General features: G+C 41.9%; 4 protein-coding genes, 1 non-coding gene and 2 pseudogenes across 17 annotated transcripts; 3 read left to right on the top strand and 4 right to left on the bottom strand.

Annotated features, from left to right (window-relative positions):
* Positions 1-19,041: 19,041 nt before the first annotated feature.
* On the bottom strand, positions 19,042-27,130 carry ALDH3A1 (aldehyde dehydrogenase 3 family member A1). Its single transcript, XM_026005587.2, has 11 exons — positions 27,079-27,130; positions 25,198-25,364; positions 23,476-23,707; positions 22,892-22,977; positions 22,470-22,678; positions 21,963-22,080; positions 21,155-21,296; positions 20,350-20,516; positions 19,908-20,007; positions 19,349-19,479; positions 19,042-19,248 (listed from the first exon to the last, which is right to left on the bottom strand). The coding sequence occupies exons 2-11, from the start codon at positions 25,357-25,359 to the stop codon at positions 19,234-19,236; spliced, it is 1,362 nt and encodes a 453-aa protein (XP_025861372.1). The 5' UTR covers positions 25,360-25,364; positions 27,079-27,130; the 3' UTR covers positions 19,042-19,233.
* A 28,380-nt stretch (positions 27,131-55,510) lies between these two features.
* On the bottom strand, positions 55,511-137,452 carry ULK2 (unc-51 like autophagy activating kinase 2). 3 transcript variants are annotated; one of them, XM_072730480.1, is made up of 28 exons: positions 137,247-137,452; positions 135,967-136,059; positions 134,792-134,833; positions 122,236-122,268; positions 121,691-121,727; positions 117,240-117,413; positions 116,314-116,387; positions 114,457-114,558; positions 113,262-113,320; positions 111,741-111,823; positions 108,160-108,207; positions 107,486-107,574; positions 101,923-102,094; positions 92,069-92,129; positions 83,986-84,123; positions 80,048-80,193; positions 78,094-78,174; positions 76,089-76,375; positions 74,650-74,837; positions 73,892-73,995; positions 66,103-66,252; positions 64,866-65,000; positions 64,395-64,606; positions 62,545-62,723; positions 61,973-62,091; positions 61,448-61,605; positions 58,674-58,809; positions 55,511-57,852 (listed from the first exon to the last, which is right to left on the bottom strand). In XM_072730480.1, exons 1-28 carry the CDS (start codon positions 137,334-137,336, stop codon positions 57,794-57,796), a joined length of 3,249 nt encoding a protein of 1,082 aa, XP_072586581.1. In that variant the 5' UTR covers positions 137,337-137,452; the 3' UTR covers positions 55,511-57,793. The 3 variants fall into 3 exon arrangements, with proteins under 3 accessions (XP_072586581.1, XP_072586579.1, XP_072586580.1); XM_072730478.1 differs by lacking the exon at positions 64,866-65,000 and having other exon boundaries at positions 137,247-137,446; XM_072730479.1 differs by lacking the exons at positions 64,866-65,000; positions 66,103-66,252 and having other exon boundaries at positions 137,247-137,447.
* Positions 137,453-161,976: 24,524 nt separating this feature from the next.
* On the bottom strand, positions 161,977-241,126 carry AKAP10 (A-kinase anchoring protein 10). 3 transcript variants are annotated; one of them, XM_026005584.2, is made up of 15 exons: positions 240,825-241,126; positions 231,063-231,110; positions 225,721-225,903; positions 221,414-221,971; positions 201,747-201,845; positions 197,484-197,568; positions 196,542-196,665; positions 195,123-195,259; positions 192,225-192,369; positions 189,816-189,989; positions 184,746-184,855; positions 181,940-182,022; positions 174,060-174,112; positions 173,338-173,433; positions 161,977-164,388 (listed from the first exon to the last, which is right to left on the bottom strand). In XM_026005584.2, exons 1-15 carry the CDS (start codon positions 240,910-240,912, stop codon positions 164,383-164,385), a joined length of 1,989 nt encoding a protein of 662 aa, XP_025861369.2. In that variant the 5' UTR covers positions 240,913-241,126; the 3' UTR covers positions 161,977-164,382. The 3 variants fall into 3 exon arrangements, with proteins under 3 accessions (XP_025861369.2, XP_072586578.1, XP_025861371.2); XM_072730477.1 differs by lacking the exons at positions 173,338-173,433; positions 174,060-174,112 and having other exon boundaries at positions 163,500-164,388; positions 240,825-241,123; XM_026005586.2 differs by lacking the exons at positions 161,977-164,388; positions 173,338-173,433; positions 174,060-174,112 and adding an exon at positions 179,698-181,456 and having other exon boundaries at positions 240,825-241,123.
* Positions 203,684-203,976, top strand: LOC112924757 (large ribosomal subunit protein eL37 pseudogene; annotated as a pseudogene).
* A 5,878-nt stretch (positions 241,127-247,004) lies between the features above and the next one.
* On the top strand, positions 247,005-263,436 carry LOC112925010 (peptidyl-prolyl cis-trans isomerase FKBP1A pseudogene; annotated as a pseudogene).
* A 10,037-nt stretch (positions 263,437-273,473) lies between these two features.
* Positions 273,474-552,555, top strand: SPECC1 (sperm antigen with calponin homology and coiled-coil domains 1). Of its 9 annotated transcripts, none has more exons than XM_026005582.2 (15): positions 273,474-273,606; positions 351,432-351,602; positions 359,969-360,104; positions 442,515-444,094; positions 456,780-456,987; positions 460,150-460,223; positions 460,624-460,802; positions 474,164-474,309; positions 475,995-476,095; positions 481,288-481,369; positions 484,261-484,417; positions 489,369-489,471; positions 532,110-532,226; positions 539,133-539,192; positions 549,113-552,555. In XM_026005582.2, the coding sequence occupies exons 2-15, from the start codon at positions 351,456-351,458 to the stop codon at positions 549,200-549,202; spliced, it is 3,180 nt and encodes a 1,059-aa protein (XP_025861367.2). In that variant the 5' UTR covers positions 273,474-273,606; positions 351,432-351,455; the 3' UTR covers positions 549,203-552,555. The 9 variants fall into 9 exon arrangements, with proteins under 9 accessions (XP_025861367.2, XP_025861368.1, XP_072586592.1 ...); XM_072730488.1 differs by lacking the exon at positions 273,474-273,606 and adding an exon at positions 325,503-325,684; XM_072730487.1 differs by lacking the exon at positions 273,474-273,606 and adding an exon at positions 337,737-339,453.
* LOC112925024 (U6 spliceosomal RNA) lies at positions 518,898-519,000 on the bottom strand. Its single transcript, XR_003236000.2, has one exon. It is a non-coding gene; the product is annotated as a U6 spliceosomal RNA (small nuclear RNA).
* Positions 552,556-555,267: the final 2,712 nt, after the last annotated feature.

The following is a 555,267-nucleotide window of genomic DNA, read 5'->3' as shown; positions in this document are numbered from 1 at the left end:
CACACGCACATCCTTGCTTCATGCGGAATCCCAACCGCTCCGCTGCTCCAGGCATCAGAGGCTGACCTGGGTGACAACCACTCCTGCCCTCATTCTGCACAGCTCCTACTGCAAATTTCTACCACCTGTACTCTCCACAGTAAAATTAACTGCCACCGACAAAGAGGAAAGAAAAGACATTTAATACCATTGTAATTATTACCGTAGGACCCCAAAAAAGGCAGGGCTACGGATAAAAGCTACAGCGCTCTGGTTACAAGCGCTGGTACCTATCATGTGGCTCTTCTAATGCCTTTTCCAGGGCTCCTCACTTTTGGCTGGTTTGGCTTCCTCTCCTGAAAGGTTGGCCAAAACCTGTCCTTCGCTCCCGGACACCTAGACCTCAGGGGGTCTCTGTTACCTGACACCCGTTGTCCCCAGTCGTGGGGCCCCTGCAACAGGCATGGTGTCCAGCCAGCCCAGGCCCACTGTCCCACTCCTGCGGCAGTGGAGTGACTTCCGCGGTCAGAAGTCATGCTCTGTGGGAGTCCCCAGTGATGAGGAGGTTTGGGAGGCGTGCTGGGCAGATGAATAAAACTAAACCCAAGGTCCGTTTTAATGAAGGCCAACCCGTCCCCACCAGGATGGAAGGTATATGAGGCAAACGGCCTGCTTCCAGCTACACACACTGGGGTCTGCTTCCAGTGAGGGTTTATCCAAGCTGCCCAAGGGCATGCTGAGCAGCAGCCGGTCAAGATCAGCTCATCCTCGGGAGGGCAAGCCCTTGCCTGAACGTCCTCAAAACGATTCCCGCAAATATTCCCCAGGATTTTTGCATAAGCTAATAATTTCTACATTTGCCTCTGGATACAGCTATTCTTTCAGGCCCCAGGTGAGTTCTGGGATCCAGGCCTGGGGATCAGGAACAAAGGATTAGTTAGGGTCCAGTGGCCATGTGAGTGCTGCTGCAGGCATGGGGCGTGCTGGGAGCTGCCCCCCCCCCAACCCAGGTGAGGAGTTTCTAGATCTCGAGTCCTCCGAGGGCTCCCAGGTGACTGTACTTTGCAGTTAGGCCTGCGCTGTAGGCCGTGGTTCCAAAGCTTGCCCGTCCAGCCCCGGGTCTGGTGTTCTGGGACAATGTGGAGTCGGGTAGCACAGCAGAGGCCTGGTACTGTCCCTGGGGAGGTGAGAGCTCGGGGGTCGGCCCAGTGCTACTGGGAGCGTGGCCACCCTCCTGTTCCGCATTCCCTGCGGCCTCAGACAGCACATACCACGTTGATCAGTTCAGCTCCTGGTAACAGGACCATGGATCCCCATGACTTCTGGAGCCTCTCACTTCTCGGGTGACCTTCCCCTTGGGATCCTGTGAGCTACAATGTCCTTCCTCCCCTTGTGCCAGTTTCGTGTCCATCACTGTTCTTTGGTGGAAACAGTAGAAACTATCTTGAGATTAATGCCTGAAAAGCAAGGGGGCCGGGGAAGGGAACAATTATGAGCAGATGAACATTGGCAGAGGCAAGTTGAGCAGCCAGCCTGGAAAACAAGAGGATCCAGGGAACTTCGGACTCTGAGCTTTACAAGCAAGCTCCTGAGATGGCTCAGCTCCAAACATCTTCCATCCCAGAGGCCAATTCTTGGAAGACGGAGCAGGAGCCAGTCATTTCTGGGAAGGAAAGTGGAGCAGGACGGAAGCAGGGAGCTGTGGCCACCTGGAGTGCAGCAGTGGGTTCCCCCCAAAGATGGAATGCTGCACAGGTAAAAAAAAAAATTTTTAATTTTAAATCTTTCATTTGTTTTCACGTTTTTCCTTCTTTTTGCTTCCAAAAGGAAAGGAGAGGGATCCCTGGGTGGCGCAGCGGTTTGGCGCCTGCCTTTGGCCCAGGGCGCGATCCTGGAGACCTGGGATCGAGTCCCACGTCGGGCTCCCGGTGCATGGAGCCTGCTTCTCCCTCTGCCTGTGTCTCTGCCTCTCTCTCTCTCTCTCTCTCTCTCTCTCTCTGTGTGTGTGTGTGTGTGACTCTCATAAATAAATAAAAATTAAAAAAAAAAAAAAAAAGGAAAGGAGAGCATAGCTCTGCACCTGTACATCGTTCATGACCCCTGGGCTGGGGCAGGTCCCGACCCCCTATCCTCCCGCTGCTTCGGAGGACTAGGGTGCCCAGGGGTTCACGTGCCTGTATCTCTCATGAATAAATAAAAATCTTTAAAAAATTATTTTAAAAAAATGGTAATACCTACATGTCCTGCATAGGAAAAGACTCCCAAACTTAGTGTCTTAAATCAGCCACCGCTTATGTCACAAGTCTGGGCGGCTGGGATCAGCTGGTTGCTCTGGTTGTGAGCGGGTATTGCTGTGACCGGTCTGGGCTGGAAGGTTTGCCAGGCCTGGCAAGGGGGTGCCTGGATCTTCCTCCACGGGGTCTCCCTGGGCCACTTGGGCTTCTCACCACAAGGGATTGGCTTGAAGCGAGAACATTCCAGGAGGGCAAGAGGAAGCTGCGTTCGTGTCAAGACGTGGCCCGGCATGCTACACGGGTCATTTCCACCGGTGCACCAGAGCTAATCACAGGGCTTGCCTGGACTAAACAGCTTCTGCTGTCAGAGGGCAAGAGGGGCAGGCAACCTGCAGCTTCCGTGACCCCCCACGGGCACACTCCCATCTCCCCTCTCTGCTCCTCTGGGCTCCTCTCCCCTGTCCGGCCCAGCAAGGGTGGAACAGGCGAAGGCTCCCGTGCACAGCAGTGAGGGGGCTCAGGCCTGCCTGGGACCTTCACACGGAAGAAGGACCTAAAGCCACAAAGTCTTGGGGACGGTAGGAGGTGGGGTGAGGGCGAAGAGGAAGGGGGAGCCCTTGCAAGACCCCCCAACAAATCCTGAGGTTAAAGAAGCTTTCAACCAAGAAGAGGGAGCCTCTCCCCTACTCCCCGCTGCCAGGATAGTTGATTCCCTGTGCCTGGCAGCCTCACTGTGCCACAAGGCATTTGGAGCCTGCTCGGAAGAGCTCATAATCATGGGGTCAGGAGACACATCTGGAACCGTACCCTGAGCCACTGGCCTAGGTAAATCATGTGGCTCAGAAAATTCAGTGGGGGGCCTCAGGCTCCCCCCTGCCACAGGTGAGCAGCAGCAAAAGCCAACACAGAGTTCCTGCAGAACTCGGAGGACCTGGGCCTGCCCTCAGGTAACTGATTGCCTGGGGTCCTGCCAGATACAGGGGATGCCTGCACCTCTGTTAAGCTTTCTCTGCTTGGTTACACTTCACCAGACCTGAACCTACTGTTTGCCCTTTGGCTACCCCCAAGCCCTGCAGTTCCAGGCTGAGTGGCCAGAGTTTCTCTCTCGATGACCCCTCCTCACTGCCCCGTGACTAGAAAACCTTCCAGTTATCCACTGGGGAGGGAGGACTCTGGCCTTCTGGTCCCTCAGCTACACATACATCTTCAGAACAGAGGACAGCTGGGAAAGATACGGTGTCAGCCTCCTGCCTGTCCCCAGGCCTTCAGCTCAGGGGTGACCAACATCTCCCCTACGAAAATGCCCAAGGCCACCCCAGAACCCCCAAGACAGTGGCTTTCTTCTCTCCCTGCCTCCACCCAGCACCTCTTTCCTCCAGGCCTCACCCCTTCCTGCTTTCCTCCCCACCTCATCCCACAAGGCTTCACTGGGCATCTTCCCCACAGCAAGGCCCTGAGCTCCATCCTGCCAGAACGTTAAGGCACCCCCAGGCCTGTGGGTGAGGGGAGGGACAGAGCCAGATGGAACAGCGACTCCTGCCAAGGGCAAGGCCCCGAAAGCCCCCCGGAGATGGTGGGGGCATTTCCTACTGGGAATGAGTCTGCAGGCATAAGGATGATTACAATTACTCAGCACTAGAAAGAAACAAGCTCTCGAGCCTTGAAAAGACAGGGAGGCACCTGAAATGCATATGGCAAAGTGGAAGAAGCCAATTTGGAAAGGCTGCATGCTGTATGATTCCAACTATATGACATTTACTGGAGACAGTAATAGGATCAGTAATAGGATCAGAGGGAGGGATGAATGGTGGGCAAGGAGGATTTTTAGGGCAGTGAAACTACCTTGTATGATAGTAGAATGTGGATCCACATTCCCATATATTTGCCAAAACCCCTAGAACATACACCATCAAGAGTGGACCCTGTTCTGAGATTCCTGAGTTGCTCAGCAGTTGAACACATCTGCCTTTGGCTCAAGATGTGATCCTGGGGTCCTACGATGGAGTCCCACATCGGGCTCCCTGCAAGGAGCCTGCTTCTCCCTCTGCCTGTGTCTCTGCCTCTCTCTCTGTGTGTGTGTGTCTCTCATGAATAAATGAACAAAAAATCTTAAAAAAGAGTGGACCCTGTTGAAATCTACGGACTCTAATTAGTAATCTGTATCCATATTGGTTCCTTCATCATAATCAATGTACCATCCTCTTGTAAGGGATTAATATTAGTAGAAAGCAGGAGAGGAGAGTGGAAATAAAACTCTCTATACTTTCTATACAATCTTTATACGAACCAAAAAGTGCTCTAAAAAATAAAGTCCTTGAAGGGATGGTTGGGAGGCTCAAGCCGTTGAGCATCTTACTCTTGATCTCAGCTTGGGTCTTGATCTCAGGGTCATGAGTTCAAGCCTAGCATTGGGCTCCATGCTCTCTGGGGAGCCTAGTTAATAATAATATTAGAGTAAAAAAAAACACTGGTAGACAAAATCACAATAAAGGGGAACCTCCTTTACTGAGGTTTATTTTTTTTATTTTTTTTTAAAGATTTATTTATTTATTTATGAGAGAGAGAGAGAGAGGCAGAGACACAGGAGGTGGGAGAAGCAGGCTCCATGCCGGGAGCCCGATGTGAGACTGGATCCCGGGACTCCAGGATCGCGCCCTGGGCCAAAGGCAGGCGCTAAACCGCTGAGCCATCCAGGGATCCTCCCCCCCTTTTTTTTAAAGATTTATTTTTTACTGAGGTTTATAAGGAAAACACGCTCTTTCCTGTCCCTTCAGTTTAAGAATGCAATGGTAGCACTCTTCACAGCCACCAAAGAGTGGGGACCACTCGAGTGTACATCAACTTGATAAAAGGATGAACAAAGTGGGGTCTATCCAACAACAACATTTTATTTGGCCATAAAAAGGAATGAAGCAATGATCTAGCCTACCATGTGGCTGAGCTTGGAAACATGTGAAGAAGCCAGTCACAAAAGACCACATAGTATATGATTCTGCTTATAAGAAATGTCCAGAAGCAGCCAATCCATACAAATAGGTAGCCTAGTGCATTCAAGGGGTGGGGGACGGGGGTGCAGTAAGAAAAAGTGGAGGTAACAGCTAAGGAGTTCAGGGCTGATGTCAATGTTCTGAAGTTGTCTGTGGTAGTAGTTGCACAGATCTGTGAATATAGTAAAAGTTATTGAGTTCTATACTTGAATGGGGTTAATTATACGGTATGTGGGTAATATCTCAATAAAGCTCTTTTATTTTTTTTCAGTAAAGCTCTTTTAAAATGAGGGGAAAGAATGCCACAGTAAGCTCCTTCCCATGAGGAAAATGCCTGGGGCTTGGTCTCCTGGCTGGTTTTCCAGCTGTGCTGCCACCCATGGAGGTCCACATCAGGGAAGCTTCCAGATCCAGCAGGTCAAGTGGTACATCCTCCCTTACCTGTGGGTTTTTAAGTGGGTACAATATTCTTTGCAACTATTTTCCAGAGCAGAGATTTTTTTAAAAGATTTTATTTATTTATTCATACACACACACACACACACACACACACACACACACAGGCAGAGACACAGGCAGAGGATGAAGCAGGCTCCATGCAGGGAGCCCGACCTGGGACTCGATCCCAGGTCTCCAGGATCACGCCCAGGGCTGCAGGTGGCGCTAAACCGCTAAACCGAGGCCAGAGGCTCTGAGACATTGTGTGAACCAGGCAAGGTCCCACCCTGGGGCCAGGCTGAACTTAAGTCAAACCTCAGGTCCTTCCACCTGGTGCCACCAAGACCAGCAGGTGCGCTGGAGGGCCCGGAGGAGGGAGAGAAAGCAGGTACTCGATGAGACGAGCCCCAGGAGCTGTTCTGTGACCCTGCAGAAGGACATTCCCTGTCAAGCACATTTGTTTTTCAGTCCTTCTATCTACCAGGGACTGTTCTAGGAGCTGCCTTGGGTGAAGCAAAGGCTGCCTCTTCCTGGGGTGGGAAGACAAAGGGTAAGAGATTGAAGGGGCCATGCCCCACGGCTGGGACGTGTCATCAGGCCTGTGGTGTCCTGTGGCACCAGAAAAGCCACCCAAGGAGGCTGGAGTGGAGGTAGTGGCAGCTCCTCATGGGTGAGGGGGCTGGGCACGGGGCCCCTGGGCCTCCTCCTCACTCCCGGCCGAGGCCCTCTCCATCAGGACCTATCTGCTCTGCCCCAGAGTCCTCCACAGCTTCGAACTCAAGGAATGACCAAAGCCAAGACCCAGACTCCAGCAGCCACACCTTTGAGATGTCTCATGTTACTGGAACAGGGAGGGAGGGAGTGACACCATACTGCCTGCCCCCCAACTTGGCCAGCTCCCCCCAGCTGTGGATTTGGAAGGCACATGGTGGGCTGGGAGATCTCCGCTCCCAGGAAGGCTTCCCCTGGGGGAGCTCATGAGCAGGAGGCAGCTGCTTATGCTGGAGGCGGGAGTCCTGGGGACTTCTCAGCTTGGCCGGATGAGAAGGGGCCATCCTGGGAGCAGGGGTGCCTCCCAAGGGCTACCCCAAAGCTTGGGCCCAGTGTCGGCACCCCGGCAGGGAGCAACTGGCCTGAAGCAAGGGACGCTCAGAGGTCAAAGCAAGGCTGGGCCAGTGCACCTGCCTGCCCGAGGCGCTGGAGCGTGACAGGCCGGGAGCGCAAACAGGAAGCTGGGCCCTGGCTCTGGGCGGCCAAATGGTGGGAATAAACCCGCCTTTATTTAAAAACAAGCCGTAATTCAGCCCAGCCTGTGCGCAGATGGCCCGGATTACTGAGCCCGGGGGCACCCAGCTGGGGATGACTCTTGCCCTGGTCACTCGGTCACGCTGGTGGGCAGGGGCAGCACGTGGACTGTGCCCCGGAAAGGCCTCCTGTGGGGTCCCCATGCCTGGCACAGTGACTGGACAGGGAGGTCCTGTGTGCTATGTGGTCACCTCTCATCCAGCCTGGTCCAATCAGATTCTCCCTCCTGGGACTTTGCCCTGGGGCATGAGAGACGGGTGGGGAGGAGATGCGTCAGCGTGGCAAGGCTGGCACCTGCTAGGAAATCTCAGGCTTAAGCTGGTACCGGGGGCATAGGCTGCGGAGGCTGCCAATGTGGAAGGAGAAGAGAGCAGAGCAGACCCCAATGAGAGGCAGAGATGGAAGACCCTGTAGCCACCCGAGGGAAGGGGCTGCAATGTGGCCCATTCACTCCTTTTTTTTCTCAACATTTTCCCATTTCTGGTCACTGTGTGGCCTGGCTATTCATTTTCTGTGTGAGATGATGCCCTATCTTTCCCTCCTTATTTTTTAACTTGAGATGATTGGAGTGGAGGCCTGTTCCTTGAAACCCTGACTTTTGTGGGTCTGCACTTATAGCTCCCCACCCCCAGCCCCTGACGCCTCCTGAGTAAATCAGGGCCTTGCCCACCGTCACATGGGTCTTGCCGGGGAGGCCGCGGGCCCAGCTGGAAGGGCCGAGGAAGCTCCCAAACCATTTAGCAAGACCTAACCTGACCTATCAGATCATGCCAGCCTGAGGGGAAAGAGTTCATCCCCACTCTTCCTCACTCCTGTATCCCTGTCCTGAGGTAGTTTGCTGAACCCAACTGTTTGCTTGAGGGAGTGTGAAATCAATGAAACAAATTAGTCGCTTATTTAAGCAAATCAAAACCTCAACCTGTGAATGCTTCAAGGTTAAATCAAAACCTAAGGACAACCCAATCCCAGTCAACTAGGCTTTTCCACATAGAGCAAAGGCTTAAACCTTCATGTGTCTGCCTCTTTATCTATAAAAAGCCTTTCCCCTGGCCCTGTCCCTGGAGTGCTCCTCATCACTGCCTGATTTGAACAGATTTCTACTCAAACTCTTAACCATTTTTCATTTGTCTCAGTTTATCTTTTAACAGGTTAGAAACGAAATGCGTAAGCGAAGTTCTGTTAAAGTAGGTTAAATTCTTATTCTGCCACTTTCTCGTCGGAGAAGTAATTTCTTCTCTTTGGCTTGTATTTCCTTTGTAACAAAATGTGACATAAGTGGAATTGCCATACGATCCAGCCATTTGTGCACTCATGTTTATAGCAGCATTACTCATAATAGCCAGAAGGTGGAAGCAACCCAAATGTCCACTGATGGATGAACGAATAAACAAAATGTGGCAAATACATACAATGAGCAATCGATCATCCTTCAAAAGGAAGGAAATTCTGACACATGCCACACAACACATGAACCCTGAGAACATTAAACATTGTGTTAAGTGAAATAAGTGAGTCTCAAAAAGATAAATGAGGTATTATATGAGGTACGTAAATGAGGTAGCTAGAGTAGTCAAATCCATAGAGCCAGAAAAGTAGAAGGGTGGTTGCCAAGGGCTGGGAGGGGAAGTAGGTGGGGAGGGTAGGTTGTTGTTTACTGGAAGCAGAGTCTCAGTTCGGCAAGATGAAAAAAAGTTCTGGAGACTGGTGCACAACAACCAACAACACACTTGAAAATGTTTAAGATGATGAATTTTTAAAAAAGATTTTATTTATTTATTCATGAGAGACACAGAGAGGTAAAGGCAAAGACACAGACAGAGGGAGAAGCAGGCTCCCTGCGGAACTTGATCCCAGGACTCCAGGATCATGATCTGAGCCAAAGGCAGACACTCAACCACTGTGTCACCCAGGTGCCCCTGAGAGGATTGATTTTATATTATGTGTATTTTGCCACAGTTAAAAATTAAAAAAAAATTTAACCTCACAGAGGGTGTTGATTCAGAAGTGTCTGAAACATGGTAGGCATTGGATAGATGTCAGGGTCTTTTTTCCTTCTTTCTTCCTCAAATTCTGGTCCTTGACTCCTGTTGTACTAACATACTATAGACTCGAGGAGGCTAATTCATATATAGCCCAGATTTTACCTTTGTGTCAGTGAACATGGCCAAAGTTCTTGGGTTTCTTAAGTAGCTTCCATAACCCGCATAACAAATTGTGTTGTGTCACACATCTTTTGAGAAAGAGGAGGAGGAGCTGAAGAAGATTCGGGAGAAAGCTTGAGCTGGGCTTGTGGCATTTACATCCCTCTAGATTTCATGCAGGAGATGTTTGCCTGGAGTGTAGGCGTGTATGTGTCGATGTCAGGGTGTCTGTGGAAACAAGAGTCTCTGACCGTGTGCGGATGAACAAGCTGCATTAGACATGTCATCTCATCTGATCTACCAACCGTTTCAGGTAGACATGCTTATCTCGGTTTTACAAAGGAGGGAGTAAAGCCCAGAGAGGCACAGTGCTTGCCCAGCTAACGTGGCAGAGCCAGAGTGTGAGGCCGGATCTGCATTAGACCCCAAGTGTGTGCTCTTTCCACTACATCTGGGGTGAGCGCCTCTTTCCAGCTGCCAGCTCTGCTCCACTGGGCACATTGCCGTGCACTGCCCTACTGGGATCCAGAGTTCGGCAGGAGCGAGTGTGGTGATCAACTCACAATGTCTGCCACGGGTTGGCTTCCTGACATAGAGAAGTTGTCACACCTGTTTCTTCCAGTCCCCAACCCTGTAAACTCCTACCAGGCCTACAAGCATTGGGGAACAGAGAGCTGTTGTTTTTTTCTCAGGCCCAAAAGCTACCAGCATGAACATTGATTTACCAGAAGGTCACATGAGGACTTGTGAGCTCATGTCTGGTCTTGACTCAAAGGGAAGATGTTCTGTGAATGTTGTGCCCTGGGACCAGGCTTGGGCAGCATTTCCAGGATGGATAAGGCGGGCGTTCGGGAAGCTTGGCACCTGCGCGGCACTGTTGTCATGGGAGGGAACAAAGGATGTGAGCTCTCTCCCCATCTAGCTGTTTAAAAGCCTTGGATCAAACCAGAGAGGTGAAAACCTCTCCCCACCACACCTCTCCCCACCACCTATCCCTGTCCTTCCTCCCTGCCCAGCACAGTTTCCTCTCCTCCTGCTTGGCCGAGAGGCCCGAGCCAGTCAGAAGAGTCGACAGAAGCTAGAGCGAGCTCCCACATGACTTGGCAGGTGGCAGAGTGGAGGCCTGCCGCCCGGTGGGAGCTTCAGGACCCGGCAGGGAGCTGGAGGCCTGTCGGAGGGTGAGCACCACTGGAAGGAGCAGCACGTCCCAGGGCACAGGGCTGCCCCTAGGCACTCGGTTCTGAGTCTCCCAGAAAGGAGGGGCTGATGGAGAGGCCACCAGCGTCTGTCTGTCCTGCTAGACCTGGCTCTGAGCCTGGGCAGCTGCTTTACACGTAGCTGCCTCGCTTGCCCAAACAATCTGCATTGCCTCTAAGGAATTAAGCACTTTGAGCCACACCCAATTGGTGTTTTTCAAGATTTCCTATAAACAAAGTAAAAGATGCAGGTCATATCACACCCCCGGCTGGAGAGGCAAGAGCTGCTGGCCAGGCGAGGGGCCAACCAGGAGTCCAGAGGGCAGTGTGTCCAGGAGGGCTGGGGGTGAATGAAGTCATCCATGGCCATTGCCAGGGCCACCCTCTTCAGGCCATTCCTTCTAACCTCCCTGCAAACTCCACCACACCAGTGACCTCCAGTGCCTCCTTCAGTGGAAGGGGCCTTGCCCAGGCTCAGGGAACCATAGGAGAAAGTAACAAAAATAATAACTAAAGTTAATTAGCCCCACATACGGCACCATGCCAAGTGCTTTATCTGCCTTATCTCATTTAATGCTGATCCTTGGAGCTCAGCGTTGATATCATACGCCCTTGGAAATCAAGAAACAGGCTGGGAGGGCTCAGGAATCTGCCCCAAGTTCAGCTGACTCTCAGCAAGCATGCCTACTTCCTGCTCACAGTGTTCTGTGTAGCAGTGGTCAGAGAGCTAGAACTTGACTCCCAGACTCCCTTGCAGCCAGGGCTCCAGGTGAGAATTAGGTTCCTTCCTTCAGATACACCTGTGCAGGTGTTGGCCGTTTGGGTGGATGAGCGAGGGCATGGAGCCATGCTCACTCACCACGTTGGGGGCCAGAGTTAGTTATGGTGGTGCCACTTCCCAATCCATGGCTGTGAGTTCCCGAGATGACCTCTGATTCCAAGGCGGAGAGGAAACTCTCCTGATGGACAGTTCTCCTGCACCCCGGGAGCCATCCCTGGAGGCCTAGCTGGACCCTGCTCCCCTAGCCCTTCCTCTGTTTTATCCCTTTATTGAATCTTTGTCTGTTGAAAATACCTGCCAGGACTTTCATTTCCTGTTCTGACTAGGCAGATCCAGTCCCAAAGCAAATGAGGCAAAGCTGAGGCCCACACCACGGTCTCCTGCCTCCAGACACTCTCAACCATCTCTCTCATTGGTTCAGAGTACGGAGCTTGGGGGCAGCAGGAGCCTGAGTGGGGGGCCCATGGCCATGGGTGTTTAGAATCAGGAGGCCCAGCTGGCACCTGCTTGTAGGGTTAGGGTGGGGAGACCGGGAGGGAGGAATTGCTGGAAATCACAAACAGGGGTCTCAGGCAGGGGAACAAGCCAGCCCTGCTTGGAAGATGCTAGAACAAGGAGTGGACTGAGAGCCAAGAGGAGAGAGATGGACACCAGCTGAGGGGTGGGGAAGAGTGGAGTCTGTTGTGGGGTAAATGGTTGACTTCCTCCATGCTTTCACATGCAAATAACTCTCACATGAAAACACTCTTCAAAAAAATTTTTTTAAGAACAATTTGTTACCACATATAACAAAGACTCCAAAGACAGGGCATCTACATAAGCCCAATACTGTCTCTGAAGGGTCGAGTTGTTTCCATCTTTCTACCATACCCTTCTTGGTAGGTCTGCTTTGCCTCGGGGTGCTGTTCTCATGGTCACCAGATGGCTGCACTATTCCAAATGCCACATCCAGAAACAACAACCTTTAAGACAAGGAGTCATCCTTTCTGTGCTTCTGTTTTTGTCAGGGGAGGAACCTTTTCCCAGAATCCCCCAGTAGACTTCCTCTCAGACCTTATTGCTCATAACTGGGTCACATGTTCATCCTTAATCAGTCTCTGGCTGGGAAAACACACTTCATTATTGCCTTATGTCAGAGGCTCTCAACTCTGGCAGTATGAGAATCACTTGGAGTACTTAAAAAATTTTATATAAATTATATATATTATATATGCAAAAATTATATATAAATATATAGAGAGATTACATATACATTTACTTATAACATTTATATTTAGATTTTAAAATATTTATGTTTATAAATATATTTTTATATATAGAGATTATATATACATTTACTTATAACATTTATATTTAACTTTTTAAATATTTATGTTTATAAATATATTTTTATATATAGAGAGATTATATATACATTTACTTATAACATTTATATTTAAATTTTTAAAGATTTTTATTTATTTATTCATGATAGACATAGAGAGAGAGAGGCAGAGACACAGGCAGAGGGAGAAGCAGGCTCCCTGCTGGGAGCCTGACGTGGGACTCGATCTTGGGTCTCCAGGATCACACCCTGGGCCAAAGGCAGGCGCTGAACCGCTGAGCCACCCAGGGATCCCCAACATTTATATATATTTTTTAATTTTTATTGATTTATGATAGGCACACAGTGAGAGAGAGAGAGAGGCAGAGACACAGGCAGAGGGAGAAGCAGGCTCCATGCACCAGGAGCCCGACGCAGGATTTGATCCCGGGTCTCCAGGATCGCGCCCTGGGCCAAAGGCAGGCGCCAAACTGCTGCGCCACCAAGGGATCCCCTATATTTTTATATATAATGTATAATTTTACATTTTTATATAACATAATATATATTATATATTATTTATATAATATAAAATATATTGTATATTATAATATACATAATTTAATATTAAAATTTTATGGGGATCCCTGGGTGGCACAGCGGTTTAGCGCCTGCCTTTGGCCCAGAGCGCGATCCTGGAGACCCGGGATCGAATCCCGCGTCGGGCTTCCTGTGCATGGAGCCTGCTTCTCCCTCTGCCTATGTCTCTGCCTCTCTCTCTCTCTCTCTCACTGTGTGCCTATCATAAAAAAAAAATATATATATATATATATAAAATAAAAATAAAAATTTTATATGTGCAATTTACATGATATAAAATATATATGTTATAATATATATAAATTTATATAAATCTATTATTATATATAAATGCCTAGGTTCTACCCTGGAACATGAATCAAAAGCTCAGGATCCACGATAATGATGTGTCAGCATAGGTTCATCAACTGTAACAAAGGCACATGCTGATACAGGGATGGCTGTAGAAGGGGGGGGGGTGAGTATGTGGGAACTCTCTGTACCTTCCACTCAATTTTTTGAATTATTACTTATTTGAGAGAGAGAGCACAAGCAGGGTGAGTGGCAGAGGGGAGGGAGAAGTAGGCTCCTCGCTGAGCAGGGATCCCGATGCAGGACTTGAGCCTAGGACCCCAGGATCATGACCTGAGCCAAAGGCAGCCACCCAGGCACCTCGTTCCACTCCATTTTGCTGTGAACCTCCAACTGCTCTAAAAAAAAAAAAAAAAAAGAATTAAAAAAAGCATTTTTTTAAAGATCAGGATCCCAGGCATTAATCTTTTTTTTATTTTTAATTTCCTAAAGCTATTAAAATAATTTAACATGCCACCAGAGTTGAGGAACCATTGGTTTAAACTGTGTGATATTTGTCTCTGAGCTGGGGACAAAGTGACCTTTCCTGAAGTGAGCATCTAAATGATACGGAATTCTGTTAGCAAGGACGGAGGGGACGGGCTTTGCACAGGCAACAATGCATCTGCTACAGTCACCGAGGTCCTCATGGTCCAAACTGCTGAGTAACTCTGGGGAAGCAGGATGGAGAAGGGGCTGGCCCGAGGGTGATGGGGGCCCACGGAAAAGGCAGGGCCAAGGGGACCCCAGGAGCAGAGCTGGAGCTGGGCGTCCGCAGCTGCCACCTGCTATCCCTCCAGACCCTGGGAGGGATGCGTGGTGGGTGTCCCCACTGCCTGACCTCAGAGATGGCCAGAGACTCAGTGGAGTCTCAGGGAGGGTGGCGGAGGGAGGACGGTCTGGGATGGCAGCAGTGCCAACCTGGAGAGAGGGAGGACCTCAAGAGCCCCCACAGGTCAGGGTCAGGGATCTATGAGGAGGGGTGCACGATGTGCCTTTCCTCTGTCAACCCCTCGCATGCTCACGCTATGTGCCAGCAGGTTCTTCCTTTATCTGCACAGCACTGCTCTTTCTCAGGTGTTTTCCTTGTCTGTGGATTCATGCGTTTATTGCCTGTCCCCATGCACGTGGCAGACACGTTTGCTGCTGGACACATCACAAGGCTGCGCCGCATTTCCCAGCGCTCTTGCACCCGGATCATGTGAGGGGCTTTGGCCCACAGATCGTGGGGTGTGGTGATCTGTGGTGTGATCTTCTCAATCTCCCTCGACTTCGGGGTGGACCCCACACCCTGCACGGAGATGGGGCCTCCGTTAGTGGTGGGGCTCTGCTCCCCCGAGGCAATCAGTGGTCTCTGATTGCCTCGGGGGAGCAGAGCCCTACCGGCGCCCGATCAGCCATAAGCTCCTCAAAAGCACAGACCTTACCGTTTCTTCCAGCACCCAGAATAAATATTTGTTGAAGATGAACTCTTCCTTTCTGTTTGTTTTTTTTTTTTAAGATTTTATTTACTTATTCATGAGAGACACAGAGAGAGGCAGAGACACAAGCAAAGGGAGAAGCTCCAGGATCACACCCTGAGCCAAAGGGAGATGCTCAACCGCTGAGCCACCCAGGTGTCTCTTCCCTTCTGTTTTATAACAACAAAAGTTTGTAATTTGGAAGAAGCTATGACTACCACAAATTGTGTTTTGTTTTGTTTGTTTAATCTGCTAATCTATAAACACTAGAGGCCACCAAACGATGGAAGCGAAGGGTGATTTGCTCATGTGGCTACTGTGTTGTGAACTGGAAGGTGACAGATGTCCTCTGTGCACTCTGTCCAGCGTGGTGTGGATTGCAATGAGCAACCGGGAAATGTCACCTGCTTTTGCCAGGTAACACATGAGTTGTGACGATTCTTGGCCGTTTATGTTTGGGACAATGGCAATTGTTTGGAAAGGTTGAATCATAACTGCGCAAATATTGTTTTTTGGCCCATTTCTTCATCCAAGGAAAACAGTAGAAAGAAAAACAGTAGATTGAATCACGGTGTTGGGACAAGATCAAGTTGTTTCCTCCTTACCTGCCGCCCCCCCAATTGTTTTTTTTTTTTTTTTTTTTTGAGTGCAAATCTAGTTTGGAAATAGGGTTAGACCAGAACAGGTAAGGTTGGGAGACATTCGGCCTAAAACAGGTTACATTGCAAGGTGTATATTTGATAATAGTAAGGAGGGGGCACCTGGGTGGCTCAGTGGTTGAGCATCTAGTCCTTCGGCTCAGGTCATGATCCGGGGGCCCTGGGATCGAGTCCTGAAACGGGCTCCCCGCAGGAAGCCTGCTTCTCCCTCTGCCTGTGTCTCTGCCTCTCTGTGTGTCTCTCATGAATAAATAAATAAAATCTTCACAAAAAAAAAAAAAAGTAAAGAGGAAGGGGAGAAGGAGGGCAGGAAAGAAAGGAAGAGGAAGGACAAAGAGAATCAGGTCTGCTCTATATTCTCCCTCTGGAATAACACAGGTCAAGTCTCTGAAAACCCTGGGCCATCCCTTCTCTGAGCTGGGTACTTCAGCTCTCTCAACAGCTCCTTGTTGCAAAGGTTTCAAGAGCCACTCAAAACATCACTGCGGGTGACATCTCTGTGCTATCAGAAAGAGCAGATGCTCCTAAGGTACTATGCATAGTACCATAGGACATGGTACTATGATTGAGTGACCTGAGACCAAGTGACAGTACTTCTCCAACCTCAGTTTCCTAATCTGCGAATGGGTGGTGGTGAAGGTGGGTGGTGGTGAAGGTGGGTGGTGGTGAAGGAGGGTAGGAGGTGGGGACCAGCTCAGGCTCTCTCCTTCCTCCCACCTCTGGCCTGGGTAGGGGGCTCCACTCTCTCACTTTAGCAGAGCGATGCCTGTGAGGCCTCAGCTCCGGGAAGACAAGGGGCAGGAAGTCTTTGATCAGGATGTCATCTTTAGGGATGCCTGGGTGGCTCAGCTGTTGAGCGTCTGCTTTTGGCTCAGGTTGTGATCCTGGAGTCTGAGGATCGAGTCCAGCATTGGGCTCCCTGTGGGGAGCCTGCTTCTCCCTCTGCCTGTGTCTCTGCCTCTCTCTCTCTTGCATCTCTCATGAATTTAAGTAAAACAATTTTTAAAAAGGATGTCACCTTTATAGTTCATACAGTTTCAACTTGGGGGCTGTCTCACCCAACAATTGGCGCCCATGAGCCTGTAGTCATCTAAAGTAAGGTGATTTCAGGTGAGAAGATGGCAGGAAGATGACAACATGTGCTTTGGAGACCCAAAGCAGGGTGAGTGAAAAAGAATGAGGAAGGTGAGGTTTGGGCAGAGACAGGTGTGCTGAGAAGCGCCCACTATGAAGCTCTGGGCAATGTATGTGCTGGATGGGGGTAGTTTGAGGTACCAGAGAGGGTCAGAGAGTAAGGCGGGGCCCAGATCATACAGCCCCTTGCAGGGCAATTGATGGACCTGAAGACTTTCTCTAAGTGCAGCAGGGAAGCCACAGGAAGACTTGAAACAGAGGGTGGTATAGCAGCAATAAAATGAAAACCCGAATCCTACAACCCAGGAAATCTCACCACAAAGGTAGTGGAGAAAGGAAACAGTCTTATGATCGAGGAAGCATTAAAGAGGAATGGGATGCACACCCCCAGGCAGTCACTGGGAGATGGCAAAGGCAGAAGGAATCCCACCCCCTTTCCCAGCCAGGCTGATCATTCGGTCACACACACATTCTCAGGTGGAGCACAACCGGTCCCCAATAATGGGACCCGGCGGCACCGTTGGTCACACAGAGTTCATCCTAACTTCGCCTGGCATGTGGGGACAGTGTCTGTGTTAACTAATTGGCTTCCTCCAGGGGACAGACATCTATCTGTGCCACAGGAGGTAAGTCGTGTGGCAACTCCGAGCCAAGTGCTGGGAAAATGTGGGTCCCACCTTAGGTGACAGGGGGCGCTCCTTCCACGGATGTTCTTTCCAAAAGGTCCTCTGTTTTCCCAGGTCCTTGAGAAAGAGCCCCTGGCTTATTCAGCTGGTTAGAGCCTATTCTAGTTTTTAAAAAGATTCACACAGGTTTCAAAGAGACAGGGAAAGAACATATGATGACAAATTTTCAGAAGTAAGTCTCCACTACGGGGAGAAAAACCTGATCTTTTATTTTTCACGGGGGCTGGGGGATTAGGCCTCTTTTAAAAATTATTTTCTCCTCCGGTGGCCTGATCTGAGTTTTGTTCTAGGAATCTCATCTGGGTGCTCAGGGAAGAATGAAGACCACTCAGGAAGCTTTCTGTGGTTCTGAGCCTGCGGGCGTGATGGTGAAAATACAGAGCTGGGCTCCTCTGGGTGCCAGCTGGAGGCACCCCCCCTGGGGGGGGATGCTGAGATCTTGGTTCTAAATGAAAGCAGGGAGTCAACCATGCCTCCGAGGTTTGGGCTTGAGCACTCCTCTGGGGGGATGATGCCCTGTTGGCTTAGAGGAAAAACAAGAGCTCTGTCCTGAGCGTGCTGGCACTACATTCCTAGTAGGAATCCCCAAGTTCATGTGTCAGGTAGGCAGTTAGGTTTATGAGTCAAGAGCTCAGGGCCCGAATCAGAGACTTTAATTTGGAAAGAGGGTAGGAGAAGAACAGAAGTGTGGAGTCCCAGGACCCCTGAGGGTGAGGGAGTGTTGGGAGGAAGGGTGTCCAGGCAGTGGGGCTGGGGAGGCTCATGGGGTGATGGGCTGGGGAGCCTGCCCCTTGGCGGTGTCCAGGCAGGAACAGTGTCTGTAGAGTGGAGGTGATAGAGGCTCACCTGGCAGGGTCAGGGTGTATGGGAGCAAAGTGCTGTCCGAGAGCAGATAGTCCACCGTCCAGAGGAGTCTCTTGCTCATCTAGGGACGGTGGGCTTTGAGAGGGTTTTGGTTTTGTTGTTACTCAATTATTTGGATATTTGCAAAATAAGTAAATGGGGTAAACACCCAGCCAATACAAAACTGTGCCACTCTCCACCTGGTCCCACCCCCTTCCCCTCACTAGAGGGAACTAAGCACAAGGAACAGCTTAAGGGCTTTTATTTGGGGTTGTATTCAGGGTTTGGGGGAGGAGCATAAATAAGATGTGAGATACTACAGACTAGGAATAGATTCAGGATGGAGGAGAAGGCAGGTAATGACATGAGTCAAGGTCAGGAGAAGGCCAGGTTGAGAGAGGCAGGGGTCCCGGGCCCAGTGGGGGCCTGGCCTTTGTTGGAAGCAGGGATACCTCCCCAGAACATCCTCCCCAGACACTGCCCTAGCGCCTCAGGTCTCTAAGTCCAGACTCCTGGGCCTGGATGCCGCCTGACCCAGAGTGATCAGGCACTGTGGGTCCAAGGGGGCTGACCTGGCTTCCTGGCCTTCTGCCCAGGGGCTGCCCTCGGAAGTCACCAGGGGGGTTCGCATTGACGACTGCACGGTCTCACCACGGGATCCCTGACCTAGGTGTCAAACCTAATTTGCAAGGAGCACACTGAGCCGTTTGCTATTGAGATGGCTTCCCGATGGTCACCCCTTCCCTGGGTACACTCCACAAACGGAGCTGACTCCCACAGTCTAGATGCAAGATAAGTGTCTCCTGCTCACCAGTGCCCCTGCCTCGGGGCCCCAGGGGCCAATGGGGAACTTTGGGGAGACCTTCACTGTGAATCAGGATAAGAACTGGCTGGGGTGGGGGTGTGGATGGGACTGGAGAGGATGGGGGGGTTCTGCAAAGGAAGCATGCACACGCACACATCTGTCCGGCTGATGAACTTTTATTGGTCTCTTCTATGTCCAGCAAAGGGGTGGGGACTTGGGGAAGTGAAGCCCAGGGCCCACATGGGAGTGGGGGCATGCGCTGATCCACAGAGGAGCAAAGGGGGGTGCCCAGGAACAATCCTCCTAGGGCCGGACAGAGGCAGGGGTGTAGCGCGGAGAGGCCAGGTGCATCTCAGTGACGGGTCATCTGTGAAGAGGACACAAGGGGGCAGGAAGGCCCTGGTCCTGCGTGGCCCAGGGGCTCCCAGCAGCCTAGCCTCCCGGACAGCCTCCACCCCGCCTCTCACCTTGGCCAGGCTCGGGGGGTATCTGGCTTTGAGAGACTCATCATTCAGCAGAGGCCTCACCAGGCAGGAGCGGCGGTGGGAGAAGGTCTCAAAGCTTTTCTTGCCGTGGTAGGATCCCATGCCGCTGTTGCCTGCAGGGAGGAGCCAGCTTAGCCCCGGGTGCCCAGAGACCCTCCAGCCCCTGCCTCAGCTCCCCAGGGGTGGCCAGTCCCTGAAGCATCCCCCAGGGAGTCCACCCTGGGGACATAGAGAGTGCTCAGGAGAGTTCAGTGTCAGCTATGCCACCCGATGGCCATGTGACCTCTGGCCTGTGTCCCCTCTCTCGGGGCCTCTGAGAAGCAGGCCTGGTGCACCAGGGGACCTTTCATGGCCGCTGAGGTCCTGAGGTCAAACACAGCTCCTGAATATGCTGACAGTAGCCAGATGCCCACACAGGAGAGGTTAGTGGGGGTCTGAGGCCCAGGGTTGCTCCAGCCGCTCCTGAACTTCCAAAGCAGGGGTGGGGAGGGGGGACATTTCTAGGAGGGCAGGCAGGCAGTGAGCTCAGCCCCAGACTCACCCACACCCCCGTAAGGCAGGGAGTGCACAGAAATGTGGACGATGACATCATTGGCTGTCACCCCACCGCTGGATGTCTCTGCAATCATCTTCTTAATCATCTGCAATGGCACCCAGCCTCTGCTTCAGTCTCCTTCCCAGGACACCTCAGGCCCCTTCGCACCCTGTCTGGGTGCATCCCAGAGCCTCAAGGGCCAAGCTGGTAGAGGCAGAGCTGCACCACAGTCTGAACCCCAGTCAGGGTCTCCCATTCTCCCCACAAGTCAAGTACTTTGTGGGAAACAACTGGTTTTGGAGCTCAGGAGAAAGGGGCCAGAAAGGTTAAGTGACTTGCCCAAGATCACACAGCAGTGAGCACTGAAGCCTATGGTCCCCTGGATCCTGTTCACATAATGCTGTGTCAGGGACCCCAGGACCCTGGGGAGAGCGGATCCTGGGCCCACCTTGTCGTTTAGAGAGAACACGTAGAGAGCCAGGGGCTTCTCGCGTTGGTTGATGAACTGGATGGCCTCCTCCAGGCTGCGCACGCACACGATGGGCATCACGGGCCCGAAGATCTCCTCCTGCATCACCTGGGACTGGGTATCCACGTCTATGAGGATGGTGGGGGCTGAGGCAGGAAACAGGCCAGAGTCAGCAGGTGTCAAGGGCCCTGCCTGCCCGGTCAGTGCAGGCATCTAACTTTGTCCTTCAATCCCCGTACAGGTGAGGCCGTGGAGGCTCAGGTGGGGCTTGGATGAGCCCTCCACCTGCCGGGCTCCATCCTGGCAGACTGTGGGGAGAACTATGTATAACCTATATGGGGCTGGGGGACACAGGGTCCACATCACGAGGGGGCAGGCACTGTGCCCTGCCTGCCACCTGAGCCCCTGCCAGAGCTCTTCACTCCCCGCCAAACTGGGGGCAAGGTGGGGATGCATCTGGTGACCTTCAAGCCTAGGCACTGGGGCCCCTCCAGCCGGCCACTTGCCGTTCTTGTGGTCTTGCTCCTCATACCCCTTGCTGATGCTGCAGGAATGGGGAGGAGATGAAGCTGTCCCCCCGGCCTTGTGGGCAGAAGGCTTCTAGGCTGGGGATGGGCTTTGCAGGAGTCACTCCCAGCCCCTGCCTGCCTGCAGCCCCAGAGCCCACCCCAGGCCCACTCTCCAAGGATCAGTGCCCACCTGCCGCCAGTTTGCGGGGACCCCTGGCCACCCCCAGGGATGGGGTGGGGTAGGCAGTGCTCTTACCAAGGGTGAGCACACATACCTATGTATCGGGTGGCCGCGTCCCCGGTGCCTCCATAGGCGACCTTCTGGCCCTCCATCAGACCCATCACCCTCTGGAAGTGCCGGGAGTTGATGATCCTTCCGTAGTCACGGGACTTCTTGGCATCCTCCCCATAGAACTCCTGTAGGGAAGAGGCGGCAGGCTTCAGGTGAAGATGCAGACCCTCATCAGGGCCAGCGGCTGAGGGGTGTCCTTGGCCTGGGGGCACAGGGGCACCACCCAGCTGATGCACAGCGACACTGGGGACTGCCGAGGTGCTGGGCCACTCCAAACTTTCGTGGCAGATGGAGAGCTGTGAGACAGCAGTATTTGAAAGGAATATACCCACCGTTGTGTGGACATCGCGATAGGATCAAATATGTGTCATCACAGAGAGGACGGGGAGGGAACATACCAGCAAGGTAGCAGTCATTGTCTTGAGGTGGTGGGTTTCTGGGTGGAGCTTTTGTTTTTCTTTTTTAAAGATTATTTATTTATTTATTCATGAAAGAGGCAGAGAACAGGCAGAGGGAGAAGCAGGCTCCCTGTGGGGAGCCTGACGTGGGACTCCATCTAGGACCCTGGGATCATGACCTGAGCCAAAGGTAGATGCTCAACCACTGAACCACTCAGGCATCCCCCCCCTTTTTTTGCTTTATGCTTTATTGTTTTATAATCTTTTCCAAATTATCTACAGAGAGTATAGATTGTTTTTAGGATCAGGAAAAAAAAATCCAGTGTTCTCTAAAGACAAGACCCACCTCACTGCCTCGCAGCCTCCCACTCAGCTCCAGGGGCCCACACTCACTTTCAGAGCCTTTTTGAGCTTCTCCACAATTTGGTTCTGGATGGAGGGGTCACAGAGGATGTAGTCAGGGGCCACACAGGTCTGGCCGCTGTTCATGAATTTCCCCCAGGCAATGCGTCTGCGAAAAGTTGCAGATTAGATTGTATTCTGCAAGGCACGGGAGGCTCCTGGAGACAAGCATCTTACTCTGCTAGCTCTGGATCAAGGCACCAGGAGCTGAGCTCTGGGGGGGAGCTCTGGGGGGAGCTCTTGGGTGGCAGAAGCCAAAGGCTGTGAGCTTCCCACCAGCAGAAGCATCCCACAGGCTTCTAGGCATGGCCAGGTGTCATTTCTGCTTGGGGTCCCCACCGCCTGGAAGGCTGCACACATGGGATATGAAAGAATTCTGGCCAGACTAGAATTCTGGAAGAATCTTCCCCTGTCGGAGCCTTCCCAGCCTGCCCGGACCCAGAGCTGGAAGGCAGCCAGGACGGCCGCTTCGGTGCAGACAGGTGCCGCGCCCCTCACCTGCAGGCAATGTCCAGATCGCAGTCTTTGTCCACGTAGCAGGGGTTCTTTCCCCCCAGCTCCAGCGTGACGGGTGTCAGGTGCTTGGCTGCAGCCATCATGATGACCTTCCCCACGGCGGTGTTCCCCGTGTACAGGATGTGGTCAAACCTCTCCTTGAGCAGCTCTGTGGTCTCAGGGATGCCCCCACTGATCACTGGGTACAGGTCCTTTTGTGCAAGGAGGAGCCATGGCTCAGGAAAGACCACAAGCCCTCCTCACCCTGCCCAGCCAGCCACCATCAAAGAGACCCCTTCTCCTGACCCCGGGACTCATTCACCCCATGGGAGAGGCTGGCTGCCCTCGCCCCACCCCAAGGTTTAGCCACTTGCTGCACAGATTCACTATTTCTCAACCCCCCAAAGACTTGGAGAGCACCTCACCCTGTCCAGGTACTGAGGGATGATGGTGGCCAGCAGGTTTGCCATGTTCTCACTCAGCTCCGAGGGCTTGATGACCACTGCGTTCCCTGTGGGGCGCACAGAGTCAGGGCCCTGCCCTGCCAGTGACCAAGCCCGTAGCCCCATCCATTCTCTGTGTCCTTGGAGGAGTGGACAGAGGAGCCAAGGGCACATACCCGCCCGCAGGAGCTGCCCCCCACCTCCCTGCAGCTGCCTCCAAGTGGGAGAAGAGGGACGAGAAGTCTCTGCCCTGGATTGGCGAGACCAGTGAGCTCAGATGTCTCTAAGCCGAGAGCAGCCCGGCCCAGCACACACTGCAAGTGGGGAGGCGCAGGGTGCAGGGGCATCTGAGCCCAACTGGGCCTTGGGCACCAGGGGGTCTGGCTACATAGTTTGGTCCCTACAGCCTCTGGTGGAAGAAAGATCCATCAGACCACGATCTGACCCCAGGCCCCATCTTCTCCCCATCTTCGCTGAGCTCTGCCCCGCCCCCCATCTCTGGCCACACTCAGCAGGGCTGGGACCTTGATCCTCAGTGACTCCCTCCTGAAACGGAGCTCACATACCTGCAGCAATGGCACCCACCATGGGCTGGATGGTGACAGTGAAGGGGTAGTTCCAGGTGCCGATGATGAGGACCACACCCAGGGGCTCCGAGTGGATGTAACACTCGTCCTGCTGGGTCTGGGGAGTCTTCTCCACAGGCTCGTCTGCAGCCCACTCGGGGAGTTTCTTGATCATGTACTCGATCTCCTCCAGGACATACACCACCTCCTCGTAGTAGGCGTTCCACTCATTCTGTGGTGGCAACAGGGCTCTGTGTGAGCTCTCAGCTGGGAGATCCAGGGCCAGCCGTGCAGCTGGAGCTCTGATCAGGGAGTCACCAGGGCCGGCTGTCCTGGCTCACTGTTCCCTAGATTTGTGACCCTGAATGAGCTGCCTACCCTCTCCTAACCTCAGCTTCCCTTCCTGATCTAAATAATTGGGGCATGATCTGGACCTTGCAGGACTGCCCGGTGGGCATGTTGGCCACAGCCCAGCATGTTCAGCTGCCAGCGTGATGGGAGAGTGTTCAATGGGGGCTCCCCGGGGCCTGAGTTAGAGAAGTCACGTGGTGGGGGTGCTGGCGGAGCTGAGGCTTTGCTGCTGGGGTGGTAGGTCTGTGAAGGTCCCTCTCTGACAGTGTTGGAGGACCAGGGAGGTTTGGAAAGGTCAAGTTCATGCTGCCTGAGGAGACCTCAGACCTGGGCAGTGATCTGTAGGTCATTCAAGGGGAGAACAGAGCAGAGGTGTGTCCAGGAACGCATACAGATTAAAATAAGATTTGAACCCAGGATGAAGCCCTAAGAAGGCCCCTTCGAGGAGGTACAGGAAAATGACTGCCAAAGAGAAGACAAAATCCAGGAGAACCTCAGCTGGAGAGGAAGGGCGTGGGCAGAGGGCTCAAGGGATCCTCCTAGAGTGGGTGGGGAGGAAGCCATTGTGCAGGGGTGAGGAGAAAGGAGGAGCAGGCTGTGGAATATACCACTCTTCCAGGAACTCTGGCTGTGAAGAGCACAACAGAACTTGTGAAGTTGTTGTTTGGATTTAGCTTGGAAACAGGAGGAGGATGAGCTCCAAAGCCCCTCTGCTCTTCTCCAGGGCAAAACCCAATAGGGGAAGCAAGGCTGGGGGATTTGAGGGCAGCAAAGTGAAGGATTTGAGAATTGGGAGGGGTCTGATTTTGCTCAGGGTAAAGGAGGGAGGGAGGATACCATGCAGAGCGGGGACCCCTTTGGGATGCCAAACTGTGATGTTCTCTGGTGGGGCCGGAGGAGGGGGGACGGGAATCAGGTGGCCTGCATGGGGCTGAGGCCTGGGGGAACGAGCAGATCAGAAGTCCAGGGTGTCGGGTCTGCGGCACATGGCTAAAAAGGGTGGCCTCGTGCTCCCCGCTGCATGGAGAAGGAAGTGAAGCCAGGAGGGCATGGCAGGCACATGGGGGAAAGGAGCTGCTGGGCCCTGCGCTGGGCTGCGGGGGAACGTGGGGCTCGGAATGGGTTGGGAGGAGTGGCCTGAGCGCCGCATCGCAGCGTCTGATGGCTTGAGCTCCACTTTTCCTCCTCTAGAAAGGGTCCTGCCACTGGCACAGTGCTTCGAGGACTAGCTGCGGTTCCATGCAAAGAGCTGGGCACAGAGCGCAGGCGCACAGCGGATGTCCCACAGGCGAGCAGCGACCCTTCCAGTTGCCCCTCGCCTCCGGGGGGGGGGGGTGGGGTGCGGGGGGATGGGGACTGTGGGGGGCGCACCTTGTGCAGGTCCGCGGTCAGCGCGCCTGCCAGGTCCTTCTCGTGCTCCTTGATCATGCGCCGCAGCGCCTCCAGCTGCTGGATCCGGAACTGCAGCGGGCGAGTCTTGCCCGAGTTGAAGGCGGCCCTGGCCCGCTGCACGACCTCGCTGATTTTGCTCATGGTGCCTGGGGGGAGACAGCACCTTGGAGCAGGGGAGGACGACCTGGGCGCTGCAGGGGCAGCACCCTCAGTGCTCCTCCACCGCGTTAATTTTATAGGAAGAGGAAGATGTCTCCAGGAGCACAGGGAAATAGCATTCTTTTGCCTTCTCGGTTCCCTAACCCAGATGCCTGGACCCTCAGACCCTCTGAATACCCCCTGAGCTGATGATAAACTCAACCTTCAGGAGCTTACAGAAATTACAGTGCTCCTAAACATTCGTGGCTAAGAAAGTTTATCGAGGTTGTATATAACACGGAAATACTGGAAACATCCTAAATGTCCTATCAGCAATCAAAATGAAGAATATAGCACTTATGCAGTGAATGATTGTGCAGGATTTAGGAGGGAGGTAGAGCTCCCTTGCTTTCTGTGCCAGATGTGTCCCGGGCACAAGGCATAAGCATGACACATAAGAAAGAAAAGAGGTTACAGAACAGCAGGAACACTAGGCATGCACCTGGAGGTGTGTGCACGTGCGTGCGTGTGTGCTCTCTTACACACTGCCAGAAAAGACCAGAAGGATAACCCCCAACATGGTGACAACGGGCAGGGGTGGAATTAGTAGTGATCTTTGCTTTCGTCTTCTGTGATGTTTGACTTCTTTTGCAACAGAGCTTGCATTTTTAAAAAATGTTCTGTAACTTTTTGAATAGGTAACACACGCTCATGATAGAAGAAGTAAAAGAGACAAAAGGGGAACAGGGAAAAGTCTCCCTTCTCCCTTTTCCTTCAGGAATTCCTTACTGTCCCTCCCAGAGATATCCTACCACTTTCAGACACTGCAGAACTTCTAATATCAGGAAAAAAAAAAACAACAATAAGGCTATTTCTACCTTGCAAAAAATTGTATATACTGTATATACTATATATATACATATATATACATAAATTTATGTATATATGATGTGTGTGTATATATATATATATTTTTTTTTTGCAAAATGGAAATAGGTCTGTGTGTGTGTGTGTGTGTGTGTGTGATCCTTTTCAAATTCCAGCAAGTGGTTTCTGAGACCTTCCATTGCCTACCCTGTCCTCGGTGCTGACCCCCATCTCAGGCCTTCTGCACAGACAGGAGAGGCGCTACGCTGCTGGCATCCAGGGCACCCCAGCTGGCCACAACCCCAGCCACACAGCTTTACTGGAAGGTTCTGCTTCCCTCCCCAGGTCTGGGTGGTTAACCCAGGGCCGCAGCCTCTGGCCAGTGGCCACCAAGGCTGGGCGGCTCAGGGTGGAAGAGTCTGGTCCAGCACTCAGAACCATGTGGTATCTGGGAAGGAACCCCCTCTATGGACGGCATTAATAATGGCATCGCCTCTCAGTTATCACAGACATTAATGGAGCTGGAAAGCATCTAACATTGCACCTGGCACCCCAAGGGGAGCGAGCCGATGAAATTCCTTTCCCGGAACTGGTCCGCCTTTCCACGCTTCTGCATCCCACCCGCCTCACCTGTGCCGACTTTGCCCCCAGGTGTCCCCGTGGACGACTCCCCCTCCATCATTCCCTTGGATCCTCACAAAAACTCCATGGCAGTGCCCACGAAGAAGGAACTGTTAGGAGTCCATTTTACAGATGAGCAAGGTGAGGCCAAAAGATGCTCGATATTCCCACCTAGGAAAAAAAAAAAAAAGAACGGGGTCGGGGGTATATGGAGGGATGGGGGGAGAGGATTACCTTTGACACAGTCTTTCTCAGCAGCTTGAACTTCTGGAATGAGCAGCCTAGAGGGGATACATTTAAGGACCGTTCTTCCCGCCCACTTGGCCTGGGAGTCCCTGCCCAGGAAGTTCGTGTAACAAGAACAAAACAGTGTTCAAATATGGGTTCTAGCTAACGGACCTCCACTTCCTCTGAGCCCCAGCTTTGGGGATTAGGCCTTGGGTTGTTTATTTTTTTTCTTATTCTGAAATGCAAGAATGCGTCTGTGAAGGCTTGGGTGGGGCTCCCAGCCAATCTTCAAAAGGAGCCTCTGTGTTTGGGCTGGGCAAGGGGGCCCTGATTGATTCAGCCTGGCGTGTAACTCTTCCAGATTTCCGAAGTTCAATCGCCCGAGGCTGTTCTCCCAATTTCCCTGTTATGTAAGGTCAGCAGAGGGTGAGGTACGAGTCATGATGAGTGTGCACACAGGTCCCCAAAGTGCAGGACGGGCGCGGGCACACTCTCTGCCAGGTGCACAGGTGTCAGGGGCCCACCGAGGTGGACATGTCCAATCCGGAGAACTAGAGGCTGGGGGCTTTCTGTGTGTGGCTTTGCCCTCCTGTTGAATGGCAGAGACAGGCCAAGGACCAGCGATGACTGCCTGGAATCTTCCTTCATGTGGTCACCCAGGAAGCCAGAGATGCTTGGGAAGGAAGGAATCTGGAAGCCCCTCCTCTGCTCCTTACCAGATGTTTGCTGGACACCTCCTCTGTGCCACCCCATGAGGAAGGCAGCAGATGTCACTTGCTGTCACTTCTCATATTTGTCCTGGGGCCGCAGACTCCTGGCCTCCTCCTACCCTACTGCTGCCACTTTTCCCCACCTGCAGGCTCTTCTCCAGAGCACTCATTGCCCCAGACATGCTATTTGTCTCCTAATTTTGTTTGCAACCTGCTGCCCTCCAGCTAGAATTGGGTTTGCTCGCTGCCGTAATCCTCACACCTAGAACAGTGTCTGGCATGCAGTAGCTGCTCAATAAATATCTCCTGAATAATGGCATAAACAGAAAATCTCAAAACAATATGAAAACTGGCAGCTGGAACGTGCACAGGATGGCACAGGGATTCAGATGGGGTTGGGGACACGGGAGAGAGACAGCGCCTGTGCCTAGTGAGGGGTATCCAAGCAAGGAGGGCTTAGAACAGCAAAAGCAAAGGCACAAAGGCAGTGAACAAGGTCATGCATCCGCGGCAGTTAATCAGCAGCTATGGTGTGTACCCTGTTGCCAGCAGGAGGTGAGGGGATGGATGAGGCTCCAGGGGCCACGGGCTCATGGAGGCCCGGGGGCTGCGCAGGCTGTGGGTTTGGGTGGGCATGAGGTAGCTTATCATAGCTCATCCAGATCAGACCTTGTTTTTTTCCAGAATGCCTCTGGATAGGGCACAGTCCTGATGAGGTCCAGTTTGGAAGCTGCAGCTTGCAGGAATGCAGGCCAGGAATTACAAGACCTCCAAGCCAGACTGACCTTCCAGAATAGCAGGAGGAACATGGGCAGGATCTGGTGCCCAGGGTGCCTGCACAGAGTAGTGGGTAGAAGGTGAGGGGAGGGGGCTCTGAGATGGGAAGTGACCAGGTGGGAGCACCAGGCCTCTTGTGCCCGACCTGGAACCCTCCCCCTTGCTTCTCTGGTGCTGGCACCTAATTATCTTTGCAGATGACCCCTTGCCCTCTGCTCATAGACTCGGTGCAATCGCCAGCTGCAGCCTAACCAGGGGGATCGTGGGCCCCCACGCTTTCCCGGGAACTGGACATTGAGTGAAGGGCAGGCTGCAAGGCCTCTGGTGCTGGCTCATCAAGACCGCAGCTCCCTGGAGCCAGTTGCCCGACCCACCTGCCGAGGTCTGATCGTCAGCTCCACTGTTTAATGAGTTCAGTGAAAATGTTCACGGACTGCTGAACACTGCCTGCTGCTGTCCTTAGACAAACTATTTAGTCTTTCTGGGCCTCAGTTTCCCTATCTGAAAAACGAGGTGGAAAGAAATGGAGAGATGAGCCCCCTGGGTCCATCTGCCTTCCGTGAGATGCCTCTGCGGGTTTCATGGCTCTAAGCTGCCTTCATCCGTCTCATTTCCTCTCTCATCTCTTAGCATGAAGTTGACCTCCCTGAGGAGAACCATGGAAGCAACTGGAAAAAGCAAGCACAGGCCACAATGACAAACAGTGCCCGGCACACAGAAAGTTTGGAGCAAATGCTGGGTGCTGTTGCTCTTGTTAGAAGTAGTAGCCTTCATCTGGTAACGGAGCAAGGAGCCTTGAAATTTGTTTAAATGATGGAAAAATCTTTAGAGTTTTGTTGGTAAAGAGATGCAGTTCTGGCATAAGCTTGAGTTATCACAGAGTTGCAGATGCATGGGTTTGATTTTAATCTTTTCCCTGCTACTCCATCCCAATGCCCAGATTGTCACATTCTCTCTCTGGATCCCCTGCCACCTGCCTGCTCTCCCGAGTCCCTGCCACGTCTCTGTGGTACCTTTAAGACCTGCATGGTCTGATTCCTGGCTGCTTTGTCAGCCTCATTTTGTACCACTTTCCAACATTTTCACTGGATTCCAGTCTACTGGCAGTCCTAAATGCACCAGGCGATTTCCCACCTCAGGGCCTTTGCACATGCTAAGTCTTACTCCCTGGAACACTTCCTCTTCCTCTGTGCACCAGGGTAACTCTCATTCCTGTTTTGATTTCAGCTTCTCTGACCCACCCTCACCCCTAAATAACACCTTCCCTACTCCCAGGAACCTGCTACAACTTGCAATCATATACTTGTTTGTGTGATTATTTGTGGATTATTTTTCTTTGCTCCTTATCCACCTTCCCCCAGTCGCTCTGCACCTAGACTCACATTTCCATAAAAGTAGTGAACTCAGCTTTTGTTCAACACCACATCCCTAGCGTGTGGCATATAAGAAGACCTCCGAGAATAATGGAGAGGCCAATGTACCAAACTATCCCAAATCAGCAGATGGGGCTGGACGGGGTCCAAGCTAAGACAGAGAGAAATTGTCAATCACTTCACAAGATGATTTTCAGCAAATTCACCTAAAGCTAGCAAAACATTTTTGGATGAATGAAAAAATTGGCCTTAAAGTTACTTTGTGGGATGCCCGGTGGCTCAGTCAGTTAGCATCTGCCTTCAGCTCAGGTCATGATTCGGGGGTCCAGGATTCAGCCCCACATCTGCTCCCTGCTCAGTGGAGAGCTTGCTTCTCCATATGTCACCCCCCACCTGTTTGTGCCTTCTCTCGCTATCTCTCTCTCTCAAATAAATAAATAAAATCTTTATTTAAAAAAAAGTTACTTGGCTTAGTGGGAAGTGCATTTTAAAAAAGAGGTACTTTGCTTAAATTTTATGGAACACCATAGGTTAGAACAGCTTTTGGGAGGGAAAGACCACTTTCTTTTTAAGAGCAGATGGGCGGGGTGACTGGGTGACTCAGTGGTTGACTGTCTACCTTCGGCTCAGGTCGTGATCCTGGGGTCCTGCGGTTGAGTCCCATATTGGGCTCCTCTCAGGGAGCCTGCTTCTCCCTCTGCCTGTGTCTCTGCTTCTCTGTGTGTCTCTCATGAATAAATAAATACAATCTTAGAAAGAAAGAAAAAAGAGCAGATGGGCAATAGTTAGGCAGTGACTATGTGGGGCTGTTATGTCTTCCTGGGAAGGAAGGAGAGCCGAGGGCGCTCGGGCCTGCGGAATTCTGCGTGCACAGACCATGGAGGAAACAGTCCTGGCTTTGTTTCTGAGCTGGAGCAGCCTGGGAACCACAAGAAGGTCTTGCACGCGGCTGAGGTCACAGGCAGGTTGAGAACAGAGTGTCCCCAGGGATTCTGACACTTGGCTGTGCTGAGGCCGCACACTCGTGTACGGGAGGTGTACTCTGAGAGAGGTAGGAAAGCCACCTGGGTTGAGAACCTTGAAGAAAACTCTGTGACAAGATCCTGAGGTCCCCTCCGGAAACTTGAAACTGCAAGCTGTACCATGAACCCATGCATGGTGTCTCTTGTGAAGGGACAGGCTGGGAGCCTGTGAGGGAACCTTCTGGAACACCTCAAGCTCCAGCTCAAATAGAGCTCTCTCTCTCTGTGAATGCAGGCCTGACAGGCGATCCTGAGAACTGGAAATGTGGTTAAGCGCTTGTTTGGAGAAAGACCACATGACCAGAAGGGGCTCTGAGCACCTCAGAGGCCAGGGTGGGGAGAGCCCTCTCTGCCCAGGTTGGGACAGTAGAGCCCTGGAGCAGACAGTGTCGTGTCTGATCATCTGTCCGCGGCCCCCGAGGTTGTTCACACGGGTAGAACCCACTGTTAGGCTGACTCACCTGGTAAACAGTGTCTCACCTGTGAACCCAATGCAGGGGGCTCTGGGGTCATCTCTTTGGGCTGAGGTACCATCTACCTTGCCCAAGAAGGTGGCGTCAGCTCTCATCCTGCTGACGCAAATAAATGCCACCTCCTAGGAACCTATCTGATGGCCCCAGGCTTCAACATCACCTTCTTAAAACGTACAAGACTAAAGTCAGTGGCTCTCCCCACTGTAGCCCCGGGACCGGAAGCCTCAGCATAACCTGGGAACCTGTTAGAAATGCAGATTCCCAAGCCCCGGCCCCCTGCCCCTTGCTACTCAAGCAGAAACTCTGGGGTGAGGCCCAGCAATTGGTGCTGTAACAAGTCATCCGGGTGACTCTGATGCCTCCAGGTAAAGCTTGAGAACTAATTTAAACAGTTACTAATTACAGTCCAGTGGCAAGAGTTCCATCTGATCTGTGTGTTTATTCCTTTAAGAAATTGCAGTGAGAAAAACGTTTTACTGTTTAGCATCTGCTATATGTTACGTATATTTGTACATATATGTATTTACACAATTATATTTTATAATTAAATAAAGCCAGGAAGATTCATGGCAATCACGTGAATGTAAGAGATACCATATTGGTACATGACACAGAATTCAGTTTATATTTTTCAAGAAGCCAGGAGCTAGGGTAACAGCCTAAAAACCTTATAAGAAACTGTTCTAAGAGGCAAATAAAATGTTTTAGTGGCAAACGTGAAGCTATCAGATAATGGCCAGTGTCATGTTGTCATGGCCACCCTTTAATGTGTGTTTAGTGTATGCCATGAACTGAAAGCATGGTCCTTTAACCATAATTCTACAAAAAAAGATGTTATTAGGGCAGCCCGGGTGGCTTAGCGGTTTGGCGCCTCCCAAAGGATGTGATCCTGGAGACCCAGGATCAAATCCCACATCGGGCTCCCCGCACAGAGCCTGCTTCTCCCTCTGCCTGTGTCTCTGTGCACCCCCCCCCCCATCTCTAATATATAAATAAAAATCTTTTTAAAAAAAGATGTTATAACCTCCATTTTATAGGAGGGGAAACAGAGGCTCTCACAGCTCATAGGTGGAAGAACCAGGATTTGAACTTATGCTTGACAGGCACTGAATCATAGAGACATTTAGATCTATGGAATAGAACCACGAGTCCAGAAATAAACCCTTATGTGTACGGTCAATTGCTTTTTAACAAGGATGCCAAGACAATTCAATGAGAAAAAGAGAGTCTTTCTGAGAAATGGTGCTGGGATGACTGGATATCCAAATGCAAAAGAATGAAATTGAACCCTTACCTGATACCATATGCAAAAATTAATTCTGAATGGATCATCAACTTAAAGGTAAGCTACTAATATAAAACTTCTACAAGAAAACATAGGAGCAAATCTTCATGTTCTTAGGTTAGGCTATGCATGATTTCTCAGATACAGCACCAAAAGCACAAATGACCAAAGGGGGGGAAAAAGATAATTGGATTATATCAAAATTAAAGACTTCTGTGTTATAGGTTATACCATCAAGAAAGTAAAGAGAAAACTCACAGAATGGGAGAATATATTTGCAAATCATATACTGGTAAGGACTTCTATCAGAGTATATAAAGAACTAGTACAACTCAATAACAAAAAGATAAATGATCCAACTTAAAAATAGGCAAAGGGTTTGAACAAGCATTTCTCCAAAAAGCTTATAAAAATAACCAATAAACACATGAAAAGATGCTTGCATCATTAGTTATTAAGGACAGACAAAGAAAAGTACAACGAAATGACATTTTATACCTACTAGGATGGCTTTTTTTTTTCTTTTTTCAAAGACAGACAATAACAAGCTGGTGCAGCCATTGTGGAAAAACAGTATGGAAGTTCCTCAAAAAGTTAAAAACAGAACTACATTACAATCCAGCAATTGCATTATCAGATACTTAACCAAGGAATACAAAAATACAAATTCTAAGGGATACATGCATTCTGTGTTTATAGCACATTATCAATGACAGCCAAATTATGGAAGCAGCCCAAATGTCCATCAATGGATGAATGGATAAAGAAGAGGTGGCCTATAATATATATTATGTGTATATATATATATATATATATATATATACACACACACACACATACATATATAATGGAATATTACTCAGCCACCAAAAAGAAGGAAATCTTGCCATTTGCAACAACATGGATGGAGCTAGAGACTATAATGCTAAGCAAGGTAAGTCAGCCAGAGAAAGACAAATATCATGTGATTTCACTCATATATGGAATTTAAGAAATAAAACAAATAAACGGGGGGGGGGGGCGGGGAAAGAAAGAGGCAAACCATAATATATTCTTTTTTTTTTTTTAATTTTTTTTTAATTTTTTATTTATTTATGATAGTCACAGAGAGAGAGAGAGAGGCAGAGACACAGGCGGAGGGAGAAGCAGGCGGAGGGAGAAGCAGGCTCCACGCACCGGGAGCCCGATATGGGATTCGATCCCGGGTCTCCAGGATCGCGCCCTGGGCCAAAGGCAGGCGCCAAACCACTGCGCCACCCAGGGATCCCCAACCATAATATATTCTTAACTATAGAGGATAAACTGAGGGCTGCCAGAGGGTAGGTGGGCAGAGGATGGGCTAAATGAGTGATGGGTATTAAGGAGGGCACTTGTCATGATGAGCACAGGGTGATGTATGGAAGTGTTGAGTTACCATATTGTACACCTGAAACTAATATTACACTGTATGTTAACTAATTGGAGTTTAATTAAAAACCTAAAAAACAGCAAAGACAGACAATAACAAATGTTTATGAGGATGTGGAGAAATAGGAACCCTCCTGTATTGCTGGCAGCAATGTAAAATTGCAGAGCCTCTTGGAGAACAGTCTGGCAGTTTCTCAAACAGGTAAACACAGGGTTTCCAAAAGACCCGACAATTCTACTCCTAGGTATATACGCAGGAGAAATGAGAATGTACGTCCATAGAAACACTTCTATGTGAATGCTTACAGCAGCATGTTTCATAATAGCCAAAAGATGGAAATGAATCAATTGTCCATCAGCTGATGAATGGAGAAACAAAATGTGGTCTAGCCATACGGTGGAATATTTAGCCATAAAAAACAATGAAGTTCTGATACACCTTATAACACGGATGCATCTTACAAACATTATGCCAAGTGAAAGAAGCCAGTTACATGAGACTACGTAGTATATGATTCCACTCATATGACACACCAGGAAAGACAACTTTATAGACAAAAAGTAGATTAGGAGCAGCCTAGGGCTGAGGAAGGAGATTGCGGGTTATGGGAGTGAGAATTTCTCTTAGGGGAACCAAAAATGTTACTGATTAGATTGTGATGATGGGTGCACACACACACAAAAACCCTGAAAAACACTGAATTGTACACTTAAATGGGTGAATGATATGATGTAGTTGTGTCTCAATAAAGCTATTAAAACATTTCTATTACATTCAGTATCTTCACTCTACGAAAAAGGAAAGTGAATTGAATTCCTTGGGAATCTTCTTTATAGAAGGATTCACAATAACATATACAGGTAATGCCTTCTGAAGGAGGTGGCACATAACCCCCATCTCTTTAAGTGTGGGATGTGTGTGGTGACTTCCTTCCAAAGAGGACAGTGTGGACAAGTCGGGAGAGTGGCTTTAGTTGGAGAACCCAACGAACACCATCTCAGCAGGCGGTTAAGGTCACTGTCACCAGTGAAGAGCTCTGGTGGCAGCATGTCCCCTGGATATGGCATGATGATAATGACCACTCCACCTTGGTGGCCTTCCCTAGGGAAATCCAGAACCCCAGTCTCACCATGAGGAAAACACAAGACAAATCCAAATGAAGGGACTTCTACAAAATACCTGACCGGTACTCCTCAACACCGTCAAGGTCATCAAAAGCAAGGAAAGTCTGAGCCAAGAAGGGTCTAAGGACACATGACAATGAGTATAAGATGGTCTTCTGGATGGGATCGTGGGACAGGAAAGGACAGTAGGTAAAGACTCAAGAGATCCAAATAAAGCAAAGACTGCCATTAATAATAACACACCAACATTGGTTCATTACTTGTGACAAAAGAGTCATGCTAATGAAACATGTTAATAAAGGTGATCAGAGTGCAGGTTCTACAGGAACTCTCTACAACTATCTTTGAGAGTTGTCTGTAAATAGAAAATTCACTAAAGTAAAAAGTTTATTTGATAAACTCATTGGGGGGTAGCATGCAGGGTGAAATGAGCTCTAGCTTTACAGCTTTCTAGCTGTGTGACCTAGGAAAGATATTTACCCTCTCTGGGCCTGATCTCCCCAACAGTTAAAATAATTGTGTCCAAATCTCCAACAGTTGTAGGATCCTAACTTGGTAACATACATGGAAGAACTCTGGAAAGTGAAATTTCTTCCAGAATAACCCACCTGCAAGGGTAAGCTTCCGTTAGCTACAAAATCTACTCATGGTGGACATTTTATTCTCTAAATATTCTGTTTTCCTAACTTAATATACAGCAGACTCTTGAATAACACGGGTTTGAACTGCTCAGGTCCACTTACACAGGCTTTTTCTTTTCTTTTCTTTTGATATATTGCAGTACTGTGAGTGTTTTTCTTTCTTCCTTATGATTTTCTTAAAAAAAAAGATTTTATCTATTTATTTGAGATAGAGAGCACTGTGCAAGAGAGCACGAGAAAGGAGGACGGGCAGAGGGAGAGAAAGAAGCAGACTCCCCACCAAGCAGGGAGCCCCACGTGGGGCTTGATCCCAGGACCCGGGGGATCATGCCCTGAGCCAAAGGCAGACGCTTAACTGACTGGGCCACCCAGGTGCTCCTCCTTATGATTTTTCTCAATAACAATTTCTCTTCTCTAGCTTACTTTATTGTAAGAATACAGTATATAATACATGTACAAGATACGTGCTAGTTGACGGTTTACATTATCCGTAGGGCTTCAGGTCAGCAGCAGGCTATTAGTCAAGTATTTGGAGAGTCAAGTTGTACAGGGATTTTCCACCGCAGAGGTGGAAAGTGGATGGTGCCCCCACTCCTTCACCCCTCCCGTTGTCCAAAAGGGTCAATGGTAGATCATTAGGTCTTTGCCTCTGGCCACCTTAGTATAGACCCTTCAGCCTCTGGGGGCTGGGTCTCTCTCTCCCTCCGCACCCATACACACAGCCTTCCCCCTCAATGCCTGCAGTGGCTCTCCCTGCAGTCGGCTCTCCACATTGCCTGGTGGATGCCCCCCCTCTAGCATCCATGGATGTCACCTCCCCACTGAGATGGGTCTGTAGCATCCCTCCAAGCTGGCAGGCAGGAAGGTAAACTCAAGATGAGGCACCAACAGTGGGGTTTGCTGACCTAGAGGGCTGACTGCCAGGATTTGGCTGGAGTGAGGATGATGAGGAGTGGAGTACACCAGGCTGAACTTGGCTTTCCAGCACCTGCACATAATTTTTGACCTAGGGGTCCTTCTTCCTGATTCCCCTCCAGTCCCTGTACTGGTCAAGGCGTGTTCCTGGTCAGCAAGTCTTAAATGCTCCATGGTGACCGCGAGAGGACACTGTTTTTTATCAGTCGGCTACTGTTTGCAGAGCCTCTCCTTGGGGATGGATGAAATGAGAAGTGGCCCTGTCTGGGGACCCTCCCCAGCTGCAAAGCACCTTCCCGGAAAATGTGGAAAAGGATCCGGGGTCTCTTCATCTCTCTATCTGCTGCTCATCGCTGTGCCTTGGGTGGGAGAAGCTGTGGGTTTGCAGCCCAGGGAGTCAGTGGGAGCAGGAGTGGACCCCTGAGGGTGCTGAGAGGCCCCCTCCTCTCATCCTGCTTCCCTGTCATCAGGGCTCCCGGGGAGCCCCTAGGGAGCCAGGACCAGGGTGGCGCAGCACGGCAGGCAGGGGGGCGTGTTGCGGCTGGAGGGGGCCGCCAAGTGCAGGTCACGGTGAGCTGGACCTGCCTCCCTCCACCCCACCCCCCATGATCAGAAGGGAGACACCTGCGCGCTCAGGAGGGCTCGCCAGGACATGCTGGCTCCAAACTCCTGCCTCTCTGCATCTGGGAAACCACACCCAATAACCAACAAACAGACCAAGGGCACCCCATCACACAGGAAGTACAATATCCACTCAAAAAATGGCAAGCAAATCTTCTGTTTTATTTCTGCGCAATAATGACACGACAAAATTCTACAAATGTGCATAAAGGAGATGAATATATATATTTTAGAGTAGTCTTTTTCTTTCACACTTCCTGGGCTTATCTCGCCCTCAATATCAGCACCCCATAACATTGCGGGTATTTTTCTCAACACCGATATAATATACGATAAAATTAAATGTACATGACACAAGGGGAGTTGCCATTGTTTCAAAAACTAGGGTCTTCTCAAACACATGTTTCTGCCTCTCACTCAGTGGTGTGTGGACACAATCCATCCAACGCACCTGGCCCAGCCCGAATCCATCCTTCCAGGCCCCTGTACACTCCTGTGGTGTTTAATATTCATATTGATCATGTTTAATATGCATTTGGCCATAATGCTCCCTGTTGATGGGAAACCACTTTGATTCCATTTTTTTTTAAAGATTTTATCTATTTATTCACTAGAGACACAGAGAGAGGCAGAGACACAGGCAGAGGGAGAAGCAGGCTCCCTGCAGGGAGCCCGATGGGGGACTTGATCCCAGGACCCCAGGATCACACCCTGAGCTGAAGGCAGATGCTCACCTACTGAGCCACCCGGTCCCCCTGCTTCCAGTTTTTGATCACTGCTGTTTTTTATTTCTTTGTAATAGATTCCTAGGAATATTTGCCTCTTCAATTGCAGAGGTGTTGCCAAATGGTTTTCTACAAAGGCAGCCCTGTTCCAGGCCAGCGAAACTGTCAGAGAGGGTTGTAGTTTCAGCCAGCTTGATGGGTGCAAAGTGCTTTATCTGTGGATCCATATTTCCTGACCACAGGTGATCTGGGGCATTTTTTACACATGCACTGGCAATTTGTGTTCACGCCCTGGGACCTGGCCTCCTTGGCTCATTTCTTCTGCCCTGCTTCATGCTTTCCGGTCAATGTTTAAGAGCTCTGTGTGATATACCCATCTGAGTTACTAGTATTTTCCTCAATCTGTCATTTGCATGTGGGCTTTATTTAGAGGGACTTTTGTTAACCAAAAGTTTTTCTTTTTTTAAGATTTTATTTATTTATCCATGAGAGACATATAGAGAGAGGCAGAGATACAGGCAGAGGGAGAAGCAGGCTCCATGCAGGGAGCCTGATGTGGGACTCAATCCCAGAACCCCAGGATCACAACCTGAGCCAAAGGCAGATGCTCAACCACTGAGCCACCCAGGTACCCCTGCTATTCAAAAATTTTTATATGGCCAACTAGAATGTTTCCATTTTAGTTTGGATGAGGAAGGTGTCCCTGCCCCCCATCCCCCAGTCCTAGCTTGTTCATCTAATTCTCTAGATGTTCTAGTAAGATTTTTATTATTGTTTAATCTGAGCCACCAAAAAATTATTCTACATAAGAAGATGGAAATCTATGTTTATTTTCTTTCAGATGGGTAGCCTGTTATGCCAACACCATTTAATAAAAACACCACCAACAGTGGAGCGCCTGGGTGGCCCAGTCAGTTAAACGTCTGACTCTTGATTTCAGCTCAGGTTGTGATCTCAGGGTCCTGGGATCAGCTCTGAGTCAAGCTCTGCTCAACAGGGAGTCTGCTTGGGGATTCTCTCTTCCTCTCCCTCTGCCCCTCCCCCTGCTCACATTCTCTGTAGCGCTCTCTCTCAAATAATACGTAGATCTAAAAGACTTCCCAAAAAAGCAAACAAAAAACACCTGCCACCAGCAATAACAACAGCACTTACTGATTTACCATGTGCATTTCCCTGTGTTAGCTCATTAATTCTCATGACCACCCCAGAAGTAGGAACTACTATTACCTCCATTTTATAGATGAGGAAACTAAAGCACAGAGAGGTTAAGCGATTGGCCTAAGGTCACACAGGTAGTAAATGACAGGTCCAGGTGTCACCAAGAGCATCTTCAGTGTCCCCCCGTTCAGAGGTTCATGCACTTCTACTTCATCTCTGTCCTCCAGGTTTTCAAACCTGTTGCCGCAGTGTCGAATACGGTTTCCTCCAAATTCTTTTGCTGTCTCCTGAATCTGTACTTATGTCTCCTTTCTCCCTGTTGCCCTTGTATATTCCGACCTCATTTGCACAAAGTGCAAGTCATGGTGAGCTTGGATTTTTCTGTGCATTGGGGCTTGCAAAAACCAATTAATGCATGCTTATCTTCTCCAGTAGAAATATGAATGTGACTGCAGATTTGCTTTCTTAATTCATTAATTTCTGCTTTTATCTTAATCATTTCCAACTTCCTAATTTCTTTTGGTACTTAAACTTGGTAAAAAGGTGCATTTTTGTCTTCTTATGTTAAGACCGAAGGCATTTAAGTTTTAATTTTCCACTGAATGTGGTTTTGCTGTGTCCCAGAAATTTGGGAATGGAGTATCCTAATTTCCTTTGCTTTCCAATGGTCTTTCATTCAATTTCCCTCTTTTTTAAAAAATATTTATTTATTTATTCATGAGAGACACAGAGAAAGAGAGGCAGAGACACAGGCAGAGGGAGAAGCAGGCTTCTCACAGGGAGTCCAATGCAGGACTTGATCTCAGATCCTGGGATCACGCCCTGAGATGAAGGCAGACACTCAACCACTGAGCCACCCAGGTATCCCTCAATTTCCCTCTTATGTCCTTTTTACTCTAAATATTATCTAGAAGTGTGCTTCCTAATATCAAAGTAATTAATAATATAGTCATCATGCCTTTATTACTACCAATTTCATCCAATTATGATAAAAATATGGCCTTTTGGGGGGGGGGCACCTGGGTGGCTCAGTTGGTTGAGCATCTCTCTTGGTTTGGGCTCAGGTCATGATCTCATGGGTCTTGGGATCAAGACCTCCATGGCGCTCTGCACTCAGCAGCGAGTCTGCTTGGAGGTTTTCTCCCTGGGCCCCTTACCCCAGGTATTTGCATGCACATGCTCTCTCTGTGTGTGTCTCTTTCTCTCTCCTTAACACAAATAAGTAAATCTTTAAAAATATATGGCCTTTTCCTGTTTTTTTGCACTGGTTCAGGTTTTCTTTGTGGTCAAATAGATCCATTTTTGCCACAGTTCCAGTGACCTATGAATAGGATGTATGTTTTCTGTTCATAGAGGTAAGAATCCTTACAATTAAATCAAATTTATTGAGTATTCCTGAATATTGTTCCTTTGTATTTACTGGGCCAAATGCTGAGAATTATAGGGATGCCTGGGTGGCTCAGAGGTTGAGAATCTGCCTTTGGCTCAGGGTGTGATCCCAGGGTCCTAGGATCGAGTCCCACATCGGGCTCCCTGCATGGAGCCTGCTTCTCCTTCTGCCTGTGTCTCTGCCTCTGTCTCTGTGTCTCTCACGAATAAATAAATAAAATCTTTAAAAAAGAATGAAATCTCTCACTGTAAATGCATTGTTATCCAAGTCTCCTTCCAATTCTGGTACTTTTGCTTTGTGTGTTTAATCACATTTTGCTTAGTTCGTATGGGTTTACAGCACTTTGTAATGTGCTGCTAAAGTGAGCATAGGTTTATGACACTTTGATCTTCCTTATACTTTTTGCTTTTCATATTCACACTTTTCACTTTATTTTATTTTATTTAGGTTTTCACTTTAACATTCACCTTATCTGATGTTAATATCACTGGTCCTGCCTTGCTTTTTTGTGTCTGCACACTTAATTCTTTCCAGCCCTTCTTTATCTGGATGTTTTGCATGCATTTCTTGTGAGTAACATCTAGCTAGGGTTTGTTTTCTATACCATTCTGACTTCCTATAATGACCGAAATACTCGATATTATTCTTTCCACTTCCTTCATGCTCACGATTTACAATGTTCTTTCCTCTCAGATGGTTACTATTCATTCCCATTCTCCTTGTTAATTTGCAAGCTCTTCTCCACCTTCCCGTGGCACTGATGGCCCCCTGCCCTCTCCCTGCTCTCATAATCAGATGCATATTTTTCTACAATTATTTGAAAGCAAAATTCCAACTGTTTCCCCCTCTAAGCTGCTCTGTCCCTCTTCTGCCCCAAGACAGGCCCTCTGGATCCTTTCACTTCCTCTCTTCTCTCCGTGGACCCCCAGGCCTTGGTTGTGACATGTACGTTGGTCTTACTTTCCGCCTCCCCAGCATCTGTACTCTTCGGTTTTCCTCTCCTCTAGGAGACTTGTGTACTTTAGATTTTAGACCAGCGTTTGGACCAAGTGAGGTATGAATACAAAATGGCTTTTCAAGTTTGTTTTCAATTACTGCCTCCAACTGTGCTCCGTCAAATCTTCATTTCCCCCACCTCTTCCAACATTCCGAACAGCTCCTCTCACTTCCTGGTTAATTTCCTGTATCAAAAGCTCGGTGCAGACTAATTTAACACTTTGATCCCAGCGAATGTTCTTCCTCCTGGCTCAGGACTGGCCTGTGGCCCCAAGGAAGGGGTGGAGGTCTCACTCCCTCTGCCACTCCACGTCTCCTGAGTCCCTTTACCCCTGGTCCCTGGGGCTGGCAGGGGGCAACTGGACAAAGGGCAGGGTCTTTTTACTCAGCTGGGCTCCTGATGCCCTCTGTGGGCAGACGTCCACACTGGCCCGCACCTGCCTGTGGCACAGTTCCCAGGAAAGGGAGACACCGTTCCTGCCTCCTCATGGCTCCTGGACACACCCCCCAGCACCTCCCACAGGGGTCCCCTAGTCTTGCCAGCAGCTCCCCTGGTATCGGCAAGACAGTTCACCCAACAAGCAGTTAGCACAGAGGAAACCACACATCTTCACATGTCCCTACCCTGAGGTGGCCTCCCTTTGCCCAGACACCTCTGTCTGCTCTTTTTTTTTTTTTTCCTTTTTTATTTATTTATTTGTGAGAGATACAGAGGGAGAGACAGAGACATAGGCAGAGGGAGAAGCAGGCTCCCTCCGGGGAGCCCGATGTGGGACTCGAACCCAGGAACCCAGGGTCACACCCTGAGCCAAAGGAAGACGCTCAACCACCGAGGCACCCAGGTGCCCCTCTGCTCCTTTTTTTCTATTTCAGCCAGCTCACATGTCACACAGGCTAGCTCAGCAAGTCTCCTGCAGGAGAATGCACCCCAAGGGACAATGAATCACCACCCTCCTTGTTGCAGACATCCTGAGCTCTATCGGTGATTCTCCTGGGGTCCCACTTGGTTGGCTTGGAGAGGCAGGGAGTCCATCGTTTGAGGGGTGTCTGGTTGGAAAGAACACCTCCTTTTAGGCTCCCTGACTCTTACCAATGGTCCAATCTCTCGTTTTCTGTTGGCAAAGAGATGGTGGAGGAGATTGTGGAGGCAGCTCTACCCCTCCCCGGTGAGGGAGGCACCCACGGGAACAGAGGACCAAAGTACAGAGCCCCGGGGATGGAATCTCCAGGGCGTCCCCCAGGTGATCCCCAGCTTGGAGCTCACGCTGTGTCCAGCTGTGTCCACCCTTGGTGACACCGAGGAGGGGTCGACAGCTGCTCTCAGGACTGTTGAGATGCACAATGAACATACACTGGAATAGTATTAAGCCTGAAGAAGGAAGGAGATCTGACCCATGCATGACACCCATGAGCCGTCAGCACATTCTTCTGGGTGAAATAAGCCGGTCACAGGACACATCCAATGGAGCTGAGTCAGGCTCCTTGATTAGCGGGGAGGTCGCTTCTTCCTCTCTCCGCCTCCTCTCTCTCAAATAGATAAATAAAATCTTAAAAAAAGAAAAGAAAAGAAAAGAAAAAAGTCCTCAAGAGGGCACCTGGGTGCCTCAGTCAATGATGCCTCCAACTCTTGGTTTTGGCTCATGATCTCGGGGTCGTGAAATAGATCCTAGGCCCCGCTCAGTGGGGAGTCTGCTTGGGATTCCCTCTTCCTCTCCTTCCCTCTCTGCCCCTCGCACTCTCATTCTCTCTTTCAAAATAACTAAATAAATAAAATCTTTAAAAACCCGTCCACATGGACCCAGGAATACAGCAACCCATCAACACGTTTTACTAACTAACTTTCCTGGGTTCCAGGTGCTACAGCCATACTGGTTAAAGAGAGAGAGAGAGAGAGAGAGAGAGAGAGAGAGAGAGAGAGAGGTGGCCCCTGCTGTCTCAGAGCTCCCACCCAGCAGAAAAGGCACAGTGGCTGGGGTAACAAGCACAGAGGTTCATGGGGACTGAATGGACAACCAGAACCACATGGCCAGTGAGCCTAATTACAGAAACCCAAGATGGGAGGGATACACTGAGGTTGGTTGATCCAGCCCCAGACTTGCGTGTGTAAGGCTGCACTTGCTGAAAGACCTGCCTGGAGAACGCTAAAGCCAAATCAGGACAGTGAAAACATCTAGGGGGCAGTGAGAGGACTAGATGGAGCACAGCAGGCTTTTGATGTATTTAATTTCTAAAGCTGGGTAGAGGGAATACAGATGTAGTTATTACACATTTTTGCACAGTTGAAACATTTCATTTTTAAAATTAAGACTAGTTTTTAGAGCCGTTTCAGGAACAGCAAAATTGAACAGAAAGTGCAGAGGTTGCCCAGATCTCCCCAAAACCCGACATATGTGGCCTCCCCAACTATCAACATCCCCCAGTGAAATGGAGTATTTGATAACAACAGTGACTCCACACTGTTGGAGTCATCATCACCACCCAAAGCCCATAGGTTATATTAGAGTTCACTCTTGATGGTGTCCATTCTACGGGTCTGTACGAATTACAACACGATTCCACTCACTGTAGTCTCACGCAGGGTGTTTTCACGGCCTTAAAGAACACAAATGTAGATTTCCAGGTCTCTGGGGCACATCCAAACCCAACTGTCTGGAAATAGTCATCGAAGTGTTTGCTGAGTGAGAGTGTAGACATGGTCTACACCGTGGAGTGAAGCCAAGGAGGGGCAGCTTGAGGTCCTGGGAAAACAGAAAAGAATCGCAGAAGCAGAGATAGAAAGCTTCTTGAGGTAGAGCAGGGTGAGAGGCCATGGAGGGGGACAGGCACACCAGGGCCAGCCGGCAGTGCCGTGGACTTTGGTGCATGGTGGCCACTGGGAGAGCAGCCGACAGAGCCAGTCATCAGACGAACCAAAGGAGTGAGTGATGACCTACTTAGTACTCACTTCAGCATCACTTGTGATAAGCATAGAATTGGAGCAGCCTTGGACCAGACAAGATGGTACCAGCTACATAAGTGATGGCGCGGCCATTTGATGAAAGGCTTCAGATCCTTAGAAGGGGGAGATGTTCATAATATACTCACACATAAGAGAAGCAAGTCTTAAAATTGTATATTTTCTATCATCTCGTTTTGGTAAAAGATTTTGTGTAGACGGAGGAAAACTAACCTGGGCAGGACAAACTAGAATGTTACTCTCCGGGTTTATGGGAGACTTGTTCTCTTTTTGCTTATTTATATTTTAAGATGCTTCTGGTGGCTCAGTCGATTGACTGACTCTTGATTTCCCCTCTGATCATGATCTCAGGGTCCTGAGTTTGAGGCCCACAAGGGGCTCTCCTTAGCAAGGAGTCTGTAAGATTTTCTCTCTCTTGCCCTCACTCTCTGCCCCTCCTCTCCTCTCCCTCTCTTTAAAAAAAAAAAAAAAAAAAAAAAAGGTTTCTACATTGAAGACAAAACACTTATAAAGAGGAGGAGGGGGTCTTCCACAGGGAAGCGAGTTCTTCTGGGTTCCCTCCATTCCGTAACATTGAGAGAGAGAAGCTGCTGAGAGGGGCAGGGGCCTGTGCACCCCCTGCAGGGCAGCAAGTATTTCCCAGGCCCCCACCACGTGCCAGTTCCCCACAAGCCCCCACTACGCACCAGTCCTCCACAAGCAGCAGGGCCTGGGTGCTTGGGTCAAGAATTCAGGGCAATTGGGAGAAGAGTATCTGGGGAGGGGAAACTAAAGGGCCCTGGGCAGCGCTGGGGGCTGGAGGAGCAACCCTGTCGGGTAGGAGAGGGCAGGTGCAGGCTGGGAGGAGTGGAGTGAGGTGGCAGGGAAGGGGCTCCAGACAGCGAGGGCATTTCAAGGGACAAAGTCAGGGGCAAGGCACTACTGACCAAGTCTGTTCAGGGAGCCCAGACGTACCAGTTTGGTGAGCTGGGCGGGGCCGTGTGCAATGGGGAGCCACAGAATGTTGAGGAGGACACATGTTGGCAGGAGCTGTAGTACAAAGGACAACTCACAGCCGACCTCGAGAGAAAAAAGAGGACAGTACTTCTCCCAACTGGGAGGGGCCCAGTGGACCTGTGGGAGAGATCTGGGGACCAGCTTCGGGCCTGTGGCCAGGACCCGGGCACCCCTGTGGAAGGACTAGCTTCCCTTTGTTCCTCCCTCCTTCCCTCGCTCTCCATTACACCAGGCATTTGCTCTCAGATCCTCTTAACATCAAAAGCAAGACACACACCACTTGAGCTGCTCTTGTACAGATCCCATCACGAGCCACCCACTGTCACTGCACCTGGTCAGCCCTGCGCCCTCTGCATCCTCCCAAATCCCTCCCCTGGACCTTCTGGAAAGCACAGTCCCACTCCACCCTCCTTGGCTGAACTGGAAATCCAATTTGCCCCTAAGGACTGGGACAAGGACAAAGAACGTGGTTCCTATGGCCCCCTCCCTCCTGAGTCCCTGACCTCAGGCTCCAGTAAATGGCAGGGCTCCTCTGGACCCCCATGGTGGGTTCCAGACCAGGTCAGCACTTTTATCTCTCCCTCCCCTTACTGATGTTTCCAAGACCCTGGGCCACTGACAGCACCACAGCCACCGCGTGGGGATCCACTCAGTGCCCCTCACTGTGGTCACTCACTACTCAGCCCCAGGGCCTTTCTGTTCTTGGACCTCATTGCCTTCCTTCCGCTCCATCTTTGCCTCCCCCTATCACGCGACTACGTTGGACTTTTACGTATTTATTGTTTTCACTGTGAAAACTAGGACAATAAGAAAAGATATGCTGGCAAACAGGCCCCCTCGTCCCACTGGTGTGTGTGTGTGTGTGTGTGTGTGTGTGTGAGAGAGAGAGAGAGAGAGAGAGAGAGAGAGAGAGAGAGAAATGGGTGCACCTGACAAACTTTACCAGCTTCACCATTTCAAGTGTGTGCATCCTGAGGCATCAAGCCCGTTCACGCTGATGTGCAGCCATCACCCCCATCCACCTCCAGAACGCTTCATCCTGAGAAACAAACCCACATTCACCACTAACTCCCCAGCCCCCAGCAACCACGGCCTTCCTTCTGTTTCTGCTTGACAGCTTGACAACTCAAGCCACCTCATACGGGAGGAATAAGACAGTACTTTTTCACCCAGCGTGATGTGAAGTGTTCATGGCTGACCCATGTCGTAGCCAGAATTTCCTTGCTTTCAAAGGCTGAATAATATGCCCTTGAATGCACGTACCACATTCTGTCCATCCGTCCATCGATGGGCACTTACGGTGCTTCCATGCCAGCTCTCATGATTAAGGCTGTTGCAAACACAGGCCTGCAAGGATCTGCTCACATCTCTGCTTTCAGTTCCTTGGGGGGCTATACCCAGAATTGGACTTGCTGGGTCATAGGGTAATTCTGTGGCTAGTTTGCTGAGCACCTGCCATGCTGGTTTGCGTTCCTACCAGCTGCGCATCGGGGCTATGGTTTCTCGAATTCCCACCGACACTCCCTCAAGCAGGTGACTCACTCACCACAGCGGGCCGGTGGGTGTCAGGGTGCGCTCCAGAAAACCCGCTTTCTTGCCCCACCGATGATGCCCACTATCCAGTTTCAGTTGAGGCAGAAAATACCAGGCCCTGGTGATCGTCAGAACCTCTTAGCTGTCTGTGGGTGACAGCCATGCCAGGCTGGGCACCCCGCCCCATCCCGTGCCCCACACTGGCCCTCAACTACAGATCTCCCGGTGGGAAGGGGTCACTTCTCAGCTGCCCTCCCTCCCCGACACCTGGTGACCTCCGGCCTTGCCAGGGTTGAGGAGTGAAGACAGGGAAGGGATCGGGGAAAGCTGAGGGAGGAGCCAAAAGCTTTCCCTTTCTTCCAAGCTAAGATGTTGGAGAGCTTCCCACACTCCATCCACCCCTGGCTTGCCGTGACACCAGAGACTCCATCTGTCCCCCTGCCCTTAGCCTCTGATGGAAAACCTCATTCTTTTCCATTTTATTTTATTTTTTAAAAAATATTTTTTTTTATTTATTCATGAGAGAGGCAGAGACACAGGCAGAGGGAGAAGCAGGCTCCCCGCGGGGAGCTCAATGTGATCCTGCGACCCCGGGGTCACGCCCTGGGCCGAAGGCAGCCCCTTCACTGAGCCACCCTGGTGGAAAACCTCTAGTTTTTGCCCCAGCATCCCCTTCCGCGGACCCGGACAGGCCCGGGCTCTTGCTGTCAGGCCCCCGGGCCTCCTCCACGACACCCGGCCCATCCTTTAGCCCTACCGCGTGTTTGGGAGCTGCTGGCCAGATAGGCCCTTGGCCGTTTGATTTTTCAGGGGTCAGACACCTTTCCAGAATGTTCCCTAAGCTTCGGAAGAGACCTGTGAAAGTTCTCCCACAGGCCCTGCTGGAGGGACTTGCGAGCAGCCCGCCGCCCCCGTCTTCGGGCGGTGCTCAAAGCGCTGTGTCGGCCTGGGCACCCCAAAACGCAGGGCCTGCTGCATGCAGGGCCTTCTCCCGGGTGTGTGGTTCCAGGGGAGCCCGAGTGAGGCGGGGACGGAGGGGCAACGGCTCGAGGTGCTGCCGAGGGCGCGACCGCCGGCTGCGGGCTCCTGCAGGACCTCGGAGGACCCGCCTCCACGAAACGCGCGGGGGCAGCCCGGCCGGTCTCAGCGGAGCGCCACGCGGTCAGCCAGGGCCTGGGGCGGGCCACCCCGCCCACCCGGCTTGCTTAGGGCCCCCTCTGGTGGCCACTGCCGCGAACTACAACACGTTGTGCGCGCTTCCTGGGTCATGCAGCGGCCCCTGCCCCACCTCGCGCTGGTTCGGGACCCTCAGCCCCTCCGCAGAGCCCTTGACCGGGGGTTTGCGTTCGTCCTCGCCTCTGGCCTCGGCGCCCTCCGCACGAAGCAGGCCCGCTTCCTGAGGCCTCTGGCCACCCGGCTAACAGGGTCTTGCATGTGATCTGGCTCCACCTGTCGGACAGAACCAGTCTGGATCCTAAAGCAGGAGCGAAGTGCCCCCCCCCCCCCCCCCCCCCCGCCCCCGGAGCCTCCTCTCCGACGCCAGCCGTGGTTGTCACCGGCTCAAATGCCCAGAGCAGCAGCGGATGCAGGCGTACAGCACCGCAAGGATGTCCTTCTGATACGGGTTCTGCGTGACCAGATTTCTGATTTTGTTCCCAGCTCTCCTGGCCTTCCCCCAAATTCTTTGCATGGTCTTTTTTTGTCCCCGCCCCCACCTCCAAATTCCTTTTTGCTTAAATCGGCCAGAGTCCTTTCGGCTTACGGTAGATGACAGCGATGGCCAGAGGAGTCCTCCCCACCCCTGTGTGCAGGTGGTTTCGCGATATGTCATTGCTGTAATTCCATGAATCGGGTCTGGCCAATGGGACACTAGCAGAGATGGCTTGGCAGGGGCTCGAGGAGGGCAGGTGCCCGGGGCCTGCGCTCTCGTGTCCTGGGACACAGGGCTGGCCCGCCCCGCGGGTGATGACCGACAGGTGGCCAAATCATCCTTGCTGCCCCAGCTCACCATCAGGCGAACCTACACAAACGAGCAGGCCACCTGAGCCACACAGAGCACCAGCCAGGCTGAGCCCAGACAGGGAGTCTGTTTGTCTCCTCATTCTGGGCTGTCCTCGCCCAGCTGCCTCCGCTGCCCGCCTGCAAGGGAGGAGCCTGGGAGGCAGAAGTCAGAGGGACAAGGGAGGGCCACCCCCGACCCCTGGGACTTTCTGTCTCTCTTTTGGGGCCAACCCCAGGAGGCGGTTGAATCTTTGGGGGCAAGAGTTTCTGGGACCCCTGGGTGGCTCAGCGGTTGAGCATCTGCCTTTGGCTCAGGGCGTGACCCCAGGGTCCTGGGATCAAATCCTGCGTTGGGCTTCCTGTGGGGATACCTGCTTCTCCCTCTGCCTGTGTCTCTGCCTCTCTCTCTGTGTTGCTCATGAATAAATAAAAAAATCTTTTAAAAAAAAAAGTTTCCTTGGAGGAAGGGGGGTCGGCTAAGGACTCACCTCACTGCCGCCCTGAGGAAGGGAGCTGGGCTTCTGGAGAGCGCCAGGGGCCTTCTCTGAGTGCCGTCCTTGCAAGCTAGTGCACCTTCTCTAAGGTCCTCCTTGGCTCTCAACAGGGCCTTGACAGCGGCCCCTTGTGAGGCGTCACCTTGCCGTCTGCTCCCATCTACCAGGCCTCCCTTACCTTCCCCTATGCTCCACCTACCCCACCCCTGCCATGAGTACTTTGTCCTCTCTCAGGGTGCAGTGAGGAACCCAGACCCATCCCAGGGTCCCATGGGCGCCCAGTAAGCCTCATCATTCCTGTGGCTGGGTGCCCTCTGTTGGCTGGGGACAGGATTCATTGGGGGGGGGGTGGAGCTCTCAGCCCTGGGCTGGGGAGGGAGGGCTGCCGGGGGTGGGGTGGGGGGGGGACAGGTGGGCGAGGGGGCTCTGACTGTGTCACAAGTCCCTTCTCCAAGGCAGAGAAGGCCTGAGGTGGGACCCTCTGCTGTGGCTGACACAGCGTGGGCCGTGGGGGTCCATAGACACATGACTTGAGAGGGAATTATTTGTTATAATTTACATACACACACTTATTTCATATTGTAAACATGTCCAAAAAATAGCACTAAATTGTTTATGGAGGTCCAGCCCTGCAACAAGGCAGGGGGGCTTGGTTTTGTGTAGTGGGCACATCCAGGCACCCTGCTGAGGTGCAGCGGAGGCCCATGGACAGGCTCCCTGGCATGTGTCCTGGAGGGGATGCTAACTTCAGCAGTTAGAACAACTCCAGGCAGCTGTTTCTAGGAACAGAGTATGCAGCCCAGCCTAAGAGAGCATAGCATTGCCTATTTTTAGAATGAAAGGCAAAGCTACCACCATTTATTGAACACCTGCTAAGTGCCAGTCATTGTGCGAAGGGCATCTTTCCCACAGACGCTGTTTTAGCAGGTACTACTTCGATTTTCTCCTGTGGATGAGGAAAAGAAATGGAGGCTCAAGAAGGTGAGGTGACTTGCCCAAGGCCACACAGCAAGAGTAAGCAGCCGAGAGCACCATTTGTCAAAGAACCAAGAAAAACAAAGTCACTCCCTCAAAATGTTCCAAAATGAAGAATAGTGAAAATTTTGCCTTCTGTATATTTACTAACAGTTTCATGAATTATTTTATTTTTTTAAAGATTTAAAAAAAAGATTTTATTTATTTATTCATGAGAGACACAGAGAAGCAGAGACACAGGTAGAGGGAGAAGCAAGTTCCCTGTGGAAACCCAGTGCAGGACTCGATCCCAGGACCCCTAGGATCACAACCTGAGCTGAATGCAGATGCTCAACCACTGAGCTACCCAGGCATCCCTGTGAATTGTTTTAAAGCAGAAGTGTGGCCTGAGTTTTGCTTCTGACCCACCGACACTATTTCTCATCCATGTTAACTGGGCCTAGCAGACGCCATGGATGCGCAAGGAAAACTTGACATTCGGTGGACACCACAGACATATCTCTGTCATTATCACTTGCATCCTGGATGCTGGCCTCTTCTGCTATTTTTTTTTTAAGATTTTATTTATTTATTCATGAGAGACACACATAGAGTGAGAGAGGCAGAGACACAGGCAGAGGGAAAAGCAGGCTCCATGCAGAGAGCCTGATGCAGGACTCGATCCTGGGACTCCAGGATCATGCCCTGGGCCAAAGGGAGGCGCTAAACTGCTGAGCCACCCAGGCATCCCCACCTCTTCTGTTATGAATCGACATGCCAGCAGCCAGCAAACTACCACCTGCGCACTAGGTGTACAAATTAAAAGTGCTTTTTACACTTTCAAATGGATAGAAAAGTAAAAAAAATAAGACTATTACGTGACACATGATGATGCCATGAAATTAAAATTTCAATGTCTGGATATAAAGTTTTATTGGATATTGGATATCCAATTTTGTTGGATATAAAGTTCACCTGTGTATTGTCTATGGATGCTTTTCGGTGTTAAAACAGCGAGGTGCTCAAAGCCTGAAATACTTACTATCTGGTTGTGTACAGAAGGTTCATGAGCACCTAGAATCTTCGACCACTCTGGCCTGGCCCAGATTCTGGTGTTTTTGTGATCATGTGAAAGGAAGCTCTGGTCTCCACAATAAGCTGTTTATGCAAGAAGCATCCCATTTCCCAAATGTGCGCCAATTTTCATCTTCTGAACTGACCTGCTTTCTGCCAGCTGCCGGCTTGTTAGCGACTTAATGCTGACATGTGCCCGAGACCAGCTTGTCTAAACAATGTGAGTTCAGCACATTCTTGGGGGAAAGGCTCGACTCCCAGAAACAGATGTGCCAAAGAGAACACAGCGTGCAACGGACGGAGGGAAGAAACAGACGTGGCTTCTGATGGGGCTCAGGGTCAGCGGGGAAGCCAGAGCCCACCGGGAGCCCTAACCTGCTGTTTACTCAGGGCTCGCCACGTGTCGGGAACTGGTGTGAGCACCCGGGGGACTATGCGCTCCGTCTACACAATAAGCCCGATGGGCCGGTTCTAGTGTGATGCCCATTTTACAGGCCAGGAAGGCGGGGCCCATGTCACAGTGCATACCCAGGGGAAGGAGGCGCGCAAACAGGCGTCCAGGGAGAGGACACCCATGGCTCTGGGATCCACTTCCCTCTTCTGAGCTGGGGGACTCACCATCTGGGGACACTTGGCCCGGGCCGGGTATTGTGCAGCTCCCAACAGCTCCTGACTGGGGACAGGGGAGGCGGGCGTGGCGGGACTGAAGGGAATGTCCTTTTCCACTAGCCTTTCCTCCACCTTAACCTCCCTTCACCGGTTCTATTTCTTAGCTGGTTATGTGCCTTTTTGTTTTCCTATACCTAGAAAACCTTGTTTCTAAAAACACAGGACTGTTTTCATAGTAAAGGGGATTAAGAAGAAAAAAAAAAAAACTCATGCTCAAAATATTCTGGGTGTCCCCTAGAAACCGTGCCCACTCTCCACCCTCAGTTTAAGGCACCCCATAGGCTGGGCCGCCCACGCTTCCTGCTCCTGGGGATCCCTGAAGGAGCCGTCACCTGGTCTATTTCCAGAGCTTGCCATCCACTCATCTGTCATCTCTCCAGAGACCTGCTTAGCTGGACCCGAAAAATAGCCTCTGTGGGGGCCCTCAGAACCCCTGATCCCAGGCTTCCTGTGGCTGCTTCCCAGCAGGCTTACGTGTGCCAGGCACGAAGTCTTTTTGTCGCCTGGACGGCCCACTCGGGAAAGACCTGCAGACCAGGCCCTGCCCCACCCTGTCTTCCTCCCCAGCCTCTCCTCGCAGACGGGAGCCCGGTGCTCCTGCAGACCCAGCCTGGGGGCACAGGAGCCTCATCCCGGAGATGGGGAGGGCAGGACAGGACGGGGGAGGAGGAGTAACTGGCTGGGGCCTCGATGGTTTGAGACAAAGACGACAAGCTGCACTCCTTCTGGGGGGCTGGGGTGCCTGGCACCGTGTGACTGTGAGGCCGCGTGGCCACAGTGGGGGTAGACCCCGGGTTCCTGGGCCTGTTCCGGGCTGCTCAGTCTCACGGCAACATGTGAAAACAAACAGGGAAACTGCAGAGTGGGTCAACCAAATGCTCCAGTTTATTAATATGCCACAGAAGCCCTCTCACTGGAGGTTAAGGGTGGTTTCTGAGACCTATGGCCCCGGGCCCCAGCTCCAGGTCCCGCACCGTCTGCACAGAGCTGCCGACTTCACCTGCTTCCCGAAACCTGCGGCCTCCAGCTGCGTAGAGGATGGGTCCAGATGACACGGAACTGCCTCTCTCCCTCTTCCTGGGCATCAGCAGAGGGTGTCATAAGGATGTGGGGGTGAGCAGGTTTGGGGAACTAGGCACATCTCACAGAAGGGAGAGCTCTCTGCACCCAGGCTCCCCCCAGCCTGGAGGTCCAGACCCCTGCCAGTGGCAGCTCCAGCCACTACAGCCGTGGGGCCTTTCTCTTGGTGGGGGTGCAGGGATTCTCCCCAAGTCTGTTTTTCCATCTGTAAAATGAGGTGGTATGAGGATAAAATAAAGTAATAAATAGTAGATTGATACAGACACTTCATTAACACGACCAGACTGACCACAAGGGCAAATAAAGGATGTCTGAATGCAGGTGGCCGGGTAGGTCAGCCAGAGGAGCTGTGTCCTCTCACAAGTTGTCCAGCTAGAACAAGCATGGCTCCAGGGAGCCCTAACTCCAGGCCTTGCCCCCAACAAACACAAAACAAACTGTTGTCCACCCATCCCCAGAATGAAACAGCAAGGAGCTGCGGACAACCAGCACCCTAACAGCTAGTGTTGCTGAGGGCTGCTCAATGTCATGCTTGCTAACTTGTTTCATCCTTGCCGTGACTCCCTGAGCTCTGTGCTCTCTCCCCCACTGACAGATCCAGAGGCGTCAGGACACGTGCCCAAGGACACACAGCTATGTGTGGGGCAGCTGGAGGTCCAGACCGAAGGGGACCACCATACCTAAGGAGGGAGAGAGCAGTTGTCAACCAACAAGGGCCCAGCCGGCCTATCCTAGTGATGGAAGCCAATGCTCATGGAGCAGGGCCATCTCAGGGCGGGAGGGCACTGGTGCAGGGCACTAGCAGGACAGGGCGCCTGGCAGCCTCGCCCAGGAGAAGCCTGCCCCCTGCCCCCTGAGTGCAGACATCAGAGGAGCCTCTATGCCAAGGGTGGGAGCAGGTGCAGGGCTCTAGGAAGCCCAGGTACTAAGTCAACTCTGCAGCCTCCTGGGCTCAGATCCACTCGCAGGAGGCACCCTGGCAGCTGCCAAAAGGGAACACACCCCACAACACAGAAGCTCTTTATGGCATGTGGAACATGGGGCTCAGAGGCCCTCTGTGAAAAAGGGGACCCCCACAGAGCCTGGCCTGCAGAGTGCAGACATGTGTGCTCTTGCTCTGTCCAGCCCCTGTGAGGTCAGTGTGCATGGGCTGCAGGGACAGCAAGCTCTTGGGCTCCATCCCTGCCCCTCCCAGTCTGGTCCCTGAATTCACGCTGGCCCTTCGCCTGTTCAGCTTTTCCTCTTCCACACAAGCTGAGACTTTCAGGGCTGACCATCAGTCTCCTGGGGTGCGATGCTTTTCCAGGTGGCTCCCTCTGATCCAGGTGAGGGACAGATCACCTCGAAGCTCTCCCAGGGAAGTACTCTCACAAGGGCTTTGAGAAGGAAGGGGTGTGAGGAGGTCCCAAGGGCTTCCATGGCTGAAGATTCAAGGGTCCAGGCCCCAGAAGTAAATAATCTCAGGGCTGTGTAGAGACAGGCATGGAGGCTCCTGAGACGCACCTCTCTGTGGAGGGGTATCACGTTCTTTGGGCAGTGGCTCCTCGCTGTCCTGTACACCAGCAGGCAATCCTCCTATAGCAACACACCCCTGCTTTATTCCGGAAGGAATTTAAGACCACTTTAGAGACAACATGTGCAAAGTTCTCCTGCAATCGCTTCTATTGCCTCAAGGATTCCCTGGGTGTCTGAGTCAGTGGTCTCAGGTCCTCTGTTCCACTCAGCTTCTTGTCGGCCCATGGAGACCAAGAACAACCCAGCCCTGACAATAAGCTCCTCTCCAGGACTCCAGCACAGGCAAGTGGACTGCCACCACTGCTGGGTCCTCTGGCGGGGAGAAGGGAGTATGAACTGTGGGCACCATGAGGTCGGGGACCAGGTGCTGCGAGGACAAATCCTTACCATGGGAATAGCTGGGGAGCAGATCCACAGAGCACTCCTCCTTGCACCCCTGTACTAACTTTCCACGTTATGGCTTGGATGCAGGCGGCACCCCATGAGTGTGTGGACTGGACCGCGTCTGTCTTGTGAAATCGATGATAGGAAATTAAAAACTACTCATGGAAATGTAAAGCGTTTATTATTGCTATAGTCAAGGCAAAATCTCTGAAAACAATTGGCCTTGATAATGGAAGTAGAATCAGAACCATTATTCATGAGTTTACAGTCTGTTCTCTGCTGTTCGGACATCACGGTTTCACACACAGCATCTACCACGAGACTGACCTTTATTTTATACAAGAGGACGAAGAATGAACTTGGAAGTCACAAAGCATGGCTTAACTACCTCCCTAGTTACCTGACTTCAGACCAATCACTTGCTCTCTGTGAACCTATTTCACCCTGTGTTTTAAAAAAACAAAAAATCAAAACAACAACAACAACAACAACAAAAACCAGGTTGGGAGGCAGAGGGGCCAGACTGAACCCAGCCCCCCTGGAGGAGATAACGTGGGTGAGAACTGTGAGAACATAAATGAAATTGCCCGGGACGCCTGAAAAAGGATACAAAACAGTATTCCTACTAACGGTGTTTATAACCCCTGCAGGGAGGGGCCAGAACCCTCATCATGTAGTCTACACAAGTGGTAGCCTGCATGACAGTCACTGAGCATCTGAAATCTGGGGGCAGGACAAAGGATATTAATGACCAAGTCTCCAAACTCACTGAGGAAGGACCTGGCTTGAAGAGCCATGTAATATGGACCCAGCTTTACCCTAGAAACACTTTGTCAGTTTTATTTTACCTTAATATACATCTGTACACACAGGAATAAAAAGGCTAGTACACAACAATTCCGTGAGTTTTACCTAGTTTCGAGAGTAATGCATGCAGTTACAAATGAGAGGTAGAAACACTGTATTAAAGACCTAAAAATACAAACATCATATAAATAAATGTTCAAATTAACTGCTGGAATTTCATACAGATAAATAAGGTAAAAATTACATTACTTTGTCCAAGTAAAGGAAAAACCATGTTTTTGTCTTTATCAGTACACTAAAATTAGATTAATGCCAAAGAGCTTCTGTGCAATTTGTTGGGAGTTTGGATGATATTATCTAAAAGGATAAAAATAAAAGGGTTAAAACTGGAGAATGGTTTATTCAAGTATTCAAGCAGGTGAGTAAAAAAAAAAAAAAATCAAACGATACACAATGCAGGAGCCATTTCTGGAGAGGTGTTAACTGCCCGCATTTTCCATGACTAGCTATTTGGTGAACTGTCAGGATTAACATGAAACATACACATTAGGCTGGGGAGAGCTGCCCATTTTCCTAAGAGAAGACAAACCTCATTTTTCACTAACTTCATGTCAAAACTCCACATCACCAACGAGCCTTTAAGGTCACCAACTTTGTTTTGGCCCTACGAAAATTCTTGAGGGTATCCTGATTGGTATTTCTTCTAATACTGCCCAAGTAAACCTAGCCTTTAGTAAACCTAGAGATCACAGGCATCAATGCACATTCTGCATGCACAATAAAAAATGCAACCAAAAGCAAACAACCAGCAACTCAAAAATACCACTGAGAAAATCTGTATGTGTAGATGGATAGGTTAAAAAAATGCAAAGGTTCACACAAACACAAGTTTTTACCATTTAAAAGTCCACTAGAGATTACATGTGAATTCTGGAAAGGGTGTGTGTATATAATATAATCAAGTAAAATATTTTAAACAAGTCCATTGTGCCTCAGTTAGTTGTAAATTGCAAAATCCAATACACAGTTGTTTTAATAAATTAGTGCAATATGAAAGATTTTGGAAGATTAACATGTGTCCATATTAGATCAACTAGAAGATTTCACAATTTCTTCCAAGAGCTTTCTTTCAGCTTGTTCTCACGCTAGATCTTCCTGAGCTGTTTAAGGATGCGTGCTCAGATTTAGACAAACCTACCCCAAATAGCAAACTGCCTGGGTGAGATGTAGATTTTACTTTTATACCTCAGCAACTGTGTGGAATTTCACACACTGCTCTGGTAAACTGATTACAGAGCCACTCACTTTGTTTCATTCTTAATTATCCTTAAGAATAACTGCACTGGTGATACTGTTTCTAAGGTACATTTATTTACGGAGTTCAAACTGAGAGCCAAGTGGAATACTCTTGCTCCTGCTTCTACAGAGAAAAGGGAAGGGGTGACGTCTCCAATAAGGCAGATTTCCTACAAGTATGTAGTTTTTGGATTGTTTTTCCTGTTTGAAGTCCTGCTTGTTCTTTGGTAGTCACCAGGTGAGGAACTAGGGTTTCCTGGGGGTGGGGAGACAGAACCCAAGTTTCGATCCCAAACTTCTCTCCCCAGGCCCAGCAATGGTCCGCGGGACAAGCCTGCTGCGGCTCACAGCGTCGCGGTGCTACAGCAGAGTGCTGACAATCTTCTTTCAATACTAGTTTTATCTAGAAATAAAATAATTCAGAACAAAAATCATTTATATTGTCAAAACCAAGGAAAGAAGAACTAATGAAGAAAAATAAGCCCCACCATTAATTCTCCATGTGTATCCTTGTCTCTATACTTTCTTTGGCCCAAAGTTAACGATTCTGAATATTTTTTCTTTTCTGCCTGATAATTGTTAGATGTAACTTCTAGCTCAGTGACGCCCAGTGGCAAAACTTAGATTTGCATGTATAATAAAGGATATTCAGGTTTAACAGCTCACTTGCTCACAGCTGTAATTAATTTTAGAATTGCCATTCCCTTGTGGCTCTTCAAAATGTGGTGCAATCACATATACTCCAGAGGGTCCACCACCGCCTCATCAAAACCAGGGCTTCTTTTGACAAATGGTATCATCATCCTGGCAGTCTATCAATCTCCCCTCTGCTGTATATTCCAGATCTATCACAGAGTCTTCAAAGATCACAGAGTCTTCATAAAATTCTTTAGTCACTAAGAAGCTCATGAGGCTTAAAATAGTTGCATTTATTACTTTTTAACAATAAAAACAAAGTGCTCTCCATATACAAACACACATCTGCCAACACAGTAATGCTGTGTAAAAATCAAAAGCCATCAGTACGTCACAAGCATCATCTCCAATCTTCAACTCTCTCATCATCTAGAAGAAGAAACAGACCACAAAAAGGGTAAGTGATTTGCCCAAAGCCAAGATTCAAACCCAGACAGTATGATGCCAAACTCCAAGCTCTTCCTGCTGCACCTGCAGGAGTCAACTCAGTTGTCATCAGTAAACACACTGGTTTCTAAGTTAACTTACATTTATGTACATTTTCAATATCTGCAGGGTCCTGGAGAATCTTAGTGAGGCCTTCCAAAAGAAGGGCTGCCTTGTGATAACGATAAACAATATCTTCAGTCTGCTGAAACATCTCATCCAGGGCTGCAGACTGAACCTGAAGCCAAGTCGACAGAAACGAGAAGATTCTCAACTTCTCCAAGAAAATACAAATCCATTTGGGCAATGCAGCTTTTAATGGAATCTATCTAAAATTAACACTTTTTTTTAAAAGATTTTATTTATCTATTCATGAGAGATGCAGAGAGAGGCAGAGACACAGGCAGAGGGAGAAGCAGGCTCCATTCCATGCAGTGAGCCTGATGTGGGACTTGATCCCGGGTCTCCAGGACCACAATCTGGGCTGAAGGTGGCGCTAAACCGCTGAGCCACCCGGGCTGCCCGTAAAATTAATACATTTTGACAAAATGATATAATCTACTGAACTATAAAATTCAAAGGTGAGCAATATAAAACAGGACCTTCTTGATGAAAGAGTTATTCTACATTCAAACAAGTCTCGAACTCAGATTCAGGACTCATAAAATTTATACTTCTAAACTGGCTCTTCTGTGACTACACTTAAAAAAAATATTTTAAACATACTTTCACTCTAGGGCAACCTGACATTTCATTCAAGTAGATTTTGTTATAATAAGATAATTAAATGGTGTTAAAAGTCATTTATTAGCTTCTTTTAACCAAATAATTTTCTGGTGTAGTCATTCATTCACTCAGATATATGTGCGGAGCACCTTACCGGGTGCCAGGCACCACACACTGAAGGAGTGTTCACAGTCTAGAGGGACATACAGGCCTGAAAAACATGGCATTCTAATTCCAAGGGACACATGGTCTTATAGGAGGAAGCCCCAAAATGGTACAGAATATATGCTTGGGTGTGTCTAATCCAACATGGAAGGAGGAAAAGATTAGGGAAAGCCTCCAGGAAGTGATGTTTAGGTTGAGTCCTACAGAAGGAGCAGAGGTTAGCCAGGTGATGGGGAAGGTGGGGAGGGGCTTTCTGGAAAGCGGGCTCAGTAGTAGTACTCACACATTGTATTTGAGTTTTCCCAACAGTGTTCTGAAATTAGGCCCCAAAGAGCATTACTTAGAGCAAGTCAGTAAACCAATACTTAATACCCAACCTAACTGCAATTTCAGTGCCTCGGGAATGTAACTTTCAACCATCAACAAGGCATTTCCTGGTCAATAGATCCCTTCCACCACCAATCCCCCTCCACCCCCAGGAGGGCAACTTTGCCTTAAACATGCATTCCTGGCTGGTAAATCCCTTTCTTCTTTTTTATACCCCTCTCTGCCTATAAAAATCCTGTTTTGTTTAGCCCAGCAGAGCTCCCCTCTGCTTGCTAGATGGGATGCTGCCTGATTCATGAATCGTTTAACAAAGCCAATTAGATCTTCAATTTTACTTGGTTGAATTTTGTTTTTTAACATTCTCCTTAATCATTAAATGCCAGGACTGTCAGTAACCCAGAATCCTAATGTACTTGTCAATATCTTCTGTTTCTTCCAAACAATACTTTAATGCCTCTTATGATAAAACAAATAAAATGGGTGCAGAAACTAAAAAGGAAGAAGAAATAACCAACTAGACATAGTGCTAATATCGACGAGCTTGCTATGTAGCCTGGACAAAAGGAGGAACTTATTCAAGTTGTACTGCTCTTATTATCAGAAGAGAAAGGAGCACCATAACTCCTTAGGAGAGGACATTTTTCCTGGCACAAACTTCTAAAAATAATTAATCATATCAAGTCTTAATTCAGTATAGAGTGATAGAATGTACGTTATTTATAGCAATAGTTTAGAGCAAAATAATGTCTATTATTCTTATCAGCAGTTTATATTCCAAAGTTATTTTCCTCTGACTTTTTTGATAATGGCTTTCATAATGAGGGCAAGGGTAATATAACAGTACAACTCAAAGTGGACAAATTTGGGGGGGGGGTGAATTTGTAACGTTAATGTGGCAAAAAATAAGACTGTTCAATAATTTTCCCCCACTTAACCACTTCTTTAACAGTCCCTAATTTTATTTCTACTTCAAAGCAGTTTTCCCACCATGAGACAGAAACAAATCATTTAATAGAATAACCACACAATTGGAAAAGTAAAGTTTACTTTGTACCTATACATAAGTCAGTAAGTAGAGTCTGGGCACATGAATTGGTTAACAGAGTAGTATTTTTTTCTAATGTTTTATTATGCCAAAATTTCTGAAAGAGAAGAAAATGCAGATCCAGCCAAGGTTTTTAGATGCAAAGTATAAAAAGATTAGACTGTGCCTGATGTTAGCAATTTTTAAGAGGTAAAATAAAATGTCACCAAATGTGGTAGCCAATGTTAATGTCACTTCATGTGTTACTTGTGTTAATTACATCTAATTACTCTTTTCGTAAGAGATCGTCACAATGTGTGGGATTTGGGAGTGGTTAAGGGCATAAAGTCTTTTGAAAAGAATAATGGCATGGGGTGCCTGGGAAATGGTTGGTTAAGCCTCTTACTCTTGGTTACAGCTCAGGTCCTGATTTCAGGGTCATGAGATCCAGCCCTGCATTGGGCTTTGTGCTAAGCATAGAGTCTGCTTGAGGCTCTCTCTCCCTCTCCCTCTGCCCCTCCTTCACTAGCTCTCTCAAATAAGTAAATCTTAAAAAAAATAAAAAGGAAAATGTCAAGTGGGTATTCAACTCAAAAGATACTCTTACATAATATTCAACCTTAGAAAGGGTTACCATTTCTACAGCACAATTATAGATGAGTTTCTCTGCAGTCACACTGTTGATTTCATCAATAAATCTCTGTTTGTCAGAGAAGAAGCGATTCAGCTTTTCCGTAAGCTTCTTGCACATGGTGATGCAGAATTTATATCGTTCGTTCAGATTTTTGACAACTGAAAAGAAGTTGAGAACTAATTTTAATTTTCCTCCAAAAGTAAAAAAAGTCACAGTGACATGCACCTTTCCTGCTGATTTTCAAGGATCACTAAATGATCCTTGAAAAAAAAAAAAGGACCAGAAATCAGATTCTTCCATGTGTTCCCTTCCAGTTAAGAAAAAGTTGAAAATAAAGTACCCTGATTGTTCTCTGTATCAATTAAATGGAAACAAAACAAAACAAACAAACAACGAAAAAGCATCCTTGTCCCTTTAAGAATATTAAATAACACAGAATTCCTCATCAAAAACTCTCTTAGTGTAATGGGGAAAAGGGGAGACCTAAGGACCTGTGGGTCCAGTACTGTCACACTCCAGCCATACCTTGTTTCACAGCCGTGGATGGGCTCAGCTTCCCGGACTTGATCTGGGCTTTGGCGAGATGCAGAGAGGCTGCTAACAGCTGTGCCGCTTTCATGTATAACACCAGCTGCTCCACCCGCCTGTACCAGGAAGGCAGCAGAATGTTACTGTGGGAGCCAACATGCCAGACATCTCTACATATCGTGTCACCCTTAAAACAGCATTTCTAAAGAAATATCATTGTCCTCGATGTTTTTAATGCACAAATAACTCCTGAAGGAAAAAGGCTCAGCACAGAAAAGGACATGTGTGTGCGTCTTGAATACAACAGGTATACTCAAAAATCAATACCATCTCTTCATCATCAAATGTCTTTAACAGCATAAGTTACAAGGAAAGGGCAGTGCTACAGTTGCAGAATCTTCAAGTCTTAGCTCACACAGTGAGATCTAGCATAGTGACATAACTTAGAGCTCCCTTGGAGCTTTTCATAAGGAAGTATGATCCCTGGTACGTGACAAGGCCTCCATCTCAGACATGAATGTACAGAAAGCATGAAGAATCTGGATGTGAATGGCAAAGGGGGCACCTACCCCCAGTCTTTGCTTAGTTGGCTGATCTGGTCCACAACCACACTCTCCTGGATCTGGTATAAGGAGACAGCAGATGTGCACAGCTCCGGGTGTCCTCCCCGCACGGCTGTCAGATCCAGCACACATTCAGTGAACGTCAACATCACGTTCAGGTGGCGTAAGGTGTCTGTGTGTTCCCGCTGTGGCAAAGCCAATTTGTCTTAGAAATTTGCAGCTAAGAAACAGCACACACACGTATTTCTGTATATAAACCATGGCCAATGCTACTGTGTTTCAATATACTTATGAATATCAGGATGAGCAAAACAGACTAAGAGTTTTAAGTTTCAGAAAACTAGTAAGAAAATAAACAGACGTGAAACAAAATGTGGGTGTGTGCATATGTATGGATGAGAGCAGCCACAAAATTGTTTCAAAGATATGAGGTCACTGTGCTTTCACCACACACACACACACACACACACACACACACACACACACACAAAACCCCTAAACAATGAAGTCAACATACATGAGACAAAACATGACAAAATAAATACCAGGATTATAAGGACATTCTGCACACTAAACCATACTTCTTGATAGTTTTGTTAACTCAACTGACTTATTAAAGCATTCAGAGATGCTTTAATTTCTGGTAGGCTTTCAGTTCACAGTGATTCCTAATACCAAAGCTCTAAATTTCTGTAAACTGTTCGATTAGTTAAAAACAGGAGTAGAGGTAGACATAATAGCATGCATTAAAAATGGGTATTCTAAAATTAATGTTGTTTTGAAATGTTTTTAGCTCTAAATGTTTCCTGAAAGAAACATTAGTAAGACTAAGCTTCTCATTCTCCCTTTATCATTAAAAAAGGATGTGAACCATTTTCCTAGAGAAAGAAGATTAACTTCCCAATTAACTTTGGAAAGTCCCTCTGCTCTCTGACAGCATACTGGACTATATATTCCACTACAGCAGAAAAATGTATTTTGGAAAACACTTTGTGTCTAAAAGATGGACACTGAAAAAACTCTGACAACTGCTTTTCCAATTTTAGGACTGGATTACACATGTTCGAAATTACTACTAAATTTACTATAAAATCATTAATAAATTTTGCATGCAACATTTTATAACTTTTATGTGAAATACTTAATTCTCATTCACACAAAAGAGAAATGTTAGAGGTCCAGCATGGAGAGAGAACTTCTCTATTGGTCTGGAGAACTGACCATTTAAATTTGAAGCGCAAGCTATGTTAGCACTGTGACCAGGGGTGAGGACACAGTGCAAGCCGCAGAATACTGCCCTGAAGCCAAGAACTTAATGGTCTTTGGAGTCATAAAATTAATTTCTCTTGTTCTAAACCAGTGTTTAGAATGTTTCTGATTATGATGTGTTTTTCCCCGTAGAACTGGCTCCATGGACAGAATGTGCTGGTCTACAGATGTGAGCACCTGCTTGGCAGGTTTATTTCTCAGCGTGACTAATCTGGCGTTATGCTGTATTACTTTTTTAAGCCTGGATGTCATTATCTTTATCTTAATGAAGAAAAGCAAGCATTGAAAAAAAAAGTTATGGTTTTAGGACAGGAATATGCTTTATAAGTCCTGTAAGTAGTAAAACAACTTCAGATGAAAATCTGTGTGTGTCACTTCCTATCAAGCAAAGCTTGTTCTGGATGAGTTGTCACTGTCAACACTATTCTGAAATTTTGTCAGCAATGTTTTTCAAATAGGAAAGACAAGTTAAAAGAAAAAAAAAAAACTTGAGAACTTTTGAGAGTATTTTGTTCTTTCCTCATCCCTAGAACCCCCTTTGGTGGTCTCCACATTACAGGGACACGCCCCAGTGGTCTCTTCTCTACCTCCATCAGTGTTTCCTCTGGCAGTTCGGGGGCCTCAAAGGTGATGAGCCCCTCTAGGCTGGGGGGTGAAGCACCATGAGGCATGTATCTCAGGCCGGGAGCTGCCTCTGCTCCTGGAGGGGAAGACCCCAGGCATGGCCCCAGCGGAGGGGAGCCCACACACACGCGGCCACTTGCAGAGCATACGGAGCCTCCGGAGCTGCTGGAGCCGGCTGCGAGGAGACAAGACAGGCGGTGCGGGCCCGCAGTGAGCACAGGCTGGGGCTTCTGGGTCGGCCAGCCCCTTCCACTGCCCACCCCTTGACACCCCCCCCCCCCACTAGCCGCCAACCCCACCCACCAGCCCCGGCCCCGCCCACTAGCATCGCCAGCTCCCCCCACCCACTAGCCAAGGGACTGAGGAAATGTTAAAGGTAAAGTCACTGACCCCTCACGGGAGCATATGAATAGGTTTTATTTTTCCAAGTTCACCTTTACTCCTTGTTGATACGTGTATTTCGGAGACATCATCATGGCTAGCTTTAAACAAGTTTATAGCATACACATTTCTCCCTGTTGCTCCACAGTCCTCATCATCATAAAGTGCAGCAGATGCATAGCCGTTCACTAAATTTATACATGTGATGATTGTCTGGAGGATTTATACTATTTCTGATTTTTATATCACAAATAACACTATATTGAAATCCAAAGTTTTCCCTTCTTTTGAATGATTCATTTGTGATAAGTACTCTGAAGTGATATTATAAACAGGAATGGGATTACCACAGATCAGATGTTACATTTTCAGAGCTCTTGGTAAGAACTGTCACACTACTTTCTACAGCAGCTGGGAGTAGGGACGCAGATCCCACCAAACCTCAGCAACGCTGAGCATTAAATCTTAGTGTTGGCTTCCTTAATGGTATAAAATGACCCTTTCTGAAAACGATATTTTATTATTATTTAATACTTTTAATAATCTGAAGAACAAGATTATTGGCTCTACTTCCTCTCTCATTATCTATTTATAATCCTTTGCTTATAAATCTCCTGACATCTTGATTGGTAACTTAGGTAGCATCAGAGAATTTAAAGAACACAAAGTACAACATAGAAAATGATGCCAATGGCAGCTAATTTCAAGTCCAATCTAAATACTTTCTTAATTTGGGGTATTAATAACCTATCTATAGAGCATGGATGATAAAAGCAACCTACTGGCCTATATAAATGGAAGTAGGATTAAGTGCAAAGATTAGGACCCAAAATACAAAAACAGGTAAAACTGAAGTTTCTAAAAGAACAGAGCAAAGATAAACAACCATCTACCGTTTCAAAAAATTTACCACAAGTATTAAAATAAGCCATAAATAAATAAATAAATAAATAAATAAATAAATAAATAAAATAAGCCTTTAATAGAAGAAGCACCATACATGCATAGCTGCTTTGCCATAGAGAACTCACATTTATATTACATTGCTCTAATAGTATGTATTATTATAAATACATAGTACTTTTATAAAGTTTCTTTTCCCCCCACAAATAAGGCCCCATTTATACCTTTTAACGCTATAAAGTAAAGGAAATGATGATCTCAATGTCATTGGTAAAGGAACTGAAGTCCACAGATGTTAAGGACTTGTCTAAGTCACATCATTAGGTCATTGACAGAACACTCCACTCCACAAACACCAGCCAAAATGATAATAAGACAATTCTTCACCTGAGGTTGTTCTTGTTCGAAGGACCATATGGGTACAAGTGGGGGCCGTGGCACTGTGTGGAGGAGATCCTACAGTGAACAGGACAGCCCTGGAACTTGCTGCTGTTCCTATAGGAGGTGCCAGTACACCACCACAAGCTCCTGCAGGGGCTACAGTGAAAATTTACAAAAATGTTACATTGCTTCCATAGTGTTTATATTTGAGGGTGGGATTATAGGGAGACCTTCACTTTTGTATTAGGGTTTCTGAGTTTTTGGTTTTTTTAATATTAGGTATTTTTTACTCTTAAAATCAGAAATTTGACACAGATCTCCATTAATAGTATTTCACAGTAATCTCTTCTTGGATGTGAACCTTCTTCACACCAAAGCTTTTTATTCACAGTTGCTTCCATATACTTCTAAAGGACATGAGCTGCAGTCACACCTGTTGAGGATCACTCGAAAAAGTGGAAACCAAGAACTTGGAATAAAAATGTGAGGGAAAGCCGAAGGGAGATCAGGAGTCTCCACAGTATAAGAGCTTTAAAAGAGAGAGAAAGTTAAGTCGAAGTACATATATGCCTTGAACTGCAGCCATCCACCTGTCAGGAAGGAATGGAAAGGGCTCAATGTCAGAGGGGCCTGATGGGCTCAGCATGGCCTGAAGGGAACAGAAGGTGAAAAGCCTCTCTCCACCAAACTAAGCAGAATCAATAAAAGTTGTTCAAAGCTTTTTCACACTCATGCATCTCAAAAACATTACATTTCTGAGGACGCAGAATGGAGGCAGGAATTAACAACACAAACCACAAATTTAAAAGTAGATACAGGGCAGCCCTGGTGGCTCAGCGGTTTAGTGCCGCCTACAGCCCAGGGCGTGATCCTGGAGACCAGGGATCGAGTTCCACGTCAGGCTCCCTGCATGGAGCCTGCTTCTCCCTCTGCCTGTGTCTCTGCCCCCCTCTCTCTCTTTCTCTCTCTCCTCTCTGTGTATTCTCATGAATAAATAAGTAAAATCTTTAAAAAAAAAAAAGTAGATACACTCAACCAGATATAGAAAAAACTGCCATCAGTGTCCATGGAGCTCTGTCCAACAGAGACTAAATTTGAAGTATCTAATTTACAACAGAACAGAGAGTTCATAAAAATCTTCTAGGGAGCAAGGGAACATTAAGTGGAAATTAATTAAATAGTATATCTATTGTTACATAAGATGTACAAAATGACATATTCTCTCTATGCAGTATTGTTATGATTTTATTTTAGTAGGTACAGATGTATTTAAAGACGGTCATGAATATATTTTAAAAGCCAATGAGGTGGGGGATCCCTGGGTGGCTCAGCGGTGTAGCGCCTGCCTTTGGCCCAGGGCACGATCCTGTAGTCCCAAGATCGAGTCCCACGTCGGGCTCCCAGCATGGAGCCTGCTTTTCCCTCCTCCTGTGTCTCTGCCTCTCTCTCTCTCCCCCTATCATGAATAAATAAATAAATCTTAAAAAAAAAAAAAAAAGCCAATGACGTGGAAGCAGCTGGGTAGCTCAGTGGCTGAGCATCTGCCTTTGGCTCAGGTTGTGATCCTGGGATCTAGGATCCACTCCCACATCAGGCTCCCTGCAGGGAGCCTGCTTCTCCCTCTGCCTCTCTCTCAGCCTCTCATGAATCAATAAAAAAAAAAATCTTAAAAAAAAAAAAAAAGCCAATGACAGTGTCTTTTTAAGGTCTTAAGTTTTTCCTACTATCAATAGTTTTTATTTTCAGAAACAGAAACTTCCTGATTAGAAGGAGAAATCTGTAATTTCAAATGATGATAATAAAGTTCATGTTGAAAACGGAAGAGAAAAAGGGGATAAAAATGACCAAAGATGTATTCCATGCTTAGGTATTGTTAAAGGAGAAAAATCTAGTTTCACATATACAAACTTGGACTTAAATTATAACATATATTCCTGCAGAACTTACAAGCCCTATAAATTTAAATTTAATTTTAAAGGAGGACAAGACATGATATGGTCTTTCAAACAAGCGATTTTCAAAAATTGTCCCAATTCCTAGGGACTGATTTCTGGTGAAAAACATGGAGAACAAGACTTTCACAATGGCAGTGTAAAGTGTAGGAGCAACACAACCTGCTTCTCAGTGAAACAACCATAACTGGTGAAAATTATTTAAGATTATGTATTCCTTTAAGGGGAGGGTAGAATACATGCTGAGGGAGGGATAGTCTTAAGGAGACTTGGTGCTAAGTGCAGAGCCCAACACGGGGTTTCATCTCACGACCCTGAAATCACAACCTGAGCCAAAACCAAGAGTCAGACACTTAATCGACTATGCCACCCAGGTGCCCTGATGAAAATTATTAAAAAAAAAAAAAACCAACAACCACCTAGGGGCACCTGGGTGGCTCAGTCAGTTGAGCATCTGACTTGATATTGGTTCAGGTCATATTCTCAGGTTCATAAGATTGAGCCCCACGTTGGGCTCTGTCCTGGGTATGGAGCAAGCATATGCACACGCTCTCTCTCTCTCTCTGTCCTGGGTATGGAGCAAGCATATGCACACGCTCTCTCTCTCTCTCTCTCTCTCTCGCCCTCTCTCTGTCGCTAAAGAAATAAAAACAAAACAAAAACAAAAAAAAACCCCACAATCATTTAAAGGCCTATAAAATGTGAGAGCATGCAGAAATGAAACATTTATTCAAGAATATCTACCACAACTCATTAAGAACTGTCTCCACCCAGCTCTTACTTCTAGGGTGGAACCAAGGCCAAGAGATGAAATACTAGAGTTCTTACTGTCTTCACTCAGTTCACTTTGCCTGGCAGAGGTTTCATGCCAATAGAGACAAGCCAAGAAGACCAGAGGCTTCCACCTCATCCAGCACCCAGTCCAGAAGGCAGGGGAGTCACTCTAAAAGAAATGGGCCACTGTCCTCACACCTAGCTCTAGAGTAATGGTGCGCAAGATTTTCCAAGGGGGTGGAGGAGGCAGAGACAAAATACTGAAATCTTCCCCAAGGAAATGGACTTTATTTGAGATAGATCATGAGAAAGTTCAGGCCTAAGAGCACTGTCAAAAACAATGAAGATTTTGGTGATACACAAGTAAGAGGAGGCTGGTAGCTCCATGAGCACAACAAACTAACAAACAGACCATCTAGATAGAAGCCTAACAGAGAGAACTAGGGAAAGAAACAGCTAAGAAGAGCCCTCCTACAGTCAGAACAAGGCTGAAAGAAGATTGGCTCCAAAGACTACTTTTGCAAAAGGTCCAAAATGTAATCAGATAAGGCCGTGGAACAATTTCTGTCTCCACAATTTATTGTTAAAAACAATAGAGCACTCAGTGGATAAGTACTAGAGGTCACCAGCTGGGTGTGATGCCAACAGAGGCAGACAGCCTGAGAGACCAAAGAAATAGAGTCCTGTGAAAGCCACTGTCATCCCAGGGCAACTGTACACAGGTCAACACTGTGCCCTCTGAAGACTGAGGCCAGAGACTTCACACTACAAGGCAGACAGTTTTCACTGAAATAGTCCAGCCAAGACTAAACAAATAAACAAGCTCAAACCAACAAGTTAAAGGGTGAGAGTCCCTGAAGGAATCGGAATCCAGAACTGCTACAAAAAAATATTATATAAAATATTTTAAAATTTATATAAAGTATAAAATATCTAGTTTTAAACTTGGTATGTGCAAATAAACAGTGAAGAGTGACCACATATAGCAAGAAAAATAAACAGAAACTACTCCTGAGAGTCAAAATTAGCAGATAGACTTCAAAGCAGCTGTTTTAAACATCTTCAAGTAACTAAAGGAAACCACAATTTAAAAAGTAAAGGAAGACCTTATACCTGTCAGAATACCTAAAATCAAAAAGACAAGAAATAACAAGTGTTAGTGAGGATGTGGAGAAAAAGGAATCCTTGTGCATGGCTGGTGACAGTGTAAATTGGCACAGCCACTGTGGAAAACAGTATCAAGATTCCTCAAAAATTTAAAAATATAAATGCCATATGATCCAATTAAGTTCACTAGTGGGTATTTGCCCAAAGAAAATGGAAACACTAATTCAAAAAGATATATGTACCCCTCTATTTAATGCATTATTTATGATAGCAAAGATATGGAAGCAACCTAAGTGTCCATCAACAGATGAATAAAGAAGATGTGTGTGTCTTACTGATACAGTGGAATATTAGTCATATAAAAGGATGAGATCTTGCCATTTGTGACAACATAGATGGATTCAGAGTGTATTATGCCCAAGTGAAATAAGTCAGACTGAAAAAGACAAATACCATATGATTTCAGTCATATGTAGAACCTGAAAAACAAAACAAATGAATAAACAAACAAGCAGAATCAAACCTATAAATACAGAGAACTGATGGTTGCCAGAGGAGAGGGGTGGAGGGAAAGGCAAAATGGGTGAAGAGGAGTAGGATATATACAGGCTTGCAGTTATGGAATGAGTAAATCATGGGAATAAAAGGTACAGCATAAAGAATTAGATATTGTAATAGCGATGTATGGGGCAGCTACACTTGTGGTGAGCACAGCATAACACTGAATTACTGCATTGTATATCTAAAACTAATGTAACATTGTATGTCAACTATATTCAAATAAAAAAATTTAAGTATGATAATAATGTCTCATCAAATAGAGAATATCAATAAAAAGAAATTATAAAAAAGAACCAAATACCAATCTGTGAGCTAAAAAGAACTGTAACTGAAATTAAAAATTCACTACAGAGGTTGAAGAGCAGATGTGAATTAGAAGAAGAAAGAATTCACGAACTTCAAGATAAATCAATTGAGATTGTGCAATCTGAAGCACAAAGAGAAAGAGAGCCTCAAAGAACTAGGAGACACCACTAAGTATACCTATGCATAATGTGTATTATATACATGATGGGGGTACCAGGAAGAGAGGAGAGGCAGAAAAAAGCAGGGAAAAAAAATCCAAATAAATAATGGCTGTGACCTGCTTTGATTGACTTCTTGCGGATGGTGATTTTACAGTGCAGAATACCTGGGGCAGCTGGGTGGCTCAGTGGTTGAGTGTCTGCCTTTGGCTCAGGTCATGATCCTGGGATTCCAGGATCAAGTCCTGCATCAGTCTCCCTGCAGGGAGCCTGCTTCTCCCTCTACCTATGACTCTTCCTCTGTGTCTCTCATGAATAAATAAATAAAATCTTAAAAAAGAAGAAAGAAAGAAAAAGAAGAACAAAGGTGGAGGACTCATATTTCCTTGGTTACTATGAAGGTATAGTAATCAAGGTAGTATGGTGCCAGCATAATAGACATAGACTACTATGAAACAGAATTAGGAGTCCATAAATAAACATGTTTACAGTCAATAGACTTATAAGACTGACAAAACAATTCGATGGAAGAAAGAATAATCTTTTCAATGAACAGTGCCAAGACCACTGAATATCCATACACAAAAGAATAAAGCTGGACCTCTACATCACATCATCCATAAGAAGTCAGTCAAAGCAGATCACAGTAAGATCTAAGAACTAAGATCTAAGAACTAAGGTATAAAACCCTCAGAAGAAAATATATAGAGTTAGGCCAAGAATCAGATGTTATTTGTTTTTTAAGATTTTATTTATTTATTCATGAGAGACACAGAGAGAGAGGCAGAGACATAGGCAGAGGGAGAAGCAGGCTCCAGGCAGGGAGCCCGATGTGGGACTTGATCCGGGGACTCCAGGATCACGTCCTGAGCCAAAGGCAGAAGCTTAACTGCTGAGCCATCCGGGTGTCTCAAGATCAGATGTTACTTAAAAAGGGGTATCTAGGGAAACTCAAAAACAATGGAGAAAAGTTTAGTCTGCACTTACTGCTATAGTAAACACTAAGCAAAGCCAAACTCCTAGCCAGGAAAACAAAAAGCCTCATTCTATTTAACTCAATTCCTTTTATCCAATATATCGTGTCAGGCTTTATTAAAAAAAAAAATTAAAAGACAAATTGAAAGGTAAATATAGTTTGATGAGACAGAGCAACCATCAGAACCAGACCCACGTATAGCACAGATTGGAACTGTCAAACTAGAAATTTAAAATAAGTATGATTAATACGCTGAGGGTCTAATGGAAAAAGTAAACAACATGTAAGAATGGGTGGATAACATAAGAAAAGAGATGGGAACTCTACAAAAGAACCAAATGGAAATGTTCTAAATCAAAATCACTGAAACAGAAATGAATAATGCATTTGTTGAGCTCACCAGAGATGGACATAGCTGAGGAGAGAATCAGTTAACCTGAAAATGTGTCAGTATGAATTTCCAAAACTGGAAAGCAAATACAAATAAGAATGAAAAACTGAATATTCAAGAACTGTAGAACACTACAAAATGTAACATACACTTAATAGGACTATCAGAGGGGAAGAAAGAGAGAAAGGAAGAGAAGAAACATATGAAGTAGTAATGACCGAGAATTTTCCAAAATTAATGACAGAACTAAACCACAGATCCAGGAAACTCAGAAAACACCACGCCAGAGGAATACAAAAAAAATTATACCTACACATATCATATTCAACTGCAGAGAATCAAACACAAAGAAAAAATCTTGAAAGAAGCCAAAGAAAAAACACCTCACCTATAGAGGAAGAAGGGTAACAATTACATTGGACGTCTCTTCAGAAACCATGCAAACAAGAAAGAGTGGAGTATTCTCTTTGGATTAGAAATCATGTTCAATCAGATATTTGATGGTCCAGATATTCCTTCTTTGGACACTAATGGGAGAGTCAATAATTTAAGTGTATATAATAATCATGGGGGGAGTTTGTTAAAAATACAGATTCCTAGAATCCATTCCTAGAAAATCCAGTTAAACAAGTCTAGGTCATGGCCTACAACCAACCCTTTGGGTTTGTCTTTTTTTTTTTTTTTTTTTTGGACAAGTAGTCCAAGTAATCTAGATGTGGGTCTGTGGATATAAGAGTCCTGAAACAACTATGAAATGCCAAGGGATCTCAGTGACCTATGGTTGTTTTTGTTTTTATAGGTTCTACTCACTGTATTAAGAAATGCTCAAGAGTACGTGTGTTTTTAGCTAACTTTGGGCAGTTTTAGCCTACCAATAAAAACCAATCTTGGGTCAGAATTCCTTCTAACTCATAACTGATGATCATCAAGATACCTCAACAAGCACCCCCTGTCTTGATGTGCTGAGAAAGAAGATAAAATGGCAGGGGGTGGGTGAAGAAATCTGGGTAAGAGTCTGAACAGTCAACAGAAGCAGATAGGTAAAATAATTACTTCCTCCTGCCCTCCAACCCAGCCAAAGATGTCCATGTCTTAGCGCCTGAAACCTGTGAATAGGCTACATTACATGGCAAAGGATAAAGTTGCAGATGGAACCAGAATTGGTTATCACCTGACCTTAAAACAAAGAGATTATCCTAGATTACTCAATGGGTCCAATGTAATTACAAGGGTCCTTTAAATGTGTAGAATAGGAATGCAGAAAGTTGGACTCTAGATTGGCCATTGTCAGCTTTCAAGATGGAAGAGGACCCCCAAGCCAAGGAATGAGGGCAGTCTCTAGATGCTGGAAAAGGCAAGGAAATGCATTCTCCCCTAGAGCCTCCAGAAGGAGTGCAGTCTTGTCAACATACTGATCTTAGCCCAGTGAGACCCACTAGAGGCCTCTGACCTGCATGATAATAAGTATCTATTGTTTTAAACCACCATATTTGTGCTATGGCAACAATAATAGCAAATTAATGCACATACTAACAAATTACCTGCCTAGAAAAAAGCATATTTTTCTTACCTATATCCATTGGTCGTTCTGTATTTAAACTGTCTGTGCTGCCCTGATGTCCACCTAAAGGTATCTTCACTTGTTGATCTGATAATTTCCCAGTACTGACAGATCTAGAATGAAAAATAATGTTCATAATGGAAATGTATACTTTAAAAGCCCAGACTTTTAGACAATAAGGGGGATTTCAGCCGAACCACAAAAGGGTTAATGGAAGTCAGAGAATAAGGAGATAAAAAATAGATACTAGACAATTCAAGGCAAAGATGAACTTCAATAAACCAAACAAAAAGCAGACATAGAACATTCAGGAAATTTAGTTACAGCTCTGTATTCACAGTTACAGGAAGCACCAGTGGTTTTCAAAGTCTCTAAATGTATACAGTTCATATCATTAACCCATGGCATAACCCAGCTACTAAACTCATTTGGTTTGGTTTGTCTTTATAATAGAAATATATATACTATTACAGTTTTCCCATTGAAGGCTGGAAGAGGGGACACTTGGGTGGCTCAGTGGTTGAACGTTTGCCTTCAGCTCAGGGTGTGATCCCAGGGTCCTGGGATGGAGTCCCATTTTAGTCTCCCCACAGGGAGCCTGCTTCTTCCTCTGCCTATCTCTGCCTCTCTTTCTCTCTCTCTCATGAATACATAAAATCTTAAAAAAAAAAAAAAAAAAAGAAAGAAAGAAAAAGAAAGAAAGAAAGAAAGAAAGAAAGAAAGAAAGAAAGAAAGAAAGCAAGCTGGAAGGAAATGGTATCTTTTACCTGCCAAACACTGCTTTGTTCTGCTGTTCAGGCTTCTGCCTCTCACTTCCTTGAACTAAGAGACAATGAGAGCATTCCCGTGGGTCATTCCCATCTTTAGACTGCCCTTCAGTAGGTCCATGACGAGTAACCAAGGCTAGCAGGTTGGAAGATGCTTGAGTTTTAGGTATTTTGAAAGGAGCTGTGGTCTAAGGAAACATACGTAAGCTGATTACTATGATGTATGCAGCACTCAGAATTGTCAGGCTGAGCGACACAGCAGTCAGAATATAAGTCGGACCTGGATTCACATATGGACTCTTCCTCTGTGACCTTGGACAGTTCATTCACACTCTCTAGCCTCAATTTCCTTTACTTGGGAATAAGTGGGATAATGTATATAAAGCATTTAGCAAGTAAAGTACTTAGACTGTGCTTGACACATAGCAAGTCCTCATTACATTGTAGCCGTTCTCATCATGAACCTTTCCCATAAGTACAGTAGTCCCTGTATCCATGGTTTCACTTTCTGTGGCCACGCTCAATATGGAAGCAGGTGATCCTCCCTCTGATGTATCATCAGGAGGTCATTGGTAGCCTAACACTCGGTCACATGTCTACACCACTCACATCATTTCATCTCATCATGCAGCGAGGTTGCCACCTCAATCCCCACAACAGGAAAGGTGGCTACAGCACAAGAAGGTATTTTGAGAGAGACAACATTCACATAACTCTTGTGGCATACTGTTACAACTGTTCTATTTTATTATTATTGTTAATTAATCTCTTACTGTGCCTAACTTCTAAATTAAACTTTATCATACTATCTGCGGTTCCAGATTCCACCCACTGAGGGGCCTGGAACATACCCCCTGGGGACAAGGGGGACTACTGTACTGACTAGTTCACGATCTGCTGTTGAGAGTCCAGCTAAGCTACTCCACAGTACTGCTGACTGCATCCATTTTGTGTGGCCACGTGGCCCGCAGGGACCTTCAACTGACACTAGCCCCTCAGGCAAGCACAGGCCCTGGAGAGCAGCCTGTAGGTGAGTAGATGTTAAATTCTGGATATGACTCCCCCTGGTGGTCTAAAGTCTCCCTCTGTGTGTCGCACGCATAAAACTCCTATGGAGTGTACCAGAATCCCATTCTGTGGTTTGAATGGATCAATCCAGCTTTAGATCAGGAACCCCAAAGCACTCCATCCCCAGACCCTAATAAAGGTATGTGCCGCAGGTCCTCTCTCTGTCTGCTCGTGCCTTGACATCCTTGTGTGGCCTCTCAAGGCATGCCAGATACTTCTGCCTGGACATGTGAGTAGTGGACTTCTCTATTTCAGTTTCTCTTGTGGTCTGCTGCTGAACCTGAGCTCACCATCTGGCACCCTGTGTTCCATTTAATAAATGGTAATTTAACAAAGTCATTACACCAACAAAAGAGTTTAATAAAACACACCTTAGTAGGAGAGCCAATGATGGTCGGTAAAGGAGTTTTAAAGAACCAGTCAGAACTCCGAGGAGAGGACCCCATGTGCTTGGTGGGAGAGGTTCCAAGGCTGCCAGGCCGACTGGGCTGGGGGGAGTAGCTGTACCCAGTCCCAGCATGGGATGGGCACACAGGGTCCGAGTGCTGCTTTCTGAGTTTCTGCTTGTTCTGGTAGATGTCGGTGAGGGTAGGGGCGCTCTGCAGTCTAGCGCCCAACAGGAGAGGCTGTGGTGACTGAGCCTGTGGCACTGGAGAACCTACCAAGGATGTGCATGCATGTTAACCCAGCATGCAGGGAAGACACTTGAGAAGACAATTCTTACAATGAGAATTCTAATGAATGTCATGTTCTTCAGGAAATATTTTAAAAACTATGTATCTGACAAGAGACTGTTGTGGGGCATCTTTTACAAAACAGCGACAAGCACACTGTCATTGGTATTCTCAGGAGACAGAAGGTAATGGTGATGGGTGTGTTGGCTGCTTTTGTCAGCAGCCAGCAGATAACTCAGATTAATGGATGGTCTGATTAGCACAAAAGGGAACTGTATCATAAATGGCCAGAGTTAATAAAAACTACAAAAACCTATGCTGGACAAAATGATTTCTATTTTTTATGTATGTACTTGGGGATATTAATGTATTACTCTCTTTTCTCATATAAGCAGCTAAAAGAAACTTTCCAGAATAACCTTTTATCTAAATACATAATACATTTTTCTGGGATTTTATTTTACTTGTCTAAAAAGGTTATAAGCATATATGGATAATTTATTCATTTTTATCAGTTTCATTAATGAAATTCATTTAACCTAAAGTGTCCATATTCTCTACAAAGAAAACACCTGTCCACAGATACTGTTGCCTCTTAAGGGGACACCATATTAAAAGCCCTAGAAATAGGCTCTTGATCTGGTGAACAGCTGGCAACAGCAAGAGAATTCCCCCACACAAACCTTGTTATTGCCATCTTCAGGTCTACTAAGTAAGGCTGGAGCTACAGTTACAAATTCTTTGGAGCTTCTTGCATGACAAATTACCACTAATAATGGTAAGGACATATAACCATAATCTTCCCCAAAATGAAATCGGAACTTTTGCTACTAACCACTCCTAGCTTAATCTCATCCTAAATCTGGTATTTAATATTTCAGAACTGGGTTCTGCCATGTATGTATACGTATATATGCATATAAATATGCACACACAAATAAAATTAGTAGCAAAATGTTATAAATCTGGAGAAAGTTATTGAAGATTTTTAGGGAAACATGAAATATGAAAAACTAAGAGTGCTTTTCTCAGTGACACAGGATTCCTTTAATTGGCCAACTCCTCAAATGCACATATAATAAAATTTGACTTATAACAGTGTGATTTGCACGGATCTTTTCAGGAGTATATATATTTTACATTAAAGCAAATAAACTTGGGAATCCTGGGTGGCTCAGTGGTTGAGCGTCTGCCTTCAGCTCAGGTTGTGATCCTGGGGTTCTGGGATCGAGTCCCGCATCAGGGTCCCCGCATGGCGCCTGCTTCTCCCTCTGCCTGTGTCTCTGCCTCTCTCTGTGTGTTTCTCATGAATAAATAAATAAAATTTAAAAAACTAAAATTAAAAAATAAAAAGAATAAAGTAAATAAACTTCTATATTTCTTGTTTATCTCATGCTAACTGGTTGTTCTTACCAAGAATAGTATTAATTAAAGGAATGAAATTTCCCTTTCTAGATTGATTTTCATTATCTATGAATTTTTATCTCAGTTACTTAATTCCCAAGACTTATTTTCATAAAAGAATCAGATACCCAAAAGGAGATATTTGATTGACTATATGATATGCTAAAACAGACCAAGATTCTAAAAAGTAGGACAACAGAATATTTTGTATCAGTTCTATTCCTTTGAGAAGAAAAACATAACCCAAACCTACTTATAACAGGATTAAAATTATTAATATACCAAATATATCTCCTACCTGATGAGTTTCTACTCCTGGATTCATGACCCTGAGGATGCCCACAGCAGCACTGACTAAACTGCTCAGGAATGGTCCCAACTATGAGCGGGAAACAGGGAAAGGAAGGAGAGGTGATTCAAAACCAGGAAGAATGCAAACAGGGAGCACATGTACAAACCCCCATAGCACATTATAGTTTACAAAATTTGATGAGCAAAGGTTTATTGCAGCTGCCACTTACTGAGGACTGATGTACTGGGGGCTGGACACACTATAATCAAAAGAACCATATAATCTGCCCTGAAAAAGGATCACCAGGAAAGAAAGCCAAGTAAACAAACTGAGGCCTGCAACAGGTATGCCACTTAAGAGAGAAGTACAAAGAGCTGGTTGTGTTTTGAGGCTCATGGAACTTCAGGGACACAGGTGATGGACAGCCCAGCCGCTGTCTTGCTGCATCCATCATGTTTCTGATGCTCCTGCCAAGCCTGCTCCCCAAGGCTGCTCCCAGCCAATGGCTGCATGTGGGCAGAACCACTAGTTCAAGCAGGTCAGAGGATATGGACAATTGAGTGCTCCGGGACACTCCTTGGGCCTCACCAAAACATTCTTAGAATTCTACTCTAGTCAAGGCTCCAGTACCCACTCCTCCTATGTTCCTCTCCCCCTTACAGGGGTCAGAGCTGCAAGTGGTCTGAAGGGGCTCCCTCAGACTCCTCCCTCTCCCTTACCCCCCATGTTCATCACAGGGGCCTCCCCAGTGACTCTGGCATGTCTCTGCAGCTACCTCTGAGAGCCCAAACCAACAAGAGGAAGAGCTGGGAGAGCCCGGGAAGTTTAAGCAGACAGGAGACATAGATCTGTAAAAACAAGAGGCCACCAAGTGGTTAAGTAGGCAGGCAAAGGTTAGATCCCAAGGGGGCACCTTTTCTTCCAGTGCAAGGATTAAGGCCTGGACCCTATCTCTGGGGACCCTGAGGTGCCATGGGAGCTGCTAGAGGCTGAGGGACGACCAGGATTTTGCTCCCAGAAGATTTTTCCAGCTAAAACACAGCTTCAAAGCCACTGCAACAGGTGAGGTGGTGATACACATTTTTAAAAACATTATCATTATGATTATTAGTTTTTTGGCTTCTTGAATCAGGACTCCGGGCATACTTCAATTCTTCTCACTCTGCCTCTCTTGAAGTTTCTTCACATTCCCCTACTCTTACTCAGCAGTTCTGCCAGAGGGCGGAGGGCTCTTCTTTTAGAAGTAAAACATACATAAAAATGTGTGTGTATGTGTGTGTGTGTGTGTGTGTGTGTATACTCACACACATGGGGAGGGCAAGTTTGAGGTCCACCGCCCTGGGCTCTCTCTGCACTCCTGCTCTATGCCCCCCCACCAGTGCTATCTCTCACAGATTCTGCAATCTCAGCTGCTTTGGCCTCTCTTGCATGTATTCTGAAGTTGGAGCATTTCCTTTGTCTCAGTTTCACTAAAGATGTGGTCTAAGGTTCGTTTTTCTGTTTGGTTGGGTCTTTGTTGTTGCTGCTATTGCACTGCTTGTTCTGGCATTCCCCTTGTGCTGTGCAGACTTTCCAGGAGAGAAAGAAAAGCCTAGACTGCATGTCACCATCCTCCTCCCAGAGCTGGAAGGCCCCTGATGGGCAGAAGCCAGAGCCGTTGTACACTACTGTCTTTGAATCCTCATAAATCTGAGCGGTAAAAAGGGTGAGTGTTTAACATACTTTAATCTAAGGTTTCTGATTTTGTGCGTTCGGGGCCCAAACCCAATAGACGTCCCAACAAATGTGTATAGAGATGCTCAGGTGGGGGGTCGGGAGTAAGGCAGAGATTTGGAGGGGTAGGATATGGCTCCCCATCAGCTGAGACTCACTGCTGTGAGCCAATGTTCCTAAAGAGAGTGTAGTGTCATGTCAGATTTGTCATAATGAGAAAAAAGTTGAAAACAGCTTTACTCCTTACCCAAGGGGGAGGGTGAGTAAGGCCTGGAAGACCCAGTGGAGAGTCTTCGTCCAACTGTCTGTACTGTGTCTGCTGGTGCTGGGGAGCAAGATCCTAGCCGGAGGAAGCCCATAGGACTGGTGTTAGACCTTCGTACCACTGTAGATCTGAAAAGAAAAATAAAATTATTGGCATATTCTGGGACTCTCGTCCTTTTTTTCTAAAACTTCCTAACAACATGCCATGGAGTGGAATTTTTAAAAATATATAATACAGTCACATGGAACAAATATAAAATGTATAAAATTATATGGCGTGAAGTCTCCCTCCCATCTCCCATCCTTGTATTGTGTCTCTTTTTTTTTTGTCTGTCTAATTCTTGACACTCCCTCAATTCTATTCCAAAGGTTACCACTATTTCTAGTTTCTAATATATCCTTCCAGAATTCCTTAATTCATATACAAGCAAACAAGCTGAAAATATAATCTTATTTTCATCTTATTTTAACAAAGGTAATATATACTATACCAACTATTTTCAAATTTTTTTAAATTTTAGGTTCCCTTTATACTCTTAAAATTACTGAATATCCCACAGATTTTTGTTGTTTATTTTTAAGGAGAGAGATGGTGGTGGAGGGGCAGAGAGTGAGAAAGAAAGAGAATCTTAAGCAGGTGTTGGGCCCAGCACAGAGCCCAACATAGGGCTTGAGATCATGACCTGAGCTAAAATAAAGAGTTGGACACTTAACCAACTGAGCCCCCCAGGCACCCTATGCCAGAGTTTTTATTTATGAAATTTATATCTATTGGTATTTACTGTATGAGAAGTTAAAACTGAAAAAATTGGTAATTAATAATTCATTAAAATAATAATCTTATTACACATAATGTAAGATTATGAAAATTATATCTTCCAAACAAAATAAATTCATGAGAAGTATGACACGGTTTTATATTTTTGTAAATCTCTCTAATGTGTGGCTCAATAGATGACATATACTCAGAATTGTTTCTGCATTCAATCTTTTATATAGCACAATATATGGGGGAATGCACATGAAGAAAATCCAGCCTTACACAGATATGTAACCAGAAAAAGATGGAATATTTTGGTAGCCTTTTCAGATATTTGTGATACTCGTCTTTGATACTACATCAAGACTCAGAAATTTCTTTCTTCTTCTTTTTTTTTTTTTTTTAAGATTTCATTTATTTATTCATGAGAGACACAGAGAGAGGGGCAGAGAGGCAGAGACACAGGCAGAGGGAGAAGCAAGGCTCCATGCAGGGAGCCCAATGTGGGAATTGATCCCAAGACTCCAGGATCAGGCCCTGGGCCAAAGGCAGGTGCTAAACCACTGAGCCACCCAGGGATCCCAAGACTCAGAAATTTCTAAAAGAATAGTTGCAATGTGGAATCTGAAACCATGCCAATGAAATTTTGTACTCTATTACATTAGGCTCTAATCTTTTGCAAATCTTGTATTTGGATTGGATCTTTTACCTATGCAGGACTTTTAAACATTTGGTATTTTGAAAAATGCTGGTTGCATGAGTTATGCAGATATTCCAAAATGACATCATATGATATCAAAAAGTCTCATCCATACCAAGATATCACCACAAATCTTAACAGAAATGACCATGAAGACCTAACAGAATATCAGTGAGGGTGACAGAACATGAGAGACACCTAACTCTGGGAAACGAACAAAGGGAAGTGGAAAGAGAGGTGGGCGGGGGGGATGGGGTGAGTGGGTGACAGGCACTGAGGGGGGCACTTGATGGGATGAGCATGGAGTGCTATGCTATATGTTGGCAAATAGAACTCCAATAAAAAAAAATACAAAAAAAAAAAAAAAAAAAGACATAACAAAAGCTGTCAAGATCTCAGTGGTGAATACAGGTTTTTAAAAATTATAATTTTTGCTCTAGAGCTCAAATTTTATGTCACTTGTTTACTAGGCAGACTTAGTTCATTTTCAACGAAATGGCTGCCGATGCCCACAACCTATGCTCAGTTGTTCTTTCATGAAAAAATGGTGTTTCCGGCAGCCGGGGTGGCTCAGCATTTTAGTGCCACCTTAAGCCCAGGGTGTGATCCTGGAGACCTGTGATCGAGTCCCACGTCAGGCTCTCTGCATGGAGCCTGCTTCTCCCTCTGCTTGTGTCTCTGCCTCTCTCATTCTCTCTCTGTTTCTCTCATGAATAAATAAATAAAATCTTTAAAAAAAAAATGGTGTTCCATGAAAAAAGGAGCTAGTTCAACTTGCAACTAGAACAATCATACAAGTGCTTCTCCTTAAAAGAACTACTCCAATGTTTGCCAAAAGGGCTCTATGCCCACAAGCCACTTAAGGTTGTGATTTTCAAAGAGAAATAGTAACTTTTACCGGTTTGTTAAACATATTCCTTGGTCACTAATGTGTGGTGGTAAAAGATATGAAAAATCACCACGCAGTTGGGTGCCACTACCTTGATGCATTTTAAGGCACCAGCAGTTTGCACATCGCTGCTTTTGCACCATTAGTGCATGTGTCAACATAGTGAGAAAAAAGCAAACAGTGTCCCAATATCATTATGAAAACACTTTTGACCTTATGGAGCTTTTGAAAGGGAGCCACACACAAACGACACTTTGAACGCCACTGCTAATTCTGCTATCAATTTGTTTTTTTCATTTTATAATATACCTTGGGGAATTTTCTACTTCAGTGCATACAGAGCTTCCTTCCTCTTTATGGAAGGCGTTCCACTGTCATAGATGGATGTTCATAATTTAGTCACTTACTCGTGGGCACTTGGCTTATTTCTCATCTTCTGCTATTATAGCAATTAACAACCTGTATATATGGAACTTCGTACACAGGCAAGGACTGTGTATCTACAGAACAAGTTAACAGAAGTTAAAGTGCTGGATTCAAAAGATATATGCTTTAATAATTTTCACAGATATTATCAAAATGTCCTTTATAGAAACTCTCATGAGTTTTCATCCCATCCTATGAGATACTGTGAATCTTTTTCCATTCATTGAACTATGAATTTGGCGGGACTTTTTAATCTAAAATCTTGTATTCTCCAAGAAAACTTTTTCTTGATTATTTCCTGGATATTTTCTTCTTCAACATTTTACTTGTTCTCTCTGGAATGCCTACATTAACTAACACTTGAATAATTTTTATTCATAGTTTCTGTCTTCCCTATTTGATTCATCTATTTCACATATGGCCTCAACTTTGTCTTCCAACATTTATTTTTATTTCAGTTACATTTTGCAATGTCCAAGAGGTCTTTTTGATTTTGATTGTTTTCAAAAGCATTTTGTTCTGATTATGGATGCAGTCTCTAATCTACTTCTAAGGGAAAAATCTACACATTTTTAAAATAAGTTTTCTTTTCTTTGTCCAGATTGTACTTTTCTGTTTTCAGCCTTATGCCTCACTTGCATCCCTGCCCTCTCTGAACTCTGTGAGACCTGGGTCTCGGGAGCACTGTGGAGCACTCTGACACCCGTCCTCCTACAGCAGGCACCCCTCTTTCATCTTCCTTCAGTTTTCCAGAAGTGTGCTGAAACCTTTCACCTGTTGAGCAGGTATTCTTTATTTTCCTTGTCTTTGTGGACTTAGACCTTTTTGTTCTTACTACATTAGTGGGGTTTCAGGATGTGGAGGAAATAAATAATATGTAAATGATCTGCTATAACTGGTGAGATTTCATTTTCTTTAACAAGTTCTTCCTTAATTCTTAAGAATTATCATATATACATATCACACTATTATTATCCAGCTAAGCTTAAATAGCTTAGTTCAATAGATGCATTACAAAAGTTTTTATTATTCAGTTTTGTACCTGTTCATTTTATACACATGTAAGAGATTATGTCAGCCATGGACACAATAGATCTTTCAATAACAACAACAAAATTTTTAAAAGGGAAAAGAAAAAATACTCACCTTGGAGAACCATGTAGATTTGTGCCAGAGCTGGCAGTAGATGTAAGGTTCTGCTCTATGCGCTGATAATTCCGTATCTGAGTAGGAACTGGAATTGGTGCTGTTTCACTGTGAGGTGACACAGTAGGCTGGCACTGCCTGCAACCATAATTTATTGAAAAAGGAAAGACATCCAAGTAAGACTGTTTTTCTTTCATTTGACACCTTGGTGATATTTAGAGAAAATTTTAGAAGAAGCCAAATGATCACTTCCATGTGAATAAAAAACGATCATCTCAAAAATAAGGTCAAAAAATCACATTAGTCATTTAAAGAACTCTTCAGGCATTCATAGGCATGCTGAAGACAAAGAATTATAACAAGATCTGGAAAAACATTCCTCTTCAACAATAGGAAAAGTCTGTAGGTTGGCAAAACTCAGTTTCATCTGCTCACATTCTGCTATTCATTATTATGTGAGGGAAAAAATATTTCTAGGAAAATATGCTGGGTAAAAGAACAGGAAGTTCAAGAGCAAAGATGACTGGAATGTTTACAAAAGCATGAATGCAGTAAGCATTCCCAAAGAACTCTGACTTTTAAAAAGACTGAAAATAACACTGTACAATTCTCAAAGCACATTACTGATCTAAAGTCTACATGCTAAAGTGTTAGTATTGGGTTTCAGTAATAGCCTCTTTCCTTGCTTTTCATAAATTTAAAAATAATATGTCCTTCCAATTCAATTTACAAACTAACAAAAAACATCAGAGACAATACTGGACCTTTAAAAAAAGATTTATTTCATTTTCTGCCCTTCCTTTTTTTTTTTTTTTTTAAGATTTTATTTATTTATTCATGAGAGACACAGGCTGAGAGAGAAGCAGGCTCCATGCAGGAAGCCCAACTCGGGACTCGATCCCAGGACTCCAGGATCACGCCCTGGGCTGAAGGCAGGCGCTAAACCGCTGAGCCACCCGGGGATCCCCCTGCCCTTCTATCATACTAAAAAAGCCGCACGAGTCTAACACTTTTTCTCAAATTACAACATTACAAATATAAAGAGATTGTAGGTCTACTTATCTAACAAACAGTATGATTATCTTCTATAGTGTCACTATATTAGAGTATTTCATATTTAAATAAAAAGAAAATCTCATCCATAATAAAGCTCTTAGTTGCTTTCCTCCATACCCATTCACCCAGTCTTTCTTACTAGCAGAACTCAAATTTTATGGAAGGTGGTGATTTGCTCAGTGAAATTATGACACATCCCAGACTCCTTTGCAGCCATGGGTGTAGTCATATACCTTTCTTGGTTAATGAGATGTAAATGGAAATCTATCTATTCTCCCTCTTTCCTCCTACCCAGAACATGGTTATACTTGCTGGAGCTTCAGCAGCTACTTTTAACCCATGAAGAACAGGCCAAAAGAATTGGAGACAACTTCCTTGAGCCACAGAAATGAAGGCAACAACTATTTATTTTGACTTCTCATCTTGCAAGAAAACTAAACCTTTAGTGTTAACCACACTATAGTCAGTACTGTTGTTTCTAGCTTTTAGTCTATAAGCTCTACTTTTCATTTAGGTAATTGCCATTAAGTTTCATGTATTTATTTATCCATCCATCTATCCATCCATCCATCCTTCTATATTGAAGTATAGTCGACACATGATGTTATTAGTGTCAAGTGTAACATTAAGTATCTTTTAAATGCAATGATTTGTGATTTTAATATATATATACCTGATTATGAAGTTGACTCATAACCTGAAAATTAAAACAAAACAAAAAACTTCTACTACTGGAAACTAAACAGCTTTATGAGACTTCACTATCTCTGATGCCTGTAACCCAGCGCACACAAAGGCCTTAGAAGCTAAATTCCTTGATAAGAGAACAACCAGCACAGCCATCAAGGATCAGAATGTGAATGAAGAGACATCACTTTTCTACTCTCTCAATTCAGTGAGTAAGTAAATTGTTGGTGAAGTACATCTGCGAATTTTTTTTTACATATACATTGTCAACTTCTAATATTTTTCCTGTACTTGTTAATCACCAAAGGGAAATTAGAACATAATAAAACTACTCTAAGAAGTAAACTCAGCAGCTTCATACATAATTCAAAACACCTCTTGGAGAATCTCAAGCAATCCTCTCTCAGCAGGTGAGAAGATGAATAGCCATGGCAGGTGTTCTTTTTTTTTTTTCATGGCAGGTGTTCTATAAATGTGGTCTCCGTCTCTGGACAGAACCTTCAAGCAGACTTGTTTATCTACAAAGTCTTCCCTGGAAAAATTCCCAGAGCTCCTGCTAGTAAAGACCACTACAGCCACTTTTCTGTCTAGCTTTACATTAATAACACAATTCAACCGTTACTTGACTCCCTAGGCCCAAGGAGAGGAGAGGGAAGGTCATTGTATGCCCTGAGTCTCCAGCACATCCTTCCCATCTCCAGTAGGTGCAGCAGTTCAGAGTATTCTCTAGGTGGAAAGTTGTCTTTGACCTGCGTGGAATACCAGAAAGACTGAGCAGTCTGTCCACAATACAACAGACTTTTATTTTACTGAAATGAATCATTTTTGTCTGGAGGTCAGAAAATTTCCTACAAAGAGATAAATATTTCAAAATAATTTCAATAAGGGCAGCCCCAGTGGCGCAGCGGTTTAGCACCGCCTGCAGTCCAGGGCGTGATCTTGGAGACCCTGGATTGAGTCCCACGTCAGGCTCTCTGTATGATGCCTGCTTCTCCCCCTGCCTGTGTCTCTGCCTCTCTCTCTCTGTCTCTATGAATAAATAAATAAAATCTTTAAATAATAATAATAATAATAATTTCAATAAAAGTGAGGTTCTAAGGAAAGAACGGGGTATACTACCATTAACATTACAAAGACTGGCATGTAAGATGATAGCTATTGGGACATGGAGATACAAAATTTTAATGGCTCTGCAAAGAAGGTCTTGTACCTGCATTGAACCATTTTAATTTTGCATACAGCATATTTTAATGTATTTTTAATAATTTGTCTCCACATGCACTTAACATCTTGTTGTAGACTATATTATTCTTTTCAAAATACTACCTCTCTCTGAACCCCTTTCTACACTCCCTCCCACAACCCCTGGAAGTAGACTGAAAGAGCAGCTCCCATTTGGGACACGCTGTTCTCAAAGTAGAGGGAAACAGACTGATGACAGAAGACAACCTTTCAGAGTTGTTATGTAGTTCTGCTATCACTATTTCCCCCTCTCTTTTAAGACCAGCATGCCCCAATTTTTATATAGAATCTAAGAGAGAGGGACGCCTGGGTGGCTCAGCGGTTGAGCGTTTGCCTTCAGCTCAGGGCGTGATCCTGGAGTTCCTGGATGGAGTCCCACATCCAGCTTCCTGCTTGGAGCCTGCTTCTCCCTCTGCCTATGTCTCTGCCTCTCTCTTTCTCTGTGTCTCTCATGAATAAATAAACAAAATCTTTAAAAAATAATAATAATCTAAGAGACAAAAGCACCAAAAGAACCTATAAATCTATGTTACTATTAGGAACTCATAAGCAATCTGTGACATCAATAACAAAGGGCAGGTATACTCTCTATAGGAGCAGAGTTTTTGTATGCAATTGAAGTTATCAGTTTAAAAGGAATTGTTGTAACTTTTAAGATATTTTAGGTAGTCCCAAAGTAATCATAAAGAATATATCTATAGAATATACACAATAGGAAATGAGAATCAAAGCATGTCACTACAGCAAGATCAACAAAACACAAAGAAGGGTAATAAGAGAAAACCGACAAAAAAGCCACAGACATATGTAAAACTAACAAAGTAGCAATAACAAATCCTCCCCTATTAGGCTGAAAGTACAAGGATGGAAAAAGATATCCCAGGGGCGCCCTGGTGGTGCAGTCAGCTGAGCATTTAACTCTTGGTTTCAGCTCAGGTTATGATCCCAGGGTCGTGGATCTCATGTGAGATGGAGCACCATGTCAGGCTCTGTGCCCAGCAGGGAACCTGCTTAAGATTCTCTCTCCTTCTTCCCGGCCCCAAGCTTTCTCTAAAATAAATAAATCTTTTTTTTAAAAAAAATAGATATTCCAGACAAATAGTAACCAAAAGAGAGCAGAAGTGGCAATATTAGTATCAGACAAAAGAGACTTTCAGTCAATCATTGTTATAAAAGACAAAAAAGGACACAATTAAAGGATCAATTAACCAACAAAATGTAACAATTATAAATATCTATGCACTAAACATCAGTGCTCCCAAATACATGAAGCAGATATTGACAGAATTGAAGGGAGACATAAACAATTCCACAATAACAGCTGAACAATGCAATACTCCACTTTCAATAATGGACAGAAGAGCCAGATGAACAAGCAATAAAGAAACAGGGCTTGAACAACATTCTAGACCAAATGGATCTAGTAGACATATACAGAATATTCCTCCCACCACCAACAGAACAACACATGTTTTTCTTAAGTGCACATGAAATATTCTCCAGGACAGACCATATATTAGGCTACAAAACAAATATTAAGAAATTTTAAAAGACTGATCATACAAAGCATCTTTTCCAATCAAAATGGATAGAAACTAGACATCAACAGAAGGAAAACTAGAAAATCCACAAATACATAGAAACTAAACAACATGCTCTTAAACAATAGGTCAAAAAAGAAATCAAAATAAATTTAAAAATATTGAGAAAAAAATGTGTGAACACAATATACCAAAATTTATGGAAATAGGGAAAGTAGTGCTAAGATAGACTTTTATGGCTGTAAATGCTCACATAAAAAAAAAAAATCCTCCAATCAAAAACTTAACTTTATCCCTCAAATTAGAAAAAGTACAAACTAGGTGCGCCTGGGTGGCTCAGTCAGTTGGGCATCCAACTCTTGCTTTTGGCTCAGATTGTAATCTCATGGATTGTGAGATCAAGCCCTGTGTTGGGCTCTGCACTTAGCAGGGAAGTCTGCTTAAAGTTCTCTCCCTCTATCCCTCCCCCAACTCATATTCGTGCTCTCTCTCTCCAAATAAATAAATTAGTGCAGATAAACAAAATTGAGAAAATAGAAAAAAGATCAAACTAAGAGTTGGCATTTTAAAAAAATCAACAAAACTGACAGGTAGATTAACTAAAAAAAAAAAGAGAAGACTCAAAATCAGAAATAAAAGAAAGAACATGACAACTAATGTCACAGAAATAAAAAGGATTTTAAGAGAATACTATGAACAAATTGGGTAACCTAGAAGAAATGGATACATTTCTATAAACACATAGCCTACCAAGACTGGATGATGAAGAGAAAAATCTAAACAGATCCATAACTAGTAAGGAAATGGGATCAGTATTCAAAAACCTCCTAACAATAACAAAAATCCAAGACCAGAAGGTTTCACGGGTGAATTCTACCAAACATTTAAAGAATTAACATCAACACTTCTCAAACTGTTCCAACATACTAGACGAGGAAACACTCCTGAACGTCTTCAATGAGTTCAGCATTACCCTAATATCAAAGCCACACACAGATACAAAAAAAAAAAAACAGAACAATTTCCCTGATGAAATTTGATGCAAAATACCATGACCAAATGTGATTTATAATATACCCTGCATTAATGGAATGAAGGACAAAAATCACATGGCCATCTCAATTCATGCAGAAAAAGCATTTGATAAAATCCCAACATCCTTTAATGATAAAAAAGCATTTTAAAAACTAGGAATAGAAAAAAATTACCTCGATATAATAAACACCATATATAAAAACCCATAACATCATACTCGCTGGTTAAAGACTGAAAGCCTTTCCTCTATAATCAGGAACAAGACAAGGATGCCTGCCCTCACCACTTCTATTCAACATAGAATTCCTAGCCAGAGCAATTAGGCAAGAAAAAGAAATAAAAGGCATTCAAATTGGAATGGGAAAAGTAAAATTATTTCTGTTCATGGATAACATGATCTTAAATGTAGAAAATCCAAATGAGTTCACACACAAAAAGCCATTAGAACTAATACATTCAGGAACGCCTGGGTGGCTCAGCAGTTGAGCATCTGCCTTCAGCTCAGGGTGTGATCCCAGGTCCAGGGATCGAGCCCTGCATCGGGCTTCCTGTAAGGAGCCTGCTTTTCCCTCTATGTCTCTCATGAATAAATAAAATCTTTAAAAAAAAATAATACATTCAGCAAAGTTGCAGGATATGAAACCAACACACAGATATAAGTAGCATTTCCATATACTAACAATGAACAATGCAAAAAGGAAATTGAGAAAACAATGCTATTTACAATAATATCAAAAAGATAAAATACAAATAAGTCTAACCAAGGAGGTAAAAGATTTATATGTTGAGAAGTACAAAACACTGCTGGAAAAAACTTAAAAAGATACCCCGTCTTTATCAACTAGAAGATTTAGTACTGTTAAGATGTCAATACCACCTAAAGTGATCTATACAGATCAGTGTCATCTCTACCAAAATCTCTATGGCATTTTTTGCAGATAGAAAAAAAACCTATCCCCAGAAACTCATATTGTAATCTGCAAGGACCCTGAATAGTCACAACAATTTTGGAAAAGAATAGTCAAAACAATTTTGGACAAGAAAAACAAAATAGTAGGTTTCATACTTCCTGACTTCAAATCTACAGTAATCAAAACAATGTGCTTGGCATAACGACAGACATAGAGACCAACAGAATGGAATAGACAGCTCAGAAACATACCCTTGCATATATGGACAAATGATCTTCGACAAGGATGTCAACACTGCTTGATGGGAAAAGACAGTCTCTTTAGCAAATGGTGCTGTGAAAACTAGACATCCACATGCAAAGAATGCAGCTGGACCCTTACCTTATACAATATACAAAAATGAACTCAACATGGATTAAAGAGCTAAATATAAGACCCAAAACCATATTAACTCCTAGAAGAAAACATAGGAAAAAAGTTTCATGACAATGGATTGGGCAATGATTTCCTGAACAGACAACAGAGCAAAAAATAGACAAGACTACATCAAATTCTAAAACTTCTACACTCAAAAGACACATCAACAGAGTGGAAAGACAATCTTTGAAATGGGAGAAAATATCTGTAAATCATGTATCTGATAAAGGGTTAATATCCAAAATATATAACAAACTATAACTCAACAACAAATGATATACAAATGGCCAATAAGTATATGAAAGACACTCAAAACCACTATCAGAGAATTGCAAATCAAAACCACAATGAGATATCACCTCACACCCATTAAGATGGTTATTATCAGAAACAAACAAACAAACCAGAAATAACAAGTGTTGCTAAAGATCTAGAGAAACTGGAACCCTCCCATACTGTTGGTAGGAATGTAAAATGGTACAACCACTATGGAAAACAGTATGGCAGCTCCTCAGAAAATTAAAAGTAGAAATACCACATGATTCAGCAACCCCAATATTGGGTATATACCCAAAAGAATTGAAATCAGAGTCTCAAATAAATATCTGCACATTCTTATTTATAACAGAATTATGCACAAGAGCCAAGAAGTAGAAGAAATCCAATTGTCCATCAACAGATGAATGGATAAACAAAACACAGTATATATATATATTATATAGAATGGGATATGGTCCAGCCTTAAAAAGGAAATTAGGACAAATGCTACAACGTGGATGAACCTTGAACTATGCCAGTCACAAGAAGACATATATTGTATATTCTACTTATATGAGGTATAAGTCAAATTCATAGTGAAAGTAGAACAGTGGTTACCAGTGCCTAGAGGTGGGAGAAATGGGGTGTGCTAATAATTACATAATGAGGGCTGAGTTTTCATTTTGCAAGATGAAAAAGTTCTGGAGATGAGTGGCAAAAAAATTGTGAATATACTTAATGCTACTGAACTGTAAACTCAAAAAGGGTGAAGACAACAGATTTCAAGTGCTTTTTACTACAATTTAAACTTTTAAAAAAGAAATGACCAATTGTGAAACAGAATAAACTTTAGAATAAAAAACATGGCCAAAGTTCCATAACTTTACTCACAAAAAACAAAATATGAAAAATCTTTTAATATACTTATAAACATACCCTCCACACACCAAAAACTCATTTGAAGCACGTCTGCCAGCAGTCCCCATTGGCATATCATCTAAAGGAGAAAGAGAAAAATACCATCAATTCTGTTCTTCCACCTGCTTAAAAAATGTAAATTGTTCCAACATTATTAGGAAAACTCTGAGGACAACACAGATTTACCACCTGCCTATGTTGCAATTTCCTCCATGAGTAAAAGCAGGTTAAAAACCATGAGTATAAACTCTGAAAACACTGCACTGAGCTGAATTCACAGGCTACAACCCTTTGGCGCCCACTCCTATAAACAAACATCTGGTCTTTTCAAGGTAAAGGGTTCTATTTATTTCAATGTTATGTATTTCTTCACCATTTAACATGCACAGTAAAAATTGTGCTAACATTTTTATCATGTTCCTTTTGACAACATCTCTCACCAACGCTTTGAGTGTTATGCCCCTAAGTCCAATTTGCCCATAAACTCTGGTTTTTATTGAACAATTTTTTTCAGAGAGTGGTATATTTTAGGAACACACATGTCACATTCTAGCACAAATGACTATAAACTAAGTCTAGTTCACCCCAATGTTGGAGCACCCCCATCCTGCATAACACTTTCCGTCTTGTCTGGGTTGTTGAACAAGACGTAATGGAAACTGGGGCCTCTCAAACACAGTAGCACATGCCATAGGCCATCTTCATCTACTCCTGTACCATCTATATATAGGAACAGAGCTGAGCTCAGAATGCAGGGGCACCTCATTCTTGTTACTGATATTTCCACTATATCACATTGTCTGTGTGATTTTAAATGGCTGTAAAGGCATAATTATGTGTTGATATAAAATAGCAGTGTTGACCAAATAATATAAACTAAAAAAAAATAAAAGGATAGGTTATACTGCTAAACTATACTCAAAAGGGGGGGGACCCTCCAAACACAAATATCTCTCTAAATGGCCCTTAATAAGAATTGAGGAATGCATTTATTTTAACACATCTCAAGTCCCTACTCTCATGAAGCTTCCATTCTAGTAATGAAAGAAGGTAAAAGCAGCAGGCATGATGAGAAATATAAAGGAAAATAGGGGTGCCTCAGTTGCTTAGTCGGTTAAGCATTCAACTCTTGATTTCAGCTCAGGTCATGATCTTGGGGTTATGGGGTCGAGCCCTGCATCAGGCTCCATGCTCTCTTGCTCTCTAAAAACAAACGAAATATTTTAAAATGTATATAAAGGAAAATAAATCAGAGTAAGAGAATGAAGAGAAGTCAGGAAGGAAGGTATCTATTTTAAAGAGAGTATCTCCTGACATGGTAACAGAGGGAACAAGGTAGATGGGGCAGGGATTGGGGCTACATTTCACTAAGTGTACTTCATTTTGTAGCTTTGAGTTTGGAGCCATACATAATTATGAAACAAAATCAAATCAAAAAGAAAAAAGTATCCCTAGGAATCAAAAGCAAAATGAAGCAAAATATTTATCATGCTTTGTCATACATAACTATGTATCAACTTGTCAACGTTATCAGCAGAAGGGTCACTTTCAAGTGACTTTAAAGCTCAGTAAATTGATTGGATATTCCTAATGGGGATTACCCTAAGGACAAAAAGACCCACAAAAAGATTTTTTTTAAAGTAGGCTCCACCCTCAATGTGGAGCTTGAACTATTGACCCTGAGATCAAGAGTAACACACTCTACTGACTGCGTCAACCAGGCAGCCCCCATAAAAAGATTTTAAATGGTTTTAGTTAATTATATGGTTATTTTTATATGATACCATATTAGGGAAGGAGAGAAAAGAGAAGAGCCTAAATTCACAAGGAAGAAAAGAATAGACAAATTAACAGCCACAAAATTTAGAAGTTACAAAGTTGATTGAAGCATTATTTAACCTAGGAAACCCAAGAAGACAGAATCCTTAGCCAACAGAAGTTTCCCCAATGTGGTATAAGGGAGTCTTCTCCAGAAGATGTGAGCAGCCCTCCAAAACAGAAGCCATATATATAATAAATTACCAGTGTAGACTCACTGTCCTTAAGACCCACTACACAGGAGGCTTTCAAACATTGTTCTAATTTTCCATTCTTAATTATGAGTAGACAACAATTACCAAACATCCAAGGAAGGAATTTATAATCTGAAAACCAGACTCCAAAACAACCTGGGAGAGATAAAAAAGAAATATTTTCCAGAGAAAAGTTTAAAAATATATGTATGTAATTAATGTCCTCAGAGATAAAATATTGCACTCTAAAATAAGAATAATACTTCTAAAAATTAAAAATATGAGAACATAAAATGAAACTCAATAAAAGAAAACATCAAGGAAATTTCCCTAAACTTAGAGCAATAAAACAAAACAAATGTAAACTCAGACAAAAGAGAAAAGAAAATCAGAGGCATGTATTCAGGTTTGTCTTATTACTACTTTTAAATAGTATTAAAGATCTTACGTGGGGACTTCGGGGTCCCGGTTTCACATGTAAGCAGCTTGGAAGTTGCCATTCTACCCTAACGACAAGTAAGCTGAACAGACTGAAAAATCACCAATTTTTCTTGGATCTAAAAGACAGAGGTGGACAAAGGCAAGCTGATGCCCCAGGATAAGAGACAGACAGGCAAACACAGGGAGTTGTGGTTCATCTGCGAAGAGACTCACTAGCAGAAGGCTGGAGGAAACCACAGTCACAGCAGAAAAACATGAACTGTGGTTGGCAATTTGCTGGAGGATTACTATGGACAACTCTCAGAGTTAAAGATTCCAGCAGGATCTGCGCAGAGGTAGGCTCATAATATGGTCAGACTGATCTTGGGGAATTCAGATGCTCATAGTTAACGGTGGAGAAAAATCCCCTCTTACTTCTGGTCTAACAAGGCTTGCCCTCAGGGGAAACCACTTAATCAGAGCTTTCTCTGCTGGAATTAAGCTCCCACCTAACTGAGCTCGGGGCAGGGAGACCCCAGAGCCATCCTGTCTCACCTAAGGCAGGAGAAAGAAACTGGGAAACACTGGTGAGTCCATAGACCAGAGACTGAGATGAGACCTCATCACAGGACTATAGAACACTACTTCCCTCCCCTTACACCCCACCACCACAGCACCAACAAGTCTACTTACAGCAGTTCCTTTACCCATGATAGTCATCATGTCTGACTACCAAGAAAAAGTCACAGGGCATACCAACAAAGGCAAAAAAACCTAGTTTGAAGAGACAAGGCGAGCATCAGAACCAGACATGCAGGGATGTTAGAATTATCAGCCTGAAAATTTAAAACAACTATGATTAATATGCTAAGGGCCCTAGTGGAAGAGGTAGACAGCATGTTAGAACAAATGAGCAAAGTAAGAAGAGAGATGGAAATCCTAGCAATGAACCACAAAGGAATGCTAGAGAATAAAAAACACTGTGAAGGAAATGAAGAATGCCTTTGATAGGCTCATTAGTAGACTGGACACAGCTGAGGAAAGAAGCTCTGAACTAGAAAACATAACCACAGAATCCTCAAAAACTGCAAAACAAAGAGAAAAAAAAACCCAAAGATTTCTTTAAAAGACAACAGAAGATCCAAGGTCTGTGGGACAACTACACAAGGTGTAACGTGTAATGGGATTACCAGAAAGAGAAGGAAAAATAAAAGGAACAGAGGGAAGTATTGGAAACGACTGAGATTTTCCCTAAATGAAACCAGACACCAAGCCACAGATTCATGAAGCTCAGAGAACTCCAAGCAGGATAAGTGCTCAAAACAATTACACCTAGGCAGATCATTTTCAAATTACAGAAAAATAATACAGGAATACTATGAGCAACTCTATGACCACAAATTTGATAGCCTAGATGAATGGACCAATTCTGTGAAAGACCTAATCTGCCAAAACTCACTCAGGAAGAAACAGGTATTTTGAGTATATGTCTATATCTATTAAAGAAATTGAATCAATAATTAATAACCTTCTAAAATAGAAAGCACCAGGCCCAGATTAGTTCTCTAGTGAATTCTACCAAACATTTAAGGAGGGATTATACCAAATCTCTATTTTCTATCTCTTTCAGAGGATGGAAGCAGAATATTTCTTAACTCATTCTCTGAGGCCATCATTACCCTCATACCAACACCAGAAAAAGACATACAAGTCTACAGACCAATATTTCTCATGAACACAGATGCAAAAATCTCCAACAAAATATTAGCAAACTGAATCCAGCAATGAATAAAAAGATTTATAAACCATGACCAGGGGATCCCTGGGTGGCTCAGAGGTTTAGCGCCTGCCTTCGGCCCAGGGCATGATCCTGGAGTCCTGGGATCGGGGTCCCACATTGGGTTCCCTACATGGAGCCTGCTTCTCCCTCTGCCTGTGTCTCTGCCTCTTTCTCTCTCTCTGTGTCTCTCATGAATAAATAAATAAAATCTTTAATAAAAAAAAAAAACCATGACCAAATGGGATTTATCTCACATATACAAGCTTGGCACAACATTCTAAAACAATGTAATCTATCACATTAATACACTAAAAAGGAAAATCACAGAAAAAGCATTTAACAAAATCCAAAAGCAATAGACAAAATCCATTTTTTATTTATGATAAAAACTCACAGTAACCTAGGAATGGTTTGATAAAGAATATCTACAAAAAGCTACTGCTAACATCATACTAAATGGTGAGAAACTTCAAGCTTTCCCACTAAAATTAGGTAAAAATATAAAGATGTCCTCTCTCATTTCTTTTTTTTTTTTTCTTCCACTAATTTTTTTTATTGACTGTGGTTATTACAATTTCATATAATCTGTGAAGGATGTTCTCTTTCACCACTCCTTTTCAACACTGCACGGAAGTCCTTATTAATGCATTAATGCATTAATTTAAGAAAAGGAAATGAAAGGTATACAGCATGGGAAGGTAAACAAAAAATTATTGTTCACAGATGATGCAATTATGTAAAAAAATCTGAAAGAATTGACAAAAAAACCTCCTGGAACTATTAAGTGATGAAAGCAAGATTTCAGGATACAAGGTTAATATTTAAAAAGTAAATTGCTTTTCTGTATCTCAATAATAAACAATTAAAATTTGAAATTAAAAACACCATTTATATGTAGCACCCCCAAAATGAAATATTTAGGTATAAATCTAGCAAAATTCATATATGATCTATATGAGGAAAACTACAAAACTCTGATGAATGAAATCAAAGAAGAACCAAATAAATGGAGAGACACTCTACGTCTGGATAGGAAGACTCAATATTGTCAACATTTCAGTCCTTCTCAACTTAATCTAAAGATTCACTACAATCCCAATGACAATTCCAGGAAGTTAATTTTATGAATAGTGACAAACTAATTCTAAAGCTTAAATGGAGAGGCAAAGGACCCATAAAAGCCAACAGAATATTGATGGAGAAGGACAAAAGACTGACACTATTCAACTTCAAGACTTAATATAAAACTACAGTAATCAAGACAGTGTTGTATTGGCAAAAGAACAAATAGATCAGTGGAACAGAACAGGGAGATCAGAAAGAGACCCCCAAAAATATAGTCAACTGATCTTTGACAGGAGTAAAGATAATATAATGGAGCAGAGGCTATCTTCCACAAATGATGCTGAAAGAAAAAAAAATGATGCTGGAACAACTAGACATCCACAGACCAAGAAAAAAAATCACTGAGATACAGACCTTTCAAAAAGATTAACTTAAAATGGGGCACAGACCTAAATGTAAAAGAAAAATACTGCAAGTACTGTAGAAGATAACATAGGAGAAAACCTGGAGGTTCTTGGGTATCATGATACCAACACCAAAAACACAATCCATAAAAGAAATAAATTCATTTAAGTGATTTAATCATTAAATTTAATAATTAACTTATTAAAATTAAAAACAACTGCTCTGTGAAAGAGAGTATCAAGAGACTGGAATATAAGCCATAGACGGAACAAAGAATATTTGCAAAAGACACATCTGATAAAGGACTGTTATCTGAAATATACAAAGAATCCTTAAAGCTCAACAATAAGATAACATACAACCCAATTAAAAACTGGGATGTCAAAGATCTTAACAGACACCTCACCAAAGAAGACATATGGATGGTGAATAATCACATGAAAAGATGTTGATCACATGTCATCAGAGAAATGCAAATTAAAACAACAATGAGATACCATTGCACATCTATTAGAACAGCCCACCCTGGAGCACTGACATCACCAAGTGCTGATGATATAGAGCAACAGGAACTCCCATCCATTGCTGGTGGGAATGCAAAACGGTACAGCCACTGTAAGAGTTTGGTGTCTTCTTATAAAACTAAACATGCTGTTACCATACCAGCCAGCAGTCATGCATGCAATTGGTGATTATCCAAAGGAGCTGCACACATACGTGCACACAGAGACCTGTATAAACATGTTTATAGTAGCTTTATTCTTAATTGTCAAAAATTGGAAAAAATAAAAATGTCCTTCAATAGGTAAATGGATAAACTGTGGTACAAACTATAGAGACAGCAAAAAGATCAGTGGTTTCCAAGGGGTAGGTGGGGAGCACAGAGAATTTTTAGGGCAGTGAAAATGCTCTGTACATTATATTGATAGCTATATGTCATTATACCGTTCTCCAAACCCACAGAACGTACAGTAAAAATGAATTCTAAGTAGACTTTGGACAATGGATGATTGTGATGTGTCAATGTAGGTTTATCCTCAGTAACAAATGTACTATTCTGGTGAATGATGTTGAGAATGGGGGAGGGGGGGCGCAGGGGTTGTGTGGGAAACCTGTACCTTCCTCTCAATTTTGTTATAAACCTAAAACTGCTCCAAAAAAAAAAAAAAAATCTTGAGGGATCCCTGGGTGGCTCAGCGGTTTGGCGCCTACCTTCAGCCCAGGGCGTGGTTGGTCCTGGAGTCCTGGGATCGAGTCCCACATAGGGTTCCCTGCATGGAGCCTGCTTCTCCCTCTGCCTGTGTCTCTGCTTCTCTGTGTGTGTGTGTGTGTGTGTGTGTGTGTGTGTGTCATGAATAGATAAATAAAATCTTAAAAAAAAAATATTTGGGGTGCCTGGGTGGCTCAGTCAGTTGAGAGTTCAACTCTTGATTTCAGCTCAGATTATGATCATGGTGTCATGAGATCGAGCCCCATGTTAGGCTCAGAGCTCAGCAGGAAGTCTGCTTGGGATTCTCTCTCCCTCTCCTTCTGCCCCTCTCCTCACTTGCTCTTACTCTCTCTAAATAAATAAAATCTTTAAAAAATAAATATATAAATGAAACCTTTAAAAAATACATGCATGATGTATTCTACAATAACAAATTTTGAATAACTAAAAAGAAGGGCCACCTACAACAAATGCTGTAAAAATATCAAAAAGATGAAGACTGAGAAATGACTTGAGATTTGGCAGCACAAAGACCTCAAAAGAAGCAGTTTTGAAAAAAAAAATTTCAAATACAGTATTTTCACAAGGACAAAAACCCAAGGTAACTAGAATAAGACAAAAGATGTGAATGTCCTTTTTACAGGAAAATACAAATATCTATCAAAACACTTTAAGGAAATCTAAATAAATGGAAAAACACATACTCTTCTTTCTTTTTAAGATTTTATTTAAATTCAAGTTAGTTAACATATAGTGTATTATTAGTTTCAGAGGTAGAGTTCAGTGATCCATCAGTTGCATATAACACCCAGGGCTCATGACACTACATACCCTCCTTAATGCCCGTCACCCAGTTACCCTATCCCCTACCTCCCTCCCCTCCAGGGACCCTCAGTTTGTTCTCTATAGTCGAGAGTCTCCTATGGTTTACCTCCCTCTCCATTTTTATCTTACTTTATTTTTCCTTCCTTTCCCCATTCATCTGTTTTGTAAGAAACACATATTCTTGATTTGACAATTTTATATTGTAAAGATCATTAACTACACTATACAGGTCTTATAAAATCAACACAATTCCCATCAAAATCCCCAAATGGTTTTTGTAGGATTTGTCAAGCTGAAATTAAACTACATGGGAGTAAAAGGGGGCAAGAGTAGCCAGGGTAATTTCAAAGAATACTAGAATGCTCTCTACCATCACCAATTCCCACCATCTCACACATACACATACACACACACACACACACGCACACATGCACTTAAAAATGATTATAATGTAGACACATAGACCAATGAAAAAGAAAACTTTAAAACAAACCAATTCTTTATGTAAACCTGATATGACAAGTCTACCTATCAGTAGAGAAAGGACAGAATATTCAATAATAAGATCTCTACCTTATTCCATTTACAAAAGTGAATTCCAGATAAATTTAAATACAATAAAAAAATCTTTAGAAGGTACCATGATTGCATTGGGGCAGCGTGGCAGAGACTGTTAGCTGCCTACAACTTGTCTGTACCAGTATTTTATAGATTTGAAGTTGACAATTTCTAGAGTATCCATGTGGAAGAAACTCTGACATAAGGACATCTATTACATTACATTTTGAATAGTGAAAAGATAGAAATTTTCTAGGTAACCCTCAGCAGAGAAATGGATAAACTTGTGGGTTAGTTGCACTATAAAATTTAGATGTTAAAACAAACTACATACACATTTAAATATGTATCTAGATACATAGCAAAAACATGAAAAAAAAAAAACAACCAAGCTATAGAAACGTTCCTTATGCCATTTACTTAGAACTGTAAAAACACAAGAATACTGTATGTTATTTATAGATAAAGACATATGTGGAAGCATAAAAAAAATCTACAGAAAGAATTTACCTCAAGAGTAGAATGAGGAAAAGGGCTTTAGCTGTACCTAGAACATTTTATATCTTTAAGAAAAGACATCTATAACAATATGGCAAAACGTTGACATAAATAAAATTAGCATGGTGGTGATCTGAGTATCTGCTGTATTACTTCCTGTTTGTAATATTGCATAATTTTTAAAGTTCTAATTCTTTTTAAAAAATAGAATGAAACCACCCTATACTGGATTTTTAAAGGTAACTCCCAGTGGTCAGAGCACTGATCGTGAACTGCCACCTACTCCTGCAGCTCCATCTGTGCCTCTCTGTCCCTAGCCAATACATCCCAAAGTGCACTTGCTCTGGGGATGATGGCCTTCACAACACTAGCACCGTGCCTAACAGTAGCAGCTATAAAATCAGTATTTGACAAACAACTACATAGACCCCTTGATATGAACTTCTCCAACCATCTGCACTTGCACATGGTCAACTTGATACCATTCAACTATCAAAGTAACCAAATTTCTAGTTTTTCTGATCCTGTTCCTTCACCACCAAACCACAGTTCCTTCTTTCTCAAGGGTTCTAACTTGTTTTCTGCAGATTTTCTGGTGCCCTTCACTATTCCTTAGAGCCCTGCCCATATTTAGTCAACTTGGATTCTGCTTCCTTTATAAAAGTTCTTCCTATATATTTATGAAAACTCATACATGACCTCACACCAGTATCTTCTGAAGGGCATCCAGACTGCTTTTAACTCCCTTGACTCTAAGGTTGTTTTTGCAAAAGGGATCTTCCTTTAATTCCTTTCCTTAAATTTAATTTCTCCCATTCTGCTGACTTTTCTATTTCTTTCTGTTTGCACACAAACAGAATTTGAGATAAGTTTCCTACAAACCTTTCATCTACCTTCAGAATCCAAAGTGACTGTTTTGTGGAAGATGACTGAGCAGATCTTAGAAAAGCAGGTATATCACTCTGGGGATTCAAACAACTAAGTAAAGTGCCCAGTTGAAAAGGTGCCCTCCCCAAGAGAGCATGATATAAAGGTTAAAAATAAATGCTAGTCTAGTAAATTAAGAAATATAATGTGTACAAGTAGAAAAGATTCTCACATGAGTGGTCTGACGAGATGTTGTGTGGAACCAAAACAAAGTCATCCGTGTCACAAGAAGAGTTCTTGCTACTAGTACTGGCAGAATCTTTGGACACTTGTAGGTAGTTGGGAGGACCCAATGGTGGGGAGGATAAGTTTTCTTCCTGAATATGCTGCATATCTGGAAGGGACTAAAATTAACAACATAAAATTAAAACTGGCCTAATAATAAAATGCATGTCAGAATAGCCATTAGACTAAGGAATACTGTCTTCATAAGAGTGGGCATAAAGTTCAATTCCATCTTAAAATTAAAAAAAAAATCTCTTCAGAAAATCTTTCCCTTAGAGAAGCACAGTTTCAAGTGTCTTTGTATAAAGACTTCTCAAATGGTTTTCAAAAGTGATACTTAAAAATACAGCATACCACACATCATGTACATGTCTGCCTCTCCTGAAATTTCTGAGGTGTGTTTTTATCATCTCATCACTCCCGGTGTCGGCTCCTGGCCTAGCAGGGCAGGTACTCAGTAACTATTCATTTGATGACTAAAACACAATGTCCAGGGACTTTGGACTAATGACATCCTGTACATGTTTTAGAAGTTTTAAACCTCCAAAGAAGAACATATTGTAAACAGGAAAGCAAGACACCATGTTATGTAAAAAAGTGAATAAACCAATATGGATAACTGCATTCAAACCTAGAGAATCATGTACGCTTGCAGAAAGAAAGATCTGGAGAACCTTATAGGCTGCAGGTATGTTCCTTTCGTTCCTCTTTGTTAGGGGGAGGAGTGGGTTTGCAGGACATAGGACAGGAAGGAAAGAAAAGCATATAAAATGTATAAACAAATAATTAGATGTAAGCAGCTATATGTTCTTTGGCATTTACCTAGTTCAAGGACTCAAGTGACACCTCTAATTAAATGCCTTGATTACATAATGGTTTTCTCAAACAATAAACTTCCTAACTTATTGTGTTAAGTCCCCTATGATCCTGTTTAACCTCTGTTTCTATTTAAGAAAAAGAAAAATACTACACAATGCCCTTTAAACTTAAACCCATGTCTTAAACACCCAATTCACTGCTAGTGCTCCTCCAAATGTCACAGTGCAATGAAATCTGTGTCAGATCTCCTATTGTGTGTGACACACACATGATATACAATCTCATCACATTTTCAGGAGACCTTTTGTGTCAAGGTAATAAAGGGAAGGGGCAATGAAAGACTACCATGACTGATCATCTACCATGGACTAGACACTACTGAGAGCATTCCACATCTTACCTAACCCCAGTCCTGTTCTGAAGCCCATTTCATATATGTATAAATAAACAAAGCTCCAAAGTTTAGGGAATTCGCCCAAGATCATGCAACTAAATAGCAGTCGAGATGTGATTCCCAGCATCTAACTCCACGATTTCTTTCCACTGGTTTGGGTGGGCACTTTCTCAAGCTCTTCACTGCATTTGTAAAGTTGGTGCCCCCACAGCATCTGAATGGATGGGATCTTCTCCCCCTGGTCTCTCCACTGTGCCCTAAGCCTATTCCCCTCTATGTCCTCAGAGACCCGGACCAGCTCCCCTCTGCCCCTGATGCTCTCATCCTCTCCCTCTCCGCTGGCTTTCTCCCCCTCCGTGCATATACACCTTCCAGATTCTCACACCTCAAATCCCTGCAGTCCTCTCAATTGCCATCTGCTCTCACTTCTCTACTTTTTAACAATTGTCTCTTGAAATGATGAGTCCTCACAGACACAAGCTCCTCACCTCCTATGTATCGCTCCACCCACCATAATCCATTTTCTGCCTTCATCTGTCCAACGAAATGGTCTTTATTGGGCTTACCGTTAATTAACTCCCACTGCCAAGTCACGTGGACACATGCTTTATTTCTTAAGTTACCTGCACTGCCAACTGTTCTTGACACTCTACCCCTTCACTCAGTGCCCCTGTTTCTCCTCCCACTTCTTAGTCTCTTTTATGGGCACCTGTTTCTCACTTGTCCCTTAAAGGAGAGGAAGTGGAGTTCCCCAAGGTGCCACTCTGAGCCCTCTGCTACTCACATTTTTATACTCACCCCAGTGACCACTCCAACCCTCCTGCCTTCCAGTACCACCTCACCTCTGCAGCCTAGATCTCTCCAGTGAGCAAGGGACTAACTCACCACCTTTCTACTGCAAAGCACTCCTCTCCACACTCTCTTACTGAGCGACTTCATCATTATCCATCCATTCGGTCTCCAGTTCAAGCAATTCCAAACCCTACAAACTCTACCATTCTCTTACCTGGCCCCCACCTTCCCCTTAGCTCAGACCCTCATTCTCAGAAAAACAAAAAAAAAATAATGTGTGAGAGTCTGCAGTGTTCTCTTTCTTCTAATAGACCACTCTACTCTCTGCTAGTCTACCAGTAGTACTAGTCTACTTCCACCCTGTTTTTAGAAGAATCTAGAGGGTTACAATACACCTTCACCAAAAACCACTCAGATGGTTCACCACAGCCAAATCCTGTCACAATACAGCAGCTCCCTGCCTCTCTGACTTTACCTCCCCCTCCCCACACCACCAATGCTCTCTATACCCACCAGCCTGGACTGCTCAGAGAAGCCTCATCCAGAGAACTTCCAGCAATGATGGAGAAGTTCTACATCTAAGCTGTCCAGTGTGGTATAGAGCTACTAACTATAGATGGCTATTCAACACTTGAAATGTGGCTAACATGAACAGGAAAAAATTTTTTAATTTCACTTAATTCTAGGAAATTTAAGTGGGCATGGGGGTTACAGAGTCCTTTCAGTGGGTCATGTTTCCATGACTTCATGAATAGGGATTCCTCTGCCTACAATACCATTCTTTTACTAATTCACTTTGCTTAGTCTTTCTTCAAAACGCAGCTCAATGCCCTCCCCTGAGCAGGCTTTCTGAGCTCTTGACCTGATTTCATGCTCTCATTCACATTCCCACAGGCAATAAAGAGGCATACACATATGCTTCTAACAATGATTGATTTCTATCTCTTCTCCACACAGCTAAATTAAAAGCTCCCTAATGTAAGCTCATTCATTACTATCATTACTATCAACCAGAACCTTACGCAAAGTAGGTATTTAATAATAAATGTTATGAAACCAATAAATATTCGAGAAATATTATCTAAATAGCATTTAAACTATAGCTGGTATCATAATTGAAAGACAGATTTGGATTTTTTTTCCTTCCAAAGATTTCTCTGGGATAAAGCAGCAGCTGGATATTTGTGTGAGAATATAAGAAAATGTTACATGTGCATGCCTGTGTGTATCAACCTTCCATATGAGAGTCTACTCCAGCTGTAGGAAGGAAGGGGACATATGTACAAAATCACCTTACTTTTGTTAGATTAAAATAAAAGCAAGGCCTACTAAACCATCTCAGTACCTGGAAATTATACAGAAACATTCTTGATTTCCTTTTATTCCCCAGCTTTCCTTTTTCCTTTTTTATTTTTACTTCAAGCATTAGGGTGTTGTTGTTTTTTTAGCTTTTTTTTTTTAAGTAGGCTCCACGCCCAGTGTGGAGCCCAATATAGAGCTTTAACTGACGACCCTGAGATCAAGACCTGAGTTGAGATCAAGAGTTTGATGCCTAAGGGACTGAGCCACCCAGGCAAGGCACCCAAGCATTAGCTCTTAATAAAGGCCTTCTAAAAATAGTTTTCCCACCAAAGTTTTTAGCATCTAAATACACCTCTTCTCTGTCTCCAGCATGTCCTCACTCCTGTTAGCACTCCCATCTCTTCCCCAGCAGCCCAAACCTAGCTCAGTATGCTCTCTCTTCCAATGCTACCCCACCCAACAAAAAAAAAAACCAACTTGCTCACTTCAGTCAAAGCAATTTCCAATTCAATGTCCCTCCTACTGGACTCTCTCTTTCTCAGTCATTCTACAAACAGGCTCCTTTATTCTGGCTTTCCCACAACTCTCCCACAATTAGATTCTGCCCTGTGGCTCCTTTCTCAAGCATAAACTCTGCTTTTCATCTCATGTATCATGCTATATCAAATATAGACTTCATAATAATAGTTACAGTTCATCGCATACTCACTATGGCTGCTCTTTTCAACCAAAGGTTCATGAAGCCTGTGTTACCAATGAGGGAGCTATAGCTCAGCTCTGGAACTGACTTGCCCAAAGTTAAAAGCGAGCAAGCAGCAGGGCCAGTGCTGAAACCAGCTGTGCCTGGCTCCAAATAAAGCCAACTGTCTTTCCATGTCATTACACTCCTCTACATGTCCCCCTAGCCACTCCAAATCCAGTGTTTTCTTATATTCTAGACTGAAACAGGAAACACACAACATTTTTTTTTCCTCTTAGGGAGAAGAATTCATGGGGATCTAACGTTAAGTCTTACTAGCCCGTCTGCTTTTCCTACTTGGTTTAAGCCTGTAGGGTTGTGCAAAAAGGTGTTTTGCCAGTTTTAGGACTTGTCTGCTTGTGAAAGGCTGGTTCAGCATCTGCTTCAGCTATGGGCTGCTAGGTTTTCCTTGAAAATAACAATAATAGCAGTTGCCACTTACTAAGTATTGTAAGTACCAGACATGGTAGTAAAGTGCTTTTGCTCATTTATCCTTAAGAAACCCCATGAAACAGGTCAATCACACTCACTTTGCATATGAGAAACAAGCTCAGAGATTAAGTCATTTGTCCTGGTCAATGTGGCAAGAGAGGGATGTAGAAGCTCCCAAGCCGCATGCTCTTAAATCTCTGAGGTGAAACCCGCTAATTATACAAACACTTCCTTTTATGACTGCCCCACCCTCCACCAGCAGAATTCAAGAAATCCACATCTACCAGGCTAATCTGGAAAATATTCACAATAGTGGACACAAGAGCCCTTGGACCTTCAGCTTATGGATAAGACTCAAGGTCACAACCCACACTGCAACAGAGATTTGGGGGCAGGGTCAGAAGAGGGCAAAGTAAAACCCTGGGAGAGTGGAACAGGAAGTAGTGACTGAAGTGACCAGAAATTGTCAGGATCTAAAAGAAGCACTGAGGTTGGATGGAAGAGAGCCATGGAGAAAATGGCCTGGAAACTCCAAGGGAGGGAAGAGGCTGGTGTAGAGCAACTCCTAAAGGACTGATAACCACCATTATGGGAACTGAGGTCAGAGGAATGGGCTCAGAGGTCACTCCCCACCACTGGTAATTCTATGTACTGAACAGATATCCAAACTGATGTCATGATAGTTGGAGAAAATAAATAATTTATTACCTATCTACTGTAATGGGTATGTTTTGCAATTATCATCCTTTCCAACCCCCTAGGGGGCATGAAAAGGTGAGAGCACCATACTCACTGTTCAGAGGAAAACGGACCAGAGAAGTGACATTTCTTGCTGAAGCTTACACAGCTAAGTGAGGGCAGAGGTCCAAATCTAGGTCCATCTGACCCAACAATAATGCTCTCTCCCAAACCTCAGCAGCACTAGTAAACACTGTCCATAAAAAGGATATCCACAATGTTTTTGCAGGCTCCATTATGAACAGAGGTAATAGCCCTAACTCTGAAATTATTTTTAATAAAAGCAAAACTTACTGGTGGAGATGCAAAGCGACAAGATGGAGAGCTACCACAGGAGCTTCCAGAGACAGAGCCAGCGTACACGGGCACTGGGACTGGGCAGGCTGGGGGATGAAACACATGAAGAGAGATACAACCCTGTAGTGCAATTATACGGACTGTCTCACAGAAAACCTGGCAGAACTACGACATCTTTGTGCCAACCAAAAATTCATTCACCTACTTATTACAGCTCCCAAGGATAAAACTAAAACTGCTGTAATTACTAAAACTGTTTCAATTTGGATTTGGAAAAAAAAAAAAAAACTGTAATTAAATAAGTATGGTTACGGGTATTGATGAAAAACTCAATGAAATCTTAAGAGGCACAATCGAAAATTAGGGATCCCTGGGTGGTGCAGCGGTTTAGCGCCTGCCTTTGGCCCAGGGCGCGATCCTGGAGACCCGGGATCGAATCCCACGTCGGGCTCCCGGTGCATGGAGCCTGCTTCTCCCTCTGCCTGTGTCTCTGCCTCTCTCTCTCTCTCTCTGTGTGTGTGTGACTATCATAAATAAATAAAAATTTTAAAAAAAGATCTACTTTGCATTTTTAAAAAATCGAAAATTAATTTTGTAACACAAAATATTAATTTTTCTTAAGTCTACATTCACTCTGCAAGTAAAAACACACAAAAAAATTAGGTACTCACATTTTTTCACTGGAACTTGCTCAAGAAAAGGATGGCTAAAAAATGCTTCTGTAATGAAAAAAGAGAATGCAACTCTTAGACTGATGCTGACTAGCAGACAGGTTAATCTTGTTGATATCTTTGAGATCATAAATAATTGTTAACTTCTTTATGTAGCCTCCATCTCCTTCCACTGCAAAAGCCTATTATTTTTATAAATCTATAAAAATGATCAGATTATAAGTCATTATTAACGAAAAATTGGATATAATAATTGTAAATTTTGCAACAAGTGCATTCCCAACGCAGCAGGCCCCGAGCAACCAAAGCAGCTATGTGCTCTGACATATGCTGCCCTCACATAGACAATCCCATGGAGGGCTGTAAGCAGGCCCTTGCTAAGCACATACATCAAGCAAGGCTGTTGTTAACTGTTCTAAGAAGCAATCTAGGCAATGGATTTATACAATATATCCGATCCTTCTATCCCAGAGAGATATTCCAACAGCTGGTTTCACATTTCTTTTTTAAAAAGCTGTTTAGTCTGATTTAATATTTTGGCTATCCACCAAGGAGAAAACCTACACAATAAGCCTGCTAATTAGATAAAGATAAATAAGCAGGTGAGTACATGGCTGTTCCTTATTTTACTTTCTTTACTTTCCTATGTGTATAAAGTATTTCATTATTTCTTTACAAACCCACAAAGATAATCTCATCTGTCATGAAGTCCCAGACCTATATGCTAGTAAATCTCACAGAGCAGGCAAGAAGGCAGCACCACATCAGTGTGGGGGGTTTAAATGAGCTAATACAAGACCAAGAAAAGCTTAACTCAGGTCCGTCTAACGAACGTATCTTCCTCTGAAGGGTCCTGTGAGTCTCACTGAAATAAATCACCAAAAGTCACTCAGAGTATATTATCATTTACATAACCTGCTAAGGAATAGAAGTGTGGAGGGTTTTTTGTTTTTTTTTAAGTGTGGAAGGTTTTGAAGAAAAACATGAGTTTTCTATCCAAGATCATTTTTAGAACAAAAATTAATATACATATACATAAATTCTAGTTTGACATATGAGATTTTTTATGCTGATTTTTATGGACATAATAGGGATAAAATAGAAAAGATATTTTTTAAAAACTCGAATGCAAATGCTCTGAAACCACATTCCAAATCAATCGCTATGGTATGGAAAGTACACATTAATATAATCTGTCATTTTAAAGCTATTATTGATGACTAAGTTGTTTCAGTATTGACTGATACCTCTCATGGTTATAGAGTAACTCTCTAAATTTAATCTCTCACTCCGAAAGAGAAAAATATTTACCAAGTGCATGTGCTGAAATTTAGTTCCAACTTTACAGAATTTTAAGAAAGTACATATCCAGACTATTTCACCTTGTCCCCTATATGGAAACTTCTAGAGCTGTTGTCAACTGAGGGCATTTGCTAGAACAAAGAACTGCATGCTTTACATACCAGCTTATTTAGTACTCACAAACTTAATGCACGGCATTATCTTTCCTTTTATGGACAAGGGAAAAGCACATAAAGGCCATGTATCTTCTCTAATGTCAAAGAGCTAGCAAGTTGAAGGACTAGAATTCAAACTCTGGTCTGTTTTATCTAGAAGCCTACGTGGATTTCCGTAATACACATGAACGGACCAAAACTCTGAACTAAGTTTTTGCAAATCTCTATTACTATTACAACTAATTACTATCAGAAAAATCACTTTTTTTTTTCTAAAAATGCAAGATCAAGGTTAACTTAATAAGCATTTTCATTGAACATTGCTTACAGCTTTTCTGGTCTGACATTTAAATTTAAGTCATGGTGCTTTAACGTATGGTTGGTAAGAATAAGATTGATAAGAACAATCTTTTACATGACATTGATAAGAACAAGTTAACAAACTGTCCTCCAAAGAGGAGCTGAGACCCAAACAATTTCAGGGAAAAACATTTCAAAGCCTTCAAGAACTGGATAATCCCTACGGTATTAAGCATTCCAAATTCTCTCATTACACAAGAAGTGGAAAAATATTATTTGAAAAATAGACAAGTTAAAATACTTAGAAATGTTTAGCTCTAAATGATTAAATTATAAAAGGAGAAAGGGGGCAGCCCAGGTGGCTCAGCGGTTTAGCGTCTGCCTTCGGCTCGAGGTGTGATCCTGGAGTCCTGGGATAGAGTCACACACTGGGCTCCCTGCATGGAGCCTGCTTCTCCCTCTGCCTGTGTCTCTGCCTCTATCTCTGTGTCTCTCATGAATAAATAAATAAAATCTTTAAAAAAAAAAAAAAAAAAAAAGGAGAAAGGCTCAAAATCAATGATACGGCTTCTGCCTTTAGAATCTAAAAATCTAAAATCATAGCCTCTGTGGAGCAGCCAGAGCCTGTTCTCCTGCAGCCCTACAGCGCTGGTGAGAACCAAGCTTCACAAGGGTTGCCACACACAGAGCTGCGCCTCCTTGTCTCTCAAAGCCCCATCTTCGAGGCTGGAGTGTTTCTCCTCCTTTCCTTCCTTCCAGTTCTTCTCCCAAATATATCCCCAGCCTAGATTTCTCCTCTGAACCCCAAGTGCCCTTTTGACATCTGCACCCCTATGCTGAATGCGTGTGTTCCGTCTACCAGGTCCAACCTGAGCTCCTGACTCTCCCAGAACCTGCTCTGCTACACAGCCTTTCCCGTGTCCATAGCCAACAATTTCATTGCTTCACGTGCTCAGGCCAGAAACCCTGGAGGCATCTTTGAGTTCTCTCTCTCATATCCAATTCATCTGTACCTCCCGCTGCCTCTACCTCCAAACAGACCCAGGATTTAGTGGACTCCTGGCCACTTCCACAGCTACGATTCCAGCCTAAGCCCCTTCATCTGTTCCCTGACTGCGCCCGCCCCAGCCTCTGTCCTCCCCCTACCTCACCACCTCTCTCCACAGTCTGTTCGCAATGGGCAACCAGAATGATCCTTTTTTTAAAACATCGGTCAGATCCTATTATTCCTCTGCTCAATTTCTCCCCATCACACTTTGAGCAAAAGCCCACGTCTTCAACTGGCCTTCTAACTGTTTCTCCAGTGTACATGGCACACTCCCAGCTCTGGGCATCTGTACTGGCTGTTCACTCCGCCAGGAAAGCTCTTCCCCCAGACATGCACACCGCCCACTCTCTCACCATCCTGCTGTCCATCAATCAAGTCTTTATTCAAAGGCCACTTCCTTAGAAAAGGCTTCATGGAACTTAAACTTTCAATCTCTCCCCCATTCACATTTCCCATCCCTCTTCTTCCCTATGGCACTTATCACCTTCTATGTGGTGCATAATTATAGTTTATCATTTGTTTGTCTCTCCTCCCACAAGAATATGTGTTACATGAAGACAGGGATTTTCTTTATCATTTATTACTCTATCCCTATACCTAGAACACAGCAAGCACTCAGTATTTACAAAATAAGGGAAAGAAAAAAGATAAAGAAAAGGAAAGAAATTGACTTTAATTTTCTTCTGAAAACTCTATAGTATCTTTTCAAATACAATCTTTTTGGGATACACAAAAATCAAATTAGAAAGCGTACAAAATTTGAAAATATTACTTACCAAAGTCCATTCTGTCTTTCTGGTTTCTCTGAAGCAAACCCAAAAGGAGATTAGCCAAATAAGGTGATGTTTCTCTGGGAATACTGGGAGAAAGGAAAAAAAAAAAAAAAAAAAGACTCTAAGTAGTGAGTTTAGACATATTAACTACATGACTTTTGGCTTCATTATGGTAAATGAAAACGTATATGCAACTTCACAAATACATTTTATACCAAGAAGATCATGGTAAAGCCTCATTCTTTATAGGAGAAAAACAAAAACAAAACCCAAAACCTAAGCAATTGCCTTTGACAAAGAATATCCATTCGGGAAGATTCCTGCATTGCACTTATTATCTGTTTGAATATCTGCAGGAATAAAGCACTTCACAAGCACAGTCTTGAGTTTTAACACATCTTCAGCTTGATTCTAATATCTGCTAGAGTTCTCTATTAGAAAAAGAGCCACCTCTAGTTCTGCCTACAAAAGGGCACGGCTTAAACAAATACAAGTGAGAAATAATACAGCTTCCTAAAATCCATTAAGGATAAACCAATAGAAAAATAAGTAATAGGAATATGCAATTCACAGAATAAAAACTACAAAAGAACATTAAACAAATGGAAGACTGCCAACTTTATTAGTAAAGAGAATAGTGCAAATTAAATTAATAGCTAATTGGTCCTCTTCTGTTTGTGAGACACCCAGTCTGATAACATCCCATGTTGGTAAAAACGTGGGGAAACAAGCACCCTCTTCTACTGCTGCATGGCCAATTTGGAGGGCATACCTTTTGGTCTAACAATTTCATTTCTAGGAGTCCATCCTAAAGAAATACACAGAAGTGAACGTACACACACACACACACACACACACACACACACTTTTCACTAAACACCGTTTGGAGAAATAAAAAAATGAAAACAAGGATCTGACTAAACAAAATATGATACATCTAACCACAGAACTCTATGAGCCATTTAAAAGGATAAAGTAGTTCTCCATATCCTGTTGCCCAACGATGTCTAAGATACACTGTAGAGTAAAAAATGTTGCAGAACAATTTCCAAAGTTGATGTAATTTGTATTGAAATATGTGTGCATAAATACATAAATATAAACACGTGTGTATAAATTTCAACATAAGCATTTAAACTCCCATGGAAGAGATATGGAAAGATAACAAAACAAGCTTGTATTACCCTAGAGAGCAAGGAAGGCCCAGGGAGGCCCAGGGAGGAACTGACCTCCTCACTCACACACATCTGTTTCTGTTTGCATCTCCCTTCCCTCAAAGAGCACATAAAACTTCTGTAGTTTTTCCTTTTAAATATACTTTACATTTTAAACAAGAAAAAGAAAATGGTACAGCACTATCCAGGAACCGATGATACACCAGTAATTCTCTGATTTGTTGCTATAATGAACATTTTCACGTTACCATCAGCTGAAAAAAGATTCAAGAACGGAAACCAGTAAAACCCAGAGCTCAATGAATGTTGTGTTCACAGACAGTAAAACCCAGCAAAACGGAACACGTACCTTGGCATTAAGCTTCGGTTTTTTTCATAAAACATCCTTAGGTCTTGAGGGCTATTGGCCTGTTTAAAAAAAAAAAAGTTTTATTTCCTAAACAGGGGCAAACAGTTCAAATCATGTTATCTATGCTCATCTTATTGCTAGACAGCAGACATTCTGAACCTGAAAGCCGTGGATGGCGGAAGGAGCCACAGATGGACACTAGAACTCAAAAACCTCTGGACCTGCGTGCAAATTCTGCATATCTAGGCTTCATGTATCTTTGCTGAGGTCAGCCTCTCAAGAGGAGCCTGAAACTTAGGAAGAGTTAAGAACCACTACTCTGGAGGTTACCCAGCCCACCCAACCCATACATTTTTATTGTGTAAAATTAGGGTATATTTTACCTTAGGATGCAAGCCAAGAATGGAGCTGTGGCTACCTTCCAGTCCCTCCCTGGCAACTGGCAACAAGCAGCACCCTCCCAGTAAGGGCTGCTGGATTACCAAAGCCACTCCACCACTGCCCCTCCCCAAACAAGCTAGACTGAGAAACTGAGTGTCTAGACTGGCTAGGGCACTGATTTTATATTATTTTCTTGGACAGATATGTTTACTTTGCTCCAGTTTTCAGGTTCAAAAAACCTCTTGGTAACTGGGCAATATGAACTCAGGAGGAATCATCCTGATTAGTTCTAGAGGGACTCTTTCTGACAGGATGTGAGGACGGTGGAGAAGAGGGAAGAGTCACTCAGAATAATTTCCATAAAAACTGAATATCACCTCCTTCTTACCCAGCAGTGGCAGGAATAGAAAGCTGGAGATGGTTTCCAGTTTTTCTTCCCAGCCCAGGCCTAGCCCTCACATGGAGTCCAGGGCCCCCAAACCAACCTAAGCGAGAGGTGATTATCACTGTCACACCATTTCCCACCAGGTTGTCAGTCCTGACCCTGGCTAGTTTTCACTAGCCCAGAAAACACAGAACAGGCTTTATGCCCAGGCCAACTACAAAGGGAAGGCAAGTGAAAAAATAAAAATAAAAAAGCAAAAGCAAAAGATGTTCTGGCTCGCTATAGCAGCTTCTGCCTGTGACAAAATCAAAACAAGTCACAAGGAAACCAAAAACGCTTCTTTCAATGTATCCCCTGTTTTATAAGTCAAAGGCAACTGTGAAACGAGAAGATCCCAAAACTGAGCACATAAGTAAAAAGTCAGGCTACCTGAAAAGGTGGTTTTCCAACTAGGCATTGATATACCACTGTTCCTATGCTCCACAGGTCTGCCTTAGCATCATAATGTTGAGACATAATAACCTCAGGAGCCTGGGGATAAAAACATTGCAGACACATGCATGATGTTATTTACATAATCAATACCAATAAATTATCTGGTAAAGGTCACACATGCTCCTAACAAAACTACTAAAACCAGATCACACTGACATTTCCTTAATCAGATGATTCTGCAGTGAACTTAAACCACATTTGTACCCTGGGATTTACTGGTAAATCTCAAAAACAACATTGCCTGAAAAGAAGCAATTTATAGAAACAAATATTTCTATATATTATATGGACAGTAATACAGTAAGAGTACTAAGGCTATAACAAAGAAAGATACACACCAAATACAGGGCAGAGGTTACTCCAGGGTAGAACAGTGGGAAATGGGAAGAGGGAAAAATTTAAAGGACTTGGGCTATTGCTGAAATATTTTATTTCTTTCTAGAAAAAGAAAAAAAGATCAAGGCAAACATGGCCAAATGTTATCTTCATTAAATATGGACAATAGGTACATAAGTGTTTGCTGTATTACTTACTCCCTTTCTTTCCTGTCATTTGAAAGCTTTTAAAATAAAATACAAACTATGATGAAAATACAGTAAGAACTGTCTTAAAAGCAAAGGCATTTGTTTTCTCTGCTGCTTTGTTACAGCTCTTTTCCCATCTCTCACTAGATGTTGCTTTTTAAAAATACCAATAATCCAGACAAACATTAAACAGAAATGTCAAACATGCTCAAAGCCCCTGAAACTTTATTTTCCAGGAATCCCATTTTTAGTAGTCATCCCTGGTAAGCTTCTCACTGATTTGGATCAGAGAAAATCCTTATTGAACATAAGCCCACTTTAAACTTAGAGAATTGAGATAGGTCTATAGATTTACTTTGCAGAATTCTAAAGCTCCATAATTAAGCTATTTCCAGGCTTGAGGCTTCACATTGGTTTGGAAGTTTCACAGCCTTGTCCTTTCAGACATGGTAACATCCATATGGAAGGATGAAGGGGAGAACTAAGGTTTTTCAGGTTTACCTGTATGTAACACTACTTGAAAAACCTTCTATGATCCAGAAATCTTGCCAAGAGAAATAATACGCAAGAGACGAACATGTTTATCCTAGAGATGAAGAAAGGTCCCCTAAAGGGTTTGTTTTTTTTGTTAAGTTTTCCCTAATACTACATATCAACTATAGCATGACCACACTTCATATAATTTCCATAAATAACTGAACTATCATTTGTGTTTTCATTAAATGTATTTTCATTTAATGTATTCATTTGTGTTTTCATTTAATGTATTTGGAAATTTCTACTATTAATAACTTTTTTTTCTTTTTAAACTTAAGCTAAACGGACTCCATGCTGGGTGTGGAGCCTACTTGAGAAAAAAGAGAAAATGGGACACCTGAGTGGCTCAGTGGTTGAGCATCTACCTTTGGCTCAAGTCGTGATCCCGGGGTCCTGGGATCGAGTCCCACATCAGGCTCCCCTTGAGGAGCCTGCTTCTCCCTCTACCTATGTCTCTGCCTCTCTCTGTGTGTCTCTCATGACTAAATAAATAATCTTTTTTTTTAAAAAAAAAAAAAGTAACTAATGGGTAAGTGACTTTTTACAGTTCACTATATTAAAGCAAAAGATGACTTACAACATTATCAATAGTATAATCAGTGTTGGTAATATAAATAACAATCTAGACTATCCATAAAATCACATCTTACTTGAAACCAGCATCATACTTAAATTCCAATGCTAATGGCACTGTACTGTACACACATAAGGACAAAAAAAACTCACTCACCATGTACATTGGGGACCCACACAGTGTAGCAGCCATCATGTTACTATGTAGATAACGAGCAAACCCAAAATCCGCTATTTCACAAAATAAAAAGGAGAAAAACAAAGTATACTTTACTCAAACTTAACACAGAATGTATCTTCAAGACACAAGAGGGCACAAAGGAATTATGAAAAATTTGCAGCTTATTGAATAAGTCTGTCTGCCAAAGAAAAAAAGTTTCTACCTCAATTTCGACAAGCTAAGACCTAGTAGTGATCACCACCTGTACAAGCCACTGCTCTGCCAGTTTTATAACTAAGGAGCAATCACTAAGCTTTGGGAGAGAAAACACTCATTGTAATAAAGGATTCATTAATACATCTCTCACTAAATATCAATACCAGGTATAGAATTTGAATCGTTTTCTTCCTTCTCCAGATCTGGATGTAACATACATAAAATCAGAAATTTCTTCAAATACTGGTAAAAGAAAAATTGGATTTTTTTTTTAGCAATGAAAAGAAAAACTTAAAAAAAAAATACCCTGTATTACAAACTGCTTCAAATAATTGTGAAAAGAAAGGCTGATCTAAATGGTCTCTTAGATCCCTTGGGTTAAAATCCCATGAGCTGTAAAGAGCTGGGGTTACTCAACTGTTGCCACTATGGTTATACTAACTGCTTCCCTCTGATGAGAAACAGAATAGGGTTTGCTGCTGGGAGTCATGTTTGGAGTTCCTAATGCAGGCCCCTTGGGCCTAAGATTTAGCACATGCTGCTAATAATGTAAAGGGTTCCCATATCTAAATGTACCTCACAGAACTCAGTAAAAATTTCAAGAGTACATCAACAAAATCCATCAGTTTAATAAAGCTGAGCAAAAGTTATCTAAACAACTGAATCTCAAAACTGTCCTTTGCATAAAATACTACATGGCTATTTACCTATTTTGATGCGAATACCACTGACGTTGGACTTTCTGCGATTGGCATATGACAGCAAAATATTCTGTGGTTTGAGATCCCTGTGGATTATTCCTTTGCTGTGCAGAATTCGCATGGCAGCTGCGATCTGATGCAGAAACACTCTAATCGTGTCTTCACTAAGAGTTCCTTTAGCTGGTAGAAGAGGAATCGCACAAATATTTAAGCACACACAAAATCAAATACCATCTGCATCTTCCATCGACAGAATTAAGAATACAGAGGGAATAAAGAACTGGGATTCAAATTTTTTTTGTTTTACTCTAACAATTTAAGTCTATGAAAAGATATCAGACATCTCAAACATTTCACTTGATTTGTATTTGCATCTCCTGTCTTCACCAGGGTTTTTCCCTTTCCTGTTTTTACTGGTGAAGCTGTCCACATTACTCTGAGCACAACAGGTACCCAGCAAATGTGCCCATCGAGAAGCCTAAAAAAATTACTTCTCCTTCTTACTAGCCAAATATCTGGGATAAATATCCATATTTAGTTCTAGCCATTAAATGAGCACAAATTTTAAAAAGGTGAAATCTCTGAATGGGAGACTGGGACTTTACCAGCACGTGTGTCTGTCAGGGATCTGTGTTCCCACATCGCTCTCTCCTCACTTCCCTGCAGCAACTCTCCCACCCCACCACAGTAGCTCCTGTAAGTAGACACCTTTAAGAAGGAACATTTCAACTTGTTTTCACTTCTACAGAGAGACATTGTGAACATTATTGGAGGGTGGTCATTATTCAGTGAACGCTACAGCGTGTCTGTGCGTATGCCAGAGCATATCATGGTTAACAGCTTAATCTGGAGTCAGGCTGCCTTTCTTCAAATCCCAGCTCCTCCACCTCCTTACTGGGTGACCCTGGAAGAAGAATGCTCTGTGCATGCTTCCTCATCTATGAGAAGCTGTAAACAGACTCACTACATGGGGTTCTTGTGACAATCAAACAAAATAGCACCTTTAATAATGAAGACTTGAGAAAAAGCCTGGCACAGAATAAGCACTCAAATATAGTCAGTACACAAATATAAACTTTTTATTACAGTGGATCTAAAAGTCACAAGTGTGATTCCTTGAATCTACATTAGGGATTTAATATCCATGACGCTATCTACTAAAACTTTTGTGAACATAGCTCTGCCCATACCACTCTAGAATATGTTCTATATAACCTTTCCATATGTAATTAAGAAGTCAAAGATACTATGCTTGGAATAAATCATATTGTCACTTAAAATCAGTGTAGATACATTACAATGACATTTTATGTCTTTAACACCTTCAAATAAGATAAATCCCCATGGTTTAAAAAAACTATCAAATACTTTTTCTGGGGAGGGCTGTTCTTAGCCTATCCTCCTTTTTTATTCTTTGGGGCTTTTTTCTTGATGCTTACTAAAAACAAACAAAAAAATCTAAATACACTAAAACATCAAAAGTGGTATCTTCCATATGTCATCTTTTGGAAATAAACACAGCTAAAAATATGGAGTGTATGCTTCCAGACTTGGTGGGTCAAACCAATGAGTAGATCTTTATTTTTGTAATGTTTTACTTAATAAGTTACTTTGCAAAAATTAAAATGGACAGCTTTCTTTTCCATTTCATTCATTCACATTTTAATTCTAGGGCTCCTTTAAATGACTGCAGCTGCTTCACACTTGAATTTTTGCCCATGACATTCAACTGAATATACTCAAAATTTATTTGCTTCAGAGTCCAAGCAGCTGTTGGGGGTGGCGGGGGGCAGGGTGGGGGAAATGAATGATCTAGTTTAAGCTGTTTCTGAACACAAACTATAGTAAATATTCACATAGTTCTATGAACATGGAATGCACACTTCTCATCACAATCTCATAAACTGAATTTCCCATGTTACAAACTTCGTATTTTAAAGGCATAGCCAACATCAAAACTCTTCCCAAATAAATGAATTCTTGAGCAAGGTAGGCCCAGAGGGAGTAGGTTCAGCCAGAGGTGCCACACTGAAAGTATTCTGCTAGAATTCACATTAAAGTATGACTTGATAATTAAAAATTTGTTAAAACTTGCAACCAGAAGAATTTGTTTTCTATCTTTTGAAAATGTGAATGGCATTTTACTTATCAAAGCAAATAAAAAGACTACATGATCATGTTGTGATAGAACGGCATTAGATCATCTAGACCAGTGCTCTCCAAAAGAAACATAATGTGACCCACATACGTAATTTTAAGTTTTCTAGTAGCCACATTTTAAAAAGTAAAAAAAAAAAAAAAGGCTTAAATACTATATATTCAATCTAATACACCCAAAGTATGATTTCAACCTGTAATCAGTATGACACTTAATGAAATATAATCATTCTCTTCTTTGAAATGTTCAAGATCAAACATGTTCACGTTTACAGCACACCTTCAGACCAGCTCACATTTCAAGAGGTCTGTAACGCCATGAGGTTGGTGGCTACCATACTGGACTGTTTAACTCTTGAAAATTACTTGAGGTCCAGATTTCTTTTATAGGTCTTTACGAGTGTTTTTAAACTGCGAGGGATTCCTTTAAACACTGTGGCAGAGAGGGACCAGAGCTCTCCCTGGTTAAATGACTTAACCAAAAACACAGCAATTAAGTGAAGAGGGGCACTGTTGGTAAACCAGCCTGCTTGTCTGACTCCCAACATTCAAGCTCATGAACTCCTCCCTCTGGGGTCTCCTGTTGTAAAACTCCTGCTCTGAAATATCAAATACAAAGTTCAGCATCATGCAGGACACTGCCCTCAGAGCTGACTTCAGTCTGCTACACCAGTAACAGTGCCTCTGTCAGAGAGTAGGACTTGTGTTAATGAGGGAAGCTGATATTCTAATGAGGGCACTCAATCTGACCCCAGGGGAAAGGTGCTTTTATCCTGATCACTGAGAACCTTACAGAACTCGAGTCACTGAGAAGGTACAAACAGGGTGTTTTCTAGCTTGAACTTCTTTCCACCAGCAGTGAATGAAAACACTGCTATCTACTAGTAAATGACATTTTGAGAAAATCTTTTTACCAAATTAAGTTAAAAAAGAAAAGAGAATCTTGGTTAGGAAAAACAAAAACTACACATGAAAGAAACTACCAAATTCAAGCTAAGTTTTCTCTAAGAGGGAAGGACAGAAATGGGACCAGGGCAGGGTTTACATATAGCTTCAACTGGTTGTAATTTCTTTAAATGGGGGGCGGGCAGTACCAGTTTCCTCCCATCCTCCCTCCCTCCTTCCCAACAATCAACTGGACAAACCCATCTCCCCAGTGCCCCCCTAAGGTATGCTGGCTTCAAGAGGGCTGGGGGTGGAGAAAGTGGTCCTCCAAGGCCTTTGATGGAGGGTGGGGCTCAGCAGGCAGCACGTCCATGTGAGGAAAGTGGAGAGGAGGCCGGAAGCATCCCCCGCCCCCTCAGGGCAGGAGCTCCAGGGTGGCAGACTGGGTGGCGTGGTGGGGGGTGTAGGCATTCAAGGAGTGTCTGGTCCCCAGTGCCAAGGAGTAGCTCCAGAGCCACTGCACCCACTGCAGCACCAGGCAGACACAAGCCTCGGGCAAGAACCCCCAGGGTTCTTCATATTGATCTCTATTCGGCTTTTCAAAGTCAGCAATGTTTTATATTTTAAAGATTCTTAAAAGCTCACTTTGATCACACTTCGATTACTAGGTGAAACTGAACATTTTTAATATGTTCTTGTAAATTGTCCATACCCTTTGTAAGTGTACCTACTGATGTCTTAGGGTCACCATCAACTGCCGCGATTTAGAGGTTGAGATTTTTTTGCATATTTCCTTTGCATTTTAAGGGATGAACAAGTAGATGCTGGCCTCATCTAACACCATTTTAAAAAATACTTGTGGGAGACACAATTTGATCTGAATGCCTTATATTCATCCTATAGATACACATTTTGAATACAGAATTTCAAGCACCATCTAATACTAAAATTTTACCTCTGCCACAAAATAATTTCAATGTTAATTAATCCTTTGTAATTTTTTAATTTATAAGAAGAGTCACATTAATAAATACATTCTTAGATATATTTTTACATTATGATTTTTTTATTTTGAAAAGGACTAATCGTTCACTGCTGGTAATGCAGGAGAGTCTTTTGAAGAAGGGAACTATTTGGGTTTTTTTTTTTCTCCCTTGGGGAGAGGACCCATCTCTCAAACCCTGCCAGAGAGAGAGGCACACACAAAGTAAGCACTTATACACAGGTTTAGGAATAAAACCACAACAAACAACAGTTGGGCAGCAAAGTCATCACACTTAAACAAATACACAAATATTTATTGAATGTTTCTATGCAAGTGCAGAAAACAGAGTCAGCATTATTTCAGAAGTAACTCTCAGGATTAAACAAACTACCGCAACTATCTCTATTGAACATCGACAAACAAAAATTACCTTGCAAATAATCTGCCAGGTCTCCACCATTGCAGTACTGACACATAAAAGAAAAAAATAATTAAAATAAGAAAACTGATTCAAGATTAATTCAATCTATGATCAGTTAATTTTAATTAAAAATAGTTCCTACATAATGTAAATCTAGTCTGAAAAACATCAGAATTATGGTAGCAAATTTAATTATATATTCCTTATAAAGTAGAATCTAAATCACTAAATGGACTTTATTAATTCAAAATTTCCCATAATAGGGATCCCTGGGTGGCGCAGCGGTTTGGCGCCTGCCTTTGGCCCAGGGCGCGATCCTGGAGACCCGGGATCGAATCCCACATCAGGCTCCCGGTGCATGGAGCCTGCTTCTCCCTCCGCCTGTGTTTCTGCCTCTCTCTCTCTCTCTGTGACTATCATAAATAAATAAAAAATTAAAAAAACAAAACAAAACAAAACAAAACAAAAAACAAAATTTCCCATAATAATCTGTCAACTTTAAAGTATATATTAATCAAAAGGAATCTGAAATAAAGTAAGCAGCATGTACCTACCTCCATCACCAAAAAGACAGAGTTGGGTAATTCCTGAAATGTAAACAGTAAATATAGAGAAAGAATGAATCATAAATTCAAAAAATAATGACAATTAATAAAAATACTCCACTTGTTCATTATTAAACAAGTAAAATAAAATCACAAAACCTATTAGTAAGTGAGATTTAAAATCCCTAACACAATAACTTAAGCATCTCAACTTCAAAGCCAAGCCAAGTTTTGATGATACTAATATGGTCATTCCATTCAATTCTGTTCATGGAAAAAACTAAAGAAAGATTAATTGTTTGGTCATAGCTATGGTAAATTTGTGGGGGAAAGATGGGTAGGATTCTCTGGTCCTCAAAGAAGCACTTCCACTTTGAAAAGTTTATGTTTTGAGCACTGACTTGATAATCCTAAAACTCTAAATGTACAATCTGATTTCTGGAATACATGACCCAGGATGGTTAGTTTTTCTAATTATTGTGTTTATTTGGAGGCAATCACATTATCTGGGACTTGCTGGCAAAGACATTTATTTCTTCACATATCTTGGTAACAGACTGATTTTTAAGGAACTGATTTCAGAAATTTTACTAAGTCTTTCAAAGTCCTATAGCTCCAGATCTGTTGATCAAAGAGTAATTCAAAGACTAGCTTCTTAATTCTTCAATAGCAATGCTTACAATTTAATTCAATTTTAAATTGTACTTCCTATAGCCTAACTTGAGGCAGTGTTCAAGTGTGATTCAAGATACAGCCCTTCCCAAAAGCACTTGGCTTCATTAATATCCTAAATTCAAGAATGAGGAGTTCTATCAGAAGATAAAAGCAGAGGCAAGGCAGTATCCCTCAGAGTGTGGTGCAAGAACCAGTGCTAACCATGAATTATCTGGGACTAGCCCACAAAGAGAGAATTACAGAAATTAAAAGTAAGAAACTTTAAAAGGCTTCAAGCAACTTAACAAAATAAGTTTATGTCTGCTAAACCTAATAATAAAAACTTTGGAGGTTTGTAGGTCCTTTTTTTACTTCATTTTTACAACAATTCCTTTTTATTGGATTTTATAAAGTATCAGTTCACACACAAATTAGATATAAAAACTGGTGTCTCAGCACTTCTAGTCCAGAGCACTTCTGTGCAACGAGGAACACTGCTTCCCGGCCTTCTGGCTAAGATCAAGTGTGCAACAAGGAACAATACAAGGGGCAGCCACAAAGTGGTTCCACAGTGTTCACCAAGAGTCTGGATGCCACAAGTCAGGACCTGAATTATGTTGTGCAACTTAATTTCACTTAATTCTCCAGAGGACTAGACAAAAAATTAAAACACATGGTGCCCAATTCTTTGAGCCCCACACCTCCGCCCCCACAGGGAGGCATATGGGAGTTCAGAAGAATGGCAGTGCCTTCTGCTCTCTGCTGGGAACCAGGAACCACAGTCCTGCCCAAGCAGGATCACATATGGCATGGACAGCCAAGTTGGAAGCCTCAGACAGCTGGTTTCCCTAAACAGCAGCACACCCATGAGCAGGAAGGAAGTAGAGAACCCGTCAGCAACTAGCAGGCTAGAAGAGCAAGTCTATAAGAAATACTTATTTCCTTTAATCATAAACAAAAACAAAAATATACCTCTAATAGCTAAATCATCTCTTTGGTGAATCAAAAAAAAAAAAAAAAAAAAGTCTTAGATTTAGCCATCTAACCTGATCAAACCCAGACCAAAATGTCCTAAAAATACTGAGATATCATTAAACCAGTAACTTTTTTTTTAAAGATTTTATTTATTTATTCATAGAGAGACACACAGAGAGAGAGAGAGAGAGAGAGAGAGAGAGGCAGAGACACAGGCAGAGGGAGAAGCAGGCTCCATGCAGGGAGCCCGATGTGGGACTCGATCCCAGGACCCAAGGATCACGCCCCAGGCTGAAGGTGACGCTAAACCGCTGCGCCACTGGGGCTGCCCAAACCAGTAACTTTCAACACAGTTTTCTTCTCCCCAAGTAGGAAGCCCAAAAATATCATCTCAAATCAGTATTGTTTAATCAAATAATAGTCCATATCCTAAGTACTGAAAAGACAACTAAGAATTCCTTAGGGAAAGCTGAACTGTTCACTAGACATGAAGACATTGAAAGAAATATTTTAACATCCTTGATTTCTCATGCAAATCTTCTTTTGCCGCCCCCCCCCCCCCCCCCCCCCCCCCCCCCCCCCCGCCTTAAAGCAGTACAAGTCCTCACGGGTTCAATCATTTTCTCTTGAACACCCTCCTCCTGAAAGGCTCCATTACAAAACAGTGTGCCTCTCTTAAGTGAAGCACTTAAGTAATCTGGAGCACGAGTAGCTCCAAGAGCCAGCAAAAAGAGTCAGCAAAAAGAAAAAAGAAGAAAACCAATCATGTCATTTATAGACTGAAATTCCTATGGCACTGGGGTGCCAGGAAAGAGCTTGAAGAGATACTTACTCATAGGATCAGATAGGCTGAGGGATGAGGCCAATGGGCCTGTGAGCCAGACCACCAAAGGTTTCCCAAAGTGGAACACACACCTGACTGCTTTTTCTAAAATTAGGAAATCCTCATCCTCAACTCCTCCCCAGGAACTTCCATCCACAAAATTAAACACAATGAATTTCAATTGATCATTTCCCTACTCAAACTCAGTAAGATAGAAAATCCCGGGCAGCTGAGGTGGCTCAGTAGTTTAGCGCCGCCTTCAGCCCAGGGCGTGATCCTGAAGACCTGGGACTGAGTCCCACATAGGGCTCCCTGCATGGAGCCTGCTTCTCCCTCTGCCTGTGTCTCTGCCCCTCTCTGTGCGCCTCTCAAGAAAAAATATATAAAATCTTAAAAAAAAAAAAAAAAAAGATAGAAAATCCCTAAGAAGGGTACATGGGTGGCTCAGTCAGTTGGGCATCTCCCTTTAACCCAGGTCATGATCCCTGGAGTTTAAGGATCGAGTCCGCATCAGGCTCTCTGCTCAGTGGGAGTCTGCTTCTCCCTCTGCCCCCCTCACCTTTGCTTGTACGTTCTCTCTCTCTCAAATAAGTAAAAAAAATCTTTAAAAAAGAAAGTCCCTAAGAAAAAGGGGAGAAAAAGGTATTATTATGAAGAACTCTAGGCCAGTATATGAAAATTTAGATGAAATAAAAATTTTAAAAACAATTTGTTCAAGTAAAACCACAATCCTCAGAATTATTCTCCTTGGGTAACATGGTACTAGACAGCCTCATAGCTGCTTCCTATGTGTAAGCAGGCTTGGGTTATCATCTCTCTTTACCAAGGGGGTGGTGTGGTTGTTTTTGTTTTTGTTTTTTAAGACTTTATTTATTCATGAGAGACGCAGAGAGAGAGAGAGAGGCAGAGACACAGACTCCATGCAAGCAGGACTCCAGGATCATGCCGAGCCAAAGGCAGACACTCAACAGCTAAGCCACCTAGGCATCCCATGGGGGTGGTGTTTATAAATAAAAAGTAAAGTCTTTTGAAGGACACACAACAGGTTTTTTTTTTTTTTCTGGGAAAAAAAAAAGGAGGTATCAGAAGAGGACATCTCTTTTTTAATATACTGCTAGACTATTTAAATTGTTTTTCCACTGATGGCCTATTACTTTTGTAATCTGAAAAAACAATAAAGATAAAGTGAATTTAAAAATCAGATAGCATGACCAGGTATTCTTTCCAGCAGAATTCAGATGCTTAGGATTAGAAGGGGAGAAACATAAAGTAACAAAACAATTCAGTAAAGAGCAAGAGAAAGATTCAAGAAAAATTTAGGGCTCTCCCAAAACCCATCCCTCACCATTTCTTTTTTTTTATTTTTTATTGGAGTTCAATTTGCCAACATATAGCATAACACCCAGTGCTCATACCATCAAGTGCCCCCCCACCCCGTGCCCGTCACCCAGTCACCCCCACCCCCCACCCACCTCCCTTTCCACCACCCCTTGTTAGTTTCCCAGAGTTAGGAGTCTTTCATGTTCTGTCTCCCTTTCTGATACTTCCCACTCATTTTTTCTCTTTTCCCCTTTATTCCCTTCACTATTTTTTATATTCCCAAATGAATGAGACCATATAATGTTTGTCCTTCTCCGATTCACTTATTTCACTCAGCATAATACCCCCCAATTCCATCCACGTCGAAGCAAATGGTGGGTATTTGTCATTTCTAATGGCTGAGTAATATTCCATTGTATACATAAACCACATCTTCTTTATCCATTCATTTTTCAATGGACACCGAGGCTCCTTCCACAGTTTGGCTACTGTGGACATTGCTGCTATAAACATTGGGGTGCAAGTGTCCTGGCGTTTCACTGCATCTGTATCTTTGGGGTAAATCCCCAGCAGTGCAATTGCTGGGTTGTAGGGCAGATCTATTCTTAACTCTTTGAGGAACCTCCACAGTTTTCCAGAGTGGCTGCACCAGTTCACATTCCCACCAACAGTGCAAGAGGGTTCCCCTTTTTCCACATCCTCTCAAACATTTGTTGTTTCCTGCCTTGTTAATTTTCCCCATTCTCACTGGTGCCTCACCGTTTCTCTGCTACTTTCCCTGACTCATTCTCCACCCTTTGGGTGACTCCTAGGGGTTTTCTCATAAAAGAAGAAAATCCTTTTAATCTCCTAAAGGATCAGAGATCAAGGGGTCTTTTGTTAATGAGGTGGCTTTTGGAAAAACCCCCAGGTTGTCTAAAGATAGGGGCTGAAAAAAAAAATAAAAATTAAAAATTAAAAATAAATAAAGATAGGGGCTGGTTTGCCAGGGCTGCCTACACTTGGATTAGAGGGTTGGAAATTTCAGTCCCACCCCACCTCCAGGGAGGGAAGAGGAACTAGAGACTAAGTTAAAATACCAATGGCCAATGACTTAATCAAGTGTACCTAGGTAATACAGCCTCTATAAAACCCCAAAAGGATGGGGCTCCAAGGGATGTGGAGAGAGTGGTGGCCTTTCCACATGCCTTACCTTACGCATCTCTTCCATCTGGCTGTTTCTATATTCTTTTATACCCTTTTATACCCTTTTATAATAAACCAATAATCTTTCTGTGAGTTCTGTGAGCCACTCTAGCAATTAATCAAATCCAAGGAAGTTGCTGGTACTTCTGATCTATAGCTTGGTCAGAGACACAGGTGACAACCTGGACTTGTGATCGGTGTCTAATATTGGGTGTGGTGGGAGGTACAGTCTTGTAGAGCAAAGCCCTTAACCTGCAAGATCTGATGCTAACTCCAAGTAGATAATGTTAGACCTGAGTTGATGGCTTGGTTGGAAAAAAACACCTGATCTGTCAAACCTGAAAGAGGACGTTAACTACCTCCATTCTGACCTCAGTCTGTACTTTCTAATTGATTAAATTCTTCCTTCAGGCTTGTCTCTTAACTCAGACAAAAGACCTGGAGGGCAAAGCAGCAATAGGGACTTTCCCCATACTAGCAAGACCCCTTGTGATGGACACCCAGACAATGATCGACCTGACCTCTACTGCCCACCTGCATGTACCCACTAATCTTTGCTCCACATTTTCCTCATATGAACCTGGAAGTATTTTCAGCACTTTGGAGACCGTCTTTGAGACTTTGTTCACTGTGTTCCCTTGGTGTTGGCCTTACTAAAATCAATCCCTTCCTTGTTTCACCACCACTCATGTCTGTCTTTGGATTTTGTCAGTGGTGAGTGGTCAAACCTGGTCCATTTAGTACCCCTGGAGCCAGCTGCTCCTACACCCTTGGGCCCCAGTTACAAACTTAAGAAGTGAGAACAAAATACCTAACTAATCTAAACCTGATTTGCCCATAATTTTTCAAACTGCCTAAGTCCTAACTGTTTGCAACGGTCCCACAGGAGATACCACCCACTTCTGCAGTTATAGTAAAAAACAGGTAAAAGTTTGGGATACCCTTCCGAAAAATAAGGTGAGATGAGTCCCTACAGCAGATCTTTGTACATAAATTCCAGAGACCAAAGATATATAAGTATGGAAAACTGAAACCATAAATGCTAGAAGAAAAGGAGGGCCATCTTTATAATCTCACGGTGGAGAAATCCTTACATGATATAAAACCTAGAGGCCACTAAGAAAGAGATGGACACATTTTACTACGCAAGAACTTCCATATACCAAAGAGATGCTGAAGATGCCCTCCTCCCCACCCCACCAAAAAGACAAACAGACAAACAAGGAAAAACATTCCAATACATACAACAAAGAGCTATTAACTCAGATTTCCTCTTCTTCCCCTCACACAGCTATTATCAGCCCTCCTCCTAAATGTCTCGCCAAACTGTCCAGGCCACTCCATTTCCAATGGAGCCACCACTCTGTCACTCAGACACTTCCTACACGCTGGCTCCATACCTACCCTTGCCCACTCTCCAGAGTAGCCAGTGTTTTACGCACGTTAATAAACTTCTGTCCCAACTGATTTACAATGGAGAACATTCTTTTTTCTAACCATAATGGTTGAGTCTAATACTCAGATATATGTACTTCCTTGTTCCCACCTGGGATGAGAATTCATAAACAGAAGACTGCCCAATGATTGTAGAAAGCAAGCAAGCAAAAGTGAATAGTGCCCCACAAAAAAAGAAAATTGGGGTCATTTTCCCCCTCATTTGTAAAGTGTTTACTGCAAAACCTTAGGATGCAAAACATTGAAAGAAGCACCTTGATCTCACCACCTGAGATTGACACGGTGGTTCATGCTTTCACAAACCTATTTATACATCCACCCACATGCAAATGGAGCATATATTTGCATTTCTGTACATTTTAACATAATCCATTACCACCTTTTTGCTTATCTCCAAGCTCTCCAAACAGTCAATGTTTCCAGCCCGTATGTCTTTCCATAACTTTCTCCTGCTCATACAGTCATTGCTTAGTAAAAGGTGTGTATTTTTTTTAAAGGTGCGTATTTTTAACTGCAACAGATATTTCTCTTCTTTCAAATATTTTTTAACTGCCCTCTCTCTCTCTCTCTCTCTCTCTCTATATATATATATATATATGTATATATATAAGACACTGTTCTAGGCACTGAGGAATACAGCTGCAAGCAAGCACAGTTAACTGCCCTATTCTCATTAAGCTTCAGTTTGAAGAGGTCAGAGTCAGGGAGAGACACCAAACAAAAGAACATAACAATATGTTAGAGGGTGATAAGTGCTATGAAAAATAAGTAGGGAAGGGAGACAGTGCTGGGTATTGGATTGTAATTTTACTGAGGGTGGCTAAAATAAAGCTGAAATGTATTTGTTGAAAACACAACACTTGAGTAAAGACCTAAAGAAGGTTGGGAATATATCTATATATACTACAGAGATAAAGGCCCTGAGAATGGACCCATACACAATCCATACCAGAGGCCCATGTGGATGGAGCAAAAACAGCAGGCACAGAGAGGGAGCCAGGGTCAGAGATAATAGGGTCATGCTGGGCAAAAAAGGACTCTGGCTTTTACTCTGATAAAAAAAGGGGAGCCGCTGCAGAGTCCAAGTCTGAGCAGAGAGGACTAATAAGCCCTGATTTACATCACCAGGATTATTCTGATTACAGTGTTATAGAATATTCTTTCAGGGCATGGAAGCAAAATATTGTCAGATAACCTACCAAAGAGGATCTGACAACTCCCATTTCTACTAGGGGTCCATGAGAAGATCCTCCCCACTTACACTTCCTTCCCAATTCCACCAGTAAGAACTGGGCACTTTTTAATTTTACCAAAGGAATGCGTGAGAAGGGACATCTCACTGTTAACTTTAATTTTCATTTCCCTGACTACTTGTTCATGAGTATCATTTCATACCTTAGCCATTTTTATTCCTCTTATGAGAATCAACGATCAATATCCTTTGCTTTACTGTCTCTCTAGGTTATCTTTTCTTTACTACTTTTTGAGAGGATTTACATGTTTGAGATATAAATGTTACCTGCCTCCTATGCCCTGTGTTGTAAATTCTTTTTTTTAAATCTGATCATGGTATAATGCATTCATTAACATGCACAGATTTAAGTGTACATTTCAATGTGTTGTGACAAATGCATATACTCATGTGACTACCCTTCCTTCAGAGGCACCCTCTGCTGTACTTCCCCTGACTTCTACACCCTGGCTTGGTTCTGCCTCTTCTTGGATCTCACAAAAACAGAATCATACAGTAGCTGTATATGGCTGGCTGCTTTTTCTCAACACTGTAGAGGCCACTTTTAGGCAACAGGCTTGAGCAATGGAAACTTGAGCAAGGCACAAGGGCTCTAAGTGACCACCGAGCTGAATGCAAACAGGCTCCTTCAGCAACCCACCTCCAAACGGCCACAGACCCTAACTGACCAACGAGCTTACTTACAACCGGTACAGTTACCAAAAAAGGGAATATTCTATACGGCCCCACACCTCTTCACTCTGCCCTATAACTAACTACAGCTTCCACCACCGCCTCCTGGAAAGACCGCCTCTCCTTTGTTGCTGCCCTGCCTGCTGCTCCCTTGTGGTATATTCGATAAACTTCTATCTCCTTTTTTCTGCCTTGAGCGAATTCTTTCAGGGCCCATACCACTGGCCCCAACCCAATTAAGATGTTTTAACATGAACATAACATTTAAAATTCATATGCTGTGGTGGCATGCATCAAGTTTGTTCCTTTTCATGGCTGTCAATTTGTTCAGGGTATCATTTACCACAAAGCAAGTTTTAAAAAATGTTATATGTCCCTACACCTACAGCTTCTCGTTTCTTCTCTTGATTTAAAATATCTTTCCAACACCTGGATTATATATAGTCATCTAAATACTATCCTAAGATTCTTATTGTTTATGTTATACATTTAAGCCTTTAATTCATTTGGAAATTATTGTCAAAAATGATGAGAATAGGTATCCAACTTTACTTTTTCTCTGGTATCTTAGTTTTACCAGCACCACTTTATTAAATGAATCATCTTTTTCTCACAATACTAACAATTACCTAGTGGTGGATATTTACCCAGACGATTGACAAATAGGCAGGTAAAGTACTCCTAACCACCAGTACTTAGCTCATGCCCAGAAGGCTCTAAGATAGATATCTTCTGGAAAACAGACATATCACTCTCCTGCTCTTAAAACTCTTCAATAGCTTAGCTGCCCTCAGAATAAAGACTACATGAAGGCCCTGCCAACATCAGTGCCTGCAGCACCTACCACACCCACCTCTCTCCCACGTTGCCACCCCCTGCACTCCCGGCCCCTGCCTGGGCCTCTCCCAGCTCCTCAAGCTTTCATCCTTCCTCTCTGTTCTTCACAGGCTTCCTCTGCTTGGAGTGCTTACCTATTCTCTTCCCACCTACTCCAGCCTGGATGACTCCCACTCTTCCACCAAGTCAGCTTAAACATCACTTCTTCACCAAGTCTTCCCCAGCCCACAAAGGGGGTAGCCTTACTCTCCTAAGCCCCTTATGCTTTCCTCTCAAAGGTCTTCAGTTATCCTCTTCTCCCTCATTGCTCTGTGCACACTTAGAATCAGTAGCTATTTGCTTCCTGTCCTCTTTCCCAGTATGCTGGAACCTCCACAAGGACAAGGACCATTTCTATTTTGTTCACCACTATACTCCTGTATACTCTTGTTAACTGGCTCAAGAAATACTAATTATAAAAAAATCAGTAAGAACAAACACAACAGAAGCATTACAGAATGGCAACAGGAAAGTCACAGAAGAAATACAGATACACTGACGTTTTAAGAAAAAAAAAAAAAAAACAGGTCATCAGATCAAAATAAATTGGTACAATCTTCTGCAAGACTATATGCTAATATCTTTGACCAAACTATCCCATGACAGGAATTTATTCTACAGGAACACTAATATACATAAGCAAAGATATGTACACAGCTTTCTCTGCAGCACTGTTTCTAAGAGGGAAAAATAAGAAACAACTGAAATGGCCACAATTGGGTTTTAAGTAAATTGTCATTTAGCCCTATGGTACTATGTTGATATGAAAAGGTATCCAAAATACACACTAAGTCTAATAAAAACAAGTTCTATTTATGTAAAAATACTATTATTAAGGCCCTCACAATGAAAAGCTTAAAAATCTAAGTATAAATGATTATAACTGCATATATATATATATATATATATATACACACACATACACACACAACTCTAAAAGAAATATAACAATGGTTATCTCTAAAAATTGCCATTTCTTTTCTATTTTATTCATATTTACAGTGATGATTTTAACTATGGGGATATATTACTTTTTTAATTAGGGAAAGCATGTTACTTTTTAAGTGTCATCTAAATGTAAACCCAAATTATTACAATGTCAAAGTTCTCAATTTATAAAAAGTGTGTCCAACTTTAGACGGATCTCCAAAACTGATGGCCAGGAAAAATGATGTTCATTTCAAGTTGATAAAATTACTGCACAGTCTTTACAAACATACTGAAAACAAAATAAAGGAAAAAAAAATATAAAATATTAGGTCCAGACCCTGTTTATTCATTAGCCAAATACTCGAGTGTATTTATTTGGCTGTTATTTCTTAAATGTATGTATTTCCAGTAGTATACAATGCACAAAATAGAAATATTTTAATGCAGTCATCTTGAAATTCCTGAAAGTCTGATAATCAAGGTTTTGAGTACATATTCCTCCTAACTATCTCTTTCTATAACCAAAGCTAGTACTTAAAAACATTTTACTAATAGAATGAAATCTAAATATACTCTCTATTTTCTGAAAGCAAAATCTACTCTTCCATTGATAGAGTTTTCTGTGCTTCTCAAAAAATGGGAAATTAAGAGTTAATATTATTTAACAATTTTTGTACCAGGCACTGACTTGTACTACTTGCTGCCCTCTGTCTCCAGAGACCAAGACCAACTACACAAACAGCTCTGAGGAGAATCAACATTTCAAATAGGGATTGTGAGATAAGTTTACTTTTGACTTTAAAGTTTTTTCCCCTCTCTTTCTATGCTGAATATCTTGAAGGAATGAGTTACACCTATATAAATAGGTAGTAAAATATACCCCACAGCACTCACATAGTCTACACATGAAATTTAGATTGCAATTTTTGGGGGGAGTAATCACACTCTATAATCAAAAACGTTAAAACTGTGTGTGCTATTTGCCCTAGTAATTCCAATGCTAAAAATTGAACCTAAAAAATCCAAACTGTGCTCAGAACTTATGCATTATCTTCATTGCACTTTCCTATAATGGGGGAAAAAAAAAAAGAAACATCTTGTAACATGGGTTTAGTTAAATATTTCATGGTATGGTAGGACTATGTGAAAAATCACTGTAACAAAAAAGCAGCACATGAAGAACAGTCCATTTTGCCTCGCCTCACTAAAATTAAGGACACTGAAAGCAAGGACTTTGTTTTACTCACTGCTTTACTCCTAGCCCTTAGAGCAATGCCTAGGTAGCCATTCAAAACCTTACAAAACAAATGAACTTCAGTAAAGTGTGTACAGAAAAGGTTTTAGCTAGAAAAGGTTTTAGCTAGAAACACAACAGCAGACTCACCGAAAACGTCCATTTACTTTACTGGAATTCAATTGTCCAGACTCAGAAAAATACAAAAAAGGAAATAACATAAATCATCACCCTAGTCTGTTTCGGCATGAGAATCTAAGGAGAAGCTTAGTTGGCTGCCCCCTCTGTGGATCTCAGATCACCTTGGCTTTCACACAGTGGATATCATGCTAGACAAGAGTAGAGTAGTTCTAGAATTTAAAACAGTATGGCCCCTAAATAATAAGCCAACTACTTACTTTGGTGGTCTGCCCCCCCAAATTTTTAAAAGAATTTCCAAGGGAAATGTTGCCTTAGAACAGAACTTCAGAACCTTGCCTTCCCACCTCCAAATAAAATGCAACTCTACTGTATGCCATGGTGGTAATCACATATATATCAGGGTGATGAATGTGTATCCTTTCTTCATTTTTATTTCTTTTCTAATACCTCTACAATTAGCAAATATTACTATTGCAGTAAGAAAAAAGCTCCATCTAATTTTTTAAATTAGCCCACAATAGTCCTTTATACATTTATTACAGAAATGCTAGGAGGAAAGAGAAGAAGGAAAGAAGGAAAGAAGGAAAAGAAAGAAAGAAAAGAAAGAAAAAGAAAGAAAGAAAGAAAGAAAGAAAGAAAGAAAGAAAGAAAGAAAAGAAAAGAAAAGAAAAGAAAAGAAAAGAAAAGAAAAGAAAAGAAAAGAAAGAAAGAAAGAAAGAAAGAAAGAAAGAAAGAAAGAAAGAAAGAAAGAAAAAGAAACTAGATCTGGTATCAATATTTCTCTACTTAAAAAAAAATATTTCTCTACTTGACTTAAAACAACACTACTCCCATAGTATAACTGTAGCAGCACATATTACAGCACATTATTTTCTCCTATCCCTTTATGCTACTTCAATTTCTTAATTAATAAACATGTAACTCAAGCCATATACCTTTCTAAGAAGAAGTCAATTTCCTATTTCTATTACAATTCACTTCATTTGTATGAAATTGCAAAGTTTTTTACTGACACGCAAATCAAATAATAATAATAATAATAATGTACCTGAACATCATAGAGTGCTACAATATTTTCATGTTGAAGTTCCTGTTAAGGAAATTGAGAATTTAAAATATTTGTAATCCCTCTAATAAATACATTTCAATGTGCAAATAAGTATTAAGTATACACACACATCCACATACCTATATACTCTTTCTATATACTACACTTCTATTACTGGATTAGAACAGTTCAGTCCACAAAAAAAAAAAAAAAAAAAAGAGGAAATGCGCCTGATCAAACTTTACTTGGGCCCTGAATGTCTTCTCACCACCATCATTTTTTAGATTCTTAACAAGGTGAGTGCTCTCATTGACAAAGTAAGTGTCACAGTTAGTATGCCCAGAGACGCTCTGGGAGTCTTTCAAATTCAATAAACAATTCTAACAGCAATAAACGCATAAAATTCTAAAGTGCTTTTAGAGAGCACATTATTTGCCTGCGAGAAAATGAAGCATAATTCTTAGCTCAAAGAGCTATAATTCTTACTGAAGAGCTCTCCACAGAGCAGTAGTTTCGATGAAAGCTGGTGTTAGGTGAGGGCTCTGTGTTCATATCAGCTTGGGGAGCACTGAGTTAACTACACCTAAATCAGTTCCTTCATTGCGCAATTTTTCAGATTTTCTTTACTGAGCAAAGTGCTTTGTGACTCTCCAAGAAGTATACGGTAAACAGGATTTTCCACATATATTTGACTAGGAGACCATTTTTTTCCTCAAAGCACCTCACTTGAATAACACTGCTCATGAGTGATCCAAAAAGACCACTCCCAAGGTAATTTTTTTCGATTTACAAGGAAAAAAAAATCCCATCTGCCCCAGTGCCCCTCAAACACTTAAGTGTAAAGTGAAAGGGACCTGGAGAAGAGCTAAATAATGAATCAGCAGGGCCTGCCTCTTCTCAAACAGTAACACAATAACCAGGGAAAAGAAGAAAGGAGAGGCTAAAATCAATCTTCACAGAATCTCTCTCAGTGCTGGCCACCAGCCACAAACATCTATTCTTAAAAATAGCTTCTGGGTACTCAAATGTCTCAAAAAACTGGGCATGCAAAAATGAGAGCAACAGGTGAAAATTCTCAAACTTGGCTCCAACGACCAAAATTACAAAAGATGTCATCATGTATTAATTTAAAATAAGTTTTAACCTAGTATGACACATCACATAAAGAAACATACCTTTAAGATTTTAATTTCCTTCCCAAGCAGTATTTGTGATTTTGACAAGTTCTTTTTATTAATACTTTTAATAGCTACTTCCCAATCAGTTTTCTGAAAAGGAAAATAGAGTGTTACTCCAGGATATTCTTTTATGGAAAAATAATCTATAAGCACAAAGGTGTTTTTAGCAAATTCATAAATACTGGGGGTGGTGGGTGGGGGACGGAAAAGAATCTGAATCTCCAACAACAGGAAAATGATTTCATAAACCACAAGCTAATGTCCTACAAGACAGCCACTAAAAACAGTAAATATGAAGACCATAGTAACTAGCAATAAAGTGAAACAAAGGACAAAGTTTCAAACCACTTCAAAGTTACGGAGGAATGTGGATAATACACTGGAAGGTGGCATTTGATAGCTTGGCAGGATTGAGCCCTGGTTTAATTATTTTTTGTTGAGTTCTAAGTTCTTCTCATAATGAACGAAAATCGTTTTCATTACTCTGATAAGCAAGCCAAACCAGCCCCTTGCCAACAACCAGGACTACCAAACGCTTCTGATTATTCCCACTCCCTGGGTGCTCTTCCAAATTCTTTCGATTCTAGAAGCTCGTGGGACCCTGTGTGCGGAGCTGCAAGAGCTTAAGACATTCCTGAACCTGCATTCGTGTTTACTTGGACTGGAAAACCAAGCGTCCACCCGTGTCTACCACCCGCCCACCCAGCTCCAGGAAGGGGGGAAGGCAGGGGGTACCAGGCTCGTCCGGGGCGCGGGGGAACCAGTGCTGGGAAATGCGACACCCCGGAGTTGGAGAAAGTCTCGGGCGCACGGGAAACCAGCCCGTTTTCCGCTGGGTCTGCAGTTGTCGACCTCAGAAGGGAGGGCGAGCCTGGGCCGCCCAGGGCGTGCCCCCGCCCCGGCCCCGGCCCGGCCCGGCCCCGAGCTGGGCAGGGCACCGCGCGGCCCTTGAGGACTCGGATCCTGGGCACATGCGGGTGGGAAGGCAGGGCCGGGCGGGCCGCGGGGCCGAGCCCCTGGGAGCACCCCGGTTACCAGGCGCTGCGCGAGGAGGAAATCAGAGGCCGAGCGGCGCGTCGGTAGGTGGAGCGCTGCCTAGCGGCTTCGGCCTCCAAACAGTCCTCGCCCGACCAAAACAAACCCGCGACGCTGACAGCGCGCACAATGGCAGGCCTCGGGCGGGGGGCCTGGGCGCCCGCGGCGTCGCCGAGCCTCAGGGCACCCGGTGCCCGCCGCGGCCCGCAGACCCCGGCCTCGCCCCGGCCGGCGGGGCTCACCTGGCGGTGCCGCCCCCGGAAGACCACGGCGAAGGCCCCGTGTCCCACGAGGTCCCTCTTGCTGTACTCGAAGTCGCCCACCACCTCCATGGCCGCGCCCCCGGGGCATGCAGCGGGGCGGGCGGGCGGGCGGGCGGCGCGGCGAGGCGGGCCGGGATCAGCACCGCGGGCCCGCCGGTCCGGAGCGCGCCCGCGGGCCGCCGGACTGGGGCAGCCGCGGCCCCCGCGCCGGGCGGGCGCTCATGCCGAGAGAGGCCGGGACGGAAACGGGGGGGGCCGCCGCGCGGGGCCGGGGGTCAGCGAGGCCCGGCCCGGCCCCGGCCGCTCATGGCCCGGCCCGCAGGCTCCCTTTGGCGAAGCGGCCTCAGCGCTGCCCGGCCAGGGGCGCCGCGGCCGTCACTGGGCGCCCCCGGAGCCGCACACGCGCCCGGGAGAGGTGCGGGGCCCGGCCCTCCCCATGCCCGGCTCGTCCGGCCGCGTCGGCGCCCTCCGCCCGGGGTGCTGCTGCGGTGGCGGCCGCCGCCCTAGGACCAGCACCAGCACCAGCACCAGCACCAGCACCAGCACCAGCACCAGCACCAGCACCAGCACCGTCCCTGCGCGCCTCCCGGCCTCCGGCGGCGCCCAACGCAAAGCGCGCGCGCCGGCCGCTCCCGAGCCGACTGCTGGCCCTCCGCGACGTCAGCACGTCTTGTAGGCCGCAGCGCACGCCGAGGCCCGCTCCCTCCGCCAGGAAAATGAGTGCGCGCGCGCTCCCGGAGGCGCGGCCCCGCAGTCGGAGCGCGGCCCCAGTGCCTCGCCCAGGCGGGGACCCGGGATGCGAACCGCGGGCGCCGCCGCTCCTTCGTTACCCTCCGCAGCCTTCGCGCTGGGCCTGGGAGAGCAGATTCGAGCCTGCCACGCCCCGGGCTGGAGCCCACTGGGAGGCGGGGAAGCGGGGTCTTGACCTCCTAGCTGCAGGAGGGACGGACGGGGCATCCCTTGTGCAGTGTAGACCCCAAGGGACCGCTCAGGGCAAAGGAGCCCAACCTTCCCCGTGACCTCCAGAACCAGAGGTCATGCTGCCCACCACCTGCCGGTCTTCCCCGGACCCTTCTGGGTTTACTTCCCAAGGTGCCTGATGTGGGACTCGATCCCAGGATTCCAGGATCGCGCCCTAGGCCAAAGGCAGGCGCTAAACCGCTGCGCCACCCAGGGATCTCTCTGCCCCCGTGCAGACAGTATTGAATACATTTTCCACGGCTCTAATGAGAACCCCTGCTTCCCAACCAGCAGGTATCCTGCCACTTTGACCTCAAGCTTACCTTAGGATGGCTTTAGAGCAGCTTGCTTTTCCACCTGATTACTGAAGTTCAAGTGGCAAGGAACTTTTCTGACAACTTTCCCTCAAGAAAGTGTCTTACAAACCCATTTTATAAACAACAAACTTGAAAATATCATAGAAAACTCAGGTATACGGCTATGTTCTGTTGTCTAGCGTATTTGCTCTCAGGTTATCCCTTAGCACCAGAATTACATTTCCCACTCCACATCCATCCCTGACCTGAAGGCGGCAGAGAGACCCTAAGAACCTCTGGTTGGAATTTGCAGAGGAAGCCCCTCCCTTCCTCACACCTTCACAATGTAGGGTCTTGGATCTCTGCTCCCACTTCTGTGCACACCTGCATCATTCTATCCCTACCTCAAAATCTAGCCCAAGTGAGTGTTAGACACTGGAAATCTGGAGCCTTCAAAAACAAAAAGCAAATGAAGCCAAGTATGCACAAAGACACACAAATTCATCTGGAGATGATTCCCTGTTTGAAAGCTTTTTTATTGGAAATCTTTTTTTTTTTTTTTTTTTTGGAAATCTTTAAATATGAATGTTTCAGGGGATCCCTGGGTGGCTCAGCGGTTTAGCGCCTGCCTTCTGCCCACAGCGTGATCCCGGAGTCCCGGGATTGAGTCCTGTATCGGGCTCCCTGCATGGAGCCTGCTTCTCCCTCTGCCTGTGTCTCTGCCTCTCTCTCTCTCTCATGAATAAATAAATAAAATCTTTAAAAATAAATAAATATGGATACTTTAAAAGAATATAGGATTTTTTTTTAATTTTAAAGGTTTTATTGATTGATTGATTGATTTGACACAGAGAGAGAGCACAAGCAGGGGGAGTGGCAGGAAGAGGAAGAAGCAGGCTCCCCACTGGAGGAGCAGGGAGCCCCTCATAGCGCTGGATTCCAGGACCCTGAGATCATGACTAAGCCCAACTCAAAGGTAATCTACTGGGCTACTCAGATGCCCCAGAATATAGGATTTAATGTGCCAAATCCTTCCCTCCTCTGCCCATAAAATAGCTCTTCAGGAATATGTGTCTTATGGGCTGTCAGACACTGAACAAGTTACTTAACCTCCCATGCCTCAGTTTCCTCATCTGTAAAACAAAGACAGCAACAGCAACTGCCTTATCAGATCGATTAGTGAGATAGACATGTGAAGTGCTTAACCAGTGGCTGGCTTGTACAAAGAACTATTTAAGGAATTATCACATAAGTAAAATTAAATCAAAGTTGGTTTTAGGCAATACTTCCCCAATCCCCCCCCCCAAAAAAATACTTCCCAATCTCACACATGTGCCCTCATGGATGGTTCCCCCTTCCCTCCTCTGTCTACTCCCCCAGTTGGTTCTTCTGTGAACAGAATCAAAGCTTTTCAGCTCCAGGGATGGACCATCTATACCCATGTAAAGGTGGTTTATCTGACACATGTCTGGAGAATTCTTCCCATCAAGTTTCCCTGCAGAAACAATTAGTATACATTTTTTGGATAGCAGGGAGCAGTGGGGAAGAGGCTAACATACCCAGGCTAGGTCTGGCACCCCTTCCCACATGGTACTTGGCAGCCAACATTTCAGGGCACCCTCCCAGGCTGCCCAGAGCACAAGGGGCACCCTCCCAGGTTGCCTGGAAGCAGCTAAAGATGCTGCCTTCAGGGTCTGTCTGCTGAAATGCCTCTCTGGGCATTAGTACCATCTGCAAGCAGCACTCTGACCTTCCTGCTGGTCATCTCACTGTCCTGATGAGGACCGGTATATGCTTTGTCATCTAAGCCAATGCATATTTTACATATCTCTGTGTCTCAGACCATTCATCATGAGACATAATTCCTAAACCCAACCCTGTTCACAATATCACATCTGCTAGGAATTGAAGCTCATCATAATTAATATATACTTTGAGCTGTTTATATTTAATGTCATTAACATTACATCCCCACACTACGATACTGTGAAGGTATTTTTAAGAAGCCATCAGATAGGTACCTTGGTGGCTCAATGATTGAGTGTCTGCCTTTGGCTCAGGTCAGGATCTCAGGGTCCTGGGATGGAGTCCCACATCTGGCTCCCTGTGGGGAGCCTGCTTCTCCCTCTGCCTATGGCTCTGCCTATGGCTCTGTCTCTCTTCCCGTGTCTTTCCTGAGTAAATAAAATCTTTAAAAAAAAAAAAAAAAAGGAGGGGGGGAAGAGAAGAAGAAGAAGAAGAAGAAGAAGAAGCCGCCATTAGATGCATGGGCCCCATGCATCTGGCGATAACACATCATCGCTTCAAAACCTAAAGCATGCAGCTTACACTGTAAGGATCTCTGACCTCAAGGCTTATGATGGGATCAGGGGAGCTTTGTTAAGGGAATGTTTAGTTATGGAATGCCTGGGTGGCTCAGGTCCTGATCCTGGGGTCCTGGGATCAAGTCCTGCACTGGGCTCCCCACAGAGAACCTGCCTCTCCCTCTGCCTGTGTCTCTGCCTCTCTGTGTGTGTCTCTCATGAATAAATAAACAAAACCTTAAAAGGGGGAGGGGGAATGTTTAGTTAGGACTATGTCGGTAGCACATAACAAACGCTGACTATGTGAAAGCAAAAAACAAAAACAAAAAACAAAAAAAAAAGAAGGAATGTAGGTAAGGATACAGGTGTGCCTCTCAGGGTCTGCAGACAGGTCCTCAAATCCAAACTACCAGGAAGACGAGAGAGTCAAGGAGGACTGCTTTGCTTCTTGCTTCTTTAACTCCATGCTCCTTTGACATGGCAGTAGGGCTTATGCACTAATAGCCAGGGTCTCAAACCCAAATTCTTAAGGAAGGATTCTGATTGGCTGAACCTAGGTGAGGTGCACTGAACAATCCTCTTAAACCAGGGAGTGGAGTTGAGGGAGGCAAGTCAAGTTGTGTAACCAGGACAGCTCCCAATTCAAGACTACAGGTGCAAGAGTGGGGACAGGGGAGGAGATTCCCCCAGAAGCAGAGGCTGGATGGACAACCCAGGAAGAATTTACCATTGGTCAAATTCAGGCTTTCTTCAGGAATGGAGGCAAGGGGGAGTTTTAGTTTGCTTCTGAAATGACTCAGTGTGGCCAGTCTGATCCACTTTCATTGGTCTTAAATTGTCCAATTAACTCTGTATGTGTGCATACATGTAAACATGCCTACTGATAAATTATTGAAATGTGTCAGTACTAGTTAGTAAAGTGGATAACAGTGACTACAATGAGAGATAAAATTAATTACTCACATAAATTCTAATATAAACATTATCAGCCAAATGCTATAGGATGTCATGGTGAGAAAAGGGCCTCTTGGAAAAGTGAACATGAGGAACATTCATAGCCCAGTCTCCTCCGCAGGGAGGCACTCAGCATTTTGGAGAATCGCTCATTTACCATTCTCTTCAAATCACATCGTTGCTTCTATTTTGGTTCTATTGTTTCTACTTTGATCCTGCTGCTGATGCTTTGAAATTCCAGTGAATGGTTAGTATGCAGAGCTTTGATATTTATACATGCCTGAATTTATAATTAACTATGGAAAATAAGCACCTAAAATGAAGAGACAACAAGATTTGGATATATTTCTTAAAGCTTTTAGGAAATATCAGCCACAATTATTCTGAATCATAAACATACATCTTCTGAAACTTAACCAAAAATAGACTCCAGTCCAGGAATTTTCTGGTACTCTGATAATATGACAACAGAAAGGAGCATCTTTCCATATTATACAAGAACTGGCATAAAATTTGCATTTCTAAAATGGAAAAGAGTTTGATTATTTCAACCAAGATCACAAATAGCTTATTTTTGTTATTGCCGTAACTGTTAGACCCAAACAGTGCTCACAAATTGAATCATTCGGTTAAAACTGCTAAACACATATTTCGTAGGAATGGCCATAATATTCTGTTAATGCTAACGGGTGAAATAAAGAATATTTGCAAACATCACTGACATAAACTGCAAGGAACATTTGAGTCAGTTTTCCAAATAAAGCATCTGAAATATTAAAACTCCTAAAAGAAATATTTTATTGATGTGATGATAAAATAAAAAATTTTAAATTTTAAACAAATCTTGAACTGGGGGTGCCTGGGTGACTCGGTTGGGCGTCCAACTCTTGATTTCAGCTCAGGTCGGTCGTAAGATCGGGCCCTCCATGCTGAGCATGGAGCCTGCTTGGGATTCTCTCTCTCTCTCTCTCTCTCTCTCTTTCTTTCTCTCTGCATCCCCCAACTCCACGTGTGCTCTCTCGTTCTCTCTCTCTCTCTCTCAAAAAAAAAAAAAATACTTAAACAGAATTCTAAAGTTCTAAAAAACTTTAAGTTCTAAAAAATAGTTCTAAAAAAGAAGTTCTAAAAAAAGTTCTAAAAAAGTTCTAAAATAAGTTCTAAAAAAATAGATCTTCAGCCATGATGGATTTACTAGAACTTCAGAAAAGAATGACAATAGAAATGTATCCTTCTGATCTAGATATTTGCTCCCTCTGGTGAAACACATACGTGCTGAAATGAGAAAACACTGTCCAAGGTGGGTTCTCCAGAAACAGGTGCTGACCTGGAGTTGGGGTGCAAGATGATGATTAGAAATCAACACAGGTGGCAGGAGAGGGAGGAAGCAAAATTGGCAGAGAGAACTGGGTTGCAGGCTTGACCAAGCCTGTGCCACCCCAGTGGGAATCTCTAGAGCAAAGGCTCAGAGTTGATTCACATTGAGCCAGAATGTCCCAGCTCACTCCTCACCTGATGGGGCTCCACTGGAGGTCTGACCCTGTAGGTGCTAGGCTGCTGTCAGGCTGAGGCTGGAACAGGAACAAAGATCTGGAGGCTGACCATATTTCCCCAACCCACAGAGGTCTGGCCAGCATATCTCCAAGTCAACTACAGTGTTTTGGAAAAATTATGGGTCAGGCTGTAAAAATTTCTGTCATTGTCAATGACGGGTCTATTGTTTCCCATACAAGTATTTTTGCTTTGCTTTGTTTTTTTTTTTTTTTGTTTGTTTGTTTGTTTGTTTTAAAGAAAAACAGTTTATTTCGAAAACTTTCAGACTGCTGCTGGGCTCCATTCATCCATCTGTTCTTTTGTCCAAAAGTATCAGGCTGCGTGGTGCCTGGCTGGCTCAGTCAGAGGAATATGTGACTTTTGATCTCGAGATTGTGAGTTCGAGCCTCACCTTGGGTGAAGAGATTACTAAAACAAATAAATAAACTAAAAAAAAAAAAAAAAAAAAAATCACCAGGTTGCTAGAGTGGGCCCAGAAAGTACTCCCTTGCTGAGCTCTGAAGCCGAACTCCAAAGCTCAGAAGGCTGATTCCAAAGCAACTCATAGGTCAAAGTGCAGATGGAACAGTCAGCTATTATTTCCTGAGGTCTTAAGCCTTATCCCTGAGCTTGGGTGGGATGAAGAGTTTGGATGGAAGTTGGAGGGAGAAGAACTCAAGCTCACAACCTAGCAAGGTCTTAGACTTCCACAGGGAACCCAGGGCTAGAGGCTGAAATTCAGGAAGGAGGTGCTCCTGGGAGGTTCCAAATTCTGGGCAGGAGTCTAGAGCTGGCCAGGGTGGGGGGAGGGGAGGGGGCAGGGAGAAGAGGAGGTACCACAGCTACTTCCATTCACATCTGCAATTAATCTCACTTCCCTCTGCATGTTCACCTCACGTTCCTGACTCAGCAGGAATGTCGCCTCTCTAAGGCTAAGTTGGTTCTCCTGCTGGGTCCTCTTTCTTCACAAATCCACCTGCCCACTGTCAACCATTGTGTAGCCTCTCCAGTCACACCTACTCATCCTCCCTCTTCACCCAAGAGGTGCTGTGTTGGGAAACTGGCCTCATCACTCAGTCAGTAACTGAGGCTCAAGTGGATGTGCTGAACCAGGTCTCATTACCCCAAGACCAAGGACGGTATGGCTCTTCATCCCCTGGTGGGAGCGGGACGGGGAGTGGGGCTGAGGGAAAAGGTAGCGTAACTGATCCAGAGGTCCATAACCCTCCGAAAAACTCCTACAAACAAATCTCAAAACAACTAGCAAACAAAGGCCCAAACCATTTCCTTCTCCCCACAGTGAGCCAGCCATCCTGCACCAGCCATATCCTCCTTGCTGTTTGCCTCATCCTCATCCAGCTCTCTGGCTGTCCTAAGTGTGGGGGCTCTGGCCCTGCACTTGCTTTGGGTGATGGGGGAGGCCATCTCCCTCAAAGCTGCCCTACCTGTTCTGGAAGTGGTGGATCATGGTCTGTAGCTGCTGGCTCACCTGGAGCAGACTCCCATCCTCCTGAGCACATCAGACGCATTGGTCACCAGCTGGCCCAAAAGATTCCACCTTATCCAGCTCCTGATCCACATCTGGCTGGTAGGCAAAGGTTGAGACAGTGAGCCCTTTATTCACAAAGTGCACGCGGCTCCATTGTACCTGAAGCCATTTGGCCTTCTCCTAGCCACACTCCTTCTGAGGTCATTCTCTGTAGGCATCTACAAGGCTAGCCGGTGACCCTTGGTGCACTCACACATCTCCCCTAGGCCTGCCATCATCTGGCTGTGGATCTGACCTATGAGTATTTTAATATTATACTTACAACACAAAATTGAAGACTTGGAAGATTGTTAACTCCTTCTTAGTGGATGAAGTAGTGCTAACAGGAATAGCATTGAAAACCAAATCATATATTAAATTTGATGGTCAGTGCTCCAGAAAAAAATGGTTTCAATGAGAAATACTCATGGGAAACCTCATTAGATTTTGTACATGTGGTTAGTGTAATGCTAGGGAGAAAGTCTAGCATTTCAAAGTTTTAGAAAACATTCAGATGTTCCCATTTGATGCTTAGTCACTGTGTTTAGTCATCTCTGGATGTGGTAAGATATTCACAGATCAGGATGCCTGGGTTCTCAGCGGTTGAGTGTCTGCCTTCGGCTCAGCGCGTGATCCCAGAGTCCCAGGATCAAGTCCCACATCGGGCTCCCCTTGAGAAGCCTGCTTCTCCCTCTGCTTATGTCTCCGCCTCTCTCTTTGTGTCTCTCATGAATAAATAAAAATCTTTAAAAAAGAATTTGCAGATCAAGTAATTCACTTTAAATCTTCCCTTGATAAATGTTATATTTACTACCCTGTGTCACATAGACAGCAGGGAGAATGAAATAAAATATTTGAGAGCAGGATTGAAATAATGACAGATGGATAAAGACTTGGATCTTGACAGGCAGCCTGTTATCCTAGAATGACAAAGCAATTAAAGAATTGTATTAATCTGGCTGGCTCAGTCTGCAGAGCATGCTGGACTCTTGATCTCAGGGTCATGAGTTTGAGCCTCACACTGGGGGTAGAGATTACTAAAAAAAATTCTATCAATCCTGCTCTATAGAGTTTAATAAAAATTGCAAAATGGGAGTGGCTAAATAAATAATAAATACACAGAAAAGCTTATGAGTTTGAGTTTAATAAGCAGTATTACATACTGTCAACTATCTGTTACAGTAGAACAGTTTGTACTTTACAAGATATTGTTGAAGCTGATGGATCAATCCAATGATCCTCAGAGTGTGGATTCCTGAAGATTTCAGGCACTTTTAGGGGTTCCATGAGGTCAGATCATGACGTCTCCTGTGTTTTTCATAAAAATGTGAATTGCCCTTTTCATTGTATTAATTCTGGCACTAATGGTACAAACACCACTTCTCTCACTAAATCTGTTTTGGAAAGTATAATTATTTTTCATTACAATATGTTATTTGTGTCCACTTATAATGGGCTTATTATTGTTGTTTTTAAATAAATTAAGAATAAATCTATTTTGCATTTCTTGGTTTTAATTTTTTAAGATTTTATTTACTTATTTGACAGAGAGAGAGAGAGAGAGAGAGCACAAGCAGGGGGAGCAGCAAAGGGAGAGGGAGAAGCAGGCTCTCTGCTGAGCAGGGAACCTGATGTGGGGCTCAATCCTAGAACTCTGGGATCAAGAGCCAAGCCAAAGACACATGCTTAACCAACTGAGCCACCTAGGCACCTCCTTAGTTTTAATTTTTAATACAGTAAATATGTTGGGTCTTGAAGCTAAACAATTTGAGAACTGCTGGGTTAATTAAGCACATGATTAAATAATTAAAACTAAGGATGGAAAACTATGACAAAGGAGTGGGTGAAAGAAATAAGGAGATATGCTATATTATTAGACATAAAAAGGGGCGCCTGGGTGGCTCGGTTAAGTGGATGACTCTTGATTTTGGCTCAGGTCATGATCTCAGGGTCATGAGATTGAGCCTCACATCAGGTTCTGTGCTGGGCATGGAGCCTGCTTAAGATTCTCTCTCCCTCTGCCCCTCCCCAGCTCTCTCTCTCCCTCTAAAAAAAAGAAAGAAAGAAAACAAAGTATCGATCCCAAGGGAAAATCTTGGTTGTTTAATTACATAATAAGGAAATAATGACACAAGTGACAATTACAGTAAATTTCTAAATCTTTTCATTAAATGCTGAAACTTATTCAAATGATGTTTTGGCCTCATGGATTAAGGATAAACAAAAAGTCATAAAATTATATCAACTGATTCAATAAGACATACTGATAATCTTTTTTTTTTTAGATTTTATTTATTTATTCATGAGAGACACACACAGAGAGAGAGAGGCAGAGACCCAGGCAGAGGGGAAGCAGGCTCCATGCAGGGAGCCCAACGTGGGACTTGATCCCAAGTCTCCAGGATCACACCCTGGCCTGAAGATGGTGCTAAACCACTGAGCCACCCAAGCTGCCCTGATAATCTTATATATACTTGATAATAAACATGTCAATATATATTTTTTAAATCTCTGGAGTTCTTACAAGGATCAAGAAAGGATTCTGAGTCATGAACAACATGGTTAATATTAAGAGATGTTTGCTACTTATTAAGAATATTGAAATTATTCCCAAATTAAGAATGCTGAAATAGTTTATGACTTTCAATTTAATGGAGAATTCATAAGGAGGGTTTGCTATATTCCCTATGGTTTAAATCATGGTCCAGACAGAGCCCTCATTTAACTAATGACAGTGAACCACATCAGAAAAATGATCACCCTAAAATTTCAAAACATTAACAAATCACTCACAAATTATCAAAGTAATGTAATAAATGATGCTACATCTTTATGTACGGTAAGAAGCTTTATGGTGTATTGTTTAGTTTACTCAGATAATAAAGTGGAATGTTCAAAATTATTAATATACTTGTACATTAATATACAATATTGATTATATTAGATATTGTTAGATATTTTTAACATCACCCTGAATACAAAAAAAATTGGGTCCCTGTCCTCAGTAGCCTCCAAAAGATGAATAAAAACTGTTTCAGTAATCTATCATCATGTTGTAACACTTAGTTGCTTTAAAACAAGAAACTTTTTTTTTTTTTTAATTCCTCAGCATTCGATCTGTGGGGTCAGGAATTTGGATGGCGCACATCAGGAATGGCTCACCTCTTCCCCACATGGTATTGGATGTGGTGGCTCCACTGGGGCTGGATCCTCTTCTGAAATGTCCGATGCCTCTCCTGGGTCGTGGTTTGACCAGCTGGGGTCTGCTGGGAGCACCGAGTCTTCTTGTCGGGTGGACTGGATTCATTCAGACACCCTCTCAAGCCTGCTACCCAGTCACTACCCCCAAAAGGGTAACACTATCCCAACTTGTGGATTTAGCTTTATCTGCTTGTGTGTGGCACTTGTGTTCTGAATTATGTATATGAGAATCATCCAAGCTGTCATTAGTTCGTGCCCATTGGTTTTCAATACTGCATGGTATAAAGAAACCCCAACTTGTGTATCCATTCTGCTATTGATAACCACTTAAGTAATGTCCAGGTTATGTCTATTACAAATAGTGCTGCTATGAGCACTCTAGGACATGCATTTTGGTGACTATATGTATACATGTCTGTCTGGCATATCCCCAGCAGTGGAGTTGCTGGGTCATAGCACACACACTCCATGCTGATAGATGCTAACAAAGTATATTCCAAAGTATATTCCAAGATACACCTCCACCAGTGAAGTATGAGAGTTCTGGTTGCCTTATTCTCACCACTACCTAGTAGTGTCAGTTTTTTTGTCATTTGGTGGGTATGGCTTGTCATTTGGTGGGTGTGACTTAACCTCCTCTTCCTGAAAAGTTGTGATCTGCATTAGATGGCCAAAAGAAATCCCACGGGGCTGGTGTCAGGTGCAGAGGAGCAGTCCCCTTGCCTCACCCACAGGGATTGAAATTTCTTTTCTTTTCTTTTTTAAAAAAGATTTTATTTATTTATTCATGAGAGACACAGGGAGAGAAAGAAGCAGAGGGAGAAATAGGCTCCATGCAAGGAGCCTGACATGGGACTCGATCCTAGGGCTCCAGGATCATGCCCTGGGCCGAAGACAGGCACCAACCCACTGAGCCACCCAGGGATCCCCGGATTGAAATTTCTTGACAATTGGTTGGACAGATGATGATCTGAAAATCAGTGGAAGTTAATTTGGGGATGTGGGTGATGGTTTTGTTCTATTGGTTCCCTCAGAGTCTTGTGGTATCCCCAGACCCTGAATCAGGAGACCAGAATCCACAGTGTGATTCCTTCCTGCTCTGTTTCCCCTGGCCCTTGTCATCACACACTCCAAATTCAGCTCTAGACACTTTACATACTAGTCATGTCCCACACATCAGCCCCTCCACACCTCTGAGACATGGCTGCTGTTGTAATCCTTCTGCCTGGTGTGACTTTATTCTCAACCCAAACCTTTGTCCTTTTATTTATTTATTCATGAGACATACTGAGAGAGGCAGAGACACAGGCAAAGGGAGAAGCAGGCTCCCTGCGGGGAGCCCGATGCAGGACTCAATCCCGGGACCCTGGGATCACGACCTGAGCCAAAGGCAGACACTCAACCACTGAGCCACCCAGGTGCTCCAACCTTTCTCCTTCTTAAAAGCCCAAATCTGGGACACCTGGGTGGCTCAGTGGTTGAGCGTCTGCCTTTGGCTCAGGTCATGATCCTGAAGTCTCGGGATCGAGTCCTGCATCAGGCTCCCCGCAAGGAGCCTGCTTCTCCCTCTGCCTGTGTTTCTGCCTCTCTCTGTCTCTGTCTCTCATGAATAAATAAATAAAATCTTTTTTTTTTTAAAGGCCCAACTCAAATATCACCTTTTTGCAAAGTTCTCCCACATTCCCCAGTCCTTCCTTAATCTCCTCACTGCAAGCTATCTGTGTCTTACATCAGAGTCTTTGCATCTGCTATTCCCTTAGCCTGGAACTCTTCCACATGGCCAGCCCCTCACCTCCTTCTCTGTTTTACCCATTTCTTTCCCTGATGTCTGTCTGTTCCCATTAGAAAAGAGGCTCTGTGGGGGCAAGGATTTGGGTCTGTTTCATTTATTGCTCCAGTCCCCATGCCTAGAAAAGTGCCTGACCCATAATAAAGGCTCAGTTTGCTGAATAAATAAATTTTGTCGGGCAGCCAGGGTGGCTCAGTGGCTTAGTGCCACCTTCAGTCCAGGGTGTGGTCCTGGGGACCCGGGATAGAGTCCCAAGTCAGGCTCCCTGCATGGAATGGAGCCTGATTCTCCCTCTGCCTGTGTCTGTGCCTCTCTCTCTCTCTCTCTGTGTCTTTCATGAATAAATAAATAAAATCTTTAAAAAAATAAAAAAAAATTTTTTGTCTTTTGATTTACCTGTCATGCAGTAACTGAAGCCTCCCACAAGCTAGGGAGAGCTGTCGAAAGCAGACCTAGAATAAGAAGCAGCTAATCTGAGGCACCTGGGTAGCTCAGCCGGTTAAGCATCTGCCTTAGGCTCAGATCTTGATCCTAGGGTCCCAGGATCAAGCCTTGTGTCAGGCTCCCTGCTCATCAGTAAGTCTGCTTCTCTCTCTCTCTCTGCCTCCCACTTGTGCCTGCTCTCTCTCTCTCAAATAAATACAATCTTAAAAAAAAAAAAGAATCATCTTACAACATGTGGCTCACTGATACACATCTGAGAGGTATAGAAAACAGCATTCCCACAGGGTCTCATGACTAATGTTTTACTAGCTAGTAAAGGGCAACCTTGTCTTGACAATAGCCGGGGCCTCCGAGGTCCTGTAAACCTCACTTTCAACGTACTCAAATTCCGAAGACCTTTTTTTTTTTTTTTAAGATTTTATTTATTCATGAGAGACACAGAGAGAGGCAGAGACACAGGCAGAGGGAGAATCAGGCTCTCTGTGGGAGCCTGATGAGGGACTCGATCCTAGGACCCTGGGGTCATGACCTGAGCCGAAGGCAGATGCTCAACCACTGAGCCACCCATGCACCCTCCACAAAGACTTTCTTATCCCAACCTCCTAACTAATCAGTCACTCCTCACAAGCACAAGTGCACTTCTTTCTGCCCACTGGTCCCATCCCCAGGCTTTAATAAAAGCACTTTTTTGCTCACTGTGAAACTTTCTCAAGAATTCTCTCTTGACCATCAGGCTCAACGACCCACATCATCGTGGATGCACCAGAAGACATTCGATCACCCTCTGTTGTTAGACATTCACTGTTTCCTGTTGTATGTGTGTGTACATATATTTGCCACTATAAACTATGCTACATTTTATCTATATATTATGTATTAGGGCTCTTACTACTTGGAAAAGATTGCCAGGAATGGGATTGCTAGGACTAAGGACATATGAACTTTTAACTGTAATGGATTTTTCCAGATTGTTTTCCTAAAATGCTACCACAGTTCTCATTTCTACTTCTTTGATGTTTTCCACTCTTGTGGCAAAAAAAAATGTTCCATTTTTCTCTAATGTGATTTTTTCCTAGAAACTAAGGAGTTGTGATCCCTGGGTGGCTCAGCGGTTTAGCACCTGCCTTCGGCCCAGGGCCTGATCCTGGAGACCCGGGATCGAGTCCCACATCGGGCTCCCTGCGTGGAGCCTGCTTCTCCCTCTGTCTGTCTCTCTCCCTCTGTGTGTGTCTCTCATGAATAAATAAATCTTTAAAAAAAAAAAGAAAGAAACTAAGGAGTCTGCACATGTTTTCATATACTTGTAGGCCATTTGGATTTGGGTTTTTTTTGGTGATTTAATATCTGGCAACATGTTGGAGCTCTTCAAAGAACTGTATGATACACACACACACACACACACACACGCACAGACTTTGTCATTTGCCTTGAAAATACTGTTTTTCCAAACCTATAATTTATGTATTGGCTTAGCTTATGGTGTTCCTCAAAACAGATTTTTAATTTTTAAACATGTATTCCCTGCCACCCCCCCCCCCCCCACATCTTCTGGGTTTCTTATGTGAGTTGGGAGGCATTTCTTTTCTTTGTTTTTTACATTTGATTTTTTAATCTATCTGAAACTTACCTTTTCCTAAGGTGTAAAACAAAAATTTAACAACTTGCTCTTATTAAATGAGACATCTTAGGGCATCTGGGTGGGATCAAGTCCCACATTGGGCTCCCCACAGGGAGCCTGCTTCTCCCTCTTCCTGTGTCTCTGCCTCTCTCTGTGTGTCTCTCATGAATAAATAAATAAAATCTTTTAAAAAAATTAATGGGACATCTGTTTTGTGATGTCTCTCATCCCTTCTGCTTCCATCTACTGTGTTGGGCCGTAGGATGACCATGATGGAAGCGTTACATAGCCGACGTTTTGTAGGATGGCTACACAGATGGTTGGCTCTAAGAGTCAAAGTTCAAAATCAGCACAATGGCTCACAGCAGAGTTCATGCAAGATGTCTTAGGGCACCTGGCTGCCTCAGTGGGTAGAGCATACATCTTTTGATCTCGAGGTTGTGAGTTTGAGCCCCATGTTGGGTGTGGAGATTACTTAAAAAAACAAATCTTAAAGAAAATACCTTAGAGAACAAATATGATTTCCAAGATCATGAAGTTGAACAAAGTCCGTGCCAATCAGAAAGGGGCTCATAACCTTTGAAGATTAAAAAGGTGGAATCAAGGGGATATTGGTTGAAATTTTAGTTGTCTTGATGTTATTGTCTCCAATGCCATCACCCTGTATCAGCAGATGACCTTGGCTCCAATTCCAGCTCACTCAGTACCCCTGAAGCTCTGGCTTCCCATTTGGCTTTGTGGTGGTGAGGCATGTCATGATCTCTGGATACAAGCATTCTAGCCTACTGGACAGTTCACATATTCATTCATTCAACAAGTACTAATGAGTGAACAAAACTGACAAAGTGTCTACCCTTAGGAAGCTTATTCTCTGGTGGGGGAAATAGACCATAAATAGAATAAATAAAATAGGATGTTAGCTAGTGATAGGTACTAAGGAGAAAACAAAATCTAGGAAGGGAGATAGGGAATACAGAGAGAGGGATACAGTTTTTAAAAAGACTATCAGGAATGGTTCCACTGAGAATGTGACATTTGAGTAAAGACATGAAGGAAAGAGGGCGTGATCCATTCAGATATTTAGATGGAGAGCATTCCAAGCAGAAGGAATCCCAAGTGCAAAAGCCCGGAGGAAGGAGCGTGTCTGTAGCTCAGAGTGTCTGGAGCTGGTGAACCAAGTGGAAGGTTATTGGAGATGACGTCACAGAGAAAAACAGACCAGATGCTGCAGGGTCTAATGGATCATTATAAGGACTCTGACTTTTCCCTGGGTCAGATCAGAAGCCTTTGTACAGTTCTTAACAAAACAACAACATCATCACAGTAAAATTGAGCAGAAAGTTGTCCCCACCACTAGAAGAATGGGTAATTAATGACCTGATAACAAAGGTGTTAACTAATACTACAGTGGGGCAGCCCCAGTGGCGCAGCAGTTTGGCGCCGCCTGCAGCCTGGGGTGTGATCCTGGAGACCCGGGATCGAGTCTCACATCGGGTTCCCTGCATGGAGCCTGCTTCTCCCTCTGCCTGTGTCTCTGCCTCTCTCTCTCTCTGTGTCTATGAATAAATAAATAAAATCTTTAAAAAAAACTAATACTACGTAATATAAATGTATCAAATCTATATGCTGTGCCCCTTAAACTTACACAATGTTATATGCCAAGTATATATCTCAATTTTAAAAATGGTGCAGAAAGTACAGAGATTTTGCACATGCACCCCATTCTCACACGCGCATATTGTCCTCAACTGTCCTCATCCAGCACCAGAGTAGGGCATTTGTTACAACTGACAAACCTGTATTGCCACACCATTATTACTCAGAGCCCATAGTTTACATTAGGGTTCACTTTTGGTGTTGCACATTCTATGGGTTTGGACAAACATCAAAGATGAGAAAAGTTCCCCTCTATTCCTGGTTTGCACAAATGGGTGTTGGATCTTACCAAATGCTCTTTCTGGTTTACTTTTGGACAGTTGAACTTTTTCTCATAAGTCAATAAATTGGTCCTCTAGTGTATATTTCTGCATCACAGCTTCTGTGTCAAGGAGTTTGATTAATGTGAGCTGTTCTTGAGAGAGTCTCTCAGCCTGATCTCTGGATGCTCATGGAATCAAGTTTGTGTGAATTCTCTGGAGGAAGTTCCTCTTGTAAAGCCTTGGGGAGGATAGCACATCTGCCAGCTTCCTGATACCCCCCTGCTCCCTGTCAAAGCAGTGCTGAGGGCTAACTTCGGGCTTCCAGCCTTTGTGAGCTTCCTTCTCCAGAGACCTGGCGTGTCAGCTCTGTGGCTGACCTCAGGCAGGCAGAGGAAACTGCTTTGGGCCCTGTGGTCAGGACAGAATGTTCACTTCCTCCTGAGTTGGGTGAAGACATTGGATCAGCAGTTCTCGCCACAGTGAGGAGAAAAGAAGGAAAGATCCTTTATCCAATGCTGGCAATCACACAACCCAAATAAATCCTCATGATTAGAGATGCATGCCTCTAATGAGGAACCAGGGGCCTGAGCGAAATGCTGGATCTGCAGTACCAGAGCAGCCTTGGAAGTAAGATACTGGAGAGGGTCTTCTTTCTTTGTAATAATTAAAGAAAATCAATTCTTCACTCTCTTCTTCATAATATATCATGAAGACCTTCTGATTGCATTATCAAATGTTTCTTGAATCTGGGAACGTCTCTCTCTGCTACTACCAGTCGCTAAAGAATCATTATCTTATTTCTGCAGATGAAGCAGAGGCCCTGAGAGGTGAGGGAAAAGCTGAGGATCCCACAGCAAGGATGTAGCACAATATGTAACCTGTTTTCATGCCAACAGCACAGTATAGATAAGGTCTGGCCTCCTTGGTGTGGCTTCTACTACCAGCCTGAGGTTTGGACAAGTGGAGCTGTTCTCAAACTTCTTCATCTCAGAAACTCTTCACACTTTATTGGTGGATCTTGCACTTTGAATGAAGCTTTCATCCAAGCTTGGTTTTGTGCATCACACATTGGTCATTTGGAGAATATTGGTTCATTGGGTTATGCAGTTCTTCCAAATGTTGACACATTTCATCATACAGTATCTGAAAAAAAAATCACATCTGTTAATCAGTTCTCAACAGAAATGTCTTTTGAAAATAGGAAGCTCTCAAGCTCACAGTGGCAAATCCCAGTTTTTCAAAATTCTAAATTTTGCTTGAAAACTCACATTTTATCCTCGGCAAAAAATACTGTCAATGTTTTCTTCTCAAAGCCATAGGCTTGCTTCATTTGTTTTCAAGAAAATATCTTTTGAAGACTCAAGTCTGAATAACCAGTTTGTCTGTTGTTCTTTCACAGTATTTCATGATAACAGTGACCAGTTCTGCTAACAACCCAAACAATTGGATAAGTGCTTTTCCTGGAGGCCCCATTATATTGACTATGCAGAAGGGCTTTATACAGTTTTCTCATTTTGGCCCCCTTGATATTAAAAAAACATAGGGATCTCTGGGTGGCTCAGCGGTTTAGCGGCTGCCTTTGGCCCAGGGCATGATCCTTGAGTCCCGGGATTGATTCCCACATCAGGCTCCCTGCATGGAGCCTGCTTCTCCCTCTGCCTGTGTCTCTGCCTCTCTCTCTCTGTATCTCATGAATAAATAAATTAAAAAAAAAATATATATATATACTTGACGGTTGAGATTTAATAAAATTAATCAGTTTCTGCTTCACTAATGACATTTTTTTTAAAAGAATTTTATTTTATTTTATTTATGATAGTCACAGAGAGAGAGAGAGAGAGGCAGAGACACAGGCAGAGGGAGAAGCAGGCTCCATGCACCAGGAGCCCGACGTGGGACTCGATCCTGGGTCTCCAGGATCGCGCCCTGGGCCAAAGGAAGGCGCCAAACCGCTGCGCCACCCAGGGATCCCCACTAATGACATTCTTATGGGAGATTGGCTTTTATTTTATCAAAAAAATTTTTTTAGGACAAGTGCATGTTGGTGAAGAATACAATGACTGCTGGAACAGTTTGTGTCACTGTCCAGATTCCTCCTAAGGTGCCAGAAGTTTCACCCACCATTGTTTTTGCACTGTCTGTGCAAATATTCACACAGTGAAAAAAGGCAGTTAATGTCTTAGTGTTATAATTTTGACCGTGCAGACCTCCTGAGAGGATCTCAAAACAGATAGGTACTTGTGAACTAAACCTTATAAACTGCTGTACTAGTGCAAGAAAGTGGCATCTCAATATCAGCCTCTTTCTAGGAGGAGGTAGCAAGGACCCTTTCAGCTCCCAAGACATAGGAAGACTTAGCTCTGATTCTGGATGGAAGCGCCTGGAAGGCCATTACCTGGGCCTCATTTAAAGCCAGGCTTTTTTTTTTTTTTTTTTTTTCCCTTCAGCATCTCCTGGGCCATGCCCCATGGATCAACACCATGTCTTCCCTGGGAAGAGTTCACACACATCTGATGAAGTAGACAGGCCCAAAACCAACTGTCCATGACACCACTGGATGTCATCCAATCCAACACCATTGGATGTTGTGTGACGACGTGTTCGGGCACCTCAGACAGACTGGGCACCAGGGGAGGTTTTTGGAGTAAGAGGCAGAGGAAGGAGCAAGCCAGCCTTTAGAGGTGAGAAGGACTTCTTTAGGCAGAGTGTGGGGGAGGACATTTAAACTGTAGGCATGTTTGAGCAAAGGCATGAGCTCAGAGATGTAAAAGCCCACTGAAGATAGGGTGGAAAGAGGAATGGCTTAAAGTCTAGCGTTCCAAGATCTAGGCAGCTAGATCAGTCAGGGTGTTAAATGCTACATAAGGAATTTGGACTTATTCAGCAGCAACAGGGAGTTCATTAATGATATAGGTAATCTTATATTTAAGGCAAATCTCTATGTATCTAATGAACAGATTTTTAAAAATTAAGGGATCAATCCAAATCAATTTAAACTTTTAGGAATGTTGATGAAATAATCAGATGTCTCGTTATAATATCTAATTTATTGAGCTACACATGCATATTTAAAATAACATTATATACAATAATACATTAATACAAAATACTGCTTCCCCCCCATTCTTACATGTCAAGTAACAATTTTATTCAAAGTCTACATGCATCTTGGACATTGTCTTCATTGTATCCAGAGCCATGGTTTCTTCAAGTGTATATCCTTCAATTGCATCTAAGTTGTTTGAGATACAGCATTTTAAAATACTTGTCTGACACTGTCATTGATAAGTTTGATCCAAGTCGTCACATTAGGACAGTTTGCCCCCTACTCCCAACTTATCATGTAGGTGCAGGTTTATAATCCTTACAACAAAAGTATTCACTTATTGCTCTTGAAGTTGCTCTTTGAAAGGCTGGTTTACAAAACCTAACTCCTGTAATAATGAGAGTATACCCCCTGGAATAATTACTAAGTTTCTTCCCACTCCTCTTTTCACCCATCCCAGCAGGAGTCTGTAACTGTACTTGCATTGTTTGAGGTTATGGTGGGCTAAAATGTGAGGAGCGACCAGAGGTAGAGCAGTTGCAGGAGATGACAAGATCTAGTTATGGATGTGATTGAAGAGAACAAAGGCAGCCAAAGAGCTCTAAGCTGGGTTGCTGGGTGGATCACCACCATGGACCAGTGAAGTTTCTTGGAGTGGGAATGAAGTAGTCTTTGATGAAGCATCAAAGACTTGGAGATAGCTGGGAGTGTCTTGGAGCCAGGCAGGCGGCAGAGATGAGAGGACAGTCTCTCCATGTAGCAAGGGAGGATGTGGAGCATTGGGCCAGCAGTGGCCAGTCATGGACAATACCAATATGAAGTCCTGGTCCAGTTGTGGGGTTGGGGGGAGGGAAAGGAGTGGCCTGCATGTGTCAGGACTGGGAAGAAATGTTATCTTGAGGAAAGTGACATGCAGAATGGAAATGCTCTGGAGGAAGATTGAGATGATTGGGAAGTCTGTGGCTCACAAAGAGGGGTCCACCTAGACGGCCCCTAACAGGTTCCTTGGGCTCTCCCACCACACTTGTCGCATGAACTGTCATTGTTTTCTAGATTGTAAGGAGGGTGGGCAGTATGTGCATTCTGGGTACTGCTATATTCACAGCAACTAGAAGAGGCATATAAATCCTCAGGAAGCATATGCTGAAGGAATAAACAGGGAGAGTGGAGATTAGGAGGGGAAGAAAGGAAGAACCAGGTCCTATGGGAGGCACTTGAAAAGGACAGCAAAGGAGAGACAGGTCAGGAAAGGCATGATCAAGACTTCAGAGGGCAGTTGGCATCAAGGACCTGGGGGACTGGAAAGAAATGGACCAGACAGAGATTGCACAAGAGATTCCACTGGGACCTTCAGTGTGACCACAACAGCCTAAAGTCACAGCCCAGGAGGAACTTGGCAGGTGCACTTCCTGGCAAAGGCATGGGGCATGGGGACAAGTGGCAGAGGAGATCATGGGGCTGAGGCTCGACTGTGGCTTCTCCCAAGCCTTACCCTAGGAGAAGAGATTTGCCTCCACGATCTCAGACTTGCTCAGTGACTGAGACAGTGGGGTGCTGTTTGGGTGTTTTTGGCTTTAACATCTGAATACGAATAAAGGATCTATGTGCTTGTTCTGGTGACTCACGAGTAATACGCCTCAAACTCCACTTCTGTGTAATATGCGCATTTCCAATAAAAGGGAATGAATAATATTCAGTTCCCAGTTTACAGGAAGATTTAAAGGCAGTGATTCTCAAAAGTCTGATCTTGGGAGCAGCAGTAGCATCACCTGGAAATGTGTTACAAATGGGAATTCTCAGCCCTTACCCCAGACCAACTAAAACAGAAACAGGGTTAGGCCCAGAAATCCACGTTTTAACAAGTTCTCCAGTAGATCCTGAAGCATGTGAAAGTTTAAGAACTACCACAGGTCACGGATGGATTGTTTTAAAGCCACAATCCCCTCTTCCAGAAACCTTCAGCATCTGCTATACCAGTCTTTTTTTCTTTTTAAGATTTTATTTATTTATTCATAGAGACACACAGAGAGAGAGGCAGAGATACAGGCAGAGGGAAAAGCAGGCTCCATGCAGGGAGCCTGACATGGGACTCGATCCCTTGTCTCCAGGATCACACCCCAGGTTGCAGGCAGCGCTAAACTGCTGTGCCACGGGGGCTGCCCTATACCAGTTTTTAGTGAGAACAAACAAGCAGCACAATGAGAGAAGAGCTGAGGAAGATCTACAACAGAACGGAGTAGTGGGGAAGAGGGCAGGGTCAATGTCTGGATTGGTTTCCTTGGCCTCTGAAGCCTCAGCCTCCCTCACACGAGGGGAAAGCAGGTACTTACCTTACCAGTGTTTGGCACGGTGTTACGTATTCAGTTATGCTGTTTATTGTCATTATCATTAAAGCAGAACTCAGAAAGAGCTGATAACCTCATGGAATCAGCTCAATAGCTAGCTAGGTTCTTCCAAGGCCGGGATTTGGTATCACGTGTGTGTGCTAACTACACTAGCCTTCTTGTTTCTGGTTTCTAAGAATTCACATTTCCCAAAGCTCTGCAGAACCCCAGGGGGCTGAGACTGATCCTCTGGCCTCTTCTAAGCCTACCCTACTCAGACTTGATGGCCTCAGACATCAAGGGCCCCACCCCCTGCTGTCAGATAGGTATTCAACACCTGAGCATGTCTAGTCCTTCAGGGAATAAATGGAATGGCACAGCAACTGGTCCATGAGGGGCAGGTACTCTCAGAAGAGCGACCCCTCCTTAGGCCACTTCTACCCCATGGGTCAGGAAATCCTAGTGACCTCTTGCAAAGCTTTGTAAGGAAAAGATGTTAAATCATAGGCTCAAGAGGCTATCTTGAGTCAAAAAATACCAGCATACACTATAGATGGAGCTTCCAATGTCTATCTCCTCCTCAGCAGAACAGAAGCTCCAGGGGGCACAGAACATTCTTTTATTCCTGTAACATTGCACTATAAACAGAGCCTGGCACTTAGTAGGCATTAAAATACCTTGGAATTGGCAAACATTTGCTTAACCAGTGGCTTTGTCATTAGAAGGAACAAAGGTTGATTTCTGTCAAGAAGAGGAAACCAAGGGTCTGGGTAGAGCCCCCCGGGTTGTGGCAAGCCCGCTAGGCTGGGCCCGTGGCTCAGAGCTACGCAGTGTGGAGGCCCATGGCACTGTTTAGCTGGGGCTTTTCCACAAGGTGCGTGGTGCGCAGGACTCTTACTGCAATGCAGGCAGAGGCCAGCGGGGGATCATTTGGGAGGAGCCTCAAGGCACATTCAAGATGAGGGACTCAGATACCCAAAGTCCAGTCCGGGGAAACAACAGTCACCACAATCCTCTTATTTGCTCCTTGGCAATTCCCAGCTCTCTCTGAGCTGAACTTAAGCCCACCCTTTCTAGCACCTTGCCTGTGCACCACAGGCCTTGATGGCTCAGTTGCCCCAGCCTGTGCTCACAAACACAGGGGACACTAAAGAAGCAGTTGTAGAGGTGCCTCAATGGTACCTGGGGGAAGGGGGATGCACTACCACCCTTAGGCAATGGGCTTAACTATTCCAGGTGAGTTCAGACACCCTCATTGTGCCAGAGTAGGCGGTTTGAGGGGAACAGACTAAGGAAACATTTGGTTGCATAAAATTACTAAGGCAGAAATAACTACCCTGATGTGACAGGCAAGCAGATGAACTTCTTTCTCCCTGAGCGCGCATGCCCTCCAGAATTTTGCTTATACTGATCCCTCCAACACTGGCCACGCCATGGCCATTCCCACCTGTCCCGTATAAACACAGTACCACGCTTCTTACTCAGAGCCATCCCCACCCTGCCCAGCCAGGGAGGCCTCCTAAGTACCCAGAGTGCTTCTCTGTAAGGGGTCTCATCAGGTTACTATTATAACATGTGGGTCTCCTAAGTTGTAACCTTAAAAGTTTCGCTAGGATTTACTCCCACTTACGGTTCCAGCCAAAGGCCGGGTGTCTTGACTAGTCCACAGAAGTGGTCAGCATGTACCTATTTTGTGATAATCACTGCAGGGATTGAAGCTTATTTTCAGTTACTCATTAATAGAAATGCCCTCTATTTCGGGATTTATTACAGTTGCTAAAAGCGGGGATGCTGTTTATCCTTTGGAAGGGTGCTGGGAAGCATGACAAGGCTCTGGTCCAGAAGGCCCGAGTTCTTTTTTTTTTTTTTTTTTTTGAAGGCCTGAGTTCTAATGGTGACTATCCCATCCCACACCCTTTTCCTGGGCCCGAGTAACTCCTCCCTATAAAAATGAGGCAATGTCTTTTAGCTCCATTAGTTGAGGATTCTGTTTTGAGAGAATTCACAAAATAACCAAAGAAGGTTTACTAAAGAAAAATTCCCTAGAATTTAGGGGCATTTTGCAAACATGCTGAGGATGCATGATGATTTGTAATTAGAACAGTCTGGTAGTACTTTAGTCAAGGTCCTTTTGGTCCCATGTTTTAATAAAAACTCTCTTCAGACTGATTTTTGAAAACCCCAAATGCATTTTAAGGCTACTTGAGGGGTGAACAGAGTCCACAGCAAGGATGGAGAACCAGATCCAAAAACCAGTTAAGTCCTCGAGGCTACTCAAGTGGCTGATCTGACTCACTTGCACTCACTCATGTTTTCCTACTTCTGAACCTCTCAGCATGTGTAGGGTGGCTCACAGGTCCTGACTTTCTAAGGGCCCCACACAAACTGCAATCCCAGAAGGTATCTCTCCTTCTTAAGGAGAATTCTTAATTTCTTAAGAATTGTCTTGAGCCTGTTTGCATCGGAAGTTCAAACCTGGTCTAATCAACTGGTATGTGGGGAGATGTAAGGGGAATAATGTCATTAGTGTACAGACATGGTTCCTGCAGGAATGAGGGCAGGGTCAGTGTGAGTCAGGCAGGTACCCCCAAACAGTGTCAATAGAAAGAGAGGCAGAAGAGCTCCTTCAGCAGGTGCTTAGCTACTGGAACTTAAAACAACAGAGTTGTCTGTAATTTTCTACAATTCAGAGTGACCTTCTCCTCCAAACTCCTACTGAAATCAACACAGCTCCAGAAATGTGCATTACTTACATTTCATAAAGCTCTACCAAATACTGAAACCCAAGTCGAAAAAGTTACAATAAGTTGCTCCCTGTTTTATTGCTCTTCACTGGACTCGGTTGACATTTACTTTTTACTTTCATCAAATCTTACAGGAATGATAAAGACATGGCAAGTTACAAAAGGTACTGCTTTTTCACTACAAAAGGTAGCGCTTTTTCACTAACATCTTTTCTAACAATTTGCGTTGATAAACATGATAAAGATGGATGTTCAACTGATTCCTTGAGCCTATGAAAATCCTGCTGAGGCACTGTATTTTGTGGGCACACTGCATAGAGCCTGAAACACAGTGGTGCCAGACTGAATCCAATTCCAATTTTAACATCAGTACAAGGATCTACTTCCGATCAAATATTAATCTAATAATTTCAGGCCACAGTTGGCCACTGTGTCCCACAGCAGGTAGGGCAGAGAAAAGTAACCAAGTCTCCAATTTGCTATTCTTTTCTTTGTAATAACATTACAAGTACTGACATCTTTAGCTCAGAAGCACAAAATGTATACCAAGAAATTACTATATATTATCGTAACTGAAAGTACTAGCTTAAATAGCCTAGAATCTTACAGAAATGGTTATTCCAAAACATGCAGAGGCAGCAAGTCACCCAAAACCACATTTTATTCTATGACCTTTATATTGCTTTTCTGTTACTTAAAGGTTGAAGCAAAGTGAAAGGATGGAAATACTTTTTTTTAAAGAACAAAATGAGTTAATCACAGCAATTACACCTAATAAAACCTCAAGTCTATGGCGTACACTCCAAACACAAGGCTAAGTCCAGGAGCGGTTCATGTCTGGGTTTTGTAAAGCAAATGGAAATATTTGGAAGAATCAACACATTTCAGTAGAAGAGCCATAAATGCCCTGAAAGCAGGAAGTTGACACAATTTTAAATATAATTCATATATATATATTTTTTAAATCAAACACAATTAAATAGAATATGGTTTAAGTACATGAATACTTCGCTTTAGAAGAATAACAGAGGTGGTACATAGTACCAAAAACTTATACACAGCCTTTTGCTTCTTCTGTTGATGAAACAGTGTGCCTCTATACAATCAAATATTGCAATGGAATAAATTCTCTATTCATTCAAGGCTTTCTCAAGGACAGAGGTGATTAATAATTATATATTTTATATATATATATATATAATTTTTTTTTTTTTTTGCAAAGTCTGAGCAAAAGCAGTAACACCTAAGAGAATGTTCTTCCCCTTCAGTCATGTGCAGTGAAGAAGCATTGGCACTGCCCAGCCAGTGGAGTGTGCTCGTCAGTGGGGCAGCGGTGCTGATGGCAGCAAGGCCCCGCCCCAGGAGCTGACTGAGCGCAAGAGCAGTGAGGGGGTCTCCTGCGCTCCTAGAGACAGAAGGAAAAAGGCCGCCAGCTGCACACTTACTTCCTAGCTCACATCAAAGAAGGGGGAGGCAGTCAAGGTTGAGTGCTTTCCTTATCCCCAACCCTTGCTTGCCAATCTTCAAAGAAAAAAAAAAAAAGGAAAAGAGAAAGGAAAAAACAAAACAAAAACCATACAATCGGAGAATGAACATTTTGTCCAAGCTATCACTGGGGGGAACCTGGAGTGATTGTTACTATTCCTTCTTTTCCACATGTAGTCTGGGGGGAAAGTTAAGTAACTTGGAGCACAGTATTCCAGAAGAGCAAGTTTTAATGCTCAGAGTCAAGGGGACTCATCTTTGCTAGTGAGGGAGAGACTGGTTTTCAGTATACTGCATCTCAGGAGCCATTAAAATGTGAAAATTGCATACTGTCACCAAAGGGAAGGACAATGTCACCGAGACTCGACCTGTCAGCTAGCTTCCTTCCAAATTAATGCCTCTGTGAAGGAAGACAGCCAGGGAGCCCTTCCTTGCCCTGGTCCACTGAAGGAAAACAATCTGCTAGCACCACACTGCCACTCTGAGCTGCCTGGCTCTTGGAGGGGCTGACTCACCTGTTTGTTTAGGAGGCCAAAGAAAAGCACGTCTGGTACCTGCTTTAGGATACTTTTAGGGATGGGTTTACCATTACAGGATGTGCATCAAATATCAGCTCTATGCTTATCTGCCTCCCACAGAATGTGGTCCCTGTCTATTCCAGTGGACTAAAACTCTTTCATAAATGGGTTATTGCCATTAGAAAGCTATTAATTTTCTAGTAATGTAAACAATACCACTTTGTCTCTTTATGACTTTCACTGTGTGAACATCATGTGCAGCAAATATGTCTACATGTCACTCTGCTTATGATGGAAGTCTAGGATTGTCTGCCATTCTTTCTTGGGAACAACAGTGATATCTCAGCGAAAAGAAATACAGTGCTTTGTTTTCATTGGCTGTGTTGAAGAATCCAACCAAAGGAAAAAAGTTCTCTTATTTTTCAAAAGCAGATTTCCTTTATCTCAGGTCTTGAGTCATAGCTAAAAAAAAGAAAAAGAAAAACGTAAGGCACATTTTTATAACCAGTGACATATTATCATTACAGATTAAGAACAGAACCAACATTTAGTGAGTGTTTACTACATACCAGCACTTATGACAGCCAGGATCTGACTACAAACTTGAGGTAAAATACTGTAATTTATCTTCATTTACATATGAATGAAAGGAAGCTTAAAAGGGTCAAGCAACTTACCCTAAGGTTATATAACAAGTACCAAGGATCCCTGGGTGGCCCGGCGGTTTGGCGCCTGCCTTTGGCCCAGGGTGCGATCCTGGAGACCTGGGATTGAATCCCACATCGGGCTCCCGGTGTATGGAACCTGCTTCTCCCTCTGCCTATGTCTCTGCCTCTCTCTCTCTCTCTGTGACTATCATAAATAAATAAAAAATTAAAAAAAAAAAAAAAAGTACCAGCACTCAGATCTGCTTTTATCTTTCCCTTTTGGCAACAGATATTAGAATGAAATATCTACTCTTTGACAGGAATTAACCACAGAGCATACTCAAAGAGAGGGCAAAGATTTATATACACAGACATTATTTAAAGTATTGTTTATAACAGGGAAAACCCTAAAGCAACTTAAATGACAATCCATAGGGGATTCATTAAATCAGGAGGGCTGTAATACAAAATAACCCAACACCTTTAGAAACAACCCCCCCCGCCCCCACCAAACTGTCTTCTCACCACCTGACACAAGGTTCCAGAGGCTGAGACCCCTTTACCACAACACTGAGGAAGAAACAAACATCCCAGGAGACAGGGTCCGTGGGACATATACAGATGAAACAATTTAGAAATGCTGTGAGGTAGTTTATGTTAAATGCCCAAGTACATTCTATAGATAAGCATAAAGTACAATATTCAAAGCAGAGGGGCTTCAACATGGGCTAGAGAGGCTGGGTATGCTTTCATGTAAGTAGGATGTCTCACATTCATATAATCATGGAATGACAATCAGGAGGGGATCTTATGAGACTGTCTTGTCCAATTTCTGATCTACTGATGAGGAAATAGGGCGCCTGGGTGGCTCAGTTGGTGGGGTAGCTGCCTTCAGCTCAGGTCATGATCTCAAGGTTCTGGAATGGAGTCCCTGTCAGGCCCCCTGCTCAGCGGGGAGTCTGGTTCTTCCTGTACCTCTACCCACTTCTTGTGATCTCTCTTTCTCTCTCTCAAATAAATAAATAGATAGATAGATAGATAGATAGATAGATAGATAGATAGATAGATAGATAGAAAGAAAGAAAGAAAGAAAGAAAGAAAGAAAGAAGGCTTAGAAAAGTAACTTGCAAAAGATCACATATGTTCACTGAAAGTAGAATGAACAAGTTCTGTTTAGCATAGCACTTTTTTTTTAATTAATTTATTTATTTATGATAGTCACAGAGAGAGAGAGAGAGAGGCAGAGACACAGGCAGAGGGAGAAGCAGGCTCCATGCACCGGGAGCCCGACGTGGGATTTGATCCCGGGTCTCCAGGATTGCACCCTGGGCCAAAGGCAGGCGCCAAACCACTGCGCCACCCAAGGATCCCCAGCATAGCACTTTTTTTATACTAATATACTGCTGATCCCTAAAGGACAGATATCTTAGCCAGCCAAAGAAAAGGACTAGCAAGCTTAAAAAATAAAATATAGCAAAATCTATATATCCTAAAAATAAAAAGCACATGGTAATAAAATCTGAACATATAACTCAAATGAAAACCCTTAATTTTAAATACCTGCTTTCTAAAATGGTGCCTAGAAGAACATTTTCATATTGTTAAACACTTGACCATCAGCGATAATGGGGAATCACAATTTCACACACCTTTATCTTGCTCTTTGCTATTTTAGGTTTGCCTGAGCCACTGAAGATAAATATAGATAAAAATTATCACCCTTACAAAGAAAAGAAGACAGAATCTGCAAAAGTGAACAGAGCTTTGGTGTGAATTAGCTCTGTGCAAAGCTGAAAATTAAACCAAGCTCTGGTAATGACAGTTCTTGGAGTAAATAGTTGGCAAGAAACAGGTGATACTGAGCCTAACTCTAAATGCAAGCCCTCCAAACTACTGTAGGTCATGTGGGATGTCATCTGAACATATTTAATTCTAATTCCTAGTTTTTGCTAATGTAAATAATAGAGGAGTAGTTTAATGCCTATTTTATAAGGAACATCCTATTGCATTAAGTCTATGGGAATCAGTTCAAGTTAGAAAAGTCAAACTGCTAAAGAAACTGCGAAATCTCTGGCTTGAACAGAGGACTGGGGTAGGGTGCAAACTACGTGGCGGCCTTCAACCTTCTGAAGGTTACTTGTATGTCTCTCACACACACAGCTAGAATCAGCTGGTGAAGCTATAGAGAAACAGTATTAGCTTGTGGAAGTCAGGATTTCCTATCACAGCTGCTGACCTCCAAAGATGGGGAATTGATCACACTTACTCAATTCATACCTTCCTAATATAGGAGGGAGGGAGAGAGAGAAAGAAAGAGAGAGAGAGAGAGAGAGAGAGAGAGAGGGGAAGACAGACAAAAGAAAAGAGAAAAAAGAAAAAAGAAAAAAGAAAAGAAAGAAAAAAGAAACAGCAACAAAATTTCAGAAGCTGGAAGCAAGTGGATGAGAGGTAAATGACTGAAATGAAAGTGGAGAAAAGGGAGAAGCAACTTGATTTTACAGTGCAGGTTCCCTCAAAGCCCGGGAACTGGTAAATGGGATGGGGGATGGGTGCCCACACTAGGATTTCTTTAAAAGCCTGTTTTAGAAGTTAATAGTCTACAGTTACTGTTCTGCAATTCTGATCAGCCAGCCCCTGCTCCAAAACCAATCTTAGTAGGAAAATCTGAGCCTTCTTCTGTGAGCAGAATAAAACATAGGGTCTCAGGGCTGAGATACACCAGGCCTGGCCAAGGACAAGGACGCTGTACTGACAGGAGGGAGACTGAGGAGAGGTATATATAAGGAATACTGAGTCTTCCCTAGCTTTTCCCCACTTGGCTCCTCAAACATTGGTAACCTGGCCTTCATCCTCCAGGCCAGAGACTGCTAGTGTTTTCTCCGGGAAATATGATCAGTCCAAGAAGGAAACTCAAAAAATAATCTGACATCGGAGTTCCCTAATGAAATACTTGGCTAGTATGTGTCTCACTTTTTAAGAAACTGCCAAATTGCTTTTCAAAGTGGCTGCAGCATTTTGCATTTCCACCAGTAATATGTCCACAATGCTCTACATTCTTGAATTGCCAGGTCAGTCAGTGTAAGTTTAGCCATCCCCTTAAGTAGCTGTGTGTCATTGTGACTGCAGTCAGCACTTCCCTCATGACAAAAGACGTTGAGCACGTCTGCATGTGAATATCTGCTATCTGTTTATCTTCTTTGGTGGAATGTCTGTATCTTTTGCCCATTTAAAAAACATCAGATTGCCGATCTTCTTATGAGCTTAAGAGTTCTTTATTCTGGATACAACTCTTCTCAGAAAGTTGTTTGCAAATACCATCTCCCAGTCTGTAATTTGCCTTTTCATTTTCTCTACAGCGTCTTTTAACAAGTACAAGTTTCTACTTTTGATATAGATTAATTTATTCATTTTTATCCTTTATGGTTCATACTTTGTATGAGCTAGGAAATCTTCACCTAACCCAAAATCACAAAGATTTTCTATGAGTTTTAGTTTTAGCTCTGACATTCAGATCAATGATCCACTTTGAACTGATTCTGTATGTACTATCAAGGAAGAAGATTTATTTTTCTCCTGTATATATATCTAGTTGTCCTAGCACCATAAACTAAAAAAACTATCTTTTTACCACTGAATTACCTGGGCATATATGTCAAAAATCAATTGACTTCATATATTTGGGCTTAGTTCTATACTTTGTGTGTCTACCCCTATGCTAATATCACTCTGCCTTGATCATGCAGCTTTATAGTAAATGTATCCACATACGGTTGGTCTTCCAATTTCTCCCCACATATTTTTTATTATTCAAGTTACTTCAAATCTTCCAATAACTTTTATAATCATCTTGTCACTTTCTACAAAAAACACTGCTGGAATTTTTATTGTGATTGTACTGAATCTATCAGTAATCTTGGATAATCTTGTACAGCATGGAGAGTACAGTCAATACTGTATAACATTTTTGCAAGTTGCTAAGAGAGCAGATCTTAAAAGTTCTTATCACAAGAAAGAAAATTTGTGGTGATCATTTTGCAATGTATACAAATATCAAATCCCTATGCTGTATACCTGAAATTAACATAATGTTCTATGTCAGTTATACCTCAATCATCATCATCATCATCATCATCATCATCATCCTGGGGAAATACAGCACCTTAACAACATTGAGTCTCTAGATTCACAAATATGATTTGTTTTTATTTAAATCTTTAATTCTGGTCATTTGTAGTTTATATTGTACAAATCTTACACATATTATTAAATATATTCTTAGAATTTTAGGTTTTGGGATATTACTACGGATGGGATCCTTTTCTAAATTTTAATTTCCGGGCACCTGGTGGCTCAGTGGTTGAGTATCTGCCTTCAGCTCAGGGCGTCATCCTGGGGTCCTGGCATCCAGTTCCACATCAGGCTCCCGGTAGGGAGCCAGCTCCTCCCTCTGCCTACATCTCTGCTTCTATCTTGTGTGTCCTCATGAATGAATGAATGAATAAATAAATAAATTTCAATTTCCAACTGTTAATTGCTAGTGTATAGAAATGTACTTCATTTTTGTATATTAACCTTTTATCCTTTAGCACTGCTAAACTTAGTTCTAATTGCTTTTCTGTAAATTCCTTAAGATACTATCATCCAACAGACCCTTCTGTGACAACAGAAATGTTCTGTATTATGCATACATGGTTAATCACTATCATACTGGATAAATCAGCTTTGGGAAGGTCTACATAAATGATAAGGTCTTCTGCAAGGAAACCAGTTTTACTCCTTCCTTTACAATTTATAGGTCTTTTTTTTCTTTGCCTTTTTGCACTAGCTAGGAATTCAAGTGCAAACATCCTTCCTTTCTTCCTAGAATCAGGCAGTCTTTTCCCATTATGTATGATTTTAGCTGTGAGTTTTATCAGTTGGGGTGGGGGGAGAGAACCTCAAGCAGATTCCCTGCTGAGCACAGAGCCTGATTTCAGGACCTGAGCTGAAACCAAGAGTCGGATGCTTACCCAACTGAGCCACCCAAGCATCTACCCCTTCCTGTATTTTTTTAAGGATTTTGCATGTATGTTCAAGAGAGACACTAGCATCTTTTCTTTTCTTGTAATGTCTTTGTCTGGTGTTAAGGTAATTGTAGCCTCATAGAACATGCTGGGAAATAATACCTCCTCTTCAATTTTCTAGAACTTTGTTTAGAATCGGCATTATTTCTTCTTTAAATTCCATCTGGGCCTGGAGTTTTCTTTGGGGGGAAGGAAACGGACTTTCTCTTTCCCATCCCCCAATTTTATTATTATGATTGACATAACACTGTATAAGTTTAAGGTATATAATGTGATCATTAGCTATACATACATATTGTGAAATGATTATTACAGATTAGTTAATACATCTATCACCTCACATAAATACCATTTTAACAAAATAGTAGGAATACTTAAAATCTATTCCATTAGCAACTTTCAAGTACATAATACAATATTGTTAACTACAGTCACCACACTGCGTAGGAGATCTCCGGAATTAATCCATCTTGTAACTGGAGATTTGTACCTTCTGACCAATACCTCTTCATTTCTCCTAACCCCCAGTCTTTGGCAACTATTATTTTACCCACTGTTTCTATGAATTCGACTTTTTAAAATTCCACATATAAGTGAAATCATACTGTATTTGTCAATGTGACTTATTTCACTTAGCATAATGTCCTCAAGGTACACCCATATTGTCACAAATGGCAAGATTTCATGTTTTTTATGGCTAAATTTTCTTGATCCAGTTAACTGTCAGTGACACTTGGATTATTTCCATGTAGCACCTGGCTATTATAAATTATGCAATGAACATGGGGTGCAGGTATCTTTTTGAGGTAATAATTTCATTTCCTTCAAATATATACCCAGAAGTGGGATTGCTGGATTTATACAGTAGTTCTATTTTTACTTGAGGAATCTACATACTGTTTTCCATAGTGGCTATATCAATTTACATTCTAACAGTGAACAAGGGTTCTTTTTTTCTTACATCCTTGTTAACACTTGTTATTGCTTATCTTTTTTGGTAACAGTTATCTTAACAGGTATGAGGTAATATCTAACTGTGGTTATAATTTGCACTTCCCTAAGGATTAATGATATTAAATACTTTTTCATGTACCTTTGGCCATTTGGAATGTCTTTGGAAAAATGTCTTTTCAGGTCCTTTGCTCATTTTTTTAATTCAAATTATTTAGCCATATATATTTTGGATATTAATTCCTCAAATTCAATTTAATAGATACAGTATTATTTAGGTTACTTATTTCTTCTAGAGTAAGCTTTGGTAATTTATGCATTTCAAGGAATTTCTCCATCTCATTCATGTTGTTGAATTTATCAGCATAAAGTTGTTCATAATATTCCACTATTATCATTCTAATAACTTTAGGATCTGTAGTGATGTCCCCTCTTTTTAATCCTGGGATTGGTAATTCATATCTAATCTGTTCTGGAAGTCTCACTAGAGGCTTATCAATTTAATTGGTCTTTTTAAAGAGCCAGCTTTTGATTTTTCTCTATTATCTATGTAATTGATATTCACCTTTTTTTTTAAAGCTCAACATAGAGCTCGAACTCATGACCCCGAGATCAAGACCTGAGCTGAGATCAAGAGTTGGATGCTTAACTGACTAAGCCACTCCAAGTACCCCCAGTATTCTTTTATCTTCATTATTTCCTTCTTTCTGCTTTCTTTGGGTTTAAGAAAAAGTTTAAGATGACTGAAAACTTCTTTCTTGACTAATATAAACAATTTGATGCTATAAATTTCTTTCTAAGGACTGCTTTAGCAGTATTCCACAAATACTCTGTTGTATTTTCATTTTAGTTCAGTTCAAAAAAATTTTTTTAATGATTTTATTTATTTACTTATGAGGACACACAGAGAGAGGCAGATATATAGGCAGAGGGAGAAGCAGGATCCCTGTGGGGAACCTGAGGCAGGACTAGATCCCAGGATCATGCCCTGAGCCGAAGGCACATACTCAACCACTGAGCCACCCAGGCATCCCAGTCCAAAATATTTTCTAACTTCCATTTTTATTTCTTCTTTAATCAATGGAAGACTAAGAAGTCTGTTGTTCAATTTCCAAATACTTGAGGGATTTTCCACATTTCCTTCTCTAGCTGACTTCTTGTTTAATTCCTTTGTGGTGAGTAAACAGGGTGTATGATTTCAATCCTTATAAAACCTGTTTTATGGCCCAGAATATGGTATATCTGGTAAATGTTCTATGTGTAGGCCAAAAGAACATGCGCTCTGCTGCTGCTGAATGCACTGTTCCCTTAGGTCAATATCCTTTAGGTCAAGTTGGTTGATAGTGTTGTTCTATCCATTACTGAGATAGGGCTGTTGAAATCTCCAAGAGTCATTATGGATTTATGTATTTTCCTTGTAGTACTATCAGTTTTTGCTTTGTGCATTTTCAAGCTCTGCTATCGGATGCACATACACTTAAAATTCTTGATGTCTTCTTGAACTGACTTTTTATCATATAAAATGTCCTTCTTTTTTGCCTGGTAATATTCCTCATTTTGAAGTTTTACTTTTGGTAACATCTGTATGGTATATCTTTTCCATCCTTTCATTTTTAGCTTATGTCTTTATATTTAAAGTGGGCTTCTTACAGAGAGCATCCAGTGGGTTCTGCCATTATCTAATCAGACTGTTTTAACTAGACTATTTAGACCATTTACATTTAATGTAGCGATTAGAATGATTTCATTTAACCCTACTATCTTGCTATTTGTCTTCTATTTGTCCCACAGGATTCTTTCTTACCTTTCCCCCATTTTTTGAGTTCTTTTGTATTATAGTATTTTTTAGAGTGTGGTTTCTATAGATGGTGTGTTTTCTCCTGATAATGGCTCAAGTTCTTCTGCTTCCTTGTATACCCAGTAATGCAGTGGATGGCAGACACTGTCATTTTTATACTGTTGAGTGCTAAACCTCATTGTGTTGCTTTTAAGAAGTTGGCCTTTGTTCTGGCATGCAGTTGTTACTTAATGAGCAGTCTGATCCTTCAAAAGTTGCTTTTAAGCTTGGTTAAGGTGCTTTACTCTAGGGCTAATTTAGCTTCAGCAGTAAAGCATAAGGTTTCTGAGGACACTACCCAATGTCTTGTATGTTACAAGATCAGTCCACACTGGCCAGCAGGGTGTCACCTAGTCCTAAACCCAAGTTTCAGGAATCGCTCAACCTACTAATTTCTGATAGTTTTCTTCCCTCCCCATGCAGTTTCACCCAATACATGTATTGATCATTATTTGGCCAAGGACTTCAAGGGACCTCTTATAAAGAAACAAACTGTGGAGCTTTCTTTCTGTGAAGCTCCTTTTCTGGTACCCTGCTCTAGGACTTCTAGCCACCTTGGATTATCCAAACTTTGATTTATGACTCCTTAATTCAGCAACACTATGAACTATGTTTGGGTCTCACCTCCCTGGACTTTGGAAACTGCTTCTGGGCAGTGAGTTAGGGATCACATCAATGCTACCCTTCTTTTAAGGATTACAGACCTTTGTTGACTATCGTCCAGGATCTGCAAATAGTTGTTTCACTTAGTTTCTAGTTTTCTAGTTGTCCATAATAAGAGGGTAGTTTTTATACCAGCTAAACTTTCAAAGGCAGAAGAAGAGTCTCCCTTATGTCTTTTTTATTTTTATATATCTGGAATTGAATTTTTTCAATTTTATATAAGCTAGATCAGAACACAAGTCATCCTTACCTTTGTAGACTTCTCTAAGGGTTGATCATATTGTGCCTGCTGCATAACATCACTGACTATCATTTTAGCAATCTTCCAAGCTAGCTCTTCTTGGGCCTTAAAAAAAAAAAAAAAATTCAAACTGTTGCTAGTGGTAATTCATTAGAAAAAAATCAAGACTTACACTATCAGTGCTCTAAACACAAGTGTATATGCATATCATTTCTACTTATTTGGATAAGAAGCACATTGCATATATGAAGGGACCTGGACCACACTGTGGCTACACTAACATGCTGTTCACTCACTGTCTTCTAGGGTCAGCTACAGGACTATTTTCATGTTACATGAGCAAAACAAAAATTTTTCTTTTTCCACTCACATCTCTCAATGTACTTAACTGGTAAAAAAGCAATCCTCTTCTATAAACTTCCAGTGAAGCAGCAAACATTTGAGCTTTTTGTTTCTAATGATGCTGCTGATTGATGGAAACTTTAAGGCATGCATATTTTTCAGTGGCCAGAGTCTCTGTACTAAAGATCCCGCACTGCCCCCACGAGGCAACTGTCCGATGTTAAAGAGGGACCACCCTTTCTTGTTACATCCTGGATAAGGGAGCAATGTGCCACGCCCTTTAAATATAGGAACTAAAGAAACAGAAAACTTGAAACCTTATTCAGACAGGTGCCTATTTCTTTATTCCAAAGAAATAGGAATTTCTTTACACTAAAAGTAGAATTTACCTCATCAGTATTTCCTTGCACCCATTTCTTCATAGCTTGTGAGAACATAGATCCTAGTAAACAAAACCAGAATAGAATGTAGATTTCATGCAGTTTTACATTTAAAAAGTGCTCTTATTCAAAAGCTACCTCCAGAAATGGATATACTTTTTTTACAATCTCATCTAAAAATCTAAAATATTAAGGAATATTACCATTAATCAAAACTGATTATCTCCATTAATAAGTATTTAACTTGCAAACACCATGGTTCAAAAGACTCTTGAAAGGCTGTTTGAGAGTTCTAGACTTTTCTTCTATTCTCCTCTATTGTCTAGTGTTAGATTTTCAGCAAACATTAAGTGAGCAAAAGAAAACTATGACCAGAATTTAGTCTTAGATAAGAATCTAGTAATACATCAGGAGATATCAATCCACTTACTATATATCCAACCTTTCACACCAGCTCCTATACAAAAGGGCTTCCAGTAGAGTTATGCTGTTTCACATTCAATCTCTGCTTTGTATAAATTAGCTGGGTAAGAGCAGAGTTTTAAATAGCCATGTTCAGGGGTGCCTGGGTAGCTCAATGGTTGAGCGTCTGCCTTTGGCTCAGGGTGTTATTCTGGGGTCCTGGGATCGAATCCCACACCAGGCTCCCCAGAGGGAGCCTGCTTCTCCCTCTGCCTCTTTCTCTGTGTCTCTCATGAATAATAAATAAAATCTTAAAAGGAAAAAAAAATATAGCCAAGCTCCATCCAAGCCACGGCACACCTCAACCTCCTAGGAGATACACAAAAGCCTATCTACTTCTGTACTCAGGTGCTGAGGAATCATCAAGACATAGGCTAACCACTTTTTCCATGAATGAAATACACAGCTTATCCTTCCATTAACATAAATAGGCTCCTGTCCTAACTCTGCTTTAAATCAAATGGTTGGTAGATTACTTCTTAGGCAAGGCCCTGATTAATTCAATGACTGGACTAGAACTAAAAATAGCATTTATGAAAGAGACAAAACCCAGATCCTTTCCCTTAAGAATTTTCAATATTAGCTCAGTCTGAATACTGATCTAGTTAAATTTTGTAAGTAGTCAATAGGGGCCACAACATTACAAGTTCTGCTTAAAGTTGCAAATGGCCGTTGAACTGCCCAGTGTGCTGCTCTTTCTTCAGGCTTACCCAAAGAGTCACACTGTTGACAGTTTCCTAATTGCTTAACATTCTCTCTTTCTTAATAGGCACGTGTTTGACTCCTTTCTGTATGTCCTCTCCCCCTTTAATATCAAACTTCTTTTTCCTTCAACAATATTTTCTTTGGGTTATCTCATCCCATCCTGTGGTTTTAACTTCCTTCAAAATGCAAATAATCAAAAACTTGTCTTGGGTGTTAAATTCATACTTACAAATTGTCCTAAGTTGTCTCAAACTTAATGTGTTCCAAACTGAGCTCATCTGTTCCCAACTACTCTTTTTCTTATATCCTCTATCCCAGAAATTAATTTAATCCTTTATTAAAAATTTGTATCATAAACTTTCACCCAGAGAACTCAGGTTAGAAAACTCAATCCACCTTCCTCATTTATTCTTTTTTTTTTTGTAAAGATATTTTTATTTTTTTATTTTTTATTTATTTTTTAAGATTTTATTTATTCATGAGAGATACAGAGAGAGAGAGAGAGAGAGAGAGAGAGAGAGAGAGGTGGAGACACAGGCAGAGGAAGAAGCAGGCTCTATGCAGGGAGCCCGATGTGGGACTCGATCCCAGGTCTCCAGGATCAGGCCCTGGGCTGACAGTGGCGCTAAACCGCTGAGCCACCGGGCTGCCCTCATTTATTCTTTAAATGAAATCTGTCACCAAATTCCTCCTTGAATGCAGTCTCTTGAATTCCTCTCTGGAAGTCTTAAAAATCTGACCTTTTTTAAAAAAAAAAAAAAAAAAAAGATTTTATTTATTCACTCATGACAGACACACACACAGAGAGAGGCAGAGACACAGGCAGAGGGAGAAGCAGGCTCCACACAGGGAGCCTGACATGGACTCGATCCCGGGTCTCCAGGATCACGCCCTGGGCTGAAGGCAGCACTAAACCGCTGGGCCACCCAGGCTGCCCTGACCTTCTTTTTAACTTCTGCTACTACTACCTACCTTCAAATCCTCTTCTTCTATCTACATTATTAGCTATTCCTACTACTTGACTGGTTTCTCTGATACCAATTCATTCCTGTATCACTGCCAGAAAAATGCATCTAGTTGGAACTCTGCTTAGATCACTAATGATGGGGCACCTGGCTGGCTCAGTCAGTGGAATGTGTGACTCTTGATCTCGGGGTTGTAAGCTCGAGCCCCATGTTAGGTATAGAGATTACTTAAAAATAAAATCTAAGGGCACCTGGGTGGCTCAGTTAAGCATCTGCCTTCAGCTAGGTCACCATCCCAGGATCCTGGGAACAAGCCCCTTGTGGGCTCTCTCTGCTCAGCAGTAGCCTGCTTATCCCTCTCTCTGCCCCTCTCCCCTTCTTGTGTCCTCTCTCGCTCATGATCTCACTTGCATGTTCTGTCTCAAATAAATAAATAATCTTAAAAAAAAATCCCTGATGCTTACATGACAGGAACCCAGGCTTCTTAATATGAAATGCAAGGGCTTTCCCATATAAGTACAGTTTCATCAACCACTGCATCTAGGCACTAGGGACTGTCACTACAGGGACCACAGACTCACATCTTTTACAATTCCTTGTTATACTTTCTCCTAGATGATTTGAATGCAACTTTTTAAAAAAAATATTTATTTATTTTAGAGAGAGAACATGTGCACATGCATAAGACCGGGGGTGAGGCGTGGGGGGTAAGTGAGAGAGAATCTCTAGCAGACTCCCTACTGAGCATGGAGCCCAACTCAGGGCTTGATCTCACAATCCTGAGATCATGACCTGAGCCAAAATCAAGAATCAGATGCTTAAACAACTGAGCCACCCAAGCATCTCTGAATGTCACTTTTAAAGTTACTTTGCTTGCCCTGAAAGCAAAGTTCTCATACTCTCAGAAGCCTCTGATATACCCTTCTCAAAACTCAACTCTTTCCTCTATGCTGTATCAGTATTTCAAAACCCAAATTGAAACTATAGATTAGTAAATGATGAACATTTTTGCAGCTACCCTCAGCAGGGAAGGTGAGAAAGTAGAGCTGAATTGTCACAATGGTGTCTGAGCCAAAGTCCTGAGAGTATTATGCATCTGCTGTGTGATCCCCTAACAAGTTAAAATTTCTCGGATGCTCAACTACTTCATTTGTAGAATAAGGAGGTAATATCCACAGAGGTTACTAGAAATCTCCATTATTTGGGATCTGAGAAGGCTTGGGGGTTCTGTGAGTATCCTCAGAAGAATAAAGTAATCTGGATAAAAAATCTTAGTGTCTGTGTCAGTCTAAAAAACAATACTTTTCTTAAATAAATATCTATAATCTTACCATCTATATATAATCTCTGCAGAAATTCCTCTAGATAAATTAATTAAATCAACAAATATTTAATGAATGCTTATCATGTGGCAGGCATAATTTTAGAATCAGGGAATATAGTGCCAAATAAGATAGATAAAATCCCTGCTCTCAGAGATGTAATATTATACTCATGGAAGAGAAACAGACTATAAACAAGTATGTGAATAAATCAGTAAGATAATATCAGACAGTAATCAAAAAATGGTATGTTAGTGGTACAGATGAGCTGAGATCATGTAGGCTAGGAAGTCCTCTCTGAAGAGAGAATAGTTGTAGGGCACCCGGGTGGCTCAGTTGGTTAAGCGTCCTCCTTCAGCTCAGGTCATGATCTCAGGGTCTTAGGACTGAGCCCCATGTCAGGCTCCTTGCTCAGCGCAGGGTCTTCCTGTCTCCCTCTTCCTTTGCCCTTCCCCACTGCTCCTGCATGCTGTCTCTCTCTCAAATAAATAAATAAATAAGATCTTAAAAAAATATATTTTCTCTTTTGATGAGAGACTACTTGCCATGAGAAGGAGCACATGAAAGCCATGGCAGGGAGAACAGCAAGTGGAAAGGCCCTAACAGAGAAGGGACCTCAAAAAAAAAGAATAAAGGAGATTCTAATTAGAGTCTAGTCCATGAAGCAGAGAGTGGTTCAAGGCAAAGTTGTAGAGGCAGGGAACATTCCTAGGTCACAGCAGAGAGGTGATCCAAAGCTATGGGAAAAGAGATAGGCAGGTAATTAAGCAAAAAAGCACGTAGGGTAAGAAAATTCAAAAGGTAGAGGAAAAGTAAAAGGCATCTCCCTCTTCTCATCCTTAAACTATATGATCTGCTTTGTGTATCTTTCCAGGAAATGTATACGTATATTCTTCTAAAAACAACATACATAGATCACCTATGATATATTCTAACCAAAAGGTGTAACTCACATCAAGACTTTAGGTAACAACTCCCAGTTAACAAGAAACACAGTGAGAAAGGAACAAGCTGAACAGTACAACCAGGAAAATCCAGAAGGTTGGGCATGTTATAGAATAATGACCCTGACAGGCTTACCAAGGCAGGGTCATAAAAGAGGGATGAAGTTAGATTAAAATAAACTGAGTACACCTTCTTAGTATCCTTAATAGATAGCATCATCTCTGAGTAATGAATAAAATTTGCTAGCTCCTACATTAGGTCATTTACTTCCCACAAAAATATGTGATTTAAAGACGTGTGGGGCAGCCCCGGTGGTGCAGTGGTTTGGTGCCGCTTGCAGCCCGGGGTGTGATCCTGGAGTCCCGGGATCGAGTCCCACGTCGGGCTCCCTGCATGGAGCCTGCTTCTCCCTCTGTCTCTCTTTCTCTCTCTCTCTCTCTCTGTGTCTATGAATAAATAAATAAAATCTTAAAAAAAAAAAAAAAAGACGTGTGGACAGCTAAAGGAAGCACTGGGATATACGGATGCATTTACTCAAACTGCAGAAACTACTATTACTTTATATAAGCATGTCTCGATTACATTAATAATCCAAGTAACTTGATGGATGAGTTTGCTGGTTGGTAGATATATAATCCTGTTGCCTCTACCTTCAAACACAACCCAAGTCTGACCATTCCTCCATTATCTAATTCACAACCATTATTATCATTCTTTACTGAAACCATGGCAAATGCTGTTTCCTTGCTTCTCCTCTTAAATTCCTACATCTTATTTTCCAAAGGGTCACCAAAGCCACACTTTTAAAACATTAATCACATTATGTTACTCCCCTGTTCCAACTTCCAACACTTTCAACTTCCTATCATGGTCTGTGATAACCCTTCCCACCTTACTTGCCTTCTACCATGCATCCCTTTGCTCACTCCTCTTCAGTCACACTGGTCTTGCTGTGGCTTGATCATGCTGGGCTCTTAAGCTTCAGGGATCGTTCCTGTTCCTTCTGCCAAGAATGCTCTTCCTGCAGATACGCCAGGGCTCACTCCCCCATTTTGCTCAGGTCTCTACTCAAAATGCTACTTTCTCAGTGAGACCTTTCCTGACAACTACTTTTCAAAAAATTTTTCATATATAAGTAGGCTTGATACCCAGCACAGAGCCCAACACGAGGCTTGAACTCACAACCTTGAGATCGAGACCTGGCTGAGATCAAGAGTCAGATGCTTAAATGATTGAGTCAACCAGGTGTTCCTCCTGAAAACTTTTATTTTTGTCTTTTAAAGATTTTGTGTATTTATTTATTTTAGGGGGAGAGAGAAAGAGGGAGAGAGTGCAAGTGCGAGAGTGTGAGCAGGGGGTAGGGGAGAGGGAAAGGGAGAGAATCCTAAGCAGATTCCATGTTGAGTACAGAGCCCAATGTGGGGCTTGATCTTGAGATCATGACCTGAGCCAAAATCAAGAGTCAGATGCTAACCAAATGAGCCACCCAGGCACCCCTCACAACCACTTTAAGATAGACCTCTCCACTATTCTTATGTTTATATATATATATATAAACATACACACACACACACACACACACACACACACACACACACTATTTATCTGTTTACTGTCTCTTCCACAATACTGTGAGCTCCACAAGGGCTGGAAATTTCATTTTCTTCTCAGAATCTAGAACTGCAGATGCAAAGAGCAGGCACTCATATTTTAGAATGAATAAATGAATAATATGAAGAGATTAAATAAACAAAATGAGCAAAGATAGTGTTTGGAAAAAAAGTTTTTTGTGTAGCTACTAACTACATATCTTGACTCCTGTATTAAAAAAAAAAAAAATCCTGCAAGCACTCAATATCTATACTTTAGTAGTAGCACTTCTTCATGAAATATCAGAGAAGACAGACCAGCTTTTTAAAAAATTAATGAGTGCAGAGATTCTCTTAATACTGGAGATGCCATTATCCTCACTGACAGAAGCTACCTGAGGACAACGTGGAGCCCTTCTTGGCCAATACCCTACAAAGGCTGTTTAGGACTTTTGCTCCAAGGCTACTAGTAACCTCTTCCTTGTATTCATGTTTTACCCAATAAAAGACACTACTAGACTCTAAGCTTAATGACAGGATCTCTATCTTCTAACCAGCCCAGTGAGTATGAGTACACAGAGGCACTAAAAACCTATTACTGAATGTTCTTTCAGTCTGTAAACTTTTCCCGATCATGTTCTTCAGACTTCTTTGGCAATATAAGGCGAAATAGGTAACAGGTCCCTTTTTGGTCTAAATTATTTCAACAATTGCTGCATCTTTAGCTTACTCTGTCAATGTATATCTGACCCAAAAGTAGGCTACTCATCAACATAAAGTGGTGTGATTCACTACTCGAACAACAGTTGCATTAAAAAATAAACATAACATGAGGCACCTGGCTAGCTCAGTCAGTAGAGGAGCATGCGACTCTTATTCTTAGGGTCATGATTTTAAGCCCAGGTAGAGTTTACTTAAAAAAATTTTTTAAATACACATAACAGGAATGGAGTCCTATTAAATCCAATAAAGATTAACAATACCTCTTAATTTAAACACACTTACCAAGATGGAGCATTTTCTTTTTTAAAAAGTGTTTTTTAAAGGTTTTATTTATTTGAGAAAGAGAGAGAGAGAGAGAGCAAGCGATCACACAAGTAGAGGGAGAGGGAGAAGCACACTCCCCACTGAGCAGGGAACCCAACATGGGGTGATCTGATCCCAGGACCCTGGGATCATGACCTGAGTGGAAGGCAGACACTTAACTGAGCCACCCAGGCACCCCTCGAATATTTTCTTCTTAAAAAAGTTAGTATCTTTTACTCAAGACAATAGTGTCAATCCAATCACACTGAAAAATTTCTAGATCCTAAGTGAATGGATCCACATTGGTTTCCAAATTTAGTATATGAGCTGCCAAAGTGAGCACTCCACATTGGTTTCCAAAAATCTTCCTGTGTCGACCAATTGTTTGGAAGCTGAAATCAGTCACAAATAATGTTCTTGTCAAAAAAGATTTCTGTGTTTAACTCTTACAGTTGACTGAGCACTCTCCTGCTGGTTAAACAAAGGATTTGAATTTCAATCTACTAATATTTTTCACAAGTATTTCATAATAACTTTCAATAAATTAGAGGAAATTTAACGAACTAAAGGGGCTCAAAATAAACATTAAATCCAAGCTGGACTGGGTATTCACCATTTTAAATAAAAAGGTCATCCTTACATAAAGATGTGCTTTCTATAATGGTAATGCTACTCACAAACTTTCATTCAGAAAGACTGCACGAGATGCAACTACACACAGCCTTTGGAATCAGTTGTGATAGAAACATAAGGTGAGAGGTAAAGCAGTTATTTCATAAAATAAACTGTTTAAATCTTAAGTGACCCTTCATTTACAGTCAATGACTAACATGAGTGAAGGCCTTATGCGGAGTATAAAATTTTACACCACAAACCTTTTGATTTCTTTACATCAGGTTCAGGTTCAGATTCTCGGATGAACTGCCCCAAGTCACTTACTCTTCCAAATGTCATCTTCCTAAATAGGTACAAAAAGTAGAACATGATTTCTAACAATCAATTTTAAATTAAGAAAAATTCCATTCTTAAGCATCTTACCTAAATCCAGAAAGCTAAAAATACAATTTATAGCTAGCTCATGTTATTCAGAACAAAGCTTATTTCAAATAGAAAGTCCCCAATGAAAACAAAATCTTTAATTCAATGTAATTTCATTCAAAATCCAAAAAAAGGTTTATGAAACATGATGGATAAAGACATATCTCACAATTCTAAAATTTATACACAAAAGAGAAAAAGTATAAGAACAGCCAAGATAGGTTTGTAAAAGAGATAAAAAAGGTAGGAACTTGCCCTGGATCAAAATATGTATTATAAAGCTGGAGTAATTATATGTGATAATTACATTTGCTATAAAGCTATAATAATATAAAACAAAGTTAAAAGGCAAAGAACACAGTAAAAGATCTTAACAGACATTATAATTAATAATATTAAAAAAAATACAGAATCCTACCAAGTCACTAAGAAATCATCCAACAGAAAAAACGTAAAAAGGAGACAAACAGTCAATTCATAGAAGAAAAAACTGAATAAAATGCCAAAAGAAGCTTAATCTCATGAGTAGTAGTCCAGATTGGTTAAAAAAAAAAAAATCAAACATGTAATGTTACTATCAATATAAAGATGTGGAGAAAATTAGTATTTTTATTAATGGGGGATAAGAATGCATAATATATAGATACTTTTAAAGGTAAGTTGGTAAGATCTATTAAAATTTAAAATCTGCTTCTTGGTACAAGAAGCATATAAAAGGAAGTCTTTTGCTATACTGTGTATAATAGTGAAGAATTGCAAACAACTTAAATACCCATCAATACCAAAAGGGCTAAATAGTGGCCACGGTTATGAGCTATAATTAGTATTATACAGGGAATGCTACAACATGGTTAAAATGAGGTAAATCAGTATAGACTAGCAAAGAAAAATCTCCAAAACTCACTGCAAATAAAAGCACAAGATACTGAATACAGTGTGATATCAATTACATAAAAATAAGCAAACAAAAATACATACTATATCAGTGATTATCCTGAGTAGGAAAGGGAAAGAATGAGCATTGGTGTGTGACCAAGGGGGACGTTAGCCTTATCTATCAATTTTTATAAGAGATTAATGTATTTGTAATTAAAAGTAGGTTAAAAAAAAACACAACTCTGTATGCCCATATATTATTTCACCTCGGGCAGAGTGGGTCTTATTTTAGGGCTATTGCTCCTAGTAGGCCATCATTTCACATGTGGTTGCAATACACTGATAGATACAATTTTGTCTGCCTTGAGAAAAATTTCAGGAAGATGCCAAAACAAACAATGAGAACTATCTTTAAAGATGAAGAAAAGTCCTTATTTCTCTACTTCTGACCGATTTTACACATTATCTGTTAAAATATATTTAATTTACACACACAAAGAACTTATAGAAGTAAAAGATCTTGGAACTGACAGATTGTCTTAAGTTAGGTTTTAAGTAAATGAACCAACCATTCCTTAATAAATATAATCTTTGTAATTAAATAATTTATGCTTATTGTCCACCATTTCCTAAAAGAAAAGATAAAGATTACAAATTACAACACTGACTCAGCTGAAGTGGCTTCCTAAAGACAGTGTGGTCAAACAGCCCTTTATTTATACCTGAGTACTTTTCAGGATTCCTTGGTCTCCCAAAGTATCACTGCTACTTTCTGATAAAATCAATTAGCTAAACATGTTGAAATTACTTTTTTATGGTGTTATCAGGACTGGGGTTGGGGTTGGGTATGGTAATCAAGAAGTTACACAGGTTTATAGGTTCATCAGCCATCTTTAGGAAAGAGGAAGTGATTTTATGATTTGATCTGTGGTAAAGATTGAAAGTGGCGTATGCTATGAACTGACTGATGTCTTTTTGTAATAGGATAAACCCAATTCTTAAATATAGAGAAATAATTTTATTCCATTTTCAAGTATTACATAGTCCATAAAAAATGGTGCTGGCATCTTTGTACTTTTAGTTTTGCTTTTAAGATAGAGACTTTGAAATAGCTAACATATGAACCAAATGACATATGCAAGAGATACAACCTACAACATATATAAACATGACACTCCTCAACCTTGTACAGTGTGGTGGACTGATGATGGTAATGGTATTTATGGAGTGTTTACTAGATACCTGGAAAGGTTTGGGATGCTTTTTATGTACCTCATTTAATCCCCTAAGTAACCCAATGAAGTAGTAATACCATCTTCATTTTGGAGATTAAAAAACAGACACAGAGGTTGAGTAGTTTGTTAATAAGAGGTTGAGACAAGATTAAAACCCAAAAAGTCACTCCTGAGCTTCCACTCTTAATTGTGGTCTACTGGATATGATATATAGTAGTGCTGGGTATATAACAGTAGATTAAAAACAAGTTTTAAATTTTAAATTAAAAAATATAAGATGCAGGGTGCCTGGGTGGCTCAGATGGTTGGGCATCTGCCTTTGGCTCAGATCATGATCCCAGGATCCTGGGACTGAGCCCCACGTTGGGCTCCCTGCTCAGCGAGGAGTCTGTTGCTCCCTCTCCGTCTGTTCCTCTCCCTGCTTGTGCGCGTGCTCTCGCTCAAATGAATAAGAATCTTAAAAATAAGTAAATAAATAAAAGATGCAAAATTCAGCAGACCTGTAAAAATCCTAGATGTTAGTTAAGCTTACCCTGCATACGTCCGCTGATACAAAGATTCTGGATCCAGACTTGCAGCATCCACAATTATCGCTTCATCAAAATTTTTCAGAATTTTAACACTGGCTTTTTTCATACTGGACTACAACAGAAATTTTAAAATTAATAGTCTGCTATTTGGGAATCAAAAAGTCCTCGGTTTGGAAAATGACAGATTTGTACAAAATCTTCAGTATTTGAAATATACGTAATTCTCATTCAACCCTATCATTACAGAGATGCTGAACAGCAATGATTCTAAAATGTAACCTCAAAATATAACCATGGGAGGAAAGCACAGTTATTACAATATACAATATATGCATTTAATGCCATATGTTTGTTTTCTTAATGATCTAAGTTCCAACAAATGTGGTATCCTCACAGGCATTACATTCCCAAATATGCAAGACTGCCATCCACCCAGGCATATACAGCTTAGCTAACTTTTACAGAGTCACATGAGGCCATGTGACAAAAGAGAAAGTAAACTTTCTAAAATGACAAGCTAGATGAGCGTAGTAAGTTCCCCTCTAGCATGTCATCTCCCACTCCTCATCCCACAAAAAAAGCAAGTCAGAATTGGTATTTCTACGAAATACCAGAGCCATGGGTTTTCCCAGATACTCTACTTCTAAAAATTCAATTACAGACAGATGCAGTTCCACAAAATGACTAATATATAAGATTATTATTCACTGTAGCATTGTTTAAAATAACAAAAGATGAGAACATGCTTAATGTCCATGATAAGGTATAGGTTAAATTAATAAAATAAAAATTGGACGCTTATAGAACACACTCTCATCTACAGTGTGTGTGGGGGGGTCTCTTTACTTGCCAAGGGTAAATAATTAAAAAGAAAGAGGCACCAGCATAAAGAAGGTGGAATAGTTCTTTGAGGCTACTGTTAACTGAGATACCAAACCAGACATCACAAGAAAAGAAAACTAAAGATCAATATTTCTTCTAAGTATAGATGCAAAATCCTAACAAAATATTAGCAAACAAACCCAGCAACATATAAAAATAATTATATACCATGATCAAATGAGATTTATCCCAGAAATGCAAGGTTGGTTTAACATCTGATAATCGATTGAAGTACTACACCATATCAACTGAGTAAAAACCAAAACCCACATGATCATCTCAATCGATACAGAAAGAATATTTGACAAAATCCAACACCATTTCATGATAAAAAAAAAAAAAAAGAAATAGTGGGAAATAGCTTGATAAAAAGCATTTATGAAAAATCCATCCATACCTAACATATTAAAAGATGAAAAACTCAGGGGACGCCTGGGTGGCTCAGTGCTTGAGCATCTGCCTCAGGGTGTAACCCCGGGTCTGGGGATCGAGACCCGCACACTGAGCTCCCTGTGAGGAGCCTACTTCTCCCTCTGCCTGTGTCTCTGCCCTCTCTCTCTGCGTTTCTCATGAATAAATAAATAATCGTAAAACAAAATACAACAAAACAAAACTGAAAGCTTTCTTCATGAGGTCAGGAATAAAACAAAGATGCTCACTTTCACCACTTCCATTCAACACCATACTGCAAGTTTTAGCCCAAGCTATCAGGCAACACAAAGAAATAAAAGGCATTCAAAGTGGACAGGAAGAAGAAAACTATTTCTATTAGCAGATGACATGATCTTATGTATAGAAAATCCTAAAGAATCCACAAGAAAACTATTAGAGTTAACACATGAATTTAGTAAAAGCTGAAGTACAAGATCAACACAAAGTTGTACTTCTATGCATTACCAATGAAGAATAAGAATATGAAATTAAGAAAATAATTCTATTTATAATAGCATCAAGAAGAATGAAATACTCAGGAAAAAATGACCCAAGTAGGTATAAGACTTGTACACTGAAACCTACAAAACAACAATGAAAGAAATTAAAGATAGCTTAAATAAATGGGATAACATCCCATTGTTCATGGACTGAAAGACGACTTAATATTGTCAAAATGGCAATATATCCCAAGGAATCTATAGATACAACGTAAATTCAATCCTAAAATTTGTATGGAATTTCAAGGGACCCAGAATAGCCAAAATAATCTTACAAGTGAAAAAAAGCTGGAGGACACACAGTTCCTGATATTTAAATTTACAAAGCTGTAGTAACTTTCTCAATAAATGGTTTGGGACAACTAGATATTCACATGCAAAAAAAAAAAAAAGTTGGACCTTAGTTCAAACAACATGCAAACTAATTCAAATGGATCAAAGGCCTAAAACTCAGAAGAACACACAGGTGGGCATGGGGAGTGATTGTTAATGTTCCATTTGCAAGGTTTCCATTTGGGATGATGAAAAAGTCTGGAACCAGACAGTGGTAATGGTTGCACTACACTGTGAATATACTAAATGTCACTGAATTAGAGACTTTATAACAGTTAACTTTATGTTAGGTGAATTTTTCCTTGATTAAAAAAAAGTATATCCACTTACAATGAAAATATGAGCACAAGAAAAAAAATTCCATTTATAATAGCACCAAAAAGAATAAAATATCTATTTATCTTTTTTTAAGAATAAAATACTTAGAATAAATTGAAGAAATACAAAACTGACACTTGAAAACCACAAAATGCTACTGGAAGGAATTAAAGATCTGAATAAAATTAAAGGAATCCTATGTTCATGGGTCAGAATATTTAATACTGTTAAGATGGCAATATATCCCAAACTGATTTATGGAGTCAATGCACTCTATATCAGAATCCTGGCTGGTGTCTTCAGAGAAGCTGACAAACTGATCCTTAAATGCATCTGAAAACTCAAAAGACCTCAAAAAGTCAAAACAATCTTAAAAAAGAACTAAGTTGGAAGACTCCCGCTTCCTTCTTGACTTCAAAACTTGTTACCCAAGCAGGAGTAATTAAGACAGAGTTAAACAGTTATCATTTGACCTAACAATTCTACTTCTAGATATATACACAAGAGAAATGAAAATCTATATCCACACAAAAACTTGTACAGGAGCATTATTCATAATAGCCAAAAGAGAGAATCAACCCAAATGTCCCTCAACTGATGCATAAACAAGATGTGATATGTTGGTACAATCGAATACTTGGCCATAAAAAGGAATAAAGTTCTGGGGAGCCTGGGTGGCTCAGTCGGTTGGGCAACTGACTCTTGATTTTGGCTCAAGTCATGATCTCAGGGTCCTAGATCAGGCCCTGCTTTGGGCTGCCTGCTCAGGGGGGAGTCTGCTTCTCCCTCTCTCTCTCTCTGTCCCTCCCCCTGGCTCATGCTCTCTCTCTCTCTCTCTCTCAAATGAAAGATCTTTTAAAAAACCAACAACAAAAAACAACAAAAAAAGGAATAAAGTTCTGATATATGCTAAACATGGATGAACCTTGAAAACAGTATGCTAAGTGAAAGAAGCCTGTTGCAAAAGACCACACACCATATGGTTCCAATTATATGAAATGTTCAGAATAGGCAAGTCTATAGAGACAGTAAGTAGATTAGCAGCCGCCTAGGGCTGGAGGAATGGTGGATTTGGAGGGTATTAGTTAAAGGACACAGTTTCTCCCTTAGGTGAAAAACTTTTTAAATTGGCTGTGGTAACAGTTAAGCAACTCTATGAATGTACTAAAACCACTGAATTATATAACATAAATGGGTGAACTGTATGGTATGTGAATTAGATCTCAATAAAGGCGTACCAAAAAAGAAAGGGAAAAGCATATTCAGAATGATTTCAATTATATAACTGAACAGGTAACACTAAACCATCAAAAGTCAGGATGGTAGCTATCCTGGCAGGAGGACAGTGACTATTAGAGGGCACAAGAGAGTTCAGGATATACTGGTAACATAATATTTCTTGATCTGGATGCTGGATATACAGGTCAAGTCTGTTTATGAAAATTCTTCAAGCTATATATAGTTATGTTATATAGAGTTTTCTGTATATTATACTTCAACCAAAAATGTAAAACTGTATTTATGGTTAGCATATAGACCTTTTAAGTGCTTAAATAACAACAAAACGTTCTAGCCTATATCAAAAACCAAAAGGCAACCACATTCAGCCGGTCACCTCCTATCTAATCTAAATAGGAGGAAAATGTACGGAGTCTTGTTGATGATAATAAATATGATAATAAATATGATGATGATAAAAATAAATTAAGAAAATTTATAAGGCTCCATGTCAAAAAAAACTCAAGTATTATTTATTTACATGTCAACAGTGTGATGGGAAAATAATTATGCTACATTATGGGGAAGAACACTAGACAGGGAATATGTTCTGGCTCTACATTTACTGTGTGACTTTAATAAAATTAGTTAACTTCTTAATACTTCCTCAGATCTCTTCTCTTGGGGACATTTCACTCAGTTTTGGGGAGCATCAGATAAGGTTTGATACATGAAAGCACTCCAAAAAGACACAAAAGATTAAGGAAATGTACAATGGCACTACAGTTCAAAATGAAACCAAAAGCTCTTTGATCTAATACAATATTAAGAAAGAATTATTAAGAATTATTCTAGGGGTGCCTGGGTGGTACAGCTGGTTAAGCACCTGCCTCTTGGTTTCGGCTCAGGTTGTGATCTCAGGAAAGTAAGATCCAGTATGCTCCACTCTGTGTGGAGTCTGCTTTGGGTTCTCTCTCCCTCAGCCTATCCTTCCCACTTGTGCTCATGCTCTAAGAAATAAATAAATAAATCCTTAAAAAAGCAGAGGGGGAATTATTCTATAAATCTCCCAAATGTAGTTACTAAAATTTCTCAAATAATTACACAAAGAGCTCTTCAGAGGCTATAAATGCATGTCATATAACTTGATTATTGAAAGCACAGCTGGAGTGTCAAGCAGAATAATGGCCTGAATGAAAGAGCACAATACCTTACAATATACTACTATATCATCACAGATATTTTGATTAAAGCATATAGTAAGTAGGCCAAATTTATTTTCTTTGTTTCTCCTACAATGAAAACTTCCAAACAGAATCTGTTACTGATATTTGAAGGAAGGGATCTGTAGACCTTTCTCCCGCATGGCAGAGGCTAACTGGTCGATACCTGAGAGGCCGAGATGTCGGAACCACCCGGGTGAGAGTCATCAGGAGGGCCAGCAGAGCCATGAGCAATCAGTGAAACATTTCCCCCCAGAAATTCATCTCCTCGAACCGAATGGATGAGGTCATTCAAATACTTATAATAAAGATTGCTGGACAAGAAGCCAGGCAAAAAGACCTGAAAGAGAGGACAAGCATTATTTTATTTTATTTTTTTGACAAGCATTATTTTAAAGTTGAAAGCAAATACAACTAAAACTTCATTTGAAAACAGAATTTTACCCACAATTCTACCAGCTAGCACAAATGATTTTACTTTTCCTTGTTACACTCCAAGTATTACCTTCTTGTGTAGTTTATATTGTCACTAAAATTAGGAGTACAGGGGATCCCTGGGTGGCTCAGCGGTTTAGTGCCAGCCTTCGGCCCAGGGCATGATCCTGGAGTCCTGGAATCAAGCCCCACATTGAGCTCGCTGCATGGAGCCTGCTTCTCCCTCTGCCTGTGTCTCTGCCGCTCTCTCTCTCTCTCTGTCTCTCATGAATAAATAAATAAAATCTTTAAAGAAAAATAAAATTATGAATACAATTTATAGCTTTATCCCCCCCCCAAAAAATGCTTGCCATAAAGCCATTACATAGACTTGGAGAGATCAGAGTTCTTAGAGACCAGAAAACATGCAGGGAGTGAATCTAATCTCAAACTAGATTTCTGATTATAAATATTAAAGTCTTTGTATATAAATTTATTTTTTTTACCTTTGAAATGATTTCCTTAGGATAAATTATGAGGTGTGATCATGCAGTTAAACAGCATCAATGTTTTAAAAGCTTTGACAGATATGGCCACTTTACCCTTCAGAAGGATGCTGTCAATTTGTATCATTGGCAATATATCAAGGTATCTGTTTTGACACAGGCTTTCCAACAATGGATTGTGTTTCTTCAAATTATTGTTAAATTAGTATCTAATGATATACGGGTGTTTTTATTTACATTTAAACATTATAAATGATGCTAAGTTCCCATGTTTATTACTGGCATTTCCTATTAGCAACTTTTCCTTCATAGCAGTTAGCACATGATTATAAACAGTCTATGTTTAACATGTGCCTTCTTTACAGACAAGAGCTACAGGAGGGCAGAAACCATGTTTCTTCTGTTTACCACTGAAATACTAATACCTAGCACAGAAATTTTCAAAGTATTGATGAACAAATCATTCAGGTATTTTTCTCATTTACCTAATTGATAATATTATTAAAATTAGTCTAAGTTCTTTATATTATACATTATTTTATAAGAAATATTTCCACATTCGGTTTTTCTCTGTATTTTAAGAAGTTTATTTTTTTAAATTTTATTTATTCATGAGAGACAGAGAGAGAGAGAGAGAGAGAGAGAGAGAGAGACACAGGCAGAGGGAGAAGTCCATGCAGGGAGCCCGATGTGGGACTCGATCCCGGGACTCCAGGATCACGCTCTGGGCCAAAGGCAGGCGCTAAATCACTGAGCCACCCAGGGATCCCCCAGAAGTTTACATTCTTTATACAATAAAGATCTGGAACTTTTCCTTGGAGATCAGAAAGATTTTAATTTAAATCAGGAAAAAATTTTTTATCCCTGGGCACTAGATGATACTCTATTTAGTTTGCCATTAGCTTTTTAGTGATTTGATTTTTATATGTAATTTTTCCATGTTCCTGAAATTCAGTTTTTATGTGTGGCATTATTTAATAGCACTTACTGGACCCTTTTTCACCAAGATACACATGACATACATAAGCAACATAACCTCATGGGCTTATCCTGGGCTCTGTGGATTCCTAGTAAGACCTACTCTCGTTTATTTGAAGAATAAATCATTCATAAATTCCAACACCTTACTATTAATAAGCTATTAGTGATACCCCACAAGTTTTGATACACAAAACTAGTATTCTAACCCCGTTGATAGATACTGATGAATTATTTGGATCATTCCTAAGCTAAATGCCCAATACTGCTAATCTAATTATTTTTGAAAATGTAATAATAACAGCAGTAATAATGGCCATTAACATTTCTCAATGTTTACTATGTGTTAGACATAATGCTAATATAAGAACTTTATACGTCTAACTTCGTTATCCTTAAAGTAACTCTTAGGTAAGTATCCACATTATCTCCATTTTATAGATGCGGAAAATGGGCATTAAAGAATTTCAGTATCTGCCTGAGGTCACTCAGCCTATGAAGTTAATTAATACATACCAAGTCAGACTCAAAGCCTCTGCTCTTAATCACTATGCTTCACTGCTTCAATTTTCCCTGTTCTGTTACATTTGTTTTTTTTCCTGGTTAGGTTTTCTGGGTTTTACCCAGAAAGAAGTAAAAACTTCTTGCAGTTTAATATTCTTGAAGTTCTTAGTTACCTTCTCCATGGTTGTCCAGGCCTGACGTAACGGAGTTGTGAAACAGTTAGGGAGTGGCCCACCTTCCCTGCAGATATTGGATTCAATTTCTAATCGTACAACATCATCAAATCCAAGGGGATGTGTGGCTTGGAGGGAGAAGTACCTATGATACAAAGACAGCAAAAATAAAACCAATGTCCTAGCCAGTACAAGCAACTTTTGGTACTGACTCTTTTATGAGGCCACTTGATTCAGCCTGCAGACCTAGGCCTCAAGACCTGGCTCATACTGGCCATGCTGCAACCTTTATTCCCACAACCCCAAAGGTATCTAAGTCAACTTGCTACCTTCTTATCTCCTTCTATCTTCCTTAGTTCTTGTTTAAGATTTCTGAGAATCAGGCTACAGCTGAGACAAAGAAATCAATCACACACAGTTGATGGGTACCTATCCTCTGTTTAGCACTTGGGAGATAGAAATAGAGTTAAAAGAGGGTAAGACACAGTTATGCTGGAAAGGGAGCAGAAAAGATCTCTGCATAGAACACAATGAGAACACACCCTATAACCAGGAAGCACAGGTAATATACATGCAGGAATTCAAAATACAGTAACACGGAAAGTGAAGTAGATGGATTTGATGTATTTGGACAGAATAACACGACTTGATGAAGCCTGGGTGTAGAAAGGAAAAGGAGTAACCAAAGATACCTCAAAGATATCTAACTTCTTAAGATATAATGCAAAACTAGTGTTTTTTGTTTTTGTTTTGCAAACCTACTGTTTTGGTAAGCTGATGTATAAAGTAGATACCAAAAAAAAAAAAGGAGAATTAAAAGCCAAATATATATGTCTGTTCTCTTCCAAGCATACTAGGGACTTCTAAATCTTGTCTAAGATATAAATGCAGAAAGACTGATGAGGAACGATTGTGACTATATGTACATAACATACATAAGATACAAAAACAAATTGGGTTGGGGCGCCTGGGTGGCTCAGTCAGCTGAACATCTGACTCTTGATTTTGGCTCAGATCATGATCTCAGGGTTGTGGGATGGAGCCTTAGGATGGCTCCACAATCAGTGGGGAATCTGCCTGATTCTCAACTCTTTCTGTCTCCTCTGCCTCTCCCCTGCCTCACACTCACTCACTCTCTCTCTCAAATGGAATAAAAAACAAAACAAAACAAAAAACTAGGATCAGTGCAGTCAAATTTGACACAATGAACTTGACAAAATGACAGCCAGTGGGATGCCATATGGTGATCTTCATTTAAAAATGGCTCCCAACGTGAAAATGGGATCCAGTGGGAAAACAGGGTCTCTGCTCTCGGTGGCTACTGAACTCCAGCCAGGAGCTTACTACTACTGCCACTCTTCTGTTCCAGCATAAAAAAAATATATATGTATTTTTTGTTATTACTCTTTTCTTTTTTTTTTTAATTTTTTTTTTAAATTTTTATTTATTTATGATAGTCACAGAGAGAGAGAGAGAGGCAGAGACATAGGCAGAGGGAGAAGCAGGCTCCATGCACCGGGAGCCCGATGTGGGATTCGATCCCGGGTCTCCAGGATCGCGCCCTGGGCCAAAGGCAGGCGCCAAACCACTGCGCCACCCAGGGATCCCCTGTTATTACTCTTTTCTTAACAAATAGTCTCCCATCTTATAACAAATAAGTTGGTAAATACTCTTCTATGATTCGAATTTTGGGGCATCCCAGACCAAATTTCTAAATGTAAACACTCGCTATTTTAACATCCATGTAACAATGTTCCTTATATAATATTTTCCACAAATAGATTATATAAATAAACACTGGACAAACATTAAGAATTGCATTCCAGCCCAAGTTCTGACAATAACTTGCCCTGTGACCTTGAGAAAATCAATACCTCATTGGGCCTTTGTTTTCTCACCTGCATAATGGGAAAATCAGACTAGATCTCTAATCTGGCTCCATCAGCATCATCTTGGGTATCTTCTAAAAATAAAGATTCCTGGGTCATACCTCAAATGTGCTGAATCAGAATCTCTTAGAGAGGAGGGCTGGAAACCTATTTTTAACAAGCTCCCAGGTGGTTCTTACGCAGACAGCCCAGCATGAACCTGCAGAGCAATGCTCAGGAACCACTGACCTAGATGCTCTCAGCTCTCCTGCAAACCCTAACATCCCACAGACTTTACTCTACTGTCAAGTTATCCTCCCAGCAATTGCTTGTAGATACAAATAGCACATGACTTTTCTTAACAGAATAAGAAAAATTAAATGAATAGAGTAACACAGGGGGCCATATCACTCATATCACTCAACTGACCAGATGTTTTCAGTTATGTTCACGGTAAGATTCTGCCATCTTCTCATTTTCAGTGAAGACCAATGAAAAACACTTATTCACTGAGTATTAACCTGGCTGCGTATATCTGCATCAGAAAATATGATGCACTCATTCATAGATATTTAAGACCCTTTACAATATATTCTGATTAGTTTCATCTTCCTCCTATATTCCCTACCCAAGTTTTATTTACCCAAACTCAGATTTTCTGAAAGTGCCACATTCCCCTGTTTCTCTGACTTTGCTTGTGCCAATGTCTCTGCCTAGAATGTTCTTTCCCACCTTCTATGGCTAGCAAAATTTAATTCATTACTCTGGATCCAATTCAAATGTTTCTTCTGAGAAACGCTCCCTGAACTCCACCACCACCACCTTTCTTGCCACACACAAACCTCCTGTTCCCCCATCAAAAACATTTATTCTGAGAATCCTAAAACTTTATACACACTGTATGAAAAGCAGATTTATGATACTCCCTATGAGCTCCTTGACAGCAAAGACTGGATTGTTCATCTTTACTTCCAAAATACACATCAAATACTCAGTATTTGCCAAATGCTGAAAAATCAATAAAACTCACTTGTCATATAAAATCATGGCATCATTCTGTGCTTCCTGTCCATCATACTGGCCCTTTTTGGCAGCAAGTTGAGACTGGAAGTTATCTGCTGCCAACCAGAACTGTAAGATATTCACTGCATCCTCTTTTTCCATGTACTAGGAAGGAAAAATACAAAAGAAAAGAAAAAAAGATGATAAACAGATTTCTCTAACCATCTCTAATCCATAAGCCCAACCATTAAAAATACAGGACATACACAAAAAACAAAAACAGATCCACTTGTTCAGTTAATGCCAGTCAGCACCTTGCAGTTGCTTTTGAGACTGAAAAGTTTAAAAACCATTGTTGTAGAGGAAAAACTCAAAGAACTAACAAAAAAAAAAAAAGAAAAAAAAAAAAACACCACACTGCTGGATACAAACTTAAGTGAACTGGAATAAGAATCACAGTAAAGGGATCCCTGGGTGGCGCCACGATTTGGCGCCTGCCTTTGGCCCAGGGCGCGATCCTGGAGACCCGGGATCGAATCCCACATCGGGCTCCCGGTGCATGGAGCCTGTTTCTCCCTCTGCCTGTGTCTCTGCCTCTCTCTCTCTCTCTCTCTCTGGCTATCATAAATAAATAAAAATTAAAAAAAAAAAAAAAAAAAGAATCACAGTAAAGATGATCAGTGGGCCCTTGCTGGCTAACATACAAAAAGTAAAGCAACCAGACCGAATCTTTTATATCTGATCATTTCCATCACTCCACGCAGCCACAGTAACCTGAACGAATGTGGACTTAAACTTACGGCAAAGAGAGGGAGTGAGACAGCAAATCAACCAAAAGTTCTATTCCTGGGTGAGGCAGAGGGCAAGTGTGTATAGAAGTTATGCTCTGTGAACCTGGAAATCCTCTTCTCTCTACTTAATAGTCATCTGCTTTGCAACTAAAGAATTTCATTTACCGAAACCTAACAAATATCATCAAGCTAAACTGTGTATAGGCCTCAAATAGATTAATCTACTCATTGCTTGAGAAATCCTATCAAGTGGCTAAAGTAAAAGCAATGATAGAAGGAAAAAAATTTACTACTTTCCTTTCCTCTTCTGAAGTCTGGTCTGCAAATATGTGCGCACTGGAATCAAGTATCAAACCTGTGGTTTTAAAACAGCTCCAGATAATTAAAAATACGCATTCTCCTATAAGCAGAAGTTTAGTTAAATTTTTCAAAATTGGTTATTTTACACTGAATTCTCATGTTCTCTTTAACCTAATATGCTGTTAAAGTACTCTTGCCATTAGGTGCACAATTTAACATAATAAAATTCTTTCATTCCAGTCAATCTTTTTGGAAATGATTTGGCTCCTCCGTGTTATCTTCTATAGGGGGCCCAACACATCTAGTTTAGAGGCTGGAATGTTCTAACAGAGTGTGAAAGGAAATGCAGACTTTACCTCAGAGAAATAAAAGAGGGCTGACTCACAGAAGAGAATGTCAGCCAGGTAAACAGTTCCACTGGTCAGCACTTCAATCTGGTATTTACAGAAATGGTGACTTCGCAGAAACTCACTAAAGTGCCTGCACATGGACAAAAAGGAAAAATTTGAGGGAATGACCAAGGAAAGAGCTTAACTGGGAAAAATATACTCTCTCTTTCCATTCTGTGCCTATTGTATCTTAGAAGCCTTGGTCACACTACCTCCCTTCCCATGATGTTGTTCCTGGTTCCTACACCTGGAAGGATCTCTCCCACCTCTTAGTGACTTTGTAGTTGCCTCTGTTATGTGACACATGCTACATCATATTACATGTAACCAAAAAACATGCTCTATTTCTCTTAATAGGCTGTAACTTCCTTCAAAGCAGGGACTATATCTAACTGTGCCTTGTGCAGAGCACCCTTTCCATAAATACTAAATGACTCAATATGTAGACTTTTTTTTTAAGGGCATGCAGCAGTAATTAATCTAAAAAAAACAAAAAACAAAAAAACAAACCATGGAGGCAGTTTCAAAAAATCTAAGTGGATTTAGTAATACAGCATCCATTAAGCTTAAAGCATGCACTAACAAATTAGGATATCCACCTGAACACATGCATTGTTGAAATAAATAAATTAAAATAGTCACACTATAGTTATAATCACCCTCAAATGACTTCAGAATTTTAAAAAATTCTTTTAACTTAGGAAATATGAACAGTAAAAACAAATAAGTGTTTTATTTTTAAGAGTTCATATAATTTACATTTAAGACACCATGAACCAAGGTAGTCTCAGAGTATGCCTATAAGATCCTGTAAACATTCAAAACATTTATGTCAACAAGATAGTTTGTTTTTAGTTGAATGAACTCACATCCCCAAACCCAAAATGTGAAAGTATGAAATTAACTTACTCTTGCTCCATTGCACTAAAGACTATAGACTGTGCCAAAACAAAACAGTTGGGATCCACCTGTCCATCTTCTCCACAAATCTTTGCTGTAAAAGAAATGGTAAATAAATTTCTACTAAATCCAAACCATACACCTTTGTGAATCAAAGTAGGAAAATAACTGTAGAGGTATATATGTCAGAAAGTTTAAGAAAAATACAGGTGAACATATAATCTTGAGGCAGGGAAGATCTTTCCAAGCATATATATATTAAAGTGGAAATCAAAAGATTTAACAACATAAAATTAATTTCTATACATTAACACACCCCCAAAACAAAATACAAAAGGCACACAGGGGGAAAAATTTGCAGCATGATTGACAGTTTACTCTGAATATGGTAAATTATCATTCATGTATCAAGAGCTCCTACAAATAAGTAAGAAATATCCACAAAGAAAAATGAGCAAAGGACATGAAAAGAGTTTATAAAAGAACAAATATAGGGGTGCCTGGCTGGCTCAGTCAGAAGAGGATGCTCACTCAGGATTGTGAGTTCAAGCCCCACACTTGGTGTAGAGATTACTAAAAGAAACAAACTTAAAAAAAAAAAAAGAATAAATATAAAATGGCCAATATGAAAAGATATACACGCTCACTAGTAATCAAATAAATATAACAAGTTAGAATAAGGAGGCACCCCATTTTTCGTTTAGTAAACTGGCACAAAATTGTTGTGATAATGCACATGTTTAATCGTTTAACACTACACTGTCTTGCTTGAGCTAAGACATGGGAAAATTGACACTAGTGTTAGTGAGAATATACTGGTATATCCTTTTCTGGAGAGCATTTTGGTAGTTTATGGCATAAGCTTTAAAAATATGCATGCCCTTTCAATCAGCAATTCTATTTCTAAGACTGCAACCTAAAGAGTTATGGATTTGTAAAAAGATGTATCTGTAAAAAAGTTCATCAAAATGTTACCTGGTAGAAACATGAAATGTGCTAAAAATAGGAATTACCTAAGTAAAATGCAGGAAATCAGTAAGCTGTTTAGCCAGCTATCGAATATGACTGGAAAAAACCATTCACCCACAACCAGCCGTGAAACGGCTCGTTTCACTTTAAGTTCATGACCTTAGTGGGACCTTAATGAAACCCAAGGATCATACTACAGTTTTCTGGTCCATTTCCTCTCATACTCTGCCAGATGACACAAAACAGAACTTCTCCTCTCTCTTTGGACACCTTAACACCTTATCTAATCTTGTTTCTTACTTCGTTAAGAAAATAGAAGGAATCAGAAAATTATTTCCACCACTTCCACCACATCTACCAACTCATCTGCACCACCTCTACCCATGCACTCCGCGTTTGAGCCCTGGATCTCATCCTCTTTTGCCTCAAAACTTCTTTCTCACAGCAACTGTCCCTCTAACTCCTGCACCAAGCTTTCCTTTGCTACTGCCTCATACTCACCAGTTATATATAGTCTGTTTGTATGCTCTACGTATATACTTGTTTGTATGCTATACTTTATATGCTTGTAACACATCATCACAAAAACAAAACAAAAAGCATTGTCCCTTGATTTAACATACCCTTCCAGCTCATCTTTAGAGCAAAATGTCTCTCTTCACAGTTGCTCATACTTGTCTCCATTCCACTCCTAGTCTAATAAGACTCCTCTGATTAAATTTCTGTCTCCAGTGACCTACTGAAATTAAGATAACCAATGCACCAGTTGTCCACAAGGTTGGCATGTCCATTCCATTTCTAATATTCATCTTACTTAACCTCTCAGCAGGATTTAACACACCTCTGATCACTCCCTGACTCCTAGGAACATTGCTTCCAGAAAGAACTACTCTCCTGAAACATAGATGATATAGCAGAGCCAACTTTATGAGCTGCTACTTCTGTGTTTCCTTTGCTAGTTCTCCCTCAGTCACTAGACTTGTGAATGTTGGGCCTGCCCCAGAACACAGTCCTTAGGCCTCATCTCTACTTATCATCCTCATTCCAAGGATAATGTTATCCACGGCTTTAAACCCATCTATATGCTGATGACTTCCAAACATATCTTCAACCTAGACCTCTCTCATGAACTCCTAGCACAGGTATCCAACTGCTTGACATTCACCACTTGGGTGTCTAAAAACCCACACTCCTGATTTTTCCCATAAGCCATTACCTCCACAATCTTCTTCAACTTATAAATGGCAACTCCATTCTCTTACTCAGGTTTTCAAAAAACTGAAGTCATGCTTGATTCCTTTTTCCCCCTTACAACGTTCACTTTCAAACCATCAGCAAATTCTATCAGCTGTACCTTCAAAATATTTTTTAAACTCCACCACTTCAAGGATTTGCAGAAGATGAAGGATGCAGTGGAAGGATAGTTTCTGGGTTATTCTTAATCCCCATGTAAAAAGGAAGTAATCAGACAGCAACACCAGAAACCCATGGATAACATTTACAACAAAACCAGGCAGGTGGAATTTATAGTAACAGCTCACGGGCAGACTTCTTCCAACTGTAATGTATCTGAAGTACAGCTGTATTAGAATATTTCAGCTGTAAGAGAATATGGGGTAGGATTCAGAATGAAGCTCAAAGAGAAAAATGACTGGCCTAAAAACACATATGTAATCAACATTTTAATTTTCTTAGATCCCTTAATCACCAAAGGTTACCAACTTATACTTTCAAAGATTTTTTTTCCCTTCATAGGATTATATCATTAATTTGATAAAGTTTAAGAAAAGAAAAGAAAAGAATTGAAGTGATATTTCATTTTTAATGCTTATTTGGCTCAAAAATCCCCCCCCCCCCCCCCCTGCCCCTTTGTCTCCTACACCAGACAGTCTGGTTAGTCACTGGTACAAACAAATCCTAAAAGGAATCACTAGTCAGCCAATTCCTCAAATAGCCAAATTCTAATCAGTTAGGACACCCCAGTTGTATTATTGTACAGGAAATGTTCGTCTAGGTAAGTCTGGAAGATGGCAACAACAAATTCCCACATAAAAATAGAGGAACTACATAGAAAAGCCAATATGAAACGACATTTGGAACAAAACTGGGGAAAACCCCAAATATAAGCAAATGGTGACAAATAGCCAGCAGCCACAAGACCTATGTATTATAGGCGTCTGTGCAGGAAAAAGAAAAGGAAAACAATGGGACCAGCATCTGATGAGCTCCAAAACAGCCAACAGTTGTTCACTGTGAAGTCTGATGGGCCAATTTAAGAAGCACAGCTCAGACATTAAAGGGTTTTACAGTGTCCAATATTGAGCCAGTGCAAAATATCAGTGGTAAAGATTTAAAGAGCCCCATGCTGGGGAGAATCTGCTAGAAGCAGAATAACAAGCTGTATTTTATAAACCAAAACTACAAAGTCTCTGTCAAAAAGATACAAAACTCAGTACTAGAACTTGACGGGAATATAAGTATTTATTTAATAAAAACAAACCACTTTCATCTGTGATTACAGGTACACCTCAGGTCCTTTTTTTTTTTTTTGAAAGTTACATTGGTTTTATTTTTATTTATTTATTTATTTTTTTAGGTCCTTCTGATACAACATAGTAAAAACATGTTTTTTTTTTACTATGACCTACAGAGAAATAGATTTATGTTACACAGTACACACAAATGTATATGAATTTATGATGAAAACAATGTCCTGAAATGAGGTCTGCTTGCCTTTATTACTGAATCTTTGATATTTCTATTCTAGTCTTTTTTTTGGCAGGAATATGAGGTCGCAAGAGGAGACTGGTCTGAATTTAGTTTGAAAAACACAACAAACAGCACACTAGTTAATGTGTAGGGATCTATTTCCAAATCCCAACTCTGCCATGTCTGAGTTGTGTTACTTTGGGCAAATGATTTACCCTCTTGTGCTTCTAATTCCTCATTTATAAAATAATAACTGTATATGCTATAAGGTTCTTTAGAAAGTTAGAGTTTATCCATGGAAAGTGCCTACGATGCTGTCTTGGACACAGTAAGTACTCAATAAATGTGTGCTACTATTCTTTTCATGCTGCTGTTTTTAACTGAGTCAAAGTCTAAGAATTTGGTTCCAACATATAGCAGAGGAAAATTTTAAGTGAGCTACAGTTGATATAATAAAGTGCTCTGAAAACAGACTAGGAAGGGATACACTGAATTCCATGTTCATAAAAAAAATCCTCGTAGTTAAGCAAAACAACCCGCACTATTATTATTATTATTTTTTATTTTTTTGCCATAGCTTCAAGCACTGCTTACCTATGATGTCATTTCTCATTGCTTCTGTAATTGGTATTGGTTTAGCAGCATCTGGAGATATATATTTGGTAAAAGTATTCACTGCATCTTGTTCTATACCTGCAAGGGAAGGAGACAACTTCAAAATTCAAAGAGAAATTTGGGAAAGTAATGGACTATAATCATGAACAGCAGGGCTGTTTGCTGTAGGACCAAGCACACACACAAATACATACATATGTATTAATAAACATATATAACAATATATTTAGGACAAAACAAGCCTCTAGCATGTTACATTTTTACTCTTTGTGGAACACAGTTATATGTGAATTCCCTCCACTACACCTCATCTAAACTAAGGAGCTCCTTAAACTAATTATTTCTACATGTTCTCTTTCCATGTCTCCTCTCCAAAGTCTCAATCTAATGGACTTGCACAGCAATATAAGAGCAAGGGCTCAAAAATTATTTATAAATCTACAATCAATTAAAATATTTTACAAAATGATTTCACGTTCATAAATACATCTGTTAACTTTCAACAACCTTAGAAAGTTAAAACAACAAATCTCAAACTTTTTAGTCTCAGGACTTCTTTGCAACCCTAATAAAAGAGCTTTTGTTAAATCTGAATTTTATCTATAGATATTAAGATATTAGAAATTAAAAAAAAAAACAAGAAAAATGACTGATTCTGTTAAAATTAATATCAAATCTTCCTTAACATAAACAACATGTTTTAGGAAAAAAAAAAAAACTATTTTCCAAACTGAAAAAAAATTAGCAAGAAGAGGGCATTATTTTACATTTTTGCAATGCTGTTTGTCTTGATAGGAAACTGCTATATTTTCATATCTGCTTTGGCATTCAATCTGCTATGCTATTTTGTGTTGGCTGAAGTTTATTTTGATATGGTGATGTAATAATAAATACACACACACACACACACACATAGTCTTCATCCTGGTTCCTGGTACAGAGCTTCTAAAACCCTGGAGATCCCTGAATAGTAAGGGTGAGAAGAGCATATTTTGTTATTCATAAGTCCCTTTCAACCACAGGAAAGTTTATGGTAATGACTTGCAGAATGGAGCTGGTTGCCGGAGGAACAAACCAGGTGATTACAGCATTGGAACTTTCAGCTCTACTCCCCAAATCTAAGGAGGGAAGAAGAGCTGGGGATCCAGTTAATCACCAATGGCCAATAACTTAACCAATCATGCCCATGTTATAGAACCATAAAGCCCCTGAATGAAGTAGTTCAGAGAGCTTCCCGGTTGGTGAATGCATCCATGTGCTGGAAGGATGGCATACCTCACTCAACCCACAAAGACTGCGGCCTCTGCACTTGGGATCCTTTCTTGACCTTGCCCTCTGCATCTCTTTACTTGGTGATTCATTTGTATGTTTTATAATGTGCTTTATAATAAAACAGTAAATATAAGTAAAGTGTTTTCCCTAAACTCTGTGAACTAATATAAGATTACCGAATACGAGGAGAAGTTATGGAAACCCTGGATTTATAGCTGGTTGGCCAGAAGTACATGTGATAACTTGAGACTTACAGCTGGCAACTAAAGTAGGGGGCAATCTTGTGGACTGAGCCCTTAACCTGTGAGGTCTGTGCTAACTTGGGGAGTTAGTGCCAGAATGAATTAAACTGTAGAACCCCAAGTTACAGAGAACTGGAGAACTACTTCGTGTGGAAAACCCACACATTTGGTGTCAGAAGTGTTGTGAATAGAGAAATGGTTTTATCTATATTAAGAAAATCTGGCCTCAGACATGCAGAGATAGGAAAAGGAGTATTTTAACAGCTTTTTAAAATCACTGTGAATATACTCTTCTTTGATATTACACCAAAATTTGACAAATGGCAGTTTCTTAAAGGTTAGTTAGAATGTGGGAAGTGGACCTCCTCTTCCAGTCTCTTTGGGGTCTGGCACAGAAACAAGATGACGAAGGGGATGTCATCATTCAGAAAGCGTCGCAATAAGAGGCACACGTTGTGCCGCCACTGTGGCTGTAAGGCCTACCACCTTCAAAAGTCCACCTGTGGCAAGTGTGGCTATCCTGCCAAGTGGAAGAGAAAGTACAACTGGAGTGCCAAGGCTAAAAGACAAAATACCACTGGGACCAGTCGAATGAGGCACCTAAAATTGTATACAGCAGATTCAGGCATGGATTCCGTGAAGGAACAACACCTAAGCCCAAGAGGGCAGCTGCTGCAGCATCCAGTTCATCTTAAGGATTCCAATGATTAGTCAAAATAAACGTTCTGGTTTAAAAAAAAAAAAAAAAAAGAAGAAGAAGAAGAAGAATGTGGGAAGTGCAAGCCAGATCAGTGAACTTCTCGGTTAATTAAAATCCAGTGGTATATCTCCCCCCTTAGTAAGTAGATCTTTACATTCATGATTTTATGACATCATGTATTTTTTAATATTTTGGAAAATACTGGTTCACTGACTTATGCAGACCTTCCAAATGTTGATACACTACATCAGAGAATGTAAAAAAAAGAAATCGCATCATTAATATCACCAATCATCTTATCAGAACACACTTTAAAAAAAAAAAGATTTATTTATTTACTTGAGAGAGAGCAAGCATGAGAGGGGAGGAGGGACAGAGAGGCATAGCAGACATGACCTGAGCCCAAGGGAGACGCTTAACTGATTGAGCTACCTAGGTGCTCCAGAATACTCTTTAAAGTTGTCAAAGCACAGGGTGGTAAATATAAGTTTTACAAAATTCTAATTTTCACTTTAAAAGCTTACATTTTACCAAGGGCAACAAATACTGTCAGCTGTTTTCCTTGAAATGACAAGCTCACTTCATTCATTTCCAAGAAAACATCTGGCAATTCCCAAGCCACAGTCATTCTTTGGAGTAAAAATGGTATTCCATTAAAAAAAGAGCTAATTGAGGGGCACCTGGGTGGCTTAGTTGGTTGAGTGTCTGACTCTTGATTTCAACTCCGGTCATGATCTCAGGTCAGGGTCATGACTCTGAGCCCTGCATGGGACCCTGTGCTCAGTGTGGAATCTGCTTCAAATTCTCTCTTGCTCTCCCTCCCATGCATTTTCACTCTCATATAAATAAATAAAATCTTAAAAAAAAAAAGTAGTTAATTGGGTTCACAAAAACAATCAAATATGCATGTACTTTTCCTTAAAACAAGTAGTATGCTTATTTATGCGTGCTTCCCGATTCACCATACATATTAAAAAAATTATATACCTATGCTGTGATGAGCACTGGGTGTCTTACAGAAGTAGTGATCACTAAACTGACATCTGAAAATAATATTACATTGTATGTTAACTAACTGAACTTTAAATAAAAAACTCAATAAAATAAAAACATTAAAAAAAACATTTATATCTTTTTTTTTAAAGATTTTATTTATTTATTCATGAGAGACACACAGACAGAGAGAGAGGCAGAGACACAGGCAAAGGGAGAAGCAGGCTCCATGCAGGGAGCTCAACGTAGGACTCGATCCCGGGACTCCAGGATCACGTCCTGGGCCAAAGGCGGCGCTAAACCGCTGAGCCATCCAGGCGTCCCCCATTTATATCTTCTAAAAAAACCCCATATACCCAAGAGTTTAGATTTAATAAAATTAATTATCTACTTCCTCAAAGACATCTTTAAGTAAAACTGGCACTTAATTTTACTGGGAATATGCAGCAGCACAAAATGACTATTAGTACAATTTGGCCCAGCGCCAGCAGGTTTTCCCACAATTATCTTTGCCCCATCATTACAAATGTCAACAGGGTGAAAAAGACAAATACCATCTCAGAATTATCATGCAAACAGTTTTGACTAACTGGACCGTGTTGAAAAAAAATCTCAGGGACCCTCTAAGAGGGTGCAAAACATACTTTGAGAACCTCTGGGTTAACGGAACAATTTTTTTAAAGATTTTATTTATTTATGAGAGACACACACAGAGAGGCAGAGACACAGGCAGAAAGAGAAGCAGGCTCCATGCAGGGAGCCCAATGTGGGACTTGATTCCTGGACTCCAGGATCCTGCCCTGGGCCAAAGACAGGTGCTCAACTGCTGAGTCACCCAGGCGTCCCCCAATCTTTTTTTTAAAGAACAGATTATTATCCCTATTTTTATAGAAAAATACTTATGTGCAAAAAAATAAAATGAGCTATTTGAGTTAATAAAGTGCGGGAGAGAGGATGAGGCCAACAAGAAGCAAAACATAGTTTTTGATGTGACTGAAGATGTTATCAGCTTAAAACAGATTGCTGTAAAAGTCTTTTATGTAAGTCCCATGGTGACCACAACAAAAATGCCTATGGAAGATATGCAAAAGAATGAGAAAGGAATCAAAGCATGTCACTACATGAAAACAAGGAAATACAAAGGAAGACAGCAAGAGAGGAAAAGAAGTAAAAAGGCCTAGAAGCCACTCAGAAAAACAATGAGCAAGATGGCAACGTAAATCCTGCTCTATCAATAATAACTTTAAATGTAAATGAATTAAATTGCCCAAAAGACACAGAGAGACTGAATGTATTTTTAAAATAAAAAGAAATCAAGATCCTACTACATGATGCCTATAAGAGACTCAATTTAGATTTAAGGACACACAAAGGCTGAAAGTTAAAGGATGGAAAAAGATATTCCATGCAAACAGTAACAAAAAGAGCAGAGAGAAGGGGACTAACCTTGTCTTAGACAAAACAAACTTTAAGTCAAAAATTGTCACAAGAGACAATGATAAAATGGTCAATCTACCAAGAAGATATAACAATTATATATGCCGCAACATTAGAGCCTCTAAATATACAAACACTGACAGAAGTGAAGGAAGAAATAAACAGCAAGACAGTAACAGGAGACTTCAATGCCCCATTTTCAGTAATGGATATAGAACATCCGGACAGAAAATCTGGAAGAAAACAGAGAACTCAACACCACAGACCAAATGGACCTATCAGACTTTTATAGAACATTCCATCCTACAGCAGCAGAATAGAATACACATTCAAATCATTCTCTAGGACAAATCACATGTTAGGTCACAAAACAGGTCTTAAATTTAAGAAGACAGAAATCATATCAAGTATCTTTCCCAACCACAATGGAATAAACCCAGAAATCAAAAGCAAAAAGAAAACTGGAAAACTAAGAAATATGTGGAAATTAAACAATACATTCTTGAACAACCAATGAGTTGAAAAAGAAATTGAAAAGGAAGTTTAAAATATGTCTCGAGACAAATGAAAACACAACATATCACAATCTTACGGAATACACTAAAACCAGTATCAAGAGGGACACATATAGCTATAAATGCTTACATCAAGAAAGCAGAAAAATCTCACAGAACCTAACTTTACACAAGAAACTAGAAATAACAAATTAAGCCCAAGTCAGAAGGAATAACAATTAGAGCAGAAATAAATGAATACAGAATAGAAAAAAACAGAAAAATTAATGCAAAATTTGGTTCTTCAAAAAGATCAACAAAATTGACCCAACTTTAGCTAGACTAAAATAAAGAGACAACTCAAACAAAATAAAAAATAAAGAGGATATTACAACTGATGCCACAGAGCTAAAAGTTTCATAAGACACTATTAGAACACCTACTAAGACTGAATCACCAAGAAACAGAGAAATTGAACACATCTATAATTTGTAAGGAGACTGAATCAGTAATGAAAAATCCTTCTAACAAAGAAAAGCCCATAGCAGAAAGCAGAAAAGCAAATGACTTCACTGGAGAATTCTACCAAACATTTTAAGAATTAACAATAATCCTCAAATTTGTCCCCCCAAAATGAAAAAGGAACACTTCCAAACTCATTTTATGAGGCCAGCCATTATTCTAATACCAAAGCCAAACAATGATACTATAAAGCAAACTACAGTACAATATCCCTGATGAACACAGATGCAAAAATTCTCAACAAAACACTAGCAAACAGAATTCAACAGTACCTGAAAGCATCACACACCATGACCAAGTGGAATTCATCCCTGGAGTGCAAGGATATGGTTTAACATATAAAAATCAACTACAGTGATACACCACATCAACTGAAGTGTAACTATCATACGATCAATTCAACAGATGTAGGAAAAATATTTGACAAATTCAACACTCCTTCATGATTTAAAACTCTCAACATGCTAGGAACAAAAGGAAATTACCTCTTCATAATAAAAGCCATAAACAAAAAACTAACAGCTAACATCATATTCAATCATGAAAAACTGAAAGCTTTTCTTCTTCTAATATTAGGAACAAGGGAAGGATGCCCACTTTTAACACCTCTATTCAACACAGTATTAGAAATCTAACCAAGGCTATTAGGATAGAGAGGATAAAAGGTATCCACATGGGAAAGAAAGCAATTAAATTACCTCTATTTGCAGATAACTCTATTTTACATGTAGGAAACCCTGACAACTCCACAAAAAACTGATAGATGAATTCAGTTACAGGATATAAAATCAACACACAAAAATTAGTTGGATTTCTATATACTAACAATGAAATATACTTGCCAAAAAGGAAATTAAGCAAGCAATCTCATTTGTAATAACATAACAAAGAATAAAATACTTAAAAATAAACTTAACCAAGGAAGTGAAAGATTTATACACTTAAAACTGTAACACACTGCTGAAAGAAATTAAAGAGAGCACAAATAAATGGAAAAACATCCTGGGGATCCCTGGGTGGCGCAGCGGTTTGGCGCCTGCCTTTGGCCCAGGGCGCGATCCTGGAGACCCGGAATTGAATCCCACGTCAGGCTCCCGGTGCATGGAGCCTGCTTCTCCCTCTGCCTATGTCTCTGTCTCTGTCTCTCTCTCTCTCTCTGCTATCATAAATCAATAAAAAAATTAAAAAAAAAAAAAAAAAAGGAAAAACATCCTGTGTTCATGAAATGGAAGACTTAATACTGGTAAGATGTCACTATGTATTTATTTATTTATGAGAGACACACAGAAACAGGTAGAGACATAGGCAGAGTGGGAAGCAGGCCCCCCACTAACCCTCCCCCCACCTCCCTGCAGGGAGCCCAATGCAGGACTATAAGCAGACCAGGGATCACACCCTGAGCCAAAGGCAGATGTTCAACTGCTGAGCCACCCAGGTGTCCCAAGATGTCACTATCTAAAGTGATCTATAGACTTAACATATCCCTATCAAAATATTAGTGGTATTTTTCACAGGAATAGAAAAAAAAAACCCTTAAATTCACAAGGAACCACAAAGGACCTGAATAGCCAAAACAACCTTGAGAAAGAACAAAGCCAGAGGTAACATCTTTCCTGATTTAAAAATATATTATAAAGCTACAAAAACGGAAACAGTATGGTACTGGCATAAGGACAGATATACAAACCAAAAGGACAGAACCACAAGGAAATATCATCTCATACCTCTAAGGATGACCATTACCAAAACAAAAGTTAACAAGTGCTGGTGAGATGTGGAGAAATTGGACCCCTCGTACACTGTTGGGTAGGAATGTAAAACGGTGTGACTACTATGGAAAACAATATGGAAACTCCTCAGAAAATTAAACATCTTAATAAATTAATAAATGAAACAGTTTTAATTCAATAAATACCGGGCTAAACTAAAATAAATGCTTTGGTCCAATTTCTAAAATATTTTGTTAACAAAAGAACATAGAAATGCTTAAAATATCTGCTTTGCTTTTTAAAGCATACCTTTTGGAAACCTGTGAGGCCAGATTACTGGAAATAAAGAACTTTCTTCAATTACTTGAATGATGCTCAAAACTCCATTTACTCACTTTAGTATTTCACTAAGAAGTTTTAAAATTTTCAAATGGCTAGGACGTGTCTTTTAACTGCAACTAATCCTTAACCACAACAAACCCCAAAATACAAAATACCAACCAACTCCATGAGATGATACACATATATCCAGAACTTTACCAAGACTTTTGTGTAACCAAGATACAAGAGTATTTCATTAAAATGGATATATTTTAGTCACCAATTTTATTTATTTTTTAAAGATTTTATTTATTCATTCATGAGAGACATGGAGAGGTAGAGATATAGGCAGAGGGAGAAGCAGGCTCCCTGCAGGGAGCCCAATGCGAGACTTGATCCCAGGACCCCAGGATCATGACCTGAGCCAAAGGCAGCTCAACCACTAAGTCACCCAGGTGCCCCCCTTTAATCACCGATTTTAAAGACAAAGCTGTGATTAGCAGATTTAAACACGAACAATGAAGTACAAAGATAAACATGTAAATAAATAAATTCTTGGGGCTCCTGGATGGCTCAGCTGGTTAAGCGTCTGACTTGGATTTTCAGCTCAGGTCATGATCTCAGGGTCGTGAGATCAAGCCTCACTTCGGGCTCTATGCTCAGCGGGAAGTCTGCTTAAGATTCTCTCCCTCTGCCTCCACTCCCACCCCAGGGTACTCACAACTCCCTCTCAGTCTCAAAATAAATAAATCTTAAAAAGAAAAAAAAAAAGAAAAGAAAAATTCTTCAGACTATAAACTTCACTCAATGGACAAAAATTTTCCTGACAGTCTGTGACTATTTATTTTTGAGTCCTTGGTGTCCAGTATGGTACCTGGCATTACATAATAGGCGCATAATAAATATCCGTTGAAAGAATAAACATCACAAACATTGGCTGAAAGAATTTACTTGATAAGGTCACACATTTTGTTCCTAGCATTTTAAATTAGCAGCATCTTTATGAAGAAATTTGAAGTCAGGAATCCTTTTTAGTCAGAGGGAAGAGGTCTTGTGATAAAATGGCTTAAAGCAGAGAAGAAAATCAAGACAAGTGGGACTTCAACACAAGGAACATGCATGCCTATTCCTAAAAGACTGCATTAGTCACTCAAAATGGCTATTAAAGGAGAACATGTATCAACAAAATGAGAAATTAACTCACTTATTAATGTCAGCTAAGAAGAATTTATTTTGTTAACCTCCACCTCTTTGCATAAAGATCCTAAAACCAACTTAGTATCTATTTACATGGAAGTACAAAATACCAGTATATCCTAAAGAGGTTATGCAGGAAGAAATTACACATTAATTCTGAGTTCTTAATCTTAATATTTATTTACAAAATCAACAAGCCATTAAAAATTCCCTCTTTTGGTAAAAGAAGTTTTAAGGGCATGTTAAGAAAGCCGTAGGCCACCTAAGAGTGATATTAGGCAAATACAAAAAGAAGGTTTTTACAAGAGTTTCCACTCAAAAAAAAAAAAAAAGAAGAAGAAGAAGAAGAAAGAAAGTTTCCACTCTATGAAAAATGAGAGCTGGAATCAGAAACAGGAGAGTAGGCATTTCTATGCTCCAGAAAACTTCTGAATACAAATATGAGGTGCTGACACAGGGCTACAAACTGTAGCTCAAGAGGTTTTAATGCAATGAAAATAATTATAATAGGAACCAGAGAAGCAAGTGTTAAACCACTATCTTCCCTAATGTATTTGCTTTCAAGGGGAAAATAGAAAATCCATATTCTATGACTTGATTTGAAATTCTAAGGAGTAGGTCAAGATGAAATAAGCACACTCCACCCTATCTCTCCCACAGAATGCAACTACAAACACCAGACGAACTTATCTGAGGACCTGGAAAAGTAAATGGTACCAGGCAGATAGAGAAAGGAAACCAGAACTTGAAGTACCATCATACTACAGGCAAGTTTCCCCACTTTCTGTTCCTCCAGTATCTCATAGCCTGGACTCAAAAGCCAACACTGTACAGCCAGATGCTCAAAGGAAAAGCTCCAGACAAGCCCTCTATTTCTGGTCTAAGGAGCAGAAGGCGATGCCTATGGATAACAGAGAGTGAGGGAACCATCCTGGGCTTTTTTGTTTTATCCCTTTCACTCTACTCTGGGTCCCCAAGTAATACCAGCCTACCAACGGTGGCAATGGCAGCAGCACTCTGGCAGGCTCCAAAATCCCTGTACTTTGACAGAGAAACTGTAGTCCCAAAAGGAAGAGCAGAATCCCTTTTCCTCTGTCTTCTTGCTGCTTGGAAAGTAAAGCTCCAACTTTTTAGCCCAACAAGGAAGGTGGGCTCCCCTTGGCACCAGAAGCTGTTAGGGAGACTGTAGAAAGGAGGGAGGTTTGTGAAAAGCTTATCAAGTTGTGTGTGTGTTTCTAGGCTCACACGTGAGCTGAGCATACATGGATTTGACTGTAAGAGCATACCAAAGGGTCTGAGACCTAAACTATGACCTTTTCACTTGTCAGACCTTGTCAGGTCCCAGACTGGATACCAACAGGTACATATACAAGTAAAATCCAAAAAAATGAACAGACTCTGGAACCACAGCCTACAGAGTGCTAGTTGAAACTTGTAGCCTGAACCTAACCTAACAGGATTTAACATGACTCAGAATTATGTAAGTCAAATTGTCCATAATACAATCCAAAATTAACTGCCATACAAAATCCTAGAAAACTGCATTATCTCACAAAGGAAAAGACAAGCAAGATGATGATATGGATGCTAGAATTACAGAACAAAGGTTTTTTAAATTTTGTTTTTTTATTTTTTATTTATTTATTTTTTAATTTTTATTTATTTATGATAGTCACAGAGAGAGAGAGAGAGAGGCAGAGACACAGGCAGAGGGAGAAGCAGGCTCCATGCACCGGGAGCCCGACGTGGGACTCGATCCCGGGTCTCCAGGATCGCGCTCTGGGCCAAAGGCAGGCGCCAAACCGCTGCGCCACCCAGGGATCCCCCCTTGTTTTGCTTTGTAAAGAAGCAATTATAGGGGCGCCTAGTGGCTCAGTCAAGAATCAATCTGACTCTTGATTTCAGCTCAGGTCATGATCTCAGGGAAATGGGACTGAGCCCCGCATTGGGCTCTGTGCTGAATGTGAAGCCTGCTTGAGGTTCTTTCACTCCCTCTCCTTCTGCCCCTCCCTTCTCCCCACTTGTGTTCTCTCTCTCTTAAAAAAGGAAAAAAAAGTATTATAACCATGTTCCAAGAAAAGTCAAATACTCTTGAAACAAATGGAAACCTTAGAACCAAAAAATAATACAAACTTAAAATCACTGTAAAGACTCAAAGGACAACGAAATGACAGAGGAAAGAATCGGTGAATCCAGAGGTAATACAAATAGAAATTTTCCAAGCTCAACAACAGGAAAAAAAGAAATAGAAAAAAGTACAGCACCTCAAGGACCTGCAGAACAATAACAAGGGTAAAACATCTGGGTCATTAAATCCCCACGAAAAAAAATGTGAAAAACAATGGCTAAAAATTTCCTCCCAACCAGCAAAAAAACCCAAACTTTTAAAATCAAGAAGCTCAGTGAACCTCAAATAAGAAGAAACTCAAAGAAATCCATACCCAAACACTATAACCAAATTGCTGAACAGTAAAGACAGGGAAGTATCTCTAAAGCAGCTATAAAATGATGCTAAATAGACAGTAATGATGATTCCAAGATTGCAGACTTCTACCAAAAACCAGATAGGCCAGAGGCAGTGAAACACCACTTTCAAACTGGTAAAAGAAAATAACTATCAACCTAGAATTCTCTATCAAGCAAAAATTACTTCAATCTAAGGAGATTCTCAGATGGAAAACAGCTGAGAAAATTCTCCAACAGCAGACCTGCTCTAAAAGAAATGCTAAAAGAATCCTTGAAACAGTGGTAAAATGGTAACAGAAATAATAACTGAATTTTCAGGGATGAAGAACAGCAACAGATACAGCAAATATCTGGTTTAAATGTAATCGACAATTTTTCTTTTAAGTTCTTTAAACTGTGTACAACAGCTGAAGGCCAAAGTCCTAACATTGTATGACAGGGTTTTCAACAAAAGTAGATGACAACTACATCATGTGAGTGAGGAGAAGGGACCTAGGTGGTACACTCTACATCCCACTTAACATGATAAAATACTAATTTTAAGTAGACTGTGTATGTAGGTTATGTATGTATATGTATGTACATATGTTGTAATCCCTAGAGAGACCACTAAAAATCTATATACAAAGAGATATAATCAAGAACTCATAAATTCTTTAAAAAAAAAATCCAAAAGAAAGAATAGGAAATCAAAGGACGTAAAATAGAAGAAGCAGCAAACAAAAAAATAAAACAGGACACCTAAATCCGAATACATCAATAATTACACTTAATATCACTACATAGGAGTTATGTTAACAAGTATCAGTAATTACATTTACAAATTACATTGTAAATAATCATGTTGTAATTAATTACACAATACAAATAACTACATTTAAAAAAATTTATCAACAAAAACACCAGATCGTGGGATGCCTGGGTGGCTCAGCAGTTGAGCATCTGTTTACCTTTGGCTCAGGGCGTGATCCCAGTTCGGGGACTGAGTCCCACATCAGGCTCCCTGTGAGGAGCCTGCTTCTCCCTCTGCCTATGTCTCTGCCTCTCTCTGTGTCTCTCATAAATAAATAAATAAATAAATAAATAAATAAATAAATAAATAAATAAATAAATAAATAAATCTATCATCTATCTATCTATCTATCTATCTTAAAAAAAAAAGTTAGAATGTATTATAAAAAAATAACCTGGGATCCCTGGGTGGCGCAGCGGTTTGGCGCCTGCCTTTGGCCCAGGGCGCGATCCTGGAGACCTGGGATCGAATCCCACGTCAGGCTCCTGGTGCATGGAGCCTGCTTCTCCCTCTGCCTATGTCTCTGCCTCTCTCTCTCTCTCTCTCTGTATGACTATCATAAATAAATAATAAAAAAAAATTAAAAAAAAAATAACCTAACTCCATGCTGTCAAAAGAAACTCACTTTAAAAATGATAAAGGTAAGTCAAAAGCAATGGGATAGAAAAAAGATATATATACACCATGTAAACACCAATCAGATTAAACTGGAGTGGCTACATAAGTCAGACAGCAGATATTTCTGAGCTTAGAACAAGTGAAGCTACCGCAGATAAAGAAGAACATTACATAATGATAAAAGATTTGATTCACCAGGAAGATATAATGACTCTAAATATGTATACAACAAACAAAAGACCCTCAAAATACATGCAAAAATGGGTAGAACTGAAAGTACAGTTGGAAATATCCACAATTCTGGTTGGAGACTTCAACATTTCTCTCTCAAAATAATGGATATTAAAAGCATACAAAATACCAGCAAGGATACAGAAGAACCAAACACCTTAACCCAACTCAATCTAATTGATATTTATAAAAATCTATCGAACAGCAGAATATACATTCTTCTCATTGCATGTGAGATATTCACCAAGACAAACCATATTCTAGGCCATTTAAAAATTTTAACAAATTTAAAAGAACTGAAATCACTCAAAGTATGGTATTTTTTCAAAGTATGTTTTCTGAGCATAATATAATTAAATGAGAAATCGATAATAAAAAGACAACAGGGTAAAAATTCTTTAAACACCTGAGATTAAAAAAAAAAAAAAAAAAAAAAAAAAAAAAAAAAACACCTGAGATTAAACATTTCTAAATAATCATGGACAAAAGAGTAAGACTCAAGGGAAATTAGACATCGAATTTTTGCTCAAAGCATTAGAATTTCTAGTGTGTTGCTAAAACAGTGATTAGAAGGAAATTTATAGCATTACATGCTTATCTTAAAAAAGAATGGTCTCAAACAATCTAAGTTCCTAGCTTAAGAAATAGGAAAAAGAGTAAAATAAATCCAAAGTAAGCAGGAGGAAAGAAGTAACACAGAGCAGAAAATCCATAAAATTGAAAACAAAAAAAATAGATAAACATCCATTAAATCAAAAGCTGGTTCTCTGAAAAAGACAGATTAAACCCCTATATATGCTGCCAAAGAAAAAAGATACACAATTACCTACAAGAGGAATGAAAAAGGGATATCACTACAAACTCAAGATTAAAAAGACAGTAAGGGCATGCTAGATAATTACCTGCCCATAAATTCAGTGATTCAATAAAATTAGTAATTCACTGAAAAGCATAAACTACTAACATTCACTCAAGAAGAAATAGATAACCTGAATAGCCCCCAAAATTAAAGAATTTGAATTCAGTTTGAAACATTCTGAAAACAAAAACAAATCCAGGCTCTTGCAAATTCTACGAAACATTTAAAGAAAAAATAAAAATGATTCTACATGATCTCTTCCAGATAATAGGAGAGGTAGGAAAACTTCACAACTCATTTTTGGAGGCCAACGTTACATTGATACTAACACCAGACAAAAGCAGTACAAGAAAACTACAGACCAAATCCATCATAAACACAAATGCAAAAATGCTCAACAGAATTGAGAAAAAATCCAATCTAGCAACATGTAAAAAGAAAAATACACAACTAAATTGGTTTACCCTAGGAATGAGTGCTTATTCAAACTTTTAGAAGTCAATAAATATGATCTATCATACTAATAGACAAAAAAAGGAAAACCACACAGTCCTATCAAACAACACAGAAAAAAAAACATGACAAATTCAGCATCATTCATGATTCAAACAACTCTCAGGAAACCATTAAGAGAAACAAACTTCATCAACCTGATAAAGGGCATTTACAGAAAAACCCACAGCTAACCTCATACTTAAAGGTGAAAGACTGAATGCTTTCCCTCCAAGATCAGGAACAAGATAAGAATATTCATTCTCACTGATCCTAAGAACATGATACAGAAGTCCTAGCTAGCACAATAAGGCAAGGGGGGGAAAAAAAGACTGGAAAGTAAGAAATAACACTGTCCCTATTCATGAACAACATCAATGTCTACATAGAAAATCCCAAGCAATCTTGTAATTTTCATAAGGTTACAGAATAGAAGGTTACAGAATACATATAAAACTCAATCATACTGCTAAATACTGGCAATAAAAAAATTAGAAGACAAATTTTTAAAATATCATTCATAACATAGTATCATTCTTGAATATCATTCATAAAACACATGAAGGACCTGTGAGCTGAAAACTACACAATGCTGATGAAAAAAATAAAAGACAATAAAAAGACATTCCACGTCCATGGATTTTAAGACCTAATACAGTTAAGGTGTAAATTACTCCCAAACTGACCTATGGATTGAATACAATTTCAATAAAAATTGCAGCAGGATTTCTTGTAGGTACAGACAAGATTATGCTAAAGATTATATAAAGAAAAAAACAAAACTAGAGACAAAACAATTTGGAAAAAGAACGAACAAACTTGAAGGGCTCCTACTACCCAATTTTCAGAATTACTGTAAAGCTACAGTAATCAAGATAGTGGGTAGTGGTGAAGGAACAAACACATATCTCAATGGAACAGAACAGAGAGTCCATAAATAGACCTACACATATACGGCTAAGGTACAAAGGTAATTCAATAGAGTAAGAGTAGTCTTTTCAATTAATGGTGTTGCAACAACTGGGTATCCACATGCAAAACTAAAAACCAATACGAAAAAACTTGACCTAACCCTTACACCTTATACAATATTAATTCAAAATAGACTATATATCTAAACATGAAAGTAAAAAATCACAATACTTTTAGAACACACAGGAGAAAATCTCCATAACTAAACTAGGCAAAAAGTTTTTAGGGTATATATAACTCCAAAAGCACAATCCATTTAAAAAAAAAAAAAAAAAAAAAAAGGCCGATTAGACTTAATTGAAAAAGTCCTTTTGTTCTGTGAAAGACACTATTCAGAGAATGAAAAGCCAAGCTATAAACTAGGAGAAAACATTTGCAAATCACATAGCCAATAAAGGTTTTATATCCAGAACACAAAAAGAACACTCAAAATTCAACAATAATAAAACAAACAATCCAATAAAGTATGAGACTATGTTGCTGGGGAAAATGCAAAATGGTACAGCCACTCTACAAAACAGTCTGATAGTTTCTTACCATTTAAACACATACCATATGATCAACAAATCTACCACTAGGTATTAACCTTAGAGAAATAAAAACTTTTGTCCACACAAAAACCTGTACACAGATGTTTATAGCAGCCTTATTCATAATCATCAACAGCTGGAAACAATCCAAATACCCTCCACAGGTGAATAGATAACACATCTATACCATAGAATACAAGAAAAAGCAATGAACTATTGACAGAATATGGATAAATTTCAAGCCATTATCCTGAGTGAAAGAAGCTAGTCTCAAAAGCAACATATTATGTAAATTTACTTGTAAGGCACTCCAGAGAATGAATCAGTGGTTGCCAAATGCTGGGATAGAGGAGGGTTTAACTACAAAGGAGACAGAACTATTCTTATCCTATAATGACAATTACAGGAATCTATGCATGTGTTACAATTCATGCAAGTATATATCAAAGAAGGTTCAAATCTACTGCATAAAAATTTTAAAACTAATGAAAACTGGAAAAAACTAGTGCTCTTTAAATGACTCCACTGCTATTTCTATTTTTTATTAAAATTAAGTACCAACAAAACAAAAAGCTTCCAAAAACAATAAAGTGTATTACAATTAAAGAAACAGACTTCCATTTCCAGAAACTGGCCAGACTAGATAGATGTTTAAAGAAATTCTTCCCAATACGGATTCTCCCAAAATGCTTTTAAAAAGTTTATCAGAGTTTGTAAAGTAAGAGAAATATAGCAGAAAGAAGGACAAGCAGTTCCCTTATTGGAGACCTTTGGGGCCTGTAACATTTCAGAATTCAGAATCTGGGTTTGTTTGTTTAGCTTTGTTTTTTTACAGAGGGAACACAACTATGTTCATATATACCATATTAATACTCTAGCAGCATGTGGGACACCACCACAAAATCAAACAGATTCACGTTTCTGCAGTAAGTTCATCCCAGTTCAGGCCAAGTTTTGTTCATTTAAAAAATAACTTGTGATAGTTAAAGCTTTCTGGATTTCTAAATTGCAGATAAAGAAACTGTGGACCTGCAGGAGCCAGTGCAAATCAAGATGGGCAGAGTGCGAGATAGGCAGGGCATTCACCTGGGAAAACCACCAATGTCTAGAGACTTGAAAGTGTGCCCTTTCGAGGGCAATTGCCCAGGGCCTGAACAGGGTAGGAGATTAGACCATATCATGCCAAAGGCCCCAAGACTTTGCCTGAAAAACTGAAGACAAAAACATATTTTAAATGGTACAACGAAGGTAGTGAAGCTGGTACCAGATGCATCGCGAAAGCAAATGCAAATATATTCTGGAATAACCCAATTTACTTATTTTTATTTTTTTCTGGAATAACTCAATTTAAACAGCATTCTCACACAAATCCCCGCATATAAAAATCCAAAAACCTATGTTCAGACAGCCAAAAATCACTAAAATCACAAGGTACCAAGAGTGTAAATCTAAAGAAACAAATAAATGCTGAATCAGATCCATAAAAACTATAGATACTAGAATTATCAGATAATGAATATATCCTTAATACACTCAAATAAGAAATGGACTCAAAAGTAGGATGGAGAAATAAAGGAACAAGAAACTAAAAAGTGACCAGGTAAATCTGAATTAAAAAAAAAATCTAGAAATACAAAATTCAGTAACTTTTAGATAAAAATAACATTTTAAATAACTGATTCAACAAAAGATTAGACCCATCATAAGAGACAATCAGTGAACTAAAACACAAATCTGAAGCAACTACCATCAATGTAAAAGAGCTACATACTATATGATTTCAACTATATAACATTATGGAAAAAGCAAAACTACAGAGACAGTAAAAAAGACTTGTGGCTGTCAGGGATTACCAGATAGGAAGAGATAGAGATGAAAAGGCAGAGTGCAGACAATTTTTAGGGCAGTGAAAAACTCTAATGCCATAATGATAAACACCTCATTGTATGTTTGTCCAAAGCCATAGAATGCACAACACCAAAAGTGAACTCTAATATAAACTATGAACTATGGGTGACTATAATGTGTCCAGGTAGGTTCATCAACTGCAACAATGTCCTGCTCTAGTGGGAGTCATGGATGATGGAGGGGCAGACCTATACATGTGCAGAGGCCAAGGGTATATGGGAAATTGCTGTACCTTCCAGTCAATTGTGCTGTGAATCTTAAATGATGCTGCTCTGGAAAGGGGCACCTGGGTGGCTCAGTCGTTAAGTATCTGCCTTCTACTCTGGTCATGACCTCAGGGTTCTGGGATTGAGCCCCACATAGGGCTCCCTGCTCAATGGGGAGTCTCCTTCTCCCTCTCCTCCCCTCGTGTGTTGTCACTATCTCTCTCTTTCTCTCAAAGAAATAAGTAAATTCTAAAAACAAAACAAAACAAAACAAAAAACCTGCTCTGAAAAAAATAAAGTCTTACTAGAGGAAAAAAAAAAAAAAAAAGAAAAAGCAAACAAAAAAGAATCACCTGGACCTATAAGAAACAACAGATAAGATGAAAGAGAGGAAAAACATGGAGGCTGTCTACTCAGAATTCCAGGTGGTAGGACGCCAACCAGCTTAGCAGCTGAGCATCTGCCTTCGGCAGGATCCAGGATGGAGTCCCACATCGGGTTCCCTGTGGGGAGCCTGCTTCTCCCTCTGCCTGTGTCTCTGCCCCCCTCCCCATGTATCTCTCATGAATAAATAAACCTTTAAAAAGAAAAAAATGTGTCTCTCATGAATAAATAAACTTTTAAAAAGAAAAAAAAAAAAAGAATTCCAGGTGGTGATGACCAAAAAATTAAGAGTATAACTTCAAAAAGAATCGAGGAGAAATAAAGAGGTGGTCGTTGAAATGCCTGGGTTTAACTCTAGCTCCCTGCTCACTCTACAGCCTTAGGCAAGTTACTTAACTTTTCTAAGCCATGAATTTCTCATGTGTAACACAGGGCAATAATGCCAACCTTGTGGAGGTGACATGACAATTAAGTGAAACTGAAGTATAGCACTTAGCCCAGAACCCAATAAATGTCACCTGTCGACAATTAAAAAATAATTTTATCTGCAAAATACATTAAGTAGTAAATTAAGAATGAGATGAAGGGGATCCCTGGGTGGCTCAGCAGTTTAGCGCCTGACTTCGGCCCAGGGCATGGTCCTCGGGTCCCCAGATCGAGTCCTGCATTGGGCTCCCTGCGTGGAGCCTGCTTCTCCCTCTGCCTGTGTCTCTGCCTCTCTTGTCTCTCATGAATAAATAAACAAAATCTTAAAAAAAAAAAAAAAAGAATGAGGAGGGGATGCCTGGGTGGCTCAGGGGCTGAGCATCTGCCTTCAGCTCAGGGCGTGATCCTGGTCCGGGGATTGAGTCCCATATTCGACTCCCTGTGAGGAGCCTGCTTCTCCCTCTATGTCTCTGCCTCTCTCTCTCTCTCTGAATAAATAAATAAAATCTTAAAAAAAAAAAAAAAAGAAAAGAAAAGAAAAGAAAAAAGAATGAGATGAGAATGGAATAAGCATAACTGGATAATGATTTGATTCCAAAATGTGTGGAAGGGAAAGGTCAGATGACACTTAACTCTTCTTCATTTGTTAATCCTGCTAATATCCTTTTGAGAGGATCCTCACTGCTGGTAGGTATTCCTTGCTGTTCCTATTTTATACACCAATCCTCCTCCAGGACATTCTCCAAATCCTTCCAAATTTGCAAGTGGGTGTGAGAGAAAAGAAAATTATTCCAATCCTTTTATTCCCCATCTCAAGTTCTACTTTGTAAACCGATTAAACAAAAAACAGGAGACAAGAAAACCACATACTTACTTTTCATTAATTTTCCTGATAATTCCTTTAGTGGTGAAGAGGGGTTATTTCTACTGGCTACTAGAAGTCTGGAGGAGGATTCTTGGGTTTCCATGGAAACTTGATGCATTCCTGTTCTGGCCATTTCAAGATGGAGAGACTGGGCACTGTCACATTCCCGGGAAAGCAGCAAGTGATTCTGAATGTTGCTAGTTCTATTGTTCAGGTCAATTCCTTCTGGTTGAGTCATTAGTAATTGGGCTGAGCTAGAATCCTCCAATCTCTTGTCAAGAGACTCAGTTACAAAAGATGTTGCAGTTTCGTGCTTTTTAGATGGAGACACAGGCTCAGCCAATGAGCTCTGCTTCACAGTGTTCAGACTGTGTGCTCTTATTCGGGACCAAGTTGTAGAGTGAAAACTTTCAGCTTCTAACCAAAATTTAACTAAATGCTCCATTCTCCGAAGTTCCATGAATTGAATAAAATAAGGGAGGACAACAGTGTCGTGCAAGACTTGTTCAAGGGTCTTTGAAAGACTTGATTTGGTCTCTTGAGTCTGGTAGTCCAGACAAGATCTGCCTGAAAGAAGCAAAAGATTAGCAGTTGAGTAACAAATAATTTAAGATTGATGGATTAGTCAGCCACCTTCAGCATCAATGGTACCAGAATTTTTGAATAAAATTTAGTTCCCTAGTAATTTAAATGAATAAAGAATTAGAAATACTATCATTTTGGCTTCTAAACAAGCAAAGTAACAAGTGTCCAAAACTTAATCTATTAAAAAGCTCTCTGTAACTCAATTACTCTTAGTTTTGTTTTAAGATTTTACTTATTTATTCATGAGAGACTCAGAGAGAGAGAGAGGCAGAGACATAGGCAGAGGGAGAAGCAGGCTCCATGCAGGGAGCCCGATGCGTGACTCGATCTCAGGACTCCGGGATCACAACCTGAGCCAAAGGTTCAGCCCAGCCACTGAGCTACCCAGGCGTCCCACTCTTATCTTTTATTTATTTTTTATGTTTATTTTTTAAATATTTGGCTCCTTTTTTAAATTTTTTTTTATTTTTTATTTTTTAATTTGTATTTATTTATGATAGTCACACAGAGAGAGAGAGAGAGAGGCAGAGACACAGGCAGAGGGAGAAGCAGGCTCCATGCACCAGGAGCCCGACGTGGGATTCGATCCTGGGTCTCCAGGATCACGCCCTAGGCCAAAGGCAGGCGCCAAACCGCTGCGCCACCCAGGGATCCCTCTCCTTTTTTTTAAAAGATTTTATTTTATTATTTACTCATGAGAGACACAGAGAGAGAGAGAGAGGCAGAGATACAGGCAAAGGGAGAAGCAGGCTCCATGCAGGGAGCCCAACATGGGACTCAATCCCAGGGCTCCAGGATCAGGCCCTGGGCTGAAGGCGGCGCTAAACCACTGAGCCACCTGGACTGCCCCCCACTCTTATCTTTTAATGGCAGTTCAGATCATGTAAATTCTTGAGGAAAAAAAAATCTTACAATACTAGTCCCAAAGAAAGAATGAAGGCCAATAACATGAAAATATATTAGATCTAATAATAAAAAAAAAACCAGAAAAGCAAATTAATACAAAATAACATTTTTGTCTGTCAAACCGGAAGATGTTTTTTTCAAAAAATAACAACAAAAATTAACAATGCACAAGAGAATAGGCAACACCTGTCACCCACTGATGATGGAAATAAAAAATGGCAAAACCTCTTTGGAGGAGCATTCAGTAACAGACAGCAAAGCTTTAATAATCCACATAATTTGCAATCCAATAATTCCACCTCTAGTAACCTTTCCTGAAGAAAAATTGTGCATGTGTGGATACAGCCGGAAAAATGTTACCAACTCTCAACATTCATTACAACAGAATAAAGAGTAGCTCTGGGATTCTACTTTGAAAAATAAAACTAAACTTACCAAAACTTAATAAAAATAAGTTAATTTTATATTTAATTAAATTAAGGTTATAACTAACCACAAACTAGTTATTAGAATAAACAAAAAAATTTGTTTTACATTTCCAGCAGTGACATATTGAGGTTCATCTTCATAAAATTAACAGGCTTTCACCAATTTTTCAAAAGGGCCTTTCTTAATCCTTTGGTATTCAAATCATTTTCTTTTGAAGCACTTCATTTATCATCCTTGCTAGCTATCTCATTTTCTTTTTCGTTTTTTGAAAGAGAGCGCAAGAGTGAGCACAGCCCAACACAGGGCTCCATCTAATAACCCTGAGGTCATGACCTGAGCCGAAATCAAGTCAGACGCTTAATCAACTGTGCCATCCAGGCTCCCCCTGACTGTCTCATTTTCAATGTTAACCAGTGTATCTCTGTTAACATCACTCCCTTAAACTTCAGGAAATCCTGGTCCTTTGCAAGATTTACAATTTTTTAAATGAAATTTTTAATTTTGAGATAATGGTAATTTCAAACACAATTGTAAGACACAATACAGAGAGACCCCATGTACCCTTTGCCCAGGCTCCCCATGGTAACATCTTACAATCCTGTAGTACAGGATCACATCAAGGTGCTGACATTGACAGGACCCACCACTCTTCCCCATTTCACCTGTACTCACCTATGCACTTCGTTCTATGCGACTTTATTATATATAAGCGCCAAGATACTCAACAGTTCCAATGCCACATGGATCCCTCACGTGGCCTTTTATAACCACCTCTTCCATTTCTAACCTCAGTAAACACACTCTGCTCTTCATTCTTCTAATTCTGTCACTTCAAGAATATTATACAAATGGAATCATACTGCATATAATCCTTTGTGATTGACTTTTGATGCTCAACATAATTCCCTTAAGACCATGCATGTTGTTAGGTATAATAATAGTCTGCTCTTTTTCATTGTGGAGTATTCTGTGGCATGGATGTAACAGTTTAACCATTCATTCACCTGCTGAAAGACAGTTTTTGGCTTTTAAGCTGCTATGGACATTGGTGTGTAGGTTTTTGTGTGAATGTAAGTTCCCATTTCTCTGGGATAAACGCCTAAGAGCACAAATGCAGGGTCATACAGTAACTGCATGTTTACCTTTATAAGAAACTGCCAAACTGTTTTCCAGAGTGGCTGTACCATTTCACATTCCCACCAGCAACATATAAGTAATCCAGTAAAACTTACAATTTTATGTTGTGACCAATATAAATGCTGTTGGCATCGTGTGGCTCAGTGTGACCCATAAACACTTTGACACCTTCAAATATATACAAATGTTAAGCAAAGATGTCAGGGACTAATTTTATTAGACATCAATTTGTTCATTTTTTTTCAATTTATGGTATCAAGATACGCAATTTTTAGAAGTGCAGAACTCTAGGTAACAAAAAATCAGAAAATATCGATCTTCTGCCTATCTTTTCTGGGGTGGGTTGAGGGGGGGAAAATTATTTTAACATAATAGGGATAATACTACAAACACTGCTTTGTGACCTTTTTTCACTTTAACCTTAGATACTCTCTATGTCATCTTCAGACTTTTAAACAGCTACCCCCCCCCAAATAAACAAACAAACAAACAAACAAACAAACAGCTACCCAGTATTCCAGATGCAGGTATACCATAGTTTGACCATTTCTCCATTAGTAGATATTTACATGTCATTCCTCATTTTTTTGCTTTCACAAACACTGCAATAAACAGCTTTACACATACTTGTATATACAGCTTTTCACATACATGTGAATATATCAAAAGCTCGATCTTCTATTTTATATTTTGTAAATACTTCCAAACTGCCTTCCAAAAAATCTTCATGAATTTATAGTTCCACTAAATAGAAGTGGCCGTTTCTCTTCATCTCTGTTAATATTCATTATTATCAAACTTTAAATATCTGCTGAAGCGCTAGGGAGAACATTAACTCATTATTGAGATCTGCATTTCCCTGAGTATGAGTGAAATGAGGCATCTTTTTCATATAATTAGTGGTCAAATGTATTTCTTCTTCTGGAAATAGGCCATTTTTCCACTGAGAAAGTTTTCTATTTTATGCTTATGGGAACACAATAGAGTATCATTCATCATACTTATAGCTATTATTTTTTAAATTTTATTTTTTAAAGTAGGCTCCATGCCCAAAGTGGGGATCAAACTCACAACCCTCAGGCCAAGAGTCACATGTTCTACTGACTGAGCCAGCCAGGCCCCCCAAAGCTGTTATTTTAAACATATTTTTTTCCAAGTCCATTCCAATTATATAGTTCTAGTATCCTCCAGCAAGAGTTTCACATAGTACACTCAAATCCTTCTCCCCACTGGAAGTTAGCAAAAAGTGAGTTACTTACCCAGGTCACCAAAATGAGCAGCCTCCATGTGGCTTGGCTGCTTCTTAAGTGTCGCTGTCCTGCTACTTGAAAAGGAGTCCATGTTGGCAGAAATGGCATTGATTGCAACATGACTTGGTCCTGCTGCCTCCAGCAAGGCATGATTTTTAGTGCTTTTTTGTGGGGAATGTACAGATACTGAAGCTGAAATTTTAAAAAAAGGTAAAAATTAAACACAATTTGATAGGCTGAAACTGTCTCATACATAAAAGGGCTTTAAGAGAACTTTAAAAAATAAAGTTTGTAACCTCTCTTAAGTATGCACACTCAACAAAAAATAGGGGAAAGGTAAATTAATCAAGGAGCAGAAAATCGGAAAGAAATGCCCTATTGTTTATAATTCTCAAAAATACTGTGCCAAAAATGGAACTTAAAACAGAGATGCTTCTTTGAGAGCTTCTACTGATGACAGAAAGTACTCAAGCCCAAAAACATTCTGATATATGGACCCCTTTCAATTCCTTAATCCTTTTTTGTCCAAGGAACAAAACAAAGAACTGAAGAATGGGGAAAGATGAGAAAAACACTCTTCAGAATACTAATTTTACTTTTTAACTAGGTAAAAAATTTCTCTAATGAAAATCATTTATGATCAAAGTTCAAGCTGCTTAAAGATAAAGCCCACTTAAAAAACTCACAAATCAAAATTTTTTTAGTAGTCTGAAGAAATATTCTATGGACATCAGAATAAAGAGGTTACCCATTTTTTAGGATATAAGCAACTCAATATTACAATACTGTCAAAATAGTCCTGGACCTTGTTGCTACAGCTGGATCAACACTCTACCTATCTTATTTATTCCACACAAATATTAATGATTCTTCCTAAAGGTTTTAAAGAAGTTTTGGTCTAGTACATTGCTGTAGCAAGAAGGATAAAAATGATATAGGTCACCCTCAAGATAAATAACTCAGATAATTTAAATTGTAGCTACTAGCACCATTTATTATTACACTGCCAACAGATCAGGGCTCTCAATCTCAGCAAACAGTTCCCAGACACAGAATCTGAGTAATAACAAGTCATATTTCTTATGAAGAATACATAGTTCAAATTATTACTCAAGATGTTTTTATAAATTTAAGCAGGTAAGAATATGAATATCCACGTCTGTTTGCCAGGTATCTCTATTTACCATTCAACGAGAGGTGGGAGAATTATCTAACAGAGTTGTCTTCTAGAGATTTCTTTTTTATTTTAGAAAGTTTTGTTTACTTATTTTCATGATAAACTGAAGAAAGGAAAATCATTTTAGCAAGTGTAAATAATAATAGCTAGTTTTGTATAGACAACAAGCTACAAATAACATTCTATAAGAAAGATAAAACTTTCTAATTATTTCCTAATTAGATAAGTATGATACAAAATGCTATTAATTTATTTGTGCAAGGCTTTATTTCTCCTCTTTTTTAACTTCTCTGTTAGAAGGATTAACTTATTTTAGATGTTGCTTCCAGATAGTCTATCTTCCTTTGGTCTCCATGGTACTACTTGCTCCTTAATTTCCTGTTCTATCTGTGCCTCCCTCTTAAACCCTTAGAACAGTTTTTCTTTCTTTCTTTTTTTTTTTTAAGATTTTATTTATTTATTCATGAGAGACACACACAGAAAGAGAGAGAGAGGCAGAGACATAAGCAGAGGGAGAAGCAAGCTCCATGCAGGAAGCCTGACATGGGACTCGATCCCTGGGCTGAAGGCGGCGCTAGACCGTTAAGCCACCCGGGCTGCCTTATAACAGTTTTTCAATGCCCACTATGTCAGAGATGGTCTCCTTCCATGACTCCTCTTCCTGAGGTTCTCTGTTCTTTTATTCTTTCTGCTACAAACATTTATTCTAAAACCCTTAGTTATTTAGAGCCATCTTTTTTTAACATATTTTTTAAACCTGTGAATGCTCCTTTTTTTCCCCAAATAAACTTAAGTGAGACGCTGACACATCTGTAAGGTAGGTAAGAGTCTAGACAAAATGGATACCTAAAATCTAAATAGATAAAGGAGGTTTTTTAAAAAGTTATTAGTAACTCTAGCTGATTCAAAGGGAAAGTCTCTTTCACACCCTGGACCTGGACCTCTCTGGAAACAGCTCCTAGGGTAAATAAACCTCAAGGCACCCCAGTGGAGAACCTCCAACTTGTATCTGAGACCTGTTCCTTTGATCTGGGCTTTGGTCCTGTATCTTTAATTACTTACTGCTAGCTATTCTCACTTTGATTTTAGCATATCAAGACCAATTTATCCCAATACCAAACTTACACCATCTTCTTCCAAACTAATGCTCCTTCCCTGTCTCTGTTCAATCTGCTGGTCTCCAAAGCTCAAAATCTTGGACACATTCTTCTCTACTTTACATGTTAACCTGCCATGATCATGATTTTTCCTTAAAGGTATTTAAAAATCAACTTACCTGATTATTATCAACACCACACCCTTACTACAGGCCTTTCTGTATTATAGCAAAAAAATTTCTAGGGTCTCCATCCTATAGAACTCTTCCAGACTCACCTTTCATAAATACCCTATGTAAAGCATCAACATAGTATTCAAAAGCCTACAGGGTCCCTATTTTCTCTGTCTCGACTCTGTTCTGGTCTTTAAGGCCCTCATAACTGGATATCAATCTGTAAAAATATCCCTTTACTCCATCTACAGGTCTCTTTGCCCAGTGTATACTCAAAGAAATAAGAAGCTGAGCTGTTAGGAGAAAAAGAGAAAGAACTGTTTCTTTTATTCAAATCCTTCCCACTGTTCAACTTTTACAAAGATTAAGTCTCATTTCTACAAAATCTTCCCTATACTTCAGAAAATATCTGCTGATCTCAACTTCCTCTGAACTCCTCCCAATACTTCATTTAACTAAGTCAGCATATTGAGGGCTTCTTCTGCTATAACTAGAAAACAAGAGCTACCAATGCAGTATCTCCCACACCAGGCATTATACTGGTTGCTTGATATACATTTTTGGGGGTACACTGTTTCGTTATCTCTCATAACAGTTTCATAAGACCAGTGTTTTCCTCATTTTGGAGATGTAGATACAGACAAAAGTTAATTACTTTGCTAAAAGTCAATGAGATAGTAAAGAGTTGTTTCATAGGCAGGATTTCAACTCTGGTCTGCCAGACTCTAGAAAATCATTCCTTTACCTTTGGTTGGAAACTTGGACTCTAGAATTACTGTGTGGATAAAATAATATATGTAAATATCTCTAAGTACCTCCTACCCAACATGCCGAAATTGAACATATAATTTCCCAACTTGGTTCTCCACCATTCACACTGTTATGGTAGCCAGAAAAGTAGGTGTTAATCTGAAACCTACCTGTCTCTTACACCTCATCTTTAATTAATAACAAAGTTCTATCTGTTTTAGCTCTAAACTGATCAATCCAAATCTCTTTATTTTCAATCACTACAGGTCTAGCCCATGCCATCTACGGAATCCCTTGACTAATGTTCTTCCCTTTACCAATGTGTAAGTTCAATGCGTACAGGATCTAATTCTTTTTTTTTTTTTTGGTCTAGCTGCAGTTTTTGCTTAATGCCTAAAACAGAACAGATGTTCAAGAAATGGTTATTAGTATGTTAGTGTATTTGCTGCTATTCCACATCTAAGTCCTAATCAGACTGAAAACTTCTTGAGGGCTTGTTTCCTATACTGCTTCTGTATAGCCCTAAGGTAAAGCACAGATTATGTACTGTCACAGAGTAGGAACATGGTACAGACTTAGGAGTTAGGCAGGCCAATCCTCTCACTCCACAAATGAAGAATCTGAAGTTTATATGACTTTTCAAGGTCACACGGTTACTAGCAGAGTTTAGAGTAGAAGACCTAAGCAATCTAAAGTGCCTGAGACATCAAACCCTTTCCTTCTACATTCAGATCTAGTCTTTATACATGCTGCTTGCTAAGGGCTTAAAGTCTTTATCAAAGCCAATCAAATTTTGCCTAAGGAGGGCAGTATGAACCAACATGGAATCCAAATGGTTTCATATTATCAGAAGTAAGCAAAAAATAAGACTGTAAGGCACCCTAGCTCTTCCCTAATGTTACAAAACTCTTAAGTTATAATTAGTCTCTCTCTAGCAAACTTAGCATATATGGCTAATACTCAATGCTAGCCACACAACATACAAACATTTGAAAGAAAAATCTAAGTAGCAATCTACAGATGTCATGTAAATAAAATTTATTTACATGAAATTTACATGTAATGGCTATATAAATAATTCCCATTATAATTTTCCATTCCAATCTTTGTAACTGACATAATGAAATCAGTCAAAACTACAGTAGAGATTACTACCTAAAAAGCATGCTTGAAGCTATAAATAAAGACAATATATTGATTATAATAAAGCACTCTAAATAAATTTTAAATTAAGATCACTCACCCAAAGTAACAGAGAAGTAAAAACTGTAATCATCTATACTTCTGGATAAACAACAGAAAACCAAGCCTTGTAATGTGGCAGTTCTTTTACTCCAGAACTGTCAGCTCAGTTCGGAGTTCTTTTCACTTTTTGTTTTTAAATAAATATTTATTTATTTGAGAGAGAGAGAGAGAGAGAGAGCGCGCGCGCGAGAGCACACATGCTGGGGGGAGGGAGAATGTGTGAGGCAGACTCTGCACAGAGCCTGACTCAGAGCTCTATCTCACAATCCTGAGATCACGACCTGTGCCAAAACCAAGAGTTGGAGGTTCAACCCACCTCAGAGTCCCTCATTTTTCGTTTTTTAAAATAAAGTCAACTATAAACCATAAGAGACTCTCAACTATAGGAAACAAACTGAAGGTTGCTGGAGGGGAGTTAGGTGGCGGGCTGGGGTAACCGAGTGATGGGCCTGGAGGCAGGCACCTGATCTAATGAGTAATGAGCACTGGGTGTTATAAACAACTCATGAATCACTAAACTCTACCTCTGAAACGAATAATATATTCTATGTTAATTGATTTTAAATTTAAAAAAATAATAAAATGAAATAAAGTTGAAATAAATAAAAAAATAAAAAAAATAAATTGAATGAGTTAAAATAAAGTCAACTCATCAATTTTAGGGAACAATCAAACATGATTAATAGGAGGATATTGGTTTACTGTATCACTAGGACAGCCAACAAGTACTTAGTAAAAGCCTATCATATGCAAGGTGCTGAAGAATATATAGGTTGAACGAGGAAGTCACAATCATAAATAATTATAAAAGAAGGCAGAGATGACTAATGGCAAAAGATGAGGGAAGATAACAGGATTAAATAGTCTATAAATGCAAAGCATTTATATTCAGAATGCTACTGAACTCACCTTTAATTGACTTGACATCTGAGGTCTTCTCTTGTTCTTTGCCTTTCACTGGAAGATAAAAGAGCATCATGACCAACTTCTACAGTCAAAAAGAGCCCATCTATATGATGTAAAAATTAGACAAGCTTTATTCTAATAGAGGAGTATTCAAAGTTGTACAACGATGGGATAATTGCCTTGAAGGGGGACAGGGCAAGACAGTTGTCGGGTGAAGTTTCTCTAAGGAAGTGACCTTTGAGTGTGGTTCAGTCAAGAGCACTGACAATGTATTCTGACACTGGTTCAAATTCTCGCTTGCCACTTATTATACAGCCATGTGATCGTGGACAAGTTACTTTACTTCTCTGGGTCTCAATTTCTTTGATTTATAAAGTTAGAGGAGAGTGATAACGCCTACCTTACAGGGTTGTAAAAAAATAAATAGTTGTAAAGGGCTTACAAGAGTAACAGACACATGGTTAATTTAGAATGTTAACTAATATTATTAATATATGCCCACTACTAGATGCATCCTGAAGGAAGAGTTCTTTGGTTATGTATCCTATCTTACTTCTTGTGTATTCCTCTCATAGCATCAAATACAAACATTCTAAACTTATACTCTAAATATTTAATACTCAAGGCTTAACAATTTCTTTTAAAAAGTTATAGTCTCAGGGATCCCTGGGTGGCTCAGCAGTTTAGCGCCTGCCTTTGGCCCAGGGCACGATCCTGGAGTCCCGGGATCGAGTCCCGCGTCAGGCTCCGGGCATGGAGCCTGCTTCTCCCTCCTCCTGTGTCTCTGCCTCTTTCTCTCTATGTCTATCATAAATAAATAAATAAATAAATAAATAAATAAATAAATAAATAAATAAATAAATAAATCTTAAAAAAAAGTTATAGTCTCTTCTCCATTATACACAACAGTAGAAATTCTACTGCAAACATGCTAATAATATAATATCCAAGAAAGGAAGGTACACGGCAGCTTAAGGAAAGCGTGAACTTACAGGATCTGACAAAAGATTATTTTTAACCTTTCTCACTTTTCTTGTATTTTTTTCAACATTAATTTTTTTTAACCCTACCATGAGAAGCTATCAAAATAAGAAATCCCAAAATGTGACCATCTCCCTACTTCATGTTCTTTAACTTTCAACACTGAAAAGCAGTAGCAGGAAATAACTAGCTCCGAGAGTATCTGATAAATTAATCCATCAATAAATATTTGAGGGTCTCGTATGTGCTAGACACTCTCCTGGCTCAGAGAAGAGCAGTCCTGCCTTCAAGAAGTCTACATACAAGACTGTGGAGACATACATGGACAGAAACAAAACAAGATCATTTCAAGTATTGATCACTGCTGTTGGGAAGAAAATAAGGAAATGTGGTAGAAGTGATTGGGCTGTAGCCCTCACTACAGCATCTGCTGACTACATCTCCCACGTGAAACACGAACTTGTCTTGACTTCCAAGGCACTCCACCCCCCCTGGTTTTCTGGCTGTTCCTTCTCAGTTTATCCCCTGGCCAACTTCTCCTATGCCCACTGGGAGTTTCTCAGAGAAAGGGTTTGAGCACCTTTTCTTTTCACTATGTACACATATGGATTTCCTGGCTGAACTTACCCATTCTGAACACTGAGGATAAGCTGTGAATCCTAAATTTCTATTCCTAGTCTAAATACTTTTTGACCTTAAATTCATTTAACCATCTACCCATTTGTCTATAATTACACTGGTCCAAAATAGAACATACCATCTCTTCCCAAACCTGGTATACCTCATTTTTCATTTTCTCTCATGAATGACACTCCCACCCCAGTTTCTCAGGCGAAAAATCTCAGTCATTCTTATCATGTCTCTCCTTACCTCCCACACCCAACCGCTTCTAAAACCAACTGGTTCAATCACTAAAACATACCTCTACAGTTCCACTTTTGTCACCCTCAATACATTCTCATCAATCAGATCTAGTTAATATTTCAAACAGAAAAGTACACAATCCAACTTCACTAAATATTAGTGTTTTGCTTCTCTTTTCTCTCTTAATATTATATAGTTAAATGGTCCTGTCCCATTGCTCCTCTTCCCTTCGCATAGATAAATACTGCCCTAAATTGGATGTGTTGAGTGCCACGCAGGTTTTTAAACCATTACTACGTGAATGTAAAACATGAGATTATTCCGCACACCTTTAAAAATTACATGAATGGCATTCTACAATTCTGAAATTCTGAAATTTGTATTCATCCCATAATTTGATTTATCTATATTGATACAGTTCTAATACTTTCCTGTAGTCTAGTGCATTCATTTTAGCTGCTTAATTCCTAAAATACACCTTTATTTATTCATTTTCCTGTTAATGAACCTGTTAGGTTTTATTTCCTAGTTTTCACTATCACAAACAATGATGTGATCAACATTCTAGTACATATCTTCCTATGTACATATGTGAGACTTTCTCTAGGATAAAACACTATAAATGGAACTGTTAGGGAACCAATGATGGGCATTTTTAATGAAAGTGGCTATTTAATGAATACTTTTCAAATGGTATTGATGGTGTTTTTAATTCATTTCCTTGATTTCCTTTGAGGGAGATATCCTTTCATATTTACCAGATATTTAGGTTTCCTCTTTTATGGGCTGCCTATTCAATTCCTTTGTCCCTTATTTATAGAAATTCCATACATATTCTGGATACTAATTCTTTGTGTTCTAAATATCTTATGTGTATTTTATTGTTTGGAAGCTTTAAATTTTAATGTGCTTTAATGTAGCCAAATTTACCTTACATGGATTGTATTTTCCTATGTTTTATTGTTTAGCCCTATATAAGATTTTTTTTCCTCTGTACTTTCTTCCATATGATTTCAAGTTTTGCTTTTTAAAATTCTGGGCTCTTACCTACCTGAAATTTATTTCTCTTTATCAGATTCCAGGAAACTACAGCCTATGAGTCAAATCACGCCCATCTCTAGTTTGGTTTTTTTTGTTTGTTTTTTGTTTTTTTGTATTTTTTACAAATAAGGTTTAGTTTAACACAGCCATGTCCATTTGTTAACATACTATCCAGGGCTACAAGGACACCATCTAGTCTTTTATAGAAAGTTTGCTGACCCCTGATGTATATGATCGGAGGTAGAAAACCCTAATTCTTTTTTTGCCAGAGGGACAACAAGCATCATTTACTGATTAGTCCAACCCTTCCCAACTGAACAGGAACACTTTATATACCAACTTTCCATACATACATGGGTCTGTTTCTGAGTATTTAGTCCTACTGTCTTAATTACCTAATCATATAATCAGCCTTTGGCAGGGCTGAGCCCTCTACTTCATTCTCTTTTGAAACTATCCACCCTATTAACTATAAGGTCAATTTTGTCCTGATCCTGAAACCCTCATGGGAATTTTTAAAGTAGCATTGACTTAATGATTAATTTGGGAGACAGTTCATATCTTTCCAATACTGAGTCTTTCTATCCATGAACATAGTTTACCTCTCCATTTATTTGGGTCTCCTTTCATGTCAAATCAGGTTTTGTAAACTCCATAAAGATTTTAATCTTTTATTTTTACTGGCATACAGCGGTACAACTGAGTTTTAAATACTTAGATATAAACACACATTTTTAAAACCCACCCAAGTTCTTTTATGATTTCTAATAGTATGTGTGTAGACTTTCTTCAGTTTTTTATATATGCAATCATGTTATCTGGGGCTAATGAATGATTCCTTTGTTCCCATTCCCTCTCAAAACTTAAATGTCTCCTTTTTGTTTGGTGTATGTGCTATTGTGAAGACTATCTTAGCTTTCTTTTTGTCCTACATCCCTGCTATATTTTCCCATCCTTTTGCTTTTAACCTTCTCATGATCCTTTTTATATCTAAACAGTATACAGGAGGAATCTAGTCTTTTCACTGTCTGGGGCAGCCCATTTCTGTTTATTGTGATTACTGTTCTTGATGTCTAAAGATCATTCTGAAAACTTTCGCTATAATTCAGAGTTTGTTGATTTCCCTTGGTTATTCTGTGTATTTTGCTTTGTGTATTTTGAGACTGATATTAGGTGCAAAGCAGTTCAGAGTTTTATATTCCTACTACCCTGTTCATTTTATCAAAACGTAGTGTACATTTTTAGCTCTGATGTCTCATACTTTAAAGTACGTCATCTGCCACACAGCTTTTTTCTGGTTGACATTTGTCTGCTATATCCTTCCATCCAGTTATGTTCAATTTCTCTGTGTCTTAACGTTTGTGTTCTCAGTAGTTTATGGCTGGATTTTGTCTTATTATTCAGCCTGACTTTTTATCTTTTAGCTCTTTAGTCTTTTGCTAGAATTTAGTCTATTTACATTTATCATGACTATTTTTTTTTTATCATGACTATTGATCTATTTAGGTTTATTTCAGCCACCTTATTTTGTACTGCTGACTATGCTTTTTCTTGTTTCTATATTTCTTTTAATTATGAAACTTCTAAAACAGAATACTAAATTTTAATTTAAGTAACACTCAGGTTTATCAAATTTTAACATTATGCTATATTTGCTTCTGAAAAATTTTCAAAAGAAATAAAACATGCATGTGTAATTGCAGTCTCTCTCTGATCTCGTTCCCTCCTTCCTAGGGAAATAATTTCATAAATTGAATATTTATTATATCCACCCACATTTTTACTCTAATATATTTGTGTATCTATATACAACATATAGCACTGATTGAAGGTTTTTAAACTTTATACAACTGGTCCTACCAATTGCCATTCCCAACAGCAGTGGACCCTAACCAAATCTTGGTACAGTCAGCCTTTAATCCCATCCTCAGGACTTTTCAAGAACTTTAGCTCCAGGAGTAACATCCCTCTCTCCTGTATCATTTTATCCTTCTCTACCATCATTACTATCAGCATACAAACACATTCTAGTATCTTTTATCTTTAAAAAAAAAAAAAAAAACCCTTAACCAAATAGCCCCTTTTAGTTCCTTTGCACTTCAGTTTCTTGAAAAAGGTGTTTCTAGTTTTACTCTTGCTACTTTCCACACTTTACATTCTCCCTTCAACCCATTCCACTGATACTACTCAATTACTTCCACGTTATCAAACTGAGTAGTTATTTCTATCTTGATCTTGCAAGTGACACATTCACTACAATACTCCCTTCTTTTGGAAATGTTATCTTCTCTTAGCTCCCATGTAATTGCACTCCTATATAATTGGCATCTTATTTTTTATTCTTCTTTGCCAATGGCTCATGTTCCTCGATTTAAATTTTTAAAAACATTAAAAGATGTTATTAATCATCTGAAAGAAACAAAGAGAGCACAGCAGGGGGAGAGGCAGAAGCAAACCTCACCCACCCCACTGAGCCAGGAGCCCAAGACGCTCAATCCCAGTACCTGGAGATCATGACCTGAGCAGAAGGCAGATGCTCAACTATCTGAACCACTCAGGTGCCCTCAATTTAACTTCTAAAAGCTGGTTTAATGCCAGAGCTCTCACGTAAGCTCCCTTCTGGTCTATAGTATGGCAGGAAATGCTACCTGGCCACCAAACTCATTCTCCTCTTCCTAGCAAGACAGCTGTAGCCTAGTAGCTAGTTACTAGCTGGCTATTTACATTTCCCAGGAGCTTTCACAGTTATCTATGACCATGTGATTAACTTCCCAACCACAGAATGTGAATAGAAATTATTATGTGCCACTTCCTGGCCAAAGATTCTCTTTCCTCCTTACCATGGGTCAGAGGACTGAGGACAGACAGAAAGGGCTATGACGCAGCTTTGATAAAACAGATCAGACCCTAAGGGAAAGAAGTGTAACAAGATGGGAGGAAAATGATCACTGAATGACTGTGAAGCAAAGACCTCTAATGAACTTGGATGGTTACACTCAAGAGAATAATTTAAAAGTCTATCTTGTTTGAGCCATTACACTTCAGTGTATCTTTGTTATAGTAACTTAGCCTTTCAATTAATTCACACATTATATGTATTCTCTAGGTGATCTCATCTAGTCCCATGTTGTTAATCATTTATGCAAAATATTTCTAAACCCAGAACCAGATCTCACGTTCTGACCTCTTTTCAGAACTACAGAATCCAACTGCCTCTTTGACATATCCACACAGATGTCTGTTATCATAAACTCACAACTGTCAAAAGACAATTCCTGATTCTTCCTGCCTCAAGTTCTAAGCCCAAAGTTTTCCCAGTTTTTCTTCACTCCAATCACTTACTCAAGTCATGCCATCTCTATCTCCAAAACATATCTATTCCCAGTAAGTTCCAGCCTTCTTCGGGTCCCTTAAACACACCCAGCTATTCCTGCCTCAGGGTATTTGTACTTCCAGTTCTCTCTGGCTAAAATGCAGTTCCTTTGATCTTTTGTGAGACTGGCTCTCTCCCCTCATTCAAATGCCATCTTCTCAGACGAGCCTTCCCTTATTATCTGAACACAAACTGTCACCCTGGATCTACTCTCACATAGGTTTAAATTCTCTGTGCAGCACTTTTTACTAGTGGATATATTTTTTTATTCACTTATTCAGTAAATATTCATTAAATTCCTAACTATACCAAGTCACTGACCCAGACTTGGGGATACAGCTGCAAACAAAATCAACTTGTTTCTTAATAAAATACATAGTAAAGTAGATGGTGATAAATCCTGTAGAGAAAGTAGGGCAAGATAGGAGCGCAGGGGCTGGGGACTGGAATGTTAAAAGTAGGATGGACAGAGAAAGCCTCACCAAAGATGTCAAATGATCAAAAACCTGAAGGAGATGAGAGAATGAAATAGTGGGGCCTATGGGAAGAAGTTTCCAAGGAGAGAGAAAAAGTGAGTGCAAAGGCCCTGAGGTGAGAATGTACTTGACAACAAAGAGGCCAATATATAAATGGAACAGTGATGGAAAAAGAGAGCAGGAAACGAACAGAGAGGAAATGGGACCTTAAGGGGGGCCATGTATAGGAATAGAAGCTTCCTATACATGGAAGCTACTGGAGGAATTTGAACAGAAATGTGGCATAATGCATTTTGAAAATATACCATAGGGGTCAAGGATGGAAGAAGAGAAAGCAAATTGAAGCCTAGAGCAAAATAATTCTGCTTTCTCCATTTTCTTTCTTTCTTTTTTTAATAAGATTTTATTTATTTGAGTGAGTGAGCAAGCAAGTGTAAGGGGAAAGGGGTACAGAGAGAGAGAGAGAATCCCAAGCAAGCTCCACGCTCAGCACAGAGCCCAACACAGGGCTCAATCTCACGACCCTGAAATCATGACCTGACTGAAATCAAGAGTCCGATTCTCAACCAACTGAGCCCTACTTACTCTACTTTCATAAAACAAGCTTCCTCTTAACATTTAAGCTGAGATTTGAATGACATCCTCTTAGAGGACTTCCTTAACCGCCCAATCTAAACAGAGATGATCATCTAGACTAGGGAGTTAACGGTCAGGGATAGTGAGAAAAGACCGAATTTGATTACATTCTGGGGTAGACTTAGCAGATTTGCTGATGTAGATATAGGGTAGGAGAAAACGAGAGGTTCAAGAACGTACTAAAAAAACCTGGAGTTAAATTTTAGGCTAACAGATGGATCTTTCGCTTACTATATCTATTATTTCTATTAATAGATATAACTATATCTATTAGGTAGAGGTATGAAATGGACCAACAGTTAGATATACCATTCCTAATTCAGGGGAGAGAATTCAAGCTGGAGATGTAAATTCAGGAGTCATCAGCGTATAGGTGGTATTTAAAAATGGTATTTAAAGACTGGATGGAATCCCTAAACAGAAGCATCTCCAGCTTCTACTCTTGCCACATTCAGTCTGCAAAAAGCTTCTACAATGATCTTTTTATAACACAAGATCAAATCATTCCTCTTTAAAAAATTTTAAGGGGTGCCTGGGTGGCTCAGTGGGTTAAGCGTCTGACTCTTGATTTCGGTTCAGGTCATGATCTCGGGGTCAAGAGATAGAGCCCCGCGGCACCTCCACGCTGAGTGTGCAGCATGCTTAAGATTCTCTCCATCTCCCTCCTCACTCATGCTCTCTTAAACAAACAAACAAAAAAATTATAGTGTCTCTGTATTTGGAATAAAACCTAACTATGGCCTACAAAGCTTCGAATCTTGTCTACCTCTCCAAGCCCAAAGCACATTGGCCTTTCTTTCTTGAAGGGCATAAAACTCTTTCTTGACTTAAACCTTTGAACATGCTACTCCCTGTTCCTAGAATACTCTTCCCTAACCTCTATTACCTTCTACTGATTCCTCAGCTTTAAGTTTCAAGGTCACCTGCTGAGGTCTTTCTCTAACATCAAATCAAAATATGCTTCTCCTCTCAGGTTATCTCTGTCATAACAGGTTATCAATCTGTAAATACACACAGGTACAGAAAGAAAGATTTACTGTCCGCCTGTCCCAGCAGACAATAAGCTCCATAGGTAAAGGGACATTGATTGCCTTGTTCAGTGCTTAACAACGAGGGCCTAACACAGTGCCTGCCAAACACCAGGCATTCAAAAGTATTTGTTGAACAGAGACAACAGTCTATTATGCAACATGCAATTTGCCTCATTATACACAGAATGCTTCTTTCCTACTTAAAAAAAAAAAAAAAGACCAAAACAACCTATTACAACACTGTCAAACAAATTAAGAGCTATTAAATTAACTATACCCAGATACCTTATCAACAAAGCTTCCTTGTACCATTTTACAGGTTTCCTTCACTCAGCAGTGCTTTCATTCATTCATCACAGTTTTATTCACTCACCCCATGACATCAATTACTAAAACTCACTATGTACTTAAAATGAATTCTTGAATTCATATCTGAATGGGGCCTTTAGGAATCATCTAATTCTCAGCTGAGAGAGAAGGAAAAAGTGGGTTAACACTTTTCTGTTCCAAGCGACCGTCAGTAGCAGAGGAGTCATGTGAACCTAAGTCCCTGATTTATCTAGTGGGCTGCATTTTTTGTGCGTGTGTTTGTTTGGTATATTTTTTTTCTCCAATAACAAGAACTGAAAGAACCACTATCATCCAAAAAGACCTACGCTCGTTCATTTTGGATACATATTTTTAATGAAACACAACCACCGCCTTATCCAGGATCAAAATTAAACTGCCTCTACTCAAAAACTGGGCAGCTATCACAATTGAAAATCAGAAACATAAGTAGTTTACAAAGTGAGCTGTTCCAATAGTTAGTAGACTTGCTAAGTCATCAAAAGAGTCTTCTTCACTAGGGAACTTTTAGCAATAAGTAATGTTATTTTAGGAACTGCAGGATCCTCCTCTCCACCACCCCACCCCCAAAGGAGGGGAAACCAGAAAATGGCACTAGTTGAAGAAAACAGCTTTTTCACATGTTGCTTTTAGACATAAAAACCCTCAATATTCTGAAAAAGTCAGAGACTTCCGTAACACGGTACTAAAGGAATTTCCTTCTTTTTGATCTACAGTTGAGACACACAAGCACACAAACGCGAGAGCTGTTTTTACGCAAACAGGCATTAACTTGTACGGGCTCCGGCAAACACTTTCGGACCAGACCAGCGAGACAATTCCCCTCTGACCTCGCGCGAGGAGGCCGCCTTCTCCCTCCCTGCAGAGTCCGGGAGCAAAGCAAGGCACGCACGGGGCGTCTGCGCGGAGGCCGAGGGCCTCGCCGACCCCCGGGGAGAAAGCCCGTGTAGGCCCACCGGCCCCACCGCCGCCCCTGAGGCCCGGCCTGGCTCCCCGCCGGAGCCCCCTCTGCTACCTTTCCGCCGGAAGAAGGACATGGCGGGGCCCGGGTCGGGGCGGAGGGCGCGGGGGGACTGTCGCGGGGAGGGCCCGGCTCCCCTCATTCAGCAACCGGCCCGGACTTCCGGGTCCGCAGCGGCCGCCGCACTAGCCTGAAAGGAGACCCTTCTTCCGGGTGTGGGCCCCACCGCCTCCTCGGGAAGCCCAGGCAGCGCCTGCCGCCATATTATCAACAAGCCGCCCGCCCGGAGTTCCGGTCCTTCCCCGCGCGAGGCTTCACGGGAGGCCGCGCCGCCAGCCCCGCCGGCCCCGCCCCCCAGCCCCGCCTCCTCTCGTGGGTGCGGGGGCACGCGCCCGGCCCGCCCACGTGACCCTGCGCGCGGGCGGCCTGTGCCCTTTCCCCGGCGCCGGGGACCTCTAGCCTGCCGTGGCCCCCCCGGGGTGGAGCGGTGCGGACACGGCCCCGCAAAGCGGGTCCTCCCCGAGCCGCAGCCCCCCGCCCCGCACCTCCGACCCCGGAGCGGGATGGCGCGGTGTTCAGGTCCGGGGCGCGCGGCCGTGGCACTCAGGGCATGCCCTTGGACAAGGCGAGGGCCGCGCTGCCACGCTCCAGCTCAGCCCCTCCTGCTTCTCTGTCCAGTTGGGCTGAAAGGCGCTGACCCGCCAGAGGGGCTTCACCCTGCACCGCCAGGCCCAGGCGAGCAGACCACCTCCACCGCGCCCCCGGGTCGCGGGGGTACCGGGAGGTCACCGCTCCTCCAAGGGGGAAGAGGAGGCATAACCTGCTTTCTGCGGCTCCCCACGCGCTCTCAATCACAGTGACCTCGGCGATAAAAAAGGAGAAGTGGGCTTGTTTTCAGAACCAAATCCCTGCGAATGCTCAGGTTTGAAAGGCACAGTAACACAAGCATCCCCAGTAATTTACAAGGCAAACTCCTGAATATCCTTCAAGCTTTGTTCAAATGCCTTTTTCCAGTGAATCTTCAGGCCCTCCATTCATGCCTCATGCAGAGTGAAACAAGTCTTTCCCCCAACTCAGTGTCCCTTACCACCGGTTAAGTGTGCTGATTGGGTAATAATTGTAGCCTTGTGGGTGCTCCTGTGGGGAAGAAGTCTGAAAGATAAATGATCACTGAGGTTTTGTTTTTTTTTTTAAGACTTCATTCATTCATTCATTCATTCATTCATTCATTCATTCATGAGAGACACAAAGCAGAGACATGGGCAGAGGGAGAAGTAGGCTCCCTGCAGGGAGCCCCATATGGGACTCCATCTCAGGCCCCCCGGATCACCACCAGAGCCAAAAGCAGACATTCAACCACTGAGCTATCCAGGTGCCTCCTGAGTTGTTTGTTTGTTTTTTAATTCCTGAGTCTATCATGTGACAGTTGGGGAAACAGGACCAAAAAGAAGTCCAACTTGTCCAAGATTATGATGTGTCAGTGTTGAGACTATAACTACAACCCAGGGTCTTTTCACTGTATAATTAGAGCAACTTAATAGGGTTCTCTGTTTGGTCCTGGGCCCATAACGTAGTCACAGCTGATAGTTATTGAAAGTTTTCTATGCAGTTACTATGCCAAGCCCTCAGGATTAATAATAGTCCTTAGGTCAGTCTTGAAGTGGGGAATACTAGACACAGAAAAATATCCTGCCCAAGGTCATTAGCTAACTAGGGATGAACCCTGAATTTCAAACCTAGAGAGTCACCTCCAAAGCTGAACATCCAACTCTTGCTGCCTGGGTAGAGTGTGGCAGGCTGAAGAAAGACCGGCTGAGGCTCTGGATGCCTGAGTGTATCCTTGACCTCGTGAGTTGGTGCTGTCCCACTCCTGTGGGCCTCAGCAGAGGCTGCAAGGGAATTTCCAACAGTCCTTCTGGAGATCAGAGGGGCTGTTGGAAACCAGCCTGCACTCAGGAGGACCACTCTGCTGTCTGCGGCCAATAAAAACTAAAGATCTTGCCCTTAGCTCCTTGGAAATGGAGATTGGAGATGGGCTGAAGTCCAGGAGGAGTGTGGAAGAGGAGCGGTCAATATAAGGTTGTGAGTGGTATCTACCAGAGGTGTAAGCACAGGACATTGACACACTTGGCAAGAAAGCACAGTGCCGTTCTCTCTTCTCCCCAGGAGTCCAATCCCTTGACAGTGCCTTTTTGTATTTGTAGACTGGTTAGTTGCCTGGGACGAAGGGAGAGTGCAAGAAATCCTGAATATCACCAAATAGGAGCAGGGCCAGGGGGGACCTCTTTCACTCCTGTAAATCTCAAACCCTTTCTCATTTTCTCTAAGCAGAGAATCCATGTAAAAGTGGTGTCCTATCCCTGCCTTCCATCGTAATTACTGCTCTTGAGCACCTCCTAGCAGAAATTCTGGAGCTGCCTTTACTCCTCCAGGCAACACAATATATATCCCCAGTCAGGTAGTAATACCTGTCATTATTTCTTAAGTACTTCTGTGCTCTCGGTATCCTAAGTGCTTTGTCAACACAGTCTCCCTTCATCTTTTACCTTCTCCCTCCCTCCACCCAGAAAAGACCTCAAGAGATGGCCAATATCATTACCCCCAATTTACAGATGATGACCTTGAGGCTCAGAGTAACTTACCAAGGGAGCACAAGGCCAATAAGGGGTAGAGACAGGATTTTTAACATTGTAGTCTGACTCCAAAGCTATTGGCTTACACCACTTGCTCCCGTGTTTTTCTCCACCTCCAGCTAATCCTATTCAGTTGATGTTCCAGCATGGGTGTCTATTTATTGGGCAAATATAAGGTGATGAGTGATATCTGGCAGTGCAAATGCCTTCTGAATCATCATCTACTAAAGTGTTTATATGCTTAGGGAAGCTTTAAGAGCACAATACTATCATTTAATCTGTAGGAATTTGATGAGGCACAAATGAATAAAGTTAAAATAAAACAAGAACATAAAAACAGGCGAGAGTATTTCATTCACCTGAATACCCAGTTGTGGCAAACTGCATTGCATTTCTAAATGAATTTGTTAAAGCCACTTTAATTTACACATAAAATAAATTTTCACCAGAAGGAATTCCTTTAATTATATTCCCAATTTTAAGGGAATCCTCACAGTCTTTTTTTTTTTTTTTTTTTTTTTTTTTTTTAAGATTTACTTACTTATTTTAGAGGGGAAGGGGCAAAGGGAGAGGGAGTCTCAAGCAGACCCCACACTGAGCTGGACATGGAGCTCTATCTCACCACCCATGAGATCACCTGAGCCGAAACCAAGAGTAGGATGCTTAACCGACTGTACCTCCCAGGCACCCCCTCACAATCCTTTTTATACCAGTTGTATCAATTACAACAAATTAGTGGGGTAAAATCAGCAAGGTGATTATCCCAAAGCCAGTGAATAAAATTAATTTCCAATGACAAACACTTCTTACAAATTTAATGAAGAATTCTATAACAAACATTCTAACAAACGTGGTTGTCTATATCAAACATTCTTAACATGGAGGAAATTATTCAAACAAATCTTTTGACACTATAGGAAAAAAAAAACCTTCCCTGTACCTTATTAGTAAGCAGATAAAAACAAACAGGTTTATGACAAGACTCAGAATGTGTATCAAATATAACTTAAATTCTCATCAACTGACAAAGGCTAATTCTTAAACGAGTATTTTACATTCTCAAAAGCATTTGTATCCATGGCTTTTTAAATTTATCTCTAAGAAAGTCGTGGCCTCTGAGTTTAGTTTTAGTCAAAGCTAAATCAAAGCAGTTTGGGCTTACTGTAATTCATTTCTTCTGTAGTCTCTAATCATTCCAGATAAATGGGAGTTTAGAGCACATTTTTCCCATCAAAGGAACCTGAAACAAGTAGGAGATATGACAATAATCTCTTAAATAAGCATAACAGAGGCTTCCTTGTGTACACCCCTGGGGCATAACATCCTTGATCTGCTCTGGAGGTAAGAGTATGACACACAACTGTTCTCAAACATTTCCTCCCAGATGGTCTACTAGCATGTACTTCTCAGCCTCTAGAACTATAAATGCAGTTCTCATTGAAGGTGGGGTTGTGGAAACCCACTTGTCTTACAGCTGCCAAGACACACTTCTGCCCATAAGTCCCCTTAATAAACCATTTCTTGTCAAGTTGGATTTGTTGGCCATTTCTTCCATCTTATGTCTCTTTTGGCCTTTGGAGGTACTCTTGCATATACCTCCCTTTCATGGGACAACTTCTAATGATAGTAAAGCAGGTCATTTGGACTATCCACTTGCTGTGGAAAACCAAAAAGGAAAGCTAAAACCAAAGCTATAAAACATAAGACAATAAGAAGGTCATGAAGAATTATCAGATGAGAGAAGAAAAACAAAATCTAGTGAATTAAGTTCCACCGTTGGGGTCTCTTTTCTGGGAGCTTCCCTGTTCAGGGAAAAGAGACTGAGAAGCTAGTTGAGTGATGCTTTTGATAATGTCAAAGACTAGAGGACAAAAGTTGGAGCCCAAGAATTGCTTTGGATCAGGATTCTGAAGAAGCTACACCAGGTATAAACCAGCCCCCAGCAGGGATTATACTCCAACTTCAAGACATCTGTGTGATTTAGGAAATCTGAACCCCCAGTGATACATTGAGAAAAATCCCAATTCTTGCTGTTCCAGGTGCCTGATGGAAGCAAACGAAGATCCACTTGGAATAAAATAGTTTCATCCAAGGTCTTGAATTATTTCCACAAACGATTGTTCAACCATAATGCTTGGCACACAATCATAGATATCAGGTGCCAAGAGAAATGATAAACAATAGAAATAGTGACATGACGGGGATGCCTGGGTGGCTCAGCGGTTTAGAGCCTGCCTTCAGCCCACGGTGTAATCTTGGAGTCCCGGGATTGAGTCCCACATCGGGCTCCCTGCATGGAGCCTGCTTCTTACTCTGCCTGTTTCTCTGCCTCTCTCTCTCTGTGTCTCTCATGAATAAACAAATAAAATCTTAAAAAAATAAATAAAAGAAATAGTGACATGAGAGCTCCAGATAATGGAATTATTGGTCATAGATTTGAACATAATTATGATCAGGGATATGAAAAAGAACATTGAAAATTTGGGCAGAGAACTAGAAATTATAAAAACTGATGGATTATATATGAAAAAGGAGCAACTAGAAATTCTAGAACTGTAAAGTAAAATAACTGAAACTAAGAACTAAATTGATGGATCTGTAAGCAGAGTTATAATAGAAAGAATTCGTAAAATGGAAGACAAGTCAAGAAGAAAATATCCAGAATGAAGCATGTAGTGAAGGTAAGAGACATAGAGAAGAATACAGTGAAAAGTTCTACCATATGCTTGATCAGAGTCCCAGAAGGGGAGAAGAGAGAGAATATAGTGGAGGAAATATTTGAAACATTAACGGTTAATCATTTTCCTGAAGTGATGATAGAAACCAACTTAATATTCAAGATCACTATGAGGGGCTCCTGGGTAGCTCAGTTGGTTAAATGTCCTACTCTTGATTTCAGCTCAGGTCATGACCCAGAGTCATAAGATGGAAGCCTACATTGGACTCCAAACTGGACTTGGAGCCTGCTTAAGATTCTCTCTCTCCCTCTCCCTCTGCTCCTCCTTACCACCCCTTGCTCACACTCTCTCTAAAAAAAAATTAAAAATCATCATGAATTCCAAAACACACACACACACACACACACACACACACACACACACACACACACACACCTAGACTATTACAATGAAACTTCTGGAAATAAAAAAAAAGTATTAAAAATACCTGGAGGTTTGGGGTGCCTGGGTGGCTCAGTTGGTTAGGTGTCTGCCTTCGACTCAGGTCATGATCCCAGAGTGCTGGGATCCAGCCCTGCATTGGGTGCCCCCCCCCTCAGCAGGGAGTCTGCTTCTCCCTCTTCCTCTGACCCTCCTCCCTGATCATGCTCTCATTCCTTTCTCTATCTCAGCTAAAGATAGCTGGGAGTTGGGGAAACAGATTACCTTCAAAGGAGTGACACTAAGGGATCTGATATTTTCAACAGCAACAGTGGAAGACAGATGATTATGGAATTAAATCTTCACTGTGCTGGAAAAAATAACTACAACCTGGAATCCTATGCCCATATATTTCAAAGATGACACAAAACAAGACATTTTCCAGATGAAAACAGAAAAAAAATGTAACCAGTGACCTGAATTTTCCAAAGAATTTACGAAAAATGGTATCAGAAAGTCTGAGGTAGAAGACACAAAGAGCAAAGAAAGTGGCAAATATGTAGACAAATATAAATCAACATTGAATGATAAAGTGAAAGTAATCAACTGTGAAGTTAAGGGCACAGTCTACACAAGATCACCCTTACTTATGACATGAGTTGCAAGTTTGGGAGTCCCCAAAACCATCCTTAGGTTCGATAATTTGCTAGAAGGACTTGCAAAACACACTGATCACTGTTATCTTCACAGATATCATTTCTTATTGCTAAAAGATACAGTTAGAATCAGCCAAGTGAAGGAATGCATAGGGCAGAATCCAGGCAAGAACAAAACACAGAGCTTCCAGTTGTCCTCTCCCCGTGGAGTCAGAAGAGCATTTACTTTCCTGGCATTGATATATGACAATATGCATGGAGTATTGCCTGCCAGGGAAACTTACCCAAGGCTAGTATTCAAAGTCTCTATTGGGATTCCATCACACAAGCATGATCAACTGCCTTTGCAAAACTCAGTCTCCAGCCCCTCAAGAGGTAACACTGACACCACATGACCCAAAGGCCCCACCTCAAATCACTTTGTTAAATATGGCTGGCTGAGGTTATAACAAAACTCTTCTATCAGGTATGACATTCTCACAGCCTAGAGATGACTGCCTACTAGCCAAGAGCTAAAGCCAGACCTCCCTTTGGGCAAATTAAATTATTTTCTACATAAATACCTAACAGTTTTAAAATTTTCACCAAAGTTGCAAGTCCCTGAATCTTGGTAGGGCTTATAACCCACCTTCTGGCACGTATGTGTTTTACCAGGGCATCTAGAATACCTGCCATTTCTTGTCTACTGGGTCTAGTTAGCATGACATCATCAATATAGTGTCCTAGTGTGATGTTCTGCAGAATGTCCAGACAATGAAGGATTCTTTAGACCTGCAGTGTCTAGTATAGTAGCCACTAGTTCCATGTAGCTACTCAGCACTTGAAATGTAACTAATTAAGATATGCTATTGAGGCACCTGGGTGGCTCAGTTGGTTGAGTGTTTGCCTTTGGCTCAGGTCATGATCCTGGGGTCCTGAGATCCAGCCCTGTGTCAGGCTCGCTGCTTAGTAGAAAGTCTGCTTCTCCCTCTCCTTCTGCCCCCTGCTTCTCCCTCTCCTTCTGCCCCCTGCTCATGCCCTCTCTCTCTTGCTCACTCTCTATCTCAAATAAACAAAAATTTTTAAAAAGATGTGCTATAACCATAAAATACACACAAGATTTTGAAGATTTGGTATGAAAAAATAATTAAAATATCTCAATATTATTATAGTGATTACTTATTGTAATTGATAGTATTTTAGATATGTTTGGTAAGTCAATACACATATTATTAATTTCACTTGTTGCTTTTTGACTTTTTTTCAGTGTGGTTACTAAAATTACAAATGTGACTCACATTATATTCCTGTTGGACAGCATTGCTTGGACTATTTTGATACTGAGCATGATGGTGAGTTTTATGTGTCAACTTGACTGGCCACGAGGTGCCCATATTAAGTGTTCTTTCTGGGTGTGTCTGCTAGAGTGTTTCTGGATGAGATTAGTATTTGAATTGGACTCAGCAAAGTAGATTGCCTGCTCCAGTACAGGTGGGCATCATAAAATTGTTGAGGGCCTGAATAGAACAAAAGGTAGGGGAAGGATGAATTCCTTTTATCTGCCTCACAGCTTGAGCTTGGACATCTGATCTCATGGTCTCCTTCTTCACAGACTGTGATTTGTACTGTCAGCTCTCCTGGTTCTCAGGACTTGGACTGAATCACACCCTTGGCTTTCCTGGGTTTCCAGCTTGCAGATGGCAGATTATGGAACTTCTCAGCCTCCCAAATCACATGAGCTAATCCTTTACAAAAAACCTCTCTGTCTCTCTCCTTCTCTCTCTCTCTCCCTCAGTTCTGTTTTACTGGGGAACTATGGCCAATGCATTGAGAGCAGTAGAATTAACAAGGACTGGACAAGACTGAGTTTGTACTATTCTCCATCCCAGATGAATGCAAATTGCTTTTGAGCCTCATTCTTAACGGAATTTGAAAACAACACATTTGCTAAATCTATACCCACATACCAATTGTCAGGGGCTGTGTTAATTTGGAGGGGCAACTACAATTAGGGCTACATCTTGGCTAAATTTATAGTGGTCCACCATTATCCAACATGATCCATTTGGATTTTGCAGGGCCATATGCCCGTGAATGAAATAGAAAGTAGAATGGGAACCACTACCCATTTTTAAATCTTCAAGGGAGGCAATAATCTATCATTCCACCTGGGATATAGTTTGGCTTGAGTCATTATCTTGGCCACAGGTTGGGAGTAGTTTCAGGAACTTCCAGTTGGCCTTTCTTTCTCCCTTTTTTTAAAAATTTAAGGACTCTTAACAGATCAGGGAGCCAATGTAAAGTTTCTGTCAAATTCTAGGGAAATCCATATTGATTGTGCCTCATAAATGAGTAAGGGCCTATTTGAAGAAAGGATTGGGGGAAGCCCGGATGGCTCAGCGGTTTAGCGCCGCCTTCAGCCCAGGGTGTGATCCTGGAGTCCCGGGATCGAGTCCCACATCAGGCTCCCTGCATGGAGCCTGCTTCTCCCTCTGCCTGTGTCTCTGACTCTCTCTCTCTCTGTGTCTCTCATGAATAAATAAATAAAATCTTAAAAAAAAAAAAAAAAAAGGATTGGGAGAACAGACATTTGTTGTGGCATTTCAGGGTTTCTCAAGATTTGGCCTCCTTTTCAATTGCTAGGCTCAGATCTTAGAACTCTCTCAGATTTGGAAACTGACAAAGGATCATGACTTTTCTATCATGGTAGTGACATCAGTCTTTTGATATCTGATCTTGATCTTTTGATTATATGAGTCAAACAATGCTGTTTACTGCCTGTCTTAATCCCTTCAGGCTGCTTTAACAAAAATACCATAGACTTGATGACTTGAACAAAAAGTTTTATTTCTCCCAGTTCTGGAGACTTTAGAGAACAAGATCAGGGGTGCTAGCACAATCCGTGTCTGCTGAGGGCCTAATTCCTGGTTCGTAGATGCTCACATTCTCTCTGTGTCCTCCTAAGGCAGAAGGGTCAAGACAGCTCTGTGGGGTCTCTTTTATAAAGGCATTAGTCCCACTCATGAGGGCTCTCTGATGACCTAATCACCTACCAGAGGCCCTACTTCCTAATATCATCATACTGGGGGGTTAGGATTCCAGCATATGAATTTTGGGCAGACACAAGCATTCAGTCCATAACATCGCCATCTATCTCACTTCAAAGACCTAATCATCACCAGCCATTCCTACATATCCCTGTGGGTCAAGGCATGCTTGGTACCTTTCCCACCTATGTGGTCATTATATCTATCATGTCTCTGACAATTGAGGTCTGTCACATGGGCTCCGCTATTCTGGAAGCCTGTTATCACCATTAACACTAGAGAGCCCAATTCCATAACAGCATTTCCTGGGCTGCTATTCAGGTTCTCAATAATCCAGTGGTCTTGTCACTAATCCATTGTTGTACAGAGGGCGTGACTTCTGAGCATATGATGTCCTCTGATTTCAATCAGTCTTATCTGAGATCCAATATCACACAGTCCTGTGTGATAAATTCTGGGTCTTTCTTTTAACCTGGTGCATAGTTACCTTGGAATATGACCTGAAGTTTACCTAGGGGAATGAGTGGGGGAAAATGTACTATATAGAGAATTAAGGTGGTGTTACAAGGTACTTCCTTAAGGACCTTGTTCTTCAAACAATGAGCTCTGGGTCTGTGAACACCGAAGTCTATTCTCCAGCTTCTTCTTCTTCTTCTTCTTCTTCTTCTTCTTCTTCTTCTTCTTCTTCTTTTAAAATATTTTATTTATTTATTCATGAGAAACAGAGAGAGAGGCAGAGACAAAGGCAGAGGGAGAAGCAGGCTCTCTGCAGGGAGCCCGATGTGGGACTCCATCTCGGGACCACAGGATCATGCCCTGAGCCAAAGGCAGATGCTGAGCCACTGAGCCACCGAGGTGCCCCTGCAACTGCTTCTTGAAAGCTGCCAAGGGGGTCGTGTGGTTTCTCACAGTGTGGCTGGAATTGGTGATTGGCCACCCTAAGACTACGGTTTCATTTTCCACCAGAAACCAGACCTATCATCAAACTTCATTTCAATTAGTCATAGGCGAAAACCTGAGTAATTTTGATCCATGGGGTTCCCTGCTTTTTGCATGGGGGCTATTTGCATTTTATTGCTGTCATACTGGTAAATAATCTAACTCCCAGATCTCAATCACCCAGTTAGGCTTAGCCTGGGTTCCCCAGAAAGCAGAGCCTTGGCAGAGGGCTCATGGCAGGGCTATGTCAAAGAGCACAGAAGTGGAGAAAAATGAGAGTGATGTGGGGATGGAGAGGAGCCAATGTGAGATGATGTTATTGAGTGGGCTGCCACCAAGTGGGAATGACTGCCAGTCTGTAGGGTTGCTCAAGGTTCAGTGGCCTGTATAAACGCACCCGCCAGCCCTTATCTCCCATTGATCAATGATTCACCCCACAGGGTACTAACTCCTGCACCTCAGGGCTGTGTGTACAAACCCCAGGACATTGTGAATATGGAAGCCCCAGAACAGGGGAGAGAGGAGGCACAGTATTGGGGTAGGAAATGAGGTAGTATCAGATTACCTTGGTATGAATTTGTCCAGAGACCATGCGAGCTGGAACCAGAGCCACAGGAAACCAAGAGTGTCTTGAGTAGGACAAGAAAGAGATGGGAAATAGTGGGCAAACATACATGCTCCACTCCAGACCTGAAAGTCCAGAGTGGCCAGGAATGATGCCAAGGGAATGTGTTTGTACCAGTCACAAAGCTGCATGGATTCTAGGCATCTGTAGGGCCCAAGGTTCAACTGCCCATATCCTTCATGTGCTGCTGAGAGTGAAGGCTGTAAAGAAACTAGATAAATGGAATGCTAGGATAACCTGGTTTGGTTTTGGTTGTTGTTGTTTGGTGCACACAAGGACAGTTGAGTCATGTCTAACGCATCATGAGTGGCTGGACCTCCAGAGTCAATTTTGACATCACTTGTCCTTGGGCAGTCCTTTATCCAGGATGTCCCAAATGGATTTCACAGAACACTCTACTCTGGTCAAAACTAGAAGGGATCTTGTGTGGCTCCCACAAGTCCCCACACTCTGTGGATCAGAAAACTGAAATCTCTCACACTGTAAAAAGAGCAACGATCATGACCACCATGGTGATAATTTCAGCTAGCATTTTTAAAAGATTTTATTTGTTTATTTGAGAGAGAGAGTGAGAGAATAAGCAGGGGGAGTGGCAGAGGGAGAGGGAGAAGCAGGCTCCCCACTGAGCAGGGAGTCCAATGCGGGACTCGATCCCAGGACCCTGGGATCATAACCTGAGCTAAAGGCAGTTACTTAACCAACTGAGCCACCCAGGCACCCCTCAGCTAGCATTTTTGAGCACCTACTACACATACTTTCTAAAAAACTTAATCCCCATAAGTGCTCTCATTTTGCAGATGAAAAAGAGTCTCACATAGGTTCTGATGTACACCAGCCTGTATGATTCTGATGAAGAGAATGTAGAGACCGACATTTAACTTAAAATTGTTTTGTCTCCGCCATCCCCCTCCAAGGGAAACTAGTGGGCCTGAACCTTTAAACTCAATCCTCTTGACCCCCCCTCCTCCTTTGATGGTGATCTGTCCACAATCATCCAATAAATTTGGATGATGTTTTCACCATATTCTGTTATTATGAGCGTCTATTTCTACATGCTCAGTATCTAGATAAAAGGATAGAAATAAAAGACGTACATCTGTTGAGTGTGTGCTGTATGCCAAATATTGTCCAAGGGACTTTTCATTTGCTTTAAGTAATGTAGCATTTAAGTCTCACAACAGCCTGGGATGTTGGGTATTATTATTTGCCTCATTTTGCAAATGAGGAAATGAGCCATCAGAGAGATTAAATGAATTGCCTAAGATCTTTCAGCTAATAAAAGACAGAGCCAAGGATTGGAACATGGTTCTGTGTGCGTCCAAAGCCCCCTTTCTTTATATCTTTTATCATCACCCTTTATATATGTATAAATCTTTTATACATAAAGGTTTGTTTTGGTAAATTTAATAGTTCACTTCATTTGAAAATGATAACTAGGGACGCCTGGGTGGCTCAGTGGTTGAGCATCTGCCTTTGGCTCAGGGCATGATCCCGGGATCCTGGGATCGAGTCCCGCATCAGGCTCCCTGCAAGGAGCCTGATTCTCCCTCTGCCTGTGTCTCTGCCTCTCTCTGTGTCTCTCATGAATAAATAAATGAAATCCTTTTTAAAAATGATAACCAGATTTCACAGGGAAGTGACTGAGAGGTTTTCAACTCTTGATTTTCTGACTTAGGAGAGTCAGAAACCAAGTGTGAAACACATAGGAATGTGCAGGACACCTCCACAGAGCTTTCATTTTCAAGTCCAGAGAAGCCACAAAAGAGCCACAAGGCCTGAAGTGGGGTTCATCAAACTGAGATGCCTCAAGGATGAACTTTCTATCCAGGAGTCTATCTAAGCCAGTAATTGCTTTTTGGTACAAATGTTTGCAAGACTTTTTTTTTTTTTTTTTTTTTTACAAGAGCTGAATGTCCAGAGAAATGGAGCCTTGCCCTCACTGCATCAGGCAACAGTTAATTATGGAGACAGACAGATATAAAAATAACTAGCACCCCCAGACGTGTGTAACCCCACTTTTCACAGACTACTGGAACCAGATCCACTGGCTAATTGTGCCAACAGGGAGCTGGAAAGACCAGAGCTGTACCACTCCCAAGGCAAGGTGAAAAGAGGGATGGTGAAGCCCATGTTAGAAAAAGGAAGGTCTTGTTTAGGGCAAGGGGTGGGTTTTGTGTATAAAAGGATCAAAAGGGTCTTCTTCTCTGGTCCTTCCTCATTGGCAACTGTAAGTCCATCTCTCTCTCTCTCTCTCTCTCTCTCTCTCTCTCTCTTTTAGATGTATTTATTTATTTTGGGGGAGGAAGGGGAGAGAGAGTCTCAAGCAGATTCCAAGCTGAGTGGGGAGCCTGACATGGGGTTCGATCTCATGACCACTTGCCACCACTTGCACTAATAATAATCTTACAGTGCCTTTCTGTAGGGCATAATCCTTATTGTAATCCATCTCCTACCTTTTCTTTAGGATTTAGCTCCAAAGCCACCTCACCTCCTACAGGAAGTCCTCCCTGACTGTTCAGCCCTTCCAAACTTAATGCTTCTGAACTGTCATACTTTTAGTAATACATCTACCTATTACAGGCAACACATCCTTTAGGCATTATCTCACAACCTTTTAACACCTTTGGGGGACAGGCATCATCATAATTTTACAGATGGAGCTGTTAGGGCTCAGGAAAGCCTTGCCAAGACTCTACAGAAAATCAGCAGCAGAGCCAGAATTCAAACTCAGATCTGGGCCTAAACTTTTATATAGAATTGGGGGTTCTAGTTCCATATCAATAGTAAGGATGGATCTTTGGGGCCACTAACATTTTCTGCCTCAGTTGGTAGAGCCAAGATTTGAAATCCCTCTGTCTGATCCCCAAACCAGTGCTCTCAACTGTGGCCATTTGTAGAGAGCAAGACAGAGTCACTCATGTCAAGCAGGGGCCTGCGTTAAGCAATGATGTGGGCACTTAAGGGTACCGCAGCTACGAGAAATCGCAGAGACCGGCATCAGCTGACAATGCAGAGGAGGTCTGCGGGGGCAAAGACTAATTAAATCCCTTTTAAAAGGGAGGAATTTGGGGATGCCTGGGTGGCTCAGTGATTGAGCATCTGTCTTCGGCCCAGGGCATGATCCTGGAGTCCTAGGATCAAGTCCCACATTGGGCTCTCTGAGAGGAGCCTGCTTCTCCCTCTGCCTGTGTCCCTCTGTCTCTGTCTCTCTCTCTCTGTCTTTCATGAATAAATAAAATCTTAAAAAAAAAAAAAGGGAGGAATTTTGCAGCAAACTGTCTGATTCCTCAGACATTACCCCCTCTATGTCTGACCAGTTAGAAAGGCAGCTGCTGGGGCACCTGAGTGGCTCAGTCAGTTAAGCACCTGCCTTCAGCTCAGGTCACGATTCCGGGGTCCTGGGATCGAGCCCCAGGTTGGGCTCCCTGCTTAGCAGAGAGCCTGCTTCTCCCTTTCCTTCTGCTTCCCTCCCTATTCGTTCTTTCTCTCAAATAAATAAAGAAAATCTTAAAAAAAAAAAAAAAAGCAGCTTTGCTGAAGGCTCTGCCCAATTGATCTCTGAACAGAACTGAGATCCTTCACTGCTTGTACATAAAAAGCAGTAAATGCTGAGAGCTGACCCAGACCAGACCCAGGCCTTATCTTAACTGCACACCCATAGACTGATATTGTGTTTGGTCTGTTAACCCTCCCTGCTATCTTGTCCATTGTGTAACATTATGTTCTGCTCTGTGCGCCAAGTAAGAAGCCAAGTTAATCAAGAGGTGAAGTATCATTGAATTGGGATCCCGGAACCCACTTGCTAATTGTGTTAACCTTGCTTGAACACTGAGCAAAACTGATGCTGTGGAAAGATACAATGCCATGTGTGCACCTTCATAGCGTGCACATGACATCATTCATTTAACTCCATCTGGAGATCTAGAAATGTTCTTATTCCTGCAATGGCTCTATGGCATATATGCAACTAAAGGCACAAGCTTAAATGTTCTTCCACATGAAAAAACCCACGCTCAATGTTGTCCACTTAGACCTGAGGGCTGTGGGTCAGGTTGTCTTTTCTTTTTTAAAATTTTATTTATTAAAAAAAAAAAGATTTTGTTTATTTGTTTGGGAGAGAGAAAGAGCATGAATAGGGGGAGGTGCAGGCAGAGAGAGAAGGAGAAACAGGTTCACCACTGAGCAGGAAGCCGGTTCCATCTCAGGACTGAGATCATGACCTGAGTAGAAGGCAGATGCTTAACTGCCTGAGCCACCCAGGTCTCCTGTCAGGTTTTCTATTTGCACATCCTTCCTATCTATTCCTCAGTTTTGCTACCAGCTAACAATTAATTTTAAGGGAAGATAAGTTTTATTTTTTAATTTTTTGAAGATTTTATTTATTTATTTATTCATGAGAGACCCACAGAATGATGCAGAGACATAGGCAGAGGGAGAAGCGGGCTCCCCGCAGGGAACCAGATGTGGGACTTGACCCCGGGATCACCACCTGATCCAAAGGCAGATGCTCAATCACTGAGCCACCCAGGCATCCCTGGAACAAAAGTTTTAAATAGGAAAGCTTCACACATCTTTTATGGTTCATAGCAATGTTCAGAAGTCCAGAAGTACAAATATATTTGTATTTCTGGTGGCCTAGAAGCTACTGAGCAAAGTCCTTTCTTCTTATTGCATCTGACGTTTGCTTCTGTGACACAAACAGCCTGAGTTACCTTCAGGCTTCTGAGGGTCCTTCCATCCCTTAGATTTCCTTTGAAATCTCAAGTCTGAAAATGGGCTCCTAGAACCTTCATCACCCCTCAAAAGTTTCTATCTCCGGTGGTTAAGGACCCCTGTTCAGTTCATCATGGTGTAGAGGATCCCACTTTTGTGGGAGTGGGTTACTTCTTCCAACTCAACAGGGAGACCCAATGTTGAAGAACTCTCATGGCTCTTCTCAATTTGTGCAAATAGTACAATATATGGAGGCTGAGGCTGTTACTCTTTTTTTTCTGTGTGGTAAAATATACATAAGATAGGGGCCCCTGGGTGGCTCAGTGATTGAGCATCTGCCTTTGGCTCAGGGCATGATCTTGGGGTCCTGGGATGGAGTGTCACATCGGGCTCCCCGCAGGGAGCTTGCTTCTCCCTCTGCCTATGTCTCTGCCTCTCTCTGTGTTTCTCATGAAAAAATAAATAAAATCTTTAAAAAAGATAAAATACACATAAGATAAAATTTATAATTTTAACCATTTTTCAGTGTATAATTCAGTGACATTTAGTACATTCGCGTTGTGCAACCATTACCACCACCCATCTCTTGAACTTTCTTATCTTCCCAACCTGAAACTCTATACCCATTAAATGCTAACTGCCCATACCCCCTCCCCCTTGCACTTGGCAACCACTGTTTCACTTTCTCTCTGAATTTGAGTATTCTAGGTATTTCATATAAATGGAATTACACAGTATTTGTCCTTTTGTGACTAGCTTATTTCACTTAGCGATTCATTCATGTTGTAACACGTCAGAATTTTATTCCTTTTTAAGTCTGAATAATAATAATAAAACCCACATTTTGTTCATCCATTCATCTGTTGATAGACATTTGAATTGTTTCCTCCTTTTGGATGTTGGGAATAATACTGCTATGAACATTGGTATATAACATTTGTTGAGTCTTTACTTTCAATTTTTTTGGAGTATATACCCACGAGTGGCATTGCTGAATCATATGGTAATTCTATGTTAAATTTTTTTTTTCTATGTTAAATTTTTTAAGGAAATGCCAAACTATTTTCCACAGTAGCTCTGCCAATTTACATTCCTGCCAGCAGTGCAGAAGGGTTCCAATTTCTTTTCAACATTTGTTGTTTTCTTTTTTCAGTTGCTGTTGTTGTTTTTTAAACAGTAGCCATCCTAATGGCTATGAGAAGTGGTTTCGATTTGCCTTTTTTCATGGCCAGTGATGTTGGACACCTTTTCGTGTGCCTATTGGCCATTTGTGTATCTTTGGAGAAATGTCTGTTTAAGTCCTTTCTTAACTCAAAAGACCTGATTCTGTACTTTATCCCAGCCTGCTATATCAGTAAGTATAGGCTAGGTTATGCTGCAGTAACAAACACCTCTAATATACAGGGGCTGAAACAACAAAGTTTAATCTTTTTAAAAATTGTTATTCTAAGTTATTTTTTTCTTAAAGATTTTATTTAATTGAGAGAGAGAAAGAGAGTAAACACAGAGGGAGAGAGAGAAGCAGACTCCTCACTGAGCAGGGAGACTAACGTGGGACTCTATCCCAGAACGCTGGGATCATGACCTGAGCCAAAGGCAGATGTTTAACTAACTAAACCACCCAAGCACCCCAATAAAGTTTATTCTTCACTCATTGTACATGTCTGACACAGTTCCATATGGGGCTTTGCTTATTGTGGTGCTCAGAGACACAAGTTGACAGTGACTTCATCACCTTGCATTATTCCACTATTATGGCATTAATGCAAAGGTGGCATGTTAAAGCACATGCTAGGTCTCAGAGTCTCTGCTCATATTACATTTACCAAAGCAAGTCATATGGCTATGACTAACTTCAAAGGAAAATTCAAAGGTACATTAAAATTTTTTATTTTTTATTTTTTTTCATTAAAAAATTTTAAATTTAATTTAATTTTACCTACATTCAATTAATTAACATAGTGTATTATTAGTTTCAGAGGTAGAGTTCAGTGATTTATCAGTTGTATATAATACCCAGTGCTCGTTATATCACGTGCCCTCCTTAATGTCCATCCCCTAGTTACCCCCACCCCTAGCCCCTCCAGCAACCCTCAGGTTGTTTCCTATAGTTAAGAGTCCCTTGTGGTTTGTCTCCCTCTCTTATTTCGTCTTGTTTCATTTATCCCTTCCTTTCCTCCATGCTCTTCTGTTTTTTTTTTTAATTCCACATATGAGTGAAATCAGATGATAATTGTCTTTCTCTGATTGACTTATTTCACTTAACGTAATTCCCTCTAGTTTCAAAGGTACATTTTAAATAAAGCAGGGAACTGTTATCCTACCATGATCCTGGAAAAAGAAGAAACAATATATTTGTGAACAGCTGTAATGACCACCACCTCTGCTCATATACTATCTTAGGCAGCTCATCTTCCAGCCTCACTGAGGGTCAAGTTGTAGTTGGGAATCTTGCCTGATGTAGAATCAGAATCTCTGGTTTCTTCCCTGACTGCCATCCTTTGAAATTTTTTAAAAAGATTTTATTTATTTGTTCATGAGACAGAGAGAAAGGCAGAAACATAGGCAGAGGGAGAAGCAGACTCCACGCAGAGAGCCTGATGTGGGACTCAATCCTGGATTCTGGGATCACATCCTGAGCTAAAGGCAGATGCTCAACTGCTGAGCCACCTCCGCGTCCCCACTCTTTGAAATTATTTGCATTATATTATATCCCGTTTACTTGGTTGCCACTGCGAAGTTTTGATGTTTTCTCCCTAATTTTTGTTACTTTTATTACATTTAAGATAAAGATTCTGGAGCCCTGCTTCAGTTGGCTGTCTTCGGCTGGAACTTTTCTCTTACACAAATATTAAAGATACACTGTAAAGGCAAGACCTTTGTAGAATGTTCTCCCAAGGCCTGACCAGGAAACCTATCCATAGATATGAACCGTTAGCATTCATTAAATGTTTATTTTATATCACACACTGGAAGTAGCCTTTATATTCATGACCACTTTAAAACTCACCCGTGGAATGCCTGGGTGGCTCAGTGGCTGAGCATCTGCCTTTGGCCCAGGGCGTGATCCCAGAGTCTCAAGATCGAGTTCCACATCAGGCTCTCTGCATAGAACCTGCTTTTCCTCCCCTTCCTGTGTCTTTGCCTCTATCTCTGTGTCTTTCATGAATAATTAAAAAAAAAAAACCCACCCCAGCCCCTTGAGGTCAACACCATTATTATTATTTATTTTTATTTTTATTTTTATTCATGAAAGAGTCCGACACAGACAGAGGGAGAAGCAGGCTCCCTGTAGGGAGCCCGATGCAGATCTCAATCTGGGGACCCCGGGATCATGGCCTGAGCCAAAGGCAGATGCTCAACCGCTGAGCCACTCAGGAGTCCCTCAATACCATTATTACACTCATTTTGTATCTGGGAAAACTGAGGCTGAGATTCAAAGTTACACTCCTAGTAAATGCTGCAGACTGTGCTCTAACAGAATCTACTTGGAACAAGCAGAGGTGTCCTTCAGATTGTACCAAAAAAATCAAGGAATATTTGACTTGGCTTCTCTAATGCTCTGCTCTGAATTCCACTCTACTTTCTCACACCATGAGTGTGTCTCTGTGGGCCAACATCTTACTGGGAAGTGAAACAAGTAGTTCCCCCTTCCCCATGCACACGCGTGCTCCCTCTAAAACAAACAAACAAATAAATTAATAAATAAACATATCTTTTAAAAAAAAAACAGTTATTGTTCAAAATTCCAAACAGAAGTGCCTGGGTAGCTAAGTCTGTTAAGCATCTGCCTTCAGCTCAGGTGGTTTTCCTGAGATTGAGCTCCACTTTGGCTTCCTTGCTCAGTGGGGAGCCTGCATCTCTCTCTCTTGCTCCCCCTGCTTATGCTCTCTCTCTCTCTCTTTCTTTCCCTCTGTCAAATAAATAAATAAGATCTTTTTTAAAAAGGAAAAAAAAGGGGATCCCTCGGTGGCGCAACGGTTTGGCGCCTGCCTTTGGCCCAGGGCGCGATCCTGGAGACCCGGGATCGAATCCCACGTCGGGCTCCTGGTGCATGGAGCCTGCTTCTCCCTCTGCCTGTGTCTCTGCCTCTCTCTCTCTCTCTCTCTGTGACTATCATAAAAAAAAAAAAAAAAAAAGGAAAAAAAAGCAGCCTCCAGTTTGGGGTTCTGAATTTCGGTGCACGCAGTACAGTTACTAGACGAGTCCTCTAGATGGCAGCAAACCCCTCGATATAAATACATTTCCTCCTGTCTGAATTTTCTTGCCACATTTTTTTATACCGAGGATGGAACACAGACCCAGAGCTTCTTCCAAGCTCTTTAAGTGGCTTACCTCCGCATGAACTAATATACTAAGGTGCTTACTGCTGTGATTGTCGGTTCCAGGTTTTGACTATGGGACTGATTTCAGCAAAGGCTCAGGTAGTACAGATCAGGAAATCTAAGGTACAGATTTTCCCCTTAAATACACTAGAAGAACACTGGTGATACTTTTAACATTGTGGTAGTCTCAGTCGGTGAGGCAGAGTCGGTTGAACAAATGAATGAGTGGATTACCACAAGGAATGCACAACATTAGACATCACCCAGGTTGGAAAAAGGCTTCAATTCAAATGGCCATATATGTGTAAACCCCAGTGTACCAGCCAATGTTTTTTTTAAATTAACTAATTCATTAATTAATTTTGATTAAAAAATTATTTAATTCAATTTGCCAACGTATAGCATAACATTCAGTGCTTATCTCATCAAGATTTTATTTATTTATTTGAGAGAGAGACAGAGAGAGAGAACGTGTGAGCATGAGCAGGGAGAGGGGCAGACGCATAAGCAGGCTCCCTGCTGAGCAAGGAGTTCAACTCAGGACTTGACCCTAGGACTCTGAGATCATAACGTGGGCTGAAGGCAGTCACTTAACAGACTGAGCCACCCAGCCCCCCACCATACGCCTGCCAATGTTCTTGATTGCAAGCAACTGAAATCAAGGAAGGATTCAAACTTTGGATTTCTCCCTTACTACGCATCTTGTATTTCAGGCTTGCAGGTGGATCCTTTGACAGAACCCTCGTCATTCATATTCCAGGGCCTCAGCTGCCCAAGAGTGAAGAGAGGGAGGATGGCCTTGATGTGGCTTCTCTGAGGGCAAGGTAGTGTCTACGTCAACCACACTGCACAACACCAATGTTCCCTGGCCTGCTGGGTAGGCTTTACTGGAGCACATCAGGAGTCTTCTCCTGCCTCTGCCCCATCACTGTTTTTATTACCACTTTTTCTTGACTTCTTGGGATAGTTGTGCTTTAACAGAATCTACCCACTGCTCTGGAACAAGCAGATAGATCACAGCTTGGGACAGTTGTGAAGACTACAGACATTCTTGTCTTGACTTTTATGCAGACAAGTGTATATGTTTTATATATTTATATATTTTTATATAAATACATTTTTCTATAAATGTACTTATATAATATATAAGTACATATTATACTACATATAAATATAATATAAAATACCTATTTACAACTTATATAAATATATATTTATTATATATATAAAAAATATAAAAATATATATTTAAGTTTTAATTTTAGTTCCAGTTTACATAGTGTTATATTAGGTTCAGGTGTGTTTAGGTGTGTGATATAGTGATTCAATAATTCCATACATCACCCTGTGCTCATCACGACAAGTGCACTCCTTAATCCCCATCACCTATTTCCACCATCCCCACACCCTCCCCTGGTGACCATCAATTTGTTCCTCATAATTAAGAGTCTGTTTCTTGATTTGTCTTTCTCTCTCTTTCTTTTTTCTCCTTTGCTCTTTTGTTTTGTTTCTTAGTTCTCCACATGGGTGAAATCATATGGTATTTGTCTTTCTCTGGCTGATTTATTTCGCTTAGCATAATACTCTCTAGCCCCATCCATGTCATTGCAAACAACAAGATTTCAGGGCTTTTTTATGGTTGAATAATATTCTATTGTGTGTGTGTGTGTGTGTGTGTGTGTGTGTATCACATATTTATCACATCTCACATCTTCTTTATTTATCTGTTTTTATTTGTATTTATCTTCTTTATTTATCTATTATCTGTTGATGGACACTTGCCTTGCTGCCATATCTTGGGCTTCTTCACAGTGAAGCAAACAATCAATAAGAATAGAAGATATTGGGGATCCCTGGGTGGCTCAGGGGTTTAGCGCCTGCCTTCGGTCCAGGGTGTGATCCTGGAGTCCGGGGATCAAGTTCCACATCAGGCTCCCTGCATGGAGCCTGCTTCTCCCTCTGCCTGTGTCTCTGCCTCTCTTTCTCTCTGTCTGTGTTTCTCATGAATAAATAAATAAAATATATAAAAAAAAGAATAGAAGATATTTGCAAATACCGTATCTGATAAAGAGTTTGTATCCAAAACATATAAAGAATTTATAAAGCTTAATATCTTAAAAAACAGGTAATCTAGTTAAAAAATGGGCAGAAGATATGAACAGATGTTTCTCTAAAGGAGACATAGAGATGGCCAACAGACACATGAAAAGATGTTCATCATCATTTACAATTAGGGAAATGAAAATGAAAACCGCAGCGAGGGCGTCGAGGGCCGAGGCAGAGCCGGGAATCGCCGCCAGGCCCGTCTTGGGCCGCCGCCGCCGCCGCCAAGGGAGTGCAGGTGGAGGCCACCTCCCTGGGGCGGACGCACCTTTCCGAAGCGCGCTCAAACCTGCGTGGTGCACCTCACCCGGCTGCTTGCAGATGGAAAGAAATTTGATTCCTCCCGGGACAGAAACAAGCCCTTTAAATTTATGCTAGGCAAGCAGGAGGTGATCCGAGGCTGGGAAGAAGGGGTTGCTCAGGTGAGTGGGGGTCAGAGAGCCCAACTGTCTCCCCAGACTAGGCCTACGGTGCTACTGGGCACCCAGGCGTCATCCCACCGAATGCCACTCTTCATCTTTGACGTGGACCTTCTGAAATTGGAATGACAGGAACGGCTTCCTCCCCGACCTCCCCATTCTTGGATGTGGAGGGATGTGGCTCCTCCAGAGGTGAACACGCGAGTCCCTGTGGAGCTTTTCCTGATGTTCCACTACACTCTTTGTATAAACATCAACCCCGACTGAATGTGTTCTGTCACCCAGCTTTGCTCTTTCCCTTTCTCCTCGTATGTGTGTTGACCTAAACTACATGCCATAAACCTCAAGTAACTCATTTTATTTCATTTTCATTTTGGGGTGAAGGTTCAGTTTCAGTCTTTTGGATCTAGATTTCCACTTATTAGTCAAATATTAACCGCACAAGTCATAGGTTAACTTTAGAATAGGAATTGGTGTTGGGGGGGGGCTGGATTACAAGAATATTTTATTTTATTTTATTTTCGGATGCAATTTTTATCTATTATATATTAAACATTCTTACTGCTGCTCTGCAAAGCCATAGCAGGTTTGAGGCACTGTTCAGGGCTGAAGTAACTCTCCCAGTTGAGAGCTGTCCTTAGGTTGAATTAAAGCCCTACCTGAAACTGAAGTGGGGAGGGGGAGAGCCTCTGCCCCCACTACCCCTCCCCCACTGCCTTTTGGAAGCAGATTGTTCTGAGGTATTTCACACTACAGGTATCTGTCCGCAGGCCAGCAGGGACCTCCAAAGCCCTCTTCATGGCCTGACTCTTGTTTTGTTTTGTTTTCCATCCGGTGGTTTTTCTAATGGATATTCAGGACTTTTGTAATCTCATAGCTATCTGAGCTTCACTTTCCAAATTTTAAGGACTCTAATTGAAAGTTTAAATTGAATGTGCTGTTTGTAGACACATAACACCCGATGAAAGCCCAGCCACCATGACAAACCCTTGAGTGTTGTCTTGAGAAAATGATGCTGGTCATCACAGCTTCAGTTATCTCCTGGTTTTTGATGTTTGGCTCCCCCTGCTGATCTCAGAGTTTTCTGGCTTTTTCTTCTCCCCCCTCTCACCCCTTCCTTTCCTGTGTAGTGATTCCGTGAGAGAAATTATTGCTGCCTACCCCCTACCCCCACCTGCCCGCACTACGTATGAGTTTCAAGTTCTATTATTGCAATAAAAGTACTTTATGCTGGCTTTTCTAAAAAAAACAAACAAACATAACAAACAAAAAACTACAGTGAGATATATCCTCACACCTGTCAGATTGGCTAAAATCAACAACACAAGAAATACATGTTGGCTAGAATATGGAGAAAAAGGAACCTTCTTGTAATAATGGTGGGAATGTAAGCTGGTGCAGCCACTGTGAAAAACAGTATGGAGGTTCCTTGAAAAGTTAAAAATAGAATTACCCTGCCATCCAGCAATTGCACTACTGGGTATTTACCCAAAGAATACAAGAACAGTAATTCAAAGGAATACATGTACCTCTATATTTATAGCAGCATTATCTACAATAGCCAAGATATGGAAGCAGCCCAAGTGTCCATCAACTGTCTTGATTTTTGATGGGAATACTTCTAATATTTCACAATGGAATGTTATGTTTACTGAAAGCTTTTCGTAGTTAGATCTTCTATCTGGGTTAGGAAGTTTCCTTGTATTCCCAGGTTACTAAGAGTTTTTGAAAACAGAAATCAGTGTTGATTTTTTTCAAGTGATTCATGGACATAAGGTTTTCTTCCTTTAATGTGTTAAAGATGAGCACTAATAAATTTTCTAATATTGAATCAGTGTTGCACTTAAAGACTAATATGTTCAACACTTCATTTATTTGACAAATATTTATTGAGTGCTTGCTATGTAAAAGCAGTGTTCCCAGAGTTGGGAATGAACAGAATGAACAAAGCAGAAAATAAGTGCCTTCCTGCAGGGACCATACATTCTAGCTGGAGGGAGACAGACAATTTTGTAAAAATGTAAAATGTATAGTATGTCAGAGAGTGATAAATACTGTCAATCAACGTTGTTTGATAGATAACTCTCACATTGAAATTCATTTCTAGAGAGTTTGTAATTTTGGTGTTTATTTCCTCTTTCTTCCCATAACATCGTGTTGTGGTTACTTTATAATTTTATTGCAATGGGTCAGTGTGATGACTGATTTTTGGAATTTTTTGAGGTTTTTCTTTGTGATCTAACTAATATTTATGAATGGAATATTCCCCAAGGTAGAAATCATACAAATATCTCTATTCTATATAGTGCTGTAAACTCATCCCCTAAATATAGCAAAGAAATAGAAAAAAAGAACAAAAATTAAATATAAAATCAGACTCAAAGACACTGAACCTATGTATCTCCATGGACTGGTAGAGGGGTAAAAATCCCAAGTGGGGTGCTGGTCTAAAGCCATTGGACTGCTGGACCTGGGTCTGGAACAAGGCAATGAAGGCTGGCAGCTCAATTCTGTGGGTAATAAGAACTAAAACTGCCTCACAAGACATGGGGCTGCAGCGCCTGAGGTGGGATTTCTGGCTCTTGAAAGAATAGGAAAACCAGCTACTAGTCTCTGCTTAGGATTACAATTTATGTGCAGCAGTCCATGCAGGGAGGTGATAGGACACAGGAACTCATCTAAGTGAGCCTCTGCTTTACTGACCAGATCTGCAGTATCTTCAGTATGCCTCAGGGCAGGGCCCCTGAGCTACTCCCACCCTGAGCTACTCCATCTAATCCTTTTCTGGATTGAGGATGAGTGTGGGGGGGTTTCCAGAGGCTAGCTTCAGATATCATCATGGCAGAGAAGACAATGATGCAATACCTACACATTTCTCAAGAAATAAAGTACTGCCCAAGAATTTTATACTCAGCCCCAAACACTGCTGGACAGGGAGAGAACAGGCTATCCAGCTGAAATAAGCCTGCAAATAGAAACACCAAACTCAACCAACACAAGTAGGGTGACCATACCTCCTGCTTCCCCAGAGATAATCCCCATTTACAATGTGAATCACAGCATCATATTAATATCACCGTCTTTTGCTCTCAGAGTGTACTGGTTTGGGTAATCAGTGATCATCCTACCAGAGGGGGAGATTAAAATGATAGAACAGGATTGAAAATGGATCTGGCTTAGACATGGTGAAATAAAGTTGAAATTTCCCACTCTTTTTTCAGGAATTACCCGAGAGTAATGAGGAGTATGATACACACATACGCACGCACACACACACACACACACACACACACACACATACACAAACACGCTCACACATAAGCACCATCTTCCAAAAAAGTTTGGAGACCATGAAATTGCAACCTGTGAAATAGGGGAGGGCTGACAGAAGCATCTAAAGTTAAAGAGGAGAAGCTGGATCTCTCAGGAAGAGCCAGCCAAGTTTAATATTAAGGTGAGGGCGGACCTGAATATGTGAAGCCTGTCCTAGGAACAATGAAAATAAGGTGCTTATTAACCCTACTTCTAGGGTATTAGAACCAATGTTTAAGGATTTAAGAAAAATGAGGTACCTGGCTGGCTCAGTTGGTAGATCATGTAACTCTTGATCTTGGAGTCATGAGTTCAAGCCTCACGTTGTGCGGGAAGCTTACTTCAAACAAAACGAAATAGGTACACCTGGGTGGCTCAGCAGTTGGGCATTTGCCTTCAGCTCAGGGCACGATCCTGGGGTCCTGGGATGGAGTCCCGCACTGGGCTCCCTGTGGGGAGCCTGCTTCACCCTCTGCCTCTGTCTCTGTGTCTCTCATGAATAAATAAATAAAATCTTTAAAAATAAATAAGTAAAAATAAAACAAAAACAAAAACCTTTAATCCCTGGGCTCAGAACAGTGCCTGGTCCAGAGTTGCTTAACAAGAGTTGTGTACTAAACAATTTATGGAATGAACAAGTTGTTAGGTGGTCCTATGAGAGAAACATGACTCATCCTCAGCATTCGTTTTAGGGGCACCTGGCTGGCTCAGTTGGCAGAGAATATGACTCTTGATCTTGGGGTAGTGAGTTTGAGCCCCACATTGGGTGAAGAGATTGCTTTAAAAAAAAGATTTAAGAAAAATGACAAAATTAAAAGACAAGTTGAGTCCATACAATCAGACCTTTGTGTCCCAGGAATGATCAGCCTAGAATGATAATTCCAAAATGTGTAACAATGAAGTTTACAGATTTCATAAACAAAGAAATAATTCTTGGAGCAGCAAGGCAATTACATCACTTCTAAGAAAAAAGGAAATTGGGTTGGTTTCAAACATCATCATAACAGAGAAGACAATGAAGCAATACCTACATATTTCTCAAGAAATAAAGTACTGCCCAGGAATTTTGCCCTCAGCGCCAGACTTTTGCAGGACAAAGGCATTTACATTTTTGAGCATGAAAAACTCACAAATTTCCATAAACTGTTCTTGAAGAAACTGCTAAAGGAAGATTCTTTTTTTTTTTTTTTTTAATTTATTTATGATAGTCACAGAGAGAGAGAGGCAGAGACATAGGCAGAGGGAGAGAAGCAGGCTCCATGCACCAGGAGCCCGACATGGGATTCGATCCCGGGTCTTCAGGATCGCGCCCTGGGCCAAAGGCAGGCGCCAAACCGCTGCGCCACCCAGGGATCCCATAAAGGAAGATTCTTCACAAGTATGGCATCATGAGATGGGATTACTATAAAATGAGTGTGTGTATGTGGGGTAGAGGGGACATTTTGGTGAAATAACTAGTGGAAATTCTGAATCTGTTTATCTGGAGGACCAAGATGAAAACAAATGTGGGGCTGATGGTTACAGAGCAGAACAGATGATTTTACAGACCCAGGAATGAAGAGGTGATCTGACTAGAAAAAATTGGGACGAGAAGGAAAAGCAAAGGAAGGAATATTTAAAGCACACTGATTTCCTCTTTTTTTTTTTTTTTTTTATAGCCAGGGATCAAAATATCCCATTTAAAGCTGATTTTAAAAAATCAAGTAATAGAGGTATGTGTAAACATATTTAATTTAATTTATTATTATTATTTTTAAAGATTTTCTTGGGGTTCCTGGGTGGCTCAGTAGGTTAAGTGTTTGCCTTCAGCTCGGGTCATGATCCCAGAGTCCTGAGATGGAGCCCTGATTTGGGGGTCCCTGCTCAGCAGGGGAGTCTGTTTCTTCCACCATTCCCCCTGTTCATGCTCACTTTCTCTCTCAAATAAATAAATAAAATCTTAAAAAAAGGAAGAAGAAGAAAAAGAAGAACCTGAAAGGCTAGGAAAACAAAGCATAAAAATAGCATAACCACCAGGTGAATAGGGCTAAACCCATCTATTCCTTCTTTTTTTTTTTTTTTAAAGATTTTTATTTATTTATTCATGAGAGACACACACACAAAGAGAGAGAGAGAGAGAGAGAGAGAGAGGCAGAGACACAGGCAGAGGAAGAAGCAGGCTCCATGCAGGAGCCTGACGTGGGACTCGATTCTAGGTCTCCAGGATCACACCCTGGACCGAAGGCAGGCGCTAAACCGCTGAGGCACTGGGGCTGCCCAAACCTATCTATTCCAAGAAAAAAAGACTTTCAGATTAAATCATAAAACAAACATCGGTGTTTTATTCAAGGGATTTGCCTACAGCAAAGGCTTCAGAAAAGATGAAAACGGAAGGGCAAAGCTTTATTGGGCTAATGCAAACAAAATTTAGCAGGCTTGTCTTAATATCACACAAGGTTACATTCAGGGCAAAGGTAAAAAACTTCAAACGAGACCAAGGCCATTTTATAATTAAAAAGGGTAATTCACAAGAATATAAAGATATTTGTGCACAGATAACATAGCATCATCATTTAGAAAGCAGGACTCCAGAGAAATAAGGAGAAATAAAAACACAATAGTGGTAAAGGTTTTAATTTACTTCTCTCAGATTCTATCAGGTCAAACTACTTGTAAAGATATGGAAGGCTTACATGACATAATTAATAAGTTCTATCTCATTGATACATATCAAAATCTGTATGCCCAAAACAGGGAATATACATCCCTCTCCAGGGCTCTTAAGACATTCACAAAAATCAATCCTCGTTTAGACCACAAAGATAAGTCAAGTATTTCAAAGATAGAAAGTAGTACAGATAACATTGATCTCAGAACTCTGATCACATGAGATAAAACTGAACATTAATGATCCAATCAGAAACAAAAAACTCTAATCCCTGGAAGTTTTAAAACTCTGCCACTTTCTCTTGAAATTTAAAAATTCTTTATCAAAGGCAAGTCAAACACCAAAATTTTAGGTCCTCCATAAAACAGCAATAACAGAGAAGGATACATCAGAAATTTTGGAATATATCTAAAGTAATACCTACCTATATCTAAAAACTGCCTCTTAATCTTAAGTACTTATATTTACAAGTAAAAACTGAATCATTAGGCATCCAATTCAAGAGGTCAGAGAGTGAACAGATGCCTGGGTGGCTCAGTTGGTTAAGCATCTGCCTTTGGCTTAGGTCATGATCCCAGGGTCTGGGGATTAAGTCCCTAATTGGGCTCCCTGCTCAGCAGGGATTTTGCTTCTCCCTCTCCCTCTGCCCCTTCCCCCAACCTGTGTTCCTTCTCGCATGCACTCTCTCTGTCTCAAATAAATAATAAAATCTTTTTAAAAGTCAGAGAGTGACAAAAATACCCCTTAAAAAATGGGGAAAAAGGAATTAATAAAGTTAAAGACAAAAAGTAATAAATTAGGAAACAACAACAAAAATGGTAGCACCAAAAAATACATCTATGAAGTGAAATAAAAAATACAATGTTATTTTTAAAAAGATTTTATTTATTTGAGAGAGAGCAAGTGAGAGAGAGAATGAGCAGGGTGAGGGATAGAGGGAGAGGAAGAAGCATACTCTTCCCTGAGCAGAGAGTTGGATGTAGAACTTGATCCTAGAACCCCAGGATGATGACTTGAGCAGAAAACAGACACTTAACCGACTGAGCCACCCAGGCACCTCAAAACATACGATTTTAAATGATAACATAATTAAGAAAGTAAAAATATGCAAAACAAGAAATTAGGGGGAAATTAACAGGTTCACAAAAGACTGCTTTGCTCCACTTGATGCAAATACACTTAAAAACCTGGATGAATTGGATAATTTGTTGTAAGGAAAATATGATTTTCAAAAATTGACTCTAAAAGTTTTAAAAATCTAAATTGTGAGATTACTGCAAGAGAAATAAAGAAGGTTGTCAAAGGCTTACTCTCCCCAAAGAAAGCACCAGGCCCAGAAATGTTCAACCAGGCAGTGATCAAATCTCAAAGAACAGAACATTTTAAAGCTACTTAAATTGTTCCGGAGTAAAAACAAAGAGCAAAAGCTTCAAAAATTTTTTATGATATGAGCATAACATTGATTTGGAGAACCAACATCGTCACATTCAGGAAGAAAATGATAGCTCATGCTCACTTTTGAATATCAGTGTAAAAATCCTAAGTATTAGCAAACAGAATCAAGCCACATACTTAAAAAAAAAAAAAAAAGCAAGACACATAAACTTCTTCCAGAAATAAATTAAAAATTTTATTGGGTGGAGAGTACCTTGGTGGCTCAGTCAGTTAAACATCTGACTCTTGGTGTCAGCTCAGGTCATGATCTCAATGTCATGGGATCAAGCCCTGTGTTGGGCTCCACGCTCAGCACAGAGTCTGCTTGAGATTCTCTCTCTCTTTCACCCTCTGCCCCTCCCCCCATTTGCACACACTGTCTAAATATATAAGTAAATAAATCTTTAAAAATATTTGTATGAGGAATCTATTATAACCAAGACTTATTATATTCATATTAGGAAACTACTGTCACAGATGTTGCAGAGAGCATAATGGGCAAGGATGGATGTCTCCTCAGCCCCCAACCTGTGCGGTGAGGCAAATTCTCTGGTCCTTAAGGCTCAATCTTCATGTTTCACCCATTTTTATCAGTCAACTTCCAAAGTATAAGATGCTATCCTAGCCCTGTTCCCCATCATTGCTACCTCATCCTTCTGTGAACCTACCTGCAAAGTGCTCCCCATACTGACCTAGAATCTTCTGGAAATTCTGCCCTACAATCGACATATTCTACTCTATCCTCAAGCACTCTGAATGGTTCTATGCCTCCAGTTCTGTCTTCACTGAAACACAGACCTCCCTGAGGATGCCTGAGAACACCTGGGCCTGTTGTTCTCTAACACCCTGCGTCCCTGAACTCTCTTCCAAAGTCTTGCTTCTTTAAGATTTCAATCATGTGACATCACCATCCACTCCCCTTGATGGTATCTCTCTACTTTCGTACCTACTGAAGACATCGCTCTCAGTGATGCAAAAAGTCATCTGTCATGTGTATGGATATTTTCACATTCACGTTCGTGAACTTAGCTCCTCTGTTCACTCCACTGCTCCCACCGGGGCTGCCCTGCTCACTGCCCAAACTACATAAGGGTACTCGGTGGTCCTGCCTCCGCTCCACATTAGCCACCCATCCTTACACCCTGAGCTGGTCATCAGCAACCATCCCTATTCTCTTACCAGGAGCTGCTTTTTATTTGCTTCTTCAGCTACTGCAATAAGACAAATATCTGACCCCCCCCATCAAAACGCCCAGTCTGTTGAACCCAGTACTTCTTGCCCACCCTTCTTCCTCCTCTACTTCTCTTCTTATTCAGCTTACATCCCAAGACTCAGTATTCGATATACACATGCACACATGCCATGCCTATCTGTCCTCATAGACAACTTCCTCTTTTCCTTTCCCGGGAAAACTCTGGCTTTTGTCTTCTTTCTTCCCACCTCTTACAGCAGAAGAGGCTACTGTCCAAGCCAGAGTTTCTCAACTTCAGAACTATTGACATTTTAGGCTGGAACATTCTTTGTTGGCTGGTGTGGGGGGGTAGGGGCGGGGGTGGGGCTGTCCAGTGCCTTATAGACTGTTAAGCAGCATCTCTGGCCTCTACCCATTGGATGCAATAGCACTCCTAGTCATGACAACCAGAAATGTCTCCAGACCTGACCACATTTTCCTGGGTCTGGGTGAGGGGTGAATGACCCCTGATTGAGAACCACTAGTCTAGACTCAGCCCTCTCCTTGTGTCTGGAAGTCTACCTCCCCTCTCACATATATACAATCTTTTCAGGAATCATACAATAGGAAATATCTTTTCCTCTCCTCTATAGTCAGAAGCTCTCTCTCAACTGGATTCTTTTCATAAATACTTAAACATCTTAAAAAAAAAAAAAAAACCATTCCTCAGCCACACTTCCATCCCCCACCACCAGTATCTCTTCTTTCCTTCCCAACCACATCTTACAAGCACTGTTTATTTGCCCTGCTTCCATTATTCTCTCTTTGATTGTCTCTCCTTCAAATATGACTCAGGGTTCTTGGCATTCCACCCCTGTAGCTTTCCTGACAGTTTTAAGTGACTTCCATGTCTATAAATGCAGTGGGCAGTTTTCAGCCTATGGCCACAGGCACAATGGAGAAGAACTAGATTGAGGGAAGTAAAGATCATGATTTTGGTCCTGACCCTGTTGAATTTCAGGTATCTCAGAGGCATCTTAGAGGAGATATGGGGTGGACATTGAGACACTGAGGCTGGAGTCAGAGGAGAGGTCGGGTCTGAGACATAAACTGCCTGGGTCTCCTGCAGTGAACCTAGGTGTGTAGGTTGTGGGTGTGTGTGTATGTGTGTGGGTAACTAATGCCCGTAGGTGTAATGTCAAGTATCTCGGCAAGGGGCGATGGTGGGAAAAGCAATTAGAATCACTTGAAAGGCTTGAAAAATGCATATTCCTTGGGCCCCACCCCCAGTTTTTAATACAGTTAAAACTGAATAGCCTCCCCGTGATGGATAATTTGCATTTCTACAAGTTCCCAGATGATGCTGAAAAGCTGCTAGAACAGGTACCTTGGCAAACCACTGACCTACGGTGCGGAGAGGAGGCCCAGGGCTCGACCGGACCCTCCAACATTTATGACTCAGAAGCAGAGGTGAGCCCAAGGGAGGCAGCGGAAGGACCAGGCAAGAAAGGACCGCCACCGGTAGGTTTGGATGGAGAGCGGCAGAGGGCGAAGATGCAGAGGCCTCAAGACTACATCTCCCAGGATGCCCCGCGCCGGCTCGCGCCCGCCCCCTGCAGGCGGCTCCGGGAGGAGCGGGTAGGATCCCGGGAACCTTTCGCGGAGCATCGGTGAGCGCGGGGAGCCGCGGCTGCTGCGGGCTGCGGCGGCGGCGCGGCGGGAGCGAGCGGGGCGGGTGAGTAGGAGCGATGCTGGTCGTCGTCTCCTTTGCGCCTCCGCCGCGTCGTCTTCCCGGTCGAGCGGGCGAGCCCTGAGGTCCGAGGGTCCGGGAGCGGGGGCGCAGGACCGTCCGTCTGAGAGGGAAGGCGCACTGCTGCCGTTGTCGCCGCGGTGGCCCCGGTTCCCCTCCGCCCGGCGGGTCCCGCCCCCAGCCCGGGACGGACGTCTACCCTGTCCTGCCCACCCAGCCCGGGAGCGGCGGGAGCGGTGCCGCAGGTGGCCGCGGCAGGGGGCCGCCCCCCTCCCCGCCGGGCCCCGGGGGCTGGCGCAGGAGCCCGGGACCGAGGGCCAGCTGACTCCCGAGGACTGCGGCCCTGAGAGGCGCCCCCAGCCCTCGCCGGGGTGGGACAGGTGCGGGGGCACGCCCGACGGGGCTCCCCGGGGCCCCGGAGCCTCCCGCAGCCTCCCTCGTGCTCTTCTCAGCTGTGTGTGTCGGGGACCGAGTAACCCTTGGCCGCCCTCCGCGTCCACAGAGCTCCGGCCCCCTGTTGTCCTGGGGTGACCCGGGAAGGCGCTGGCCGCGCGTCTCCCGGGTCGGCTGGCGGGGCCACAGCGCAGTGCACCTGCCGAGCCCCGGGGGACCGTTCGGATGCTTAGGGGTGGCCGGTGATGCGGAGCCTGCCAGGAGTGCAACAGACACATCCTCCTTCCCCAGTGTCTTTGAAATAAAACCAGTTGTGTATCCTTACTATTTTTTTAAAGGAAGTGTGACCCCAAATATCTTATTTTTATTTTGTGAGAGCTGCAATCTCCAGCAAGCAAGTTTACATAATAAGCAGTATAAGGTTTGAAAAAAATATTACTGTGAAGGTGCTCTTCCTTGCCCTCTATCGGAAGAATTATGTTGGACTGGTTGACATGCTTATCCATTAGCAGCTGCGGTAGCTGGAGGCAGGAGATAAAGTGTTTTTGAGTTAGCGTCACAGCTCAACCCTTCAGGACTCATTTAGGTTTGAGAAGATTTTTGTTATCCAGTTTCAAACACGACGGTATTTCAATGTTTAAGATGGGAGAGGAGAGAAGGAGCAAAAGTTCGTCAACCCTCATTTCTTATGCTACAGAAAAAGGCTTTGCATGAGTAACTCTCAAAGCAAGCACATTTGGCAGCTAAGGCTAGATCTGAAGCTGAACCTTTGTACTTTATCAGTTTTAATAGTATTTCAGTTGATTTGTTTGGCTGTTCTAGGTAAATAATATCATCATCTGTTAAGGCGCAGCAGATGTCTCTTAGGAATGTTTGTACTTTTTATTTATCTCCCATTAACCATCCTCTCTACAGTGTTGACTATTTTGGACTTGGTTTTAGAGGAATGCTCCCATGGGATCTTCACTAAGTATATTTTTATCATATGAAGTAAAAATTTCGTTTATGCCTAAGTACTAAGAGTTTAAAAAGTTGGGAGGGCGCTTTATTTTTTTCCCCCAAGTGCTTTTGTATGGCATGTATTGATAGGACCGCATAAATTTCTTCTTAAAATAGGTAACAGAAGGGATGATACTGCTAGATTTTCTGTGTTTAAAATCCTAGGATAAAATAAAATTCACTTTTAGGTTCGGTAGGTTTAATGAGCTAACATTTAATTAGAGTTTTGGTATTTATATTTATAAGTGAGATTGGTATATTGTCCCTCCTGCCCCCTTTTTGGGGGGTCCTGGTTCATAATTAGCTTTAGGCTGTCCTCACTGATTCAGATGGGAAACTTTTCATTGTGTTCTATGCTCTGGAACAGAAGAATTATCTGTTCCTTGAAGTTTGGCAGAATCTGACTGCAGGCTGCCTGGGCTGCTGGCAATAATATTTTTAAAGAAGTTTGATATCAGTACTTAATGATCTTTTCTGTTTTTTTCCATGATCATTGATTCTTCTCAGGTTTTCTGTTTCTCCAAAGTCAATCTAATATTGACATCTTCTTGGAAATATTTACAAATCTTCTTGGAATATTTACATCTTCTTGGAAAATCATTAACATTATTGAAATTTAATATGTGTTAGCATAATGTTGTATATAGTCTTCTGTTGTACGCAAATAGCTCTTCCACATCTATGGTATGGTCCCTGTCTTGTTCAACTTTTGTGTGTGTGCCTTTTCCTTTTTTTTTTTTTAAGGTTTTATTTATTTATTCATGAGAGACACAGAAGGAGGGAGGCAGAGACACAGGCGGGGGAGAAGTAGGCTCCACGCAGGGAGCCCGATGTGGGATTCCATCCCAGGACTCCAGGATCACGCCCTGAGCCAAAGGCAGGCGCTGAACCGCTGAGCCACCAGGCGTCCCTCTAGCAGTTTTTAAAGAAGTTTTGTGGCTGGAAGTCTTTGGGATCTCTGTTCCAGCACGTCATTGAAAGAAAGAGAAAAAAGCAAATGAGTTATCTAATGAACTGTCGGTTTTTGTGACATTTCCCAGTGCAAAATTATAGATTTACCTCAAATTATTAATTAAAAATTATGTACTCTGTCTCCTTATTTTTCCTGTTTGACCTGTTGATTCTGAGACTTGCATGAAAGATTTTCACAATGATTCACAGTGTGTTTCTTTTGTTTTATTTCTATTTGTTTTTGCAATATGTTATGTTTACTGGCCACCCATAAACATTGTCTATATATTTACATGCAGTTTTGAAGCTAAGCTTTTAGACACTTTAAAGCTTTACAATTCTTATGTTTTCTTGTACCTTTTGGGAATAAATAGTCATCTATTTTATTTAATTGTCTTTGCTTTTGATTCTGTTGTGCCTGATATTAATATTGCTACATCTGCTTTATTTTTGTGAGTACTTATCTGGCTTATCTTTTTATATTCATTTATTTTCAATTTTCTATGTTTCAGTTGTTACTCTTGTGATTAGCTTCTACTAGATTTTGCTTTATTACTTACTGTTTGTGTTTTTTAAAAATTATGGTGAAATACATATAAAATTTACTCTCTAATATTTTAAGCATACAGTTCACATACTAGTGAACTATTAAAAAACTATAAGTATATTCACATTATTGTGCAACCAATTTCCAGAACGTTTTCATCTTGCAAAATTGAGACTCTCTACCCATTAAACAGCAACTATCCATTCTCTCCTCCCCGCAGCTCCTGGTAACCAGCACCCTCCTTTCTATCTTTATGAGTTTTCCTGTCCTAGGAACTTCATATAAATACCCCATAAAGTACCTCATATAGTATTTGTCCTTTTGTGACTGGCTTATTCCACTTAGCATAATGTCCTAAGGTCATTTGGTGTCCTAGTATGTGTCACAATTTTCTTCCTTTTTCAGGCTAATATTCCATTGCCTACATATACCACATTTTAAAAAGAGGTTTTATTCATTTGAGAGAGAAAGAACATGAGAAGGAAGAGGAAACAGAGGGAGAAGGAGAAACAGATTCTTTGCTGAGCAGAGAGCCTAACTTGGAGCTTGATCCCAGGACCCTGGGATCGTGACCTGAGCTGAAGACAGATGCTTAACTGACTTAGCTACCTAGATAGGTGCCCCTATATACCACATTTTGCTTAGCATTACATTTCTCTGTTGCTTCCATATTTTAGCTGTTGTGAATGATGCTGCTATGATTATGGGTGTACAAATATCTCTTTGCAACCCTGCTTTCAATGCTTTTGGGCATATACCCAGAAGCGGAATTGTGAGTCATATGGTAACTCTATATTTCACTTTTTTAAAAATAATTTTTTTCAATTTATTTATTCATGATAGAGAGAGACACAGGAGGAGGGAGAAGCAGGCTCCATGCCGGAGGCCGGCATGGGACTCGATCCCGGGACTTCAGGATCGCGCCCTGGGCCAAAGGCAGGCGCTAAACCGCTGAGCCACCCAGGGATCCCCTATATTTCACTTTTCAGGAAAGTGCCAAACTATTCTTCACAGCAGCTGCACCATTTTACATTCCTAACCAACAGTGCACAAGGGTTCCAATGTCTCCCCCTTGTCTCCAACACTTGTTATTTTCTGGTGTTTTTTTGTTTTGTTTTGTTTTGTTGACAGCATCTATCATAATGGGTGTGAAATCTTTGCCTTTCAGTAGGCAGCTTTAACCCATTTATATTTATTTCAATTATTGATATTTGGGGGCTGCTTCCTGCCATCTTATTTTATGTTTTCTATTTCTTCTGCTTATTTCCTGGCAGCCACCATCCCTTTCTTTTTGTTGGATTGACTGAATTTTTCGTATTCTGTGTTATTTTTCTCAAGACATGGAAATTACAGAGATTATTTCTACTTTGTGGTAGGTACCTTTAAATTTGGAGGCAATTTTTTATGGAGGTACAACATAAATGTATAAAGTTACACAATAATAAGTGTATAGCTGTATGAATTTTGACAGGGTGAACACACATGTACTCAGCACTCCAAACAGGAAACAACCTTGTCAACACTCTAGAATCTGCCCTCATGTGGTCCACCACCAAAGATAACCACTATCTTGACTAGTCATTATCCTAACACCACAGATTAGTTTTACCTGTTTTCGTACTTTATGTCAATAGAATTATACAGTATGTACTCTTTTATGTTCAGTTTCTTTCCATCAACATTACAGTTGTGTGGTTCGTCTATATTCCTGAGCGTAGTTATGGTTCGTCCACTCTCATTGCTGTATATATTCCATTGTGTGTATAAGCACAACATAGATATCCATTTCACATGCTTGACATTTGGGTTGTTTGCAGTTTGGAGATATCATGAATAGTGCTGTATGAACATTCTAGTACATGTCTTTTGTTGAATGAATGTATGCATTTCTGTCGAGTATATATCTAGGAGGGGAATTGCTTGGTCATGGTGTGTACATAAGGTTTAAGTAAATACTGATAGTTTCCAATAGTAGGTACCTGAGAAGGGTATGTGGTTGCTGCACATCCTTGCCACCTCTTGGTAACTTCTGTCTTTTCCATTTTAGTCATCCTGGTGGGTATCACATTGTGGTTTTGATTTATTTCCCTAATGATAAATGAAATTGAGCTCTTTTGTTACCCTTACATTTTCACAATGTCTAAACATTTTTTTCTCTTGATGTTTAAAGATAATCTGCATATATGAATTCTTCGTGAGTAGAGCAAGAATGAACCTTAATATGACGTTTAATTTTTTTTTTAAGATTTTATTTATTTATTCATGAGAGACACACAGAGAGAGAGGCAGAGACATAGGGAGAAGCAGGTTTCCCACAGGGAGGATTCCGAGGACCCTGGGATCACTACCTGAGCCCAAGGCAGACGCTCCACCACTGAGCCACCCAGGTGTCCCTAACATGACTTTAATTCTGTCTCACATTACAATCATATGGAATTTGGAGCTTTTGTACATTACACATAAACAGTTATGTTTTACTGATTATTTGTTCATCACTTGTAAGTTTTGCCAGTTATTTGCTTATCATTGGTTCTTTTATCTCTTGTTTTTCTACTACTTGGATTTATTATTGGTTAAATGAGTCCTCAAGGAATTTTTTTCCCCTTGAGATTTTGTGGATGGTAAACTTTCTGAGCCCTTGCATGTTTAGAATATTTTTTACTTTGCTTTTCTGCATAAGTACAGTTGACTGAGGATTGGATTCTGGCTTAAAAACCTCTGCATTTTGGGGCACTTGGGTAGCTCAGTCAGTTAAGCATCTACCTTCAACTCAGGTCATGATCTCGGGGTCCTGGGACAAAGTCTGGTGCTGGCTCCCTGCTCAGCGGGGAGTCTGCTTCTCCCTCTTCCTCTGCCTTTTCCCCCTTTCCCACATTCGTGCTCTCGCTCTCTCTCAAAAAAATAAAATATTTTTTAAAAAATTTCTGCATTTTGAAAATAATTCTTCATTATCTGCTGCTATCTAATATGGTTGATGAGAAGTTTCTGCAGTCTGATTTCTGTTTCTTTATGGTTAACCTATTTCTTTTCTTTTTTTTTTTTTTTTAAGATTTTATTTATTTATTCATGAGAGACACAGAGAGAGAGAGAGGGAGGCAGAGACACAGGCAGAGGGAGAAGCAGGCTCCATGCAGGGAGACTGACGTGGGGCTGATCCCAGGTCTCCAGGATCACACCCTGGGCTGAAGGCGGCGCTAAACCGCTGAGCCACCTGGGCTGCCCAACCTATTTATTTTCTTTGAAGCTCTACCATTTTTTTCTTTTTCCTTGGTGTTCAAATATTTCACTATTGGTCCAGGGATCATTCTCTTTTTCTCCCTGCTCACTGCCTGGTGGTCCCTTTCTTTCCAAAGATTAATGCATTTCTATTACATGGGAGAAGTTTCTCTTTGAATATTTCCTTGCCTCCATTTCTTTATTTTCTTTTTCTGGAATTACTATTAAATAGTTATCAGAATTTTGCAATTTATCTTTTATGTTTCTGGCCTTTCTTCTCAAATGATCTGCCTTCTTATCTTTATGGGCTGCATTTTGGGAGCTTCCTTACTTGGACTTTCCTGTTCACTAATCTAGTGCTTGGCTTTGTCCAATCAACTCTCCGGTCCATCAATGTTGATTATCATACATTTAACTTTCAAGATCTCTACTTTATAAAATTTAGTTTTTAGAATAGAGAACATATTCAGTGTTCAAAACTCATACTGTATTAAAAAGCTATGAGTTGGGGGATCCCTGGGTGGCGCAGCGGTTTAGCGCCTGCCTTTGGCCCAGGGCGCGATCCTGGAGACCAGGGATCGAATCCCACATCAGGCTCCCAGGCATGGAGCCTGCTTCTCCCTCTGCCTGTGTCTCTGCCTCTGTCTATCATGAATAAATAAATAAAACCTTTAAAAAAAAAAAAAGTTATGAGTTGGGATCCCTGGGTGGAGCAGCGGTTTGGCGCCTGCCTTTGGCCCAGGGCGCGATCCTGGAGACCCAGGATCGAATCCCACGTCGGGATCGAATCCCACGTGGGGATCGAATCCCACGTCGGGCTCCCGGTGCATGGAGCTTGCTTCTTCCTCTGCCTATGTCTCTGCCTCTCTCTCTCTCTCTCTGTGTGACTATCATAAATAAATAAAAATTTTAAAAAAAAAAGCTGTGAGTGAAAAAAAGCATAGTGAAAAAAAGCTATGCCTCTATCCCTTCCCCCATCTGCCTACTTCTCCCTTATGCCACAAGCAGGTAGCCACGTTATTAGTTTCATATATGTCCCTCCGAAGTCTCTTTATGCAAATACAATTAAGTATGAATTCAATTCTTAATCCCTCCTCTTTTTTTTTCTTGCACAGATAATAGCATTAGTCCATGTACTGCCCTTCACCCTGCTTTTTTATTTCACGATGTAGAGATCTTCACCTCTCAGCTGCTTGCTTTCCTAGTTAGAGTGTCCCCTCAAATCTTCCCAGGGGTGTCTAATAATTTCTCCCATGTGCTCTACTAACTCTCTTTCCTTAGGTATATCTTTTATTGACTTGATGTTCCCATTTTGTGATGTTGAATAAAAACTTGGAGACTCTTCCTCTGATGATCATCTTTGAGTTTGAGGACTCCCGTTTTCCTGCCTGTGCTATTGTGATTGCTGGTGATTGCTGAAGAGTTGCACTGAGCTACCGAGTAGCATGTATATTCCAAGTGAGTGGGCATTTGTTGTGGGTGGCTCAGTGTATGTGGGGAGGGGTCCAGTACTCCAGGCCATTCTGACTGCAGTTCCCCAGTCCATCAGGTTGTCATATTCCATCCCTGCCTCTCTTTCTCTCTGAAGACTCAGAGCCTTGAAGCCCCTTATCATTTTCCACTGCATGACAGCCTCCTCTCAGGCATGCATGGGGCTGTGCTTTGCTCAGGCAAGCTAATTCTGAGTACTCTCTGCCTTTCAGAAATTTCTTAGATGTTCTAGTTACCCAGTGGCACAGTTTCTTTTTGTCAAGGTCTCTTACTGATTTAATATTCTTTTGTTTTTTATTTTTAAGATTTCATTTATTTATTTGAGGGAGAGCTTGCACAAGCATGGGGAGTGTCAGAGGGAGAGGGAGGAGCAGACTCCCTGCTGAGCAGAGAGATGTGGGGCTCCATCCCAGGAGCCTGATATCACAACCTCAGCCAAAGGTAGAAACACTTAACTGACTGAGCCACTCAGGCACCCTCTTACTGATTTAATATTGTTAAAATAATGTTTTTGCCATTCCATAGAATTTTAGGCCCCCCAGAAAACAGAAGTATGTGTTTAGTCCATTATCTTAGCCCAATCTCCAATATTATCTTTTATTTAGAATTTATCTGTATGTCAGAGGTCTGCAAGACCATCCCCAGATTTGGTGATTTACAGGTTTCACAGACTCAGCATATTGTCCTACCCATGTCTGTGATGTATTACATTGAAAGGATACAAAGCAAAATCAGCAAAGGGAAGAGGTGCACCGCACCAAGTCCAGACAACACTAGCTTCCAGGAGTCCTCTCCCAGTGGAGTCACAGGACACGTTTAATTCCCCCAGGGTGAGTTGTGACAGCATGTGTGTCATGCTATCTGCCTGGGAAGCTCACTAGGGACTCAGAGCCCATGGCTTTTACTGGGGGCTCATCATTTAGGGACCCTCTGCCTAGCACATTTCAAAACTTCAGACTCCCAGGAAGGCAGGTGTTCAGCGTGAACCACGGTGTTTGTACAAACAGTTGAAGCCAGTGGGACAGACTCTTATCAGTTTTGCAAATGTTGGGAACTACCCCCACTTCCAGCCCCTGCCCCAAACCTAAGTTCCCTGATGTCAGCCAAGGACTAATCTTGCAAGCAGGAACTTTCTGAGATTGCAGTATCAAGCCTGCTATGTTAATTCCTTTCTGCAAAATTTCCCTCCTAGCTTCCACGGAAAAAGATGGATACCATACCTGGAAATGGCTTCCCTCTGCCAGATTATCAAGTGTTTTTTGCCCTTTCTGAGGAGGGAGCAACATTTTTAAATATTAAGACGAAAACAATGAGTAAATCCCTGTTTGCTGACTTTGGAAGAAGCCAAAGTACAGCATGCCAAGCAGCTTTTAAAGGATATCAGTGGCAGAGCATGGGGGAACCACTCAGCTATTTTAAATTATTTTTTTCCCTTACTGGTCTTTAGTCACTTCAAGATGACAGGTGGCTTATCATTGAACACAGCCATCTGCTGCTTAATATACACCTACTTCACAGAACCATTCTGATCACCCCAGTCTGTGTCAGCCTCTGTTCACCAAACACTGGCCATGGCTCCGCTTGTGGAGCATTTCATCACTTCTCTTCAGTGGTTGTCTTAGATGGTTTTGTGGCTTCACCCTTTGAATCTGAATTTAATTCCCCCACTGAGAATTCCCTGAGGACCAAACAGCAGCTCTTATTTAGTTATGTTAGCCCTGCCTCTCTAGTAGGGTGAAATGCTTACAGTTGGTGCCTCATAAGGCTTGTTGAGGGAACAGCTACAGGAAAGTAGGAAACCATGTCCTCCTCATTCTGTCTGTCCCCTGCTTTACTTGTGGCTGATTTTTGTTCTGTGACGACGATACTGGCGTAAAACACCAAGCTGGCATTAATTGCTCGGATCCTCTGTCTGAGTTTTGTCTCCCTGAGCAGCAGATGGTATAATTAAAGGTTTTTGTTCGAGAGGTTTTTTGAGGTCACTAAACCTGCGTGAGGGCTCAGATTTCCAAACCATTTTTTTCTACCTAGCCCTATGGGATGTGTCTGGTTGTAAACTTGTTTCCTTCCTCTCCCCATGTTTTTAGACCTCAGGTGTGGGAAATGATTAATCATAATCTCATTCTTAGCACATTATCATCATTGATCCATGCAAGCCCCTCTCTAGTCTTGTGTACTCATTCATTCATTCATTCATTCATTCCTTTCTATGCTGTGTACCCCATATTTATTCTCTCCCACCCGCCACTGCCCATAGCAAACTATGCTAACGTGTTTAATATACGTGCTTTTGTTGTATGTATCCTTAAAAATGTGTACTGCTTTGTGTGCATGTGTTTTTCATTTACACAAATGGTGTCATGTTATAGTTCTTGTTCTCTGTCATAGTGTTATCATTCACCCTATATTTTTATGTCCTGTCCCTATTGCTGTGTGATTATCTGATCTGCATATCCACTACTATTTCCCTTTCTCTCATCTGGTGATGGACACACAGACATCAGTCCCTACCCCCAGACACTTCAGATGATGCTGAATGGAACTCTTGTACATGTCTCCCATATGGTCTATTTGAGAATCTATTGGGATTTAGACACAGGAGCAGGATTTTTTGGTCATAATATGTGCCTGTGGTTATTAGAACCAAGTCCTGCCAAGTCAATCTTCAGTGTGTCTACACCACCTACCTTTCCTCAGCAGTGCATAGGATTTTAGTTTTACCTTTTTTTTTTTTAACATTTTATTTACTTATTCATGAGAGACACAGAGACATAGGCAGAGGGAGAGGGAGAAGCAGGCTTCATGCAGGGAGCCCGAAAAGCAGGCTTCATGCAGGGACCCCGAGACCCCAGGATCACGCCGTGGGCCGAAGGCAGGCTCTAAACTGCTGAGCCACCCAGGGATCCCCAGTTTTACCTTTTGATGTGTTAGTTGATAGCACTTTAATAATCAAGACATTTCACATAAAAATCCATTATCTCTAGCCCCTGCTGAGTAAATAGTATTTCATCGTTGTCTAAAGTAACAGACTGCTAGGTTCCTCCTTTAGCTACAACATAAGCTGTCTCTGACCGGCTGATCCCATTCATTCTATTGACCTCCTGATTTCTGTAGTTGTTGGGGTTTATGGCCAGCCCCTATTGAATATAAAGTGATAACTTGGAAATAAACAAGCTGTTGCTGACATTCATGAAGATGTTAGATGAGTATGATTATGGGGTCAAGTGGACTTAGTCCACTTAGGTCAAGTGGACTGTTGCAAGGACAACAGTCGTTGTATCTCGACATTGAATGGATATCAGTATGGTAAGAGAAAACAGACTGAGTGTGCCCACCCTCTTAGAGCAATAATAACTCATCCTTTTCATCCCTTTCTGGATTGTCTCTTATTTTGATGCAAAAAAGGCCACATAGCTCAGTGGAGTCTGCATGAGTGGAAGCTCTAAACCAGGGGTTTGAAAACTTTTTCTATAAAGAGCCAGACAGTGAATATTTTATGACTTCTAGGGTCAGACAGTCTCTCTCATAAAGACTCAACTCTGCCCTTATAGTCAAAACCAGCTAGAGACAATAAGTGATATGTTCTATTCATTTGGCCCACAGACTATAGTTTGCCAACTTATTTTTTTCCTCCTTCTCTTGTCTCTGAGGTGCATGTCTATAGCATTTACTTAATTGCTATATAGTAAGTTCTACTGTGTGCCAGTGCTAAGATTATAGTGATGGATAAGGAACAAATCAGTTATTAAGCATAATGTTGGGGTGGAGAGACAGATGAGTGAGCAATTACCCAAGAAGATAATAGGCCAGGACCAGGTGGGCACCAAATTGGGCATGAGGTGTGAGACAGAGCATATCAGGCAAGACTTAAGGAGAAGAGATCTAAAATAAAGGGGGAAAAGGAATTAGGTGGGACAGGGGCAAGGGCCTTGAGTGTTTAATTTACTATAGATGGAGGGAAAGACCAGGATTTTGTGGTACAAGGAAGGAGGGAGTTGGGATAGATGTAGCAGGGGTGCCACACAACCAGAAAGTGGGTAGCAGGAGTGACAAGAAAAGGATTGAGTTCAAAACCCACAGGCAGAATCACAAATGCTTAAGGTTGAAGGTGACAATTCTACTGCTATTAAAATATGCCAGAAAATATGAAAACATAGAAAGTTCTCCAAATAATTTCACAAAGTTAAAGTATCCCTCATAGAGAACAATGGAAACCCACACAAGTAGACTATAGACCAAAGATCATGTGTGATAAATATGCATAGATCCTGAGTAAAATGGCAATTGACACACCTGGGTGGCTCAGTGGTTGAGCATCTGCCTTCAGCTCAGGGCGTGATCCCAGAGTACCAGGATGGAGTCCCTCATCGGACTCCCGGCAGGGAGCCTGCTTCTCCCTCTGCCTGTGTCTCTGCCTCTCTCGCTGTGTCTCTTATGAATAAATAAATAAAATCTTAATTTAAAAAAAAGGCAAAACAAATTCAGTAGAATTAAAAGAGTAATAGATTTTGGCCAAATAGTTTTTTTGTTTTGTTTTGTTTTTTACTAAATTGCACATCCAGCACGTCACCCAACACAGGACTCAAACTTATGACTGTGAGATCAAGACCGGAGCCAAGAGTTGGACACTCAACTGACTGAGCCACCCAGGTGCCTCTTGGCCACATTATTTTTATGACAGGAATTTAAGAATGGTTTGATATAAGGATATATGTCAGTTTAATACATTGTGTAAATTATAAAAGGGGAAAACTATATAATCGCATTGAGAGGTCCTGAAAAAGCGCTGAATAGAATTTGACTTTGAGTCTTGTCATTCCTTGAAAAGCTTTTGTGTGCTCTGCCTTCAACGCGTGCAAACTTTCCTGCCGGCCTAACTCTCTCACCTTTTTTATTTTGCTGGCAAATCCTTGCTCATTAATTGTACAGTTTTTCATTCATCATGCTTTTTGTGACTCCTCCCTTGTGTACTCAGTTTGGAATAAGTTACTTTCTTCTCTCTAGTGCAGTAACGCTCCATCCATATCTCTATCCTTGGCGTTTATCATGACCATGGATGGTCATTCTCAGTTTCTCTTCGTACTTAGTTATTTCCTTCTGTGGGAGCCAGGTACTGTGTTAGGTGCTGGAGATACAGAGACAGATCAGACGTCGCCTGCTTATCTGCCTCCTTCACCGTCAGTCCCCACCACCCTTCTCCTGTTCTCTATGTTGAAGGGAGCTGATTCTATCCACTTCATTTTGCAGGCTCCTTTGTCAAATGCCCCTGAGTAAAGGTGACTAGGGAAAGCCTCTAGTGGAAGATTGGAAAGTGAGAGGAAGGGGAAGCCTGGGGATTTCTGCCCCGACCCCCACTGTTTTCTGCTTTAAACAGTATCTCGGGGGTGGATCCATCTCCATCTCTGAGTGACACTGGCCTCTGGTGATACCACCTTCTCATTTTCCCCTCTAGCCTTAAGTAGGCTGGAGTTGTCCAACTCTTGCTATTCTCTGGGGTGGCCCACCATCCCACCATCCCATTTGGCTTCCTGGCCCTTCCCCAAACCTTATAATTACTTCCTATATTAAATTCCCTCTATTGAAATACCTCTTTTGAATTCTGTTTTCATGATTGGACCCTGCCTGGTGTAGACAAGAACACTACTTCTCTGTGCACATAGTCTTGTAGGACAAATGAACATTGAAACAACTAATTTTTTTTTTCTGTTCAATGCTCCTTCCTTCCTTTTTCTGGAAGTAGACTTCACTTTGAGTGCAGAGATTGGCCATGAGCCATATTGAAACAATCATAGAACTTCATACTCCCTGTTCACAAATATTTTTCTAGGGGTGACTACATCATCCATACCAGGCTAATCACTTTTCTTTGGATAGTTCAAAATGGAGCCTACTGAGCAATAGGTCCCCTTTGTTCTCTTTTTTTTTTTTTTGCCCCCTTTGTTCTCAAGAGTCATAAGGATTGAGCTCCACGGGAGCTTAGGCCTAGTTTTGTTTAGTATAAGTCTCCAGTGCCTGGTAACTGCCCAATAAATACAATTTCATAATCTAAGATGCTAGCAATTTTAAAACAATTATTTTATGTTCCACTAAAAAAGAAAAAATACTGTCAAACTATGATACAGTGTTCTTTATTAGGTACATCTTTTATTTTAGACTTACTGAAAGATCTTTGAGAGTTATTTAGACATCAGTGTAGGTTATATTCCATTCTTGTGCATGTGCACCAAGGAAAATATAAGTGAGATAAATTGGTTGAGGTAGTTCTGAAACTTCCTCACATTTAGAGTGTCTTTTTTTTTTTTAAGATTTATTTATTTGTTTGAGAGAGAGAGGTAGAGAGAGAAGGAGAGCATGCAGGGAGGGGCAGAGGGAGAGAGAGAGAAGCTTTAACAGACTCGCACTCAGTGTGGAGCCAATGTGGGGCTTGGGCTTACCTCCCTGAGATCATGACCCGAGCCAAAACCAAGAGTTGGATGCTTAACCAACTGTACCACCCAGGCATGTCCAGCATGTCTCTTTTGAATAATTTTTTCATCTAAGTCATTTATGTCTGTAATTATTCTTTTTTTTTTTAAAGGATTTTATTTGAGAGAGAGAGAGAGAACATGAGTGGGGGGCGGGGCAGAGGCAGAGTGAGAAGCAGACTCCTCTCGGGCATGGAGCCCAATGTGGGGCTTGATTCCAGGACCCTAAGATCAGGACCTGAGGCATCTGGGTGGCTTAACCGAGCCAAAGGCAGACACTCAACTGCTGAGCCACCCAGGTGCCCCTTGATGAGCTATTCTCTAACTGCCTGATTTTGTACATATCCACACATGGGCAGTGGCAGCCAATGGCAGCTGTTAGAGGTACGCTGACCTCAGGGATGTTAAAGTCTGTGTCTTAGAATTGATGGACTGTGTTATTTGTGAAATTAATTAACTAAATGAATCCCATGCTGCCCAAACCTGTAACCTCCACTGAGAGAATGAAGGTAACCTACAGAAAGGCATGGAAAGTGGGTGGGTGTTCCCAGATTCATTTGTTCCACAGACCATAGCCACCTCTAGGCTTTCCACGTTTATTTATGGAAACTGATAATTCCTCCCCTCTTGTTTTGTAAAGCTAGTTCAGATTGATTTAATGTCACTGGCAACTTAGAGAATCATGACTAATATAGAAGCTTATAAAATGACTGTACACAGTGCGGTATGGGCAGAGATTAGAAGTGCATGCAAAGCTCAGAAGTAGCACCAAGGAGAGAGGACGACTCTATCAGAGGGTCCCTTATACGTGGAGGTGTCTAAGCTTCAGCTCCCGTGACTTTCCCAGGTGAGGTAAGAGCCCCTTCTTAGATGCCTTTCAAGGACCTCATACACACGCCCACTTCAGATCACTTGTTTCCCTTCTGCCTTTCCCACCACTCTCTGTTTCCTGAGATGGGAGTCACAGACCCAGCAGATAATTGTTGAACAAATGACTGGATGAGTTTTGAGGAATGAAGAGAAATTGCTCATAGACAGGGGTGGGAATAGTGCTCTAGGAAGAGAAACCAGAAAGCTTGGTGGGAAACAGACATGGAAAAGCAAGATGAGTTCTGGAAACTATGTGTAGTTGGAAATGTGGGGAGAGGGAACTCAGAGCTGGGATTTAGGAAATGAGCCTGGAGGGACAGGCGAGAGGACGGGCTAATGCATCATGTGAAGATGCTTGGACTTTATTCCGTAAGCAGTTGGAACCATTGAAGTATTAAAACTTTTTTATTGCGGTAAAATATACATAGCATAACATTTACCATCTTAACTATTTTCGGTGTATATAGTACAGTGGCATTAAGTATATTCAGTGTTCTTTTTTTTCTTTAATTTTTATTTATTTATGATAGTCACAGAGAGAGAGAGAGGCAGAGACACAGGCAGAGGGAGAAGCAGGCTCCATGCACCGGGAGCCCGACGTGGGATTCGATCCCGGGTCTCCAGGATCGCGCCCTGGGGCAAAGGCAGGCGTTAAACCGCTGCGCCACCCAGGGATCCCTATATTCAGTGTTCTGCAACCATCGCCACCATCAATCTCCAGAACTTTTTCATCTTCCCAGACTGAAGCTCTGTCCCCATTAAATACCAATTCCCCATTTCCTCTCCCCAGCCACTGCAGCCACCTTTCTACTTACTGTCTCTACGAATTTGATTATTCCAGATAACCTCGTGTAAACCACTGAAGTATTTTTAACATAGTGCGTAAATGGATTTGCATTTTAGAATGTTCATGCTGGCAGTTTTTTTAGCGGATAGATGAGAGGAGGAAGAGGCTGAGTGTAGGAAATCCAGCTAGAAACCAAGGCTTTAGCAGTGGGATGACAAGAAAGGAAAGGATGCACCACTAAGAGTATAGAATCCTCAGGGTCCTGGGCATGAGGGTCAAAGAGAAGAGCTGGTTTTGACACTGTTTTTCTCTGGCTTGGGTGATACCAACCACGATAGGGAATCTGAGAGGAATTTCAGGTTTGCATGGGTAACAGAAGTGTGAGTACCCTGCCCATAGTCCCTTCCTCTCACCAGTTCTGTGAACACAGGCTTGCCTTCCCATTATGAGCATCTGCATTTCTTTGCCTGCGGGTTTCCTAGTGTCCATGTTGCAGCCCAGAACAGCAGAGTGAAAGTGCCAGGGAATCCACACCCTTCCAACTCCCCAGAAACCCTCAACCAAGGGTAATGGTGTATGGCAACTCCATCTCCTTGCTCCTCCAGTGGGGTGGTGCTTGTGTGTATTTGTATGCTGGTTCCCAGAGTTTCCCAGTGGGATTAAGCTCTAGGTACCCACAGTGGTAACTTGCTCGGTGAAGCACACTTTTCATTCCAGGCTTCTTCACCTTCTTACTCCTCTCAAGACTCCATTCAAGTCTTCTGAGGTCATCTCCCAAATAGTTTATTCTCAGATCTTTATCTTAAGGGTGTAGATTTGAGGGAACCCAAACTAAGATAGGGTGTGGAGAAAATGATCCATTTTAAGTGTGGCATCCACAGGGATGTGTCTGTTATGCAGTTGGGAATCTTTGTCTCTGGTTTAAGGTAGATATGGGTTTGGGAAGACAAGTCTGTTCTTGGAAGTTAAACCCATGAGAGTGGGCAAGATTGACTGGGAAGAGGTAGGATGGAGAAGAGAACCAAGGCTAGACTCTTGGCAAATGCCAGCCTTTAAAAGTAGGAACAAGAAGAGGATTCTGAAGGACTGGACTGGATCAGCCAGAATGGAGAGGAACCAGTAGAAAAGAGAAGGAGCTCAAGTGGAGGGGAGGGTGGGAAGGTAAGAGCAGGATTGACCTTGGAGCAGAAGCTGTCTACTATTTCTCCTCTCTTAGTAGAGGCCAAGGAGCAAAGATGGTAATCAAAAATTATTTGTTCTGCCTCTTGGTGAAGGATGCATAGTTAGCCTCTGTCAGGACTGATTACAGGCATGATATGTGACGTGGGTAGTTACTTGTTGGTAAGCTTCCCAAATTCAGTTCCCTGGCTTCTTTATGCTTTCTCAAGAGAAGCAACATTCCTTCCCTGGAGACCAGCAACCACAGTGTTCTGGGTGTCCCAGGGGATGCCAGACCTAGGCTTCTATCAGAGCCTCGGTGGACTGTTATACATTCTCTCCAGTTTCCACCCTGTGCTAAACAAAGTCTTCTTCATGGTACTTGATTTGAATGGAATTCTACAATATGTGGTCTTTTGTGACTCAACTTCTTTCACTTGCCATAATGTCTTCAAGTTCATGTTGTAGCATGTGGCATTATGCCATTCCTTCTTGTGGGCAAATAGCATTCTAGTATATGGTACCACTCGTTCATCCATTCCTCATTTGATGTACGTTTGAGCTGTTACTACCTTTGCTATTATAAATAATGCTGCTATAAATACCCACTCACATGTTCTTATTATTTCTGTTTTCTTTTTTTTTTTTTTTTAAGATTTTATTTATTTGGGAAAGAGAATATATACATGTGCATGGCGGGGGGTGGGGGGAGAGGCAGAGGGAGAAGCAGACTCCCTGCTGATCAGGGAGCCCAACGAGGGAGGGCCTCAATCCTGGGACTCTGGGATCATGACCTGAGCTAAGGGCAGATGCTTAACCAACTGAGCCACCCAGGTGTCCCAAGTCCTTATGGTTTCATATGTTTTCATTTTGGAGGATATATACATACCTAGGAGTGCAGTTGCTGGGTCATGCGGTAACTCCATGTTTAATCATTTGAGAAGCTGCTAGGCTGTTTCACGAAATGGCTGCACCATTTTACATTCTCACCAACAGTGACTGAGGGTTCTGATTTTTCCACATCCTTGTCAAACATTTGTTATTATCTAACTTTTAAATTCTAGCCTAGTGGGTATGAATCTAATTATGGTTTTGATTTATATTTTTTTGAAGACTAGTGATGGTGACCATAGTTTCATGTTTTTATTGGCCATTTATGTATCTTTTCAGAGAAAGATATATTCAAGTCCTTTGCTCATTTTATTTTATTATTTTTAAAAGATTTTATTTATTTATTCATGAGAGACATAGAGAGAGGCAGAGACATAGGCAGAAGGAGAAGCAGGCTCCTCACAGGGAGCCCAATGTGGACTTGATCCCTGAACTGGGATCACTCCCTGAGCCAAAGGCAGACGTTCAACCACTGAGCCACCGAGGCATCCCATCCTTTGCTCATTTTAAAATTGAGTTGTTATGTGGTTGTTGTTGTAGAAGTTGTTTATACATTCTGATTATTAAACCTGTATCAGTATATGATTTGCAAGTAGTTTCTCCCATTCTGTAGGTTGTCTTTTTTTTTTTATGATAGTCACACAGAGAGAGAGAGAGAGAGAGAGAGAGAGGCAGAGACATAGGCAGAGGGAGAAGCAGGCTCCATGCACCGGGAGCCCGACGTGGGATTCGATCCCGGGTCTCCAGGATCGCGCCCTGGGCCAAAGGCAGGCGCTAAACCACTGAGCCACCCAGGGATCCCTGTAGGTTGTCTTTTCACTTTCCTGATGATGTTCTTTTAAGGATAATTTTTAATTGTGGTGTAGTCCAGTTTATCTTTATTTTTGTTGTGCTTTTGGGAATAATTCTTTACCAAAGCTAAGGTCTCTAGAATTCACCTCTATATTTTCTTCTAAGAGATTTATAGTTTTAGCACTTTAAAAAAATTGAGGTAAAATTGACGTAGAACATTGTATTAGTTTCAGGTGTGCAACATAATTACTAGGTATTTGTATATATTGTGAAATATGGTTTTAGCTCTTACGTTTAAATTTTTGATCCATTTTGAGTTAGTTTTTGCATATGATATGAGATAAGGGTCCAGTTTTATTTTTTGCATGTGTCTATCTGGTTTTCCCAGCATCATTTGTTGAAAAGACTATTCTTTCCCTGTTGAATGGTCTTCAAATCTTTTTTGAAATTTAGTTCACCACAGATGTTTGGGTTTATATTTTTTACTCTCAATTCTTTTCAGATGATTTATATGTCTACCTTTGCACCATCTTGATTAATGTTGCTGTGTAGCAAATTTTGAAATTGGGAATTGTGAGTCTTTGGCAATTCTGGGCCTTGCAATTCCATGTGAATTTTTGAATTAGAATGTCAATTTCTACAAATAATTCAGCTGGGATTTTGATAGGATTATGTTGAATCTGTAGATCAATTTGGAGAGTACTGCCATTTTGACATCAAGTCTTCTAATCTATTAACACAGAACATTTTCCTATTTATTTATTCTTTAATTTCTTTCAACAATGTTTTATAAATTTCATGGCATAAGTTTGGTACTTTTCTGATTAAATTAAGTGTTTTATTCTTTTTGACATGACTGTAAATGAAATTGTTTATTTAATTTCATTTTTGGGTTGTTCATTGCAAGTGTATAGAAATACAATAGATTTATATATATATATATATATATATATATACTTTTGTGTATATATATGTATATATATATATACACAAAATACCTGCAACCTTGCTAAAGTTTATGGGTTCTAATAGTTTTTTTATAAAGATTTTATTTATTTATTCACAAGAGACACACACACACACAGAGACAAAGACACAGGCAGAGGGAGAAACAGGCTCCATGCTGGGACCCCGATGAGGGACTCAATCCTGGTACCCCGGGATCACTCCTTAATAGTTTTTTAATTAGGTACCTAAGATTTCCTCACTACAGGATCATGTAATCTGTGAATATAAGTTGTTTTATTTCTTCTCTTCCAGTCTGGGTGCTCTTTCTTGCCTAATTGCTCTGACCAGAAGCTCCTAGTACAATGTTGAATAGCAGTGGTAGAGAAGACATCTTTGTCTTTTTTCTGATCTTAGCAGGGAAGCATTCAGTCTTTCACCATTAAGAAAGATGTTAGCTGTGGGGTTTTAGTAGATGACATTTTCAGGCTGAGGAAGTTCCCTTCTAGTTTGTTGAGTGTTTTTCTCAGGGAGGAGTTTGGACTTTGTCAAATGCTTTTTCAATATCTTAAGATGATCATGTGATATCAAAAATTTATTCTCTTGAAATGATTAATTGATTTTTGGATGTTAAACCAACCTTGCATTCCTGGGGTAAATCCATTTGGTCAATGGTATGCAGCTTTCTGTGTGTGTGTGTTGTTGGATTTGGTTTGCTAGTATTTTTTAAAGGATTTTTATATGTTCATATTCAGAAAACCTACTGATCTATAGTGTTTTTTGTGATGTCTTTATCTGCTCTTGATATTAGGATAATAGTGGTCTGATAAGATGAATTAGGAAGTATTCCTTTCTCTTCTATTTTTGGGAACAGTTTGTGAAGAACTAACACTTAAAATTCTTCCTCGAATGTATAGTAGAATTCAGCAGTGAAATATGGGCTGGATCTACTTTGTGAATAATTTTTTAAATTACTAATTCAATCTTTTCACTTGTAATAGCTCTTTCAGGTTGTTTATTCTTTTTGAAAAAAAGATTTATTTATTTATTTATTAGAGAGAGAGAGGCAGAGACCTAGGCAGAGGGAGAAGCAGGCTCCCCATAGGGAGCCTGATGCGGGACTTGATCCAGGATCCCAGGAGCACACTCTGAGCCAAAGGCAGACAGTCAACCACTGAGCCATCCAGGTGTCCTTCAGGTTGTTTATTCTTGAGGCAGTTTTGGTAGTTGGTGTGTTTCCAGGAATTTTTCCATTTCACTTAAGTTATCTAATTTGTTGGCATACATTTGTTCATGTATTCATTTATAATCCTTTTTATTTCTGTAAGGCTGGTGGTAATATCCCCTCTTTCATTTCTGATTCTATCATTTGAGTTGTCTCTCATTTTTTCTTGGTCAATCAAACTAAAAGTTTGTCAATTTTTAAAAAATATTTTATTTATTTATTCATGAGAGACAGAGAGAGTGAGAGGCAGAGACATAGGCAGAGGGAGAAGCAGGCTCCTCAATGGGAGCCCGATGTAGGACTCGATCCCAGGACCCCAGAATAACACCCTGAGCCAAAGGCAGATGCTCAACTGCTGAGCTACCCAGGCATACCAAAAGTCTGTCAATTTTGTTGGTCTTTTCAAAGGAGCAGATTTTGGTTTTATTTATCTTCTCTATTGTTCTTCTATGCTCTATTTCATTATTTTTTGCTCTAACCTATTATTTGCTTTTACATGCATTGGGTTTAGTTTACTCTTCCTTTTTTAAGGTGAAAGGTTAAGTTATTGGTTTGAGATCTTTCTTTTTAACTGTAGGCATGCTGGCAATACTGACTCCATCTTTGCCTCCCCTCTCTTTTTCATATTCATTCAACAACCTCTCTTGGGATTATGTATTCCTTTGAAGATTAATATACATACCTTATGGGATGCCTGAGTGGCTCAGCAGTTAAGCATCTGCCTTTGACTCAGGCATGATCCTGGAGTCCCAGGATTGAGTCCTGCATCAGGCTACCTCCATGAAGCCTGCTTCTCCCTTTCTTTGCCTGTGTCTCTGCATCTCTCTCTCTCCCTGTGTCTCTCATGAATAAATAAATAAATAAATAAATAAATAAATAAATAAATAAATAAAATCTTTAAAAAATATATAATATACATACCTTAGAAATGCCTGCCAAGGCTGGGATAGAGGAGGCTTGCTTTGTCCCCACTCAAGTGTGTTGAAGATAAATAGTCTCTCCCCTTCTTGATGCATATATGGGGCCACGAGTTCTAATTAAATGTTAGATGTCAATTGGGTGAATGCAAACCCCTTGAAATGTACAGGAACCCTTTGATCTCACTACAGCACCCTTCTGTACACCCCCTCATTCTATAAAATCTATAGATGAAGGTCCGGACTTTTCAGAGAATAGCTGCACAGCTGACCTGATCGTCATCCACCCAATCTTTCCTGTCAGTTAGTTAGTCTGAATAAAACTCTATGTAAATTGTATGGAGTTGCCTTTTTTGTTTTCCAGTCTCAAAGTGCCTTCTCAGTTTGAGGGATACTTACTGTCCCTTCCCTACCTTCTAACATTAACATAGGTATTTACAGCTGTGAATTTCCCTCTAAGCACTACTATAGCAGCATCCCATAAGTTTTGATATGTTCATTTTCATTCATTTCAAAGTATTTTTTAATTTTTCTTGTGATTTCTTCTCTGACCCATTGGTTATTTAATTTTTACATATTTTTGAGTTTTCCAAATAATTTTCTGCTGTTGATTTCTAACCACTCTATTTTGGTTAGATTACCTTTATATGCTCTTTGATTTTTTTGTGTGGATTTGAATTACCTTTCGGCCTTACATGCTTTCACCTAGAAGAACTTCCTCTAGTGTTCTTGTAAGGCAGGTATAATAGCAACAAATTCACTCACTTTTTGTTTATCTGGGAAAGTCTTTGTTTCATCATTTCCTCCCCACCCCCAATTTTTTTATTGTGGTAAAATACACATAACAAAATTTACCATCTTATCTGTTTTTAGGTGTACAGTTTAGTGATATTAAGTATAGTCACAGTGTTGTACAAACATCACCTGCATCTGTCTCCAGAATTCTCCATCTTGAAAAAACTGAAATTCTATACCCATTAAACTATAATTCTCTATCCTCACCTCTCCACAGCCTCTGGCAACCACCATTCTTTTTCTGTCTCTCTGACTTTGATGACCCTAGGTACCTCATATAAAGTATATTATACAGTATTTGTCCTTTGGTGTTTAGCTTTTTCACGTAGCACATCATTTTCAAGTTTCATTCATGTTATAGCCTATGTCAGAATTTCCTTCCTTTTTAAAGTCTGAATAACATTTCAAATATGTATATACCACATTTTGTTTATCCGTTCATCTGACATTTGAGTCGCTTGCAATTTTAGGTTACTGTGAATAATGCTGCTATGAACATGAATATACCCTATTTCATCTTCGCATTTGAAAAATACTTTGCTGGATATAGGATTCCTGGTTAATAGGTTTTTTTCTGTTGAGTTCTTTGATTTTTAGGGTTCTTTTTAAAGATTTATTTTAAAGATTTTATTTATTTATTCATGAAAGACAAAGAGAGAGAGAGAGAGAGGCAGAGACACAGGCAGAGGGAGAAGCAGGCTCCATGCAGGAAGCCCCATATGGGACTCGATCCTGGGTCCCAAGGATCACGCCCTGGGCTGATGGTGGTGCTAAACTGCTGAGCCACCCGGGCTGCCCAAAGATTTTATTTATTTGAGAGAGAGAGAGCGCACATGCATGAGCTGGGGGAGGGCCAGAGGGAGTGGGATAGCTGCTGAGCAGGAAGCCCTCCATCCCAGGACCCTGGGATCATGACCTGAGCCAAAGGCAGATACTTAGCCAGCTGAGCCACCTAGGCGCCCCTCCATTGAGTACTTTGAATATGTCATTCCATTGCTGTCTGTTTTTCATTGTTTCTGATGAGAAGTCAGCTATTAATCTTATGTTTCTGTTGTAAATGCTGAGTTGTTTTTCTCTTGCTGCTTTCAAGATTTTTCTCTTTGTTTTTTGATTTTAACATTTCTACTATAATGTGCCTGTTTGTGGATCATTTTGAGTTTATACTACTTGGAGTATATTGCGCTTTTTGAATGTAGAGATTATTGTTTGGAAATAAATTTGGGAAGTTTTCAGTCATTTCTTCTGATATTTTTTTCTTCTCCTTTCTCTTTTCCTGTGGATTATTTTTGAAATTTTTTAGAATTCTATTTTGATTTATCTAAATTGTTTTGATTGTAGCTTTTTACATATTGTTGTTAATGGTCCTCTAAGTATTACATTGTATATATGTATATATGACTTATAGTCTACTGGTTTGGTTATCTTACCACTTAGAGTGAAGTGCAGAAGCCTTGCCTCTCTTTACTTACCTCATTTATAATTTTCTACCTATATTCAGAACCACATCAGACAGGATTATAATTTTTCTTTCAACCATCAAACATAATGTAGAAGTCTTAAGAGGAGACAAATTATATTATAATTACATTCATTTTTATTATTTATTCTTGATGTTCTTAGATTACTTCCTTTATAATTTCCTTTCTGTTGAGAGAATTTCCTTTAGCCATCCTTTTAGGATAAGTCTGCTAGCAATAAATTCTCTTATTTTCTTTTATCTGAGAATATCTTGATTTCTTTGATACATTAGGGATATGTTCTGTGGATATAGGATTCTGGATTGACAGTTCTTTTCTTTCAGCATCTGAAAAATGTATTACTTCCTTCAAGCCACCATGGTTTCTGGTGAGGAATCTGCTGCCATTTGAGTTGTTTTTTCCTATAGGTAAATGCCATTTCTCTCAAGGTTTTTTGTCTTTTAGTCTTTTAAAATTTTGACTATGATAGGTCTTGATGTGGATTTCTTTGAGCTTCTCAGTTTGGAGTCCTGCTTTTGGGATCTGTAGGTTTATCTTTTGCTGAATTCAGAAAGTTTTTAGCAATTTTTTAAAAATACATTTCTAGCTTCCTCCCTCTTTGCCTCTTTCCTGGGCCCTGATGACTTAAGAGTTAGATCTTTTATTATAGTCTCATAGGTCTTTGAAGCTCTGTTCTTTTGATTTCTACTGTTTTATATTCACATTATTTCTTCTGCTGGAGTAGAGCGTTTATTGTCTGAACGTTTTGTCTTGTTAGACTACCCCTTTCCTGGTCCTCTGACAGCAGACTTTTATGTTTGTGCCCTGTAGGATTTCCAGGTTTCCCAGTTCTTTGCCTCCCAGTCTGGTATATGTGATGCAAAAAGAAAACCCAGGCCACTTGCCACTGTGTTGTTCCTTGAACCCTGAGTTCCTTAAACAGTTTGTCTTTTTCTTTCTACTTTTCAGAACCTTCTTATATTTATTTTCTATCTCATGTCCAGAGATTTTAGTTGTACGTGGTGGAAAGAATGGGGAAAAGTATGTCTACTCCATCTTCCCAGAAGCCTAAGTCCACACCTTATTTTTTCCCACTCAGTTTTACTTTTTATGAAAGTGAATTTTCTATTAAGAGGCAAGTTGTCCAATAGAGTGCCCCACATTCTGAATTTGTCTAATTCTTCCTCATGATTCATCAAACAGTTTCAACAAGAAGGCTACTTGGGTGATGCTGTGTGTCTCATTACATCACTTTAGGAAGCATGCAATGTCAGGTTGCCCACAAAATAGTAGTCATGGTAAGCTTGATCACTTTTGTGTTCCTTTTTGTAACTGTAAATTGTGGAGTGAAACTTTGAGGTCATATGAACATCTTCCCCAACAACCTTTTACTCAATGATTTTAACATATTTTGGTGAATATGTAAGATGTACAAAATGGTGATTTCCCCCCAATACTGTCATTTCCTTTACATTTATTAGCTCTCTTATTCTGTAAATAAGAGCTTTATCTTTCTGCCCTTTTATTCTTCTTTTAGTATTAATAAATATTTTAATTAGTGTTTTATGATTCATTACTATCTTTATTTTTGTTGAAATTGTCCCACATAAGTCAAATTGAGCTCCTTCAGGCTCATTCTTATTGTCCATTTGACATAGTCCCATTAGTCTTTGGGCATTTCCTTCATTTCTAGGAAGAAATCTCTACCATAAGATATCCCAGGCTCATCTTATTAATTCCATGCTCCATACCTAGAACCAGCTGTTTCTCCAAGGAGCTCTGCTTCCTTTTAGTAGGAATAATATTTAGAAATATACGTAAATTCAAGGGAGAAGAGTGAGAAGATAATGTACTGAATTAAAGTAGAAATTCACAGTCATACCTGCTCATATTTTCTTGGCTATTTAGGTCTTCATTCAAAGTTAAGAGGGTAGAGTTTTAGTATGACAGTAATTTGTGAGTTGTGTCTCCCATACAAGACTAGATTACTTGGGGGCCAGACCAGTGTCTTTTCAATTTTTATGTTCACAGTGGTTAGCACAGTTTCTGGAACAGAAAAAAAACTTAATAAATATTTGGACTTAAATTATGCTAAATAAACTCATAAACATCTTATAATTAAAATACTTTTCCAATTTTCTGACTCTGTAGAGAAATAGTAAAGGATCTGGAAAGAAGTTGCAGTGGGAATGTTCATTGGCTGTGGGCAAATTATTAAATGTCCCAGAACTTGTTTCTCTTGCTGAAGAGTAAGTGTTTTATTGGCTTCAGCATACTAAAAAGGCTATAACAAGATCTGAGGCTGTTCTACTAGGTAGTAGTAAGACAATGGGACATGAGTCATGTTGAATGATTGTTGAAGGTGACTTTCAAAGCTTTATAGCTCACCCTAGAGATGAAGAGTGTACAACTGGTATTCAGCCTCTACATAAGAGACCTAAGACTTTTTTTTTTCTGACTGACATTCCTGCTAGATTGCTTATTACTTTTAAGTCAGTTGCTCAATCTCTTTTCCTTATTTTAACCTGGAAAAGAGTGTGACAGTATTCTAAACAAATTAAGATGTGATGAGAAAAACCATATGAAATCCTTTGATACGTAGTAATTAAATGAAATCTGTATTATAAGCACAGAACTTAGTCATTATAAGTAGCAACAAAGGAAGCATAATGCCATATTATATGGTTTGTTTTTGGTCAGAGGAGTTGTAGTGTGGCCTTTTAACAAGAATTCCAGATGAAAGGGTGGTTGCTGCCTGAGTCTAGCTTTTAGACTATGACAATGGGACTGTAAGGTTTTAGTTTTTTCAGTTTACTTTAAGGGGGTTCTAGCAGAAGGCACTTGTAAGGTGGATTTATTTATAACCTGCATTTTGGGTGTAAGTAACAAAACCTAAAAGGAAAGACTAAAATATTAAACACCATGTTCATTAAGTAAAGGGTATGTGTGTATGTGTGTGTGTGTGTGTGTGTGTGTGTGTGTGTTTATGATTAGGAAGAAAACTTTATTCCTTCACCATTGGCAAAGTTAGAGGTATTCCATGTGTGTCTGTGTGCATCTTAAGTATCAAAATACAAGAAAAGTTGAGGATCCTTTGCACTGAGAGGTTTAAATAAATGTTTTGTTTCCTGGATTCAATTTCTTTATTCAAAAAGTAATTCTTGCTTGGTATGAAAACTGCAAACAATGTAGATATATAACTTAGTAAAAGTCCTCAGTATTCTCCCAACTGTTTTGTTTCTATTCTTCCAGGTACTTTCTGTGTATAGACTGGAATATATAATATATATTTGTTTTCAGAAATCTGCTCATACTAACACAATCACACTGTATGTCTGCTTGGTTTTGTTTTCACATAACACACATCTTTGTGTGTTAATATGTAGGCATCTATATCATTCTTTAAATTTTTTTAATTTTTATTTTTTAATATCTACAATTTAATGAGTTCTTTTAGATTCTGAACAGTGAACTAAGCACTTTAACAATCAAATCAATTCTTACAACAATTATCCTTGTTTTGTAGTTTAAGAAACAGAAATTCAGAAAATTTCTACAGCATATTTGAAATCACACAAGGAATACAGCCTGGATTTGCTTAACCTAAATCCTGTATTCTTTATTTTTAAAGTTTTTATTTAAATTCCAGTTAGTTAACATACAGTGTAATATTAGTTTCAGATGTACAACAATATAGTGATTCAACACTTCCATACATCATCTGGGTGCTCATCACAAATGTGCTCCTTCCTTAATCCCCATCCTATTTAACCCATCCCCCCACTCACCTCCTCTCTGGTGACTATCAGTTTGTTTTCTATAGTTAAGAGTCTGTTTCTTGGTTTACTCCTCTTTTTTTCTCCTTTGTTTTGTTTCTTAAATTTTACATGAATGAAATAATATCATATTTGCTTTTCTTTGATTGACTTATGTTATCTAGTATAATACTGTTTAGCTCCATACATGTTGTTGTAAATGACAAAACGTCATCCTTTTTTGTAGCTGGGTAGTATTCCACTATATATATTTACCACAACTTCTTTATCCATTCATTATTTGATGGACACTTTGGCTGTTTCCATAATTTAGCTAGTGTAGATAATACTGCTATAAATATTAGAGTGCATGTATCCCTTTGAATTATTAAAAAATATTTTTGTATTCTTTGGGTAAATACTTAGTAGTGTATTTTCTGGATCATAGAGTGATTTTATTTTTTTTTTTTTAATTTTTAACTTTTTGAGGAACCCCCTTACTGTTTCCCACAGTGGCTGCACCAGTTTGCATTCCCATCAACAGTGCAAGAAGGTTCCTTTTTCTCCACATCCTCACCAACACCTGTTGTTTCTTGTGCTGTTGATTTTAGCCATTCTGATGGGTATGAGGTGATATCTCTTTGTAGTTTTTGATTTGCATTTCCTTGATAGTAAATGATGATGAACATCTTTCCATGTGTCTGTTGGCCATCTCTATGCCTTCTTTGTAGAAGTGTCTGTTCATGTGTCCTACCCATTTCTAAAAGTTTTAATTTTAATTCCAGTTAATATACAGTGTTATATTAGTTCTGCCCACTTTTAAATTGGGTTAATTGGGGGGGTTTGGTGTTGAGTTTTATAACTTCATATATTTTGGATACTAACCCTTATTCTGATATGTCATTTGCAAATACCTTCTCCAATTCCATAGGTTGCCTTTTAATTTTGTTGATTGCTTCCTTCACTGTGCAGAAACTTTTACTTTGATGTAGTCCCAATGGTTTGTTATTGCTTTTGTTTCCTTTGTCTCTGGGAACTTATCTAGAAAAAAGTTGCTATGGCCAATGTCACAAATTACTGCCTGTTTTCTCTTTTAGGATTTTTATGGTTTCAGATTTCACATTTAGGCTTTTAACTCATTTTTAATTTATTTTTGTGTATGGTGTAAGAAAGGAGTTTAGTTTTATTCTTTTGCATGTTGCTGTCCAGTTTTCCCAAAACCATTTATTGAAGAGACTGCCTTTATCCCATTGGATATTCTTTCCTGCTTTGTCAAAAAGTAATTGACCATATAATTGTGGGTCCGTTTCTGGATTTTCTATTCTGTTCTATTGATCTATGTGTCTGTTTTCGTGCCAGTACCATACTCTTTGATTACTGCAGCTTTGTAGTATAACTTGATGTCCAAAATTGTGATGCCTCCACCTTTGCTTTTTTTTTTTCAAGATTGCTTTGGCTGTTCAGGGTCTTTTGTGGTTCCATATAAATTTTAGGATTGTTTGTTCTAGTTCTATGAAAATGCTGTTGGTATTTTGATAGGAATTGCATTAAATGTGTAGACTGCTTTGGATAGCATAGACACTTTAGTAATATTTGTTCTTCTAATCCATGAGCATGGAATGTCTTCATTTCTTTGTGTCATCTTCAATTTCTTTCACCCGTGTTTTATAGTTTTCAGAGTACAGGTCTTTTACCTTTTTGGTTTGTTCCTCTAGGTTTGTTCCTAGGTATCTTACCATTTTTGGTAGTATATCATTCTTCTTGGTGGTTGAATTCTATTGAATATACCCTCATTTAGCCAATATCTTACTGATAAAGATTTGAATTATTTCTTTTTTCTGTTATAAACAATGCTGCAGTAAGCACCTTCTTATGTGTATATCTGCCCAGTTATGTATTTTGGTAGATTAGTTATTTAGGATTAGAATTATTGAGACAAACATTGTGTATAGCTAAGATATTGCCAATTTTCCTAAAGAGTTGATCAATGTATAGTGGCTGAGAATACCTCTGCCCAAATTACATGCGTCTTCCCTCTCAAGCACTTTGTAATTCTCCTTAGTAGCATATCAGAATTGTGTTTTAATAATTATGTACTCATTTAAAAAATTTCCGTCCCTCCCCTTGTACACTCCCTAAAAACATAAGTTCTTTGTGGACTGGTAATAGAAAAACATTGTTTTATATTGTCTTTCTATTAAGAAAAACATTGTTTTTCTATTACTTATATTTGTATCTCTAGGATCCAACATAATTCCTTACACATAATGTATACTCAGTAAATAAAAAATATTTTCCCCCACACCTTTGTTAACACTTGGTATTATCAATGTTTGCCAGCCTGACAAATATAGGTTATTTTACTATGTATTTTTAAATGATTTCTTTTATTTTTAAATGATTAATCAGTATGAACAACCTTTCACATATATTTATAATCATTTATATTTTTTTTCTCCTTTGTAAACTCACTGTTGATTCAGAGAGCCCTTTATATTTCAATGTGATACTAGCATTGTTGCACATATTTTTCTGTGGTTTGTTGCTTGTCTTTTGAATTTGTCTATGGTGTTTTGAACAATATAAAGTTTAAAACTTTTATGTAGTAAAATTAAAAACTTTTTTTATGACTTTGAATTTCATGCCATGTGTCAAAAAGGTGTTTTCCACTGTATTGTTAGAGATTTTCTTCTAGCATTTTTTGATAGATATACTGAATCTACATTGTCAAAATATATAACCATTTCTTTTTTTGACTAATCATTTTGCCTTAGTTTTATGGGTATATATATATATACATATATATATATATATATATTTAATGCTTACTACCAATTCTCATGATGAAGCCTCTCCAGTTGGTTTGATTCATATTTGTTGTCTAGAAGATTCCTCAGTGTCCACAGGAATGGTTTTCCTTGAGTTCCTTCTATGTTCAAAACTACTCATCTGTGATCTTTATTCTTGAGAGTCTGTTTGGTTGGTTATAAAATCCTTGGCTTACATTTTCCTCTTTAAGTATCTTCAATATGTAAATATGTTACTCTGCTGCCTGCTGTCAAAGTCTGATGAAATTTTCCCCTTTTAAATGACGTTATTTTGCTTGGATGCTGAAAGGGCTTTTAAAAAAAAGATTTTACTTATTTATTTAAGAGAGAGAGAGAGAGAGAGAGAGAGACAGAGCGTGAGCGGGGGGTGGGGGTGGGCAGAAGGAGAGGAGAAGCAGACTCCCTGCTGAGCAGGGAGCCCAGTATGGGGCTCAATCCCAGGACTCTGGAATCATAAGCTGAAGCTGAAGCTGAGCTGAAGGCTCATAAGCTGAGCTGAAGGCAAATGCTTAACTGACTGAGCCACCCAGGCACCCCACTCAAAGGAAAGGACTTAAAAAAATCTTTAAAGTCTAACAGTTTCACTAAGTGCGTTTCAGTGTTGGCCATTCGGAGTTGACTTTTTCAGGTATGAAGTGGACCTTTGTAAATATGTAGGTTCATGTCTTTCAGTTTGTCCAGAAATACAGTTCTAGTTTTCATCTGTTTCATGAACCCATCTCTCTAGAATGCCTTCACTGTCTGTAGGGGCATCGGTCTGCTCCATATTTTCTTTTTTCTTATCATACTGTAATGTGGGATTTGACCATACTTCCTTTCTGTAGCTCGCAGTTAAGCCAGAAGTGGTGGAGCAGGATAACTTGCCCAGCTTTGAGCCTCCTGAGTTCTTTCTCCTGTTGTTCTCACAAGGTGTTCAGATCCATGGCCTTGGGCTTAGTGAGATGTACAGGCTCTGTCTTCCTCCCCTACTTTTATCTTGATCTTCTCTTTCCTTTGTCCCTAATATCCTTGTCCTGTTCAACTTGGAGTGTACACCCAGCAATTGTTCTCAGTGTGGGCCTGTGTCCTGGAAGAGAGCTTTCCTGGGTTAGATTTGAGTTCATAGGGTTACAGAGTGATAACTGCTGGTTGCCATGTTTCTCCCTTAGCTCCCCTCCCAGGGAGCACATGGTTGTGCTTGCTTCTTACACCCTCCCACTGTGGTACATTGCTCAGATATGATGACTGTAGCTGTGGGCAATGGAGGTGCCCTTTGAGACGGTGACCCCACCTCCCAGAGTCATCAGTATCCTGCAGGATGTCTAAGTTGACACATCTCAACTTTGAGCATGTTCCCCTAGCTCCATCCAAGCTTGGCAGAATTGGGCAGATGTGCTCATAGTTTGTGATTTAGGACCATGGTGATTTTCCTGCTTTATCTGAGCTAATACCTTTCTTCCCTCTCTATAATTAGTCTTGTTGTTTGGCTTAGAGGTCACAGGAAAGGAGGGTGAAACAAAATAACTCCTACTCACTCATTTTCAGTCAGAAGCTGATTTATATCTCATGCTACATGATCAAGCTTTTCTCTTCCTTCCTCTCTTAATTGGAAGATATTCTTATGTGTTTTTAATTCTTGTTTGTTACCTTTATACCTTTAAACAATATGCTTCAAACACCTTTCTCAGTTTATCAACTTGAGGAATAAGTGTTTCAATATACCATTTTGAAAAAACTAAATAATTGGCATTCTCCTTAATCTTCAATTTTTGTGACCCTTTGGGAATTTTTATTATTGTTGACTTAATATTATTTTACATTGTTAGCTTTTCCTTCTAGACTACTTAAAATTGTATTCAGTTTTGTAGCCATAGTTAATGTAAGTAATTACACACAAAAATATGTGTGTGAAGTTTGTATTTAAATTCCAGTCAGTTAACATAGAGTGTAATATTAGTTTCAGCCATAAAATATAGTGATTCAACACTTCCACATAACACCCAGTGCTCATCACAAGTGTACTCCTTAATTCCCATCACCTATTTAACCTGTCCCTCTACTCACCTCCTCTCTGGTAACCATCACATTGTTCTCTATAGTTAAGAGTGTTTCTTGGTTTGCCTCTCCTTTTTTACCATTTGTTCATTTGTTTTGTTTCTTAAATTCCACATAAGAGTGAGGTCATAAGGTATTTGTCTTTCCCTGACTGACTTATTTTGCTTAACATAATACCTTCTAGTTCCGTCCATATTGTTGCAAATGACAAGATTTCATTATTTTATGGCTAAGTAATATCTGTATATAACAACTTTTTAAATACATTGATCAGTTGATGGACACTAGGGCTGTTTCCATAATTTGACCATTATAGATGCTGCTGCTATAAACATTGGGGTGCATGTATCCCTTTGAATTATTAAATATAATATTGTGGAGAAGACCAGAGAGGAGATTGCAGAGAGTCCAACTTGCTTCCCTATTATGGGTAATTTGCTGCTTCTGCTTCATTGTGGACAGGTTATTTCTTTGCCCTTGAGCACCAGTTAACTTTGTCAGGATATGTCCTATCTTGATCGTACTTTGCTTTTTCTATATAATGAAACTTTTCAGTCCATGGATTGAGTTATTTAATTTCAGGGAAGGTTTCCTTCACTTTATCTTTAATTCCCCCCCCCCCCATACCATCAGTTTTGCTGTGTTCTTCAGAATTAGCAATTGCATGTAGGTCACATCCTTATCTTCTACATTTAACATCTTTCTAGTCACTTTCACCCTTGTTTTCCTCTATTCCATCTTCTCAAATAAGTCTTCTATTTCACTGACTTTTCCAGCATTTTGGCTTCACTTCTTGCTCTTCCTCATGTAATGTTTGTTCATCATGTGATGTTGTGTCTATGTTTCATCATTTATGTCCTTTTTGCTCCTCCCATTGTCTAATGAGCTCTTCTGTGATGCCCCATATCTTTCCTCAGCGGGGAGCAGGGGCCTCGGAAGGACAGTCGTTACTTCCACTTCTCACTCAATTTAGAGAAATCTGTAATTTGCTCAAGATCTAGAGAAGTAATAACTTTTTTAATTTTTTAAAAGATTTTATTTATTTATTTATTTATTTATTTATTTATTTATTTGAGAGAGAGAGAGAGACAGAGCATGAGCATGAGCATGAGCATGAGCATGAGCATGAGCAGTGAGGAGCAGGTAGAGGGAGAAGGAGAAGTAGGCAAGGAGCCCAATATGGGGCTTGATCCCAGGATCCTGGGATCATGACTTGAGCCAAAGGCCGGTGCTTAACCCACTGAGCTACCCAGGCACCCCAGAAGTATCAATTCCTGCAATCCTCCCTCAATTTTTTTCCCCCTCAATTTTGTTTGATGAATTCCTCTCTCTGGAAGATAGTCTTTGTATCTGTTGCCCAGGGGTGAGGACATTCTCTACTTCCTTCATAGTTGGAATTTCCTTCTCTATTTTGGCTTTAACTGAAGGGAAGAGTAAATAAATATGACTTCTTTAATAAGAACACAGCTTTAAAATTGAATTTTGTGGCAAAGTAACAAAGAACAATATACAAAATTCAACATGTTCAGAAGCGGATATAGGTAAAAAGACATTTCTCTCCTGCCTCTGTTCCCTGCTCCCCAGTTCTCAGCCCTGGAAAGAATAAATCTGTAGAATATATTCCCAGAGTGGAATTACCTTGTCAAAGGATATATGCATTTGTAAATTTAATAGACATCGCCATATCGCCATCTCCATAGAAGTTATTAATATACATCCTATGAGCAAAAAAGTAAGAATACCAGTTCATTCACACACTCACTGATATGGTAATATGTACCAAAGTTTTTAAATTTTTGTCGTTTTGAAAGGCAAAATACACTTATAGTTTTAATTCACATTTTCTGTGTTAAAAGTGAAATTGAACATTTTTGTGTTGAAGAGCCATTTGTGATTTATGTGAACTGACCATTCATTACTATATACATTTCTATTTTGGGTTATTGGTGGTTTTCTTCTTGGGTTTGCAGATCCCCTCTATGTATGTAAAAAAGAATGTAAAATTCACTCTTTTTTCTTTTTTTAGAGAGAGCAAGTGAGCAGACAGGTGGGGGAGGGGCAGAGGAAGAGAGAGAGAATCTTTTCTTTTTTTTTTTTTTTTTTTTTTTGAGAGAGAGAGAATCTTAAGTGGGCTCCACACCCAGCCACATTTACTTATGTGCTTTGAATTGATTTCACTGCTAAAAATAAGGACTTTAAAAATTTTTTTTAAGTTCAAGTTAGTCAACATGTAATGTATTATTAGTTTCAGGGGTAGAATTTTTTTTTAAGATTTTATTTATTCATGAGAGACACAGAGAGAGAGAGAGAGAGAGAGAGAGAGAGAGAGACTGAGAGAGAGAGAGAGGCGGAGACACAGGCAGAGGGAGAAGCAGGCTCCATGCAGGGAGCCTGACGTGGGACTTGATCCCAAGTCTCCAGGATCATGCCCTGGGCTGAAAGCTGTGCTAAACCGATGAGCCACCAGAGCTGCCCTCAGGGGTAGAATTTAGTGATTCATCAGTTGCATATAACACTCAGTGCTCAACAACAATTGCCCAGTCACCCCCACCCCTCTTGCCTCCTCCCCTCCAGCAACCCTCAGTTTGTTTCCTACAGTTAAGAGTCTCTTATGGCTTGCCTCTCTCTCTATTTTTATCTAAAATAAAGACTTTTCGTTGGCCATTCTATATTCTCTTACCCTGGCCCCCCAATGATATAGGAAATAAATTTGCAGGATTGGCAGAGGAAATTAGGATTTTTTTGTTCTGGAATATAATGACACTGACTTAGGCTCCTACGTGATAGCTTTATCCCCTTTTAGTTGAACTGGCCATGAATGTTCTTCAGGAAAAAAAAATTACTACTAATTTTTAGATTAATGTATGCATGAGCTGGTAAAGAGGAACTTTTTTTTTTTTGTAAGAAGATAGTGTTTTAATTTATTTTCTTCCAAGTTTTTTTTTTTTTTTTCCAAGTTTTTATTTAAATTCAAGTTAGGTAACAGACAGTGTAGTATTGGTTTCAGGATTAGAATTTAGTGATTCATCACTTACATATAACACTCACTGCTCATCACAAGTGCCCTCCTTCATGCCCATCACCCATTTAACTCATCTCCCCACCCACCACCCCTCCAGCAACCCTGTTTGTTCTCTACAGTGAAGAGTCTCTTATGGTTTGCCTCCCTCTCTGTTTTTATCTTATTTTATTTTTCCTTCCCTTCCCCTATGTTCATCTGTATTGTTTCTTAAATTCTACATATGATCGAAATCATATGGTATTTTCTTTCTAAAGAGCAACAATTTCAGAATTATAGAAACATATCTTTGTTATGATCTTGCAAATTTGCTAATTGCTTTACTGAAATAGTGCATGGAAAAAGATAGCACGGTATTTCCCAAATAAGCACTTGGGTATTTCTTTACAACAATCATAATTTAAATTCTGTCTTAAACTTGTCAAATGCTTTTTCGAAAAGATGTATGTATATGTAAGCATTTTTTAGTGCTTTTCTTCCTTTGAACTTTTTCATTCATGTGTTAATTCAACAAATACTTATTGATCACCTGCTCTATGCTAGATAATTTGCTATGTATTGATGATCAGTGGGAAATAGACTAGAACCCTGCTTTCATTGAGTTTATAATCTCGTGAGAGACAGGCAATAAATAAGAACATTCCAGATTGTGATCAGATATTATGGAGAAAATAAAGTAGTATGGTATGATAGTGAATGACCCTGAGGGCAATATCCAGTAAGATATTGGTCCAGTAGACCAATATCCATTGGTCCAGTAGACCAATGTAGTCTACTTAGAATTTGTTGCCATTTATTAGAAGGGTGATGTAGGATAATGGAAAAAACCTGGATTTAAGTAAGATCGTGTGCAGATTGCAGGTTTTCTACCTACAAGCTGTGTGACTTGAGCAAATTCCATAACCTCTCTGATCCTTGTTTTCTCAACTGCCCTGAGGAGAAAAAATAATACCTGGCCCATAGTGGCTTTTGAGAATTAAATGTGATGACTTAAGCAAAAAATCCTAGAAAAGTGTTCAACCTCCAATAGTTGCTTTAAAAACAGTAGCAAAGTATTAGTAGTTTAATCACCTTCATTAAAACTTCAAAAATAAGAAATTTCTCCATGATTTCATTAGTTTTAATATCTTGTACCTAATAAGATATTTCAAAGAATAGCACCTTTAAATAGCCATTTGTGCCCATTGTCACCATGGTAACTGCTAAAATGGGGACTTGCTGGTATCAGCGTATTCATTTCCATGAATTGTCATAGTTTAATGTTCATCTACTGGTGGTCAAATTTTATTGAGGCCATAAAAAGCAAAAAAGGAACTACATGTGTATTTAACATTGTATTAAAACAAATTTTAGTGGAGCTGAAAGGTAATACATGAAAGAATCTAGACATTAAAATGGAGTTCTAGTACAGGAACATAGCACTGGCACAGTTTCACCTGTTCCACAGTGAGGAAAATGGCAGACTATGATTTATTTATTTATTTATTTATTTATTTTTTAATTTTTTACTTATGATAGTCACACACAGAGAGAGAGAGAGAGAGAGAGAGAGAGAGAGAGAGGCAGAGCAGGCTCCATGCACCGGGAGCCCGACGTGGGATTCGATCCCGAGTCTCCAGGATCATGCCCTGGGCCAAAGGCAGGCGCTAAACCACTGCGCCACCCAGGGATCCCGCAGACTATGATTTAAAGATGTTGTAATATCTCATCCATACTACTAGGGATCCAAGCAGATTTCCTATTAGGCCACAGAGTAGAAGCAGGGCAGGGCCCTGAGAGGCCAAGTCTATCAGGGTTACTGATGGGTGCTTTCCATAGGGGAGATTCTGAGGACAAGCTGAAGTGACTCTTTGTATGTAGACAGCCCAATCAAATGCCATTCCAGGGAGGAGTAGAGGTTAGGAGAGGATTGGGAACAGAAAAGTAGGTAAGTCAGAATGACAAACCTACAACAGGTGGGGGAGATGTAGCAGGGGTTTGCCTACAACAAGAGAAGGTAGAGAGGCTTAGATAACAAACCAATTTGAGATATATTCCTTTAGAGGTCACATCTATATTTTTAATAGACAGTTTGTTGTTGCCTATTTGCCCTAGAGACCACACTAGATAGCACCCATTCTCTCTTCTTTTCCTTCTCTCTCAAGTAAAGAGGTCCCTCCTCTGACCCAAGTCAATGGGCAAGGGATTCTACCAAGATCTTGTCACCTTTGTCCACCCAAATCTCCTACTCTCAACTCTTAACTGTTGACTTCCTTTCAGGGTGAAGTTTTCAAGAATAGCCTGATCCCACTTCCTTTATCTTTCATTTTCTCCTTAACTCTGTGACCTTGCTTCTAACTCTGTCATTCTATAAACTTTATTCTTGCTAAACTCAGCAATGACTATCTAGGGGTATGTTTATCCACCTACTGGACACTTCCGGCTGAATGTCTTAGGCATTTCAAATTCAGCATGAATTGAACTCATTATCCACTTATGTGATGTGGTGATTTTAAAATATATCCACCCCTCCTTTGTGCTTTTCCTTTCAAGACGCAGAGCTTAATCCCCCTATCCTTGAATGTGGGTTAGGCCTAGTGACCTTCTTCTAATGAGTGATATAAGGCAGAAGTGATGGTGTGAGACTTCAGGGTCACTAGGGACATTGTGGCCACCTCCTCGCTCTCTCTTTCTTGGATCACTTAATCTGGGGAAAGCCAAGTGTTATAACAAGGATATTTAAGCAATCCTATAGAGGGGTTCACTTGAAAGGAACTGACATCTCCTGTCAACAACCAGCACTTAACTGCCAGGCATGTGAGTGAACTCCTTGCAACTCCAGCCCTGGTCAAGCCTTCAGATGACACAGTCCCAGCTGACATCCTGACTATAGCCCCATGAGAGACCCTGAACTAGAACAACCCAGCTGAACCTGTCCTTGATCCCTGACCCACATATACTGGGAGGTAATAAATTCTGGTTGTTTTATGCTGCTAAATTTTGTGGGTAACTTGTTGCATAGTGATAACCAGCACACATGGCAAACCTTCTGTTTTCCCAGTATCAGCAAATTGTGCACAAACCAGGAAACTCCTCCTTCCACCCCCAGATCCAACTGGTGATCAAGGCCTGTTATTTCCATTTAGGTATCTTCTAATTCTGCCTTCTTTGAACTTTGCTGTCATTCTCTTCTATTGTTATTTTTCATCAAAGGTGTTTTAAACTGTTGACACTACACTCCCTGATAGTCATCCTCCATGCTGACATCAGAGCAGTCATTCTAAAATGTGAACCTGATCCTTTTGCTTATTTGCCTAAATTGTCCTCCCCAACTAGGGCTTACCAAGTCCACAAACACCTCAGCAATGTGGGTAAAGCAGTTTGAGGTTTGCTCCCAGTCTTGCTTTCCAGCTTTATCTCCTATCTCTCATGCAGGAGACAGTTCAGCCTTCACAAAAATGCTTGTTTATAGTGCTTTGCAGCATTTCAATGTAGTTTTAAAAGATGCAATAATATACAACAAATTTATTTAATTTGCAATGAAAACCATCAACTACCAGGGAAGTCAAACTGGGGGAGACTTAGCTAGTTATGTTGCAGTTTGGTCATACCAAGTTATCCTAACATTTTAGCATTAAAAAAAAAAAATCACAATATCTTGGCTAAGATTCAGGCTGTTCCAAATACTGATTTCTGACATACACTATGTTAGCCAGTCATTTGAGATCATAGAAATAGTCTTTATCGGCATTCTCAGTGTCCTGAAGAAATACTTTTATATTGTTCCTCATTTCTAATATCCATGCCTTTCCCCTTAACGGGCAGTGTATTCCAGAGTGGAAAGCAAATTCTGGTACTCACTGTCCTATTGCACATTGAAAAGACAGATTGTCTGTGACTGTAGTTTGATTCAAAATGTTTATCCGTTTTTCAGTCCTAAAGGAGGATCAGATTATTTAGATCACCAACCATTCTCTGAGAAAAACAGCAGTCGTGCAGTTTGGCATTTAGTACAATTATTCTGTGCAGGAAGCAGCTCCTTTTCTGCTTGGTTGCCCACATACCAGCTCTTCCATCAGTGTTGGTCCTGGGGGCTCTTTCTCCACTGCACACCTAGGCCCTCGAATCTGAATCCCAAACATGAAAGGGACTGATTCATACCCTGCACAGAGGTTCCAATCAGTGGTAAATTGAAATGATTTGGCAGCCCACACAGAAGCTCACAATTCCTCTTCCACATGGCATGCTACTGGTATTCTCTGTGCAGTATTTGAAAAGGAATTTTGCTAACATCTTGTTCTGTTTTCTTTCTGACCAAAACACGTATCATTAATGTTGTGGCCATTCTTAAAAATGATTCATTTATGAGCACATGACTGCATGTGTTTTATCTCTGAGGAGTGCAACTTTAAAACGATGCCTCAATAGTTTTGCTCATTTCCTCCAGTGATGAATGCATTGGTGTTGCACCGAGAAACATTATTTCGCCCTCCAGACAGAACTTGGTTGGTTTACCAAAGAGGCCACTGTGCTTTATTACCACCACTACTTCAGAAGCTCTGTAAAAACAAAGGGGTGCTCCAGCCTTAGGAGCAAATGGATGAATGGTCCCATAAATTCCAATTTCTCAGGCTTCGCCAGTGTACCTCCTATCTTCACTTCCCTTTTTTCAACTGCCCATATGACATATCACTTGACAGGCAGGGTGTGCATCTCTCCATCTTGCATTTTAGTCCTGTTCAATAGCATGATCTTATCATCGTTAAGAGTCATATTTATGTCACTCGCAACCTGACTTTTACATTTCATTGAACCACTTTGCTATTTTAATTTTCCTGAATGGATTTAATGTTACAAAATAGAAAAAGGTGAAAATTGTGAATTTTAACAAATATAAAAACCAGCGCGTCAGTATTGTGAAAATATAGTAATAAGACTAAGATTAACCACATTCTTTTAATTGAAGGTCAGCTGCAGAAAAATGACCAGTGCAAGTATAAATTCCAAACTTAATGATTATATTAAGAATATAACAAGATTCCAGTGAAAATAATTTTACATTTCATTTACGAAATATATGTGAACCAAATTGTTTCATTTGTTTGTTTTGAACTCAAAATTCCCAGAGTGCCTTTAGATATTCTTTAGTCCCATTTTTTCTTTCATTTATTGGACAAACATTTACAAAGTGTTCTGCACTGGGCACTCAGTGCAGTGAGGAGATGCAGTAAATAGAACAGGGTTTTTGTCCTCAGGGAGCTGATGTTTTTGCATGCGTGGTTTTCTATATCATATCCAGTCTGTACATTGTGGCTTATTTTTCTATTTCTCCTTTTTTGACCTGTGTTTCAGATACATAAACTATTTTACAATCTTGGTCCTCATTTCAAATAACTTTGTGCTCCAGTCTTAAGCATACTATGATAATTTTAGTATCAATCCTTGTGTATACGGACTTAGAAATCCTTGTGTGTACTTAAATTTTTCAAGTATAATACAAAAAACATTCTTACAAAAATTCAAATACAGAAATAGAATAAAATAGGGGTCATCTGGGTGGCTCAGTGGTTAAGCGTGTGCCTTGGGCTCAGGGTGTGATCCCAGAGTCCTGCATTGGGCTCCCTGCAGGGAGCCTACTTCTCCCTCTGCCTATATCTCTGCCTCTCTCTGCTCTTATGAATAAAGTCCTTAAAAAAAAAAAAAAGAGTAAAATATGAAAAGTCCACTTTAAAAATCTCCACTCAGGCTGCCTCCCAGGAGCCATATGCACAAGTGTGTGAAAGTGTGTATTTCCCACATTTTTCCTAACACTTTTATCCCTTTCAAATATATTAGTCCCTGTGAAGGACTTAGATATCATAATGCTTTAGTTCATGTTTGCTGGATACTAGGTAGGCTAAGCATCTTTTCACATTTTTATTAGTATTTTTCCTTTATGAATTACTTTTTCTTATCCTTTGCCTTTTTTTTTTTTTTGCCTTTTTTTTTTTCTGTGTGACTGTTTCTACTTGAGTTAATTTTGGTAACTGTGTTTTCCTAGAAAATTATCTGTTTTGCTGAGTTTACAAATCCGTATATGCAATTACGTCCTCTTTCTTGTTTTTAATTTCAGGTTTTGGTTTTTTTTAATCTTCAAGACCATTCTAAAAAATGGTTTCGTTTCATTAACTGTTCCTTTTATCTGTATTCATTTCTTCTTTCCCGTTTCTGTGGATTAGGGGAAGGCCCTCTCTGTACACAGACGAAGGTGGGACCAGAGATCAAAGGTCACCAGTGGTTGAGCATTTGGAAAATAACTATCGATGTCATTCTTTCCCACCCCCACCATCACAGATACAGTTCAAAATCAGCGAAGAAACCTGAGTTGAGTGAGGAATCAGACTAATGAAAATGAGAGATCAGCTTTGTTAATGATAAGGTTAACTTGGAGAAGAATGCTTGACCAGTGCTCACATTCAAACCAATGGCCCTCCCTTTCTGAATTAAACTTAACCAAGATATTCTCTCTCTTTATTTTTTTAAGATTTTATTTATTTATTCATGAGAGACACACAGAGAGAGGCAGAGACACAGGCAGAGGGAGAAGCAGGCTCCCTGTGGGGAACCTGATAGGGACTCAATTCCAAGACCCTGGGATCACAACCTGAGCCAAAGGCAGATGCTCAACCACTGAGCCACCCAGGTGCTCCTGACCAAGATATTCTTAACATAAATGCTTTATTTTTGGAAGGTTCAGCAAGAAACCAGTGAGAGTTAAATAAATCAGTTGCTTAGAGGTATCCACAACCTCAGGCAAGTTCCATCTTAATAGTTCCATGTGGAGACCGAGGTCAGGAACACAGAGTGTGTGATTTGGCAGTCCCTCACTGGTGGCTGACTGTTCAGGGCCCAAGTAGAGGCATCCAGGGACTGGTGGGAGCATGGTGGAAGGATCTTGGGGTTTGAATGGGCAGTGCGGGTCACATGAGTCTGACAGGGTAGGGAAGGAGCCTGAGACCGGGAGCAGACCAGGCTGGGAGGGAGTGTGCTGGTGGGACAACGGGAAGAGCAGAGGTCTGAGAGGCCTCTTTAAGATTCAGAATCCTGATGGCAGGAGAGTCTCAGATGGGCACGTCCCCAAGTGTGATGGAACTTGTGAGGGACTGAAGCTGAGTCATTCTTCAGACTCTCTGGGGCTCTTGTTCTTTCCCAAAATTAGTTTAACATCTGCTTGGAAACCAAAAGAGTCACTGCTTTCCTATTCCTGGCTAATTAAACAAATTCAAACATATGCATATCCTCACTCAGCATTCTCACTCAGCTCAGGAGGGAAGTGAAGTGTGGGTGGCAGGTGTATCACTAGATGCAGAAGGTGGTCAGTGCGGGGGTGGGAGGGGGGACAGCAGGGAGGATCCATCCCCAGAGCCAGACACACCCCTTGGCTACATGACCTCTCAGGCTTCAGGCGTCCTTGAGTTAATCTGGCACTACAGTATTGCCTTTTAAAAAGAAAACATATCAGTGTATGGTAACTTGTAAGTCAACAGACTTCTTGTTCCTAGCCATGCATTTACAAAAAGAGCCTCCCCTTTATGTTTTCTTGGGGAGGATGCGATGAACCTGGCCTCATGGCTCATAAGAAGGCCAACTTCACTAACCACCACGTTCGTGGTACAGTGTATCCCTCTGTAATTACTTCTCTCTATGTAATTTCCTACAGTGAAATACTATGCTTCAGAACTAAATTAAAAAGCCCTCTGAAGAGATGGTTAGGTTAACATAGAAGTCAAGTTCCTCTTAGTCAGAATGACTGTTTATGGTCAGGCTTTATAGATATTTACAAAGAAGGGCCATATATCTCCATTCTACATGCAACATCAAGTTTCAGATTATATTTAATAGATTAACATATTCATTATGACCTACTGAATTCATCAGATAAACAATTGATATTTGTACTCATTTTCTGGTAATAAACACTGGATCTGTTGCTAGCTGAATGAAGCTTGGGGACCCATGAAGTTCACCATTTTGCCTCTGGGCGTGTGTCCTTTCACCCTGCATCGTAAGAGATTCTCTTGGGTACCTCTCTGCTAATGCAAGAGTCCTAAGGATCTGACTGTGACAGTCTGCAAAAATTTGACACACATGTGTTTGAAACCCATTTAGAGTCACTTTCATCTCTTGGCTTTGTCCTGGTTATTTTTAGAGTTGATAAATTTATTTTGCAAGAGCAAAACAGAGCATTTTTAGGCTTTGATTTTTGGCTAAGGTTTAGGAAATTCTGTTCTGTGGGGAGCTGGCGGGTTTCCCACTGAGGCACTTAGGAGCTCAGCCTGCACAGAGGTTTCCTTCAGCATTGGTCTGGAGTTATCCATCCAGCTCTTGACACTGCCCAACCTCCATGCAAATGAACACCTAAACATGTCTTTGTAGCCCGTCATCTTACCCTGTTCTTAGATAATCCAAGAATAGAGATTTCATGGTTCCTGCAGAGGACATTTATCCAGGGTTTAATTATTTCTGCAATTATGAAAGTCTTCCTTGGGTCAAATGAACTTACTTTCTGTAGTATAAGCCATCGGTCACAGAGTCTGATGCTCTCATGATAGATAATTACTCTTATGCTTAAACAGTATTTTTTAAAATGTAAAACTGTTACATATTCACTGCAGTTAGTGTAGAAAAATCTTTAAAGCATAAAGGAAGTTAACCAGAGATAGCTATCTCTTCTTAGTAATTTATTTTATTTTTTAAATTTTATTTTGTTGTGATAAGAACACTTAACAGAGAGCTCTACTCTCTCAGCAAATTTTAAGTGTACAATATATTATTGGACTATAGGTGCAATATTGTATAGCAGATCTCTAGAGTTTACTCATTTTGCTTGGCTAAAACTTTATGCTCACTGATTAGTAACTCCCCATTTCCCCTTCCCCCCAGCCCCTGGCAACCACCATTCCACTCTTTGATTCTATGAATTTGACTACTTTAGATACCGCATATAAGTGGAATCATGCAGTTTTCATCTTTCTGTGCCTCCTTTATTTCACTTAGCAGAATAACCTCAAGGTTCATCCAGGTTGTTAAATATTATAGATTTCTTTCTTTTTTAAGGTTCAGTAAGTATTCCATTGTGTGTATATATATATATCATATCTTCTTTATCCATTCATCTGTCAGTGGACATTCAGGTTGTGTCCACATCCTCACTATTGTGAATAGTGCCACAATAAACATAGGAGTGTTAATATCTCCTAGAGATCCTGATTTCAGTTCTTTTGGATAAATACCCAAAAGTGGGGTTGCTGGATCATATAATAGTTCTATTTTTAATTTTTAGAGGAACCTCTACACTATACAATATTCCATAGTGGCTGCACCATTCTGTATTCTCATTCTGTATTCCAACTGCTCCAGGTTCCTAGGAACACTGTCTTTCGGTTTCCTAATAATAGGCATCCCAGCAGGTGTGAGGCGATATCTCATTGTAATTTTGATCTGCACCTCCCTGACAATTAGTGATGTTGACCATTTTTTCACATACCTGTTGGCTATTTGTATGTCTTTGAAGAAATGTCCATTTGAGTCCTTAGCCCATTTTTAAACCAAGTATTATCTTTTTCGTTCGTTTTATTGCTCTTGAGTTGTCGGAGTTCTTTGTATATTTTGGAGATTAACCCCTTATCAGGTTTATGGTTTGCAAATATTTTTTCCCATTCCATAGATTGCCTTTTCACTTTGTCGATTGTTTCCCTTTGCTGTGCACAAGCCTCTTTAGTTGGATATATATAGTCTGCTGGTTTATTTTGTTTTGTTGCCTGTGGTTTTGGTGTCATATGGATGAAATCATTATGAAGACTAATGTCATGAAACTTTTGCCCTGTTTTTTTCTAGGGATGTTATAGTTTTGGATCTTCTGTTTAAGTCTCTAATCCATTTTGAGTTCATCTGATGTGTGGCATAAGGGTCCAGTCTTATTCTTTTGCGTATAGATATCTAGTTTTCCCACCACCATTTGTTGAAGAAACTATCCTTCCCCATTACAGATGCATTGCAAACCCTATCAAAATCCAATAGTATTTTTTGTAGAAACAGAAAAAGCAATTCTTTTTTTTTAAGATTTTATTTATTCATTCATGAGAGACACACAGAGAGAGAGAGAGAGAGAGAGGCAGAGAGGCAGAGAGGCAGAGACACAGGCAGAGGGAGAAGCAGGCTCCATGCAGGGAGCCTGATGTGGGACTCAATCGGGACTCCAGGATCACACCCTGGGCTGAAGGCAGGGGCTAAACCGCTGAGCCACCCAGGTATCCAGAAAAAGCAATTCTAAAACTCATATGGAACCATGAAGAAAATACAAATAGTCCAATCAATCCTGAGAAAGAACATAGTTGGGGTATCATACTTCCCGCTCAAGTTCTCTATAAATAAATAAATAGATAGATAGATAGATAGATCAATAAAAGCTTTAAAAAAATAATGTAAAATATACTACAAAGCTATAGTAATCAAAAAGTATGGTACTGGGATGAAGACACACATAGGAACCAATGGACTAGAATAGAGACCAGAGATGTAAATCCATGCATATATAGCCAGTTAGTCTTCAACAAGGATGCCAACAGTAGCCATTTTTAGTATATAAAGCTTCTCTAAGTCTATTTTTCTTTTTTTTAAAATGTTATTTATTCATGAGAAACACAAAGAGAGAGGCAGAGACATAGGCAGAAGGAGAAGCAGGCTCCCTGTGGGGAGTCCGATGTGGGACTTGATCCCAGGACCCAGGAATCATGACCTGAGCCAAAGGCAGATGCTCAGCCACTGAGCCACCCAGGCATCCCTAGGTCTATTTTTCTTTTACCTAAGTAAATATGGCCTCCTACTGTATACACCATTTGTAGTCTATTTTCCACTAAATATACTGTAATTATTCCATATCATCATATATTTTACAGTATTACTTTAGAAATTGAGATATAATTTACCTACCATAAAATTCACCTTTTATAAAAGTGTGCAATACAGTGATTTTCTTGTATATCCACAAACTTGCACAATAGTCACAGCTATCAAATTCCAGAACATTTTCATCATCCCCTCAAAAATTCTGAAGCTTTTAGCAGTCAGTACCCCCTCGTGCCCCTCCCTTCATCTCATGGAAAGCACTAATCTACTTTCTATGTTTATGGATTTGCATATTCTGGAAATTTCATATGAATGTCCTCATACAGTATGTGGCTTTTTGTGTCTGCTCTTTTCACTCAGTAGAAAGTTTTTGAGGAGTTGTAGCATGTATGAGCATTTCATTCCTTTACTTTTTTTACTTTATTTCTTTTTACTAATTTTCAGTTTTTCAGGGTCAATGAGTAAAATTGTGGATCATAATGGTAACTCTGTGCTTAACTTTTTGAAAGACTGTCGCACTGTTTTTTCATAGTGGACACATCATTTTCCATGAGAGTTCTGATTTCTCCACATCCTTGTAAGCACTTGTTTTTGTCTCTCTGTTTGTCTGTACCCATCACTAGTAGGTGTGAAGTGGTATGTCGTAGCTTTGATTTGCACATCTCTAATGCCTAATGATGGTGAACACTTTTTATGTGCTTATTGGCCATTTGTATATTTTATGTTCTCTTTGGAGAGATGCCTGTTTGACTCTTTTGCCCATTTTTTAGTTATTTGTCCCTTTATGTGTTCTAGAGAACAGACCCATATATCAAATATATGATTTGCAAATATTTTCTTCCATTATGTAGGTTATCTTTTCACTGCCCTTTGAAACACGAAAGTTTTTAATTTTTATGAAGTCCAATTTATATAATTTTTTGTTTGTTGCTTGTGTTTAATATCTCTAAGAAAACATTGCCAAATCCAAGGACATGAAGTTTTACACTTATGTTTCCTTCTAAGATTTTTATATTTTTAGTTGTTACATTTTTGAGGTAATTTTTATATGATATGAAATAAGAAGCTACTTTCATTATTTTGTATAAGATGGATATCCAGTTGCCCCAGCACCATTTGTTAAAAAGACTGTTCTTACCCCATAGAATGGTCTTGGTACTCTTGTCAAAAGTCAACTTCCACAAATATATGGATTCCCAGTTCTATTTTACAGATCTGCATATGTCTGTCCTTGTGTCAGTACCACACAGTGTTAATTGCTATAGTTTTGTTTCAAGTTTTAAAGTTGGCAACTGCGAGTCTTTCAACTTTGTTATTCTTTTCAAGATTGTTTTGATTATTCTGAGTCCCTTGTATTTCCATATGTTATAGAATTAGCTTGTCAATTTCTGCAAAAAGAGGAACTGGAATTTTGATAGGGATTGTGTTGAATCTGTGGATCAATTTGAGGAGTGTTGCCATCTTACGTTTTAACCATACATAATATGAGATGTCTGTCCATTTAAGACTTCTTTAATGTTTTTCAACGTTTTATAGTTTTTAGTGTACAACTCTTGCACCTATTTTGTTAAATATATTACTAAATATTCTTTTCCTTTTGATGCTACTATAAATATAGTTGCTTTCTTAATATTTTGGATTTTTCACTATAAGTGTATAGAAGTGAAAATGGTTTTTTTTTAATTTTTTATTTTATTTATTTATGATAGGCACACAGTGAGAGAGAGAGAGAGAGGCAGAGACACAGGCAGAGGGAGAAGCAGGCTCCATGCACCGGGGGCCCGACGTGGGATTCGATCCCGGGTCTCCAGGATCGCGCCCTGGGCCAAAGGCAGGCGCTAAACCACTGCGCCACCCAGGGATCCCGAAAATGGTTTTTATATAATGATCTTGTATCCTGCAACTTTGCTGAACAAGTTTATCAGCTCTGCTTTGTTGTAGATTTTTTGAGATTTTCTACATATAAGATCATAAGGTAATAGAGATAGTTATGCTTTTCTTACCAGTCTGGATGCCTTTCTTCTCATTGCCCAATTTCCTTGGTTAAAGATTCCAAGATAATGCTGACAAAAAGTGGTGAGAGCAGACACATCTTTATCTTGTTTCTGATGTTAGAGGAAAGCTTTCAGATTTTCATGAAATGTGATGTTTGTAGTTGCCCTTTATCAAATTGAGGAGTTTCCCTTTTATTCCTGGTTTGTTGAGTATTTTTATTATGAAAGTGCATTGGATTTTGTCAAATACTTCTTCTTCATCTATTGGGACAATCCTTTTGTTTTGTCCTTCATTCTATCAATATGGTGTATTACATTGATCAGTTGTCATATGTTGGACCAACCTTGAATTCCTGACATAAATCCCTCTTGGTCATGGTGTATAATCCCTTATATATGTTGCTAGATTTGATTTGTTGGTATTTAACAGGTACCCGGTTAAGGACTTTTACATGTATGTCATAGGGAATATTGATATAGTATCACTTTTAATGGCTGCATGATATTTAATTATTTGGATATACCATAATATAATTAATTAGACTTATTTCCTTTGCTTTCATTGTTACAATCAAGGATGAATTTATAATTCCTGCACATATGGTTTTGCATTCATTCGTGATTATTTTCATAGGATACATTTCTATAAATGGGATAACTGACCCAAAGGTTGTGCAGAGATGTTTGTCTTGTTTTGTCATTGGCATTTATGTTTTATTTATAGGATTTTCCTTATTTGCAGAGGTTTTTTATTTTCAAAGTCAAATCTGTTTCTTTTTTATGTATTCTGCCTTTGTATGTGTGGGCTCAGAGAGGGCTTTCTCACCTTGTTCGGCTACACAATCTCCTCTTTCCTTTTAGTTTTGATAATGCTTTTTTTTTCTCCACTTAAATTTTTATTCTGCCAGAATTCGTTTGGATATAGTGTGGGGTACTCTTTTTTTTTTTTTTTTCAAATGATTAGCTAATTTTCCCAATGCCATTTTAAAAAGCATTCTTTATCCTCAGATTAGTAATGCTATCTTTATCCTAATTCTTATATTTGGGATTTTTTGTGATCCATTGACAACGTTTCTATTCCTGAACCACACCATTGCAATTATTTTGCTTCTCTGGTCTGTTTTAATATCTGACAGTACAAGTTCCTTTTCATATTTTTTTCAACAATGTTCTTCTACGGAGGAGAATGAATTATTCTATATCTTCTATAGAGAAGAATCAATTATTCTACCAAGTGCATTTTAGAGTAGTTTTATAAAGCATTTTTTCACACCTCTTAATCCTGTTAGAATTTTTGTTGAAATTATAGTACATTTATATAATTATTTTGTGGAGAATTGGAGTATCATCCAATTAGATATTCATTCATCCACCCAGTCTTCTCTTTATTTTTTTTTAAAGATTTTATTTATTTATTCATGAGAGACACAGAGAGAGAGTCAGAGACATAGGCAGAGGGAGAGGCAGGCTGCCTGTGGGGAGCCCAATGTGGGACTCGATCCCCGACCCTGGGATCACGCCCTAGTCGAAGGCACACGCTCAACTGCTGAGCCACCCAGGCATCCCCAGTCCTCTCTTTTGTTGTTCAGTAAAATGTTGTAGATTTTTAGGGGGTGATTGTAATTTTATTACCAGATTTATTCAGAGATATTTTATAGTTATTTTTGCGTGTAAGCAGGATTTGTTTAGCCTGCAATAACTTATTTAAATGTATTGGTATTATACAATTTAATAAATGTTATTATTTTTAGAAAATTTAGAAGATACAGTGTGAATTTAAAAAATAAATGATCCACAATCCCCAGAATAATAATAGTCAGAATAAGATATAGCCACCCTTAACACTTTGTGTACATCCTTCTACGAATTGAGAAAGTAAGACCCAATCACGTGAAAGGCTTAATCCAAGGTGCAAGGCACTAACTTGTTATCTTTTTCCCTGTCCAGCATTTTCTTGTTTGGGGGGACTGCTCTTGTAAGTAGTGGGGCTGTCAGTTACCCAGGTCTTTCTCCCTTGCCATGGGGCTGGACAATGTATCATGGTGAAGTTCTTTTCTGAGGAGTGCCTCTCTTCTGATGTCTTGAATACTACAGACTTCTAACATAGACTGCTGCTGGGAAAGGCTCTCCCATCCCAAAAGCACCATGTTTAAATGAACTGACCTTGGGGAAGCAGAGCCAAAAGGTGATGAAAACAAATTCCTGATGACTTTTGAACCTCCAGGTCTCCATCACTAGACTTTCCAGTTAGTCAAGCCAGTAAATTTGCTATTTTGCTTAAGCAAGGCTGAGTTGGAGTTTTGTCACTTGCAGAGTCCCAACCACATCATCTCCTGTGTCTCTGCCATGATGCCATGCACAGAGTGGGGGAGCGGGGAATGCCCGGGTGAGTTAGGTCCCTTTATTCCTCTGACCCCTGGGAGAATGGATAATCTTTGGTGAGAGCAGGTCCCATGCATTGTCACTTGCTTTCTTTAAGGCAAAGAAGGAAAGCCACCAAAGGCAGCAGTGTTTGCCAGGGTGGCAAGAGGCCACAGTTGTAATAACAGCTCTCACAGGAGAAGGCCAGCTTTAAGCTGCATGACCGCAGCTCCTTACTGTGATCTGTCATTAGAAACGCAAAGTCTGCATATGAGGAGTGGAATTACAGCGAACCCCGGGGGTGGGGTGGGGGGGATTCAGTGTCACTGAGGCTCTGCAAACTCATAACTGACTCCTAAGAGCTCTCTGCCATGGACGAGATACTTGGCTGCTTTTCACACCTATTATCCAGTAAAATTGCAGTTAAACTCCAACTTATGGCAGTGACTAAGCTCAGCCTAGCCCTAATGACTCCGGTTCTTGGTGAGTATAGATATAACACATGCTGCTTGTTTACCTTCCTAAATTTCTTCCATGTTTTTACAGGCAATCTCATCATCACTGGGGCATGTAGACCATCCGTAGTAGCAGGGAACATGGACCTCAGGTTTTGTGAGGGCGCTCCTATAATTCTGATGAATTCAAAATTAGTTATGAAAATATTTAGAATGAAAAAAGAAGTTACAACAAATTACCAGAGGCTTGGAGGTTTAGATGCCTTATCTCTGAGCATGCTTTACTCAGCTCACTAGAGCTGCCTGCTTTAAAATGCTTCCTGATCATAACCTGACTTCCCCATCCCACTTAGAACATTCGACAGACAACCGCAGGTTAAGGCAAGTGAGGGGCCTTGAGGCTTCAGGGCAAACTCACCTTTGAAGACAGACAGGCTTTTTTTTTTTTTTTTCTCTGTTTGATATCTCAGGAAACAGCAAGAAACTCGTCAGCCCTCTATCTTTAAATCCTTATGTTTTAGAGAGGTACAAATTAAGTATGCAGGAACCAGTAGGATAGAAGTGATTTTGGACTGTGTGTGTGTGTGTGTGTGAGAGAGAGAGAGAGAGAGATTGTGAGAGACGTAGGGAGGGAGGGAGAGGGAGTAGGGAGGGGCTGGGGGGCAGGCTGTCAGAAGCCCTGGAGCCCAGAGCCCGCCTGCTTCCTGAGTGAAGCATTGCTCAAATGCTCACTGCCCGGGCCCCTTGAGTGTGGTTTTCCTCCCTGGCCAGCACCAAACCCCAGAATAGTGCGGCTGACTTGCTGATTGAGGTCAGCAGCTCCCGGGAGGCACGAGAAGCGAAAGCCTTTGCAGTAAGTACATAGTTGGTTCTTATTTAAGATGGGGATAGAAAATCTTAGAAGAATAGCTCTATCTGCGGGGAAGAGGTTCTTCTGCTTTAGGTATAATGTCTAACATACCCAATGAATCTTGATATGACTAAAGCATGATTAATACATTTTTTGTGTGTGTGATTCATGGACTAGATAAGTTAATGCTACAGACATGCTTTTGGGGGGGTGCTAAAAATGGATTTGAAACTCATCTTCTGACATCTTGAAAAAAAATAGTCTTTTTTTCCCCTGCCTATTACTTTTTTCATCTTGCAAAGTAAGGATAATTAATGCTGACTTTAAGTTAATGTATAGAGATTTTTTGGGGTTCTTTTTGGAAAAGAAATCCTCTCAGTAGGTACTAATTACTAGTAGTGTGGAGGTCTATTTTCACAACCATGGTGAATAGGGCTGCTTCTGTGCATTCTTTTCACCAAGTGTGGGACGTATGAAGTCCCATGGAAAGAGTGGCCCACTTGACTGGTTCTTTGCCCCCCTGGAAGATTCTAGAGCCCTCTCCCCTTGAAGATGAGTACTGTGAAGTGTGCCCTCTCATCTTGCAGAGGGCCTGATAATGTCCCAGAGCTTAATATCTGGGCCAAACATTGTGCTTATGAGACCCAGATGGCAAAGCTTCAAAGATATGACAAAGATAGAGGCTTTTCTAGGAAGTTACTTACTATATGGTTTCTGTTTAGACAGTATTTTGCACTAACCACCCCTCCCCCAGCCCTCACACCCACCCTCACCCCAGCAAGAGGCACAGGCTACTTTGGAATGTCTCTTCACCATTCTCTTTTCTAGAAATGAAGGGGCTTCTCCCTCTTTTTTCTTTTAATTTCTTGGTGGAATAAAATATTTTGCTCAGTAATGCAGGAAGTTGATATTTTAAGTTTACTCGAACAATGTGATTTTCCTCCCTCTCCTTAGGATGCAAAGATTAAAAAAAAAAAAAAAAGACACATGTTCATCACTTCTACCACAGGACTCACTAACATGGCTCTGTTTTTTGTTCTTTTACAACTGAGCTCCACAGACTGTGTATCTAGTTGAGAGTAGATGTTTCACTTCCTTTAATCTTCCCTTTGCCAAGTGGTAAAGTAAGTGTCTCAGCAGGAGAAACCCACAAAAGTAGAGGGAGCCCAAAATTAATGAGACTAAACTTTCAAGTGAGAATAGACACTATGTATGAAGTAGCTTCCTCATTTCAATCCCCCATCCATCGTCAGGGAAAACATGTTAACACTTTGTCATATGACAAAAATAACATTTTTGAGTACTTGCTGTTTGATAGATACGGCAGTCAGGTTATCTCATTTGATTCTCAAAACACCCCCATGTAGTGGCTGCATTTATGGTCTTCACTTGATAGGCAAGGAAACTGAGGCACAGAAAGATTTCTTAACTGGGTAGAATGGTACAGCTGGGGTTGGGACTTAAGCTCTTTCTAAATCCACAGTAAATTTAGAAATTAGAGAAAATATTAACTCAATCCCACACCCTCAAGCAGTTAAAATTTCTCTATTTCTTTCTACTTGTACAAACTAGGTATTATATAGCATAGGGGTTTTTTAATGTTATGAGTTTCACAATTATTTTTAATGGTATATAATGTTCTAGTAAGTGTTCCATCAATTGCTTAATATTCCTTGTTCTTATAAATCAGGTTGCTTTCCTCTTTTTATTATTGTTTGTTTTCTTGCTAATATGAATAATCTTTTAGAGGCACCTGGCTGGCTCAGTCAGTAGAGCATGTGACTCTTGATCCTGGGGTTGTGAGTTCAAGCCCCAAGTTGAGTGTAGAGATTACTAACAAATAAAAATCTTTAAAAAAAAAAAAAGAATATTTCAGTAACTACATTGTTTATATGATTTCCCCCAGGTTTCTGGATCATATCTGTAGAATAGATTCTCAGGCATGGGATTACTAGGTAAAAGGGGCATGGACATTTATTTTAATGGTGCTAAATTACTCTCTACCAACACTCTTGTGGAGTCCCTCTTTCATTTCATCTACTCCACCAAGGACAATATCATTTTTTTAAAAAACAGGTAAAACAGAACCTCTTTGTAATTTTGCATTTCTTTTAATATAATTAGGCTGAATTGTTTTTTCACATGTTTGTTTACAAGTTGTACTTTCTCTTTTGCTCATCTGTCAGGCTCTTAATGCTTTTTTTGTTTTGTTTTGCTAATTTATATAGGTTTTTGAAAAAATTTATTTGCCATATTTTGTCAGGTATTTTACCTATTGGTTACCTTTTTTTTTTAAAGATTTTATTTATTTATTAATGAGAGACACAGAGAGAGAGAGAGAGACAGAGAGAGGCAGAGACACAGGCAGAGGGAGAAGCAGGCTCCATGCAGGGAGCCTGACGCAGGACTTGATCCCAGTTCTCCAGGATCAGGCCCTGGGCTGAAGGCAGCACTAAACCGCTGAGCCACCCAGGCCACCCTATTGGTTACCATTTTAAACTGAATTAAACACACACACACACACACACACACACACAGCCATTTAACATTTTTACATAGTCCAAACTGTTCATTTTTCCCCCTTATTCTTCTTACCTTAGAACCTGGTATCCTCTTAAGGGATTTTTCCCCCTTCTAGTTTTTATTTGGGTGGATGATGTGAAAACTGGATTTAAACAGACTTCAAATAATGCCAAACTGTTTTCCCAATATCATTTATGAGAAATCTTTGTGTTCTCTAGTTCTTCAGCTTTTCTATGTTAAATGATTTTTCTGTATTATCTATTTTATCTATAGCAGTTAACTGTTTCTGTACCATTGTCACATTGTGTTAACGTGTTGCTTTTGTGCTATATAGAGTATAGAGTCAAAATAAAGTATTGACTAAGAGTGTGGGCTCAGGAGTTAGGCTGCTAAGTCCTAACTTATGTGTCCCTCAGTCTTATTATTTTAAAATGGGGATATTAATAGATAGTGTCCACTCCATGGGTTGTTGGGGTGAGGAAACAAAAGCTAAATTAAAAAACAAAACAAAACTCTGGAAACAGTATTTGATGTATATATTTATGTATAGAGAATATTTGATGAATGTTTGAGTCAAATGTATCATTCTTTCCCTATATGGCTTAAGAAAAACTTTCACATAATCGTGGGAGACAGAGAAAGAACATTTGACTCTACATATGTTAAGGAACTTGGTATGTTGGAAGATGGGCAAGTGACAGAGAGATATATGCAAAACACATACCACAGAGGATTACTATCTATTATAAATAAAGAATTGCCACAAATCAATTAGTAAAAGCAAATACATAAAGAAAAACTGGGCAAGGATAATTTGTAAGTTTATATTTATTTTTATAAATTATATTTATTTATTTATTTTTTAATTTTTATTTATTTATGATAGACACAGAGAGAGAGAGAGAGAGAGAGGCAGAGACACAGGCAGAGGGAGAAGCAGGCTCCATGCACCAGGAGCCTGATGTGGGATTCGATCCCGGGTCTCCAGGATCGCGCCCTGGGCCAAAGGCAGGCGCCAAACCACTGCGCCACCCAGGGATCCCTAAATTATATTTATTTTTATAAATAAGCAACCATAGGAGAAGAAATATAGCTGAAAACAGAGCATCCAGTGTCAAAGAGAACATATGGAGATGGGCACTGACAATCACATATACAAAGAACAAGAATCAGTAAAGCTTTTTGTATGGCAGTTTTACAAATCTACCAAATGTAAAATGTATCTGAGAAAAATTCTGTACATTTTCAAGTATACATATGCAGTGTAATCATATTTACATTTAAAATTTCATTATTTATGTTAAGAAACATAAACTCCCAGAGTATCCTGGTGGCTCAGTTGGTTGAGTCGAACTCTTGATTTTGGCTCAAGTCATGATCTCAGGGTTGTGAGATTGAGTCCCTCATTGGGCTCTGCTGGGCATGGAGTCTGCTTAAGATTCCCTCCCTTGAGGCAGCCCGGGTGGCTCAGTGGTTTAGCGCTGCCTTCAGCCCAGTGTGTGATCCTGGAGGCCCAGGATCAAATCCCACATTGCACTCCCTGCATGGAGCCTGCTTCTCCCTGTGTCTGTGCCTCACTCTCTCTCTCTCTGTGTGTGTGTCTCTCATGAATAAATAAATAAAATCTTAAAAAAAAAAAAAGATTCCCTCCCTCACCCTCTGCCCCTCCCCACCCCCAGTTGTGTGCATTCCTGTTCTCTCTTTCTCTCAAAAAAAGAGAAACTTAAACTTATTTTTATTTGTAGGTATATAAAAATTCATCTTAAAAAAAGTAGTGGATGTATAACATTAAGGTGTTTACTATGGGAAGTAGAATTAAGGGCAAGGTATTGTTCACCTTTTGCTACATATATTTTTATGTTTGAATTTTTCTATGCCTGTATTTGTCTATTATTTGTGTAAGATAGATAGATTGGCATTTTCCCACATCCACAGGCAAGAAAATTTTAGGGAGCAGAAGGTATAGAGGCCTACAGTTGGGAAAGTACACAACAAATTATAGGAAGAGTGAGCATTTGAGTGGCAGTGTTTTCACATTCTTTATAGGTTATGACTTAAGAACTTGTTGAGAAAACTTAATCTGAGAGGCAGAGAGGAAAAGTTGGTTTGTTGCTGAGCTCTGATCTCTAAGTAGCTCCCCTCCCTATTTCCCTGCTGTGTGCAGGTGGTCCCTACATGGGCAGTTCATAGACCCCACCCCAGACACACTGTCCCCTTCCTTTTCATCTGTATTCCTTTTCTTTATTTTATTTTTAAATATTTATTTATGTATTTGAAAGAAAGCATGCACATGCATGAGCGAGCACGTGGTAGGGGAGGTGCACAGGCAAAGGGAGGGAGAAAATCTCCAGCAGACTCCCTGCTGAGTGTGGAGCCCAATGCAGGGCTCCATCCCATGACGCTAAGATGGTGATCTGAGCGGAAATCAAGAATTAGACACTTAACCCACTGAGCCACCTAGGCACCTCCTTTATCTGTATTTTAAAAAGGTTCATCCAACCTTCATGATCGCCATACATCCAGCCATTCATCCGGCAGACACCTAGCGCCTAGTCCCAGCCAGGCAGTACCCTAGGCCCCGCAGAGACAAGGGTGAGCAGGAGAGGGAACGTGCCAGCCCTGTGGGAGCAGCAAACCCACTAACCCGTTACTCATCACCAATCATGAGCGTTAGTATGAAGCCACCAAATAAGGAGAATAATAGATGAGAGCCCATTTAGATGGGTGCTCTGGAAGGGGCAAGCAGAGGGAGGCTAGGCTATTCTAAGAAAAGCACAGGTGGGGACCACCCCCCACATCTCCCTACCCATCCAACCATTTGGAACCTCGTTCTGGTTCCGTCACTTCAACTCTCCCATTCTGTCTCCTTCTCTCCATTCCTCCTGCCATCTTTTCATTCCTTTCACTGGGACCACCATTTCCCAGATTTTAGTCATTCAAATTTCCTCTTTTCATAGTTTTTGCCATAGCCAACTACCATGGCTTACTTATTAAATTTCCTAAAACCACCATCACTAATATATTTTAAAAGGAAACTTCTTGACTGCGGTAAATGAGAACCGATGAAAATGAAATAATGCCAAACCTGAAAGTTAAAATTAAAATTTACCAGTAATGAATGCAGAACTGTCACCTGGTCCAGAAGACCTGTGAGATGGCTTTGATCACAACTGGATGCTATTTATGGAAGAGACTGTATTAGGTTTAGATATTGAGCCAGTAGAAAATTACTCTTGTCTATGAGGACTTTGTTAGCCAGTATAATTCAGGATGAGGACGCTGCAAGAAAGAGATGAGAGAAGGAGGAGATTGAAAAGTAATTATTTATTTTATAGCTACAAGAGTGAGGTAAGCCAGGGACAGGTGACAGCCAGGGAGCCAGAGGGCCCCTCTGAGACAGCCCTTGGAACCACCCTGCTGCTGCAGCCAGGGGCCACCTCATAATGAGAAGATCCTAATAGTCTCCCGCTGGGGAGAGTCTGGAGAGACACTGGGAGAGTTTTTGCAGGAGATGAAGGCCAAGATCCTAGGGGGATGGTCTGAGATGTAAATAAAAGTCTGCATTGAGCCTGAAGACTCGAGAACCCCTCCAGCACCCACTGCCTGTGGGAACCTGTCCTTAATCTCACTGATGAGCTTAAGTAAAGGGTTTCTGGAAAGCTGGCTTCCCCAGGGCTACCTGGAGCCCTCACTGCACAGAAGGAGCCCACATAGGGAAGTGCTCAGCAGCTTTCGTGAATATGCTTGGGCTGCTGAGCACCAGAGTAAGGTGGTCTCCTTGGTTACCACCGGGGCCCACCGGTCAGGTCAAGGCACTGGAGACTGCCCTCCTCCAGCCCTTGCTCTCTAGCTGGGTGTCTTGAGGCTCCTGCTTGCTCATCCCTGCAGCTGCAGGCTCTTCGAGTCCCTCACACTTGCTTCCCATCTCCTGCCAGAGCATCTCTTTCACTTGCCTGACTGTTCCCTCAGCCTGTGGGTGCTCTCTTCCCCTTTGCACCTAGCTATTACCTGTTATCCTGGAATAGTCTTCTCTGCAGGGAGCCTTCTCAGGCTGTCTTCCCTGGCTTGGCCGTACCCCCACCCCCCAGGATAAGCTCTAATAGCCCGTGTGACTCTCTTCAGTAGTTTTCATAGTGGAAATCTTTTATTTTGGGGTCTGTATTGTAGTCCCCTGCTCTAGACCAGGAACTTCTGGTGAGCAGGGATTGTTTGCTCATCTCTTGCGTGGTGCCTCCCTGAGACAGCAGGTGCTCAAAAGGGTTTGTGGAGGGAACAAATGAATGAAACAGTCCCCAGCTTTTTGATTGTGTAAACAAGCGAATTCACACTATTCCTTTTAGGCCTGACTTTACTGTTCCTAGTGCAGTGAAGGACAGGGAATGATGGGGACTGGCAGGAGAGGGGTTTGGGTAGTGGGACATGTATATAAGAGGCCTGGTTGGACTCCAAGGGATATGGGCCCTACTGGAGGATTTTGAGCAAACGAGTGACAGAATCTGACCTGTGTTTTAAAAGGAGCATTGTGGATAGGGAAGAGCAAAAGTCGGAAGAGGATCCAGGTGGATTTGGGGTATATCCTGACCACAGCCAAAGACCTATGGCCATTCTGGTTAGCAGGATCCCATTATTTTTGCCCAGATCAATGCCCTTTTCACAAAAGAGCCACAGTTCAGTCCTGAGTTTCACACATCAGAATACATATAAAACTTATAAATTGATCAATGTTTGCTGTCCCCAAAAGCCACCACAGAGGCCCCCTGGCTCATGCGCACCAGTTTAGGACATGCAGTAGTCTCAGCTTCCAGCTCTGCCCTACAGGGCCTGCCTGAGGAATGCCTGGGCCTGCCAGCCTGCTGCTTCTTTCAGTCACAGACACATCATCACACAGTGAAGAGGCACAGTGGCATGCAGATGAGAGGCTAGACTCCTGAACCTGGCTTTTGGGACCTCCACCGTCTGCCTCAACCCTATTTCCAGGGCTGTTTTGCTCTACTTGCCACAGCGCTTACCCACTGCTGCCAAACCAAACCACTCCAGTGTGTATACCCTGTCATTGTGCTTTCCCTCCTCTGCCTTTGGGTGTGCTTCTCACCTGGGATGCCCTTTCCACCGTAAAGTCTCACAGACTCTGGGGCTTAAACACAGAAGTTAATTTCCTCACAGTCCTGGAAGGTAGAAGTCTGAGATCAAGGTGTTGCTTGGGTTTGGTTCCTTCTGAGACCTCCCTCCTTGATTTGTGGATGGCCATGTTTGCCATGTGTCCTCACACGGCCTTCCCTCTGCAGATCTCCGTGTCCCAGATTCCTCTTCTTTCTTTTCTTTTTTTTTATTCCTCTTCTTATGAGGACACCAGTCATTGGACTGAGGGCTCACCCCAGTGACCTCCTTTTACCTTAATCCCCTCTTTACAGGCTCTGTCTCCAAATATAGTCACAATATGAGGTCCTGGGAGTTAGGACTTCAACATATGAATTCAAGGAGGCACAGTTCAGTCCATAACAAGAGTCTAGCTGAAATATCACTTTGTCCTCATGTGTCTTCCTGTTCTCACACATCATAGCCCTTCAGCGGACTTCTAACACTGTGTCCTTTGGTATTCATTCATTCAGGCAGGCAGGCAGGCATTCATTAGAAATACCCAGAAATACTTACTGAGCTCCTTCTGTGTACCAGAAATCTGTTTGACACTGGGTATCCAGAGCTGAATAACATGGTGCATAACCTGAATCCTTAGTCGAGAGACAGACAGACCAATTATAGCACTGTGATGAATGCTGATGTTTAGGAGAGGCCTCTGACCCAGTGCTGGATCCAAGCCAGTGTAACATTTACTAGGTCAGGGGATGCTTCAGCTGAGTTGTGCATGGTGAATGGGAGTTAATGTGCCAAGGGAGTGGGGAGAGTGTTGCACCGAGAAGGGATGGCGTGTGCAAAGGCTTGGAGTTGCAAGGGGCTGTGGTGCTTTCAAGGAGCTGCAAAGCAATCCATTGTGGGAGCAGGTGTCTGCAGTGGGCGTGCGAGAGAATGGTAAAAGGTGGGGGGCAGGGTACGAAGGTGCAAGAAGCCTAGCATATCCAGTTTGGGCTTTATCCTGAAAAATGTGGTGGTGGAAGGGTTTAAGTAGGGGAGGGACTTGTGGTTTAGAAAGTGTGCTAGCCGTGTGGCGGTAGACAGTGCCTGTGGCCCTGACTCTGGGTAGGTAGGGAAACCAGCAGTAATTCTTCTGATCCCAATGGTGACTCGAAGTGTGGAACTAAGGGGCAGAGGATGATCTGGGAAAGCTTTGGCAATTTGAGTAGCAGGACTTAGTGACTGACCAAATATATAGGGAGTGAAGGACAGTGACAGGATCATCATTAGGTTCCTAGACTCTGAATCTCGGCAGATGCTCCCATTGTGAATGTGCAATTTGATGACTTTTGCTGAATGTGTACACCCGTGGAAACGCCACTGCAATCAAGATACTGAGCGTTCCCATCACTCCAAAAATTCCTTTTGTGTCCCTTTATAGGAAGTCCGGTTCCCAGCCCCCCTCCCGCCCATGGCCCCCAGCAAACACTGATCAGCTTTCTATCACTCTACATTATTTTTGTTTCTAGCATTTCAAGTCAGTAGAACCATATACTATGTAGTTATTTGGCATCTGGTTTCTTTGATTCAAGACAATGCTTTTGAGATTCATCCATGTTCTTCTGTGTATCATTTGTTCATTCCTCTTTATTGATTGGTATGGATATATTACAGTTTGATGATCCATTCACACTTGTGTGTGTGCACATGTGCATGAACACACGTGTGTAGGTGGTACCTCTATACAGATTTTCAAGAGCTGCATTTTTTATCAGCCACCTATAGGTGAGTTTTTGCCTTCTGACCATTTAGGAAGGTAAGTCCCAAGCTTGACTGATCAGAGTCACACTGGCAGCTTATTCAAAATTCAGAAGTAGGACTCAACCTTGATGGGCTGACTCAGAACCCCAGGCATGTGTATTTTTAACCGGATTTAAGTTAATTTTGATCAGCCAGGTTGGGGGACTTGTGTACCATGTGAACAGTATCTGTGGAGTTATAACCTTGCTAGTCCTGTTTGTTTGTCACTAAGAGGCCATCTAGTCTGTACTCTTGGGTGTTATTATTTCTTCTGGGTGCTGACCACACCAACTTTACCTGCTACAGGTCATCCTGGCCATTGATTTTTTTTCACTAATTCATCAAACAGAAAGTCTCTGAGCACTCACCACATGGAAGGCATCAATCTAGACACTGTGCATAAATGCAAAAGCAATTGCAGCTTGGCACTTACAATTAGGAGATATGTGATATTGACATACACAATCATACAAGAAATGGTGATAAATGTAAATGACACACAGATAAAATGCTTGGAATTTAGAGGCACATCAAATAATTCCCAGCTTTTTGTGCACATGGGGAGGTGGTAGTCAAATATGGTTACAAAAAAAGGTAAGGTTTGCTCTGGGGTTTGAAGGATGGATAAGATTTGTGCATAAGGGAGTTGAGGGTGGGAGAGGCAGACTGGGGAGAGGGAACACAACACAAGAAAACAAGAAAAAAGGCTGGGAGATGGGCAAGGCCCATGTGACTGGGGGCCGTGGAAGGCCAACCTGACTGGAGCATGGAAAGCATAAGATGGGGGGAGGAGGGAATGAGGTTGGCAAGGTGGCCGTGGGCCAATGCAGGGAGAGCCTTAGATTACGGTCATTCAACCCACTTGAGCTTTGACAAATGCGTGCATAACCACCACCACGATCAGGATTTATACCTGTTCTCTCACCTCTACTACTTCCTCGTACTTCTTTATAGTCATCCCCTCTGATGTGTGTTTTCTAGAACATTGAGCAATTGATTCTGACACTCTGCACCTGGAGACAGCATCGCATCCCACAGGCTAAGGCCTCAGGCTCACAAGACTGTTCCCACCCCTCCCTCACTCCCAATTCAGGCCAATCACAATCCAACCTGCTATAAATCGGAGGTTCCCACAACCCCCTCCTTAGGTTTGATTAATTGCTTAGAGTGGCTCACAGAGCTTGGAAAAAAACATTTATGTACTTTTACCAGTTTCTTATAAAAGGGGTTATAAGGGATACAGATGAACCACCAGCTGAAGAGGAACATAGGGTGAGATCCAAGGCCCTGGTAACCACTGCTCTGTTTTTTATTCCTATAGTGTTGCCTTTTTCAGAATGTCATATAAATGGAATCATAGAGTAGTAGTTTTGAGTTTGGATTCTTTCACTTAGCATAATGAATTTAAAATCCATCCATTTTTTTAAACTTTTTTTTTTTTTTTTTTGAGAGAGAGCACAAGCTAGAGGGGCAGAGGGAGAGAGAATCTCAAGCTGACTCTATGCTGAGGAGAGCTTGATCCCACGACCCTCAGATCACAACCTGAGCCAAAACCAAGAGTCGGACACTTAACCAGGTACCCCAAAATTCATCAATTTTTTTGCATGTCATTCAGTACATGGACATAGCACAGTTTATCCACTTACCACTGAAGGACAGGCAGGTTGTTTCAAGTTTTTGCTATTATGAACCAATTCTATGAACCAAGCTGTTATGAACATTCCTATTACAAACGTTTGTGTAACAAGTTTTCATTTCTCTTGGATAAATGCTAGAGTAGAATTGTCTAAATGCAGGTTTAATTTTATAAGAAATGGCTACACTGGGGGCACCTGGGTGGCTTGGTTGTTGAGCGTCTGCCTTTGGCTCAGATCGTGATCCCGGGGTCCCGGGATCAAGTCCCGTGTCAAACTCCTTGCAGAGAGCCTGCTTCTCCTTCTGCCTATGTCTCTGCCTCCCTCTGTGTGTCTCTCATGAGTAAGTGAAATCTTGAAGAAGAAGGAAGAAAAAGAAGAAGAAGAAGAAGAAGAAGAAGAAGAAGAAGAAGAAGAAGAAGAAGAAAATAAATGGCTGCACTGTTTTTCAAAGCACCTGTACCATTTTGCATTTCTACCAGCAATGAACGGGAGTTGTAGTTGCTCTAAATCCTTCCTAGCACTTGATATTATTTTGTTTTTGTTTTATTTTCTAGCCATCCTCATAGGTGTGTAATAATATCTCCTTGTGGTTTCAGTTTGCATTTACTTAATAACTAATGATGTTGAGCATCTTTCATGTGTTCTTTTGCTGTCCCGAGAATATCTTCTTTGGCAAAGTGTTTGTTGAAATGTTTAACCTTTTTTTTTTCTTTTGAGTTATATGTTTTGTTACTGTTGAGTTGGGTGAGTTCTTTATAAACTCAAGACTTAAGCCATTTATCAGTTTTGTGTTTTGCAGCTGCTTTTCTTCCAATCTGTGGCTTGTCTTTTCATTTTCTTGATAATGTCTTTTGAAAGACCAGAAGTTTTAAATTGCAGTGAAGTCTAACTTATCAGATTTTTAAAAAATTTTATCTTATGGGTCATGCTTTTTAGTGTTATCTAAGAAATCTTTGCTGAACTCAAGATCACAAAGATTTTCTCCTGTTTAGTACTTTTCTAGTTCTATTTAGGCTTCACATTTAGGTTGATGATTCATCTTTAGCTAACATTTATTATGGACCAGACACTGGGCCCAGTGCTGTGGGATCACAGAGGAATGTGAAGGAGCCCTTTGCTCAAGCATCATCCAGGCTTAGGAGCTGGAGGGTGGAAGACGTCATTTTAGGCTCGCATAAAGGATGCTGTGGATGCTCAGAAATGAAACAAGGGACCAGAAGCAGAGTTTTATAAGGACTGTAGGAGTTAGGCTGAGAGCAGGAATCAGGGGTGGGAAGCCCACTGTTCTGGGCGTGGCATGGCCTTAGGGATACCTGGAGACTAGATGACCCAAAGCTGCCAGTTATTGGTAGCTCTGGGTCTGGAAGACACCTGGAAGGAGTGGGCAGAGCACGAAATGTGCCGTACCCTGAAACAAAGAAAAGGTTGGGGGCGGCTTTATAGCATGGCTCCTGCTATGGTTTTTGAGGGACAGGGGACTGTCTTTCTTCACTGAAAGTGAAGACTCAAATGTATCACAAAGCCCATCCTTAGGGGGCAGCTTCAGTGCCGTTCCACAATTGTCTCCAGCTCTCACCCTAGGGACAGGGCACAGAGCCGTTGCTGTCACTGCTGTTCCTTGTAGATTTTCTCCTGAGAACCCTGCAAGGGACAAGTAATGACAAAGTAGTCCCAGGAGCAGCCTGCAACATTATCCCTCATATTTGCAGCTATTGTATATATTTAAAACACAATACCAGAAGCGTGTCATGCCGAGGAAAGAGAGAGCATATTCCAGGCACTGAATAAATTAACCCTGCAAAGCACAGCAGTGGCTTTCATTAGCCAGCTGGCATTACAGGAACATAGCTGAAGCCTGTGGGTTAGAAAAGAATATTTCAGGAATGCGAAAACAAGAAATCAGCTGCATTGGGTGATTTAACTTAATCCAGTAACAATAGGGAAATCCAGTGGAATGACAGACTCTCACAGTCTGTGCGAAGGGACAGACTTTGCCCATCACTCAGAGGGGGTGTCCACCAGGGTGGACATGAGTCGGGGGGCAACCAGGGTGATGGTGCAGGTGAGAGTTAGCTCCCTGCCCCCACGGAACCTGTACAAGCTCCAGAAAGTTCTATCTTTCCCTCATTTCTTTTTGATGATCCCCTAAGTGAACACAGACTGCTAACAGGCACAGCTCCTGCCAAACCTCTGCCTTCTCCCCACCCCACCGCACCCCTGCCACAGGCCAGGGTGCTTTCTGGGATGGGTGCTGCACCCAAGGCCTCGCTGCCTGCCATCCTGCAGACACCTCTCCACGGCTCCTAGGGCTACACTGCTACCTCTCCGCTACCATTGGTCCCTGCCACCACCATAGTTTTGGTTTGTTTTTTTTTTTTTGTCACTGAGAGGTGCCAGACAGCCAAGTATTCAGTATGTCCCCAAAGACTCTATAGTGGGAGACCTCAGAATTTCAGTGTTGTTTTGATGGCTCAGTTCCTGCCTGTCTCCCTCATCCCCAGAGGCCCTTTGGCTCCTCAGACAGACTGCCAGGGGCCCTCCCTCACCAGCCTCCTGACATGCCACACCTGCTGGGCCACAGCACCCTGCGTGGTTGGGATACAGTTGAGGCCCTGCTCTTCTGAACTCTGCAAGCTCTCATGACTCAGGGCTACCTTTCCAGGACAATGTCATCATCGTAGAAGATCCACTTCTCCCTGATGGGTGCCCTTTGTGAGACTGTCAGCAATCATGAGACTGAAGGTACGATATCAGAGAAGACCACCCTCGTTGAGCAAGGAGCAAGACAGAAATCAGATCCAGTCTTAATTTTTCCCCTATATAGATAGTCTTTATTTTGCCAAGCTCAGGACTTACTTTGGTTTTTAAATTGGTTGTCTGTCCCCTCCCCACCAAGCACAAATACATGCTGAGAGCTTGGGCCCTTGTCAGGTGAACCCCTCCCTTGGTCTCCTGAGGACACCCTGTCTCTGATAGGAGATGCAAAATGAGTGACGAGAAATGACCAGAGGTGAACACACACCTTCCAGGGGGAAGAGAAATTCAGTAGTCATGATTAAAGCACTGGAGGGGGGCAGCCCGGGTGGCCCAGCAGTTTAGCACTGTCTTTGGCCCGGGGTATGATCCTAGAGATCCGGGATTGAGTCCCACGTCAAGCTCCCAGCATGTAGCCTGCTTCTCCCTCTGCCTGTGTCTCTGCCTCTCTCTCTCTCTCTCTCTCTCTCTGTCATGAATAAATAAATAAAATCTTAAAAAAAAAAAAAAGCACTGAAGGGGAAACGAGCCCTTTGAGGAAGTCCCATTGCATTGTAACCCATGGACCCCGCTGGCTGGAGAGCTTGCCACCGCCATGGTGGACTGTGACACTGTGGAAGAGCTCCCGCCAGTGCTCTCCCCTCTGAATCAGAAGTGGAGTGTGGGTGGGATTCTTCTACCACAACTCCTGAGTTGGTAAACCGCTTTCTTAGCAGGAGGACCAGTAAGATGACCCTCTGTCGTTTCTCTTGTTGACTCTCATTTGTAATATACATAGTGGCACATGAAGGCAGCCTCTCCAGACTTTGTAGAGCTGGTGCCGGCTTCTTCCTGGCTTATGTTTCTCTTTGGCAGAAGGCCAGTGTGGCTAAAGTATTGTGAGCAAAGAGGGGGCAGCAGATGTGGTGAGAGGACCTACCTTTCTACCTGTGGACAGAGGCTGTTGTCACAGAAGTTCCCTATTTTGCACTTATGCTCAGCAGTGCTGGGGGGAGGCTTTGTGCCCTCCCTCCTGGGTCTTGGTAGTTTAGGAGGACTGAGGCATGTTGGTGAGGGCACAGGGGTTCTGCGGGCGGGTGGAGCGCTGTGCCCTGCCGTCCTTGCATTGTTCCTAGAGGAAGTAGAACAGAATGAGTCAGAACTGGCCTGCCTGTTGCCTTGGAAGCTGTGCCACTGACATCACTGGGTTCTGCCCCTTGTCCCACCTGATCTAGGGGCTCCACTTGGGAACAAAGACACAAAAAAAGTTGGATAAAAGACAAGATACTTAGACCTGATCCTTTAAATTACTGGGCCCCTAAATCTGTGGTTACCATCAGCTACCATTAAGCATCTAACATAATTTAATTTATTTTTATGTTTCAGTTAAGACCTCTGAAATCCTAAACCATAAAAATGGAAAGTATTATTTACTATTACTGTGAAACTAGGACATATACCAAAAATTTTAAATGCCACCCTTCAGGAATAAGTCCAGGAAACGAGATGAAGCAGTATGTGATTTTAAGATTTAGTATTGAATAACTTTAGGAACTATTTCTCAAGCATGTTATAAGTGATTGAGATGAATTTTTATAATGCTAATGCTTATGCATCAGTGTGAATATTATTTTCAAGGTAATAATGCTAGGAGGCACTGTATCTGTGTCAATGGGGTTCTCAACCTGAAAGCAATTTTGGGACTAGATTTGTTTCCCACTTGTTTAAAAACAAAAGACTCATGTATAAGGAAAAAGATTGTCATTGCTTTATAATTCTGTATTGTATTTGCCCATTAATTCAGCATGTACTCAATGAATGACACCCCATTTGCAGGGCCACATGCTGCCTAATGAGGGAGGGGCAGGGAGATACTAGCACACATTTCTTCAATGAAAGGCAGAAGCTAAATATCCATTAGCAAGTATTTGTTGAGCACCTACTATATGCCCCCCGCCCCCCCCCCCCGCCCCCCCTAGTGTAAATGCCATGAACACAATGAGAAACAAGGATGGTAAGGCCCTGCTGTCACGGCGCTTCCATGGTGGTAGAGGGAGGCAGATAATCAATGACTATGATAGTCTTAACTTGGTGATGAAGGCTCTGAAGATATGAACAGGATTGTGGCATGGAGTGGGAGAGCTGCTCAAGAGAATAGAAAAAAAAACACCTACTAAGAGGGAGTGCTCTTGAGCTGAGATGAACTGGGGGGAAGGTACCCCACTATGTGAAGGGCTGGAGAAACAGTCCAGATGGAGGAAATAGAGTGCAAAGCTCTTTGGTGGGAACTAGCTGGTCATGTTCAAGGAGCTGGAAGCTACCCGTGGGACAGAGCAGAGCAGAGCTTCATGATTGAGATGGACCGGGCCCAGTGGCCAGGGGACTGGGTAGAGGGTGCTGTTGCAGCCTCCAGGTGAGAGACCAGGACAGCTCAGATGGGAGCAGGCCACAGACAAGGTATGAAAGTGCTGGAAAAGAACAGCAGAGTTTTCTGGAGTTTTAGAGGCAGGAGTTAGAAAGGGGATAGAACATTCATAGAGAGAGATCTCCAGATGAATGCCCCAAGATGAGAACTGGGAGAGCCTGCTGGCCAAGTGGAGAAGGGAAAGTGGTGAGTGGAATGTGGCCAAGCCCAGCTGGGTGGTCCCTGAATCTGGGGCAAGGAGGAGCAGTGAGCCCAGGCCTGGGTGCCTGGCCTGCAGTGGTATTGCCCAGGCCTGCATTGGGGAAGTTTGTGGATACTTCTCAGCCTCTCTTGTCACCGACTATACAGTGTGGGTGACAATGGCTGACTCATGGGGCAGTCAAGAGCATTAGAGAGACTAATCTCTGGCAATCGCTGAATGTCATGCCAGGCACAATAGTCCGTGTTGATAAATGTTAGCTTAAAAATAAGTTAAGACGAAGGATTTTGAGCAGGAAGTGATGATCCCAGCTGAACTTTGAGAAATCTGTCAGGAATCTGGGGGAAGGACGAGTTTCAGGAGAAATTCCCCACCTCCTACCCCCCGGGGCAAGTGTGAGAGCTGCTACTCAGGTCCCTGCTGCAGAGAAAGGCAGGGCTCTCTTAGGACACCTTGCATGAGTCCCATCCCCCAGCCTGGGCAGCTGCAGGCTAGACAAACAGGAGCCCTAGGGAGGAGCCCAGGATGCCACTGAGGGTTCAAGTCTGGGAGAACAAATAATAGAAATGGGGAAGTCACGAGGGACAGCTGGCTATTCAGGGTCTGTGTTGTGCACCAGGCTAGGGTCGGCCACACTCAGGCAAATGCCCAGAGGCTGGCCCCTGGGAAGGCTTCGCAGCTGCCCAGCAATAAGTTGGCAGGCAAGTCTGAGAGCCCTTGTGAGGCCCGGTGCACTGAGAGAAGTTTCTAGAGGGGAAATACATGAGTTTGCTTAAGAAGGTGGCATTGAAGTTGGCCCGGCCAAGGGAGCAGGGCCAGTGTCCTGCGCTTCCTCTCTTTGCCCCCGACGTCTCCTCTCTTTCTTCCAGTGAGAGCAGTGAGCAGCAGATTGGAGAAAGTGGGAGGATGAATTTGAGGCATTTTCCCCCCCACCCCGACTTCCCTCCTAAATGAGTCTCCGTGAGTGGGTTGCATTTCTTTACCGAAGGCCACAGCTTCTGTCTTTTAGTCTCTCTGGGTTCCAACTGCTTCCTACCCTGAGCCCTGCAGCCTTGGGGTGATAACAGCCCTAGCTGGAGGGTTCTCCACGTTCCCTTTTTGGTCTCCGTATCTTGCCCACACCCTTGTATATGGTTCCTTTCTGAGCTCTGCCTAGCAGGCGGGGCCCGGAACTGGGACCAAATAAATAACGTGGCTCAAGACGCTTCCACCTAAATAGATTTGAAAGTCTCCAGTTCCCTCCTATACTGCTGGTTTTGGTTTACTTACCACGTTTTAAAGAATTGTGTTAAAATACCCATAATATAAAATTTACCATCATAATCATTTTTGAGTGTGCAGTTCTGTGGCATTAAGTACATTCATACGTGTTGTTGGGCACCATTCAACCACAGAACTGTATTCACCTTACAAAACTGGATTCTATACCTATTAAACAGGAACCCCCATGCCACCCTCCCCTCAGCCTTTGGCAGCCACCATTTCACTTCCTGCCTCTATGAACTTGACTATATAAGTGGAACCATATGTATGGTATTTGTTTTCTTCTGATTGGTTTATTTCACTTGGCATAATGTCCTCAAAGTTCATCCGTGTTGTGGCATGTATCAAACTTCCTTTTTAAGGCTGACTCATATTCCACTGGATGCATATACCACATTTTGTTTATCCATTCATCCATCAATAGATATTTGGGTTACTTCCATCTTTTGGCTATTGTGAATAATGCTGCTATGAACATGGATATCAGGTATATTTTTGAGACTCTGCTTTCAGCTATTCGGGAATATACCCAGAAGTGGGCTTACCAGATCATATGCTAATTCTATTTTTCATTTTTCAAGGAACTGCCATTCTATTTTCCATAGTAGGTGCACCATTTTACATTCCTAGCAGTAATACACAACGGTTCCAGTTTCTCCACATCCTCAGCAACACTTGGTGTTTTGTGTTTGTCGTTGTTGTTTATAGTAGCCATCCTGATGGGTTGGATGTGGTATCTCCTGGTGGTTTTAAATTGCATTTCCCTAACGATTAGTGATGTTGAGCAGCTTTTCATGTACCTATTGGCCGTGTGTATAGTATATCTTTGAAGAAACATCTATTCAAGTTCTTCGTCCATTTTAAATCATGTTTGCTTTCGTTGAGTTGCACGAGTTCTTTATATAGTCTGAATATTAACCCTTTCTTCATCTGCTCAGGCTGTCCTACCAAAGTACTACAGAATAAGCAGCTTAAACAACAGACATTAATTTCTCACAGTTCTGGAGTCTGGGAAGTTGAAGATCAGGGTGCTGGCTGATTTAGTTCTTTCTGAGGACTCTTTTCCTGGCTCATGGACTACCACCTCACTATGTCCTCATAAGACCTCCCTTCAGTTCCTTTTTTTTTTTTTTTTTTGAGATTTTATTTATTTATTCATGAGAGACACCAAGAGAGATAGAGAGGCAGAGACACAGGCAGAGGGAGAAGCAGGCTCCACGCAGGGAGCCCAACACAGGACTGGATCCCTGGTCTCAGGACCACATCTGGGCCGAAGGCGGCGCTAAACCGCTGAGCCACCCAGGCTGCCCCGTTCAGTTCCTATTAAAAGAAGGCCCCCAATCCTACCAAATTCAGCTCCCATACTTATGACCTCATTTAATTTTAATTTATCTCTTAAAGGCCCCATCTCCAAATATGATAACATTGGGGGCCAGGGGTTCAACATATGGATATGGAGGACGTAGGGGACACTGTTCGGGCCACAGCAGACCTCTTACCAGAAAAATGGTTTGCAAGTACCTTCTCCCATTCCATGAATTGCCTTTTTGCTCTGTTGATTGTGCCCTTTGGTGCACGAAAGTTTTTAATTTTGATGTAGTCCAGTTTATCTATTTTTCTCTTGTTGACTGTGCTTCAGATGTCATATCAAAGAATCCAATGTCAAATCCAATGCCACAAAGCTTTTCCTCTATGTTTTCTTCTAAGCATTTTACAATTTTAATGCTTGCATTTAGGTCTTTGATCCACTTTGAGTTAACTTTTGTTTATAGTACAAGATAAGGATCCACATTCGTTCTTTTGAATGTGGCTATCCAGTTTTTCCACCACCATTTGTTGAAAAGGCTGCCCTTCCCTACTGAATGGTCCTGGCACTGCATCATAGTTTTTATTCTTAGTCACCCTTCGATAGCTCTTTTTAAACTATTTCTATAGAAAGAGCTCTTAAAGTATTTTATATCCATTTCCTTCTCTCCTGCCTTGGCTCATTCACTTTTAATTCTTTTTTTTTTTTTAAGATTTTATTTATTCATGAGAGACACAGAGACAGAGAAGCACAGACATAGGGGAGAAGCAGGCTCCATGCTGGGAACCCAACTTGGGACTTGATCCTGGGTCTCCAGGATCATGCCCTGGGCCGAAAGCGGCACTAAACCGCTGAGCCACCCGGGATGCCCTCACATTTAATTCTTTGATGTGAAACCACATTATAGGTAAGGAAATAACTACTGATTAGTGGCTATCCACTCCTTGGGATGTTGGCTTCTTGGTTCAGCTTTGGAGACAGCAGGATGGCCCCGGGCAATGATTCTGAGCCTTCATTGGTCTCAAAATAGCTTCCAGATTATAACCTCTTTCTAGGGTCTGCATTTCATATTCAGTGACCCGACTTATCCCAGATTATATCCTATTTGCTAAGGATCTCTGCCTTGTGGCAGCGTTTCATAGTTTCTGCAAGTTCTTATTCCATTTCTGAAGTGGATTGTTTTTTTCTTTTTTTCACATTTGAGACAGTATGGTTAATGATGTACAAATGTTCTTTTCCATTTAGATTTTGTTTTATCACTTCTTGGCTCTCGTTTTCTTTAAATGTCTTCTGCTACTGACATAAATTTCAGTTTGCCATTTTTCTTCTGATACCACATGGGGATCTATTCTTTTCCTTATTTACTAGGAAGGAATCTCAGGCTAATGGGATAACTTCTCAGGACCACAGGAAATAATAAACTTTGAAGGATTTCCTGTGGCCTCCAGCAGAAATCTGGGATTCCCACTGCTGCTCCTAAAACATTCTCAGCATTAACATTTTGATATTAGATGGGAAACGAACCGGGTGCCCATCAAAGAACTAGTGTTCAAGGAGTCTTGTTCTTCCCCTAGAACTGAGTTTCTCAACCTCAACTACTGACATTTTAGGTCGGACACCTCTTTGTTGTCGGGGCCGCCCTTTGGATTGCAGGATGTCCAGCAGCATCTCCAGGTCTAGCTGATAGCACGTCCCAAGTTGTGACAACCAAAAATATCTCCGTATACTGCCAGATACCCCCGGTGGCAAGAGCATCCACTCCAGTTTACGACCTACTGTTGAGGTCAAGAGCAAACTCAGCACATGTTCTAAAAAGCTCGAGTTAGATATTTTCAGCATGTTGTTCACTTATGTTCTATTTCCTGCTGAGTCCCCTGGTGATTGAGCTATGTGAACATTCATATTTTGTTAGTTCTCAGACTTGAATGTTTCAGCTTTCCGCTTCCTGGTGCTTATTGTACTTGTAGTCAAGACCTCAATGCCTCTCCCACTCCCAGACACTCATTATTTCGTGATCGTCCAGAATGGTTTCCCCATCGCCCTTTTGTTCTCTTGCCTTAAAAAGGTCATAAATCTGAGGCCCCGAAACAACCCTTCCAACACAGGTTCTGAGGGCAGCGATTAAGTAGCAGAGTAACGCATGTTGAGGGAGTGGGAGACATTTGCAGGCGCTCTGACTTTCCCCTGGGACCAGACACCTAATCGTATTCCTAAAATACCTGTTATATCTTCCTTCTCTCCCTCTCTTTTTTCTTTTCTACTTTATGCCATATGATTTATGAGTTGCAGTTTAAATATAAGTCTAGTCTCTTCTGGAAAGGAAAGAAGCTCGGTAAGAAAATAAAATAATTGAAAAATGTAAAGGAAACAGCCCTGGGAAGACCCTCTTCCCACCCTTGCGGGAGTGGGTTCCTAGATTTAACTGTAATTCTTTCATCAGCTTGATCCTTTGAGATGGTTTAGGAGGATTTGCAGAAATCAGGGAATTAACAATAGAAACCTTAAAAAAAAAAAGATTCTTGTACTTGGTCAGAACCCACCTATTTATTTTCTGTTACTTACATCCATAAGGAAATTATTATTCACCCAGTAGTCACACCTGTTTTCTCAGTAGCGAGGCTATGTTAAGGTTGGGGCCAATTCTCAGGATGGGAATGTGTCTGCTCTCAGTATTTATTTTCTTCTCTACTTTCCCTCTTTCATGTTTCCACAAGAAAATAGGCTGTTCTGTATACAGGATGAGCACTTTCCTTAAATCCAGTATGTTTGGCTTCTGCCGCTGAAATTGATTTAATGGATCCATTGTTGTGTACTGTTGAGATAATAAAGCAGAGCAGCCCTCCGCTGAACACGATTAATAGTGTTTGTGGGGAAGGCAGCTAATATTTGCTGAGTGTCTTTTGTGTGCCTGGCCCTCAGTATCCATGTTTTCTTTCCATCTGCACTAATAACTCCACTTTATTTGGTGAAGATGTTGAGAATCGTGTGGTGTTGGAAAAGCATCCCGAGTTCACACAGCAAATGGTGATGCTGGGTTTAGAGCAGGAACGCTGGATCCAAAAGCATTCCTGCTTTCCCATGGAGCAAAGATCAGCCACAGAGGCCATATCCATACCCGGTGTTTAACGGCCAATGACAGCTGGGCTTGAATCCTGGCTCCATAATAAACTGTGTGATTTGGGCAAGTCTCTTAATCCTCCTGAGCCAAAGAAGTCTCCCCATCTGTAAAGTGGGGGTGATACTTAACCTCCTAGGGTTAGGGTGAGGATTTACAGAGACATCCATGAAGAGTACTTTGCAGTGTCTTGCCAGGCTCAGAGTGGCATAGAGTAGTTGCTCTCACACACTGCACCGTTTCTATAACTAACTGGTTCCCTGCGTCAAAAGTGGAGTGCACAAAAAAATCTGCAGAAATCCAGGAATGGGACCTATGGGCACCTGCTCCCCTTCCCACAGGAGGCCTTCCTAGAAGTGGGCAGAGAGCAGAGCCAAGGCCGGCCAGGCACTGCCAGTGGACAGCTCTGACCATAAACCTCTCCTATCCCAGGAGAGCCTAGAGCTGGGTATACACAGAGCAAGGAAAAAGAGGCAGTCTCCGGAAGATGTGGAGAACTCTGGGAAGACACTGGTGCAGGCCGGAGGTGAGGGCTGGGCAAAGTTTAGTAATGTCCTAAGCCATGAGAAGAGGGAGCAGGGCGCCAGGCTAGTGTTGGGTCTGACCAGAGTGTTTTCCTCACACACTAGCTCTCATCCTCTTATCCATCCCTGGGAAGTAGCAGTGACCCTGCAGAGCCTGATATAGCTCCAGGTATCCCATCCTATATGCTATATAGAGTTCTTTCCATGGTTCACAGGAGTGGGACATTAATTATCTCATTTCTGTATATTTTAAATCTGGAAAGAAGGTGGAATTTGAAGAGAAGAATCTGGCTGGTACATGGTTCCAAAATAGAAGCCTTAGTCTGGGAAAAAGAATGAGAAAAGAGAGTGAAAGGAACCAAGAAAGGATAGCATTGTGAACAGGAGAGGTCCAGATGACACAAGCGCATGGCTACATCCATTTGGAAATAATTTGATTGGGTTCAGAAGGTTCTAGGAGAAATAGGGAAAGGAGGAATGATATAAGTAAGGTAACCCTGAGAATTTTGCCTCAGAACAAGTAACTCATCAGTTTTTGAAAAATGGCTGGAGATACCTGGATGGCTCAGCAGTTGAGTGTCTTCCTTTCTTTCGGGGCTTGATCCTGGGGTCCTGGGATGGAGTCCCCCATCTGGCTCCCCGCAGGAAGCATGCTTCTCCCTCTACTTATGTCTCTGCCCCTCTCTGTGTGTCTCTCATGAATAACTAAATAAATCTTAAAAAAGAAAGAAAGAAAAGAAAAATGGCTGAACATTTTCCATGTGTACCATCCAGAAGATGCCAGATTTGTCACCAGAGATTCAGAGAGGAGTTTAGATCTTGAGTTTTGACCAAGAATCACCTTGGTCTTTGGCAGAATCATCTTACGTTTTCATAAAGTAAGCCCTGTAATAGTCATTTTGAAGTAGTGGTAATCATATGTAAAAGGATGCCTTGATTAAATAGATATTTTATTTGAGTCATCTTCATAAGACAACCTGACACGTTGCAGGTTGGTTCTGTAGTAACTGATAAAAGTAATCAGTCATTCTCTTCAAGAATTATTCAGTTTGGGGCGCCTGGGTGGTTCAGTTGGTTAAGTGTCTGCCTTCAGCTCAGGTCGTGATCCTGGGGTCCTGGGATGAAGCCCCATGTCGAGCTCCCTGCTCAGTTGAGAGCCTGCTTCTCCCTCTCCTCCCCATTCTTGCTCTCTCTCTCTCTCTCTCTTTATCTCTGTGTCTCAAATAAATAAAAATTAAAAAAAAAAGAATTACTCAGGCTCTGTCAATTCATTTATGTTGGGAGTCCCAATAAAATTAATCGCTGTGTAGTTGTCAACCTAGGAATGCTCTCACTGTTGCCATGGAAACCAGCATTAAAAATCATGGGTCAAGAAAGAAAAATAATTGGTGCTAAACATCAGTAAAATACACAAGAAGTAATATGGAATTTTAAAAAAGAATCATCATATTTGGAACGAAGCTGAGGCTAATAAGGTTCAGAACTAATCACATAAATGAAGTAGTGGATAAGTTTTCTCAGAAAACTATAGAAACAGATGACACTATAGAAAACAGATGACAAAGTCTTTAAATACATATCTCTTCACCTGTAGCCACGTTCGCACAGCCTCGGGTATAGTGGTGCAGAAGCAGTTCCAGGTAGATTCTGGGACATTTGCCACCGCCAGCTAATCACTTTAGGAATAGGAGCTGGCTGGCCCTGGCCAAGAGGCATGTCAGTCAAAATGGTGTCTTGCAGCCAGGAGAAGGAGACAAGAACTGGAAGAGATCACTGCCTGAGCCAGGCTGGGGAGGGAGCCTATTGTTTTTCTGAATGGTGGCTAATGGGGTCTACTGGGATACAGGGACGCTCAGAAATGGGGATTGCCCAGAGCCGCTTGGCACCAGCTATGACCCCTCCCTTGGGGACAGTTAATTAGACCTCCAGGTTCTACCAGCAGTGACCACTGGAAATAGCTGTCTGTCACCTACAGATGTTTTTTAAAATGCATTTTTCTGGTTTGTGCCTTTGAAAGGATGCGGCACAAAAATAAATAAATAAAGATTAAAAAAAGAAAGGATGAGGCACTACCTGTGGTTTTGGTATTCTGCGTCACACCCTTGGCCATGAGAATACACAAAGGCAGGGGCAGAGCTAGAGCTGAATGAGCCCCCAGAGAGCACTTACTCCTTTGCTGTTGCGTTATTGAGAGAATTAACTGGCTCCGAGGGGTTGAAGGGTCCGGAGGCGGCAGGCCCCACCTCACTCAGGCACCAGAACCCTGACTGCGATGGCAGGACTCAGGCTGCCTTCCACACCTCTGCCTGCAGGCCCTTGAACTGCAGCCTGCTACTTAGCACGGATTTCTTTCATAAACCAGTTCAGTGAGGGGGTAGCTCTGCCTCACAATGTCAGGTCTGACCAATTAAAACATGCTCCATTAATTTTTAAGTGATACCCATTTTTGCCCGAAAGAAGGAAAATGCTGTGCTTCTGGGAAATCCAAGTTTCAAATAATTCATTTAGATCCATTTGAAAATTAGATAGATCGTGCTGTTGTCAACCTGGAAGCTGCAAGACTTACGGACACAGAATGTCTTGACTCAGGCTGCCCTGTTTTAAAGGGATATGCATATGGCATATGGGCATATAGAATAATAGTATAGCCTAATGATGGTATGTACCATACCATATGCTAGTATGGTGATACCCTCACCGCCAAGGAGCTGACATTTTGCTGAAAAGTAATGTAGAACATCTGTACTATCTCACATATGGTTTCACTGATTTGGAAAAAGCCAATGTAAAGGGGGCACCTGGGTGGCTCAGTGGTTGAGCGTCTGCCTTCGGCTCAGGACATGATCCTGATGCAGGATTGAGTCCTGCATCAGGCTCCCCATGGGGAGTCTGCTTCTCCCTCTGCTTATGTCCCTGTATCTCTCATGAATAAATGAATTTTTAAAATCTTAGAAAAAAAAAAACCAATGTGAAGCCGTACAAAGTAGACTTCAAGCAAAGGGGTTAGTTAGAGAGAATGCTCACCGTGCAACCCAAAGAGAAGCCCTCCTTCTCTGTAATAACGGTGGGAATGAGGAGATGGAGGAAAGCTCTGTGATGGTGCTCAGCATGTTCGAGCTGTGGACACTCATGCTTCTCTTTTCAATCTTATGCAGAGAGACAGACGCACTAGGACAAACATGAGGAGTGCAGCCAAGCCCTGGAATCCAGTCATCAAAGCGGGCAGCCATGGGCCAGACCGGGCGCGGCCCCTCCCTGCAGCTTCTTCGGGCATGAAGAGTTCTAAATCTTCCACCTCACTGGCGTTTGAGTCCCGGCTCAGCAAGGTACGGATGAAAACGCCCAGTCCAGGGCTGCTGAGTGCCCCCGGGGACCCCTGGGTGCGAGGATTGAAGAGGGCAGTAAGCAAGCCTCATGGCCTCTCAAGGCCAGGAAGGATCCAAGGAGGGTCCCAGGAGAACCAGCCCATCCTGACCCAAAGGAACAGAGCAAAGAGGGTATAGCAGGGGTGCTCTGGGATTGAGGAAGGACATGTGTAAAATGTTTAACAGAAACTCAGATTCCCCTGCCCTGGATTCTGTGGACTCTCCAGTTAGAACTTTGCCCACAGAACCCCAGGAGATTGGGGCCGGGGGGGGGGGGGGGCGGTTTGAGATCACCAATGATCTTCTCAGTCCTGCTCATGGAGTTGTCAGTTCTTTCTTGTCTTAACTCCCCATCAGCAGCCTAAACATGGTTGATTATGCCCTCTGTCTGGGAATACCTCCTCTCAGTTGTCTCCTCCCTCCCAGGAGGCACCTCCCAGTCCCCACTGATGGCTGCTCCTCACCCCCTGGGCTTCTAATATCAAGTGGGCCCAGCATGCAGTTTGGGGGTCTCCTCTTTTCTAGCTGCTATGTCACCCCCAATGCTTCCCTTACTATCCTGAGATGAGATTCAGAGATAGTATAACCTCCCTACACACATACTCTTGAGAAATCAATATAACATCCTGACTATAAAAGGAAAAGAAAGGGAAATTAAAAATATTTAATTTGTGTATAATTAAATAATATGTATTTCCATCTGTATCTGCTTGGGCGTGACTGCTGAGAGACCAAAGGCACTCCTTAGAGCACCCTGGATGGGGCAGCTGTGCAAGAAGTATGTTGTTTTCATATATAAAATGAAGGGATGCTTGAGGCTCAGATAATGATAAAAAGGCGCTCCACCCTTGAGAATGTCTGCAGAATGTGTGAAAATTCTGTGGGATATGGGACACTGTTGTGTGCAGGATTGCCACATGCATTGCAGGACAACTGGGTTCCCTGTCCTCCCACCCATTAAAAATAAGTAGTGCCTCCAATCAGTATGATGAGTAAAAATGCCCCCATAAATTCCAGCATGCTCCCTGAGTGAGTGTCTGCACTGTCCCTGTCAAGAACAGCTGTTCTAGGTGTTAGCATCTGTTCTCGTGAATTTAGATACTACAGTTGATGCTTTTGATTTTAACATTTTCTTCTTTCTAGCTTACTTCACTGTAAGAATACAGTATATAATACATATCACATACAAAATATGTGTTGCTGAACTATTTTATTGGTAAGGCTTTGATCAATAGTAGGCTATGAATCGAGTTTTGGGGGAGTCAGAAGATAGACATGGATTTTTGACTGCATGGGTGTTGGCACCCCGACCCTTGTGCTTTTCTAGGGTTAACTCTATATGTGGATGGCATACAAATTGACATCTCCATGCAGGAGCACTCCAGCTGATATTGTGACATCGCCTCTTAGCTGTCTAACAGGTGCCTAGAGGGGCGCCTGGTGGCTCAGTCGATTAAGCATCAGATTGTAATCTCAGGGTGGTGGGATTGAACCCTGCATCAGGCTCCGCACTCAGCACAAAGTCTGCTTGAGATTCTCTCTCCCTCTCCCTCTTTCCCTGCTTGCATGTGCACTCTTTCTTTCTCTCTCTAAAATAAATAAATCTTTTTTAAAACTAAAAATAAAAGCCACCTAGAATGCAACCTGTCCAAATCAGATTCCTTCCCTACCGCCTTACCTGCCCCCATCAATCTTCCTGCTCCTCATGAATCTTCCCCCTTGAGCAACTTCATGCTCTCAGTGACTCAGGCCAGAGCCACCATCCTGGGCCCTGCTTTTCTCATATGCCACAGGCCATCAGCAAAATGCTATCACTTCTACCTTCAGAATCGATGTCAACTTCAGCTGGCTCCCACCGCCTCCCTTGGGACCACCTGGCTCATGCCACCACCTTCCTTGCATGGCCTTCCTCAATGATCTCTGTCCTTTTGTCTTTGCACCCTACATTCTGGTCTCAGCAGAAGCCGGAGTGGTCCTTTCAACACATATGTCATCATTTCTCCATTTAAACATCCCTCAAGGTTCCCCATTTGACTCAGAGTGAAAAGCAAAGTCCCTGACATAGCCAGTGATGCCCTGGAGATCCTATTCCCTCTCAGATGTCATTGCCCTCTCCTCTGCCCTGCTCCCTGGGCTCTGGCCACACGGTCTTCTGGTGCCCAGGGGCACTGTCCCTCTGTGAGCTAGGCGCACTCCTGAAGCAGCCTGTTTGCTGCTCTTCTGCCTGGAGCGTTCCTCCTTCCCACCCCTACACCTCTGCCTCTCCTTCTTCTTCTTCTTCTTCTTTCTTCTTTCTTCTTTCTTCTTCTTCTTTCTTCTTCTTTCTTCAGATTTTATTTATTTATTCATGAGAGTCACAGAGAGAGAGGCAGAGACACAGGCAGAGGGAGAAGCAGGCTCCCTACTGGGAGCCTGATGCAGGACTCAATTCCAGGACCCTGGGATCATGCCCTCAGCTGAAGGCAGACGCTCAACCACTGAGCCACCAAGGGGCTCTCAAAATGTTTTTTAAAGCAATGTTTAATAAAAAATGTCTGAAGTCCAGCAAGGTTTCCTAAGGACAATGAAGTGTTGGCTGGTTATGCCAGGGAGGGATAGGTCAATTTTTTTGGAAACTTCTTCCACGGGGAAAATGTCCGGGGAAAAGCAAAAATCCATGTTGTCATTTCTGATTCTTAGGGTCCCCAGGTCTTACTCTATAAAGGGGAAGCATTTGAGGGTCAGGGTAGCAGAATGAGCCATACCAAGCCTGTGGTTCCCTAGCTCTTGTCACATTTCTATGCTTTTTCCATTTTCCCCTTTCCACATCTAGTATTGGGTAAAGGATTCATTTCCCTCAGTAGTTTACTATGGAAATGGCAAGCACCCAGAGAAGTTAAATGACAGTGACACCCATATACCAACCACCTGGATGCTAGTTGCCATCTTACTATATTTGTGTTATAGTGAATGGATATATATGGGATGGATAGATATATCTGAATTCATCACAAATAGGAAAACTGAAACAAATCTCGCAAAGTTGAATGATATGCCCTACTTCAAATACTGGCCCCAGCCGCAGGAGCAGAGTAAGAACAGGATGAGGGACCAGGAGCCCAGATGGCCCAAAGAGTGTTACTGTAGGTCTTCCCTATGCTGCTCAAGCCCTGGGGTGCTCCGAGGCACACAGGCCACTTCATTCCAGCCGTTAATAATAATGCCCAAGTCTATTAGTCAGGACCCCCTTCGCTGCATATGGCAAAGCATTGGCTGGAGCTAGCTTCAGCAGAAAAGTAATGGATTGAGCAGTTCTGAGGTTTCTATGTCATTTGGAGTAGAAAAAGGTGCAGGCTTGGAGCTCAGAAAGGCCACAACCTCTCTGAGTCTAGACTGGAACACACCAGTCTCTGTTCCTCTGTTGCTCATCTCTGCTTGCCTCTGACCCTCTGCTCCTCACCTGCTGATACTTGTTCTCCTTCAGCAATCTTACATAATCATTCTCTGGGAGTGCTGCACCCCTGTGCTGCCTGCTACGATGGCCACTAGCCACGTGCAGCTGTTGAGCCCTCGAAATGTCAAAAAAAATTTTTTTTAAAGATTTTATGTATTTATTTATGAGAGACACAGAGAGAGAGGCAGAGACATAGGCAGAGGAGAAGTAGGCTCCATGCAGGGAGCCCAATGCAGGACTCGATCCCAGGACTCCAGGATTACGACCTGAGCCAAAGGCAGATGCTCAACCGCTGAGCCACCCAGGTGTCCCTCGAAATGTTAAAATTAAATGTGCTGTAAGGGTGAAATACATACCAGATTGCGAAGAGTCAGTACAAAAAAATGTAAAATGCCTTATTAATATATTTTACATTAACTGATAATATTTTGTGTTGGGTTAAGAAAATATATTCTTAAGGTTAATTTATTTTACCTTTCATTTTGCTTTTTTAACGTGGCCACTACGCTTACGTGGCTGGTGTTATATTTCCATCAATGGTGCTGTGCTAAACCATTGGTTCACAGAGTGTGGTTCCCAGATAAACAGCATCAACACCAACAGGCAACTTGTCAGAAATGCAGATTCTCGGGGCCTCACTCCAGACCTTGGGAATTGGCAACTTGAGGATGGTGTTGGGCAGATTGGAAGCTGGGGTATAGGAAGAAGTCTGCATTTTAACAAGCCCTCCAAGGATTCTCATGCACACCCCAAGTTTGAGCGCCACTGCTCCAGCCATAACACATTTCTACCTTTGAAGATGGGATTAGATTACATGTAATGATTTTAGAGCTTTAGATTCTACTCCCTGCCCCCATCTTTGTGGAATCGAGAGGAATTTCTTAGTTACATTAATCTGTAAGCCATTTAAACTTTTTGCTTCTGTACGCTTCCATGTGCAGGTGCTCAGCAGCTTAAATATCAGTGAAAGCATTATTGTAAATACCTATTACACATATCAGTGTAGCACCTGAAGTGCATACCTGCTTAGTGATCCTCTCTGTAACAAACCAAAGATCTCAAGCGGTGCCGAAACTGCATTCAGGGACCAGGAAACAAAGCCCAGAGTGCAGCCATGAATAGAGACAGAACAAGAATTACTAAGACTAGTGGCTTCCCATAGCTGATGCTACAGCCAAAAAAGAGTGACAGAGGAAGAGATCTGCTTCAGAGGACAGGAAGGACCAGTTTTTCTTCTTGTATGCTGCCTCCTGGGGGAGCTTTCCCAGCAATAAATCTTTCTCAGATGGGATGCCTTGTGGAAGGTGCTTCCCTGTAAAAGCCTTGCTGCCACCCAAATTCCTCACGCTGTGTGGGAAGGAGATAGCCTGCTGCTGTCCTCTTGCCTGGAAAGGGCAGGATCGGATCTATTTATAACACAGAGTGGGACCACCAAGGGGTAAGTCTCCCACTGCTTGCTTACTCCTGTCCTTTCTGAACTCCGCCTGTCATCTCACCAAGATTGGAGCTCTTTTTTTTTTTTTTTTTTTTAAGATTTTACTTGTTTATTTGAGAGCGAGAGAGCGAGCACACAAACTGGGTGAGGGGCAGAGAGAAGCCGAGCACTCACAGTGCAGGGAGCCCAATGCGGGGTTCCATTTGGGGACATGGGATCTTGATCTGAGTTGAAGGCAGATGCTTAACTGACTGAGCCACCCAGGGGTCTCAAGGACAGAGCTCTTACAGAAAGCTGGAATGAATGGGTGGTAAATTCTACCCCAGGGTGCCACACCCGGGGGGCTGAGCCTGAAGGTGGGTGGAGGCTGTGATGGGATCGAAGGAGGCAGTTTCAGTTAGGGGAGGGTAGGGGAGTTGAAAGGGTGGGAAGAGCCTTCTGCTGTGGCATTTGATTATTCTACACTTTGCATCAGACTTACTGATTTTAGTACTGTCCAAAAATCAGACAGAGGACAGCAGAACCCACTGCAAATGCTAGAAATTTCCGTTAACTGCAACAATTTCCCTTTTTCATTCGAGGTGTTGTCCAGGGAATTTTCAAAATCTAAAATCAGAATTGATTTTCTTTGAGGACCCAGGAAGGCATCTGGGCATGCTTCCAGGCAGAGCAAATAATAATTTTTTTTCTATTGAGAAAAAGTTGCTGACATCATGAACTATTGCCATTTAATACTAAACACATATTTCACTGGTGACCTGACATAATTTGAGACGCTGGAGAAATTGGGTGCAGGGACCCTTGTTATTCTGAGACAGAAAGTAGAGAAACAGTGATAGAGTCCCCATAGGAAGAGGAATCAAGTGACTTCTTCCACAACCCAAGTGGCATGTTTAGTCCTGTTGTTAAACTAGGGGTCTGTGCTACTGGTCAGAAAATACGATTCTGCTTACTTCTAGTAACTAGAAGCGCATGCAAATCATCCTTTCAATATTAGCTATTTGTTTTTTAAATGAACAATTTGTTTAAAAACATTGATCAGAATTTCTGGACTAATAGTAAGACTTTTGCCACCCCCCCTCTTTTAGAAAGTAGGCTATGGAGAATTACTGTTTCATGAGTAGAGTCTCACTTCAGGATGATGGACGTGGATGGTGATGATGGCTGCACAACAGTTTGAACGTATTTAATGCCATCGAACTGTACACTTCCAATGGCAAATTTTATGTTATATTTTACCACAATAAAAAATTTTCTAAAAGAACAGTGGAGAGAAAAGGAACAAAGTAGACTAGCATTTGCATGGGTGGAACCAGGGCCTCGCCCAAATTATAACCTGCCCCTCATTTTCCTTTTTTTTTTTTGTGGAAGCCAAACACACTTATAACAAAGTATGTTATTAATCTTGGTCTTAGCTATACAGCTCATTGAATTTTTACATATGTTTGTATAACCACCACCAAGTCAAGATATAGAACATTCTGGGGGCACCTGGTTAGCTCATTCAGTTGAGCGGCTGACTCTTTTTTTCAGCTCAGGTCAGGATCTCAGATCTGGTCAAGATCTCAGGATCTTGTTCCACACCCTCAGAGACTTCTTTCCCAGTTAGTAACTCCCCCAGAAGTAACCACTATTTTAACTTCTGTCACCATTATTTGGTTTTACCAATTCTTAACTTCGTATAAATGAAGTCAGGAAGTATATACTCTTTTGTGTCTGGTTTCTTTCACGTAACATGTGTGTGGGATCCATCCATTTATTAGTGTAGCAGTAATTCTTCTTTTTTTTTTTTTCTTTCTACTGTGTACTTACCGTTGTATACTTGCCCCTTCATGGGACGGCCTTGGGGGCTCAATGGTTGAGTGTCTGCCTTTGGCTCAGGGTGTGATCCCAGAGTCCTGGGATTGAGTCCCGCATCAGGGTCCCTATGGGGATCCTGCTTCTCCCTCTGCCTATGTCTCTGCCCCTCTGTGTGTCTCTCATGAATAAATAAAATCTTTTTAAAAAAATAATTTGCCCCTTCTGTTGACAACCATTTGGATGGTTCTACTTTTGGGCTACTGTAAATAAAGCCACTGTGAATGTTCCTTTGATGAACCTATGTACTCATTTGGATATAGACTTAGGAGTGGGATGACTGAATCATAGGGTGCAAATATTCTGCTTTAGTAGATCCTGCCAGTTTTACAAAGCGGTTTAGCAGTCCACACTCTCCCACCAGCAGAGCATGAGAGTTCCAGTTGCTTCAGAACCTCACCAACACTTGGTTTGCTTGTTTTTTTTTTTTTCTTTCAAGCCATTTTGCAGTGTGTGTAGTAATACCCTGAAATCTAAACAATGCAAAAGTGGAAATGTTTGTGTGTGTGCACGCACAAATACTTAAACACCTAACCTTCAGTAAATGATCCCAAAGCCAGTGGAGCAGGAGGGAGTAGAGCCGTTGGGGTCTCAGCCAGTGTGTGTGTGTGTGGGGGGGTGCTGCTTGCTCCACATCTCCATTGACTTGAGGGCTTTTCATACTACTTTTTCCAGATGTCATGTAGATTCGGGATGGCTCCGGGCATCTGCCTGGCTCCGGCCTTCTAATTCTATTCCTCTTTAGAGATAGTCTTTCAAGAAGACTTAGAATGGTGGAGAAAATTTATTTGCGGTGTTTCTCATTAACCCTGACTGTAATTTACCTGGGCCGACCTGTGAGCTCCTTTAGGGGCTCCTCCCCCTTAGACTTCAATTCCTCTCAATAAATGTTTTATGCTGGTTCCATGACAGGGAAGAAAGCAGAAAAGGAGCAGAGAGGTTCTGCTTTCTTTCTGTCTTCCGTTAGCAGTGCTCTTCTGGCCTCCAGAAAGTTCCTCTCTTCCCTTTGAACATGTTGTCTGTGTGAGGTCATATGCAGAGTGCCTGGTGTGGAGCTGGTGGTGAAGATTCGGATCGTTTCTATCTCATCCTTCTACTTCCTCTATATATATGTGCATGTATATATACATATTTGTACATATATACACATACATACATCTCTGTGACTGAGATATGTATTTTTAAGCTATTTTTTGTTGTCCTTGAATTTTTCGTGCATTACACTATCTTGCTTTTTATGTGCCTCACAGTTCTTTCTTCATCGGCTCCCATCTTTCAAACAAACAAACAAATAAACAGAAAAACAGTTTTTTTTTTTAAAAAAAAACAACAACAACACATTATTTGAAGTGTGACATGATGGGTAATAGACATCCATAATCTTATATTTTGCAACGGTAATGGAAGATCATACTCTGACCTGTAAATGATAGGCACAGGTTTACGTAGCTTTGCATTTTTCCACTGCACATGATCGTGCCTCTCAGGGTGCCTTTAGTGCATCTTAACCACCGGGCAGGTGGTACCGCTCAGGGCTTTCTTGGTGTATAGCATGCCTTACTGACAGTGTATGCTTTCATCCTCCCTCTATCTGTCTCTTAGCTCAAGAGGGCCAGTAGCGAGGACATGCTCAACAAACCAGGAAGTACCACCACTTCGGGGGTAGTTCGACTGAAAAAGACTTCCACAGCTGGAGCCATATCTGAGCCTGCTGAGAACCGCCTGAGGAGCAACCCAGGTAGGAAGGAGGTCAGAGGGTCCCAGGCAGGAGGGACTCACGAAAGAGGGACCCAGGCAGGGAGGACCCAGGAACAAGGGATCCAGGCAGGGGGTACTGAGGCAAGGGGGACCCAGGCGAGAGGTATCCAGGCAGGGGGGACCCAGGAATGAGGGATCCAGGCAGGGGGGACTCAGGTAGGGGGAACTCAGGAAGGAGGGACCCAGGCAGGGGGGACTCAGGCAGGACAGACCCAGGAACGAGGAACTCAGAAAAGAGGGACCCAGGCAGGAGGGACCCAAAAAGGGGGGATTCAGGAAGGAAGGACCTAAGCAGACCATTCATCTTGGCGATATGAAAAACCCTCAATGACTCCTGCATCCCTCCCCTCATCAGATGTGTGTTACTGGCTCTCATTCCGGGCCAGGATGGGGTTTAGGCAACAATGTCCCTGCCCACAGGGAGTTTACATCTAGTGAGGAGCCGGAGGAGAGACAAAAGGTAATGAGAGTACTGAGGCTCCCTCTGTCCATCCAGGTGTCCATTTGTCACCGTGTGTGTGAAATCCTTTGGCGGTCCGGGCAAGGTGGTGTATGTTCTGGGGTTGTGTTGGTGTGGGGTACATTAGAGGAGTGAATGATCCCATAGGTCTCTCGCAGACGTGGGTGTGCAACATCCTTCCTGGATCCTCTGGGACGGGGAAGACCCTCTGAGTCACTTAGGTGGCAGTGGCCTCTGGAACCCACAAACTTCCTCAGTTTTGCTGGTTTTCTGAGAATCAGAAAAAGGTATTTTAATCATCCTATTTGAGTTCAGAGCTTGGGAAGCATAAAACATCAGGAATGTGTTTAATTTTCTTTAGGTAGACGTACATAAGAGAGCTAAGAATTCCATGGTCCAACTGTTTCAATGCAGATATCTGTGTATTGATAAACTAAGACAGGAAAATAGCTGAAATATGTCATTATTAATTTGTAATGGATGTTGAACTGTGGTATTCTTATGATTTCTGCATTCTCCACAAAACACCACAATCCAGATTAGCTTTTAAAGGTATATTTTAATTTATTCAATTTTTTTAAAAGATTTTATTTACTTACCCATAGACAGAGAGAGAGAGAGGCAGAGACACAGGCAGAGGGAGAAGCAGGCTCCATGCAGGGAGTCCGACGTGGGACTCGATCCCAGGTCTCCAGGATCACACCCCAGGCTGCAGGCGGCGCCAAACCGCTGCGCCACCAGGGCTGCCCAATTTATTCAATTTTCAAACAGTTGAATCTACAAAGAATATATGTGCCTTTTTTTTTTTTTGGATGTAAGGGCCTCATATTTCTTTTTTTTTTTTCTTTAAAGGTTTTATTTATTTATTCATAAGAGACACAGAGAGAGAGAGAGAGAGAGGCAGAGACACAGGCGGAGGGAGAAGCAGACTCCATGCAGGTAGCCTGATGTGGGACTCGATCCCAGGTCTCTAGGATCATGCCCTGGACCAAAGGCAGGCGCTAAACCACTGAGCCACCCGGGCTGCCCAGGGCCTCATATTTCTATACAATGGTTATACTATTTTAAAGACTGGTTTCATACTAAATACAGACTTTTGGTTTTAAAAATACAACAAATGAAAGTATAACTTTTTTTTATCATGCCAACCTAAACATTAATTCCAAAAGTTAACAGTACTGCTAAAAAAAAAAAAAAAAATGACAGAATCATCTCACTCTCAAATATTGATGTAAAAATGTGGAATTGAAATGCAAGCAAATAGAATTCAACAAAAAATGAAAAGAGTAATAGTGTAGATAGCAGCCGAGTGGATTTATGCTTTCCAAGAATGTGTTAGTATTTGGAAATTTAGGAATATAATCTGTTTCACAACATTAATAGAACAAAGGAGAACCATTGGTCCTCTCAATAGAGATGGAAGACACGCTTGGCAAAATTAGCACTTTCTGATTTAAAAACAAACTTTGGATATACTATAAATGTAGAGATACTTCTCTAGTGGGATATAATATATGTATCTCAAGCCAAAGCCAGGGCTGTTCTCAAGGTTGAAATCTTGGAAGTATGCCACTAAAGTCAAGAATGATTCAAGATTGCCCATCATTACCACTGTCATCTAAATTTTTCTGCAAGCATTAGCCAAAGCAGTGAGACAGGAGAGCTCTAGCTACAGAAATATTGGAAATGAAGAAACAAAAGATTTTCTGCAGAGGATAACATTGTATGTTTAGAAAAATGCTTAAAATTTCCTGAAAATTGTAGCATTAGAAAGAAACTTAGAATGTCCTGCAGATCTGTTAGATACAACAGGATTTAAGTGTGTGGTTGGTTATAGAATATCAAATATAAATAGCTTTCTTATCAGTAACTGGTTAGAAGAGATAAATAATACAAGAAATGATCCCATTTATAAAGGAATGTAAAAGGTAAAATACCAAGGAATAAACTTAATATTACAAAAGCCTGTATTTTTTTTTAAATCTTAAAACTCTCTTGAAGGACATTGAAGAAGATGTAAATAAGTAGAAGGACATACATCGTTCTTGAGTAGGAAGATCAAATATAATAATAATATATAAGTATAATTATATATAAATATATTAATATAATAAGAAGTATAATATCTTAAATATAGTAACATTGTCTAAATTATTCTATGACTTTATCTTCATCTCAGTTAAGATATCAGTGGGAATTGATTGGGAGTGCAAACCCTGGTAAAGTGATACTGGATTTATCAAAAACAGTGGTTCTCAACTGGGGGCCTTTTTGCCTTCCACCCTAATCCAAAGAACAACTGGCATTGTCTAGGGACATTTTTGTCATAATTAGGGGGGTGCTACTGACATCTAGTGGGTAGAGGTCAGGGATGCTGCTGAACAACAACACATAGGACAGCCCCCCCACAATAAAGAACTGTCCAGCCCAAAGTCTTAATAATGCCTCTGTTGATAAGCTCTGATCTCAAAGACTAAATATTCTAGAATAACCAGAATATTTCTAAAACACAGTAATCAAGGGGCTAAGTTTAAGCATCTTGGAACTGGAGAATAGGTATGCAATTGAGCAGAACAAGGGAGAAAATCCATATTACACCAAGGGTAATATGATAGTATAGAATAAAAGTAGCATTTTTTTTTATCAAGATAGATAATTCATTGGAAAATGATGACTGATTGGGTCTTCAGGAAAAAAATAAAGCTAAATCCTTATCTCATTCCTCTCATCAAAATAAATTTCAAGATTTCGGTATTATGAAGTGAAACCCTGAATGTGGAAAGAGAAAGCCTCAGAGTCAATTTGTAGTCTTGGTCTTGGAAGGGCCTTTCTAAGTAGAAACAAACACAGAAGCCATATAAGAAAAGATGAAAATTGGGCAGCCCTGGTGGCTCAGTGGTTTAGTGCCGACTTCAGCCCAGGGCCTGATCCTGAAGACCCGGGATTGAGTCCCATGTCAGACTCCCTGCATGGATCCTGCTTCTCCCTCTGCCTATGTCTCTGCCTCTCTCTCTCTCTCTCTCTCTCTCTCTCTCTCTCTGTCTCTCATGAATAAATAAAATCTTAAAAAAAAAGATGAAAATTCATTTTGAATATAAAAAACTACTTTGTAAAAACAGGGAAGTTATTTGCAATACATGTAACGAAAGGCATTTACAAAGAGTTTATATCAATCAACAAGAAAAAGAAAAAAAGAATAGAAAAAGGGCAGTTCACATTAAACCATAAAGACAGGTACTAGGAAAGATGCTGAGTCTCACATAGAGGTAAAGAGATGTAAATCAAAACAAGAATTAATATACTATTTCCTCTCATAGATGAACAAACTAAAACAGTTGATTATTTCTGGTGTTATTAAGGGCGTAGGGAACTGGTGCTCCATGTATAGTTGATGTACAAGGACAGTTTGATAATATCTGTCTAGATTTGTTTTTTTTTTTTAATTTTTATTTATTTATGATAGTCACAGAGAGAGAGAGAGAGGCAGAGACATAGGCAGAGGGAGAAGCAGGCTCCATGCACCGGGAGCTCAACGTGGGATTCAATCCTGGGTCTCCAGGATCGCGCCCTGGGGCAAAGGCAGGCGCTAACCGGCTGCACCACCCAGGGATCCCTCTGTCTAGATTTGAAATGCATATAATCTTTCACCAAGGATTTCTGCTCCTTAGCATTTAATATTACTGATTTACTTGAAAGAGGATGATGATATATGTGGACAGTTGTAACATTATTTTAACAGTAAAATACTGGCAACACCTGAGTGTGTATCAGTACACAGCTGGTGGCATAATTGTACCCATAGAGAAAGATCAAAGTATATTAAGTGGGGAAAATAACATGGTGCTTATGATCTCGCTTGCTGTGATTTTTAAAAATATACAGTAATTTAATATTTGAAATCATAACATTCTTCTGGAGGGATTAAAAATGATTATCTTTGAGGAGTTACCAGAATTGGAAGTTGTGAGGGAAAGAGCCTGCATATTAGATATTTCTATATTGTTTGAAATTTTTTTATTTTTTAAATTTTATTAAGATTTTATTTATTTATTTGAGAGAGAGAACAGGAGTGGAGGGGAGGGGCAGATGGAGAGGGAGAAGCGGAGTCCCCGCTGAGCAGGGAGTGGTGCTCAATCCCAGAATCCTGAGATCATGACCTGAGCCAAAGTCAGACACTTGACTGAGCCGCCCAGATGCCCCTGTTTGAAATTTTTTTAACATATAGATACATATGTGTGCTTTAAAAATTAAAAACAGAATAATATACAGGTTATAGCCTAAACTTTTTTCTTTTGCCTTGACCAATCTTCCCCGTCTACTTGCCTTTTGTAGTGTTTATTAACCATTTTTGTTAATGAACTGTTTGGTTGTTTGATCACAGCATGTTCTTCTTATGTTCAGAATTCCAGAGAAAGTCTTGGGTTTAATACTGGCTCCTAAGGTGGGTTCACTCCCACCTCCCCCCTCCAGGGCATTCAGGTGCTTATTTATCAAATTAAGGAAATCCCTACCCTGCTATGTGGAGATGTCCTCAAGACAGTACTCTCTGAACTATAATGGGCTACTGGAATGCAAGATACAATTATTATTCCTATCATTCCCATTCGAATTCAGTTTGCCACATACTTTGTTACAATGAAATTACATCCTTTAGATTAATAGAGTTGAATCTGAAAATTACATTTTGTCTCTGGAAATCTATTTTTAAATGTAGCCAGTCCTCCACAGTGTTTTAATCAGCTTTGGGACAGCTGGCGCTTTTGTGCATTTGTCATGTATCCCCAAACTGCCTCACTCATGGTGAATCCAGACCCACGCATCATGAGCCAGCTGTTGGGCTGCATGGTGGGTGATGCTGCCCATCAGCCAGTGCCTCTGGGCTGGAGGTGTCCCACCTCTGCAGATGTCCAAGAGTGTCAGGTAGTCATTTGAACACTGCATCACATTTTGTCTTTTTTTTTTTTTTCACACATGTGAAACCAGGGAAGGAAAGTACTGGTACAAGTAATAAGTGCAGGTTTTTAAATCTCCATACCACGAAGACAAAGATGTGAATAATTGTGTTAGAAATGGCATCTCCATTGGATGCTGGATTTACCAGACTTACATCAGTTCTCTATATGTTAAGAGATATAGTTGATTTCTTCTTTAAGGAAAGATATAATTATAAATCATATGTAGACTCTTAAGGGACAGAATTATTTCTATGGCCCTCAAGTCTTAGATTTCAAAATTTTGGCTTTGGGATAGGTTTTCTATAATGTATGGTATGTATTATATCTGTGTTTTCTTTCAACTGTACCAATCTTAAAAAGGATCTTTTCATGAAATTATAATATAGGGACGCCTAGGTGGCTCAGTGGTTGAGTATCTGCCTTTGGCTCAGGTCGTGATCCTGGGGTCCTGGGACTGAATCGTGCATCAGGCCCCTGTGAGGAGCCTGCTTCTCCCTCTGCCTATGTCTCTGCCTCTCTCTCTATGTCTCTCATGAATAAATAAATAAAAATCTTTTTAAAAAATAAATTATAATATAGTGTTATGTTTTAAATTCTTTGGTTAGGAGTGCCTGGGTGGCTCAGTCATTTAAGCATCTGTCTTTGGCTCAGGTCATGATCCCAGGGTCCTGGGATCAAGCCCCACATCCCTGCTCAGCGAGAAGTCTGCTTCTCCCTTTCCTTCTGTGTCTCCACCACCCTCCTCCCCCTTGTGTACACGGGTGTGCATTCCCTTCTCTCTGTCTCAAGTAAATAAGTTAAATCTTGGGGGAAAAAAGTGACAATGTGGTCCTTTATCCAGGTCAGGAAATCTGGCTTCAGAAAGGCCAGACGAGGGGATCCCTGGGTGGCTCAGCAGTTTAGCCCCTGCCTTTGGCCCTGGGGCGTGATCCTGGAGTCCCAGAATCGAGTCCTGCATTGGTCTCCCTGCGAGGAGTCTGCTTCTCCCTCTGCCTGTGTCTCTGCCTCTCTCTCTCTCTGTGTCTCTCATGAATAAATAAATTTTTTAAAATCTTTTAAAAAAAAGCCAAACGAATTTGGCCAAACCCAGCGCTGCCACACTCAATATGTGCTCCTACTGATCTTCAAGATCAGTGTTATTAAACCTGTCTGCATTACAGCCTAGATGTGTCCTTCTTCCTTTCCTCCCATTGTGCATATCTCATCTCACCCTTAGGAGTTGATTTAGAGAACCGAGTGGTCCCTTGCATGTAGGCAGTTGGCCTCCCTCCTTTTTTTTTTAATTTTTTTTTTTTTTTTGGAGTTCAATTTGCCAACATATAGCATAACACCCAGTGCTCATCCTGCCAAGTGCCCTCCTCAGTGCCCATCACCCAGTCACTCTGTCCCCCCGCCCACCTCCCTTTCCACTACCACTTGTTCGTTTCCCAGAGTTAGGTGTCTCTCATGTTTTGTCACCCTCACTGATATTTTCACTAATATTACTCAGCCATTAGAAATGACAAATACCCACCATTTGCTTCGATGTGGATGGAACTGGAGGGTATTATGCTGAGTGAAATAAGTCAATTGGAGAAGGACAAACATTACATGGCCTCACTCCTTACCACATCCAGTGCTCATCTCAGGGTCCCTGGGAATGTTGGGAGAGCACCCACAAAGCTACCGAGGAATCCAGCCACTAGATGGCAGCCTTATCAAAACTCTGCCGCTAGGAGCCCTCATTCTGCCCAAAGGTGTAACTACCAGACGTGAGAAGCAATCCTCCTTTTAATCATTTGTTAAATTCAACAAATATTTTTGAGTGCCTACTATATGCCCAGCACTGTTCTAGGAAAAAGGAATCGTCAGTGAGCAGGACAGAGATGCCTGTGTTCACAGAACCACATAGACCTGCTTGGAAGAGGTGATGAAGTCAGCGGGGTAAAAAGGGGTGACCCGAGGAGGACAGCAGTGGGAAGACCAGGACAGAAAGGCCAAGGAACAGAAGAGTGACATGATCTGACTTCATTCTGAAGGGAGTCCTTGGCTGCTTGCTGAGCAAGGTGAATGAAGTGGGAGCCCAGGCTGGGAAGGAGGTGGCCTGGGCTGGGTGGTAGCTGTGGAGCTGGGAGCAGGTGTCAGGCTCTGGGTGTATTTTGAAGGTGGAGTCAACAGCCCTCAACTCTTCTAATGGGTTATTTTTAATTGTGGTAAAACACACATGACATAAAAATTATCATTTTAAACTTTTTTTTTTTTGAGAGAGAGAGAGATAACAAGAATGGGGAGAGGGAGAGGGAGAGGCAGAGAGAGTCTTAAGCGGGCACTACTTTCAGCCCATAGCCCAACACAGGACTCGATCTCACAACCCTGAGATCATGACCTGAGCTGAAATCAAGAGTTGGACACTTGAAGGACTGAACCACCTAGGCGCCCCTCATCTTAAGCATTTCTTTCTAAGTGCACAGCTCAGTGGCATCAAACACATTCACACTGTTGCATGGCCATCTCTACCATCCACCCACAGAGCATTCTTTTTTGCACAGCTGAAACTCTACCCTTGCTCCTTCCTCCCCTAGCCCCTGGCAACCACCCTTCTACTTTCAGCCTCGATGAATTTGCCTGTCCTGGGAACTTCACATATGTGGAATCAGGCAGTCTTTAGTGTCTGACTTATTTCACTCAGCATAACCTCCTCAAGGTCCTTTCATGTTGGATACCATTAATATTATTAATGCTGGATACTATTACATTGTATGCATGCACCACACTTTGTTTATCCATTCATCCATCAATGGATATCTGTGTCATTTTCACCTCTTGGATGCTGTGAATAATGTTACTACAACCATTGGTATGTAAATAGCTGTCTGAGTCCCTGCTCCTGATCCTTTGGGTTTTATAGCTCAGAGTGGGATTGCTGATTCTCCCAGTAGGTTTGAGGTAGATGTAGGGTCAGATTTCTGCTCACAATGTCTGTGGGGCAAGTGAGCTGAGATCTGACAGGTACACCTGTCCCTTCTGGACACAGCGCTTGTCCAGGAGGAGGTACCCATGGATGAACATGATAAAAACTGGCCCTACACAAAAGTGTTCATTTAGATGGTTCTATACATAGCACGTGTGAGAATTAAAAGAATGCATTATTTTAAATTGGTATCAGTGTTTTCTCAGAGTTAAGTAAATGGAATATTCAGTGCCAGTTGCACCTTGGCCAAACTCTGTGTTAATGCTCACGGAATCTCAGACATCCCAGAGGACGAAGCAGCCATGATTCCAGCATCAAAGCAGGCTCGCTTCCAGAAAGGCGTTGGTGTCCTCAGTTACATTCATCAGACCCAGAGTAGCTTAGGCTCCACGATCTAAGATGCTTGTCCTCTTTGACATGGGAAGGCACTAATTCCTCTAACGCAGAAGGTGGATGTTCTTATTGCCACGTTACATATGAAGGAACAGGCTCAAGTAGGTCTGGCAGTGTTCCTAAAATCACACCCAGTCTGAATTCTTCCCTCTGCCACATTCTTTGCCAGGGTTGGGGAACCTGTTTTCTTCCCCCATCATCTTCGTCTATTAATGGAATTACCATCCATAGCTCACATTCTTGCACGCTGTGTGCTCACCACTGTTCTAAGGACTTGATAAGTATTATCTCCTTAAGTCTCCACAATAACCCTAGGACATGGGATCATCACTCTCCTTGCCATTTTCTAGATCAGGGAAATTAAGCAGACTATGCAAGGTCAAGCTTAGTACATATTGGGACTGGAACTTGCCAATGAGAAAACAGCCCGAGAAACTATGGTATGGGTTGGCTTGCTGGCATGAGAGTGGAGGTAGAAGGATGATGGAGGTCTCGGGAACAAGAGGCCAGAGAGTGGGTGGGTTAGGCCCGCACACAGGGAGATTGCTTCATGAGCTGGGATGTAAGGGTCTTGAGAAATTGGGGTGAAGGGTGGTCAGTGGATGACTACGAAGGGGAAGAGGATGTTGGGTTCCACAGCATGGACTTCTGAGATGGATGGGGGCCTTTGGCAGGATGGAGGAGAGACAGTTGGAAAGTGACAGTTCGGGGTAGGGAGGACACCCACACCAGCTCCTGGCCGTAGAATCTGGAAATATGAGAAAAGAACAGACCGGCTGGAAAAGGAAGCTGGGGGCATCATTCAGCCTCGGAAGTGATAGGACATTCAGAAATGAGGCTCAGAATTAGGGGTCTGCTGATTTCCACCGGGAGTTCTCAGGGGTCCTGCGGTTGTTGAGGGCGGAGGAGGGGGGACAGCCTGCACAATCACAGAATGCCAGGGCGAGGTTTTGCGTTTTGTTTTGGTTTGTTGTTTTTTTTCCATAATACTATATGGATCACTGATTGATGAGTATGTTTTGTGGTTAAAAAAATTAATATTGTACATTCAGAATTTTCATTTTTCTTCTTTTTCTACATTTAAGTTCACTTTTTTCTTCCGGTAAGAACACTTAACATGACCCCTACCACTTTAACAAATCCGGTATTGTTAACTACGGGCACCATGTTGTATGGCAGATCTCTGGACCTGGGGTTTTTTTGTTTGTTTGCTTGTTTGTTTGTTTTAAGATTTTATTTATTTATTCATGAGAGACACACAGAGAGGCAGAGACATGGGCAGAGGGAGAACCAGGCTCCCTATGGGGAGCCCGATGCGGAACTCGATCCCAGGACCCCGGGATCACTCCCTGAGCCAAAGGCAGAAGCTCAATCCCTGAGCCACCCAGTCTCCCCTGGAGCTGTTGTATCTTGCATGATTGAAACCCCACCCACTAAACAGCAACTCTCATTTCCCCTTCTTCCCAGCCCCCGGCAGCCACTCTTCTACTCTGCCTCCATGCAGAGAAGAGTCTGGCTCCTTTCGATAACTCATGTAAAGAGAATCATACAGTATTTGTCCTTCTGTGACCAGCTCATTTCACTTAGCATGTCTTCATGGTTCATCTAAAACTACCTTCCTTTTAAAGGCTGAATAATATTCTCTTGTGTGTAAGTACCACATTCTCTTTAACCCTTCATCATCGAGGGACCAGGAATGAATTTTAACTTCCGGCAGTGCCTGGAGTAACCCTGGTGTGAGGAGGCTTTGAACTTGGTACTAATGTCAATAAAGCCCTGGATTCTTTGCCTGATGGTACCTACAGTGGTTCCCTGCATGTCCCAGGAGTGTGTGGTCAGTCAGGGCTTTGGAGTGGGGCCAAGGGTTTCCTTCTTCCCTAGCACTGAGATAAAAGGTGGAGAGCTGGTTTGGGCTTGTTGGTGCCCCTGGGTTCTTTTTTGGGAGCTTGTGGTTCACAGAGGTGGGAGCTCTCCCTGAATTTCCCCCCAAAATATTGACATTTTTATAATCTTTCTATTCAGAAATGTGGGTGTCTCTCCATTTCTCTGAGATTTCCTTTTTGTCTTTCAATAAAGCTTGGTTTTCTTTTTCTCCCCCTCCACTTCCTCCTCTCACTGTTGAATTTATGTCTAAGTTTTATACTTTTAATACTATGTGCATGGGACTCCGTAGTCATTTTGTTAAGTAAGCTCTAGGCCCAACATGGGACTTGAACCCACCACCCCAAGATCAAGAGTCACATGCTCTAACTGACTGAGCCAGCCAGGTGTCCCTCCTTAGTCATTTTATTAATATAGAATGCTTCATAAATTTGTGTGTCACCTTCCATACTAACTTCTGTGTCATTCTAATTTTAGAATGTGCTGTGCTGACGTAAGCACTCATGGTATTTTTTTTTAAGATTTATTTATTTATTTATTAGAGAGAAAGAATGTGCATGGGAGGGAGAGGAGAGGCAGAGGGAGAGGGAGAGAGAGAATCCTCAAGCAGACTCCCCACTGAGCATGAAGCCTGATGTGGAGCTCAATCCCAGACCCTGAGATCATGACCTGAGCTGAAATCAAGAGTCAGATGCTTAACTGACTGAGCCACTCAGGCGCCCCTCATTGTATTTTTTTAAGTAGAAATTTCCTAATATTTAATTTGTAACTCCCTCCCTCACTGGTACCAGTGGTTTCCTTTTATGAATGGTTTCCCATTGGTTCTCATGAGTTAGAATCCTAAGTGGACGATTATATCAGCTGCAGATATCAATGCTTTTTGTCTCCTCCATTCCAGTAATTGTAACTTTTGTTGTCATTGTTGTTAAGTTTTTCATTTAATCCCAGTGTAGTTAACATAAAGTGTTATATTAGTTTCACGGGCACAATATAGTAATTCAGCAATTCTGTACATTACCCAGCGCTTATCATGATAAGTGTATTCTTAACCCCCATCACCTATGTCTCCATCCTCCTGACTCACCTCCTCTCTGGTGACCACCAGTGGTTTGTTCTCTAGAATTAAGAGTTTGTTTCTTGGTTTGCTTCTCTCTCCATCTCACTCTCTCTCTCTCTCTCTCTCTCTCTCCTCGCTTTATTTCATTTCTTAAATTCTGCATATGAGTGAAATCATATGACATTTGTCTTTCTCTGACTTATTTCACTCAGCATTATACTCTCCAGCTCCATCCATGTCATTGCAAATGGCAAGATTTCCTTCTTTCTTATGGCTGAATAATATTCCCTCACATATATACACCACATCTTTATCCATTCATTAGTTGATGGACACTTGGACTGCTTCCATAGTTTGGCTCTTGTAAATAATGCTGCTATGAACATAGGGGTGCATGTATCCCTTTGAATTAGTGTTTGTTTTTTTAATAAATACCTAGTACAATTCCTGGATTGTAGGGTAGTTCTATGTTTCACTTTTTGAGGAGCCTCTGTACTGTTTTCCACAGTGGCTGCACCAGTTTGCATTCCTGACAACAGTGCAAGAGGATTCCTTTTTCACCACATCCTCGCCAACACGTGTTGTTTCTTGTGTTATTGATTTCACCCATTCTGACTAGTGTGAGGTTGATATCTCATTATAGTTTTTGTTTGCATTTCTATGATGGTGAGTGACATCCAGTAGTTATGTCTTTTATTTCTGATTTCTGCTATATTGTGTGGGAAACCCAACCCAAGTTGTATTAAATGTTAGTGATGTCCATGTTTTCATTTTACGATGTCTTTGCTATTAAATAGGATGCAGAACGTTTGCTTGAGATAATGTTTGCATGTTTAGTTCTCTCCTTTCTGTTTTGCTCGGGGTTGGTAATAGGGTTGGTGATGGATTGAGTAAATGTCCTCCAGATGCTCTGTTATTACTTTGATTTTTTTTTAACCTGGACTCTCCCTCAGGAGATTCACATATGTATATGTTTGGTCTTCTGGGTATATCTTCCACATCATATATTTTCTTTGATTCTTTTGATGACTTTCATTCATCTTCTAATTTCTTTTTCTTCCTTAAGATTTATTTATTTGCAAAAAAAAATGATTTGCAAGAGAGAGTGTGAGCACAAGCAGAAAGAGCAGAGGGAGAGAGAATCTCAAGCAGAGTCTGTGCTGAGAGTGGAGCCTGAAGTAGGGCTGGATTCTAGGACCCTGATATCATGACCTGAGGGGGAACCAAGAGTCAGAGGCTTAATTGACTGTACTACTCAGCAGCCCCCATCTTCTGATTTCTTAAAGTTTACCACCTCCTACGCTTTGCTTTGCATTTCTTTACTTCAGCTATTGTGTTTTTAATCTTTAGCCTAATTTCTCTGATCTCAAATTATTTCTTCTTCATGACTTCTTGCTCTAGCTTCGAAGCTATAAAAAGCTCCTTGACTTTCACTGAGAATGCACATTAAAGATTTCCTAAAAATTTCCTATTTCTTCCAATAACTTTATTTCACAGGTGCATGTTTACCTGGGTTTCTCAGGTGGTTCCCCTTTTATGAACTTGCAAAACTTACCACATACATCTAGTGATTCTTCTAGGATCATCCTTTACAGAGGGAAGTCTGTGTCCAGAATTAGAATCGAAAAGCGATTCCATTGTAGAGGATACCATTGAGGTGTGAGGTCTTATCTTTTGTGCTCAGTTGAAGGAAGAAGGAAACAAGGAAACACATTTTGCATTGGCTAGGGTGAGCCGTGCGGAGGGCACTAAGCCTGGAGTAAGTTTTGCCACTTTTTTCCTTTTGTTGTTTTGGTGTTGTGTTGTTGTTTTGGTGTCTGCCGGAAGGTGGCGCAGTATTCCCCTTCTTGCACCACTGCTCTTGCAGTTAGCTACTCGTGCTTTGCGGAGATGGTCAGCTGGCTGCAGTTATTTTGCCCTGCACAGCTTTGCAAGTAAAATTCAGTCAAGGAGAAAGGAGCACCAGAGTGCATTCTGAAGGTCCTCGTTGCAGAGGTTCCACCTACTGGTCCTGCTTTTCCCCCACCTTTTTAAAAAAATCAACGGATATTATGTAATGCAGCCTTTAATATCCTGAAATGAAATTCGCTGATAGTATAACCTATCTATATACATTACTGGGGAAAAAAAAATCAGTATCACGCCATAACCTATAAGGTAGAGGAGAAATAAAAGGAAAAGAAGTTCTAACAAAATATCATGTTTTCTCAATCTGTAAATGCTGGAGGCTAAGTGCATGTAAACAGGTGTGAGTCAGGGCAGGGTGCAGTGTCCAGGGTTCAGACATCCACACATGGTTGACACCCATGACAATAATGCTGGCAACTCAAAGTAAACTTCTGAACAACACAAAGTGCTGTCTTCCCTGATTTGCTGATGAGTTGCATTTCTAGAAAATTCAGTGTGCAGTAACATTGTGTAAAGACTGTTTTTGTGTTGCTAAGTAAAATAGTTAGCTCCTGGGGTCAGATAATTATAAACAGTTTTTTCTCCTAAGAAAGGAGAGTGGGCTGGGCAGGCACACCCTGACATTGGTGAGGGCTGGGGCAAGAATACAAATTCCCACTGTTTCTTCCTCATGTTCTGCTCAGTAATTAAGTATTCCAGTAAGGAATATGAAGTTTCAGGGATTTCAGATGATACTTTAGGTTGTGGATTTGATTAAAATAATTTTCTTGCTCATTTTCATTGTTTTTATCAGGAATGATTGAATTTTATGTGGCAAAGTTTGTTCTTTTTTTAAAAAAAAATTCTTCTCAGCTTTTTTTCCTCCTGCGTTCCATCTAGTATGTTCTAATTTTTATCACTTCATGATTTAGAGTCATCCTCAAAAAAAAAAAACTAATGATACTCAAAGTGTATCTTTTTTTTAAAGATTTTTTAATTTATTCATGAGAGACACACAGGGAAAGGCAGACACACAGGCAAAGGGAGAAGCAGGCTCCCTGTGGGGAAGCCAAATGTGGGACTCGATCCCAGGACCCCAGGACCATGCCCTGAGCCGAAGGTAGATGCTCAACCACTGAACCACCCAGGCATCCCAAAATGTATAGTTTTTATATAAATTTTCACCAAAATGTAAATTAAAGTCAATATAAAAGTTGAAGACATATTTCATGTTTTTAAAATAAACTTTTAATTTTGCAACAATTATACATTTGTATTGCAGGAAATAATAGAGAAAGATTCCCTGTACCTTTATCCAGCTTCCTCCAATGGTACCATCTTGCAAAACAATAGTAAAATATCACAATCAGGGTACTGACATCAGGAGAGCCTAGTTATAGGACATTTCCATCTCCACAAGGATCCCTCCTGTGGTCCTCTCATAGCCATGTTCAGTTCCCTGTCCCCCACCCTCACCCCCTTTTTAACCAGGGCAATCACTAATCTGTTCCATTTCTACGACTTTGTTATTTCAGGAATATTATATAAATGGAATCATACAGCATGTAAGCTTGGGAGACTGGCTTTTTATATTCAGAATAATTCTCTGGACCTTAATCCAGGTTGTTGTGGGAGTCAAAAGTTTGTTCCTCTTTAATTATTTCATAGTATTTCATGGTATGGATATGCCCGTGAATCCGAGTTGTTTCCAGTTTTTTGCTATTACGAATAAAGCTGTCATAAATGGGCAGCCCAGGTGGCTCAGTGGTTTAGCACCACCTTCGGCCTAGGGTGTGATCCTGGAGACCCCGGATCGAGTCCTATGTCGGGTTCCCTGCATGGGGCCTGCTTCTCCCTCTGCCTGTGTCTCTGCCTCCCTCTCTCTCTGTGTGTTTCTCATGAATGAATAAATAAAATCTTTATTTTTAAAAAAAAGCTGTCATAAACACGCATGTTCAGGTTTTGTGTGGACATTTTGTGGGAGCATTTCTCTTAGAAAAAAATGCCCACAAAAATAAATAAATAAATAAATAAATAAATAAATAAATAAATAAAATGTCCAGGAGTGCAGTTTCTGGATTGTGTGGTAGTTGCATGTTTAGCTTTTAAAGAAACTGCCAAAATGTGTTCCCAGAGTGGCTACAGCATTCTACACCCCCACCAGCATGAGGTGTGGTCACTTTTTTATTTATCCATTGGGATAGGTGTGTAGTGATATTTCATTGTAGTTTTAATTTGCATTTCTCTGATGGCTAATAATGTTGAGCATTTTTTTATGTTGAGCATTTTTTCATGTGTTTATCATATTACAAAAATGGTCAGTGAAATATTTTTTCATGTCATTCACTCATTTCCCAGCTAGAGTGCTTGATTTTTTTTTCTGTTGTTCTGTGAGCTCTTTATATATTCTAGATACTATTTCTTTGTTGTATATTTGGTTTGTAAATATTTTCTCCCAATTTCCCAATCCTCTCTTTTTATCTTCATAATAGGGTCTTTCACAGAGCATAAGTCTTTAATTTTGAAGTTCAATTGACCATTTTTTTTCTTTTATGAGTTGGACTTATGATGTTAAGGTTAAGAACCCTTTGCCCAGCTCCAGATCTTGGTATTTTCTGTTTTTTTCCTAACAGTGTTATTGTTTTACGTTTTCCTTTTATTTTATGTTATTTTTTAAAGCTTTTATTTATTTATTTGCAGAGAGAGAGCACAAACAGGGGGAGAGGGAGAGGGAGAAGCAGATTTCTTGCTGAGCAGGGACCCTAGTATCGTGTCCTGACCTGAAAGCAGATGTGTAACTGACTGAGCCACCCAGGAACCCCTATATTTTGCATTTAAACAGGGGATTCATTTTAGTTATTTTTTCCATGATTATGAGACTTAAGTCAAGTTTCACTTTTTTGCTATGGATGTCCAATCACTCTAGCACCATTTGTTGAAAAGGGTAAGGGTATCTTTCCTCCACTGAATTGCTTTTGCAGCTTTGTCAAAAGACAGTTGGGCATATTTGTGTGGATTTATTTCTGGGTTTTCTGTTTTGTACCACTGATCTACATGTCTGTCTCTCTGCCAATATTTCGTAGTCTTGATTATTGTAGCTATAAAAAAGTCTTGAAATCGAGTACACTGATTCTTTGATATTATTCTTCTTTTCCACAGTTGTTTTTATCTAGTCTAGTTCCTTTTACATTGCATTTAAATTTTCAACTAATCTCATTTATATATAAAGAAATCTTCTCAAACTGACATCTTTACTATGTTGAGTCTTTCAAACACAAACATGATATGTCTCTCCACTTAAATCTTTGATTTGTTTCAGCAGTGTCTTGTGTTTTCAGCATACAAATCCTGTACCTATTTTGTTATATTTACATGTCTTTCTTTCTTTGTTTTGCAATTATAAATGTTATGTGACTGTATTTTTAATTTTGGTGTTCATTGGTGGAATAATGAAGTGCAATTGATTTTTATGTGTTTAGCTTATATATTGTGAACTTGCTGAACTCACTAGTTCTGGATTTTCTATTTAGAGTTCTTGAGAATCCTAAATTTGTATGCAGTTGACCCTCGAACAACATGGGTTTGAACTGTGCCCATCTGCTTATGTGCAGATTTTAAAATAAATATAGCACAGTATTATAAATGCATTTTCTCTTGTGATTTTATTTTTTTAATGTATTTATTTTAGAAAGCACATTTAAACACATATGAACAGTGGGAGGGGGCATACGGATGGAGAGAGAATCTCAAGCAGACTCTGTGGTGAGTGTAGGGCCCAACACAGGGCTCTATCTCACAACCCTGAGATCATGACCTGATCCAAAACCAAGTGTTGGACGTTTAACCAACTGCACCATATAGGTGCCCCTCTTATGATATTCTTAATACAATTTTCTTTTCTCTAGCCTACCTCATTGTAAGAATGCAGTATGTAGTACATAATCACATACAAAATATGTGTTAATTGACTGTTTATGTTATCAGTATGGCTTCTGGCCAACAGTAGTAGGTAAATTGTCAGGGAATCAAAAGTTATTTTTTTTTAAGATTTTATTTATTTATTCATGAGAGACACAGATAGAGAGAGAGAGAGGCAGAGACACAGGCAGAGGAAGAAGCAGGCTCCATGCAGGGAGCCCGATGTGGGACTCTCCCGGGATCCAGGATTATGCTCTGGCCCGAAGCAGGCGCCAAACTGCTGAGCCACCCAGGGATCCCCAGGGAGTCAAAACTTATACACAGATTTTTCAACTGTGCTGGGAGTTGATGCTCCTAACACTTTATTGAATGTGTAACTGTGTTACTTGAGGGTCAGCTGTATATGTAAATCTAGACATAACGTTGAGCCAAGTATAATTCTGAGGGGAAAAAAAAAACATGTCTCAAGAAAGCAAAGGCTGAAACCCTGAGGAAGGTGCTTCAGATACTGGCACAGGTCGATTCTTTTTTTTTTTTTAACTGCCATAATTCCTAAGTAAGGGATTCTATTAAGAAAGATATGTGTATTGGGGGGAAATCACATTTTATAAAAATATCCATATTTCAGGTTCTGCTCTAGGTTCTTATACATGTCATTTCGTTTAAACCTCATTGCTTGGGGCACCCAGGTGGTTCAGTGGTTGAGCATCTGCCTTCGGCTCAGGTCGTGATCCTGGGACCCTGGAATTGAATCCTACATCAGGCTCCCCACAGGGAGCCTGCTTCTCTCTCTGCCTATGTCTCTGCCTCTGTTTGTGCATCTCTCATGAATAAATAAATAAAATCTTAAAAATAAAATAAAATAAAGTTGACAAGCCTCTACCAAGACTGATAAAGAAGAAAAGAGAAAATGCAGATTACATAGGGAACAAAACAAGTTATTACTCCAAACCCTGCAGACTGAGAAGGATCAAAAGGAGTATTACGAGTAACTGCACACATGAATTTGACAACTTAGAAGAGACGGACTGACTGGTTAAAAACCACACAACTCCTGTGTGCAAATGACATGATTGTCCCAAGTGCCTTGGGGGAGGCTGCTAGCTTGTAGCCTCTTCTGGCTGAGGGAAACCTGATTCATGGTGACAAAATGAAAAGAAGCCAGTTATTAATGAAACACAACTCTTTCTGGGGGCTGAAACATGAAGAATAAGAAGGAGAAGAAGAAGAAGAAGGAGGAGGAGGAGGAGGAGGAGGAGAAATCTTCAGGAATTTGAAAGGAACAAGGGATTCAATATTATAAAAGCAACAGTCATTATGTAAAGCAAATAAAATGTGGCTGGATACCCCACTTCCACTCAGTAGGTTAATATTTTATCCTTTATTACTCTTAAAACAATTTATATATTTACACTCTCTCTGCAACATTTAATAAAAAACACCACATTCCTGTAAGTTTCAGTGCACTTCAGTCAAGTGATGCCCATGCCAGGAGAGAGGATTGGATTACGTGTTAGAGTAATAATATGTCCATAACCTCCAGGAACAGGAATGACATGTTATCAATGATGGATGCTTATGTTAATAACCAATCAGTGTCTGTTAACTGAAAAGATTATGTACTCACATTGAGTGAGTATGGCAGGGGTCATTGTGGCTGTAGCAGTGAAGGTAGAGGATGAGGACGTTCTCCCCTGTGACTGTCCTTCCTTTCTCTTTTTAAAAAGATTTTATTTATTTATTTATGAGAGACACAGAAAGAAAGGCGGAGACGTAAGCAGAGGGAGAAGCAGGCTCCCTGCAGGAAGCCCGGTGGGGACTCGATCCCAGGACCCCAGGATCATGACCTGAGCCAAAGGCAGACACTCAACCACTGAGCCACCCAGGTGCCCCATGACTGTCCTGTTTTTTTTTTTTTTTCAAATGAGTTTTTTACTTTTTTTAAAATTTTTTTATTTATGATAGTCACACACAAAGAGAGAGAGGCAGAGACATAGGCAGAGGGAGAAGGAGGCTCCATGCACTGGGAGCCCAATGCGGGATTCGATCCCGGGTGTCCAGGATCGCGCCCTGGGCCAAAGGCAGGCACTAAACTGCTGCGCCACCCAGGGATCCCTGTCCTTTCTGTTAGAACACTGAGACTAAAGTCCTTTTATAGGGTCAGCTGTTGGTTCTAAGTGTCTATGCTCATTTATTCTTCTAAGGGAGTGATCATGGGCGTTGTTCCTTTAGATGGAGCTAGTTTGTGGTCCTAAAGACATGGCCTGGTACCAATTCTCCAGGCTTCATTATGGAAGAACAGAAAAGGGAAGGGAATAGAGGGTCCCAGTGTAGGACAGGTTTTATGTTCCAGAAGAAAGTTCTGCTTTTCTGGGTCTGTGTAATCATCACATTGAATGGGAGGGAAACTGGAGGTCTTTCCACTGAATTCATGGAATATTAAAGTTCCAGTCCTTGAACTTGGCCGTGACCTTCTGAAATGTTCAAGTCGCTCCATGGAAAACATGATCAACTCTGTTCTCTTAAGCTGCTTTTCCTGGCTGCCGACGCACAGCAGATTTGCAGTGTTGTATTCTTTCTCCCTGAAAAGTTTGGATGACTGAACTTGCTGGTGAATTGTCTTTGTTTGCATATTGATTTCTGTATCAAAAATTAGTTTAATACTGTAGAAAGTATTTTTTCTAAGACAATTATAGTACAAATAGTCAAAGTAGAGTCTGCACTGTTGCTACCTCCCCTGACCTGAATTTTTGCTCTGATTTTCTTAATACTGTTTAGATGGGATATTTTTTTTTTATTTTTAATATTTATTTATTTATGATAGTCACAGAGAGAGAGAGAGGCAGAGACACAGGCAGAGGGAGAAACAGGCTCCATGCACCGGGAGCCTGACGTGGGATTTGATCCTGGGTCTCCAGGATCGAGCCCCAGGCCAAAGGCAGGCGCTAAACTGCTGCGCCACCCAGGGATCCCCTAGATGGGATATTTATCCTTCTTTGATCATCCCAAAAGACAGCCCAATTGTGGTGGTTTTATGCTTAGGAATTAGTTTTGGAGGGCAGCCCAGGTGGCTCAGCAGTTTAGCGCCGCATTCAGCCCAGGGTGTGACCCTGGAGACCCGGAATCGAGTACCACATCAGGCTCCCTGCATGGAGCCTGCTTCTCCCTCTGTCTGTGTCTCTGCGCCTCTCTCTCTCTCTGTGTCTCATGAATAAATAAATAAAGTCTTTTAAAAATAAAAAGGAATTAGTTTTGGAACATTAAGCCAAGAGATTTTTTAAAAAGATTTTATTTATTTATTATTTATCATGAGAGACACAGAGAGAGAGAGAGGCAGAGACATAGGCAGAGGGAAAAGCATGCTCCATGCGGGGAGCCTGATGCGGGACTCAATCCCAGGACCCCAGGATCATGCCCTGAGCCAAAGGCAGATGCTCAACTGCTGAGCCACCCAGGTGTCCCAAGCCAAGAGATTTATAATCGATTAAATCAACATATCTTTGATAGTCTATGTGCAGGGAATTACATTAGGACCTACATGTGAGGTTGATGCCAGAGAAGCAGAAAACAAGACATGTTCACGGTCGATGGAGTGGCAACAAGACTATAAGAAAAGTTGCCTAAGACTTTGGGACCTTCGTGCCACACCATACCTGTGTGACCTTAAGCCAAGTACTCCACCACCGCTACCACTCCTACTCTAGGCAATAGCCAAGTCTGTGGATTTTGAAATGAAAGCAAGTGGAGGGGCACCTGGCTGGCTCAGTCGGAAGAGCATGCAACTCTTGATCTCGGGGTTGTGAGTGCGAGTCCCATGTTGGGTGTAGAGATTACTTTAAATTTTTTTTAAATAATATTTTTTTTAAAAACTAAAGAAACAAAGAAAGCAAGTGGAAGGAGTCCTAGAGCAGTTTGGCTGATTCTCAGAGAGTTTTCCTAGTTTGCCCATACAGGCCCCTTGTGGTCTCTGGGTCTCCTTCTTAGGCCCTTAGAAGCCATCCCTCTAAAAATCTGTTCTACCAAACTCTAGGTTTTCATCAGATGAAATGTTTACTTATTTATTTACTTATCGAATAGTTAATACAGTTCGCACAGTTCAAAATGGAAAGGGCACAGTGAAGGGTTTTGCCTCTTACCCCTTTGCCTGGCCACCCCACCCGCAAGGGTCTGGCAGCCTCCAGGAATCTGACACCTTCTAGGGATGCCTGCTATGTGTGGAAGCAAATGCATGTCCTCTCCCCTGTCTGTCCACAAATGCTGGCACACATGGACACGGCACTCCGCACCTGTGTGGAACTTGGAGCAGTGTATTTTGAAGATCATTCCATCCCAGGGAGCAGCCTCACTCTGGTTGACATTTCTTGGCCACTGTCTTGTCATTTCTCGGTGGCTATTGATGGCAGTGCCTGACCTCATTTACGAGTTATCTTCACATTTGGGATTGTAATTTCCCCAGGGCCAGGACATTTAAGCTTATTAGGGGGTTTTCTTAGACTTCAGTTTCCTCTAAGGTTTGACCTCCCTTTTGAGAGCAAAGACCATTTTGGGGGTGCACATGCCTGAGAATGTACATGCATGAGAGAAGACAGAAGTACAGGCAAAGTGGCAAGAGCAGCCTGGTGGCTTCTGTGCTCACCATTTGCAGCAAACCTCAGCTCCTTTTCAGGAGCAGCTTTTCAGGCTTTTTTTTTTTTTTTTTTTTTTTAATAGATATAGGTTTCTGCCAACTTCATATTCATCCAAGGCTATGTGTCCTATTTTTCAGGTTGGACATGCCCTCATGTTCGCCGGGGCATTTCATGAATAACTTTTTATTTTATTTATTTGAGAGAGAGGGAGGAGGAGAGCACAAGCAAGGGGAGCAGCAGAGGAAGGAGAAGCAGACTCCTCGCTGAGCAGGGAGCCTGATGTGGGACTCGATCCCAGGACCCTGGGATCATGACCTGAGCCAAAGGCAGACACTTAACCCACTGAGCCACCTAATAACGGTACTTTCACACTGGTGGCTTCAGACCCTCCCCCTCTTCGTTCAGTTGGTATCTGTGGGTCACTAGGGCTCAGAACCCCACCTTGGAGAAGCATCCCATGTGACTGTGGACAAGCTGCTCAGCCTCCCCGAGTTTGTCTTTTTGTCTGTATCACAACACCCATATGGGGAAATAAAAGTATCTCTGAGGAACAGAAAGCAGAACCTGAAATGTAGATGTTTTTATGAAATGGATTTTCCTCTCAAACCATCTCCCTAACAGAATTTCCTACTTAGGAATTATGGCAATTAAAAAAAAATTCACCTGCCTTAGACTCTGGGACTTCTTGCCCAGATTCCTTCAGCTTTGCTTTCCTGAGATGATGGTGTTTTTTGTTTTTTTTTTCTTCCAAAGTTACTGTCCCTTGCACGCTGTCATCCAATTCCTTTTTTGGTTAAAATTAAACTTTTCCTTTTTGGTTCCAAGCAGTAAAATTAGAGCCAGGTTTTGACTTCATATATGGAAGAATGTTCTAATAGCAAAGAAGTGTGTTGCCTCAGGAAATCAAGAATTCCCTGTTATTGCTACAGAGGTATTCATTCTACAGATGAGCAACTCTACAGTGGAGATATTATAGGATGATAGGATTAGCATCTTCACTAAAGGCCTTTCCAACCCTGAATGGGGTTGCTATTAGGGTCAAAGACCTTTACTTAGATATTTCCTCTTGTCTCCTACCACGTGGGAGACACCATTCCAGGCCCTAGGATTACGAGATAGACAAAGTCCTTGATGACACTCAAACCAGCATCTCTGCCCCGACTTGCATCCTGCATTCCAGAAATATTCCTCCAACTGTTTTTTGACAACATTTCATGGATGTTCTGCATGTGTGTCCATCCATTCATTCTTTCGACAAATATTTAGAATGTGTACTGTGTGCCAGGCATCTCTGTAGGTTCCGGGGATGCGACAATTAACAAAGCAACGGGAGTCTTTGCTCTCCTTGATTTAACGTTGTGTTCCTATCGAATCTGTCTCAATGAAACTCATCACCCTCATTGCAGAGTTGCTTAACTGCCTCCCCGAGCATCTGGACTTACCCCGACTGCAGTGCCATTTTGCTGTCACACAGATAAATTCTTGCATTATCTTGGTTAGCTTCCTTTTCATGCTCGTAATACATCTTCCATGATATTCAGTTTTAGTTTCTTTAAACAGGAGCAAGAGCTTGGATACCTCAGAAGAAAACGGTGTGTAGAACCCTTTCGCATGTTTACAAATATTCCCCTAATCTTTTTGCAGCCGCTTCAGGCAATTTTTCATGACTCACCTTCATTGAGTCTTTTCAAAGCCTTCAGTATGGCTTTTGAAGAGACAAGGCCTCTCTCTGTGTGCTCATATTTTATTGGTTTGCATACTAATTAAGTTATGTAAGTAACAGCACAAGTGTACCTGGCATAAACAGATTTGGAACAACAGATTTGTCAAATACATCTGACTCAGTATGCAGACAGCCCAAATAGTAGGAGCAGAAGCTCCCTGCTGTTCCGGAGACAAGCCTACAAACTAAGAGAATTCATCTTGCCCAGGGCCTTGTTATGTCTTATCAAAAGAAGGTACATTGGTTATTTTGATGACTTGGTTATCCGTAAAAGGATGGGTAGATGGTGCTCTAGGGAGCAAGTTTTGTATTACCAGAGTAATCTAACTAAACCGCAGCTTTCGTCACACCACTCCTCTGCTCAGACATGCTTGGGCATTCTCCACTGGGCACACCTCTCGCCCTGACTCTGCGTGATCCCACTGCAGCCTTATCTTGGTCCTCTGCTCGTGCCTTGAGCTCCAATCCTAGGCCACAGGGAGTGGCTTATTCTCCAAACACACCCAGGACTTTTTCACAATCAAGCCTTTGTTCACTCTGATGAACAAAGACACAGCCCTGCCCTGCTGCTGGGGCCTGCTTGTCCAGGATGCGCATGTCCATGCCAGGAGCCTCCCTCCCCTACCCCCTGCCCCCTCCTGCCACTCTGGACATTGACAGAAATGCTGTTCATCATGAAAGGAGCAGCTAGCTCAGAAGAGCACCTCCTTCATAAAGCCTTTTTTGATTTCACAACAGAATGTGCCTTTTCTCTTTTAAGCATCATCTGTAGCACTGCATTTGTATTTCTGCAAGATGCTCATCATATCCCGCCTTGTACTATTTGTCTTTCCTGTCTAATAATTCTCTGATGCTTTGAGTGGAACTCGTTTGTGGGGCCTGCTGGCAGCACATTCAGTAAGCAAGCCCATTCTGAGTATGGGTGGGTGATGCCTCTCTTTTTTCCCCTTTATCTCTTCTTCAAAGCCTGTGTCTTTCTAGTCTCTATTCCTGGCAGCCAAGCACCCCTCAGGCTTCAGTCATGCTAATTGATTCAGAGAGAGGACCGGGCTCTTTTTAGTTCAGAAATAATACATAGAATCTTGAAGAGTCATCCATTTATCTCCCTTGACTTAAAAAAAAGAAAAAAAAAAAAAAGCCTTACTGAAGTATAATTTACATATCATAAAATTCACTCATTTAAAATATGTGGTCCAGTGATTTTTAGTACATTTACTGTGTTCCAACTATGTGCCACAACCAAGTTTGGGAACATTTCTGTCACCCCAGAAAGATCTCTTGCGCAGTTCCCAGTCAATCCCTGTTTCATCTCTAGCTCCAGGTAACCACTAATCTGTTGTCTGTCCTCACAGATGCATCCTTGGATTTTTCTTGCCACCTTTCATTACTGGAATGATGACTTAGACCATCACATCTGCTATATGCCTAAGGAACTTTGCTTCTGAGACTGTTAGGAAATTTTTTACTCCCCCTTTGACTCTCTCTCTGTATTCAAGTTTCTCTGGGTTTCTTTGTGGGAATCTAGCCTCTGTTTAGTAACTTGGCTCTTGGCTTAATAAGAAAGTCAAGGTTTGGGGGCACCTGGCTGGCTCAGTTGGAAGAGCACACGACTCTTGATCTTCTCAAGATCATGAGTTCGAGCCCCACATTGGGTGGAGAGATGACTTAAAAAAATAAATAATCTTAAAAAAAAAGTTGAGATTTTTCGCCCCTCCATTAGAATATGCAAAACTTGAGTGATGTCACGTATGAAACAGATACTGGGTGTTATTTACTAAACTATTTAAGCAATCTAAGTTCCTCTAAGGCAAGGAAAATCTTGTCTCCTGTTTATAGTCCGTGTAATGCACACAAAGCCATTTCCATTATCATTTTGGGTAACAACTAGTTTTTGGTAAGAAAAATGACATTGTTTTTATTGAAATTATGTGGGCTTCATAGCTTGGAAATGTAACATAGAAAAAGAAAGTTAAAGCAACTCTCAGAAGCAACCAGGGTTACGCTATGGTGATTAATGTTCCCAACATCTCTCAGCATCAATACAGCTATAAAGACACTTATTGAGATAGTCACAAAGCCAAGGAGGCAGCTTGGGTGCAGTGGAAATCTAAGCCAGACATGGGTGTCCTTGAGAGGAAGTTTGCGGCAGGGACATCCTGTGACTACATGAGGCACAGAAGCCATGGATCCTGTAGCACTAGCACTGGGTGGTGGGAAGCCTGCCCTGTGGAGCAGTTCTAACAACTATGACAGCAAGAGTGGGGAGCAGAGGCGATGGGGAGCCTCCTTGTGCAGTTGAGTGGAGGGTGGAAGTGTAGGCTGCGGCAGTTGAACTTCCTGAGGAAGTTCTGTAGAAGACCGGATACAGAGCACATGCTTGAAGTGCACTAAGTTCTTGCTTGAGAACTTGAAAGTGCCATATTCTTGGGACTCCCAGGAATAAGTGGAGGGAACATTGCAGTGGGGATGAAGGTCAAGTTATAGTGGAGAATGACTAGAGCCAGAAAAATTCCATTTGATGCTGTTAACATGACCCCATTTCTACTCCTAGACTTGTGCAGCCAAGGGAAACATTAGGTTGTGCAAATATATAGGTAGGTCTTTAGTCTAAGCCTGTCTTTCACACACAACATGAACTTCAGAATCTTGCGAGGCCAAAGATGATTTTTTTTTTTTTATTATTTATGCCAAGTTCCAAGGGAAGGGGGTGGGTAGATAGTGGAGCTTTCATATGGCTCAGAGGGTGGCCTGAACATGGTCACTAATGAGTCAGTGGCTGAGACAAGTACAGACAATGGGAATTTTCGCATACACTATACAGTTTTATAGTGCTAATTATCATATCTCAATCTTCATTTAGATTGTAGCATTGTACTTATATTTAAGTTAAGCCCTGTTGAGGACAAACATGTGTTTTCTATAATTCAAAAGGATTTCCAAGATTTTCTTTCACAGTATATAGTTGACCTCTCTGAAGATTAAGTGCCCAGCTTCTTAGGCAAAGATGTATAGACAGGAAAAAAAAAAAAAAAAGCACCGTGGAGACAACAGGCATGAATTACATTCCAGCTCCTTACTTTTAATCTATACGTCCTTGGGCAAGATAGCTTAATTTCCCTAAACCTGAGTCCTTTACTCATAAGAGAAAGGAATGGCAACCAGGTCAGATCATATCTGATTCAGCCAGATTTCCACACTAAGGAAGTCTAGACTGTGTTGTATAACAAAAGAAAAGGTAGATGACTCAGAGGTCATTTAATGTGAGGACACAGTAAAGCCATCAGGGATCTAGATTATTTCCATCTTTCTGGTCTGCCACCCTGAGTGTGTTGGCATAGCCCTCTGGCTAGCTCCCCTCACCACTTCAAGGTGGCTGTTGAAGTTCTGGTGATCCTTTTTTTTTTTTTTTTTTTCTTTTTAACTTGACACAGAGAGAGAGAGCATGAGCACACAAGCAGGAGGAGTGGCAGGCAGAGGGAGAAGGAGAAGCAGGCTCCCAGCTGAGCAGGGATCCCCATGCAGGGCTCCATCTCAGGACCCTGGGATCATGACCTGAGCCAAAGGCAGACGCTTAACCAACTGAGCCACCCAGGCACTGACAAGTTCTCGTGATCTTGAGCTGAGATAGTAGTATCCAGGGGAAGAAGAGCATCTCAACCAGTATATCCCCTTAAGGGCAAGGGAATTTTCCCTAACTCTCCCACCAACAGACCTCCCTTTGTGTTGTTGGCCAGAATCGGGTCACATAGCGTCTCTAACCCAGTCACTAGCAAGGAAAATAGAAAGTACCATGATTGGCTTGGATTGTGTCATTTAAGATTCTCTCCTGGGCTAAGAATAGTGTGACCCTCCATCACTGTCATGTCCAGGGAGTTCTTTAGCAAGAAAGAAGTAAGAAAAGACTGATAGTCCTCACAGCCCAGTAACTGTTATAGCTGCATTGTCGTGTTGCTTTGAGTTTGAGGTAATTATTTGGATCATGATTTTTTTCCAAAGGAATAGACTTTATTTTTTAAGGCAGTTTTAGGTTTACAGAAAAATAAGTAGAAAGTACAGAAAGCTCCTATATATCCCTCAGCACCACCCTCCATTTCTCCCATCATTAAGAACTTGCATTAGGGTGGTACATTTGTGAAAATTGGTGAACCAATGTAGATTCCCTATTATTAGCTAGAGTCCAAAGTTTATATCGGGGTTCACTCTTTGTGTTGTAGATTCCACTGGTTTTGACAAATGCATAATGATGTGTATCTACTACTGGAGTTGTCATCCAGAGTAGTTTCACTGCCTCAAAAACACCCTCTGCTCCACCCAAGTCATCCTTCCCTCTCTCCTTCAAAACATCTGGCAATGTTTTGATCTTTTTACTGTCTCCATAGTCTTGCCTTCTCTAGAATATGATAGAGTTGGAATCATATAGTATATAGCCTTTCCAGGCCGGCTTCCTTTACCCACAGTGTGCATTTAAATTTCCTCCATGTCTTTTTGTGGTTTAATAGCTCATTTCCTTCTTACCACTGAATAATATTCCACTGTCTGGATGCACCATACTTTGTTCATCCACTTACCCATTCAACATCTCAATTGCTTTCATGTTTTGGCAATTATGAATAAAGTTGCTGGCAACATTTGTGTACAGATTTTTTTCCCAGTACACAGATATAACTTTCCAACTCAAGTGGGTGAATACCAAGGAGCATGATTGATAGGTTGTGTGGTAAGGATGGGATTAGTTTTGTAAGAAACTGCTCAACTGTTTTCCCAGGGGTCTATACCATTTTGTATTCCCAAGAGCAATGCCCTAGAGCATTCCTGTTGCTCTCCATCCTCACCAGCATTTGATAGTCAGTGTTTTGGACTTTCACCATTCTGACAGGCATGCAGTGGTGTGAATCATGATTTTTAAAAAATCCAGGCGGGAGAGGAAATTTGAACTCTGATTAGCTATTTGATAAGAAATTGCTGATAATTTTTTCAGTTGGGATAATGGAATTGTGGTGTGGTGTTTTTGTGGTTTTTTGAGTCTTTATTTTTAGGAATACCTACCGAAATATTTATCAATGAAATAGGATATCTGGGATTTGTTTCAAAATAACTGAGAATAGACAAGAAGTAGATGATGATAAATGAAACTAGATTGAGCATGAATTGCTAATTGCTGAAACTGGGTTGTTGGGTATATAGAGGATCATTATTTTTTTTCTAATTTTGATTATTTGATTTTTAAAATAATAAATGTTTAAAATTAAAGTTTGATGTTAAGTTATTAAGAAGTGGTGGATGGACACTTTGGCTTATTTTGGTTTAGTTAAAATATGAACTGTTTTCTGATATCACCTTCAGATTAAGCCCCATTAACAGTATTATTGGGGAGAAATGAGTACAATAAGTATATGTACTGGCTGAATAATTATTTAAAGAGCCCTCCTAAAAACTGAAAAATCTTTTGGTAATATAAGCAATTTTACCTAAAATGATTTTAAGAATCCATGTGATATCTTTTCAAAGTGGATTTTTCAAACTACCAAAGCATAAAACAGTACATGTGCATTAGAACAAAATTAAAAATATATGGACAGCCAAAAAAAGGACATAAAGGACATAAAAATTATACCCACTCAAATAGAGCCACCCTTAATCAGAGATTTGAGGGACAATTTTCCAAACCCTTTCCTGCTTACCTGAGTGTATCCAGATATTTTTGTTGTTTATGTACAAAAAATTAAGAATTATATTCTTAACATATATATTATTTATAACTATGTCTGGCATATTGTTTTAGAGACCACATAGGATGCCATTGTGTGGCTGTATGATAATTTATTTAACTAAGCCACTTGTGCTCAACATTGAAGGTTTTTCCCCCGGTTTTTGCTGTTGCAAACTGAAGAGAAACGATGAACAGTTGTTAAGAGCACAGACTCTGGAGTTAAATGGAAGGGGTACTGTGCAGAAAAAAGTGAATGTAACAGGCCTGGGATGGCTATCCTTAGAAAGGCTGCTTGCAAGGTTGATACTTGGCTGCCTTCTGGGAACTTGAATTTCAGGATGTTTTCCAGCACCCTGGAAATAGGCCTGGCTCACTGGGCTGAAATGGTCTGTGCAAACACTGTGGCTTATTATGGTGAACACCTGCTTTCCTTCTGAAAGTCTTGAGTTTTGTTAGGTGCTAGGCAGAAGGTGCCTATGGGACCAGATCCCAATAAAAACCTGGCTGCTGAGTCTCTAGTAAGTTCCCCTCTTCTACAACATCATACTTGTGTTGTCATAGCCCCTTCCTGGAGGAATTAAGGCTACTCTCTATGACTCCACTATTGGAAGCTTGGATCTGGCTGGTTTCCTGTGGGTCCTTTCTCTCCTTTGTTTCCTTTCCCTGGAGTAAATCCTAGCTATGAGCCCAACTACATGCTGCCAGTCTTCCTCGTGAATCTCCAAACCTGGGGATGGTCTAGGAGACCCCTGACACAGGTTCAAATCCTGGCCCTGCCACTTCATAGCTAAGTAACTCTGGCCACGTTATTTACCTTCTTGGTCATTTTCTGATCTTTAATTTGGGTAAAAAAAAAATAGTTTTATATTGTTGTATTTGGGTAAGAAATTGAATAGGTTAAAACACATAAAGTCGTTAGTAGTCCCTGGCATGTGATTATTTCTCAGTAGATAATAAGAATCATTATCTTGGAAGCTAGATGTTTATGTAGATTTGCAATTATTTTTCTTGAATAAATTCCTAGAAGACAAGTTGCTTGGTTTAAGGATATACAGATTTTTTTCTTTTGGTGTGCTCTGATCATAGAAGTAAAATACATTTATTGTTAAGGCAGTAGAGGTACTTGCTATAGACAATGAAAGTCTTCTGTAACTCTATTCAGATATAGTTATCTATCTATCTATCAGATATAGATATTTACAGTAACTTGTTATATACATATCCAAATATAATTTCTATATGCATGAATATGGACAATATCATAGTATTTTTAAGTAAAAATGGGCCCATGTACATATTATTTTATTGTGTATGCCTGAACATCAGGGGATCTTTATATTCAATGACTATGTCTAAAAACCTTTTTTTTTCCTTCCTTAAATAAACATTTCAAATATAGATGAAATAGAGAATACAGAATTTGGGGCACCTGGCTGGCTCAGCTGGGAGAACATGCAACTCTCAATCTCAGGGTCATGAGTTAAAGCCCTACATTGGGCACAGAGCCCACAAAAAAAAAAAAGAAGAAAAAAAACAAAAGAAAATATAGAATTTATTAACTTAGTTACACCTTTACATTTGAATCACATATTGTATAAAATATAGAAATTTAGAGTTGCACTGTTGCTTTGTAATTAATTAATTTTAAAAAGATTTTATTTATTTACTTGAGAGAGAGAGAGCAATGAGAGAGCACAACTGTGGGGAAGGGGCAGTTGCAGACACAGGGCTTGATCCCAGAACCCTGGGATCATGAACTGAGCCAAAGACAGAAGCTTAGCTGACTGAGCCACCCAGGTTCCCCAAATGTTGCTTTTTTTTTTTTTTAAACAAGCATCACAGCATCTTTGACATCAGTGTCAACCATCATCACTGGAGTCATTTTTGAAGTTATTTAACACCGGTTCTGGAGCACATCAGCTCCACTTCCACCTGTTGCTTGAGATAAGCAATCTTTGAGTCCACTGGAAATTTTTATCCTAGTCACATCACATTCAGGCATTTTATTTGCCCTGTGTGTGTGATTGTCACAACCTGCCTTCTCACTGAACTGCTTTTATTTTTTAAAAATTTTAAAAAGGTTTTATTTATTTATTCATGAGAAATACAGAGAGAGGCAGAGACACAGGTAGAGGGAAAAGCAGGCTGCATGTGGGGAGCCCGACTTGGGACTTGATCCCGGCCCGGGATCAGGCCCTGGGCTGAAGGTGGCGCTAACCCCTGAGCCACCTGGGCTGCCCCCCACCCTCCTTTTAAAATGATTTTTTATCAGGCAACCTCTATTAACATCTCAAACTCAAAAAACAAAACAAAACAAAAAAAACAAAACAAAAAACATCTCAAACTCATTTTTCAAGGTTGTTTGAGAATGTACCTTGTTTACCTAACATTTAACATTGATTGGATCCTGGCATTTAAAAATACATAGATTTTAGGGCAGCCTGTGTGGCTTAGTTGAGTTGAGTGCTTTTGGCTCAAGTCATGATCCTGGGGTCTGGGATTGAGTCTCGCATCAGGTTCCCCACAGGGAGCCTGCTTCTCCTTCTGCCCATGTCTCTGCCTCTCTCTGTGTCTTTCATGAATAAATAAATAAAAATTTTAAAAAATACATAGATTTTGGAGACATTGGGGAAATTTTAATATGGACTACATACTATATGATATTTTGAAAATACTATTTTTCTTGGATGAGATAATGCCATTGTAGGAGAATGCCTACATTCATGATGGAAGTGTTTAAGGGTGAAGTGTCATGTCTTTCAAATGCAGTGTTCTTTCAAGTGATCTAATGGAGGAAATGGAAGCACAGAGAGATAAAAAGCAAATGGTAGAATGTCTACAATTGGTAATTGTAGGTGATAAATATATAAAGATGTTCATTCTAGTGTTCTCCCCACACTTTTCTATGAATTTGAAATTGTTCACAATGAAAAGTGAGACAACAAGGAAAGACTTCCTTCCCCCTCAATATTATAAAAATATTCATCCACATTTACTTCTAGGACTTCTATATTTTCATATTTTAGAATTAAATTTATATTGAATTGGACTTTATTTTTTGGCATAAGGTGTGAGATATGGGTCTCACTTCATTTGAAGTGCTACTTTATACTAAATTATTTTAAATCTGAGGGTTTTGGGGACACCTGGGTGGCTCACAGGGAAAGAGAATCTTAAGTTGGCTCCAAGATCATCTCTGGGCCCCACATGGGGCTCAATCCCACCACCCCAAGATCATGATGTGAGCTGAAATCAAGAGACCAATGCTCAACTGACAGAGCCACCCGGACACCCCTGCCTGAGCAAGAATTTAAATCTTTTTTTTAAATATGATTCTATTTATTTGAAAAAGAGTGTATGAGCAGTGGGGAGGGGCAGAGGGAGAGAGAGAAGCAGGCTTCCGGCTGAGCAGGGAGACCAATGTGGGGCTTGATTCCCAGGACCCCAGGATCATGATCTGAGCTAAAGGCAGATGCTTAACCTACTGAGCCACCCAGGCACCACTCTGAGCAAGGACTTAAAAAATGAATAGGTACTTGCCAGGAATTCAGAAGAGTATCAAATCAGAAGGAATATAGCAGATATAAAAGCATAGAGGCCTGGGGTGCCTGAGTGGCTCAGTCCATTAAGTGTCTGACTCTTAGTTTAGGCTCAGGTCACAATCTCATGGGTGGTGAGACTGAGCCCCTCTTCAGGCTCCATGCTCAGTGCGGAGTCTGCTTGAAGGTTCTCTCTCTCCCTCTTCCTCTGCCCCTCCCCCTACTCGCATGCTTGCTCTCTCTCTCTCTCTCTCTCTCAAATAAATAAATAAATCTTAAAAACAAAAACAAAGAAAGAGAGACAGAGAGCCATAAGAGTCCAGGAGGTATCTTGGGTTGATGTCTAATTTAGTGGTCATAAAGAGACACAGGTTAATTGCTTAACATTTTATGGGATTAATAAAATGACTCATCAGTTTTCAGAACTCTCTGGATAAGGATGTAAACTGTTCTGTAAACTGAAGTTATGTTACTGTTACAGGGTTCACAATTGCAGCCTTTGTCTATCATCTCATAAATATTTGAAGTCAACCATCTTTTCTGGCTTTGTCCTTCACCTTTAAAAAAGACGTTGGGGAGGCTGAACTTGAATTTATACATTTCTGCTTTAAAATCATCCTATGCAATTCGTTTTCCTTAGTACATTTGTTTCTGTGTACTCAGTGTTGTGCTCAGTTGCATAGGTTACAGAAATAGAACTATGGCTCCTCTCTTTGACAAATTAGTTTTGTTGGAGAAACCAACTCATGGCACTGTTAAAAGGAAATAATGTGACAAGCTGATTGGCTTATGGCACAGGCTATAAACCCATTCATTCATTTCCTGTTCTTAGGAAGTTTGCAATATAGTGGGGAGATAATAAGCCAGTAAACAAATAAATATGTAGTATATTAAATGGTGATATGTATCGTGGAGGCCAACAAGGCAGGGAAGTGTGTACGTTGAATGTCTGGCTTACTATTTAATGTGGTGTGACAAGAGAAGCCCCTGTTAATGGAATGACATTTGACTGGAGACCTGAGAAGTGAAAGAGAATGAAACATATGGTCTGTGTAATGTTGGAATGTGGGGGAAGAGCATTCCAGGCAAACAGAGAAGCAGGGGCAAAGGCCCTTGGGTGGGAGCATGATTGGCTTATTTGAGGAACAGTGTAGCAAAAGCAGTATGAGAGTAGGAAGGTAAATCCACTGATGGAAGGAGATTATATAGGGCTGTAGAGGCTTGTGTAAGGGCGTTAGCTTTTCTTCTCCTGAGACAGAAAGCTATTGGAGCGTTGTAAATGGAGGTGTGATATGATTTGACCTAGGTTTTAGAAACATCACTCTGTTAGGTGAAAATTATAGTTAAAGAGGCAGGGGCAGAAGATGGGATACTGGTTAGGAGGCAGTTGCAGGGACAGCCTGGGTGGCTCAGCGGTTTAGCGCCGCCTTCAGCCCAGGCGTGATCCTAGAGACCCGGGATTGAGTCCCACATCAGGCTCCCTGCATGGAGCCTGCTTCTCCCTCTGTCTTTGTCTCTGCCTCTCTCTCTCTCTCTCTCTCTCTCTTTCTCTCTCTGTCTCTCATGAATAAATAAAATCTTTAAAAAAAAAAAAAAAAAGGAGGCAGTTGCAGTCATCCTGGTAGGATGGTCCATGGCTTGGACCAGGTGGTAGCATTGGAAGTGGTGAGAAGTGCTTAGACATGGTGGCATTTATGATAAGTATTTTGACATGTTCCATTTATGGAGATAAAGAAGATTATATTATTCATCTATGGAAGAAAATCAAGAATTTTTTTATGGTTCAATTGGAGATGCTGGGGATCCCTGGGTGGCTCAGCAGTTAAGCATCTGCCTTTGGCCCAGGGCGTGATCCTGGAGTCCCGGGGTCAAGTCCCATGTCGGGCTCCCTGCATGGAGCCTGCTTCTCCCTCTGCCTGTGTCTCTGCCTCTCTCTCTCTATGTGTCTCATGAATAAATAAATAAGATCTTTAAAAAAAAATTGGAGATGCTTATTAAGACACCTAAGTGGGGGTGTCCAGAAGGTAATTAGTTAAATGAGTCTGGAATACAGAAGAGGGTACCAGGCTGAAGATATATAGGTGGTTTTTTAAGTTGGTGGGGATGGCCAAGTGAGAGAGATGACCAAAGTGGATGGAGATGACTGGGTATCAAGCCACACTAGGTGCTAGAGATCAAGGGGATGAGGAGAAACCAACAAAGGGGATTGAGAAGAGGAGACCAGAGAGGTGAGGTCCTGGTGTCTGAACTCCTCCTCCGTGTTTTGAGGAGTTGAGTGATTGGTGGTGACCTAAGATGTTGATAGATGAGAACTGAGAATGGGCCATAGCGTTAAGTAATGCAGAGAGAGAACTAGCCACTCCACTCATGATTTTATCAGTCCTAAATATTTTTCACTGCGAGACTTACTTATTTCTAAGTGTTTTCAGTGTCAGATTAACTATGAGGGTCGTTCAGGGTAATTTCCGGGAGTTAGTCATTTCTGATAGCAGCAAAAACCGTTACCTCTAAGGACTGGTATGCATTTGTCTTATTTGCGGTAGTATTCATCTTGGATAACTGGGCACGTCTTTGTTAAAGTGTTACTCCTCTTCACGTCCTACTCAAGAGTTGCTCGTGCGAGCTCTAATTTCTCACGCGCAGCATCTTGCCTTTGTCGTGGCACTTGGCTTCAGCCTCCCCGCAGTGGGGTTTTTCCAGCCTCGCTCAGCCAGCAGCAGTTCTCAGCGCCGGCCCCTAGAGGCCCGAAGTCGGTCAGCCGGTGCGGCCCTCCCACGCGTGGGAGGGACCCTTCGGGTGCTCTCGAGCGATAAGAAGAGATGGGCGGGTACTATGCAGATGAGATGGGCGGGGCCCCACCAGACCGGCCGCCTCGAGCCCCAGGTGGGCGGCCCTGCGGCGAGCGGTATGCAGATGAGGTGGGTGGGGCCTCGCCGGGCCGGCCGCCTGGAACCCAGGTGGGCGGGGCTGCGGCGGGCGGAATGCAGATGAGGTGGGCGGAGCCCGCCCGCGCGGGCGAGGAGCGGCTCCGCCGGCGGCCGCCGGGAACTGGAAGGCGCCCGGCCCTTTCTTTGACTGGAGCGGACCCGCCGGACGCAGCTGCCTCGCCAGCCGGAGCCGGCGCGAGCCGCAGCCCGGCGGACACCCTGTCCGAGGCCGGCCCGCCGGCCGCTGCCCGACTCGGCCGAGCATGGGCAACCACTCGGGGCGGCCCGAGGATCCCGAACCAGGTCTGTGCTGTCGGCGGGGTCGCGCCGCGCCCCCTCCCCGGCCCGGCGCCCTTCCCCCACCCCGCCTCTTGGGCCGGCGGCCGCCGCGCTGCCCGCGGGCGCCCGGGGGGCGAGTGGAAAGGTGAAGTTCCCGGGATGTGATTCTTGCCTTTGGAATGCGCCAATGGGGTTGTGAAATTACCTGCGTCTGTTCCGCGACAAGGAAATGCCACTCACTCTAAACACGTACCTGGAAGCCCCGGGTCCGCCCGGACGCAGCGAGTGGGGCGGGCGGGAGCGGGTCCCCGCGGCCCGGAGCACGCAGGCCAGGCCGGTGCACAGCGGCGCCGCGGGGCGGGGGCTCCGTGCGGGTTTCCCGGCGGGATCCGACCTGCCCCTGCTGTCCGCCGCCCAGACGGGGTCTCCAGCGCCGCGTGTGGGGGCAGTTCTTGCAGACTTTCTGGGCATTTGCAACGAAGAGTGTGACTTGGCAGTCGATTTCTGGTTCATTGTCCATTTTGCGGCGCATCATTTGCATATCACACACTTTCTGGCGTCCCGTGGAAGGTGGCAACCCGTCAGCAGATCTGTTACTCATACTCAGACCAAGGGCTTGATTGTGACTATTTCTTACCCAGAATAACCCGTGCTTATTCTGGGATACCGAAAACTTATGCCGGCTTATCAGATTTTTATTTCCTCAGAAATTAAGCGAGCCTAGTGGAGAGTCAGTCAGCTGGGCTCTAGTTTTCATCTTTTGGTTCATCATCCTGGCCTCCGGCACAGATTTAGATGCTCGTAACCACGGGGTTGTGTTTAAAAACAAACCCAGAACATTTCAGTTCTGTCACATGAAGGAAGTGGAATTTAATTTAGCCTCAAAAACTGCATCTTGGCTGATTGGGTAGAGATGGTCGACTTAATGCTGGCATCCTGGAGTGGCAGGTGGCGAGTATGTGTTCCTGTGACAGTCAGAACTCTTTAAGAAATTTCTCAAGGGCGTAATTTTTTAATTGGGGTTTGAATGAGGACGTTGAGGTTTTGAGAGGTGAAGTGACTTATACAAGTGACATCCCCGGAATTGGGAGCAGCGCTGTAAGTAAACCCCTGGTCTTCACTCCTCTCCCAGTGCCTCTGCTTCAGATCTTGGCAGGGAGGCCAAGCCGACTTAGGCTGTATCCTTGGGGCTGGGCTGAGGTGGGGTGCCTTGGTCTGATACAACAACCAGGATGGAAAACTGCCACAGGCGAACACTCTGCAGAAAAAGCATAGATTACGTAGGGGTAACTCTAAATTACGCAGCAGGTATCCAAACTTCTTTGGGCAGAACAACCAGTATTTACCAAATAGTGCCTTTGTTGTAAACAGCCCTATGAGAAACTATTAGGCAAAGCACATGTAACACTATTTTGTTGAAAGATTTTATTTATTTATTTGAGAGAGAGCGCGAGAGAGCGTGCTCACAGGGAGGCGGAGGGGCAGAGGGAAAGGGAGAAACAGACCCACCACTGAGCGGGGAGCTGCGACAGCAGCCTCCATCCCAGGACCCTGGGATCGTGACCTGAGCTGAAGGCAGACGCCTAACTGACTAACCCTAGCGCCCCCTAACGTTACTTTTTAAAGCATTCTAACGGACAGGAGATGAAAAGGACTTTTATGCCAGTGACTTTATTGTATTTTTCAAGAATGAATACAATTTTGGAATGGGAACTGGATCTGATTTGCTATAAGTAAAGATATCCAATTAGAAAATCTTAGGGACTAGTGTGGCCTTAAAGGGTGAGTATAGGGATCCCTGGGTGGCACAGCGGTTTGGTGCCTGCCTTTGGCCCGGGGTGCGATCCTGGAGACCTGGGATCAAATCCCACATGGGGCTCCCGGTGCATGGAGCCTGCTTCTCCCTCTGTCTCTGTCTCTGTCTCTGTCTCTCTCTCTCTCTCTCTGTGTGACTATCATAAATAAATAAAATTTTTTTAAAAAGGGTGAGTATAATTTTAACTGGTCTCTTACTGCTGTGATGAAGTGCTGTAGAATACATTAAAAAAAAAAAAACCAAACCTCTGGAAATTAGAATTTTATTAAAGATTAATGTATGTTCAATCTGCTTTACCATGAGGTCTAGGATAGGGGGGCCTCCCACTGGCAGTTGTGGTGCATTGGACTAGAATCGGAACAAGTGCTTCAGTCAGGGCAAGGGGCTCAGAGATGAGTGGTAGAGGTAAGGCGGAAGCAGGAGGATTGGACAAGGGAAGAGCTGCACCCAGGAGTGATTTCTACGCAGTTCTTGTATTGTGTCACTTTTGTCCTTTAAGATGCAGATCTTTAAACAGAATTGGGGGAGCACCTGGCTGGCTCAGTCGTGGAATATGTGGCTGTTGATCTTGAGGTTGTGAGTTTGAGCCCCACGTTGGGTTTAGAGATTACTTTAAAAAGATTATTATTAAACAGAATTAGGGATGAACGAAATTTATTAGAGGCTTCACAAACACAAAAGGCGTGGGAAACCAGAATGGGCCTGAGGAGAGTTTTAGACCATGATGCAGATCCAGCGTGTATGAGAGGAAGGAGGGAGGCAACAGGTTTGGTCAGGGGGAACCCCAGATAGCTGTGCAGATCTGGAGAAGTCTTGGCCAACTAATTGGGGGAGCTCCAGAACAGACTGCCCATTAGAGTCCCCCCTATTGGGCAGGAATGGCCAGTCCCTGGTGCTCTTGCTGTGGTTACTCACTGCTGGAGGCGGCCAGGGAAGAATAGACCTTCAGCTCAAAAGCCACATTGAGTCCTGGCATCCTGGTGGCACTAAGAGCTGGAGGTGTCAGTCACCTGCGGTCCTTACAGCTGAATACCAAGTTCTTTCTGGAATAGAGATCCAGGTGGCACATCTCATGGCTGTCTTCCACAGGACCTCAGTTGTTTGGGCAGGGAGGGTCTATTTCAAGGGCAAATGAGGTGCCGTCTCCAGTTTAGACCTCCCCTCTCCAGGCTTAAAGGGGCTAGAATTACCCTCATCTCTTCCAGGTGGAAGCACCTTGTCCTCTCTGGAGCACAGCCAAAGCAGAAGATAGGCTCTCATCTGCTGCTTCTTTTCTAGCCCTGGATTTGGCCGTGGTGGCAGCAAGTTTCCTCCTTTGTGGTGGCTGTGATCCTCTGAGTTGGGTCATTGTGACTTATTGTGGTATTGCACGATGGGCTAGAGAAATGGATCAAGTAAAAGACATGAAAATTTGCATGATTGAGGGCAGCTAGAATGAGAACTTCCCAGAAATTCCCTAACAGTCTTTCAGTTTCTAACCAGGTTGTCAGTACCTGCATTGTAGAGAGTGTTGCTAGGTATAGTTGTACAGGTTGTGCACTGTTCAGAGGCATCTGGGTATAAAGGGTTGAGGGGACCTAGGTATGGTGGTATCAGTGCCATTTTTACAGTTTTACCTTTTTTTTTTTTTTAAGATTTTATTTATTCATGAGAGACACAGAGAGAGAGAGAGAGAGAGAGGCAGAGACACAGGCAGAGGGAGAAGCAGGCTCCATGCAGGGAGCCCGATGTAGGACTCGATCCCGGACTTCAGGATCACACCGTGGGCTGAAGGCAGGCGCTAAACCGCTGAGCCACCCAGGGATCTCTTAGTTTTGCCCTTTTATATTCACACAAAGATGCCCAGTATGCTAAAGGAAGCCTTAGTCAAAGGTGAGTTTAGTAGGCTTTACCCACTTTCCCTACTAGCTGTTATTTGCTTACTGTTTAAATTTGCATGTATGTTTATTTTCTATTGTTATTTTATTTATTTATTTATTTATTTATTTATTTATTTATTTATTTATAATTTCTATACCCACTCTGGAGCTTGAACTCGCTACCCTGAGCTCAAGAACCACATGCTCTTCCAATTGAGCCAGCCAGGTGCCCCTGCATGTATGTGTTTGAACAATGGATATAAATGATATGAACCAAAAGTAAAGGCCTCTACTCATACTCACTCAGGTCCCATTTTATATTAGTTATAATTAACGCTAAGTAGTTAAAGACAATCCCAAAATAGCCACTTAAGACAATAAAAGTTGATTTCTCTCCCACATCACAGTCTAGGGTGAATGGGGGCAGTCTGGGCATTATACAGTTGTTAGAGATGAAGCTGGTCAATGTTCATCTCCCGCGCCTGGCTGCCAAATTGTGGTGGATCTGCGAGCAGTCAGCAGAAGAAAGAGCACACGGAGAAGGATACTGCAGGAGATTTTTTTTTTTTTTTTTTTTGCTGTCTACAAGAGACTCATTTTATTTTTTTTATTTTTTTAAATTAATTTTTATTGGTGTTCAATTTACCAACATACAGAAAAACACCCAGTGCTCATCCCGTCAAGTGTCCACCTCAGTGCCCGTCACCCATTCCCCTCCAACACCCGCCATCCTCCCCTTCCACCACCCCTAGTTCGTTTCCCCGAGTTAGGAGTCTTTATGTTCTGTCTCCCTTCCCGCAGGAGATTTTTATGGGCCAGGCCTGGAAGTGGTGTGCACCATTTCCACCCAGATTCCACTGGCCTGTCACGTAGCCTCACCTGGATGCTCAGGGACCAGAAAATGTCTGTGTGGAGTGCCAGGCAGAGGACAGCACAGATAGTGGTGCATACTGGCAGTCTCTTTCCAGAGAAGATGTCCACTCTCCACCACATTTGTGTCAATATTAAGAAACAGGACAGCCCGGGTGGCTCAACGGTTTAGTGCCACCTTCAGTCCAGGGCGTGATCCTGTGAGTCCACATTTCTTGACTAACCAACTTTAAACAGTGTTCCTAGCTAATTGAATTTGGATATGACATCCTTAAATTTCTTCTGTCTTTTCCACATTATCCTCTGTACCCTATCCTGGTCTGCCTCTCAACCTTTCACGTGGCTAGAATGTTCTGTTCCATAATTAATATTATTAAGTCTTGGGACACCTGGGTGGCTCAGTGGTTGAGTGTCTGCCTTGGGCTCAGGGCATGATTCTGGAGTCCTGGGATCGAGTCTCACATTGAGGGATGCTTCTCCTCCTTCTGCCTATGTCTCTGCCTCTCTTTGTGTGTCTCTCATGAATAAATAAATAAAATCTTTAAAAAATATATTAAGTTTTGTGTCCATTGTCCACAGATTGATTCTAAAAGTTGAAAACTAATCAGTATATAACATATTAGGATCCTATATGCATTTTTTACTGGAGAGCCAGGTAGTACATTTAGGTTTATAGAGTAGGAAATGTCATCTTACATTGCTTAACTTATGATCTGTGGCAGACGATATTACTTTAAAAGAAAAATAGGGGACACCTGGGTGGCTCAGTGGTTGAGCATCGGCCTTCAGCTCAGGGTGTGATCCCAGAGTTTGGGGATCCAGTCCCACATTGCGTTCCCTGCAGGGAGCCTGCCTCTCTCTCTCCCTCTGCCTATATCTCTGCCCCTCTGTTGTCTCTCATGAATAAATAAATAACATCTTTTTAAAAAAGAAAGAAAGGAAAGAAAAATAGAAGGAGTAAGTAGATTGGAGAGGAGTTAGTATAAGTATTATAATTATTTACTTTTAAAAAGTTCTTAACATGCTTTTATTCTGTTACGGAGTTTCTTGATTTTAATTCCATTATGATAGAGAGTTTATTTTCTTCTTGAAGATAAAAAGCATGAGCTTAAAAATTTGGATTCTGGACTGTGCAAAGTTTTGTCACTTCCAGCTCTGAGACTTTGGGTGAGTGATTTCAACTTTTTGAACCTCATTTATTTTATCTAGAAAAGGGATTAGAATGTAACCTCCCTCATGAGGTTATTGTTAAAACAGGTTAGAACAGCCTCACATACAGAAATTGTCCAATAAGCATATTTTAGTCTGGACTTTGTTACCTTCTGGTCCTGTGTCTCTTTTGTGTTAGCCTGTTACTTCTCAGATCCCCCTTCTCTGTTTTTGCATTCCTTTTGCTTTGGTTCCTGTGATCCCCTGTGTTGCTACACTGTTATATTATTCTATCAATCTCTGTATTCACCTTTTTCTTCCAGTTTTCTTATTGACTTTTAAAATTCCATCAACTGGGCAGCCCTGGTGGTGCAGCGGTTTGGCGCTGCCTGCAGTCTGGGGTGTGATCCTGGCGTCCCGGGATCGAGTCCCACATCGGGCTTCCTGCATGGAGCCTGCTTCACCCTCTGCCTGTGTCTCTGCCTCTCTCTTCCTCTCTCTGAATGAATAAATAAATAAATTAAAAAAATAAAATAAAATAAAATTCCATCAACTATATTTTCTATTTCCAAAATATTTTTTGTCATCTGTTTGATCTTATTCATAGCAGTTTGAGGTTTGGGGGAGAGGAGTGGAGCTGGTTGGAAGGCTTGAGCAAGTGATTTAATGGCTTCTGTTGGCATTAGTTTTAGATTTCAAGGATTCATCAGAATTTTTATAATATTCACTAAGAAGAGAATATAGTATGTAGTTTTCTCAGATGTATTTTGTACCATAGAAGCATTTCAGAGTGGAACTAATGTTCTGAGAGACATACTTTGGAAAATGTGCTCTTTAGGATTAAAATCGATGTATAAATACGTCAAAGATCAGTGATAACACACAGAAAAAAACATATCAAATATATCTGTTACTGCAATAAATGTGAATGGGTTAAAATCTGCATAAAAAAAGAGCTCCCTCCTGTAGATTAAGACAGAAAACAAAATATACATGGTGCAGAAAAGCATATTCCAGCAATACTGTGATTTTTAAAATTAAGCCAGTTAGACTTGTGAATAATTAAGCTTTCGAGGTCATTATCTTGTTATTCTATGTATAAGTCCAGAAAAATTTAATAGTCACTATTTAAGAGGATCTTTGATTAATACTCGGTTCTATTTACAAACTTGATAATAAATTTAAAATATCTTGTATTTATTAGTTTAATATATTTAGGTTCCTATTAGGTCTGACTGACAAACCAGTCCAGTTTTTTAAACTCTTATAAATTTAGTAATTACATTTATAAATAGTGATTCTTAAATCCTCTTGTATATTTCAGAGCATACTTTCTCTCTGTGTATTTGTGTATATGTAGATGCACACTTTCAAATTAAAATCACAAATTAATTTTACCTTTTAGATTGGAATCATGAGGCTGATCTCAACTCTTAATAGGTCCAATTCTCCTGAATGTTAGACATGAAATCCCAAAATGTAGGTATTTGTACATAATATTGCTTACACACATACATAATTACTACTTGTTTAATTCTTTTAAATACTTCTCAATTCTAAATCATTCTAGGATTAAAAGATAGTTTACATAAGCATTTTGTCATAAATAATACAAGAATTTAATCCCATGTGATTCTGGGGGTTGCCTTCTCAGATTGCTGAGGTCTTTAAGCAGCAGAGACCTCAGGCAGGGACAAGGACAGGATTCTTACCTGGACACCAGATATCTGCTAGAGCCTGTTTTGCTGTGGTTGGAGCACATTTGCTTTGAGCACATATTTGCTTTTGAGTCTATGCATGATAAATTTTCTCAACCTTTATGTGGGGTATCTATTATTTGCCTTCATCCTTATTGATAGGTTGTCTTGGTGTAGTATTCTAGATTCAAGGTCTTTGTAATATCTCTGCAACAATGACTTCAAAATTTGAGGGAGGTGGTCATAATGCCCATGTACCTTAGATTTAAGCTATGTTTTCCTTAATTCTTTCAGCTCCTAGTTGGGAGCCTGAGATCTCCATTCCAATGACCACATCACTTGATTAGAGTTTGTACTTCTGTGGCACTTAACAGATATAAATATTTCCCAACTACAAAGACTTTTTACTTGATAGAACACTACCCACTTTTCTAACACTTTCTGTGCCCTTTTTTTTTTTTTTTTTTAAGATTTATTTATTAAGTCATTCAGAGAGAGAGAGAGAGACAGGCAGAGACAGGCAGAGGGAGAAGCGGGCTCCACACAGGGAGCTCGACACGGGACTCGATCCGGGGTCCCCAGGATCACGCCCTGGGCATTTAATTGTGGATCTCTCTCATGGCTCTGTCCGACTTACAGAGTCATTCTACTGAAACAATACTATCAGTTAAAGGCCCTCCTTCCCTCCCTCCATACACACCCCACAAAGTACCTTAAATCAGATGGGACCATCTACGTTGATAAAAGTGCAATTCAAGAAGAAAAAGTAGCAGTTCCAAAATTCATCACACAACTAGCAAACCTTGGAAGTTACTATATAGCAAAACCTATTAGAAATGCATTAAAAAACTCACAAGTTAAAAATGAGAGCATTCAATAATACACCTTACACGGTTTTTCTAGTGTTCATGGTATGATTAAAACATTGATCTGTTCTATACCAGAAAGAAAACCTCATTACAGGCCCTTAAGGAAAATTTTACTGGCCACTCTGTGATCATAATGCAATAAAACTGTAGATAATAAATGTTGAAATTTTAAAAACTTAATCCATTTGGAAAAGTTCCACCTAAATAAGAACTGAGAACTATAATTTATTGAAAAATAATTATGAAGTGCTCCATAAAATTACAAATAAACAAATTCATTCCTCTAAAAATTTTTTTAATGTCTGAAAAGAAACAATGAAAATAAATCAATTACTATACTCAGAAATTAGAAAGTAAATAAAAATCTGGGAAAACAGGAGGGTGTTTTTTGAAAGGACAGAAATTAATGAAGCAGATTATAACTACATATGTTTCACCCTTCTCTTACCCTCAGCACCTTGTATGTTGCCTGATACAGGCTTGGCATGTAGTATTTGTTGAATGAATGAACAAAAAATGTGCTAGAATTGAAAAATCTGAGAGTGTATTCTTTGTTGAAACAATGAATTAAATAGAACTGTTGTTAGACTAATAAAGAAACAGAGCAGAAATACCCAAAATTTGCAGTGTAGGGGATCCCCGGGTGGCTCAGCAGTTTAGTGCCTGCCTTCGGGCCAGGGTGTGATCCTGGAGTCCGGGCATTGGGTCTCACGTCGAGCTCCCTGCATGGAGCCTGCTTCTCCCTCTGCCTGTGTCTGTCTCTTCCTCTCTCTGTGTCTCTCATGAATGAATAAATAAAATCTTTAAAAAAAAAATTTGCAGTGTAAGAATGTATATAATCAAGGAAGTGGAGATTTTTAAATTTAATTTAATTTACTTATTCATGAGAGACACAGAGAGGCAGAAACATAGGCAGAGGGAGAAGCAGGCTCCCTGTGGGGAGCCCGATGCGGGACTCCATCCCAGGACCCCAGGATCACACCCTGAGCCCAAGGCAGATGCTCAACCACTGAGCCACCCAGGTGTCCCCAAAGATATGGAGATTTAAAAAAATAGAATAAAGTTAACATTTTGATGAAATTGAAAATGAAACTACTGAAATCAGTTCATGAAGAAATGAAATAGACAGAAAAGCAATCCTGGAAGACATCACAAAGTAACTTCCAAGCTCCAAAAATAATCCTGAGCCTAGATGGTTTAATAGGTAAACTTTTTCAAATATAAGAAATATAATTTCCATGCTATTTTTAAGTTATCTAGTGCATTGTTTCCCCAAAGATTATTATGGAGGGTACAGGTCATGGTTTAAGGTATATACACATGATTATTTCTTATTTTAATAACTTAAAATGTGTTAGAAAACTATAGTATATTAAATCTATGTTGCTTAGGATGAGATTAGGCTAAAAAATGAGCCAGTATTAAGCTTTTGCAGAAAATATTAAATCTATTATAATAGGACAAGTAAATGCAAATATAGCAGAATTGTGAATGTGATACTCAAATAATAGAAACATGGAAAATGTTCTGAAGTACATAGAAGATGGAAAGCATTCCAATTTATTTTCACAAAAGCAGTGCTAATACTATTAATGCTATTCCTGATACCAAAGCCTTTCAGAGATAGAGCTAACAAAGAAAGCCAGAGTACATTCTTTCAAATGTTGATGTACAAGGCATAACTGAACTATAAGCCAAATTTAATCCAACCATATATTTTAAAAATATTATACTACTATAAAAAACTGATTCAGTCCAAGAATGCAATAAATTTACACCAACAGGGCAGCCCGGTGGCTCAGCGGTTTAGCGCCACCTTCAGTCCAGGGTGTGATCCTGGAGACCCCGGATCAAGTCCCATGTCTGGCTCTCCTGCATGGAGCTGGCTTCTCCCTCTGCCTGTGTCTCTGCCTCTCTATCTCTGTGTCTCTCATGAATAAATAAATAAAAAATCTTTAAAAAAAATTTACACCAACAGTAAATTGAGAGAGAAGATAATTTTCATCTTACTTTATGTCAGTAATGCATTTAATACAATTTAACATCCACCTCAGAAACATTTAATAGGAATGAATGGATCCTTTCTTAAGATAATAAATAAAATGGTCTGAAAGCTGCACATATCGTGCTTAACAGGAAACTGAAAACATTCCTGTAAAGGTCAGGAAAATAACCATGGTGCCCGTACAGGGCATTGTTTCTAGATAGACTAGCCAAAGCAGTACAATTTAAAAAAAATAGTATTTATTGAAAATGAGGCAAAATTAGCATTATTTCTGGAACAATAATTTTCTTGCAAGAACAGGCAGGGAGGTCAACTGAAAAACTACTAGACTTAATGAGAGAATTCAGTAAGCAGCTTGGAAATGCACATGTGTGTTATATCAAATATATATGAATATGCATGTACATGCTGTGTGTGTATATGTGTGTGTGTGTGTGTGTGTGTATAACAGTAGCTTTCTTTATGCAGTAATAACCCGAAACAGTGGTTTATTAGAAGGTCACTTTCACAGTATGAGCAAAGTGTATAAAATCTGGGGGAGAAGTAAGGAATGTAGAAGGCTTCCATGGTAAACTGTAAACTCTTAGATCCCAGTGATCATGACAGAAGTCCTCTGTTAAATAGGGTATTATCCTTCATATATTATGGGTTATAAAATCAGAAATCATTGCTGAATTTTGCAAACCGCCTTTTTGGTATTCATCTTGATGTTATGATTTTTCTTGTTAGACATAATGATGTCATAGATTTGAAAATTTTCGCCTTATATGACATTTTAAATCTGGTTTTTCTTAATACCCCTTTTGGATTTTTTTTTAAACATGGAAGATGAATTGGCCTATGTTTTTATTGGTTCCTATTGTCTTATATGTGAAAAAAGGGTATGTGTGCAAGGTTAGCTCTAAAGTTTCTAATAACTTCAAAATGCTATGATTTGGGGCTTCTGGGCAGCTCAGTTGGTTAAGTGTCTGCCTTTGGCTCAGGTCATGATCCCAGAATTCTGGACATTGGGCTCCCTGCTGAGCAGGGACACTGCTTCTCCCTCTCCCACTGCCTCTCCCCCAGCTTGTGTGCTTTGCTCACTCGCTCTCTCAAATTAATAAAGAAATCTTTTTAAAAATGCTATGATTTTATGATTTTATTGATTTTTATTTTTTTTAAGATTTTTTTTTTTTAAGATTTTATTTATTCATGAGAGACACACAGAGAGAGAGAGAGGCAGAAACACAGGCAGAGGGAGAAGCAGGCTCCATGCAAGGAGCCTGACATGGGACTCGATCCCATGACTCAAGGATCATGCCCTGAGCCGAAGGCAGGCACTAAACCACCCAGCCACCCAGGGATCCCCCGATCTTATGATTTTAGACTTTTTTTTTAAAGTAAGCTCAACACCCGACATGGAGCTTGTGAACTCAGGACCCTGAGATAAAGAGTCCCATGTTCCACTGACTGAGCCAGCCAGGCATCCCTATGATTTTAGACTTTTAAACTTTCTAAGGCAGAGGGGTATTTGTGAGTGGAGGAGACTGGGTTTTTTTCTTTGTTGACTAAGTCGCCCAAATGTGCCTTAGGTAGATTTCTAGCCTGTTAAATTGTTTTACTTTCTTAAAATTTTTGAGAGAGAGAGAAAGAGCATGTGTGTGCATGCAAGCCAGGGGAGGGGCAGAGAGAGAGAATCCTCAAGAGGATTCCCCATTGATTGTGGATCCTGGCAGGGGGCTCAGGCTGTTGACCCATCAGATCAAGACCTGAGCCAAAATCAAGACCCTTGCACTTAATCTACTGGGCCATCCAGGCACCTTTAGTTTCTTGAAATTTTTACATGGCTCCAATCAGATGAGATCAGCCTATGCAATAGGATCATAGAAGCAGCATGAAAACACTGAACATTTTGAAGGTTTCAGGGTATCCTTAGGAAGGTCTTGCCATCCCATGACAAAGCACGCCCCTGTGCTTGGGGACCATCCTCCAGGCAGACCTGTCCTGTTGGCACAGTGTCACCCTTGCTGCTGTGCTTCATGAGAAGCCGTCTCCCTAGTTTGCCCGCCCACTTCCCATGCTGCCTCTAGGCCCTCTGGTGTCCCCCTTCGTGTGGACATCTCGTGACAGTTCTTCTTCAACTGAGTGAGAACTACCTGAGACACTTCCTTGTCTACTCTCTCCAAGGCCGCCAGCACTACCCAGAGCCCTAGCAAAAAGCATGGTTTTAATGAACTGATGGCAGCCATCCCTTGTATTTCCTGGAAATTTTTTCATTCTCAGGAGAAAGTAGTGTTTATGTTTTAAAATTGATGTGGTTGGCCAAATATTTAAAACTGAGATTAAAAAAATATCACTTAATGCTATGAACTTCAGAAAAGCTTGTTTCACAGAAAGAGATTTTCCACATTCCACACCACTACAAAGATAACCCAGATATCCTTGGGCCAGCCCCCATCCCCAATGCCCAACAGGTCACCGGCTCCATTTACCTCTGCGTTTTTACAATTCCCAACTATTCACAAATACTCTCTCACCATAATCCTTCTGCCTCATTCCTTGTTTTTAACCCCTGCTCTGGAAAAATTAGTCTCCCCGCCCCCCCTTCACTTCTTTATCCTTCTCTCATTTCCAGCTACATGTCCCAAATAGAACTAATTATGGGGGAGTGTTAAGATTATGATAAAACCTGGCAAGGTAAGGTCATACATTTTGACCTGGAACTATATACTATGAAGAACCAGTGCCAACGACCTCCCGATCCCTTGAAAATCCCCTCGGTTTTATCTGCCAAGGAATTCATTTTCTTCCCCTAATTGATCCTGCTTTTCTCTCTACCAGCAGCCCAATTAAAAAAAAAAAAATCTTGGAAGGTTAAATTATCAGCAGTCTAACCTTCTGATTTATTAACAGATAAACAAAGAGTCTATTCATAGTGTTCACAGAACTATAATGAAAATGATCTGTTTATAGGTACATTTTGGTCTCTCTGCCCTTTCTTCAACATTGTAGCCTGCCAGCGTTACCTGTAGTTATATGCTGGACTAAAGATGTGGTAAACCAATTTCTTTTTGCTGGTTAACAAAGTGCGCATGTAGGGATCAGGTTTTGTGTGTGTGTGTGTGTGTGTGTGTGTGTGTGTCCATGTGCCCCTCACAGCTTCCTTGGCATCCTAACCTGTGGTGGTGTTCTGCTTTTGTGCTCTATGCCTTGGTAAGGAATTTCAATCAGTAATTATAGCTGATTAAGAAAGGAGAATAAAAATCAAGAGACAACAGTAATTGGAGCAATGATGACATTTTAGTGGAAACTGTACATTAAAATGTCCTCTTCCATATAATAAATTCTGGAATCCAGAGCCTGTGCTAACCATTTTAGATACAAGATGGCCCTAAAGTATTACAGACCTCTCCTTTTTGTCTACTATATTCCTGTTACTCAGGTCATCACGATCAATGGCAATTCTGTTACCAGCCTTGACTCTGGGGGTGCCCTGGGGGCTTCATGATGGCTGTGGCCTGTCTGCACCAAGGTCATATTCTTGTCAGCATTCTGCGCTTCCCTCACTCATCACCTACTGCCTCTCGTCTGTTCCTGTGCACCTGGAAACCAGTAACTAAAGTAGCCAGAACTGTGTCTAGATCAGAGAAGTGCTTCTCCTAATAATAAAAAGGTGTGAAGTTTGGGGCACATTGTTTAGCTTCTCTGGAGACCTCTTCCTGTTCCTGGGTAATGACTGCAGCTCAGGTAGCTGAGCATCTCCAGCTGTACAGTGGAGTCTTCATTAGATCAAGCATTATTGTGCACTTCCAAGGTCACGCACCATTCCCTAGCCTTAGCCCTCCCTTCCCCTTGGATACACAGGCCTCCTGTGAACCACGCTGTGCTCCTTCTCCTTGCCCTTTGCCAGGGATGCTCCAATCACAGAGTTTGTCAGCTGACTCCTCTGTAGGTGGGCAGTAAGTCCCATTTGTCCAGGAGGGTCCCAGTTCATACCTGTTGCAGGTCAGTGTACGCCTGTTATTTTTATTCTCAAAATGTCATTTGCAAGAGAAATTATACTTTCATCCTACTTCTCAACTTCTCAGACCTCCTCAGCCCAGATGTCCCCTCCTTGGATAGACCTGGCTCCCAATCCCTGGACAAGATCCTTTGTTTGCTGTGGCTGCTAAATGGTCCCCAGGGGTTTGTTGGGCTGGAGACTTGGTTGGGCTGAGCCAGGGTTTGTGATAAGTGATTGATAAGTTCAGGCTTCTTTCAGCTTTAGGACCCATGCAGGGCCAGACTGGGAAGAAGTGAGAGAGGGAGGCACCATGTATTGAGAAGGACTTGCTTGCTGGGGAAGGTGAGGTACAGGGGAGGGATGTGCTGGGGAAGGTGTGATAAAGAGGAGAAAAGAAGGACGGAATTTAGGAACGTGCTCTGGATGGGGATTTATGGGAAGATTTACTAATGTGATTGTGTGCCCTCGAGAAATTTTAATCTCCTCTACCCCTCAAGGCTATAAGAGTCAGATTTGAGGGTTTCAGAAATGAAACAGCATGCGATTAGCCTTGAAGGGACCAATACTGCGAGAGACTCCTGGTGAGGCTTGATTATAAATGGATTACGTGAAATAAACAAACTCCATTTTCTTTAGGTGATGGGTTTGGAGTATTAGAACCGTGGATTCATAGACAGACAGGTTCAAGCTCATCTCTCCTTTTTTTGACCTTGATGGGTTTTCATGTCTGTAGAAGGGCGTGAGCTACATCTACTATGTCCTTCCACCTTTTAGAAATGTGTGATTTCATCATACACTTCGGCCAGACTAGAAGGCATTCCAAAATTCTACAGAATACTATTTTTTTTTTTCCAGTTGCAGGCCAGAAAGGAAAACTTCCAAATAAGGATGCGTGATACTCCGCTAAACAAAAGGAAACAATAGCTAAAATACAAGTCTAGCCTTTGCCTGGCATGAAAAGAACGCAGGCTGCTAACTGACCTAAAGATTTCTGTTTTATTTTATATTAGGTGAAATGGTCAGCTCTGACCATTGTTCCCAAAAAAGTTTCTCTTTAGAATTTTAAGATATTTGCGTAATACTGAGATGACTGTATTATCCTTGAGAGCACTGTGGTTGCTTTTACCTATAAAAATGGCATGCTTAATTGTATATGTACCAAGAACAGTACTTGAGAGCTAAATTTAGCAAAATTAATCTAGGCTCCCAAATGATGATGGTAGGCATTCAATAAACACCCCTCCTAATACTATCACAAACATTGCTAAGTCACCCTCGAATGGTTTAGCCATCTAACAAAGAGAAATGTTTGAGTAATTATAGTGATTTGATTCATTAGATAGTAAGCAAACTGCCATTCAAACTGTAATTGTCAGGGTAGTACTGACGGATGAGAAATGTCTGAAAGATGAATGAGCAAAGCTGAGTGCCAAGTGTATGTCGAGTATGCCTTTGGAAAAAGTATAGCCCAGAGGACACACATTGGTCAACGTCATTTGTCTTATGGAATGTCTCAACGTTATTTGAGTAAGAATATTTTCATGGGGTTTAAGCTCCCTACGTGTCACATTTCTTTGGATCTTTGTTTTGCCTTTCATGGACATGTACTTACCTGTCCAGCTCTACAGGCAGTAGAATTTTTGACCTTTGATTTTTTTTTAAAGTCTATTTAATACTAAATAAGACTAAATTAAAATGAAGATTATTTTACAATAAGTTAAAATAATTAAATTCATATACTATTCATATATAGTGGGGTTGTAAAGGATAGTCCTGGTTGCTTCCCAGGAATCTCCCTTGAGATGGAGATTTGTGTGTAGAAAGTTTGTAGGGGGTGCCCACCAAAACAGTCTGTAGGAGGGGACCAAGCAGAGAGAGAAGTTGAAATGTGATAGTCATAATTGCTGTATCAGTCCCCCAAGAAGCTTGATGGTCCTCCACAGTCATCTCAGATTGAGACCAGGTGGTCTGACCTTTGTACCTTCCCATCAGCTGTGGGAAGGTTTTGAGGGGAAAATCTGTTTTTCTAGCACACTCTTTCATTTCCTTTATGAATTCTGACCTGAAGGAACATTCTGATATCCTGAAAGAGAAAAAAAAAATTCACCCACTATTTTATTCCTTATAAAGTTCACTCTCACGGAATTGGCTCCATGGCTGACCACAGGTTCTGACTGTACGCAGTTAGGCCTGACTCACTCTTGTCCACTCCCTGCTGCCGCCCTTGCCAGGGCCTGTTTCCCTTGTGACATCTAGCCATCACCTTGCAAGCACCTGCTTTGTGCTTGTGGCTGGGTGAGAGGCCAGGTCACTGCTAGCCCTGTAGGTTGGAGGGCGAGAGAGAAGCCTTATGATGATAGAATGAAAAAAATATACATCAGGCACCAAGCGCCTAAAAAACCCTTGGAATTTTGGAGTGATAGGGGTGAGAGGAGCATCTTTTGTTATTCATAATAAGCCCCTTTCAACCGTACTTGAGTTTATGCTAATAGAGGGGACTCTTGGAAGATGGGGCTGGTTGCCAGAGGAACCAACCACGTGGTTAGAGGGCTGGAAACTTCACCCCTACTCCCGACCACTGGAGGGGGTGAGGTGGGGGGGTGTTGGAGATTGAATCTAACCAATGGCCAGTGATCTAATCAATCGTGCCTACATAATGGCACCACAATAAAAATTCTAAACAGTGGGATTTGGAGAGCTTCCAGGCTACCAAATACATCAAGGCTCTGGGAGGGTAGCTGATACTGAGTTGTATCCTTTGTAATAAACTGGTAATCTAGTCAGTAAACTCTTTCCTGAGTTCTGTGAGCTGCTATACCAAGTTATCAGAACTGAGGTGGGGCTTGCAGAAACCAAACTGTAGCTGGTGGTACAGAAGTACAGGTGACAGTCTGGGACTTGAGACTGGCACCCGAAGTTGCCAGTGGGACCAAGTCCTTCACCTCTCAGGTTGGTACCAACTGTAGATGGTTCCTGTCAGAATTGAGCTATAGGACACCACTCGATGTCCAGAGAGCTTGGAGAAGCCATGGGTGCGGGGAACCCTGCACATTTGGTGTCAGAGTCGGGGTGGGTACAGCAGGGAAGCGGTTTGTTCTGGGCCTCTTGAAGTCCTTGAGCCTCCCTGCACACTTCCGCTCCCTTTGCCAGGGGAGCCCTGGCCAACTGTCCGCAAAGTGCTCCTTTCAGGCTGATGTTTATGATGGGACCCCTTCACTGGGGGCACAGCCCCTCCAGCCTGGAGCCTCGGGAGAGCAGGATCAAACCCTCAAATGGGATCCGTGGTGGCTGGGCCCCTGCCTCTGACCCCATCAGCAGGCCGGCAGAACTGCTCGCTGAGAACACTGGCTCTGAGCTGGCCTGGGTGCTTTGGATTCAGATGACTGGCCAGCCTCTCTTTGCTCATCTCACCTGGTGCTTGACAAGCCCCTTCCGATTTCTTAACCCTTTGCTTTACCTCAGCCCAGTTTTCTCCCACTGCTTTCTTTGTGCCATCCAGCTTTCCTATTATGGCCAATCTTTCTGCTCTTCAGTCATGTCTCTTAATTTTCAAACGAATCATATCCATTTCTTTATCCTTTTTCTCAAAGTTCTGGGAGGATGTCCTTAGTTGGTCGTCTAATTCATTGACTGGATTTTTCTGTGGTTTGGTATCACTGATTGTCAGTATGTTGCACGTGAAAGCCAACTGTCCTGATGCCAAATTTTCCCTTCTAAGTTATTTTCCTTTCAAATCTTACTGAGTATGGATAGAAGACTTTCTAAAGGTGTGTTCACCACCCCGGCCTTGCTCTGTCATCTGGAAACCAAGACTGAGCTGCTCCAGGTGTTCAGTGCTGCTGCCAGCCCTTGGTCACCCACCTCTCTCCTGCCAGCATTCCTGGCCCAGAAGAATACCACTGGTGCTTTCCACAGGTCCCGGAGCTTCTCTCACTATGGCCAGCCCAGGGCCTCAGGCAGGGAGCCTTCTCTGGGCCTCTGCTTAACAGGAGTGGGAGGGTGGGTTGTATGAAGGATATGCTCCAGAGGCGTTAAACTATCCCTTCTGCTTCCTGTCTGGATTGAAATCCAGATGTGAATTAGTGCAGAAAACAGAACCACACAGAACGTGGCACCTCAAATAGAGAATATCCCTTTATATAAATTCAGCCTGATTTAAACTAAATTTAGTCCCCTTGGCTTATGTAAATGTGCAGATTCCTGCAAATCCCTCAGTGTGTAAGTTTTTTCTTCTTAATATTTAACAGCATGGGCCCTGGAGCCAGAATTCCTGCATTCTTACCCGGGCTTCCCTACCAGATCCCCATTTGCAATTTACTGTGTGTATGTGTGTGTGTGTGTGTGTGTATGTGTGTGCGCGTGCGCACACACGGGGGTGGGGGGTGGGGGGGTGTTTTGGTTGGGGATAGAGCTCTAGTCTCTTAATCCCTTGCTTTGTTTCCCTCCTCTGTAAAATGGGAATAACAGCACTTCCTTAAAGGAGTTCTCAGAACAGTCTGAGGTCTGATGTTCTTAGAACAATGCCTAAGGTAACAAGTTTTCCCAAAAATGTTAATAAATATGAACAAATAAATTAACAGTAAACATTAATGTCTTAATAAATGCAAACCCCTCCTCTTTTTCTTCCTCCTCTTGCCTCTCATTTTACTCCTTTTCAGTCCTTTTCCTTGAGGTAGACAGTGTTTCATTTATCACCAGATGTTGACAGAGTGCTTCCTTCCCCACCTCCCCATCCCACTACCCTCCTCCCCTGCACCTGCCCCAAGGTGCTTTTGGGATAGTCAGGGATTGTATTAGTTTCCTCTTGCTGCTGTAACAAATTACCACAAATTTACTGGCTCACACCAACACAAATTTATCTTCTTAGAGTTTTTGAGGTTAGAAGTCTAGAAAGAAGGTGTTGGCAAGGCCGTGTTCCTTCTGGAGACTTCAGAGCAAATTTATTTCCTTGCCTTTTCCAACTTCAACCTGCCACCTGCTACCTTCCACCATCTTCACAGTTCATTGCTGCAACCTCTAGTTCCATCCCCACGTCACCTTGTCCTACCTTTGACCAGCCTCCCTCCCTTTCATAAAACCCTTGTGATTACAGTGAGCCCACCAGATAATCCAAGATAATCTCCTCAAGTCAAGAGCCTTAACATAATCATACCTGCAAAGTCCCCTTGCCATGTAAGGTATTCACAAATTCCAGGGATTAGGATGTGGACATCTTTGGTGATACTAGTCAGTCTACCACAGGGAGGAAGCTATGTAATAAATCTTATTCAAGCACACTTAGGTCATAGTGGTGCCCTAAGCAAAGAGGTGTGGAACTCAGAGTAGGAAGCAGTATTTCTTCCTGGGAACATTGGGAAAGATTTCACAGAAGAGAGGCATTTGAGCTGAGTCTTAAAAGATTGAAGAAGCCTTATGCCTGGGGTGGGGGTGGGGGTTTTTAGGCAGAGGAAATAGCTATCACCAAGAAATGTTAAAGAATCCAGGGTTCTGAGGACTAGTTAGATCTTTGATGTTGTCAGAACATTAAGGAGAGATGATAGGCAAAGAAATATGTAGGGTAAAACTAGAATGTGCTATGATTATGGATCTGGAATGTATCCCCTGAAGAAGGCAACCAGGAACTGTTTTGGTATTTGTTACTTTTTAAAAATATGAATATTTTACCCAATTATGTAAATAATACATCTAATTTTATAGAAAATGAAGAAACTAAAAAAATGTATCCAGAAAATAAAAGTCATTCATAATCCTGCCCCTTAGAGATAATGACTCTTGATGTTTCTGAGTGGTGTGGTTATCATGCCTTTTTTATACACACACACACATTCACAGAGTTAAACCATATCAAATATTCCAATTCATATCTTGACTTCTTTATTTAACAGTGTAACATAAGATTTCTTCATGTCATTAAATATTCCCAAATGTTTTTAACATCTCCTTAATATTTTGTTATAACTATGATAGTATTGTATTCTGGTACCATAATTTTTATTTTATTTTACAAGGGAAAGCCATTTTTATCAAACTTGGTTTTTGTTTATTTTTTGTTTTTTTTTTTTATTTTAAAATGGATCTACTACAATAATTTATTCCTCCTATTGTTGGATCCAGTATTTTTCTCTATTTTAAATAATTCTAATGAATAAGTATGCGCTTAAGTTTCTCACTCTATCCTTAAATTCTTAAGTATTTACTTGGCCAGAATATAAAATCATTTATAAACCTTGTGATATGTATCTTTGTTCTTTCCACAAGTGTTATAAAATATTATATAGCTGTTTGGCAAAGTGTTTGGTCTCATAGCAGCCTTACCAGCACTATTATGATCCTTAATAATTATCCTTAACTTATTAGGCAAAAAAAGAACTTTACTGTTTTAATATTCATGTCTACTGAGTTTCATGTATATATTGGTCATTTTTTTCCTGGAATTTGTCTATTTCTAACTTTTCTCAGTGTTCTAGTGGAGTTTTAATGTTACTCTTATTTATCCTGTGATATGTTAACACTATCAATCCATTTGTTATATTGTTGCAGATCATTTCAGCAGGGTTTTTTGATAGTATATTGATTATTTTTTTTTAAATATAGAACCCTAAAACTAATGATGCAGATTTATTTTTTCCATTGTGATTTCTTACATTATTTCTAGGCTTAGAAAGATTTTTCCCACCCAAAGGTCAGACTTTTTGGGTTTCATATTTCTTTTTAAAATATTTACATATTTAGGAGATCCCTGGGTGGCTCAGTGGTTTAGTGCCTGCCTTTGGCCCAGGGTGTGATCCTGGGGTCCTGGGATTGAATCCCACATCGAGCTTCCTGCATGGAGCCTGCTTCTCCCTCTGCCTGTGTCTCTGCCTCTCTCTCTCCATGTCTCTCATGAATAAATAAATAAAATCTTTAAAAAAAGACATATATATTTACATACTTAATCTATTTGGAATGTTCTTTGGTCTATGACTTAAAGTATATTTACATTTGGCAGTTATTCCAGTAGCATTTTTTTTCCTCATTGATTTGAATTTGCTATTTTTTACCTTATGTTAGAAACTTATATATCCTTGGATATTTTTGCTGTTCTCTGCATTCTGTTTCATTGGTTACATTTTAATGTTTGTGGCCATGTAATATTTTAGTGTGTAGTAAATCAAGTTCTCTTGACTGTAATTTTTTTTAACTATTTTTTCTTGTTTATCTTTTCTTTTTTTTTTTAATATTTATTTATTTATTCATGATAGACAGAGAGAGAGAGAGAGAGAGAAGCAGGCTCTATGCGGGGAGCCCGACATGGGACTCAATCCCGGGGCTCCAGGATTGCACCCTGGGCCAAAGGCAGGAGCTAAACCACTGAGCCACCCAGGGATCCCCCTTGTTTATCTTTTCAAGTGAGTCATTTTATCTGGTTTCAGAAAGCATCTAGTGTGAAATTTGGTGAAATTGCATTACTTTAGTTGAGAATCAGCACATTTTTCAGTACTGAGCCTTTCCTTCTAGGAATGTGATAAACGTCCTTATTCATTATCTTTTACATTCTCTACTAAACTTTTTAAATTTTTTTACTTAAGTAGGGTCCGTGTCCAACATGGGATGTGAACTCACAACCCTGAGATTGAGTTGTATGCTGTGCTGGCTGAGCCAGCCAGGTTCCCCAGGCTAGTAAAATTTTTTAACTTTTCTTCTGTAAAGAGAGAAATGAACTAAAGGCAATGTATTAAGATCAGATGATCCGGAAAATGGTGCTATCACTAAGTGAGTGAGAAAGACAGACACACTGAGAGAGACCTTGAGAGACACTGAGACCAGGAAGCTCAGGAGGAGAATTAGAGAGGCAGCCTAAAGAATTCACTTTTAGAAATTTTGAGTTTTAGCTCACAGGGGAACATCTGAATGATTCTGTTACCTTCCATCAAGCTGCTCTTGATTTGTAGAGGGGGAAAGTGGTTGCTGGTCAAGGGAGATGGGCTGTATTTTCCGCTTTTACTAAATATCCATCCTCCTACCCCGAGGATGCTTCCATCCTATAGGAGGAGTAAAGAGCAATAAGATATGCTTTTTACAATTCTCATTTCCTTTTACTTTGATGGCCCTGCCCTCGATCTTTCTGGATTCTTTTCTGAGTTTTATCCTCTTAACTGTTAACTGTTATCTCTCAGGATGACACTTTTAAAGATTATGAGTTGGGATGGCCTGGGTGGCTCAGTTGGTTAAGTGCCTTTGGCTCAGGTCATGATCTCAGAATCCTGGGATCGAGCTCCACCTCAGGCTCCCTGTTCAACAGGGAGTCTTCTAATTCCTCCCTCTCTGCCTCTCCCCCTACTTGTGTTCACTTGCTCTCTCTCTATCAAATAAATAAATCTTTTTTTAAAAAAAATAAAGATTATGGGGTGAGATTGGCCCCTCTCTAAGTTTAGCAATGTTGCTGTACTCTGTTGTTTGGTTATATGTTGTTTATTGGTTTGTGGCTTCATCTCTCTGCTCCACTGTCTTTGTCCACAAGTCTATTAGCTCTGTTGAAATTGCCTGTCCTCACTGCTCTTACTGATCCACCCTCAAGATGCAACTTAGTTGTGATACCTTCCTTGACTGCCTTCCCTGACCCTCTGGGCTGGGCCCAGTGTCCATCTGTGCTCCCCAGGTTCCATGTTTTCTGTTTTTACTCTGTTTGCTGTACTGTGTTGTAACCATCTCCTTACATAGCTGTTACATACATTCTTGCATCAATATCTCTACCACTATGCTTGGCACTTAAAGATATTTAGGAAAGCTTTGTCAAATGCAAGCAATCTGAACTACATTCATACCAGGCATCGTGATGGAGAAATTAAACAGATGGTTGGAAATCTTATAGCTAGAGATTAATATTTAGGAATTGCTCACATGGAATGGCTATTTGAAGCTTGAGAAGCGGATTACGGAAAGGGTGCTCAAAGAGAAGAGCAGAGTCAGTAATCCCCCATCCTGCCCATCTCTGGCATACCTTAGGTCAGGAGTCTGGGTACATGGATAGTATAGTACAGGCCTGGTCCCATCTTTTGGCCACTGCTTACAACAGGATTGATTTTTAAAGATATTTATTTATTTATTTATTTATTTATTTATTTATTCATTCATTCATGAGAGACACAAACAGAGAGAGGCAGAGACACAGGCAGAGAGAGAAGCAGGCTCCATGCAGGGAGCCCGATGTGGGACTTGATCCCGGGTCTTTAGGATCATGCCCTGGGCTGAAGGCAGGCGCCAAACCACTGAGCCACCCAGGGATCCCTGGATTGATTTTTTAGTACAGTGAAAGCCATGATGTGCAGATGTTAACAGCTTGCTTTCCCCTCCCTGTACTCGATCCTTCAAGGAGTCGCGGGTCCTGCACATCTGAGCCTGCAGCTGGCAAGAAGTGCTTCTCTTGCGTTCATTCACAGAAAAGTGAGATCAGACAGAAATGTTCCCCATGGCCAGGTGGAGGAGGTCCCAGTGTGCCAGTTCATGCACTGTTGGGTTCTAGAATGAAAATATCCATGTCCTCCACATGATGATTTGCCTGCCCGAGAAGCACTGATATGTCTAGGTACCGAAGGCCAACGCAGATTTAGCAAAGAAAAGGTGTGATCCACTCTAAGGGGGTTTTATTTTATTTTATTTTATTTTATTTTATTTTATTTTATTTTATTTTATTTTATTTTTAAGATTTATTTATTTATTTATGAGAGAAAGAGAGAGAGAGAGAGAGAGAGAGAGAGAGAGAGAGAGGCAGAGACACAGGAGGAGGGAGAAGCAGGCTCCATGCCGGGAGCCCGACGTGGGACTCGATCCCGGGACTCCAGGATCGCGCCCTGGGCCAAAGGCAGGCGCTAAACCGCTGAGCCACCCAGGGATCCCCTCTAAGGGGGTTTTAATAACTAGAGATAGAGAGCTCAAGCTGAACATTCAGAACAAGCAAAGCTAAATCAAAGAGAAAGAAGAAAGCATTCAGAAAAAAAAATGTTGTAACTCAAAGAGTTATTGTTCCTGATTCAAGGCTTTTACTAGATGAAACACAAGGGATAACAGCTCCTATTGAGAACTGGATTCGTTTTTTGGAAGGAGTATCTCATCAGACACAAAGATACTGATACCATGAAGTAGGTAAGATGTTTGGGAGGCCAGTGTAGGAAGGGGCAAAAGGAACGCATGGAGAAGACATAACAAAAGGAGAAAAACTAAGTTGAAGAGTATTTTAGGCTTCTGATAAAAGGACTCACAGAAGTCTGGCAAAAGGTATAATTTAATTGCTAAACGGCAGCAGTAAAGATAAAAATCCTACCAAGTTCCAGACAGGAAGATAGGTCAGTTTTGAGGAAAATTAGGTTGGCGTTGCAGTGCTCATGCACCAGAAGCTAGAATAGTGTCAATTGGGACTGTTAACCCTAAGGAACTGTAAGTTTTCTATACCTAGCCGTATCAGCCTCGGTTCTTACCTACAGGCCACAGAAGCTGATTTGGGTTGATGTAGGAAGGGAAATCCATTTTTAATGGCTCTTGAGTTGCTGTGGAATTGTCAGAGGGGTGGAGAGAGAGACGTGGAGATAGTGCATCCAGGAACAGTGCCTAAAATCTCACAGAGAATTGGCTCAGGCTGGAGGCTGCTGCTCTGTGCATTGGCATAGACAGTGCAGCTTATACCACACCTGCCGGCTCTGGAGGCTGCCCTGAGCACCTGGGCCACCGCTTGCCAGGATCTTGATCTTGCCGCAGCCACCATAGCTGCCAGCATGCATTTCATACCATAGTCCTTGCTTTGCAGCATTGGTTTCTGAGTCAAAGTCTGGGGCAAGTGTAAATATTGGCAGGGTCACGGGGCCACCTCAGCTGTAAAGGGGGGCTGAGAAAGCAAACAGCTGGTATTTTCAGCTTATTTAATGAGAGTTGGACCCTGCCTTAAATCAAAACTAATAAAATAGGGAATCCCCAAGCATAGGAAAGAAAGGTTGAAAAGCTAGGTCATCAGAAAGAATGCCAGATACAAATTCTCCTGCCAAGATATCACTTAATGAATCAGAGTAAAAAAGGATATTTTTTAGACATGAAGGATTTACATCCCCTGCTCGAGCAAATATTCAAATGACCAATTAGATATTGGTAATTGGATCAGCAGAAACATCAAGCTAGGGGAAGACCAAGAATAAAGGAAACGGTGGCAAGCAGTAAATCTTGCAGCCTGAAACATTGTGTATTATGTAAATAAATGGAGGATGCCAATGTAGTTGAAAATTTATAATCTAACTGTAAAGTGGGATTCTTTTTTTATTTTTTTATTTTTTATTTTCTTTTTTTAAAGTGGGATTCTTGAAGAGAAAGATCATACTTTCAGGGAAAATCTAGACAACAGCACAGAACTAAAAATTCTAGAGTAGCTCAACAAAACCCATGATTGCAGGCGGGGGCATTCAAGGCATTCTTTTGTCAAAATTACTCTAAAATTAATCTCGTTTTTGTTGGTAAGGAATTGGGGGGCATGGTGATTTACTTTTGATGAAGATTTGGTTAAGACTGTTAAGAATGGCCAGTAGCCACAAACAGAATAGAAATGCATAGTATTCCCAGAATAAGAGGGATAGAGGATGATAATGCCAGGTAAGCAGGTCAGAAAGGAATCAAAAGAAATAATATCAAATCCTCAAAAGTGAAGAGAGGAAAAGAGGTGAAACAAGAGTTAATAAACAGGAAACAAAATGAAGCAGAAACAATAAAGCCAAAGAAAAGCCCCACAATAAATATTCTTAAGCCAAATTCACCTATTAAAGAACAAACATGAGTAATATTAGTGTCCCACAATGCATAACATAAGAACAGAAGCATTGAACAGGACAAAGAGGGATACGATATACTGATAAAAACCCAAACTATGTAACCGTCTTTAATATTTAAGCAGCAAAATGCATAGAACAAAAACTGGAAATAAAAGAAGCATTTAATTTTTTAAAAACCCTACTGTACTAAAAGATGTTAATTATGTGGCTTTCTGATTTGACAGGCCAGGGAAACTAGATTGCTAAGTTGGATGCCCACAGGGACCATGTGGGCAGCATGAATATGTGAATTATTGGGTGTAAGACAGCAGAGATGATGGGAATTGCACAGTGAACTAGAGAATGCATGCCTTGCCTAAAGGCATTGAGAATCATACATTTTAAAGGACTTTGCCAGCCAAATAAAACATATCTGTAGCTTGCAGGCTGCCAGTTTTCAACCTCCGAAACAAACAAATAAAAGAAGTAAAAATATAGAGGTTATAAATAAAAGATTCAACACATTTATGGAACAGGGAATATACATTCTTTAGATCTAGGAATTATTTACAGAATTTGATCACTTATTCTGTCACAGAAAACAAAGCAAAGTATAAAAATTCTGATTTTAAATGCAATAATCTGTCATCTTAATCCATTGAAATTAGTGATAAAAAAGATGATTATTTTTTAAAAACTACTTTGGAATTCAGACGCCATGTTTAAATAATCTCTGTACCAAGAGAAAATCAAAACAGAAATTATACATCATCTAGGAATACACAAAGGGAGGAGGGTTTTATGCAACAAAACGTATGGAATGGAACTGAAGCTGTACTCAGAGGAAAGTGTATGATCACAGATGCTTTTATTACCATAAGAGAAAAAAGACCAAAAATTTATGAGTGAAATAGCCAACCTATGAAACTAGGAGAAAAACAAAAGAAAAGAAAGAGAAATAAATTAATAATGATAAAAGCTGAAAAGAGTGAAGTGGAAGACATAAAACCATAAGGGAGATGAACACTAGTTCTTTGAAAAGACAAATAATGTAAATGATCTCTGCTTAAAGAAAAGAAAAAATATTAAAAAAGAGTAAGGATCTATTATTCTAGGTATGAAAGAAATGAAGACTTCTGTGTATATTAAAAACTGGAGGAAATGGGTGAATTTCCATCAAAATATAAATTCACAAAATTATTCCAGGAAAAAGTATAAAACTTGAGTATTATCATTATTATTTTACATTGTTTTGGTATTAAAGCAATAAGGCAAAAAATCTTTGGCTTAAATATTGCAAAGAAATATTGGACCCAAGAATAAGGGAATTTGTAAGTGACTGTGTATAAGATAAATATAGAAAAATAAAAGCTTTTTTCTATACTAGCAATAACTAGTTAACAATAGAAACTGAAAAAAATCCAGTTCACAGGTGGCATAAACTATATAGAAGTAATTTTACCTAGAATATTAAAGGACATAAGGTGAAAGGTATTAAATCTCATTGTAGTCTTAAGACTTGACATAATGGAGAAATACTGCATTCCAGAGTGGGAAGACTTAATATATAATATTATTAATCCATCTCAAATTAATATGCCTGGGTATGAGACTAATTTCTCCCCAGAATTATTTCTTAGGGGAAAAAAAGGAAGCTCCTCACATTTCAGGACTCAGTGTCATTTTTAACTAGGCGACATGTTCTTAATTACTTGATTCTGAATAACAAAGTAAGATTCAGGGGAATCAGACTAAAATAACCTCAGTTTTAATTTTAGAGTTTTATAGAGGCCACCTGACAGAGTTGGTTTAGAAAAAGAGAGGCAGGGATCCCTGGGTGGCGCAGCGGTTTGGCGCCTGCCTTTGGCCCAGGGCGGGATCCTAGAGACCCGGGATCGAGTCCCACGTCGGGCTCCCGGTGCATGGAGCCTGCTTCTCCCTCTGCCTGTGTCTCTGCCTCTCTCTCTCTCTCTCTATCATGAATAAATTTTAAAAAAAAAATTAAAAAAAAAAAAGAAAGAAAAAGGCAAATTTAAAACAAATTTGGCATTTATTCTGTGGAGTATAATTTCATAGTTATAAATGTTGCGTGTTGTTAAATCAAGGTTTTGAAAGATTATATGACAGTACAATAGCAGTTATGTTGCAGGTCATAAATACATACTCACAGGAAGAATTTTTTAAAAGAAATTGACATAGGGCAGCCCGGGTGGCACAGCAGTTTAGCACTGCCTTCAGTCCAGGGCCTGATCCCTGGAGACCCAGGATTGAGTCCCATGTCAGGCTCCCTGCATGGAGCCTGCTTCTCCCTCTGCCTGTGTCTCTGCCTCTCTCTCTGTGTGTGTCTCTCATGAATAAATAAATAAAATCTTTTAAAAAAAATTGACATAATATGTAAATACCTATTTGAGACTTGATAGGAAAATTTTTGGTGGCAGCATAATGTAGTCAGTGGATTCAAAAAGTGCCAAATCTCAAACAGCTTACTTAGATAGCTCTCTGGTGACCTGGAATACATGGCTTAAAAGTAGCCTTTGTAATGATGAAGACAGTGATGTAGAAGATGCATGTGATGAATTTGGATAAAAAGTTTCTTGACATATTGAGTATGGGATCAATATTTCTTTTTTTTTTTTAATTTTTATTTATTTATGATAGTCACAGAGAGAGAGAGAGAGGCAGACACACAGGCAGAGGGAGAAGCAGGCTCCATGCACCGGGAGCCCGACGTGGGATTCGATCCCGGGTCTCCAGGATCGTGCCCTGGGCCAAAGGCAGGCGCCAAACCGCTGCACCACCCAGGGATCCCGGGATCAATATTTCTAAATGAATATATTTTATATAATGTGATTTTATTTTTTAAAAGATTTTATTTATTTGAGAGAGAGAAAGAGAGAGAGTACAAGCAGGGGGAGAAGAAGAGGGAGAGAAAAAATCAGACTCCCTACTCAGCAGGGACTTGATCCCAGGACCCTGAGATCATGACCTGAGGAAAAGGCAGATGCTTAACCAACTGAGCTATCCAGGCGCCCCATAAATAAAATATTTAATTGAAAAAAGAGATTTTATTTATTTTTTTTGGATAGAGTGCACACATGTGAGCCCACGGGGAGGGAAGGAGGAGCAGAGAGAGAATCTCAAGCAGACTGTGCACTGAGCACGGACAGTCTCAGGGCTCGATCTCACGACCCTGAGATCATGACCTGAGCTGAAATCAAGAGTTGGATCCTTAACTGACTGAGCCACCCAGGTGCCCATATAATGTGATTTTAAATATGTACATATTAATGTATATTAATATACATCACATAATGCAATAGGGCAGTATATGTAATTATATTGATATATAATATGCAACTTATTAAAGTGCATGTTTTATGTGTAATATGGAGTACATATTATATATTAAATATATGTAAGTAACATATAAATTAAAGTAGGGATTTGACTATTTGTAGCAATTAAAGCTTACAAGTTGGTCAAGAAGTTTGTATTTTGTTAAACAAGACCTGAGTTCATTACTCAGGTAAAAGTCTGGGTAGATGGTCCAGGCTGGTCTGGAGCTCAATGGTGTTGGGCCTTGGTTCTTGCCGACATCTGGCTCCACTAGGTGAGATCCTGACTTCAGGGTCCCAGGTGTGTGGCATATGCATTTCAGGCAGCAGAATGGAGGAAAAGGGCAAGCACTGCCTGATAAGGAGAGCTTCCAGAAGATAACTGCATCCATTGAGCCAGAACTTAGTTACCCAGCCACACCCAGCTGCAAAATGGCTGGAGAGTGTCCTTATTCTGAAACCATCTGTCCCCCAAAAATGTCATGTTACTGAGAAAGCAAAAGAGAAGAAATACCGGGGAAAATATTGCAAAATATTCTGACTCTATGAGATACACCAGTAAACAGATAAGGATAAACTACTAAAATAGGTGGTATTACAGGACAGTTGACAATATTATGTTCAGCAATTCAATGCAAAAAAAAAGAGGAAGAAGAAACAAAGATATTGAACGTCAGGTATAATCAGAGAAATGGAAGTCAAACGAAATCATTTTTCACCCATCAAAAAGAGTAATAACTTCCAGTGCTGATCAGGGTATAAAGACACAATTATTTTTGTGTGTTGTTGGTGGCAGCATGAATGGTTGTAATCTTTTTGGAAAGCAATCCAGTAGTAGCTGTTGAGATTGAAAGTACATGTTCCTTTTGACAAAGCAATCCCATTCTGGGGGATTCTTTCCTCTAGACATAAAAGCACCAGTACTTAAGTATGTAGTGAATATAGACAAAGTTTGTTAATTGCAATACTTTTTTTGCAGTGGCCCAAAATCTGGGAACAATCTGAATGCTCCTCAGCGGGAACTGATTGAATATATTGTAGTTCATCATTCCTATGAAGTACTATATTATTAAAGAGAAGAAGTTAGCTCTGTTTCCACTGTCTTAGAAGGCTGTAAATGCCATGTATTCTGGTGATAAAGTAGAATTCACAAAGGAATGTTTATAACTTTATGTCATATATGCATATGTTAAGATCCTAAACAAAAGGCTAATAAAATAAGCCCCTCTGTCAACACAGAAGAACACATTCTTTCCGTATCTCGTATTTCATATTGCTATCTCAGGAAAGTAGGGGATTTTTATTATTTCAGTTTTAGAAAGAGCATTATTATTTCTACTTGCAGAGAGGAGAGTTTGGTGACTAAGAGTATAAACTTTAAAGACCATGTTTCTTGGGTTCAAATCTCAGATCAAGTTTTGTAACCTCAGGTAAGATATCTACACTCACCTATGCCTCCGTTTCCTGCGACATAAAATACATATAAAAGTGGTACCTGCTACAAAGGGTTCAAATGATCAAATATATGTGAAGTATCCAGGGCAGAATAAGTTGTACATAGGAGAGGGCTGTTTTTCTTTATTTATTAATTTTTAAATTTTTTTATTGATTTATTCACGAAAGATACAGAGAGCGAGGCAGAGACATAGGCAGAGGGAGAAGCAGGCTCCCTGAGGGGAACCTAGTGTGGGACTCGATCCCAGGACCCCGGGATCACAAGCTGTGCCAAAGGCAGAAGCTCAACTGCTGAGCCACCCAGGCACCCCTGTTTTTCTTTCTTTAAATTAAAAATATTAATGATTAAGCCAAGGGTAAGGGAAGATTCACTTTGTTCTTTTTGTGGTAAAACGCCAAACAATCTCATTGCTCTTAGAGCTTAATTTTGAACATGTTGAAGAAACAACATATATGTGTGTGTATTATTATTTTTTAGAGACAGGTAGAGAGAGGGGCAGAGGGAGAAGGAGACTTTTAAGCAGGCTCCACACTCAGTGCGGGGCTTAATCTCACCATCCTGAGATCATGACCTAAGCTGAAATCAATCAAGAGTTGGACACTTAACTGACTTAGCCACCTCGGGACCCCAGCTAATCATGCCTTCTTTTTTCACTGTACTGAAGAAATGGGACTAGCTTGCCCAGAAAAGTGCCAAATATGGAAAGTCTTGTATTTACCAGAGAGTGGACTTAACCACTGTCTTCAGTGTATATTTGGAAGTGGCAAATTGTCAGTGGTATTAGCATTGCGTCCAGGATGCCTGGGTGGCTCAGTGGTTGAGCATCTGCCTTCAGCTCAGGGCGTGGTCCTTGCATCCCACATCGGGCTCCCCACAGGGAGCCTGCTTCTCCCTCTGCCTATGTCTCTGCCTCTCTCTGTGTGTCTCTCATGAATAAATAAATAAAATCTTTAAAACAACAACAACAACAAAGCATTGGCCTCCATGTCTACACATTTGTTTTTTTAAGATTTCATTTTTTATTTGTGAGACAGGGAGAGAGGGAGAGAGCACAGGAGAGGGAGAGAGAATCTTGATCCCAGGACCCCGGGATCATGATCTGAGTGGAAGGCAGACGCTTAACCAACTGAACTGCCCAAGCATCCCCCCCGCCCCGACGTCTAGACATTTCAGTGATGAGAACACCAGTTTAAGAAACAGGCACACAGAGGAAACAGAGGCTTTATGTGATAGAACTGTGTCATCAGCCCAGTGAGGCTTGACAAAGTGTATTTTCCCCAGATGGCTCTGCCTCTCCCTCCCACCCCATATGCTCTTCCGCAGTGTGGCTTTGCCACTTACTCTGTCAGGAAAGTGAACCTTGAATCTGGGCAGGCCTAGGACTGCTTTCAGCCGGTACAGTGTATGACAGAAGTGACCCTATGTGACTGCAGAGGCTGGCTTATAAGAGGCCATGTAGCGACCCACCCTGCTGTGCAGAAATGCTCACACCCAGAGCCCCAAGCCATTCTGTAACAAGTCCAGCCACCCTGAGACCACCCTGCTGGAGAGGCCACCCCACAGTGCTCCAACCAACTGTCTCGCTCAGCTCCCAGGTAACAACAGTGGTTGTCCTGTCCGCCCTCTGTGCGAGCTGGCTGGCACGTCTGGCCCAGCCAGCTACCATCTAAGTGAGAACCGCCTGGCCAAGCCTTTCCCAGATTCCTGACCAGCAAGATAAAATGGTTCTTTCTAGCTATGAAGTTGTGAGGAAACTTTGTCCTTGAAACGATGGTAGCTTGCTAAACAGTATACACAATTTTCAGTTGTCACCTCCTATCCCCTGCTGGATTCTGAAGCCATTTTTATTGGTCTTAAACTGGTGTTCTCTACCACTTTCTATATGTTGCATTATGACCCCAGTGTGCTGTGACCGCCAGGGAACTCCCTCCGCATTAGTCAGACCAGGCAGGGGCACGATTCGTTTGAGGTTTGTTCCCAGCCTCTGCTACAGGAATTCCTGTCAGAAATTCTCCTCAGAGAATTCATCACTTTCCCTGCTTTCAGTGATTCAGTGTATCACCTTGAGCTTCATGAGGCAAGACGGGTAGGGGCCCAGGCAGAAAGAGATGCGAGGAGACATTTGTTGGAGTCTCTGGGGGAGCCTTAGCCCCCTCTTCCCTGGATGTGATAGTGTGCAGATGTGAGGCCTGGAACCAACCAGGCATCCTGCTGCCATGAGGCAAGGCAGCTCACTGACGAAAGCAACCTATTGAGCAACACAGGAGCAGGGGAGGGAGCCCATGGAGCCTGAGAACATATTTCACTTGTGCAAGGACCTGCAGTCAGACTTGCCCCCAGAGTTCCAGTTAACGTGAGCCAAGAACTTCTCATTTGATTGTTGCAAGCTTCAGTTGGGTGCTCTCTTGTGACTAGAAGATTCCTTGCTCGTAGTCACCACATCTGCAGCATTCTTGAGATTCTGGGTAACATTTCAGAGGGATGTTTCTAAATCAGAGCGTCTCCGGGCAGTCCACCCGATGAATGACCCCAGGTCCCGTGAGGCCTGGTGGGAAGGATTAGGAATGCTTTGCTTACAGAAGAGGAAACCAAGGAGAAACAAAGCTGCCTTCACGTATTCAGATGTCACGTGGAAGAAGCAGTAGTTCTATTCTTTGTAGTTCCAGATAGTTTCAGAACTGGAACCAACATGTGCCATGTTCACGAAGCTCAAATGCAGCCACATATAGAGAAGGCTTGTCCAGCTGTTTGAGCTTCCAACAGTGAAAGGGGCTGAGACTGGAATCTCCTTTGGTAACTGGCACGAGACAGTTTGGTGACTAGCAAGAGATGGGATGCTGTCAGTACTACTTTGTATGAAAGATTGGGCTACATGATTTCTCTGTTTTTTTCCAGTTCTGAAAGAATATGATTTTGAGCTTCCTTAGGTATCAGAAGACATGCTTACTGTGAGGCCCTTGGGCAAATTGTGAAGCCTCTCAGACTCTCAGTTTCCTTACCCATGAAATGAAGATAATAATACTTTGCCGGGGATGCCTGGGTGGCTTAGCAGTTGAGCATCTGCCTTGGGTTCAGGTTGTGATCCCAGGGTTCTGGGATCGAGTCTCACATCGGGCTCCCGGCAAGGAGCCTGCTTCTCCCTCTGCCTGTGTCTCTGCCTCTCTCTCTCTCTCTCTCTGTTTCTCTAATGAGTAAATAAATAAAATCTTAAAAAAAAAAAAACCCACAATACTTTGCCAAAGGATTTTTGTAAGCCTCAAATTAATGCGTATGAAAATGCTTAGAAAGCCAAAGCACTACACAAATAAACTGGTATTACCATTTCCTGCATTGTGAACTCCCAGTGTAAAGACTGTGGTCAATCCTTAAGTTTAGCGTTTTGACCTATGTGTGGTTTAAGAAAAAAAAAAAGAACAAAAAATGATGGTAATCCAGTTAAATCCATTTCAGCATGCCCAGTCCACCTAATTCCCTGATTCCTGTAACTGCAAATTCAGGTGAATTTTGTGTCTTTTAACGGTCGAACTTGGAAGTTTCTCACTCCATTGCCATGGAGTAGAGCTATCACTGAGCCAAGTGTGTATTTTATGGAGTCAGAGCTAAATTGTGATCTAGAATGGGTCATTCTGAGTTGCATCAAGACTCAAATTGGTGGGGGCATGCTGGGTGGCTCTATCAGTTAAGTATCCAACTCTCGATCTCAGCTCAGGTCTTGATCTCAGGGTTGTGAGTTCCAGCCCCGGGCTGGGCTCCACCTCCACCCCCCCCAAAAAGACTCACAAATTGGGAAGTCGATCTTTTCTCATCTCTACTGAAAGAAGGGCTGCATATGGAGAGTCAGATCTTCTAATTCACTAAAGCCCCACCATCCTTAACTCCTCCTCCTAGTGTCTGCTGCCTAGAGACCCTGGGGGTACACTTCCTGCGCCAGAGGTACCCGTCTCTTTAGTTAGGTAATGAGGATTTCATTTGGCCCACACAGTGGGTGAGGAGACCAAATCAGCATACAGAGTGAATTCTGGGACCAACCATTCCTCCAGCCACCTGAGTTTCAGTGGAAACGAGATGACCCCACCTGTTTTGCACTTTTCAAATGGCATGTTGGGAGATGCCCTTCCTGAGCCATTTTGCATTTTGGCTTCTCCTGGCAATGCCAGCTCCCGGCTGTGTGGGACACCTGCAAGAAGCCATCCAGACCGTGCTATTACCTCTTCTCGTAACACTGCCGCTTTGTCTCCTGCCTTATCTAGCCTTTACCCCAGCACAGAGTGGTCACTGTACCCTCCCTAGGCCAGAGCCCCTTTTGAGTGTTAGAGGTCTTTTGTTCACAGGCCCTCTCTGTATGGAGCTTCGTTCATGGTGGCCGTGGAACAGTGTGACTCTTTGGGAAAAAAAGATTGCAGATTTACAAGTGTTTTATTTTTATTTTATTTTTATTTTATTTTTTTTTTTAAGTTTTAGGGGTTTTTATTTTTTTTAAATTATTTATGATAGGCACACAGGGAGAGAGAGAGAGAGGCAGAGACACAGGCAGAGGGAGAAGCAGGCTCCATGCACCGGGAGCCCGACGTGGGATTCGATCCCGGGTCTCCAGGACCGCGCCCTGGGCCAAAGGCAGGCGCCAAACCACTGCACCACCCAGGGATCCCTTACAAGTGTTTTAAACTAACCCAAGATGCTGAGTAAGTGGAGTGTGAGCAAAATTAATTTGGCACTGGGGGGGAGGGGCGCAAAATGAAGACAAGACAGAAAACTTTTAAGCTGTTACCCAAACCATCTCTAAATGTGGACCCTATGGTGCTTTTAGGGAAGGAAACAAAATTAGCAAGTAATTGGTTCATTAGTCTGTGTAGAATTTTTTTGTGCTTCTTCTTCCTCTGTTTGCTTTGTAAAGGAGTTTCCATTAACTTTAATATGAGATATATGAATCTCTAGAAAACACTCTGTTGAAACTCCCCAAAGGACATTCTAGCTAGGAAAAAATTACTCTCTGCCACAGGTGAGGTGGGGCTGGAAATTTGATAACAGACTTAGTTCCTTATGGCAGTGCCTCTGCTTGCTGCATTGCCTGAAACTTTTTTCTTTTATCTCACTTGTTCTAAGTCCAAAGGAACAGTGCTGCCTGTAAAACCAACTGACTACTGATTACCTACTTCCGCACTGTATTCACAAACATTCACACTTCTTTTTCCTAATTCTCATTATCAAAGTAGTATATGCACAGGTTAGAAATGAAATAGGATGGGGCGCTTGTCATGAAAAAGCAAAACTGTTACTGCCCTACACCTTCCCGTTTGTTGTCCCACATATCAAAGTTAACCATTTATACTTGCGCAAAGTGCCTTTTTTTTTTTATGGACTTTTAGAGCAGTTTTGGGCACAGCAAATTGGGAAAGCACAGACCGTCATATAACCCCTGTCCCCGACACAAATGTGCACAGCCTCCCTCACCATCAACATCCTTCACCACAGTGGTACATTTGTTACAATTGATGCACTTACAGTGACACATCACAGTCACCCAGAGTCCATGATCTACATAAGGGTTCATGTTCTATGGGTTTGGACAAATGTATCCACCATTATAGTATCTTACAGAATACCTTCACTGCCCTAAGAATCATCTGTGCTGCCCCTACTAATTCTTCCTTCCCCCCAACCCCTGACAATTACTGATCTTTCTATTATCTCCATAATTTTGCCTTTTCCAGAATGTCATATAGTTGAAATCATACAGTATATAGACTTTTCATATTGGCTTCTTTCACTTAGCAATTTGCTTTTAAGTTTCCTCCTTGTCTCTGCATAGCTTTGTAGCACAATTCTTTTTAGCACTGAAGAATATTCCATTGCCTGGATGTATCTCAGTTTATCCTTTCACCTCCTAAAGGACATCTTGGTGGCTTCCATGTTCTGGCAATTATGAATAAAGCTGCTCTAAACAGCTTTGTGCTGGTTTGTATGTAGACATAATTTTTCAATTCATTTGGGTAAACACCAAGGCTTGTGATTGCTGAATCATGGCAAGAGTATGTTTAGTTTTGTAAGGAACTGCCAAACTGTCTTCCCAAGTGGCTGTACCATTTTGTATTCCCACCAGCAATAAAGGAGAGTTCATATTGCTCCACAGCCTTGTCAGCATGAGGTGTTGTCAGCGTTTTGGATTTTAGCCATTCTCATCGGTGTGTACTGGTTTTTACATTGTTGTTTTAATTTACAGTTCCCTAATGACCTGTGGTGTGGAACATCTTTTCATATGCTTCTTTTTCATCTGTGTATTTTCTTTCGTGAGGTGTCCGTTCAGGTATTTTGCCCATTTTTAATCAAATCGTTCATTTTCTTATTCTTAAGTTCTTTGTATATTTTGGATAACACCCCTTTTTCTGATATGTATTTTGCAAGTATTTTCTCCCAGTCTGTGACTTGTCTTCGCTTTTTCCTGACATAGCTTTTTTTTAGTTTTTCAAATTTAGACATTTTGTTGACTCCTGTTCTGATAGATGAGGATTTCACCTCCTTCTAGAGTCTTTTTTTTTTTTTTAAGATTTTTATTTATTTATTCATGAGAGACAGAGAGAGAGGCAGAGATACAGGCAGAGGGAAAAGCAAGCTCCATGCAGGGAGCCTGATGCGGGACTCGATCCCGGGACTCCAGGATCATGCTCTGGGCCAAAGGCAGGCACTAAACTGCTGTACCACTCAGGGATCCCTCCTTCTAGAGTCTTAAGATATCACTTTTTAAAGTTCATTTCTTGGTTATATCTTTTATTTCAGTAACATTTTCCTTCTTTCTTTCTTCTTTTGCCAATTTTATATAGTATCTTTGACTCTCCATTTTAAGATGGGTTGAATATTATTGTCACTACTGTTTCTGCCAGATCTTTCCACATCTTCTACCTCCCAGTTCCTTTCATTTGTACATTTACCTTTTTTTAAGCTTTTTAATTTTTTTTAAGTAATCTGTATACCCAACATGGGTCTCATACTCATGATCCTGGGGGCAAGAGTCACATGCTCTATCAACTGAGCCCACCAGACACCCCTCTTCTTTAACCTTTTTTTGCTAGCTAGGATAATATTCCAGTGTTCTATAAAATAGTCTTGCACACTTTGCCTACAAGTCAATTGAAAGAGTTGCAATGTAATTTTGACTATATATGTATATATCGTTTTTCCCTGCAAAGTCGTGTTGTGATTTTGTGTCCTTTCTTATGCAACTTCTTCTTTTTTATGAAGCTTTTGGTTTTTTCAGTTTTTGTTATATCCTCATTTTTTTTTTCATACTCTGCATCCAATCAGATGTTCTTTCAAAGAAATGTCCCCTCAGAGGCACTTTATTCTCTTGGCCCAGTTTGGATTTGTTCTTCAGACTTGCTCCGTGGGTATCCTCTTGAGATTTCCCTTGACTGGTTTCCTTTGTTAGAACCACTGCTCTCCCAGTATCATTCATCCTCTTTCTTTTTGGTTTATTCCTTTGTTTTCCTGGAGCACATTCTCAAATAACTTACTTAGAAAGGGTGTTACAGTTTAATTTTTTTCCCTGAGTCTTCATATGTTTCAAAATGTATTTTCTACCTCTCTGATTGGTTTATAGTTAGGTTGGGTATGGAATTTTAGGTTGAAATTCACTTTCCCTCAGAATTTTGAAGTCATTTGCTTCATTGCCTCCAAGAATTCAGTATTGCTATTATGAATGTTGATGGCCAATCTCATGCTCACACCCCTTCCCCAAACTTGAAGGCATTTTTAGTGTTCTGAAAATTTATAAAAGGTGTATTGTAACTTCATGTGGGTCTTTTTTCATTCATTTTGCCTGACATGGGTTCTGGAGACTCATGTTTTTTGGCTTTGGGGTATTCTCTCACATCAGTTCTTTGGGAATTTCCTTCACTCTGTTTCCACTGGTCTATATTTCTGGGTCTTCTTTTTTGTTGCTGTTGTTGTTGTTTTAATATTTTATTTATTTATTTAGGGGTGCCTGGGTGGCTTAGTCATTTGAGTGTCTGCCTTCAGTTTAAGCATGATCTCAGGGTCTCGGGATTGAGTCACTGGACTCCCTACTCAGTGGGGAGCCTGCTGCTCCTTTTCCCACTTCCCCGTTTGTGCTGTCTGCCAAATAAATGAATAAAATCTTTAAATTTAAAAAAAAATTATCTTTTTTTTTTTTTTTTAGAAGGAGTGTATGTGTGTATGCAAGCTGGTGAAGCTGGTGATGGGGAGGAGCAGAGGGAGAATCTAAAGCAGACTCTGCGCTGAGCACAGAACAGGACTCAGGGCTTGATCTCACAACCCTGAGATCATGACCCAAGCCAAAATCAAGAGTCAGGCACTTAACCAACTGAGCCACCCAGGCGCGCCCCGATTTCTGGATCTTCTGTAAATCGATTGTTTGATCTTCTGGATTGGTCCTAAGTATTTATCTTTTCTCTTTCCATCTTGTTTTCATTTTTTTTTTCCTACATATTGGAAGAGTTCCTTGATTTTGCATTCCATCCCTCCTACTGAATCTTTTAATTTTAAATGTATATATGTATATATATTTAAAATTTTGAGAGCTTTTTCTTGTGCTTTTTTCTTTCTTCCAAGCATCCTGGCCTTGTTTAATGGGTGTATATCACCTTAACTCTCAAGTTATCAGTGAGGCCTTCCTTGAGCCCTCTATAAATGAACCTTCTTCCTCATTAGCCACCTCCTTGCCAGGACTCTCTGCACTCCAGGCCTTTTGCATATTCTGGTCATTCTTTCTTAGCCTTGCCTTTATGCCTTTAATCTAGTTTGGGATACTTTTATTATAATTCAGTTATGCTTATAGAGTAAGTAGTCTGATATTCAGATCTGTTGCTCAGATGAAAGGTCCAAATGGGAGAGTTAATTAGAAAATGATCAGTATGTAGGTGGTATTTTAAGATCATGAGATGGAGTAGAATCACCAGGAAAATAATTTGTTAGAAGAAAAAAGGCCCAAGATCTAGGTATGAGGCTTCTGACAAGGAGAAGCAGAGAGAGAAGGAGGAACCAGCAAAGGTGAGAGAGGACAGTTGCTGAGCAAAGAGAAAGCATGCTTCAGAAAGGAAGGAATTATGTCAGCTCTGCTAAGAGGATCAAAGATGTCCATTGTGTTGCCCACGTAGAGGTCATCAATGACCTCAGCAGGCATGGTTTTGGTTGAGTAATGGCAGTGGGTAGAGAAGTGAATGACAGGGGGAGAAGAGAAGACAACCAATAAACAAGAGATAAATTAGGTATTAGCTGGAGGATGACGTAGGCTCCAGATTTCTTTTTAAATCTACACCCAAGGGATCTCTGGGTGGCGCAGCGGTTTCGCGCCTGCGTTTGGCCCAGGACGCGATCCTGGAGACCCGGGATCGAGTCCCACATCGGGCTCCCGGTGCATGGAGCCTGCTTCTCCCTCTGCCTGTGTCTCTGCCTCTCTCTCTCTCTCTCTCTCTCTCTGTGACTATCATAAATGAATGAATGAATGAATGAATGAATGAATGAATGAATAAATAAATAAATAAATAAATAAATAAATAAATAAATAAATAAAATCTACACCCGATGTGGGGCTCAAACTCACAACCCCAAGATGAAGCGTCACATGCTCTATGGACTGGGACAGTTAGGTGCCCCCCCTTTTTTTTTTTTTTTTAGTTGAAGAGAGTTAAGCATGTTTAAATGCCCATCAGAAGGATCCAGTGGAAAGGAAATACTGTCCAACAAGTCATAGGTATTACTGGGGACATTGAGTGGGTTAAATTGGCATGTTGGAAGGAGAAAACCCCCAAAATGAGAAGACTGGATATGTTGATTCAGATGCTATTATGCCTGACCCTGAAAGCCCAGGGAAGAAATTTGACATTGATGCAGCAGACGGGAATGCTTACAGGTTCTCTAACAGAACAGTGAGCAAAATATTTAAGGGATATTGGTCCATTATGTCTCCAAGCTGGGAGAGACTAGAATCAGGAAGACCTGTGAGCACAGTTCAGAAATTTAGACAGCACAGTCTTAAGACCTTGGACTGGATCCATACCAAAGGAAAACAAAGGAAAAATATAGAAACATTCCCAGAAACAGCAGGTTTTAGTGACTGACTGGTTGGTTACCAAAAGAGAAAAGGGGGGAGGATGTTTTAAATATGTTTTTGAGGTTCCTCAACTGGGGGAATCTGAAACATGATTAATGCTTCCTCCAAACATGGATAAGGAGAATAAAGGGAAGAAGGACCATGTGAGGTTGAGAGGGATGGAGATTGAGGGGAGAAATTAAATTTGGCAATAAATATGGTATTGGAACTTTTCAAGAAAAAATTTGTGAACAATGATAGTAAAAAATATCCTAGTGGTTTAGATTCATAGAGACCGAAGGAGTAAGTTCTCTTGTGTTTCGGAGGTGAGACAGCAGACATGGTGGACTTTCATTTCCATCTCTCCCACCAAACGGGTCCTCAGTGAACTCCTGTAGGAGAAAATGAAAGATCAGTCATTTCAGAATGTCACCATTTCCTTTGTCAGCGCATGGTAGGGAGAAGACCTAGCAAAGAACATCCTATGTGTATCATGTTCTCAGAGTGAGACAAGGAAATTCAAAAGGGATTGAGAGGGGTGCCTGGGTGGCTCGGTGGTTGAGTGTGTCTGCCTTTGGCCCAGGTTGTGATCCCGGGGTCCTGGGATGGAGTCCCACATTAGACTCCCCACAGGGAGCCTATTTCTCCTTCTGCCTATGTCTCTGCTTCTTTCTCTGTGTCTCTCATGAATAAATAAATAAATCTTAAAATAAAATAAAAAGGGACTGAGAATATTTTATTTTCAGCTCATGAGAATTGCTGCTTAAGACAGTCATCTGATCTATGGTTTAAATGGTCGTGCTGTCATTTTAAACATGCTTTTTATTTTCCAAAAAGATTTATTTTTCCTACCCCCTTACTTCTTTGTATATTGTTATGATGGATTTCTCCTTCTGCCTTCTGTTTTTTTTTTTTAATTTATTACATAAAGGTAACACTGTGAAAGAAACAGGAAAATTACAGTTCAACCACCTTAATACTCAACTGTTGTCAGTATTCCTTATACATTTCTAGCATGTGTATCTATGAATACAGAGTTTGATGGGCCTGGGATCGAGCACAATAGAATATCTCATTTGGCATTTTAAAATGTAACATATCAAACATGTTTTTTTTTTTGAAATCATATTAGTCTTACCAATTGTGATTTGGAGCTTGCTTTTTTAAAAAAATATTTTATTTATTTATTCATGAGAGACACACACAGAGAGAGAGAGAGAGGCAAGGCAGAGGAAGAAGCAGGCTCCATGCAGGGAGCCTGATGCAGGGAGCCTGATGCAGGACTAGATCCCGGGACTCCAGGATCACGCCCTGGGCCAAAGGCAGGCGCTAAACTGCTGAGCTACCCAGGGATCTGCCCCCCCCCCCCTTTTTTAAGATTTCATCTATCCATTCATGAGAGACACAGAGAGAGAGACAGAGACATGGGCAGAGAAGAAGCAGGCTTCCTGTGGGGAGCCTGATTCAGGACTCGATCCCATGACCCTGGGCTGACAACCTGAGCCAAAAGTAGACGCTTAACCCCTGAGCCACCCAGGTGCTTTTATTTTAACTTCATGCAGTTAGATAGCCCGCCTTGGTAGGAATAAGTGATGGTCTGTTGTGAAGATGGGGAAAAGACCGAAGAAATAAGAGTGCCAGCCAAGCTGTTCCTGTATCATCGGCCCAGGCTTCTTGCTATCTCTGCGTCACCCTTGCCATGGTGTATGTGTCAGGGGGCGTGCTCTGTTTTAGGGTTCCAGGATGTGTGGTTCAGCAGTGAGGATTCTTAATTTACAGTACTTGAGGTGGATTCTGAGGAGTGGAACCTTCTAACTGTCACACTATGAGCGATAGGACTGCCGGCACTGCACTCCTGCCCACCCTGCCCGTGACAAGGGGTACTTGGGCTACAGACCCACACGGTTGAGGGGTGAGCAGCCACACACCAACCTTAGTTTGGTCTGACAGCGAATGTTAGCTACCCTGTAAACAAAGCCTCTGGTAATTACGGTTTTGGAAATAATGCATACAAGAGATGGAAAGAACCTTTTATTTTTTTTTTTTTTTTTTAATTTTTATTTATTTATGATAGTCACACACACACACAGAGAGGCAGAGACACAGGCAGAGGGAGAAGCAGGCTCCATGCACCGGGAGCCCGATGTGGGATTCGATCCTGGGTCTCCAGGATCGCGCCCGGGGCCAAAGGCAGGCGCCAAACCGCTGCGCCACCCAGGGATCCCGGAAAGAACCTTTTAAATAAAGAGAGCTTATGAAAACAATAATAGTAGTGACTTTAGAACGGATGTAGTAACAAATACAGCTGGATTGTGTATTTCATAATTTGCAGCTGGATGAATTTCACAAATGTATTTTGACATGAAAAAAAATTCCTAGTAGTTTAGGTAAGGTGCAAGTCGTAACGTCTACGTGGAGAATAGAAGTAAGATTTGGCAGCAGAAGGGAGGAGTTCACCTTCGGCTGGAAATGATGACAGAGTTGATCTGTCTGTTTGAGCCTTGCCCATCCTTGGAACCAGCGAACAGTTGAAAAGGTACCTGAGTTTCAGTGGCTGTAAAATAGCCAGCAGCTCTGTGATAATCAGTGTTGGACTCTCCCGCCCGCCTGCTCTGACAGTGGTTACAGCAAAACTTGAGTTGCTCTTCCGTTTTCATGAGGGCCCTCGCCAGGATTACTTCACTCTAGAGAACCAGTGTTACTAAAACATTTTATTGCTTAGCGACTGCAATCTTCATTTTACAAGAATAATTTAAAAAATCTTTTCTTCACTGAGGGTTTTCTTCATTAAGCAGGATGCAAGCCAGGTACCTAAAAGTACTAAGGGTGTATCATAGTACTTTAAGCTTTTCAATAACTTAGTTTGAAAAGTCACTTCAAAAACCATAGTTTTTCTGTATATTAGTATGCTAGCTTAACCCTTTTTTATTTTTATTTTTTTTAATTTTATTTATTTATTCGTGAGAAACGCAGAGACACAGGCAGAGGGAGAAACAGGCTCCATGCAGGGAGCCTGACGTGGGACTCGATCCCGGGTCTCCAGGACTACACCCTGGGCTGAAGGTGGTGCTAACTGAGCCACCCAGGCTGCCCCACCCTTTTTTTATTTTAAAAAAGATTTTATTTATTTGAGAGAGAGAGAGAGAGAGCATGATCAGGTGGAGGAGCAGAGGGAGGGAGAGGGAGACTGCCTGCTTAGTGCAGAACCCAATAGGGGCTTGATCCCAGGACCCTGAGATAGTGACCTGAGCCAAAATCAAGTCAGCCACCCAACCAACCAAGCCACCTGGGTGCCCCCCCCCCCCCCAGCTTAGCCTTTATTGTGTCAAAGTTTTAAAAAGCACTCAATTGTTAGACACAGCAGTGAATGCTATGGGCCTTCACATCATCACCTCTGATTTCAGGATGTTCAGAGCTGCAGGTGCTCCTTAGTAGTGGTCTTGGCAGCAGGCTTAGGGCTACCGTGCCTGTTGGGCTTTGCTTCTGTCCTAGTCGACTGGGGCTGCTGCCACTCATTGGAGACATTCCCCCAACACTTCCTACCTTATGGAGGCCTAGAGATTGGTGTCTCTATCTAGGGCCCTTTGTTACTGGGGACTCTCAACCCAATGTGCAGAGTTAGATAAGTTATAGCATTCAGCCTTGATTCATCAAATAGTCTTCGAGTTTGTAAAATAGGTCCAAAACTTTCATTTATACTTTAACCTCTGAGGTGGGTTTCATTTCCAGAGCATATAGGAGATTGATGTCTGGGTTTTCACCCCCAAAAGTTTTTATAATCTTGTAGTATAGACAAAGATAGGAAACAGTTCCTTACCTTACATTTCCTATTATAAATACTCTAAATTCTGTATCATTTCCATATTATGTAAATCCCTTTAACATTTAAAACTGTACCATAGATACATATAATATGTCCTTATTCCATTTGTTCTTGTTTCTCTGAATACAAATAAGCACACCATTTCTACTCTTGATAAAAGCAGTAGGTCATTGGATTAGATTAGTCTTAATTCAGTATCATTTGTGTTTTGTGACTTTTTAATCAAATTCGTGCTCATCCACAAGATGTTGATGAATTCTTTTTAAATGTTTAAGAAATTCAGAATGAACCTGCATTTTGTCAGAAGGCTCTTGTTTAGTTGTCAAATGCATAAAGCTGCAGGTTGCAGAAAACCCAATTCAAGATGACTTGTAGGAAGGGTATTTATTGGTCTGTATAATTGGAAGGCCAGCTCTAGGCCAAACTCTCCAGGGTTGACTGATTGGCCGATTCCACAGTGCTACCAAGAATTTGGTTTCTTTCTTTCTATACTCTGCATTCTCACCTTCCTCTTGTGAGGACAAGAGGTTGTAGCCATTTCCAGATTTCTATGATCCCTTACTTATGTGTGTTGGGCTGACTAAGAGATAGGCGCACCCAAAATGGTGGACATCTCAAATTGGGTCAAAATGGCTGATCTTCCCGCCAAAGCAGTCATGACCACCACGTCATCTCTAGTAAATCGAAGCCTAGACAGGAAACTGAAACTTTCCATCCAGGACTTTCCAGCCAGGGACCCCCTCCCCATCATCTGTACTATCCCCACCCCCCAGCCAATCACCTAGGGACACAGTGTTCCCTTGCCTAATTTGGCAAGGGACCCACCCAGATCCAGATCCAGAACCAATAAGGCTTAAAAACCCCCACACTCCCCAACCCCGGTCCGACTTCCCTGACTCAGGCCACCTCTCTGAGTCATGGAACCTCGCCCAGGAGCGCTCCCCATTAAAGCATTCTCGAACCTACTGCCTGGCTCTGCTGTTTTGTTTTGTTTTTTTAATTTCTCCGTCATTCATTTTGGAACAAAACCTAACAATATGTGATAATCTTCTAGAGTCTTACTCAGAAAACCTCTTCTGCTGTTCTGTTGACTTCACTTGAGGGATGTGCCCATGCCTTGAATCAGCAACTATGGCTGGGATGCGATTATGTGGAGGAGCTCGGGCTTGGTGTCAGCTTCCCCCAAAGTAAAGGGCTGTGGGAGGAGGCACAGAAACTGATCAGACCCAAGTAGTTATCTAGAGCAGGGCCTGGTTGGGTGGGGGGCATGAATAAAGGGCAAGAACCACCTTCTTCACTATCCCAGGTGAGGGGAACCCAGGGAAGTCACCTGGGTTTCATTTATAAAAGTACTTGTATTGTTTCATCGGTTTCACTCCTTCCGTCCTTAGGGGCTGTGACAACCACCAAACGGACAGGCATTCCTGCTCCTCGAGAACTGTCAGTAACTGTCTCAAGGGAGAGAACTGTGCCACGTGGTCCCTCCAACCCCAGGAAGTCGGTGTCCAGTCCAACTTCTTCTAGCACACCCACCCCTACTAAGCACCTGAGGACCGTTTCCACAAGACCCAAGCAAGAGAATGAAGTTGGGGAAAAGGCCGTGCTGGAGTCCCAAGTTCGGGAACTTTTGGCAGAAGCCAAAGCGAAAGATAGTGAAATTAACAAGCTTCGAAGTGAACTGAAGAAATGCAAGGAGAGGAGGACTCCAAGCACCGAAGGAGCTGACATGTCAGACTCAAATCTAGATGGAACGTCTATCTTGCCAAGTGACTCAGAACCTTTGGTAAGAGCTCTTGAGGAGAAAAACAAGAATTTTCAGAAAGAGCTTGCAGATCTAGAGGAGGAAAACCGGGCCTTGAGGGAGAAACTGACTTATCTGGAGCATTCCCCAAATTCAGATGGAGGCACAAGCCCCACTGGTGAGAGCAGCTGCCCAACGTCCATGACTCAGGAATCCAGCTTTGGAAGTCCACTTGGAAATCAGTTGTCAGGTGAAATCGATGAGTACAGGAGCAACATACATGAACACGCGTTAAGACCGTCGGGTTCTTCAAGCAGCGATGTTACCAAAGCTTCTTTGTCCCCAGATGCCTCTGATTTTGAGCACATCACAGCTGACACCCCCTCCCGACCCCTGTCTTCCACCAGCAACCCCTTTAAGAGCTCCAAGTGTTCCACCACTGGCAGCTCCCCCAACAATGCAAGCGAACTGTCCCTGGCTTCCCTCACAGAGAAGATACAAAAGATGGAGGAGAACCACCACAGCACAGCAGAGGAGCTGCAGGCCACTTTGCAAGAACTATCAGACCAGCAACAAATGGTGCAGGAACTGACAGCCGAAAATGAGAAACTGGTAGATGAGAAGACTCTTTTAGAAACTTCCTTTCATCAGCATCGAGAGAGGGCCGAGCAGCTCAGTCAGGAGAACGAGAAGCTCCTGAATCTTTTGCAAGAGCGAGTCAAGAATGAAGAACCCGATATCCAAGAAGGGAAAATCCTTGAACTGGAGCAGAAATGTGCAGAAATTCTCGACCAGGGCCGCTTCGAAAGAGAGAAGCTGCTCAACATCCAGCAGCAGCTGACCTGTAGCTTACGGAAAGTGGAGGAAGAAAACCAAGGAGCTTTAGAAATGATCAAACACCTGAAGGAAGAAAACGAAAAACTGAATGGGTTTCTGGAACTGGAACGGCGAAATAACGGCGCAATGGCCAAAACTCTGGAAGAGTCTAAAGCCACGTTGGAGGGGCTGCGGATTGAAAATGGGTCGTTGAAGGCTCATTTGGAGAATGAGAAGCAGAAAGCTATGGATACCAGTCCCATGGCACAAACGGCAGAAGGTCGTGAAGTTCAAGAAATGTTAAGAGTTGCTCGAGCTGAGAAAGATCAGCTGGAACTCTCTTGTGCTGAGCTCAAGCAAGAATTAGTAAAGGCGCATGCTGAAATTAAACATGTTTCGAGCCTCCTGGCCAAGGTAAGGAGATACCTCTGTACCAGTGTTTGCTCATCCTTCGTAGTATTGCCCTCCTTGACCTTGAGATTCACAGAGCACAGAGATTCTCTTTGTTCAATTTCATGCATGAATCCAGCATTCCAGCTTGAAGATCTGCTCCATTCCAGGCAGACTGGGGACACAAAAACAAAACACCCCAATCTCTGACTACAGGCAGTACACAGTGTAGTGGGGATGTGGTGAATCAAATGCGTGAGTACGATGCAGGGATAAAGAACATCACAGAGGACAAGCTCAGGGTCCAGTGCCAAGGAGGAACACCTAGAAAAATAGAGGAGAAAGGAAGATAGTGTAGGAGGGCTTCTTGAAAGAGGTGACAAATAAGCTGAGTCTTACTGGCTCAGAATGAGTTATCCAGGTCTATCAGTTAGCATGCTTTGGGCTGCTAGTAACAGAGAATTAAAATCATCCCTAATTTCCCTACCAACTAATAATATAGTCACTATTTTGGTGTTTTCTTTCAGATTTGTGTGTGTGTGTGTGTGTGTGTGTGTGTGTGTGTGTGTTCCACAAGTTAAAGAAATTTTTTTAGGGATGCCTGGTTGGGAGTCTGACTCTTGATTTCAGCTCAGGTCATGGTCTCAGGGTCATGGGACAGAGCCCTGTATCCAGCTCCCCACTCAGTGGGGAGTCTGTTGGGGATTCTCTCTACCTTTTCTTCTGCCCCTCCTCCCCACCTTGTGCCTTGTGTGCTCTCCCTCCCTCCCTCTCTCTCTCTCTCCCTCAAATAAATAAATGAATCTTTAAAAAACTTTTTAGATTCATCTTGTACATACTCTTTTAATTTAATATTTTCTTTTTCTTTTTTTTGTTTTGTTTTTGTATTTTTTGTATTTTTTGTTTTTGAATTTAATATTTTCGAGCATATTCGCATCATTATTCTTTGAAACATGATTTTAAGGCCAGCCATTATTCTATTATATAAATATTTCATATGTACTCTACTGGTCACTTGTTTGTTGTTCTTTTCCAGTCATTCGATATTGTAAATACTTTTTTTTTATATATCTCTCTGATTATTTCCTTAGGAAAAATTCCTAAACATTGGTTACCGTGTCAGAGTATGACCATTTTAAAGACACTCAATACATTCATCCAATTTGCCCCCCAGAAATTTACTGGCTTGTTCCCACCAGCAGATTCAGGAGCTTCTCTGTTTCCCTGAACCCTTGCCAGTGCATGGTATTGAGTTGCTAGGTCATTCAAATCTGGTCTTCATTCTTCTTTTTTCCTCCCCTCTTCACTGGGAAAGATCTCCAACCCACAATCACATAGATGATCACTATTTCATTTTTTAAAAATAATCCTTTAATCAGTCTGGAATTTTGTTACACGTTGAAGATTGCTGGTAATTATATTCTGCTAGCTCACAGAGCAGTGCTGGAGAGGTGTAGACAGGTGGCTTCCTACTTCCTGTTTCCTCCAAGTTCTGGGTCTGTGATGTTGGGCTCCCCTGGTGAGAGAGGTTGAAGCCCCTTCCCACCTTAGTGCAGGGTTGTCACTGTTGGTTTGTTTTTTTTAAAGATTTATTTCTATATTTTTTGGGAGAGAGAGCAAGAGCAAGTGTAAGTGCAAGAGGAGGGGCAGAGGGAGAGGGAGATAATCTCAAACAGATTCCTTGCTGAGTACAGAGCCTGATGCAGGGCTCAGTCCTACAATCCTGAGATTAGGACCTGAGCCAAAATTAAGAGTCAGATACTCAACCAACTGAGCTACCCAGGCGCCCCGGGCTTGTCACTGTTTTAAGAAACAAGTTGTGCCATGAGCTCAAAGGGGGATTTTTCTCTCCACTTCATCTGCCTTAAGATTAGTCTGTTGCAACTTGATTCTGGCATCGGGCTGTCTGACGACCTGAGTGGTAGGCAGTGTTAGGAGGGTTTTTTGTTTGTTTTTGTTTTTTTTTTTATCATTGTTGGAGTTCTAAATTTACAGCATTTTATTGAAAGTGTGGAAGCAGTCCCATAGAAGGTACTAGCCAGGTGCCCATTTGAAATTTAAGTTGATAATTGTAGCTTTACATTAAGGTTTTTTTTAAACATGCCATACATTTTTTTAATAGATTTTACTTATTTATTCATGAGAGATAGAGAGAGGCAGAGACACAGGCAGAGGGAGAAGCAGGCTGCATGCAGGGAACCCAACGTGGGACTTGATCCCGGGTCTTCCAGGATCAAGCCCTGGGCTGAAGGCAGCGCTAAACCACTGAGCCACCCAGTTTGCCCTACATTAAGTTTTAATGTCTATGGAATCGGTTCCCCTCCGTCACTCTGTTGCAAAAAGCCTGATCTCTCAGGTGACCACCTTGAAATCCTCCCTCAGTCCTTCATCTCTTTGTATTTTGGTTGACATCCCATTAAGTGTATGTATCACCAAGAAATAATTTAGTTATCTCAAGATAGTAGCTTAACTTTTTCTGATCAGGAAAAAATATATTCATTACGAAAGGTTTAGAAAATACAGAAATATATAAAGAAGAAAATAATATTACCTTTAATCCCATCACTTGGAGAAAAAACACTGCTAGCATTTTGCTGTGTGTCTTTTCAGATGTTTTCCCAGTTTATGCATGTTTGCACATGTGTACAAACTTGTACCAACATAATTAAAATATTCAATCTTCTTATTCAGAAGGATAGAGCATGTCACTCCACATTCCTTGAATACAGAGACCCAGCTGGATTAGTTAATCAATTCTACTGTTAATCTATTTGATTAGTTTCTTTCTACTTTTGCCTTTATTAATCCTCTCATTCTGCTTTTACACATTTCCTTGGTTTCTTCTGAGTTTTTTGAGTAAAATTCTGTATTTGTCATTTCTTGGTTGATAATGAAAGCATTTAAAGGTATGAATTTGCCTTTTGTTATAGCTTTAGCTACACGAAGACAATAAATTTTAGAGTTTTCTGGAACAAACTAAATCTAATTTGGAGAAAAAGGAAAAAAAAGTTTGCATTCTCTGTGGAGTGGAAGATACAGTATATATGTTTTAAATCAAGCTGTTACTTATATTATTCATATATTCCATATTTTTATATGTCTTTCTTTTTTTTTTTAATTTTTTAAATTTATTTATGATAGTCACAGAGAGAGAGAGAGAGAGGCAGAGACATAGGCAGAGGGAGAAGCAGGCTCCATGCACCGGGAGCCTGATGTGGGATTCGATCCCGGGTCTCCAGGATCGCGCCCTGGGCCAAAGGCAAGTGCCAAACCACTGCGCCACCCAGGGATCCCCTTATATGTCTTTCTGATTAGAATGATCAGAAATTTGTCAGTAGGATGAAAGAGGCTCTAGCTGGTATTCTGAGGTAAGACTATGTGAAGCACCATGTCACATAAAGTTTCTTTTATATGTATCAAAGTCCTAGGTGTATGATTTTGTGTTGTTTTTTTTCTAAAGATATTATTTATTTATCTGAGAGACAGAACATGAGCTGTGGGGGAGGCACACAGGGAGAAGGAGAAGCAGATTCCCCGCTGAGTGGGGACCCGACGTAGGCTTGATTCTAGGACCCCAGGATCATGACCCAAGCCAAAGGCAGATGCCTAACCAACAGAGCCACCCAGGTACCCCTAATTTTGTGCTGTCTTAGGTGTACAGGGGTACTGATCTGTAATTACAGTGGAGTCATAACCTGTACTAACCTTCCTGTCTTCTGTGTTATCTTCAAAAAGGTAAAACCCAGACTTTCTAGGCTGACTGGAAGCTAATTGTAGTAGTCCCAGCGCAGAGTATCAACTAATCCACCAGAAACAATGAATTCAAGTGATGAGATGTAAGGGACTCATGCGCAAAAGGAATAGGAGTACTTTCAGCCCAAAACTATAATGAAAAGGGTGTGAAGTGCAGATTGGTGGGTGGAAAATTTGGGGCCTCCTGACTTAGCTAATGCTTAAATCTGTGACCTTGGGCAGGCCATCTCCTGTATAGCACTGAATAGAAGCATGGTGGTGGAGGGAGCTTGGCCTTGTTCCTGATTTAAAAGGAGTGCATACAACATTTTATCAAGGGTGCCTTGTAGGCACTTGTTGCATACGTTTTATTGAGTTATACATATATTTTGCTTGTTTTTTTTTTTTTAAGTTTAGAGATAGAATTTTTCTACATCTCCTGGAGATCTTATTTATCTGCTATGATCTTAGAGTAGTTTTTATGTGATCGGGATGGTTTCTCTGCTTTAACTTGTTAATGAGGTAAGTTAAACAGCAAATTTTTCTAAAGTGGTCTAGTGTTAAATTGTCCTTACATTCTTGGAGTAAATTCTAATTCTTCAATTCTCAGTTGCCTCACTAGACATTTTTGCATAGAATTTTCACATTTAACTGCCTTAAGCAGATGTCAAGGTGAGTGTCCTGTTAATCACCAAGCAGTTTTCTTGGTGGCGAACAACATCTGCCGTTGAGTATACCGTTCTGTATTCATCCACTCTTAATTCTTTGTGGAAGGTGAATAGTATGAGAAAAGAACAAAATCACCTATTTACAGAGAGGAAAAGCAATACCAAACCATCCTATGCTCTGATAGATTTAGTAAGTCTATATAAGTTCCCAGTTTGGCTAAGTTACATAAGTGACTCAGATATCTTTACAAGAGCCTCTGAAAAGACTTGAAATGTACTTTGGGGGGAGGGGCCCGGAGTGGATCTGTTCCTCATACAGTAAATGGAAAATTGGTAGGACATTTGCAGTCATTGTGATTATTTTGGAGACTGCTTTTTATTTCTCTAATTTCTTTGTCTTCAGCTGGTATCTCTATTTTTGTCAGCTTCTCTGATATCCAACATAAACATTTTCCTGGCAACTTACTGTATGATTATGAAGCATGCCTCCATACAACTTTGAGGGGGGGTCTCATTACTATGAGTCCTGAAGGCTCAGCCTCCTGTAAGCCACATATATGCCTGCCCTAGCTGGCAAGCAGAATGTCATTGCATAGGATTATTGTTTTTCTGGACTATAATGCAATCCAGGTTTATGTTTTCCTGATGTTCAGATTTTCTGTTGTTTGAGATCTTAGTTTCAGGTTAGAATACTATAAGGCTTGAAACCTAGAAGTTTTAAAAGAAAATACTGATTTTTCCCCCAAAGTCAAAGCTTACAGGTGGTATCCTTAGAGATTTAGTTGTTGTTTTTTAAATTTTATTTATTTATTTGACAGAGTTGGGGAGAGGCAGAGAGCACAAGCAGAGGGAATGGCAGAGGGAAAAGGAGAAGCAGGCAGGTAGCCTGCCTAATGTGGGGCTCAATCCCAGGACCCTGGGATCATGACCTGAGCCAAAGGCAGATGCTTAACCAACTGAGCCACCCAGGCACCCTGGGATTTAGTTCTTTCTACAGAAACTCAGGTGTCTCTTCCAGAGGAGAAGGGAGATTATAAAGAAACACTTGCTCTGGGTAATTGGGGAAAACTAGAGGTACAGTAATCCCTGTGTGACCAGTATTGGTCAGCAGGCCAAACTAATTAGGGGAGGCACTGGCCACAAGTGGCAAAACCAGAACTTGAGAGGGATACGTGAGTGGCTCAGTGGTTGAGTGTCTGCCTCTGGCTCAGGGTGTGATCCTGGAGACCCAGGATCAAGTCCCATGTTGGGCTCCCTGCATGGAGCCTGCTTCTCCCTCTGCCTGTGTCTCTGCCTCTCTCTCTCTCTCTCTCTCTCTCTCTCTGTCTCTTTCATGAATAAATAAAATCTTAAAAAAAAAAAGCAGAACTCGAGAGAAAGATGTGGCAACTAGATGATTCTGTAACCATGACAGCAGAATAGGACTCTGAAGAACTGAAGAGACCTTGAACCCTGGCTTACATAGCAGGTGGTCCGTGAGGATGCCCAGGTGATGCTTTGGACTTTAAGAAACAGAAACCCTTTGTGTCCGTGACCAAAGCCAACTACCTAGTGCTCCTGTAATCAGAAGTCAGGAGGCACTTGGTAGCTATAGTCCAGAGGCTGTGTGACGTATCAGGGCCATGTGCTGGCAGCTCGATGATTCTGTCGGCCTTCCTGCCGAGGGTACACAGCATCTTCAGCATTTGATCCCCACAGTCCTGATAGGCAGGAGGCTCAGCAGCTTGCCAGATAGATATCTCAGTCCTATCTGGAGAACATTTTTCCCCAGGAGCTCCCTTAGCAGCTTTCCCTTTGTATTTGATCAGACCTGGGTCATACACACCCTTCCTCCGCTCCGCCCACTTTCCTTGAAATGACAAGATCACAGCCTAATTTTATAACAAAACGGGGATTCTTAGGGCAGCCCGGGTGGCTCAGCAGCTTAGTGCCGCCTTTGGCCCAGGGCCTGACCCTGGAGACCTGGGATCAAGTCCCACGTCGGGCTCTCTGCATGGAGCCTGCCTCTCCCTCTGCCAATGTCTCTGCCTCTCTCTCTCTCTCTCTGTGTGTGTGTCTCTCATGAATAAATAAATAAAATCTTTAAAAAAAAAAAAAAAAACAGGGATTCTTAGAAAGAAAGGAAGAATGGCGACTGGGTAGGTAAGAGGGCTGTTTGCCACAGCCCCTGAAAGGGGGCTGAATATGGTCCACTTTTCCTAATCCTGGCTGTTCTCTACCAAGTGTTCATGGTGATCTCCTAAATGTATTGTAAAGCCTTCAGCAGTTTGCCCCAAAGACCTCACCTGATGCATACCCAGAGGTGGCCTTCTGCTTTCACCGCCACCTGTCTCAGCCCTTCCCTCTCTGCGCAGGCCCTGCCTGGTTGATCCTTGCCTGTGTCAGGCGTTTGTTGTGGGGGGCTCCCTCCACAGAACGTGCTCTTGCACCCCTCCCACCCCCTGTCCACTCCCTTGACTCTCCTGGCCCTGCCTTTTAAGGTTTAGGTCTCAACCACAGTGTTGCTTCTTCAGAGGGGCCCTCAGCCCATGGGGTCATTGTCCCCACGTCAGATCAGCTAGGATCACTTGTATGAAAGCCCCCTCCCCATCCACCCCTGGCGTCTCAGAGGAGAACTTAGAGATAACTTCCCCTTTGTGCCTCATGCACGGAGTACTCAGGAGAGTTAGTTAAGGTTGAATTGTCTAGGCTGCAGACATGGACATTTCAGTGTCTTCAGCTCACACAGTTTCCTCATTTTCTCCAGTGCCTTTGGCTGACAGCAGTTGATCAGTTCTCTGGGTGGAGCAGCTGGAAAGAAGGAGTAAGAAACTTACGTGGGGACGCCTGGGTGGCTCCATCAGTTAAGCGTCCAACTCTTGGTTTCGGCTCAGGTCCTGATCTAAAGCTCTGAGCTGGGGGTGGAACCTGCTTAAGATTCCTTCCCTCGCCCTCTGCCCCTCCGCCACCCCGCCCTACCCTTGCACATGCTCTCTCTCTCTAAAAAAAAAGAAAAAAGAAAAAGAAAAAAAGAAGTTGTGTGACAGAGCCTGTTTTCCAGCTTTCCTGAGGAAGTCAAAAGGAGACACTTGCCCAGGCAGCTTGGGGAAAGGCTGCAGGCTCTGCAGCTAGAAGCCTTCGAGGAGGGGGGAGGGGGCATTGCCCAGGAACTGTGCCTTGGGCCTCAGCCTTGTAGTGCAGAGCATGAAGCCTGCTGTCTGCACCAGGAGCTGAAGCTTAGGAAGTGTCCTCTGTAAAGCCAGAATGCCCTTTTGTCCTTTATTAGGTCAGACATAGCAGTCATGTGGCCCAGGACACGCAGCAGTCACATGTGGCTGTGACTGGCGGCTCCCTCCACTCCCCAGCCCTTACCCCCTTAGGGCTCTGCTCTTGCAACCTTATGCATGGAGTGGGAGATGGGGGGTCAGGATGGGAGCTGAACCTGAGAGTCTGGCAGAAACAGCCTATGTTTGGGTAAGGTTGCTCTTGCAGTGGAACCAGACCCCCAGTATCTGTTGCCCTGCTCTCTGTGTCTCCATGTAACTTGGAGGAGGGGTGCTCCTTCTTCCATGGACCCAGCATGGTCTCTCCCTTGCTGTATTTCCTGGGCTGGTCCCTCCACCCCCTTCCCTTGTGAGCGGCCCATTTTTCCTTTTAGACATGTTAATATCTTTCTTTCCCCAAGGTTAGGCCAGACCACAGTTCTTCCCTTAACTTGGCCTTAGGACTTGTCTCGGAAGCCCCAGCGTTTGCCTGTCCTGGGTGAACACCGGGAAGCCCCTCCATGAACACTCATCTGAAAAATCTAGAAAATTCCCAAAGTGAAATACAGACTTGTACCCTCTGCTTTCAGTGTTTTATAGCCATTCTTCTTTTTCCATAACAAAAGTGTAAACTAAATTAGCATGTTCTCCTCTCCCTTGGCAGAGCAACATTGCCCAAAAAAAAAAAAAAAAGTTTTGGCCAGCATGAATGAAACATGGCTCTCCACCAGCAGTACGTATTCAGAATAGGGCCAGGAATTAAGCAAAAGGAGTTTTGGAGGAACTAACTCAGGTGTAAAAACAAACCCAACAAAAATAACACATTCTTACTCATGGTAAAGTTACTCAAGCAATCATTCCAAGTTTATTTACTTTAGTATTACATGCAGCTGACCCTTGAACAGCATGGGTCCTCATATATGTGGGGTTTTTTCCAGAAAGTATAGTACTGTAAACGTATTTTCTCTTACTTATGATTATTTAAAAGATTTTGTTTATTTATTCATGAGAGACACAGGGAGAGAAGGTAGAGACACAGACAGAGGGAGAAGCAGGCTTCCTGCGGGGAGCCCGATGCGGGACTGGATCCCCAGACCCTGGGATCATGCCCTGAGCCAAAGGCAGATGCCCAACCACTGAACCACCCAGATGCCCCTCTTCCTTATGATTTTATTTTCTTTCTTTCTTTTTTTTTTTTAAGATTTTATTTATTCATGAGAGACATAGAGAGAGAGAGGCAGAGACACAGGCAGAGGGAGAAGCAGGCTCCACGCAGGGAGCCTGATGTGGGACTCGATCCTGGGTCTCCAGGATCACGCCCTGGGCAGGCGCTAAACCGCTCAGCCACCCAGGGCTCCTTGACCTCAGAACTCTTAACTCCTCATCACTGAATTGTGCTGCTTTCTGGTTCCATGGCAATGAAGAAGAGATAGAGAAACATTTGGAGCAGACCTAAGGACTCTAGCATGGATATATAGGGTCTTCAGGCCAAAGGCTTTTGGTTGGAAGAAAACAACCTTTCAAGTCTCAGGGAATTAGGAGAATTTTGCTTAATTTGAACACAGTAGAGAAATTCACAGTGAAAACCTGAGTCATCAAGACACGTCCTTTTGTTTGATTTACAACCTTAGTCTTGAAGGGAGCAGGAGGTAAGGGGGGTGGGTGTTGCAGTGGGGTGGAAATGGCAGGAATGTGGCAGGAAGAGAAGGGCAAATTCTCAGGCCAGAAAGGTTGGCCTGACCCTGGAAGAGACAGGAGTAGTTTCTAGTCGCTGGGGGTGCAGACCCTCGACGATAGGTTTTGCTCAATTTCAGCATCTGACCAGCCGTGTCTCTCTCAGGGCAGCCCTGCCTGTCTGTGCATCCCGGGTCTTGGAGGGCAGGAGAGCAGACCGAACCCTCTGGGGAGTTGCGAGTGGTCTCTGCTGCCATCTGCCTCTGGCCATTGTCACAGCTCAAGGACTGTCTCCAACCACCAACTATCCATCTCTCTCCGGGAAGGACTAGGGCTCCCCATGGCTCCCTGGGGAAATTCATCCAACTCTGTTGGTAATAAAATTCTGCACGCCCTGGTTCTAAAGAACATTGATTATAGAAGACGAGAGATCATCCTTGGAATGTATGAAAGTGATTTCTTTTTCAAACAGGAGACATTGGAAAGCACAGTGCTGGTTGTGTGATAGCTCAGTCCTTGAACCAGAGGAGCCAGACTCAGAAGAACTGGCCAGCAGGAAGGCCAGACACGGGGACGGCATCCTATAGGGTCATGGGAGTACATGCTGCTGGCCCTTGCTACCTGATAAATGGGCTTGTTCTTTTCCAGTGGCTTATCTTCTCCCTCTCTCCACTGGTTAAGCTATAAAATGAATATAAAGAGACCTGCCTGTTACAACCCAGCCAGCTCCTGTAGAAAGAAGTTGTGAAGTTACTTAAGGGTTTTTGGTGGTGGTGGTGGTGGTGGCGATTTTAACCAAAGAGCTTTATGTTGCTCAACTTGAGAGAATTATTCCCAAATCAGGCAGGAAGAATGAGATGTGTGATTTGAAACTGTAGACTGACTTACAGCTTCGCGGGCCCCAACAGACCACAGCACATCTTACAGCAGCTCCTCCCACCACTTTGCTTACTGCTGGGTGCTTGTGATGATGACCATCCCACTTGTAGGACATAAAGATGGGTCCAGGCCCGTGAGAGGCCAGAAGCCTCAGCTGCACGTGGAGGACCCCCACCTCACCCTCCCACTTAGGCTGAGGATGCTCAACCCTTTGCTTCCCTGGCTACACCATCCCAGTTTCACTCCTGACCCACGGGAGTCCCACCCAAGTAACATGCATGTTTCTAGATGCCAGGTGAGTGGCCCTGAGCTTGAGGGTTCCCTGACATGGAGCCTGGGGCCAGCTCTGCAGAAAGCCATGGTCCTACTTCCTCTACTGCTCTGCTGAAGCGGTGGTTGGACGTCAACCCTCTTATACTTAAAACACAGGGCCTCTTTTCTCCCCTAAAAGTCACCTAGTGTTTATTATATCGCTGTCGTCAGGTAAAAGACTTTTGGTCTGGTTCATGTGTTGTAGTCTTCTTGGACCTGTGTTACAGTATCATCTAATGTTGCATACCCCAAGATGTAAGGCAGTTACCCCAAGACATAAAGACAGTTATGAGAGAAATGGCAACTTCTGTTGAGCGCTTACCACATGCCAGGCACTGTGATACACGCTGTATGTGTATCATTTCGTGTAATTGTTCAGCTGAGGAAACCGAGACAGAGAGATTAAAGCACCACAGGGCTTAGGTGGGCAGAATTGGGATATAAACTCTGGCAGTCTGGCTCCAGGTTAGCCACCCAGAGGTGCAAAAGCAGCTACAATGACACATTTTCCAATGCAGTTTGGAGCCACACAGCTTTATAATTGAAATGCAGGTTTCACAGAACAGTGCTCACGTTAAGGTAGTTAGCGTGCTCTGGTTCTTTCCCATGCTGGTTCTCTCATTCCCTCCTTTCTCCTTTCCTTCCTTGTTTATTTATTCCTTGTCACAGTGTCCCAATTGAAAAACAGTGGAGTCCTGCTGTCCAGTGTCTGTTCATGCATTCACCAGATGTTCACTAGGTGTTCCCCATGTGTCTGATGCTGTGTACACACCAGGGCATACACTGGTGAAGAGAGCCAACAGGGTCTCCGCCCGCCTAGAGCTTACAGCCACAGACTTTACACGTGAGATGCAATGGTAAAGAAAAAATTATTGTTTACGAGGATGCCCCCCAAGTCTAGGAAGTAACCTCTTATATACCAGGCTTACATTAATTGGTAAATATGTAGCTACTTGGCAACATTAATTAAAGGACTATAAAAAGGGGGCATAGTTCATTCTAAAATAGTATTTTCTGACAGCAGAATACGATGAAAAACGTAAAGTAATGGCAGAGCATTGTGGCTATCAATGTGGATACATCTCAAAAACGTGGTTAAAAATAAGTTTTACAAAGGCATAATTAGTATAGGACAGGACAAAAGCATATTACCATATAATACAATGAGCTGTAACACAGTACACTGCAAAAGCATGTTATAGTGTAATGTGGTTTGTATAAAAATCTTAAAACGGGGCACCTGGCTGGCTCTGTCCACGGAGCATGTGGCACTTGATCTTGGGTTGGTGAGTTCTGTCCCCACGTTGGTACAGAGATTACATAAAAATAAAATCTTAAAAAAATTCTTTTAAAAACAGAACAGTATTAACATAGGCACATATATATGTAGTAAAAGTGAAAAACCAAGCAACAACCATGCACCACTTTTAGGATAATGCAGATTACTCTCTAGGGTGGGAGAGAAGGTTAGGATTTTACTAAATCTTGTTAAAGGAAAAATATTTAGCAAATGTGGCAAAACATAATTAATTGTTAAGTCTGTTTAGGCACCTGGTTACTTTGTCCCTCTGGGTGCTTTTCTGTAGTATTTAAAATACTCACTGATTAAGAATTGAAAAGGTGAAACGAGTGCCTGCCTGCCCTGCCCTGGTGCCAGTGTTTCTGCCTGTGCCTTCAGCTGGTGTTCTCCATCATGTTAAGTTAATATCGTATTTCTTTAAAGAAACACTGTAACTGCGAGTACTTTATGGGCTTAAGAGATTGGGAGTTTGCAGGGGATCGCTTGGGTCTTGGAGGCATTGTTTCTGGATCACCAGCAGAGGACGCTGCTCCATAGCACATGTGAGGAGGGCAGCCTCCCGCCAGCCACAGGGCCAGCTCTTTTGGTGTAATACCAGAGCCCCCTAGAGAAGCACTGTCCTACTCAGCTGCAGGACAGAAGGGCACTTAGCTACCCACGGATGTGGGAAGGGACACCGAAGCCGCCCATTTGGCCATTTGCAGACATCACGTTTCTCTGTATATGTGAGAACCATAGCCTTGCTATGAATACTAACCATAGCCTTGCTAAGAATACAGAAATGATACCAGGTACAGCACATGCCGAGAGCTTCCTCTGCTGTTGCATGTGGATGACCCTGACACTGATGTGTGAGGAACTTTTCCCTATGAAGCTGACCAGGAATCTTCCTTTCATTCCAGGTAGAAAAGGATTATTCTTACTTGAAGGACCTATGTGATCATCAAGCAGAACAGCTGAGCAGAACCAGCCTGAAACTGCAAGAGAAAGCATCCGAGAGTGACGCGGAGATTAAAGACATGAAGGAAACCATATTCGAATTAGAAGATCAAGTGGAACAGCACCGAGCTGTCAAGTTACATAATAACCAGCTCATCAGTGAGCTGGAAAGTAAGTGAACTAGAGCCCTGGTCAGACGTGGATCAGGAGTGAGCAGGCTGTGGACTAAATGCCTGGGAGGGTCTGTGGGAATGTTGTGGAAAATCTTCCCTCCATGTGGTCTGCAGTCTCATAGGACAAAGGGGCAGTCAAGAAAGGCAGGATAATTAAGCTCTGTAACTGGAAAACAGGGCAGTAGTGAAGGAAAGGATGCTGAATGTGAGTCAGCAGTACCGGCTGATTGTAAAAAAGAATGAACACATCTTGGAGTGTTTGGTATACTGTGTGTGAGCCACACCACTGCTCCTGCTCAGCGGGTGTTGGCAGAGCATTGTCTCTTGCATCTGATGGATAGGAAGATGGGTGACAGATGGTCGGATGGATTTGAACAACGTGTGCCCTTGGGTACAGGGAGAAAACAGTTCTAGCATGTGCCCTATTGAAGCCAGGGTATCAAGTAACTTATAGATGTCAGCCACTTTATTACTGAAGAGGCTCCAATATATGGCTTCCTTATGAACTCATTGTTTGCTGTGAATAGGGAAAGACATTAAAAGGGATTAGCTAAACATTGCCTGCTTTGTTCAAATAAGCTTTATCAAATTATCACATCTAATGTGTTTTGCTTTTGTCACAAAAGAATTAGTGCACAGAGCTTTTAGTGACACTAACCATTGCTAAAAGTACAGTCCATCCTTGTTATTTGTGGGATCCATATCTGAGAACACCTGCTTACCAGAATTTATTTGTAGCCCCAAAATTAATATGCATGGCACTTTTCATGTTGATTGCAGACGTACACAGAGTGAGCAGTGAAAAATTTTAGTCTCCTGAAATGGATTTCCAGCTCAGTGTGAACAAGGTGACCCTCTGCCTTCTTGTTTTAGCTCTTATGCTGCAAACAAATACCTTTTCGCGGTTCTTTAGTGCCATGTTTTTTTGCATTTTTGTACTTTTTTGTTGGTGATTTCACTGTTTAGAGTGGCCCCCAAATGTAGTCCTGAAATGCTGTCTGGGGTCCCTATGGCTGGAATGCTGTGATGTACCTTTTGGGGAAAATAATGTGTGTTAGATAAGCTTTGTTCAAGCATAAGTTTTAGTGTTGTTGTCCGTGAGCTCAATAGTAATGAAAAGTTCGAGAGAAAGAAAGATGAAATCCACCAACCTGTATATGAGACTGCTCTGGAAAATGCTGAAGGAAAACCTGTGGTGTGTAATGAAACTGGAAAAGATAGAAAAGCAGCTATATTTGCAGATTCACAAGATGATGTCTGGTTAAAAAAAAAAAAAATGTAGTGGACCACATTGTGAAACTGAAAGCCAAAGAAATTTACAGTCATGCTTATCGGGTCCAGAAAGTGTTAAACCCTTCTCAGCTGGTGCTGGCTGGTTCTCAGGCTCAAAAGGCCACACAACACGAGAAAAGGCAAAAACTTGCAGGCAAGGCAGGTTTTGTCAATCAGAAAGCTACAGAAGAATTTTTAAATTACCTAGTGAGTGTTATACAGGAAAAGGGTTATGTGGGTAAGCAGGCTTGCAGCTACAAAGACACTGGCAAATGAACCTATGTAACACAAGTAGTGTCTCCCTTAATGAAAAAGTGATCAGAGGCTTGCAGGAACCTAACCCTGTATTTCCTGTAGGAGCAAAGTTCAATATTTGTAAATTTGGTGTGCATTGCTACTTTATGTAACTGTCATAAATAATGAGAATTGACTGTATATTCTACACCTTGATTAATTGCTTAGTACCAGAGTTCCATCCTTCACTGGACATGATACACAGCAAAATTACAGAACTTTAGCATTCAGTGTCAACATCATTCAGACTGTTCTCAGTAATTACACTCGAGGAGATAACCAACAATGACTGCCATCCGTTGTCAGTGTGTATTTCCAAACCCAGCACCAGACTCAAAGAGTGCATAAAGTCAGAGTAGTCTGGCTTCGCTTTGTTTCTGTGATACATTGCTCTTCATAATTTGGTTGTGTTGTCCCCAAATCCTTAAAAGTCAAGCACAAACCCACCCAGAAAGCCAGCTTATAATTAATGTCCAGAGCAGACGTCAGACCTTTCCCTACGGTTGTATCATAACATATCAGTTGTATCATAACATATCCAAGATTGAAAATAACATAGACCGTGTGTCTTTTGAGAAGCTTTTTAACTTTGGCTTGGGGTATTAAGGTATTACTAAGATATCTTTTCACTAGGAGACCCAGGGACAAATCCAGCCTGAGACTAGTTGCTCCTCCCAATGAGACCTTTGAGAGAAATGGACAGAAAATAAAAAGAAGTTGAGGAGTGTTTTCTTATTCTGCAGCATTGGTCCCAAACACAGATTCTCAGGCCCAGGTGCTAAATTAGAATAGCCGGGCAGGGACCTGCCTGACCGTGTGTTGTTAATTCTTCTTGAAGCTTCTCTGATAATTCTGATTCGTATCCTTAATAGACAACTACTGCCCATGAAGAACAGTGAAGAATTTTAACTAGTTAAAGGATACAATCAGATTTAAATTGAAATGACTCTGGTAGCAACATGGAAGAATCAAAAGCAGAGAGAAGGGGACTGAGGATGTTCTTCATCAGGGAAAGGGGTCAGGTCACCTTGGGAGCTGTAACATACACCCACCCTAGATACTGGCTCCCCATGGATGTTCTGTCTCTGTGGGCCACAGTCTGGGGCTTTGAACACATGTGCTTTCAAGAGGCTTCCCAGGTGATTCTGAGACTTAACTATGGTTAAGAACTGTGACTCCAGCTACTGGTCTAAAAGTCACCGTAGTAATAACCAGTCAGTTCTCTGTTACACAGAAGCTCTCTACCTCGCAGTGATAAGTGACATTCAGGATGATAATGTGCAACCAGCAGGGAGGCCAGGAGTTAGTGTAATAAACATGAGTGGCTATTTAGATCTCTTCCCTTGGTGCTGCATGGCTGTGGCACCTGCCATCTGAGAGCATGGCCTAACTCAACACCACTTTTCTTCCAGACCATCCCATTTTCTGTGTGGAAGAACCTCTGGTTTCTAGTTGCGAGTTTTCATGGTGCTAAGGATGGAATTTATAGTAGAAGACAGATTTTAAATCTGGAGCTGCTCTCTTGCTACCTAGCTTACTTTCTCCCAAGAGTCTTGCAACTTTTCCGACTCCTGTCTGACTTGTTTATTTCCAGGCAATGTGATGAAGCTGGAGGAACAGAAGTCAGACCTGGAAAGGCAGCTAAAGACTCTGACTAAGCAGATAAAGGTGAGGTGTGTCTCCGGCAGGGGACAGGGAGCCTTCTCCATCATTTTGCTAAGAGTGCCCCTCCACCTTAGTTGGGAAACCTTTGAAAAATATCCTGATGATTCTTCTAGGCTGGTTTCTAAGTATGTTCCCCTGGTATGGGCCCTGGAATCACAGATGAGTGTTTGCAGGAAACAAAGGAGCTTTAGTGTCAGGGTGAACTCTGATAGCGTAAAAGTGTCCTTCCATCTGTGCTGGGTCTTTCCCTGTTTGGGACAGCATTGAAGCAGTGCTCCCTAAGTACTGCTTGGCCAGTCTTCCCCACTGACTGACATGGGGCAGGGGGGGACCCTGGAGTCCCTTCCTACATGCCAGGCCCCGGCCAGCATCTGACACAGGCGTGGCTTCTGGCGTTTTTCAGGAGGAGACCGAGGAATGGAGACGGTTCCAGGCAGACCTGCAGACTGCGGTGGTGGTGGCCAATGACATCAAGTGTGAGGCTCAGCAGGAGCTGCGCACTGTGAAGAGGAGGCTGCTGGAGGAAGAGGAGAAGAATGCCCGGCTGCAGAAGGAGCTAGGGGACATGCAGGGTCACAGCAGGTTGGTCACGACAGAGCCGCACGTCTGTGAGTCTGGTGGGCACCCGCATAGTGCTTGGCTTCTCACTTAATCACCACGCATGAGCCTTTGCCGTCCAGAGACGTGGCGCTTCTTTGTCTCTCTGTGCAAAATCTTTCTTTCTTTCTCTAAGCTCACTGGACCACTGCTGCCACCGCTATACAACTAGGAATGGTCTATCCAGGGCTGGTCACTGCCATTCTCTGGCCTCAGGCAGTGAGAAAACTCTTCACTCACATATGTACAAAAGTTCTAACCAAGTGTCCTCCCACAGTTGAACAATAGAAGCATGTCTAGGATGCTCCTTCAGTGTTAGTGTTTATTAGTGCCAGGAAGCACACACTTCAGCAGGCCACCTTGCGTGGATCCCTCTTATGCCCTGGGAAAGGCTGGACTCACTCCTGGGGGATTGGCCACCAGCAAAAGGACTCCTTCCTCATGGCCCAGGGACATGCTTCTCCCTTGACAATGCCTGTGGGCTGCCTTCAAAAGCCCTTGATATAATCCATTTTATTAAAAAGGATGAACATAGAAAACGTACATCTGGCTAATATGTGACTTTCCTTTTCCCAAGTGAGGGAAATCACACAGTGTGTCGTCCTAGAAAGCTCTTCTTAACAGCAAAGTTTCAGAGGAAGGTATGCGTCAAGTGAGCTCAGAGTTCATTGTTATTTGAAATCTAAATGGTTTACCGTGAGATTACAAACATTACTTTTGGCTTTACTGAAGGCAGTGTTCCCTTTCCCTAATCAGGAATGACTGTCCCCAGCTTTGCGATTCTTGGATATTAGGAAATTATTTTGAATTTTCACATGTCTTTCAAATATAAAATACAGTATTTTAAAATCAGATCTAGTGGGTTTTGAATGCTGATTTGTGCAGTTGGCCCATATTATATCTTCTTTCAAATATTAAATACAGTATTTTAAAATCATATATAGTGGGTTTTGAATGCTGATTTGTGCAGTTGGCCCATATTATATCTTCTCCAGGATCAATCTAGTTCATTGGCTAGATTCTGAGCCTTTGGGTCTGATGTATTATGGTGAATGTCATGACATCAGAAAATGTAGATTTCTTCTTGGAATTCTGTCTTGATTCTCTTACGAAACTTGCCAGTCCCTCTTTCCTTTGCTTATGAGTCTTATATAAAAGAGGCCGTGGGGCACCTGGGTGGCTCAGTTGGTCAGGCATCTGACCCTCAGTCTCAGCTCAAGTCTTGATCTCAGGGTCATGAGTTCAGGCCCCACATCAGGCTCCACATTGGGCATGGAACTTACTTAAAAATAAGCTATAGAGAAGGACTCAGATAAGATGTGTGTAGCTAGTTCCATGATTCTAATAATCTTGAAAATCAAGATTATTATTTTATAGTCACACCTCTACTCTCGGCCACCAAAGAATGTGAATTTTAGGGTATGGAGGAAGGAGAATAGGAAAACTAGACATGACACTGTGCCTTATTGAAATGATCACGAGGTCCCCTCATTTGCTTTTGTGTTTCTGTTTAATTTGTCTACTTGTCTTACTTTTATAATGTGCTTCTTTGGAAGAGGCACCAGATCATAATTTGCATTGCTTCGTACATATGTTACTGTGAAAATAAATGGTAAAAGATGAGTCCTGAGTTCATGTAGTAGCCCCAAAGAAGTTCTTGTAGGAGCTGCTGCATTTCTTACATAGACTCTAAGAGACAGGCCAGATTTTACAACTTGAACTCTGATACTGTAGGAAATCCCTGCATGAATCTTGACAACTTAGGATCCATATAACTAGGGTTACTTTTTTTATATATATAAACACAGTATGTTTCTCTTCTGTTTTTCTAGTGATTTGCAAACCTACCACCCAAATCCAGCAGTCTAACCCCTTATCACAAAACATTTCACAGTTGTAGAGCTGATACCAGCCCCCAACAGGGCCTATTATTGAAACCCTGAAGGTGTCAATGTGTTTTTTGCCTGTCACTGCACTGGGAAGGGTTTCAGACAGCGGCTGGTGCCGATTTCTTACCTGATTCTGCAGATGGCTCCCTAAAGAGTCAATTCTTTGCAAGTTACTCTCTACTAGCTCAGCCACTTTCTGAACCTACCCCATGAACAAGAATTGAAACCAATTCATACCCTCCTACAGCAACATAGTGTTTCCATCCTGGCTGAATGTGTTCTTGACCAAAACTCAATTTGACTTTGACAGTCATCTCAAGAGAACTCAAAGGTATTCTTGGTTCAGCCACAGTCAAAGAACTTGCATAAAATTCTCTGATGAGGTCCTTCAGGTACAACCAAGAGAAAGTGACAGCATTTGGAAAGCACCTCAGTCCTCACATGGGATTAACTGATTTATCAGCATTCTCATTTTGCACATATAGGCATTTGAAGAGATATAGTGAGGCCAGTAGGTAGGCAAATGAAGTTTCTGAGTATGAATACAAGTTAGCCTTTATTCCCAAGGACTCAGCAGCTAAAACAAAGTGGAACATAATTTAACCTGGGATTTTAGATCATTCTAAAAACTAGATCGTTAGCAATCTTCACGTTTTCAGAAGTATTTTTATTTTGGAGTCAGAATAACCGATGTGAAGAATAGGGGGAATGAGGAATGGGGGGAAATGAGGCTCTAGTGTTGTCTTTGCCACCAACTGGCAAGGTCCTACCCAGACCTAGCTGCTCCCTCCCTCAAACGAGATAAGAATGGGTCATGATTTAAGGCCCCTGTAAACTCTGCTGTTCTCTGAGACTAGTTGGTCAGTTGGCCTTTGTCTGACACAGGAGTCAGGAACTCAAATGCCAACCGTACCATCAGTCCAATGCAGTCTTTGGAACCTCCTGGACACAGTGGAATCTCCACATTATAGCTGGGCTATGGACCTCCTCTTTCTCTTCCAGAAATTTTATCAAGCCAGTGTAGTTTTTATGGACCTGGAAGTGATTGTTTTGCTGGACACTTATAAATTAATGGATGAAAGGATCATGAATAACTTTTTCCACTCTGGCTTCTTCCAGTTTTGAGCCATTCAGAGCAAGACATTAAAATTCAAACTTTTCATCGAAACTAAAACATCAAGCCTTTTTTCCTGAAAAGTTGAGACCGGGGGCCTGATCTCCAGCTACAGAGACCACACACATGCAGCAGGCCTAACAAAGGACGTTGTTGACCACCAATGCATGACACATGCTTCTCGAACAGTAACAGGGGAAGACTGATACGATTTTTCTCTTACTCTGAACCAGTAAAGACCGTTATCTTTAGGGTGACTTACTCGATTTTTACTGTTTATCATATGACACCAATAAACATCCACGGAAAACATCTTAAAACAGAGATCATTAAAAACACTAAACATCTGTGCCTAATTAACTATAGTAACTTCTAAATAGAACATCTAAGATTCAGAACGTGTCTCGCTTTTCCACTGGTTCTTGCGTTGTCACCTCTGCAGTGAATAGCATGGTGGCACACCACCGCCAGATGCTCTGGAATTGGCTCTAACTCTGTGTGCACAATGTATCTTTACCCTGATGTCAGTCGCGTGCCTGTGCCATTCTTTGTGTCCTTAATAGCTGTCATGTGTCCCAGCCACTGGCCCAGGGTTCGGAACTGTCATTGAAAGGCAGAGTGCAGAAGCTGGCAATACAGATTCCTGGGTCACCAGCATATCTTTTCCAGCTCTCTTGTTGCAGATACAGCCTCCCTGGCCCTGCCAGAAGGGGACTTCTAGTGGGGGAATCCTAATCTGAGCAGCCGAGATTGTCAGGGGCCTCTGGCACTTCATCTGGCCCTCTGAGCTCTCAGCTCCTTCCACTCCTCTTTTCGTAGTGAAATTTGCATCTCAGTGGCACTGGACACAGCCCGAAGAGCTTGCTTGTCTGCCATCCTGCTCCCCAGCCTCCATTTTCACAGAGTCATTTTCAAAAGTGTGGACATGAGCTTCCCCTAGGCCTTTAGGACTTTTATGCCTTCATACTGAAAGAAATCCTTTTTTTTTTTTTTTTTTTCTTTTTGGCCTTGACTGCAGGACAGCAGAGGGAAGCACGAGCCACTCTGTAAATTACAGAGGAGCCTGATTTTGTGCATTCTGGCCACCTCTATGCCCCCAGTACAGTTGTCTGTTACTGAAGATCTAGAGTGAGGAACTCAATAGTAGTGTTTTGAAGTCTTTGTCATGTTCTCTGTCCAAAGATCTTTGACTTCCAAAAAAATTAGAGGAGGAGGAACTAAAACATATTGATCCTGTTCTAGATATTAGCTCTTCCCTGTGGGTCAGTGTCAGCAGTTAATTCTTCTGTTTGTAGCCTGAGATCATGTTGCCTCAAGTAACTCCTTTACCAGCATTTCCCCCTCCATTTCTGTTTTCACAGCTCCATGGTCTCTGTCAGCTAGCAAAGCATTTGCTGGAAGAAACACAGCCCAGCCCTTGCCATGATGGGAAACGACAGCCATTTCTAAATGAAAGGGGGAATAATTAGGGTACAAATTGCCTCTTTACCAAGAGCCAAATTGTCTCCTTATAACATCCACTGTTTCACACACAGTCATTGTGATCAAGTCTCTTTACCTTTTTCTACATTTTGGAATCAACTCATGGCATGATCAAAGATGATCCTTCCCTCTTTTTTTTTTCCTTCTTCTTTCTTATTCTCAGAAGATTCAACCATCTTTTATTTGGAGCATAAAGATGAAGTTCTGAAAAAAACAAAGCACAAGCATGTTGTGAAACTAATTTTTTTATATGCAACTGGGGTGTTCAGAGGGAGCAGAGGGCAGAGCAAATGCAGAGCACTGGTGAACACTACCCGTGCTTGTGTTTTACTTTTTGGAGTTTATTTCTGTGCTTCCTCTTGAACATGGTATCTAATAATCTTGGAATTAACACTCCTTAAGGCAAAGTAGGAAGCTGTCTGTGTCATGTCTCATTCTGAAGAAGCCAGCAAGTTCTGCTTCCCTTATATCAAGTCTTGAATGAGCCCTTTCAAGCTGGGGTCCGACCTCATTACCTCATCTGAAACAAGCCACCACTGAGTTGGGGTTTGATTTCCAGAATCTCTCTTGGGCTAACACAAATTGATGTTTGGCTGATCAAAAAGGATGTACTTGAACCAGTAAGTTTACGTGGTGGCAGTGCCCATTGGAATCTGACTAAAAATTGACAAACAGCCACAACAAATGCCTCATGAATAAAACTTAACTCGGAAACTGAAAGACTTTCAATCCCAAAGTGTATGATTCAGAGTGATCCAGAATTCAGAGTGGGATGCTAAATGTTGGAAGTACAGTTTGTGAAGATCTGCACCTATTTCAGCAGCCACCATCAGGCATGGCCTCGCGTGGCCCACACTCCAGGAGCCAGATTGCAGTCCAGGCAGTGGCGGGTCTTCGTTCCGTGTCCACAGGAAAAGACAGGAATTCCTGTCTGGTACAAGGACATGAGGACCAAGAACACGCTTTTACTCAGAAGGAAGTTTGGCGTGTCCAACCGGAGAGCCCAGAATCCCCAGAGAAATGTCGCTTGGTGAAAGAAGAGAGATCAATGCCTCATCCATGAAAATAGTTTAGCTATTCACTGGAAATGTCCAATTTGTATACTGGGAGATCTTTACCTCAGATTGAGAATTTCTTGAAATGATAGCAAATTCACTTGCCAGGTATTTTCAAATCTAAACAAAAGGAAAATCACCTCAACTTCAGATGCCCAGCTGTATTTGTGCCCCCATATTTTGATCTGTCTTTATTCTGGGTACTGTTGAATATTTTTATACATAAAGCATTCATGAAGTGCTAAATAAATATGTTATTATTCTGGAGAGTCTGTTGCCTGATTTGTATTCGTTGGCCACGTGTTTGCAGAGCCTTCATGTCAGTTTATCCTCAGGTTTCTAGCACATGTGGTGTCAGACTCTAAAGCCATGTCCAATGACTAGAATTTGATCTAGAAGCAAGTCCGATTTTCAATATAAGTTGTAGGTAGGAGGCTGATTTTAAATATGAATGTTTAAAATTTAATTTTTAATTTTTAAAATGATTTCATTATTGGAACAAAAAGGCAAGGAGCAAAATTGCATAAATTGTGAAAGCAGAATCCTAGCATGTCCACACACACACACAAAATCTAGTACATTGGACACGTGGGTGGCTCAGAAGTTGAGCACCTGCCTTTGGCCCAGGGTGTGATCCTGGAGTCCTGGGATCGAGTCCCACATCAGGCTCCTTGCATGGAGCCTGCTTTTCCCTCTGCCTATGTCTCTGCCCCTCTCTCTGTGTCGCTCATGAATAAATAAATAGAATCTTTAGAAAAAATAGTCTAGTACATGGAATTTGAAGTCTAGATTTGTCTTGTTGAACTCTAAAAATAAATAGATCACTTGGTGATTTGCTATATTGGATTTCTTCTTAATTATGAATATTTAGGTATCCTGGTAACAAAATAGAGATATAGAATGAAAAATAGTCATCTTTTCCCTCTCCAGTACCACCCTGTAAGGTAATCAGTGTTCCATAAATAGCATATCTGTTTTTCTTTACCTTTCCTTCTACTCATATAAATATATATAGGTTTTTTTTTTTTTTTTATTCATAGAGACAGACAGAGAGAGAGAGGCAGAGACACAGGCAGAGGGAGAAGCAGGCATCATACAGAGAGCCTGACATGGGACTCGATCCATGGTCTCCAGGATCACGCCCTGGGCTGCAGGCAGTGCTAAACCACTGCGCCACCGGGGCTGCCCAGGGTTCATTTTAATATTTTTATAAAATGAGATTATATTCTATACAATATTCAGTACTTTCATATTTCATTTAACAGTGTATCATGGGCATCCTTCCAGGTTGAAGGATATATGAGTTTAACTCATTTTATTTTTTATTTCTTTATTATTTTAAGTAGGCTCCACACTGGGCAAATGCAAGGCCTGAACTCCCATCCTGAGATCAAGAGTTGGCCGCTTAATCGACTAAGCCTTTCAGGCACTCCGAATTTAACTCATTTTAATGGCTGCCTGGTGTCCAAGAGGATGGATGTGCCCTAGAATACTTCAATATTGTCATATTGGTGAATATGAAGGCTATATGGTCTAGTTTTTTTTTCTTTCCTAATAATGGCATAATAGTAATCCTTATTTACATAGCCATGCAGATCTGTTTTTATTTTCATAGGATGGGTTCCTAAAAGCATGATTGCTACATTGGGGGATATAAATTTGCAAGATTACTTACCTAAGACTTATGACATTTAATTTTTATTTTTTTAAAGATTTTATTTATTCATGAGAGAAACAGAGAGGCAGAGACAGGCAGAGGGAGAAGCAGGCTTCCCGCCGTGAGCCTGATGTGGGACTCGATCCCAAGATCCTGGGATCACGACCTGAGCTGAAGGTAGATGCTCCACCGCTGAGCCACCCAGGCATCCCATGACATTTTATTCTTTAAAAAAATTAAAAAAGATTCTATTTATTTATTCATGAGAGACATGGAGAGACAGAGAGAGAGGCAGAGACATAGGCAGAGGAAGAAGCAGGCTCCGTGCAGGGAGCCTGATGCAGGACTCGATCCCAGGACCCCTGGGTCACGCCCTGGGCCAAAGGCAGGGGCTAAACCGCTGAGCCACCCAGAGATCCCCCAACATTTTATTCTTGATGAGAGTGCCTGTTTGTACACAGCCTTAGCAGATACAGATAATATTAATCTTAATTTTTGCTGTTAGGTTAAGTAAAAAATGCTATCTCATTAGTACTTTAAATTTGCATTTTCCTGGGGAAATTTTTATATATTAACTATTTGTTTTTTCTCTTTTGAGAATTGTTCTTTTAGCATTTTTGCTTACTTTTTCAATGAGCTGATTGTTTTTCTCTTTTCCATTTATAAATCAGTGTCTTATTAAGGATGTGTGTTTATCCCAGTATATTATGGGTCTTTTGACTTTACCATCATTAAAGAAAATGGTATATTGTTACACAGTATAATGTTAGTGTTTTTCTTTGCTGCTTCTGGGTTTTTTGTTTTGAGATTTCCCCTACCCTCATCTTACAGAAATAGGCTATCACATTTTCTCTCTCTCTCTCTCTCTCTCTCTCTCTCTCAGATATTTAATTTGCCTTTCTTTGTTTAGTGTGATGTGAGGTATGGGTCTTCAGCCAGTAATGCCAGCACCATTTATGATCAAAACCATCCTCTGCTCACTGAATCAAAATCTCATCTTTATCTTATTTATTTCATTTATATTCAGAGAGACTTTCCCAGTATACCCTCATCTCTTTTTCTCTTGAGTTGGTTCTGCTTTAAAATATTTTAATGGTATTATTAGATTGCTGATATCATTTTTTAGACTCAGCCTTTCATCATAAGGTGTCATCTTTCATTTATTTTTCTCTTTTCTTGAATTTTATTGTATTCTCAAGGTAGATCCTAATAAGCATATAATTCTGTTTCCTGTCATAAATTTATAAATGCACTCCCTTGAGTGCAGTTTTTCTCTTCATTTTATATTATGAAATATTTCTAGGTCAGGGCATGTCTTGGGGCAGAGCAGATAAATGTTCATCATTTATTCTTGCTTAAAAGGGTGAGTGTGTCAGGACCTGACATTTGCCCTGACATTTACTAGTCAGTATCGGTAGGTTCTGCTTAGATCCGTACCCACTTTGGCTGACTACTATTGAAAACTTAAACCAGAAGGGAGGTTCTCTAAGGTAAATTGATGTTACGTATCAGAGACACAGAGGCTTAAATAGAAAACAGAGGAATAGGTTCCTAGTGGGTGAAATTCATCTGTGTCCAGTTCCTTCTCTGGTGAAACTGGATCATGGGAGCCAGCATTCTGGGTCTAGTTTTACTTCGTCATTGTCCATTTCAGGGATGTACCGTGGTTCTTCCTAATCTACCCCTTTTTGCCCCTGTCCTTTTACCTGGGACAAACCATCTCTGGCCTCCTCAGACAATCCTATCTTAATGTCACTGAACTGTTGTGGGAAGAATGTTGTGCATACCCAGGGCTTCCATCCCTTCTCCCAACTCTGGCCCTCTAAAGAGGGGACCTCACTGGGCTTTCCCCACATCTTTATTTTCTTTGAAAGGGAATTCGGGATAAAGCCTTAGTATTTACTTTCCATCCCGTGCCTCCACCCACCCAAAATTTATTCTCTGTGTAGCAGAAATTCTTCAAAGTCTGAGCCATGTAGGTGATCTCTTTCTGTAGCTTCCAGGGTTGATGCAGGATTTTTACAATTCTTATAGCTGGGATTTGGAGATGAAGATGACTGTCTTCAAACTGCTGTCTTACCCTGTTTGTTTTTATGTCACTTATATGCTTATGTTGAAATTCAAAAATGAAGTTCAGAAAAACACTGATACCTGAGAGACAGAATACTTAACTAATTTCTATCTCACTCCAGAGCTACAGACTTCTTTTAGATTTGTTTCATGCATAACAATAAGAAATATTTTGAGAAAATTGCATTACAGATAAGGACATATAATGAGCAAGGGTACAGAGATGGAACCTAAAAGGAACAGAACTTCAGGTAGCTAGGCTTTTAGTCCAAAAGTAAAGTGGGTGAAGGGGACACGTAGGTTAGAGCTCTGTCTGGCACCAAGAAGGCCTGGGAGCTGGGCTTCAATTTTCCAGAAAGAGCCCTTGCAAGCATGTGATCAGCTTGACTGGTCTTTATGGGGACTAATCTGCCAGTTGCAACAGTAGCTAGTGTAATGTGACATATTTCCCAAAGGTAGTTAACTTTTGAATACTTTGAGTACATACAAGAGTTCACCTATTCTTGGATCAAAATAGACACCACCGCAAAGTGTCCTGTATGGTGCAGTAGTTGCTGTGGAAAACCAACACTATTTGAAGACTATTCTGTAACCAAACAAGGAGATCTGTGAATTATAGAGATTAGGTAACATTTTAAAAATAAAAGACAATTACAGATACATGTGCATATGTATATGTTTAAGTTATAACAAAAGATATGTAAAGTAGACCAACAGTGAGCATGTGACATGATCCTTGCCTTCAACTGTCTATCAGTCTCACTATGGGTTGCTACTTCCTAAGGCAGATTATTGCATAAAAATAAGAGCAATGAAATAAATGCTGATAGTGTTTTTTAAAAATACATGTTAAATAATTTTTTAAGAAGAAATACCATCAATATTATTTTCCTAAAACCCTGGTATGCCTCACAGGACACCTATGCCTTACAGAAAATTTGAGAAAAGCGTGGTCAGAACTGGAGTTGCATCCCAGATTCACCATTTACAATCCATGTGACCTTGTCAAATTTTTTATCTAAAATAAGGGATAATAAATTACAGAGGATTTTTTTTTGAAAATCAAATTAAAGTTTTAAAGACACATGGTACTTACTGTAGAGTTACACGTACATTTTTTTGTGTGAAAATTATTCATTATTATCATAGTTTGACATTCTGGGAGCAGATGGAAACATGCCTTACTTTTGTTGTTTTCAACATGGCACCTAAGCACATGACAGCTGTGTCATCTAAGATGCCACAGAGAAAGAGGGCCTTGGTCAATGTTACAGGGAAACCACAAGCACTGGACTTACTGAAAGATGGTATGTTGGTATACAGTTGTACCTTCAAAACCATGTAAGCTGTACTTCTGGGTGATTCAGGGGATCTTCAAGACTTACTTGGACTGTGTGTGTGTGTGTGTGTGTGTGTGTGTGTGTGTGTGTGATTTTTGTCTTACAGATTGACCTTTGAATCTGACATCTGTGTTTAGGAGGCAATAGCTAGCATAGAACACATCCTTAACTAGTCGTGGTACCTTGAAGCTTTTCCTGTATTTACTGAGCTTGCTACGATACAGCTGGCTATATGCTTAATATTTCTTAAAATCCTTTATAGAATACAGAGTCTTATTCTTCCTTGAAACAGAGAAAATGTAATACTTCATTTATTGGCAGGGTTGTTACTGGTTGATCCCAGACAATCTTGACAGGCTGGTGTAAAGGAATTTCAAATCTATTTATGATTAAAGTACTGTAATAATAAAACAAATAGCATTCTTAACAACTGTTTTCTATGGTTTTTCAATTCAGGCTTTGTTTTGTGAATCCCTTCACCCCCTGCCCCATACACGCTTACACACATACACATGCATCCCTATTATATAACATGGGGGGGTGGTTAGTTTAGCAGGTTCTCTAATCTCCTTAAACAACTTGCAGTTTTCTCATACTGACTCCTACTGTTCTGGCCAAGCAGACTGATCATTTGAAATATGGCCTTTAGATATCTGAGGGCAGGAGGACTGGGAATTAGTTCTTGTCGCCTTGCTATTTTCTTACAGAGTCCAAAGGATTCCTATTTATCATTTGATATATTGAATCACAGAGAAACTTAGGTGATTGAAGGAAACACTTTAGCAGATGTAGAATTGTTTTCATTAAATTATCAAGGAATGAGATGAAAGTGAATTTTTAGAAAAGATCGTCCTTTGAAGGGTACCCTGAGTTTCTGCAAAATCCTTGGTAGCTGGTCCTTTAAATGGCCAGGTGAGGAGGTGGCCCACTTTGTTTCTAACCTTCTTTAGAATGGCTGGTTCAGAAATTGGAGATTTTTTTTCCCCTGCTTATACCCAACCTGATTTCATGTCTTTGCATATTCTCCACCTGATTTTATACTGCATAACATAATGGGGAAAATACAAAACCCAAACTTACTCAATTAAAAAAATTTTTTTTCAAACCCGGCTCCCTACCAGTTTCTGAAATTCCTGATACTTTCTTTCAGAGAAGTCATCAGCTTATTGAATTTTTTTATCCTCAAAAGAAGGGGCTATGGAGACAAAAGTGTATTTGAAATTCTGCTTCATTCTTCTGTTCACATTGATCACAGAACAGTGGAAGGAGGTTTTGAGAATTAAAAGCAAGTAAATTCAACCACAGAAGCTTGTAAGTAGCTAGTTTGATTCCAAAAAGATCAGTAAATAGATATTTTAAACTTCCATTGACCTTATTAAAATACACTTCCAGAAATACTCTGAGCCATTCTTTTTTTTTTAAGATTTTTTTTTAAAGTTATTTTTTTAAAGATTTTATTTATTTATTCATGAGAGAGAAAGAGAGAGAGAGAAGAGACAGAGACACAGGCGAGAGGGAGAAGCAGGCTCCATGCAGGGAGCCCCACATGGTACTCGATCCTGGGTCTTCAAGATCAGGCCCCGGGCTGAAGGCGGCGCTAAACCATTGAGCCACCAGGGCTGCCCTGAGCCATTCTCATAAATTAGTCATCTTCTTGCAAAACAGCTGGTGGCAGTTGGCTATCATAAAAAGAGCAATGCTGTAGAAATCAGGAGGCTGAGAGATCTTGCCTTGGCTTGTTCACAGGTAGATTACATGACATGTTAACATGTCCTGGATGAGGATGCCTTGCATAAGAGCATTGAATCAAATGATCAGTCTTTTTTTTTTTTTTTAAATGATCAGTCTTTAAAAGACTCTTTCATGAGTCTGTGCTTGAAGTTAGAATCCATAGGAAGAGTTTACCAGGAATGTTTGAGTGAGAGCAGAAGCTTTGCCACCTACAGCATCGCAGGGTTGTTTCCCTCTCGAAGGGTAGATCATGTCTGAGTTGGGATCCTCTTGCACATAGTGGATCACTATCTAGTTGGCTTAAACAGAAAGGCATTAAGCAGCTTGCAGGGTTGTTGGGAGGTTCTGAAGAAATGGGTTCTAGGCTGAGTTTCCAGGAATATCTCCCAGAGCCACAACACAGAACTGGCTATCAGGGGAGCCTTAACATCAGGATGTCAGCTGCCCTGTTGAAAAGATCCCTCCTCAGTTACCAGCAGCAAAAGCATTCGGCCTCTGCTACAGTCTTATCTCAACAGGAAATGCCCTGTGCCCTGCTTCCCTTACCTGACTTAGGTTCCGGTCCAGGTCTTGCCCTCACCTTCCTGATGGGTAGAACATAAGCCATGTGTGAGCTCCTCACTGCAGGAGAGTCCTGAGATGACAACTTTACAACCCCTGTGTGCCAAACGAGGGTTGGAATATACGCTCCAAGAAGCCAATCCATTGTATCCACCGTAAGCTAAATATTTATGATATACAATATTTTTTTTTACAATATGCAAAGTAGAATAACATCCTTTTTATTTAGAGCGTAATGTCAAGTCCCTCTGCTTCTAAAAATACTATTTCTGGCCAAAACGTCTCTGATAAAAATTGAGAGTAATACCTCTATTATTTCCTGTAAGAGGCAAAGCTTTTATATCTGGGATTCTCCTTCCAGAGTTGTTTGTTTCCTCCACATTGGTTCTATTCTTATCCTTGTCTCTTCCCCCACCTTTTAAATTTTATGTGTTCTTTACCACTCAGACCTGTGAATGAAGATTCAGAACCTCCCGAGGTTGATGCTCCCAGCCGGTGGCATGGCGTCTACATGAACAGAACATCTCCAACACCTTCAGAATCTGCAACCACCGTTAAGTCCCTTATCAAGTCATTTGACTTGGGACGTCCAGGTATTTCAATATTTTGTCTCATGAGCAAAACTCAAATTCAGACCGTGGCCCCACATATCAAGCCTGTTTCTACTCCACACTGGCCCGAGTTGATGCAACCACAAGAGCTTTGTCTAGATCATTCCACATGGAGCCACTGTATCCAAGAGACTTGACCACAACCTGGCTGAAGCTCTAGGAGGATGACAGTCAGGAGTCTGGCTCACGTATTAACACATCTCCTCTTTCTTTCCACCTCTTACATAGCTTTAATTCCAGACTTGCCACATTCCTTTTCTGCCTTTGTTTCCATTAAACTCAGGTTACTTCCACTTCCTTCTTAGTGTCTCATGAGACAGAGCAGGACTAACCAGAGGCTTCATTTCCTAGGAAACAAGGTGTTGGGTCTGTGCATTTGGCTCTCTTATTGGACCCCTGGCCTTCCTCCCTTTGCAACAAGCTGTTAGACTTTTCTCTGCCTGGTCTTGGTGTAGACCACCTGTGTTTACCTGTCATTCCCAATCTAGATGCATTCCCAACCTTTTCTGTTTTTTTTTTTTTTTTTAGATTTTATTTATTTATTTGAGAGAGATAGAATAATCAGGGAGGAGGGGCAGAGTGAGGGGGAGAGAGAGAGAGAGAGAGAGAAGCAGCCTCTGCTGAGCAGGGAGCCCAACACAGGGCTCAATCCCAGGACGGAGAGATCATGACCTGAGCCAAAAGGTAGATTTAATTGACTGAGCCACCAACATGCCCCCCAGATTTTTCTATAAACATTTCTGTGGCTTACTGTTCACCTTCTCTTCACTGTAAACTACATATATGAGAAAAATGCAGCTTATATACACAATAAATACAGTAAATAGAAGAAACCAAATATGCACTTGTCCAAAATAACAATATATCTCTTTTGTCAATCACAACAGTTATTCCTGTGGTCTAGAGAGACTGGAGTAATAGCTAATGCTAGGATGTACCTGGTTGTCTTGGCTAAAACAGTTTGCAACTCAGATTGAGATCATGAGGGATCTACCTTTGGCTCAGGGGGTGATCCTAGGGTCCTGGGCTTGAGTCCCACATTGGGCTCCCTGCAGGGAGCCTACTTCTCTCTCTGCCTATGTCTCTGCCTCTCTCTGTATCTCTCATGAATAAATAAAATCTTAAAAAAAAAAAAAAAGAAGAGACTACGAATAGTAAAAGATACGAAAGCCTAGTGACTACATTTGGTCCTGAAGATGGGAAACAAATTAACAGTAATGGTTTGTGTAAAAGCTTTCCTGTTCCTTCTTTTTTTAAAAAAACAGTTTTTTTTAAATTTATTCATTAGAGAGAGCATAAGCAGGGGGAGCTGCAGGGAGAGGAAGAAAGACTCCCCACTGAGCAGGGAGCCTGATGCAAGACTCCATCCCAGGACCCTGAGATCATGACTGAGTCACCCAGGCGCCCCCCCACTCCTGTTCCTTCTTGCCATAGATGCCTCATCACGTTCTTTCTTGTGCCCTGTCTGTCCCACATTTCAGACCAACCCTCATTTAAGCAACTCCTCCCCCCAGTTCAACAGTCTAGAGAAGAGATGAGAGGAAATGTAATACCTTATAAGCAGCACAGGATACTTTTATAGTCACCAAAACCGTAACAAATCAGGAACTACTCTGCTGTTTGGAACTAGAACAACATATAAATGTTCCCTTCTCTTTTCTTGGCAGGTGGAGCCGGACAGAATATTTCTGTCCATAAAGGCCCCAGAAGCCCCCTGAGTGGGATTCCAGTGAGGACTGCTCCCGCTGCTGCTGTCTCCCCGATGCAGGTATTTTGAAGCCCTTGGAAATATGGGTGGTGGTCTGGGCCATGCAGAACCACAATTGTGACTAATGCCCAGGCAACAAAGGGGAAGCGAAACCACTTGGTTTATTTTTTGAGGCACATTGAACATCATTTTTATTTTTTTTTAAGACTCTAATTATTTGAGAGAGAGAAAGAGAGCGTGAGTTGGGGGGGGCGGGCAGAGGGAGAAGCAGATTCCCACTGAGCAGGGAGTAGAACACGGGGCTCAATCCCAGGACACTGAGATCATGACCTGAGCCCAAGGCAGACACTTAACTGACTGAGCCACCCAAGTGCCTGAACTTTTTTTTTTTTTAAGATTTTATTTATTTATTTATGAGAGACAGAGAGAGAGAATGGAGCAGAAGCACAGGCAGAGGGAGAAGCAGGCTCCATGCAGGGAGCCTGACGTGGGACTTTATCCCGGGTCTCCAGGATCACACCCCCACCTGAAGGCAGCACTAAACCGCTGAGCCAACCAGGCTGCCCTCCAAACATCATCTTTAATAAGTGTAGAATAATAATAATGAAATTTGTGTTAAAATTATGATTCTAAGGCCTGATAAAGGTCTGAGAGAAACACCATAAACCTCAAACAATTTATTAATGACACTTTGTTCCCCAAAAGATACATTTAAAGTGTTCAGTTCAAAAATTTAAAAAAAAAATAAAATAAAAAATAAAAAAAAAAGGGATCCCTGGGTGGCGCAGCGGTTTGGCGCCTGCCTTTGGCCCAGGGCGCGATCCTGGAGACCCGGGATCGAATCCCACGTCGGGCTCCCAGTGCATGGAGCCTGCTTCTCCCTCTGCCTCTCTCTCTCTCTCTCTCTCTCTCTCTCTGTGTGACTATCATAAATAAATAAAAATTTAAAAAAAAAAAAATAAATAAAGTGTTCAGTTCATTGAAGATAATAATTTTTACCAGAAGTGGATCTTGAACTAGATCTTTTTCTCAAAGAATTATTTTGTTTTTTAAAGTACCTCTGGGAAAGAAAATGTTTACAATTTATAAATTTGTAGAGTTCATGAGTTGTATGTAATCTGTATTACCTTGACCATCTTCTGAAGGTTATTTATTTATTTATTTATTTATTTATAAAGATTTTATTTATTTATTCATGAGAGACACAGAGAGAGAGAGAGGCAGAGACACAGAGAGAGGAAGAAGCAGGCCCCATGCAGGAGTCCCAATGGGGGAACCTGGGACCCCAGGATCGCACCCTGGGCCGAAGGCAGGCGCTAAACTGCTGAGCCACTCACGGATCCCCTTCTTCTGAAGGTTTTAGATCAGACCTTTTTTGGCATTTTCTCTTTTTTTTTTCTTTCTTTTTTTTTTTTTTAAGATTTTCCTTTTAAATGTCTGTAAAAAAATTAAATTAAATAAATAAATAAAAAATAAATAAAGAATGAATGAATGAATGTCTGTACCCAACATGGAGCTTGAACTCACAACCCCGAGATCAAAAGTCACACATTCCACCAACTGAACTAGCTAGAGGCCCCTCTTGGCATTCATTCTCTAAGACCAGAACTGTCAATGTTATCAGTAACATTCAGCACACAGCTCCTGCCAAGCCAAGGGTAATATCATTCACAAGTATGCATTTTTAGTCCTTAGTAAAACGTGTATTTTGGGGGAGCTTTTAAATTTTTCTTCTTTTTACTTTTTTTGCCCTTGAAGATGTCAGGTTTAGTCAAAAGTACCCCCCGCGGGCATTGAGCCTGGTGGTGAGAAGAGAAAGGCTCCCCACCAGCGTGGGGCCTCAATCTCCTCAGGGGTTTCAGCACCAAATGTCAGGTTTAATCTGATTGGTAGTGAAATAAAATAGAGAGGCCAGGCAAAAGTTTGCAAAACAGGCTTTTAATGGGACACACTCTCAGGCGCGCTATGGGCCTGGAGGGGAGGAAGAGAGCGGGGGGAAGTCGCGGCCGGGGAGTGCAAGTGGGCTTTTTAAGGGGGGAGGAGAAGGGGTTGTGTGTCTGTACGGGTGTGATAGGTATTAGGCATACTACTGGTAAAATCGGTATTACTGGGGCAATAACTGCCCATGCCCTAATATGGAGTCTGGGTAAAATACGGTTCAGGTTTCCTGCATAGGTCCAGTCTCCCCCTGATGACATGTCCTCCAGCCGTCTGCTGGTGATGGGATAGTTCTGAGGTGGGGGCAACAAGGTGGGTGGTCCGCCACCATTTTGTTGGTGCCTCCTGATCCCCTTGATCCCGCTGGCCCAATAGAAGATATCTTGTACTACTATATACATAAAGCAGTAATTTTTTTTATAATTACCAAGTTTATTTAATGAAACTGAAACAAATCCTGCTTCATTTTGACTTATTTTCATTGACTAATACTCATTAGTTTGCTGATAAAATGTTTAACAGCTGCCCCGTTGCAGGGGAAAAGCCGGGATTTGTGATGTTTGCCAGTTTCTGCAGTGTAAATATTCCCCATCCTTGCCAGCATCAAGCTAGCCTCCTGACATCAGTGAACGTGGAGTTGAGAAGAGATGGTATCATAGGATATTTCTAGGATACAGACAGAGTACGTGTAAATAACCCCAATCATAACATGAAGTATAATAATTAGGAAGCAGTGAGTTTTGAGTATTTATTTCTTTTGCTTTTAATATAGTTCAATTTTAATAGTGACTATATTGAAAACCAGCTGGCAAGATTCCTGAAGATTTAACAATTGGCCCTTATGAACAGGTACACACCACCAGGTATAATTCTTATATAAAGTAGAACACGTACCTTTTAACTATACACAGTTTGAATGTTTCTGTACGTACACATTCATGTAGCCAACAGCAAGATAAAGCATTTTCATCAACTTAGAAGGCCCCCTCATGCCACCACCCAGTGGGTAATTTCTTAAAGTAGTTCTCATTCTTGGGATGCCTGAGTGGCTCAGTGGTTGAGTGTCTGCCTGTGGCTCAGTGGTTGTTGAGTGCCTGCCTTTAGCTCAGGTTGTGATCCTGCGGTCCTGGGATCGAGACCTACATCGGGCTCCCAGCATGGAGCCTGTTTCTCCTCCCTCTGCCTATGTCTCTGCCTCTTTCTCTCTGTGTCTCACGAATAAATAAATAAAATCTTAAAAAAAAAAAATAAAGGTAGCCATCATCCTGACCTCTGTTAGCATTAGGTTAATGTTACATTTACCTGATCAGTGTAAGAGAGGGTGAGTTAAAAGTCTCCCTTGCTCCCTAGCCTCAGAAATAATAATAATAATAATTGTGTATTCTTCTAGATGTTTTTTTTAGTATAAAAGTGTGTGTGTGTGTGTGTGTGTATAGGGGGAGAGAAAATCTGCTAAATCTTCTATATTGTGTAAATCTTACACTACACATTGTTCAGATACTTACTCATTTCACTTTGTCATTGGAATGTAATCCCTGAGGGCAGGTTTTTTTCGGGGGGGGGGGGGTGTTTTTTTTAAGAGAGAGTGCATGTGTGCCCATGTGCGCAGGGGTTAGAGGGGCAAAGGGAGAGAGAGAGAGAGAGAAAATCTTAAGCAGACTCCACGCCCAAAGGAGTCAGGGATTTTTATACTTTGCTTGCTGTTACATCTCTTGTCTGGAACAGTGGCTGGCACATCGTTATATCATATTAGAAGCTCAATAAATATTTGTCGAATGAATGAAGGAATGTATCAGAGACATCTTTAAATGTCAGTATTTGGAGAAATGTATTCTTAAAGACTGTGTAATGTGTGGTAATTTATTTAATCACTCCTCGTTTGATGGGCATTTAGGTGGTTTTGAATTCACCTTATTACAAAAACAATACGATGAAATTCCTTCTGTCAATTTCTGCCCATTTAAGGGGCTGTTTCTGCCTGAGATTGTATCACCATTAACTTGCAAATATCGGCAGTCACTGGCTTGTCATGCAGAAAGGAATCGAATACTGGGAGAGCTCTAGTCTCCACTATACTTCCAGGAAAGGTTCCTGGAACATCTCAAAGTTGGCCCATGAAAGCAACTTGTATTTCTGCCAGAATCAGGGAATCTTCCTCTGAGTGGTTGCCTAGAACTACTACTCCTGTCAAAATGTAGCATCTCCTTTAGGACCCCACCGCCACAAATGCAGTCCCTCCCAGAGTAACAGATAACCATCCTCCCAGGCTCATTCACATTATAGTGCATGTGACAGGATTTCTTTCTTCTTAAAGCGGAATAATTTTCCATTGTATATATAGACCGCATTTTGTTTATCCATTCATCTGTCCAGGGACAATTAGGTTGTTTCCACCCCTTGGCTATTTATGAGTAGTGTTGTGATGAACATGAGAATCCAGAAAATCTCTTCTAGAGTCTATTTTCAATTATTTTGAATATATACCCAGAAGTGGGACTGCTAGATTATAGAGGAGCTCTATTTTTAATTTTTTTGAGGAAATTCCTTATGTTTTCCATCATTCCATCCATGCATCATTTTCCATTCCCACCAAGGGTGCACAGAAATTCAAAATTTTCCACATGTTTGCCAACACTTGTCCTTTTCTGTCTCTCTCTCTGTCTGTCTCTTTCTTTTTTAGATAATGACCCTCCTAACAGGTGTCAAGTGATAGCTCATTGTGGTTTTGATTTGCACTTCCCCAGTGATGAGTGAAATTGAACATCTTTCTGTATACCAGTTGGCCGTTAAAAAAAAATCAGTATTTTTACACACCTCCTTGAATACATGTAGGAGGTGTATTCAGAAAGTTACTCACAAAGCTGATTAACAACGATTACCCCCAAGGAGTAGAACTAGGTGATGGGAGACTAAGGGAGACTCTTTTCATTCTATGTCCTTTCTGTGCCTTTTGAGGGTTCTGCCAATTGCATCTGTTACCTGTTCAAATAAATAAGTTTTTTTAAAAGCAGGAATACCTGGGTGGCTCAGCGGTTTGGCGCCTGCCTTCAGCCCAGGGCGTGATCCTGGAGTTCTAGGATCCAGTCTCGCATTAGGCTCCCTGCGAGGAGCCTGCTTCTCTTCTCCCTCTGCCTGTGTCTCTGCCTCTCTCTCTGTGTCTCTCATGAATAAATAAATAAAATCTTTTAAAAAAAGCTCCCCCTGGTGATTCTGATGAGCTTGAGAACCGTTTTGTGGATGCAGGCACACACCTTGTTTATGCTGTTCCTGGTGTCACAAGCTCACCTATGGCGGCATGCGCTTTGGTTTTTCAGAGGCATTCAACATACAACAGTGTTCGGCCAGCCAGCAAAGGTGTGACTCAGCGTTTGGATCTTCCAGACCTTCCTCTTTCAGGTAATACCTCAGACAGCATATACTTCCAACTTACCGTTTTGTGAGATTAACTTTTCTACTTTGCCTGAAACCGAGCTTAGAAAAATGGTCGGTGGCATTGATTTCAAATAATTTTAAGACCCTAAGTGTTCACGTTATGGACAGATCTGATTTCCTACCAGCTGTCCTTCCCAGTGTGTATCCATTTGGGAGGAATGTCTAACGTTTTGTTTGCTTTTTACTGACTCTCAAGAAACTATCTTACCATCCTTAAAAGTAGCTATTTTTAGAAAAAAATCATCTCTGATTCTGAAGGTCTGTGGCTTCTACAATTCCTAAAATATGCCTCTGTAGTGATGTCTTTGTATTTGAGTGTAGTCCTCTTCCTGAGTTACTCCAGGTATTTTTAAAATCTAGGTCCTGATGATGAAGTTGTGGTTGAAATCCACGGTCCATTGTGTCACTTTGTCAACCCCACTGTGGCTCCTGTGCTGGGGGCCAGTGGAGGAAGGGGGATGGCAGGGATGGGTTTGCATCTTGCCACTTCCACCCACGGTGTGGCTTAGCCCATTATTCCACCACCCTGGGCTGCGGTTTCTTTATCTCTGAAATAGAAAGAGTGCTGTCTACCTCATAGGGTCATTCCAGGGGCTGAGGGAACACAGTTGGGTGGGTATGGGGTGAGCTCTGTGGATGGGCTGGCCTTTACCTTAGCTTCTGTTCCCTTTCCCAAGAGTTCACCTGTCAGAAACAAAGCAACATTAGCCGCACATTAAGCTTGTCCCAAATACATATCTTAGAAATTTATTTATTTTTGTTTATTTTATTTATTTATTTATTTATGATAGTCACAGAGAGAGAGAGACAGAGACAGAGACATAGGCAGAGGGAGAAGCAGGCTCCATGCACCGGGAGCCCGATGTGGGATTCGATCCCGGGTCGCCAGGATCACGCCCTGGGCCAAAGGCAGGTGCCAAACCACTGCGCCACCCAGGGATCCCGATCTTAGAAATTTATATATATGACCCTGTGGTCACTATAAGGAAACAAAAAAGATAAAAAGAACACTTAGTGAATTATTTACTGGTGCCTATAAGAAGGCAAGAAAGCCAGAAATCTAGATTGCAGAGATAGAAATCCTTTGTTTCTAAGCATCAGATAAAACTTCTGTAACACAGTTAACTGAATCAAAAAGCATTCCCACTGTACTTGTTTTAGATCATGGTCAAACACAATCAGGTTTATTCTTAAAATAGTTGTTTCTGTGAGAGAAGTTTCACCCTTTGGCTGGAAAAGTCTTTTACCCCATCCCTGCCTTTTTTTTCACTTTTGAATTTCATTTTCTTTTTCATGGAATAAGAGGACTTTAGACTTAGATAAACACTGATTTTGAGAATTTGAAGACTACCTCGGTCCATCCCCTACATTTTACAGGTGAGAAATTCAAGTAGAGTGGATTGTTATTTCTGTGTAAACCAAGCACCCCCTTCCTAGAAATGGAAGGGAGGTCAAAACAGGGTGTCAGAAACCCTCCTGATTTGAGTTCTGCACACATGCTGTGTAGTGGAAAATTGGGGGTGACTTGGTTATATGTGTGGTGTTGTATACCCAGGCAAGGTTTGTTTTTTTTTTTCAGTAATTATGGTTAAAATACCCATAACATAAAACGTACATCTTAACCATCTTTAAGTGTACTTGGTGAGTTTTTGGTCATGATATTTGTGTCTTCTCTCTTCCTCCCACCTTACCTTTTGTGTGAAGAAGCCGTTGTTTTAATCCACAAGCTAAATGCTGGCGCTCCAACCACACAGTATCTGTTGCCCTGAAGTAAACAGTTTGTTGTCAGCACCCCCTCTTTGCCCCACCGGGCACCTGTCTACCCCAGGTGATTCTATTTACTATACTAAAAAAGGATTACATGGTAAAAACTGCTTGCTTTCAGGCTAGCCTTGCCAGCATTGAGGTCATCAGAAGCTGCCAAAATGGGATTAATGCTCTGTTTTTGTTGTTCTCTTCAGCGATGTAAGCACTGTTTTCTTTCTGCTCTCCCAAGCTAATTAGCCTCACTCCCCACTTCACTACCCATAATTGGTGGCTCTTAGCCATACAAGTATTGTTTTCTTCCATGACTACTTATGGTGTCATAGGAGGCGACCACAGGCTCAGCCTGGTCACAGAAGCCTGTCATGTAGCATTGAGCAAGTCACTTGGGTCCCTGAGCTCTCATTGCCTCTGTCAGCACAAACCAGACAGTCACGAAATCTTCTCCCATTCTATACTCTCGTGGCCCTTGAAGAAATGTCATCTGGAGGAGTCAGCCTGTTTCATTAACCTGTTTAGACTCCTAATAATAACAGCAGAGAGGAGCCTTCAAAGAATTATGTTCGCTGATTTTTAGCAAGCCAGACCCTATGATGGTAATGGCTTTTTTTTTTTTCTTATAAAATAGTTAACATTTTTGGTCCCCAGCTTTTCATTGGCAGCCACCTGTGACTTGAAAATCCCATTGGGCTTCCTGCCAGCTCTCTCCATTAGATGCCCATTGATTAAAACAGAGTGTTTTACTTGGGAACAGGGCTGGCTCTTGAGGGGGTATGACCTGTGCAGGGCACTTAGCAGGACTTTGGTTCAATGCTCTGTGGGCGCCATCTTGAAATTCATCATAATTTTTGTATAAGGGGCCAATTTGGCATTAGTCTCTGAATCATGTAGTCAGTCCTCCCTGGAGAATCATTTCTAAAAACCATGTCCCTATTTGTATTTTTGCTACTTAACTCCATCTATAAATCTGTATCTATTATATATTTGTACTTGGGAATAAAATGAGAATTATATTGTACTTAAAAAGAAACTGTGATAATCGTCAGATTTCTCTTCTTCAGGAATAAGTAATTATGTTGTTGTTCACACAGATCTTCTAAAGGGAAGGAGTGAGGACCTGAAACCAGACCCTTATCTTCGGAAGAGTCCCTCCCTGGAATCTCTGAGCAGACCCCCTTCTCTGGGCTTTGGGAACACTAGGCTGCTGAGTGCTTCCACTGGGGGCTTGAAACCACAGAGCAAACTCAGGTATCACATTTTCTTTTATGTTTTAAAGATTTATTTATTCATGTGAGAGAGAGAGTACATGCATAAGCAGGGATAGGGGCAGAGGGGGGAGGGAGAGAGAGAGAGAAAATCCTTAAGCAGACTCCCTGCTGAGTGAGGAGCCCAATGCAGGGCTTGATGTCATGACCCTGAGATCATGACCTGAGCCAAAACCAAGAGTTGGATGCTCAACTGACTGAGCCACCCAGACACCCCTCACATTTTAAACAGTGAGACATCTCTGGGCTGGTGACCTTGTATTCTTCCTTCTGTTTTATCCCCTATGGTCAGTTTACTTCCACGTCTTATTTCCTGAATGAAAACGACCATAACACAGTATACCTTCAATAGGGGGGGAACAGCAAGACTGTGCAAAGTGAAATAAGGGCTGTAAAAGCAGTTGTTTATGCAGACTCTTGGGGAATTGTTAGTTGGATCAAGAAGTCTGGAGAGAGGAAGCACATTTCTGCCAGGAGCCCTGCAAATGTCCCCATAAGGAGCTCTGCAAGGGAACTAGGGGTGTTTTTGTTTGGTTAGACTAGCTGAGTGCTTCATGAGGGCAGGAGTCCTGGCATACACATCATCAGCTGTCAGCATTGGCTAGAGAGGCAGATAGGTGGTCAGGATATCACTGCTGGAAAGGCAGGTTTGGAGTCACCCTGTGAATGGTCTTCTTGCCAAGGATAGAGGTTTGTATTCACTTTGGGAAAGCAGTGGGGAACCACTGCATTTATGGGATTTTGTTTTTTATTTTCAGTAGTGGTACAGTAAGCAGTGGCACATAGGAAGGATTGGAGGGACATTTTGAAGTCAGCACTGAAAGAGCACGTGAGCAGTGATGTGAGGGGTAGAGTGGGGGAGATAGGGAACAGAGCCTACCGCGGCGGTCACCAGAGGCCGGGCTTGGCTCACACCTCTGCCACTTCCTCCTTGTTGGGTGCTCCTGCCCACCCGGGCCCAAGTAAGCCTCCTCCGGCTACTTCCCCCACACTCCCATCACTCGCTGCTTCGCCACGGGGAGTCAGTCTTTGAAAACATGGAGTGCATCCCATGCAAACCTTCTCAGAAACCTCCCATGACTCATCATGCACACTTCCACCCACATTCCTTGTGCTGTGCCTTCAGTTCCAGTTCTGCACAGCTCAGCCCCACCTAACTCACCTGCCAGTTTTATTCTCAGTCTTTGCAGCTAACTTGAGCATTTCTCATGGCTCACAGGGCTCTGGCCTGAATCATCTCCCTTCTGCTATTTCACACTTCTAAGTGCGTCCCCTCCAAAGTCGAACCTTCCACATGGCTATAGCAAGCCACCCTGGTGATATCGACACTCCCTTTTCCTGCCTTTAATGTCTTACACTCATTTGGGTATTTATTTATTTTATTATTATTTTTTTAAATTTATTTATTCATGAGAGATGCAGAGAGAGAGAGAGAGAGAGGGAGAGAGAGAGGCAGAGACACAGGCAGAGGGAGAAGCAGGCTCCATGCAGGAAGCCTGATGTGGGACTGTATCCTGGGACCCCAGGATCAGACCCTGGGCTGAAGGCAGCTCTAAACCGCTGACCCATCTGGGCTGCCCTCATTTGGGTATTTAATTAACCGTTGCGGTGTGTGTGTGTGTGTGTGTGTGTGTGCGTACCTTTGTCCACATTTATTTAGGCTGTACTTTACTAGACAGTATCTACTCTATCTCACTCTTTGATCTCTTTCCCAGCCCCCTGTGCCATGCTATACACACAGAACTGCATTCAGTTGGTGCTTTTATATAGGTAGATGGATGAATATACAAAACTGGCCGCTTTAGTAGTAAGAGCTGTTTAACAAACATTCTAACTACCATTGTATTATAAAAGGATTTTATGAAAGCCTGAATAAGTTCAGCTCGTGTCATATCTTTGGGTGTAGCCTATATTTGGACCCAAATAGATGAAGTCATATCTTTCAGAGATTTAACTTAAAGCCCCAGATGCTACATATCAGTCTTGTTTATGCTAAGAGATTTAAATGATCAAAACTAGTTTTAAGGACCAGAATTAGTGCTGTTCTGAAAGTGCTCTTTTCTTTATGCCATACATGTGTGCAAAAAGGCTATGTGTATATTAATAGGTGATTTATATTATACCCTTCATCAAGAAAGATTAAATTAGTGGAAATTAATGTGTTATTTTATTTTTGTGTTCACATCATTGAGACAAACAAATGACAAGATAGAAATCACTTGTTTTGGAAGTTCTCATCCTATTCTTATTAATTTGGAGGGGGCATCATATCTAATTAACTTTTTTTTTTAAAGAAACCTGTTCAGTAAGTGTTTTAATCATCCACTGGTACAGAAATTTTTCTGAACCTTCATTTCAGTCTGCCCTTGCTTGTCAGACCTAGAAATTCAGTTCTTTTCTTTTTTAAAGATTTTATTTTTTATTTTTTTAAAGATTCCATTTATTTATTCATGAGAGGCACAGAGAGAGATAGAGAGAGAGAGAGAAAGGCATACACACAGGCAGAGGGAGAAGCAGGCTCCATGCAGGGAGCCCAACGTGGGACCTGATCCTGGGTCTTCAGGATCACGCCCTGGGCCAAAGGCAGGCGCTAAACACTGAGCCACTCAGGGATCCCCTAGAAATTCAGTTTTAAGCGATGAAGTAACAAACACAGGCAAAGTCACCCAAACTTTGTAGTTAACAGCCACTCTGACCACAGAAACTCATGGACTTAAGTTGACACATATGCCAGGTACAAGGAACAGCAGCCATCAAATTACACAAGAAAAAAAAAATTTTTTTAAGATTTTATTTATTTATTTATTTATTTATTTATTTTTACATATTTTTTTAATTGGAGTTCAGTTTGCCAACATATAGCATAACACCCAGTGCTCATCCCATCAAGTGCCCCCCTCAGTGCCTGTCACCCAGTCACCCCAACCCCCCGCCCACCTCCCTTTCCACCACCCCTTGTTCATTTCCCACTTAGGAATCTCTCATGTTCTGTCTCCCTTTCTGATATTTCCCACTCATTTTTTCTCCTTTCCCCTTTATTCCCTTTCACTATCTTTTATATTCTCCAAATGAATGAGACCATATAATGTTTGTCCTTCTCCGACTGACTTGTTTCACTCAGCATAATACCCTCCAGTTCCATCCACGTTGAAGCAAATGGTGGGTATTTGTCATTTCTAATGGCTGAGTAATATTCCATTGTATACATATACCACATCTTCACAAGAAAAATTTTAATGCAAGTAGGAAGTTTTCTTAAAAATCTCTCTACTGGGCAGCCCAGGTGGCACAGCAGTTTAGCTCTGCCTTCAGCCCAGGGCATGATCCTGGAGTACCGTGATCAAGTCCCACGTCAGGCTCCCTGCATGGAGCCTGCTTCTCCCTCTGCCTGTGTCTCTGCCTCTCTCTCTCTGTGTCTCTCATGAATAAATAAATAATATCTTTAAAAAAAAATCTCTGTACCTCGGGACGCCTGGGTGGCTCAGTGGTTGAGCTTCTGCTTTTGGCTCAGGTCGTGATCACAGGGTCCTGGGATCAAGTCCCACATTGGGCTCCCTGCGGGGAGCCTGCTTTTCCCCCTACCTATGTCTCTGCCTCTCTTTTTGTGTCTCTCACAAATAAATAAAATAAGAAAAAAAAAGAAACTTATTTTCTCTTTTTTATGATTTTCTTTTTTTTAATATTTTATTTATTTATTCATGAGAGACAGAGAGAGAGAGAGAGAGAGAGGCAGAGACACAGAGACACAGGCAGAGGGAGAAACAGGCTCCATGCAGGGAGCCTAACGTGGGACTCGATCCCGGGTCTCCAGGATCACACCCTGGGCTGAAGGCGGCGCTAAACCACTGAGCCACCCGGCTGCCCTTATGATTTTCTTAATAACATTTTCTTTTCTCTAGCTTGCTTTATTGTAAGAATACAGTATATAATATACAAAATATGTGTTAATCGACTATATGTTATCCATAAAGCTTCCTGTCAACAGTGGGCTATTAGTAGTTAAGTTTTGGGAGAGTCAAAAGTTGTACATGGATTTTCAACTGTGTACAAGGTCAGCTCCTCTTATTCCCATGTTGCTCAGGGGTGAACTGTCCTCTTAAATTGTACCTGTTAACAGTTGATGTTCCAGAGACACACCACCCTTCTGTTCTTGTTTACTTCCTGCACCTACATGCTTTTCTAACCATGAGGACTAGAATTCTCATTTCATGGTATTCATCACAGAAGAAACTGTGTGATCTTAAATCCCTTGTTAATATGTGGATAATCTTAGGTAGCATAAAAATTAACATAGATATCTATAGCAAATCGAGAAGGGGGCCCCTAAGCTCTTGCTCTTAGAATGCTCTCCTGTATTAATTAGTAAAATCACTTCCTTCGGGTAAGCTGGTGCTCAGAATTGAGTCAATATAGTACAGCCTGAGGAGTACCACCGTTGGAGTGTACAAAGACCCTCTTTTGAGTCATTTTTACTGACTTTCATCTTGTAATCTCCCTTCCCATCACTTCTCATAAGCAGCCAGTCTGGTGTCTCTAAATCCCCTTTTGGTCTACCTTTTATGGGTTATATAGATATAGGTGTTGCCTTGAAACATGTGGGGATTTTTTCTATGGTGTCTTTAATTAAAATGATACTGTATGTAAGTAAATGATGGGCTAGATGGGTGGAGCCAACAGGTGGATTTAAAAAAACAAAAACCAAGACCAATCTCTTTCCAGACTTCCAGTAGCCAAGAAGTACAATTTAATTTTTCTTTCGATTCGTGAGATGTAATAAGATACATTATTAATATGGCTGATTTGGTTGTTTCTCTCAAGTCTCACTGGATAGACCTAGACTTTCGCTTTTCTAATCTAGCTATTTCTTTCTTGTATACTTGAGAGCTTTAAAAATTAGCATCTTATCTTTACTGTGTGCTCTTCTTTCTAACTAGTGTGGAAAGGAGAGACCCTCTGGCTGCCTTGGCCCGGGAATATGGCGGCTCCAAGCGCAATGCTCTCCTGAAATGGTGCCAGAAAAAGACAGAAGGCTATGCGGTAAGTGACAGCGTCAGCCAGCTTCCAGCCAGCTCTGGGCAGCAGCAGTCCTGTGCATGCATATGCTTGGTGTATAATTGCTGTCCTTCTATTCTCCCTAGGGAGGGCTGCCAGTAGTAGTAGGGTTTGCTCTGGTGCCCAGACAGAGGCAAAAGGGACTGAATGCCAGTTTGTGCTCTGCCTAGCAAACTGTGTCCTGCTCCTTGTGGAAAGGGGCACCTTTTTCTGTGCTCAGAGGAGATACGAGCTCCACAAACAGTGCGCCCACCAGGCTGCTTCAGTCCAGGGAGATGGCTTTTGCTGAACCACTGTCCCAAAGAGGGTGCCTTCCCCTAATTTAAACAAAGGTCTCATTTTGATGGGCCTTCAGAATTTTTCTGTGTACACTTTAAGAGCTGTTTGCATTTAGTTTAAAGTTTCAGCTTATTAGGACAGTGTTTGTTTTCTGGAGAAGTTATATGAGGAAGTAATATTCCATATAAGTGTAAGCTTTGTTATTATGAAATATCATATACAAAGATAAAAATTCATCAAATATAAGCTGTAGTTTCATGGGTTATTATGCAGTGAAAACCCATGCCATCCTTACATCCAGGAATAGAGCATTACCAGTTCCCCCAAACCTTTTATGTGACTTTCTGATCCTAGCCCCTTACCACTCCCAAAGATAACTGTTGTCCTCAACTCTTTTCCTCATAGTTTTCCACAAAAAGCAGGCATCCCTAAGTGGTATATTTGTTTTGCCTGCATAACTTTACATAAATGCAATCCGAAACTGTAATGTCTGCATCTGGCTTTTCTCATACAGTAGTATTAGCGCTTACGCAGTTTGTTCATTTTCTTCACTCTTTGAAACCTATTGTGTGATCATACCCATTATTTATTTGCCCATTCTGTTCTTGCTGGACAGATGAGTTATTTCCAGTTCAGGGCTATCATACATAGAGCTGGTAAGTTCTTGTGCATGTCTCTTGGAACGTGTGCTCATTCTTTCTAGATCTACACCTAAAAATGGAATTACTGGGCCATCAGGTATGCATATATTCAAGCACAGTGGATAGTGCCAAACAGGTTTCTGAAGCAGTTGTAGTTTACCTCCCACCAGCAAATGATGAGAGATCCATTTCTTTGCATTCTCACTGACAACACCAGTCTTGTTACTCCTCATCTTTGGATAAGTGTGTAATGGGTATCTCCTTGCGGTTGGGATTTGCACTTCCCTACTGGCTGGTGAGGCTGAGAACTTTTCCACATGCTAACTGGACATCTGGGTAGTCTCTGTTGGGATGTGCTCTCCAGGTCTCTTGCCCATTTTAAAATCAGATTATCTTTCTTTTCCTTGTAGCTTTCAGGATCTCTTTATATATTCTGGATAACCCTCCTTTGTCAAATAGATGTATTGCAGATATCCCTGGGGTGGCTTGAACTTTCACTTTTTTGTTGAACCAAGTCTTTAATTTTAATCAAGTCTCATTTATTAGTCTTTTTCCCGTGGTTACTGCTTTTTGCATCCTGTCTCAGAAATCTTTGTTCCAAAGACACGAAGATATTCTCCAGTGTTTTCTTCTATAAGTTGGATTGTGTTCCCTTTCCCATTAAATAGCCACCCTCTTTAAAATTGCTGTCTCCACGATGCCTGGCTGGCTCAGTCAGTAGAGCATGTGATTCTTGATCATGGGATCATGAGTTCAATTCCCACTTTGGGTACAGAGATTACTTACATACATACATACATACATACATAAATTTTAAGTAATAAAAATAAAATAAAACTGCCATCTCTTCCTTCTTCCCCACTCAGGCCCCACTTTCTCATACCCCACTTTACCCCACTTTGCTAAAAATCCTGAAGATTCTGGCACCACAACAGTAGTAGGGACAGAGAAAGAAAGAAACTAGCAAGGAAACAAGGCCTTGGCCAAGAGCTGGCCCAGAATCATCTGCAGCAGCAGGGCTGGGTGGGATTGCCTTTGCAATAGCAGGAGTCAAGTGTCTTAAGATCAGATTCTAGCCAAGAATATAAGTGTTTTGTGTCTTTTGTTTCTTAAGATTTTATTTATTTATTCATGTGAGACACAGAGAGAGAGAGGCAGAGACACAGGCAGAGGGAGAAGCAGGCTCCCTGCAGGGAGCCCAGTGAGGGACTCAATCCCAGGACCCCAGGATCACAACCTGAGCTGAAGGCAGATGCTCAACCACTGAGCCACCCAGGCGTCCCGTATTTTGTGTCTTTGACATTACTCCCCCCCCCCCCTTTTTTCTGATAAAAAAGAAAAAGAAAAAAATTAGTTCACTTAATGGCCAGTAATAGAGACTCCCAGAGTATAAGCTTGTTTCCAACATACTGTTTTCTCTTTTACCTGCTCTGTGCCCTCTCTGCTTCAGCCCATTCTCAGGGTCAAAACCAGCCCATAAAGAAAGGCCACCCCAATGACAGCATCCCTCGGCATGTCAGCCACGCTGCCGAGGAAATGGAAAAGCTTAAGGAGTGGAGGGGAGAGAACGCTGATTTGGGGAGGCTTAGTGGAGGAGGAGGAGGATTGGTAACAAAACTGAAGCCAAGAAAGGCCAGAAACAAGGTGTTGGCCTTGGCTGAGCCACATATGCTCACTGATGCTTGACAGAGCCATCTCTTCCCACCTTATAGAAGCAGAGCAAGGGAAGTGCTAGATACACACAAAAAGACGATTAAAATCTCCAGAAGGAATTGGCCCTTCAGCACCTAGTATTGTTGTAATTAGATTGCAGGGAGGGATTGATTATACAATCATATATTTCCTGTCATGAGAGTGAGAGTTTTATTTCCTGCTATAGTGATTTTTTTTTGTTTTGCTTTTGAACATCTTGAACTAGTTTTCAAAGCATTTTACACTTGATGAAACCCAAAACTCAATTCTGCCCAAAGAGTATTTTTCATTCACCATTAAATCTCTGTAAATTTAGAGGGAAACATAAATCATATGTGTCTGATTTATTTACTCCTTACAAAATATCCTCTGTCTAGACCTGTTTGTCTGAGACGCCTCTTAAGCCTTCTAAAGCTTTATTCTTTCCGACTCAGGAAGCCAAAAATAAATTGTAGAAAACTCAGACAGCTCAGTTTTAAAAAAAAAGAAAGAAAGAAAGAACAACTGGTAGCCATGTGCATTTTCATTTGAAAGAACTTTCTTTTTAGCCAAAGTATAGCATGATAGGTTCTGTTAAAACTCTCCATATATTACTAAAAAAAAAAAAAGAACTCTCCATATATTAATTCAGTGAGTGTTTATTGAGGGGTCTGTTTGGTGCCACATTATCTTTTAGATCCTGAAAAATCAACAGTGAATGAATCACGCAGAATTTCTGTTCTTGTCAGGCTTTCATCTTCACAGGGAGTGACAAATTCAAATTTAAAAGTAAAATATGTACTATATTAGAGTGTCCTGTGGAGAGAAGTCCAAGGAGGAGGATTAGGAATGCTGGCTGGACACCATTGTCATACAGAGGTTGGGGAGGTGACATTTGAGCAGAAGCTTACCTCACCTGAGGAAGGTGAAGACTTGTGTGTTTTCATCAAGGTTTATCCCACTCCAGGTACTAGGTCAGAATGAGGACATCATCACTTTAGCAACTGCATGAGTTGGAATTTAGGTAACACAGGGTAGCAGGACTGAAAAGTTAGAACAGTGGGTCAGACCCGCTGCTGAGTTTCAGTGTCTCGAGGTAGCCCAAGGACTGAGATCCTGTGGAGGAACATGAACACACACTCAGCCCAGAGCGAGGCCCACACTAAGCAAAGTGGAGACCTTTCTAGACATTCTACTCAACTCAGATTTCTTTTTCTTTTTTTTTTTTTTTAAGATTTTTATTTATTTGAGAGAGAGAGAGACAGAGATAGTGAGCAAGGAGGAGAGAGAGAAGCAGGCTCCGTGCTGAGCAAAGAGCCAGAACTGAGGCTAAGTCCCAGGACCCTGGGATTGTGACCTGAGCCAAGGGCAGATGCTTAATTGACTGAGCCACCAGGCACCCCTCAACTCAGATTTCCCTGGCTTTTTTTTTTTTTTTAAGTCAGGTTTCCAGGAAGGCCTTGCAAATTATTCCCAGTCCATGGGCTTCATGTTAACTACATCCCAAGCTATGGTTAGATCTGACCCATGGAACCCTACATTCCCTTTTTAAATCTGCTTTTAATTTTTTCTTTGGGGTTATGACATAAATTTACATCTTTCATGTAATTACCAGAAAGGGTTCTCAAGGGGCTAGAAGACAAGGTGGTAGATGTGTAGGCAGGGTGACCCTCACCCTTAAATAATCTCCTCCTTACATATGGCTAAAGGGAGACCTAACACATGAACCTTTAAAAGCCAGGAGTTTGCTCTGAAGCATCATAAAGACTCAGTGCACTAATAATGGGCTTGAAAGTAAAGGGGGTGGTACATCAATAGCCCAGAGAGGCCCCTGCCCCTGACTGATAGCCAGCAGGGAACCCAGGATTTTCTAGCGCTAAGGGTCCAAGTACTGAGGTCCTATCAATACCCAGAAAACACCATGGGGGGGGGCGCTTTGCAGGGTGAAGTCAGCCAGTTTGGTGCTGCCGTGTCCTCTGCAGTTCTCTCCCCATCCTGATGTCCTCAGACCCTTAAGTCCTGATGTCCTTAAGAATGGTGAGTGTGCTTGGCCTTCTGCCCTCCCTTAGCTGAGGGACCTGACCTGTGATGCACTGTGATGAGTGGGTGGAATTCAGCTGTAAATCTCTGCAAAGTCCTCGTCCCTCCCAAGAAGCATGACTAGATGCAGCCACCCCATGTGTCTGCAGGTGGCACCTTGGCTGTGTTCCTAGGGCCCTGCCATGCTCTGCTCCGTGTGGCCAACACTGGTGATTGACTTGGTTTAGCGTATAGGTACAGATTACCTACATCTCACTTACCTCTCAAAAGCTAGAATCTGTAACTTTTAGCATGTTGGTGCAGGTTGAGTTTTAAGGTTTTAATGGCCTCAGATTTCAAGAGTCAAATGAAAACATTGGAGTTGTGTTATAGTAGCAAGAAATGTGTAAAATGATATTCAAGTTCTCTCCATTGGGAAATATAATTTGAAAAGAGTTTGGCCAGAAATGGCCAATTATTTTCATTGCTTTCAAAGTCACTGGTGTCGTTTTCTTTGGATGTATAACAAAGTACCAGACTCAGTGACTTAAAACACCTGTTTATGAGCTCACAGTTCTTAGAGGTCAGAAGCCCAGCACCATGTAGCTTAAAATCAAGTGTCAATTGCACGATATTCTCACCTGGAGGCTCTGGGGAAGAATCCATCCTGTGTCTTTTAGGTTGGTGGCAGGTTCCCTGCAGTTTTAAGACCAAGACCCCCATTTTTCTTGCCAGGTGTCAGCCAAGGTCACACCAAGCAACTGGAGGCTGCTCAGGTTCTTTCCACGTGATCCCCTCCATTCTCAGTCGGTCTGTAGCAGCCATCACATCCTACACACTTTGATACTTCAGATCTCTGACTTCTGCCTCCAGCCCGAGAAAACTCTGCTTTAATAAAGCCTCATGTGATGAGGTTAGGCCCACCCAGAGAATCTTCCTGTTTTAAGGCCAGTTCATTAGCAGGCTTAATTCAATCTGTCAGATCCTTTTACCACGTCATATAACATGATCACAGGAGAAATACCGGGGGCAGGGTAGAGATCATGGGGGTGTCTTAGAATTCTTCCACCCAGGAGCACCTGGGTGGCTCAGGGGGTTAAGCATCGAACTTGTTTTCAGCTCAGGTCATGATTTCAGGGTCATGAGATTGAGCCCCATGTCAGCTCCACCCTCAGTGAGGAGTCCGCTTGAGATTCTCTCTCCTTCTCCCTCTGCCCCTCCCCCTACTCATGCTCTCAATTAATGTTTAAAATTTTTTAAAGATATTATTTATTTATTCATGAGAGACATACAGAGAGAGGCAGAGACACAGGCAGAGGGAGAAGCAGGCTCCCTGTGGGGAACTCGGTGCAGGACTCGATCCCAGGATCCTGGGATCATGACCTGAGCCAAAGACCGATGGTCAACCACTGAGCCACCCAGGTGCCCTAAATAAAATATTTAAAAAAAAAAAATTCTGCTGCCCAGCTCTGTTTTCAGTGCTGACTACACTTCAAATCACCGAGGAGTTTTTATGAAATAGTATGCCTGGGCCTAACCCCAGATCTCAGGAATTAGGGTCTCACCAGCAGGGATTCTGGGCCTCCGTTCACTCTGATGTGTAGGCAGCCTTGAAAACTTCAGGTTAAAAGCCTCTCATCTGCCTACAAAAACCCTTTCAGTTCTGGATCTCAACTTGCCAAAAGCCTGTGTGTTGTAAAAAATAAGAAGCACCAGAGGACACGAACTTCAAACACACTAATGTCCTGAAGAAGACATCATCGGTTTACAATCTAGGAAAAGTGAATAATCTGACCATGAGGAAGAAACTATGTGATTCTGTCACTCCGTGATCCCAGCCACTCCACTCTTTTAGTTTTCTGTTGCTGTGATTTACTACAAATTTAGTAGCTGAGGCAACACCCATTTATTACTAGCTCACCACTTTGTGGATTAGAAGTCCTGGTGATCTCAGTGGGGCTCACGCCTCTGGATGTCAGGGCGGATGTCATGGGGTCAGCTGGGCTCTTCCCTGGAGGCCCTGGGCCAGAACCAGCTTCCCTAAGCTTACTAAGGTCATTCAGGATGTTGGCAGAACTCATCCTTTTAAATTTGCCCTTTGACCTTGACTGAGTCACCAGTGTTGGCCACACCTAGTGGAGCACAGCAGGGCCCTAGGAACACAGCCAAGGTGCCACCTGCAGACACATGGGGTGGCTGCATCTAGTCATGCTTCTTGGGAGGGACGAGGACTTTGCAGAGATTTACAGCTGAATTCCACCCACTCATCACAGTGCATCACAGGTCAGGTCCCTCAGCTAAGGGAGGGCAGAAGGCCAAGCACATTCACCATTCTTAAGCCTAGCTGAGGTCTGAGGACATCAGGATGGGGAGAGAACTGCAGAGGACACGGCAGCACCAAACTGGCTGACTTCACCCTGCAGAGCGCCCCCCATGGTGTTTTCTGGGTATTGATAGGACCTCAGCACTGGGACAACTTAGGGCTAAAAAGTTCCTGTTGGCCCACAGACACCACGGAGGACAAGCGTTCATAGTTAGATTTAGATTTAGTAGAGGCACGGCTATTTCAAACACCACTACAAAGGTTAGACCTAACGATTCTGAAGGTCTCCGGCAAACGAGAAAAATCTACACCACATGCGTTTAAAGACAGAGCTGTGGGTTATACATTTCAAGTCTCTAGAGTTCATTTACTGCTTAAGTAAACCTCCATTTTCTGATGACATATTCTGTATGTTGATAAGTAAATTCTATTTCTTGTAACCTCTTCCATAAGCTCTGTTGCCAGAGTACACTTCAAAGTTAAAGGCTTAATTCCTGAGAGATTAAACAATAAATTTTTGGTGAATAGTTGAATAGCCCAGGGTTCCTTACTCCTTCTCAGGAAACTGAACAAAATAACATTTTGGACAGTAATAGAAGCTCCATAGGTTTAAACTCAAAGAAGACCTTTGCCCTTTCCAGTGTTTTTCTTCACAATGCTTCTGTCATCCTTAGTGTATAAATATCCTCTAACCATCTCTTCCTTATCTATACTAAGATAATTTGAGTAAGATAATTTAGTTGTCAACAAGACTGTTTTTTCCCCAAATCAACCCATCATGTAGCATTGTAAGTCACATTTTACCTTTTAATTTTAACCAAGACTGGATCAAAGTTTGAGGGGCTTCTCATTCTCCTTCACGAGTGCTGAGACCAGAGGAGTGAGATGCCAAGCACTAATGGGACCTGGTTGTGGCTGCAGGGGCAGCGGTGGTTAAGAACTGGATGCTGCTATCGCCTTAGGAGTCATGTGGCATTGGGCTCAGGCCAGCAGCTCAGGAGGGGGCTCCCAACAGTTCTAATTCAGCGTAGTTTCTGGGAGAACATCGTGGGGACACTTCCAACACCTCAGGTGAATATCGAGCATGGGATAATCAGACTAGTTTTAGTCCAAGGTTGGGGTGTTGGCGGGGGTCACCAAACAGATTTTATAAAAACATGCACATACTCAGCAAATATATACTAAACACCTGCTGGATCCTGTACTCAGCAAATCAGGTCTAGACAGACAGCAAAATGAGACAGACAACAAAGAAAGAAAAGAGATGGGCCAGGGAAATAGCCCCAAGAACTGCATGGAGCAGGACAATGTGGGGTGCCTAGATTGGGTAGGCCTGTCTCAGTAGGTGATGTGTACCCTCAGACCAGAATGACAAGAAGAGCCAACCCTGCAGAGATGAGATAGAAGGAGTCCCAGGCGGAGGGAATAGTTAGTGTAAGGGGTTTTGGGCAGAAAACAGCCTGATGTGTTACAGGGACAGAATGCAGGCCAGCGTGTCTGGGCTGACGGTGGGCAAGGTACAGGGTAGATCAGAACCAGGCTGGAGAGTGGTTCATGGGTTCATTTCAGGTGGAAATTGGGCTCCAGGGTTCTGAGTGGGAGTTTAAGCACAAAAAGAGGGCTGGTAGGTTGGCTTTTGCCATGCCCCCATGGAGAGTGGTTACACCTGAAGGCATGCACACCTCTGCCCTGGGTGTTCCCTTGCATTCCTCCCTGGTCTCCAAGGGAATTGGACTAATAGTCTTGTCTTCCCAGAGATTTGAATACCTTCTCTGTAGGACAGGCTCTGACAGCCTTCTGGCTGGGGTCCTTGAGCTCAATATTGTAAACTACATATAAATTTTTTAAAAATTTAATCACTAACAGGCATAATAGTTATAAATAGCCAAAAAACATTTTTTAATTCTTTTTTTTTTTTTTTTTTTTTTTTTTTTTGCGATGGTGGGAGCGAAGGGGAGGGGCAGAAGGAAAGGGGGAAAGAGAATCTTTTCTTTTCTTTTTTTTGGGGGTGGGGGGGGGGAGAGAATCTTGAGCAGATTCCATACTCAGCACAGAGCCCAACACAGGGCTCCATCTCACGTCCCTGAGATATGACCTGAGCCAAAACCAAGTCAGACTGACTGAGCCACCCAGGCACTTCAAATAACCAAAAATTATTTTACAAACTTTAAGCATTGTTCACTCTCATTTATAATCAAAGAAATACAAATAAAAGAAGGAGATGTCATTTCTTTGCTTACCATAATGGAATTTCTTGTTTGTTTTTGTTTTTGTTTTTTTTTTAAGTGATGAGCTGAGCAAAATCAGAATCCTACTTCTACCATTGGTAGGAATGTAGATGAATCCCATCTTTGGGGAGGGAAATGTAGCAGTTGTATCAGGAATCTCAAAATCAGTGTGCCCTGTAATACAAATTATGTTAGTAGGCATTTATTTCAAAGAGGTAATTATGGATGCTAATGAAAATATAATTTCAGCCAAGTTTATTATAGTTTTATTATTTAACATCATTTTGCGAAAACTGGAAGTCATACAAATTTCCAACAAGAGACAAATCAGGGATCCCTGGGTGGCGCAGCGGTTTAGCCCCTGCCTTTGGCCCAGGGTGCGATCCTGGAGACCCGGGATCGAATCCCACATCAGGCTCCCGGTGCATGGAGCCTGCTTCTCCCTCTGCCTATGTCTCTGCCTCTCTCTCTCTCTCTCTCTCTCTCTCTCTCTCTCTCTTTGTGACTATCATAAATAAATAAAAATTTTAAAAAAAGAGACAAATCAAATAAATTATGATGTATGTGTATAATGGAATATTATAAAGCCTTTAAAAATCATGCTTTGGGCAAATATATATAAAGGCACTGGAAAAAATGTACACACTACATTAAGTCAAAAATCAGATTTTAAAGTAGTCTGTATAGTATAATTCCAATTCTATAAAAAGGAATTTATACAAATGTTAAACAAATGTTAGCAGTGATTATTTCTGGCTAAATACTAAAATTTATTCATGCTTTCCTATAGTATTTCATTTTCTACACTGAGCATGTTGATTCTTAACAAAAAAAAAAAAATTAATTGCATGTTTTTAAAGAAAGAAGCCAGCTGCAAAAATTCATATTCCGTGATTCTGCATATATGAGATGTCCAGAGTAGGCGAATTCAGGGAGTTGGAAAGCAGATCAGTGGTTGCCAGGGGTTGTGGGGATGGGAATCAAGAGTAACTGGGCCCAGGCTTCCTTTTGGGGCTGATGAAAATGTTCTGAGATTAGACAGTGGTAGTAGTTGCACAACCTTATAAATATACTAAAAGCTACTGGATTGTACATTTCAACAAGTTAACCTCATGGTATGTGAATTATATCTCAGTGAAACTATTGTTTTCTTTTTTTTTTTTTAACTATTGTTTTTTAAAAACAGCATTAAGAAGAACTTAAGTTGGGCATCAGGGAGGTTACAGATAAAGGGTAGATAGGGATGGGTAGGAAACTAAAATTCAAATTTGAAATCTTACCAAATATAACCTTAAAAAGCATACCCATGTACTACTTTGTATATTAAAAACTAATTGAGGGGCGTCTGCAGTGGTTGAGCATCTGCCTTTGACTCAGGTCATGATCCTGCAGTCCTGAGATCAAGTCCTGAGTTGGGCTCCCTGCTCAGCGGTTGTCTGCTCCTCCCTCTCCCTCACCCGCTGCTTGTGCTCTCTCTGTCAAATAAATAAATAAAATGTTAAAAAAAAACTAATTGAAATAAAACAATAAAACATAGAAATGCACAGGGTATTGGTACTCTCTGATTTTTATTTGGGATCTGAGATTCATAGGTATTCACTTTATTATGAATCATAAACCAAATATATTCTTTGCATCAAACATATATTATGCATATATTATGACAGGGGGCACCTGTGTGGTATAGTCAATTAAGTGCCTGCCTGCAGCTCAGGTCATGATCTTGGGGTCCTGGGATTGAGTCCCCTGTTGGGCTTCCTGCTGTGCTGAAAGACTGGCCTTGAGGAGCCTGTAGGATTGGTTCCATTCACATCTCTTCTGTGCTATTTCAAAACCATGTGACAGTCAGCAAGTCAATGGAAGCAAAACACTGCATCTTTTTACATTAAAATATAAACATAAAAGATTGATAAAAACTTTTTTTTTTTCAGAAAAATGGCACTTTTCCAGGTGATGTCCTTCAAATCCCCTTACCTTGAATTTACAGGCTATAACTCAGAAGTTTCTTTTGGCCTGGCCCCATCTTATTTTTTAAAGACAGTAACGCAAAGTCTTGATCTTCTCAAAGCTTTTGCCACTTGAAATAGTGATAATGTAGGTCTGATCCTATAGTAATAATGTAGGTCTGATCCTATAACAGTAGATTTAAGATCAGTATTCTCCCCAGGGGCCAAATCTAGCCCACTACTTGTATTTTGTTTTTAAAGATTTTATTTATTCATTCATGAGAGACACAGAGAGAGGCAGAGACATAAGCAGAAGGAGAAACAGACTCGATCCTGGGACTACAGGATCATGCCCTGGGCTGAAGGCAGGTGCCAAACCGCTGAGCCACCCAGGGATCTCCCACTACTTGTTTTTATTAGAACACAGTTACAGTCATCCCGGTACACACTGCCTATAGCTCTTTTGTGCTACAACTGCAGAGTTGAGTTATAGTAGAGCCGTTTTGGCTATATGACCTACAAGCCAAAATTATTTACCATCTGGCCCTTTCCAGAAAAAGTTGGCTGACCCTTTCCTGCAATACAGATTTACACGAGTATCTTCTGTTACTCAAATCATACGTGGTTCTTGCATTTCAGATAGCAAGAGGCAAGTGTTAGCAAGAGACTTACTTAAAACCCTGAGTCTATGCGGTTTCCAAATTTGTGTTGCAAGAGTTGGGCTAGTAAGGGATAGTTATGGCACCAGGAAGGCACAAACAGACATCATTGAACCTGTTTTTAGCCCATGAGCCAGGAGCTGTATATTCTTCTCTATTAGAGAAAAAGCAATCTTTGTGTTGTCCAAAACAAATCTTATTTTGCATCTGGAAAGAACACCCAAGTTGCGGGCGGGCGACTTCTGTTTTTCTGTCTCTCAGTTCCCACAGACAAGTACTAGCATATGCTCGTCCAATAGCAAGCAGCCTGTGGAATATCAGGCCATGTGGAGCTCGATTTGTTGTTTTCTTTTTGGAGACAGGTCTCCTGAGGACCATATGCACAGTCCAAAGAACGTACAGTGCTTTGATCTATTTATTGTCATCAGAGTGGTTCTTTTCCTGATTTCATTATAAAGACAGATTCTCAATGGAAGATGAGTGTCACCATTGGCCTCTATTCTTTTCTTTTCTTTTCTTTTTTTTTTTTTTTGGCCTCTATTCTTTTGAGGCTTTTCTCACCCACTATCTCTGCTTCTGCAGCTGTTTGAGAGACATGATGGTTTGTGAAGATGTTTTTCAATGGCACCAGGCATTGTCTACAACCTGAGGCAACAGTAGAATCTGTTTGGAAAATAAAGACAAAAGGCATTATTTCCCAGGTTGTGGCGAACATACATTCAACTTCCAGCAATCCGGATTCCCAGGGGTTTTAGCTCATGCCTGGAAGCTCTGCTTCCTTGTCTCATTTGTGTGTGCATGCCCAGATAGAGGAGATCTTGAGTAATAAAAATTATTTCTGGAACAAAAGCATCAAAGGGTGTTGTAGAGATCCCTGTGAGATTGTTTGCATAGCAGATGGGGAGGGACTCATCCCACCTTTGTCAACAAATCTAACAAAGAAGCACTGCCGACTGGCACCAGGGTGGGCACCCAGCTGAAGCTGGGCCAATCAGCCTCTCTGTTGTTGCCACTGTGCAGAGAATCACGAATGCAACAGGCCTACCATGGCTGTGCCTACAAGGGCTACTCGCAAGGTGGCCCTTAACTGGTGTCTGGTAATTGGATTTGGGGAGCCTTCTCAGCATTCCCAGAACTGATGAGAGGCCCAGAAACCACTGTGGTTTCTGCTGAACACCTGCCTTCCCGCTGGGAGTCTGGAGTTTTGGAATGTGCTAGACAGAGGACGCCTACGTGACCAGCCCCTCTTATAAACCCAGGGCCAAGTCCCTAGTGAGCTTCCTTGATTGACAACACCACATGCATGTGGTCACAAGTCATTGGTGGGGGAATTAAGTCCACTGGAAGAGGACTCTTGGAAGCTTGCATCTTGTTTCCTTCAGACTTGACCTCACGTGGCTTTTCCCTTTGCAGTTTTGTAGCCTTTCATGGCCATAAACCCGTGAATAGCAGTAAATCTGTGTAGGCCTGTGCAGGTAGCCACATACTGAGTCTCTGAGTCCTCCTGCCAGTCTGAACTTGAGGTGGAGGTAGCCGAGGAGATGCCTCGCAGAGCCACACTGATCAGGAAAGCAGTAGAAGAAGCCTCTATAGGGACAGAAAACTCAACAAATGCATGGGGAGAAGTCCAGGCCATAAAATAGCTGGGACACCTTCCAATCCCCTGATTCCGGGTACTTGTCAAGACTCTATAGCAGCATCCTTTCAGATATCCTTAGTTTCTTTGAAACAAAATCCTTAGAACAGATTTCCACTTTGCTTCAGTTAGTTCCTGTTGGGTTTTGTTGCTTAAGGATCAAAAGGATCATAATTGATCATACAAAGGACCAAGACAAAAGGGTCATAACTGATCTTGTCTTTGGGTGTTTTCTGAATCTTTACACTAAGCATTAGTTCCTTTTATTATTAGAAATAAATGGTGTTGTTTGGTTTATTTATAGTTTTTCAATTAAAAAATCCTAGTTCTTTGGGGGGGAATGAAATGATATATTGTTATATTGTGTATAAACAGTGATGTAGGGGTGCCTGGGTGGCTCAGTGGGTTAAGCACCTACCTTCAGCTCAGATCATGATCCCAGAGCCCTGGGATTGAGCCCCCACATCAGGCTCCCTGCTCAGCAACCCCCTCTCCCCGCTCCCTCTTCTTCTCCCCCCTGCTTGTGCTCCCTCTCTCTTTCTCACTCTTTCTGTCAAATAAATCAAATGAAATCTTTAAAAAAAAAAATGACATAATTCCTACCCTACTGCTCAGTTCTCCTCTCTAAAAGTATCATTTTTTTTAAAGATTTATTTATTTATTTATTTATTCACGAGAGACACAGAGAGAGAGAGAGAGAGAGAGGCAGAGACACAGGCAGAGGGAGAAGCAGTCTCCATGCCAGGAGCCTGATGCAGGACTTGATCCCGGGACTTCAGGATCTCGCCCTGGGCCAAAGGCAGGCGCCAAACCGCTGAGCCACCCAGGGATCCCCTAAAAGTATCATTTTTAATAACAGTTTGATATTTTTCTTTAAATCAAGGTCTCTCAGTCTTGGCACTGTTGATGTTTTAGGCCAGACAATCCTTTGGCATGGGGGCTGTCCTGTACATTGTAGGATTTTAGCTGAATCATTGGCATTCACCCACTAAATGCCATTGCACTCTCCTGGTTGAGACAATCAAAAATGTCTCCAGACATTGACAGATGTCCTCCACCAGGGAAGAGAGGGGAAGGATTGCTCCTGGTTGAGAACCACTGCCTTGAATATACAAATACATGTCTCGAAACTTTACAAGAATAGAATCATGCATTGATATGCAATGAGTGTTTCCAGTTGATAATATTGTGTTCATCCTTCTGTGAATACATGTACAGCTATTTTATTGTTTGTAGCTCCTGCATGGATTTTCACTGTAGGCATAAGCAATACTTTATCTAGCGGCCTAATTTTTTTTAAGATTTTATTTAAGAGAGAGCACAAGCAAGGGAGCGGCAGAGGCGAGGGAGAAGCAGACTCCTCGCTGAGTAGAAAGCCTAACGCAGGGCTCTATCCCAGGACCCTGGAATCATGACCCTGAGTCTAAGGCAGACTCCCAACCAATTCAGCCATACAGGTGCCCCACTAGTGGTCTACTGATGGACCTTACAGGTACTTGCAACTTTCTGAGTTCCTCAGGGCTCTTTGTTATAGACCACTGAATCTATTCCAGTTGTTTTAAACAGAAAGGATTTATTCGGTAAGGGTAGACCTCTCAAAGAATTGTTAGGAGGTTTTTTTTTTTTCAAGATTTTATTTATTTATTCAAGAGAGACACAGAGAGAGGCAGAGACACAGGCAGAGGGAGAAGCAGGCTCCCCACAAGGAACCTGATGCAGGACTTGATTCCAGAACCCTGGGATCACGACCTAAGCCGAAGGCAGACGCTCAACCGCTGAGCCACCCAGATGCCCCTGAATTGTTAGGAGTATTAAAGAAATATACTTGGGATGCCTGGGTGGCTCAGCGGTTGAGCATCTGCCTTCGGCTCAGGGCCTGATCCCAGGATTTGGGATCAAGTCCTGCATCAGGCTCCCTGCGAGGAGCCTGCTTCTCCCTCTGCCTGTGTCTCTGCCTCTCTTTCTCTATGTCTCTCATGAATAAATAAATCTCTTTTTTAAAAAATGAAGAAATATACGCTAGGTGGGGTGCCTGGATGGCTCCATCAGTTAAGTGTCCAACTCTGATCTCATGGGTTGTGAGATTGGCCCTGCATCAGGCTCCATGCTCAGTGGGGAGTCTGCTAGAGATTCTCTCTCTCTCTTTCTTTCTTTCTTTCTTTCTCTCTCTCTCTCTCTCTCTCTCTCTCTCTCTCTTCCCCTCTATTCCTTCCTCTGCTCACTCTCTCTCTAAAATAATAAGTAAATAAATCTTGGGCAGCCTGGGTGGCTCAGCGGTTTGGTGCTGCCTTCGGCCCAGGGCATGATCCTGGAGACCCAGGATCGAGTCCAACGTCGGGCTCCCTACATAGGGCCTGCTTCTCCCTCTGCCTGTGTCTCTGCCTCCCTTTCTCTCTGTGTGTGTGTGTCTCTCATGAGTAAATTAATAAAATTTAAAATGAATAAATAAATCTTTAAAGAGAGAGAGAGAAACCTTTGCTAGGCTGGAATTCTAGGGATAATGGCCAGAGTCTTCATATCAGAACTGGCCCACTAAGGAGGTGGCCTTGGTGGTCAGGAAGATGCAAAATCGGGAACCTGCTACCAGAGTTGTTGGCTCCACTCCTGTTAAAGAAAAAAAAAAAGCACCTCTCCTGTAGTCTGGACTAGCCAAGTGGATGTCCCAACTTTGCCTCTTTCTCCAGGTGACTCAGTTCTGAGTCCATTTTGTGCAAGTGCCTGTGATTGACAGAACCTAAATCACATCCTGGTTCTGAATGCTAGCTGCAGGGGTGTCTTGCAAATGCACCTTTCCACTTTCTAGCTCTTAGAGTGGGTTAGAAAATTGTTGATTAAAGCAATCCATAACACCTATCATATCACCCACTCTTACAAATAATACCATGAGGGCATCAGCAAAGTGGGGGAGTAAGTAAATCTAAGACTCCTTCCCTCCACAAAAGCAACAGATAAGGTGGCAAAAACTGTCAGAACCAGCCTTTTCATAACACTGGAATCTAGTCAAAAACTTGGAACAAGCAGGGAAACACACAACGAAGGGAGGAAGAAGCTATAGTTTCCATGCAAGAGCTCTGCCATTTTGACCCCCCACCCCATACCATCCTCTGTTTCCCAGCTCAGCGATAGCCTTACAGATGGTGACCAGCATTCCTTGTGCAGCTTGCTAGTACCACAGACCTTGTTCTCAGGGACCTGTGGTGATGTATTTTGACCCGTCTGATGGTTCCCTAAAGGATATATATAGTATACATATATTTATATGGCTCAAGGGCTTACCTTTGTTTTGCTGGCATAGGAGTTTTCCCTGGGCTTCTCAGGCAGCATTTTTCAAGAACACTTAAAAGCACAGGTATTGACTGTGTGTCTGCCTTAGGCTTAGGTCATGATCCCAGGGTCCTGGAATCGAGTCTCACATTGAGCTCCCTGCTAAGTGGAGAATCTGCTTGTCGTCTCTTCCTCTGCCCGCCCCCCCATGCTGGCTCTCTCTCTCTCTCTCTCAAATAGATAAAGTCTTTTTAAAAATAATAATACTCAAAATGCCAACTTTAAACAGAAAATTGCAGGTAGGCAGAGAAACAAGAAAGTTTGGCCCATTCATAAGAAAAAAAAATAGGAACTGTCCCTGAGGCAGCCCAGACATTGGACCTACTTGAAGCCTACTGCCATAAATGCGCCCAAAATGTTCAAAGTGAGAATATCAACACAGAGATGCAAAGTGTGAAAAAGGAACCAATGAGAAATTCTGGAGCCCAGAAGTATTATAATCGAAATGAAGAATATGACAAGTCATGTCACAGATGTGAAGAAATCGCAGCCCTCCTACACTGCTGGTGGGAATGTCTAGTGGTTGTAGCCTCTGTGGAATAGTTTGGCATCCCTAGTAAGTCAAACATAGATTCACCATATGAAGTAGCAATTCCACTCCTGCGTATATACACAAAAGAATTAAAAATAAGTGTTGAAACATGAATGTTTACAGCAGCACCATCCAATAGCCAAAAGGTGGGAAGAGCTGGAATTGTAACTACTGGATGGATGAATGGATAAAGAAAATGTGTCTATCCATACAGTGAACTATTATCCAGCTAAAAAGTTGAATGAAGTACAACACACATGTACCTTAAAAACATTATATTAAGTGAAAGAAGGCAAATGGAAAATGTCACATCTTATGTGATTCCATTTATACAAAACACAGAAACTGAAAAGATTTGTGTTCGTCAGGGGCTGAGGGTCAGGGGGCATAGGGAGTGGCTACTTAGCAGGTACAGGGTTTCCTGTTAGTGTGATGAAAATGTCTGGCACTGGAGTAGCAACAGTTGTAAAACATGGTGAATGGACTAGAAGCCACTAAGTTGTACACTTCATAGTAGTTTCAGGGGTGACCTTTGTGTTACATGAATTTTACCTCAATAAAATAAAAGTAGTGTCATGGTGATGAATATCATTTAGCACACCTTTTCTAGACTTGCATTAGATTTTTGTAAAATAAATTCCTGGGAAGTAAAATTCTTTAATGAAAGGGTACATTACACTTTGGATTTTGATATACGTTATCAAATTGCTCTCCTGCATGGTAATTCAAGTTTATAATCCTTTAACAATGTCCACGAGTGCCTGTTTCCTCTTGCCTTCTCCTCTATTGGATATGGATACTCATCTTTCCCTATCCAAGAGGAGAAATGGCATCCCTTATAAATCGTTCATTACAGGTGCAAGTTGAGCACCTTTCATTAGTTTGTTAGCCATTTATGTATTTCTTCTGTGAAATACTAGTACACTTGCTTTGCTTGCTTTTCTATTCACATGTTTATTGTTTTTCCTCAAAATATATAAGAGCTCTTTTTGTTTTATTTCAGTCAGAGTTTATATGTGCCCATAATGGAAGATCTAAGTCTCAGCCTGCTTGGGCTGCTGTAATACCACGAACTTGAAGGACCTAAACAACAAACATTGATTTTTGCATGGCTCTGGAAGTGGTGAGGGAGAGGGTGCTCCCTGAGCTCTTACTAAAAGGACACTAATCTCCTTTTAAGCAGGATCCACGCCCAGTGTGAAGCCCCAGTAGAGGGCTTGATCTCGTGACCCTGACATCACAACCTGAGCTGAAATCAAGAGTCAGACGTTTAACTGACTGAGCCACCCAGGTGCCCCTCACCTTTTTTGATCTTCTGTGTCCTGGGCCCTATTCCTTTTTTCCTTATTTTTCCCCTTTCTTGTTTTGGTTCCTCCAGTATCTTTCTGAGCAAGGGTTTATGGATGATAAAATTTTATGACCTTGCAAAAGAAAATGTATGACCTTGTATCTTTATTTTACTCTGACAAATGGTAGTTTAATTGGGCATAAAAATTTAGGTCATAGGGACACCTGGGTGGCTCTGCAGTTGAGCATCTCCCTTCAGCTCAGGGTGTGATCCCGGAGTCCCAGGATCAAGTCCCACATTGGGCTCCTTGCATAGAGCCTGCTTCTCCCTCTGCCTGTGTCTCTGCCTCTCTCTCTTTGTCTCTCATGAATAAATAAATAAAATCTTTTTTAAAAAGTTTAGGTCATAAAATTTTGTTCATAATTTTGTGGGCATTGTTCCATTGTCTTCTAGTTTCCAGTGTTGCAGTGAGAACAAATAATTCTAATTCTTCATGTGTGATCTTTTTTTTTTTTTTTTTCTCCTCTCCAGAAACTTGTAGGAGCTTCTGGTTGTCCTCAACTTTCTAACATTTTAGGGTGATATACCTTAATGTGGATGCTTCTTTTTTTTTTTTCCTATCACGTTGGGTACTCCTTATACTCTTTCAGTAACATAATTCATGTACTTATTTTCTTGAATTTTTTTTTTGCTAATTTCTTCCTTTCTGTTTTCTTTTTCTGGTACTCCTCCTGGCCTGATCTCCTAATTATCTCTTTTCACTTTTCTTCCATTTCTTTGTTTCACAGTTTACTGAGAGACTTCCTTGATATTCTAAAATCTCTTAAATGTTTCGTTTCTGTTATCATATTTTTTCACATCATTCAGCCTTTAAAATCTCTAACTGTATGGGGATCCCTGGGTGGCACAGCGGTTCAGCGCCTGCCTTTGGCCCAGGGCACGATCCTGGAGACCCGGGATCGAATCCCACGTCGGGCTCCCGGTGCATAGAGCCTGCTTCTCCCTCTGCCTATGTCTCTGCCTCTCTTTCTCTCTCTCTCTCTCTGTGACTATCATAAATTAAAAATAAATAAAATAAAATAAAATAAAATCTCTAACTGTAAAAATAAATAAATAAAATAAAATCTCTAACAGTGGTAAAATATATATAAAATAAAGTTTACCATCTTGGGATGCCTGGGTGGCTCAGCAGTTGAATGTCTGCCTCCAACTCGGGATGTGGTCCCGGGATCTGGGATTGAGTCCATAGGGCTCCCTGTGGGGAGCCTGTTTCTCCCTCTGCCTATGTCTCTGCCTCTCTGTCTTTCTAATGAATAAATAAATCTTTTTTAAAAATTTACCATCTTAACCATTTTTAAGTGTCCAGTTCAGTATTACGTATATTCACAGTGTTACACAGTCAGTCTCAAATCTTCCTAAACTGAAACTGTATACGTTAAACAGTAACTCCCCATCCCCTTGCCCTCAGCACTGGCAGCCACCCTTCTTTCTATCTCTATGGTTTTGATGGCTCTTGTACCTCATATAAGTGGAAAAATGACTTTTCACTCGGAAGAATGTCCTCAAGGTTCATCCATGTGGTAGGTAGCATGTGTCAGGAATCTCCTTCGTTTCTTTTTGGGTTTTTTTTTTTTTTTAAGATTTCTGTTATCTATTCATGAGAGACACAGAAAGAGAGGCAGAGACACAGGCAAAGGGAGGAGAAGCAGGCTCCACACAAGGAGCCCGATGCAGGATTCAATCCTAGGAATCTGGGATCATGCCCTGGGCCGAAGGCAGGCACTCAACTGCTAAGCCACACAGGTGTCCCAATCTCCTTCCTTTCTAAGGCTGAATAATATTCCATTGTATCTATCCACTATCATATATGTACATCCGAGGAAATATTTTTCAGACCCTGAATTTTTTATAGCATTTCTGGTTTTGTTTTGCATATGGGATATCTTCTACTAATCTTGCCCAGAACAATAGCTTGCTTTTATCCCCAGATCTTCTCTCTGCCTAAATTCTTTCTTCCAGATTTCCTTTGTTTTGTTCTATTGCTTAATCTCTGTGTGCTAGAGACTTTATCAGAAAAATAGTGGCCCTTGACTATTGCTCTCATATAAGTCTGGGACTCTACAAAGCTGATTGGCTGCTCCTGGCTTCTGTGTGAGTCTTATAAATGTGGTCCTCACTGTAGAGTACTATACCTGTGCCATGTCCTTGATGGACTCTTGGTGTCTTGTGTCTTCAGGTCTGCCCTGTTGAGCTGGTCAAATTCCCCAGAGAAGGACCTTCCAGTCTCCTGGCTGAGGACACCAGCCTGGCAGTCAGGTTTTAAGGGAGCAGACCAGAGAAGAACACAGGGGGTAGGAGGGTCTATTAACTATCTGGGTACCCTGCAAAGTCCTCTTGATTCCCCTCTTTTCAGGGCATCACTGTTGCCTCACTATGAAATGTCATTTTTGTATTTTTCTATTAACCTTAAAAATAAAATAGTCATTTTAGCAGCAAAAATGGGTTTATTCAGAAATAATATAGAATTGCAATTTGGACAAACAAGCTATGGCAAAACCACAGACAAGTAAAAAAAAAAAAAAAAACAAGAGAAGAACATTATTTTATGGAGAAAAAGGGAGAAGTTGGGAGGAGTTATTTTGAATAAAAGTCTATTGGAGAAAAAGCAAGAGTTCAGGGTGACCATAGTTTCCTTCTCATTGGCTGTGTTGCAGGGATAGTCAGTGTTTTGTAGGAGATGCTGTTTCCATCTTTCCCTGCTGGGGCCTGTAATGGGTGATTCTTGGCGGTTGAGGATTCTTCTGTTGTCTGTAATCGACAACTTTTCCTACAACTGATACTGAGTGGTATATTAATTTTAATATATAAATTTTATTATTTATTAATTTTCACAACTGTTTGCTGATAAATGCTCTCTTAACTAAAGGAAGCTTGCTTCTGTTTTGACTTTACTGAGAATTTGAAAATTTGTTTTTAAATCCAGAAATAAATAAGAATCATGCTCAATACCCACCCTGTCTAGAGACCCCATATTCCTCCCCAGGCTACAGTTGACTCAAATGACCTTGCAGACAGATTTCCAAACTAGTCCTGTTTTTAACCACCTTCATTCTTACTTCCCAAAGTACCTCACACCACCCATTTCCTGAGCCTCTGGGAAATTTGCACTAAAATCAGGTTGGATCTTTGCTCATCCCCACTGCTGGCTTGGGATTTAGTTTTGTTAGGTCTGTTATGTTAGTTACTTCTGGTCTATCTGCATTTCAGGTGCCAGAATTTTGTTTCCTTTCCTCTTTCCTTTTTTGCTTGTCAGTTAACACCTGGGGGCGGGGGGGAGCAATCTCTTTTTTTCTATGGTCTTAGTGAGGCTTCAAGAGGGAATGAAAGTAAAAAAAAAAAAAAAAAAAAAAAAAAAAAAAAAAAAAAAGAGGGAATGAAAGTAAGTCCATGTGTTCAATCTGCTTTACTTACCTACAAGTCTCAGAGCTCTTTATACATTAAAATATTAGCCTTTATCTATCACAGGGGCTCTAGATCATCTTTTTAAAATATTTAAATCTTCTTTTGCATTTATGTTTATTTTACTATGTAGAACTATAACTTTTTTCTTTAGGTGAATGGCCATTTGTTTTACCATCATTTATTTAGAAGTCTCTGTTTGAGTACCCTGGTAGACACAGGCATAAACAGGAATTTAGTAGGTGTCTGATGTTCTGGTCTTCCACTGACTCATGGTCTGGTTCTCTGCCACACACTACTCCTGTGCAGAAAAATGAGAAAGTTCCGTCCAATATGCTGTACCACAGGAGGAGCTTCTGTTAGCTGTCATCGTGACAAACTACAAGTTTTCCATCTCAATGTTTTTCATTAATTGCTTTTATTTGCTGATTTTCTAGAGTCGTTGAGGCAAACTATTGCAAATAATTATTTTTTTCCTTTCTTTCCGATGTTTATTGTACTTTTTTTAATTGCATTCATGAAAGTCCAGAAAATGTTGAACACTACTGTTGATTTTGGATATTCTTGTCTTGTTTTCCATTCACAGTAGCATCACACCTTTAAATATATTTTTGTGTTGTTTCCTAGTAAATACTCTCTCAGCTAAAGGAAGCTTATTTACTGAGATTTTTTTTTTTAATCTGGAAATAGGTAAGTATTGTATCAAATTCCTTTTTGACATTTGTTGAACAATGCATAAGGGGTTTTCTCTTTCAACCCACTTATGTAATTAACATAAATATATTATACTGTATAACAGATTTTTTCATAGGGATACATTCTTATATTCCTGGGTTAGAAATCCCAATTTAGTCACAGGACATGATGTATATCTAATCCGGTATATTACTCTTGGGGGAAAATTGCTACTTAATTATGGTCATTCTTTAATATGAAGCATATTTTTATACTCTGTTAGTTAATAAAGGGACATTTGGCTTGTTATTGTTACATGGCTTAGGTATAAATGAATTTTTGTGTTAATATTACCTGGTTTTTTGTTAAGATGTCAGCAAGCACTGAAACCCTGTATCATTTGTACACAATCCAAATGCAATTAGGTATTTTTCTGCCTTCTCCAGTAGGGTTGGTGACAATTTTTAGCCAGAAGGAACATATTATACTCTGGGATATAGGACAGATCCACAAGACTCTGATGCTCCTTCTAACAAATGAGAACCCAAAGTGTTCTGAAATTTTGTTGGGTTGAAGTTGAGAAACCCCTCATTTAGAAGTTGCAATTCTCATGTTCCCCAGAAGTGGAGGCTTAAATTTTTCTTAGAACTGAATGTTCTTTTCCTTTGATCAAACTCCTCTGCACAGACCTTTTAGTTGCATGTAAAGCAGGCCCCTCCACTTGTTCTCAAGGGAATCTTGTGAATGGCCCAGAGCTGCCATCTGTGGGTGGTGGAGGGTGTCCTTTACTATGTGGCCAGTTGATTTGTGGAATTCTGAGTGAGGTGTATTAAAATCTCTTACTCTGATTGTAGTTTTTGTCAAAATCTTTGGTTTCTAAGTTTTTACATAAGATATTTTGATACCAGACTTAAGGGTTCATAACTCTTATACGTTCTTAATATGTTTACCTTTTACTTCAGTTAAACCTTCTGACCTGGAAGTTTTCCTTTTTTATGCTAATATCCTCTTCCCCTTTCTGCTTAACTTCTATTTGCATGGTATATTTTTATAATTCCTTTGTTCTTCATCTTTCTTATTCACACACTTTAAGTATATTTCTTACAGTTTAGCTTTATCTATGATCCAAAAATTCCTCTAATAGAGAAATTTAGCTCATTCACATTTTCTTGTGGCTTATTAGTGTGTATTTACTCTTATTCTTGTTATCTTCTTTTCAGGATGCTTTTCTTACTAGATTTCTTTTTCCTGATTTCCAGTCACCTAACCATGAACACATTGTAAGGCATGTGGATTGAAAAGATGAGAAAGGCCTAAGAATCTTAGTAGCATATTCTGATAATTATATGAAAACTAAAGCTAAAATCAGTTCTATTCAAATTTGAGTAGAATAAACAGACTTTTTCCCCTCAAAATCAAAGCTTTCCGATGCAGGGCTAGAAAAGTCAGTTGAATTAATGAGGAATGGGCCAGTGAGCCCCAGTGGGGTTGGACATCAGAGAAAGGGCCCAGCTGCCTTTGCCCCACACACTTTCTGAATAATACCAAGGAGGGGCCAGGCAGACAGGTCACTAGCCCTGTGAACCATCCAGAGCCAGTGTTGTGCCCAGATTTAAAGACCCAGTAGACCAGCGGGGAGGATAGGCCAGACAGCAACCTGGAAGGGTTCTGGTGATAAAGCGGAGGTGAAGACAGAAGGGTCAGACATGTCCCTGCCTGACAGTGTCAGACTTCTGGTCACACAAGCACCAGCTGGGGCTGAGTCCTTCTGCAAGACAGGGTGCAGAGCCCCCAAGGCACCAAAGTTCCACCAGGCACAAAACAGTGGCAGCATCACAGCCCAGCAGAACTACCAAACAGTGATTTTAAAGGAACCACAGGAAACTTTTCACTCAAATTGGGGAAGTTACCTAACAGCTTGCTAAGTGGAACAGGATATTCTTGAAAGTACTCTTAATTACATGGGAGGATTCATCGTTGTTGAATGAAATCCACTTAGCTGCTTTTATCGGTGTTTGTGGGCAGATGGGCAGGGATCTGTCCCTTCTGCTCTGTTGTCGTTCCTGTCATCCTTGATCTCTTTTTTTCTTTTTATTGTGGTAAAATAGACAGAATGTGAAATTCACCATTTTAACCATTTTTAAGCATATAGCTCCATGGCGTTAGCACACTCGTGTCGTTGTGCTGCTATTAACATCATACATCCACAGAACTTTTTCATCTTCCCAGTGGAATCTCTGTCTAAGAACCAATCCCCCAGCCCCTCGTAAGCTCAGTTCTGCTTCCTACCTCCATGCATTTGGCTCCTAGAGGTGCCTCACAGAGGTGGAATTATCCAGCATTCGTTCTTTCGGGTCAGGTTTATTTCTCCTTACATAATGTCCTCAAGCTTCATCCATGTTGTAGCATGTGACATCCATCCATCTTCCTCCTGGATGAATTCACAGGAGGGACGCTGCTGCCATGCTTCCGACAAGCTTCTGCTACGCTTCCTCTGGGGGGACCCTTGCCACCATGTCTTGAAAGCCTTTCAGGTCTCCATAGCTGACAGAATTAGACTCGTATCTGTAGCCTGTGTGGGAGGTCAGCCTTTTCTGTATACCTGTTTTGTTTCTTCTCCCTTTTCTCAGAAGTATGGAATGTAGTCCACACCCCAATCCCCCATATCACCAGCACCTACCAGAAACAGAGAAAGTCAGTCTTCCTTGTCACTAAGGAAAAGGAAAGTATTTTGGTCACCAAGAATTTGGGCTCTAGAGCTCTGTAAGTCAGAAAAGTCTGTTGAAGAACTAGAGGTGGATGGTAACAGCCTGGGGGAGGGTTCAAGTAGAAGCTGGGCATGGAGTAGAGGCTTGGAGGGAGAGCAGAGATCCACAGGCCCCTAAGGGAGTGGCCGCTGCTCAGAGACCTGGCTGCAAGTGCACAGGACAGCCCCAAAACCCAAGTGTAGGGCTCAGCTCAGCAACTCTGCAGGCTGAGAGACCCACATCCTGCCTGTTCCAACCTGCTGAATTCCTTTCTGTTTTTTAAAGATTTTACTTGAGAGAGAGAGGGTGTGGCACACACACAAGTCGGGGGATGGGCAGAGGGACAAGCAGACTCCCTGCTGAGCAGGGAACCTGCCTTGGAGCTCCATCCTAGGACCTTGAGAACATGACCTGAACCAAAGTCAGACACTTAACCACCCAGGCACCCCAACCTGCTGAATGCCTACAAAATGCAGAAGATGAGGTGGGCTCTTAGAAACAGCATCAGATTCCAGTTAAGGGCTCTTGATTTGAGTTAGTTGAGTCTTCTGGTTTTACAGGATCATTTGAGGGAAACATCTGCGTTCAAACATTGCCAGTGCACACATTTTTTATATGTATAGAATGTTAGATGTCCTGCCAGCTTCAGGAAGTAAAAGCATGGTTTTCCAAATAAAATGTTGTAAGAACGTTTCCTCCTGCTGTGGACTGAGGTTGATTTAAAGTGCCTTTGTCCTATCCTCCCTGTGGATCCTTTGTCCTGCCAGAGGACCTCCATAGATCAAATATGCCAGCAACTGGTATTGTAGCCAACACCATCCAATACCAAAAGCCATTATCTTGCCGTCATTAAGAGAGACGAGGCCTTAATGTCTGCTGCTGTTCCCTCTCGATCCCCCAGGACAGCATATAAGTCTATTTAGATAATAACAGTCCCAAGTGAATCTGCACTGAGTATTTTTTTCCGTTCTCTTATTCATGAAATGTTCATCTGGGAAAAAGAAATAGTCTAGCTCCAGAAGCTTATGATTTTAGAGACTGAATTCAGTCTTTCTGGGAGTGAGAGGTTTAGCTAGGATTGAAGATTGTCTCGTATAAGTTAAACTTGGTCATGGAACAAAATTCCTTAGAACAAATTGCTTAGTTCTTACGTATTATTTTCTTAGTAGGCACATCCAAAAATATAGAAATGCTGTTTCCCCTTAAAAAAAAAAAGTTTTCCTTACTAAAAATACTCTTATTTGGAGTGGTAGAGAGAGCATCGGGGTGGACAAGATCACGTTACTTTCTGAAACTTTGTGGACACTTTTATGAATGTGGAGGGAGGTTATCACATGTCACGACATGGGAGGAGTAAAAGCGAGAAGAACCTCTCTGAGGGCAGCTTGGCAGAATCTGTCATAATTTATTCCTTATGTGTACAGTATGACAACAAAAGACTGGAGGCGACTTAAAGAGACTGTGATATCGGGGTGCCCGGGCGGCTCAGTGGTTGAGCATCCACCTTTGGCTCAGGGCCTGATCCTAGAGACCTGGGATCGAGTACCACATCGGGCTCCCTGCAAGGAGCCTGCTTCTCCCTTTGCCTGTGTCTCTGCCTCTCTGTGTGTCTCTCATGAATAAATAAGATCTTTAAAAAAAAGAGAGAGAGAGCATCCATCCATATGATGGACTCCTCCAGAAAGAGAATGGAGAGTTAATGGTAATGAAAATTGAGCTCTTTATTGAAGAGTCACCATATAGCTGACATTTTTATAAGGGCTTCCTATGTTATTTTTGCATTTACTCTTGACTGCAATCCTCTAGGGTATCTATTCCACAGCCATTTTAAGGATATAGAAACTAAGACACAAAAAAGTTTAGTAATTGCTCACAGTCATACAGCTAGTACGTGACAGGGCTTCTGGCTTCAGAAGCCAATCTCTTGATCTCTACACTATCATTGTTTCTCCATGTGTAGTGAAAGAACCTCTCTAGATCTCAGTAAGCGGGAAGAAATCAGAGTACAGAACGTGCCAACATTTGCATAAAAGAGGGGAATATATATGCACGTTTGTGTAAGTGCAGCACTGTGCTGTCCAGTAAAACTTTCTGCGATGGTGAGAATGCTCTAGAGCTGTACTGTCCAGAACATGAGCCACTAGCCATTTGTGGGGCTTGAGCACTTGAATGGTGGCTAATGTGACTGAGAAACTGAATGATAAGCTTTATTCAATTTTAACTAACTTAGCCACATGTGGCTAGTGGCTGTTGTATTGGATAGTGCAGGATAGGATATACATGCAAAGGTGCAAGGGAAGCTGGTAAGAGATCATTTAACCTTATAGTTTTCAAATTCTACCTTAGCAAAACCTTCTGCAGAAAACTTTAGTTGGAAGAGCAGGTCCCATAGCTGATCATTTCAAAACCACTGGTATAATCTAACGGGTTCATTTGAAAGATGAGGAAACTGAAAACCTGGGTGGCTCAGTCAGTTAAGCACCTGCCTTTGTCTCAGGTCATGATCCTGGGGTTCTGGGATCAAGCCCCACGTTGGGCTTCCAGCTCCTGGGGAGCCTACTTCTCCCTGTCCCTCTCCCTCTCTGATCTCTCTCACTCTCACTCACTCTCTCTCAAATAAAATCTTTTTTAAAAAAGCAACAGTAGGAATAGGATCAAAAGAGGAGATAAGTTCCAAGGAACCCAACCCCCAAAGTGATTTCCTTGAGGAACAAAAGGTTGGTTTCCATTCTCCCCTTTGCAACAGTTGTAAAAGAAGTAAATAAAGTAGGATGCTCTAAGTTCTGTATAGCTATGTAACTACCCCAAAACTTAGTGGATTACAGTGTTCATTTTGTTCACATGTCTAGAGTTTAGGCCTGTCTCCTTTCTGTTCTACCATGTCTGAAGCCTCCATTGTCTAGAGGCTGGAATAGTTGTGGGCTGGCCAGTTTCTCTCCAGAAGACCTCTCTGCACTTGGCTTGGCCTGGGCTTCGACACACCTCAGGAGCCTCAGAGAGAGTGTTCCAAGAGTACTTAGTAGAAGTTCAAAGCTTCTTGTGATGTACCCTGCAAGTCCCAAATGTCACTTCCTCCACATTCAAGCAAGTTATTAAGGCCAGCCCAGATTCAAGAAGAGGAGAGTTAAATTCCGCCTCTCAGCTGGAAGATTTTAGAGAATCTGTAGCTGCCTTAGATCTGTCACATAAGGAAAAAAAATTAAGGTCTCTAGCAAGTTCTTAATTGCATCTTCCCTCCCTCATCTACAGCCAAGTCTTTAGTCTTCTTCGATATTTTTTGGGGAAAAAACACAAAACCAATTTTTTCAGATCTGTTTAGCCTAAAAACATAAGGGCTCATATTCATTACCTTGAAATTGACATTGGCCTATTTTGTCTGTAAGTGATGTAATTAATATTTTTAATAACATTGTTTTTCTCAGTTATAAAAGTAATACATGGTCATTGAAGAAAAATTGGAAAACACAAAAAAGAAAATGAAGAGGGACACCTAGGTGGCTCAGCAGTTAAGCATCTGCCTTTGACTCGGGGTATGATGCTGGAGTCCCAGGATCAAGTCCCACATCGGGCTCCCTGCATGGAGCCTGCTTCTCCCTCTGCCTATGTCTCTGCCTCTCTCTCTCTCTCTCTCTCATGAATAAATAAAAGAAAAAAGAAAAACAAAATGAAGAATTAAGTTAAAATGTCATCTCACTTAAGTTTGGTTTCCTGTTTGTGGCCTGTTGAGGTCTTTTTTGGATTTTGACTCTATTCATTTGTTATTCTCTGTCCCTTCTAGACTATCTCAAAGTCAGTGAAAATGGAGACAAGTATAGGACCAGTCCCCTAGATTGACATTTATGTACTGAAAAACATCAAGTATTTAGAACAAATTACATAAAGCAGACCCATAGAAACCTAAAACATCAGCGTCTTCCCATGAGCTTCACAGGAATGCCTACAGATTAGAAAACTGAGTTTAGATAAGGGTTTTTTTGTTTGTTTTTAATTATGGACTGCTTCATGAATTTGCGTGTTATCCTTGCACAGGTACCATGCTAATCCTCTCTCGTTCCAATTTTGGTATATGTGCAGCCAAAGCAAGCACTATAGATTATTTTTCATAAACATTTTTCAAAACCAGAACAAGTTTGCTTAGCTTAATTGATAGAAACTAGGATATTTCCAGTTCCCCATTCTGAACAATGATGGTGTGGCAAACATTCCTGTGGGTGTCTTTGGGGAAACGCATGACTATTTTCCCTAGAATAGATACCTACAGGGGATCCCTGGGTGGCACAGTGGTTTGGCGCCTGCCTTTGGCCCAGGGCGCAATCCTGGAGGCCCGGGATCGAGTCCCACGTTGGGCTCCCGGTGCATGGAGCCTGCTTCTCCCTCTGCCTGTGTCTCTGCCTCTCTCTCTCTCTCTGTGTGACTATCATAAATAAATTTTTTTTAAAAATGTTTAGAATAGATACCTACATGTGAAATTACTTAGTCAAATCATATTTTTATTTTTTAAAAATACGTTTCTTGTTGCCTTCCTAAAAGCCAATGCCAATTTATATTCCCATCAGCCAAAGTAAGAATACCCATTTTGGGGTTCCTGGGTGGCTCAGCCAGTTAAGCATCTGATTCTTGATTTCAGCTCAGGTTATGACCTCAGAGTTGTGAGATCGAGCCCAGCATTGGGCTCCCTGCTAGATGTGGAAGCTGCTTAATATTCTGTCTCTCCCTCTTCCCCACCCCTCTCTCATTCTCTCTCTCCTCTAAAAAAACCAGAAATGCCCATTTCCCAAATCTTCATTAACTGTGAATTAAAAATCTTTTTAACTTTTACCAATTTGATGAGTGAAAATAGTTTACTATTTTATTTTTTGATGAGACTCAAATGTTTCAAATGTTTCTGACCCTGTTTCCACTTCACTGCATTACTGATTCATTCCTCGGCCAATTTTTCCTTGACTTGTTATCTCATATGTATTATAAGAATATATTCCAGATATTAGTAGTTTGATATATATATATAGATAGATAGATAGATAGATAGATAGATAGATCCTTTAATTTTGTTATACAGAAACAATTTTATGTAATCAGTTTCTCAATCCTTTTTTAAATGCTTTTTCTGTTTTGTGCCTTACATGGCTTTCTTTCCCTCAAGAGTATAAACCTATTTATTTAGATTCTAATAATGTCTAATTTTGGCTTTTAAATTTAGCTGTCTGGAGCTTATCTCTAGACAACTAATATCCAAGAGGAGGGAAACTCATGAGGAGACCCCCATGGTCAACATTGGGAACAGTTCCTATGTCAGAGTGTAGAGAGCTGCAGTGGCAACTGAGCATGGAATGCCATGGAGCCTCATGAGGGAGGCAGCCATCAGTGGCAGCTGAGACAGCAGCATTCTAGAATATGGGGCATCAGAAAGGAAAAAGCTATGCAGAGAAGGGGCCCAGATAGTTTGTGTGCAAATCACCCTGTGTATGCAACCTCAGGCTATGCTGTCCGTGTGTAGGGCTGGACTACTGGAGGTTTACCAGATAGTCTGAGATGGGAACAGAGATATTATTATTTTGGGGGGGGAGGGGAACAGAGATATTAAAATTGAATGTGTAGACATCTACCCAATCCAAGGAATGAACCCTAAACCCATGTGCGAGGAAGGAAGTGTAGGCTGCATTTGTTGAGATTTCACAAGAACCCACTTGCATGTACATATGTTCTATACTGTGTTTCACCAAATCTTCAAAATAACCTTGGTTCTCCCAGGGCGCTTTTCCTGTACGTGCTGAACTCCAGTGAGAAATTAATTTTTCTTTCGTCCTCTATGATCTGTACACTGTTACACCCCTCCCCCTCCCAAAACAGTCTAATTTTACAGCTGTGACTATAAAGACATATCAAAAAAGAGTCTCAGAGAAGTCCCAGGAATGAGGATATTTAGGTCATGGTGTGCCCAAGACATCTAGTTCCTGTAGCTGTGAACAGACTGCATTTTCTTTTAAATATTTAAGTTAAATATTTAATTTTAATATTTAATTTAAATATCTTTTAAATATTATAGTTGTCACATAATATTATGTTAGTTTCAGATGCATGATTCAACATTTATTTTATATGTATTACTAAATGCTCACCATTTAAGTGTGTTACCATTTGTCACCATACAAAGTCATTATAATATTATTGACTATATTCCCTATGCTGTACTTTTCATCCCTGTGATGTATTTATTTTATAACTGGAAGTTTTTACCTCTTTTTTTTTTTTAAGATTTTATTTATTTGAGAGAGAGCGCAAGCACAAGTGAGGGGAGGGGCAGAGGGAGAGGGAGAAGCAAACTCCCCACTGAGCAGGGAGCCCGATTCAGGGCTCAATCCCTGAGGACCCTGAGATCATGACCTGAACCGAAGACAGATGCTTAACTGACTGAGCCACCCAGGTGCCCCAGAAAGTTGCACCTCTTGATCCTCTTTACCTATTTTGCCCATCACCCCACCCCTTCCCCAGTGGCAACCACCAGCTTATTCTCTATATTTATGAGTCTGTTTCTGGTTTCTTGTTTGTTTGTTCATACATTTGTTTTTTTATTCCATGTGTAAGTGAAATTATATGGTACATGTCTTTGTCTGTCTGACTTATTTCACTTAGCATACTAGGTTCTTATATGTCACAAACAGCAAGATTTCATTCTTTTTATGGCTGAGTAATATTTGTGTGTGTGTGTGTGTGTGTGTGTGTGTGTGTGTGTGTGTGTGTGTGTGACATCTTCTTTACCCATTGGACATGTAGGTTGCTTCCATATCTTGGTTATTGTAAATAATACTGCAATAAGCATAGGAGTACATACGTATTTGCAGATTGGTGTTTTTATTTTCTTTGGGTAAATACCCAGAAGTGGAATTACTGGATCATAGGGTATTTCTATTCTTAATTCTTTGAGGGACCTCCCCACTGTTTTGATTTTTTTTTTTTTAAGATTTTATTTATTCATGAGACACAGAGAAAGAGGCAGAGACACAGGCAGAGGGAGAAGCAGGCTCCTCACAGGGAATCCAATGTGAGACTCGATCCCCAGACCAGGATCACACCCTAAGCCAAAGGCAGACGCTCAACCACCAAGCCACCCAGGCATCCCCCACTGTTTTTTATAGTGGCTGCACCAATTTACATTCCCACCAACAGTGCATGAGCATTCCCTTTTCTCCGCATCCTTACCAATGCTTACTTCTTGTTCCTTTGATACTAGCCATTCTGACTGGTATGAGGGGATCGTCTCACTGGGTTTTGATATGCATTTCCCTGATGATGAGTGATGTTGAGCATCTTTTCATGTATCTGTCAGCTGTCTGTATGTTTTCATATCTTTTTGAGAAAAATGCCTATTCACATCCTCTGTCCATTTTTTATTTTATTTTATTTTTTTATTTGAGAGAGAGAAAGTGAGTAAGAAAATACAAATCAGGGAGAGGGGCAGAGAGAAAGGGAAAAGCAGTCTCCATCTCAGGACCCTGAGATCATGACTCAAACCAGAGGCAAACCCTTAACCCACTAAGCTACCCAGGTACCCCCTCTGCCCATTTTTTAATTGGATTGCTTGTTTTTTATTTGTTTTTTTTGTTGTCGAGTTGTATGAGTTCTTTATATACTTTGGATGTTACCCCTTATCATATACATTATTTGCAAATACCTTCTCCCATTCAGCAGGTTACCTTTTCATTTTGTTGATGGTTTCCTTCACTGTGCAAAAACTTTTTAGTTTGATGTAATCCCAATAGTTTATTTTTGCTTTTGTTGCCCTTGCCAAAGGAGACAGATCCAAAAAAAATATTGCTGAGTCTGATGTTGAAGAATTTACTGCCTGTTTTCTTTTAGGAGTTTTATGGTTTTGAGTCTTTTATTTAGATCTTTAATCCACTTTGAGTTTATTGTTATGTGTGGTGTAAGCAAGCAATCCAGTTTCATTCTTTTTTTTTTTTTTTAAGATTTTATTTATTTATTCATGAGAGACACAGAGAGGGAGGGAGAAACATAGGCAGAGGGAGAAGCAGGCTGTGGGGAGCCCAATGCGGGACTTGATCCCAGGACCCTGGGATCATGACCTGAGCCAAAGGCAGACACTCAACCACTGAGCCACCCAGGTGCCCCCAGTTTCATTCTTTTGCATAAGGCTGTCCAGTTTTCTCAACACGATTTATTGAATTTTTTTCATCATTGTATAGTCTCACCTCCTTTGTTGTAAAATAATTAAGCATAATGTGTGGGTTTGTTTCTGGGCTCTTTATTCAGTTCCATTGATCTATGTCTATTTTTGTGGCAGTACCATACTGTTTTGATTGCTACAGCTTTGTAGTATATCTTGAAACTTGGGATTGTCATATCTCCAAATTTGTTCTTCCTTCTTAAGATTATTTTGGCTCTTCAGGGTCTCGTGTGGTTCCATACAAATTTTAGGATTATGTGTCCTAGCTCCGTGAAAAATACTATTGGTATGTTCGTAGGGACTGCATTGTATCTGTAGATTGTTTTGGCTGGTATGAGCATTTTAACAATATCAATTCTTCCAATCTATGAGCATGATTTTCATTTCCTTTTATTTTCATCTTCAGTCACTTTTATCAATGTCTTACAGTTTTTAGGATATAGGTTTCTCAGTTCTTTGGTTAAACTTATTCCTAGATATTTTATTCATTTGATGCAATTATAAATAGGATTGTTTTCTTAATTTCTCTTTCTGCTAGTTCATTATTAGTATATAGAAATGCAACAGATTTCTGTATATTAATTCTGTATTCTGTGACTTTAAAGAATTCATTTATCAGTTCTAATAGTTTTTTGGTGGAGTCTTTCAGGTTTTCTATAAATAGCATCATGTCATCTGCAAATAGTGAGTTTTACTTCTTCCTTACCAATTTGGATGCCTTTTATTTCTTTCTCTTGTCTGATTGCTGTGGCTAGGACTTCTAGTACTCTTTTGAATAAAAGTGGTGAGAGTGGACATCCTGTTCCTGATCTTAGAGGAAAAGAGTTCAGCTTTTTACCATTTAGTATAATTTTAGCTGTGGATTTGTCATATACGGCTTTTGTTATGTTGAGGTGTATTTCCTCTGAGCCCACTTTGTTGAGAGTTTTTTATTGTGAATGAATATTGAATTTTGTCAAATATTTTTCTGCATTTATTGAGATGATATGATTTTTACCCTGCAATTTTGTTAAGGTGATGCATCATATTGATTGTTTTGCAAATATTGAAACTTCTTTGCATCCCTGGAATAAATCCCACTTGATTGTGGTGAATGATCCTTTTAAAGAATGCTAAATTTGGTTTGGTAATATATTTTTTTAGCATTTATTTTTGAAGTATAGTTGACATGCAATGTTATATTAGTTTCAGGTGTACCACATAGTGATTCAGCAATTCTGCACATTATACAGTGCTCACCACAATAACTGTAGTTACCATCTGTCACCATACAATGTTATTGCAGTATTATTGACTATATTCCTTATACTGTACTTTACATTTCTGGCACTTCCTTATTTTATAATTGGAAGTTTAAACCTCCTAATGCCCTTTACCAATTCTGCCCATCCCTTCACACTCTCTCCTCTGGCAACCACCAGTTCATTCTCTGTGTTTAGGAGTCTCTTTCTATTTCATTGTCATTTGTTGTGCTTTTTAGATTCCACATACATGTGAAATCATATGATATTTGTCTTTTTCTGGGTTTGCTAATATTTTGTTAAGGATTTTCACATCTATGTTTAGCAGGGATATTGGCTTATAATTTTCTTTTTTTATAGTATCTTCCTCTGGTTTGGGTATCAAGGTAATACAGATCTCATGAAATGAATTTGGAAGCATTCCTTCCTCTTCAAATTTTTGTCATAGTTTGGGAAGGATAGGTATAGGTATAGGTATTAACTCTTACTTAAATGTTTCATAGAATTTACTTGTGAAGCCATCCTGTCCTGACCTTTTGTTTGATGGTAGTTTTGTTTGCTTGTTTGTTTGTTTGTTTGTTTGTTTTTTAACCAATCCAGTTTCATTACTAGTAGTCAATCTGTTCAGATTTTCTATTTCTTCCTGACTCCATTTTGGAAAATTTTATGTTTCAAGGAATTTTTCTTTTAGATTGCCCATCTTGTGGGTACATAATTTTTCATAGTAGTTTCTTATGATTCTTTGTGTTTCTGTGGGATTGGTTGTAATTTCTCTTTCATTTCTGATTTTATTCCTCTTTCTTCTTGATGCATCTGGCTAAAGGTTTATCGATTTTGTTTATCTTTTCAAAGAACTAGCTCTTAGTTCATTGATCTTTTCTATTTTTCCAAGTCTTTATTTCCTCTCTGATCTTTATTTCTTTCCTTCCACTAACTTTGGGCTTTCTTTGTTCTTCTTTATCTAGTTTCTAATAGGCATAAGATTATATTATTTGAAATTTTTCTTATTTCTTGAAATAGTCTCATATTGCTATAAACTTGCCTGTTGGAACTGCTTTTGCTGTATCCCAAAGATTTTGAACAAATGCAAATTTGTTCAGGTATTTTTAAATTTTCTCTGATTTCTTCATTGCCCTGTTGGTGGTTTCTTAACTTTTCTCATCTGTTTCATTTCTTTTCATTTCTTTTCTTTTTCTTTTTGTTTGTTTGTTTGTTTGTTTGTTTCATTCCTTTTCTTTTCTTTTTTTTTCTGCTCAATTTGGATGATTTTTACTATTCTGTATCCAGATCATGAGCACCCTCCTGTTGTGACTAGGCCTCAACTGCTCTGGACCCACTGGCCCAAGCACAGCTGGCCCAAGCACAGCTGGCCAAGAGCTCCCCCCCGCCCCGCAAAAGCTGCAGACATGCTAGTGGGAGAGCTGCCCCCCTGCCCTGGAGCAGGAGTCACTTGGAAGGTACACGAGTCGCAGCTGGGACTGCCCACCAGGTGTTGGCAGGGTATGAGCCACTTTGGAGAGGGATACCTGCCAGAGTGAGTGGATTGGCTGTGTAGGTCTGCAGGGGGAATGCTGGGCTGGGCAAGCAGCGCTGGCAAAGTAGATGGACAGTATCAGAACTGCTGCTGATACAGCAGATGGCTGCTCCCCGTCTAGGGCCAGCTAGGCTGAAGGAGGGCAAGAAAAATAGCACCTGCCAGCACTTCCATTATCAGAGAAAGCTTCTACAGGTCCCTGCTCCTCCAGCACACATTCTAAAATTAGTCAGTAAATCTCATTCCAGTATAACCCAGGTGCTTTCCAAACTGCTTCCTCTGTTCTGGGTCTGAAATCCAATGATACTGCACACTGACCCTTTAGGAGCAGAATCTCCATTTCTTTTTTTTTTTTTTTTTTAATTTTTATTTATTTATGATAGTCACAGAGAGAGAGAGAGAGAGAGAGAGAGAGGCAGAGACATAGAGGGAGAAGCAGGCTCCATGCACCAGGAGCCCGATGTGGGATTCAATCCCAAGTCTCCAGGATCGCACCCTGGGCCAAAGGCAGGCGCCAAACCGCTGCGCCACCCAGGGATCCCAAGAATCTCCATTTCCTATTGCCCTTGGACTCTCCCAGATTTAAGTCCCAACTGATTTTCAAAACCAGACGTTATAGGGGGTTCATCTTACCAGGGTGTTTGGAGGAGGGGTACCTGAAGCGGGCCTTAATCCTCAAAGAGGACTTGTATACCTGTGACATTGCTCCTACCTGTAGGTCACCACACTAGGGGGTTTGGTTCCCTACCATGTCTCTGCCCCTGCTACCCTACTACATGTGGCTTTTCCTTTCATCTTTAGCTGTGGAAGAGCTGCTCTGTTGGTTTTCAGGTGGTTTTTATAGTGAGCTGCTCTGGGTGTAGTTGTAGCCTTGGTGGGAGGAGGTGGACTCAGGGTTCTTCTTCTCTCCCATCTTCCCTAGACCCCCAAAAACTGCATTTTCTCATCAGTCTCCTATCTTCCTCCCAGAAGATTTGGGATTTATTCTTTTTAACTTTTTCTAGACTTTTGAGTTTAGTGCCCACAGAGTCAACCCATTCACAGAAAGCTAATGTCGGAACCTAGAGATCCTTGGAAAAGATGCATGGTGGGAATGGGGCCAGACAGCTATAGAATCCAGTTGTGGTCTCCGTAGTATTGAGCATGGGACCCATTCCAGCATGTGCTCTGCAGCTTCTCTCCAGCGCTGATGTTTTCACCAAACCCTGCTGTTTCCAGGCAACAAAAGGCAAATGAAATGAGCCTTCTAGAAGCAAGTGCTGTGGATCGCTGGCTTTTGCTTTGCTTTTGTCCCCCCCCTGTTATTTACGAGTGCTATCTCCACATTCACCCCGTAGAACTTTGTCTACAGTCTCAGCCACTCAAGGGAATATTCCTGGATATTCACTAGTTAGTTGAGCTTCTCATGTAAAAACCCTTCAGTGTATTCACTTTTCTCAAATGACTTTTGCTGCACTGAGGACAAAATTTTATATCTTACACAGTTGTCTTCTAAGCGTTCATAGTAACTTAACCTGTTTTGGAGGTGCTTGGAATGTTACCATATATATACATATGTATATCTGATACCATATACCATACACACACACACACACACACACACACACACATACACGCATGTATCTCTGAGACTTCCTTTCCCCAGAATTATTTTCCACTCAGAAATATCTCCAAGGTATTTATATCCCAGAGAAAGTTAAAGATAATTTGCAATGTGTAATTACCATTTCCCTTAGGGAAATAATCAGCAAGAAGTTCCTTTTTGTTGTTGCTCTGCTTTTCCCCCTCAGTAAATCTTATAGTACATAAAATTGAAAAAGTTCACTCTATTTTTAGCAGCCACAATTCAGTCCCTTAAGATGACCAGTCTGTCTTTTCTGCTTTCCTCCTTCCCTTCCTCTCATCTTCCCTCCCCTCACCCCTCCCTTTCTTCCTGAGATAGAACGTACACACGCACAGTTCTGTGAAATTTCACAATGCAAAGGTACCCATGCAGTTAGCATCCAGGTTTAGAAACACAGCATTGCCAGCCCTCCCAAATCCTCTGTCTGTTCCCTGCCTGTTACTAGCTTCCAGTTAAGGGTAGCATTTATCCTAGTCAGTTACCCACAAGCTCAGCAAGGGTCACCTACCCCCCATCCAAGGCCCAGCCAATCCAGATCAACCCTAATCAAAAATAAAGCTTTTCACCCCTGTTTAGGGGTTGGACCTAGAATTAGTCTTTACCTGGTTCCTGATATTCCTGAGAATGACCAACTAGCCATGCCTAAGAAATTGTTTTCTTTCTGCCCATTACCCAGTGTGTTGGCACAGTCCACATAATTACTTCCTACCATGACTACCTCGTTCTCCCTCTCTGGTTGCTACAGCAATACTGTGTCTTAGCCCATCTCCCTGAGACCCACACATCTGCCTTACTGCCCACCATGTGAAAAACGAGCATTGTCAAAGTGTGGCACCCCACATCAGCTAACTCCTCATTCACCAAGATATATCATTACAGCTCACAAAAATATATCTCAGTGAGCAATGAACCACTTTTGTAATAATGATAGCAACAAAGCAACCATTGAGATTTGTATAGTTCTTTGCATGATTTTACATGAGGTATTGTAAACATATGCATGTTTCTAGATGTTCAGCCAGCTATGAGCTGTGTTGAGTTGGGAACTGTTGGTACTTTCGTTGTTCAAATGAAATTACAATTTCAAGTGACACTCAGGGAAGAAGAATTGAGGTGGTTCCACTTCACCCGAAGACGGGTAAAGTTTTTACTTGATGGCATCATGTTCTTAGAAGGAGTATATGGCTACAGATTGTAGCTGGTCGTCCTTCATCTCTGCCAGTGTGAGAACAACTCAAGAGTCTTAAACATGACGGATGTGCGTTACATGAAAGAGAAGCATTTCCTGACCTGGATGTTGGATTTGATCACCTGCCTAGAATTGGAATCTCCATAATTCTATATATATGTTTTTAAAGATAGGCTACTACTCCTATTTCTAGTATAGTGTTGGTGTGGATGCTGAAGTGCCAGGGCCTGCTTTACAATGTGCCTCCCATTTCCGGAGAGGCCTGCGAGCTGCTGTCTATCCAGAAGCATCTGGGCTGTCTGAGCTCTCCTGACGTTGTGAGTGTTTAGATGGATTTTTTTCAACCCTGACTTTGATCTCACCAGATTTTAGTCTCAATCTGTCACTCATTTATACTTGTAGATCAAAAACTGCTCCTCTGTGGCACTCTGTTAACTGAAAGGCAGGGCACTTTGTTATGTGAGACAGATGGCATTGTCACCCCTTTGGGTCTGGTCTGTTCTGCCTCTCAGAATGTTCCTGAAGATTGTGCAGATGAAGAAAAATGACATTTGGTATCATTAAAAAAAATGGTACAAGAAATAAGTGTATAAAATGTTTCAACATTTTTGGAAATGAAAGATTTACCAAATCTTAAAAACTTTAGGTATAAAAGTAAATTTGTGAAAGAAGGAAGGCAGAGAAGGAGGGAGAAAGAAAAGAAAGAAAAAAGAAGGAAGGAAGCACAGCAAACAGGACACGTGCTTTGCTGTTGCACAGAAATGCAGTTTGCTCCTGACTCTGGCCCCAGCGAGATTTCTCTCTGCTCTGGCTTCCTCATCTATGAGATGGGTATAATGCTACTTATGATATACAGTCATTCTGAGAATTAAATGAGGAAATGCCCAGCAACAGGCACATCGAGGACACTCTACTAATGTCACTGCCCTCCCTACGCCCATTCTTAGAGCTTTATATGTAATAGGCACCGCATCTCGTTTTAGCGCCTGAGACTTTTGAGTGAACCGGACACGGCATGACCCCCACGTAGGTCTTTCCTCTTCTTTTTTAACATGCAAACCTCTTGAGAAAATACAAAATTACAGTATTTCCCATTTCTGAAGCAGCATCCAGGCTCCATCAGGTAGCTCCAGAGTCTCCAAAGAGACTTTTTGAAGCCAGAAATGCAAATGATCAGCTTACCAGGAGGCCTGGCTCTTGCACATTCAGCCCGAACACAGGGACGGGGCATTCTCAGACTTTTATGTAACACTGATGCTTAGCAGCACTTAAAAATTGGTTGTGCTTGAGTCATGAAAACCAGACCAGAGAGGCATTATTATGGTTGTATGTTGCTCTCAGCCAGATATCCTTCCCCAGGTAAATGTAATTGCAAAGTAGACTGGAGAATCTGACATTCCTGAAAGCCGGCGCTTTGGGGGGACGTTCTAGGGTCCACCTGGGTCATCCTGGACTCTGGCTGGAAGGCAGAAGGGTTTGATAGAAAGGGCCAGAGGGTTGGGGCCTCGGCCTGCTGGAGTGTCTGTCATTCAGCATCCACGTACCATGTGTATGACATGTGACACCACGTCCTCTAGTCTCGGTGTCTTTACTGTGAGATAAGCCATTTGACCTACCTCATCGCTAGAGGCCCAGTTAGCTCAGACTAACACAGGGAAAATCTAGATAAAATGCTCAAGTGAGGTCATGGGCCATTTGCTTGCAAACCCCTCAGGACTCCACATGGGAAACTGGGATACTATATTTTTACCACACATTTCCACCTACTTATGTCCTTCAAAACGTCTTTACACATGTGTTAGGAAGAATTCCATAAAGTCTCCCTCCCCTATTCTGATTTACCTTTGTGCTATGTTCCTCTTCACCCCTCCTCTCCTACTAAAGTGTATTTGCCTCTGTGGAGACACCCTTAATCACTTCCCAGAGCAGAGTGGAGCTGCTGCTGCTGATTGGCATTTAGTTTGGGCAGAGGGAGGGAGAAAGAGTCCGCATCCACGCCTTCAGAAAGAGCCACCTCTTCATCATCTGTTCACCTTTGCCCACTTTGCTGGCCCTGCTTCCCAGGTTGGGGTGTCTTGAGGAGGAAAAGGATTTCAGTGCCTCCCCCAAGCCCAAGAGGCTGTGGGTGGATTACAGGAAGGAACCACCCTTGCCCAAGTCCTCTTGTTGCACCAGAAGTACCCAAGACCCAGGCCTCAAGTTTAGCAAAGCCCTGGAAGCGTACATTTCTGCAGTGCCTGGCAGGGCCCCTGGACCAGCCTGTTTCAATACATTTAAGCAGCCACTACATAAGATAATCTAAAAGTTAGGGGCACCTGGGTGGCCTCGTTGGTTAAGCATCTGCCTTCGGCCTAGGTCATGATCCCAGGGTCCTGGGATTGAGACCTGCATCGAGGCTCCCTGCTCAATGCAGAGTCTGCTTCTCCCTCTCCCTCTGACTACCACTCCCTGTGCTTGTGTGCACACATGTGCTCTCTCTCTCTGTCAAGTAAATAAATAAAATATTTAAACACACACACACACAATAACCTAAGTGTTAAGGAATTCACAGATTTTGGAACCTGAAATTTCATTCCATTTGGGATGAGCTTTGTGAATCCAGGGAAGAAAACCCCGTTAATATGGAGCATGGTCAGGGAGAAAAAGGCAGTTGGGGGACAGGTGACAGGTGTGAGGATGTAAGAGGTGGATGGGCTTCACGGCTATCTGGAGCCTGGGGGACCTGCCTGGGGGAGCCATCAGAAGCCATTGTCTCCACGGGCTGCCTGCCTATAAAGATTCTGCTTTCCTTATCCCTGGGGTTCATAAGCAGCTACTAGGGTTCCCACCTATTCCAGAGGAGGAGTTCCTTTTCCCTTGGGAAGCCTCATAATCCTTGGGTATTTGATGTGCTGGCAAGGATACTGTTGAGTATGAAGAGTTTTCTCTCCCTGAGAAGCCCTTCAATGTGTGAGGAGAAGAGAGTATTAGCAGGGAAAAAGCCACGAGACGAGCCATGTAGGTTTTTAAGATTTTGTTTTGTTTTGGTCTGCCTGTTGTTAATTGGAGTCATACATCATGATGATCATGCTGTTGACTCCTCCTTGACCAGATAAACCTGGGAAATTCTGGAACTTAGAAAGCTGATCGAGTGGGTTAATTTGAGAATAAGATGTCTCAAAACTTATGATGTACCACAGGGTAAGCAGAAAATCCCCAGGTTTTTGAGCTCTGATGACTAAATTTTCATGCTATCCTGTGAATGGATGTGATGACACTGGGCCATTGCTGGTACCAAAATTAAATGGATTCCTGGAAGTCTTGGGTGGTTTCTTATCCAGACTTCCTGCAGACCCAGAGGTGGATGCCTGTCTTACCATAGTCTCCTTTGTATTCTATGACTTTGCACAGTTTGGAGAGTAATACTGCTTTTTTCCCCTACAGAACATTGATATCACCAATTTCAGCAGCAGCTGGAGTGATGGCTTGGCCTTCTGTGCTCTCCTCCATACGTACCTGCCTGCCCATATCCCATATCAGGAGCTGAACAGTCAGGAGAAAGTAAGTCACCTGCCCAGTCACCCCTGGTCATCCTCTAGAACATGCAAGGGGAATTCCTGTAATACTGTACATCCCAATGGAGTGGTGTTTACAGACTCCAAGTGGAAATTAGGTTATTGATACCAGGCAGAGATAATTATTGAGTGTATGACGAGGTTGTAGGATCCCACCCTCAGTAAATACTTCGCAGTTTCCCTCATTGCCTAGAAAAATGGAGTGAAGACCAGTTTCCTGTGGTTGCTGAGAAGTTCCTATCACCCCTTTTTTTTTTTTTTTTTTGAGAGAGAGAGAGAAAACCCTGGTGAAATTTCGCCTTCATGGTTTTAAAACCTGGGCCAGCATTTTCAGAGTATTTCCAAAGAACTGGAAGCACCATCAAAAAAATTTCCCTGCTTAGATAAGCTTGAGAAACTGCATATTATGTCACATTCTTAGAGGTTCACAGTGCTCATTAGCACAGTAAAGACTTCAAGAAGTCCTACATTAAAGAAACCTATGTGGCTCCGTTTAACCCCACATAGGTCAGATTCATAGAATTTTTTTAAATTACCTACAAGAGTTGGCAAATTTTCCTGTTGGAGGCCAACTGGTAGACTGTATGTGTCTCTGTCACAACTACTCATCTACCATGGTAGCGCCCAAGTGGCCACAGATGAAACGAATGGGCATGCTGTGTTCCAATAAAACTTTATTTACAAAACCAGGCTGCCGGCCAGATTTGGTCCACAGGCTGTAGTTTGCCAAACCCTGACCTAGAACGTCCTATAAAATCATATTTCATAGAGTGTACTTAGGAAAATGCTGGGCCCTGCACTCATTCTCTCAAAAAATATTTCTTGCCAGGCATCATACACAGTAATAAAGACAATAGTGAACAATGCAGACCTGACCTGTTCTTTGCCCTCTAAAGTAGACAGTCCATGGGATCCCTGGGTGGCTCGGCGGTTTAGCACCTGCCTTTGGCCCAGGGCACGACCCTGGAGTCCGGGGATCGAGTCCCACGTCAGGCTCCCACCATGGAGCCTGCTTCTCCCTACTCCTATGTCTCTGCCTCTCTCTCTCTCTCTCTCTCTATGTCTATCATAAATAAATAAATCTTTTAAAAAAATAAAAAATAAAGTAGACAGTCCACAAGTGAGTAAACCTATTAGAGGTGATGTTATAAATAAATAAATAAATTGCACAAGAGCTATGAGAGAAACCTCATGCTGTGGGAGGGAACAGGTTTCCTAAGTTAGATCAGGAAGGCTGAGAAGGCCTCTCTAAGAGGCAATACTCTTCAGAACGAACAAGGAGCCAATAATACAAAGAGCTGGGGGGAGCTTTCCAGGGTAAGGGAGAGCAGCCAGACGAAGAAAACACCTGGGTACGGTCAGACATGTGGAAGGAGGCCCGCTGGCCAGGGTGCAGTGAGTGGCGAAGAGTGACCTGTGATGGTTCTAGGGGCCAGACCCTGCAGGGCTCCCATGGATGGCTCTGGGAAGGATCTGCATCTTGCTGTATCCTTGACGGGAAGTCGCTAAAGGATTCTAAATGGTGGAGAGACATATCTAGCCTCACAGGTCATTTTCTGAGATGGGGAAGGAGTAGAAATGCTGAAAAGTTCTGTTTTGATTATCCCACACACTTTATTTTTAAATAAAGCCCAAAGCATGGTCATGACATTGATGGTAATAATAACTGAACAGAGTGGTTTAATTTTTTAGTGTTAAAGTACTCCAGAGAAACAGAACTATTAGGATGTGTGATGGGGTGAGGCCCACCCACTCTATGGTAGGTAATGTGCTTTACCCAAAGTCTACCAATTTAAATGTTTATCTCATCTTAAAAATACCTTTATGGAAACATCTAGAATAACATTCTGGTACGATGACCTAGCCACGTTGATACATAGAATTAACCATTATAGAGTGTACAAAAATTTCAAGACGTAAAATTTATGCATGGTGCTTTGTTTGTAGTCTGTGAAGCAGGGCTGGACAGGAGTATTAAACATTTGGAAACAAAACAAGAAAACCTGTTCTGTTTTCAATCATGTTAAGTGGAAGATGTTCATGAAGTATGTAGTTTGCAATGTCATGCAGGCAGTTGGATAGCAAATGTGGAGTTTGGAGGGGAGATGAGAGCTGGAATACAAATTCAGGAGTCATCAGTGAGTAGGTTAAGTGCTGCCTAATTGAGTTGAAATGATGGAAAAGTTCTATATTTGTGCTATCCAATATGGTAGCCCCTAGTCCTATGGGCTATTGAATGTGGCTTTAAGTGACTGGAAAATTGAATTTTTAATTTTAATGGCTTTTCATTTAAATAGCTATGTGTCAAGTGTAGCTACTGTATCAAACAGGGTGGGTGTAGTTGATTTTTTAAGCCATGAGAGTGGAGATCATGTAGGTCCTAGGTCCTCAGGGAAGTTCTCAAGAAAAACTCATCTGTATCCACTCTACTACCAATGTTTCACTTCTGACACTTATGTAAATAGATGTGGGGTTTTCCCACACGCACACACCAAGCAATTCTGCAACACTAGCTGGGTGTCCTAAAGTGTGACTCAGTTCTGACACTCTCCACCTGGAGAGAGCATCGGGTCCCACAGGTTAAGGGCTGGGTCCCACAAGACTTCCCCCTCCACCTCAGCCCCCAGTGACCTGTAGCTGTCACCTGTGCTTCTGACTGACCAACTATAAACCAGAGGTTCCCATGACCCCTTCCTTAGGTTCAATAAATTTGCTAGAGTGGCTCACAAGAACTCAGGGAAACAGTCCACTTACTAGGTTACCAGTTTATTACAAAGGATATTTGAATGACACTAATGACCAGCCAGTTGAGGAGACCCCTATGGTAAGATCCAAAAGGAGAGCAGGAGCTTCTGTCATCTTGGACCTTGGGGTGCGCCACCCTCCCAACACACAGATGCATTCACCACCCAGGTGCTTTCTGAATCCCATCCCTTGGAGCTTAATGGTGGTTTCATTACACAGGCATGGTTTATTAAATCATTGACTATTAGTGATTGAACTCAATCTCCAGTCTGTCTCCTGTCCCAAGAGTGGGGTCAGGGAACGTGGGAGTGAACATTCCAACTCTCTAATCACATGACTGGTTCCCCTAGCAAGCAGCCCCCATTCTTAGGGTATCTGGAGGGTTTTGAAAAATCACCTCTTTTTTTTTTTTTTTAAGATTTTATTTATCCATGAGAGACAGAGAAAGAGGCAGAGACTCAGGCAGAGGGAGAAGGAGGTGCCCTGCAGGGAGCCCCATGCAGGACTCGATCCCAGAACCCTGGGATCACAACCTGAGCCAAGGCAAATGCTCAACCACTGAGCCACCCAGGCATCCCAAAAAATCACCTCTTTTTTTTTTTTAAGATTTTATTTATTCATGAGAGACACACGGGCGGGTGGGGGGGCAAAGACACAGGCAGAGGGAAAAGCAGGCTCCATGCAGGAAGCCCAATGCAGGACCCGATCCCGGGACTCCAGGATCCTGCCCTGAGCCCAAGGCAGGCGCTAAACCGCTGAGCCATCCAGGGATCCCCAAAAAATCACCTATTTAACGTAAACTCAGGTGTGGTTGAAAGGAGTTTGTTATGAATAACAGAAGACATCAATTTCAACTTTATAGTTCTAAAGCCATTTTTGGAACCGAGGACAGAAACTGAAAATTATAACAACAGATGCTCCTGTGGCTCTTACATTGGGAAATTATAAGAATTTTAGGAGCTCTGCCCCAGGAGCCATGCATAAAGACCAAATATATATTTCTTACTATAAATCACACTGTCAAAGAGGCACAGAGAGAAGGCTAAGGCATCTTGAGGATTCCAGTGCTTGTTATCTAGGTAGAGAGTGACCCAGCAGTGGGAACCAGGGCAGAGCAGCCAGCAAGGAGGATACAAGCTGGGGCAGTGTGGGGTCCTGTGCATCATGCCCCTTGCAGGCAGAGCCCACCTCCAGCAGTGACCTGTGTCATTCTCTTTGCTTTTCAGCCTCTGCCTTTTCCCTGTGATATTATGAAAATAATTGAGTAAAGAGTGGGCATAAAACAATTCAGAATAACCGGAGGACCGTAGTAAAACTATAGGAAAGAGACGTCTAAGGACTTAGGCACACACTATCTAAAGCAGGAATCTTCCTAAAAATGTGAAATATTTGTCTTCTGTCCTGCAAGGCATACCAAGGCTTTTTGTCCTCAGATCACTCCGGATCTGTTGGAAAATAATGAACATAAAGTATTTGGTTTCACACTTTGAATCACAAGCATTGCTTCCCTGTGAAAGTGCCTGTGATGCCCACACACCACACAGCCAGCTACCTAGTGACCTGTTGCGGATCTGGAAATATGCCGTAGAACAAGCCAGACACCACAGTGTACTCACTTCCTATTGTCTTTGTGGTACGTGGGCTCCTATTCTCCACAGGTAGGGTTGAATTTTTTCCCCCTAATCTAGGATGCTGTTCTCAGGGAGTACCCAGGTGAAAGACTTTGGGTCTGTGAGATTAATGGTACCCCAGGAAGTTCAGAAATCATAAGCTGTTCCTCCTTCCTAGTTGGAAGTGATGAAACCAAGCTAAGTTTGACATCAGTGTTAAATAGGGAATTTCTTATAAACTAATAAGGATGTCTTCTAAGACATTAAAGAGGTATGTTAGAGCCAGTGGAAGATTTGGACAGTTTTGTAATAGCATAAGAAGGGGATCCCTGGGTGGCTCAGCAGTTTAGCGCCTGCCTTCGGCCCAGGGCATGATCCTGGGGTCCTGGGATCGAGTCCCACATCGGGCCCCCTGCATCTCTCTCTGCCTCTCTCTCTGCCTCTCATGAATAAATAAATAAAATCTTTTTTTAAAAAAGCGTATGAAACTTCTTCCATGGGGGCTACTCAGATTCAGGTGATAGAATGGAGTATTTTCATGCAAGTGTCTGAAACAAAATGTTAACGTAAGAGGAGAAATCTGAACTTGGGATGCCTTCTGCTGGCTGTCACTTTTAGATGACATGCCCTGGCAGTGGCTGCGATCTCTACCAGGGGCTTACACTGTCCTGGAGCTGGAAGGGCTCTGGCCTGTGGGCAGAGCTAGGCTGAGTGAGACCCTTCCAGGCTTCCGCCTGGGGCACACTCCCTCCTGCTCCGGGTAAGTGGCAGCTTTCTCCCACCTGGCCACCTCTAAGTGGCCAGTGTTGTAATGAAAGAATTAGTAACAGTGCTTGGTCATAATAGCCCCTGCAGTATGAGAAAATGGACACTTATTATAAATGGTTGCTGGAATTGAAAATTGGTGCAGGGGCACCTGCGTGGCTCAGTGGTTGAACATCTGCCTTTGGCTCAGGTCATGATCCCAGGGTCCTGGGATTGTGTCCCCCATCAGCCTCCCCGCACGGAGCCTGCTTCTCCCTCTGCCTGTGTCTCTGCCTCTCTCTCTGTGTCTCTCATGAATAAGCAAATAAAATCTTTCTAAAAAGAAAAAAAATTGGTACAGTATTCTAATTATTTTTTTTTAATTTTTATTTATGATAGTCACAGAGAGAGAGAGAGGCAGAGACATAGGCAGAGGGAGAAGCAGGCTCCATGCACTGGGAGCCCAACGTGGGACTCAAACCCGGGTCTCCAGGATTGCGCCCTGGGCCAAAGGCAAGCGCTAAACCGCTGCGCCACCCAGGGACCCCAGTATTCTAATTATTTTTTAAAGCAAACTACATGCCCAATGTGAGGTTTGAGCTCACAACCCTGAGATTAAGAGTCTGAGTGCTCCACCAACTAAGCCAGCCAGTCATCCCCAGTGTAGCATTTTAGAAAACGAGTTGGCATTACATATCAAAAGCCATGACTTCTGGAATAACAGCAGCTGAAAAACTGGCTTAGCCCCTTCTTCCTCAAAACTAACCAAAAGGACTTGAAAATTAGCACAGAATAGGAGATGGCTGCCACAAGTTGGGCTCAATTAAAGGAAGCCAGGAGCCAACTTTACAGTTCCCTTCTCAGCAGAACAGAGAGCAGTGTTATGGAAACAAGTCTAAGGTTTCCACTCCATGCCCATAAATTTCCCTTAATTTGGAGGAAGAGGGCTGGCGGCTTGGGCAAGATGACCACAGATCAACAACTTTCCCAGGCCTTGACCACAGCCTGAGAGAAAACGTGCATAGCCTTGTCTTAGTGTTTTTCTGTGACCTGGTACCTAGAACAGAAAGTTTGCCTCAGTGTCAGGGCAGAGCCCTCAACATTCAGGAAAAAGATGTGTGCCCAGGGACAGAGGGTGGGACCGTGGGGAAATGGAAAAAGATAAAATTGTGTACAAAATCCAAATGCATAAAATCACAAAATTCTACTGGGAAACATAAAACATGAATGCTTACTTCCAGAAACATGACTCTCTGGATTATACTTAATTTACCAATCAAATTAAATCTTAATGTAACCCTAATGACTCTCAAATGAATTACAGAGGGGAGGAGGCATGATTAAGTGATTCTTAAGTTCATCCAGGTGAGGAAACATCAGAAAATAGCCAGAGTCTCAAAAAGAAGCTACAAATTAGTGCTAAATGTGGAACAGTGCCTTTAGAATTCTAGGGGGAAATGCAAGATAGTGCTGTGATTAAACAGCTCTTGGTACACGACAGCATATGTATGTCCAACATCTGACAAAGTGAAAAATAACTGAACTAACAAATATTTACCTTTGGGTGTCAGGAATCAATCAGTAATATCATTTTAATTACAACCTGTCAGTTGTTTTTTTCCTTAGACTGAAACCCTTGTTTGCATATTTGACTTAAAAATGTTAAGTGTTTTATAATAGTAGATAATCTATGTAGAAGTGTCATTTAGTTTTCTTTCCTAACAAAAGCCATATATTTTTTAAAAGCTGTGTATTCTTATTTGATAATTCCAATCTCTGTCCTTTTAACCTAGAAAAGGAATCTCTTGTTGGCATTTGAAGCAGCCGAAAGTGTAGGCATCAAACCCAGCCTGGTAAGTATCCTGTTTTATATCTTTGTGATACTTTATTCTACTTAGAGGAGAAAGAACTTTATGCCATCTACTAAACAATTTCTTATAGAACATTAAAATCTATTTGCTAAAGATCTGTTACTCATGATCCCTAATGTAAAAATATTTGTGGGGTTCCTGGGTGGCTCAGTTGGTTAGACATCTGACTCTTGATCTCAGTTTGTGTCTCAATCTCAGGGTTGTGAATTCAAGCCCCGCAACTTGGCTGAGTACTGGGTATGGAGCCTACTTTAAAAAAAAAAAAAAATTAATTCAGCTGATCTAACCACATATGATCTAGAGTTTTTTCCAAAGATTTCACTGTGGATAAATTTCATTTCTGGAAGCACAGTGGACTGAATTATCATTAAAGCTCTACTGTTCGGGACACCTGGGTGGCTCAGGTCTGAATATCTGTCTTTGGCTCAGGGCATGATCCTGGAGTCCTGGGATCAAGTCCCACCATCAGGCTCCCTGCATGGAGCCTGCTTCTCTCTCTGCCTGTGTCTCTGCCTCTCTCTCTCTATGTCTCTCATGAATGAATAAATAAAATCTTTTTAAAAAAAATTTTTTTTTAAACTCTACTGTTGGGTAGCCCCGGTGGCACAGCGGTTTAGCGCCGCCTGCAGCCCGGGGTGTGATCCCGGAGACCCAGGATCCAGTCCCACATCGGGCTTCCTGCATGGAGCCTGCTTCTCCCTTTGCCTGTGTCTCTGCCTCTCTCTTCGCTCTCTCTGAATGAATGAATAAATAAATAAATCTTTTTTAAAAAATAAAATAAAATAAAACTCTGCTGTTTAAGTCACCTAGAAATCTGATAAAATGTAATTATAAAAACATCAACACATAGTTGAGGTCTGAAGAAAGACTGGGAAATGACCAGATGTCAGAAATTCAAAGAAAAGTGAAAAACAGAGCCATGAGGCATAAACTGGAGTGCTGGTAGAGGGCATGTAGTAAAAGGGTACCTAATGGGTATGTTTTATTTAATGTCCACACAGGAACAAGAGACAAGGCTCTGAGCTCCCATCAGCAGAACATTAGTCCTGAGACCCTTGCACAAAACCCAGGCTCACAAAATGATGTTCTTAGTGAAAGGGAAAATAAAAAAAAAAAAAACCTCTACCTGCCAGTCTAGGGAAGTTATAAGGAAGCTTGATCTCCACCTTAGATTTTTTTGTGGCTGGAAAAAAAGAAAATCTGTAAGAAAAGAAAACCGACCCAGACAAAATTTAGAGTCCAAATTTATAATATCTGTGCTAGGGACACTTGGGGGGCTCAGTGGTTGAGCATCCTTTGGCTCAGGGTGTGATCCTGGAGACCCGGGATTGAGTCCCACATTGGGCTCCCCACTTGGAGTCTGCTTCTCCCTCTGCCTGTGTCTCTGCCTCTCTCTCTCTCTCTCTCTCTCTCTCTCTGTCTCTCATGAATAAATAAGTAAAATCTTTAAATAATCATAATAATAATATCATCTGTGCCACAAGAAGCCCCTTGTTTATACTGAGGCAGAATCTTCTGAGCTAGTAGTACAATGGCCACAGTTACACTCACAATCCAAAATTACAAAACACTCAAGAAAATGATCCAGTTGAGCTAGTCATCAGAGCAAACAAGAGGATCATCTACCAGAGTGTGGGATAATAAAATAATAAGAAAGAGACTACAAAAGACTATGTTTAAACATATTAAAGAGGGGATCCCTGGGTGACTCAGCGGTTTAGTGCCTGCCTTCGGCTCAGAGCCTGATCCTGGAGTCCCAGGATTGAATCCCACATCAGACTCCCTGCATGGAGCCTGCTTCTCCCCCTGCCTATGTCTCTGCCTCTCTCTCTGTATGTCTCTCATGAATAAATAAATAAAATCTTGGAAAAAAAACATATTAAAGAGATAAAAGAGGGAATAAAAATCATAAAGAAGGAGGATGGTACTATAAAAAAATATGGAGAAAAAAATAAAATAAAAAATAAAAAAATATGGAGAAAGGATCAAATGACACTTGTAGAAATAAAATTGGGAATTAAGAAACCCAGCGGAGTTGAAAACATGATTAGAAATAGCAGGAGAAAAAAAAAAAAGAAAAGAAATAGCAGGAGAGAGAACTCCTGAGCTGCAAAATAGAACTGAGGAAATTATGCAGAAAATAACACAGACATTTAAAAAGTGGAAAATAGAGGGATTTTATTAGTATGTATTCAAATTCAAGAAATGGGGGTGGGGTATGTGCCTGGTTAGCTCAGTTTGTTGAGTGTCCAGCTCTTGATTTTGGCTCAGGTCATGATCTCAGGGTCATGAGACCCTCCCTCTGCCCTTACCCACACACACACACTTATGCACATGTGTGCATGCTCGCTCTCGCTTTCTCAACATAAATAAATAAAATATTTAAAAAAAAAAGATAAATTCAAGAAATGGAAAATCCAACTAACAGTTGCTTAAACCATAAAGCTGTTAATTTTATTTTATTTATTTTTTTTTTTTTTATAATTTTTTTTTTTTTTAAATTTATGATAGTCACACAGAGAGAGAGAAAGAGAGGCAGAGACACAGACAGAGGGAGAAGCAGGCTCCATGCACCGGGAGCCCGACGTGGGATTCGATTCCGGGTCTCCAGGATCGCGCCCTGGGTCAAAGGCAGGCGCCAAACCGCTGCGCCACCCAGGGATCCCCCCTAATTTTATTTTTTAATGAGAAGTCCAGAAGCAGGATTGGTTCACTGCTTCTTTTTTTTTTTTTTTTTTTTTTTTAAGATTCTGTTTATTCATGAGAGACATAGAGACCTAGGCAGAGGGAGAAGCAGGCTCCCTGCAGGGAGGCTGACATAAGACTTGATCCCAGGACCCAGGGACCATGACTCAAGCCAAAGGCAGATGCTCAACCATAAGCCACCCAGGTGCCCCAACTGCTCAATATTATAAACAAGGATCCCAGAGTGTGTCTTATCTGCAGCCCACCATCTTTAACCTATTGGCTCTTTGTCCCCACGTCCTCTGCAGTTGAACATGGTTGCCAGGCTCCAGACATTACTCCCATCTGCAGGACAGGAAGGACAGAGAACAGATAGAACAAGTGCCTCATATCTTACCCCTTTGATAAAGAAATCAAAAAGTTTCCAGAGTCCCTGCAGCCCATTGGCAGTACCCTGTTACTTGACCAGCCCAGCTGCAAGGGAACTTGAAAAAGTAAGCAATTTATATTCTCCATTCTCTTTAGCAGGAAGCCTACAAAGGATAGAGAGGTTCAGAATGACTGTTAGATTAACCAACTGGTAGTGTCCATTGCAGAGTTTAAGAGAGTGGAAGATAAAATCAGACAATTTCTAAGTCCCATGATCAGTGGAAATTCCAGAAGAGGAAAGAGTGGAAGAGAGAATATTTAAAGAAATGATACCTGTAGTTTTTCCAGAATGTTGAAAGACCATAGATTCTTAACCTCAAATAAGATGAATCAAATGATACAATGACTCCTGCATCTGGCTTCCTGTGTGGAGCCTGCTTCTCCCTCTGCCTATGTCTCTGCCTCACTCTCTCTCTCTCTCTCTCTCATGAATAAATAAACAAAATATTTTTTTAAAAAAGTGAAAGAACCTTAACTATTAAGAAATTGAATTCATTGTTTAAAAATGTAATCATGCGCACCAAAAATCCCAGTAAGTCCAAATTCTGTGAAACTTTTAAGAAACAGATGTCCCTATCACATAAATAAAAGGCTAGAGAATTTGGAAAGGAGGTGACATACATGTCTGGCCAAGATGGAATAACAGAAACCTGATTTATCTTCCCTTCTAAAACACTGAACAGCTACCAAGTAACAACAGATAATCAACGTAAGGAATCAAAGAAGAAATGAGAACTTGTTAGATGATAGTCTACGCGGATATGTTTTCCTCTGTAGCATTACAGCTAACAATTGCTTTTTTAACATTTTCTCCCTATTTTTTTTTTAATCTGACACACTACAGGAGTTAGTGAAAGCTAGGAATGATATCATCTTGCTGAACTAATTGTCAGAGGCAGCAGTTTCATTTTTACGGATGTCTGAGACAAGATACTGGCAAGCATAATAATTAATCTGAAAAACATTTAGGGAGCATGTTTGTGAGCAATGTAACTAGTTGGTGCCATCCACAAAACAGAAACTTCCCACATTATTAAGTTTGCTTTGCAGTATCTTGATGTGGATTGAAAAATAATCTTTAATTACACATGATAACTTCTAAAAATATATATATATGTATGTATATGCAGAATTGGCAGCAGTAATAACCCCAAGCCTTTGATCAAGATCTATTGTAAGATTAGTGAGGAAAAAAGTTCACTTATATGTGTATATCCAAGTAAATATAGGTTTCTGGTGTAGCATATTAGCAAGGATGAGATTATTTCTTAAATGAAAGCTCGATCATGTTTTCCCAATTTTACAATGCGTTCCTTCTCAGCCACAGTGTAACATAGAGGTTTAGCCCACCAAGTGTGAGCAACTCTTCAGAGAAAGAATAGGTGAGAGAGGACATGTGGTATCATTGCTATTACTGAAAAGACAGTCAGAATGTATGTCCTCCGAGGGTTGATGTGTTTGTATCCTGGTAAACAGAAGACCCTCATGCTGAGTCATACCATCTGTTGGGGTGTTGCCTACTGAGTAAGCCACCCAAACAGTCACTACACACAGAGATCAGGACAGGGAAGTCTTTACAATTCAGGATTTTATGAGGCTATCAAAATGATTCCTAAACTGAGCCTGCTCTGTAGTATAAACTTTATGAGGTATACTTAAAGAATTAATGTGAGTTTAGCATTATGAAGTATGAAAATGTATGAAAAATATTTTTTGTGTTGATTATGTGCCATTTTCTTTTTAAGATTTTGTTTATTTATTTAGAGACAGAGTGTGTGTGCAAGCAGGGGGAGGGACAGAGGGAGAAGAGGAGAAAGAGAAACAGACTCCCTGCTGAATGCAGAGCCCAACCCAGGGCTCAATCTCACAACCCTGAGATCATGACCTGAGCTGAAATTAAGAATTGGATGCTCAACCAACTGAGTTATGCAGGCGCCCCCAGTCATTTTCTGTGTGTTGATTCATTGAGTCCTCTCCAAAGTCCTGTGAAGACAGATGCTCTTTACAGGTGTACCACTGAGGCAGGCACAGGTCCATAAAAGGTCATACACTAGTGACTGGCAAAGGCAAGAGTCAACCAGGCAGGTCTTCTCCAGAGCCCACGTCTCACCTACTGTATGACCTTTCATCCAGGACAGCCATGTCCACATTCTGGGCTCTTAATGCACAATGTACTCAGTACTATATAGCTCATGCAGTGTTACATTGTAATATATCTGATTATAGGGCTTATCTCCATCCCCCCGAGACCATGAGATCCCAAGGACAGGAAGCTTTATCTCTTTTTTTTTTCAATTTTTTTTATTATGGTAAAATACATGTAACATGATCTACGCATCTGTCACTTAGCGCCACACTGTCCTGATTCATACAACTTGATAGATCATGAAATCAAGCCTTCCAATTTTATTTTTTTTAGAATTTCTTTGGTTGTCCTAGTGCCTTTGCTGTATACATTTTAGAATCAGATTGTCAGTGTCAATCCCCCAGAAAAGCTTGCCAGGGTTTTGATTGGGATTGTGTTCTATCTATAGATCAGATTGGGAAGAATTGACATTTTATCAATACTTAGTTATCTGATCCATAAACATCGAATACTCTCCATTTATTTAGAGATTCTTGATTTTTTTTAAAGATTTTATTTATTCATGAGAGACAGAGAGAATGCCAGAGATACAGGCAGAGGGAAAAGCAGGCTCCATGCAGGGAGCCCGTGGGGACTTGAAACCAGAACCCCAGGATCACACCCTGAGCCAAAGGCAGATGCTCAACCACTGAGCCACCCAGGCGTCCCTTGATTTTTTTTTTCAAGATTTTAATTATTTATTCATGAGAGACACAGAGAGGCAGAGACATAGGCAGAGGGGGAAGCAGGCTCCCCACAGGCACTCAATCCCAGGACCCTGGGGTCACAACCTAAGCCAAAGGCAGGTGCTCAACCACTGAACCACCCAAGTGCCTGCTTCTTGATTTTTTTTCATCAGTGTTTTGTAGTTTTTTGCATATAATGTTTTATAAGCAAGTTTTAAAAAATTTTTTAAAATTTAGTGCCATTTAAATGATTTGGTTTGGTTTGGTTTCACATTTCAGTTGTTCATTGGTGGTATATAAAATAGGAAAGCTATCGACTGAGATCTTGCTAAATTTGTGTATTAGTTCCAATGGTTTTTTGTTTTGTAGACTCTGTGGAGTTTTCTACATAGATGATCATGTCATCTGCAAATAAAAACAGGTTTGAAAAAAATAAAAAAATAAAAACAGGTTTGGTCCTGCCTTTCCAGTCTATGCCTTTTGTTTCTTTTTCTTGCCTTATTACATTAGCTAGAACTTCTGGCATGGTGTTGAATGGGAAAGGTGAGAGAAGACATCCTTGCCTTATTCTTTTCTCCTCATCTTAGTGGGAAAGTATCCAGTCTCTCTCCATTAAGTCAACTTTCAGTTTTTGTGTGTATCTTCTATTTTTCTAGCTTTTCAGGAGTTTTTGTCATGAATAGTTGTTGAATTCTGTAAGCAGGCATATCTCATTTGTGTTTCACTGTATTGAGCTTCACGGATACTGCATTTTTTTTTAAGATTTTATTTATTTATTCATGAGAGACAGAGAGAGAGAGAGAGGCAGAGACACAGGCAGAGGGAGAAGCAGGCTCCATGCAGGGAGTCTGATGTGGGACTCGATCCCGGGACCCCAGGATCACACCCTGGTCCCAAGGCAGGCACTAAACTGCTGAGCCACCCAGGGATCCCCACATTTTCTTTTACAAACTGGAAGATTTGTGGCAGTCCTGCATCAAGCCAGTCTCACCTCTGTTGTGCCAACAGCAGGTGCTAACTTTGTGTCTCTGTGTCACATTTTGGTAATTCTTGAAATTATTGTTTATAATTATATTTTTATTATTATTATATTTGTGATGGTGATCTGTCATCAGTGATTACACCTTACTGAAAGCTTAGATGATGGTTAGGATTTTTTTAGCAATAAAATATTTTTTAATTAAGGTATGTACAGTTGACCCTTGAATAGCATAGAGGTTGGGGGACACCAATCCCCCCCATGCAAATATCTCTGTTTAATTTTTAACTCCCCAGAAACTTTGCTAATATCCTACTGTTGACCAGAAACTTTACCAATAATATCTATTACAAATATTTTGTATGTTTTAGATATTATATACTATATTCTTAAAGTGAAGTATGTTGTTAAGAAAATCATAAAGAAGAGAAAATATGGGCAGCCCGAGTGGCTCAGCGGGCTCTCTCAGTGCTTCTGCCTCTCTCTCTCTCTCTCTCTCTCCCTCTCTTTCTCTCTCTGTGTCTCTCATGAATAAATAAATAAAATCTTTAAAAAAAAATGAAGAGAAAATATATTTATAGTACCATACCGTATTTATCCCAAAAAGTTCACAAATAAGTGGATCCACACAATTCAAACTTGTGTTATGCAAAAATCAAATATACATTTTTGGGGTTTTTTTAGACACATGCTGTTGCACACATAATAGACCACACGTAATGTAACTTATGTGCACTGGAAACTGAAAAAATTCATTTGACTTGTTTGTGCTGCTTTATTGTGGTGGTCTGGGACCAAACTCACAAATATCTTCAAGAATGTATAAATGCTTTTTTCTGCATCTGTTGATATAATATAATTTTTCTCATTAAGCCTGTTAAACTTTGATGGATGTTGAACCTGTCTTGAATTCCTAATGTGAACCCCACTTGATCATGATTCGGTTTGCTAATATTTGTTAAGGACTTTTGTGTCTGTGTTCATGTGGGACATTGGTAGCTTGTAATGTTTATGCCTGGTTTGGCGTTAGGGCCACACTGGCTCTGCAGAAGGAGTGAGGAAGTGTGCCCTCCTCTTCTATTTCCTGGAAGAGAATGTGTAGAATTGGTATTACTTCTTCCTTAAGTATTTAGCAGAATTTGCCAGTGAAACCATCTGGGCCCAGTGTTTTCTATTTTGAAAGGTTTTCAGCTACTAATTCAAATAAATGTCCCAGATTTTTGTTTAGGCAGCATACTCTCCCTTCTTCTGAAATGTGCTCCATTGTTCCTTCAAAATGTTTGAAGAAGTATTGACAATGTACAGAGTATTTTTATTATTGTTATTATTGTTATAATTTTATATTTATAAAAACAATTTTTTAATTGTTATTACTGTTAGGTTCAAGCATGTGATAAGATAGTCTGAGTAAAGCCGTGAATTCTTTTTTAAGATTGTATTTATTTATTCATGAGAGACAGAGAGAGAGAGGCAGACACAGGCAGAGGGAGAAGCAGGCTCCCTGTGGGGAGCCGGATGCAGGACTGAATCCCAGGACCCTGGGATCATGCCCTGGGCTGAAGGCAGATGCTCAAAGGTGTGATCCTGCACCACCTGGGTGTCCCAAAGCTGTGAATATTGATCAGATTCCCATGTCCTCTCTGAGACGGAAGACACATCCTTCCTTGCCAGTGATATGCTGATAATTTTTTAGCGCAACCAGGAAGCAAAACTCATAAAATATATTTAGATGTCGTGGAGACAAAATAAATGGCTGGTTACAGGTCTCTGTCACCATCCAAGAACATATGTGCCAAATAGGTTCAGCCTTGATTTTTCCACCACATCCCTGCTCTTGGCTTTACATCAGAGTCCTTTCGTACTGTTCTCTCATGACTACAAAAGAATCCAAACTCAGTCCTGCAGTGAATTATTTAATACGTACAGCAGCACAAATTTCAGGAACATGTGGCGGCTGCTTGACGGAGCAGCCAGCCCTCCTGCCTGTCACTCTCTGGCCTCCACTGCTTGCTTGCTGATTCCCCACTAAAGCAAGGGAGAAGCAACCACAACAAACACTAAGTGGTCTAATACTCAATTCTGATAAGACAGGGGTTGCAGGTTCAGTTGGTTCAAGGCTTTCGTGGTAACCCCATTCGTGGGAATTCACCTCAAGGCACGAATTCAACGGTATCCCACAAAGGTGCTTATCACAAAGTTGGTCGTGTGGAGATGTCACATTAGATGTCATGTCGATTGTGAGGCAGTAGTTCCTTGGACTCTGTGCATCAACTGCCATGACAGCCAGCATGGCAGCTTGTAAAACTGCATGTGGAAAACATTAAGTAGAAAAGCACAGAGGGCTCCTGAGTGGCTCAGTCAGTTAAGCATCTGACCTGACTTTGGCTCAGGTCATGATCTCAGGGTTGTGCGAGTGAGCCCCACATGGGCTCTGCGCTGGGTATGAAGCCTGCTTAAGATTCTCTCTTTCCCTCTCTCCCTCTGCCCCTCCCACCACCCCCTAGCTCTCTACCTCTAAAACACACACACACACACACAGAGTGCACAAAAGTGTGTCCACTTGATGGAAGTATGAGAGAACATAAATGTACATTCCAGTATAACTTAGAAAAGTGGAAATCATGCTATGATAGTGGAATTATGGGTGACTTTCCCTTTCCAAAACATTTTTTTAATGCTGTCCTGTTATTAAGATGAAATGGGCCAGGAAGTCAGATCTAGTCTTTTTAAAAGGGATGGTATCAAAATAAATAAATTAATTAAATAAATAAATAAATAAATAAATAAATAAATAAATAAAAGGGACGGTATCTCCCCATTAAATAGGAATAAACTGCTTTTCTTTTAACATTTAATATCACTTCAGTGTTGCCTACACCTTCCATCCAAGCAGGTGGAGGGTTTCTAAGCAGTACCAGCCCCAACCTGAATCCCAGCCCTTTTGTCAGGGGTGGGGGTCTGTGGTGTTCCCACTGTGACCTCGTCTTTTCTCCTGCAGGAACTCAGTGAGATGCTGTACACAGACCGACCTGACTGGCAGAGCGTGATGCAGTACGTGGCCCAGATCTACAAGTACTTTGAGACATAAGCCTGGAGGTCCTGAGAGCACGCCCTGCTGCCTGCAGCTTGTCGTGGAAGCACCTGGTCACTTTCCACAGGCCCTGCTCCATCCACCACCCACGACGCTCAATCCAGGGGGACCAACACACAAATGAGAAACGGAGCTGGGTTCCACCTCACACCCGCTTTAAATCCAGATGCATTTGGAGTGTCTTGAGGAAGCGTGCTCTCCCACGGGCCTCCTTCCTTCCAGACCTAAGGGTCCTTGCCCAGGCCCACCCCACAAGAACCCAGTAGGACATCTCCAGTGACACGGTGCCATTTGACGCATGAGCTGCTGAGATTCACAACAAACACTTCCAAATCAGTCATATTTTCATGAAAAATCCAGCCTTTTGCCTTGTTAGAAACTTTGCCCTTCCCACCGCCCACCCCGTCCAAAACAGAAACAGCCAACCAAACACAAAAAGACATTTTGCTCTCGAGCAGCCTGGAGACACATGAGCCCCGCCTTTTTTGGGAAATATGCTTATTTTCCAGATTCCAGTTTTGACCCTGGAACCTGATTGCACTTTTTCAAACTTGCTGTCACTTATTGGAATCTTTGGATGGAAAGGAAAAGGCGTGAGAATATAGAGTAGCCCCTGGGTGATTTGCTGCTGTGTCCCCGGGGGGTGGCCTGCAGATAGAAGTGTGTGTCTGTGTGCTTGGACGCACTCACGCTCAGAGCTCCGGTCGCTCACAGGCCGAGAGAGAGACGTCAGCCACTGTCCCCACCCTTACCCCCGCCTTGTCCTCCTGTTCATTCCTGGTACCATTCTCGCCCACACCCGTCTCCCCTGGGTACAGAATGTTCCTCACATGCGAAGTGGCCTGTGCCCACCCAGGTCTTCATGAGTTTGCACACATAGGCTGCAGAGGGGTATTTCCTGGGATACTGGGCAAACAGCAAATGTGAATGCTATTTCAACTCTGGACTTGGTGTTTAGAACCTCATCAGGCCCCTCACATTTGCTTGGCAAAAGCAAGCCCTGAGTCTCCTATCCTGCTGTCACCCTTAGTGGCAGCGGAGCCCTTCCCAGAGCAGCCCAGGGTCACCTGGAAAGTGCAGGTGGGCACCTGCTAACTGCCTGCAGTGTGCTCCTGTTGGGCACATCGATGCACATTACCCAGCGCATGTGACTCCCACCTGCTGTCAGGGGACTTGTCAGCACCCACCACCTGCTGGTACGAGTGCCCCTCTGACAAAGAGCCATCCTCACCTCTGGCACTGGCAGTTACAGTACTGCGTCATTTTCAGGTCTATCTCTGATTTACTGCTTGGTCAGGCAACCTGGTCCCTGTCCTGGAAGAGGCATGACCAGTACCACCTCAGTACAGGTGACAGCTTTGCCTTGCAGAGGGGCCATCCCTCCTCCTCGAGCGGCCACAGCGGCCTGCTTACGGTTCTCCTTTGGGGCCTGAGATCAGAATCTCCCAGGGAGCTAGTTAAAAACACCCCTATCCCCAGCCTGCCCCATCCGTTGACTCAGAGTATCTGGAATGGGACCAGGGAACTACTATGTGTGTTTTCACAGTTCCCTGACAACCCCTGAGAGGAGAGAACCCCTTCCTCTCACTCCCCAGGGCCGGGCCCTGAGCATAGTTGCTAAAGACGACCCCCTAAGTGGCTCCTTCGTTTTTGCATGGAGGTGGAGAGGCAAAGTCTGAACAAATTAAATTTACTCCTTCCTGAGGAACGTATCCAAATGGAAGATATCCCATGTTGCTCCAGGCACCTGCCTTTTGTTGACATAACTGATGCATTTTCATTAACTCAGCGACTGCCTTGGTCTCTGTTGCAGTAGGGAAAGGCAACATCCCAGGCAGTTGGGGTGAGCTGTTGCCTGTGTGTTTAATCTGGGATTACCGCAGGGTTTCTGTGGGAGAAGCAGTTGAGGTTCTTGGGATACCTGGAGCGGGTGTTCAGCATTACCAGGGCCCTGTTTTTAGTGATTATTGTAAATGAGCCTGAAGATCCAGCTCTGGGTGAAGCAGCAGCGTCTATGCAGTGGTGATGCTTCTCCTTCCCCTTGCCCTACACTGGAGCCTGCTCCCTTCAGGCGATAAAGAAGGAAAGAAAGGCCGTGGGCGATTTATTTTTATAACTCAAAGAAGCTCCTTGGCTACCATTTTCTTTACCAGTGGGCATGCTTCTAGAAGGGGAAGTGCGTGTCCTGCTCGTGGGTGGCATCGGGGGCAGGTCTAGCCCTGCAGGCCCTGGGAGAGGAACCAGGCCTTACAGCACCTGCAGGACCTGGGTAGGGGGGCTGTCCCGGGCCACCTGGGGCTGGGCTGCAGGATGGGGTTTTTAGATCGATTTTTAGCTGAAGAGCTCAGAGCACAAGGTGAACATGGGAACTTAATTGAGAAAACAAGGTAGGGTCAGCAAACTACGGTCTCCGGTTTCCTGTCCTGAGGCTTTCCGATGCTGCAGTAGCCACTTTGGTTCTCTCCTGCCTTCATTTAAAGTCATTGGTGTTTCTGTGGATCCTCTTTCTGTAAAATGTACTGTTCTTATGTAAAAGACAGATGCAAAAGGCAAGACCCCGAAGAGCAGAGGTGGTTTTTAAAGCCGTGAAGAGCTGTCCGTGGCTTTCCTTGCTGTGAGATCCCTGGGCGTGAGCTCTGGTGCCAGCCCCCCGTCCCCCCCACCCCGCATTAGCCATTCTGAGGAACCAGGCAAATGCCCACTTCTGGTGTCCTATTCCCTTCTCACTTCAGAAATGAGGTTAGTCTTTGGTTTTTGTTCTTTATTCAGCTATTGTTTCCTAGCTTCGGTTGAGACCAAAGTGTCCCAAAGCAAAGAGCCATCTGGCGGTGACCAGTATCTGCGGTGTTTCCAACCCCCCCAAGAAAACAACACTGGCCGTTCCTCTGAAGCCCCCCAGTCCCACTTCCTTGTCGGGGGAGGGCAGGCATTTCAGAGCCTGTGGAAGGAGAGGACTTGTGTCTGCAAACCCATTTGCCAAATCGGCGGCAGCTCCTCCATCCCCAAGCTGGAGCGCCATTCGGCACGAGTCACCGGCGACGTGCGGTCAAGAATATAGCCTAGCCACGTTTGCAAAAAGTATTTTTAATATTGCATCTGCCCCGGCTCCCTGGGTATTTCACTTTTCTGACCCAGGTTAGACCTTGGCTAAGTCTCTAATATCCTCAGTAGCTCCCTGATTTTAACTACATTAGTTGAATGCACTTGATACATCTGTGGCCTCGTTTCTACAAAGGGCACCCCCAGCGCCGGGAGGACGGGACACACCCACGTGGTGTATCCAGCTATTAATGCGGAAGCTGGGATGTGTGGCTGTGGAATATTTCTAATAAATCTATTTTGTTTCGGTCTGATTGTGACTTTTTCCCAGTGACACTCCTTGTCATTGTCAGCCTTCCATCAGAATGGCAAGCCTCATGCCGACAGGCGCCTCCTGATCTTTATTGCTCATTGGGCCCATGGTCCCCGCTGAGCTCTCGCCCGTGTCACTGGAAGTTATGGGAAAGGCCCGGGGTCCCAATGGCTTTTCCGCCTCCTCGCATTCGCAACCCTCCTGCTGGGACTGCCGTTCCTTGTCCCAGTGACCCGTTGGGGGGGAGGGTGCGCACGGGTGCTGCAGAGCTGGGACGATGAGCCGGGATCGGGCCCGGAATCCGCAGGTGGGGATTGAGGAGGCACAGTCCATGTGACCTCCAGCAGGAGCAGGACGCCGGTGTGTCCAGACCCTGGTCCGCCCTGTGTGCTCTTCAGGCCCTGTGGGGGGTCACCCTCACTGGCGTCTTGGGTGACCAGCCCCGCCCACAGGAGAGAAGGGGGGCTGCCCACCCTGGGCCCCAGGATCTTCACTTCTCCCTCCGCCTGGGATCATCTCACCGTCACTGAGCTCGCCCTCCAGAGGGACTCTCCCTTCTTGGAGAATAGCAGTCTCTGGGGCTTAATGTGCACAGAGCCAGGACAACAGCCGCGGCTCGTTTTCCTCTGTGGGCTCTCAGGCCATGGGAGAAGGTACCAGACCCAACACCCAATTACCAGCAGTCACCTGCAGCTCCTCGATCTACACACACCACACGCGTGTGCACACGCACGCACAGGCATTAGAGGGATGGCCAGCATCTCTGCACCTGCAGACTGGTCCCTCCCAGAGTTTGGGGCCCAGCAGGAGGGTTCCCATTCTGCGAGCCTAGACCCCTCTGTAAATGAAGCACATCCCCCAACACTTGTGTCCTGTGTGCTGACACAGCCCACGTATGTGGAGTCGGGCATCAGGCAAGAGGCTCCACAGTGCCTGATGCTGAATGGCACTGTTGTCACCCAGTCGGTGGTCGTGGTTCTCCGGGGCTGTGGAGGATGGGGAGCCGCAGGCTGTGGGGCCTTGACTCTATCACCTAGGAATCTGGGATTTCAGAGCAGCCAGATCCACATCCTGTGGAGCTGGCCAGCACCCAGCCGTCCCACTCACCACTACACTTGGAGGGAGACCGCTCTCATCAGCAAGAGGACTGGCTTATTCTTAAGCAGGTCCTACTTGACACCCAGCCCCCACTGATTAGTCAGGGACAGGCACCTGACACCACGGCAGCTAACCACTGGCTGGTTAGTGACCCGTGAAAGGATCTGGTGTGAAAACCAGGCCTCAAAGACAGGACAAGGAGGCCCAATGGTAGGCCAATCTGATTTTTCAGCTTGGTAATTATTAACTAGGAAATACAGAAAGATCTCGTTGGTTGTTAATTGGAGGACACACAAGAGTGTGGTGGGTAGAATAATGGCCATGAAGTCTGTGGTGCTTTGTTACAGCAGCAACAGGAGACTAATACAAATGTGTAGCAGAGGCCCGTTAGGATTGCAGCTTCAGAGAAAGGGCTTTGACCCCAGCGCTAAGAGGGGGACAAAAAAAAGTGGCTCCTTGGGGCCCCACAGACCTGAATCTGAGAGGGGGCCTCTCTTTAAGGAGTTAGGATCTAAAGTCAGAATAAAGGTGGAAATCTCAGGGAGCCTGGCTGGCTCAGCTGGAAGAGCATGCAACTCTCTTGATCTCAGGGTCATGAGTTTGATGTAGGGATTACTAAAAAACAACTTTTAATAATAAAGAAGTTAGAGATCTCTTTTTGTCAAAGTTACCCCTGAAAGCTCCTTAGGAAGATCTCGTCCTGAACATCTACAAATTCCCCTCTCTTGACGCCGCCAAGTTTTCCTCCAGGGATGGAATGAGCACCAGCTCAAGACGATGGCTTGCAGTTAGGGCCATATTGTATCCCAAACAAACAAATATAGCGTAAAACACTGAAGTTGTATTCTGTCCTAAGACTCTCACTAATGAGTGGCTCACAGGACCCAAGACAGTGGAAGGGAGTGACATTTGTCCCATGCCTCTTCATGCTTGCTCCAGGGCACATGATCACGGATTGGAAGCAGGTGGCAATTGTCACACTTTTTTTTTTAAACCTTATGTTTCCCCCAAACGTAAACATATGTGGTAGACTTTGTGGGAATTAACTTTTTTTTTTAGATTTTATTTATTTATTTATTTATTTATTGAGAGAGAGAATGGCTGGGACACAGAGGGAGAAGCAGGCTCCATGCAGGGAACCCGACGTGGGATTCGATCCCGGATCTCCAGGAACACACCCCAGGCTGCAGGCGGCGCCAAACCGCTGCGCCACCGGGGCTGCCCAACTTTGTGGGAGTTAAATGTGAGTTTGAAATGCCTCTCCAGGACTGAGTATGGCTCATCTTCCTCAGCCATGAACATCCTTGAGTCTGAGATGGCCGGCCTAGGACTCCCAGCCCAAGGAGGTCTGAGACTCTGCCCTGGACCTGCCCTTGACTTGTCCTGTCAGGCGAAGTTCCTTCTCTGGCTGGATGTGTCCTCTAAAACAAGACTTTCCAAAGGGTGGCCATGCCTTGTGAGGTCTCGAGCAGTAATACAGGAAAGCTGTGGCTCCCTTTTCCCATGTTCCATTTTGTTTTGCTTCGTTTTTCTGATACAAGGGTAATGACACGTTTAAAGAGTGGTATAAATAGTAACCCAGATGGACAAGTGGGAGGGGCAGCAGGGTTCT

The sequence above is a fragment of the Vulpes vulpes genome, chromosome 12, assembly GCF_048418805.1.
Source record: "Vulpes vulpes isolate BD-2025 chromosome 12, VulVul3, whole genome shotgun sequence".
NCBI classification, from domain to species: domain Eukaryota; kingdom Metazoa; phylum Chordata; class Mammalia; order Carnivora; family Canidae; genus Vulpes; species Vulpes vulpes.
The sequence above is the reverse complement of the archived record's forward strand: the minus strand, read 5'-3'. Positions and strand labels throughout refer to the sequence as shown.

Excerpts from the sequence above, each read along its gene's own strand:
- SPECC1 (XM_072730487.1), top strand. Across the intron at positions 460,224-460,623 it reads CTCTGACTAAGCAGATAAAG|GAGGAGACCGAGGAATGGAG; the intron begins GTGAGGTGTGTC and ends GGCGTTTTTCAG. Across the intron at positions 474,310-475,994 it reads ATTTGACTTGGGACGTCCAG|GTGGAGCCGGACAGAATATT; the intron begins GTATTTCAATAT and ends TTTTCTTGGCAG.
- ALDH3A1 (XM_026005587.2), bottom strand. The coding sequence starts at position 25,359 with ATGAGCAAAATCAGCGAGGTCGTGCAGCGGGCCAGGGCCGCCTTCAAC. Across the intron at positions 21,297-21,962 it reads AGCTCAAAAAGGCTCTGAAA|GAGTTCTATGGGGAGGATGC; the intron begins GTGAGTGTGGGC and ends TCTTCCCTACAG. Across the intron at positions 19,480-19,907 it reads CCTGCCTTACGGGGGTGTGG|GCAACAGCGGCATGGGATCC; the intron begins GTGAGTCTGGGG and ends TCCTCCCTGCAG.
- AKAP10 (XM_026005584.2), bottom strand. The coding sequence starts at position 240,912 with ATGAGGGGAGCCGGGCCCTCCCCGCGACAGTCCCCCCGCGCCCTCCGC. Across the intron at positions 189,990-192,224 it reads CCTGGACAACCATGGAGAAG|GTCTTTTTGCCTGGCTTCTT; the intron begins GTAACTAAGAAC and ends CCTCTCTTTCAG. Across the intron at positions 184,856-189,815 it reads CCGACATCTCGGCCTCTCAG|TCCAGTATGAAAAAAGCCAG; the intron begins GTATCGACCAGT and ends TTTCTGTTGTAG.
- ULK2 (XM_072730480.1), bottom strand. The coding sequence starts at position 137,336 with ATGGAGGTGGTGGGCGACTTCGAGTACAGCAAGAGGGACCTCGTGGGA. Across the intron at positions 92,130-101,922 it reads CATCTCGTCAGACCACTCAT|ATGATATGCCAATGGGGACT; the intron begins GTGAGAATCTTT and ends TTTCTCCTTTAG. Across the intron at positions 76,376-78,093 it reads CAGGAGTAGAAACTCATCAG|GTTCTCCAGTGCCACAGGCT; the intron begins GTAGGAGATATA and ends CATCCTTGGTAG.